The following is a 576,716-nucleotide window of genomic DNA, read 5'->3' as shown; positions in this document are numbered from 1 at the left end:
CTCTGACTCTCCTTTCTGTCTCCCTGGAAGCAGGAAATAAATCTCTCATGTGAAAGGTTCATTCCCTGCATCTGGAGGTAGAAGGGCACCCTTATTGCCCAAGAAAGAAATCAGGGCTGAGAAGCCTATAGAAACAAACCTTCTTACTTCTTTAATTTACTTCCCCAAGCCCAACTCTGTTTGGATTCTTCACTAATTGGCCACCCCAAACCTAAGCTTCTTTGTCCTGTGAATTCCTCACAAATTTATTGTTTCTTTGCTTAAAAAGTATAAAAGCTGCTTGCTTTGGCCACCACTTAGGTCTCATTTCTATGGGACCTCCATGCACACGAATTAGAATTTGTTTCTTTTTCTCCTGTTAACCTGTCTTGTGTCATTTTATTGTTAAACCAGCCACATGAACTCAAGAGGGGTAGAGAGGGAAAATATCCCCTCCCCAACAGGTACCTGTCTGAGATATATTCCTAGGGAAGCAATCATTGGGTCATAGGGCGAGTGCAAACTGCACTCTGGATTTGATCACATTTTGCACAGGAGGAAACGGAGATCTGGAGAGGTTAAGCAATTTTTCAAGGTCAAGTCTGTGACTAGGCTTGATTTCAGATCTTCTGAATCTTAGTGGATCTTCTGCATCTTAGTGGATCTTCTGAATCTTAGTGAAATATTTATTTCACAATATGCTATCATCTCAATTGCCCTGAATTCCCTGGAATTTTCAAAGCAAAATTTCTCTAGTATGATAGTTTCATTGTGTTATAGTTTAGAATATATTATTAGGGTCACCTTAAGAGTCAACATTCTATATATAAATTATGGCTGACACAGAGACGTATGCAACTATTATCAGTCAATGGCATTGGGAATTTAGGTCTAAACTGTTCTCTTCAAAAACTTTTAGGGAATTCCCTGGTGGTCCAGTGGTTAGGACTCTGTGCTTTCACTGCAGAGGGTGTGGGTTCAACCCCTGGTCAGGGAACTAAGATCCCCACAAGCCGTGCAGAGCCACCAAAAAAAAAAAGAAAAAAAATGACAAATTAAAAATAAAACCCTGCTTTTGTTATTGGGCAAAGGCCTATAAAATCAGTCATATATTTTAGAATAGGTGATAGAGATATAATAATTATCCATCTGAGATTTCAAAGTTCTTCTCACACTAGGGGGCAAAACACTGCTACCATGATAAAAAGAAACACACACACACAAACATAAATCCCACATTTATCTTTACAAGTAAGCTTGCCCTGAAGGGTGTACATATGTATGTCTTTGAGAGATATAAAGTGATATACATCTAAGCTTTTAAGTTGCCTTTGGAGCTTTATAGTTCTTTTGTGTGTTTGGAGAAGGTTTGGCCACTCAAATGCCATCCCTAGATATGTTATTCGCCTCCCTGTTTCCTCTGCCTCCGTTCACATTAATTTCTTAAGGGTTAATTGAGCAACTGCTGAATCCAAGAACAATATACATTCCTTGTCCTTATAACACAAGGCAGAGGGAAATAAGTAACAGTTCTGAGTGCTGAGCCAAGGCTTGTGGGTGACCCGAGGAAGGAGCCATTGAATCAGTCAGTGAGTGGTGAGCAGGAAGGTGAGATCTGAGCTGGACTTGAACAGATGTGTAGGAGGTGGTCAGGTGGAGGAAGGAAGGCAGGATCCTAAGTACAGGAGAGAGCAGAGTGCTTCACCTGCCTCCTGTACTCATGCCCCCGCCCCCTGCTCTTCCTGCCCCTACAGTAGCCATGTTCAGAAATAATCCAGCATCCCTGAGGGAAGAGGAACAAATGTTCTACATTGCACCATGCTAAGCATCCCCCTCCAGTCCTTGTGCCTGTGAAATGCATTTCACGCCTCATCTGTTCTCTAAATGAGATGTGAAAGCACTTTACACCTCGTTTACATTTGTGCTGTTTTACCAAACAGCATAGATACAGCTCCATCCAAAGTAATGAAATGAGGTCAGGCACCCTTTCTCTCCTTGGATTGAATCCACCCAACTCTTCAGATCCTCCCAGGCATCCACTAAGTGTTGGGAGAGAAAGTGCAAGGCTTGGTGGAGAGGTGTAGGGAGCAACGAGCAATGGGTGTTCAGATCCTTTTTGAGGGAAATGGCCTTTCTTTCAAGCCAATAGTACTTTCCTGAGTATAATTTGTTTAAGTAAAATGCAGAAATCATAGGTGTATACTTAGAAGAATTTTAGCTTTTGCATATACCTGTGTAACCAACACCCAGATCAAGATAGAGAATGTTTCTCTCACTCCTGAAAATTTTCTCATGCCCCATTCCAGTCAAAAGCCTCCTCCTCAAAGATAACCGCTATTCTGACGTTAATTGCCACCATGGATATACTGTAATTATTCTAGAGCTTAATATACTTGAAAGCATATAGTGGGTGCTGACTTTTGCTCAGATAATGTCTGTGAGATTCATGTGTGTCGTTGTATCAATAGCCCATTCCTTTAAATTGTTGGATAGTGTTCCATTGTATGACTAAGACACGGTTTAGCCACCATCTTGGGTTGTGGTGGTGTGCGCAGCACTTCTCCACACAGGCGCCAAGGTGTGTCCCCGCAGCAGTTCTGCACTGGGAAAGCCAATCCGACCTGTCAGGCGCAAGGCCTCTTCACACAGCCCCCTACAGGCAAGTGAGACTAGACTAAGCACAAAAGAAGAGAACCAATGCACCGAAGCTCCGGGGGCGGCTAGGCCAACCACTGAGGCAGAGCTGTGGAGCCCCAATCCCAAGTCGGCCACCATCCAAGGGCCAGAAACCTGATTCACTTCTAACTTGCCCATCCTCCAGCTATGGGGCTGACAGGGTATTGGTGCTCTGGCAGGGTGTCAGGCCTGAGCCTCTGAGATGGGAGAGCCAAGTACAAGACACCGGACCACCAGAGACTTCCCGGCCCCACGTAATATCAATCAGCGAGAACTCTCCCAGAGAGCTCCGTCTCAATGCTAAGACCAAGCTCCGCTCAACGACCAGCAAGCTCCGGTGCTGGACACCGGATGACAAACAACTAGTAAGACAGGAACACAACCCCACCCATTAGCAGAGAGGCTGCCTAAAATCATAATAAGGTCACAGACGCCCCAAAACACACCACCGGACGCAGTCCTGCCCACCAGAAAGACAAGATCCAGCCTTATCCACCAGAAAACAGGCACCAGTCCCCTCCACCAGGAAGCCGACACAAGCAACTGATCCAACCTTACCCACTGGGGGCAGACGCCAAAAACAATGGGAACTACAGACCTGCAACCTGTGAAAAAGAGATCCCAAACACAGTAAGTTACACAAAATGAGAAGACAGAGAAATACTCAGCAGATGAAGGAGCAAAGTAAAAACCCACCAGGCCAAACAAATGAAGAGGAAATACGCAGTCTACCTGAAAAAGAACTCAGAGTAATGATAGTAAAGGTGATCCAAAATCTTGGAAGTAGAAGGGAGAAAATACAAGAAATGTTTAACAAGGACCTAGAAGAACTAAAGAGCAAACAAACAATGATGAACAACACAATAAATGAAATTAAAAATTCTCTAGAAGGAATCAATAGCAGAATAACTGAGGCAGAAGAATGGATAAGTGACCTAGAAGATAAAATAGTGGACATAACTACCACAGAGCAGAATAAAGAAAGAAGAATGAAAAGAATTGAGGACAGTCTCAGAGACCTCTGGGACATCATTAAATGTACCAACAATCGAATTATAGGGTTCCCAGAAGAAGAAGAGAAAAAGAAAGGGACTGAGAAAATATTTGAAGAGATTATAGTTGAAAACTTCCCTGATATGGGAAAGGAAATAGTCAATCAAGTCCAGGAAGCACAGAGAATCCCATACAGGATAAATCCAAGGAGAAACAGGCAGAGACACATATTAATCAAACTATCAAAAATTAAATACAAAGAAAAAATACTTAAAGCAGGAAGAGAAAAACAACAAATAACATACAAGGGAACCCCCCATAAGGTTAACAGGTGATCTTTCAGCAGAAACTCTACAAGCCAGCAAGGAGTGACAGAACATATTTAAAGTGATGAAAGGGAAAAACCTACAACCAAGATTACTCTACCCAGCAAGGATCTCATTCAGATTCGATGGAGAAATTAAAACCTTTAGAGACAAGCAAAAGCTAGGGGAATTCAGCACCACCAAGCCAGCTTTACAACAAATGCTAAAGGAACTTCAATAGGCAAGAAACACAAGAGAAGGAAAAGACCTACAATAATAAACCCAAACCAACTAAGAAAATGGTAATAGTAACATACATATTGATAATTACCTTAAATGTAGATGGATTACATGCTCCAACCAAAAGACATAGACTGGCTGAATGGATACAAAAACAAGACCCATATATATGCTGTCTATAAGAGACCCACTTCAGACCTAGGGACACATACAGACTGAAAGTGAGGGAATGGAAAAAGATATTCCATGCAAATGGAAATCAAAAGAAAGCTGGAGTAGCAATTCTCATGTCAGTCAAAATAGACTTTAAAATAAAGACTATTACAAGAGACAAAGAAGGACACTACATAATGATCAAGGGATCAATCCAAGAAGAAGATATAACAACTGTACATATTTATGCACCCAGCATAGGAGCACCTCAATACATAAGGCAAATGCTAACAGCCATAAAAGGGGAAATTGACAGTAACACAATCATAGTAGGGGACTTTAACACCCCACTTTCACCAATGGACAGATCATCCAAAATGAAAATAAATAAGGAAACACAAGCTTTAAATGATACATTAAACAAGATGGACTTAATTGATATTTATAGGACATTCCATCCAAAAACAGCAGAATACACTTTCTTCTCAAGTGCTCATGGAACATTCTCCAGGATAGATCATATCTTGTGCCACAAATCAAACCTTAGTAAATTTAAGAAGATTGAAATCTTATCAAGTATCTTTTCCAACCACAACACTATTAGACTAGATATCAATTACAGGAAAAAATCTGTAAAAAAATGCAAACACATGGAGGCTGAACAATATGCTACTAAATAACCAAGAGATCACTGAAGAAATCAAAGAGGAAATCAGAAAATACCTAGAAACAAATGACAGTGAAAACGTGATGACCCAAAACCTATGGGATGCAGCAAAAGCAGTTCTAAGAGGGAAGTTTATAGCAATACAATCCTACCTCAAGAAACAAGAAACATCTCAGATAAATAACCTAACCTTACACCTAAAGCAACTAGAGAAAGAAGAACAAAAAACCCCCAAAGTTAGAAGGAAAGAAATCATAAAGATCAGATGTGAAATAAATGAAAAAGAAATGAAGGAAACAACAGCAAAGATGAATAAAATCAAAAGATGGTTCTTTGAGAAGATAAACAAAATTGATAAACCATTAGCCAGACTCACCAGGAAAAGAAGGGAAAAGGCTCAAATCAACAGAATTAGAAATGAAAAAGGAGAAGTAAAACTGACACTGCAGAAATACAAAGGATCATGAGAGATTAATACAGGTAACCATATGCCAATAAAATGGACAACCTGGAAGAAATGGACAAATTCTTAGAAAAGCACAACATTCCGAGACTGAACCAGGAAGAAATAGAAAATATAAGCAGACCAACCACAAGCACTGAAATTGGGACTGTGATTAAAACTCATCCAACAAGCAATAGTCCAGGACCAGATGGCTTCACAGGGGAATTCTATCAAACATTTAGAGAAGAGCTAACACCTAATCTTCTCAGTCTTCCAAAATATAGCAGAGGGAGGAAAACTCCCAAACTCATTCTACGAGGCTACCATTACCCTGATACCAAAATCAGACAAAGATGTCACAAAGAAAGAAAACTACAGGCCAATATCCCTGATGAATTTACATGCAAAAATCCTCAACAAAATACTAGCAAACAGAATCCAACAGCACATTAAAAGGATCATATATCATGATCAAGTGGGGTTTATCCCACGAATGGCAGGATTCTTCAATATACGCAAATCAATCAATGTGATACACCATATTAACAAACTGAAGGATAAAAACCATATGAGAATCTCAATACATGCAGAAAAAGCTTTCGACAAAATTCAACACCCATTTATGGTAAAAATGCTCCAGAAAGTAGAGGGAACTTACCTCAACATAATAAAGGCCATATATGACAAACCCACGGCCAACATTGTTCCCGATGGTGAAAAACTGAAACTGTTTCCTCTAAGATCAGGAAGAAGACACGGTTGCCTACTCTCACCACAGTGATTCAACATAGTTTTGGAAGTTTTAGCCACAGCAATCAGAGAAGAAAAAGAAATAAAAGGAATACAAATTGGAAAAGAAGAAGTAAAAAAGGCACTGTTTGCAGATGACATGATGTTATATATAGATAATCCTAAAAATGCCACCAGAAAACTGCTAGGACTAATCAATGAATTTGGTAAAGTAGCAGGATATACAATTAATGAACAGAAATCCCTTGCATTCCTATACACTAATGATGAAAAATCTGAAAGAGAAATTAAGGAAACACTCCCATTTAACATTGCAACAAAAAGAATAAAATACCAAGGAATAAACCTACCTAAGGAGACAAAAGACACATATGCAGAAAACTATAAGACACTGATTAAAGAAATCAAAGATGACACAAACAGATGGAGGGATGTACCATGTTCTTGGATTGGAAGAATCAATTTTGTGAAAATGACTATACTACCCAAAGCAATCTACAGATTCAATGCAATCCCTATCAAATTACCAGTGGCATTTTTTACAGAACTAGAACAAAAAATCTTAAAATTTGTATGGAGACACAAAAGACCCCGAATAGCCAAAGTAGTCTTGAGGGAAAAAATGGAGCTGGAGGAATGAGACTCCCTGACTTCAGACTATACTACAAAGCTACAGTAATCAAGACAGTATGTTACTAGCACAAAAACAGAAATATAAATCAATGGAACAGGATAGAAATCCCCGAGATAAACCCATGCACATATGGTCACCTTATTTTTGATAAAGGAGGCAAGAATATACAATGGAGAAAAGACAGCCTCTTCAATAAGGACTGGACAGCTACATGTAAAAGAATGAAATTAGAACACTCCCTAACACCATAGAGAAAAATAAACTCAAAATGATTAAAGACCTAAATGTAAGGCCAGACAGCATCAAATTCTTAGAGGAAAACATAGGCAGAACACTCTATGACATAAATCACAGCAAGATCCTTTTTGACCCACCTCCTAGAGAAATGGAAATGAAAACAAAATAAACAAATGGGACCCAATGAAACTTAAAAGCTTTTGCACAGCAAAGGAAGCCATAAACAAGATGAAAAGACAACCTTCAGAATGGGAGAAGATATTTGCAAATGAAGCAACTGACAAAGGATTAATCTCCAAAATTTCCAAGCAGCTCATGCAGCTCAATATCAAAAAACCAAACAACCCAATCCAAAAATTGGCGGAAGACCTAAATAGACATTCCTCCAAAGAATATATACACATTGCCAACAAACACATCAAAGGATGCTCAACATCACTAATCATTAGAGAAATTCAAATCAAAACTTCAATGAGGTATCACCTCACACCAGTCAGAATGGCCAACATCAAAAAATCTACAAACAATAAATGCTGGAGAGGGTGTGGAGAAAAGGGAACCCTCTTGCACTGTTGTTGGGAATGTAAATTGATACAGCCACTATGGAGAACAGTATCGAAGTTCCTTAAAAAACTAAAAATAGATCTACCATATGGCCCAGCACTCCTGCTACTGGGCATATACCCTGAGATAACCGTAATTCAGAAAGAGTCATGTACCACAATGTTCATTGCAGCTCTATTTACAATAGCCAGGACATGAAAGCAACCTAAGTGTCCATTGACAGATGAATGGATAAAGAAGATGTGGCACATATATACAATGGAATATTACTCAGCCATAAAAAGGAATGAAACTGAGTTATTTGTAGTGAGGTGTATGGGCCTAGAGTCTGTCATACAGAGTGAAGTAAGTCAGAAAGAAAAAAACAAATACCGTATGCTGACACATATATATGGAATCTAAAAAATAAAAAAAAAATTGGTTCTGAAGAACCTATGGGTAGGACAGGTATAAAGATGCAGACATAGAGAATGGACTTGTATACGGGGAGGGGAAGGGTAAGCTGGGACGAAGTGAGAAAGTGACATGGACATATATACACTACCAAATGTAAAATAGATAGCTAGTGGGAAGCAGCCGCATAGCACAGGGAGATCAGCTCGGTGCTTTCTGACCACCTAGAGGGGTGGGATAGGGAGGGTGGGAAGGAAATGCAAGAGCGAAGGGATATGGGGATATATGTATACGTATAGCTGATTCACTTTGTTATACAGCAGAAACTAACACAACATTGTGAAGCAATTATGGCCCAATAAAGATGTTAAAAAAAAAAAAGACATAGTTTAATCATTTTCCTGTTGGGCATTTGGGTGGTGTTTTGTTTTTGTTTTCTATAAATTAAGCTGCTATGAATATTCTTACACAAGATTTTACGGATATATACACTCATTTTTCTCAGGACACAGCTGTGAGTGGAATTTCTGGGTTCTAGTATAGATGTATTTTAACTTTATTAGAAAATGCCAAACATTTCTTTGAGGTGATTGAACCGTTTCCATATACTACCACTCCCACTGGTAGTATATGGAAATTCTGGTTGCTTTGGTTGATTCAAGATAATGAAGTAGTGTTGGCAATCACTGTAAAGTAGCACATATTCATTTAAGGAACATGAGATAAAAGACAAGACTAAATATTTTGGAAGAGAGCCAGAATATGAAAGGAGTTCCTATGCATGAATCTTTTTTGCCCCAAATAATGTACCTTGAATGTCCTGATTTTGCCTAAAACTCGCTGTATTTAAAAATGCACACCACGTTTTGTCTCCTTCAGACTACCTGCCTGAGGATGTAAGAACAATGCACTGGGTGTCATATACCAATGATGTAAAGGAGGCCATTTGCCTACCTTCACCAAATTAGACTCATAATGTTTGTAATTTTTGCCAAACTGGCAAACAAATATTTATCTCTTATTTCTGTCTTTAATTTTGTGCTTTGATAGTTAATGAAGCAAAGCATTTTGTTTGTTTATGGATATGTGTATTTTTTTCTTAGTGAATTGACTCTTCATGTTCTTTGCTCATATTCTCTGGTGTTTGTCTCTTTCCTGTTATGTTTAGATGGCTTTATACTGACAACTGGTTGTCATATATGTTGCAGTATTTCTCTTTTTCTGTTGTTTACCTTTTTAAATAAAAACTACTTTTACTATTTTTAAAAATCCTACTTGCTCTTTATAAAACATCTGAGCAATAGAGAAAAGATTACAGAAAGATCGAAATTCTTCCAAATTCCACTTTACAGAGATAAAACAAAAAATAAAACCAAGAAGTATTCAATAAAATTCTGGTGAAAATCACTTCAGGCATCTCTCTACCCATATATGGAGAAAACTAGGTATGAAGGTAGACGTTTAGAAGAATCGCTTTAAAAATACAATATAAGTTCTGTTTGCATAGCTATACTTAAAAATGTCTTTATTGCAAAATATATTAATCCTAAAAGAGTCTTATTGTTTAAAACTTCATGAGTTTGGAACAATATTTGAACCACATAATTTAACTTTGGACTGTATCTTTGGAAATCTTTGCTATCAATGGTGAAAAAAATTAGCAAACATATTTTTTCAATTCCCCAGCACTTCTAGTTTTATTGGTTACCTCAGTATTTTGATGTTGTCAAGTTTTATAACATTTATAACCTTTACTCTCACTGTAATTCCCGCAGTTGTCAATTTTTCTTCTATTTTTAAACACATCATCAGCATTTCTTTTACCTTGGACTTGCATTCATATTTTCTTTATTTTGGTTTATTGCTTTTTATATTCATTTTATCATTCTAATAATTTCCTTCACAAAGGGCTTGCAGGTGTTAGATTTCCTGAGTTCTTGTATATTTCAGAATATTTCTCAGTTGCATTTGCACTGGAAGGTTTACTTGGCTAGGGATAAAATTATTGAGTTTGCCTTCTTTCACTCAGAACTTTACGGATATTGCACTAATGTCTACTGGTATTAAATGTTGGATAAAGCAGAGATCAAGAGGAACCTCATCAACTCCCTCCCCAACACACACATTTACACACTCTGTAAGTCTATGTATGACTTTCTGCCTAGATGCCCATATAAGTTTTTTCTTTTTAAATATGTATCTTTTGGTGGTTACTCTAGAGATTACAACATACACCTTTGACTTATCAAAGTCTGATGTTACTTGGAACTTTTATCCTCTTCTTGGACAATGTTAAAAAATGTAACTCCATGTAACCTCCTATCAACTTATATGCAATGGTTGTATATTTTAATTCTCTATACATTTTAAACCATGTAAAACACAATAGTAATAATAGTAATTATTATTGTTATTTTGTACAGAAAGTATTCATTTAGCTTGATATACATAGTTAATTTTTCCTCCTCATTCCTTTCTGCATCTCTAAGAAAACATATGGGATCATTTTCTCTCTGCCTGAAGAACATCCATTGTTATTTCCTTAAGTGTGGTCTGGATGTGCTGCTTATGAATCCCTTTGGTTTTTATTTGTCTTATTTCACCTTCATTCTCCAAGTGTATTTTCCTGAGTATTGGATTCTAGGTTGGTGCTTTTGTGCTTTCAGCACTTCGAAGGTCTGGGTTCATTGTCTTCTGTTTGATTCCATTGTTTCTAGTGAGAAGTCTGGTAGTTACTCTTTGTAATGAGGTGTCTGACTCCGTTTTTGGATGTTTAGCTGCTGATAGCTTTTAAGCTTCCCCCTTCCTCTTCCCTTTCTGCCCCACATCTGGACTAGCTGATAAAAAAGCCCTGGTTCTCCCTCCTTTGCTACTGGTAGGAAAATCAAACCACATGAGTCCCTGCCTGCACGAGGGAACCCTCTCCCTGGTCCTACTTCCTAATCACAATGGAAACCCAGGCCAGTCTCCTTTGCTTGCTCTCTGAAGTCACCCTGCTCTCCCCAGAGATACAAGTATGTAAATAGTAAACCTTTCCACAGCCGCTTGGTGTGTGTGGCATCTTCAGTCTCGATGTTTGAACCAAACTTTGGGTGGGAGTCTTATTGCCTCTGCAGGGAACCATGACACTTTTAAAAAGTCTCTTTTGTTTAGCTTTCATCATGAGGTATTTAATTGTTCTTATTTTATTTTATTTTATTTATTACTCTGCTTAATCCTTCTTGAACCTGTAGCTTGATGGGTTTTTTGTGTTTTTCTTTTTTTTACTAGTTTTTAAAAATTCTCAGCCATGATACTTCTGTCCAATTGTCTGTAACCTTTCTTTCTGGGACTCCAAGTATGTCAGTCTCCCCATGTACATCAGTCTTTCTCATTTTTTTCCTGACCCTTTTTTCTGTCTTTTTCATCCTTTTCTCTCCCATGTTTCACTTTAGATATTTTCTTCTGACCTTGCTTCCAGTTCAATAATTCTTTTTCACCAGTGTCTAAACCTATACATTAAGTTCTTGATTTAGCTAATTGTATTTTCTAGTTTAAGAATTTTGATTTTCAGTAATAGTTCATGTATAAACTAAATATGTTCTTGTAAAACAAAAATGCCAACTTGCAGTTTGCACTGTTTCACTGTTTCAAATTTTAAACACAAATAAATATCCCAAGTGGTAACACAGAATGACAGAGTTGAAGTAACTCACACAGACAAAAAAAAGAATTTTGATTTAGTTTTATTTTATAATTCCTAGTTCTCTTCCAAATCCTCAATCTTGTGTTTTTCTCTCCGAATGTGTTAGGATGGTTATTTTAAAGTTTGTGTTTGGGAACTCCATTATCTTAAACTCCTGTAGGCTGATTCAATTTCTTATTATTTCTCTTAATTTGGTTTAGGTTTTCTTGCCTCTTCATTTCTGTTTGCTTTCAATGCTTGCACTTCCAGTAGGAGAATTGGCCTGAATTACCTAGTCTGCTATTATCGGAAGTGGAAGACTGAATCTCTGATTTATTTTATCTTCATCCCTTATGTTCAGTAACTTCATCAGGATAGAAGTTGTTAATGAATAGTTCACCATCAAGTATATATAAAGTATATATATACATATATATATATATATACACATATATATATATATGTATATATATATATATATATTTGGTTCCTTTCTTTATTCTCAGAATATCAATTATGTACATGTTGATTCTTCTTTGTTTTTTATTTTATCATCCCCTTAATAATTCTTTAAATACCTGTTCTTTTTCATACTGTTTGAGTGATTACCTGAGCTTTGTCAAGCCAGGGACCTGGCTGTGGTTTTTATTTTATTTAATGGTATTTTTAAAAATTTATTTATTTTATTTATTTATTTTTGGCTGTGTTGGGTCTTTGTTGCTGTGTGTGGGCTTCCTCTAGTTGCAGCGAGTGGGGGCTACTCTTTGTTGCGGTGCGCGGGCTTCTCATTGCATTGGATTCTCTTGTTGCAGAGCACGGGATCTAGGTGCGCGGGCTTTAAGAGTTGTGGCTTGTGGGCTCAGTAGTTGTGGCATGCAGGCTCTAGAGCACAGGCTCAGTAGTTGTGGCACATGGGCTTAGTTTCTCCACGGCATGTGGGATCTTCCTGGACACAGGGCTCGAACCTGTGTCCCCTGCATTGGCAGGCAGATTCTTAACCACTGCGCCACCAGGGAACTGGCTGTGTTTTTAATTATACATATTCAATAGTTTTCTGCTTCAAATAAGACTTTAATCTCTGTAATGTTTTCATTTTCTTCTTGAATTTCTACTTTCACTTTGTCAGCTCACATTATTGCTCCTTTTTAAAATCTCTTGAAGATTTCAAAACTTTGGTTCTCTTTTTGATGTTCTTTTTGAAAAGGAAGTTTCATGGGATTCTTTGAGACTCTGAAGAATCATTTGGAGGAGCTCTTCTTCTCTTTCCTTATGTGTGCTTTTTTTTTTTTTTTCTTATGTGTGCTTTTTATCTTGTGTTTTTTTTGTCACTTTTTTTTTTTTTAATTGTGTGTCTGGTCTGTTTTCATTTATGGCTCATTTTTACATGGGGTCAAATAGTTACTATATTGGGAGAGACTTGGGTGAGGGTTGAGCCAAAGGCATCTGTGGCTTAGAACCAGGATTTGTGGCTTTAAACATGCTCTAATTTAGTCTGCCTTCTGCCTTAACCTTTGCTTAATTCTCCCCTTGGTTGTTGAAGGTCAATGGTCAGTGTGGCCCAGAGCACATCCCTTTAATTAACTGACATTCTGGGTTATCATCTGGCATTTGTTCTTCCCACTTGCCTTCTCTTTGCTTTACCCCTAAAGCCCCATTTGGTTAGGAGTCTCACATTTGTCAGACCTGAAAAAAGAGAATTGGTGTGCTGTTTAGCCAGAGTTTAGGCAGGAGCACCATCCAAATCTAAAGGCAGACGTTTGTTTCCTGGGCTGGTGATGAGTTGCAAGTGATGGACGCTCCATTAGAGAGGCCTCAGCCAGTGTCTCAGGATAGGTTTATATCAGAGATCTGCATGTCACAGCAGCTGCTGCTGTGGGGCAAGAACCCTTGAGAAACTTCTCTTCAGGCCCAACACAGATCCTTAGCTGACCATCAAACATGGCTCAAAGTTCCTAGCAGATGATTTGGCAATTACCTATCAGTCTTACCAAATGAAGTCTCACACGTGTACCAAGACCACTGTGGACAAACATCTTTCCTCACAGAGTGATGTGGAGAAGTGTGTGTGGGTTGGTGATGAGAACACTGGCTGGGAATTAGGACACATGTGTCCTACTCCTACCCCTTACACTAAATGGTTAACGCCACTGGGAATAAGCAGTTAACCTCTTTAGGCATTAATCTCTTCACTATTGATATACAAAGCTTGCTGATCTTTTCAAGTGGCGGTAGTCTGTAGAAAGGTCTACACATTTCTGCTTCCAACTGAAAATGGAGATTAGCTTTCCTTCTGATTGCTTGTGTGCTCAAAACAGAAGAAAGACACCTGGGTAAAGCATTTCCACTGACTTCTGCAATTCCCTTAAGGGGATCCCAGAAACTTTAAGCTTCTCTTAAGTTCCTTTGAGGTCTCCCAGCCCAAGGACTATCACCACATGTCCTCCATCCTGTCCCCACTTTCAGCAGGTGTGTGTAGGTGGAGCTCAAATTTAAAAATAACTCAAGTGAACTCACACATCTTTTTTTGAAACTTGCTGTTCAGTAGAAGCTCTTAAGTTCTCAGCATTTTTCTTAGTGGTTAAACAGAACTAGAAACAAAGACAGTAGCCACTAATGACCACAATGTGCCTCCAATTCTCGTCGCTAAACCAACCTCCTCAACAGACATAGCAACAATGTGATAAGAATTTTTTTTTTAATCTTTATTGGAGTATAATTGGTTTACAATGGTGTGTTAGTTTCTGCTGTATAACAAAGTGAATCAGCTATACGTTTACATATATCCCCACATCCCTTCCCTCTTGCATCTCCCTCCCACCCTCTCTTTCCCACCCCTCTAGGTGCTCACAAAGCACCCATCAAATCAACCTGTGCTTTGCAGCTGCTTCCCACTAGATATCTATTTTACATTTGGTAGTGTATATATGTCAGTGCTACACTTTCACTTTGTCCAACCTTACCCTTCCCCCTCCCCGTGTCCTCAAGTCCATTCTCTACATCTGCGCCTTTATTCCTGTCCTGCCCCTAGGTTCTTCAGAACAATTTTTCTTTTTTTAGATTCCATAGTTATGTGTTAGCATATGGTATTTGTTTTTCTCTTTCTGACTTACTTCACTCTGTGTGACAGCCTCTAGTTCCATCCACCTCAGTACAAATAACTCAATTTCGTTTCTCTTTATGACTGAGTAATATTCCACTGTATATATGTGCCACATCTTCTTTAACCATTCATCTGTCGATGGACACATAGATTGCTTCCATGTCCTGGCTATTGTAAATAGAGCTGCAGTGAACATTTTAGTACATGACTCTTTTTGAATTATGGTTTTCTCAGAGTATATGCCCAGTAGTGGGATTGCTGAGTCGTATGGTAGTTCTATTTTTAGTTTTTTAAGGAACCTCCATACTGTTCTCGATAGTGGTTGTATCAATTTACGTTCCCAAGAACAGTGCAAGAGGGATCCCGTTTCTCCACACCCTCTCCAGCATTTAATGTTTGTAGATTTTTTGATGATGGCCATTCTGACCAGTGTGAGATGATATCTCATTGTAGTTTTGATTTGCATTTCTCTAATGATTAATGATGTTGAGCATTCTTTCATGTGTCTGTTGGCAATCTGTGTATCTTCTTTGGAGAAATGTCTACTTAGGTCTTCTGCCCATTTTTGGATTGGGTTGTTTGTTTTTTTAATGTTGAGCTGTATGAGCTGCTTGTAAATTTTGGAGATTAATCCTTTGTCAGTTGCTTCATTTGCAAATATTTTCTCCCATTCTGAGGGTTGTCTTTTCGTCTTGTTTATGGTTTCCTTTGCTGTGCAAAAGCTTTTAAGTTTCCTTAGGTCCCATTTGTTTATTTTTGTTTTTATTTCCATTTCTCTAGGAGGTGGGTCAAAAGGATCTTGCTGTGATTTATGTCATGGAGTGTTCTGCCTGTGTTTTCCTCTAAGAATTTGATGCTGTCTGGCCTTACATTTAGGTCTTTAATCCATTTCGAGTTTATTTTTCTGTATGGTGTTAGGGAGTGTTCTAATTTCATTCTTTTACATGGAGCTGTCCAGTTTTCCCAGCACCACTTATTGAAGAGGCTGTCTTTTCTCCATCGTATATTCTTGCCTCCTTTATCAAAGATAAGGTGACCATATGTGTGTTGGTTTATCTCTGGGCTTTCTATCCTGTTCCATTGATCTATATTTCTGTTTCTGTGCCAGTACCATACTGTCTTGATTACTGTAGCTTTGTAGTATAGTCTGAAGTCCAGGAGCCTGATTCCTCCAGCTCTGTTTTTCTTTCTCACAATTGCTTTGGCTATTCGGGGTTTTTTGTGTTTCCATACAAATTGTGAAATTTTTTGTTCTAGTTCTGTGAAAAATGCCAGTGGTAGTTTGATAGGGATTGCGTTGAATCGGTAGATTGCTTTGGGTAGTATAATCATTTTCACAATGTAGATTTTTCCAGTCCAAGAACATGGTATATCTCTCCATCTATTTGTATCATCTTTAATTTCTTTAATCAGTATCTTATAATTTTATGCATATAGGTCTTTTGTCTCCTTAGGTAGGTTTATTCCTAGATATTTTATTCTTTTCGTTGCAATGGTAAATGGGAGTGTTTTCTTAATTTCACTTTCAGATTTTTCATCATTAGTGTATAGGAATGCAGAAGATTTCTGTGCATTAATTGTGTATCCTGCTACTTTACTAAATTCATTGATTAGCTCTAATAGTTTTCTGGTAGCATCTTTAGGATTCTCTATGTGTAGTATCATGTCATCTGCAAACAGTGACAGCTTTACTTCTTTTCTGATTTGGATTCCTTTTATTTCTTTCTCTTCTCTGATTGCTGTGGCTAAAACTTCCAAAACTATGTTGAATAATAGTGGTGAGAGTGGGCAACCTTGTCTTGTTCCTGATCTTAGTGGAAATGGTTTCAGTTTTTCACCATTGAGGACGATGTTGGCTGTGGGTTTGTCATATATGGCCTGTATTATGTTGAGGAAATTTCCCTCTATGCCTACTTTCTGGAGGGTTTTTATCATAAATGGGTGTTGAATTTTGTTGAAAGCTTTCTCTGCATCTATTGAGATGATCATATGGTTTTTCTCCTTAAATTTGTTAATATAGTGTATCACGTTGATTGATTTGCATATATTGAAGAATCCTTGCAATCCTGGGGCAAACCCCACTTGATCATGGTGTATGATCCTTTTAATGTGCTGTTGGATTCTGTGTGCTAGTATTTTGTTGAGGATTTTTGCATCTCTGTTCATCAGTGATATTGGCCTGTAGTTTTCTTTCTTTGTGACATCTTTGTCTGGTTTTGGTATCAAAGGGATGGTGACCTCGTACAATGAGTTTGGGAGTGTTCCTCCCTGTGCTATATTTTGGAAGAGTTTGAGAAAGATAGGTGTTAGCTCTTCTCTAAATGTTTGATAGAATTTGCCTGTGAAGCCATCTGGTCCTGGGCTTTTGTTTGTTGGAAGATTTTTAATCACAGTTTCATTTTCAGTGCTTCTGATTGGTCTGTTCATATTTTCTATTTCTTCCAGGTTCAGTCTTGGAAGGTTGTGCCTTTCTAAGAATTTGTCCATTTCTTCCAGGTTGTCCTTTTATTGGCATATAGTTACTTGCAGTAATCTCTCATGATCGTTTGTATTTCTGCAGTGTCAGTTGTTACTTCTCCTTTTTCATTTCTAATTCTATTGATGTGAGTCTTCTCCCTTTTTTTCTTGATAAGTCTGGCTAATGTTTTAACAATTTTGTTTATCTTCTCAAAGAACCAGCTTTTAGTTTTATTGATCTTTGCTATCATTTCCTTCATTTCGTTTTCATTTATTTCTGACCTGATCTTAATGATTTCTTTCCTTCTGCTAACTTTGGGGGTTTTTTGTTCTTCTTTCTCCAATTGCTTTAGGTGTAAGGTTAGGTTACTTGAGATGTTTCTTGTTTCTTAAGGTAGGATTGTATTGCTATAAATCCTCTGAGAACTGCTTTTGCTGCATCTCATAGGTTTTGGGTCATTGTGTTTTCATTGTCATTTGTTTCTAGATAGTTTTTGATTTCCTCTTTGATTTCTTCACTGATCTCTTGGTTATTAAGTAGTGTGTTGTTTAGCCTCCACGTGTTTGTATTTCTTACAGATTTTTTCCTGTAATTGATATCTAGTCTCATAGCGTTGTCGTCGGGAATGATACTTGATACAATTTCAATTTTCTAAAATTTACCAAGGCTTGATTTGTGACCCAAGATATGGTCTATCCTGGAGAATGTTCCATGAGCACTTGAGAAGAATGCATACTCTGCTGTTTTTGGATGGAATATCCTACAAATATCATTTAAGTCTATCCTGTTTAATGTATCATTTAAAGCTTGTGTTTCCCTATTTATTTTCATTTTGGATGATCTGTCCATTGGTGAAAGTGGGGTGTTAAAGTCCCCTACTATGATTGTGTTACTGTCCATTTCCTCTTTTATGGCTGTTAGTATTTGCCTTATATATTGAGGTGCTCCTATGTTGGGTGCATAAATATTTACAATTGTTATATCTTCTTCTTGGATTGATCCCTTGATCATTATGTAGTGTCCTTCTTTGTCTTTTGTAATAGTCTTTGTTTTAAAGTCTATTTTGTCTGATATGAGAATTGCTACTCCAGCTTTCTTTTGATTTCCATTTGCATGGAATATCTTTTTCCATCCCCTCACTTTCAGTCTGTATGTGTCCCTAGATCTGAAGTGGGTCTCTTGTAGACAGCATATATACGAGTCTTGTTTTTGTATCCATTCAGCCAGTCTGTGTCTTTTGGTTGGAGCATTTAATCCATTTACATTTAAGGTAATTATCGATATGTATGTTCCTGTTACCATTTTCTTAATTGTTTTGGGTTTGTTATTGTAGGTCTTTTCCTTCTCTTATGTTTCCTGCCTAGAGAAGTTCCTTTAGCATTTGTTGTAAAGCTGGTTTGGTGGTGCTGAATTCTCTTAGCTTTTGCTTGTCTGTAAGGTTTTTAATTTCTCCATCAAATCTGAATGAGCTCCTTGCTGGGTAGAGTAATCTTGGTTGTAGGTTTTTCTCCTTCATCACTTTAAGTATGTCCTGCCACTCCCCTTCTGGCTTGCAGAGTTTCTGCTGAAAGATCAGCTGTTAACCTTATGGGGATTCCCTTATGTGTTATTTGTTGTTTTTCCCTTGCTTCTTTTAATATTTGTTCTTTGTATTTAATTTTTGATAGTTTGATTAATATGTGTCTTAGCATGTTTCTCCTTGGATTTATCCTGTATGGGACTCTGTGCTTCCTGGATTTGATTTACTATGTCCTTTTCCATATTAGGGAAGTTTTCAACTAAAATCTCTTCATATATTTTCTCAGTTCCGTTCCTTTTCTCTTCTTCTTCTGGGACCCCTATAATTCAAATGTTGGTGCGTTTAATGTTGTCCCAGAGATCTCTGAGAGTGTCCTCCATTCTTTTCATTGTTTTTCATTTATTCTGCTCTGCAGTAGTTATTTCCACTATTTTATCTTCCAGGTCACTTATCCGTTCTTCTGCCTCAGTTATTCTGCTATTGATCCCTTGTAGAGAATTTTGAATTTCATTTATGGTGTTGTTCATCACTGTTTGTTTGCTCTTTTGTTCTTCTAAGTCCTTGTTAAGCATTTCTTGTATTTTCTCCATTCTATTTCCAGGATTTTGGATCATCTTTACTATCATTATTCTGAATTCTTTTAGAATAGGGAATGCCTATTTCCTCTTCATTTGTTAGGTCTGGTGGGTTTTTGCCGTGCCCCTTCATCTGCTTTGTGTTTCTCTGTCTTCTCATTTTGCTTAACTTACTGTGTTTGCGGTCTCCTTTTCACAGGCTGCAGGTTTGTCGTTCCCGTTGTTTTTGGTGTCTCTCCCCAGTGGCTAAGGTTGGTTCAGTAGGTTGTGTCGGCTTCCTGGTGGAGGGGATTAGTGCCTGTGTTCTGGTGGATGAGGCTGGATCTTGTCTTTCTGGTGTGCAGGTCCACGTCTGGTGGTGTGTTTTGGGGTGTCTGTGGCCTTATTATGATTTGAGTCAGCCTCTGTGCTAATGGATGGGGTTGTGTTCCTGTCTTGCTAGTTGTTTGGCATAGGGTGTCCAGCACTGTAGCTTGCTGGTTGTTGAGTGGAGCTGGGTCTTGGCGTTGAGATGGATATCTCTGGGAGATTTTCACCGTTTGATATTAGGTGGAGCTGGGAGGTCTCTTGTGGACCAGTGTCCTGATCTTGGCTCTCCCACCTCAGAGGCACAGCTCTGATGCCTGGCTGGAGCACTAAGATCCTGTCCTCCACACAGCTCAGAATAAAAGGGAGGAAAAAAAGAAAGAAGAAGATAAAATAAAATAAAATAAAATAAAGTAAAATAAAAGAAAAGAAATTATTAAGATAAAAAATAATTATTAAGAAAAAAAATTTTAAGTAAAAAAAAAAAAAAAAAAGACAGAACCCTAGGACAAATGGTAAAAGCAAAGCTATACAGACAAAATCACACACAGAAGCATACACATAAACACTCACAAAAAGAGGAAAAGGGGAAAAAATAATATATCTTGCTCCCAAAGTCCACCTCCTCAATTTGGGATGATTCGTGTCTATTCAGGTATTCCACAGATGCAGGTACATCAAGTTGATTGTGGAGATTTAATACGCAGCTCCTGAGGCTGCTGGGAGAGATTTCCCTTTCTCTTCTTTGTTCTCACAGCTCCCGGGGTTCAGCTTTGGATTTGGACCCGCCTCTGCGTGTAGGTCACCTGAGGGTGTCTGTTCTTCACTCAATCAGGACGGGGTTAAAGGAGCAGCTGATTCGGGGGCTCTGGCTCACTCAGGCCGTGGGGAGGGAAGGGTACAGATGCAGGGCGAGCCTGCGACAGCAGAGGCTGGCATGACATTGCACCAGCCTGAGGCGTGCCGTGCTTTCTCCGGGGGAAGTTGTCCCTGGATCACGGGACCCTGGCAGTGGCGGGCTGCACAGCCTCCCAGGAGGGGCGGTGTGGATAGTGACCTGTGCTTGCACACAGGCTTCTTGGTGACTGCAGCAGCAGCCTTAGCGTCTCATGCCCGTCTCTGGGGTCTGCGCTGATAGCCGCGGCTCGCGCCTTCTCTGGAGCTCATTTAGGCGGCTCTCTGAATCCCCTCTCCTCACGCACCAGGAAACAAAGAGGCAAGAAAAAGTCTCTTGCCTGTTTGGCAGCTCCAGACCTTTTCCCGGACTCCCTCCCAGCTAGCTGTGGCGCACTAACCCCTTCAGGCTGTGCTCACGCCGCCAACCCCAGTCCTCTCCCTGCGATCCGACCGAAGCCCGAGCCTCAGCTCCCAGCCCCGCCCGCCCCGGCGGGTGGGCAGACAAGCCTCTCAGGCTGATGAGTTCAGGTCGGCACCAATCCTCTGTGCGGGAATCTCTCCGCTTTGCCCTCCGCACCCCTGTGGCTGCGCCCTCCTCCATGGCCCTGAAACTCCCCCCCCTCTGCCACCCGCAGTCTCCGCCCGCGAAGGGACTTCCTAGTGTGTGGAAACCTTTCCTCCTTCACAGCTCCCTCCCACTGGTGCAGGTTCCATCCCTATTCTTTTGTCTCTGTTTTTCCTTTTGCCCTACCCAGGTACGTGGGGAGTTTCTTGCCTTTTGGGAGGTCTGAGGTCTTCTGCCAGCGTTCAGTAGGTGTTTTGTAGGAGTTGTTCCACATGTAGATGTATTTCTGATGTATTTGTGGAGAGGAAGGTGATCTCCGCATCTTACTCTTCTGCCATCTTGAAGCTCTCCTCCTACTCTGCTTTCTTTATTTCCTTATTCACTCAGAAATGATTAAGGCCTGTGCTCCCTTAAGAGAAAATTTAAATCTGTCCTAAACTTTCATAAACTAGTTTTGACTAAATAAAACTTCTGTTAGTATAATATGTATAATCGTACATACTAGTGTTACATGATTATTTTAAAAGCATCTTTGTTCCAATCAGGGCAACTTTTAGGGACATGTACGTACACACATATTAGGACTTTCAGTTTCACATTATGGCACATGAAGGAGCCACGATGGTAATTCACATTTTTCCTTACTATTTTCTCCCACGTCCTTCATGTTATCATTATGAATAACATGCTTAGACCAGGAAGCAGTGTCCACCAGTGTGCTGCAAAATGAGAAAATGCTGTCTTTTATTCCAAAAGTGCTTCACTTAATTCAAGAGCTGCTGACAAATTTTAAGCAAGGGAATGAGAAAAATCAGAGTTACACTTTGGGGAAAGATTATTTGGCCATGATGTTCAGATTGAATTGCATCAAGGCTGGAGTCTGTTTTACGCCCTCAATCTGGTGTATGTCTTTGTCTGGCCAGTGGCATTTCTCTCCTTGAACACGTCAGAATTGATGAACAATTAGACATTTCCCCAAAGGTCCCACACTCTGCCCTTTTCTGTACCTGGCAGGTTTTTCCACCTGTCACACCTAGGGGGGGCCTTCCCAACTTCCTCAGCCTACACAATGCCCCACTCTTAGCTCTGGTGTCTTCCCAGCATCTGTATCAGAGACAAATCTTGCCCGTCTCCTTGTGGAACTTTAACCCAACTGGTGGCAGGAAACTCATTCATGTGGTAGGTCATTCATGTGGCTCAGTGTCCGCTCATAGTAGGTTCCATGGGTGAGGTAGAGAATGAATGAATGGGTGAGAGTAGAGATAAAAAGACTAGATATGTAGCTGGTCTGAATGCTAGATAATCCCAACTTGCTTCTGGGAATGATGGGAATGTGTGCATTGGAGGCTATTTGGTATTTCGGGGGTGGCATTATGATAGCAACCCCTGACTGAAAGTCAGGAGCAATGGAGAAAAGAGCGTCACAAATGATAGAATGTTTTGGCCTGCTTCAGAAGACTGCATGTTCCAGGAGTGGAAATATGGGGAGCTGGGGGAGGGATAATTTTAGGGTAAAAACCAGTGGTTTTATAGAAGTTGAATTTAATAAAGTACATAGCACTGTAATATTAAGATAGGTTTGACGTTTTTCTGTTTGAAGTTTTTTTTCTTCTGTTGAACCTAAATTTCAATATGTAATTTAAACCCAGTTTGATACAAAATTTTCTTCCTTTCTTAGTTTAGACTCCTGGATGAGTGTGTTTCCTTTAAAGGGAGAAATAAATATTTGAGAAAAGTAAACAGTTGAAAAATTAAAATATGAATAATTTACATGCTGTCAGTTATTTTGTTGATTGCTAAATTATGTGTTCATTGAATGGTGACTATGTTTAAATATCTCTTTCAGTGTTGCTAAGGGAAACATTCTTACCTGACTTTTGTGTGTAGACTTTTTGTTTATATTGTTCCCAGTTTATTTTTTATTTTTTGAAAGAATAATAACTATTTTTCATAAACATATATGTTCATTTTTAAATAAAAATGCAGTAAAATGGGGCATGCTAAGAAGAACAGCTTACCTAAAACCGCACTACCCAGAAACTACTGTTTTTAATATTTGGTAAACTCAATTTCAGATATCCTTTTATTAAAATACGTATAGATAGAAGGTTAGATAGATAAGAGATAGAGACAGAGAACAAAGATTGGGTTCATAAAGCACATGCTATTTGTTCTGAAAGTATTAAACATAATCCTTCTTTAATTTGCAGAGATAAATTGACAGTGAAATTAAAGGAACCAGTGATCTCATAATTCTCACAGTTGCCTAGATTAAGTTTTATATTTAAATGAATTTAATACTAACTACCAGTCCTTGTTTTATGGTTTCTCCTTTTCTATTATGCATATTTTGATAGATTTCCTTGCTAGCATAATCTCAACCTCTAGTAGTTTTCATAAGAAAGGCCCACAAGTGCTTGATTTTCTAAGTTATTGCCTACTCGAGAATGTCTGTTTGTTGCTTCTGTACTTTCTGTTTGAAGGAATACTTGTGGAGTACTTTTCCCTCAGAACATCTGAACTATTTGTCTACTGTTTTCGGGCTTTGATAGTACTACTTTGTATAAATCTGAGTTCAATGTTTTTTTTCTACTGGGTTGCTGGTTTGATATTTCCTTTTTAACCATTGTGTTTTGAACTGCAACTCACAAATAGAGAAATCCACAACACGGAGAACAAGTACTTATGTATCCCTCACCCAGGTCAAGAAATAGAACATTGCCAGACTCTCCATTACCTTCTCAGAATTTGCAAAATCCTCACAACCCAAGTGGTTTCTCATGGAGGGCTTACCTCCTTGTATCTTTGACTTTTCCCAGATCTTGTGACAGGAATTCCTTTTCCACCTTATTCGCTTTTCATTGCCTCCCAGCATACTTTTTTTTAAAAATTTTACATCTTTATTGGAGTATAACTGCTTTACAATGTTGTATTAGTTTCTGCTGTATAACAAAGTGAATCAGCTCTATGTATACATATATCCCCATATCTCCTCCCTCTTGCATCTCCCTCCCACCCTCCCTATCCCACCTCTCTAGGTGGTCACAAAGCACCGAGCTGATCTCCCTGTGTATCACCTCACACCAGTCAGAATGGCCATCATCAAAAAATCTACAAACAATAAATGCTGGAGAGGGTGTGGAGAAAAGGGAACCCTCTTGCACTGTTGGTGGGAATGTAAATTGATACAGCCACTATGGAGAACAGTATGGAGGTTCCTTAAAGAACTAAAAATAGAACTACCATATGACTCAGCAATCCCACTACTGGGCATATACCCTGAGAAAACCATAATTCAAAAAGAGACATGTGCTACAATGTTCATTGCAGCACTATTTACAATAGCCAGGACATGGAAGCAATCCCAGCATACTTTTAAAAAGTATTTTGCCCAGCTTTTCCATTAGTTGTCATCAGTGGAATGGTTGTTCTGAATTACATGCTCCACCACTACCAGAAGCTGAATTCCCCAATGTGACTCTTTAACCTTGAATTTCAATGATTTTGGTAGGATTTGATCATGGTGTTCATTGTTATCTATTTCTTTATTTATTTGAGCGGAGGGATGGTCACTGCCCTTTTCATCAGCAAATTCAGTTCTTTATGTCTGGAAGTTTTTCTTTTCAATTATTGAATTCTTGTTGTCCATCTGTATCTTCTGTATCTATCACTATCTCTACAACCAATTTTTAATATCAACATCTTCTTGAAGTGTTACATATATACAGAAAAGTTTTCAAATTTTAGGTGTATTGCTTGGTGAATTTGCACAAACTGAGCACACCCATGTAATAAATACTCAGTTGAAGAAATTCAGTCTCTCCAAAATCCTCTCTTGTGATTCTTTGTCCACTCTCCCCCCTCTCCAAAACTGTCCCCTGTTTAACTTCTAACACCATAGATTAGTTATATCTGATTGTGAACTTTCTATAAATGGAATTACACTGTGTATAATCTTTTATTTCAAACTTCTTTTACTCAGCAATACATAAGCGAGTTTCATCCATGTTGCTGTGTGTAGTTGTTTATTTATTATTACTGCATAGTATTGCATTGTATAACTATATTACAATTTATTAACCTCTGTTTAATAGAATTCAGAGTGTTTCCAGTTTTGGGCTCTTCAGTGAAAGATGTTGTTGTGAACATTATAGTACATGCCGTTTAGTGAACATGTTTATACATTTCTTTTGCATACTTTCCTAAGAGTGGAATTGCTGGGTCATAGAATCGGCAGGTGTACAGCTTTTGTAGATATCATGAAAAAGTTTTCCAAAGTGTTTGCACCAATTTACACTCCCACCAGCACCGTATGCTATGAGAGTTCCAGTTTTTCCACGTTGTTACCCTCACTTGGTAATGGTTCTGTTTTTCATTTTAGCCATGCTGGTGAAGGGGTGTTTAATCAGCTTTATTTATTTATTTCTGGTTTGTGTTCTGGATTTCCAAGGGCTTAATTCTGTATGCCTCACTATAAGACCTCTCTTTTCTGGGTCTCAGTTCTTTCATCTATAAATTAAATATACTATCCTGAATGTTGAAACAGTGGCAAACAGGTTTCTAAACTTCATATTTCTTCTTTTCACATTTAAAATTCTCTTTATGGATTTCTCAAATAGTTGGGGGGTTTGTGTGTGTGTGTGTGTGTGTGTGTGTGTGATTAAATATCTTGATGCAAATTTCCTTCCGAGTAAACTCAACCTATATTTTCTGACTTCTTTCTTGAGACAACCTGGGGGAGATGAGAGGTAACACTGTAGCTTGACAGAGTGCTGGCATTTTGTTGGATCATTCTGGAAACACAGATCACCCAGTATTATTAAATGAACTTTTAAGTGCACCACTTCCTTTGATTCAAATCTGACCTGAAAAAAATGGCTGGTAAGAGCGGAGTGTCAGTGTTGGAGTTTGAATCCAGCCTGTTGTGAATACCTCTTCATTTTCTTTCTGTGCCTCTTATAACATTCAGCTCTTTGGTTTCCTGAATACTGAGGTGCATAGGGCTGTGCACAGTGTCATTTTATACCTTCTTGTTAACCTTCACTGAGAAGCTGTGTCAATAAAACACAGCTAAGCTATATAAAGAGATCCTGTTTGAAGCTCCAAAAGGCTATGCGATGATTATCCTACAGCTCCTTCTCAAACAGGAAGAATGCCTCTCAAGGGCAAGCAATCAATCTGCCCCTTGGCACATCCTGGAGCCCTGGGGTTGCACCAGTGTCGAGAGATCGCTGCCCATTTCTACTGTCCTGCATTCATGTTTCTTTCAGAACTCACTCATTACTGATACTGCTGTCGATCATAGTAACAACAAAGAAGAATCTACCAAGTTTTTGAAGTAGCAAAGTATATACAGTGATCTCATTCATGCCTGAAACAAGGAATATTAGTGACTGTAGTGACACAGGACTTCATTCACAGGGCTTTCATTTTAGAAATTACTCAGGTAATTCTGAGTGATGGGCTTTAAGGATGGAGAGCGTTCAGAATCCTCACTATCTTGTTCTCTGCATGAAAAACTGTCTCACCGTCCAAGACCAGGGAGAAGGTAAAACTTTCCATTAACCATTCTAGTTACTTGAATTCTATACCCTTTAACTTGACCTACCTATGTTTGCCCTATCTTGTCCCCTTAGCCAAGATGGAGAAATGGGCTCTGTGAAGGGATTGATGGGTTTATTATTGACGTCTACATCAGTAGCATCTCTGTTGGAGGAACATGGAGGATGAAATATTCGAGTCCTCTATCTGGTATGGAAGCTTTCGTCCCAAAGCATCTGTGCTAAATACCCATGTGAGAATTTCTTACAAACCTTCGAGACTTGAACCAGTAGTCTGTCTTGAAATCCTTCAGAGGTGGGAATATGGGAGCCCTGGGCCTCATTAGCCTGCCACTCTAACCAGCCTCAGCTGGCAGAATGGTTGGGAGAAACAGCCCTGCACATCTCACGTGCAGGCCCAACTTTACTGTGCAATGTCTGTGCATCATGGGAAGATCTTGGAAACTGATCCTGGTGTTTCAAAGCTGGGATAAAGCTGAATATCAGGAGTGTCCAGGAGCTGAGGTTCAGGGAAGCAAGGAGGGCTTTGTCTAGCTCTGAGTGGTCTGTGTGTGAATTCAGAAGAGGGATGAGAACAAAAACACAGGGAGCAAATCAGGCTTTGTGTGAAACATTTGGCAGTGTCACCGTCTGTGCTTTTGATGTGTGGGCAAGCTGCTCCTGACCTCATCAGGGAAAGTATAAAAGAGAGTGTCTCTCTGGCCGCTTCCTTGGAAAAACACAGTCCCCCTTTCCTGTTCACCAGGCAGCATTAGGGAACACACATCTGACTTCTCAATTCTTCCTGCTTTGTGAATGTGGGTGTAGGGGGGCCATCAAAACCTGCTGAAGGAGAAAGTAATGCATCTAAACTCTTTAATAGGTGGGTTTTATTGTGCTTTGATGAGACCTGCATGGAACACCTGTGCCTCATTCAGTCTTTATGATACTTCTTGGTTTTCATATTGACTACACTGAATATGCCATAAAACAATTAAGAAAGAGAGACTGGTGTGTAAAGCAGTTCTTGATAGAGTACTTAGGGGCTTTTGGAACTGGGCCATAGCAGGATGATAACACCCTATGGCTGCCAGTAGTGTGATGCAGGTGAGATGGACCAGTGCCAATGTGGGTGATCTCCTGGCTTGTCAGGCTACCTGCCAACAAGGTCACAGTAGATTACCTGGGCAGCTGCCCTTCAGAGGCCACAGGTGTGTGAGGATGGCTCTTTACTCATGATGTTCCCTCCCAAGATGCCCACTGACATCCAAAATGTATTTAAGCACTGTTTTCCTGTTACCTATGACTAGAGGCTGATTGATCAGGTGAGTGCAACTTTCAGACCATAAAAAGTGGAAGAGAGGATGCCTAAGAAATGTAAATGCTTCCTAAAGAGGGCAGTGGATTAAACTCATTTTCAGAAATCCTGTGTGAATATCCCAGGGCTGTCTTAAAATATTTCTTCCTTTAAAAGAGACATATTTCTATTCCTTGCTGGAGAAAAAAAAATCATATAGTTCTTTTGGATCCATTTTTGAGTAAATGAGGGGGGAGCAGGTGTGTTCTGGCTCCTAGTCTGTCTACTCTCATGGATAACTGGTCTTCCTCTGCAGGAAGGAGAGAGAATTCCTCCATGGAATAGTGAATTCCAGAACAGCCTGTTTCCGTAGCATGCTTCAGAAAGCCCAGATTTCACCTCTTCTCTTTGGCAGGACCTGATCCTTGCCACTCTTTCTAAAATCAGATCCAGCCCAGTCACTAGGATCTGACAGTTGGCCAGGACCTTCTGTTGAGGGGGGGCCCTGTTGGGTCCCCACCTCTGATGAATGAGGTAGCTCAGCTGGAGCAGCTGAGGGCAGTACTTGGAGGGGAGGCTTAGGTGGGGTTCAGGCAGTCAAGAGAGGTAGCCAGCATGAGCCTCTAAATGTGACGAAATTACTCTGGGATCCTGAAAGGAGTTGATAGAAAAAAATCACAATACTATTACAAATTGGATTATTCAAAGACTCAGGCAAGCCACCATTGTTTACTCATGTATTACCACTAGAGACCTATAGGTACGAGGATGTAAAGCAAAATTCTGCTGTTCCTAGAAGTGTCAACCTGTCATTAAGTCTCAAGTTCATCCTTGTATTTAAATTAGCTTTCACCTGTCTTTCTGAATCTCTTGAGCCTGTCTCCCTGTGCTGCACATATGCTGCTGCACACATGCCTCTGCCTTCAGAGGAAATATGATAGCTCACCATATTTTATGGCTCTTGACCATAGCTGCTATGCCGGACTGCAACTCTTTGTAGAATTGGGAAGCTAATGAACATGCCTCAGGAGATACAGGGTTTTTTTTTCCTGGTCTTTGTTGGTTTCTTGTTGTCACTTTTTGGCCTCTTTGGCTTTAGACTGCACACATGCCACACGCATACACACACGTACACATGTGTGCACAGATGCACAACTGCATCTATATGCATATACATATATACATACATGCATGTTTGTATACAAAACCTTGAATGTGCACTCCCACTCTGATTTTAATTGGCATTTCTCACATTTTAAAACTGCCTTGTAGGATACTAGAAGAGAAAGATATTTAGGAGCATTAAACCTATGTGTCAGGGGCTTCCCTGGTGGCGCAGTGGTTGAGAGTCTGCCTGCCAATGCAGGGGACACGGGTTCGAGCCCTGGTCTGGGAAGATCCCACATGCCACGGAGCAGCTAGGCCCGTGAGCCACAACTACTGAGCCTGCGCGTCTGGAGCCTGTGCTCCGCAACAAGAGAGGCCGCGATAGTGAGAGGCCTGCACACCGCGATGAAGAGTGGACCCCGCTTGCCACAACTAGAGGAAGCCCTCGCACAGAAACGAAGACCCAACACAGCCAAAAATAAATATAATAAATAAATAAAAGATTACTATTAAAAAAAAAAAAAGCTTCTCTTTAAAAAAAAAAAAAAACCTATGTGTCAAACGTGAATGTGAAAAACTAGAATAACTTGAAATTAACTATATGAGTTTACTAGTAGACACTCCTAAACAAATTAAAGAATAAAGCTTAAAAAATGAGGAGATGGATATATACTTACATGCAATTTTAAACAAAAGGAAACAGGGTTGATATCAGAAGTAAAATTATATGAAAAAATTAAATGTGCAAAAGGGAACAGTCTAAATTGCTAATGATATAAATCCAAATGAAAATAATAATCCCAAACTTTAGGTAATGAATCACACATAGTTGAACAAAATAAAAAAGGGAGAAAATTGAAAACTCAAGGAAATAGTAGGAGGCAATTTTTAAAATACTAAGTAGGTAACCGAATAAAGAGAAATCAATAATGGGATTGACGGGCTTTTTTTAATGGTTGTATTTTTTTTTTAACATCTTTATTGGAGTATAATTGCTTTACAATGGTGTGTTAGTTTCTGCTGTATAACAAAGTGAATCAGCTATACATATACATATATCCCCATATCCCCTCCCTCTTGCGTCTTCCTCCCACCCTCCCTATCCCACCCCTCTAGGTGGTCACAAAGCACAGAGCTGATCTCCCTGTGCTATGCGGCTGCTTCCCACTAGCTATCTGTTTTACATTTGGTAGTGTATATATGTCCATGCCACTCTCTCACTTCATCCCAGCTTACCCTTCCCCCTCCCTCTGTCCTCAGGTGATAGTTGTATTTTGAATTGTGTCCTATCCAAGGAAGAAGAGAATGAAAATATGAGTAGAAATTAATATGTATGAAAGTAATAAAAATGACAGCTAAATAAATTAGCACTAGACTTTTTGTTGTTTTCACTTCTCGTCTTACTTTCTTTTTCTTTAAAGAATCAAGACCAGTAAAGCAGAGAAGACTCTCATAAAGGTGATCAGGGAAATAAAAAAGAAGTAGCCATGTACTTCATTAGGAATAGTCAAGGAGATGGAGTTAAATAGCTATTTGTATATTTTTATATACACATAGAAGAAAAAGTAGAATTCTATGTCAGTACATACCAATACAGATAAACATATAGATAAAAGAATAATCTTAGAGGACACTATAAAAAACAACTGATTATAGAACAAATAGGAAAAAGCTAAATAGAACCTGAATTAAATTATGAAAAATGCCTAAAAGTAACCCCATATCAATTTAGGAATGAGTTCTTGCAAACAATTTTAGAACATAGAATTCTTATGCCGCTCGAAATATTTGAGCATAAAAAGACAAGTTTCTCCTTTTTTTCTTATAACTATAGAGAACCACAGACCAGTCTCTCTTAGAAATGGAAACACAAAATCCTAAACACATGATGGCTGTGTGAAATCAAGTATATTAAAGAAATTATGTGCTATGAATAAGTAGGCTTTATTCAAGGAATTTAATGATGGCTCAGTGATAAAAAGATATGATAATCATTGTAAGTAAGGGAAAAATGTATGACTATTCTTGATTTAAGGTAAATTATAGAGAAATAGGATGAGAAGAATAAAATATAATAAAAATATCTCTGACCAAAACGTGCACATCATAATTAAAATGCAAACACTAGAGCCATCCTCCTTACAAGGCAAGATTGTTTGCCTCTCTGTTATACCACAATTGACACAATGTATAGAGAAAGCACTTCAATAGGATAGAACATAGATATTTGTTAATATTTTCAGGAAAACTACTTGTGGAAAATAAAAACACTCAAGGAAACAAACTTAAGGAGGCTCCAAAGCCTTTCATAAGCACATCTCTTAAGTGGACAAATGGTATGAAGGTGAAAAAATTAAACTATTAGCATTCATGGAAAATATAAGCACATATTTATGTTAGTTTGGAGTAACCAAGAACTTTACACCCATGAGAGAAATTATAAAAGAAAATTTGAAAGGAAATAAGATAAAGCAATTTAAATTAAGAGAAAACTGGGTAAGTAGTTTTGAACGAATATGACAAGTAGAAGGTTAATATCTTTAATATGTAAAAAGCTCTTAACACAGACTCACAGACATAGAGAACAAACCAGTTGTTACCAGTCGGGGGTGGGGTTTCCAAACTATTGGATGTAAGATAAGCTCAGGGATGTATTGTACAGCATGGGGAATAGAGCCAATATTTTGTCATAACTATAAATGGTAAGTAACCTTTAAAAATTGTATTAAAAAATTTAAAAAGCTCTTGCAAAACAAAAAATAGATAAATATCCTTAAAGAAAACAGACAGTCTATAGAAAAGGAAACACAAGTTGTCTGGAAACAGATAAGAAACAACAATGACTTATCACTAATCTTATTAGTTAAGCAACAATTGGTTTTTGGAAAAGTTGACTGAGTAAATGAAAGATAATTAACTCAAGGCAATAGAGAGACTGGCAATTCAGATGTAGGCTGTGGAATAGAATGATTTCATTTAAAACACTTTCCTACCGCTAACTGCTAATCTCAGTCTACTTCTCAATCCTCAGTGCCAACATTTATAAGTAACGGGGGTGGCCTTTACAGGATCACTGGTCGAAGTAAATGATAAAACCATGTCCATCCGAAACTTATGGAAGCATATCTAAGCATTGTATCTGTCTGTCCCTCTATCCCTTTATGTTTGGCATCCACCATTTATCTCTTTCTTTCTAATTACATTTTTTAACATCTTTATTAGAGTATAATTGCTCTACAATTGTGTGTTAGTTTCTGCTTTATAACAAAGTGAATCAGCTATATGCATACATATATCCCCATATGCCCTCCCTCTTGTGTCTCCCTCCCACCCTCCCTATCCCACCCCTCTAGGTAGTCACAAAGCACTGAGCTGATCTCCCTGTGCTATGCGGCTGCTTCCCACTAGCTATCTATTTTACATTTGGTAGTGTATATATGTCCATGCCACTCTCTCACTTCGTCCCAGCTTACCCTTCCCCCTGCCCATGTCCTCAAGTCCAGAACCATTTTTTTTTAGATTCCATATATATGTGTTAGCATACGGTATTTGTTTTTCTCTTTCTGACTTACTTCACTCTGTATGACAGACTCTAGGTCCATCCACCTCACTACAAATAACTCAATTTCAGTTCATTTTATGGCTAATATTCCATTGTATATATGTGCCACATCTTCTTTATCCATTCATCTGTCGATGGACACTTAGGTTGCTTCCATGTCCTGACTATTGTAAATAGTGCTGCAGTGAACATTGTGGTACATGACTTTTTGAATTATGGTTTTCTTAGGGTATATGCCCAGTAGTGGGATTGCTCGGTCATATGCTAGTTCTATTTTTAGTTTTTTAAGGAACCTCCATACTGTTCTCCACAGTGGCTGTATCAATTTACATTCCCACCAACAGTGCAAGAGGGTTCCCTTTTCTCCACACCCTCTCCAGCATTTATTGTTTGTAGATTTTTTGATGTTGGCCATTCTGACCGGTGTGAGGTGATACCTCATTGTAGTTTTGATTTGCATTTCTTTAATGATTAGTCATGTTGAGCATCTTTTCATGTGTTTGTTGTCAATCTGTATATCTTCTTTGGAGGAATGTCTATTTAGGTCTTTTGCCCATTTTTGGATTGGGTTGTTTGTTTTTTTGACATTGAGCTGCATGAGCTGCTTGTAAATTTTGGAGATTAATCCTTTGTCAGTTGCTTCATTTGCAAATATTTTCTCCCATTCTGAGGGTTGTCTTTTCGTCTTGTTTATGGTTTCCTTTGCTGTGCAAAAGCTTTTAAGTTCCATTAGGTCCCATTTGTTTATTGTTGTTTTTATTTCCATTTCTCTAGGAGGTGGGTCAAAAAGGATCTTGCTGTGATTTATGACATAGAGTGTTCTGCCTATGTTTTTCTCTAAGAGTTTGATAGTGTCTGGCCTTACATTTAGGTCTTTAATCCATTTCGAGTTTATTTTTGTGTATGGTGTTAGGGAGTGTTCTAATTTCATTCTTTTACATGTAGCTGTCCAGTTTTCCCAGCACCACTTATTGAAGAGGCTGTCTTTTCTCCATCGTATATTCTTGCCTCCTTTGTCAAAGATAAGGTGACCATATGTGTATGGGTTTATCTCTGGGCTTTCTATCCTGTTCCATTGATCTATATTTCTGTTTTTGTGTCAGTACCATACAGTCTTGATTACTGTAGCTTTGTAGTATAGTCTGAAGTCCTGGAGCCTGATTCCTCCAGCTCCGTTTTTCTTTCGCAAGATTGCTTTGGCTATTCGGGGTCTTTTGTGTTTCCATACAAATTGTGAAATTTTTTGTTCTAGTTCTGTGAAAAATGCCATTTGTAGTTTGATAGGTATTACATTTTTATCTATTTTAAGAAGGCATGGGTTGGAGGAGTGAGAGAGAGATGGAGAATTATGTCCAAAGATAGTGCAGTCATTAAAACTTGTCAAGTTTTAAGTCTATATTTTTATAAGGAATATTTAAACATATATATATATATATATATAAAACATCCATAATAAAATTAATAAAACTTGACTTAAAAGTGACACAGTGCAGTGAAGGAAGTTTGTTGGCCAGTCATCCAGGTAATTGATGCTACTCTCATACTAGGTAGACCCTGAAACCTTGGTGGCTTAGCAAGGTAAAGTCTATTTTTCACTCATGTCACAGCTAGGTGTAGCCATGCCATCTGGAACATATGGCCTCCAAGGTTGCCATGGCAAAGGAAGAAAGCAAGTTGGAGGATTTGGACTTACGTCATTTTTTCCCCACATTCCATCGGATAGAACTTAGTCATATAGCCCTGGCTTACCTGCAAAGGAGACCAGGAAATGTAGAGAAGTCCATGAAGATCAGATGAGCATTATTGGTCTCTGCCTTTGATAGAGTATAATTAGGTCCAAGCTCTCCAGGATGACACAGTTGCACTGTGAAATTTCTAGAACCATCTTCAGAGTTTGTTCCATTGTAATAATCCCTTTGCAATAACACCATCATCTGGGAGGTTGTTCAGAGTGTTTATCTCACTCCTCCATTTTCATAAAAGATTGTCAGTCAGTAAAAATAACAACAACAACAACAGTAATAATTGCATTCAGATTAGAGGATTTTTTAAAAATGTCTGCTTTTCAATTCTTACTTAAAGGTTAGTTGAAATAAGGAATATTTGGAAGTGAGTGTGTGGGAGTTCTCCTTAAAAATATTTTAATTCTTGGATCAAGCAGAACAAATCTACACGCCCTGTAGACCCTCTATATTATTCCCTCCCTTTTCCCTTCCCCTTGCCTCTCTCTCCCTACCCTTCCAGACTGCTTTCAGAGGCTTGCACTTTGCTTCATGCTTGAAGATCTTAATGAAACCCATCAGCGCGTTTGCAATTTGGTTTCTATGCACAGTATCTCTCAGTGGTCCATATGTGAACCTCCAAGTGAGAAATTTCTTTCAATACTGAGTTTTAAGAAAAGTTTGGCTTATTTTGAAGGATACTGTATTTTATTCATTTTTCTTCATGCTTTCTCTTTTGCTTTGGCCACCAGGAAGCTCCGTCAAATTGTTGGATCAACTAACAACTTGGACATGAAGGGCCACAAATATGTATTGTACCATCCCCCTCTCTTCCATGTTGATCTTTCATTTAGATTTATATTTTTGTTTCTATTTGAGTATTGTAATATATGTTTTAAAGTGACCTTAAATCCCATGTCCTAGATTCACCCTGGGGAGTCAGTCAGCTCAGAAAATTCCAGAGATGATTATTGGAAGGACTCTTTTGATATAGAAAGTTGGGACACTTTTGGTTATAAGGCCAAACTTTACAGAAAAGTATCAATTTCTTAGGTGTTCTTGTGTGTATATTTTATTAAAGAGCAAGGCTTGGAAGAGAGGATGTTTATGGGAAGTGAAGAGATATGTGACAGCCAATTTAATAAGGAACAGAAATAAATTATAGAGAGTCCTTTTAGGACTCACAAAGGGTTTCTGCATTCTTCTATGTTAAAGGGAATATTTTCTCTCTATTTATGAATTGCTTCACTAATGGGTGGGGAAATGAAGTACCTTGACTAGACTGTTGATAGCTCTATAAAGATCATATTCATGGGTGAAAAACATAGGATTTGCCCATTTCTCAGAATATAGAGTGTTATAAATAGAGCAGTATTAGATTATAGATGATGACCTAGTTTCCATGGCAACAACATTCATTATCTTATCTCATTCTCTCCTAACTTACCCAATTTAACTGCCCTATCCCTTTCATCACACCTCCCCCTCATTAAACACTTACCAGATCCTTTTCTGTTGCTATGTAGGCAGTATAATAGCTTTCTCAGCTGCTTGCTGAATGAATTGGGAAACACACACACACACTTTGAGAGTGTAAGGAGAAGAATTTCAGCAGTATTTCAGGATCAAGGGATGCAAGTGGCAGGTACGTGTTCTATATATATACACATACAGTGCATACCCCTGGCACATTTTGCACAGAAATGTGCCCTGTTTTTGGTGCACAGAGCTGCCATGTGTGTCGATTTGATGGAGTCTGGGTTCTCCTGACAGTGTGACAGGGTATTAATCACATGTGACCAAAATAGCACACAAAGGAGGGCACTCCTGTTTGTTTTTATTTTTTTCCTTCCCTGGGTGGGAATGGGTGATTTGCTGAAATTCCTTGTCTTTGCATCCTTTCTGGTTTCTTTTTTTAGTCTTTGTCTTTGTGTCATCCTTCATCCTTACTGGAGGACTTCTCATTTAGAACTGCAAGGTAGGTGTGTTGTCTTGGGCACGTGAGGTCATGGGGACCAAGTCAGTGGAGTAAGGATAACATAAAAAAATAGATGCTTGTTTCACATTGACTTGTTTCCTCCTAAGACCCATTGTGAGAATCATATAGCTTCATAATTATTATCTTAATGGCTTTGTCTTACTTAGGAGGATAAAGTAGGTAATAGTTAAGATTTAAAACATTTTTAATGGCCAAGTCATGCTGATAGTTAATACTTATCTTTGTATGATTTACAAATATAGAATACTGGAGTATTATGTTTTTATATGTGCTATTTCAAAGTGAAGTAATCACATGCTATTCTATTGGAAATTTCTAATATGAGATAGTGAAACCTTAGGGTCAGAGTCTGTTGTCAAATGCCTTGCCTTGATCAGGAATGGCTTGGGTACTTGATATGTCCTGTCCTCTGCCCATGATAGGAGATGGCCAACAGAGGGTGGACTTGACTTTGTGGTCCCAAGGACATAAGATTATGTTGGCTTCACCAGTCACTGTGCCTGAAGTTGGAGTACAGATATCTGGAAATGAGTCTGTGGTCAGGAGGTTATGGGGGGAGGCGGGGCAAGAGCAAAGCCAGGAGAGCAGAGTTCAACCAAATTCTTAAGCAGTGGTCAGCAAATATTTTCTGTAAAGGGCCAGATAGCCTTTGCAGGTCCTATGGTTTCTGTTGCAACTCTTCAACTCCGCTGTTGTGGCATGAAAGCGGCCATAGATAATATATAAATGAATGGATATGGCTGTGTTCCAATAAAACTTTATTTATAAAAATAGGCAGTTGGCTCTATTTGACTCACAGGCCATAGTTTGCTGATGCTTGTTTTTAAAATGATACCAAGTAGATAGTAGTTACTGGGATGTGGGGTCAAATAAGAAGGATGGGTTGATCAACAAATCTAGCAAGAAGAAAAATGAGAAGTAATGGTAAAAATTGACAATTAAGTGGTATTTACTGTATGCTAATCCCTCTTCTCAGTGTTTTACACTCATTAACTCACTGCATCTTTATAACAACAACACCATGGTATAAGTACTGTCTTATTGGCTGGGAAACATGCAGGTTATATAATGTTCCCAAGATCACATGGATAGTGAGTGGCAGGGCTGGGATTCAATCCCAGGTTCTGAAATTCAAATCAGGTTTCAAAATTCAAATCAAGCTCCAAAATCCAAGCTGTAAGCCACTGTGGTTTATTACCTTGTATAGTGGAGCTGACAAGTGAGAGGTGGTCAGGAGGAATTCTGGAGATGAGATCATATGCATACAGTAAACTTTATATTGTCTCAGAATGTGCATAATGCTGCACTTGAAAGGCCAGAATGGGATAGACAGGCTGTACAGTGGCTACCCCTGATGGGACTTGCAGAAAGGCAGAGACTGACGGAAAGTCTCCACTCTGACATTAACTTTCTTGGTGTGTGAAATATATCATACACATGAAAGAGTGTATATAAAATATAGTATGAATGTCAGGAATAATAATAATAAAACACCCCTGAACCCACTATTTCACTTAGAAAGAGGTCATTATCAGGACCAAAGAAACCTCCCTGAGCCCCCTGGTCCCATTCCATTCTTGTCTCCTTCCAAAATACCCCATTATTCTCCATTTAAATGAATATTTGCCTTGCTTTTCTTTATAATTTATGACATATGTATGTAAACAGTATGCTATTTAGTTTTGTCTTTCATATGAATGGAATAATACTGCTTTGGTGACTTGATTTTTTCTTTCTGCATCAAATCTTTGAAGTTCGTACACCTTGCTAAATCTAACGGTAATTCACTTCCATTGCTGTATAATATTCCATTTTTCTGAATATAATCCAATTTATTTATTCATCCTGTTACTGGGCATTAGGTTTGCTGTAGGTTTTAGTCTGCTGAGGGCGATGCTACTGTGAACATTTCTATATGTGTTTCATATTATGGAGCACACATGCAAGAATTTCTTTAGGAAATATTTTTATGAGTGGAATCCTTACCCATAGATTGTGAACACGCTGAATCTTAAGAGGTAATGCCAAAGTACATTTCAAAGTGGTTGTACCAATTTACTTGTTCACCAGCAGTGTCTGAGGGTTGGTAAGGCTCTGTATCCTTGCTAACCCTTGATGTCGCTGGGTGAGTGGATTTGATAGGCTATCTCTTTGTGGTTTTAATTTACATTCCCCTAATAACACTTGAAAGTTTTTTCAGGTTTTAATATTATTGCCTCAGACTCTTCCTAGTTACTATGGTGAACATCAAATAGACTCTTCCATGGGAAAACCTCACTGTACATGCCTTATTTATCTCCATCATACTGGTAGGGTTGGTGGATGAGCAACCCAAACACAGAAATGTCCTCTTGGGATCCAGGTGGACACATTTATGTCTCCACATCAATCAAAATTCCATTCATTCTTCCAGATTTTGGAGGCAGAGAGACTCAGGCTTATTCATACCCCATTCCCACCACAAACCAGCGGAGGGAACTCAGGCAAAGTTATTCCACTTCTTGAAACTCAGTTGCCTAAATAATAAGATGAGCACAATAGCATCTCTCTGTGCTGGATGTTGTCTGTTGATTCTAAGTTCTTCCTTGTTTTGTGGGGGCTGGAAGGCTGAAAACTACATTTTCCAGGCTCCTTTGGTCAATAGGGTTCTGGTTTGGATCCTGCCAATGCCAGACATCCATGCAGACTTGGAAGGCAGAGAAGAGGAGAGGTATTCATTGCCCTCTGCCTGTTCAAGGTGGCCACATAGACGTACAGTGAGCATGATGTTTGCAGTGACTTGAAGGTGAGCTTCTGGAAACCCCCACTTCATGTGGCACTCAGGTGAGATCATTGGCAGGGGCTTCCTGTGATTCAAGTATTTTCTGATTTCAAAGTCAGCAGTGGTTCTCACTGACCATCAGTCCCCTGCCCTGTATTTAAGAATCTCTGTAATTAATACAAACTCCCTTTCTGCTAAAATACCTAGAGTGGATCTATTCATCTGACTGAACTCTGACTGATACACACTCCCTTATACTACCTAACTACTTCATGCTGTTGTGAAGATGAAATGGAATAATTCATGTAGAGCACCTATTATGAGCCTGGCATGTAGTAGGTGCTCTATAAGCATCCACCTTTTTTCAGAAAGAGGATCATCTCCCACTTTGATATACAGAAATGGAAATGAATAGAGAATGGTGAAGGATCTTGCTTCAGACAGTAGATAGGAGACCTTGGGTAAACCTTCATTTAAAACTTTGTTTCCGTGACACCCAGGCCAAGGCTCTAACACAGCTGCTTTAGCACTGCCAAATCTGCGGTGAGACTCCCAAATGTCTGGAAGCCAGCGTTGCGTGCTGCTGGCCAGGTTCCGTCTCCACCAGGTGTGTTGGAACGCCAGCATCCTTCCCTAGCTGTGATGGTGCCTTTCTTTATGATGTTCACTCTGAATCTCATTAAAACATTTCTACCCAGAGTTATCCCTGCATCAAAACCCTGCTAATACTTGCCAGGAAATTTTCTGAACAATTTTTAAGTTGAGTCAAATGAACAGAAACCACCTCCCTCCATACTGTTGAAGCATCACCTGGAAGCAGTTGGTGCAGCTCTGGCTTCTGTTCATTTCTCCACTGGTCTCACGCAGGTTTGAAATAGCACACGCTGTGACTGGTTAACAATCAGAAATGCCAACAGGTCTGAACTCACTTCCACAGGCTCCTTTGCTACCGTGTTTTGGCATTTCTAGAGTCCTTCAAGAACCACCGCAGAAAAGCTGGGCTGCAAATCAAATTCTATCTGACTTCAGAGTTCTTACTTTTTTACTGTTGGAAGAAAATGCTCCACTGAGAGAAGATGTCACCCTCTCCCTTTCTCAGCACTAGCCAACTGGATTCTAATCCCCACCCTCTCCAGGCAAAGCCTGCCTTTGTTGTCCGCAAGTGCCTCCTTTCTGAGTCCCTTCTTCTCTGTTAGGAGCCCCCTACACTTCAGAGATTCAGGGTTCTCGAGTGAACTTGTATCACGGTGCCCCCCCCACAAGGGACACCTGCATTTTAAGGCCTGTGCCCCCTGCTGTGGAAGCTCTGCTTACACATTCAACAGCCATGTAAGTGCCCTGTGTGTAATGGGCACTGTGATGGGCAGCAGGGACAGGACTGAGCAAGCCTTCCTGCTCTCCAGGAGGTTAGTAGGAAGGACACTGCTGGGCAGTGCCAGCTTGACTGTGAGAGCTCAGGCTTGGGGGGTCACGGCTATCAGGGAATGTGTGGGCTTGAAGGGAGATTTGGGCAAAGCAGGGAGGCAGTCCACACCGAAGGTGAGGAGCCGTGAGTTTTTGCCACACCTTGGCTGCTGAAACACCTCATGAGATAGTCATGTGACCTTTCCAGCTCAGGGGATACGTGGGCAGCAAATGTGGGGTGGCTTTGTCTGACAGTCCAGCAGCGAGACAGCCTCATGCTGAGGGAAGCTGAAGGGTGTGCTCTTTACATGCAGGGAGGGGCACCACTCGGAGAGGGACTCACACAGGGAGGCTATGGGAGGGGGAGCTGGGAAGAGATGGGTGGGGAGTGATATGTGGTCAATCTCTGTTTCCGAACAAGAGGGGCTGCTCATGTCAGCAGAGGGCATCAGTGGCCAGGGGCCTGTCGGTTTGTCCATCTGTGTGTCTGCAGTTATAGGAAACCTTATTCCAGAAATGGAATCCAATCCCGTGCCCAGTTTATTTCAGCTTAATACAACTCAAAAGCAACGATATCTGCTATATCTTCTGTGTTTTATCACTGAAGTTTGGTATTTATTGCTTAGTGTTTTGAGAATACCTACTTTATGGGGTATTTATGGGGGGAACTAGTTAGACAATTTTTGATTTTAGAGCCATCTCATTTCCTGGCAAAATACTCCATCTTTTCCTACTATCTTTTTTTTTTTTTTTAACATCTTTATTGGAGTATAATTGCTTTACAGTGGTGTGTTAGTTTATGCTTTATAACAAAGTGAATCAGCTATACATATACATATATCCCCATATCTCCTCCCTCTTGCGTCTCCCTCCCACCCTCCCTATCCCACCCCTCTAGGTGGTCACAAAGCACCGAGCTCATCTCCCTGTGCTATGCAGCTACTTCCCACTAGCTATCTATTTTAACATTTGGTAGTATATATAAGTACATGCCACTCTCTCACTTCTTCCCAGCTTACCCTTCCCCCTCCCCATGTCTTCAAGTCCATTCTCTACATCTGTGACTTCATTCCTGTCTTGCCCCTAGGTTCTTCAAAAACATTTTCTTTCTTTAATTAGATTCCATATATATGTGTTAGCATATGGTATTTGATTTTCTCTTTCTGACTTACTTCACTCTGTATGACAGACTATAGGTCCAACCACCTCACTACAAATAACTCAATTTCGTTTCTTATTATGGCTGAGTAATATTCCATTGTATATATGTGCCACATCTTCTTTATCCATTCATCTGTCGATGGACACGTAGGTTGCTTCCATATCCTGGCTATTGTAAATAGAGCTGCAATGAACATTGTGGTACATGATTCTTTTTGAATTATGGTTTTCTCAGGGTATATGCCCCATAGTGGGATTGCTGGGTCATATGGTAGTTCTATTTTTAGTTTTTTAAGGAACCTCCATACTGTTCTCCATAGTGGCTGTATCAATTTACATTCCCACCAACAGTGCAAGAGGATTCCCTTTTCTCCACACCCTCTCCAGCATTTATTGTTTGTAAATTTTTTGATGATGGCCATTCTGACTGGTGTGAGGTGACACCTCATTGTAATTTTGATTTGAATTTCTCTAATGATTAGTGATGTTGAGCATCCTTTCATGTGTTTGTTGGCAATCTGTATATCTTTTTTGGAGAAATGTCTATTTAGGTCTTCTGCCCATTTTTGGATTGGGTTGTTTGTTGTTTTGACATTGAGCTGCATGAGCTGCTTGTAAATTTTGGAGATTAATCCTTTGTCAGTTGCTTCATTTGCAAATATCTTCTCCTATTCTGATGGTTGTCTTTTCATCTTGTTTATGCTTTCCTTTGCTGTACAAAACCTTTTAACTTCCATTAGGTCCCATTTGTTTATTTTTGGTTTTATTTCCACTTCTCTAGGAGGTGGGTCAAAAAGGATCTTGCTGTGATTTATGTCAAAGAGTGTTCTGCCTCTGTTTTCCTCTAAGAGTTTTATAGTGTCTGACCTTACATTTAGGTCTTTAATCCATTTTGAGTTTATTTTTGTGTATGGTGATAGGGAGTGTTCTAATTTCATTCTTTTACATGTAGCTGTCCAGTTTTCCCAGTACCACTTATGGAAGAGGCTGTCTTTTCTCCATTGTATATTCTTGCCTTCTTTATCAAAAATAAGGTGATCATATGTGCATGGGTTTATCTCTGGGCTTTCTATCCTGTTCCATTGATCTATATTTCTGTTTTTGTGTCAGTACCATACAGTCTTGATTACTGTAGCTTTGTAGTATAGTCTGAAGTCAGGGAGCCTGATTCCTCCAGCTCTGTTTTTCTTTATCAGCAGATTGCTTTGGCTATTGGGGTCTTTTGTGTTTCCATACAAATTGTGAAATTTTTTGTTCTACTTCTGTGAAAAATGCCAGTGGTAGTTTGTTTGGATTGCATTGAATCTGTAGATTGCTTTGGGTAGTTTAGTCATTTTCACAGTGTTGATTCTTCCAATCCAAGAACATGGTATATCTTTCCATCTGTTTGTATCATCTTTAATTTCTTTCATCAGTGTCTTATACTTTTCTGCATACAGGTCTTTTGCCTCCTTAGGTAGGTTTATTCCTAGGTATTTTATTCTTTTTGTTGCAGTGGTGAATGGGAGTGTTTCCTTAATTTCTCTTTCAGATTTTTCATCATTAGTGTATAAGAATGCAAGAGATATCTGTGCATTAATTTTCCTGCTTCTTTACCAAATTCACTGCGTAGCTCTAGTAGTTCTTCTGGTAGCATCTTTAGGATTCTCTATGTACAGTATCATGTCATCTGTAAAGAGTGACAGCTTTACTTCTTCTTTTCTGATTTAGATTCCCTTAATTTCTTTTCTTCTCTGATTGCTGTGGCTAAAGCTTCCAAAAGTATGTTGAATAATAGTGGTGAGAGTGGACAACCTTGTCTTGCTCCTGATCTTAGAGGAAATGGTTTCAGTTTTTCACCACTGAGAACAATGTTGGCTATGGGTTTGTCATATATGGCCTTTATTATGTGAGGTAAGTTCCCTCTATGCCTACTTTCTGGAGGGTTTTTATCATAAGTGGGTTTAAATGTTGTTGAAAGCTTTTTCTGCATCTATTTAGATGATCATATGGTTTTTTCCCCTCAATTTGTTAGTGTGGTTTATCACATCGATTGATTTGCATATATTGAAGAATCCTTGCATTCCTGGGATAAACACTACTTCATCATGATGTATGATCCTTTTAATGTGTTGTTGGATTCTTTTTGCTAGTATTTTGTTGAGGATTTTTGCATCTATGTTCATCAGTGATATTGGCCTGTAGTTTTCTTCCTTGTGACATCTTTGTCTGGTTTTGGTATCATGGTGATGGTGGCCTCATAGAATGAGTTTGTGAGTGTTCCTTCCTCTGGTATATTTTGGAAGAGTTTGAGAAGGATAGGTGTTAGCTCTTCTCGAAATGTTTGATAGAATTCGCCTGTGAAGCCATCTGGTCCTGGGCTTTTGTTTGTTGGAAGATTTTTAGTCATAGTTTCAATTTCAGTTCTTGTGATTGGTCTGTTTATATTTTCTGTTTCTTCTTGGTTTAGTCTTGGAAGGTTGTGCTTTTCTAGGAATTTGTCCATTTCTTCCAGGCTGTCCATTTTATTGGCATATAGTTGCTTGTAGTAATCTCTCATGATCCTTTGTATATCTGCAGTGTCAGTTGTTTCTTCTCCTTTTTCATTTCTAATTCTACTGATGTGAGTCTTCTCCCTTTTTTCTTGATGAGTCTGTCTAATGGTTTATCAATTTTGTTTATCTTCTCAAAGAACCAGCTTTTAGTTTTATTGATCTTTGCTGTTGTTTCCTTCATTTCTTTTTCATTTATTTCTGATCTGCTGATCTTTATGATTTCTTTCCTTCTGCTAACTTTGGGGGTTTTTTTGTTCTTCTTTGTCTAATTGCTTTAGATATAAGATTATGTTGTTTATTTGAGATGTTTCTTGTTTCTTGTGGTAGGATTATATTGCTATAAACTTCCATGTTAGAACTGCTTTTGCTACATCCCATAGGTTTTGTGTCATCGTGTTTTCATTGTCATTTGTTTCTAGGTATTTCTTGATTTCCTCTTTGATTTCTTCAGTGATCTCTTGGTAATTTAGTAGTGTATTGTTTAGCCTCCATGTGTTTGTATTTTTTACAGATTGTTTCCTTTAATTGATATCTCGTCTCATAGTGTGGTGGTCGGAAAACATACTTGATACGATTTCAATTTTCATAAATTTACCAAGGCTTGATTTGTGACCCAAGATATGATCTATCCCGGAGAATGTTCCATGAGAGCTTGAGAAGAAAATGTATTCTGTTGTTTTTGGATGGAATGTCCTATAAATATCATAAGTCCATTTTGTTTAATGTGTCATTTAAAGCTTGTGTGTCCATATTTATTATCAATTTGGATCATCTGTCCATTGGTGAATGTGAGGTGTTAAAGTCTGCTACTATGATTGTGTTACTGTCGATTTCCCCTTTTATGGCTGTTAGCCATTGCCTTATATATTGAGGTGCTCCTGTGTTGGGTGCATGAACATGTACAATTGTTATATCTTCTTCTTGGATTGATCCCTTGATCATTATGTAGTGTCCTTCTTTGTCTCTCGTAGTAGTGTTTGTTTTAAAGTCTATTTTGTCTGATATGAGAAATGCTGCTCCAGTTGTCATTTGATTTCCATTCGCATGCAATATCTTTTTCTGTCTCTTCACTTTCAGTCTGTACGTGTCCCTAGGTTTGAAGTGGGTCTCTTGCAGACAGCATTTATACGGGTCCTGTTTTTGTATCCATTCAGCCAGTCTATGTCTTTTGGTTGGAGCATTTAATCCATTTACATTTAAGGCAGTTATTGATATGTATGTTTCTATTACAATTTTTAAAATTGTTTTCGGTTTGTTATTGTAGGTCCTTCTCTTGTGTTTCCTGCCTAGAGAAGTTCCTTTAGCATTTGTTGTAAAGCTGATTTGGTGGTGCTGAATTGTCTGTCTGTAAAGATTTTAATTTCTGTGTCTAATCTTAATGAGATCCTTGCTGGGTATAGTAATCTTGGTTGTAGGTTTTTCCCTTTCATCACTTTAAATATGTCCTGTCACTCCCTTCTGGCTTGTAGAGTTTCTGCTGAAAGATCAGCTGTTAACCTTATGGGGATTCCTTTGTATGTTATTTGTTGTTTTTCCCTTGCTGCTTTTAATATGTTTTCTTTGTATTTAATTTTTGATAGTTTGATTAATATGCGTCTTGGCGTGTTTCTCCTTGGATTTTTCCTATATGGGACTCTCTGCACTTCCTGGACTTGTTTTCCTTTCCCGTGTTAGGGAAGTTTTCAACTGTAATCTCTTCAAATATTTTCTCAGTCCCTTTCTTTTTCTCTTCTTCTTCTGGGACCCCTATAATTCGAATGTTGGTGCATTCAGTGTTGTCCCAGAGTTCTCTGAGACTGTCCTCAATTCTTTTCCTTCTTTTTTCTTTATTCTGCTCTGCAGAAAAGTAGTTATTTCCACTCTTTTATCTTCCAGGTCACTTATCCATTCTTCTGCCTCAGTTATTCTGCTATTGATTCCTTCTAGAGAATTTTAAATTTCATTTATTGTGTTGTTCATCATTGTTTGCTCTTTGATTCTTCTAGGTCCTTGTTAAACATTTCTTGTATTTTCTCCATTCTATTTCCAAGATTTTGGATCATCTTTGCTATCATTACTCTGAATTCTTTTTCAGGTAGACTGCCTATTTCCTGTTCATTAGTTAGGTCTGGTGGGTTTTTACCTTGCTCCTTCATCTGCTGTGTGTTTCTCTGTCTTCTCATTTTGCTTAGCTTACTGTGTTTGGGGTCTCCTTTTCACAGGCTGCAGGTTCATAGTTCCCGTTGTGTTTGGTGTCTGTCCCCAGTGGCTAAGGTTGGTTCAGTGAGTTTTGTAGGCTTCCTGGTGGAGGGGACTGGTGCCTGTGTTGTGGTGGATGAGGCTGGATCTTGTCTTTCTGGTGGACAAGACCATGTCTGGTGGTGTGTTTTGGGGTGTCTGTGACCTTATTATGATTTTAAGCAGCCTGTCTGCTAATGGGTGGGGTTGTGTTCCTGTCTTGTTAGTTGTTAGGCATAGGGTGTCCAGCACTGTACCTTTCTGGTCGTTGAGTGGAGCTGGGTCTTAGCCTTGAGATGGAGATCTCTGGGAGAGGCTTTGCCGTTTGATATTACGTGGAGCTGTGAGGTCTCTGGTGTACCATTGTCCTCAACTTGGCTCTCCCACCTCAGAGACACAGGCCTGACACCCAGCCGGGGCACCAAGACCTTGTCAGCCACATGGATCAGAAGAAAAGGGAGAAAAAAGTAAAGAAAAAATAAAGTTATTAAAATAAAAAATAATTAGTAAAAATAAAAAAATTAAAAAGTAATAAAAAATAGACAAAAAGGAAAGAAAGAAGAGTGCAACGGAAGTAAAAAACAAATCCACCAATGTTAATAAGTGCTATAAAGTATACTTAGGAAAAAAAAAAAAAACGGGCAGACAGAACCCCAGAACAAATGATAAAAGTGAAGCTATGCAGGCAAAATCACACAAAGAAGCATACACATACACACTCACAAAAAGAGAAAATGGAAAAATATATAAATATCATTGCTCCCAAAGTCCACCGCCTCAATTTTGGGATGATTCATTGTTTATTCAGGTATTCCACAGATGCTAGGTACATCAAGGTACATCAACTTGATTGCGGAGATTTAATCTGCTGTTTCTGAGGCTGCTGGGAGAGATTTCCCTTTCTCTTCTTTGTTCCCACAGCTCCTGGGGTTCAGCTTTGGATTTGGCCCCGCCCCTGTGTGTAGGTTACCTGAGGGCATCTGTTCTTCGCTCAGACAAGACGGGGTTAAAGTAGCAGCTGATTAGGGGGCTCTGGCTCACTCAGGCCACGGGGAAGAAGGGGTATGGAATGTGGGGCGAGCCTGCGGCGGCAGTGGGTGGCATGATGTTGCAACAGCCTGAAGCGCACCGTGTGTTCTCCCTGGGAAGTTGTCCCTGGATCATGGGACCCTGGCAGTGGTGGGCTGCCCAGGCTCCTGGGAGGGGAGGTGTGGATAGTGACCTGTGCTTGCACACAGGCTTCTTGGTGGCTGCAACAGCAGCCTTAGCGTTTCATGCCTGTCTCTGGTGTCCACGCTGATAGCTGTAGCTCGCGCCCATCTCTGGAGCTCGTTTAGGTGGTGCTTTGAATCCCCTCTCCTTGTGCACCCCAAAACAGTGGTCTCTTGCCTCTTAGGCAGATCCAGACTTTTTCCTGGACTCCCTCCCAGCCAGTTGCGGCGCACTAGCCCCCTTCAGGCTGTGTTCACGCAGCCAACCCCAGTCTCCTCCCTGGGATCTGACCTCCGAAGCCCGAGCCTCAGCTCCCAGCCCCCACCCACCCCGGTGGGTGAGCAGACAAGCCTCTCAGGCTGGTGAGTGCTGGTCGGCACCGATCCTCTCTGCAGGAATCTCTCCACTTTGCCCTCTGCACCCCTGTGGCTGCGCTCTCCTCCGTGGCTCTGAAGCTTCCCCCCTCCACCACTGCCCATCTCCGCCAGTGAAGGGGCTTCCTACTGTGTTGAAACTTTCCCTCCTTCACAGCTCCCTCCCAGTGGTGCAGGTCCCATCCCTATTCTTTTGTCTGTTTTTTCTTTTTTCTTTTGCCCTACCCAGGTACATGGGGGTGTTTCTTGCTTTTTGGGAAGTCTGAAGTCTTCTGCCAGCATTCAGTAGGTGTTTTGTACGAGTTGTTTCACATGTAGATGTATTTCTGATGTATTTGTGGCAAGGAAGGTGCTCTCCACGTCTTATTCTTTCGCCATCTTGAAGGTCTTCCTACTATCTTTTAAGGCAAGAATCAAGGGTGGTCATGTTTTGTTTTTTTTTTGTACCAGTGAGAATATAGAATTGTGTTAAGGGAAATGGAATACATTTGGCCTTGCCTTTAAAGTCCCTGTGTGGTTTTCCTCGTTTGTAAAATGGGAATGGTGCCATCTATGTCAGAGGGCGATTTTCCATACATAATGAGATAATGGATCTGAGAAGTCTTCTAGACTCCAATGTCAGGCTGGCTCCAAGGAGAGGTCCCTTGATTCTAGGGACATGCAAGAGCTTTGTCCAGTGGGTGTGTCAGAGCAGGGGTTAAGGCAATAGACAGCTTTACTCTAACCCACATGGAGCCCAAGGATACTCCTGTGTGAAGAAAGAGCCCTGTGAGCAATCTAAATCCATCCATCATGTGACCAAAAACTTTGTACTAGAAAGAGGGAGAAAGAAGTGGGCCTGGCTGAAGGTGGGAAGTGCTAACAATATGTTTGGTTGGAAGGCCCACTCTGCCAAATGCTGTTCTTGTTAGCTCTGCAAGCTGCACCTCACTTTGTCTGCTATATTTCTGTGGTGGGCATTGCTATTCTCATTCTAGAAAAACGGTGGCTTAGAGAGTAACTTGCCCAGTGGTGGAATACGCATTTGAGGCCAGATAGGTCGGACGCTCAAGCCCACCCTCTTTCTTCTGCTTGGTACTGCATCTGCTGCTGCCCCAGGAGAAAGAAGACTGTATAGCCACTTAAAGGCGCCTACAGTTGTTATTGTTCCCATGCTGCTTTTTTGTCATGGAAGCAGGAAACACAGGAGGCCTTGCTAATGGCTGAGGGTCGCAGGCACTTGACTCACGTGTCTGGCAACATGGTGATGTTGTTCATCTTTTCCTGTGTCTGTTGGCCATCTGTATGTCTTCTTTGGAAAAACGTCTATTCAGGTCCTCTGCCCATTTTTTAATCAGGTTGTTTGTTTGGTTTTTTTTGATGTTGAGTTGTATGAGTTCTTTTTATATTTTGGATATTAACCCCTTATTGTATATATCACTTGCAAATATCTTCTCTCATTCAGTGGGCTGCCTTCTTGTTTTGTCAATAGTTTTCTTTGCTGCACAAAAACTTTTTCATCTGACGTAGTCCCTGTTGTTTATTTTTGTTTCCCTTGCCTGAGGAGACATATCCCAAAAAATATTGCTAAGACCAATGTCTTCGAAGAGTTTTATAGTTTCAGGTCTTATGTTTAAATCTTTAATCCATTTTGAGTTTATCTTTGTATATCCTGTGAGAAAGTAGTCCAGTTTGATTATTTTGTATGTAGTTTTACCAGCACCACTTATTGAAGAGGCTGTCTTTCCCCCATTGTATATTCTTAAGTCCTTTGTCATAGACTAATTGACCATATAAGTGTGCATTTATTTCTGGGTCCCCTGTTCTGTTCTATTGATCTAAGTGTCTGTTTTTGTGCCAGTACCATACTGTTTTGATTACTGTAGCTTTGTAGTATAATTTGAAATCAGGGAGTGAAATTCCTCTGGGCTTGTTCTTCTTTCTCAAGATTGTTTTGGCTATTTGGGGTCTTTTGCGTTTCCATACAAATTTTAGAATTATTTATTCTAGTTCTGTGAAGGATGCTATTGGTATTTTGATAGGGATTGCATTGAATCTGCAGATGGCCTTGGGGCAGTATGGTCATTTTAACAGTGTTTATTCTTCCAATCAAGGAACACAGTATATCTTTCCATCTATTTGTGTCATCTTCGATTTCTTTCACCAGTGTCTTACAGTTTTCTGAGTACAGGTCTTTTGCCTCCTTAGTTAGATTTATTCCTATGTATTTTATTCTTTTGGATGTGATTGTACAGATTAAATTAAAGAGGATTCTAATCATGCAAACAGAGTAAACAATAACAAAATGGCAAGATGATACTCCTACTTTTTCACCAATATTATGATATAAAAAATCTATTCATATTCTAAAACTGTTCTAAAATAATTGGAACTTCATATATTGGGTGTGGAGATTAATTATTATAGGGGCTTTTGACCTTAAACAAATAGACTGCCAGTTTTTCACAAATTCCCTGCAAAAATGAAGAAGGGAGCTCTTTTATAGAGGGAAAAGGAAGTTGGAAGGGAAGTTGAGAGCCTGTGCTGGCTTTTTTATGCATGCCACCCACCTTGGGCCCATGGAAAACACAAACACAACCTTTGTGCTGATAAAATCTGGGAATACACACTTACACCAATGCATTCAACTTTAAAAGCCACTATATCAATTTGCATATCATGCTTCCTGCCCTGTCCTTGGGGACAAGGGTCATATTTCTGTCCACTGAGTTTTACAAACTCCAAGAGACACATATTAGACCGAGTGGTCCAGGCCCCTCAACTTGAGTCTGCACACTTGAGTGAATGAGGGAAACCACCCCGTCAGTCTATTTCCTCTGGTCCCCTCAGGGACTTCCTCAGCACGTCTCTGGCTCATCTCAGGCTCAGGCATTAAAAAGAGTCTGTATGGCAGGCTCCATCAGGGTATAGACATGAGGGGAGGATGGTTAGCATCTTAACTTTTCCTCAGCCTAAGTGTCTTTAGAAAATTCAGAAGTCCTTTAGAAAACAAACTTATAGCTGCCAAAGGGAAAGGTGAGGGTGGGAGGAGGCATAAATTAAGAGGTTTAAATTAGCATACGTACATTTATGTAGAGAAAAGGTATAATCAATAAGGACCTACTGTGTAGTACAGGGAACTTGACATAACATACTGTAATAACCTCAAAGGAAATAGAATCCGAAAAAGAATATATAGACGTCTCTATATAAGTGATTCAAGTTGCTGTACACCAAAAAGAAACACAATATTGTAAATCAACTATACTCCACTATACAATTAATATTAAATTACAAAAAAACAAACAAACGTAAACAAAACAAAACAAAAACAAATATTCAGTAAGTCTCTCAATAAAAGAATATTTTGCAAAAAAAAAAAAGAAAAAAAAGAAGTCTTGCCATAGACAACCTGGTCTTATTTCTGTCTTCTCTATACTTCCTTCCTGGGATCAACAGCCCCCAAATGACCCTGGTGAACCAGGCTTGGAAGTTGGCTGGTAGTGAGGGAAGACTTTGGTTAAATTGACACTGATTCCCTGGCTGGTCCCTGATTAACTATTGTTCAGGGATATTGTCTTCATTAAATAAGTTGCTGTATGCAGAATAGAGAAAAAAATGCATGTTGTTGTTCTCCTCTGTGCTCCCCAGCCCCACTGCTCGCTACAGATATTTTGGGTAGGATTTGAGAATTTAAAAACCACTTGAAACACTAATAAGAATAATTTTTGAAAGAATTAATCCTGGGGAAGTTAGACAGGTGATCGCCCCTTTTGAGAGGGCATTAAAAGGACACAAGAAGAAGCTACTTCACTGAGGTCTCAATGGCACTTAGCCTATGAAATAACGAACCAGATTCTGAGAAATGTGTGCAAAGTTCTAAAAGTTCTTTTGGAACTTAGTTAACATGTATCATTGACTCCAAAAAGAATGCCCAAGAGATACTCTCAAAGGGCCCTACTTAATTCTTGCACTGTCCTCCTCTGAGCTCATAGCCTTTTTACGTAGCAGATGAAAATCAAGCATTTAGCTGATGCTTCAGCAGCATGACGTGGCTTCAAGGCAGCTAGCCATCTGCAAAATGTCTAGAAAAGCAAGTGTGTACCATCTCCTTTCTTTCTGGCCTCTAATTTATTGGCAGAGAAATGTTAAGTAGATTTTTTAAAGAGTCACCATATTGTAGAAACAGATTGAAGGAAGATGGATTTGGGAGAGTAAAGTTTTCAGGAGGGAATCCAGGTCCCAAAAGGGAAGGCATGTGGCTGATGTCACAGCCCTTACAGCCTCCCTAAGTAGAGTGAAAGCTTCCTAACTGTAAAGAGCCACAGCACTGGCAGTATTTATTGAGCAACTACTTTGTACTTGCTTTTTAATGAATTGTTTCACTCAATTTTTAACAAACATATGAGTTGATTACTAAAATTATTCCACTTTTCTAAGTGAGAAAATATAGGTAATCTTCCTAAGGTTACACAGCTGTTAAGTGGTAGAGTCAGAGTTTGAAACTGTGGTCAGTCAGACTCCAAGTTATGGAAAAACTTAAAATGAAAACAAACATTGTTCAAAAAATTCACTAACCCTATGTTATGGATTTAATTGTGTCCCCCAACCCCAAATTCATATTTGGAAGCCCTAACTCCCAGTGTGATGTATTTGTAAATGGCCTTTAAAGAGGATAATTAATGTCAAATGAGGTCATAAGGGTGGGGTCTGAATTCAACAGGACTGATATCCTTGTAAGAAGAGGAAGAGACACCAGTAGCATGCACATACAGAGGAATGGCAGGGTAAGGACACAGTGGGAAGGTGGACATCTGTAAGCCAAGGAGAGAAGCCTCAGGAGACACTGAACCAGCCAACACCTGGATGTTAGACTTTCAGCCTCCAGAACTGTGAGGAAATAAATTTATGTTATTTAAACCACCCAGTCTGTGATATTTTGTTATGGCAGCCCTTAGCAAACCAATACACCCCACCATCTTTAATGGGTGGAGCATACTTTGCCGTTCCTTGACTTGGAATTTAGTCATATGATTTACTTTGGTCAATGGAATGCTAGCTGACCTGATGTGAATAGAGGCTTAAAAAACATCTGGGTGGTTTGATGTTTGCTCTCTTGTGCCTGTGCTAGTGCCATGAGAAGGACATGTTCCTTTCAGCTGGTCCAAGGAGAATGAGTCACACATGGAGTAGGGCCTTGCAGCTTGAAGTAGAACCACCTGGCTGAACCTGGTCTAAGTCAGGCAATGCCAAGATGCTGTACTTTGAAGCCAGGTCACCCCAACTGAGCCCTATATCCATGACAGTAGATGCTCATCGTCTTAAGCTCCTGAGTTTTGTTAGGCAGCATTATTGCAGCAATAGCTAACTGATACAGTCGTCAAAGATCAGAATAAAGAACTTTACATAATTTCTGCACAATAATTTCTCAGCCATTCATTAGGGGTTGGGATGGAAGGCTATTTGGAGAGAAGGTAGACAAATGGCAGCCCTAATAATTCTCTCAACTGTCAAATTAGGAGAAGCTATATTTCTCTAAAAATATGTGTAAGGTGGAATAGAACCATTATTTTCCCCTTCTTCCAGGACAATATTTAAATGGAGAAAAACACACCCACACACTCACACAGATAAACAGAGAGAGAATGGGCTTGGGCTTGTTGCACTTAGTTATACTGAGTTTAGTGTCTTGAGTTTGTGACTTACTAGCTATGGGTGACCTGGCACGAGTTACATAACCTCACTGAGTTCAGTTTTTCTGTCTATAAAATGGGAATGCCAATGATATCCTTCACACCCATATACAATTTTGTCTCCCACACTTTTGTTCTTCCCCTTCAGTTGTAAAATTCTGACTCAGAGCAGTACTCTTTATATTGCCTCATTATAATCCAGAAATCTTGAAGGGCTGGGGTAGGGTAGAGAAGATTTGAGAAACACAAACCTTTGGGGAGGTTTTTTGCTATCTCAGTGTTTGGAGATATTTAGCCCAGAGAGGCCAGCAGGACAGGTTGGGTTGCCTTCCTCACTGCCTTGGGTTGATTATGAAGTCTTGAATCCGAAGTATGTGGCCTAATGGGGGAAGGTGTGGAGTCCCAGACCATCAGAGCTGAAAGAGCCCACAGAGGTGATGAGTAATAGATAAATTCTAGTTTGACAAGTTGGAGGCCTGATTAATAGTTCAGATTCCAAGTTCCAGAATTTCCTTGTTCTGTGCCCTGGGACAAGTTACTTAGCCTTTTTGAGTCTTTGTTTCTTTATCTGTAAAAATAGAGTAATAGTAGTGTGTATCTTTTAGAGTAAAGCTCTCCATTATTATGAAAATCACATTAAACCAAGATTATCTAAAGCCCTTGGTACAACATCAAGCTGCAGATAAGCACTCACAAATACAATCTTGGGATATTTAATTTATCCACTCCAATCCCCTCCTTTTGCTAATAAGTAAACTGAGGCTCCCTGAGGTGAGCTGCCCTCCAAGTCACAGGCCTGTGAAGTGACAAAGCAGGACTAGACAGGAGAAAATTTTTCCAAGTGACATATACCTAAAGAAGAGGCATCCTAACCTTTTCAGAACTTAAGATGAATTATGAAGACTGAAGGCCCAGGAGAGAGGGTTAGAGCTATAAATTCTCAGTATTGAAAATGATCCAGCATCTAGCTTGGCATTGTTGCAAGAATACTCTCTAGTTTCTACTGGTAGCTTGGCTTCTTCACCTGTTATACCACCAGTGACAGGAAGCTCGTCACCTACTGTGACCATGCATCCCATCTGGAAGAACTTATTACCAAGCTTTTCCTTATATTGAGCCTTAATATAACATTTACTTCTGGAACCACATTAGAATGAATCTAATGCTTTTTCCATAGCCTAGTCTTTGACTATTTGAAGACAGCTCTGTGTCTCGTGCTCTCACTGACTCTGCCATCCACACATTCATTCAACTAGTGTGTATTGAACGGCATATCAGGATTCTTTTAGTGGTAATAAACAGGAAACTCAACTTAGACTTAACATTTCATTCATTCATTCATTCATCTTTTTGACAGATTTTTATTGGATACATTTTATGTTCCAGGCACAGTTCTAGATGCTGAGGATAGAGCAGTGAATATAGCAGTCTCAACCTGTATGGAGCTTGCATTCCAGTGTGAGAAGATAGACAATGAACAAATAAATATATTCATCTCGATGAATAAACATATAATAATTCAAGTGAAAAGTGCTTTGGAAAAAGAAACAAAAAGAAGTAGAAGTAGAATGAAGGGTACAGAGAATTCCAAGGGGTGGGGGTATGGGAATATGGTACCATTTAGCTGAAAACTTCAGAGGTAGGGCACAACTCAGCTCTCCATCTTTTATCTGTGTTCCTCTCAGATCTGCTTTGTGCTAGACTAGCTCCCCTCATGTTAGCAATATGGCTCCTGGTGGACCAGGGCTATGTAGTTTCTCATTTACATTCAGGAGGAGATGGGCATTAGTTTCTACAGCAAGGCAACAGAATTTCTAAGCTTCACTCTGACAGAATCACCCCTGAACCCTGTGTCCAGAGGGAATATCATACACTGATTAGCTTTGGCCTTAGTATATTCCCATGTGAACTTTTAGAGGGACATGCCCACTTCTAAAGTTAGAAGTATGCTCGTTATCACCCAAAGCATATGACTGCCATGAAACAGGAGAGAAGGAACCCTATGATAGGGAGGCTACTATAGCATCCACTGCAAATACTATATGCAGGCACTTCGGGCTTATGGAGATAAATAGAACGTAACCCCTCATCTTGCAGAGGTCACAGCTTAATGGATGGATATGAATGAATAGATAATTCTGTAACAGGGATTACCATTCAGGCTGGTCCAAGACAGTTGTGAACCTTAGGGCAGGGGTATGAAAATAAGGGTCCTACAAGGGTCATTCTAAAATAGTCAATATTATTCAGGATTTCTGTGTTCCCAGCTCTTCACTCCCCTGTCATTAACAACCCTACCCATGAAAATTTGCAGAGCTCTCATTTAAGGGGAGTATACTTCTCTGCCCTACATGATTTGCTTTGGCCAATGGGATACTAGCAGACCTGTAGCCAGTATAGGCATTAAACATGCTTGAACATTTGGACTTCCTTCCTGCACTCTGCCTCACTTTGAGAATCATGTACCTGGGTTAGCCTGCTTGTTTCAGGAGAGAGAAGGAAACAAGTGAGGCAGAATCACCCCAGCTGAGCCATCTCAGTGGAACCCAGATTCAATCAGCTAACACCACTCAACCTTCACACCCACGAGCTAAATAAATGCTTATTGAGGGTACCGCTGAGGTTTTGTGGTTGTTTGTTATGCAACATTATTTTGACTGACAGATACAGGCTGTAAGAACATCTTTGTAGAATTTGAAAACATTCTAAATTATTCTAGTTCCTATTTAATATAACGAGGTAGGTATGGTCATCAAATTTTGTGTACTGGAAGTCTTTGCAAATGAAGAAGAGACAGGGAGAATAGCCCACTCTTTCTAGTCCTGGCAGATGTGGGAAGAAGACAGGAAATGGAGATGTGGTCAGAAGAGGCAAATGGCTGGAGGAGTGAATGGGCTGGAGTTGGCATCCCTGCACTTTGGCTCCCCAGGGGCATGGATGGGATGCAGGGATGGAGGGTGGATGTGCTGGGAGAAAGGGTTCTACCATAGGGTGGTCCTGTGGAAGGAGGCAAGGAGACCCTATAGCAGGGATGGATCCAGACATGTCAGACTCTGAAGGGTCTGTGAGAGGAGTCAGTGGGAGGAAGGGCCAGTCAGCCGGAGATCACCAGCAGGTCTTGAAGAAGCTGAGAGAGGCCAGTTGACAGGTCACAGCAGCCAGAGGTGTCCCAGCAGGTGTTGGCGGGCTGCCTGGGGTGGGACTGGCCTCACCTTGGGGGACATCATTCAGGAGGCAGCCCAGCCCTGCCTCTCTGTAGCCTAAACCACGGAGGATTCAGAGGCTACCAGGTCCGTTCAAGGACACTCCACTCGCCCCATCCACTGGCCCAAGAATACGCCAGGAGGAGACAGGATGGAGCCTGGGAGAGGGGCTTCAGTAATCTGAGATTCTGAGCATTTTCACCTCAAGAGACAAAACATTTAATTCAACAGATTCTTCAAATTTAGGATCAGACCCAAGAGCAACAGCTTAAACTAAATTTAGTTTTCTTTTCCTGCTTACCAACTGGGAGGGGGGCTTGTGAGGAAGAACAAGGCAGTTATTGACCGAATGAAGAAACCACATTTTCTTTGTACACAGAAGAGTAATGGGGATGGATTTTCAATCCTGCCACAGTTACGATCCAGGGTGGTGAGGTCTGAAGTGGTGGAGAGCTCTGGGGTGCTGCGGGAGCTGCAGAGACCATCTCTGACTCAGAATGAAGAGGGGCAGGGCCGGGGGCTCCTGAGAATTAAGCACTCCTAACAAGCTGAATCTTACAGGATCCATAGCAGGTGCCCAGATGAAGAACCAAGGCAAAGGAGGAACTGAGGTGGGGAGCGGCCCATGCAAAGGCCTGGGTAGGGGGAGGACACCTATAATTTCTCTAGCTGACTTGCATGGGATGACTTTTGAGTGTCCTTGTCACCAGGGCACTGCAGGGATCTGAGAGCAGGGAAGGTAGGTGAACACATGCTGCCTGAGGCAGGGACTGCCTTTGCCTTCTCTTTCCTCCTCTCAGCCAGCTTGCATAAATTTCCGAGGGATTTCACTTTACTTGTAGGAAACGGTAGGAGTGTGGGGCAGAGGTGGGCTGAGACTAGGACAGTAGGTGAGGCAATGCGCACACATATCTCATTTTATCCCCACAGCAGCTTTCTCATGCTGGTGTTAGTCTCTAATCCATCAGCATATGCTCTCGACTCTTATTTATATTCAGAATACAACCAGAATCAAACCACTTCTTATAGCTCCATCACTTCCCGACTTGCCCGTTGGCCCAAGCCACAGCTATCTCTAACTTGGACTATTTTAATAGTCTCCTAACTGGCTTCCCTGCTTCCACCCTGCCTCCCCATCCTCCACACACGGTCAGGGAGATCCATAAAACACACAAGTCTGGTTATGTCATTCCTCTGCACAAAGCCATCCAAAGGCTCCCCGCATGACTCACAATAAACCCAAAGTCCTCGTGGAGGTCTGCAAGGCCCTCCATGATCTGGCCACCCTCCTGCTTCCCAGTCTCATCCCCTTCTTCCCCCTGTTCTGTTGACCCCAGTTACTCTGACTTCCTTGGGGTTCCTCTCACTGTTCTTAAACATGACAGACACACTGGAGTCTCAGGTCTTCTGCACTCTTTTCCTCTTCATGGAATGCTTTTTCTTCAGACATCCTAAGAATGTCTTTACCCTCTGCCATCACCCTGCTGTGCTGCTCTCATGCCCTTGTAACTACTTCCTGCCAATGGGGAGGTAAGGTCTCCAATCAGGAGTCTGAGCAGCAGGGGGCTGAGCTGGTTGGGACTCCTGGTCAACCCTTCATTTGAGCACTTGATCATTATGCACTTGGATGCAGGCCAGTGCAGCAGCCCGGTGAGGAGCAGGGGCAGAGCCAGGCCCTGCTCCCCTTGTCCCCTCCCCATCCTCATCCTCATCCTCTTGGGCTCACCACTGTCAAGGAAAACTCTAGTGGGCAGGAACTGTCAGTGCCTTCCTTATGCCCATGGGATCTGGCCATTTGGCAGGCACTGGAGATAAACAAAACCATTGATGACTTCAGAGATCCTTGAGCAAGAAAAAAAATGCTAGCATAGTGTGTTTATGCAGTAGTAGATGTCTGTATTAGTTGCAGCAATATCAGGAAAGAGAAAGTGATGCTCTCTTAGGAAGAATCACAGAGAACATGTTGTCTGAGCAAAGTCTGCAAACGGAACGGCTTGTGAAGTGAACCAGTTGGGACCAGAGTGGGGATGAAGGAAAGAAAGCCAGTACTAAACTTCATGTGCAAAAGCTACAGAAGGATACAAACATTTGGTGATTGACTTGACTTACAGGCACCTGTGAGAGCCCTGGGTCTTACCAACAACTAGACACCCAGAGCCAGATCAGTGGGGATCCAATGATCAAGGCTGGAGGCCATATATAGGGACCGTTGGCAAATGCACAGCAGGGGACTTGATGGGAGGATTCGGAGATCTCACAGCAAAGAGCGCTGGAACAGAACCCTGGGGAACCCCAAACTTTGAGTATATTCAGACAGAGACATCTACCAACAAGGCCCAGCAAGGAGACTGATGGGGAGAAACTGGATAGAATCACATTGCTAAAGACACAACCGAAAATGTCAGGGAGGAGTGGCCAAGAGCTCAAAATCCTGCAGGGAGGCCATGGTCAGACTGTGCATAGAATTTAGCGATTAGGAGGTCAATGGTGACAGAGGGAACCACGTGGCAGTCAATTAAGTCATGTGAAACGGCTTTGAAAATTGTGGAGAGCCACTGGAAAGCAATGTCAATACCTGATGAAGACAGGCATCAGCCACCTTAGGCTGATCAATTCAGACTGTGCAGTGAGATTGACGTCAAATTCATCACTCCAGATTTACAGCTTCTCAGTTGCATCCTGTGCATCAGTATTTTAAATAGACACCCCTGTTCTCATAATGAATGCTTTTTAACACTTTTACATCCTTATCTAAAAAATTAGCTTCTTGTTGGCTCCAGAAAATTGCCTGGAATTTGTCGCCTAGGAGCAAAAATAAAATAGGGGGCATAAGAAAGAATGAGAGAGAGAAACTGCAAGTTATGGGGTCGTTGCTATGCAGGAATAAATAATCCTGGCGACTGGGTAGCAGTGCCGAGTTGTAGAATGTAGCCTCTGAAGAAACAAGCTTCAATCTTAGTCTGTTTTGGATAATGCCAATAGGGAAAGGGCTTCCAGCAGGACAAAATAGATTTTCTAACTAATACTTTTATCCTGTAAAAAAGAAAAGGAAACTAATAAAATATCATAAGAAGTAATGGCTGCTGAGAGAGCCATATCTAGAGGCTATGTGAATGATTTCAGTGAAGCAGTGCAGACGTCCTTGTGGGCTGCAGATGACCGTGGCTGAGTGCAGCAAGGGGATGGCTTGGGAGAGGGTCATGGGACCCTGAGTCTGTTTGATCTGTAATATCTTCTTATGATTGTAACTGAGCTCCATGCAGATATCTAGAGGGAAGTCATATGCGGATGTACGTTGCAGCCATGACAAGTGTTGTTCCTGACTCAGGGCTGGGACATACCGAGCACATTCCTGCCTTGACACTGACTCTTCTCCTGCTTGGTTTGCTCATCCCCAAATGTCCACATGGCTGTTGGCCCTCGCCATTCTTAGGCCTGTGCCTTAAGCATTGCCTTCTCTGTGAAACCCTCGCTGACAACCCTATTTAAAATAACACCTGCATCCATCCACCTGCTCGCCTTCTCCTCTTCCCTGCTTTATTTTTCTTTATAGCACTTATTACCTTATGATATATATTTTACCAGAGTGTTAGCTGCTCAAAGCAATGGTTTCTGCCTGTTTTGATCACTGCTATATCCCCAATGTCTAGTAGAGTGTGTGGCACCTAATAGGCACTCAGAAATATTTTTGGAATGAATGAAGGAATGGACTTTGGCAGCCTGCCACGTGTTCAGTTCCAGATTGGAATTGTCAAGCTTCTAGAAAAGTGCTTCCCTCAGAAAGGTCACCATCAAGTCACCACTCAGCCTCCTTTCTCCACCAGCTCTGTGATTCCTTCCTCTTCCTTCAAAGCATGAGCAGCATGGCTCAGGTTTGCCAGGAGCTTCCAGGATGTTCCTTCTGGGGCTTCTCTCTACCATCATATAAACCTGTCCTCCTTTCAGAGGCCTGGCATTTCCCAGGCTGGAGCCATTCCAGAGACCTATGGGTATTTAGAACTTCAGAGCCTGAAGGAGCCTGGAAAGCCCATCTGTCCAATCTGCAGTTCTCTAGATGAAGAAACTAGAACTCAGAAAACTGTCTTAATATCCCTCATGCCACCCAATTCATTGGGCGAATGGGGCTTGCCAAGGAGAGGAGAGGACGTCACATGTGTTATCACGTGTGAGCCTTGCAAATGGTGTGGGTCTGGTATCACAAGTTCCATGGATGGGTTGGAAAATAGAGGATCTAAAATGTTAAGTTACTTTCCCAAGGCTGCTCAGTTGCTGAGTGTTAAAGTGGGAATTGGGACCCAGGTTTCCTTTGATTCTAAACTCATGCTTCATGGACTAGATTCTGCTTGTGCTGGAATTTGGGGGGAAAGTCACATCCCGGGCTGCTGCACTTGACAGTGGGTCAGTGAGTATGCAGCCATGTCCTTCTCTGCTGTCAGTCCCGTTTGTATTTCCGAAAGAGGGTTTTCACCTTTCTTCTTGTTCTACCAGAAGAGGTGTTCCTCTTTTCTGTCTAGTGGTCAGTCCTCTGCTGAGTCATTTTTCTTTCTCTCTTTCCTCAATCTGCATCTGCTCTTCCTCTCCCTGGCCTCTCCTACCAGCTCTGAAACATGCTTGGTTTTATGTATGTCTCATAGTACAAAGGAACACAGCTGCCCAGTTATCCTACAATCTCCTGTGGTGACAGTCTTTGTTCCTCCTTCTTTAATTCCAGGATTCCTAGATGCATCCTCTGCATCTCCCATTCCCTTTTCAACCCTCTGCAGCTCTGTCCTTAAGAGTTTCAAAGCTGGGCTTCCCTGGTGGCGCAGTGGTTGAGAGTCTGCCTGCTAATGCAGGGGACACGGGTTCGAGCCCTGGTCTGGGAGGATCCTGCATGCCACGGAGCAGCTGGGCCCGTGAGCCACAATTGCTGAGCCTGCGCGTCTGGAGCCTGTGCCCCGCGACGGGAGGGGCCGCGATAGAGAAAGGCCCGCGCACCGCGATGAAGAGCGGTCCCCGCACCGCGATGAAGAGTGGCCCCCGCTTGCCGCAACTGGAGAAAGCCCTCGCACGAACCGAAGACCCAACACAGCCAAAAATAAAAATAAATAAATAAATAAAATCAAGTAAAAACTTTAAAAAAAAAAAAAAAAAAGAGTTTCAAAGCTGTTCTGGCTCCCTCTGTCCTTCTCCCCCATCCCCTGGTGGCCACCATTCTATCCTCTACTTCTAAACCTTTGACTACTTTAGATGCCTCATATGAGAGGAATCATGCAGTGCTTGCCTTCCTGTGACTGACTTATTTCACCGAGTATAATGCCTTCCAGGCCCATCCATGCTGTCGCAAATGGTAGGATTTCCTCCTTTTTTAAGGCTGAATTATATTCCATTGTATGGTCTCTTACTAAGTGTTCTGACTATAGCAGAAAGAAAGAAAGAAAAAGAAAGGCAGGGAGTCAGGGAGAAAGAAAGAGAGAAAGAAAGAAGGAAGGAAGGGAGAGAGAGAGGAAGAAAGGAAAGAAGGAGGGAGGGAGGGGAGGAAGGAAGGAGAGGGGAGGGAGGGAAGGAAGGAAGGGGCGAAAAAAGGACAAGGAAACTTTGGTGATGATGGATATATTTATTACAGGGATTGTGGTGATGGCAACATAAGTGTGTATGCATGTCCAAACTTATCAAATTGTGCACATCAATTATGTGCATTTTTTTGGTATACCAATTATACCTCAATAAAGCTGGGGAAAAAATAAGATACCTATCACGAGACACATTACCTATTTAAATAAAAGTTAGTTGCACACATGGAAAGAAGAGCCTTTCCTGCTAAGAACACTAGCAACCTTTGTTGGTAAGTCCTGTGACCTCTCTTCAGACTTATCTTACTTGATCCTTCCATAGCATTTGACATGGGAAACTATTCCATTGTTCTCCAAACTCAGTTCCCTTGGGTTATATGTCACCATACTCTCAGGCTTTCTGCATACACCTCTCCAGTGTAGCTGTTGTTTGCTGGATCTCTGGTAGATTGCAAAGATGGCTTCAATCATCTCTTCCATTCCAGGGTGTATGCCCCTGTGCATTGCGACTTTGCTGATCCTAGGTCAAGACATTGAGTTTATTTCTGTATCCATTGAATCTGGGCATGGTCACATGAGTTGCTTTAAGGAAATTAGCAAATAGGATGTAGAGAAATTAGCAAGCAGGGTCTTAAAATTGCTTGCACATTGGTGCTTGTCCTTTTCTGACTCTGACTGGAACTCTGAGCCCACAGTGTGAAGGAACTGCAGCTAGCCTGCTGGAGAGATCATATAAAAGGGAACCAAGACACCTTGGTCTGCCAATTTCCAGGCAAGCGAGAATGTTTTAGATCAATGAGTTCATTTGAATCATCAATTCACTGTAGCCATATAACCACAGGTAAAACCAGCACAGGAGAAAACAAAACAAAACAAAACACCCGAACGAACCAGACCGAATTGGCAAACAGCAAACTATGCAAATAAAAGCCACTAAGTAGTGGAGTATTTGTTATGTAGCAATTGATAACTGATATAGCCTTCTATTCCATCTATTCCTTCCATTTCTGTGGTTTTTAAAAAAATCTACAAATGTCACATCCTCTTCTCCAAATATTTCCATTAATATCCACATTCTAACAATTCCTGAAACAGTATAGCCAAACCAGATATTCTTCTGATTCCTTGATTGTAAAACCAACTGCCTGCTGAAACTTGGCTGTACCTCATGGAGCTCAAAATTATCACATCCTATGTGAAATTCACCCCTGCCACCCCGAATCTGCTTCTCCTACTATCCCTAACTCAGAGAATAGAACAAAAATCTGCACATTTTTCAATCTGTAGAGTCGATCTCTTCCTTGCCTGCTTCCAACTGTCACACTCAATGTTTAATCAATTACCAAGTTCTATGAATATTCTTCCTTGATCTTTCTTAAAATAAGTCACCTCTCCCTGTCCCCATTTTCACTGCCTTAATTCTGGCCACCATAATTGTCTGCCAGAATTACTTTCAGTATCTTCTTAAGTAGACTTACTCTTACCATCTGATTGTCAAACAAGTAAGACTTACTCCGAATATCCAGCTGCCAACCAAGCCATTCTTGAAAACAATGTATATTCTTCAATTTTTGGCTATAACATTTCACCTAAGTCCATTAGATCTCCTGTATCTAACTGCCTTTCCCCTTCTACTTATCAGTTATGGGGATAAATGTGTTAAAATCTCATATTATGGAATTGTCTAATTCTTTGGGTAGTTCTGTCAGCTTTTGAGTTTTATATTCTGAGCCTATGTTTTTTTAGGTGTGTAAAGTTTCAAGTTGTTATATATGAATTGTCTTTTATTATTATGAAGTAATCTCCTTTATTGCTAATAATACTTCCTACTTTAAATTTTATTTTGTGTAATACATTTTATGTGCTGGTATTTGCTCCATTTATTGTTTTTATAAATTTATCTTACAATTTTTCTTTGCCTTCACATTTTAGATATATTTTTATCCAGTCTGACCATCTTTATCTTTAAACTGGTGGGGTTTGTACCTTTCCATTCATAGTGATTACTGGTATATTTTGATTTATTCCCATTCTTTTATTTTACACTTCCCATTTGTTTAGGTTAGAATTTATTTTTCTTTTGGATTGAGTGAGGCTCCCTCTGTACTCCATTATTTCATTAGTTTTCTGCAATTATTTTGGGAGTTTTTCATTCTATTTATATTATTTAATTGGTTGCTCTAGAAATTTTTACTCCATATTTAATTTTAAAAAGTCTAAAATCAATAAGTTGGCTTTCTTCCCCCAAAATGTAAGAGATTTAAAATACTTTATTCCCAAATATTCTCCCAGAATGTATATAATATTGTTACTTAACAACTTTTTGTACCTTGTTTATATTTTATCATACAAATGGGGCATTGTTTTATAAGTTAAATATTCTTGGGTTTACCCAGATGTTTACCATTTTCTCTGCTCACTGTGTTTTATTAAATCTTCAATCTTCTGTTTGAAATCATTTTCCTTCTTTCTAAAGTATATACTTTAGAAGTTTCTTTAGTAAAGATATGTTGGAAATTAACCCAGTTTTCTCTTTTCTGTAACTGCCTTTATCTTGCCCGCATTCTTTAAACATTGCCTTAATGGTTATAAAATTCCTGGTTGACAGCTATTTTACTTCAGCAATTTAAGTGGTTTCCATTGTTACTGCTGGGAGTCATCCATCAGTCTAAGTGCCATGACACTGGTGGTAAGCTGTTTTTCTCTGGGTACCTTTAAAGGCTTTCTCTGTTACTTGGTGTTTGGCAGATTCATTACACTGTATCTCAGTCTGGGCTTCTTTTTAATTATCCTATTCAGACTAGGGATGAGAGAACTCGTGCCTTTCATCAGTTCTGGAAAATTTGAACCATTGTCTCTTCAAATATTATCTATCTACCAGTCCATTATTTCCTTTTAAAATCCCTATTATGTGTGTCTTAGATCTCATTGCTTTATTTTCCATGTCTCTTAACCTCTAATTTATACTTTTTGTTTTTGTACAGTATTTTAAATTATTATTATTATTAATTTATTTTTTGCATCTGTCTTCCTGTTGAGTAATTCTCTTAATTCTGGACTACTTCCAGTTCAATAATTCTTGCTTCAACTGTGTCTAATCTGTAATTTAGCCTACACTTTGAATTTTTATTTTCATTTACTATATTTTCCATTTCTATAAATTCTCTGGGAATCTTTATTTCAAATATACCTGGTCATTTTCGAGACAATCTCAATCACTTATTTCTCTAAATGTATTACCTATATATTTTTTAGATTCTAATTCTAACCATTCTAAAATCTGAAGACATTGTGCCTTACTTTCCTCATCTGGAAAATGGGAGTAAAAGTAATTGCCATTCAATGGACTGTTTTGAGGATTGAAATATTAAGTATATGTAAAGTTCTTAGAGGAGTTCCTAGCACAGAGAACCTATACAAGTGTTAGCTATTGTTGCTATTACTGTTGTTGCTGTTATTTGTAGAACTGATTTTGTTCTTTGCTGACTCCCTCCAGATGGCTTGTTTTTCTCATGTGCTGAGTAATTTTTGATTGTGAGCTCATGTTCCTCAAAACATTATCAGGGGAAATTTCTTAAGGCTTGTATATATGTAAGGTGCATTTCTCCAGGGAGGATGGCTTTTTCCAAGCCATGGGGATACTACCAATTCCAACTAGTTTAAATTAAATTCTTGCCTTGGGTGTTTTCGTGCTACGTGAACAGTGTGAATTACAGCCCTAAATTTGCCTGAGGGTTCGATTGTGGTTATGAATTCTCAGGGAAGACTTGTTTCCCCTTCACCCAGAGATGGACTAAGATAGGCAAACTTCCTTAATGCCATTCTTTGTGAGGTAGGTTCTTTGCTGGTTTGCCTGGTGAGATTTTCACTCGTTATGGTCCCAGCATTGGTATGAGTATCAATGATTGTGAGTCCCACTGTGTGATGATCCAGTATCTTCAGGGAGAAGAGAAATGGCCCTGGATCATACACTAGCTTGAGTATTTTCTTATTTTTGAGAGTTCATTCTTCCCGGTCATTTCTGACTACTTTTCTTGCTGTCTCAGCCTTCCTTTAGAAATGTATTTTGAACGTTCTATCCAAGATTGTTGACGTTTTGAACTTGGAGATTCTCTTCTATAAAGGGCTAGATAGTCGATATTTTAGGCTTTGTGGGTCATGTGGTCTCCATCATTACTAGCTGTGCTGTTGTAGCATAAAAGCAACCATAGACAATTCATAACAAGTGGGGATGATGGGTTTCCATTAAACTTTATTTTCAAAAGTAGGTGACAGACTGGGTTTGACCCATGGACCTTAGTTTTTCAACCCTTGTTCTAGAGCATAGCTGGTAATAGAAGACAACAGAATAATGTTGCCTCCAAGACTCCTGGCAGCCACAGCCAAAGGGGAACCAGTGTTGCTGCCTGATTGAAACTTTCCTTTTTATTTGGAGCTTAAAGTGTTAGAGGAGAAAAACCTATAGTGGCTTCCAAGGAGACAGCGCATGGGACGGGAGTTTGGGCAGAAGCTAGAGGTAGGATGTGGGGGAAACTTGAAGTGTTTGTTTGCCATCCAGGTTCTTTCTGATACAGTCTCCTGCCTGATGCCTGTAGTGAATCTTACTGGATCACAGATGCTTAATTTCCAAGTTTCTTCCATCCTTCCCATAGTTCATTAATGTCTGTACAACCTCCAAATGTGCATGTCCCTCCTCTGCTGACAGAGTATCTTCCATGTCTGCAGTGATGGTTCAGGCCAGCATAAGTGCTTTTTCTTTTTTCATAAGCCAACTTATGTCCTCATCATGAATTAATGCTATACTTTTGACTGACTCCTTGGGGCTAAACAATAATGTTATTTGTCATGTGAACTTAAAAGGGGGTAGAAGTGGGAGGTGACTGTATTTTATAATTTCCTGAAATCTGACTACAGAAACATCACTTCTACAGCAAAGGCAGCTTTGGTATACTTTTTGGAAACATAAAGGTTTTGTCGAGCTGGTTGTGAAGTCTTATTAGCTGGAGAGAATTCAAGCCTATTTTTGTGGTACAGGTGCTGATCTTGTAGGTGGGAAGGTGGAATAGAACCTGAGGCTACAGGGGCAAAGAAAGATATTTATTGAGACCCCAGCTCTAAATGTAGTTGCTCTTTTGCAATACCTGGAGGAGGTATCACAAAAACACTCTGTGACAAAGGCTGTTCTAAAGAAATCCCAATGGTGATTCTGCTGAAATTCGTTTCAGAAGGAGACAATATCCCAGATGCGTTAGGTCTTGTTGAATATCTTAATGAATGGCTTCAGATAATCAAATCATGTTGTGATGACCCCTCAGCATCTGCCTTGCCGTGGATAATGCCGAGTTCCTGGAGGTTACTCTTTGGCAGTGGTCTTCCCCCTGCACTTTTCTGATCCGTTTTCAGTTTTATACCTTATGTCCCAAGACACTTACTACCAACACAACTGTTAAACAACTATATAAAAAGAATGTATTAGGAAATCTTTACTTTTCACAGAAAAATCTCAAAGAAAAATGGATTAACAAAAGGTTGTTTTTGCCATGCTTTTTCATCATATACAACAAATGTAAATTTTGTGCAATAAAGTGTTTCCTAAGTAATTAAAAAAAAAATGTAGAAGCTGGGCTTTCCCGTTCCCTTATTTGAAGCACTCTGAAGAGCTGGTATTTCCACAGGCATCTTTGTTAGTGGTGAGCTAGGAGGGCCTGTCAGCCGAGAGGTTAATCTTACTAATTAACAGAAAGTACACATGCCTCAGAAAGCACCTCAGCAAGCTGGCAGAGTTTCCCTCTATTTCATCAGGGTGACTCTGAAAAGGTTGCAGGCAAATGTCACCTTTCACTTTAAAAACCTAAACCATGGCTTTGTAACCATTTTTAAAATTGGAGTTTGAGAAGCCCATGGTGGTGAAGGTATGGACAATTGTGGCATTTTTTCAGAAACTTGTCCAGTGGAAAGGCTGCATTTGTAAGTGCATCATTCTTGTTCTCCAGTCCCCCTTGCCTAGCTTTTTTCCTTCTTTACACTTATTTTAAAAGGCCTTCTCCCTCCTCCTTCCAGTGAAAACCCACGTCTTATCCCTGAGTCTGCTGTGGAAGAACAGACTGGAAGACATCTGCCTCTTGCCTTATTTTTTTAAATTCCTCTAAACGATAGCGCCAAGTCTCCACCACAGAGCTCCGGCTCCCTGAACAAACCAAATGGCGGCTGTTGGCATCGTAGTGACAGCTTGTTAATGGAGGAATCCTTGACAGTGTGACAACCTGTGTGGGCTGCCTCGGGAAGCCAAATCCGCCCCCATACAAACCCCAGTCATTAACAGGTGGGGAGGAATAGCAATGAACTGCTGCTGAGGAGAGAAAAATACTCCACCAAATGCATTATGTATATTAAAAAGTAACTCCAATTTGGTAATCTCTTTCCTAGTTCTTGTTAGCATGCTCTACTGGAAACTGCTTTGCTTTTGGGGTCAGAGGAGCCTGGATTTGAATCTGAGTTTGGCCACCTCCCAGCTGTGTGACTTTCTGAAAATTCCCTCACTGAATCTCAATTTGTGAATAGGAGTACGGTCAGAGACTATTTGAAAAAGCACAGTCGTGGATGTCACCTATCTGTGTTCAACGGTTAAAATCTCTTTTTAGGATGATTGATTGGCCTAACTGTTCTTGTAGTTCTGTCAAAGTTTGATTTTTAGATTTTGAGGCAACGTTGTTTCAGTGCATTGAGTTTGAAATAGCTTTGTCGGGCTTCCCTGGTGGCGCAGTGGTTGAGAATCTGCCTGCTAATGCAGGGGACACGGGTTCGAGCCCTGGTCTGGGGGGATCCCGCGTGCCGCGGAGCAGCTGGGCCCGTGAGCCACAACTACTGAGCCTGCGCGTCTGGAGCCTGTGCCCCGCAACAGGAGGGGCTGCGATGGTGAAAGGCCCGCGCACCGCGATGAAGAGCGGTCCCCGCACCGCGATGAAGGGTGGCCCCCGCTTGCCGCAACTGGAGAAAGCCCTCACACGAACCGAAGACCCAACACAGCCAAAAATAAATAAATAAATAAATAAATAAAGTAGCTATAAAATTAAAAAAAAAAAAGAAATAGCTTTGTCTTCTTGGTGAATTGGGCCTTTCATCATTAGAAAGTGACCTCCTTTATCTCTAGTCTTTTTGTCTTAAAATTATTTTGTGGATGTTATTTGATATGCTGGTAGCTCAGTATGTATATATATATATATATATATATATATATATATATATATATATATACACACACACACACACAAATATATATGTGTGTGTGTGTGTATATATGTATACACACACACACACACACGGCTAATTCCATTTATTTTACAATATTTCTGTGCCGTCCTGATGCAGCTGTAGAGAAAGGGCAGGCTCGGGTTGGCTGTTTCTTGGTCAAGGCAGTCACACTGGTTGGACTGACTCCCTTGCTATCCAGCTCCTTGAAGCCCCAAGTATATATTTTTATATACACACACATTCTCTGAAAGAAAGCCTCTTGGAGCCTGCATGTGGTGGTACCACTCACGCCAGTCTCCGAGCACTTCCCTCCCCGCTCTGACCTATACTAGAAAGGATGTAGAATGAATTTATTAAAACTTATATCTGTAGCTCTTGGTACATGTCTAAGGGCTAAACTTAATTTAGGAGACATTCAACACTGTTTAAAAGAATGGTTTCTAAGCTTCCTTAGGTCTCAGGTCCCTTTGTGAATGTGATAAAAGCTATAGAGTCTCTCCTCAGAAAAAAATGCACAAATAAAAAATTTTCAAACAATTTCGGCCTATCTACCTCCTAATGTTCCAGAAGCTCCAGGTAAAGGAACTTTTCTTTAAATACTCATGTTATAAAAATAAAGGGATAAAAGACAGGATAAAACATTTTAAAAAATGAAAACTTCTATGTCAGAACGGCAACCTGTGTAGCCCTGGCAGAAATTCATTGCCTCCTGTGGTCTAAGGTGGATCAGACTTTGCAGGAAGATCATGCCCTGGGCTAGCTCTGCATGTGTGCACTGGAGACCTGAGCTGAGAATTAATCAAAGGGTCTAGAACAGGTGAACCCTATGACCCCAGCTGAGGCTCCCAGGAAACATCCTATGAGGAAGGCCTTCATCAACCAGGGCATGCCCCAAGCTCCCCCTGAAGAAAATCCCAGTTGAAGCTGAGCTGAGGAGAAAATGTAAAACACTGAAGAAACACCACCATGAGAGATGGTCAGCAGGTGCAACAAATGGAAGCATTGATTCCTGAGAAAGCAGAAGTAATAAAGTCAGCCGAAAAAGTACATGCACACCTCGTTTTATTGTGCTTCGAGGATATTGCAGTTTTTACAGGTTTGTGACAACCCTGTGTGGAGCAAGCCTATCGACACCATTTATGGCATTTGCTCATTTTGTGTCTCTGTGTCATGTTTTAGTGATTCTAACAATATTTGGAACTTGTTCATTATGATTATATTTGTTATGGTGATCTGTGATCAGTAATCTTTGATGTTACTGTTGCAAAAAAGATTAGGCTTGCTGAAGGCTCAGATGATAGTAACATTTTTAGCAATAAAGTATTTTAACATCTTTATTGGAGTATAATTGCTTTACAATGGTATGTTAGTTTCTGCTTTATAACAAAGTGAATCAGCTATACATATACATATATCCCCATATCTCCTCCCTCTTGCGTCTCCCTCCCACCCTCCCTATCCCACCCCTCTAGGTGGTCACAGAGCCCGGAGCTGATCTCCCCGTGCTATGTGGCTGCTTCCCACTAGCTAGCTATTTTACATTTGGTAGTATATATAAGTCCATGCCACTCTCTCACTTCAACCCAGCTTACCCTTCCCCCCTCCCTGTGTCCTCAGGTTCATTCTCTACATCTGCGTCTTTATTCCTGGCTGCCCCTAGTTTCTTCAGAACCTTTTTTTTTTTTTTTTTTTTTTTTAAGATTCCATATATATGTGTTAGCATACGGTATTCGTTTTTCTCTTTCTGACTTACTTCACTCTGTATGACAGACTCTAGGTCCATCCACCTCACTACAAATAACTCAATTTCATTCCTTTTTATGGCAGAGTAATATTGCATTGTATATATGCGCCACATCTTCTTTATCCATTGATCTGTCGATGGACACTTAGGTTGCTTCCATGTCCTGGCTATTGTAAACAGAGCTGCAATGAACATTGTGGTACATGACTCTTTTTGAATTATGGTTTTCTCAGGGAGCAATAAAGTATTTTTAATTGAGGTATGTACATTGTTTTTTAAGGCATAATGCTATTGCACACTTAATAGACTACAGTATAGTGTAAAGATAACTTATATATGCACTGGGAAACCAAAAAATTCATGTAACTCGCTTTTTTTGCAATATTCACTGTATTGTGGTGTCTGGATCCAAACCTGCTATATCTCTGAAGTGCGTTTCACTTTCATTATAAGTGCGTTTAAAATATTCAAAGTTAAGAATAGAAACCATAAAAATGGAGGTAATGGAAGAGGACAGATAAATTTGAAAAAGTAGCTATTTTTAGAAATGAAAAATACTGCCTTGGGTGAGAGGGAACATTAAAGGTTAAAGGACAGTTTAAAGAATAGACTAGACATCACTAAAGAGTGAATAAATAAATTGGAAGAATTGCCAGAGGAAATAACCCAGAATGCAGAAGAGAGGACTAAAGAGTTGGGAATTATGAAAGAGAAGGTGGAGAAAGGAGTAGACAGTGTGAAATTTTACCCTAGATGCACGGTGATGAAACGACAATAGTCATGCATAAGGAGAAAGTTCTGAAAGTTACTAGGCAGAAAAGACAAATTACTTAAAGAAGTCAATGTCAGACAAAAGGCAGACTGTCATCCTCAGTAACACATGCCAGGAAATAAAAAAGAAAGAAAGATAAATATCTCCAAGGCACTGAGGCAAAATTGTGTGCATACATATGTTACTAATGTAAATGATGCAACCCCCCCCCCAGCCGCCCCCCCCTCCTGCCACAAACCACAAAGTACAGTCTCTTCAATAAATGGTATTGGGAAAACTGGACAGCCACATGCAAAAGAATGAAACTAGGCCACTGTCCTACATCATGTGCAAAAATTAACTCAAATTGGATTAAAGGCTTAAATGTAAGACCTGAAACCATAAAACTCCTAGAAGGAAATAGAAAGGAGTGGTAAGCTCCTTGATGTCAATCCTGACATTGAATTTTTGTATCTGACTTCAAAAGCAAGGGGAACAAAAGCAAACATAAGCAAATGGGACTACATCAAACTAAAAAGTGTCCGCACAGCATAGGAAAACATCAACAAAATGAAAAGACAGCCTAGTAAATGGGAGAAAATATTTGCAAATCATGTCCAAAAAGGAGTTAATATCCAAAATATGTAAAGAACTCAAACAATTCAATAGCAAAGAAACCCCAAACAATCTGATTAAAAAATGGGCAGAGGATCTAAATAGACTTTTTTTTCAAAGAAGACATAGAGATGGCCAACAGACACAGGGAAAGATGCTCAGCATCACTAATTATCAGGGAAATACAAATCAAACCACAATGAGCTACCACCTCACACCTCTTAGAATGGGTATAATAAAAAAGACAAGAAATAACAAGTGTTGGCAAGGATGTGGAGAAAAGGGAACCCTCATACACTGTTAGTGGGAATGTATATAAATTGATGCAGCCACTGTGGAAAACAGTATGGAGTTTCCTCAAAAAATTAAAAATAGAACTACAGTTTGATCCATCAATTCCACTTCTGGGTGTTTTTCCAAAGAAAACAAAACCACTAATTTGAAAGATATATGCACCTGATGTTCATTGCAGCTTTGTTTCAATAGCCAAGGTATGGAAGCAACCTAAGTGTCTATTGATGGATAAATGGATAAAGAAGATGTGGTATATATCTACAGTGGAATACTGCTTAGCTATAAAAAAGAACAACATCTTGCCATTTGTGACAACATGGATGGACCTTGAAGGCATTATGCTAAGTGAAATAAGTCAGACAGAGAAAGATAAATACTGTATGATATCACTTATATGTGGACTCCATTGATAAAAAGTAAAACACATGAACAAACAAAACAAAATGAAACTCACTGATACAGAGAGCAGATTGGTGGTTACCAGAGGGGAAGGGGGTTGGGAGTAGGTGAAATGGGTGAAGGGAGTCAGTTGTACTGTGACAGATGAGAACTGGACTTTTTATAGTGATCACTTTGTAGTGTATACAAATATGGACTTATTATGTTGTAAACCTGAAACTAAGGAAATGTTATATACCGGTTTTACACCCCCCAAATAAAAAACTCAAACCACAAAACACAAAACCAACATCCACAGGATATCCACACTCCATACTCAACATCCACACTCCATACTCGTGTTGAATTTCTTCTTGTTGGTAAATTAAAAGTGTTAGTTTTATCTTAATACTTTGGCATTATTCACATTTCCTACAATAAGCATGATTAACTTATATAATACAAATAAATAGTAAAAAATAATAATCTGTGTTGAAAGGATAAGAAACTTCTGTCTGTGTCTGTTCAAATTAAGCCCATTCTTTAGGGATTAGCTCCAATGACACTTTATCCACAAGGCCTTCCTGCTGTTCCTTCACCTCTGCAGGACGGATTCATCCAGTAGGCATAGGGAGCACAGTGCCCAGGGCCCCTGATAATATTTTAATTTTAATGTTTTTACAATCAGAAGGAAAAGCTGAATATAATAATAGCATATGATAAGGAATACAGCCTGGATTGTATTTTATTTTCATTTTTATACCAATGCAGTGGTAAAATGTAATTTAAAATATATATTATATATTAAATATATGTATTAATTATCATATTTTTAATGCAGAAGGAACCCATGAAGGCAAAAGTGCCCAGAGCCCGTGGAAGTCATAAAGCAGCCCTGTACCTCTGACTTCCTGTCTTAATTTCGGTTTCCCCAGAGGCAGAGTCTGAGAAAAGCCTCTACAGGCAGATTATTTGGAAAATGACCTTAGCAAGCAGACGTGAGGGAGCGGACAGAGAGAGAGAAAGACAGGGAGGGAGGAAAAGCCCATAAAAGCTTGTGTTCTTAAGGTCACAGTTGTGGGCAACAGGGTTTAGTTTCTCCAGGATCTCCACTCCTAAAGGTGTACAGAGTGCTTCCCAGTATTTCCCACCTGAAGGATAGGCTGCCAGGCTATTTATCCACTGACTGCTGTCCTCCATTTTTTGAGCAATGGCCCCAAAGTCTGTTAACTCCCTTCCATGGGGCTTGTATAAGCTGATTGGCTTCTGGCACTGGGGCAGAAAACCAAGTGTTAGCTCAAGGTGAGATGCTATGAGCATGAGGCAAGATTGCATGGCTAAACACAGCTGAAACTAAAACCAGAGCAGGGCCAAGGTGAAGTGACTCAAATGACCAAAAGTGTCTGCTGCTGTTCCCCTGGAATCAATCTCACATAATCCCCACGCTCCCAAATGGTTTTATTCATACGTCTGTAAGAGCTCATTTTACATTCAGCCATGTTTCATGCATCCCGTAGTTCCTTTTGTCCTTGAAGTATAAATTCCTTGAGGTCACAAGCCATGGTCATGGCACAGAACCTTGCACATAGCAGGTACTCAATACATATTGTTGATTCCATTTAACTTAGGAGGGTCCTCGACTAGGATTTAAGAGAACTGAATTCCAGTCCCCACTCTGCAACTAACACACTGCGTGATTTTGGGCAACCCCCTCAATCTCCTTGGATCTCATAACTATATCTATAAAATGAAGGGCATGTACAAGATCTTCTCCAAGGTGCCCTCTGGATCTGTTGTATTATTCCCATCCATGCAATTCCGTTCAGCATTAAGAAAGCTCCAACTGCATTCTAGGTCCAGTGTTAGTTGCTGGGATTATAGAGGTAAATGCAGCACAATCTCACTGTGTGGAAATGAAGTGTTTCTTCGAGGAGAGAGACAAATGAAGAATTATAGCACGATGTGGCAGAAGTAAGCCAGAGAGCTGAGGGCACACAGTGGGATTTATAAACAGATCTGGGATGTGTCAGGAGGAATTCTTGCAGAGATGACAGCTGAGATGATTCTTAAAGAATGGGTCATAAGTGATGGGGAGAATATGGGGAGAACAGGGGAGGACACGCCAAACAGAGCTGGTCCAGGGAAGGGAGACATCTTCCTCAAGGCTGAGGACAGCTTGCCTAGGGCAAAAAAGGGATGCTCCTAGGGCTGTCTGACTTTTGGACCCACGCTATTCCCGTATCTCATTTTGCCTTTCTGAGGGTATTTGTTTGATACTGTCACATACAACTTTTAATGTGTCTGTTGGCGCCAAGATTGGGAGAGGAGAACTAGTTATATGGACAAACTACAGCATCCATGGTGGGAGACAAGACATATTTTTCTATGTTTGCTAGGAAAGGAGAATCACCTTCACTTTATTTCATATTTATTATTAAGCAGCACTGTGGAAATGGATTTTTTTTTACAGTGCAGCCATAGACTAATGGAGAGAAGAGGATATATTAGCCACTAGATGGGTCTTCATTCAATTTATGTATGTTCAATCAGTCTAGTGTTCCTCGCTTTGATAGTAATGAGTACATTTCTTTCCAGAAGTCAAAGTCCCTGTTATTTTCTGCCTATTTATGATGATCGGGTATTTGTGTTACTCCAGGTAAAATACACTGGAGGTGGCTATTAGAAGCAGCTCTTCATGCTAAGTTCACCATGGGAAGCACACACTACAGAGACCCCAATCCTCTGGATGTAGCTGCTGACATTTCCCCTTCCTGTTCTGCCTGAGTATGAGATCACCCCATAATTTTACCTCCTGGAATCATTTGCTGCTTTGGGAAGAAATGCTCTTTGCTGATAAACATCCCACTACATGTAAATGTCATGCTAAAAAGGTTTCTCTTTTTGGAGAAATGGCCCCAGTTTCAACAACATGCTTCATTACAGAAGAGAAACAAATGACGAAACTTGCCAGAGTAGTGGCTGGAACACAGTCTTCCCAACATTTCCCTGAATGAGGAAGCAGGAGAATGCTGGAGAGAGACTTTATTTTTGTAGAGAAACTCATTTTTTAGAAAAGTTTGGTTCAGCATATGAAATTTGATGCTGAGTACAGGTATGAACACTGATTCACTGGTGCTAATGCCAGTCCTGGACATACAGTCACTACTCAAAGCTAAATCTGGCTGTCACCATTTTTCAACCGTACCATGGATATTTAGTCTTAGTACGAGCCATCTGTGATCTTACAACGGAGGAGAACAGCATGAAAAGAATGTATTTGTTGAGACTCTACGAAGTGCCCTGGTGATTTCATCTTTTCTTTTACTAGTGACTGGACGAAGCATTTTACTTATGCTATCAATTCAGTCAACACACATTAATGAAAACATGGAGTGAGTCATTTACTGTGAGGGTTAAGATATCATCTCATTCAATCTTCACCTCAATATCAAGAAGTTAGGCATTTTATTATCCAAAGTTTGGAAATCCATTTCCACAGTGTTGCTTAATAATAAATGTAAAATACCCAAAGTTTGTAGATGAACAAATGAGGCTCACAGAGTTTAAATCGATTGCCTAAGGTGACAAAACTTGTAAATGACAAAGCTGGGATCTAAACCAGGTTTGTCTGACTCCAAAGCTCATACTTAGGACCTCACAGATCACACTGTATTCACCCAGTAAGTGCTTGTAAAACTGGACTTTTTTTTTTTTTTTTGTCTTGTTGGGTCTTCGTTTCTGTGCGAGGGCTTTCTCTGGTTGCGGCGAGCAGGGGCCACTCTTCATCGTGGTGCGTGGACCTCTCACTGTCGCGGCCTCTCTTGTTGCGGAGCACAAGCTCCAGACGCGCAGGCTCAGTAGTTGTGGCTCACGGGCCTAGTTGCTCCGCGGCATGTGGGATCTTCCCAGACCAGGACTCGAACCCGTGTCCCCTGCATTGGCAGGCAGATTCTCAACCACTGCGCCACCAGGGAAGCCCCCAAAACTGGACTTTTATAGAAGCAATTATGGTGACCCCATTGAGGATGGGCACAGGGCATGAGGGAGTAATAATCCTCAGAATCCCCATTCTTTCTTCATTCCTTGATGCATTTATCAAATACTTCTTGAGTCGATATGCCTGTCAATACACACAATACATTATGAGATTCAGAGATGAACAACGTGTGCTTCTTATCCTGGACTGCCTAGTCAGGAAAGCAAAGAGAACCACTCCAAGTACAGTAGCCTTATATACCAATTCAAGCACGTTCTACGGATCAATGGCTGAGTAATAATCAGTCCAAAACTTAGTGTCTTAAAACAATAGTTGTATTATTATCTCTCATGGTTCTATGGCTGTTGGACCCCTCTTGGCACCCCTCATGGTTCTGCCCACTGATGGTGGTTGAGACTGTGGTCATCTGGTCATCTGAAGGCTTTTTTATTCCCAAGTCTGGTTCCTGTGATGGCTTGATTAGCTGGGGGCTCTTCTCACAAATACCACATGGGTTCTCCACATGGCTAGCTTGGGATTCCTCACAGCATAAAATCCACAACAGATGGATTTCTTCCTGGTGACTGGCTTCCCTTGGAGCAAACCTCCCAAGAGCAAAAGTTGGAAGCTATGAAGCTTTTTCTGACTAAGCCTCAGAAATCAAACAGTGTCACTTCTACTGCATTTTGTTGGTTATAAGCAAGTCTTCAGTTCAGCTCAGATTCAAGGGGTAGTGCTATACAGGAGCATGAATACTGAGAAGCATAATTCACTGGGGGGCAAATTTGGAGACTAGATACCACATACTAGGTATCTATCAAGTTTGAGAGCCTTACTGAAGGACAGACCAAATTTACTCTTGGGCAGAGGAAGCTCAGCCTGACTCTTGACAAAAGTAGAACAGTTCTTGTAAGCCAAGAGGTGGGAGTCTGGGGAAGCCCAAGCAGTTGGGTTGAACAGCAGTGTGTGTGTGTGTGTGTGTGTGTGTGTGTGTGTGTGTGTGTGTGTGAGGGGGATGAGGTGTAATGGCGAGTGGCACAGAGAGTCCACAGATTAACAACGGCCAATCGCCTCGTGGCCATGCAGGAAACGTAGGCTTTAACAAATAGGAGAAGAGAAATCACTGAAGGTCTAAAACACCAAGGAGTATCAAGATGAGATTTGTACATTAGAATATCCCTCAGGTTTCCGTGGGGAAGGTAGATCTGAGAAGGCAATGGTGGAGTCAGGGAAACTGTGGAGTTGGGAAGAGGAGAACTCTCTGGTTGCCAGAAGCCACCCTCCTTAGAAGAAAGTAACGCATTGTGAGTTAGAAGCTATGAACCAGTTAGCTGAAGAGGATGAGTTGGGGAAAGGACCAGGGGGCTTCTGCACTGGGCAACTCTGTGGGAGGTGGTGCTATTCAATGTGGTGGAGGATACAGAAGCAGGAAGTGCTGGTGCATCCAGTCTTGAACTCGTTGATGCGGAAGTACCTGTGGGAGAATCAGATGGAGATGCTCTCTATGCGTTGTGGTGCACACCATTGGTGCCCCGCCCGGATTCCCTTTATGGGGCCAGTCCACACCCCCCGCAACTGCGGTGGTGGCTGGCTGTTCTCACCTGCATCCTTATTCTGGACATTCTCCTTAACCAGAATAGCCTGGGGGATTGTGGTCCGCTCTGGAGGCAGCCCACAGCCAACAACTGACTGCTAATGGGGCTGCAATTTGTCATCCCCTTGCCACCAGGTGGGACAACTCTGTGATTCCACTTATACCCCGAGCTCCCCAGGGGCTCAGCGGAGGCTAGAGTTCAGCTGAGTTCCCTTCTTTGTGCAGCCTCTTCCCCTGCCCTAACTTGCTGCTCTCACACCTCCTCCCCTCTCAGTAAATCACATGCATAAGAGCCTCAGACTCAGGGCTACTTCGAGGAAAACTGACCTGAGACAGGCCTTTAGAAGGTGTACCCGTGGATAGGCTGTTTGGAGGCACAACGGGCTCTTTGCAGTGAAATCTGTTCTAAAAAACAGTAGGGCTTCTTGTAAAGTTGAGTTGAATTGTGACGTGGGGCACATTTAAGAGGTGTTCTGAAAGTGTAGCTTGTACCAAGGTGCGTGAATTCTGGAATAAGACTACCTGGTTTTAATCCCAAATCCACTGCTTACTAACTGTAGCATCTTGGGCAAGTTTTCCCATCTATAAAATGGGAGAATAACAGCTCTCTACAAAAGAGCTACTGTAAAGAGTAAATTATTTAGTGAATTATTATCACCAAAATGTAAAAACACCATAAGAATAATTTTATCTACTATGTTCAATGCTGTATTCTCAGCACCTAGGATAAAGCCTGTCACATACTAGATTCACACTAAATACATGTAAAGCAATTAGAAGAACACTGGGCACAATTTCACTCCTGGGAGTTTATCCAAAAAAATATTGGGTTGGCCAAAACTTTCACTTGGGTTTTCCCGTAAAATGTTATGGAAAAACCCGAACAAATTTTTTGGCCAACTCAATATATTCACAATAATATAAACCACAGAAAGATGATTAATTACAGAAATAACAATAGCTTGTTGAAAGCAATAGCTTGTTTGAAATAGCAAAAGATTGGGAAAATAAATACTTTACTATATAAATAATGTTTCCTTCATTCAGTGGAATACTATGCAGTCACTAAAAAAATGAGGCAATGAAATGTACAGATATGGAATAATCACCAACACGTATTGTGAAAAAGTAATGTGTAGAAATAAGGTGATGTGTGTATAGCATATCATCATTCGTGGAAGAATATAAGTACGTATTTGTAAATATGTATGCATATGTGCATATATATGCAATATGTGCACACGCGCACACACACACACACACACACACACACACACACACACACACACACAATCTCTGGTAGGACTCCCGGGAATTTGGCAGCAGTGTTTTACTCCGGAGGGGGAAGGAAACTTAAGGTAAATCCTTTTTATTTTTGTTCCACAGGCAAGGCAAGTCCATCCTATTTAGAAACTAATCAAACAATTCACAATCTTTAAAAGAAAGAATTGATATTAACAAAGAGTTGGCTGCCTAGGGGCGGATGAGAGAGTGGGTCTATTTTCAATCATCTAACAGAGCCGCAGGCATCTTGCTGAAAGTACGGGTGTGGCATAGGGCTGGTAATAGTGTGGAGTTTTTCTGCACAAGGGGGCGCCAAGTCCTTTACTTGGTAAATCCCCTGTGAATTGACCTCTAAAGATTGATTACAGCTCAGCCTTCCACTCCTCTGGCCTGGAAAATTAGATTGAATACCATTATTAATTTTGATTATCAGACCTGAATTCTCCGTAAGCTCACTTAGCAGGCAGACAGCCTTTAGCCTTTTATAAATAATGCCCTCGAGATCTGCCTTCTTACGGGGATGGAAGGCGCCGAGAGTAGGACAGAAGTGCCCACTACGTGTTAGGACCCCTGCTGGGTAGCTGACTTGTGCATCAAGTCAGTTAATCCTCTCACCGCGTCTATGAGTTGGCATCGTTATATATGTCCATTTAAATAGGAAGCAGGCTTTGGTGGTTAAATGACTGACTTGCTTATGGACATAGAAAAGTAAAGAGAGAGGAGGCACATAACTACACCTGGGCTCGTGAATAATGACTATTTTGTTTGAAGGGGAAATGCACGAGAGACCTATAAAAAACACCAAGAAGAGGCAGACATTGGTCTGCCAAAAATGTTCCTGACGACCAGGAAAAAGGTGCTTTCCTTGGGTAGAACACCTTCCCTTGATTCCTCGCATGCTAGAGGGACCACGATGTCTGAGAAGTAAGATCTGTCACCTGAGTGAATCCAAATGGTGCTGAAGGGCTGCACCTTCCATGCTGACTGAGAAATCATGGCACGTTTCTGAGAAGGAGCAACCTTGGACATCCTCTCAACTTGGGCAGGTCACACTTATTTAGAGGTGGGGGCTGTGACCCATGGAGGGGAAAAGAGAAAGTCAGGTCACACAGGCTATGTTGTAAGTTAGGGCCACATGCTAGGTCTTTGGATTTTGTTTTTCCAGTTCTTCCTAAAGCTGCATCTTACCAAAACTTTACAAAGATCACATTACGCTTGGATCTAATCTTGCAGACCCTGGAACTCAACCCCCTTGTTTATTCTGAGTTCCCTTCCTTTTGAGTCACTGTGTTCTTCATTGGTGACTCGGCCTATGAGTATGGAAGTGACCTATCAATTTTTTTTTAAATTTTATTTATTTATTTATGGTTGTGTTGTTTCTTCGTTTCTGTGTGAGGGCTTTCTCTAGTTGCAGCAAGTGGGGGCCACCCTTCATCGCGGTGCGCGGGCCTCTCACCATCGCGGTCTCTCTCGTTGCGGAGCACAGGCTCCAGACGCGCAGGCTCAGCAATTGTGGTTCATGGGCCCAGTCGCTCCGCGGCATGCGAGATCTTCCTGGACCAGGGCTCAAACCCGTGTTCCCTGCATCGGCAGGCAGATTCTCAACCACTGCGCCACCAGGGAAGCCCTGACCTATCAATTTTGAAAAAAATTTTTAACTACTAATTTTTATAAGTAGTAATTTACAGCTTTCTCCAAAGTACATTGGAAGTGTCTGCTGACAAAGGACTGTCTTTTATTTGCTTTGACCTTTCTAGACTTCTGTTATTTGCCAGGCATGACAGTAGGTACTTATTCTGTTATCTAATTGAGTAGTGATCTGGCCTCCATTTAAAAGACCTGCACAGTGACTTCCCTGGTGGTCCAGTGGTAAGACTCTGAGCTCCCAATGCAGGGGACACAGGTTCGATCCCTGGTCAGGGAACTAAGATCCCCCATGCCGCAGCATGGCCAAATTAAAAAAAAAAAAAAAAAAGACCTGCACAGAATCCAGGGATGCTGTCACATTGCTGTATGGATTAGCAGTAGAATATCAAACATGAAACTGAGAAATACAAGTTGGAAAGTGGTATTGCTTCTGTGGTAGGCAGAGTTCTCAGATGATCCCCAAGATTCCACCTGTTTGTGTATGTTCTGTGTAGAATCCCTTCCCATTCACTGTGGGCAGGACCTGTGAATATTATGGATGCCACTCCCATGGTTACATTTTACAGCAAAGGTGAAGGGATTTTACAGATATAAATCAGGTCCCTAATTAGGTTGACTTTGAATTAATCAAAGAGAGATTACCTGGGTAGACCTGACCTAATTGGGTGAGCCCTTTTAAAGATGGCTTAGACCTTCCCTGATGTTAGAGAGATTCCCCTCTTGGCCTGGAGTTGTTCAGCCTCAAGGAAATAAATTCTGCCAACAATCATGTGAGTTAGGGAGAAGATCCTGAGCTTCAAAGGAGACCCCAGACTGGCCAGTACCTTGATTACAGCCCTGTGAGAGCCTGGGCAGAGGACTCAGCTGAGCTGAGCCCAGACATCTGCCTTGTAGAAACCGTGTGATAATCAATGGGTTCTAAGCTGCTAAGTTTGTGATTTGTTACACAGCCTAGAAAACTAATAAGGCGCCCGTGTTTGTAGAAGGAATTTAGGACCTACATTGTGTGGCTGTCAAATTGTCCCACACATAATTTCTTTCATTTTTTGTTTCTCTTCTTAAACTTGAATATATATATTTTTTCATGTGGCAATATTAGAGAACAAGAACCTGTATGACTTCAGGTGCCTTTGTATGATATTTTTCAAATTACTTAATTTCCTCATGGCTCCCTTTGTTCACCTGTGAAACAAGAGTGGCTCTGTGGCTGGCATGTCAGCAGGCCTGCTAGGCAGCAGTCGCTAGGAATTAGGGGCAGTGAGGGGCTTCTACAAACAAAACAATAATCTAGGGGGCTTATCAGATGGATAAGAAGCTATGGTGAATTGGAAGGAGAACTGGATTTGCCGTCCAGAGAGCAACATTTACATTTTTAGTCTATTTAAAAGCCACGTGACTTTAGGCAAACCATTTAATTTTTCTGATCCCTGGCTTTTTCATCCCTAGAGTAATGGATCGTAACAAGCTGGTGGTGAGGACTAAATGAGCTGCTGTGTGTGATTCATTTTGTCACCCCCCAGGTTGATTTAATCTTGTCCTGGTCAGTTCCTCCCTTACAGACTTCGGAGTGTTCTCACCCTCCTGATCTCTTGGATTCTTCTAGTAACACTGGGAAGAAGCTTTGCAAATGGGATTTTATTGGGAATGGGAAATTAGGTGACAAAGACAAGGAAAAATTTCCATTTCCTTTCAGAGCAAAATGTCACCCTATTCTGTTTCAGTGAAGAATAAAGGAATTTGAATAAAATGTCAGTTTCTTTCTGAACTAATTTGGGAATTATAATGACATGCACAGTCTCCATTGAGCACATGAATATTCATAATTAAAAATGAAATTGTCCTTTTTTTCAGATTGTAAAAGTGAACAGAACTCCCCAGGGGTGCCCAGGGCCAGAAGAGCTGTTCATTTTAAGAAAAATTCTAAGGAAATGCTATGATACCAAAGCAATATATTCAAAACTGCAACAGATGCCAGGCGAGGGTTGGTGAAACACTGTTAGACTATTGATGTCCCTTCCATCCTCTCTCCGTGGCTCAGAGGACACAGGAGTTGTTCCCCTGGGGAGGGAAGGAGCTTTGAAAATATGTCCTGGCTGCTTGCTCCCCCATCCCATTCCACCACCCTGCCTCTAGCCAGTGCCTCGGCTCACACACACACAGGTCTGGTTTTCCAGACATACTGAAGCTCTACCTCTTCAAAGTTCAGCATAGTGGGACAGGCATACATTAAATAAGTAAAATCTAGAGGAAGGGTAGGATGCTCTCGGGCATTCAGCCTTCAGTTAGTAGTTACTATGTCCATGTTATAGAGAGACTAAGACAGATTGTAGTGTGTGCTGTTCGTGGTGACATATTAGAAGATTTATTCTCCTAATTTTAAGTTTATTTTTTAATGAAAGGGTCTTTTCAGGATATTTCCCTATAGTTAGCACTAATAGAAACCCACGTTGTTGTGGGGGAAGAAATGGACAGGCTGTAGGTCTGAGGTCTAGACTACGTGGCCTTGGGTGAGCTTCCAGTTTCTGGATCCTCATTCTTGCTTGGACAATTTTGTAGTTGAATTAGATGACCATTACAGAGATTCTTCTAGCTCTACATTCTGTGCCTATGATTCCTCTCCCCTTCATGGTCTAGTTTTCCAAACATTATAAAGATGTTCATTTCTCTGGGCCCAAGAGAGGGAATCATTTTGGGGAGAAAAGCCAAGGCTTGTGTCAATTAGAACCTTTCACCCTAAATAATCTGCTTTGCTTTCTGCTCAAATCCAGGGAAGTGATTGCCTCTGCTTTGCCTTAGTAAAATGGGGGGAACTGTTAAGGTGACTTGTTCTAGGTTACTGAGCTTAATTGAGATACATCTTCCTTGATTGAAAAGGTACGGAGGTTTAATTAGCCTAGCAACTCTGCAATATCTTCCAGAAGCCTTGGGAGCATGGGTTTCTTTTCTTTCTTTTTCATCCACTTGCTTCTTCGGAGTTAATGGTTTCTTCCTGTAACTGTGCCATGATCGACTTTCCTGGACACCACCCGCATCCATTATCCCAGTGACAGTGCCTTAATTGAAATGACATCTTAGAATTATTTCTTTAAAATTCATTGTTTAATTCAGTAAATTTAGTATTAATTAACGCCAACTGCCCGGGTGTTTTGGTCCCCCATTTGTCACTCTCTCAGCTAAGTACTGGAAATAATAGGTCTATTTCATTTTAGAGGACTTATTTCACTTTATAGTTCAGATTTGCTAGTGTAGCAGGAATGGAAATTCAAAATGGCTTGGTATTTTGTAATGATCATACACTTGGAAAAGAGAAAGAGAAGGAAGAGAGGAGGAAGAGGATGGGCAGAGGAGGAAGAGAAGGAGAAAGGTTGGTTGCCAGATGCCACTCATCCGTGGAGGAGCCTTGAGTCAAGATTTGAGTACACGATTGTCAATCAGGGGCTCAGGATAAGCTAAGAGAGCCGTACACTTCAAAAGACTTCTTCTATCCATAGAACATTCAAAATGAGATTGTGTGTGTGCATGTGTGTATATATGCAAATACAGTTAACTCTATTTTCCAGCCCTGTGGGAAAATGATATGTGTAGTTAATCAAATAATGTTGTAACAAAGAATCGTCATGCATCCTGTTAATACAGTCACATTTTGTAACAATTAGGCTATGCTGGGAATACAGATATTGAGTCCTAGTGGTTAAATACGGTCTTGGGTTGTGTTTCCCCAGAAGACATCGGGTTCAGGATTTAAGAGCAAGTAGCTTATCTGAGAGGTGATCAAAAGAAGCACCCAAAGGGGAGGCATGAAAGGGAAGATAGCCAAAAATGGTACATTTTTTGACAGTTACCTCATGGGCACCTGAGCTCAGCCCTACTGGGGAACTCTGGGAGATGGGACAGAACACATCCTGAGTTATGTCTCCCAAGGGGCGAGGAAACTGGTATTTATCTTCCAGATCCCATCTGTTATCACAGAGCACTAACCCCCTGGCCCTCCTAGCTTGCCCAGTGTACGTGGGCTGGGAGAAAGCTCCTGGGGACGGAGGGGCAGGTGCTTGCTTTAGGTTAACAGGTATGAAATGGAAAGGTGAGTACCAAAGGGACATAGGGGGAGCATCAACAGTGTCTGTCATGTTTAATATTTCATGTGTTGACAGGCTCAAGTATCATCTAAGGTTGGAATTGGAGGCTTTCAGATCCTAGGGCAGGTGGCTTTGGGGTCATGGTTACCACGAGGGGTACAAGTACTCGTCATACTTTAATACTTCTCAGCCAGGTACAATTTATCTGGGTGGTCAATATTCTGCCCAGCTCCCCACTACACCCATCCCTGGCTTCCATGAGTGTCGGCTGCTCAAGGCTTACAGTTGCCCCTTTGTCTAGATGATGGCCCTTGGCTGACAGAGCCACCTGACCAAGGAGTTTACAGCTCTGAGGGCACAGCCCACAACCAGTAACTCAGAGCCCTGACTTAGCATCATATATCATCTGAGAGGATTGCCGTTCTATCTATAACAGCAATCACCTATTTATACCCCAAGTGGTGTTGATGCCCTGCCTGTGCATTTTGGCCTCACTTTTTGCCACCCGTGAAAATGTCTCTTTGCTATGTTGTAATAATTTCATAGTACTTAAGAAGACCACCAGATACCAGCAGAGCGGTGGGTGGATGGAATTCATGTGTCTGTATTTGGGCCCAGAGTGTGTACTATTAATGCATCCTAAGCCAGGGACAGAAGGTGGTGCCCATATTTTTACATGAGAAAGATCTATTATCCCCATTTTAGAGGTAAGGGTACTGAAGGCCAGTTATTTTATTAACTTGCACAAGCTCATACCACTTGTCAGTTGGTAGATTTGGGATTTGAAGCAGGTCTTTCTAGACACAAGGCCCATGTCTTCTCTACCATACCACAGTGTTGCTCAAAGATAGCTTCATGTTTGACTGGAAACTTGAAACAAGGAGACTTGGTAATGCTCTCTGACTGGCTGACCTGACTGACATATACCAATGGAGGGTCCCTGGGACTCCTCGCTCACAGAGACCGAGCACCTTGATTCTCATTTTTGAGTTCAATCCAATCTCTTATTTATAACTTAGAAAGGCCTCCTAGTGTCTTGGGGCCAGTGTAACGTGTGCCCTTAATTAACAGTGTAATATGGAGAAAGATTCCTTTACCAGAAGGCCTGTTGAGCTCACACTGTCAGACGAGAAACAGGGTCTCCACGTGAGGCTTCCATGTTTCGGAACCAGGAGGGCTCAAACAACATGGGGTCTACAGATGGTTTCGGGAAGTGATTGTGTCTGCTCTAGGCTTTTTTACCCGACTTTCATTTAAATTCTACAAACATTTGCTGAACACCTACCAAGTGCCAGACACCACTCTAGGCCCTGGGGGGACTACAAATATAAAGAAGATGTCTTGCTTTCATTCTTGTAGAGAAGCTTAGCAAATAAACAAACAAGTATTACACATGGCAGAAAGAATCAAGGGCTAATTAGTCATTTCTGCACCCAGCTGTGGGAGCCCAGAAGGACAAGTGGTTAATTCTGACTGCAGGGGGTTTGGAAGTGACATTGAAGGATGAACACAGTGTTGATAGACAAGGAAAGGGGCTAGATCTATTTACCAACTCAGCAACAACAGAAAAGAGGAAGCAGCCATTCTTAAACAGTTTTCCTACAGGAGAACTACATATGTAAGTTAGCGTGCGAAGATCATTTTTGTGGAGGAAAGATTCACTGAGATGCAAGGGAAAGAAATACCTCACGGCTGGCAGAACTCCAGCCACAGAGGAATTATTATGTTTATCACCAGTTTCCCCATGACTTAGTCTTAAAGGGCCAGCCTCCCACCTGCACAGCACAGACAAAGCCCTGACAGAATGATTTTACTAATATTTCTGATCATCTGCATAAACTTATTATGTGGCAATTATCTGGACCGAGTATGTCCCGATGCAATTTGGTTGTTAGGCAGCTGACATAGACTGCTGGCATTTGACTGTTTTAGTTTAACAGACCCAGGCTGTGTTTGTGTTGAGCAGAGAAATAATAAATGATTTACAGAACTGTCACTCTGCACTTCTGCAGATTCATTTGAAAGAGATTTGGTAGGATTCTGTTTGTTAGCAGGAAAGGAAGAGAACAATATTGCCCCAGTTTTCACCACAGAGAATAATGGGAAATGACAGCCTAGAGGCAGGCTGGAAAGGTGACAGCAGAGATAGTTCCCTGGTAAATGAGAAGGAGAATGATATTTATTGAACACCTGCTATGTTCCAGGCACCATTCTAAGCATGTTTTATGTATTGTTTCATTAATTCTGGAAAGGTAAAATGGAATTATACATGTGAAAGTGCTTTATAACATGCTCTACAAATGTTAGCATAATTAATATTTTCCTTTATTGTAAAGCCTCCTAAGATTCATTTGAGACCATTCCCTGCTTTCTGTTATCAGATGTTAATTTATGTTGAAGCAACAGCAGGTCAGCTTTCTCTTACTCAGAACATTTAAGTAGGAAAAGGTGATGGGAGAAGCAGGTGGATTGGCTCATGAGACCGTGGGAATGTGTTCTGGAAGGGGTCTTTGTTAGATTCTTGTTTTCAATTCCTCCATTGACTTTGACCTTATGTGCTGCTGGTACACCACCAACCGTGCTCTCAGAGGTGAGCAGCCCTTTTCCTCTGCCATGTAGTCTCATCCAGGGCTGGAGAGGGAGTAGTGGTGGGGATTAGTCTGGTCCCTCTAGTGTAGGTAAATGACCTCGGGGTTCCCTGTTCACCTGATTTCACCCTGCTCCAGATTCTTTTTGGTGAGTTCGAAGACTACATCCTCTTAATTTTGGAGAAGTTGTACTCAAACGTCGTTTCTAATTTCATTCCACATGCCAGCCCTATTGGACCTCAGCAGCATCTAGATAGGAAAGGTCTGCCGATTGAGAGATGGCCAATGGAAATGGACCACCCATTCCACAGCTTAAAGGGGCTGATATTCAGCTTTCTGCCCTGCAACCAGAAACAATCAAATTACTTTCCTACTAGGGAGCAAATGGCTGATATTGTACTATTTTAAACTCCTAGGAGTGGAAGTTACCTCAGAGCCAATCTTTCTCTTACCAAGTTCTTCCCCAAAATAAAAGTGAAAGAAGGCTTGATTAGGATTGTACTTTTATAATAAAGACACAAACAGAGAAGCTGGAAGAACAAGAGGCACATCTCACTTTCCTTGACTTCCATTTTGCATCAGCGTCTCTCACTATGTATCTTAAAAAGTCTTCAGTGGTTTTCACCCTTTAGAGTCAAGTCTAAATTCCTAAGTACAGTATAGCCTTAGGATGCTTCATCAGATGCCCCAACTGAGACCCCAGCCTATCTCTCTCTCAGTAATCCCATTGGGGTACCCTTCATTATAACCAAATTGTACTTATGTCTCTTCTCTTCCACATTTTTGTCTTAACATTCTCAGTCCCTATGATACCTTCTCCTTCTTCTAGGTACATTCAATTCCTATTCCTCTTTTTAATTCTCTCTCAACTGCGACCCTCCCATGAAGTCTTTTCAGCTCCCTCGTCTCTTTTCCCCAGGTGTCCCCTTCCTTTCTGAAATACATCAGCCTCAGAGGACTTCACCCAAAGCACTTCACCTTCATTATGGCAGACTTTACACTGTGTAATATTTGATTCTTATTTGTATATGTATCATCATCTTTTATAGATAACATTTTTACTACTCACTCATCTTTCAGGACCAGTCTTAGCAAGGCTCTTTGCAATCTTGCCTTTCTTGATCTGAGTTAGATCTCAGGATCGTTCAGGACCCTGTGTGATAATGCATTGTAATCTCATGGCTGAGTCATAGTGCAGAAGAGACAAGGTGCTTTGAGTCAGACCTGGGTATAAGTCCCATTTCTGCTATTTTCCATTTCAGTGATGGTGGACCAGTTATCTAAACTTTTGGAAACTCAGTTTCTGCTCTTCACATGAGACAATCACACTTAGCATGCTTGGTTATTGCAGTGGCTTGAATTGTGGCCCTGCAAAAAAATGTGTCCACATCCTAAGCCTGGAAACCTGTGAATGTTGCCTTATTTGGAAACAGGGTTTTGCAGATGTGATTGAGTTAAGGATCCTGAAGTAAGGAGATCATCCTGGATGTTTTGGATATGCCCTAAATCCAATGACAAGTATTCTTATAAGAAACACGCAGAAAAGTATCAGATACAGAGGAGAAGGTAATGTGAAGATGGAGGCAGAGATTGGAGTGATATAGGTACAAGCGCCGGAAGCCAGCAATCATTAGAAGCTAGAATAAGCCTGGAACAGATTCTCCCCTAGGGCCTCTGTAGGGACTGTGGCCCTGGTGACATCTTGATTTTTAGACTTCTGGCCTCCAGAACTGTGAGAGATTGATTTCTGTTGTTTAAACCATCTACTTCATGGTAATTTGTTATGGCAGCCTTAGAAAATGAGTACAGTTTTTATTATGCTATGTTGCTATCTGTCCCATGAAACTGTGAGCTCTTCAAGGGCAGGGACTGTTCCTCGTCCCTCCCCAGACCACCTACCCCTGGGGCTAGCTCAGTGTTTGCAGCAATAACACATGGTTGACAAGTTATATGGACCATATTTTATGACTAGCCCTCCAACAGACCCTGTGGAATTAAGATTGTCACTAAAAAAGAAGAAAACCCTTACAAAAAAAAAAAGAAAGAGTTAGAGAAAGATTTAGAGGAAGAAAATCCCTGCACTTTAAGAATTTATGCTCCAAAGTGTTTTTCTTTTATCCATTTATTACCAGTCTCAAAGAGCCGGCAGTCTTAATGTATAATTTAGATCAGAGGCAATGGGATTTCTCTCATTTTCCTTCAGTCATCAATTAGCATTTATCAGGTGCCTACTCTATGCAGAGGCTTGTGCAGCATTAGGCACTCTTAGTATCCACTTTTCAGTTTCTTCACTGACTATCAACCTCTAAACTCCTATGACTCACACAGATAATGTCCACCCTGTTCTGGGGAGACCGCATCCCTCCTCTATTGGAATAGGGCTTTGTCCATGGTGCTGAACAACCATGCATATTAGAACTATCACAACCACCGTAGTAACTCTATACAAAATATACACCTGTAGCAGCAGGTGGGTAGGTCATTACAGTAAGATGTTTGTTTAATATAAAGAAGGATTTCTAGAACTCTTCAAACATCTCATTCATTCATCTTTCCTCCAAATACTTATCGATCCAGTCCTCTGTACCAGGCACTCTACTAGGTGCCAGAGAAAATGGATCCTGTGATGAAAGTGGCCTCTGTCTAATGGGGGAGACAAGCACCTACTTATAATAGAGAAAGGCTCATGTTAAAATAGATGGATTTTGGTTACCAAGGGTAATGTGGTCATAGCCAAGAAAACATGAAAGAACTTTTGAATGTCTTGTTTCCATTTGTTTGTTCATGTCTTTACTCATTCATTCCTTCATTCAACATCAATTACCTGGTGCAGTAGTCAGCTTTTAGCCCTCATGGGGGATTGAGCCCTGGCAGCCAGGGGTCCTTTTCTCATGGAGCTCTTTCTGCAGTAGTTAGATATTTGACATTGATGGTGTCTCATTCCCTTACAGTTCTAAGGTTCTAGATTTCCATGGTCTAAAGTGAAAGGAACAAAGAATAGGACAAAAGAAGGAAAGGGAATTAATTTCTATTAAGAAATGCTAGACTCTATTTATGCTATTCCATCTACTTTTCCCCAAAGTCTATGGAATCTGGTAGGATTTTCTGATTTTACCAGTAAGGTAGAATATACTAATAAAAATTAAATAGCTTTCTCAAGGTCACATAACCAGCAAATGGAGGAGTTGAGATTCTAACAATGGCTATCTGAACTCAAAACCTGAAGGTACTCTGAACTATCCCCCAAACAATCAGACTGGGGATGCATTATATGTACTGTTACAGATGAGGCTGGGGTATAGTGAGGCTCTTCTCACACCTCAATTACTAAATCCCCTTGGTTTGTGTACAGGATATCTTTGTGAGTTGTGATGTACTGAGGCCACTGTAGGTGCTGTCCAATAACTTGAGTGCCCATAAACGCTGGCAGTCAGGAACTTGGGGATGAAGGTTGACTGTTAGCTTTTTCTCTGGGAGAGGACCTGGTATCAATCTCTAGGTAGCACTGGCCTCAGTGACAGCTGTCCTAAGTTGTAACTCTTTTTGGTTTTACTGAAATAACTCACCATGATGTTCTATTTGTCACTTGTCAAGGAAATCAATATAGTCTAGACTTGTTACCTTTCCAAGATCTGTATTGGACAATTTATGGTCAAAGGAAAGTCTAACAACAGAGCAGCAGGGGCAGAGCTGATAAAAGGATCTCAATCTCCCTGTAAAACATTGAGAATTTAGAGCCTTCCTCCAATGGTGGGGGAAGGAAGGGGGTGAAGCTGAGGTGCCCTTGGTGAAATTAAGGAAGGGAGGACATTCACAAAAGGAAGGAGGCTGAGAAGAGGAAAAGGAAAATCTTTAAAATAGGGATGATCATATTTGCTTGGCAGTACTGTTGTGAGTATTCAATGAGATACTTAATATGTCATGTATAGTGTCTAGCACAGTGCCTGGAACAAAGCAGATCATGAATGAGGGGTAACCATTCTAGTAGCTGTAGAGGAAGAGGGAGGAAAAAGACCATGAGTAAAAATAACATCCACAGCAACAGCACAGAAATCTCTAGTGCCAGGAGTGAAAAGAAGCAAATTGTCAACATGAAGGGTAGAAAGCACCATGTTTCATATCCTTTGGTCATTAAATTGTTTCATTCATTCAAACATTTATCAAGCAGCAAGCACTGTGCTAGGTGCTGGGGAAAAAGAAACAAATAAGCAATGGTGTTGCCCTGCAGGACTGCAGAGTCTAGTTGAGAAGATAGATGTAAGCACACAATTGTGTTGGAGGTTGACGGATGCTGTTATAGAGATGGGAAAGGCTCAGGGCGGGGATGCTGTTCCTTCCACAAACAAAGGGTCTACATTGTTTGCTTCTCGCTCATCAAAGTAACATGCATGCGGAAAAGCCTCAGTAATATCAGTTGAATGAGTCAGCATTGAATAAAAGAGTGATCTGGGTGCTGAAGGAAGGCTTCGTTGAGACCAAAATGTTTGAGCTAAGATACTTAACATTTGAAGATTAAGAGTCTTCAGGGCACATGAAGATATGTGTGTGTGTGTGTGTGTGTGTGTGTGTGTTGGGAAATGGGGAGAAAGATGCCAAACCAGTGGAGAAAGTGTATGAAAGACACAGCAGGGGCCACTTGAGAATAGGAAGCATTTGGGTGTGGCTGGAGCACAGGGAATAATGGAAGATGAGGCTGAATTGGCAGACGGTGGTGGATTAAAATATGAGCCAGTTCTACTGATTCAGTCATTCCTTCACTTAAAAGGTATTTACTGAGTGCTTACCTGTGCCAAAGACTGTTACAGACCTTGGGGATACGATACTGATCAAACCAGGCAAAAATCCCTCCCCTAATGGAGTGTACATGCTCACAGGTGGGGACAGATAGTAAAGAGCATTGAGAACAGTATACAGTATATTCAACTGTAATTAGTAATATGGAGAAAAGTGAACCCTGGGAGGGAGGCGTGGATGGCTGGGGAGAAGGTATACGGAAACACAGCTCATGGTACCTGGTGGTTGCATACCCTGCAGTTCTGTTTTACAATTTAAATTGGCAAAGCCATGTGACATTTCTCCCCAGGCACTATGACTTTACTTGAACTTGTGGCTTCCATGTGAAATCTGATGCCTGGAGTTTATAATTACGTTGTTAACTTTGCAAGGTCCTCTGGACCCCTTCAGCCCTCTTTAGCCATCCTACATATAATTATAATATCATAGGCCGTTAGTTTTGCCTGTTTAAAAAAAATCATTGATTTATTTCTAATTGGGACTTATAAACACTGTCATCCATATTATGGAACTAGATTTCAATACACACAAACCCTTCTACTAAATCTCTCACATCAGCATAATTGAACACTGATGTTCCTTATCTCTAAAAAAGAAAAAAAAAAAGAGTAGTGTTTCTTCTGTTTCCTGCTTCAGGCACAGGAAAGCCTTGGTTGTGGTCTCCATATCATCTTCTGGTGATGGGATTGGGGGTGCAATAGCTCCACACCCCTTGCCTGCTGTAATTGCTCTAGGATGAAATCCTTATCTGAGGAAAGAAGGGAAGTAGCTGGATTATTTTTTTGAATTAATCACCTTAAATCCTTTTGGGTCGACATAGGTATAAATAAATGAAAGAGCCTCCTAATTAGGATTGGGATCTGCTCTGTTCTCTAATGTACAGTGAGAAGTTTCAGGTTATCGAATGAAAACAGAAGTTGCATTTTTTTGAAAAAAGGCAGAGTGTGAATCTGGCAATTTGCTCATTTTCATAATTTCAGACAATGATGTCAAGTGACATAAAATCAACTCTACACATCCTTCAAAGAGCCTTCTTTGGTTCCCCAAATACAGCCGGGGTGGGCTCCCCTGTCCCCACATTCCTCTACAATATTCCAATAAGAATAGGACTGCCAATGCTGAGACTTTGGGGTTCTTTGCTCACCCCTACCTCCGGCCTGTCTATCATGACTGTCTTCTGTTTTTCAACACTTCTGTCACAAGTTCTTTCCCCTCAGTTTGCAAATATGCTCAAGCTTATCCCATATTAATGAAAGACAATAAAAGAAAGAAACTGTTCAATCACCATATCCTACCACTGTCCAAGCTTTCTCCTCCCTTTCACAATATAACCTCTTGAAAGAGTTGTCTATATGCCCTACTCTCCCTCGCTTTCCTTTCCTCCTTGTTCCCTATCACATCAGAAGCTGTGTTTGGCAACATCCTTCCATGACACACTCTACAGAGATTGTTCCTGGTTGAGATGCCCTTGACCTTTCATTTTCTTTTCTTTCTTTCTTTTTGTTTTTTTTTTTTGGAGTATAATTGCTTTACAATGTTGTGTTAGTTTCTGCTGTACAATGAAGTGAATCAGCTGTATGTATACATATATGACCTCCCTCTTGGACCTCCCTCCGCCACCCCCCATCCCACCCATCTAGGTCATCACAGAGCACCGAGCTGAGCTCATTGTGCTATACAGCAAATTCCCACTAGCTATCTATTTTACACGTGGTAGTGTATTTATGTCAAATGTAATCTCCCAATTCATCCCACCCTCCTCTTCCCTCCCTATGTCCACATGTCCGTTCTCTACATCTGCGTCTCTATTTCTGCCCTGCAAATAGGTTCATCTGTACCATTTTTCTAGATTCCACATATAAGCGTTAATATACGATATTTGTTTTTCTCTTTCTGACTTACTTCACTCTGTATGACAGTCTCTAGGTCCATCCACATCTCTACAAAAGACCCAATTTCATTCCTTTTTATGTCTGAGTAATATTCCACTGTATATATTTACCACATCTTCTTTATCCATTCCTCTGTCGCTGGACATTTAGGTTGTTTCCATGTCCTGGCTATTGTAAATAGTGCTGCAATGAACATTGGGCAGTGACTTTTTGAATTATGGTTTTCTCAGGGTATATGCCCAGTAGTGGGATTGCTGGGTCATATGGTAGTTCTGTTTTTAGTTTTTTAAGGAACCTCCATACTGTTCTCCACAGTAGCTACATCAATTTACATTCCCACCAGCGGTGCAGGAGGTTTCCCTTTTCTCCGCACTCTCTCCAGCATTATTGTTTGTAGATTTTTTGATGATGGCCATTCTGACTGGTGTGAGGTGATATCTCATTGTAGTTTTGATTTGCATTTCTCTAATAATTAGTGATGTTCAGTATCTTTTCTTGTGCCTCTTGGTATGCCTCATACCTCTTGGTATGTCTTCTTTAGATAAATGTCTATTTAGGTCTTCTGCCCTTTTTTTTTAACATCTTTATTGGAGTATAATTGCTTTACAATGTTAGTTTCTGCTTTATAACAAAGTGAATCAGCTATACATATACATATATCCCCATATCTACTCCCTCTTGTGTCTCCCTCCCACCCTCCCTATCCCACCCCTCTAGGTGGTCACAAAGCACTGAGCTGATCTCCCTGTGCTATGTGGCTGCTTCCCACCAGCTATCTATTTTACATTTGGTAGTATATATAAGTCCATACCACTCTCTCACTTCATCCCAGCTTACCCATCCCCCTCCCCGTGTCCTCAGGTCCATTCTCTATGTCTGCTCCTCTGCCCATTTTTTGATTGGGTTGTTTGTTTTTTTGATATTGAGCTGTATGAGCTGCATGAGCTGCTTGCATATTTTGGAGATTAATCCTTTGTCCCTTGCTTCGTTTGCAAATATTTTCTACCATTCTGAGGGTTGTCTTTTCATCTTGTTTATGGTTTCCTTTGCTGTATAAAAGCTTTCAAGTTTAATTAGGTCCAATTTGCTTATTTTTGTTTTTATTTTCATTACTCTAAGAGGTGGGTCAAAAAGGATCTTGCTGTGATTTATGTCAAAGAGTGTTTTTCCTATGTTTTCCTCTAGGAGTTTTATAGTGTCCAGTCTTACATTTAGGTCTTTAATCCATTTTGAGCTTATTTTGTGTATGGTGTTAGGTAGTGTTCTAATTTCATTCTTTTACATGTAGCTGTCCAGTTTTGCCAGCACCACTTATTGAAGAGGCTGTCTTTTCTCCATTGTATATTCTTGCTTCTTTTGTCATAGGTTAGGTGTCCATAGGTGTGTTGGTTTATCTCTGGGCTTTCTATCCTGTTCCACTGATCTATATTTCTGTTTTTGTGCCAGTACCACACCGTCTTGATTACGGTAGCTTTGTAGTATAGTCTGAAGTCAGGGACCCTGATTCCTCCAGCTTTGTTTTTCTTTCTCAAGATTGCTTTGGCTATTTGGGGTCCGTTGTATTTACATACAAATTGTAAAACTTTTTGTTCTAATTCTGTGAAAAATGCCATTTGTAATTTGATAGGGATTGAATCTGTAGATTGCTTTGGGTAGTATAGTCATTTTCACAATGTTGATTCTTCCAATCCAAGAACATGGTATTCAGTTTCTTAAAGTGATTTGTCATTTTATTTGTTGGGAGCATTTGGCACTGCTGACAGTTTTCTTCTCCTTTGCTGTTTGTTACACCCTCACTCTCCTCTTCTCCTGCTACCTCCCCAGTGACTGTGGTTTCCTCTCCTTCTTCATTGGTCTTACTTTTCCTCTACCTACTCTTAAACACCTCTTGATTTCAATTACTGCATTTAATCGTTATGCCAATAATGATTAGATCCATATCTAGAGCCCACATGTCTCCTAATGCAGGGTTCACTTAATTTTGTGCTGGTCATCTCCACAGTGGCCTTGGCTTCATTCAGTAATCATGTGGCTATGTTTATACTGGAAAGTTTGCCCTTATATCAACAGTCTCAGCTTCCAACTTATCCAAAGCAGCACACAGTCTGGGCTGTACAAATCTTCAACCTGTCACCCTCTCTCCTCCAGATGTCTTCTTTCACAAGGTGTTCCTTGGGATAATGGCTCATATGCTTGAAAAAGGGGCCAGGAGTCCCTGGAACTTTACTCTCCATGCCGACCCTCTGGCTCCCCATGGCAGAGACTGCCTAGCTTTTCACCAAATCCATTTTTTTCTTTTTGGGGACATAGTTGGAAGACATTTACCAACCTGCTTTGCAGTGACTGAATGGAATGTGATGTAAATATTTCCAGACCTGTCCCATGAGCACATGCTTTGAGATTTTCCATTTCTTCTCTTTGTCTCCCTGTGGCTGAATGGGGAAGGCTCAGAGGCCCTAGGGGAGGATAGAGATAAAAATAACTGCACCGTGCAGAGCCTGACCTTTCTGTTCTGACTCTAATTGAACTTTTCAAGGCAAGAAATAAGCATATTGTAGTAAGCCACCAAAATTTGAGGTTAGCCTATCTTAAATAACATACTTCCTAATAACATATTTCCTAATAGTTAACGATTATGTAGCACTTAACATTCTTGATCAATTCATCTTTATTAATTTTAATATTCTCAAAAACTAGATAAAGTATGTATGAATTATTAACGCTCTTTTAAAAATGAGGAGGGACTTCCCTGGCAGTCCAGGGGTTGGGACTTTGCCTTCCAATGCAGGGGGTGCAGGTTCTGTCCCTGGTCGGGGAGCTAGGATCCCACATGCCTCGTGGCCAAAAAAACCAAAACATAAAACAGAAGCAATATTGTAACAAATTCACTAAAGATTTTAAAAATGGTCCACATCAAAAAAAAAATCTTTACAAAACGATAAAAACGAGGAAACTGAGGCCAGAGAAGTTGAGCAACTTGATTATGATCATATAGCTGGTAATTGGAAGAGCTGGGATTTGGACCTACACGGTCTGCTTCCAGAGTACATGCCCGTAACCACTAAACAGAGATTCAAAAGAGATGTGTAGAAGACAGAATAGTGGCTCCCCAAAGATGCCTATGTCCTAATCCCCAAAACCTGTGAACATGTTACTTTATATGACAAAAGGGGCTCTGAAGATGTGACTGAATTAAGGCTCTGGAGATGAGGAGATTACACTGGATTATCTGGATGGACTCTTCAAAAGTCCTTAAAGTGGAAAAAAGGAGCTGGAAGAGAAGATCAGAGTGATGCTATATGGGAAGGACTCACTCCACCGTTGCTGGCTTTGAAGATGGGAGGGGACCATGAGCCAAAGAATGCGGCAGCCTCTAGAGCTGGAAAGGACAAGGAGATACTCCCTAGACCCTCCAGGAAACATGCAGCCCTGCTGACATGTTGATTTTAGCCCATTGAAACCAGTGTCAGTCTTCTGACCTACAGAAATGTAAAATAATAAATTGTGTTGTTTTAAGTTTGTGGTAATTTGTTACAGCAGCAACAGGAAACCAATATAAGATGTAACAGAGGAAAATGTTCTCTCACCATGTGTGGCATTCAAATTTCTCGCAAGTTTCTGAAAAGCAAGCTTGTTGTTACGATAATGCTACTCAATTAGTAGACTGTCAATACCTACTGTGCCCCATTTCTTTTATTTTGTTTTCAGTTTAAGGCAGGAGGAATATTTTTTCCATTTAATTATTCATAAAATTTACATGTTAGGAATGAATAATCATGAACATTCTATTTTGGTTAAAAACGTTCACATAGTGATTTTATCCTAAATAAATACACCAACTCCATAATCTTTATTTTTAATATTCTCGGTTGAACTACTAATGTCTCCTCAACCAATTGTTACCTTTGATTAAAAGTCTTATGATATTTCATGAATAACCAGATACAAGACGGCACATAGGGAATGCCATATTTTTCATGCTTCTTAGAAGCTCGAGCAGCTAAAACTTGAATCCACATGGAAAATATCCTCCAAACCTAAATACAAAGGTCAGAATGATCTTACTCACCCCATTACCACCAAATGCCCCCCCTCCTTTATCTCTCCACGCACCACCAAACATCCTACATCATTGGTTTTTATGTACATTTCTATTAATCCTTTCTGATATTCTCAGCAATGTTTAATGACATTGTTGTCTTTGTGACTATCTCAAAATACAGCTTTGAGAAATTAGAGAAAAATATTGATCATGATGAGAAAGATGAAGGAAGCTGCCAAGATCATATGGTTAGTTAGGGCTGGAGCTGAGATTCACACCCAGACAGCCGGGCTCCAAACCTTGTGCCTGACCACTGCATGGCACTGCCTTGTGACTGTGCACTCTGGCAGGTAAGATAGGTACCTGTTCCAGATGTCTTCCTGAGATCAGAGATCACTGTTTTTAGTCAATGTACTTTTCAGCCAAGGATGCTGAGGCCCTTATGGGCAAAATCACTTACCCAAGGCAACATGACTACAGCCTAAGGGCATAGAATCTAATTCTTCCTATTGTACTAAACTCAGTTGACTTGAATTTTTTAGGGAAAGCATCAAGTCAGATAGCATTTATCCCACAGTTGCATTCATCTTTTGGTGCAAAACCAAGATGAGACCAGGACCCCAGAGGTACTTACTCAATCCTGTACCTAATAGGACATATTTTTATGGTTCTCCCCTTTAGCTGCAATCCTGGAATTGTAAGCGTGAATGCTGCTTGTGAACCTTATAAGTGCTTTAGAGTCTTAGGGAAATGAATGGTTGATTGTTCATTTATTCATTCTTCAATGAAAGAATTTAAGCGCCTAGGCACTGAGGCCAGTGAATAAGACACAGCCATCCCCCAAAGCAGCCTGTAAATAAAATATTGTCTCAACCTATCATAGTGGCAGAGGCACGAGTGTGGAGACAGACTTTCCTAAGGCTCTGTGGCTTGTTAGCTGTGTGAACTTGGGCATGTTATTAAAAAATCTCTCAGAACTCTCAGAACCTCTGACTCCTTTCAAAATGAGAATAAAGATGTCTAATTGAATTGTTGTGAGACTTAAATGAAATGTGACATCCAAAGAATGTAGCCTCAAATTGGATTTCAATAAGCGGTAAATAGATGTGTGGAAGCCTGGATATATGTTCTGTAACAGGAGACATACAAAGTGCTGGAGAGACCGGGGCGGGGGTGGGGCAGGGAAGATTGTGCCTGGCCCAAGAGTTATAGAAAAAAGAATCTTCAGAATCAATGAGCTTTAGCATTTTTCTATGACTATTTTAATCAAATGATCCTAAGCTCATTTTGCCAAGTCTCAGAAACGTGGGCTTTGCGATCGAGTTACATTTGGTGGTGGGAAGGAAGGGTAGCTTGGGAGACAGTCCAGCCTCTGCGTTTCTGTCCCTCCCGTGCTCTGCAGTAGCAGGGAAGCATCTCTGTTCCAAGCACCAGCCTCTTGTTTACCCAATGGACTCCAATAATGAACTCCATCGTTCCCATGTTTTTTAACATATCTCATTTAATCCTCACAACAACCCTGAAGAGTAGAGGTTATACTGACTTTTATAAATGATGAAGGGTAAGTGACTCACTTGTTTGAACTCAGGGCTATGGACTGTTCATGAAATGGCAAAAGTAAATGCAACTCCATTTCTTCAGCTGATTTTTGCTGTCACTGGGGCAGCTTTGGGTTTCTACCTGAAATTGGGCTTCAAGTTCTTTGACAAGACTCCCTCTTCTTTGCAAGAGAAGCAGGGACGGCCAAGATGGCAACTGGCTCCATGCAGTGTCTGACAGTGATCTTCCATCTTCTCCTACTCCACGGTCTACTTGACACAGCCCAGCCCCGAGCCCTGAGCTCCTGGAGCTTATGCGAGCAGTGGTGTATTCTTGAGCTTGTAGTGTGCCGGTCTCTGGGGTCTGTGCAGAAACCGTCACCACTCAGGCAGCCCTCACGCTCTTCAGTTAAGTATGAAATAACCTACCGACAAAATACACTTTCATATTCATGCATCATCTCACAACTAACATACGCAACCTTTTTTTCCTCTGGCAGTAGGACTTACCAAAAACAAGAAGGACTATGATGAGGTGGTATTGTCAGTAATTTGGAGTCCAATGAAGGGAATACATGATGCACATTTTACATTATTTACATTTTACAGTCGTTCATTGAGTGCTTACTGTGTAGCAGGCTCTCAGAGTGTGTAAATGTGAAGGAGATACAACTGTTGCCTCAAAATCTCAGTCTATTTGTCAGTAGGCAGAAAACAAATTACAATGCACCATATAGAATGACTGATACTTGACCATTTTTTATTCCAAAAACAGACAGACATTTCATGTGATTCAGTGTGCTCCATGGAAGAGGGAAGGTAGGGAAGTAATTTCAGCTCTGTGGCTCACAGATCAACATGTACTAAGTCCTTACCATCCTCCAGGAGCTTTATGTGAATCATGGCATGTAATCTGTACAATCACCAGCGGCGGTAGAAATTAGAGTTATTCCCATTCCGAAGTGAGCAAACTGAGATTTAGAAAGAGCAAGTGTGCTAGTGACGTCAGAGCCAGAGCTCTATGCAGGTCTGACTTCAAAGCATTTGATCTCTCTGTTTTATTTGAGTCCCAGTCTTATTACATGTAAAATGAGAGGAAAGACATGCTTCCTCCTTCCATCATTTTGCAGTTACATTTAATTTTCCTTTGAAATAACCCTAGTTTATTTTTTTATTTTAATTTTTTAATTTAATTTAATTTTATTGAAGTATAGTTGATTTATAATGTCATGTTAGTTTGAGGTGTACAGTGTGTGTGTGTGTGTGTGTGTGTGTGTGTGTGTGTGTGTATAAATATATATATATATTCTTTTTTCAGTTTCTTTTCCCTTACAGGTTATTACAAAATATTGAGTATATTTCCCTGTGCTATACAGTAGGTCCTTGTTGGTTATCTGTTTTTCATATAGTAATGTGTATATGTTAATCCCAACCTCCTAATTTATCCCTCCCCCTCCCTTCCCCTTTGGTAACCATAGGTTTGTTTTCTATGTCTATGAGTCTATTTCTGTTTTTGTAATGTGACACTAGTTTAAATAGCACATATAAATCCTCAAAAATCTCTACGTTATTAAAGCATAAGAAAAGTACACTTTTGGGGGAAAATTAGTATTTCACTTGTGGAAAGAACCCTATATATATATCCACAGATGCTAATTTTATTTTTTGTTGCCTAGAGGAGGAATGATTCACAGTACCAACTAGGGGTAAAATAATTCAGAGGCCTCATGATGTAGAGCAAGATTGCTAACAATAGCAAGTGGACAGATCGATAGAGAATCCATTTCAGAGAGCTTGCTCGTGGAAAATATTGATATCTAACTTGGTCATTCCTCCTGTGAAATAAACAGGCACCTGGTCTCTCTGCAAGAAAAACCACACACAGGAACTGGGGTAATGTTTCTAAACAATTAATTGGAAGATTATCGAGGTTTAATGGATTGGTTCAACATATTCACACAAAGTTATCAAGAGACTTGGGCTAGCAGTTTCCTTGTAGCTGTCATCAATATATGACAGGATGCAGAAGTTCTAAATTATTATTACATTTTACAGCATTCTGTGTGCATCATTTACGTTATAAATAGGGCCTATTTGAAAGCCACTGACTGGGTCTTTGGCTTTGTTTCAAACAGCAGATATGGTAGACATTGGGGCATACTCAGTTTCCTAAGGGAAATGATAGAGCTATTTAAATGATAAATGAAAATGTTAAAACTGCTTGATTATTGTATGCATGCAAAATGTTTATCATGCAAGGGTTTATGCCAGAGGTAGGAGAAAGACCCTATAATACACGTGTCAGTTCCACCTAGCCACTGGGAAAATACAGATATTTTCTTCATGGGGAAGGAAGGAAGGAAGAGGAATATCATAATGTTTGACTTGCCCTCAGGAATAATCTGCCCTATATATGGACCAAAAAAAAAATTTGCCTAGTGAAATTTTTCTTTCTATGGGAAGATACAAACTGATGTAGAGGGAAGACTACAATTCAGTGGAAATTTATTGATTACTCAGTATGTACAGGTATTTCACACACATTGCCTCATTAATCCCTAAGGCAACCCCTTGAAGTGGGATATCTCATATGTAGGTTGAGGCAATAGTGTTTAAAGTTCATGGGGACATACTTAAGGTCATATGACAGTTCACTGGGCAGTGGCATAATCAGAACTTGAGCCTTTTGATTTCAGTCTCTTTTCTTTCATAATCACTGTGTCTATTACTGTGAATCCAACTCATTGTTTGAAAGGGTGATGCAAACTAATGGAAGGAAGCTGTGAAAATAAGAAAATAGGAAACTCATTTTCTTTCAAGGTTAGAGTTTGGGATGTGGGCACTTTCCTTTGTAGTCCCCAAATCCAGGGCTCAAATATCTAAATGCACAGGTTAGCAGGAAGTTCTACTTATCCCCTTTCAAAGCCCCTGTCATCCTTTACATAGCTCCCTGCTCTTACTCGTGCCTTGGGCTGGTGCAGCACTGGCTCACCCTGCTGGTCTGGCATTTAGACACGGACTGCTTGGCCAGTGCTAGTACTATGGACTGGTTGAGGGAAGTACAAAGCAGCAGGATTTTTGGATGCAGACCAACACCTGCTCTCAGCATTGGGCTAGGTCCAGAGAGAACCACACCCAGGACTTATATAAAATCCCAAGGGCACAGCCCTTTTAATCACCTTTCCTGGGTTTTCAGAGATGTGTTCTGAGTGGGATAGCTTGTCCTCAAGCAGGAGGCTTGCATAGTTGCCAGTTTCCAGTGTCGATTCCCATCTCCATGGAGGGTTCCTTTGATGGAGATTGGTCACACTTCTTTTATGTTACACATTGATTTGAAGGTTGCAGCTCATTTAAATCATAGTCACAGGCACATTCCCAAGAAATGTAGGTCCGAACAGGTTCCAATGTCTGGCTACATCATAGGGCCAGAATCACTATATCCTTTCTCAGCCTGATTGACTTGGTGAAGGGACCAGACCATTGATCTTTCAGCTCTCATGGTAGTAAGTAATTATGTTGATCTTTTAAGGAATCAAGATATATATTTTGGCATAAGAGAAAAGATATACAAGTAAACTGTAAATTAAATAAACATTCCCTGATATAAACCTTGAAGCAGAACTATCAGATGTTCTCCTGATTGTTTTGTCTTAATAATACCAATTTTTTTAGTCTGTCCACTAATCTATCTAGACTTACAAAATTCTAGAATCAATGACAGCAAAATAGTAGTGAACACCACTAGGGTGAAGATTGTGGCAGCTAAGCATTACATACCACTAAATGGAACCAGAACTCCCCAGACATGGTTGATTTCAGGTCCAGACAGAAAATATACAAAGTAAAGCTTAGCATTTTGTTGTAATAGAAAGCTAGAAACTCTCAACTAACCTTAGTTCTTACATTTGTCTGTAATTCTGAGTTAATTTTCACGTGTCGTGAAGTAGGGGAATGACTTTAATTTTTTTGCATAAGCATATCTAGTTGTTGTAGCACCAGTTGTTAAAAAGACTATTCTTTCCTCATTGAATTATCTTTGCACCCTTGTTGAAAATCAATTGATTATTAATGTAAGGGTCTATTTCTGGACGCTTAGTTTTTTTTTTTTTTTAATTTAATTTAATTTATTTATTTTATGTGTGTGTGTTAGTTTCTGCTTTATAACAAAGTGAATTAGCTATACATATACATACATCCCCATATCTCCTCCCTCTTGCGTCTCCCTGGACTCTTAGTTCTATTCAATTGATCTTTATGTCTATTCTTATGTCAGTACCACACTGTCTTGATTACTGCTGCTTTGTGATAAGTTTTGAAATCAGAAAGTGTGAGTCCTACAACTTGTTCTTCTTTATCAAGATTGTTTTGTTATTCTGCTTTTCCATATGAAATTTCCATATGCACTGTTTGAACCAGTTTATTACATTATTGAAAATATTATAAGTTACATTACACACACACTTACTGACTATGAATTCATCTAAATGTACTTCTAAATAAAAAAAAGAGGAAGAAGAGAGATTCCCACCACTCCATTTAGTACCACTGTGTGCTGAGATGAGAGACATGGATTTGAGAACCTAGCAGTTGTTCTGAGTTCCCATGTACTTCTCAAAGTTTGAGCATTTTACCAAGATAGGTGCCTCTAATGTTTAAGGTTGTGTGGTATATTTTCAGGATTAATTCTGAAGGAGTAAAATTCGCAGCATGTGTTCTTACTTTAGAACCTAACTCCTGCTGTCTAGTAACTCTTCCATAAACTTCTTGAGGGCAAAGATTGTATCATCAATGCCATGTATAGCTTCTCATATTACATTAGAGAGTTGTGGGTACCCAGTTAGTCTTCTGCTTCTACTCTACTGCTATTTATACAGTCTTAGCGCTCCAGGATTAGTCCAGGCTGGTGGCACCCATTGCTCCATAGAGATATCTTAACTGGCCAAGAAGGATCTCATTTGAAATCCATGAAGTCAGTCAAAGAAATAATGAGAAAAAAATAGACTGAATGATCAATTATGCTGGTGGGACCCCTCAGGACAATACTGGGAACAAAGGAAGGGGTAGGCATTGGTTCTCTGATAGCCTGGGAGTTGGTTTCATATATAGCTGTTTTTTTGCATATTCGAGGACACATAATTTTGCTCCAAGCCATGAAGGCACTTGGAATTATGTTATTTCTTAATAAAAACACAAAGTAGATTCAAACATAGATTTTTTGAAAGTTTTTAATACCATAACTGATTTTTATCAGAAGATGGAAAGGAGTAGCCACCAAATACTTGCTGCCATATTGAATATTTTCCAAGGAATGTACCAACAATATTGACATATTGCCAAAGGCAGGTGAAAATAGCAGCTCACTGTTGAACAGGGTTGCAACCTGAAATTTAGGTCTCTATAAAAAGCTAAAGGATGAGTTTTAAAAAACTCTTTATTTTAACTGCTACATAATTCTTTATGTAAACTTATCATACAAAGAGAAACTTCATTTGCCTTGATCATTACAGACGAAAAAGTCAATAGTTGAACATAGCCCAATCACAGTCATTAGATCATCTGTTCAGATTTGCCGTCATTCTGTGGTGTATCTGCCCCCTCTCAACAGTAGCCTTAGGCTTGTTGCCCAAGCTTGGAATTGTAGAATGGCAGCCTGAGAAAGATCTAGCACAAACCTCCTCAACATTAAAAATCTCTTGCAAGATGGCGTCAAGCCTATGCATGACTACTTTTGTTAATGAGGAATTTATTATTTACCCAAGCCATTCATTTCACTTTTGTAGAGCTCTAAACAATGAACAAAAATATACCTCAGTGCAACTTTAAATCGCTGGATTATTTTTACCCGCTAGACACATTCTTCTAGATATTGAAGATACCCATCATCTTCCTCCAGGGTCTCGTTTCTATCCTAACTAAATGTCACTATCTTATTCAAGCATTTGTTAAATTTTTAATGTTTTGAAGCAAAATTTAGCCCCTTTTAACTGAAACCCAAATCACATTTATTCTCATTAAAAATGTAAAAACACCCTAGTCACACAATTATGTTGCTAAAATTTTTATCTAGGAAGGAAGAGTCAGATCTTCAGATAAATCCAGGCGAGTCATTCTCATCCCTTGTTCGTAGGTTGCAGTGCCTTGTTGATTTCATTTTCTGTTGTGATGAAGTATAATCTGCTCATTTTAACTGCACAGAGTGGGGAGAATTAACTGTGCTCCCAGATCTGCAGAACCATGAAGAGGGAATCCTGGCTTCTGGAACTTCATTCCTTACAGGGAGCAGAAAGCTATACTTTCACTTTAGCCATATTCCCAAATGAGGGGTTATTCCTCTAATCCCATTCCAACCTTGGACAGAAAAGTGATGGATCTCGGAGATACGCAATCCTGCACTTATCATCTAGGCAGGTTAGAAGAAAGGCTGGGTCCATAAACTCTATTCTTCATTAGCCACTTCTTTTGTTATGTTTCAGCCCATTTAACCTTCTAGCATGTATGCACATTGTAGTCAAATGATTACAAGAACTAAAGCAACATAACAATTATAGAGCTATATCACGGCAAAGCAACACAAGAGCTCAGCAACTCCATTAAAATTTTAAAGGAGTTAATCCTCTGGGAAGTGTTCCTATTAATTAAACAAAGGTGAAAGAAAGTAGGTTTTAATGTTTATTCTCTGCAAGAGAAAGTAGGCCATGGCCTGAATGCAAAGGAGCTGTGTGATCACAGGTCAATGCATCAGCTCCTCAAGCACGTGAAGAATGATGATTTCAGGTCATTTATCTGTAAAGCAATGGGGACCAATTTTGTTCAGTCTTCCCAAGGAGTAAAGAGGTCTTTTGGTCAGAGAAGGTTTCCAGAAGTCCATAGGGGTTTTAATCCCTACAGATCCACACTGTAGTTTAGGAACAAAAGGCAAGCCTCATTTGGTATTGAGCTCAGTATCAATGGAATGGCTTGGAGAATGAAGGTTGTCTCGTGGAGTAGATCAACAGTCACAGCAAAATGAGAGACTTGGGTCTCCTGCTCCCTGCCCCCACTACATCTATCCCATCTAAGAGTACGATGCTATGCATTCAACTTGTTCATTTACGGAGTAATTGAGGGTGTATACAATGGAGGAATCTGGTTACCTGGTTTCCCATACATACCTGAAAACAACGCATTTGCCAAGGTGTACCATACACAGATCAGACCCTTTGTGGACCCCAGAGAGGCACAAAGCAGAGCCACCGGGTAAGAGTCTATCAGAGACTTGAGACCCTGGAGTCTGGGGATTATCTATGCTGGGAGGAACAAAGATGACCGAGTCCTACAGCAGGCAGATTGTCCTTCCTCTAGTGCTCCCATGAGCAGGGAGCCTTGTGGGTGACCACTGTAAGGTTGATGAGTACAGATTTGAAAAGCAATTTTGGAACTTACATTAGTTATATCAACTATATTGATAGTTAAATTTTCTGTATCTGGATTTGCTGGTCAAGTAGAGATTAACTAGCTTTGTAAAACTGGTACATTTTAGAGGTGTCTAGAAATTGTAGAAATGTTTCAAGAGAGAAAGCTTCAAAAGAGGAATGATCTATTTTTCTATTTACCACTGGTGTCTGGAGAGAGAAAATGTGTGTTTCACTAGTTTTAATATCAACGATAGAGGACCAAATGAAGGGGCAAAGTTAGTGAGAGAGAAAAATTGATGGAAAGTGTTTCAGTTTAGGTTCCCTAAAAATAACCTGACGTGGGGATTCTTATAAAATTGATTTATTGAGGTAGTGATTTCAGATGAAACTTGTAAGGAAATGAGGGAAGCAGGATATGGCCATGAAGAAGCTAGGCAAAGATGCCGGTATAACTGAAATGTAGCCCAACCTGACCTATGATGAATACCGTCAAAGAGGCAAGGATGCTGGCTTTTTGTTCCTCTGCATCAGCCAGTCATTGACTGGTAAGACAAAAGCTCTGGGAAAAAGTTCAATACTTGCATGGTCACAAGGAGAGAGGGCAGAATGGCAGTTTGGAAAATAAATGTGTGTGCAATCCTGGAGGGAAGAGGATTCCAGATTGAACTAACATTTACAAAGAGACAGTTATCTGTCAGCTGCTTTCTGCTGCCATTATCGCATTTTAGGGAAGGGAAAATTGAGGCTTGGAGAAGTTGCACAATGTACTCAGGAAAGTGGTGGAGTACTGGACACTATTACTCCTGGGAAACATTATGGGGTAGAAGAGTGGTCTATAAAGTGGGAAGATTCAAGCGCAAAAGGCCAACTGCAAAAAATAAGTTATAGAAGTTCTATCTAAAATCCCTTGCTATCTAGAGTACATAAGAAATAACAAAAGTCTTTCTAATATATATTTAATGTACAGATTGAGAAAGATGCCTTCATTCAGGCTGTATGTCAGATACCCAAGGCCTCCTGAGGGGAGCACAAGCCCCTGTGCATTCATTTGCTCTCAGTGTCCTGCAGTGCCAAGTGGATCCTTAGCTGCTATTTAGTTTAAACCAAACCAACACTCACAAAATAGATAACTGACTTTGCAAGATTTCTGCAAAGAAAAGTGTAGATTAAAGAGGATCCTCTTTTCAAAAAAGTTTTTCTTTCATACCCCTGACCCATTTATTTTGGAACTGGAAGTTTGTACTTCTTAATCTCCTTCACTGATTCATTTCCTCCCCCATCCTCCTTCCCTCTAGCAACCACCTGTTTGTTCTCTGGATCTATAACTCTGTTTCTGTTTTGTTATGTTTGTTCATTTGTTTTGTTTTTTAGCCTCCACATATAAGTGTAATCATATAGTGTTTGTTTTTCTCTATCTGACTTATTTCACTTAGCATAGTACCGTCTAGATCCAACTATGTTGTCATAAATGGAAATATTTCATTCCTTTTTTTATGACTGAGTAATAGTGTATTGTATGCATATACCATTTCTTCTTTATCCATTCATCTGTTGATGGGCATTTAGTTTGCTTCCATATCTTGGCTATTGTAAATAATGCTGCAATGAACATGGCAGTGTATATATATTTTCTAATTAGTGTTTTTGTTTTCTTTGGGTAAATACCCAGGAGTGGGATTGCTAGATCATATGGTAGTTCTATTTTTAATTTTTTGACAACTCTGCATACTATTTTCCATAGTGGATTCACCAATTTACATTCCCACCAACAGTGCATGAGGGTTCCCTTTTTGCCACATCCTTGCCAACATTTGTTATTTGTTGTCTTTCTGATCATAGCCATTCTGATAAGTGTGAGGTGATACCTCATTGTGGTTTTGATTTAGGTCTGTCTGATGATTAGCAATGTTGACCATCTTTTCATGTGTCTGATGATCATCTGTAGGTCTTCCTTGGAAAAATGTCCATTCAGAACCTCTTCCCATTTTTTAAATCCATTGTTTGTTTTTTTGATATTGAGTTATATAAGTTCTTTGTACATTTTGGGTATTAACCCCTTATCAGATATATCATTTGCATGTATTTTCTTTCATTCTGTAGGTGGCCTTTTCATTTTGTTGATGCTTTCCCTTGCTGCGCAAAAGCTTTTGTTTGGTGTAGTCCAATTTGTTTATTTTTGCTTTTGTTTCCCTTGCCTGATGAGACATATAAAAAAAAACATTGCTAAGACCAATGTCAGTATACTGCCTATGTTTTCTTCTAGAAGTTTTATGGTTTCAGGTCTTACATTTGAATCTTTCATCCATTTTGAATTTATTTTTGTGCATGGTGTAAGAGAGTAGTTCAGTTTGATTCTTTTGCATGTAGCTGTTCAGTTTTCTCAACACCATTTATTGAAGAGGCTATCTTTTCCCCATTGTGTATTCTTGCCTCCTTTGTCTGAGATTAATTGCCCTTGTATGTGTGGGTTTATTTCTGGGCTCTCTATTTTGTTCCATTGATCTGTCTGGTTTTGTGCCAGTACCATGCTGTTTTGATTACTGTAGCTTTGTAGTATAATTTGAAATCAGGGAGTGTGATACCTCCAGCTTCACTCTTCTTTCTCAAGAGTGTTTTTGCTATTTGGGGTCTTTTGTGTTCCCATACACATTTTAGAATTATTTATTCTACTTCTGTGAAAAATGCTATTGATATTTTGATAGGGATTTTATTGAATCTGTAGCTTGCATTGGGTAGTATGGTCATTTTAATAATATTAATTCTTCCAATCCATGAACATGGTATACATTTCAGTCTACTTTTGTTGTCTTTAATTTCTTTCATCAATGTCTTATAATTTTCTGAGTACAGGTCTTTTACCTCCTTAGATAGATTTATTCTAAAGTATTTTATTTTTATTTTTTGATGTGATGGTAAAGATTAGATTGTAAAGATTAGATTGAAGAGGATTCTAATCATGCAAAAAGAGTAAGTAAAGTGGCAAGATGATATGGCTTCTATTCCTACTCTGTCACCAATATTATGATATAAAAAAATCTATTCATATTCTTAAAGTGGCCTAAAATAATTGAAACTTCATATGTTGAGTGTGGAGACTAATTATTATGGGAGTTTTTGACCTGAAACAAATAGACTGCCAATTTTTCTCCAGCAAAAAAAAAGGTTTACTTGGGATAAGCCAAGAATTGCAGTTCAGGGTCTGCAACTAAGGCAAGCCACTTTGCAACTCCTCTGCAAAAAATGAAAAGGAGAACTCTTCTATAGAGGGGAAAAGGAAGTTGGGAGGGCTATAGTAAACAGAATCTATGGTTTTTCATTGGCTGATTTGTGACAGTGTCTCATTGGCTGAGTGCTTGCTAGGAAAGAAGAGGACGTCTTTCTTCTTCCTGTTGGGCTCTTCACTGGTTTTAGGGCATGAGATCTCCCTCTTCTGGTCTCCCAACTCTATTTAATTGAGGCTTCCGTTTATTAATTGTTTACAGGGTGAACAATCTGAAAAGTTTGGAAATTACTGGCAGATCAGAGAATCATACCATATGGAGTTAGATGTGTGTTTACACCAGGCTCTGTATCTTTATTAGATGGATGAGCTAGAACAAGTTAAAGAGCTTCGGTGCAACTCAGTTTATCATCTGTAAAATAGTGGCAGTAATCTCAGGGGTAAAGGAGAGAGTTTTTAAGGCATCTAGCTTCATTTCTGGCATAATTGGTGTGCAAAAATGTACTAGCTCCCTTAATTTTCCTCTTTACTCAGTCCTATTTTGAACTTTATGAAATTGTGTTTCTCTAATACAGTATCAGGTAGGCAATGACAAATAAATCCCAGAAGGATATTTATAATTTTCTTAGTTTAATATTTTCTTATTTCACTTGAAACTAGAATGGAGGCTAACAGTCATTATGAAATGTATCTTTTGTATTGGAGTTGGGCATAGAGAAAAGGGTTTATAAGCTTTTGTCCTTGAAGCTATTTGTAATTGCTAGTAGAGAGTTGCCATCCTTGCTGCATTTTTTTCTTAACATCTTTATTGGGGTATAATGGCTTTACAATGGTGTGTTTGTTTCTGCTTTATAACAAAGTGAATTAGCTATAGATATACATATATCCCCATATCTCCTCCCTCTTGGGTCTCCCTCCCACCCTCCCTATACCTCCCCTCTAGGTGGACACAAAGCACCGAGCTGATCGCCTTGTGCTATGTGGCTGCTTCCCACTAGCTATCTATTTTACATTTGGTAGTGTATATATGTCCATGCCACTCTCTCACTTTATCCCACTTCCCCCTCCCCGTGTCCTCAAGTCCATTCTCTATGTCTGTGTCTTTATTCCTGTCCTGCCCCTAGGTTCATCAGAACCTTTTTTTTTTCTTTTAGATTCCATATATATGTGTTAGCATACGGTATTTGTTTTTCTCTTTCTGACTTAGTTCACTCTGTATGACAGACCCTATGTCCATCCACCTCACTACAAATAACTCACTTTCATTTCTTTTTATGGCTGAGTAATATTCCATTGTATATATGTGCCACATCTTCTTTATCCATTCATCTGTTGATGGACAATTAGGTTGCTTCCATGTCCTGGCTATTGTAAATAGAGCTGCAATGAACATTGTGGTACATGACTGTTTTTGAATTATGGTTTTCTCAGGGTATATACCCAGTAGTGGGATTACTGGGTTGTATGGTAGTTCTATTTTTAGTTTTTTAAGGAACCTCCGTACTCTTCTCCATAGTGGCTGTATCAATTTACATTCCCACCAAGAGTGCAAGAAGGTTCCCTTTTCTCCACACCCTCCCTAGCATTTATTGTTTGTAGATTTTTTGATGATGGCTATTCTGACTGGTGTGAGGTGATACCTCATTGTAGTATTCATTTGCATTTCTCTAATGATTAGTGATGTTGAGCATTCTTTCATGTATTTGTTGGCAATCTGTTTATCTTCTTTGGAGAGATCTCTATTTAGGTCTTCTGACCATTTTTGGATTGGGTTGCTTGTTTTATTGATATTGAGCTGCATGAGCTGCTTGTAAGTTTTGGAGATTAATCCTTTGTCACTTGCTTCATTTGCAAATATTTTCTCCCATTCTGAGGGTTGTCTTTTCATCTTGTTTATGTTTTCCTTTGCTGTGCAAAAGCTTTTAAGTTTCATTAGGTCCCATTTGTTTATTTTTGTCTTTATTTCCACTTCTCTAGGAAGTGGGTCAAAAAGGATCTTGCTGTGATTTATGTCATATAGTGTTCTGCCTTTGTTTTCCTCTAAGAGTTTTATAGTGTCTGGCCTTACATTTAGGTCTTTAATCCATTTTGAGTTTCTTTTTGTGTATGGTGTTAGGGAGTGTTCTAATTTCATTCTTTTACATGTAGCTGTGCAGTTTTTCCAGCACCACTTATTGAAGAGGCTGTCTTTTCTCCATTGTATATTCTTGCCTCCTTTATCAAAGATAAGCTGACCATATGTGTGTGGGTTTATCTCTGGGCTTTCTATCCTGTTCCATTGATCTATATTTATGTTTTTGTGCCAGTACCATACTGTCTTGATTACTGTAGCTTTGTAGTATAGTCTGAAGCCTGGAAGCCTGATTCCTCCAGCTCCATTTTTCGTTCTCAAGATTGCTTTGGTTATTCGGGGTCTTTTGTGTTTCCCTACATGTTGTGAAAATTTTTGTTCTAGTTCCGTGAAAAATGCCATTGGTAGTTTGATAGGGATTGCATTGAATCTGTAGATTGCTTTGGGTAGTATAGTCATTTTCATAATGTTGGTTCTTCCAACCCAAGAACGTGGTATATATCTCCAACTGTTTGTATCATCTTTAATTTATTTCATCAGTTTCTTATAGTTTCCTGCATACGGGTCTTCTGTCTCCTTACGTAGTTTGTTTTTGTTTTTTTATTTTTTATTTATGGCTGTGTTGGGTCTTCATTTCTATGCAAGGGCTTTCTCTAGTTGCGGCGAGAGGGGGCCACTCTTCATCGTGGTGCACGGGCCTCTCACTCTCGCGGCCTCTCTTGTTGTGGAGCACAGGCTCCAGACACGCAGGCTCAGTAATTGTGGCTCACGGGCCCAGCTGCTTCGTGGCATGTGGGATTTTCCCAGACCAGGGTGTGAACCCGTGTCCCCTGCGTTGGCAGGCAGATTTTCAACCACTGCGCCACCAGGGAAGCCCTCCTTAGGTAGTTTTATTCCTAGGTATTTTATTCTTTTTGCTGCAATGGTAAATGGGAGTGTTTCCTTCATTTCTCTTTCAGATTTTTCATCATTAGCATATAGGAATGCAAGAGATTTCTGTGCATTAATTTTGTTAATTAATTTTTTAACTTTACCAAATTAATTAATTTTAACTTTACCAAATTCATTGATTAGCTCTAGTAGTTTTCTGGTAGCATCTTTAGGATTCTCTATGTATAGTATCATGTCATCTGCAAACAGTGACAGCTTTACTATTTCTTTTCCAATTTGGATTCCTTTTATTTCTTTTTCTTCTCTGATTGCTGTGGCTAAAACTTCCAAAACTATGTTGAATAATAGTGGTGAGAGTGGACAACCTTGTCTTGTTCCTGATCTTAGAGGAAATTGTTTATGTTTTTCACCATTGAGAAGGATGTTGGCTGTGGGTTTGTCATATATGGCCTTTATTATGTTGAGTTAAGTTCCTTCTATGCCTACTTTCTGGAGGGTTTTTATCATAAATGGATGTTGACTTTTTTTTTTTAAACTTCGTTATTGGAGTATAATTGCTTTGCAATTGTGTGTTAGTTTCTGCTTTATAACAAAGTGAATCAGCTATACATATATATGTGTCCCCATAACTCCTCCCTGTTGCGTCTCCCTCACATGCTCCCTTTCCCACCCACCTAGGTGGTCACAAAGCACCGAGCTATCTCCCTGTGCTATGCTTATGGGTGTTGAATTTGTTGAAAGCTTTTTCTGCATCTGTTGAGATTATCATATGGTTTTTATCCTTCAGTTTGTTAATATGGTGTCTCACATTGATTTGCATATATTGAAGAATCCTTGCATTCCTGGGATAAACCCCGTTTGATCATGGTGTATGATCTTTTTAACGTGCTGTTGGATTCTGTTTGCTAGTATTTTGTTGAGGATTTTTGCATCTATGTTCATCAGTGATATTGGCCTGTAGTTTTCTTTCTTTGTGACATCTTTGTCTGGTTTTGGTATCAGGGTGATGGTAGCCTCATAGAATGAGTTTGGGAGTGTTCCTCCCTCTGCTATATTTTGGAAAACTTTGAGAAGATTAGGTGTTAGCTCTTCTCTAAATGTTTGATAGAATTCCCCTGTGAAGCCATCTGGTCCTGGACTTTTGTTTGTTGGAAGATTTTCAATCACAGTCTCAATTTCAGTGCTTGTGATTGGTCTGCTTACATTTTCTATTTCTTCCTGGTTCAGTCTCAGAAGGTTGTGCTTTTCTAAGAATTTGTCCATTTCTTCCAGGTTATCCATTTTATTGGCATATAGTTGCCTGTATTAATCTCTCATGATCCTTTGTATTTCTGCTGTGTCAGTTTTACTTCTCCTTTTTCATTTCTAATTGTATTGATTTGAGCCTTTTCCCTTTTTTCCTTGATGAGTCTGGCTAATGGTTTATCAATTTTGTTTATCTTCTCAAAGAACCATCCTTTGATTTTATTGATCTTTGCTATTGTTTCCTTCTTTTCTTTTTCATTTATTTCTGATCTGATCTTTATGATTTCTTTCCTTCTGCTAACTTTGGGGTGTTTTGTTCTTCTTTCTCTAGTTGCTTTAGGGGTAAGATTAGATTATTTATCTGAGATGTTTCTTGTTTCTTCAGGTAGGATTGTATTCCTATAAACTTCCCTCTTAGAACTGCTTTTGCTGCATCCCATAGGTTTTGGGTTATCGCGTTTTCACTGTCATTTGTTTCTAGGTTTTTTTTATTTCTTCAGAGATCTCTTGGTTATTTAGTAGTGTATTGTTTAGCCTTCACGTGTTTGTATTTTTTAGAGATTTTTTCCTGTAATTGATATCTAGACTCATAGCTTCATGGTCGGAAAAGATACTTGGTACAATTTCAATTTTCTTAAATTTACCAAGGCTTGATCTGTGACCCAAGATATGATGTATTCTGGAGAATGTTCCATGAGCACTTGATTAGAAAGTTTATTCTGTTTTTTTTGGATGGAATGTCCTATAAATATCAATTAAGTCCCTCTTGTTTAATATATCATTTAAAGCTTGTGTTTCCTTATTTATTTTCATTTTGGATGATCTGTCCTTTGGTGAAAATGGGGTGTTAAAATCCGCTACTATGATTGTGTTACTGTCAGTTTCCCCTTTTATGGTGTTAGCATTTGCCTTATCTATTGAGGTGCTCCTATGTTGGGTGCATAAATATGTACAATTGATATATCTTCTTCTTGGATTGATCCCTTGATCATTATGTAGTGTCCTTCTTTGTCTCTTGTAATAGTCTTTTTTTAATGTCTATTTTATCTGATATGAGAATTGCTACCCCAGGTTTTTTTCATTTCCATTTGCATGGAATATCTTTTCCCGTCCCCTCACTTTCAGTCTGTATGTGTCGCTAGGTCTGAAGTGGGTTTCTTGTAGACAGCATATATACAGGTCTTGTTTTTGTATCCATTCAGCCAGTCTATGTCTTTTGGTTGGAGCATTTAATCCATTTACATTTAAGGGAATTATCGATATGTATGTTCCTATTACCATTTTCTTAATTGTTTTGGGTTTGTTATTGTAGGTCTTTTCCTTCTCTTGTGTTTCCTGCTTAAATAAGTTCCTTTAGCATTTGTTGTAAAGCTCGTTTGGTGGTGCTGAATTCTTTTAGCTTTTGCTTGTCTGTAAAGGTTTTAATTTCTCCATCAAATCTGAATGAGATCCTTGCTGGGTAGAATAATCTTGGTTGTAGGTTTTTCCCTTTCATCACTTTAAATATGTCCTGCCACTCCCTTCTGGCTGCTTTTAATATTTTTTCTTTGTATTTAATTTTTGATAGTTTGATTAATATATTTCTTGGTGTGTTCCTTCTTAGATTTATCCTGTATGGGACTCTCTGCACTTCCTGGACTTGATTGACTATTTCCTTTCCCATATTAGGGAAGTTTTCAACTATAATCTCTTCAAGTATTTTCTCAGTCCCTTTCTTTTTCTCTTCTTCTGGGACCCCTATAATTCGAATACTGGTGTGTTTAATGTTGTCCCAGAGATCTCTAAGACTGTCCTCAATTCTTTTCATTCTTTTTTCTTTATTCTGCTTTGCGGTAGTTATTTCCACTATTTTATCTTTCAAGTCAGTTATCCGTTCTTCTGCCTCAGTTATTCTGCTATTGATTCCTTCTAGAGAATTTTTAAATTCATTTACTGTGTTGTTCATCATTGTTTGTTTGTGCTCTTTATTTCGTGTAGGTCCTTGTTAAAATGTTTCTTTTATTTTCTGTATTCTATTTCCAAGATTTTGGATCATCTTTACTGTCATTACTCTGAATTCTTTTTTCAGGTTAACTGTCTATTTCCTGTTCATTTGTTTGGTCTGGTGGGTTTTCACCTTGCTCTTTCATCTGCTGTGTGTTTCTCTGTCTTCTCATTTTGCTTAACTTACTGTGTTTGGAGTCTCCTTTTTGCAGGCTGCAGGTTCGTAGTTCCCGTTGTGTTTGGTGTCTGCCCCCAGTGGCTAAGGTTGGTTCAGTGGGTTGTGTCGGCTTCCTGGTGGAGGGGACTGGTGCCTGTGTTCTTGTGGATGAGGCTGGATCTTGTCTTTCTGGTGGGCAAGACCATGTCTAATAGTGTGTTTTGGGGTGTCTCTGACATTATTTTGATTTTCGGCAGCCTCTCTGCTAATTGGTGGGTTTGTGTTCCTGTCTTGCTAGTTGTTTCTTGCCACATTTTTATTGGTACTAATACATGCATAACATTTGACCTGTAGAAAGAGATTGTTAAAAATCTGTGCCTGTGATATTGTGATTTATATATTTCTGTTATATATTTGGTCTTCTTACTAAGTTCCTGGCTCACAGCTCCCCAAACCCTCGGAATTTCCTGTGATATGATCAAAAAAGGTTTCTTTTGTTATGTTAATTAGGTGATTTTGGGAAAACCTTTAGTTAACCAAAGGATGTAGCACTGGTTGTGAAAAGAACCAACCAAGTGATGAGAGCGATGGAACTTTCATTTCCCCCCACTTCACCTCTGGGGAGGGGAGTGGTGCTGGAAGTTGAGTTCAATTGGCAATGGCCAGCAATGTAATCAATTGTGCCTGTGTAAGGAAGCCTCCATTAAAAACCAAAAGAACTCTAACTCCATCCACCTCACTACAAATACCTCCATTTCATTTCTTTTTATGGCTGAGTAAAGAGTGAAGTAAGTCAGAAAGAGAAAAACAAATACAGTATGCTAACACATATATATGGAATCTAAGGAAAAAAAAAAAAAGGTCATGAAGAACTTAGTGGCAAGACGGGAATAAAGACACAGACCTACTAGAGAATGGACTTGAGGATATGGGGAGGGGGAGGGGTAAGACGTGACAGGGTGAGAGAGTGGCATGGACATATATACACTACCAAATGTAAAATAGGTAGCTAGTTGGAAGCAGCCGCATAGCACAGGGAAATCAGCTCAGTGCTTTGTGACCACCTAGAGGGGTGGGATGGGGAAGGTGGGAGGGAGGGAGACGCAAGAGGGAAGAGAAATGGAAACATATGTATATGTATAACTGATTCAGTTTGTTATAAAGCAGAAACTAACACACCATTGTAAAGCAATTATACTCCAATAAAAAACAAAAACAAACAAACAAAAAAACCAAAAGAACAATGTTCAGAGAGCTTCTGGTCTGGTGAACATGTTGAGGTACTGAGAGAGTGGTGCACCTGGAGAGGGCAGGGAAGCTCTGCACCCCTGCCCCATACCCTCCCTACTGCCCTATACATCTTTTCCAAAACTGACTTTCCCTGAGTTATATCCCTTTATAATAAACTAGCAATGTAGTAAGTAAAATGTTTCTCTGAGTTCTGTGAGCTGCTCTAGCAAATTAATCCAACCTTAGGAGGGGGCCTTGGGAACTTCTGATTTATAGCCAGTGTATCAGAAGCACAGGTAACAACCTGCTCTCCTGACTGGTTGGTGTCTGAAGTTGGGGGTGGGGGGAGTCTAGTGGGACTGAACCCTCAACCTGTGGAATCTAATGCTCTCACCAGGTAGGTAGTGTCAGAATTGAGTTGGATTATAGGGCATCCAGCTTATGTCCCGAGAACTGCTTGTTGGAACCCCCCTCCAGTGTTGGAATTGATATCAGAACCTATTTAGGGTCTCAGGTTGGACTCTCTAGAAGCAGAGCCTGACACAAGGATTTAGGAGTCTCTGGTTTACTGAGAGTATCTTCACAAATAAACAAAGCAAAAGAAAACAAACCCCAAAGCACCCCCCACAAAACCAACCAAACAACTGGGAAAGCTCCCAAAGTCATAAGGAAGAAGGGAGCTGGGTAAGGCAAGGTAAGGAGCCAGGAACGTAGAGTCTAACTTGGCTCACTCCAAAGGGGAGCTCTGGGTCATAAACAGCACCAGAAACTTGTGTTCCCTCATGGCAAACAGATTGGGCTTTTGACCACTAAATCCAGCACAGGTCATTGGCTGCTCCTATGTGGGTAGGGAGGTGAGGGAGAGTTGTAGCTTCACTTGCCAGGTGGCTCCTATCAGCCAGGGAGAATTTTCTAGAGAAAGGGACTGCTGTGACCCTACCTACCATGAGGTGGGCAAATACACTTTTTCTGGAGAACGCTTTTACTGTCTTACGGCATGTGCTAGCAACACAGTGTCAGGTGTTTGTCTGCCAATTGCAAGCATTCTCTTGATAGCCCAGAGCAGCACTGTCAAGTAGAAATATGAAATGGACCATGTATGTGATGTAAATTTTTTTAATATCTCCATTAAAAAAGTAAAGCAAAATGGTAAAATTAGCGTTAATATTATATTTCATTTTACCTCTATGTATCCAAACATTACCATGTTGACAGGTGATTAATACAAAATTATTTATGATATTTTACATTCTTATTTTTGAGGTAGGTCTTTGAAATATGGGGTGATTTTCCATGTGGATAATGGCTACCATATTGGACAGCACTAGACCTCAGCGTCTAGATGGGTGGTTGACTTCAAAGGGGCCACCTTGTTGTCAGATCCCAATCAAACCATAAATCTTGTTTATATTTTCCTGTACGGCATACACTTGTGGAAGTAGCATGAAGATATGAGCATATCTTTTAGGAGAAGTGGGGAAATAATGGACTTTGTAGTGAGTAGGCTTGGATTTAAATTCTCATTCTGCCATTTACTGATTTTGGCTAATGTATTTAACCCCAATTTATTTGAATCTGTTTCCTCAAGTGGGAAATGGGATAATGTTTACACGGTGGGGTTGAGGATTGGAGACATGCCTGGCCTGGAAGAGGTGTCAGTAAGCCAGTAGTTAGTATATCCTCATTGTGGTAGTGGAGTGTGTGCCCCACGTGGAGAAGGTACACAGATATCCATTTTCTCTATCTTCTCTCTGTCTTCTCCGTCTCCGTTTTCTCGTCTCTCCTTGTTCTTGCATATTCAACTTTTCCACTTTCTTTCCTACAGTGTATCTTTTCGTTCACAAATTTGAGTGAAACATTCTTGAAAGTATTGTTTTGAGGCTGGTTTCCTTAAAAACAAAGATTTTCAAAGATTAAAGCTACCCTTAGAGGTCCAGTTCAAGTGTCATGAGTGAAAACACTTGTTTGCATGTTTCTTTCCTTCTTTCCTTCCTTCCTTCCCTCCTTCCTTTCTTCATCTACCAGCTCCTCCCAGTAAGCTCACAGTCCTCACTCTGAAATTCTTAGGGTTTGGTGTTTGTTATTTTTGTATGTCAGAATGCTTAAATCCATAGGTTAGCCAAAAAAAAGTTCAGCTCTGCTTATACTTTTTACCAAAACAAGCCTTATAAGCATTGGGAAAAAAACAAATAAAAAAGATCAGTCCTATGACTAATACAGTAGAAAGATTTTCTTTTTGCTGGTTTTTATTTTCCCTGCAGTGTGTCCCACATTGTCACTACTTAACAGATGGCATTGTGATTGTGTAATTGCTGTAATGAATATAATTAATAATGCAACTGACTATGATCTCAGCCTTATTTCCTTTACTAACATTGAAAGGGTCCTGAAATGTTTCCAGCTGAGTTCACAGACTTCTTTTTAAATTAGTTTATCCACCACATGGCTAAACACCCTGGGGAAGAACAGCAGCCAAATCTCTGAGTGGTATACAACTGGTAGCCATTCTATATAAACAGAAGTCTTTATGTACTTTGCAAATGTGCCCACAGTTCACAGGTGATCTAAAATAATTATTCCCTCAATAGCCCAGAGAAGTACTGTCTCACAGACATAGAACCTGAACCACATATGTAATTAAACATTTTCTAGTAGCCACATTAAAAACTAAAAAGAAACAGGCAAAATTAATTTTAATAGTATATTTTATTTAACCCAATAGAAAACAGCTTTTTTCAGTACATCTCTTGCCATCTATAACCACCCTGTCTAAGTTTCTTCAAGAACAAAATGAAAATTGCATGCTGAATGGATTGCAGAAGCAAAGCCACATGACAGTGAACAACACGTGATAGACAACTTCTCTAACTCTGAACATGAGATGGTCAAAGCCAGATTTGGCCTATGCTAATTAAGGTGGTCAGGTTCAGATAAGTCTCACGTCTGGAGTTTGTGTAGGAGGGCAGGAAGTCATGCTTGGACAATGAAAGAGCTAGTTAATGATCATATTTAAAGGTCATTCATTTACTTTTCCAGTAGCCTAGTGACACTTATGCTAAGTTACAGTAGACATGTTATAAAATGTCACAGATTTATGGACCATTGCCATATGGAGGGCTTAGATCCTAAGACTGGTTTGTACAGATCTGTGACTCCATATTGTTATTGATAACATAATTAGAGGAAACTGTTTTGGCTAGAACAGGAGGTTGGTATCAACAATTTAACAGCTCAGCTTTATTCAATGCTCTAATCTTCTGGAGAACCTATAGATTCCCACGCTGATTCATTAGTAGAATCGGAAAGTATTGTTGTGGTCCATTAAAATATGGTGTAAGATAGGGGAGCACAGAGTGGTCCTCTAAGATCTTACACTAGAGAATGACACAGATACAAGGCAAAGGATGAATTTAGGGGGACAAATTATTGGTGTATTTGCCTTCTTAATATTTGCCATGACTATAAAATAAAAAGGTGACTTTTCCAGTGTAGTAAATTAGTTATATTACTTAATAGATAAACTTCATTAATTACTAGTGATTCTGAAAAATGTTAAGGAAATTAAAGAAGGAGGTCAAACTTGACAAATAAAAAATTAATGACCACATGGCCAGTTGGAAAATACAGCTATTAAGATGGAACCAACAAAATATGAGAGATGAACAAAATGGCAGGCCAGTAAGTGTGGTGGGCGTTTTTTTGGTGGCCCTTCATTATCCAATTTATCTTCTTTGGCAGTATCACTCTGATTTCCATAGGGGAAATATTTCTTCCTCCACTGCATGTGATCTGGTGGGATTATCAGTCCAGGGTTGTTGCACTGCACTCCTCCAGACAAGAAGAAGACCTATGGCCCAAGCCATGTTGATTGGTCTCTTCACCCTAGCTCTCTGAGTCTTGAGGAAAAAGATTCAGTGGTAGAAAAATAAGTTGGAACAGATTAATTCTGGGGGCATGCCCTGAAGAGACCATCCATCATTTTCTGCTTCCTAAAGCTTTAGTTCTTGCACCTTTCAAATCCCAGTTTTCTAATTTTCCCATTGATTAAGAGTTGTGCAGTATCTTTCCAATTAATTCCCTTTTGTGTAAGTTAGCTAGAGTTATCTTATTAACTTATCACAGGAGTAGGCTACTTTGGCCCATGGGCAAAATATTACCAGCACTTACTTTTTGTAAATGAAGTTTTATTAGAACACACCAATGTTCATTCATTTAAGTATTGCCGACAACTGCGTTAATGATGCAACAGCGGAGTTGAGTAGTTGTGACAGAAACCATATGACCCTTAAGCCTAAAATATTTCTTATCTGGCCTTTTAAGAAAAAGTTTGCTGACTTTAGGCTTATCGAATGTCTTAGATTGAGTCCTTTTGGGAGCAGTCTATAAGATAAGGATTTTATTGCAAGTAGCTTATTTGTGAGGTGATTCTGAAAAAAGGAGTGGGGAAGTGAGATAGGAGAGGGAAGAAAGCAATAAAGGTTCCTGCTGTGGGTGACGATCTCAACTCCAGTGGAGTATACAGAGAGACAGTGTAGAACATGCTGCAGAGTTTCCCCATCTGTAGGTTGAGGGAACCAGAGTACTTATATCCCTGAAACCTGCTTGCAGGATCGGTGACTCTCCTGTACTTCTGGTCTACCTGGTACCTAGCAGGATGGGCTCCACCTGATAGGGGAAAATCTGTGTGGGTTGCCATTTAATTTTGTTGATGGTTTCTTTTGCTATTCAGGAGTTGTTTGGTTTGATGTACTCCTACTTATTTTTGCTTCTGTTGCTTGTGCTTTGGGTGTCATACCCAAGAAATCGTTGCCATGACCAATGTTAAGGTTTCTCTATTTTTTCTTCTAGGAGTTTTATAGTTTCAGGTCTTATGTTTAATCCATAAATCTTTAAAATCCGTATGTCTTTTTAATCCATAAATCTTTAAAATCCATATGTCTTTAATCCACTGTGAATTAATTTTTGTGAGTGGGAGAAGATACGGTTCCAGTTTCATTCTTCTGCATGTGGCTATCATGTTTTCCCATCACCATTTATTGGAGAGACTATTCTTTCCCCACTGACTATTTTTGGCTCCCTTGTCAAATACTAATTGAATTGTAGAGTTGAGGATTTATTTCTGGGCTTTCCATTCTGTTTTATTGGTCTATGTGTCTATTTTCATGCCAGTATCATACTGTTAGGTCACTATAGCTTCGTAGTATAGTTTGAAGTCAAGAAGTGTGATGCCTCCAGCTTTGTTCTGTCTCATGATTGCTTTGGTTATTTGAAACTTCACTTTGTGCTATGTGAAAACTATACTGAAGATGGAGATAAGACTGTAAGCAGAAGACAAGTTGAGAAGTTTCTGAAATGTTCCAAGTAGGGCATGGACTACCCAAGGGGTTTTTTGAAATGCATGGAGGGGAAGAGACAGATTCAACAGATGTCCAGTAGAAAGAATCTACAGGAATTGTGCATGTAGTGGCAGAGCTGGAGAAGGGACAGCCATCTCAGGGTTCCTGGCTCAGAGGTCGTTTACCAAGCAGGGAGTATAAGAATGGGCTTTGTTTTGGTAATGCTCAGTGTGGCATGGGATCCTATGTATTCCTCAAATCTCTTTCTTTTTCTACTTGCACACAGCAAGACCATTTCTCTCATTCTCTCCTGCATTGGGAAGGACTATGGTACTGAATTTTGGTCAGTGGAATTCTGTTAGAAGTGAAATGTGCCATTTCCAGACCCGATCCCCCAGGTACAGTCTTCCATGCACTTTCTCCTCATCAGTTCACTAGATGCAATGGATAGAGCGGAAGACTGAGCCCAGGGGATAGTAAAGCCACCACATGGAAGGAATCTGTGTCCTTGAATGACTACAGAGTAGAGACCTCTCTCCCCCAACAGCCCTGCATTGGACTGTGACATGAGTGAGGGGATTAAAAACCTCATAATCTTAAGCTATTAAGATTTGGAGATTATTTGCTTTAGCAGTTAGCAGACCATGACTGATAAGCTTGGTTTGAGAGGTTCATGGGAGAACCAAGCAGCCAGAAAGTGTTGTTCTGGAGCTAAGACCCAAAGGTCATGAGATAAGAATGGGGATCAACAGCTGTCTTTCTTCTCCACCCCCTACCTGCGGGTCACATCTGCATCTCTGCTTGAATTACTTTTCTTGGTGAATTATGTAACGTTCTTCTTCATCACTCAGGTCAGAGGCCTGACTGTAGTTCTGTATTTCTCCATTGTCATCCACATTCATGGTGATGAACTGTGCCAGGTTTGCCTCCTTCACATCTCATGTATTTACATGCCTGTCTTTTCATCCCCATGCTGCTTCACTCATCAGTTCTTTGCTTGTCCTGTGTGTTCTAGGATGTTTAGCAGTATCATTTGCCTTGCTAGATGCCTGTAGTACAGCCTCACAAGTTGTAACAACCAGAAATGTCTCCAGATAGTGCCAAACATCTTCTGGGGGGCAAAACTGCTCCCTCAGTTAAGACTTCAAGGACTCAGAATACCTAAGGACTTAAGACTTGGAGGATGAGAATGGGAGATTTTCATTTCTGATGGTATTCAATAGAATTCTCAGGCTCTAGATGGAAACACATGTCAACAACAAAATAAAAGACAAAGTAAGCACATTTGACAATGCAAACATCATTTGAATAAGTGTAATTTTTTAGTAAACTCTCATGGCAATTATTTCCTTGGAGATAACACTCATTAGGATCCCTGGGTTCAGATATATCTGTCAAAAATATTTCTCCTTTATACACATGCTCTCCACATACCCACCTGGGTTTGCTGGCAATCTCAGCTATGGGAAGCACAGAGTGACTCCAATACTGGAATAATTACCTAGTTCAACCTAGGACAGTGGTGGCTGAGGCCTGAAATGGTAACTGTGGTCTCACAAGGTTTGCCATCACGCCTAGTGCTAGATGCCCTATGTCTTTTATGCCTCTGAAAAATCTTATTTTCTTGTGTTTCTGTTGACTAGTGGGGAGGAGATTACATTTGGATGAAGAAAGAAGCTGAAACACTATGGAGTTAATTAACTGACCCTGAATTTGAAGCTCAGTCTAGAGAAGTAATCCTACCCACCTTACATCACACGGGCTGCCCTCTAATTGCCTTGCCTGTGCTTACAATTTCCTCATTTAATTGAAGCTTGAGTCAATACTTTGAGGTGTTTCAGTAAGGAAATATTGCAGGTGGAGCTGAAAGGGATCATCAGTTGAACCAGACAAAATAATTTCTGGAATAAAATCCCAGCAAGTTGGGGGCACTAACTTTCTCATATTTTTAAAATGAGCAATGTAGCTGTTGGTTGTCAAACTCAAGGGTTGAGCACATGGGAAATGCCTTAAGTAATGCCCTCACTGGGTGCTGAAGGAGGGAACCTCAGCCTAGCCCCTCAGCAGCATCTCCTGGCATCACCCTGCAACTTAGCCATGCCAGATTCCTTACATACCTTGGAATACACTGAACCTTTTTATCCTGTGCCTTTTCTCCTGCTGTGTTGTCATCCTCCTCCCTTGTCTGTCCCTTGTCACACATCATTAAGAAGACTTCCTGTGCTTCCTCCTCACTGAAGTACCACTGATGACCCTATGTGGTTACTTCCTTCTTTAGTTCCCATGTCACACAATTTGGAAGCTCGCTGTCTTGGAATTACTAATTATCTGTCTTTTTTCCAACACTGATTAAAACTCTGAAGATGGGCACTGTGCTTTGTTTCCCTTTATACTTCTGTCTAGCATTGTATCCTCAGGTGGTGTATACATCAACAATAAACTGTATTTCTCCAGAGAGGGCAGGTTGAAGTGACCCAGTAGCAAAGAGCTGGCAAGAGGCTGTATGCCCAGCTTGAATGATCTTATAGAGAAGAATGCTGTTGCTGTTATGCCTCTACCAACCCAACCACCATGTAATGCAATTTTTGGCTGATTTAACTAGCAGTTTCCACACATTGAGTATCAAAACCAAACCAGTTCTACCATTGACCTCATCCAGCAGGTTGAATCTGCCCTTGGGGCTCTGTCAGTAACTTCAACTGTGCATAGTTGCTGGGGAACATGGAAGCATGCAGGAAAAATGAGACATGGGCATATACCTACTTGAGAGGAATGTTTAAGGAGAGATTTTATCTTTTCACTCTTTCCTTTGCTATGAGAATTTTTACGAGGCTGGTTGGTGAAAAAGGCATGTCACACTTATGGCTGTGCTTGCACGTGCATGAGCATGACTTTGTACATACCCACCCAAAGTCCCCTTGAATCATTCTGGCAGCTGTTTTCCTCCCGCGGGTTCAGGAGGACTTCTGCCAGCTGTGAAGGAAAACTGCTGCTAATAAATTCTACCCTGGGCCAGTGACCTTTACCAGGAATCATCTGTTACTAGGACATGAACCAGCACGTGTGGAAAAGCCTGCACAGAAATCTGTTGGGGAGGATGGAACAGAGCAGGAAGAGGAGAGCTGACCAATCAGGAACACAGTTGCGGTGGAATGTTTGCTCCATGGATCTGGAGTGTTTTCAGTCATGGATTCCCTGGAGCAGGTGGAGGGGGAGGAAAGGATCAGAAGGACCACATACCCCCTCCCCACTGCCTGCTCCATCACTGGCCAGCCCCTGTGTTCCCAGCATGCTCCGTGCTTTTTGCTGTAAACAGGCTCTGAATCCTCTGAATCCTGCTGAAGGCAGGAGGAGCAAAAAAAAAAAAGACAAATTAAAAACAATTCAGTTTGAACTGTTGATAAAAAGCTCACCCCTGAGAACTCCCTGGCGGTCCAATGGTTAGGACACCATGCTTCCACTACAGGGGGCACGGGTTCCATCCCTGGTTGCGGAGCTAAGATCCCACAAACCACGTGGTGCGACCAAGAAAAACAAAAAATTCGCCCTTCTGGGCCCAGAGGTGGGTTTAGGTTTTGTAGGGCTGAACGCTTATATAAGTAGTGTGTATGAGTGCATATGTTTGTAGGTCTCTCAAAACACATAACCTTTAAAATACAAAATTAGGTATAAAAATCATACAAACGATAACGTTAAAGTGCTGAAATACACCACATCACATAAAGCCCAGAAAATATAAATTTTATTGACTACCTGCCAATTTTTATCAGTTAGTAATTTTAACTGCTATTATTTATTTATTTATACATATCTTTAAGATATATATATTTAAATATGTGTGTAGATAATTCTATAAAGTATACAAAAATATTCTGAAATTAAGGCGTAAATAATTACAAATAAATACATTAAAATTGTTGCCACATTGTACCAAGATCCATAATTATATAATCAAATAACTCATTATATATCTTGACTTACGGATAATGTGTAGGTGGTTTGTCGTTGGAACACTTGTTTCTTCAGGTGGATTTGTGGAATCAGAGACCTTCTTGTGTACCTCTTGGCCTGGGATCACCAGACTTTGTCTTATGTATCAGATATGCTAAGATCTGATTTGATTCGTTGGGACACATATGACGTGCAACTTGACACAGTGCTATATCCACTGTCTGTTGTACTGCTTCAGGTTTGTACTTACAAACCCAGGGATTTGGTTTGCTATATTCAATTTTGCATAAAGAATGCAATAAAGAAAGCATTTGTAACTGTTTAAGATACATTATCAAGTATATTCAAGGCAGGAGAACAATTTGACTTGGGATTGATTAGAACAAAATCTTCTGGTTGCAAATTTACATGTCTGTTAATTGGAAGAAGTTTCCACAGACTAGCTTCTGACTCCACACATTTTAAAACATTTTTTTTGTTCATTGCCTGCATAAGTCTGATGCCCAGAGCTTTGGGATATGTTTGTATCACATTTCCACCTCGAGTCCCATGTCATGATGTTCAGCACAGCAAGAGTATTCCTGAAAGTTCTTCCCATTTTCTTACAGCAATAATTTTACATGAAAAGGACTGAGAGCCACATAAATGTGTCCTACTGTACCCAAACAAAACATATGCCTTTCCTTAGTGGATTTAAAAATAAAGATGGTCACCCTAATGTTACTCTGCCTGAGAGAGCAGAGACTGAAGTTTTAAGCAATTGTGGTTTTTTTAAAAAATATTTATTTATTTATATTTTTATTTAAAAATTTTTTATTGGAGTATAGTTGATTTACAATGTTGTGTTAGTTTCAGGTGTACAGCAAAGTGAATCAGTTATACATATACATATGTCCACTCTTTTTTAGGTTATTTTCCCATTAGGTCACTACAGAGTGTCGAGTAGAGTTCCCTGTGCTATACAGTAGGTTCTTATTAGTTATCTATTTTATATATAGTAGTGTGTATATGTCAATCTCAATCTCCCAATTTATCCTTCTCCCCTACTATTCCCCCCTGGTAACCATAAATTTGTTTTCTACATCTGTGACTCTATTTCTGTTTTGTAAATAAATTCATTTGTATCAATACCATGTTTTTAGATTCCACATATAAGCAATATCATGTGATATTTGTCTCTCTCTGTCTGACTTACCTCACTTAGTATGACAATCTCTAGGTCTATCCATATTGCTGCAAATGGCATTATTTCATTCTTTTTTTATGGCTGAGTAATATTCCATTGTATATATGTACCACATCTTCTTTATCTAGCAATTGTGGTTTAAACGTCTTACTTTTGCAAATTTTGCAAAAGTTTAATATCTTGTGAACACATTACTATAGCTCCTCCCAGGGCCTTGGAAGAGCCCTGTGCTAGTGAAGATTTCTGAAGTTTAAGTTTCATTACTGTCATTATAGACCTTCCCTGGTTTTAGCTAGAAGTCTATGGATTATCTGACTTGCTGGTTATAGCTGGTTATAGCTTTGGGAGAGTTTTCATTCATTCATGCATGCATTAATTTTTTCCTTCATATTTCATTCATTTGATTATCTAGCATTTATATATTGTTATAGTATATTGCCCACTGTGTGATGGGACAGACAGACAGATAGACAAAAGCCTAACCCAAAGTCCGGAGACTCAGTCTCCTTCTCCAGGTCCTATCCCCGTGGTTATTTTTGTAAGAAACAGAAACAGTATTTGTTGTTTTCTCTCTGGATTGACAGCTGATTTCAAAGGGGCCACAGGGTACAGGATCCCTTCCAACTCTCCTTGCTCTGGGGTCCAGAGAGCTTTCACTTCATCTTTTTCCCTGCTGGTAACTCCTGTCGGACCAACCCATCTCTCTCCTCCAACCACCAAGAGAATCAGAAATTCTGATATGTCGGGCGGACACAGATACTTTGCTAGAAAGAGAAGTAGAACCTTGTGCTCCTTTGAGGATCTCCAAGTAAGAATTCTTAATCCCAAATGGCGCTTCTATCCTACCACTTCATGTCATGGGTGTCTGAGTCTTCCCATGAGGGACTCATTCTATTCTTGAAGGTCTATCATCTCACGAACAGAAGTTTTTTCCTTTCTCTTATGATCTTGGGCCAGTTATTTATCTCAGTGAACCTCAGGCTCTGCATCTATAAACCCAGGTATAATGAGGGGAAAATGATAGAGCATTTGTGGGATGCTTGGTGAGCAGGAAGTTATGAACAAAGGTAATTTCCTTTCCATTAGGAACTGAGTGTTCAGGGCAGGTGCATTTTGAAAGAAGATGCAGAACAAGCTTTACAGTGCTGTGTCCTCGTGTGAGGACATAGAAGCTGCATGTAGAAACCCCCATCTGGCCGGTTACTCAGCATGTGACAAACCTCTTAGTGAATCTGTTTATTTAAAACACATTGCTGGATTGCCCAAGGGTGTATTTTACAAAAAATATATATATTGCTGGAAATTAAAAATTATTTGAAGAAAGTGAAAACTTGGGCAAATTTGTAAAATTTCTTTAGTCCATGTGCTTGCTCCCGGCACCAATCCAGGCACATGGGATTGTCCAATCTCAGAAATATAGAAAGGGCATACAGCTATGTCTCAATTTATATTTTTTATTGTATACCAAGTCACCTATCATGTTGCTATTAGAGCAGATAATATTTGGTCCATAATGTACCAAAGGGAGGGATATTAATTTTCATTTGGGTCGGATCTGAAAACTGCTATGCACACCCTGAGTGACATCTCATTTTTCCTGATAATGATGTTGATATGTCTCTGGAATACCCATATGCTCAGCATTTGCTGCTTCAAACTTGTTCATCATTAATTATGGCTATACAGAAGCTGCCAAAAATTAAGCTCTATGGAAGATTTAAATTTGAGCTCAGAAGTGAGTGAAATTTATATGTAGAGGGAGAAACAGACTCAAAGAGGTGAAGTTTGCACAACCAGGAAGTAGCAGAGCTAGGAAGTTAATCCTGTTGGTCTGATCCTAAAGTTTGTTTGGAATTCCCATGACACCCACATGGCTTCCAATCCCAGAGGAATTCATGAGTAGGGACAGGTTTCCTGGGCTCTACATGGAGACAAACATAGATATGAATTTTGCAAGTTGCTGCTTCACAAGCAAAAGTGTGATTTCAGCTGCTCCACAGTTTCGTATGGGAGTGTAGAAGGGATTTGCTTTTTAAAAAAATGTGTAAATACCCCATATTTGCATTTCTGTCTGAAATTATGAGCTTTTACTTAGCTTGCCTAACATGTTGAGAAGTGGAAACAGGGAAGGTTTAGGTGAGGGCCGTTCAACAGAGATCACACTACCTTTCTTTTTAAGGATTCTACACTTTTAGGTATCATTCTTATACACATTATTTTGGTGGTTGATAAACATTTTTCATAAAGGGTCACAAAGTGAGTATTTTGTATCAGAATTCTTTTGACAGTGCTCTGATGTAGATGAAAATCTTTTGAAATATATTAAGCACTTGAAATGTGTAAGTTTGCCTCCTCCTTCATCTCTTCCTCTTCTTTCTTCTTTTTCTCTTTACTTATAGTGGTTAAGAGCAACGGCTTTAGAGTTAAAAGGCTGAGTTCAGTTGGGTGACATTGGGTCCATTACTTAATCTCTCTAAGTCTCAGTGTTTTATCTGAAAAATGGAAATTTTTCAGTAATCATAGCTCACTCAGAGGGTTGTTATGAGGGCTAAATTTTTCAGTAATCATAGCTCACTCAGAGGGTTGTTATGAGGGTTAAATAAGTTAATGCAGGAAAACCATTTATAGTCATGCTTGGTCTTTAGCAGATGCTCAACAAATAGGTCCAGCTCCCTACTCCTCCTCTTCTCTTTCCCCCCTCCCCACCCTCCTTCTCCTCTTTTTCTTCATTACATGAACAGTTCTTCAGGTACAGTTCTAGTGGGGTTTTTTTCCCTAAACCAGAGGCCTTTGCATCCTCAGGGGATTTCTGTAATGCTTCCCCAAAGGGCAAATTTTCTCAATATCATCTCTGACATAAGTACTTATGGCCCATATGTGCATAATGTCATAAGGCTAAGTGCTTATTCAAGGGTAGACGCTCCTTAAGGCTACATCTCTTAGGGCCTTGACACAGTGATCTGGGCAGAGGCTCTCTTGGATGTTATCACTCAAGCATCTTTTGATTTATGAGCCAGGCCTTCTGGTGATCCTTTGCTGGACCTATAGCATGCCTACTGTCACCCTGATTCAGTAAGGCTACATGAACAAGCACACATAAGATTACTCTATCCCTTTAAGATTGAGAACAGAATTCCTTAGGAGTTTTGCTTTTCCCTTAGACAACACTGGTGGTCTTGGTGTGTTAGTAGTACAGTGAACATGCAATGACAGTACCAGAAAACCTTGAGTGAGGGACGTCAATTCCTGATCATCAGGACTGTTTGTGAAAGCTTCCCCAAGAACTTCCCAGGGGAAGACTTCAAGCTACTGGCCAACCATGCTACTCTCAGGACCAGCCGTGTCTCATCTCTGTCAGTGACACATGAAGACAGAAGGGCAAGCAGACGGGAATGTTCACACAAAAATAAGGGCACTGGGGAAGTTGGCAAGATCATCCTTCCCCTCCTGAAGCTCCTGTTTCTGTCTTTAACACATCGATTGGATCAAGCTCGAGTCTTTCTTTGATTCTCCTGACACCCTGCTTACTATTGTTTATTTAGCTTATGATTCTTCTGCCCCCAAGACAAATCTTCATACTGCATGGATCAATAGGCTACAAGGGCCTTAATTAAAGCTGCAGGATAAAATTGATACTGGAAACTAAACTCCTTCAGTATCTGGAAGGAAAGGAAACGCTATTTCTCATAGAGGCTTTTTCATTGTCTCACTCTGTCACTTCTGAAATTTGTTGAAACTTGGATAACCCGTGGTAGATTTCTGAGACACCGATTAGATAGATGGATAGACATGTGAAGAAAGGTGAAGTCCTTTGACAAGGCCTTTGGATAGCTAAGTGTCTCTCTAGAGAATCAATATCTGGTGTATTGGTGGGTGATAATAAAAAGTCAATGCTTATTTGTACTGCAAAAGAAACCTCAAATCTGGATTTTAGGTCCTGTGTCAGGTACATAAAGACAGAGTTGCAGAGACGTTTGGGAACATAGTATAAAAGTGTTTTGATTTCACTAATTTAACTCTCTCTGGTAGTTTTAAAATAAGTCCCTTGAAGGATCCCTTTATCCTTTGTCTGGGTAATGGGAGCTGTCCCCAGTCATGGTACTGAAATAGCCACCATGAAAAGCATTGAGCCATCAAGATCCTGAGAATCCTAGCTGATGATCAAAGATGTGAGGGCAGCTAGGGAAGCTATAAGAGCTACTGGCAGAAATTGCAGTTAGCAGTTGTCATTATTGAGTATAGTGGACTTAAATTCTGATTCTACCTTTCAATAGCTCTGTAATGAGCAAGCTATTCAGTTTTTATGAACCATTATTTGCCCATTATTAAATTTGGTTAATATGGGTATCAAATGAGATTTGTATGTGAGAATTCCTAGCATAGTATTTGTAATGTTTTCCCTTTTTATCAGTAGCTTCCTCCCCAGATCTTTGGCTATCCAAGCCTAATATTCCCAGGAGCTGTTGCTCTTGCTGATGTCCATGAGGAATCAACCTGATAAGGGTACGTTTTAGACTGTAGAAGAATATCCAGCTCTTTCTGCCATTTTCACATGCCTGTGGTATTCAGCATCATTTAGGGGGAAGATACTGTTGATGGATGATCTTTAGACATAATACACAGAGTAGGGAGAGAATAACAGTATTACTCCATGGACCTGATGAAATTAGTATTCTAGAATCAAGAGATGGGGAGATAGAGGTATTAGAAGGGGAATGATAAAAACAGGGGACACATAAGCAGGAGAGTAAAAGTTTATGTATCAAAAGTTGAGGTTTTATGCACTTTGAAGTCTTTTTTTCTTTAGGTTTAGTTAAATATTTAAGTTCGCAATCAGGTTATTGGAGAAAAGAGAATATAAAAATGTATTATGGAGCACATTTTAAATCCAGATGTACACGTGAGTTCTTGGGTGTGTCAGGTAGGATCACACTGAAGCACTTTGACCTCTGTTCTCTGCTGTATAGAGTGGTTGATATGCCATGCTTAAAAGACAAAAATAAAAATATTTGGGAAAGAATGCATAGCCTCTTGGCATGAGTTTCAAATTTGGAAAAAGAGAAATGTCAAGTCCTAGCGGAATTAGTTAGGGTGTAAACATTTATTGCAGAATTTAAAGGCACTTAAGCACACATACAGATGTAAACCTTGAACAATTTATTGTATTGTCTTGCCCTCTGAAAGTACAGGAGGAGAAATCCTTCATAAAGTAAGCCCCTCTATGGCTAAAATAAAGCTACAGTTTGAGCTGATGTCCAACTTTCAATTTCCACTTCACCTTTGGCAAAAATAGTACTTATTCCTTGTGACTTTCAAATAAAATGAATGTGCAAAGATTCACAATAATTTGATGTATATGTTGTAGTTATGGACATATGCTGTTTCTCTCATGTGTGTGTGTGTGTGTGTTTGTGTATGTGAAAATATAACATCATGAAATGAGCACCAAACTAAAAAGGAGAATCCTGGGTCTTTTAGTTCTAGCTTTTACCTACTAGCTGTGTGGCTTTGTGTAAGTTCCTTAATCTTTCTGACTTTCAGATTTTTTTTAATAAATTTATTTATTCATTTATGACTGTGTTGGGCCTTCGTTGCTGTGCACAAGCTTTCCCCAGTTGTGGTGAATGGGGGCTACTCTTCACTGCAGTGCGTGGGCTTCTCATTGCAGTGGCTTCTCTTGCTGTGGAGCACAGGCTCTAGGCACATGGGCTTCAGTAGTTGTGGCACATAGGCTCAGCAGTTGTGGCACACAGGCTTAGTTGCTCCGTGGCATGTGGGATCTTCCCAGACCAGGGCTCGAACCCATGTCCCCTGCATTGGCAGGCAGATTCTTAACCACTGCGCCACCAGGGAAGTCCCTGACTTTCAGATTTTTTTTATCTATAAATTTGTTACTAACCTATATATAAATTGACCTATAAACTGTTTATCTTGGAAGGCTAATGTAAAGATAAAAAAAAAGAATGGATACATAAGAAAGTTCTTTATAGACTATCAGTACCATACAAAATTAAAGTATTTTAGGTAATGGATACAAGCACATTAAAAATGTAAATCCACATTAATCTTTTAACACAATACCTGACATGTTCCTTAAACTCCGCAGCTCAGGGATAGCATTTCACTGACATTTTCCAGTCCCCTAGTCTGGCTGTGATTCTCAGATCAAGGAATACCTCTAGCCATAGCAATTGAGCACAGATCTGGGAAGAACCAAGGCTAGAGTCATTCAGAACATACACTTGTTTTCATCCTCATGCAGCTACACTACCTTCCCCTGAATTGCAGACATAGCATCATCCCATTTTGTATTTGGGGCATCCAGGGAAGAGTAAAACCCCCAGATACATTCAGAGTCAAGACCACCAACCACATGGAAGAAGAGCAGGTCACAGAGTACCTTCCTCCCTCTTCTGAATTTGTTCATTGGTTTGGTCCATCTGGTCTTCGCTCATGAGGGTTTCTGGTTAATGAAGCTTTAAATAAATATAAACTGGAGAGGTGAGATGTCCAGCGCAGCCCCTTGGCACTAGGAACTCTGGCCTAAAGTGCCAGGTGCAAGGCCTCTGCGTGAGGCACCCTATGAGCAAGTGAGGCTGTGAGCACAAAGGAAAAAAATAAGAGAGCCAAACTGATGAAACTTGTATGAGGAATGGTTCAAGCTGGTAAGATGATGATTTAGGACTGGATCTCTCAAGGCTTGGCTGGTAGTGAAGACTGATCCTGTAAGGTAAGAGACCTTCAAGACGGCAGAGGAGTAAAATGTGGAGATCACCTTCCTCCCCACAAATACATCAGAAATACATCTACATGTGGAACAACTCCTACAGAACACCTACTGAACTCTGGCAGAAGACCTCAGACTTCCCAAAAGATATATATTTTTTTTTCCTGTTTCTCTTTTTGTGAGTGTGTATGTGTATGTTTCATTGTGTGATTTTGTCTGTAAGGCTTCGCTGTTACCATTTGGCCCAGGATTTGGTCTGTCCATTTTATTCTTTTATTTTTTAGTATAGTTTTTATTTATTTTTTTAACATCTTTATTGGAGTATAATTGCTTTACAATGGTGTGTTAGTTTCTGCTTTATGACAAAGTGAATCAGTTATATATATACATATAACCCCATATCTCTTCCCTCTTGCATCACCCTCCCTCCACACTCCCTATCCCACCGCTCTAGGTGGTCACAAAGCACCGAGCTGATCTCCCTGTGCTATGCGGCTGCTTCCCTCTAGCTATCTATTATACGTTTGGTAGTGTATATATGTCCATGCCACTCTCTCACTTTGTCCCAGCTTCCCCTTCCCCTCCCCGTATCCTCAAGTCCATTCTCTAGTAGGTCTGTGGCTTTATTCCAGTCTTGCCCCTAGGTTATCATGACCTTTTTTTTTTTTTAGATTCCATAAATATGTGTTAGCATATGGTATTTGTTTTTCTATTTCTGACTTACTTCACTCTGTATGACAGAATCTAAGTCCGTCCACCTCACTACAAGTAACTCAATTTCGTTTCTTTTTATGGCTGAGTAATATTCCATTGTTTATATGGGCCAATCTTCTTTATCCATTCATCTGTTGATGGACACTTAGGTTGCTTCCATGTCCTGGCTATTGTAAATAGAGCTGCAATGAACATTGTGGTACATGACTCTTTTGGAATTATGGTTTTCTGAGGGTATATGCCCAGTAGTGGGATTGCTGGGTCATATGGTAGTTCTGTTTTTAGTTTTTTAAGGAACCTCCATACTGTTCTCCATAGTGGCTGTATCAAGTTACATTCCCACCAACAGTGCAGGAGGGTTCCCTTTTCTCCACACCCGCTCCAGCATTTATTGTTTGTAGAATTTTTGATGATGGCCATTCTGGCAGGTGTGAGATGATATCTCATTATAGTTTTGATTTGCATTTCTCTTAATGATTAATGATGTTGAGCATTCTTTCATGGGTTTGTTGGCAATCTGCATACTTTCTTTGGAGATATGTCTGTTTAGGTCTTCTGCCCATTTTTGGATTGGGTTGTTTGTTTTTTTCATATTGAGCTGCATGAGCTGCTTGTAAATTTTGGAGATTAATCCTTTGTCAGTTGCTTCATTTGCAAATATTTTCTCCAATTCTGAGGGTTGTCTTTTCGTCTTGTTTATGGTTTCCTTTGCTGTACAAAAGCTTTTAAGTTTCATTAGGTCCCATTTGTTTATTTTTGTTTTTATTTCCATTTCTGTAGGAGGTGGGTCAAAAAGGATCTTGCTGTGATTTATGTCATACAGTGTTCTGCCTATGTTTTCCTCTAAGAATTTGATAGTGTCTGCCTTACATTTAGGTCTTTAATCCATTTTGAGTTTATTTTTGTGTATTGTGTAAGGGAGTGTTCTAATTTCATTGTTTTACATGTAGCTGTCCAGTTTTCCCGGCACCATTTATTGAAGAGGCTGTCTTATCTCCACTGTATATTCTTGCCTCCTTTATCAAAGATAAGGTGACCATATGTGCCTGGGTTTATCTCTGGGCGTTCTATCCTGTTCAATTGATCTGTATTTCTTTTTTTGTACAAGTACCATACTGTATTGATTACTGTAGCTTTGTAGTACAGTCTGAAGTCAGGGAGCCTGATTCCTCCAGCTCCATTTTTCTTTCCCAAGATTTCTATGGCTATTCAGGATCTTTTGTGTTTCCATACAAATTGTGAAATTTTTTGTTCTACTTCTGTGAAAAATGCCAGTGGTAGTTTGATAGGGATTGCATTGAATCTGAAGATTGCTTTGGATAGTATAGTCATTTTCCCAGTGTTGATTCTTCCAATGCAAGAACATGGTATATCTCTCCATCTATTTGTATCATCATTAATTTGTTTCATCAGTGTCTTATAATGTTTGCCATGCAGGTCTTTTGTCTCCTTAGGTAGGTTTATTCCTATATATTTTATTCTTTTTGTTGCAGTGGTAAATGGGAGTGTTTTCTTAATTTCACTTTCAGATTTTTCATCATTAGTGTATAGGAATGCAAGAGATTTCTGTGCATTAATTTCGTATCCTGCTAATTTACCAAATTCATTGATTAGCTCTAGTAGTTTTCTGGTAGCATCTTTAGGATTCTCTATGTATATTATCATGTCATCTGCAAACAGTGACAGCTTTACTTCTTTTCTGATTTGGATTCCTTTTATTTATTTTTCTTCTCTCAGTGCTGTGGCTAAAATTTCCAAAACTATGTTGAATAATAGTGGTGAGAGTGGCAACCTTGTCTTGCTCCTGATCTTGGAGGAAATGGTTTCAGTTTTTCACCACTGAGGAAGATGTTGGCTGTCGGTTTGTCATATATGGCCTTTATTATGTTCAGGTAAGTTCCCTCTATGCCTACTTTCTGAAGGGTTTTTATCATAAATGGGTGTTGAATTTTGTCGAAAGCTTTCTCTGCATCTATTGAGATGATCATATCCTTTTTCTCCTTCAATTTGATAATATGGTGTATCACATTGACGGATTTGCATATATTGAATAATCCTTGCATTCCTGGGATAGACCCCACTTGATCATGGTGTATGATCCTTTTAATGTGCTGTTGGATTCTGTTTGCTAGCATTTTGTTCAGGATTTTTGCGTCTGTGTTCATCAGTGATATTGGCCAGTAGTTGTCTTTCTTTGTGACATCTTTGTCTGGTATTGGTATCAGGGTGATGGTAGCCTCATAGAACGAGTTTGGGAGTGTTCCTCCCTCTGCTATATTTTGGAAGAGTTTGAGAAGGATAGGTGTTAGCTCTTCTCTAAATGTTTGATAGAATTTGCCTGTGAAGCCATCGGGGCCTGAGCTTTTGTTTGTTGGAAGATTTTTAGTCACAGTTTCAATTTCAGTGCTTGTGATTGGTCTGTTCATATTTTCTACTTTTTCCTGGTTCAGTCTCAGAAGGTTGTGCCTTTCTAAGAATTTGTCCATTTCTTCCAGGTTGTCCATTTTTTTGGCATATAGTTGCTTTTAGTAATCTCACATGATCCTTTGTATTTCTGCAGTGTCAGTTGTTACTTATCCTTTTTCATTTCTAATTCTATTGATTTGAGTCTTCTCTCTTTTTTTCTTGATGAGTCTGGCTAATGGGTTATCAATTTTGTTTATCTTCTCAAAGAACCAGCTTTTAGTCTTATTGATCTTTGCTATCATTTCCTTCATTTCTTTTTCATTCATTTCTGATCTGATCTTTATGATTTCTTTCCTTCTGCTAATTTTGGGGATTTTTGTTCTTCTTTCTCTAATTGCTTTAGTCGTAAGGTTAGGTTGTTTATTTGAGATGTTTCTTGTTTCTTAAGGTAGGATTGTATTGCTATAAACTTCTGTCTTAGAACTTCTTTTGCTGCATCCCATAGGTTTTGGGTCATCGTGTTTTCATTGTCATTTGTTTCTAGGTGATTTTTGATTTCCTCTTTGATTTCTTCAGTGATCTCTTGGTTATTAAGTACTGTACTTTGTAGCCTTCATTTGTTTGTATTTTTTACAGATTTTTTTCTGTAATTGATATCTAGTCTCATGGCATTGTGGTCAGAAAAGTTACTTGATATGACTTTAATTTTCTTAAATTTACCAAAGCTTGATTTATGACCCAAGATATGATCTCTCCTGGAGAATATTCCATGAGCACTTGAGAAGAATGTGTATTCTGTTGTTTTTGGATGCAATGTCCTATAAATATCAATTAAGTCCATCTTGTTTAATGTATCATTTAAAGGTTGTGTTTCCTTATTTATTTTCATTTTGGATGATCTGTCCATTGGTGAAAGTGGGGTGTTAAAGTCCCCTACGATGATTGTGTTACTGTCGATTTCCCCTTTTATGGCTGTTAGCATTTGCCTTATGTATTGAGGTGCTCCTATGTTGGGTGCATAAATGTGTACAATTGTTGTATCTTCTTCTTGGATTGATCCCTTGATCATTATGTTGTGTCCTTCTTTGTCTCTTGTAACAGTCTTTATTTTGAAGTCTATTTTGTCTGATATGAGAATTGCTACTCCAGCTTTCTTTTGATTTCCATTTGCATGGAATATCTTTTTCCATCCCCTCACTTTCAGTCTGTATGTATTCCTAGGTCTGAAGTGGGTGTCTTGTAGACAGGATATATACGGGTCTTGTTTTTGTATCCATTCAGCCAGTCTATGTCTTTTAGTTAGAGCATTTAATCCATTTACATTTAAGGGAATTATCGATATGTATGTTCCTATTACAATTTCTTAATAGAATTTCAAAAAGAGCAAAAGGGGAAAATATATATATATATCCTTGCTCCAAAAGTCCACCTCCTCAATTTGGGATGATTCGTTGTCTCTTCAGGTATTCCGCAGATGCAGGGTACATGAGGTTCATTGTTGAGATTGAATCCGCTGCTCCTGAGGCTGCTGGGAGAGATTTCCCTTTCTGTTCTTTGTTCGCACATCTCCTGGGGTTCAGCTTTGGATTTGGACCCGCCTCTGCGTGTAGGTCACCTGAGGGCATCTGTTCTTTGCTCAGACAGGACGGGGTTAAAGGATCAGCTGATTAGGGGACTCTGGCTCACTCAGGCCAGGGGGGAGGGAGGGGTACGGAGTGAGGGGCGAGCCTGTGGCGGCAGAGGCCAGCGTGACTTTGCACCAGCCTGAGGTGTGCCATGTGTTCTCCTGGGGAAGTTGTCCCTGGATCACGGGACCCTGGCAGTGGTGGGCTGCACAGGCTCCCAGGAGGGAAGGTGTAGATAGGTGTAGATAGTGACCAGTGCTTGCACACAGGCTTCTTCGTGGCTGCAGCAGCAGCCTTAGCGTCTCATGCCTGTCTCTGGGGTCTGTGTGGATAGCCGCGGCTCATGCCCGTCTCTGGAGCTCCTTTAAGTGGCACTCTTAAACCCCTCTCCTCGTGCACCAGGAAACAAAGAGGCAAGAAAAAGTCTTTTGCCTCTTTGGGAGCTCCAGACTTTTTCCTGCACTCCCTCCCAGCTAGCTGTGGCGCACTAGCCCCTTTCAGGCTGTGTTCACACAGCCAACCCCAGTCCTCTCCCTGGGATCTGACTTCCGAAGCCCGAGCCTCTGCTTCCAGCTCCTACCCACCCCGGCGGTTGAGCAGACAAGCCTCTTGGGCTGGGGAGTGCTGGTCGGCAGTGATCCTCTGTGTGGGAATCTCTCTGCTTTGCCCTCCTCACCTCTGTTGCTGCGCTCTCCTCCGTGGCTTCTACAATTCCCCCTCTGCCACCCGCAGTCTCCGCCTGCAAAAGGGCTTCTTAGTGTGCGGAAACCTTTCCTCCTTCACAGCTCCCTCCCACTGGTTCAGGTCCCGTCCCTATTCTTTGTCTCTGTTTTTTCTTTTTTCTTTTGCCCTACCCAGGTACATGGGGAGTTTCTTGCCTTTTGGGAGGTCTGAGGTCTTCTGCCAGCGTTCAGTAGGTGTTATGTAGGAGTTGTTACACATGTAGCTGTATTTCTGATGTACTTGTGGGGAGGAAAGTGACCTCCACGTCTTACTCTTACACCATCTTTCATGTTATTTTAGCGTAGTTTTTAGTGCTTGTTATCACTGGTGGATTTATTTATTTTTCAGTTTGGTTGCTCTCTCTTTCTTTCTTTTTTTCCTTTTTTAATATTATTATAACTTTTTAATTTTTTTACTTTTAATAATTTTTAAATTTTTAATTTTAATAACTTTATTTTATATTATTATTTTTCTTTCTTTTTGCTTTCTTTCTCCTTTTTATTCTGAGCCGTGTGGCTGACAGGGTCTTCGTGCTCTGGCTGGGTGTCAGGCCTATGCCTCTGAGGTGGGAGAGCCAAGTTCAGGACATTCGTCCACCAGAGACCTCCCGCCTCCACATAATATCAAATGGCAAAAGATCTCCCAGAGATCTCCATCTCAACGATAAGACCCAGCTCCACTCAACAACCAGCAAGCTACAGTGCTGGACAGCCTATACGAAACAACTAGCAAGACAGGAACACAACCCCACCCATTAGCAGGGTGGCTGCCTAAAATCATAATAGGTCACAGACACCCAAAAACACACCACCAGACACAATCCTGCCCACCAGAAAGACACGATCCATTCTCATCCACCAGAACACAGGCACCAGTCCCCTCCACCAGGAAGCCTACACAACCCACTGAACCAACCTGAGCCACTGGGAGCAGACACCAAAAACAACGGGAACTACAAACCTGCAGCCTGCAAAAAGGATATTCCAAACACAGTAAGTTTAGCAAAATGAGAATACAGAGAAACACACAGCTGATGAAGGAGCAAGGTAAAAACCAACCAGACGAAACAAATGAAGAGCAAATAGGCAGTTTACCTGAAAAAGAATTCAGAATAATGATACTAAGGATGATCCAAAATCTTGGAAATAGAATGGAGGGAATATAAGAAACATGTAACACGGACCTAGAAGAACCAATGAGCAAACAAACAATGATGAAAAACACAATAAATGCAATTTAAAATTCTCTACAAGGAATCAATAGCAGAATAACTGAGGTAGAAGAACGGATAAGTGACCTGGAAGATAAAAGAGTGGAAATACCTACTGCAGAGCAGAATAAAGAAAAAAGAATGAAAAGAATTGAGGAGAGTATCACAGACCTCTGGGACAATATTAAATGCAGCAACATTCGAATTACAGGGGTCCCAGAAGAAGAAGAGAAAAAGAAAAGGACTGAGAAAATATTTGAATAGATTTTAGTTGAAAATTTCCCTAATATGGGAAAGGAAATAGTCAATCAAGTCCAGGAAGCACAGAGAGTCCCATACAGGATAAATCCAAGGAGAAGCATGCCAAGACACATATTAATCAAACTATCAAAAATTAAATACAAAGAAAAATATTAAAAGCAGCAAGGGAAAACAACAAATACCATACAAGGGAATCCCCATAAGGTTAACAGCTGATCGTTCAACAGGAACTCTCCAAGCCAGAAGGGAGTGGCAGGACATATTTAAAGTGATGAAAGGGAAAAACCTACAAACAGGATTACTCTACCCAGCAGTGATCTCATTCAGATTTGACGGAGAAATTGAAACCTTTACAGACAAGCAAAAGCTAAGAGAATTCAGCACCACCAGACCAGATTTACAACAAATGCTAAAGGAACTTCTCTAGGCAGGAAACACAAGAGAAGGAAAAGACCTACAATAACAAACTCAAAAAAATTAAGAAAATGGTAATAGGAACATACATATTGATAATTCCCTTAAATGTAAATGGATTAAATGTTCCAACCAAAGGACATAGACTGGCTGAATGGATACAAAAACAAGACCTGTGTATATCCTGTCTACAAGAGACCCACTTCAGATCTAGAGACACATACAGACTGAAAGTGAGGGGATGGAATAAGATATTCCATGCAAATGGAAATAAAAGAAAGCTGGAGTAGCAATTCTCATATCAGACAAAATAGACTTTAAAATAAAGACTGTTACAAGAGACAAAGAAGAGCACTACATAATGATCAAGGGAGCAATCCAAGAAGAAGATCTAACAAGTGTACATATTTATGCACCCAACATAGCAGCACTTCAATACATAAGGCAAATGTTAAGAACCATAGAAGGGGAAATCGACAGTAACACAATCAGAGTAGGGGACTTTAACACCCCACTTTCACCAATGGACAGATCATCCAAAATGAAAATAAATAAGGAAACACAACCTTTAAATGATACATTAAACAAGATGGACTTAATTGGTATTTATAGGACATTCCATCCCAAAACAACAGAATACACTTTCTTCTCAAGTTCTCATGGAACATTGTCCAGGAGAGATCATATCTTGGGTCACAAATCAAGCCTTGGTAAATTTAAGAAAATTGAAATCATATCAAGTATCTTTTCCGACCACAGTGCTATGAGACTAGATATCAATTACAGGAAAAAGCCTGTAAAAAATATAAACACATGGAGGCTAAACAATTCACTACTAAACAACCAAGAGATCACTGAGGAAATCAAAGAGGAAATCAAAAAATACCTAGAAACAAAGGACAATGAAAACATGATGACCCAAACTCATGGGGTGCGTGCAGCAAAAGCAGTTCTAAGAGGGAAGTTTATAGCAATACAATCCTACCTCAAGAAAGAAGAAACATCTCAAATAAACAACTAACCTTACACCTAATGCAATTAGAGAAAGAAGAACAAAAACCCCACAAAGTTAGCAGAAGGAAAGAAATGATAAAGATCAGATCAGAAATAAATGAAAAAGAAATGAAGGAAATGATAGCAAAGATTAGTAAAACTAAAAGCTATTTCTTTGAGAACATAAACAAAATTGATAAACCATTAGCCAGACTCATCAAGAAAAAAAGGGAGAAGACTCAAATCAATAGAATTAGAAATGAAAAAGGAGAAGTAACATCTGACACTGCAGAAATACAAACGATCATGAGAGATTACTACAAGCAACTATGTGCCAGTAAAATGGACAACCTGGCCGAAATGGACAAATTCTTAGAAGAGCAAAACCTTCTGAGACTGAATCAGGAAGAAATAGAAAATATAAACAGACCAATCACAAGCACTGAAATTGAAACTGTGATTAAAAATCTTCCAACAAACAAAAGCCCAGGACCAGATGGCTTCACAGGTGAATTCTAACAAACATTTAGAGAAGAGCTAACACCTATCCTTCTCAAACTCTTCCAAAATAGAGCAGAGGGAGGAGCACTCCCAAACTCATTCTACGAGGCCACCAGCACCCTGATACCAAAACCAGACAAAGATGTCACAAAGAAAGAAAAGTACGGACCAATATCACTGATAAACATAGATGCAAAAATACTCAACAAAATACTAGCAAACAGAATCCAACTGCACATTAAAAGGATCATACACCATGATCAGCTGGGGTTTATCCCAGGATTGCAAGCATTCTTCAGTATACACAAATCCATCAATGTGATACACCATATTAACAAATTGAAGGAGAAAAACCATATGATCATCTCAACAGATTCAGAAAAACCTTTTGACAAAAAATTCAACACCCATTTTTGGTAAAAACCCTTCAGAAAGTAGGCATAGAGGGAACTTACCTCAACATAATAAAGGCCATGTATGACAAACCCACAGCCAACATAGTTCTCAGTGGTGAAAAACTGAAAGCATTTCCTCTAAGATAAGGAACAAGACAAGCTTGTCCACTCTCACCACTATTATTCAGCATAGTTTTGGAAGTTTTAGCCAACAGCAGTTAGAGAAGAAAAAGAAATAAAAGGAATCCAAATTGGAAAAGAAGAAGTAAAGCTGTCACTGTTTGAAGATAACATGATACTTTACACAGAGAATCCTAAACATGCTACCAGAAAACTAGTAGAGCTAATCAATGAATTTGTTAAAGTAGCAGAATACAAAATTAATGCACAGAAATCTCTTGCATTCCTATACACTAATGATGAAAAATCTGAAAGAGAAATTAAGGAAACACTCTCATTTACCATTGCAACAAAAAGAGTAAAATACCTAGGAATAAACCTACCTAACGAGACAAAAGACCTTTACGCAGAAAACTATGAGACACTGATGAAAGAAATTAAAGATGACACAAAGAGATGGAGAGATATACCATGTTCTTAGATTGGAAGAATCAGCATTGTGAAAATGATTATACTACCCAAAGCATTCTACAGATTCAATGCAGTCCCGTATCAAACTGCCAATGGCATTTTTCACAGAAGTAGAACAAAAAATTTCACAATTTGTATGGAAATACAGAAGACCCCGAATAGCCAAAGGAATCTTGAGAAAGAAAAACAGAGCTGGAGGAATCAGGCTCCCTGACTTCAGACTATATTACAAAGCTACAGTAATCAAGACAGTATGGTACTTGCACAAAAACAGAAATATAGATCAATGGAACAGGATAGAAAGCCCAGAGATAAACCCACACACATATGGTCACCTTATCTTTGATAAAGGAGGCAAGAATATACAATGGAGAAAAGACAGCCTCTTCAGTAAGTGATGCTGGGAAAACTGGACAGCTACATGTAAAAGAATGAAACTAGAACACTCCCTAACATCATAGACAAAAATAAACTCAGAATGGATTAAAGACCTAAATGTAAGGCCAGACACTATAAAACTCTTAGAGGAAACATAGTCAGAACACACTATGACATAAATCACAGCAAGATCCTTTTTGACCCACCTCCTACAGAAATGGAAATAAGAACAAAAATAAACAAATGGGACCTAATGGAACTTAAAAGCTTTTGTACAGCAAAGGAAAGCATAAACAAGACGAAAAGACAACCCTCAGAATGAGAGAAGATATTTGCAAATGAAGCAACTGAAAAAGGATTAATCTCCAAAATTTACAAGCAGCTCATGCAGCTCAATATGAAAAAAACAAGCAACCCAATCCAAAAATGGGCAGAAGACCTAAACAGACATTTCTCCAAAGAAGATACGCAGATTGCCAACAAACCCATGAAAGGATGCTCAACATCACTAATCATTAGAGAAATGCAAATCAAAACTACAATGAGGCGTCACCTCTCACCAGTCAGAATGGCCATCATCAAAAAATTTACAAACAATAAATGCTGGAGCGGGTGTGGAGAAAAGGGAACCCTCTTGCCCTCTTGGTGGGAATGTAAATTGATACAGCCACTGTGGAGAACAGTATGGAGGTTCCTTAAAAAACTAAAAATAGAACTACCATACAACCCAGCAATCCCACTACTGGGCATATACCCTGAGAAAATGTTAATTCAAAAACAGTCATGTACCACAATGTTCATTACAGTTCTGTTTACGATAGCCAGGACATGGAAGCAACCTAAGTGTCCATCAACAGATGAATGGAGAAAGAAGATGTGGCACATATATACAATGGGATATTACTCAGCCATAAAAAGAAACAAAGTGGAGTTATTTGTAGAGAGGTGGATGGACCTAGAGTCTGTCATACAAAGTAAAGTAAGTCAGAAAGAGAAAAACAAATACCGTATGCTAACACCTATATATGGAATCTAAAAAAAAAGAAAAAATGGTTCTGAAGAACCTAGGGGCAGGACAGGAATAAAGACGCAGACGTAGAGAATGGAGTTGAGGACACAGGGAGGGGGAAGGGTAAGTTGGGACGAAGTTAGAGAGTGGCATGGATATATATACACTACCAAATATAAAGTAGATAGCTAGTGTGAAGCAGCCGCATAGCACAGGGAGATCAGCTCAGTGCTTTGTGACCATCTGGAAGGGTGGGATAAGGAGGATGCAAGAGGAAGGAGATATGGGGATATATGTATATGTATAGCTGATTCACTTTGTTATAAAGCAGAAACTAAGACACTATTGTAAAGCAATTATACTCCAATAAAAATGTTTAAAAAAAATGAAATACTCAAGGGTAAAATATTAAAAAATAAATAAATAAAAAATATAAATAAATAAACTGGGGGGAAATAAATGAATTACACACCAGAAAAAAAGCATTGAGGTATGACCTTATTTGCTGACTTCCTAATTAAAATGAGAAAATGGTGCTTCATTGTGTTAAGGAAAAAATATGATTACCAGTTAATTAGAATATAAGATAATATAATAAATGTATAATGAATAGAGATCTTGTCCCTAACCCTGACCATTTGGAGCCATAAAACGTCATTTATGCATTCTTAAACCTCAGTTTCCTCACCTATAAACAGGGATATAAATTCCTGCCACAAAGTAGATGCTCAACAGTTTTTTTGTTATTTAGATAGTAGGCTTCATGGCTGGATGACTAATCAGAAATATCTTTTGCCCTCTGTTTCATGTCCCTAAAAAGCAGGTGTTAAACATGGAAATTTCTAAGATTCCTTCAAGCTTTAGCTTCAGCTTTATAGAATTGTGCCAGGTCTCAGAGCTTACCAGGTCCAACATCCTCCCTTGACAGATGAGGGGCAAGTTGTGAGTGCATCCCCTGACTACTTTTTCCATCTTTGTCACTTTAATATGCTTCCTGCAGTAGGGAGGAGAGTGTGGTCAATGAGAAGCAGAAGACTTTGCTGGGATACAAGGAATATGACCTCACTCTTTGGGGAAACAATGATTAGCAGCTGCTCTTGGACCATGTGAATTGTTTGCATATTCAGCGTGTGCATTTTGTGCAGTGCTGCAGGAGGGGGCTCACAGGATTCCGGCCCCACTGACTGAGAGGAAGAAGAACCAGATTGGGAATTGATTCAAAAGTAATGAAATTTTCATCTCATCAGTCACTTTCAAAAGAGTTTGCAAAGTCAATAGGTGATGGGGACTTTAATTAAAAATATAAGAGTAATTGAAGCTTGACTATAGCATCTGAAAGGAAAGATGACTGTAGGGATCAGGAGAAATATTGTCAGAATCCCAGGACAGAAAGAGCTGTTTCTATGCAAGTCAAGCAATTTAAACATATAACGTACAACAATACCTGGGAGAAAAGCTGATATATATGCTCAAATACCCCCATCCAACCATTCTCTTCCTTCCACCTAGAAGACACGGCCTGGTATGTAAAGACACACTGAGTGAGGATTAAAGGTGAGGTTCCACAGGCCTTTATCACTGGTAGTTTGATCACAATGTGCTGTGTGCATGCCCAGGCTCAGGATTGCTGCTTCTTGAGATGACTTAATTCAAGTCTGGTGTGAGCCCTCCTTGTGAACCAGAGTGAACTTGGGATGAGATGCCTGGGTCTGTTCTGAAGAATAAGAACATGACCTCTTCTCTGTTTGCATTCTTTCATTCATTGATTCATTTTACAAACATTTAGTTGGTGCCAGTGATGGAAAATTTCCTGCTCTGGAAATGCTGGGGTGACATAGAAATGAACAAAGCAGGGTCTCCTTCCTCTAGGAGGTTATCCTGTAGTGGAGGAGGAAGATAGCAGATGACTAATTATGACGTAGGATGGAAGGAAATAAGCAGAGGCATACACATTATGCTGTAGAAATAGAGAGAAGGGTAATGGAGAAATAAATGATACCCTTTGAGCATTTGCTCTGTGCCTTGAACCTTCTCAGACACTTTCTTTATAGCTTTCACAGTCATGAACGATTCTGAAAGGGAGATAAAATAGTTCTTATTTTACTGTTGACTTCATCAAGGCTCAGGAGTTTAAGGAAGTTGCTCAAGGTCACACAGTGAAATTTAAAGCTGGAGTTGTAAGCTTTAAAGCTTATATAGCCACGTGTTCTCCACAGCAGCCATTCTCCAGGGACCACGTTGAAGCAAGGGTTGATCTGAGAGTTGATTTCAGTGAAGAGTGTTATGAAAAGGGTTTATTGATTTCAGTTACAGTAGGCTAGTAGCCTTGAGTGCCTTGATTTGAATTCCAAACTCCTTGAGATCCTAACTATATACATCACCCAAACTTTTGCTATCTTCCACAGGATCCTGGACGTACTCTGAAGTAGAAAGGAGGTGTGGCTGGTAAAAGAGGATTGATTTTCTGGCTTTAGATTCCTGGTCCTCCTAAAGTAGCCTGTCATTTGCACTTGTCAGTCAGATTGTCTGAAAAGTCTGGGAGGACAGGAACCAGGTTAACACTTATTTTTTAAGATGATCTGGACTCACTGATCTAGATAGCAGCCCTCTTCTCAGTCAGTTTTCAGCATCTACATTGACATTCTTCCCTTATTCTCTGTTTGGTGCAAACACTGAATATGCATCAAGGAGAATCTTTAGCTTCTGTTTTCACAGCAATTTAGAAATACATCTCTTTGGCTGCTTTTTTTTTTAACATCTTTATTGGAGTATAATTGCTTTACAATGATGTGTTAGTTTCTGCTTTATAACAAAGTGAATCAGCTATACATATACATATATCCCCATATCTCTTCCCTCTTGCTGCTTTTTTATTCGTATTACGTCCTCCCTGACACCTCTCTCTGGTTAAACACACAGATTTGTTTTCAACCTTGAGTTTCCATTTTTTGATTCTCTTGACAATAATAATAGTCTTAAATATCATTTCAAAATTGAAATTATCAGTTTAAAGTCTTCAAGGAAACATTTATTTCCCAGAACGTGTTTTTTAAACTAGTGAGAAGGGGTGGAGAGTGAGGGCTTGGAAAGGGGGTGATGATGACCTCTTTATTTTTTTCTACAGTAGGATCTGGAGTTTTGTCCTGCCTAAAGTTGCCTGATATAAACATTCAAGTCCTATTTTATATTTTCCCCGTACTCAGAAGAGTTATTCATTCAAAATCTGTTACTGTTTATTAGTTGTATCTAGTCCTAACCTCTCCCACTCACACTCTGAACTCTAGACTTGTACATCTAAATATTTCCTCACTCAGGTAAAAAATCTAGGGGTCAAACTAGACCCCTCTTTTTCCCCTCACACCCCACATTTGATCTATCAGAGAATTATGTCAACTTTACCTTCAAAATATATCCCTGGTTCTACCCTTCTCACCATGTCCAGCGCGTTCCGTCTTAATTCAAAACACCATCATCTCTCACCAGTATTAATTACTATAGCCTGCCAAAACTGTGCTGCCTTCATCTCTGCCACACTTAAATTCATTATTTGGCTGCTAAAGAGATCTCTTACATTTCTCATCATTATTAGGAAAGGACTAAACGTCTTTAACATAACAAAGCCCTACTTGATCTGGATTCTGGCTTCTTGAACATCATGTCCTTTGACCTTTTCCTTTATATGCAACCTTTTAGCCACACTGGCTTGTCTTCTGAATTTCTAACATGTTGAGCTCATTCTTGACCAGAGGTCTTTGTGTTCCCTGTTCCTATTGCATGGAAAGCTCCTCCTCCATTTTAGAATGGCTGACATTCAGTCTTTTTCTAAAGTGCTTCATCTGAAAGTTCTTCCTCAACCATCCAAACTAGAGTGTCACCTTCCTGCCCTCATCACACTCCTGTTGCCCTGCAGCCTGAAATTATCTTGTTTATATATTTATTTGCATGGTTATGTTCTATTTCTTCTGTTAGAATGTAGATTTCTTGAGGGAAGACACAGTGTCATACTAGGTTATCACTGAATTCCCATACCTACATCCAGTTCGTATGTAATTGGTGGTCAACAAATAGTCTTCTGGTAAGCTGTATGACTTTTATGCATTATATCATTTAAATATAACAGAAATTACCTTGATTAAGCATCTTGAATATGCGAGGCACTGTGCTAAGATCTTCATGTCATCATCCTATTTAATTCTCAAAAAATATACAAGACAGTTTTTATTATTTACACTTTAGGATTATGGTGCTAAGAGAGTGTTTACATAACTAGTTCAAGGTGTAACCTAAATACTGAAAAGGTCTAGGATATGACCAGAGTGGGTACGTGCAGAAGTAGGATGAAGAATAAGTTCACTGGGGACTTCCCTGGTGGTGCAGTGGTTAAGAATCCGCCTGCCAGTGCAGGGGACATGGGTTCGAGCCGTGGTCCGGGAAGATCCCACAAGCCGCAGAACAACTAAGCCCGTGTGCCACAGCTACTGAGTCTGTGCTCTAGAGCCCGTGTGCCACAACTACTGAAGCCTGCATGCCTAGAACCCGTACTTCACAACAAGAGAAGCCACCGCAATGAGAAGCCCGTGCACCGCAACTAAGAATAGCCCCTCCTCGCCACAACTAGAGAAAACCCGTGCACAGCAACGAAGACCCAACACAGCCAAAAATAGATAAATAAATAAATAAATTTATTAAGAAAAAGAATAAGTTCATTGGGAGACAGGAGGTCAAGGAACTGAATTTATCTCTGAGAAATAATGGCTCACCAAGAATTATGACATGAGCTGTGATGGAGCTAAGAGCTAAAATTATCAAGGAATGAAGTATTTGGCATGGGAATCTGTAGGTGACTGTAACAAAGAAGAGTAGTTGGTTATAGTATGATGGCATGAACATCTCTTTTCGTAGCTGAATGTAGACTTAACTCCTGTCTCTGGACTTGGTTGTCTCATAGACAACACTGGAATGCTTTAGGTCTGGCAGCTTACAACAAAAGTTTACTTTGCTTTGTCCACCTAATATGTCTCCCTAAAGAAAACATAGTAGTTGCAACAAAATCTCCCATTCTGAAAAAAAGAGGATGGAGAATAAGATCATTGGGTAGTGGTAAGCAGCAAACACGTCACACTGGCTGGAATAGCCAGGACTCATTGCCTTGGTTATGGAATGAGATCCCTGGTCTTCCTTTCCTTGTTCCCACTTCTGTTCTCTTGGACATCTTCCTCATCTTTTGTTTTCTATGGCCACATCTGGGAGGGGAATTAGAAGGATTCCCCTTCTGCAGGTAGTATGTCTTTGAAGTTTAGGTGTCTAGGGATTCCTTCCCATTTTGAGCAATACAAACTGTAAAAAAATCTTTGGAAATGAAAAACTCTGAAAATAATGGTTGAATTTCCATTTAATTCTACTAGCTTAGCTTCAAGAGCTGGTAACCAGAGGTAGAGATCCCATTGAACTACCATCTTTGAGTCTGGAATGGGGCTGTGCTCTGCCCACTCCTCTTGCCTTCAGCTCAATGCTGAGTCTTGGCCACTATTTTGGCAAAATTCAAAACAAAAAAGATGGGTTGGGAAGGCACTTGAATGTTCTCCTGCTCCCAGGCTGTAACTACCTGTTTTCTACAGTGGGGTTATATTTTCCTTTTCTTAGACTATACCTGCATACAGGATATACATGGGAGAGCTCTGGATGTTTGGCTTCTCTGAGGCGCAATGCTATTCTTGTTTTCACCTCCTGTAAGCAACCCTAGGCTTAGGTAGAGAATTCATCTTTTCCAATTTTACTGGACTCCAAAGTACTAAAATCACAGCTATCTTGAATTGCATTCACCTAGCCTAAAGATTCTCTCATAGTAAAGCAGTATTCACCTTCCCCCCGGCACCCCACTGGCCGTTATTCTTTCAGATAGGTCAGTTTCCATTCAAAACCTCTTGATGTGGAGCCAACTTTTCAGGCTAGATTGTGTTGTCTCACTGCCCTCATCTCCTCTGAGACTTCAGTTCAGGTGTCATCCACCCTCCCTCTCACGTTAGTGAGTCTGAACGCCAATTTAAAAGTTCAGGACCTACAATCCCATAATAGCCTTCTCAGCAATCGAAAGCCCATCAGGATCTCACCAGTTTTGAGGGTCTTTTTTGCTCCTCTCTGCTTCTCTGTCTGGACACCTCCATTGAGCGGAGATAAACTCTTGTCCTCCACAGGCACAAGTCTCGACATCACCTTCAGACACTGCTTCTTCCTGCTGCAGTTCACAGTCTGTCTCCACAAGAGATCTCCTTTCCCTTAAGTCATTCCTGAACACTTGCCCTGACTTGGCTGCTTCAGAGCATGACAGAGGTCCTCAAGTACCGTTCCCTCCAGCCTTCCCCTTAGGTCCATTCTGGACCTGCCCTCCACAGCCAAGTTCATTTTTTTAAAGCAAAGTTTATTTCATGATCCTCACTGTTCAAGCATTGACACTTGTTTCCCAGCATCTAATTTGATCTGGCTCCATCTATCTCTATATATTAGGTACAAATATGTTTGGTCCAATCTCATTCCCCACAATTCTGTTTTTCATGGGATGGTTTCTTCTTTCCCTCTGTAACCATGAAAGTTTCCGTGTGTTTTTGTTTTCTTATGCTGCTCCATCTTATGCCCCCATTCTCTGCCTGCCAAAATTCCAATTATCCAGACCTTTCCAAAAGTTTCTTATCTTACAGGGTCTATTATAAGCACTTCTCCTTTAGGGATATTCCCATATATGCAAGTTCCTTTCTCCTTTAACCTTGGATTATTTCCCCTTTTCACATCTGGTCTCAATGATAAAGAATATCATTTCAAGTAGAATTGGATTAAAAAGTCTATATTTTAAAAATTCTGGGGCTTCCCTGGTGGCGCAGTGGTTGAGAATCTGCCTGCCAATGCAGGGGACACGGGTTCGAGCCCTGGTCTGGGAAGATCCCACATGCCGCGGAGCAACTAGGCGCGTGAGCCACAACTACTGAACCTGGGCATCTGGAGCCTGTGCTCCGCAACAAGAGAGGCCACGATAGTGAGAGGCCCGTGCATCACGATGAAGAGTGGCCCCCGCTTGCCACAACTAGAGAAAGCCCTCGCGCGGAAACGAAGACCCAACACAGCCAAAAATAAATTAATTAATTAAAAAAAAATTCTTCATGGATCCAAGAGTTACAGTTCTGTTTGTGCCTCTATCTCCTTGCCAGATAAAGAGCTTAATCTTTATGTCATTCCTGTAAATAGTATTCAGAACCAGTTAAATCTGATCCTCAGTTTTTATGCATGTTATCAAATATGCATTAATCTCATGCCCTGGTGTCTAAGTGTTTTGTTTCCCTTGGTAGCTCCCCAATAAAACATCCTAACCAAATATTTAGCTGGAAAAATGAAATTATGGAATAAACTTGGACTAGGAAATTTGACTGCCTCATTACTTAAAATATCTCAAAAGACCTAGCTTACTCACAGATAGAAAGAGGGCCCTTTCTTTGCCACAAATGCAGAGAATACACACTGACAGTGCTTCAGTTACTTCCCCCTTATTTCTGTTTTATATATCTCAGCAGAATTCCAAAAATCACACATAGGAAGCAGCCCCCAGTGTGGAGTTTTATTTTAGCAAACCTTCATGAAGACCTTACTGGTTCCAAATCAATACAGTAGTAAAATACCAGCAGGAAGTATATTAGTGGTATATTTAGAAGCATTACCTGAAGCTGGATAATGAGATCCTGAACTTACACCTGCCCCCTTAGTTTCACTAGGAAAGCAACACCTCAGCCTTGCTTGTAATTAGGTGTAATTGTTTCCTTGTAAAAAACAGAGTAATTTAACCAGTGATCTGTTTTTGTTTTTGATAATTCAATGGGCTGCCATGCTCATGTAATGAGTCTGGCCAGGGTAGGGCTGAAAAATTGATGCTATTAGTTTCTTGAAGCTCTTAACTTTGAGTTTCTAGGGATCTCATGCTTTTTTGCTTTTTTAGTTATATAACAACACCTGCACTGCAATTACTGACAATGTAAGCACAAAGAAATTGCAAGGAAGTTTTTCTTCTTCAGGAAAAAAAAAAAAACTATCTGGCTGTGTCTTAGTGGTTCAGCATACATGAGTGAGTCTAGCAGAGTCTAACCAATCAATTCTTTGACTGGGTGAACTCAACCTAGCATGGCAGTAAAAGATGCTGATGCTGAAGAAGTGGCAGAACATTCTAAGAATGGACTGCATGCAAAACTAAGCTAATTACCATGTTTGAAATTGCCGTATATTTAGGTAACAACGAATGCATGAATACTGTAGGTCATGGGAGCAGATTCCAGGACTAGGAGCAAAGAGACCTTGGTTTCTAACTGAGCTCTGACCCTTCTGAGTTGTGTGATCCTAAAGAAAGTTCTTAACCTCTCTGAGCCTCAGATTTCTCACTACTAATAAAGGGATGTGTAATTCTTAATGGAATTAAATAATTTGCTGGCTGTACAGTTAGATCTGCAAATGCAAGTAAGCATTATTAATCAATGAACTCCTTCACCCAGTGGACTTCTGCCAGGGCAGACAGTGTAAAGGAGAGCTTTCTCTTAGGGTAACCCGGTTCATACTATGTGAATTTAGGAATATTTGTCAAATTCTGCCCCCGGAAACATAGCTCCAAAAGGACATTCCAAAGTTTTATAAAATAGATCCCATAACTGTCATTAATCAACTGAGATATGCTGAAGGGGAATTCAAGTGCGGAAGGGAAAAATAAGCTCATATTTACTGATAAGAGTTCTAGGCACTGGGATAGGTGTTTTACATATATTATTTTATATAATACTTATAACTACTCAGCGAGTTATGTTAAAAATCTCCTTTTAATCTCTTTGTGGATCAGAGCGATAAATCACTTTGCCCAAAGCCACACAGCTAAAATGGAACAGGCATACATTTACCCAGTTCTGTCTGATCTAAAACATTTTCTTCTCTTTTCACTAAACTACACTGCCATTACCTTCAAGAAATTTAGTATCTTACAAGTCGTCAAGTACATATCATAAATATTTAGTCAATAATAATGGGCAAGAATAATTATATCTTAAGTGATAAATTGTCTATAATATATACTATCAGTATCAGAAATAAGAGAAAAAGAGAATCAAAGCTTATATCAACAAGGTGAAGGGAAAATTTAAGTATGGGCTAACTGTAGCTCACTGATTGTTCTGGAAACCTGTAGGTATAGAAATCATTTTTTAAACAGGATGTTGCCAGACATAGCCAAGTTACCAGACAATGCCAAGAAAGCAAAAAGTATTCAGTCTACATTTTGAATGTTTCCAATATGAAAGTCTGATTTAACATAATAAACGACTCAGCAATTACACAGACCAAATTGAGTGCTTTGAAACAAAATCTTGATCTAAGAACAAGTTATATGTTGATTCTTGCAAAACGAGGATCATCATCCTCTACCCATGACCAGGGATGTTTCTATACTGCTAACATGTCCTAGTGTTTCTTTCTTTTAATCAAAATATACAATGGGAGAAATGATTGGGCTGTGAATTGACATAGTGATGTAACCTGTTGCTTGTTTTTCCATCACGATAGGACAAAGTCATGAGAAAGAGAAACAGTATTCCCAGCATCATACTGCAGCTGGATGATAAATTAGGGGGAGAGTGAGTATGTATAAATGATCTTCTGTCTCCTTTATGGCAAAACTAATTCAAATCAGTCAAGCACAGAGTTAAGTCTAAAAATAATGGTTTCAAACAGAGTATTCAATCTGTACGCGAATGTCAAAAATAATAATACTTGGAAGAGATAATGCATAATGTAAACATAATTACATAATAATAATCTATATTCCCAAATTAAATAATAAAACTCCGGAAGCTAGGAGAAGCAGTTAGGAAAGAAATTGTGCGTTAAATTCTTCTTTTTGCATGGGTGAATTCAATAGATACAAGTTGATTTTTTATACAGTTATTAGAGAATTATATTCAATTACATTTTATAAACCTTAAAGGTAGTGAGGTGCTGAAGCTTGCACTGGCTTTTCAGGGCCAATTGTGTGTATCTCTTCACACTTTGAGTTCAGTGACATTATACTGGTAGCTTAAACTTGGCCACAATGTTAATATTTATACTATTAAATTGACAAATGCTACAAATCAGGGAGCCTGTTTTAATTCCCAAGAGCCTATTGTTAATGCACTGTTGCTTAAAGGTTACCATTTGGAGAAGCATACCTTCCTAATCGCTAAACAAAATACTTAAAACAGCAAAAGCCTCTGGCAAAAGGCACAAACCAAAGAAAAAGTGAGGACACGTGAGAACAGAGAATAACAGGATGATAGTAGCAAAGCAAATCATGTTAATATAACGTGAGTAGAAAAGCAGAAGGAGGGGCAAGTGTTCCAGGCAAAGGAGGTGGCATCCAAAAAGATCTGGAGGCAGAGACATAGGTGGATTTGAGATGCTGAAAGCAGCCTGGCGTTGGGAGGGACAAGAGTTCAGAGAGAGACAGACTGAGTAAGCAACCAGATTAAGGATGGTCTTTTCTGTCACACTGAGGAATTCAGGTTACTTCTTAAGAGCAAGTGGAGGTCCCTGAATGCTTTCTGTAGGAGAGAGAAATGATCAGATTTGCGTCAATTGAAGCTTTTCTTGCCCAATGGGTGGAAAACAGAATGAGGGCAGATGTGGAAGAGTGGAGGGAAGGAGTCCCCACATAGGAGGCTGATATGTACTCCCGGAAGAGGTATGGTGAGACAGGCTGGGACCTGGGACCCTCTACCAGAGTGCTTGCACCTGGACGAAGGTCTCCTCAAGCAAGAGAATATGAGAAACTCTAAGGGAATAAAAATAGCTACACGCAGGCGCAGTTAGGGCAATAATGAACAATAAGATACAAAGAGGTCACAGACCGACTGCCACTTTTGGAGTGCTGGGAGCAAAGGCAGGGTCCTGCACATGATTCCTGCCCACAACAGCACCAAGGGGGTGGGCAGACCACTTAAGCTATACCTCCTGCCCCATCCAGAGACTGGCCCCAGTTGTTACCCTCCTTTTTAAAAAAAAATTTTATTCATTTATTTATTTTTAGTGGTTTTTTTGGCTGCATTGGGTCTTTTTTTTTTAAACATCTTTATTAGAGTATAATTGCTTTACAATGGTGTGTCAGTTTCTGCTTTATAACAAAGTGAATCAGCTATACATATACATGTGTCCCCATATCTCTTCCCTCTTGCATCTCCCTCCCTCCCACCCCTCTAGGTGGTCACAAAGCACCAAGCTGATCTCCCTGTGCTATGTGGCTGCTTCCCACTAGCTATCTATTTTACATTTGGTAGTGTATATATGTCCATGCCACTCTCTCACTTTGTCCCAGCTTACCCTTCCCCCTCCCCGTATCCTCAAGTCCATTCTCTAGTAGGTCTGCATCTTTATTCCCGTCTTGCCCCTGCGTGCCGCAACTAAGACCCAATGCATATGGGAATATGCATTGGGTCTTAGTTGTGGCAGGCGGGATCTTTCCTTGTGGCGTGCGGGTTTTTTCTCTTCTCTAGTTGTGGTGTGTAGGCTCCAGAACGCATGGGCTCTGTAGTTTGTGGCACGTGGGCTCTCTAGTTGAGACCTACGAGCTCAGTAGCTGTGGCGCTCGGGCTTAGCTGCCCCACGGCATGTGGGAACCTAGCTCCACGTCCCGGGATCGAACCCATGCCCCCTGCATTGGAAGGCGGATTCTTTACCACTGGCCCACCAGGGAAGTCCCCTGTTACCCCTTTTAAGGACCCAAGAATCTCCTCTTGGGGAGTGATCAAGGGCACCTATTTCTTGTTTCACTTCCTTGGGCTGTAGCACAAGCCCCAGTAAAGCCTTGCCTGACATTCTTGTCTGGCCTCTTATCACTTTCTATTGATTAGAGAGAGACCAAGAGCCTGGGTCAGTAACCATGGTGGTTGACTGAAGAGGAGGGTACATTTTGCACCTGACTTGGTGACTGTATGGGGGCAATCAAGGCACAGGGGTAGTTTGGAATGATGCCAAAGTTTATGGTTTGGCACCTGTGTGATGATGATGGTGCTTAAAATAAAGAGGAGTGGATTGCAGCAGGCTTTGGATATGTTGAATATGACCTGTCTGTGAGAGCCCAGTAGATATGTCCAGAGAAGAGTAGAATATATGGGTCTCAAACTCATTGGGAGAATTTGGATGGAATATAGAAGTTTGAGAATCATTAGTAGAGAGAGTATACAGATTTGGACTGGAGACAAAGATTTGGAAGTCATCAGTATAGAGTCTATAGATAGTTTTAGAATTAGACGAAATTTCTTAAAAAACTGTGGAGCAAGGATAGAAACAGGTGTAGGACAGAATCCTGAAAAACACTAACATTTAACTGTTAAGTAGAGGAAAGGACTTCTACAAAAAGGTCTCAGTACACTTAACACCTAACAAAGTGCTCTGCTCAAGGTAGGTACGCCATTAAGTATCTGGTAAATGAAAGCGTAAAGAAGGAAGAATGGGGGAAAGAAATTTGAAGACAGAAAAATGAGGTTCAGAATATATACATAAGCATAAGCTGAAGTTTCAGAGCTCCTCACTTCACAGGCCTCTTCCAAGGCTCTGTAACTAAACTTGTATTCAAAATTGAGTACATTAAAGAATGTATATATATGTATAACTGAATCTCTTTGCTGTACAGCAGAAATTAACACAACATTGTAAATCGACTATACTTCAATGAAAAAATAAACAAAATTATTACTTAAGTTAAAAGAACAAAAATTGAGTATTTTAAAACTTTTCCTAAAAAGGGTTCAATAAATAGCAAAAGCCTCAGATCCTTCTAAACCTGGTTCCAACTCTGTGTAGAATTCAAGAAAAAAAAGTATCAAATGAGGTAAAGATAGGCAACTTCAGAATATAACCTCATAAATCTTCATGCACTGAGTTACTAAACTTGGAAAATCTGAAGTACAATCTCTAGGAAATAGAGAGGAAACTGACAAAAACACCATGGTGGGAGGAGAGTTCAGCTCTTAGACCAGTACTAATGAAATACAGAGAAACAAAAGTAGAAAAGCTATAGAGGATCTGAATAACATAATTAGTAAGGTTGATCTAATAGAAATATAGTTAACATATATCGAATAAACACCATAATTGGGAATAGTTCAAACTCTTCTCTTTGGCCGCAAGGCAATACAACTTGAAATTAGTTTAGAAACAAAAATAAATGAAACTATTACTTCAAAAAATTGTAAATTCCTTCAAAAGATTTTCACTTCAAAGGTAATAAAAGTGGGTATTTTAGTACATGTAACCATAATAATAAAAATATAACAATAGGTGTAATAGTCATGATACTATGCATTAAAAGCCATGTAAAATAGGGGCTTACATTAGGAAACAAGAATAAACGAAAATAAATGCACAGCGTCTATATCAAGAAGTTAGCAAAAAGAAGATCAAGTAACTTTGAGAAAAGCATGAGTAAGGAAATAATCAAATTAACACAGAAATGTTTTTCTTAGAAAATAGGACAACAACAGAATTAGTAAGTAAACCCTAGAGCTTATTTGGAAAACCAAGTGAAACAAAATAGGTAACCCCAAGCTTGCCTAATCAAGTAAATAAAGAAAGAAGTGTACATACACAGACTTAGAAATGAGAAACGACCATCAGTACAGAGATCATGAAAACTCCATAGGAATATTTTAGAAAACTCTCTTCAAATAAATTTGAATAGCTACATGAAATGGATAATTTTCTAGGAAAATACAACTTACTAAAATTAAACCTGGAAGATACAGAAGACTCTGCATGGGCCAACATACAAGATGTTCAGAAAGTTTTAAAGACTTCTTTCTCCCTCAGAACAGTGCCAGGCACAGATGGTTTCCTGGGTGAATTCTTTCAACCTTCAAGGAACAGAAACTTCAATACTATTTAAATTGTTCCCAAGCAGAGAGAAAAAAGGAAAGCTTCCAAATTATCTTTCAAAAGCCAACAGAACATTGATTCCAAGACCTTAGAATGGGAGCACAGAAAAAAAAACTTGAGACAAATTTCTGTTATGAACAGAAGAATTGAAGTTCCACAGACATGGAAGGGTCCTGAGTCATTTCAGTTCAATTTCTTCCAAAGGTTGGAGGAATTGTGCGTATACAGTCACTATTCACATGAAAGATTATATGTATAGTGTTCCTATATCCAAGTATAGATATAAATATTTATTTTAATTATTTGTTTTATTATGAAATATAATTTAATTTTTAAAGCCTTTCCATGATAGCAACAGCAACAATAATAAAATAATAAAGTTCATTTAGTATTCATTTGTTGCTGGACCCTATGTTAAGCTCTTTTCCAAGAGTCATTTCATTTAAATAATGCCATTTGCAGCAACATGGATGGACCTAGAGATGATCATACTAAGTGAAGTAAGTAAAACAGAGAAAGACAAATACCATATGATATCACTTGTATGTGGAACCTAAAAAAATGATATAAATGAGCTTATTTACAAAATAGAAATAGAGTCACAGACATAGAAAACAAACCTGCGGTTACCAAAGGGGAAAGGTGGGGGAGGGATAAACATATGCACACTAATATATATAAAATAGATAATCAAGGACCTACTGTATAACACAGGGAACTCTACTCAATATTTTGTCATAACCTATAAGGGAAAAGAATTTGAAAAAATAATACATACATGTATATATGTATAACTGAATCACTGCTGTACACCTGAAACTAACACAACATTGTAAATCAACAATACTTCAGTTTTTTTTAAAAAAAGTAATTTGATTTAATCACAAAAACACAAGGTGAGAGCTATTACTTATATATATATTTATAATATATGTTTATATATATTATTTATATATTTATATATATTATTTATATACATTTATATATACAGTATATCTAGATTCCCCCTTAAATATGAGTAATCTGAGCCACAGCAAGTGTATTTCACAGCTAGAGACTGGTACAGCAAGATTTTAGACAGAGGCAGGCTGTCTCTAGAGACTCTTCTTATTTTTGAAATGAATTTCAGTTTGTAAAATCAGCATCATTTGGTACCCTGAAGGAAGTCTTACGCCGCGCAGATCCCAAGTGCTGGAGAAAGCCCTTTTCCATAGGATCTAGGGGTAACATTTACGCTCCTCTTGCCGAAACTCAGCCTCTGTTCACCGGTGCTGAATAGAAACACGGAGACAGAGTTTTGGGTGAAGTAGAAAAGAGTAGCTTTCATGGCTTTGTTAGGCAAAGGGGGCCACAGCGGGCTAATGCCCTCAAGACTGTGTGACCCACCGTGGAGGGGGTGATTAGCTCGTGGACAATTCTCGGATTGGTTGGCATCAAGGCGAAGTTTCAAGGTTCATCACACTTCTGGTTTCAACCAGTCTAGGGTCTATGTTCTTGTGGTCCAGTTTTCATCTGGAGAGGATCTGCTTCCTGTAAAAACAACTCAAGAGTGTCAGACCTTTATATCTTTCAGGGAACTGAGGGTTTGGTGATTCTGCTATGTGGCAGAATTATAGTCTAATTGTTACCAGTTCCCCAGCCCAACAGCTATTCTCTGTTTCTACATCTTCACATTTCCCAATCATTAACTCTTGAGTCCTCATTTTATTTCAAAAGACAAGGACACAGGGGCTTGTACATGGTTTCACTCCCATGAAACACGTGAATTTGTTGTAATTGAGTAGTGGAAAATCCAGGCTGGTTAGGGGCAGATCTGGGAACCAAAGCCAAGAGAGTAGAAACCTAAAGAGGATGAGTTGAGTTCGGTGGGCATTGAGGGAAGGAGGCGATGACATCCATGCCATTCGTAGAACGACGACTGTGTGTTGATCTTGGGTCAGAGGATGCTTTCTTGTGCCAGTGATTCATGGGAAAACTGAAGTAGTAGAGAGAATTCTGGCTGCGTGTACATATAGCAGTGTCTTCAGATCACGTCTATGCCTTTCAAAAGAGTCTCAAAAAGGGTCACACGGTACACAAGAGGTTGCGATCCCCGCTGCAGATGGGAGGGAGGTGCTGGAAGAGTACAGTGGGTCCAGGAAGCAAAGGAAGCGGCTTGGACAGATGTCTGTTCCCAGGATGTGGTCACCTAGGATAAAGGATGCCTCAGGCTCTGTGCTCTCCTCTTCCCTCCCGAGCAGGGCCCCTACTTTGGGTCTTTGCCTTCCTGCTCTCTCCTGTCCATTCTATGGATATGGCAGGGGAAGTACCCTTTCCTATGAGTATTTCAGCCTTTATGCCTGTGCTGGGGTGTGTGTGTGTGTGTGTGTGTGTGTGTGTGTGTGTGATGTTTGCCAAGGACCTGGATTACAGAAGTGTTCTGGTGGCTCTCATTCTGGTCCTGAGTCCCCATCAGTTAGATTAAGAACAAGTAACAGAAGCAGGAGACAGATGCAGGGGTAGAGTCGGGATAAAAGATTAGTATGCATTTCTTCTTCCTACAGATTTAAAATCACAGAGCTTTTCACATTGATCTGTGTTTTGCCAGGACTAGTCATTCACTTACTGCTTCCATGCTCTGACTCGGTGCTTTCATATGGAGGCAGTATCATTTGGGACAAAAAAATAAAATAAATTGGAAAACTCATATTTCCAATCCTAGTTCCAGAAAACAAAAACAAAAACGAAGAGTATGGCTGGATGCTCACAAGAGCCTGCCATGTAGGGTGGGTTATCAGGTAGAAACTTATCTCTTACTGAGGAAATTTTCTTTTCAAACATCCTCAGTTCGAACCCTAATAGGCATAGCCAGAAAAGGAGTGCCATGTTGCTAATACAGCTTGAATGAACTATCGGAGGTGGGGTGTGTAGTGTCTTTATTTTAACCAATACCATATTCTACTTGGAAATAACGGAGCTGAGAACAGGAGAGCAGGTGGTGCCAAAGCAACAGGAGGAAAGAATCCAGGAGAAAATACTAAATTGCCTACAGCAAGAGAATAAATAAAAAACTGCAGGAATTACTGATTGCTGGAGTCTCAAAGACCTCATAAAAAGTAACTCTTTGATTTACCTTCCCTGTTTCCTGTAGTGGCTGCCAGACAAAATTAAAAATGGGCCCATGATACTAGGGAGACTGAGACAGACATAAAGTATGCTTCAGAGGCTCAGCTCTTAAGTGCCTTTCCCCTTAATTGTCTTTGGCTGCCAGCTCCGGAGGGGTGGATAGAGAGAAGAGGCAGGGCTGGCTTGAAACGTCTGCAGAAGATCTCAAGACAGCATCGTGCCCTGTGCATGCCGATGGCTGCCGTCCTGCATGTTTGCTGTGCCCCAGCGCTGCATCCTCCTAGTTGGGCTTAGGCCAACTCTCAGGTATCATGGATTGCTAGAGCAGGGGACACCTGGGGGAAGTCTATTAGTGTAACTTTCTCCAGAAATATCACTCAGTATTTCCCTGCTTTTCTGGTGAGGCTTTGGTTGGACATAGTCTTGGGGGTGGCAAGGGGAAATAAAAATCTCTTCTCTCTGCCTCCGTCCAGCTCTTTCATGATGGTGCAGCTCTCTGCCCCTTTGATGACATAACATACTGCTCCATATGCAATGAATGTTTATTGCACTCTTACTGTAACAGCTCTTAATACAGTGATGTTGTGAAATAAGCACAAACCACAGTAGTATACCAGAATAAGTGATTGTTGTGTCTAGAATCAGCTGGAGGACAGTTAAGTGATTGCTGATCTTGGCTGGTCTCACTCACGAGTCTGAAAATTAGTTGGCTGACTGTTGGCTAATCTATAATGACCCCGGTTGGGACAGCTGGGATGACTTGGCTCTCCTCCATGTGTCCTTCATCCTCCATTGGACTAGCCTGGGTATGTTTGTTCTTCATGATGGTAGAGCTCAAGAGGGCAGGCAGAAACACACAGAGCCTCTTGAGATGTAGGTCTAGAACTGGGATGCTGGCAACTTCTGCCACATTTTCTTGGCCAATGCGAGACACAGACTAGTCCAAATTCAAAGGCTGGGATAGGAAAGTAGACTTTTTCTCTTTAGTGAGAAGGGCTGCAAAGTCCCGTGGAACCTAACAAGGACACAGGAAAGGAGTAAAAAATTAGGATCATCATTGCAATCTATCACACATACTATAAGCCAAGTCTGCACTACATGTTTATAGAAACCAAAGTTTCTTGGACCTCAAGCCTCTTTCCCTTTCTACCACATGATACACATGAAGCTCACCCTTGCTAGGAAGGAAGGGCAATCAATCCTGGCCATGTCACTGTGTATGCCATTCTCAAGTGTTTCTTGGCTCCATAGCTCTTTGCAGAAAGCGGCAGTGGTGTAAATGTATATAGGAAATACAAGTTCTTTCATTAAACCTTGTAACCTGGCTACAAGAAGAATGGCACTGAAACCCACAGTGAGGATGCTGTTGGTGCCCCACTCAGATCCCAATCCCCACCTATTGTGATTGTGGGCTGCTAATGGTTCATAGCAGTCCTCTTCTCCAGAAGAGCTTAGCCACGCCAAGGCTGCCTTGCTTCAGGAGTTATGTGCATACCCACACCTCCCACCACAGCAGACCTTGGCCAAGGATTGGATGAAATGAGAATATAAAAGACTGCCCCCTTTCCTGGAGGGGAAGCCAACTCTGTGGTGTAACTTGTGCTCCAGAACTCCCCAAGGCCTGAAGTTAGACTTTAGCTGAAACTACATCCTTGGTTCACATCTTCTCCTGCTTACCTCACTCCCATCCTCCTGAGAGTACACCATCAATAAATCGTGTGCAACTAAACTCCTGTCTCAGGCTCTGCTTCTAGGAGCCCAAACTAAGGTAGCCATGTAACATAAACATAGTGGGGAAGGTATTCTCTTCTTCATCGAAGACCCTGGCTCTAGGGTAGCTCCAGTGTAATAGAGGGAGTTTCTAGCTAAGGGGCAGCAGTGCCCAGCAGGCCATGGAAGGATGGCTGGCTGAGCAGTGGTGATGCCGGAAATGTTTAGAATCATCACCCTTCCCTGTGAGGTGCCCCAAAGGCTCTCAGACATAATTGGCTGAGACTTGGAGAAAGGAGAGGGGAATGAGGTCCTGTGTAAGTAATAGAGGAAGAAACCAGTAACATTGGAAGTATTAATGTTGCTGTGAGTCCATCTATACTAATGATCCAATCTGGTGAGACCCAGTAAAGCTTGGGTTATGTTTGCATCCTAAGTTAGTCCAGGAATTTTTTTCTTTTTTTTTTTGTACAACTGCTGGACCAAAGTATGTTTCTCTGTGTGAGATCTAAGGATGAAGACACACTGTAGTACCTGTTATTTCAAAAGAGCTACTGCCTATCTCCACATCTCCACCGGAGCCTCAGCACCCCGTGAAACTGAGTATTAGGTCTGCTGTTAACGAGCACTTAAGCTTTCATATTCCCCATCAACCTCCTAACTAGCATCCCGCCTCAGTGTTTATCCTCTAATTCATTCTCCAAATGATGGTCAGATTGATTCTGTAAAAGTTCATTCTTACCTTTTTATAGCTCTGATTAAATTCTTCCCTCCCCTTTGATGACAAGTTAAAATTCAAACTACCTAGTATGGTGTAAAAGGCATCTTTTGTCATGGTCCCCAATGCCTTTCCATCCTTGCTCTTTCTTTACTCTTTGCTGGGTCTCGACTGTGCTACAGGCTGTTTGCTGAGCAGGCCAGGGGTCTTGCCCTGATGGTCCTGCGTGCATGATTTTCCTAGACTTGGTGTGTCCTATTTTATATTCTATGACTGGTAAACTTATAATCATCTTTCATGATTCACCTTCATCCTCACCTCTTCGTGGAGTGTATCTTGAGCATATTAATATCATTTCTACCTCAGGATATATTATATACTCATTATATTCATTCTGAGCACCAAGGGTACTTTGAACCTACATGTATCATAGAAATTATTTGATGTATGAATAAATTAGAATGCATAATTCTTTCTAGAAAACCTGCCTAAACTCTGAAAGCAAGTACAGCAAACAAAAAAATACATAAAATGGTTCAAATGTAGTGAGCAAAACAGAATTTCTATGAGCTTTAGGTCACATTCACTTTTTTATTCAAGCCTACCTAGTATGACTCCTTGATGTTACTTATAAAGTCTGAATTACAGAATCTGGGAACGTTTCCTTGTCTTGTGCTAGTAAGAACACCATATGGGTAGACAATGTGTCATATCAAATCTAGCACAAAGGAATAAACCAGGCCCCTTTTCTTTGTTAATTTATATATATTGTTCTGTTCTCTTCCAAATTTAGGTCAAACATGTCTCTATAACAACTCATATTCATTAAAGAGAAAAGTTAAAAATTTTTTTAGCAAGAGATAAGATGTGGGAAGATTTAGTGGTTTTTCTTTAGGTTCTAGAATGGTTTGTGGTGGAGGAAGGGGATGGGAGAGGGGAAAGCTCTTGTGAGATACAGCCCACGTCCATCAATGCTAGACTATAGTCCTCAAATGGATCTGGAGCTTGGGCATCTTAAAGCAAAGGATACTGCCCATATATGCCCTCCTTTTTCTTTTTTTAAATAAACTTATTTATTTATTATTGGGTTTTTTTGGGTTTTTTAAAAATTTATTTATTTATTTATTTTTGGCTGTGTTGGGTCTTCATTTCTGTGCGAGGGCTTTCTCCAGTTGCAGAGAGCCAGGGCCACTCTTCATTGCGGTGCGCGGGCCTCTCACTGTCCTGGCCTCTCTTGTTGCGGAGCACAGGCTCCAGCCACGCAGGCTCAGTAGTTGTGGCTCACGGGCCCAGTTGCTCCGCGGCATGTGGGATCCTCCCAGACCAGGGCCCGAACCCGTGTCTCCTGCATCGGCAGGCAGATTCTCAACCACTGCGCCACCAGGGAAGCCCTATTTATTATTGTTTTTTTATTTTTATTTTTTGGCTGCATTGGGTCTTCATTGCTGTGTGCAGGCTTTCTCTAGTTGCAGCAAGTGGGGGCTACTCTTTGTTGCTGTGTGTGGGCTTCTCATTTTGGTGGCTTCTCTTGTTGCAGAGCACGGGCTCTAGGTGCGTGGGCTTCAGTATTTGTGGCATGTGGGCTCAGTAGTTGTGGCTCGAGGGATCTAGAGCGCAGGCTCTGTAGTTGTGGTGCACGGGCTTAGTTGCTCCACGGCATGTGGGATCTTCCCAGACCAGGGATTGAACCTGTGTCCCCTGCATTGACAGGTGGATTCTTAACCACTGTGCCACCAGGGAAGTCCCTGCCCTCCTTGATACCCAGCATCAAATCACCAAAGTTGGATCATCACCAGAGAAACACAATACCTCACTAATACGTAGAGGAAGGTGAAGGATCACAAAAGAATCATGTGGGGAACTTGATACAAATGCCTAAGCTTAACCACTCAGAAAATTCTGATTAAGTGAGATTGAGTGTGGTCAAGGAATCTGCTTTTTTACATAAATGCTCCAGATGATTCTCCTACAGGAGTAATGTTTACCACATGCTGAGCACTCACAGCTCTAACTATTCCCTAATTACAAAAGCTATAAAAACCCTGAAGAAAAAAATAATGTAAAATATCATTCTTCCATAAGAGCAGGTCAATTGCATGGTCGATAATTTTAGTCTCTGTCTTGCATAGATCTTCACCTCACTTGCTTGTCTCTGACTTTGTTATACTCAACTCGCTTGGGAAAACCACAGCTTTGGTCAAACTCAACTCTCTGGTCACTTCACAACTGCATTCATGCAACAGAAAGTGACTGAGAAAGACTCAAACTCACAGCCATGCTGATTGACCTCCCTTCTGGCTCTGACAATGACTGGGGCTTTTATCGAGCTAAGACTCCCATTGAAGACAATTCAGGAAGATGGACAACATGAATGAAAGGTATGATTTGAAGGCATTTGATTGTAACGAACCCAGGCAGGACTTGAGGGACTACAATCACTGAGAGAAAGGAAGCAAATGAGATGGGGCTCTCACTCACTCCAGCTTTTTTACTGGACAATTTTCAATTTGTTGTGTGGAGAAATAGAGCCCAGGAAGAAAGAGGCAGCCATGTTGGGCTGATGAAGCATATGCTGAAGCTCAGAGCTTTTAAGACTGGGAGCTTGAAGGGTGAAATCCCAGGAGAACTGTGTTACTTTTTCTTCTCAAAAAATCCCTTTTACTTAACTGAAGTGGCAGCCATGAAGGTGTACTTCTTGGAACTTCCTTCAAGAAAGAACTTGCTGAGGAGTTCGTTTAGTTTACAGCCTTCAGGTGCATCACCTTTGGGATCTTCCTCAGCTTTTGAGGCAAAGCTCTGCTCTTCCCATGCACACCCCAAGACAGTGACTCAGCATGGTGGGCTCCTAAGGCCTGGCTATTTCTGCACAGTGCAGGATTCCTGAATAGGCAGTCATTTCACCAGAGCTCCGTGATGGGCTGGCTTTGACTTTCTAAGAGCTGCACCGTCATCTGAGACTCTTACTACCCAATCCTCCTTTCTTCCCCAATCTCCTTTCATAGATCACAGACTTGCGCATGGGCTGAAAGTTCTCTTTACTTCTGCTATATTCCTCCTTTATATTTCATAGTTACACTTTTAATTCTATCTTGTATTTGTTTTTCCTGGGGGCCCAATTGGCATGTTCCATCAGCTACCACCTCAATTCTTTGCTCCTTTTCAGCAAAACTTCCCCCAAATAGTTGTTAACTCAATGCCTATAATTCCTCTCTTCCCATTGGCTTTTAACTCACTTCAATCACATCTTAACACGCCCCCCCACTCCTCCCCCCACACATATATTCACATACTCCTCGGAAAGTGCTCTTATTAGTATCACTAATGACCATTTCCACATCCCTAATCCCCAGGCTTAATTCTTAGCCATCACTGATTTACTAAAGTGAATCACTCCCACTCCTTTTTTTTTTTAATTTTTAAATTTTATTTTATTTATTGTTTTATACAGCAGGTTCTTATTAGTCATCAGTTCTATACACATCAGTGTATACATGTAAATCCGATCTCCCAATTCATCACACTGCCACCCCCACCTCCCACCGCTTTCCCCGCTTGGTGTCCATACATTTGTTCTCTACATCTGTGTCTCAATTTCTGCCCTGCAAACTGGTTCGTCTGTACCATTTTTCTAGGTTCCACATATATGCCTTAATATACAATATTTGTTTTTCTCTTTCTGACTTACTTCACTTTGTATGACAGTCTCTAGATCCATCCACGTCTCAACAAATGACCCAATTTCGTTCCTTTTTATGGCTGAGTAATATTCCATTGTATATATGTACCACACTTCTTTATCCATTCGTCTGTCAATGGGCATTTAGGTTGCTTCCATGACCTGGCTATTGTAAATAGTGCTGCAATGAACATTGGGGTGCGTGACTCTTTTTGAATTATGGTTTTCTCAGGGTATATGCCCAGTAGTGGGATTGCTGGGTCATATGGTAATTCAATTTTTAATTTTTTAAGGAACCTCCATACTGTTCTCCATAGTGGCTGTATCAATTACCATTCCCACAAACAGTGCAAGAGGGGTCCCTTTTCTTCACACCCTCTCCAGCATTTGTTGTTTGTAGATTTTCTGATGATGCCCATTCTAACTGGTGTGAGGTGATACCTCATTGTAGTTTTGATTTGCATTTCTCTAATAAGTAGTGATGTTGAGCAGGTTTTCATGTGCTTCTTGGCAATCTGTATGTCTTCTTTGGAGAAATGTCTATTTAGGTCTTCTGCCCATTTTTTCATTGGGTTGTTTGTTTTTTCCATATTGAGCTGCATGAGCTCTTTATATATTTTGGAGATTAATCCTTTGTCCATTGATTCATTTGCAAATATTTTCTCCCATTCTGAGGGTTGCCTTTTCTTGTTTACGGTTTCCTTTGTTGCGCAAAAGCTTTTAAGTTTCATTAGGTCCCATTTGTTTATTTTTGTTTTTATTTCCATTACTCTAGGAGGTGGATCAAAAAAGATCTTGCTGTGATTGATGTCAAAGAGTGTTCTTCCTATGTTTTCCTCTAAGAGTTTTATAGTGTCCCATCTTACATTTAGGTCTCTAATCCATTTTGAGTTTATTTTTGTGTATGGTGTTAGGGAGTGTTCTAATTTCATTCTTTTACATGTAGCTGTCCAGTTTTCCCAGCACCACTTATTGAAGAGACTGTCTTTTCTCCATTGTATATCCTTGCCTCCTTTGTCATAGATTACTTGACCATAGGTGCGTGGGTTTATCTCTGGGCTTTCTATCTTGTTCCATTGATCTATGTTTCTGTTTTTGTGCCAGTACCATATTGTCTTGATTACTGTAGCTTTATAGTATATAATCTGAAGTCAGGGAGTCTGATTCCTCCAGCTCCGTTTTTTTCCCTGAAGACTGCTGTGGCTATTTGGGGTCTTTTGTATCTCCATACAAATTTTAAGATTATTTGTTCTAGTTCCGTAAAAAATGCCACTGGTAATTTGATAGGGATTGCATTGAATCTGTAGATTGCTTTGGGTAGTATAGTCACTTTCACAATATTGATTCTTCCAATCCAAGAACATGGTATATCTCTCCAGCTGTTGGTATCATCTTTAATTTCTTTCATCAGTGTCTTACAGTTTTCTGCATACAGGTCTTTTGTCTCCCTAGGTAGGTTTATTCACAGGTATTTTATTCTTTTTGTTGCAGTGGTAAATGGGAGTGTTTCCTTAATTTCTCTTTCAGATTTCTCATCATTAGTGTATAGGAATGCAAGAGATTTCTGTGCATTAATTTTGTATCCTGCAACTTTACCAAATTCATTGATTAGCTCTAGTAGTTTTCTGGTGGCAGTTTTAGGATTCTCTATGTATAGTATCATGTCATCCGCAAACAGTGACAGTTTTACTTCTTCTTTTCCAATTTGTATTCCTTTTATTTCTTTTTCTTCTCTGATTGCTGTGTCTAGGACTTCCAGAACTATGTTGAATAATAGTGGTGAGAGTGGACATCCTTGTCTCGTTCCTGATCTTAGAGGAAATGCTTTCAGTTTTTCACCATTGAGAATGATGTTTGCTGTGGGTTTGTCGTATATGGCCTTTATTATGTTGAGGTAGGTTCCCTCTATGCCCACTTTCTGGAGAATTTTTATCATAAATGGGTGTTGAATTTTGTCAAAAGCTTTTTCTGCATCTATTGAGATGATCATATGGTTTTTATTCTTCAATTTGTTAATATGCTGTATCACATTGATTGATTTGCGTATATTGAAGAATCCTTGCATCCCTGGGATAAATCCCACTTGATCGTGGTGTATGATCCTTTTAATGTGTTGTTGGATTCTGTTTGCTAGTATTTTGTTGAGGATTTTTGCATCTATATTCATCAGTGATATTGGTCTGTAATTTTCTTTTTTTGTAGTGTCTTTGTCTGGTTTTGGTATCAGGGTGATGGTGGCCTCATAGAATGAGTTTGGGAGTGTTCCTTCCTCTGCAATTTTTTGGAAGAGTTTGAGAAGGATGGGTGTTAGCTCTTCTCTAAATGTTTGATAGAATTCACCTGTGAAGCCATCTGGTCCTGGACTTTTGTTTGTTGGAAGATTTTTAATCACAGTTTCAATTTCATTACTTGGGATTGGTCTGTTCATATTTTCTGTTTCTTCCTGATTCAGTCTTGGAAGGTTATACCTTTCTAAGAATTTGTCCATTTCTTCCAGGTTGTCCATTTTATTGGCATAAAGTTGCTTGTAGTAGTCTCTTAGGATGTTTTGTATTTCTGCGGTGTCTGTTGTAACTTCTCCTTTTTCATTTCTGATTTTATTGATTTGAGTCCTCTCCCTCTTTTTCTTGATGAGTCTGGCTAATGGCTTATCAATTTTGTTTATCTTCTCAAAGAACCAACTTTTAGTTTTATTGATCTTTGCTATTGTTTTCTTTGTTTCTATTTCATTTATTTCTGCTCTGATCTTTATGATTTCTTTCCTTCTGCTAACTTTGGGTTTTGTTTGTTCTTCTTTCTCTAGTTTCTTTAGGTGTAAGGTTAGATTGTTTACTTGAGATTTTTCTTGTTTCTTTAGGTAGGCTTGTATACCTATAAACTTTCCTCTTAGAACCGCTTTTGCTGCATCCCATAGGTTTTGGGTCGTCGTGTTTTCATTGTCATTTGTCTCTAGGTATTTTTTTATTTCCTGTTTGATTTCTTCAGTGATCTCTTGGTTATTTAGTAACGTATTGTTTAGCCTCCATGTGTTTGTCTTTTTTACGTTTTTTTCCCTGTAATTCATTTCTAATCTCATAGCGTTGTGGTCAGAAAAGATGCTTGATATGATTTCAATTTTCTTAAATTTACTGAGGCTTGATTTGTGACCCAAGATGTGATCTATCCTGGAGAATGTTCCGTGCGCACTTGAGAAGAACATGTAATCTGCCGTTTTTGGATGGAATGTCCTATATATATCAATTAAATCTATCTGGTCTATTGTGTCATTTAAAGCTTCTGTTTCCTTATTTATTTTCATTTTGGATGATCTGTCCATTGGTGTAAGTGAGGTGTTAAAGTCCCCCAGTATTATTGTGTTACTGTCGATTTCCTCTTTTATAGCTGTTAGCAGTTGCCTTATGTATTGAGGTGCTCCTATGTTGGGTGCATATCTATTTATAATTGTTATATCTTCTTCTTGGATTGATCCCTGGATCATTATGTAGTGTCCTTCCTTGTCTCTTGTAACATTCTGTATTTTAAAGTCTATTTTATCTGATATGAGTATAGCTACTCCAGCTTTCTTTTGATTTCCATTTGCATGGAATATCTTTTTCCATCCCCTCACTTTCAGTCTGTATGTGTCCCTAGGTCTGAAGTGGGTCTCTTGTAGACAGCATATATATGGGTCTTGTTTTTGTATCCATTCAGCCAGTCTATGTCTTTTGGTTGGGGCATTTAATCCATTCACGTTTAAGGTAATTATCAATATGTATGTTCCTATGACCATTTTCTTAATTGTTTTGGGTTTGTTTTTGTAGGTCCTTTTCTTCTCTTGTGTTTCCCACTTAGAGAAGTTCCTTTAGCATTTGTTGTAGAGCTGGTTTGGTGGTGCTGAATTCTCTTAGCTTTTGCTTGTCTGTAAAGCTTTTGATTTCTCCATCGAATCTGAATGAGATCCTTGCCGGGTACAGTAATCTTGGTTGTAGGTTCTTCCCTTTCATCACTTTTAGTATATCATGCCACTCCCTTCTGGCTTGCAGAGTTTCTGCTGAGAAATCAGCTGTTAACCTTATGGGAGTTCCCTTGTATGTTATTTGTCATTTTTCCCTTGCTGCTTTCAGTAATTTTTCTTTGTCTTTAATTTTTGCCACTTTGATTACTATGTGTCTCGGCGTGTTTCTCCTTGGGTTTATTCTGTATGGGACTCTCTGCGCTTCCTGGACTTGGGTGGCTATTTCCTTTCCCATGTTAGGGAAGTTTTCAACTATAATCTCTTCAAATATTTTCTCTGGTCCTTTCTCTCTCTCTTCTCCTTCTGGGACCCCTATAATGCGAATGTTGTTGCGTTTAATGTTGTCCCAGAGGTCTCTTAGGCTGTCTTCATTTCTTTTAATTCTTTTTTCTTTAGTCTGTTCCACAGCAGTGAATTCCACCATTCTGTCTTCCAGGTCACTTATCCGTTCTTCTGCCTCAGTTATTCTGCTATTGATTCCTTCTAGTGTAGTTTTCATTTCAGTTATTGTATTGGTCATCTCTGTTTGTTTGTTCTTTAATTCTTCTAGGTCTTTGTTAATCATTTCTTGCATCTTCTCAATCTTTGCCTCCATTCTTATTCCGAGGTCCTGGATCATCTTCACTATCATTCTGAATTCTTTTTCTGGAAGGTTGCCTATCTCCATTCATTTAGTTGTTTTTCTGGGGTTTTTTCTTGTTCCTTCATCTGGTACATAGCCCTCTGCCTTTTCATCTTTTCTATCTTTCTGTAACTGTGGTTTTTGGTCCACAGGCTGCAGGATTGTAGTTTTTCTTGCTTCTGTTGTCTGCCCTCTGGTGGTTGAGGCTATCTAAGAGGCTTGATGGGAGGCTCTGGTGGTGGGTAGAGCTGACTTGCTGTGGCGGTCAGAGCTCAGTAAAACCTTAATCCACTTGACTGTTGATGTGTGGGGCTGGGTTCCCTCCCTGTTGCTGTGGCGGTCAGAGCTCAGTAAAACCTTAATCCACTTGACTGTTGATGGGTGGGGCTGGGTTCCCTCCCTGTTGGTTGTTTTGCCTGAGGCAACCCAACACTGGAGCCTACCCGTGCTCTTTGGTGGGGTTAATGGCAGACTCTGGGAGGGCTCACGCCAAGGAGAACTTCCCAGGACCTCTGCTGCCAGTGTCCTTATCCCCACGGTGAAACAGAGCCACCACTTGCCTCTGCAGGAGACCCCCCCAACACCAGCAGGTACGTCTGGTTCAGTCTCCCCCAGGGTCACTGCTGCTTCCCCTGGGTCCCGATGCACACATTACTTTGTGTGTGCCCTCCAAGAGTGGGGTCTCTGTTTCCCCCAGTCCTGTCACAGTCCTGCAATCAATTCCCACTAGACTTCAAAGTCTGATTCTCTAGGAATTCCTCCTCCCGTTGCCGGACCCCCAGGTTGGGAAGCCTGAGGTGGGGCTCAGAACCTTCACTCCAGTGGGTGGACTTCTGTGGTATAAGTGTTCGCCAGTCTGTGAGTCACCCACCCAGCAGTTATGGGATTTGATTTTACTCTGATTGCGCCCCTCCTACCATCTCACTGTGGCTTCTCCTCTGTCCTTGGACGTGGGGTATCCTCCTTGGTGAAGTCCAGGGTCTTCCTGTCAATGATTGTCCAGCAGCCAGTTGTGATTCTGGTGCTCTCGCAAGAGGAAGTGAGAGCACGTCCTTCTACTCCGCCATCTTGGTTAATCTCCTCAGTCTTTCTTAATAAGGCTTGCCCTCAAGGGAAACTAGTTTACCAGAGCCTAACTGACCTGGATAATGGGAAATAGCTAACTCCAGCCAGTTCTAGCCATTCTGTCTCACCTTTCAGGCAAATGATTTACAAGGAACCAGGGCAGTGTGGAGGCGAGGAACTCGTGCAGGGGAAACACCTCATGATCTTTTCCAAATTGTAAAATCACCACCCCACTCCCAAGATTCTGATATACAGCAGCAGTTCTAGAGTCTGGGAAGTCCAAGATCAAGGTGCCAGCAATGTAGGTTTCATTCTGAGGTCTCTTCTGTTGGATTATAGGCAGCTGCCTTCTATCTGTGTGCTCACACAAACTCTTCCTTGTGTTAGGGCAGAGACGAGCTCCCTCTCCTTGATGGTGTATGTTTTTCCCTTGGTTTCCAAGACACCATTCCCCCACCCCATCCCCCTCTCCTGCTTTTTTTTATTCACACATCTTAGTGGCAACCCTTTCTAAGTCTTCATTGTGATTCTTCCTCTTATGTTCAGGTTGCCCCAGAACTAAAGCCTTGGACATCTTTTCTTCTCTACCTATTGACATTTCCTATGTGATCTCACCAAGTCCAATAAATTTAAACACTGTTCAAATGCTGACAACCCCCAAACAATATATAAGCCAAGCAGCCTTCTCTCTCCTCACCTTCTGCCCTCCACCTGCCCTCAACTTGATATGTCTGATCTTCATTCTATTCCCCAGCTCTCCTCCTCACAGTTTATTATGATTCCAATCCTTCCATCTGCTCAGGTCCCAAATCCTTGAAGCCACTTTCTCTCATGCTCTGCATCCAATCCTGTTGGCACTAATTTCAAAATCTCCAGAATATATCTAGAATTGGACCAGTCTTTACCTCTCCCACTAACACTTTGCTGTCTGTTTCCTCCCTGGATGATCACAGTAATGGAGCTCCTAGGTCCTCCTCTTGCCCCCGTCTGTAGTCTACTCTCAATGCAGCAAACAGTGAGAACTTTTTAAGTATTTATTAAATTATGTTCCTTCTCTACTCAAAATTTCCAGTGCTTCCCAATTTCACTCAGAGTTAAAGCCGGAGACCCTGCAAATGCCTCCTTCTTTCTCTCACCTCCTGACCCTTCCCTGACCTTCTCTCCTGTTAGTCTCTCTGTGTCACACTGGCTTCCCTGCCATTTTCCTGGTGCACCAGGCACACTCGATTGCTTTCCGCTGAGAGCAATCCTGAACACCCTCTTCAATTGTGCTACCAGAGCATGGCTCCCTAATTCTTCTCCTCCCTGTCCTTCTCAGCAACTTTTTCTTGTAACAGTTATAGCTGTTTAGCCTGCTATAAAATTATCTTACTCATTGTGTTTACTATCTATTATCTATGTTGTTTATTGGTGCATTGTGAATCAGATTGAATGACTTTTCTAGATATTCTGCCTAAATTCTGAAAGCAAGTCCCTTACATGAAATAATGCACGAAGTGGTTCAGGTGCATGGAGGAGTAAGCTGTATAAGGGCAAGGACATCTGGCCCTTTTGTTCCCTTATGTATTCAGTGTCTGTTATATAGCAGGTGCTCCATGAATATTAAGGTGGCCAAAGCGCAGATGAACATCCAAGGGAGTCTGACCAAAGATTCTGCCCTGATGTGAAGGTCCTGATCTTGTTTATTCTATTTAGCTTCCAAACACCCTGTTGAATCTCCTCCACAGGCTGCATCTGTTTTTTTCCAAAGCCTTTTCAAGTATGGTTTCTGGGCATATTCCCATCTGGCACTAAACCTACCTGAAGCTTCTCAATTAAGTAATATGAGAGTTTTAGCTGTGAGTATGCAAGAGATAATAAGTTTTCCTCATTACTGCCAGATACATGAAGTTTGCCAAGAGTAAAAAATGTCATAAATGACAGAGTAGTAGATGCCTTTGTTCCATGTTGAAATTGCACATCTTCTGAAATTCAGGGAGCTGTAACACAGTTTTGAAGCAATGATGATGATGGTGGTACTTTATTTTTTAAATTTATTTTATTGAAGTATAGTTGATTTACAGTGTTGTGTTAATTTCTGCTGTACAGCAAAGTGATTCAGTTATACATATATATACATTCTTTTCCATATTCTTTTCCATAATGGTTTATCACAGGATATTGAATATAGTTCCCTGTGCTATAAAGTAGGACTCTGTTTTTTTATCCATTCTATATATGATTTTGCATCTGCTAATCCCAAACTCCCAATCCATCCCTCCCCACCCCCCCTTGGCAAGCACAAGTCTGTTCTCTATGTCTGTGAGTCTGTTTCTGTTTTGTAAATAAGTTCGTTTGTCTTATATTTTAGATTCCACATATAGGTGATATCATATGGTATTTGTCTTTCTCTGTCTGGCTTACTTCACTTAGTATGATCATCTCTAGGTCCATCCATGTTGCTGCAAATGGCGTTATTTCATTCTTTCTTATGGCTGAGTAATATTCCATTGTATATATGTACCGCATCTTCTTTATCCATTCATCTGTTGATGGACATTTAGGTTGTTTCTGTCTTGGCTATTGTGAACAGTACTGCTATGAACATAAAGGTGCATGTATCTTTCTGAATTATCTATTATATGTTTTAATTGTGACCTTCCTCTGTGTCTGGCTCTGTGCTAACCTTTGGGATAAAAGATGCAAAGACATGGTTCATGTCTTGTAGGACCTTCTAGTCTAGGGGAGAAAAAATGACCTGCGAACAGATATATGAACCATTAAAAGCATCATAACAGAATTTCAGAATTTTAAAATGCAATAAGATTGCAGATGATTTAAAAACAAAAAACCAAATCCCAATTCTGTCTAGGGCAGTCATTGAGTATTCATAGAGAAAGCTTGATCTGAACCACAACTTGAAGGATGAGTAGTAATTTGGCACAGTGTTTAGGATGAGAGTGTAAGAGAGGAGAGAGAAAAATGAGGGCAAAAGTATGTTGGGATAAACAGCCTGGTACTTAGGAAAACTGCAAGTAGGTCAACGTGGCAGTAATTTAGGGAACATGCAGGGTAGCAGGGACCAGTCACAAAGTCTCTGGAATGCCAGCTAGCATTTTGGCTTTTACCTCTTGGGCACTCATTCTTGATTACATCTATATGAAGATCTATATTATCTTTCAAAACATGTTTTAAAAATATAAGTATCTCCTTGTGGTATATAGTAAGGACAATGGCCAAAGGTTCATAAAGACAGGGCGGGAAAAGCAGAGGAATAATAAACCTGTAGAAAGTAACATGAGCATAGGCTGTGCTCTGGGTTTCCCAGAGGCACAGAGAAAGGGGACAGTTCACAACTGGATGAGTTACTTCTTTCTAACAAAGGACAATTGTCTCGACTTCATGGAAGATGCATGCTTTCTCAGGTTTGGACTTAGAAATATCACTCTCTTGTGGGTCTCTGCATAAAGAGTCATTGAGTAATGGTGAGAGGCGTTGTCTTTGAACATGTAATGCAGAGGTTTGTACTTAGAACTGCTTGTTTCATGTTCAGCCTCTCGGTGAAAGATGAAGACCATTAGCCTGACACTTAATGAAGAAGCTCGGAGCTGTAAGACATGTTGAGAAGACAGGGTTGTGTGCCTTCTACCTGTGGTGTTTCTCATGGAGCCCAGCACAGAATTAGGGACATGATAGACACTTTAGGACAGATGTCCTCATATGATTTTACTGTGACTAAACTAACTTTGAATTTGGCTTTGGTTTTCAGCGTGATTTTCATGGTAAAACCGTTCTTTGGTCTGCTCTCAGAGCATGCTCTGAGATGAGAATTATAAACTAAAGGAGAAAATAATGACAACCAAATAATTGCCCAGGCTCCTATGGAGACTTCTTAATAGATGTGGATTTGGCAACTTGGTGAGTTGTTTGTCACTGGCAAATTCAGGATTCACATGCCAAACACAGAATCATGTTCGATGCTTTTCCCGCTCATGTGGCAGACAGTCACGAAGTCAGAGTAGGACCACGGACAGAAAGTTTATGGGGGGCAATAACTTTTTAAATGATTAAAAAAGTAATTCTTTGATTTCTGTGGATTTATATTGCAAAGATGAAGTATGGTGGGAGAAAAACCGGAGCCCTCATCTTTAAGTAGCATTGGCAAAGCATAGCTCACAAAGGGTAAATAAGTTCCTTTAACATGTATGACCCCCTAATGCAGAGGCATTATTATTTCTCCTTCACACATGAGGGAACTGAGGTGCAGAGAGGTGAAGTGAGAGTGCCCCATTTCATAGACCCCCAAGACTTCTGAATCCCAGTGCTTTGTACATTTTATTAGGCCATAGATGTTTCTTTTAAGATGCTTCCCTGCCTGAAGATCTCTGATAGGTATCTTAGAAATCGGGATCGTGGCTTTTTGAAATGAGATTGTGTGCAGGCCAGAAGCCAGGAGATTGACTATGTGATTTCTTAATGTGTTTTTCTTCCCTGAAGTCATTTGGCTCTTCAGTATGACTTATGGGTGGAATGAGGTTAACTTTGGCCGTTTCGGAGGTGGGGGATGGGTGGGGGGGTGCATGCAACTTTGCTGAACATGGTGGCTGTCTCCAGTAGCTGCCTGGCTGCCTACCTTTTTCTTGTGTTTCCCAGGAGGAGGTGAATATTTCATTTTTGAGAAACTGGACTCTAACCCAGAGTGACCCTGAAGTCTGAGCTGCATATTAATCTCTATCGATGAGAGAAAAGCACTTTGTTCTTAACAATTCACTTGCTCCTTCTTCTTGCCCTTGAAGACTTCATATTTGAAGCAGCAGGGAACAGAGGAAAGCCTACAGTTTGTTCTTTGGATTTCTACCAGTCCAATTTTCTAACTGCTACTTGCCTAAAATAAGTGTTACCATAAAGGACCACAAAAGACCTCTGATGTTGTCACTCCATCCAAAGCCTTAAAATGCAGGAAGAGTGCATGTCTGTAAGGGCTGAACCACTTAAGGTGTACTGACCACACGTCTCTCCGTTTGCTGTCATTTCAATGTCACTGCAATCAGCAGCCACAAATCTTTAGTAAATGACCCTGATTAGGAATTTTTCTCAACAGTTTGGGGCTATGAATCCTCTTTTTTCCTTTCTGGTTTCCCTCTTGGGGCCTGTCTTTTCCTTTGTGTTTGATCTCTCCCTTTTTCTAATGCATAGCACATATCTTTTTTCCATCTCTGTACCTTAATCTTCTGTTAGTCTTCCACAAGTGTATTTGCTTGACTGAAAGGACAAACAGATGTTGACTTCCTTATTGTGAAACACACACACAAAAAGGACAATTAATTTATACCTATGACAATCTGCTCCAAGTGACAGCCCTTGAAAATGTATATTCCGTTTGAGATCCAAGCCATATTTTGTTTTCATGCAGCCGCTCAATAGAATTTAACTTCAAGTTAGGTTTGTATTCCCCAAGTGAGAGTCTTTAATTGTTCTCAGGAATAAAACCAGTGAATATTTCCATTTTAAATATTTCAAAGGTCTTTTTTTTCAAATGTGCATATATTTTTTGCTTGTATTTAAAAAATTAACTCTTATCTATCATCATTTTGCTTCATCAGAGGCAAAATGCAGTTACAGATAGTTTCTGATTATAGTTATTAAAAATAATTCTTAATCTAGGAGTTAGGCAGATATATATATATATATATATATATATATATATAGGAGACAAACATGTTTTAGGGTGTTCCTGCTGGATAAAGTCGCCATTTAGTGAGAAACAGATTTCATGACTTATTTGCTCTTGGAACTGTCTGAGGATGGACATATAAATACACCACACACACACACACACACACACACACACACATACACACATACACTCACATCTCACATGTCTGCTTCCCCTTCACAACTTTCTAGCTCAACCTATCCATGTTTTGACCTTATCCTGACCTAGCAGAGGGGCTTAGCAGTCTTCTAGTAGTCAGGCTTGAATTACTTGTGCAGGTCTGGTACCTGGTAGATATAAGGTTAGCATCTGGAAATAGTCACCTGGTAGGTCCAAAGGAACAGTTATGCTAGTTGAGCAACAGATAATCAGGAAGCTGATTAGGTGCTGCTCCGGCTTCCTTAGTAGCACTTCTCTGTTTATGCCCTTGGCCCTTTCTATTTCTTCTAGTTCCTGTCACTTGTAACTCTTTCTTAACTCTGTCTCTGTTCACATATTTAAACATAGCTTTCAATGCTTTTCCTTCACCTAAGACTTAAACCTCTTTCCCTGGTTTGTGTTTCCATTATTCTTTGCCCAAGCATGAGATTGCCCAAGAAACATACCTCCTATCAATGTCCCCTATTCCAGGAATTTGACTTTTGAGGCCTGAAAAGAAGTTTGGAGATAATACTGAGAGCTCTTTCTGACACCATGGATCTGGGAATACCTGATGGGTCAAAAACATCTTATACATATTCATTCACAAGTGGGCACTTTACACATCTCTGCTAACCATGTTGCAGTGTGCTTGTTAGGGTTTACTATTAATAATAAAGTGTCTGACGAATGGATAAAGAAGATGTGGCACATATATACAATGGAATATTACTCAGCCATAAAAAGGAATGAAATTGGGTCATGTGGATGGACCTAGAGACTGTCATACAGAGTGAAGTAAGTCAGAAAGAGAAAAACAAATATCGTATATTAACACATATATGTGGAATCTAGAAAACTGTTACAGATGAACTGGTTTGCAAGGCAGAAATAGAGACACAGATGTAGAGAACAAACGTATGGACACCAAGGGATAAAAGCGGGGGCGGGTGGGGGTGGTGGTGGGATGAATTGGGGGATTGGGATTGACATATACACACTAATATGTATAAAATAGATAAGTAATAAGAACCTGCTGTATAAAAATAAATAAAATTCAAAAAACAAAAATCAAACAAACAGACAAAATAATAAAGTGTCTGAGAGCTACATAGAAGATTGAAAAAAGTAATAATAAATTTTCATATAATAGAATCTGCTCAAGACAGAGCATTGAGATTAGCCGGCAGACACAGAGACAAAGAGATCTGCCAAGAAAGTCATTTAGTAGATAATAAATCTAACCCAAAAGAGGCCTCTGGGTCCCACCTCAATGCATCAGATACCCTAATTTCAGAAATGCAAATGTTATAGGATTAAAGCAAAATGAAATATTGAGAGAAGATTAAGTATAACTTGATACACTATTAATCTCAGCCTTCCTCTGAGAGTCGTGTTTCAGAAAGAGGTGGGAAAGAACTCCCCAAAGGAAGCATTTATATCTAAGAGCCTATTCAACAGGAGCAAACAAGCCTTGCTTAATGTGTAGACGTTATGGAAGGGAGACTTCTATCTGGCTCTAGAAGCTCTGGCTTCTGTCTGGCTTTCTAGAAGAAGCACTGACCTGTGCTGTAGTCAGAATATATCAACGTTTGTTTGTAATCACAGCTCTTACCACGCTACTGACACTGCACCACCAGTAAATTGAACTTAGAAACACAAGACAAATTGTACAATTTGTGAGTGCCCAGAAAACAGCTACTGTGGACATTACCATTAATAACAGCCTCATTGTAAGTTTAGCTTATTCTAAGCTACACAGAATCTTGAATTCTTTACCAATGTATTCTATCTTCTATTCTGAAGATTATTTTAAATTATTAGAAAAATGGGCTTTTTCAGTAGCAGAAGCATCAAAGCAAAAAGCAAAAAGAATGGTACTTTATAGGATCCCATGATTTGTACAAATGCTTCATGTCAATAAAGAATCATCAATACTTGTAAAATCTGCACTGAAATTTCCAATGATTGAAAATACAAATTCCAGCTGTCCAATTTCAAGTCAATACCACTTGTATAAATTCAACCCTTTGACATAAAAACAACTTGAAATTTATTGAACGCCTTTAAGCTGGCAGTTTGGACTTGTCAGATACCCGGGGAACACAATTGGGCTGAGAAAATCCAACTTCCGTCATATACAAGGATTACACTCAACCAGATTTTCTTCTTTAGGCCTTCCAATCAGGCTCCTATTCAATGCACTGTTTGATCCCAACATTACTAAGGTCCATAGGGCTCCATTTTCTTGCCGCAGGGGGATCGTTTTTTTTTTTTTTCCTAGCACAACCTAGAATAGACTTTATTTGTAGAGCTTAATAAGGCCCCCTTAGAGTCAGAAAATAAGATTGTCTCAATCATTATTTGCCTCTTTGAGTATGAAAATATTCTATGCAGGTTAAATGAGTTATTAAAAGAAATCTGAATTTTCATTTGTTGATCTGAAGTTCAAGACTTGCTATGTGTCACAGTTCTATCCTTACTCTCTAATTGTTTTGACCTTATTGGCTCCTGGATCCCTCCTGACTTCTGTGTCATCATCCTCTGGAACAGGAATCTTTGGAAACAGTGGCTTTATATTTTGATCAGTTCGACAAACATATTCTAATCACCTACTCTGGATCAGACCTTGAGTTAGGCCTTGACATTACAGAAATGGAGCAATCCCTGCTGTCATGAACCTCAAAGTTTGGCAAACAGCTGGAATAATAGGGTCTAGGAACATGGAGTTCCTAGGAGAGAGAAGAGAAGCTGCTAGAGAGGGGAGCTGTGCCTCTAGGCATGACATTGCCTGAACCCCTTTACTTATTTCGGGCATGAAAACACCAGTCTTTCCTGGGGGATTTGAGGTGGGGTGGGAGGGAGAAGGCCTCCATCTTCTACAGATGAGTAAATATTCCCAAATATCCTGCTTGATAAAGTCCTCCTTTCTTCCATCTGCTTTGTTCAAGCCCCTGACATATACAAATATGGCATGCAGTGCCTGTTAGATCTCGTCAGCGATCTTCAGTGGCCATAATTATTCACTGAATGTGAACCATGAACTGTACTTTGTGTATCTTGGGCCGAGTACAGCCATGGTGCTTGTTCTCGTAAAGCCAGCCCTGTGGTGGTGAGGACAGAAAATGAACAAGTTTAGGAAGGACAAAATAAATAATTAAACCTTTTTAGTGGTGCCATGAAGAAAAGGGTCAAGGCACAGCAATAGAAAATAAGTGAGTCCTGTTCCTTAGGGTGGTAATGTATGGTCTCTCTGAGATGGTGACATTTAATGAGAGACTTGACAGATGAGGAACAAGCCACATGAAACTATGGAGGGGAGAGAGAGTGTTTCTGTCAGTGCGAAGGAAGCCAGAGTAGGTCGAGGAGGGAAATGTGGAAGAGAGTAGTAAGAAATGAGGTTTGGTATTAACTTAGGATATGGACACGTTTTAGAGGACATCATCACAAGGAGTTAGGATCTTATTCAAGTCCAATGAGAAGGCATGAAATGTTTTTAAGCTTATCATATGTCCTACTATATGATTTTCATCTTACGGCTGCTCTGTGGAGAATATATGTGTGCCAGTGGGATGGCAGAAGCCACTGCACCATCCTTGGCTGTGGCGGCAATCCAGGCAAAAGATGTTGGTAACTTGGTGTACAACAGGGGTCATCAAAATGCCAACCCTAGGAAACGAGGATTTGGAAGCTTACTACCTATAGTCTGTTTGTTTTTCACATGTCATACTATATCCCAACTTTTCCAAAAAACTCATCTCCACAAACCCATTTATTCATGTAGCCAAATGGGAATGTGTGCTTGGCACTTTACTAGATATGGTGGCATAGAAACCAAAAAGTCTCAGTCCTTGTCCTATGAAAACTCACACTCAAATGCGGGAACATACAGACCTGCAGGTGATAGTTCACTAACAAGTGCAGCCATTGAAGCTCACGTAAAGTTAACAACTTGCATGAAGAAGGGGATGGTCTGCCTCCAAGAAATCATACTCTACATCGTGTGTGTCATCTCAGTGTCTACCACATACCTAGTACAAGGCTGTGTCCACTGGAAGCTATTTATTAATGGAAATCCAAGGATCACTTAAGGTGGGCTTTTCTATTGATGAGACAACCTCAGAAGTCTCAAAATGTTTACATTCCAAGCATATTGGGAGCTGGTGGTATGTGAATGACCTCAACCATCATCTCCTTCACTTCCTGTGCTTAAAAGTTGACATACGTGCTGATAAGAAGATTATAAGATTGTGCCTTATTATAGTTATAGAAAACAGGCAATGCATAAAAGGTATTGATGGTGGAGGTTCAATGAGAATGTTTAGAATTTAGGAGATTCTTGGTCAAATGATCCCATTAAAAAGTTCATCTTAAGAACAAATGGAAGGCCTTTAATCCATTTTGAGTTTATTTTTGTGTATGGTGTTAGGGAGTGTTCTAATTTCATTCTTTTACATGTAGCTGTCCAGTTTTCCCAGCACCACTTATTGAAGAGGCTATCATTGCTCCATTGTATATTCTGGCCTCCTTTGTCATAGATTAGGTGACAATAGGTGTGTGGGTTTATCTCTGGGCTTTCTATCCTGTTCCATTGATCTATATTTCTGTTTTTGTGCCAGTACCATACTGTCTTTTTTTTTTTTTAACATCTTTATTGGAGTATAATTGCTTTACAATGGTGTGTTAGTTTCTGCTTTATAACAAAGTTAATCAGCTATACATATACATATATCCCCATATCTCCTCCCTCTTGTGTCTCCCTCCCATCCTCCCTATCCCACCCCTCTAGGTGGTCACAAAGCACAGAGCTGATCTCCTTATGCTATGCGGCTGCTTCCCACTAGCTATCTGTTTTACATTTGCTAGTGTATATATGTCCATGCCACTCCCTCCCTTCGTCCCAGCTTACCCTTCCCCCTCCCCATGTCCCCAGGTCCATTCTCTACATCTGCGTCTTTATTCCTTTTCTGCTCCTAGGTTCTTCAGAACCTTTTTTTTTTTTTTTAGATTCCATATATAGGTGTTAGCATAAGGTATTTGTTTTTCTCTTTCTGACTTACTTCACTCTGTATGACAGTCTCTAGGTCCATCCACCTCACTACAAATAACTCAGTTTCGTTTCTTTTTATGGCTGAGTAATATTCCATTGTATATACATGCCACATCTTCCTTATCCATTCATCTGTCAATGGACAGTTAGGTTGCTTCCGTGTCCTGGCTATTGTAAATAGAGCTGCAATGAACATTGTGGTACATGACTGTTTTTGAATTATCATTTTCTCAGGGTATATGCCCAGTAGTGGGATTGCTGGGTCGTATGGTAGTTCTATTTTTAGTTTTTTAAGGAACCTCCATACTGTTCTCCATAGTGGCTGTATCAATTTACATTCCCACCAACAGTGCAACAGGGTTCCCTTTTCTCCACACCCGCTCCAGCATTTATTGTTTGTAGATTTTTTTGATCATGGCCATTCTGACCAGTGTGAGGTGATACCTCACTGTAGTTTTGATTTGCATTTCTCTAATGATTAGTGATGTTGAGCATCCTTTCATGTGTTTGTTGGCAATCTGTATATATTCTTTGGAGAAATGTCTATTTAGGTCTTCTGCCCATTTTTGGATTGGGTTCTTTGCTTTTTTGATATTGAGCTGCATGAGCTGCTTGTAAATTTTGGAGATTAATCCTTTGTCACTTGCTTCATTTGCAAATATTTTCTCCCATTCTGAGGGTTGCCTTTTCGTCTTGTTTATGTTTTCCTTTGCTGTGCAAAAGCTTGTAAGATTCATTAGATCCCATTTGTTTATTGTTGCTTTTATTTCCATTTCTCTAGGAGATGGGTCAAAAAGGATCTTGCTGTGATGTATGTCATAGAGTGTTCTGCCTATGTTTTGCTGTAAGAGTTTTTTAGTGTCTGGCCTTACGTTTAGGTCTTTAATCCATTTTGAGTTTATTTTTGTGTATAGTGTTAGGGAGTGTTCTAATTTCATTCTTTTACACGTAGCTGTCCAGTTTTCCCAGCACCACTTATTGAAGAGGCTATCTTTTCTCCATTGTATATACTTGCCTCCTTTATCAAAGATAAGGTGACCATATGTGCGTGGGTTTATCTCTGGGCTTTCTATCCTGTTCCATTGATCTATATTTATGTTTTTGTGCCAGTACCATACTGTCTTGATTACTGTAGCTTTGTAGTATAGTCTTAAGTCCGGGAGCCTGATTCCTCCAGCTCTGTTTTTTTTCTCAAGATTGCTTTTGCTCTTCAAGGTCTTTTGTGTTTCCATACAAATTGTAAAATTTTGTTCTAGTTCTGTGAAAACTGCCATTGTTAATTTGATAAGGATTGCATTGAATCTGTGGATTGCTTTGGGTAGTATAGTCATTTTTACAATATTGATTCTTCCAGTCCAAGAATATGGTATATCTCTCCATCTATTTGTGTCATCTAGACCTAAATGTAAGGCCAGACACTGTAAAACTCTTAGAGGAAAACATAGAACACTCTTTGACATAAATCACAACAAGATCTTTTATGACACACCTGCTAGAGTAATGAGAATAGAAACAAAAATAAACAAATGGGACCTAATTATATTTAAAAGCTTTTGCACACCAAAGGAAACCATAAACAAGACAAAAAGACAACCCTCAGAATGGGAGAAAATATTTGCAAATGAAGCAACTGACAAAGGATTAATCTCTAAAATATACATACAGCTCATGCAGCTCATGCAGCTCAATATCAAAAAAACAAAGAACCCAATCCAAAAATGGGCAGAAGACCTAAATAGACATTTCTCCAAAGAAGACATACAATTGGCCAAGAGGCACATGAAAGGATGCTCAACATCACTAATCATTAGAGAAATGCAAATCAAAACTACAATGAGGTATCACCTCACTCCTGTTAGAATGGGCATCATCAAAAAATCTACAAACAATAAATGCTGGAGACGGTGTGGAGGAAAGGGAACCCTGTTACATTATTGGTGGGAATGTAAATTGATACAGCTACTATGGAGAACAGTATGAAGATTCCTTAAGAAAACTAAAGAACTACCATATGACCCAGCAATCCCACTACTGGGCATATACCCAGAGAAAGCCATAATTCAAAAAGACACACACACCCCAATGTTCATTGCAGCACTATTTACAATAGCCAGGACATGGAAGCAACCTAAATGTCCATCAACAGAGGAATGGATAAAGAAGATGTGGTACATATATATGATGGAATATTACTCAGCCATAAAAAGGAACTAAATTAGGTCATTTGTAGAGACATGGATAGACCGAGAGACTGTCATACAGAGTGAAGTAAGTCAGAAAGAGAAAAACAAATATCGTATATTAACGCATATATATGGAATCTGAAAAAATTGGTGTAGACGATCTTATTTACAAAGCAGAAATAGAGACACAGATGTAGAGAACAAACGTGTGGATAGTAAGTGGGAAGGGGAGGGTGGGATGAATTGGGAGATTGGGATTGACATATATACACTATCAATACTATGTATAAAACAGATAACTAATAAGAACCTACTCTATAGCACAGGGAACTACTCAGTGCTCTGTGGTGACCTAAATGAGAAGGAAATCCAAGAAAGAGGGGATATATGTATACGTATGGCTGATTCTCTTTGCTGTACAGTATAAACTAACACAATATTGTGAAGCAACTATACTCCAATTAACAAAAAAAAGAACTAACGGAAGGCACAGCATTCAGTGATATATCTTAAGGTGTTGCTAGCTTGTCAGAGGAAAAGATCTCAAGAGAATGGGCAGCTGTTAGTAAAATGGAACTGTGCCTGGTGTAGAGGCAATAACCTGACTCATTTCCAGGGTAATGAGGGAGAGCGGATTTTGGCAACCCCCATTTTAGACTTCCAAGATACCATGGACAGTCTCAATCCATGGGGCACCTGGGTGCTTGATAAAGGATACTAGAGCTCCAGTATGCTTTGAGAACCTATCACTTTCCGCATAAAATCCCGAGGACCAGAATCTAAAATAGTTACTGAAGCCCTGGTAGCCAGAACCAATTCTCTCCCCGACTCCCTACTGCTCTCTCATTATCTCTGTCTCTATCTCTTATATAATTAACACTTAATTTCTTCTCTTTCACTGCTGAATCTAATGGAGAAGAGTTACTGTTGATGCTAAATTAACAAGAAGCAACTAGCATGAGATTGAGTACTGGACAGATTTTGGTTTGCATCCTACCTCGGCCTCTTAATGGTTATATAAGTTTGACCGAGTGATTTGAATTCTACCAGCCTCAGTTTTTTTCTATCAGCAAAATACGGATAATGATTTTTGGGGGGAACATTGTGAAGATTGCATTAAATAATGTGTGTGGAATGCCTAGTTTGGTACATGGTAATACCCAACAAATATTCAGTAGAATAATGAAATTGGATTTGGCTTATTTCTGGGCACAGGTTATGGCATTTATTACTCTATGCACTCCATCCTTCTAGATTTTTGATCCTCTTGGGACATTTTCTTTCTTAGACCTTTGTTCTGAAAGTCATTCTTATTCTTCCACAACCCAAACTTTTATGCTGAATCTTTTCTAACATGGAGAAAAGTTGCAAAATAAAACAGTGACTTTTTAATACCATCTAGGTTCAACAATTAACTAGTATTTTGCCGTATTTTCTCTAATTCTCTATATTTATACCTTTTTAAAATCTAAGCATCTAAGCATTTAAGAATTGCAGACACCATGAGACCTCTCCCTAAATATTTCATTTGGCATGCATTTTCTAAAAACAAGGACTCTTTCCTTTATAACCCTAAGGACATTATCACTTCTGAGAATATTAACATTAATGCCACATCCTCACTTAATATCCAGTCCATAATGAACATTTCTCAATTGTTCTAAAGTGTCTTTTAGAACTATGTTTTTTTAGTCTTTGAAGCAGCATCCAATCAAGGTATAAATATTACATTCAGTTATGTCTTTTTTTATTTCTTTAATATAAAACAGTTGTCCCAATTTTCCCATGACATTGATTTTTTTAAAGAGTGCAAACCACTTTTTTCTGTAGAATAATTCAACTCCTGGATCTGTCTGATTAAAACCCATTCTTCTGATCCAGCCCCACATCTTTTACTCACTGGCCCTGTGGTCTTTGAAGTGGCCACCTTGCTGATAGATTAGCTGCTAAGACGCTGAATCCTTCTTCCAGCCTGTAGGAAAATTATGACTGAGTCTTTAATGTTGATATTTTGATATCACTTTGGAAGAATGTCCAGAGGAGGAAAGTGAACATTGGAACTGACACCGAGGAGCTCTGTGTTCCTTCCACCAAGAGTACTGAAACCCAGGAGAGAGTCCCACCTGCCAAGCATAATGGAAGTGTCATCCAGGAAAAGGGGAGATGGTCAAAGTGACCTCTGGAGATTCCCTTGCAGGTTAAAGAGTTCAGTGAAGGATGTCCTTTGCCAATGGCTCCCGGGTCATTTATCTGGCAGACCAGAGCCCTCCTTCATGGTGTCTTGACTAAGGGTTGCAGAGTTTTCAACAAGTCAGGAGAATCTCATTTGCCAAGAATTCTAATTGAATCCTTTGTAGGCTTCTCATAGTTCCCAGATCACATGAGAATGAAGATCCTTGCAGAAGAAGTCAAGAAAATTTTTCTGGCTAGATGTATTTAATAGAGTTTCTTTTTGTCTCTTTCCTATAGGTCAGCAGAGACCAATAAAATTTTATGCAATGATGAAAATGTTACTTTTCTTTTGCTGTGCTGTCCAACATAGTAGCCACTAGCTGCACGTAACCAATGGATATTTGAAATGGGCTAGTATAACTGAGGAATGAATTTTCAAATTTAATTTAACATTAAGAAATTTAAACGCAATTGTACATAGCTGCATTGGCTAGTGGCTACTGTGTTGCACAGCAGAACTACAGACAGTGTTATCCCTTGAATCTAATTTCCAGATTTTGAGACCAGGGGCTACTCTTACTAATTCCATTCTCCTCTCCTCCCCTTCTCTTCAGTACGGTAGAGGAACATGTTATTTTCAACTCTCCAGGCCCTCATTTCCCCTTTCTTAGACCAGTCACAGGATGTGTAGGAGCCAGCAAAAGAGTCAGACACACAGCAGCTGATGCTAAGAAAGGAAGCCTGTCACCCTGAGTGGTACCCACTCTTGCTTTTCCATCTAAGCCTTTCATCTTCCCATCTGACAACTTGCTCTGAATCTTCACCCCCTTTGTTGGTAAGCTGACTCCTGGGAAGTCAGCTCATAGGAACTCTGCTTCAGAGTTGACAGAGACTTGATTTTCAGGATCTAAGTTCTTTGAGAGGAGCTGACCAACACTTTGGCTTTGTCTAAGAGGCTGTGCTTTGTGATTCGGTTGCCAGATAGACAAGAAGGAAATGGCAATGACAGTTGCCACAAAATGGCAGTGACAGCAGTGATTACATTTCATTGCATATGAAGATCTTGGCACTTGTATTAACTACTTTATATGTATTTCATCTTTATAATAACTCATATAATACATATTATGAGTTCTTATTTTACAGATGAGGAAACATGATGTTCAGCAAGGTGTAAGACTTGCCCAAGAGCATACAACTAGGCAGGGAGGGGCTAGGAATTAAAATGTAATCTGCCTAATTCCACCGCTCTTTCTAGGGCTTCTGATTATGACAGTAATTTTCTGCCTTGAATCTGTCCTGTTTCTGTCTCTGTTTTTCACTCTCTTTCTTTGTACACACACACACACACACACACACATGCACACACACACACATTTGTGAATTTTCCAGGCACCTGAATTGTACACCTTTAATTTTCAAACTCTTAAATGAAAAATAATTTAACTTGACAAAATTGCTGATATATTGTACTTGTCCTGCCCTACTAAACAATTAACCCTTTCTGGATACACATACATTATAAAACTGCCCTGTGATATATTCGAGTTCTAGTGAGGCGAGTAGAATAGTTTGCCTGCATGAACCAGCTTTAAGTCACCAAGCTTTGTTGTTGTCCTTGTGATAAACTACACATAACACAAAATTTTCATTTTAACCGCTTTTAAGTTTACAGTTTTGTGGTATTAAGTATATTCACATTGTTCTGTGTGGTTGGTTGGTTTGTTTTTTACTTAGGATAAGTCATTTTTTTTAAGTTTTATTGAGGTATAATTGACACATAAAATTTTAAGACATTTATAGTCATTCACACTGTTGTACAACCATCACTACTACCCATCTCCAGAACTTTTTCATCATCCCAAACTGAAATTCTGTACCCATTAAATAATAATTCCCCAACCTTCCCTTCCCCTCAGCCCCTGGTAAACACTACTCTACTTTCTGTGTGTATGGATGTGACTATTCCAGGCACTAGAGCTTGGAGCTTCCTGGTTGCTATTTTGCTGACGTCACTTTTCAAGTCACTGAGCTTTTCAGGCCAACGCCCTTCTTGCCCACAAGGGGTGGGGGTGGGAGATTGGTGTGGGGAGGGAACAAGGCATGGAGAGTACAAGGTTAAGGACAGGGTGACACTGAAGAGCCTTCATGCATTTAGTTCCCATTTTTCCAAGAACAAAGTGGGGAATAGTTGCCAGCTATATATTCAACACCTCTCCTTTCCTTTAAAGATACATTTATTCCTAAATCTGGTAGCCTCACAGAAAAAATACATTTATTCTTAAATTCTGGTAGCCTCAAGGAGTAGAAGCTCAGATAATTCAGGAGCCAGATGTTTTTTATTAATGGAGGAAATAAATATTTGACCACGACATTCATCAAATTCTTTTCTACTTTAGTGCCAGTGGGGAACTAGATTTGGGAGACATTTGAGCACACTCAAAACCAACTAGTAGAACCAACTGGGTTCTGTTTCAGCCAGAGACTCGCCAATTCATTTCAATATTGTCTGCATTCTGTGTCTTCCTCTTCTCCCAAGAGATACAGAAGGTTAAAAACAGGGTCTCGGGCTTCCCTGGTGGCGCAGTGGTTGAGAGTCTGCCTGCTAATGCAGGGGACACGGGTTCGAGCCCTGGTCTGGGAAGATCCCACATGCCGCGGAGCAGCTGGGCCCGTGAGCCACAACTACTGAGCCTGCGCGTCTGGAGCCTGTGCCCCGCAACGGGAGGGGCCGCGATAGTGAAAGGCCCGCGCACCGCGATGAAGAGCGGTCCCTGCACCGCGATGAAGAGCGGTCCCCGCACCGCGATGAAGAGTGGCCCCCACTTGCCGTAGCCGGAGAAAGCCCTCGCACGAACCGAAGACCCAACACAGCCAAAAATAAATAAATAAATAAATAAAGTAGCTATTAAAAAAATAAATAAATAAATAAATAAATAAATAAATAAATAAAAAAACAAACAGGGTCTCCTCCCTGAAGTAAGAAGCTGAATTCATATATTTTTTTTTTTTTAATTGAGAATTTTGTTCTTTTTTTTTTTTATTTAATTAATTAATTTATTTATTTTTGGCTGTGCTAGGTCTTCGGTTCGTGCGAGGGCTTTCTCTAGTTGCGGCAAGTGGGGGCCACTCTTCATCGCGGTGCGGGGACCGCTCTTCATCGCGGTGCGCGGGCCTTTCACTATCGCGGCCCCTCCCGTTGCGGGGCACAGGCTCCAGACGCGCAGGCTCAGCAGCTGTGGCTCACGGGCCCAGCCGCTCCGTGGCATGTGGGATCTTCCCAGACCAGGGCTCGAACCCGTGTCTCCTGCATTAGCAGGCAGATTGTCAACCACTGCGCCACCAGGGAAGCCCTGAATTCATATATTTTTGATTTGGTACATTACTGAATATTTTACGATCTGGTGCACTTTCAGTGAAAACAAGCCTTTCTTAAAGTAATTGAGAGATATATGAAATTCTCATTATCACAAGAGAAATGTTGATCCCTTTGAATTATGCAGGGAAGAATAAATATCTAATTATTTTAGCCTAATCATCATTATTCCTTTTCATCTCCCAACACCCTAGTCATTTCTTACTGTTTTTTTCTCCCTACCCCATCAGCTCTTTTAAAAGGCCATCCTTTTGAGTTCAGCTGAGATAAAAGAGGCTTAAAGATAAGAAACAACAGAAATCCCTGCACTTCATGGGGATTACAAGTGGAATTAACATGGCTATGTAGAATGAAGCCGCAGCTTGGGGCCTGGAAATGACAAGGTTATTTATTCTCTGAAATCCTAGGCATTGGTTAGGCTGTTATTAATCACAGGGACTACAGGGCTGGGGTGGGCAAACTGCATTTGCAGATGGAAAGCTACTGGGCTGTGAGTCTCTGTAGCGGTACTCTTAAAAATAATGTCTGCATTTGGAAAATTTAATTTTTTGAAAACTGTTGAAAATCAAGTATAATAGAATTAATCTGTCATTGCTCCTTCCCCACCCCCACACTCTAATGGTACATATCTTTTAACCATTTTCCTTTTTAGTTCATTTGGTGGTTCCCATTAGAATTTTAAATGCTTTTTCTACTTCTGTTTCTTGAGATATCAACTTTAGACAGCACCAGTCTACTCTGTACAACAAAATCGAGAGTTTTGGAACATTTGTACCTCGTCTCCTTGAGCCATACCTAAATTTTGTCATTTATATTATTATTTTAGTTCTTCTAGTAATTCCCTTTATAACTGTAAATGATAAATGTTCACATTCACACTTCTTGATGTATCAGCTTTAGAGAATACTTTTGAAGGGAGAATAAGTTAGTACCCTTATAATTGCTTCCATTTCTTCTCTTCCCTTCACCTACTAACTTTTGCTGTTGTTGTTGGTTATTTAACTTTTATACTGTTAAGGTTTGTAGCACTTATATTTTTCTCCAATACCTGTTATATTACTTTCCGCTTTTGTCTATAGGTTAATTTTCACAATTAAAATTCCCCCCAAATAGGGGATTAAATGGATTAAAGACTTAAATGTAAGACCTGAAACCATAAAACTTCTAGGAGAAAACATTGGCAGTACACTCTTTGACATTAATTAGTCTCAGCAATATTTTTTTGGATATATCTCCTCAGGCAAGGGAAAAGAAAAGCAAAAATAAACATATAGGACTACATCAAACTGAAATGCTTTTGCAGAGTGAAGAAAACTATCAACAAAATGAAAAGGCCACCTACTGAATGGCAGAAGATATTTGCAAATGACATATCTGATAAGCAGTTAAAATCCAATATATACAAAGAACTCATACAACTCAACATCAAAAAAAAAACAACCCAAACAACCTGATTAAAAAATGGGCAGAGCACCTGAATAGACATTTTTACAAAGAAGACGTACAGATAACCAATAGGCACATGAAAAGATGCTCAACATCACTACTCATCAGGGAAATGCAAATCAAGGCCACAGAGCGATCGTCTCATGCCTGTTAGAATGGCCATCATCAAAAAGACAACAAATAGCAAGTGTTGGAGAGGATGTGGAATAGAGGGAACCCTCGTGCATTGTTGGTGGGAATGTAAATTTGTGCAGACACTATGGAGAACAGTACGGAAATTCCTCAAAAAATTAAAAATGTAACAATCATATAATCCAGCAATTTCACTCCGGGTATTTATTCAAAGAAAATGAAACGCTAATTAGAAATGATACATGCACCACTATGTTCACTGCAACATTATTTACAATGGCCAAGATATGGAAGCAACCTAAGTGCCCATCAATAGATGAATGGATAAAGAAGATTTGGTATATATACACAGTGGAGTATTACTCAGCCATCAGAAAGAATGAAATCCTTGTAGTGAGGTGGATGGACCTAGAGACTGTCATACAGAGTGAAGTAAGTCAGAAAGAGAAAAACAAATACCGTATGCTAACACATATATATGGAATCTAAAAAATAAAGTGGTTCTGACGAACCTAGGGGAAGGACAGAAATAAAGACGCAGACAGAGAATGGACTTGAGGACACGGGGAGGGGGAAGGGTAAGCTGGGACGAAGTGAGAGAGTAGCATGGACATATACACACTACCAAATGTAAAATAGATAGCTAGTGGGAAGCAGTTGCATCACACAGGGAGATCAGCTCGGTGCTGTGTGACCACCTAGAGGCGTGCGATAGGGAGGGTGGGAGGGAGACGCAAGAGGGAGGGGATATGGGGATATATGTATACGTATAGCTGATTCACTTTGTTATAAAGCAGAAACTAACACACCGTTGTAAAGCAATTATACTCCAATCAAGATGTGAAAAAAAGAAAAAGGATGAAATCTTGCCATTTGTCAAAACACGGATGGACCTAGAGGGTATCATGCTAAGTGAAATAAGTCAGACAAGAGAAAGGCAAATACTGTACACCTTCACTTATATGTGGAATCTAAACAAAACAAATGAACAAACATAACTAAACATAAACAGAGTCATGTAGACAGAGAATAAACATGTGGTTGCCAGAGGGGAGGGTGTAGGAGGAAAGAAATAAGTGAGGGAGATTAGGAGGTACAAACTTTTAGTTACAAAATAAATGAGTCAAGGGTATGAAATGTACAGTGTGGGGAATACAGTCAATAATTATGTAATCTCTTAGTATGGTGACAGATAGTAACTAGACTTATCATTACTACTTATCATGGTATAATTCCAGTTAAAAGATAAATAAGTAGTAGAGATATAATGTACAACATAAGTGTAGTTTACACTGCTGTATGTTATACGTGAAAGTTGTTGAGGGTAAATCCTAAGATTTCTCATCGAATGGAAAGATTTTTTTTTCTATTTCTTTAATTTTGTGTCTATATGAGTTGATGGATGTTCACTAAACTTACTGTGATGATAATTTAATGATGTGTGTAAGTCAAATCAACGTGCTGTACACCACAAAAATTCCTAAAGTGTCAAAACCTAGTAGATTCTGGTTTTTTTTCTGCTTTTTGTTTTTTTTGAGTTTTCTTTGTTTTCTAGGTACCACGCACTGCTGCTACTTCTGTATCTCATGTTATCCTCTTCCTTTTACATTTTTATTCCTGGAGTACCTCTTTGAGGAGTTTTTTTTTTAAAGATGAATTATCTGATTCTTACATTTTATGAGATCTGGAACGTCTGAAAAGCATTTTGTTCAATACTTGTTTAATGGTTTGGTTGGGTATATATGTCAGGGTTTAAAAATTAGAAATTTGAAAAAAAAAAGTTGTGTTGTCTTTTGGCATCCATTATTGCTGATGAGAAATTTGATGTTAGTTTGATTTTTTTTTTCTCCAACTCTGGAAGCTTTTATAATTCCTCTTTGTTCTTGGACATCTGAAATTCCCTGAGTTGTTTCAGTGTGCAGATTTTTCCCTCCACTGATTTTGGTAGCCATTTGAATCCATTTGAAACTGCTTTTTTTTTTTTTTTTTTTTTCAGTTCAAGAAAACTTTCTTCTAGCTTCGTCTTGGTATTTAGACCTCTCTGTTCTATTACTCAGGACAATTACTGAACTTTTTTTTTTTTTTCAGTAACGTTTACTTTTCTGAAATTATTTTTTTCTTTGCTTCCTTTTCCCAGATTAGATGCCTATTTTTGTTTTTGGAAGAAACAGCTTTTGTTCTGTCTGAAGATACTTATTAGAATAATTTCAAAGTTCTCTTCCTTGGTCAGCTCTAATTTCTCTGTGGTCAAATATTCTTGTTTCCATTTTGGGCTTTCTTTTTTGTGCTGTAAAATTTCCCTAAATACCTCAGAATCCTGAGCTTCTGGTTCAGTTTCATAACTGAACAGATACTGTTTTGTGCCCCATACCATGTCCTTTGGCCCCCTTTGGATTTTAGCTGCTGCCCTGGGGGACAGGTCCCTCCCACTGCCAATGGCCTGCCACTTCTCTCCAGAGTTCTGCCTTGGGGGTTTTGAAACCTGCTGGACAGCATGGAAATGTGGTTGGGAACTGTCTCCAGGGACATTTCCTCACCCACTATCTCAGTGGGGGGATCAGTTGATAAATGCTTCAGCCTCTTGTTCTTCAGGGGGACAATTCTGGGACACATTCTGCATGGTTCCTAGGAGGGTCCTGGCAGGATGGATTCCTAGTTTCCTACAATAGCAACCCTCAAATTATACATTCTTTATTGAATTTCCTCATCCTTGTCTCCCTCCAGCTGTCCACACCTGCTTCCTGGAATCAACTCCCATATACCTACCTGTATCCATGTTCTTGTGTCACATTCGATTTTGTGGGCGCCTAAACAAAGACAGTGATTAGTATAGCCAGGAGACTGGGCTTTTCTCTGGAGCTGTGTAAATCTCCCTCTCCAATAGCCCTCTTCCCTGGATGAGAGGACTGACTTTGAGTTCTGCTATGCCAGGGGGTGTTTTGACAAGCAGTTTCCTTGGAGGATGCCTAGACAGAGAACAGACAATTTGCTGGGGGTACTGCAGTAACCTAATAATGAGGATTTTGCCCAGGAGTGGGGGACACATTGGTGCATTTGACTCTGGGAGGAGCTATTTATTTATTTATTCATTTATTTATTTTTCTCTTCATTGTTTGAAGTGTAAGCCCAGGGTTGTCTCTGTCTTTCCCTGCTCTTCTCACAGGCTCCAGGAGCCATGCAGATTGTCTACTTTCTTTAGAAAGTAGATACCCCAGCATTGTAAACTACTGCTTGCTACAGGTGCTCTTTAAACATGGAGAGGAGGGGGTACAGGAAGAGTATTGTTTTTCTGACCAAGCAGCTAATTAATTACCATGATGATTAGCCCAGGGCATGAGCCCTTCTTGGCATAAGTTGATAGTGTTTGAAGCTTCTCTGAAGCTCCATTTTGAAAGATATCTCTTACTCGTAATGCTGTGATGATGCTTTAAGTTGTGACTTTCTGTTTCATTTGTCCTGTCAATATCTTTTGTTTTCTATCTTCTATAACTTCCTCAAATTTTCTGGTCCATTGATGGCCCCCTTCTTGTTACCAGCATGATTGTATGTACATTTTTCCCACTTAAATAGATCATGTAATGGGTACACATGTATATGCTGGGTCCATCATCTTGAATAATATTCTCTCGTTTTAGATGATGCCACAGACATAGAGCCTCAGAATCTAGACTTGAGCTCACTTCTTGTTCTGTACCTTGTGCCCTTCTGTTTCATCATTATACTCAGAGCTCTGAGTGCAGTTAAGGCAGACTTCACATGGAAAGGTGGCCATGTTTTGAAAGAAAACACAGGGAATCAAAGGGAACTCAAAGAGGGGAAATTATAGGGATAACAAAACAAGATCTCTCGTATCATTGGCCTGATGGTAATGGAGAGCTTGCTTCCTATTCTTGCCACTTCTTTTAAATGAAGCCTTTATTTACAGGAGAAATGCTAAATATATGTGGCCTCGTTGGCACTTGAAATTCAAGGACCTTGGGTTGTGATAAAATAACATTGTGGTACTGGAAGAGAATTATGAATTCAGAAATACTTCACCTTCTTCTAGTCTAATTGACTATGGAGATTTAGGCAAATCATTCTGTCTCTGAGCTGGCTTTAATTTCCTTATGTATAAAATGAGGATAGAACCAATGACTTTTAAAATTCTCTGGTTCAAAATCTAAGCAAACAGAGGGAGGCAAATGCATCTTAGTTAATTGACAAGGTTACTGATAAAGAGCTATACGGGTATGATACTTATAGGGTATGACATTAAGATGTGCGTCTTGGTCCAGTAATTGTTACGGGTTATCCTGAATGCCAGGCTAGATTCCAATTAAGGTTTAGTCTTCAACAGTGTTAACCTGGGAAAGGCACATGCACACACAGACAGTTACTCCAATGCAGACTCTCCCAGTTGAAGGCCACCAGACATTTTTCCTGAGTAGAGATCCGTCCATTCTAGCAGTAGCTGATACATTTCTCTTATGCTTATTTTCTATACTTCTACATAGTTGTGCCTTCTGAGAGAAGCTATTGCCATAATATACCTAACTAGAACGGCTCAGGCCCCAAGGGTTCATCCTTTATTATTTGCTGAAGACCCTGATCTAAGATTCTCAGGGCAGAGCCTAGAGTTTGGGGGTGGGGGTGCAGGGGAACTTCAAGTTATTAAATCCCATCCTGATGGTTGGCTTAGATCTGGCTTCTGTCTCAATTTTCCTGCACAGAGATCCTGCTTCCTATTCATCTGGTGACTTCCCAGAAATTCTATTCTGAAGGGCCTAGTGTTAGTTGTATGTCTGAAAGGGGGAGCTGTGGGTCTTACTTTGAAGTATATATATTCATATTATACAGCATATGTATACTGAGTACCCTGTTTCAGTTTGTTAAAGCAGTTCAGCTACTTTGTCTTGCCCTTGTTGGCTTCGTCCTCAGGAGACTGGATATGCACCATCTCTGCTTTGGGTTCTTCTGAGATGGAGAGCCTTCCAGGACCATCAAGGCACAGCATCATGTATGCACTGACATGGGGCCTACCTCCAAGCCCGTTTGTGCCGATGTTTATCTCAGTCACAGGCCACAGCTGGCATGCCCAGCCCTTTATTCCACTAATTTATGGCTTCTGTTCTGTCCGCCTGACTCTCCTGCAGAGCTTTGTACCTGCCCATGTTCACCAGAGGGATCCTCAGCTTTGCAGACTATTTCAGGGTGTACCACTTTGCACCCAGATAATGGATATCTCCTGACTGCCCGAAAGTGTCAGAGCCATGGCTCTCTCAAAGCCATGCTCAAAAGAGCCTCATCAGTATCTATCTGCAGTCCCATTTGGTTCTCAAGCAGGGACTTCCATCAGAGAAAGAAGCTGTCACTGCCTTTCACAAATCATTAAGAGAAGGAAAACAGGAGAGCTGAAAGATTGGCATCACAATGACAGTAGGCTATTACAAACAGGTTAAGAGCCTTCTTTTCTTAAGTTTCTTACCCCCAACTGCTGTTCAAACCATCAAAAAGGGATCCTCCCTGTAACTGATAATTCTCAGGAGCAATGAAAAGACATTTAAAGGGCAAGCCAACTTCATAAAATGACATTAAAAGCTTTTAAAATAGTGTTTTGTTCTAAAGGGTGTTTGCAAATGTCAGAGGTAACATATTGATTATAGCCCTAGCAGTTCTTTCTCAGGGATGCCTAGCTGCCTTTGGCTTAACTAATGCTATTGAACTATGCTCTTGGTATGAATGATCTCCACTACCTCGCTTTGTTTCCCTAAACTTTCCCGACCCACTGGACTTTATCCACAAATGAACAAAAGGTGTATTAAATCTTTGATGTTTATAATTCTTGTGGCACTTAACTTCTCATGTAAATTGCATAGAGATAAAGTCTTGAAACTGGTAGTGGAGGTTAGTTGCCCTATAAGCTCCTGAGATGTCCCATAGGCTCCCGGAAAATGTTGAAATTTGGTTGCTTCATCTGAGGATGTGATTGTGAGTGCCTAAACAAACGAAAAAGCCACCTTGAAAGGGGACACATAATCCCATTTAAATCAAGATGGGGGTCAAACCTCTTCCATATTTCCTGGACTCTGGCCTCCATGATGAAAATATCTCTGATAGTCTTGTTTGCAGATACTTACCAGCTATTAGTGGGAGCCAAGAATATTGTGGAGGAAGTTGATATCATCATAACAAACACAATCTTGGATGAGTCCTTTAATCTCTCTGAACTCATGTTCCCAATTTCCAAACAATGGAGACCATAATAACTGCTTTGACTACAGGGTCATACTAAGGCTCCAAGGAAATGAGAATGGTGCACTGTGTGCTCTGGTTTACAGTTTATAAGGGCCTTGCAATAACTGGGGAGGCTGAAGCTGATAAAACTTCCCTACTGATTTTTAGGAACATCCAGAATCTAGACATGAGATGTGTTCATGCCGTTTAACCTAGCCAGGCATTAGGTATGAGCACTAAATCGTGTGTGTCCACTTATATAAGCGCATGCCAACTGTAGCTGTTGCAGTGGGCTGAACTCACAGTTTGCCCAAAGACCAAAGACTGCCTAATTCATGAACAGGGTAAAACTCTTAGTAAGTAATAGGTATGGTTTTGGTTTACTATTTTAAAGATTTTATACAGTGTAATAAGATCTTGTTCTTTTTAGGGGAGAGGGGATAGCTTATTCTTGTTATAAAAGTGATAACATGCTCATGGTAAACAAGTTAAAATAGTGATGAAGTGAGTAATGTGAAAATTAAAAATCCTTTCCCTGACTCCTATCTCATTCTTCAGGGGAAATCGCTGTTAATGTGTTCTTGTATATCTCTCTAGATATTGTCTATTGTAACAGGAATGAACATCTATTCACACTCTTCGGCACATTTCCTTTTCCCCCCTTAAATATATAAACATATATATATTTCATATACGTGTGATTGATCTACTTCATATTTTAATGGTTACATATCTTATCACGTGGATATGACATAATGTATTCAACTACTTCCCTGTTGAGGTACAATAGGTTTCTTTAAATTTTATTTGTTACTAAAAACTGTGCTGTAAATACCCTAGAACACATAATTTACATTATTTTGTAAGTTGAGTAAAGACCGTACTTCCTTTTGCTGCCAATTTTTTATTTAGAAATTTTCAAACCTATAATAAAGTTGAAAGAAAAGCATGAAGAACCCCCAGATTTCCTTTATCTAGAGTCATTAATGGTAAACACTTTACCACTTTTGCTTTCTCTCTAAATATATATTGATATTTATACATCTTGCAGAACTGTTTGAATGTAAGTTGAACACATTATGACATGTCACCCCTAAATACTTCACCATGTATCTCCTAAGAACTAGGCCACTCTCCTATAAAGCCATAATGCCAAAGACATACCCATGAAATTCAAAATAAAATTACCAATATTATATATTACCTAGTATATAGCCCATATTTACATTTCTACAAATTTCCTCATTTTTTTCTAAAATGTTCTTTATAGAGATTATTATTGCTGTTTATATCAGATCCAGGCAATGCATTTGATTGGCATGTTTCTTAGTCTAGTCTCATTTAATCTAGGACCATTCTCTGGATATTTCATGTTGTTGCTGTTGTGACAATAAGTTGTTTAAGATGTTTAGGCCAGTTATTTTATAGAATGTCACACAGTCAGGACTTGTCTCTTTGTTCCCACAGGATTAGATTCAGGTTAAACGTTTGTTGTAGGAATATTGCATAGAGGATGTTGTGTATGTCTCATTGCATCCCATTAGGAGGCAATGGGATTTCAGGTTCTTGGATTACTGGTGATGATCACTTAAGACTGTTTTCTCCAGCTCACTCCATAATAGTTTGTATCCTTTGTAACTGAGTAATCTGCGTGTTCAGTTTGAGACTGTATGACTATCTTATTCCTCCACAACATTTACCCACTTGTTTTGTTTTCTGTTGATGATCGCTGCCTGAATTAATCATCATGTTCTAGCTGAAAATGATGATTTTATAATTCTATCATATCTTCTTTGGTGCTGCTCATAGATTCTTTTGATTTTTTTCTCCCCAGTGTGTTATAATTCATCCATATGCTTAAATTGTACTAAATTTGCCAGTGGAGCACTGTCTCTTGTCTCATTAGTCCTGGCTCTTTTTCCTTGCTTTCTAGCACAAGCTGTCCCAAGATTACTTTGCACTTCCCTACTTCTAAACCTGGAGCCACTTGCTCCTCCACAGGGCCCTGGATCTCTTTACATGGGGATCATTTTTTGGAACCAAGATCTGAGTGCTAGGTATGCTCATTGCTACAGTAGTATTACTGTTTCTAGGCCCAGGATTCAGCATTCTGCCTATGGCCTACTTTTGTACAGCCTGTGAGCTAAGAATTATTCTAACATTTTTAAACAGTTGCAAAAGCCGAGCAAAACAAAACAAAAACAAGCAAACATACAGACAAATATTTTTTTTAAAAAAAGAAGAGTATGAAACAGAGATCATATATTGTCCTTGAAGCCTAAAGAATTCATTATGTGTCCCTTTACAGAAAAAAAATGTTTCCCAATCACTCTTCTAGGCTTTTTCAGCATATAGATCTAGGAAAATATATTTTGAAAATAATATTGTGTTTATACTATTACCTCCAATTCAATTCCAGCACCACAAGGTTTTCATGACTTTCTCCCATTATGGATTTGTAACTCCCTTTTTTGCAAAGAAAACCAGGTTTCCAACAAAAATTACATATTTACTTATTTGCTCTTTCCTATAATACATCCCAAGCAGTTTCAGAAATACTACATCAATACCACAGGCAGGGTACTGTGTTCAAAAGTTATTCAATTAATTCCTTTCCCCCTGTAGTTATTTGATCAGCATGATATATACTAGGTTCCTTTGTTTTTGTTTGTATTTAATATCTCAGTAAAGCAAGTCACACAGATCTTTTGGTTTCCCAGTACATATAAGTTTTTCACACTTTACTTTAGTCTGTTAAGTGTGAAATAACCTTATGTCTAAAAAAACAATGATCTTATCTTCATTTAAAAAATACCTTATCGCTAAAAAATGCTAACCATCCTCTGAGCCTTCAGTGAGTCGTAATCTTTTTGCTGGTGGAGGGTCTTGCCCGGTTGTTGATGGCTGCTGACTGATCAGGGCAGTGGTTGCCAAAGCTTGGGGTGGCTGTCTTATTCTTAAAATAAGACAACAGTGAAGTTTGCTGCATTGATTGACTCTTCCTTTCATGAATAGTTTCTCTAGAGCATGCAATGCTGTTTGATAACATTTTACTCATAGTAGAACTTCTTTCAAATTGGAGTCAACTTTCTCAAACCCTGGCACTGCTTTATCAACTAAGTTTACGTAATATTCTAAATCCTTTGTTGTCATTTCAACAAGCTTCACAGCATCTTCACCATGAGAAACTCCATCTCAAGAAATGACTTTCTTAGCTCATCCATAAGAAGCAACTCCTCATCTGTTCAAGTTTTATCATGAGATTGCAACAATTCAGTCCCATCTTCAGGCTCCACGTCTACTTCTAGTTCTCTTGCTATCTCCACCACATCTGCAGCTACTTCCCCCACTCACATCTTAAAACCCCTCAAAGTCATCTCTGAGGGTTGGAATCAACTTCTTCTAAATTTGTGTTAATGTTGATATTTTGACCTCTGCCCATGAATCACAAATGTTCTTAATGGCATCTAGAATGATGAATCCTTTCCAGAAGGTTTTCAGTTGACTTTGCCCAGATCCGTCAGAGTAATCACTATCTATGACAGCTATAGCTTCACGAAATATATTCTTAAATAATAACTCTTGAAAGTCAAAATGACTCCTTGATCCATGGGCTGCAGAAGGGATGTTGTATTAGCAGGCATGAAAACAACATTAATCTCTTTGTACATCTCCATCAGAACTCTTGGGTGACCAGATACATTGTCAATAAGCAGTCATATTTTGAAAGGCTAGAGGAGAAGGAGAGAGATGGGGGGAATGGCTGGTCAGTAGAGCAGTTGGAACACATACAGTTTATGGATTAAGTTCACTGTTTTACATGGGTATGGTTCAGGTAGCCCCCAAACAAGTATAATAGTATCATCAAAAATCACTGATCATAGATCACTGTAACAAATATAATAATAATGAAAAAGCTTGAAATACTGCAAGAATTACCAAAATGCGACACAGAGACAACAAGTAGGAAAATGCTGTTGGAAAATAGCACAGATAGACTTGCTGGACAAAGGGTTGCCACAAATCTTCATTTGTAAAAAATGCAATATCTGCAAGGTACAATAAAGCAAAGTGCGACAAAACGAGGTATGCCTGTATTATTTCTTATTGTGGAGGTGAAACTTTAAGGTAAATTTCCAGAAGTGGAATAACTGTGTCAAAGAGTAAATAATGAATATGCAATTTTGGCAAACATTGTCAGTTTCCCCTCCATGAGGTTTTTTTCCATTTCTTACTGCATCAGTAATGTATGAATATGCCTTTCCCAAGATTCTCATCAGCAGAGTTGTGCTTGTCAATCTTTTGAATTTTTGCCAATTTGGTAGGTGAAAAATGATATCCCAGTTTAGTTTTGATTTGCATTCCTTTTAATTATAAGTTGCACAAATTTTCATATGTTAAAGGACAGTTTTTCTCTTTCTTATGTAATAACTATTTCTGTGTTGTACTCATTTTTTAAAATCAGATTTTAGGTAGTTCTTAATTAGACCTAAGTTCTTAATTAATGGCAATAAGAGGAATTCCACATCTTTAACTTTGTTACATGAGCTTATTAAGTAATAACAACATTTTGGCTAATGGTTTCCTTACTGACATGTGGATAAAACAATCTCTTTTCAAGATTAATGTGAGTTTTAAAATAATATTATATTTTAACATTCCTGGCCATGACCCCATCTATACCTTAGAAGTAATGGTGTGGTTTGGGATGGTGAGAAGGGATGAGGATTATTATTTGTCTTTTAAAGGCAAGCTGCCAATTCCTGGTTGTCTTTTTTGTGTGTGCCTTTCCACCACCCCAATTAGTATTTATAATCCAAATGAAGGTGCATTCTCATGGCCCGAGGGGGCAGTCCCAACTAGATCACTACCTTCCTCCAGTTTTCCACTCTTTGATTAAACTTTATGTGGAGGAGGACATCATCTCACATTTGGTGAACATTTAGGAGGTTAACCATCACACTTATTTATGATACTTTATTCACTCTGGTTCAAATTCTGCTAATAACTTGTGTGCACAAACTTACCAGTAACCCAGTTATAATCCAATCATTTGTTCATTTCATTCAACCCATATGCCTACAAAACCAGGCACTGTGTTGGGCACTTAGATTTCTACCACCAACTCTAGAGCTTCATCAGCAGTTTTAAGGTAAAAACGGACAAACAAATTTTAAAAACCCAAAACAGTAATAAGCCTAAGATTAGTGATCAATTTGAGAATGATCAAGGTGGCCTTCAAGTTCCCCTCAGCTTGGCTAAACTTTACTGAGGTTTCTTCTTCACCATAAGCCCTTTACCTCTGTTTTAGGTCCTTTGAGATGTAAACTTTCTCCCAGTCTCTTCTAGTTTTACAGCCAGGACTGTCTTTCTCAAAGACCTGGGAGGCATCCCTTTGAAATGTAATCAAGAAGACAGGGTCCCTGTATCCATGGGAAGGTAGGAGCCTAACTAGATAAGCATCAATTAACAAACACATATATCCAGAGAAAACCATAATTCGAAGAGATACATGCACCCCAGTGTTTACTGCAGCACTATTTGCAATAGCCAGGACATGGAAGCAACCTAAATGTCCATCGACGGAGGAATGGATAAAGAAGATGTGGTACATATATGCCATAGAATATTACTCAGCCATAAAAAAGAATAAAATAATGCCATTTGCAGCAACATGGATGGACCTAGAGATTATCATACTGAGTGAAGTAAGTCAGACAAAGACAAATATCATATGATATCACTTATATGTGGAATCTTAAAAAAATGGTACAAATGGACCTATTTACAAAACAGAAGTAGAGTCACAGATGTAGAAGACAAACTTACGGTTACCAAGGGGGAAAGGGGTGGGGAGGGATAAATTGGGAGATTGGGAATGACATAAAATAGATAACTAATAAGGACCTACTATATAGCACAGGGAACTCTTCTCAAAACTCTGTAATGACCTATATGGGAAAAGAATCTAAAAAAAAGAATGGATATATGTATATTTACAACTGATTCACTTTGCTGTACAGCAGAAACTAACATGACATTGTAAATCAACCATACTCCAATAAAAATTAATAATAAAAAAACCAAACAAAAGCATATGGCCTAATCACATTGACCAACCTCCCTTCTCAAGTCCTCCAGCACTTTTCCATTGCTCGCTCCACTGCTTAGAAACTCTGCTGCCTTTTGTTTCAGCAGAGTTGAGTCCAGTCTTTCTCCCCTTATTACGATTGTCTTGACCTCTATTACAATAGTCTTGCATAAAACCTTCCTTGCCTGTTTCACTCCCGTTGGTGCAATTGTTCTTCGACATGGCTAAAGAGGGTGAGCACTTTTACATGAACACTTAGATACTCTTTTATTTGTGAAATGTCTGTTTAAGACTTTCCCCCATGTTTTTAATTGTAGTTTTTGCCTTTTTTTGGTTATGATCCTTAGGTGTTATTATTACCTGGATTTGCATCCTTTTTTGACATGTGTATTTCTCTTACTGCATTGCAGAATCACTTGCACATAAATCAAGCGACCACATGTATATGGCCCAAATCTGCACTCTATTTTGTTCTTTTCAGCTTGTTGCTTAACCATATATATGCCAAAGCCATTTAATCTTTTTTTTATTTTAATTGAAGTATAGTTGCTTTACGATGTTGTGTTAGTATTCAGTCTTAATTGTTGGAACTGTTGGGGAGGAAGAAATTTTCCTCTACCCTTCTAGATTCTTCTGGCTGGTCTAAGAATTAAACTGACATGACACAGATTACCAGGAAAAAATCAAAGTTTAATAACATGTATGCAGAGGAGAGACCCAGGAAAACTGTGTAACCAAAATGGACAGAAGCCCTCACCTTAAATATCCTCAACTAAAGACAAAAGAGGATGTTGAGGGTGGGGAGAGTCAGTTCTGGGAGGTGATGGGGAAAGCACAGTAAACAAGGGTAAGGTGGTTTTGCAGATTTAAGTCAGTGCCTTCCCCATTTATGAGAGTTTCTAGAGATTTGGTCCTCCTCTTCTTACTGGTACTTGGGGGGAGACCCCCTTACAAATGGAGATTTCCCTTATAAATGTTAATGTTTCTTACAAAAGAATAATTCCTACTTGCTTTTCAGAGTTTTCCCCATGTCTCCTCTTTCTTAGAAAATAACCAGCTTGAAATATATTAATATGCCAAAAAGACATATTTTGAGTTGGTAAATTTTGCTTCCCTAACAGAACTTTATAGTAAGACATGACGCTTGGTAGTGTGAGTGTTCTACGTTTGTTCCTCCACTCCAAGATTGTCTTGGCTGCTCTTGGTCCTTTGCATTTCCATATACATTTTAGAATCAGCGTGTAAATTTATGCAAACACATACATATGCTGGAATATTGATTGGGATTACATTGAATCTATAGGTTAATTTGGTGAGTTTTTACATCTTTAAATATTTTACCTTCTTATTCAAGAACATGGCATAGCTCTCCTTTTTTTTTTTAAAGATTTTGATTTATCATAAAAGTGTTTTAATTTTCCATGTAGAGATATTGCATGCATTTTTGCAGACTGAGTCCTAGGTATTTGATGTTTTTAATGTCATTGAAAATAGTATTTTAAGATTTTCCTTTTTTAATATTTACTGCTTTCAATTGAAGTATAGTTGATTTACAATGTAGTGTTAGTTTCAGATGCACAACACAGTGATTCAGTTATACATACATGCTCACTTGCGCACACACACACACACACACACACACACACACACACACACACACACACATATATATATCCCTCCTGATTTATCTCTTTCCCCAATCCTTTCCCCTTTGGTAACCATAAGTTTTCTACATCTGTGGGTCTATTTCTGTTTTTTAAATAAGTTCATTTGTATATATTTTTTAAATTAATTAATTAATTTATTTATCCTTGGCTGCGTTGGGTCTTCATTGCTGTGCACGGGCTTTCTCTAGTTGCGGCGAGCGGGGACCACTCTTTGCTCTGGAACGCGGGCTTCTCATTGCATTGGCCTCCTCTTTTGCAGAGCACGGGATCTAGGCACGCGGGCTTCAGTAATTGTGGCTCTTGAGCTCTAGAGCTCAGGCTCAGTAGTTGTGGCGCTTGGGCTTAGTTGCTCCACAGCGTGTGGGATTCTCCTGGATCAAGGCTCGAACCTGTGTCCCCTGCATTGGCAGGCAGACTCTTAACCACTGCACCACCAGGGAAGCCCTTTTTTTTTAGATTCCACATATAAGTGATATCATATGATATTTGTCTTTCTCTGGCTTACTTAAGATTTTCATTTTCTAATTGTCTATTACTGGTAGATAAAAATATACATTTTATGTTGACTTTGGAAACAATGACCTTGCTAAATGCACTTCCATATTTCCAAATTTTATCTGTATATATTTAAACATGTGCTATGTATATAACCATGTTGTGTGAATGTGACAGTTTTATTTCTTCCTTTTCAATTCATTCACAAACACATGTATATATGTATGTAATTATAATATATATATATATATATATATACACACATATATATGTATATGTGTTTTGTCTTTAGTACTGGCTAGAACCTTCAGTACAATACTGAATAAGAGTAGAGAGGGCATTTTTATCTCATTCTGGATCAGAAGGAAATCTCTAGATATTTTACCATTAAGTGTGTTTGCTATATGTTGGAGTTTTTTTGTTGTTGTGTTTTGGTTTTTGGTAGATATCTTTTACCTTTTAACATATTAATGAAGTCCCTTCCCTTGCACTGCTGAAACCGTGCACCTCGGATTGGGACTTGAACCCACGTGCCAGGGCTCAAACCCAGCCAAAACCCTGACTGGGACTCAAACCCACGTGGCTGGGACTCAAACCCGGCCAAAACTCAGATTGGGACTTGAACCCACTTGGCCAGTACTTGAACCTGGCCACAACCCACAGTCTTCAAACTGAGATCACACACCTGGTTTCAGGACTTAATGAAGCTCAGGTTCTTGCTGTCTCATCGCAGAAAGAATTCAGTGAGAGGCAAAATGATAGGTAAGAAGTGGATTTATTTAGAGAGAAACACACTCCACAGACAGAGTGTGGGCCATCTCAGAAGGCAAGAAAAGCACCAAGGTATGGGTTTGTCAGTTCTTATAGTGGTGGGTAATTTCATAGACTAATGAGTGGGAGGAGTATTCCAGCTATTTCAGGAAGGGACAGGGATTTCCAGGAATTGGGCCACTGCCCACTTTTTGATCCTTATGGTCGGCCTTAGAACTGTCATGGCGCTTGTAGGTGTGTCATTTAGCTTGCTGATATGTTACAGTGAGCGTATACTGAGGCTCAAGGTCTGGTGGAAGTCAACCTGCCCACCATCTTGGACCATTTGGTTCTAATCAGTTTATGTCATGTCCTCAGGCTATGTCATTCTTTCAAAGGTTGTGCCCCATCCCCTTCCCTCCGTTTTCATTACTAGTCTGCTGAGAGGTTTTAATAAGAACTAATCTAAGGTTTCATTCTTGGTAAGTGCTAGTCTCTTTTCAGCTTGCTTTACTCTGGTGGCATAGAACAATACTCTGACTAAAATTCTGGGTACGCAGAATGGCTGTTCCTCTTTACCAGGCCTTGAACTCTACTATTTTTAAATAATGTTCTCAGTGTTTTGAGACCACTGAAAAATGTACACACTGTCTCATTTAGCTGCAACTCTCTTCTAGATGTTTTAGAATCATATTCTGTCACAAGGTAGAAATCACTGAAGGGAATTTCTAGGGGAAATGCTGAAAAGAATTTTAAGTTCTTATCAACCTGGCATCTTGACTCCCTTAAATCTTAGATGCCTTGGTTATTCTCAAATCCCTTCCAGAGTCTTTAAAATCCAGCTCCCCTGTTATCTGGATGTTTAGAAGTAAATTCCACTGTTTTATTTAATTGATAATTATGTATGCTTCTACTATAAATATACCATTGTGTTATATACTGTGAATATTCAAAGAACAATGAATTATCCCATTCTCTAGAAAGAGAGAATCCATCTGATGGGGTGTCAGAGACATAATAACATACATTACATGCAAATAGTATTGCAAGCAGAGATTAGAGGAGTCAGTCACTGCACTGGGAACCCTTGTTGGGAAACATTATCGAAACATTTATACTTGTTTGCATGCTGCACAGTAGTGGCTGCCTAGCCAGATGGATGTCATGGGTTAGCAACACAAATACCCAGAGTTCTAATCTGAATTCTCACAAAAATATATTTTGCCTTCATGAGCAAACTGGCCTAGTAGAATCACCTGTTCAGAGTTGGAAGGGACCTAACAGATCATACTGTTCAGTCTCCTCCCTGAAGTCCAGAAAGGCTGACTATGGTGCCCAAGTTCACATAGCTAGCAGGATGGAACAGGTCTAGGATCCAAGGTTCAGCCTTCCTAGGTCATATTGTCTAAATATTTTAGGTGTGGAGGACAATGCTTTTGGAAGCATCAAAGGGGAAAAGCATGTGGGCTGAAGTTTCATTGCTTAGGGAATATTGATTGATGTAGACTAGAACTGCAAATTCCAGCACTTTAAAGCTGGTGCTGGACTGCAAAAGAAATCAAAGTAAAATGTTTCCTCTTATTGAATTTAAAAAAGAAAACCCAAGATACAACCACTTTTTCAGATTCCAATATGATAAACACTGTCTCTCTCCAATCCATTCTCTTTTCCAGTCACTGTGATTGACCTACATTAATAGATACATTTTACATTTTAATGAACCACTAACTAGTACACACACATACTTTTAATTTATATGCTGAAACAAAATTATACAGAATGATACTTAAGCTTATAGTACATGACCCAGTTTCATATAGTCTATTCCATTCAATTTATTTTATTTTATTTAAAAAAATATGTCAATCAGGATCTGCTACATTGATCCAGGTTTAGATTTACCATTTTGAAAACATTGCTCTACATACTGGCCAGTTATCCTTCCAAATCATCTTACACAGTCTACAGTCAGAATCTTCTAGTACGCAAAGCTTTCTGTGATCTGGCCCCATCTCCCAGCAGTCCTTAGGTGCACATTCCTCCAGCCTGTGTGAACTCTTTCATACAGTTTCCCATACAGACCTTTCTTCTCATCAATTTCCACACAGTTTTCAGTATTTGATTTATGCCACCTTCTTTGGGACACCTTCCAAACCATCCAATCTGATTTTAATTTCCCTCCATGGTGAGCTTATTATACTGTAGTGGAATATTTAATGATGAGCATTCATTGAGCACATAGTATATACCAGGAACTGTGTTACTGTATAACTCTATGGTATAAATATTAATATAACCCCTCTGGATTAGATGAGGAAACTGTGGTTTGAAAAAGTGATGTAACTTACTCAGGTAATGCTACTGGTGAGCTATAGATCAGTGGCTTGAACCCAAGCAATCTGATCCTAGAGTTCTTGCCTTTTTAAACATTAACCTGCTTGAGGAGGCAAAGGGAAAAAAACATTTCATCCACTCAGTAATCTCACTCTAATCCCACAAGTTAAATTGATCTCTGTGGGTATCTTAGACTCTGGTTAGATGTCTCAGGACTTTTTCTTCTTCTTCTTCTTCTTCTTTTTTTTTTTGTATTTTATGAGTTGCACACCTTTTCTGTGTATTTCTTTAGTATGTTCTTTGCACGGATGTGGGATGCATGGTCCAAGTGACATTAAAGCCACATGATGTTGCCTTTTCCTCCTGACTTTTGCCTTGAAGAGCCTAGTATAAGCTGCTCACTGGATTTGTGGCTTTTAAAGCAGGGCTGGTCCCATCCCTGGATGTTCTCTTGGTATTTGTTGCTGAATCCTTTGTCTGCTGTAACTCAGCTCAGTCAGGGATTAGTAGTTTCTTTAATAAACTCATCAGCACAGCAGTGTCAGGTGTTGCAAAGTCCTGTGATCTTCACCATATCTTGGCTGATCTTGCTCCGGGCTCACCTCTGTCATCTGGTAATCTCACCCTTGCAATAGAGGGGACCGCTGACTTGCTGCCACGCTACTGTCTGTTCTATCAAGGGTCACACAGGAACTTCTTGGGCTCCCAAACGACATGGAAGCCAAGGGAGACTCGGAGGCCTAACAAGGGCCCTTTCTGCATGACTACTTTATCAACTTCTCATTTTTTCTGTTTTAGTTAGTGCTGTATGAATTCTATCTTAGAGATCTTTGCCTACTCCAGGATTGAGAAAATAGTCTCCTGTTTCTCTGTAGAAAATATATGATTTATATCTAAGTCTATGATCCAGTCCCTTCCTCCTGCACCCCACTCCATCCGCCAAATAATTTTTCAAGCTAGAAAGGCCAGGTTTCCTCCACCACACACCCTCCTCCTCCCTACCCCAGGCACAGAGTAAAACTCTATGATCTTATCCACCGAGATGCTCTCTAGATATGTTTACAAGAGGGAGAGAAACTTAGAAATTCCTTCCTTCTTGAAGTAAAACCTAGCTCTGATCTACTCTTTTGCAATCAACTCTTATGTCTGTTTTAGATAACAAAAATTATTTTTTAACTCTATCTTTTTTTCTCTACCTCTTACAGTCTGCCTCTTGCTTAGGGAAAAGACAATGTACGCAAACATTTAAAATAAAAATAAACTCATTCATATATTTGAAAAAGCACTATGTCCATTACACAGTAGTTTCCAGCAATTGTATAATGAATGAATTCTTCAGAAATGAAGGTATCTGAAGGAATGTGTGAAAACCTGGTTGCACAGGCCAGAGGACTTGGTGGAAAATAAAAATGGCACGGTGGACAGAAACATATGTTGGACATGGAGGCTACAGCTGTGAGAACTACAGCTGCACTGGAAGAAAGGAGAAAAGGAAATCAGTGCCAGGGGGATTGGAGTTAAAAACAGCAAAATAATCGTTTAGTACTGGAATGGAGAGATTAGCATGATTATAAGATAGAAAAACCCAGGGACAGGTTAGAAGAGGCCAGAAAACTTTTCTCTGAAATCAATCTAAATGAAGTTTTCATATTCCCTTCCAATATCTCAAATGTTGATGATATTAAAGTTATGTTTGTTTATACCTCTAGAACAGGGGTCCCCAACCCCCAGGTGGTAGACTGGTACGGGTCCGCGGCCTGTTGGGAACCGGGCCGCACAGCAGGAGGTGAGCGGCGGGCAGCAAGTGAAGCTTCATCTGCCGCTCGCCATCGCCCCGCATCGCTTGCCTTACCACCTGAACCATAGCTCGCACTACCGCCTGAACCGTTCCACCATTCCCTTTCCTGCCCGCATCCGTGGCAAATTTGTCTTCCACGAAACCGGTCCCTGGTGCCAAAAAGGTTGGGGACTGCTGCTCTAGAAGACATTATGTCCTATAGTGCTATTTATATAGAAACAGGCTAGAATGAGGAAGATCACGGACAATATATTTTATTATTTTTACCAAGTGAAAATTCAGCTTCCTTAATTTATTCCAGAAATAATGTCCATTTATATGTGCTACACTTGTGAGATACAAAGATCAATAAGAAACTTTTAACTTACTTCGAGAAGCTTACAGTTTAGTGAGTAGCCCTGGACAACAGTAAAATACTATGGATGGAAGCCTCCACAGGCTGTTATAGCAGATTTCTAGAGGAGGGTGTGGCTGAGTTCAGTATTAAATAACAAATGTGAGTTCATGGAGATTCTCCATGCATTTGGGATACGTGGCCCTCCTGTTCTTATTATCATTCAGAAGTAGCTGTTTGTGTGGGGTTCATCATTGGTCAAAGGTAGGCTCCTTATAGCAGGGAAGAGGGTGATGAGAGGGGAACTTGTTTTGTTGGGGAAGCAAAGAGATACTGCATTTGGAAGTGGGTATTAGGTAACTAAATTTTTTCACCAAAATGGGTCAAGGCAGATGCTGGGAAGTATATCATATGACAATTCTTTGGGCCAGGAAATGTTACGTGGTCAGTTGGTCTATCTATCTATCTATCTATCTCTCCATACATAACAGGCGTCCCAGGTCTTTGGAAGGTTTTGAGTCAGTGAGAGGGTGATGTCTATAATACAAGATGTTTTCCTCTCTGTGTCGATTAAAATCAGATTGAGAATGAAATTTATTTCTGCTTCTCTAGAATCATGACAACAGTATTTCCCTGTGGTTCAGAAATATTTAAAAAGAACAATGAGAAATCATGTAATTCCCAAGCGCTTGCCTAGCAAGCGCCATGCCAGTTAAGCACTGTTCTTGTGTCACCGTGCAGCTCCCCAGTTGGCCAGATGAGAAACTTCTTAATTAGATTTCACTGGTCCTTGTTTGCCAAGGTGCATTTTTCGGGGGTATCTGGTGACTGATTGGCTAAGCATTTGTTCCAGTTTTTGCCTCTTCTCTGTAGGATTCTGCTGAGATGTGACTGTCTCGTAACTTTGCAGTTTCCTCTGACGACAGGTTAAGTTTGTCTGCCCCTGTCATATGCAGAACCTGATGGATGTCAAGGGAGCAGACCAAATTAATTCAACAGGTGGTAGAGACCCCTGGGGGAGGAGCAGCCTGCTACACGCGGATATGCTAATATAGATTTCAGTGCATGATTATCATTCTGCAGTTCAGGACTAATTGAATTTACATATCCCCAGTGTCTAAGAATTGATTTCCTAAATGAGGAAATCTGGGGCATAATGACCACATGTCTGTGCATCACTGTGCATTATTTCAGGATTCAGAGGAATCTGCAGAGAGTAAATTACTTAGTCCCCTTGGATAGGTGGAATGTTCATGTTATCTTAGGAAGGCTATGCATATTTTTTTCCCCTAATTGAATGGGATCATTCTGTGTTCTAAACATAGGATCAGAAGTGCTTTGGAGGCTGCTGGGAGGGTAAATAATTAGCTACCCTACTGCCTGGAGAAATAGCTTAGAGGTTTTTAGAGACTCACAAATGGACTGGGATATTATGCAGAATTAGTTTTGGTTAGACTCTAATTTATCTAATTTAATATAATTATTGAGAAAAGCAAAATGTGGACAGTTAGGAGCATGGAATCAAAAGCCTGGGCAAAGGAGATTGGACACGAAAGTTCTTCTAAAGAGATAATGACAATTAGGCAGGACTGGATTTATTGCTTCCTCTTAACACTGAACTTACAGAGTTTGCCCCATAATCTCCCCCACTGGAACTTCAGTTGTGTCTTAATTATTCATAAAACTTTACCTTAATCAGAATCAAATCCCTGTGAATAAAGGTAAATAATTGTGTAAAGTCATCATACTTATCTAGCTTTTCCAAATATGGCTAAATCTGATTCTGAATCTATTTTTTTGTACCTCTGGCCACAGGGAGAAAATAACAAAAGCAGAACTCTGAAGCAAGATGATTTTGTGCTGTAGGTGACATACTAGAAGAGTATGGAAGTTTTAGAGGGAAATTCATCACCAGCCCACTTCTCCCTCAAGTCTAGGTCAGCTGACTCAAACAGCAATGTAAAGAAACATAATCAGGCATATTACAGGCTGCTGCAGGACCTTAGGTCTGTCCGAAGTCTCTCGTGACTTTCAAACTTGTTAGGGAAGTTGAGTCATAGGCCTATGTTGTAGGAGCCATGAGAAGTAGGTTTTGAGTGGGATTAGAGAGGATGAGGGCTGGAGAAGGAATGTTTGATTAAGTCATAAGTTAACAGAAAATGGCCCTTGAGACTAACTCACAGGAAAGCAGCTCAGGTTGGGTGGAAACCTAATGGAGTTCAGTAATTAATATTTCCATGGGGCTCCAGTCACATCAGCAATAAGCAACTGCTTTCTCTCTTATGAACCATAAAAAAAATGTGTCAGAAGGGCCACATGAGCTATGTCATCTGGCTGAGAAGTTGATATTCAGTAGATCTTTGTGGCATATTTTCTATCAAGGAGTTCAAACTGCCAGTTGAAAGCCACTCAAGTAGTCAGGCATAGGACCTACTGCAGAAGCTAGGATACTAGTATCAGGAAAGATGGCAAGGGGTAGAAATCCTGAATAAACACCCAGGGTCCCAGAACTCATTTTTCAAATGAGGAAATTAAAGATCTTGGAGTTTTTAGCATCTTGCAGAAGTCACATAAAGCTAGGTAAGATTTAGAGTTTGAATCCAGCTCCATGAGACTTTAAAGCCTGGTCTCTCCCATTTTCATTTACTGCCTTTACTAAAATGGTGAGGGTCCATCCAGACTAAAGCTCTACCATTGTCACTGAGGGCTTTCAGAACTTGTGAGCCTCTTAAATTGGTGGCAAACTAGTTCTCCTGGAGTAGGCTACCTTCCTGTGAACAATCTTCCTCAGACCTGGATGTATCTAAAGGAGTATATTTTCATCACTCAACATCTGTAACTACCATGTGTTAATTACTTCTCACTATATATCTGCAAGTAGCAAAGTTGAAACTTCCCTATTTAACGTGAGAAAACGGAAAGTCTAAGTGACCTGCCTAAAGTCAGCATAATGTCCTTGGTTTATAAGAGAGATATGTCAAGTATTACACCAGGTCTTAGCATTCTTTGTCCTGAAATTCTAGCAGAGTGCCTCACTGACAATTCTAACAGTAAAAATTATAATACTTATCACTTCTGGATGAGGAAAATAAGTCCCAGAGAGTATAAGTATTTGTCTAATGGTAAGAAGCCAATCAGCAGTAGACACAGCATTCCAACCTAGACAGTCTAGCTCCAAGGTCAGTGCTTTAAACTCCCATACTTCCCTGCTTATGCTAATATTCGACCTGATGTTTAACAGATTTCAAGTACTTTCTCATAAGTTAAATCACTTTACCTTCCTAGTGATCATGGGAGTTAAACAGTATCAGTAATCCCATTTAACTATGAGGATATAGAAGCTCTGGGAGGTTAAATAACTTGTCCAAGGTCAATCATCTGGTCTCACTGGAGTCTTCTTACCTTAAACTCTAGATCCTACCCATTAATTCACTAAGATGAGACTCTTTCTGTTGCTGGTCATCAATGGACCATAGTGCTCTGTAAATCAGTCAGCTTTCTCTCTGAATTCTGGGGCAGTAGATTGCAAAAATATGCAGTTTATCTCATGACTTTGCAGCTCCTCCCATCAAAGCCTGAAATCTATTTTTCTTCCTCTTCAGCCCGAACTGATTATGTGACTTGCTTTGACCAACAGAACGCAGAAAAATGATGCTGTGACCTAGGTCTCAAGAGGCTTTGCATACTTGGCGATAGCTCTCTTGTTCCATTTGCCATGTGAACAAGTCTGAGGTAGTCTTCTGAAGGACTCCCAAGGCGTCCTGCTGAAGGCATCCTAGGGCAGCTAGTAAGCAGTCATTCTGGCAGGGGATTGCAGAGGCATGACTGAGCCCAACAAAGACCAGAGGACCCGTGCAGATAGATCCAACCCAAATTGCTGACCTGCAGAAGTGTGAGCTAAAAAAAAGGTTATATTTTTAAGCTACTAAGTTTAGGGATGGTTTACTGTGCATCAACAGTTAAGTGACTCACCAGGGTGCTAAATATTGTCTCTCGACTTTTTTGGCACCCATGTGTTTGATTCTTCTTTCATCCTTCACTGTGTTTACCGAAGAGCTTCTATTCTTTCAGATGTATCCAGTAAAATTGGATCCTACTTCAAATGTGTTCAGACTGTCTCATTGAAAATAATTTTGGAGCAGGAGAATATCCAAGTTTTGAGTCTCTTTTTTTAAAATTTGGAATTCTGCTCAGCCAAAGGTTAGGTAGAGTCCACTTCCCCTATTTTGATTTGGCCATCATGTCAAGTTGCAGTGACATAGGGATTCTTTGAAGGCAGAGAGGCCATGATGGAAGGAAAGAGTGCCTTAAGTGTCACAGAAGAATGTGTTTGGAAGTGATATTATGTGATTATTGCCTGCTCACCCCCGTGCTGGTTGCTACCTAAAACAGACAGATAGACAGAAAGGTGATAGATACATAGGGAAACAGTATAACTCCAGGTGTGGTAAATTATACTCTAATTGCACTAGGTCATGTAGTTGTACAATCATTGGCATTCTGATTGTACTAAAATAATTTAGATTTTTATGCAACCAAATCACAGTGAAAAGGTCACGTGATAAAAGCCTTCACGGTACATTTCTATTTTTCATTTGTTTCTCTAAAAGTGGACAATAAAAATCAATGAACACAAGTGACTTATCCTTGACTTAATAATGCTTCTGGCTTGGGTAAGAACATTCACAAATGAAGGCAAATCTCCTATGAGGTCATTTGAAAAAAATGGGAATATCTTATTTGGCTTTATCATTTACTGACTCAGCTGTTTTTTTAAAATTCATGCATTTATTAAATAAATATTTACTAAGTGCCTCCACTCTCCACTAAGTACTATGAAAACAAAGAGAAGTAAGATATAGTGCCTACAGAAAATCATTTATAGAACAGTATAGGATACATTATTAAATATGGTGAGTACAATAAGAAAGAACCAAATATAATATTATTTGAACAAGAGATTAATTTGGCTTGGGGAAAATAAAAATACAGAGGTAAAATAATACTAGATGTAACATTTTGAATTGACATTTCTTTTTGAAATCTCTGATTCATGGACCTGTTTATTCTGGCTTTGTGAAAAAAAAAATCACCGTATGTTTATCTTTAGTTCAGAATATATACCATTCCCTCTAGAGCACTGCCCGGAAATTGCAAGGGATCATTTCCCAGCTGGTGTTGCAACTGACTTTTCAGTAGGCCATATTCTCTGAGGCACGCTTTTTCTGGAAAATGGGGTGCATGCAATTAAATTCAATCCAATGGGCATCAGGTGTTTTTCTGTTTATTTTGTTATGTTTTGGATTGGAAGCATCATTGTGTATAATACTGTGTTAATGTTATAAGGCTTTTGAATGATGCTGGCAGAAGCATGTTTAGCAGGTAAAGAAACTGGAGTCCAATGTAAGTGTTACTGAGAATGAGGACAAATTACTGGCTCTTCTGTGATTGAAGGGATCCAATGTCATCCTTGCCACCAGGAGACTGGCTGATGTCAGAGTATGGTACCATGTTTGGGACTCCTAGTGGTCACTGCTGTGGATGAATTAAGAGTGAGAGAGTGGCATGGACATATGTACACTACCAAATGTAAAACCATAGCTAGTGGGAAGCAGCCGCATAGCACAGGGAGATCAGCTCGGTGCTTTGTGACCACCTAGAGGGGTGGGATAGGGAGGGTGGGAGGGAGATGCAAGAGGGAAGAGATATGGGGATATATGTATATGTATAGCTGATTCACTTTGTTATAAAGCAGAAACTAACACACCATTGTACAGCAGTTATACTCTAATAAAGATGTTAAAAAAAAAAAAAAGAGTGAATCAGATACTCAACCAAAAGTGGTGCACAGATAAGCACTGGGAAAAGATGACTTTTTTTTTTCTAAGCTGTCACTATGGCCACTTTTTTAGAACCTCACTGGGAACCTGGGGCCAGTTGACAGAACTTGGTCAATGAAAGACTCAGAGCAGATGTTCTTGTTAATTAAGGGCCTCTTCAGCAATGAGGTCTTGAGGCCCATTTACAAGTGGTACATTAACCTATATTTCCTAAATCACCTTACCAGCAGTCTTCCAAGCTTGCTTTCCAAGGAATGGACCCTGTGTTCACAGATCTATGTGGGTCATTACTTCAGCATACCTCCTTACATTGTAACCCTTACATTTCTGCTTCCTAGGAATATTTCTCTTTCCTAAACTCTTTCACACACAGTCTACCTCTGAGTGTGGATATAATGCTATAGCTGTCCACTTTCACCTGTTACTAGCCTGTCATGTGGAACTTTCCATAAATTAACTTTTCCCTCTTAAGTCAAGTAGTTATAGATGAGTTTCTCAATCTTAGCATTATTGGTGTTCTAGGTTGGATAATTCTTTCCTGTGGGTGAGATGTTTCTGTGCATTTTAGGATGTCTAGCAGCATCCCTGAGTTTTACTCACTAGATGCCCACAGCACACCTTCCCTCAAGTTGTGACAACCAAAAATATCACTAGACATTGCCAGATGTTCTTGGGGGGCAAGATTGAAAACCACTAAGGTAGGGTGATAATGCAAAATTATTTGACTAGAACAGTCCCGTTTTAGGCTTGTTGTCCTGGCCTACTTTTTAGCTCAAATGTGTCCCTGTTTTATGATAAGTTATAGTTGCTCTAGTCATAAGAGTCTCCCCATGAGATCAGAAGTGTGGGTTGATGGAGGGGTGGTTGTGTGTCAAGAGAAGGCATGCTGTGTGTGTGAGCCGTCTGCGCATGCGACTTTCTCACGCTTCGGGAACTGCTTGGGTCCAGTCCCGCACACACCTTTTCCATTTGACAAAGGTGTGCTGGTGTGTGCATCTGACTTCATGGCTCAAAGTTTTTAGGTAACATACAGTCCAGGATGTCTACCTCAGTTTGCATGGACACGTGGATAGGCATCAACCAGAGTATAACGTGAGGCAAGAGTATTTTTCAAAATAATAATTACTTTGTAAAGAACATAGAGGATTTTTATCCGTAAATCCTAAGAAATGTGTTTTTCCCATCAGGGTTGTCACAGACAACCTGCACCCCCATCTATCACAGATTTCAAGTGGCCTGGATTCAGCTGAGCTGTGAGCCAAGTGGCAGGGCTGCTTGCACTGCAACTTGGACCAGCTGGAAGCTTCCTCTTGCTCTTGAACTCACTCAAAGCTGAAAATGTTTTTAATAACCTGGTAAATAGATTGGAAAAGCACAACCAAATATGGTATATGTTGCCTGTAAAATCCCCAAGGACTACTTTGCCTCCTTCTTAGTGATAACAGGGAATGCAAGATTCAGGACTGTTTCTTCTAAGAACGTATATGATGGCATGCTCCAGATTGCTGGATCGCCAGGAATTAAAAGCATTCTGTGTCTGTAAGGAGTTTATCTTCTTGGAACTATTGTGCAAGTGTTTCCAAGGCATTTGCTGTAGTTGCTACTTTTATCTTCCTAGTCTCACTAACATGATGAACCAGAATGATATATTCTGGGATGGTACAAAGATCATGGTCCCTGAAAATGAAATTGTAAAACATATACAGAATATTGAAATGATTTTAAGTCTGAAGGGTAAAGTTGCATAGCTCTTTCTGCTAGATAAATGCAATGGATCCTGTTGTCTCTTCTTTTGGGGATAAGAATGAATAATTGATTAGATTAATAGCAGCATACTGGCTGCTGTAGAATATTTCTTCCAGTAAGCAGACCATATCTAGCAAACCAGCTGTAAAAGGAGTTTAACCTAATTAAACATATGACTATTATGTGTCACCCTTAAGGAATCATCCATCTTCTGTACTAGCCAAATTGGTGAGTCAAATGGCATGATGAGAAGAATCAACATTCTAAACCTCTCAAATCTTGATCAGTGGCACATGCTTCTGAGATTTCCCCAGGGATGTCATTATATTTTGGGTTCAGTGTTTTGGTACAGAAGGGGAGTTCTAGAACCTTTCATTTGCCTTCCTACCAAAATAAACCTTCCTCCGTGGATCAGATTACAACTGTGATTATGCCAGTGGCCGAAGTTATCTAGTCTAAAATATACTTGGGAACCAAGGAAATACACATGATATAGAGGAAGACCCAGCTGGGGCTACTATGAGGTAGACTCAAGTCACAATCTATTTAATACTTGACCTCTGTAAAGTCCTCCTTATTTCCTGTGAATCACAATGACATTCTAGATCCCTAAGGATAAGCTTTGATTTAAATTGAACTTCCCACAGAATCCATGTCTGGTTAAAGCTCTTTATTCAATACCCACGTAGCCTAGCTAATGGCTATAAGGCCCTTTGGGGAAGGCGAGGAGAAAGATTCATGGTAGGAACCTATTGTGTTATCGAAGAGCCCTCCCTCAAGGATATCGAGCTTCCTCTTAGTCCAAAGAGGTCTGAATCTGGCAAGTAACTCAAGTGTAAAGGGCTCCTATCATGATGGCTCAGGTACTGCTTCTGTTAGACATAGAATTTTGGAGGTTATAAATCTCAAGCAGAACGTCAGCTGGCTGTCCATCCTTGCCTGCTGTACAGAACACCATTCTCAATTAGCAATAGCCATATATTTCTGTGGTTCAGACCACTGTCATCATCACTTTACTGCTCTTTATTTTACCCGTGCACACTTTTTTCCTCAGGCGGCTACGCCTTGCTAAATGGTCATCCCGTCCTAGCATCCTCCAGGCCTACTGAAAGCCAAGCAGTCAATTTCAAACTCAGCGTCTCTTACCAACAGCTCCAAGAATATTCCATAGCAATGCTGGTTTTCTCTCCTCCAGTTTCTTGAGTACTTGATGAAGGGAGTTTCTTCCAGTCCCTTCTTTAGGATTCTGTAGGATGCATTTAGGAGTGAGTGGAAGGTTTGCATAAAATAAACTTACTCCTGCATTTCTGTCTCCCAAAGCCTTTTTGATGACAAAAATGTTAATTTTATGTATAAACATTTTAATATCCAAATAGTACAAAATGCTAAGGACAAAAATTAGCTGTTCTTTTTTCTCACCTTCCCTACCCTTTATTCCTTCTCTTTACAGGATCAAATAATCTTTTCAGGCTGCTTCGCAAGCCACGCCAGGCCATTTGCCCCTGGAGCCATGTTACCACGGCTGATAACACCACAGGAGTGATGGCCATGGCCTACGCGCACTGCTGAGATCTGCTGGAAGGGGTAATTGCTGCTTTGCTATTTGACTTTCAACTGCATATTGGCAGTCTAGGTGACTCGTCTCTAACTGACCCTGTGCTTTTACATCCTACCCTAGAGATTCAGGTTCACAGGTGAGAGCTTCAGAGAGACCAGGTTTAGGATATGTGTCTGCACTTCCTGTGCTAGGGGGTGGTGAAGGGAATGTCTGTGTTTTCTGGAACTTATAGATGGAAGGACCCTGCCTTCGACTTATCTTGAGATACTGTCTGGGAAGTAATAATGATGTATATTCGCAGTAAAAGGGTAACTACATTCCTTTTCTTTTTTTCCCAGTTTGCCCTCTGGCTAGGTGGAAATGTGAACAATAATTAATGAGATTTGAGCGTTATAATCCCTCTTCCTTGTGCTGATGAATTAGTATGAGCCCTGAGAAGGTATGGGGTCTACCAGGTCATGCTGCAGCCTTAGACTGAGAAGGGTGGGTTTCAGCTGGTATTTGGCAACAATTACATATTTCTTGCCTGGAAAAATTTGATAGTGACTCCAAACTTACACCTCAAGAGGAAATGGTTTCCTTTTAGTTATACACACCCTGCAAAGAAAGGTGACTGGCCAGGGTAGGTCTGGATCCATGGCCATGAACCTCCCACACAGGGTTTGAACACATTACTGGCCGTAAATCACCTTGTTCTCACCAAATAATCTAGATGTCCTTCTTGCAGCTAAACCCAGGAAGGCAAGTGGCATCTGAATTGGCTTCATCTCCTGGCTTCTATTATACTCACCACTGAGGCACATAAAGAAACAGAAATAGCCTTAGAGAGTCTAAGGGCTGTTTAGCTTTAAACATTTTTTATTTCCTAATTGAATTAGAGTAAAAACAGTAGTTAAAATAAACCCTTGGCTGTTGTCATGAAAATCACAATAACAAATTAGCCTAAAGTAGCCAATTTTCTGTGGTTTCCAAGGATACAACCACAATTAGAATTGTCGTCTGCCAATCAATTTTTTTTTTTTTTAATTTTCAGGGGACATTAAAACAAAACCATGGAAGGGGACGGGCTAGAGGGAAAGTTTTTCTTGCTAAATACATGTTAGAGGAAAAGGGGGAAGGTTTCTAAAGCAGATTGTGTTGATTCTTTTCAAACCAGTTTAAGAAAAATGGCTAAACCGACTCTGGTCCCACAGAAGTGGCTTAATTGAAAACAAAAGCTCACAGGTCATGTTGCTATTTTAAGAATCAAGGTGGCTAAGTCCTCTAACTCACAGGACCACAAAATCCTGGTCCTCTCCTGTCTGATTTTAGCTTTCATTTATTGGGTGCTTTGCCAAAAATCTCTTATTAACTCCTCATAACCACCTTATGAGGATATATGCTAGACACTTGTTATCTGGCCCACCAAACATCCATTCCACCTTTTTTGGGCAATAGTTCCTGACTTCCTTTTAGCAAATTACCTTTTTCCCACTTTCTACTATCCAGTTAGACAGTAAATTAAGATGCCCTAGCCATGGTAGGAATGTGAACCAAGTCAGGCCATTCATAGTTAACCCTGGGTAGATCAATCTTCAGCTGTGCTTTAAAATTACTGAAAATTGTTAGAATTTACTTGCTTTGTGGAAGTTCTCGATGAGACTGTAGTGTTCCTGCTAACTTGTCTACACTATCTTGTTTCCTGTGCTCCTTTGTTCATTTTGTAAATTATTAATATCCTTCTAACAACTGTCCATTTCTGCTTACATTAGCCAAAACCAAAAAGTAACGCCAAGTGTTGTTATTCTCATTTTAATTTGAGAAGACTGAGGTTCAATTAAATGAAATCCTTTGTCCAAGACTAGTCAGGTAATAATGGAGTCTGAATTCTAACTCACATCTGCTTCCCCTCCTCCCCCCACCATCTATTTCCTTTTATGTGAATTAATAAATTACAAGCCTGGCTATACCCCAAGTCAAGGACTTTCCTTTCAACAGCGGAATCAAGGGTGCCTCCTTGGGAGAAAACTTTCATTGTTCACACTTTTCCTTCTATGATAGGTTGAGTCTTTACATGTAATTGATGATTTTTCTCTGCCTGTTCTTTTCATCTATGTGATGGGGAGTGACAGTGAATGTCTCATGCACCGGGATCCGATACAGTTTCTTTCAGACTGTGAAAGTATCTCTGTTTCTCTTCCTTTCCCTCCCCTTCTCTTTTCGCCCCTTCTCTTTTCTTTCTTTCTCATAGAGTCCTTGGCTGTGAGTATCAGAATAGAAGAAGAAATAGGAATGTTTAAAATGAAGAATATTGGAAAGAGCATGGGCTTAAGAACCAGGCAGAGCTAGGTTTAAATTCTAGCTCCGTGAATTTCTAGCTTGTTATTGGGGGAAATCATATAGTTAGGAGAAGTTTAAATTCATTATAATTTTTTGTTGCCAATTTAGAGATCCAGGATCATAGCTGCGTTTGGAGGGAGGCAGCTCAACTGTCTAACTGTTACATCTGGTCTGCCTTGACATCACCAAGCTCCCTAGAGCTGCCACTGCCTTTCCAAATGCCCTCTGTTACTTGGAAGAAGCCAAATCCAAAGCCTGGCCTCTTCCCGGCACATGTACAATAGATCTGCCTGAGGCAGGCTGCGAGCATATACTGTGAATACTCTTGATTTTTTGTGCCAGGTAAATCTTGGTACCCAGGCTAGAGGCTCCAAGAACTCTGAGATTTGCCCCTCAGCCACTTGCCCTGTGGTACCTGGTATGCTGAGCCTGGAGTGTTAGCAAGGCCTCCTTGGCGTCCCTTCCTGCCCTCTCTATGTACTATTCTCCTCCACAGTGGGTGAATGGCAGCTGGTAGGGATATTACCTTCTGCTTTTCTTGCTGAAGTTCATTTAGTTTCAGGTGAGTGGCTAACACCCTTCGCTAGTTCTATAGTAATATACCATAGATTGAATTTACTTCAGTGGGGTTTTGGGAGCTGTGAGTTAAAGATTTGGGTTTAGGTCACTTGCGTTGATGTTATGCCTCTTAATCCAGAGTTCTTTTGTTATTGTTGAGGCTGCTTCTGGAATTAGAGAAATGAATACAATTACATGTGTGTGAAAAAACCTAAGACATTCCTTGCTGCTCAGTGAATCCTAATTTTCCTTCCTGCCCAACCCCACTGGCCTTATCCAGGATATGAGCATCAGGATAGAAGGAAAAATACAAATACTTAAAATACTCAATACTGAAGAGAGCATGAGTTTTGGTGCCAGGCAGAGAAAGGTTTAAAATCTAGCTCTACTTATTTCTAGCCTGTTTTTGGGGAAAATTACTTTCCCTTTATGAACAGCAGTATTCTACTTTATTCTACTCTAGATGATGATAATGCATACCTTTTGGTATTGTTTTTAGTGGTAAATGGTATTTATTATTGTATGTTGCACAGAGTAAGCAACTATGTAAGTCAACGGTAGATATGTAAGTCACGCCAAAATTTGCCAGAAACCTACCCCTCCTTTACAGCTGACATATTTTTAAAATGTAAATATATTTTTGAATAAGTGAAATGTTCGTGACTGCTAGCTGCCCTTCTTGTAGGCTCTTTACTATATATTGCTATCATTTTTGTTTCCTTTTGCTGCTGTAACATAGTAACACAAACTTAGTGACTTAAAAACCACAAATTTACTTCTTACAGATCTGGAGGTCAACAGTCTGAAATAAACCTAATGGTGCTAAAATCAAAGTGCCAGTAGGGTTAGTTTCCTCAGGAAGCTCCATGTCCTTGCCTTTCCCAGCTTCTAGAAGCCACCTACATTCTTTGGCTCATGGACCCTTTCTCCATGTTCAAAGTATCTCCCCTCTGACCTGTTGCTCCATCCTTACATCTTTTCTCTCTGAATATGTACCAACTGCCTCACTTCTATAAGAACCCTCGTGATTACATTGGGCACACCCAGAGAATCCAGGATAATCTTCCCATCTCAAGATCCTTATCTGCAGAATCTTTGAAATATAAGGTAACTTATTCACAGGTTCCTAGGATTAGGGCATGGGCATCTTTGGGGGGTGGGGTGGTAGTATTCGACTTCCACAGTATGTTACCTTGTAGCAATGTAATCCCTCTCTTTGATAAATTTAATGTGTCTTTGCCCCAGATTTACCTTGTTTAATATTAAAGTCATGCCCCCTGCTTTCTTTTTTGGTTTGCAATTGCCCTTATACCTTGTCTACATTTTCATTTTTATCCTATCTGAATCGTTTGGTTTAGGTGTCTCTTGTATATAGCACATAGAATTGTGGCTTATTCTGTAACTCCATCTAAAAATTTATTTTCTTTAATAGTCCATTAAGTCATTCTCAATATCATCTATTTTCTTTCTTATTTTCTGTAATTTAGAAATGTCCATTTGCATTTTATTTTGTAATCCTTTGGTTTATTCTTAAATGTCTATATAGATAAATGCATTCAATGTTCACCATCAGTCATCCTGTTGAAGATTTTCTAATCATCTAGCACATCCCTCAAAATAGCACATAGGTACAATATTTCCTGAGACTGCAAAGCCAAATTGCCTGTAGCGATTACTACTTGGCAGAATATAAAATTCTTGGCTCACTCTTTCCTTTAGCTGGAGGTGTTGCTCTAGTGTCTCTTTTATGTCTGATGGTTAACTCAATTTTATTTCTCGAAGAATGATGTGATCTTTGTACCTCTGTGACCAAAGGATTCTTTCTTTATCTTTCATGTTTAGTACATTTGAATTATTTTTGTTTTGACTTTTGGGGCATCAGTTTTCTTTAGAATATAGTGTATTCTTACAATAGGTAGATTAAAATTTCCCTTTATTTTAGGAAAGTATCTTAATTTAAATTTTAAATATTTGCTCTGTACTCTTGATTTTTTTCCTTTAGGAATCTCAAGTCTGTGTGTTGCCTACTTTATATATCACTCTTCTGTCTCTTAACCATTATCCTCTTTCTTCGGTTCCTCCTCTGTTCCTGTTTCTATTCTTCTTGTCTTTTAATATGCTTCTTTGGGGGGGTAACTTTATTTTGTCCCTTGTTTTCTTTTTAATGTAGTTGTCATTCTTAAATCCTATTTCTTTTGTTTCCATTTCTTTCCTAAGTTATTATCAGCTTCCATTTCACCTCCTACTTTTGACTGGCCATCACCTCTTTTTATCTGGTCATTACTTTCCAAAGTTTTTATACATCTGCTTTGTGGTCTCCCCCTTAGAGCTGAAATTGTTCATAAAGTTGATTGTTGTTTTTCATGTTGAAATGTTGGGTTACAATTTTTCTGTACTTTATAATGAGAGTTTTCTACAGAGAAGTTTTCCTGCTATTTTTCAGGTGGTTTCTCTTACGGTATCTTTAGATGCATGCTATACCTTAAAGAAACTTATGTAGACTTATTAAATGTGTTGCATTTTCCTAGCCTAGCTATTACATTAGAGCATCTTACCTAAGTGGTTTCTTAAGGAAAATGGCCTCTTTTTTTCTTTCCTTTTATGTATGGCGCCTTCTGCTCTAGATCCTAACCGAGTCTGAGGGAGCTTCCACCACCTGTCCTGATTTTGTAGATTCCTTTTACCAGCTGCTACTGCCAAGGAGCACTCCCACTGCCTTCCAGAGTTTCCTCTCTTTTAGAAGGTGGTCATTGCTGAGAACTATCACCTCTGGGCCTCCTGGAAACTTTCTGTGTCTTCTCTCTCCCCAAATGCTCATGCCTTGTTCATTCACAGCCCAGTTGACAGCAGTTCTGAGGCAGGGTTTGGTCCTCTCTTTCAGGAGATAAATGTGTGGAACCTTCCATGACTAGGGCCCACTGCCCTACCTGTTATTCCTTTCCACTCGTAATCTAACTTTATGGCTTCTTGTGCTGGTTCACTTGCATTCAGGAGCTTTTGAACTGCCTGACACCTAACTTGGAGGTTGCAGAATTTCTCTGACTCTTAACTTCCCCATCAATGTATTTTGGAGAAAACCCAGGAAATTGAAAATTCAGCTGCCACCACCCTAAATTTGTAAATATCTGTTCTCCAAATAGCACCTTGAACTTTCATTAGAGTCAATCCGTTGCTCAATATTAAAGTTGTTTTATGAAAGTTTATAACATTTAAGGGAAACATTACTTGCTCTCAGAGACAAACCTTAAGATCTTGATGGCTTAATATAGTAGAAGTTGTTTTCTTGCCCATGTAAAGTTCATTAGCATGAGGGAGTGCCAAGGCAGGGAAGCTTAGAATCAGTCATTCAGGGGCTGGACTGATAGAGCCTTTGCCATATTTAACACCTGAATTCCAAGATCACTTGGAGTAGAGCAAAAAGCTGGAGGTTCTTGTAGGAGATTTTCATGGGTGAGATCTGATAGTACATATATGGCTTCTACCCTTTCCCCGTGGCCACGTTCAGGCATACGGCCACGTCTAACTGAAAATGAGATTGAGAAATGGAATCTTGTTCTGTGCCCAGGGAGAAAAGGAAATAAATTTGGTGAAGAGCTAACTTATCTTTGCCATAAAATATCTCTCTCTTCTCCCAGTTTACCAGCTTTGTCAGGGCAGGGCTAGAACTTTACTTGTGATTATCTCCCACTTAGCCTAGCTTAAAACCTGGGAAAGAACAGAGGCTCAGTGAATGTTTGTGCAATTTAATGGAATTCAATTTTTATCCTGCAACTTTATCTGAATTATTTACATATTCTCTAATGTTGATCATGGACAATTCATTTCTACCTGGGACTTGCAATGGAAAGGGTTAAAATAACTCAAAGAAGAGATGACATATTGACAAAGTGAACCAGGTATGGAACAAATCCTTCCTTAATCTCTATAAACTGTTTCAAAATCCTGCTTTATTTTAACTTGTCATGTAAAGGGACGTATATGTTGAGCTTGGTTAGATCAGACTGTAGTCTGTCATGTGATGTGACCTTGGGCAGCACGATGGAGAGAAAATCCTAAGTGACATTAGCATTGCAACTAGATTTATGCTTGGAAGAAGTACTTCAGAGAGATAAAGTGGCACGCACGTTGTGTGTGTTCAACATTAAAGGAACTTCCTATTAACATCTCTAATCTTTACTTTTTTGTTGTTGTGGCATTATCCTCTAAAATGGTGTGGCATGCCACACAACGTGTCATTATTTTTAATGATGTACATAACCTCACCATTTAAAATAGGCCCAATGTGCGGCAACTTCAGTGTGATAATCTCTCTCTTCACAGACTAAGTGTAGATCATAAAAGTATAGTACTTCCAGAGGAAATCTTCATGACCTTTGGTTAGGTAAGAAGTTCTTAGATCTGATGCCAGAAAACACAATCTAGGGACTTGCCTGGTGGTCCAGTGGTTAAGACTTCATGCTCCCAATGCAGGGGGCCCGGGTTCAATCCCTGGTCAGGGAACTGGATCCCGCATGCCACAACTAAAAGATCCCGTATGCCGCAACTAAAAAAAGATCCCACATGCCGCAACTAAAGATCCCGCATGCCGTAGCACAGGGAGATCAGCTCGGTGCTTTGTGACCACCTAGAGGGGTGGGATAGGGAGGATGGGAGGGAGATGCAAGAGGGAGGAGATATGGGGATATATGTATATGTATAGCTGATTCACTTTGTTATAAAGCAGAAACTAACACACCATTGTAAAGCAATTATACTCCAATAAAGATGTTAAAAAAATAAGATAAAATAAAATGGGTTTTCCAACTAATCCCACATGCCGAAACGAAGATCCCACACACAGCAACAAAGATCCTGCATGCTGCAACTAAGACCTGGCACAGACAAATAAACAAATAAATAAATAAATATTTTTAAAAAACATAATCTAGTTAAAAATGATCAATTGGACTGTCCAATGATAAATTGGACATCATCAAAATATAAAATGTTTGCTCTGTTAAAGACAATGTTAAGGGAATGAAAAGACAAATTACAAGTAGGGAGAGAACACTTGCAACATAGTTATCTGAAACAGGACTTATTACATAACAAACTCAGAACTCCATAATAAGAAAACATAGAACCCAATGAAAATAACAGGAAAATGTTTTCATAGACACTTCAACAAAGAAAACAGAAATATGGCAAATAATTACCCATGAAAAGATACTCTTCATCATTATTTATTAGGAATTGCAAATCAAACCCACCATGAGACACCACTGCACAAATATTCAAAAGGCGAAAAGGAAATAGAGAAACAGAAAAGAAAATCTGAAAAAAAAAAACAAGTATTGTTGAGAATACAGAGCAACTGAAACGCTCCTATATTTTTGGTGGGAATGCAAAATGAGAGCACCACAGTGGACAACTGTTTGATAGCTTTTTATAAAGTAAAACATGAATTTACCATATGATTCAGTAATACCACTTTTAGGTATTTCTGTATTCTGATTGTGATGGTGGTTCCATGGCTGTAAACATTTATTAAAACTCACAGTACTGCACAACAATAATAAAATAAACCTTACAGTGTATAATTTTTTGAAATATTTAAAAACTTGAAAAACAACAGATCTTTTCTTTTTTTAAAAAAAGAGCAAGCCCCTAACACATGAGATGTTAGAACAGTTGGCACAAGGTGGCCTGTGCATTACTTCCAGAGTGATGGTGACCTCCAGCCATTCTAGTTTCCCAAAGATGGAGACAAGATTCACAAATGTGATTATTAGAGAAAACAGACACATCTTTGTCAGAGAAGGATCCCACCCCCAAATGACCATAGCCTTCCCTTCTGGGCCGTAAGCACAAGTTAGGAAGAAAGATGATAGTCTGTACCACGAGATCAATTATGCTTAAATAATAGAGCTCTACCCTAAGCTCACAGGCATGTCACAATCAGAAAACATCCAAAGAGTAGTGGGAGTAGCTTGATATTTGGGAGCTGCTGGCAAGAGAGTGTTAGCACTATTAAATATAGCTTTCTGGCTCTGATGGAGCCCATTAGCTGTATTTCTGGAGACTGGTGTATTTTTTTTTTTTTTCTGAAGCTATCAGCATGTTCAGACCCAAAGCTAATATGTGCATTATGGCTTTGCTGGATTTCAAGCCTTTTCTCATTACAGACATTGATAGCGATTAAAAGTTTTCACCAAATATCACGTTCCGTTGCCATGGAGTAATTTTTGGCTCCCCTAATGGTAACCAGAGATTCCAAGATGATCATTCAAATTAATTATGATAATTTGCAATGGAAAAGTTGATGAAGAAGGCAGGTTGCTTGATGTATCAAAGTAACTATTACTGCCATTCTAATTCTTCCCACTCCTCTCCTCAAAAGGCAGTAACCACAAACAGAGGTGATAAGCCCTCCCTTGGGCTGGCCAGTGCAGGGCTTATTTCCATGGGGTCATGACCTGTGCCCCTCCCCTCATTCTGTGAGCAGTCCCAGCAGAAGAGGAGACCAGATAAGCTCAGGCTGGTGCTACAGGCGATGACTTCAGTATGCTGGCTCTTCTCCAGCCTGGACGTTTGGCATGGCACTCTGGTGCCATGAACTTGAACTAGACTTGAGATATACTCCTCCCTAATAGAGTGTTTTAGACAGTTATCTTTCTCTTTCAGTGGCTTCTGGTTATCACCCATCTTGTGAGTGGGGTACGGCCCCACAATGCACTCTTCTGCATCCTTCTGATGCCTAGATATCACCAACCCTAGGCGACCCAATCTCAGAATCATTTTCTGCTCTTATCTACCAAGACTTTTCCTACTCTGTCTCAGGTACTATTTGAATTCTTTAGGAATAATGACTGATCTGGGCCCCAGTATAATCACTCACATGGAACTGAGTAGGGAGTTCTGCTATAAACAGCACACTGTCAGGGGCAACTTGAAAAATCTCTGTAAATATCCTTTTGGGGGTGGATAGAGGGACAGAGGAAGAGCTCCAAGTCCTAGTACTGAGCCCAACACAGTCCCATATGTTGCTTCACTTACCTAAGGGTTGCAATGATGAGGGCGTAGTGAGGGACTTTTGAGGCCCTCAGTGGAGGGGATTTCAGCTGCTCATGTGGAACTACATCTGGGAAAGTACCAGATCCCTGAGGCCGGCTGTTGCTCCCATCCTTCAGCCTTGTGAATGTGGGCTGCTCATGACCTACAGCTGCCTCTCCTCTTTGGTAAACTGACCTTGGCCAATGGAAAGCTGGCTTACAGGTGGAGGTAATGTGCTGCCCCCCAAACATAGGGGTGGCCAGTGGGCATGACTGAGAGATATGGAGGGACACGACCCAAGCCCACTTGCCTCAAGGGGAGATGATTCTGTCTTGTGATTTACGCTCCAGAGTCCCTTATGATTTTATCTGAGATCGCAAGCTTGTTTGGTCCTTTCTCCATGCAATTCTTTTTTCCCATCACTCTCTTAAAGAGTTTTCCTGAAGGACATTCCCTCAGTAATTCCCACAAACTCAAATTCTTACACCAGGCTCTGCTTTCTGAGGAGCCCTGCTAAACACCAACTCCGTGGGGCTATTGACAGCATCTACCTTCTCCAGGCTTGACGTTCACATCTTTTCTTCTGCCGTGGTTTTGAACACCACGTTACTCCTGGAGGTGGTCTGGAAGTTGTGGTCTGTTTGATTGTCTTTCCTCTGGGTCCGATCTAGTCCCCTTAGGAGGCATCTGACTCCAAACAACCCAAACTCATATACAAGGGAATCTTCAGAGACCATATTGGAAAAGTCTGGGGAAGAGGTAAAGGAGATATTCGTCATTAACAAGAGCAAGAAAAAGACAAGAAATGAAACAAGTCTTTGTTGACAAACCTAGAGAATAATCAGCACAATTAGGAGCTTTTCTGGAAGGTGTCAATTCTGAGAGAATAAGAGCCCAAAGTGACGTATAAAGAAAGGCTCCTTATAGGCAAGGAAGATGCATAGTCCCTCACAAATAAAAATATATCACAATTCCTTTTACATAAGGCACAGCAGGCTGATATTGTCCTGGGTTATTATTTACTGTGGATCCCTTCAAATCTCCACAAATCACTACTGATCCTTTAAGCTAGGCAGTCCTTCCCTATTAGATTTTTATTGATCCCTTTCCTTCCTCTTTCTCTGCTTCCAAAAAAAATGCTCTTTTTCATCCTTTGCATCTTGGTTGTTGCATTTTAAACCATTCCTAATGTATTATTTGAGTTTTATAGTCCTTACCCTTGAATTCATCTGGACTTTCCTAAATATGTTGTACTAACAAGTATTTAAAAGCTCTTGTGCTAAATGTAATGTGATAGGTCACTGGGGAACCTAATTAATGATTTATACATATATTTAAGAGACATCAGTTACATCAGAATTCACATACCACTCTTCATGCTACCCTCCCTATTACAAAACAAGGTATGGTGACAGAAAACCCAGCATAAAAAAATATCAGGAGAGGAGCTTCAAGATTGTGGAAGAGTAAGACGCAGAGATCACCTTCCTCCCCACAAATACATCAGAAATACATCTACATGTGGAACAACTCCTACAGAACACCTACTGAACGCTGACAGAAGACCCCAGACTTCCCAAAAGGCAAGAAACTCCCCAGGTACCTGGGTAGGGCAAAAGAAAAAAGAGAAAACAGAGACAAAAGAATAGGGATGGGACCTGCACCAGTGGGAGGGAGCTGTGAAGGAGGAAAGGTTTCCACACACTAGGAAGCCCCTTTGTGGGCGGAGACTGCGGGAGGCAGAGGGGGGAAGCTTCGGAGCCACGGAGGAGAGCGCAGCCACAGGGGTGCGGAGGGCAAAGCGGAGAGATTCCCGCACAGAGGATCGGTGCCAACCAGCACTCACCAGCCCGAGAGGCTTGTCTCCTCACCCACCGGGCGGGCAGGGGCTGGGAGCTGAGGCTCAGGCTTCGGTTGGATCCCAGGGAGAGGACTGGGGTTGGCAGCGTGAACACAGCCTGAAGGGGCTAGTGTGCCACAGCTAGCCGGGAGGGAGTCCGGGAAAAGGTTTGGACCTGCTGAAGAGGCAACAGACCATTGTTTCGAGGTGCGCAAGGAGAGAGGATTCAGAGCACCGCCTAAACGAGCTCCAGAGATGGGCGTGAGCTGTGGCTATCAGCGCGGACCCCAGAGATGGGCATGGGACGCTAAGGCTGCTGCTGCCGCCACCAAGAAGCCTGTGTGCGAGCACAGGTCACTCTCCACACCTCCCCTCCCGGGAGCCTGTGCAGCCCGCCACTGCCAGGGTCCCGTAATCCAGGGACAACTTCCCCGGGAGAACACACGGCGCGCCTCAGGCTGCTCCAACGTCACGCCGGCCTCTGCCGCCGCAGGCTCGCCCCGCATTCCACACCCCTCCCTCCCCCGGCCTGAGTGAGCCAGAGCCCCGGAAGCAGCTGCTCCTTCAACCCCGTCTTGTCTGAGCGAAGAGCAGACGCCCTCAGGCGACCTACACGCAGAGGCGGGTCCAAATCCAAAGCTGAACCCGGGAGCTGTGCGAACAAAGAAGAGAAAGGGAAATCTCTCCCAGCAGCCTCAGAAGCAGCGGATTAAAACTCCACAATCAACTTCATGTACCCTGCATCTGTGGAATACCTGAATAGACAACGAATCATCCCAAATTGAGGAGGTGGACTTTGGGAGCAACGATATATGTATTTTTTCCCCCTTTTTCTCTTTTTGTGAGCATGTATGTGTATGCTTCTGTGTGTGACTTTGTCTGAATACCTTTGCTTTCACCATTTGTCCTAGGGTTCTGTCTATCCGTTTTGTTTTTTTTTTAATTACTTAAAAATTTTTTTTCTTAATAATTATTTTTTTAATTTTAATTATTTTATTTTATTCTACATTATTTTATTTTATTTTATCTTCTTCTTTCTTTCTTTCTTTTTTTCTCCCTTTTATTCTGAGCTGTGTGGAGGACAGGCTTTTGGTGCTCCAGCCAGGCATCAGGGCTGTGCCACTGATGTGGGAGAGCCAAGTTCAGGACACTGGTCCACAAGAGACCTCCCAGCTCCACGTAATATCAAACAGCAAAAATCTCCCAGAGATCTCCATCTCAACGCCAAGACCCAGCTCCACTCAATGACCAGCAAGCTACAGTGTTGGACACCCTATGCCAAACAACTAGCAAGACAGGAACCCATTAGCAGAGAGGCCACCTAAAATCATAATAAGGCCACAGACACCCCAAGACACACCACCAGACGTGGACCTGCCCACCAGAAAGACAAGATCTAGCCTCATCCACCAGAACACAGGCACTAGTCCCCTCCACCAGGAAGCCTACACAACCCAATGAACCAACCTTAGCCACTGGGGACAGACACCAAAAACAATGGGAACTACGGACCTGCAGCCTGGGAGAAGGAGACCATGTTCTTGAATTGGAAGAATCAACATTGTGAAAATGACTATACTACCCAAAGCAATCTACAGATTGAATGCAATCCTATCAAACTACCACTGGCATTTTTCACAGAACTAGAACAAAAAATTTCACAATTTGTATGGAAACACAAAAGACCCCGAATAGCCAAAGCAATCTTGAGAAAGAAAAACGGAGCTGGAGGAATCAGGCTCCTGGATTTAAGACTATACTAAAAAGCTGCAGTAATGAAGACAGTATGGTACTGGCACAGAAACAGAAATATAGATCAGTGGAACAGGATAGAAAGCACAGAAATAAACCCAGCCACATATGGTAACCTTATCTTTTATAAAGGAGGCAAGAATATACAGTTAAGTAAATTGAGAAGAAAGAGAAACACACAGCAGATGAAGGAGCAAGGCAAAACCCCACCAGACCTAACCAATGAAGAGGAAATAGGCAGTCTACCTGAAAAAGAATTCAGAAAAATGATAGTAAAGATGATACAAAATCTTGGAAATAGAATGGAGAAAATACAAGAAATGCTTAACAAGGACCTAGAAGAACAAAAGAGCAAACAAACAGTGATGAACAACACCATAAATGAAATTCAGAATTCTCTAGAAGGGGTCAATAGCAGAATAACTGAGGCAGAAGAATGGATAAGTGACCTGGAAGATAAAATAGTGGAAAAAACTACTGCAGAACAGAATAAAGAAAAAAAATGGAAAAACTTGAGGACAGTCTCAGAGATCTCTAGGACAACATTAAACAAACCAACATTCGAATTATAGGGGTCCCAGAAGAAGAATAGAAAAAGAAACAGACTGAGAAAATATTTGAAGAGATTATAGTTGAAAACTTCCCTAATATGGGAAAGGAAACAGTCAAGTCCAGGAAGCTCAGAGAGTGCCATACAGAATAAATCCAAGGAAAAACACGTCAAGACGCATATTAATCAAACTAACAAAAATTAAATACAAAGAACAAATATTAAAAGCAGCAAGGGAAAAACAACAAATAACACATTAGGGAATCCCCATAAGGTTAACAGCTGATCTTTCAGCAGAAACTCTGCAAGCCAAAAGGGAGTGGCAGGACATATTTAAAGTGATGAAGGAGAAAAAACGACAGCCAAGATTACCCAGCAAGGATCTCATTCAGATTTGATGGAGAAATTAAGACCTTTACAGACAAGCAAAAGCTAAGAGAATTCAGCACCACCAAACCAGCTTTACAACAAATGCTAAAGGAACTTCTCTAGGCAGGAAACTCAAGAGAAGGAAAAGACCTACAATAATAAACCCAAAACAATTAAGAAAATTGTAATAGGAACATACATATCGATAATTACCTTAAATGTAAATGGATTAAATGCTCCATCCAAAAGACATATATTGGCTGAATGGATACAAAAACAAGACCCGTATACATGCTGTCTACAAGAGACCCACTTCAGACCTAGGGACACATACAAACTGAAAGTGAGGGGATGGAAAAAGATATTCCATGCAAATGGAAATCAGAAGAAAGCTGGAGTAGCAATTCTCATATCAGACAAAATAGACTTTAAAATAAAGACTATTACAAGAGACAAAGAAGGACACTACATAATGATCAAGGGATCAATCCAAGAAGAAGATATAACAATTGTAAATATTTATGCACCCAACATAGGAGCACCTCAATACATAAGGCAAATACTAACAACCATAAAATGCGAAATCGACAGTAACACAATCATAGTAGGGGACTTTAACACGCCATTTTCACCAATGGACAGATCATCCAAAATTAACATAAATAGGGAAACACAAGCTTTAAATGATACATTAAACAAGTAGGACTTAATTGATATTTATAGGACATTCCATCCAAAAACAACAAAATACACATTCTACTCAAGTGCTCATGGAACATTCAAGCCTTGGTTAATTTAAGAAAATTGAAATTGTATCAAGTATCTTTTCCGACCACAATGCTATGAGACTAGATATCAATTACAGGAAAAAATCTGTAAAAAATACAAACACATGGAGGCTAAAGAACACACTACTTAATAACCAAGAGATCACTGAAGAAATCAAAGAGGAAATCAAAAAATACCTACAAAAAAATGACAATGAAAACACAACGACCCAAAACCTATGGGATGCAGCAAATGCAGTTCTAAGAGGGAAGTTTATAGCAATACAATCCTACCTTAAGAAACAAGAAACATCTCAAATAAACAGCCTAACCTTACACCTAAAGCAATTAGAGAAAGAAGAACAAAAAAACCCCAAAGTTAGAAGAAGGAAAGAAATCATAAAGATCAGATCAGAAATGAATGAAAAAGAAATGAAGGAAACAATAGCAAAGATCAATAAAACTAAAAGCTGCTTCTTTAAGAAGATAAACAAAATTGATAAACCATTAGCCAGACTCATCAAGAAAAAAAGGTAAGCTGGGACAAAGTGAGAGAGTGGCATGGACATATATACACTACCAAACGTAAAATAGATAGCTAGTGGGAAGCAACCGCATAGCACAGGGAGATCAGCTCGGTAGTTAGTGACCACCTAGAGGGGTGGGATAGGTAGGGTGGGAGGGAGGGAGATACAAGAGGGAAGATATATGGGAACATATGTGTATGTATAACTGATTCACTTTGTTATAAAGCAGAAACTAACACACCATTGTAAAGCAATTATACTACAGTAAAGATGTTAAAAAAAAAGAAAAAGAAAAAAAGGGAGAAGACTCAAATCAATAGAATTAGAAATGAAAAAGGAGAAGTAACAACTGACACTGCAGAAATAAAAAGGATCATGAGAGATTACTACAAGCAACTCTATACCAATAAAATGGACAACCTGGAAGAAATAGACAAATTCTTAGAAATGCACAACCTTCTGAGACTGAACCAGGAAGAAATAGAAAATATGAACAGACCAATCACAAGCACTGAAATTGAAACTATGATTAAAAATCTTCCAACAAACAAAAGTCCAGGACCAGATGGCTTCACAGGCAAATTCTATCAAACACTTAGAGAAGAGCTAACACCTATCCTTCTCAAACTCTTCCAAAATAGAGCAGAGGGAGGAACACTGCCAAACTCTTTCTATAAGGCCACCATCACTCTGATACCAAAACCAAACAAAGATGTCACAAAGACAGAAAACTACAGGCCAATATCACTGATGAACATAGATGCAAAAATCCTCAACAAAATACTAACAAACAGAATCCAACAGCACATTAAAAGGATCATACACTATGATCAAGTGGGGTTTATCCCAGTAATGCAAGGATCCTTCAATATACGCAAATTAATCAACATGATACACCATATTAACAAACTGCAGGAGAAAACCATATAGTCATCTCAATAGATGCAGAGAAAGCTTTCGACAAAATTCAACACCCATTTATGATAAAAACCCTCCAGAAAGTAGGCATAGAGGGAAATTTCCTCAATGTAATAAAGGCCATATATGACAAACCCACAGCCAACATCGTTCTCAATGGTGAAAAACTGAAACCATTTCCATGAAGATCAGGAACAAGACAAGGTTGCCCAGTCTCACCACTATTATTCAACATAGTTTTGGAAGTTTTAGCCACAGCAATCAGAGAAGAAAATGAAATAAAAGGAATCCAAATCAGAAAAGAAGAAATAAAGCTGTCACTGTTTGCAGATGACATGATACTATACATAGAGAATCCGAAACATTCTACCAGAAGACTACTAGAGCTAATCAATGAATTTGGTAAAGTAGCAGGATACAAAATTAATGCACCGAAATCTCTTGCATTCCTATACACTAATGATGAAAAATCTGAAAGTGAAATTAAGAAAACACTTCCATTTACCATTGCAACAAAAAGAATAAAATATCTAGATATAAACCTACCTAAGGAGACAAAAGAACTTTATGCATTAAATTATAAGACACTGATGAAAGAAAGATGATACACATAGATGGAGAGATATACCATGTTCTTGGATTGGAAGAATCAACATTGTGAAAATGGCTCTACTACCCAAAGCAATCTACCGATTCAATGCAATCCCTATCAAACTACCACTGGCATTTTTCACAGAACTAGAACAAAAAATTTCACAATTTGTATGGAAACACAAAAGACCCCGAATAGCCAAAGCAATCTTGAGAAAGAAAAACGGAGCTGGAGGAATCAGGCTCCTGGATTTAAGATTATACTAAAAAGCTACAGTAATGAAGACAGTATGGTACTGGCACAGAAACAGAAATATAGATCAGTGGAACAGGATAGAAAGCACAGAGATAAACCCAGCCACATATGGTAACCTTATCTTTTATAAAGGAGGCAAGCATATACAGTGGAGAAAAGACAGCCTCTTCAATAAGTGGTGCTGGAAAAACTGGACATCTACATGTAAAGGAATGAAATTAGAACACTCCCTAACACCATACACAAAAATAAACTCAAAATGGATTAAAGACCTAAATGTAAGACCAGACACCATGAAACTCTTAGAGGAAAACATAGACAGAACACTCTATGACATAAATCACAGCAAGATCCTCTTTGACCTACCTCCTAGAGAAATGGAAATAAAAACAAAAATAAACAAATGGGACCTAATGAAACTTAAAAGCTTTTGCACAGCAAAGGAAACCATAAACAAGACGAAAAGACAACCCTCAGAATGGGAGAAAATATTTGCAAAGGAAGCAACTGACAAAAGATTAATCTCCAAAATTTACAAGCAGCTCATGCAGCTCAATATTAAAAAAGCAAACAACCCAATCCAAAAATGGGCAGAAGACGTAAATAGACATTTCTCCCTAAGAAGATATACAGATTGCCAACAGACACATGAAAGAATGCACAACATCATTAATCATTAGAGAAATGCAAATGAAAACTACAGTGAGATATCATCTCACACCAGTCAGAATGGCCATCACCAAAAAAATCTACAAACAATAAATGCTGGAGAGGGTGTGGAGGAAAGGGAACCATCTTGCACTGTTGGTGGGAATGTAAATTGATACAGCCACTATGGAGAACAGTGTGGACCTTCCTTAAAAAACTAAAAATAGAACTACCATATGACCTAGCAATCCCATTACTGGGCATATACCCTGAGAAGACCATAATTCAAAAAGAGTCATGTACCAAAATGTTCATTGCAGCTCTATTTACAATAGCCAAGATATGGAAGCAACCAAAGTGACCATCAACAGATGAATGGATAAAGAAGATGTGGCATGTATATACAATGGAATATTACTCAGCCATAAAAAGGAACGAAACTGAGTTATTTTAGTGAGGTGGATGGACCTAGAGACTGTCATATAGAGTGAAGTAAATCAGAAAGAGAAGAACAAATACCATGTGCTAACATATATATATGGAATCTAAAAAAAAAAAATGGTCATGAAGAACCTAGGGGCACCTACTAGAGAATGGACTTGAGGATATGGGGAGGGGGAAGAGTTAGCTGGGACAAAGTGAGAGAGTGGCATGGACATACATACACTACGAAACTTAAAATAGATAGCTAGTGCGAAGGAGCTGCATAGCACAGGGAGATCAGCTCAGTGCTTTGTGACCACCTAGAGGGGTGGGATAGGGAGGGTGGGAGGGAGGGAGATGCAAGAGGGAACAGGTATGGGGACATATGTATATGTATAACTGATTCACTTGGTTATAAAGCAGAAACTAACACACCATTGTAAAGCAATTATACTCCAATAAAGATGTTTAAAAAAAAATCAGGAAAATATGTCGATAGGTTGGAAGTAAGTCTTCTCTGGAGGAAAGATGTGTGAGGAAGAGAAAAGGAGGCAGAGGTTCAAAACCTGGGAGATCAGTAAGCAAGAAGCAGGAAACTTCAGCCAGTTATTACCCCAGTGACCAATACTCAAGGATTAAAACAAATACAGAGTTTCGGGTTCCATTTTTCTAACTGCTGACACGCTGTCTAAACCACTTTAGCATACATCATTCAAAGGCGAGAAGATTATGGGTAGTATAGTCATTTTCACAAAGTTAATTCTTCCAATCCAAGGTCATGGTATATCTCTCCATCTGTTTGTATCATCTTTAATTTCTTTCATCACTGTCTTATAGTTTTCTGCATACAGGTCTTTTGTGTCCTTAGGTAAGTTTATTCCTAGGTATTGTATCCTTTTTGTTGCAGTGGTAAATGGGGGTGTTTCCTTAATTTCTCATTCAGATTTTTCATCACTGGTGTATAGGAATGCAAGAGATTTCTGTGCATTAATTTTGTATCCTGCTACTTTACCAAATTCATTGATTAGCTCTAGTAGTTTTCTGGTGGCATCATTAGGATTCTGTATGTATAGTATCATGTCATCTGCAAAGAGTGACATCTTTACTTCTTCTTTTCCAATTTGGATTCCTTTTTTTCTTTTCTTCTCTGATTGCTGTGGCTAAAACTTCCAAAACTATGTTGAATAATAGTGGTGAGAGTGGGCAACATTGTCTTGTTCCTGATCTTCATGGAAATGGTTTCAGTTTTTCACCATTGAGAACGATGTTGGCTGTGGGTTTTTCATATATGGCCTTTATTATGTTGAGATCATTTCCCTCTACTTTCTGGAGGGTTTTTATCATAAATGGGTGTTGAATTTTGTCGAAAGCTTTCTCTGCATCTATTGAGATGATCATATCGTTTTTCTCCTTCAATTTGCTAATATGGTGTATCACATTGTTTTGCGTATATTGAAGAATCCTTGCATCCCTGGGATAAATCCCACTTGATCATGGTGTATGATCCTTTTAATGTGCTGTTGAATTCTGTTTGCTAGTATTTTGTTGAGGATTTTTGCATCTATGTTCATCAGTGATATTTGTTTGTAGTTTTCTGTCTTTGTGACATTTTTGTCTGGTTTTGGTATCAGGGTGATGGTGGCCTCATAGAATGAGTTTGGCAGTGTTCCTCCCTCTGCTCTATTTTGGAAGAGTTTGAGAAGGATAGGTGTTAGCTCTTCTCTAAATGTTTGATAGAATTCGCCTGTGAAGCCATATGGTCCTTGGTTTTTGTTTGTTGGAAGATTTTTAATCACAGTCTCAATCTCAGTGCTTGTGTTTGGTCTGTTTATATTTTCTATTTCTTCCTGGTTCAGTCTCGGAAGGTTGTGCATTTCTAAGAATTTGTCCATTTCTTCCACGTTGTCCATTTTATTGGCATATAGTTGCTTGTAGTAACCTCTCATGATCCTTTGTATCTCTGCAGTGTCAGTTGTTACTTCTCCTTTTTCATTTCTAATTCTATTGATTTGAGTCTTCTCCCTTTTTTTCTTGATGAGTCTGGCTGATGGTTTATCAATTTTTTTAATCTTCTCAAAGAACCAGCTTTTAGTTTTATTTATCTTTGCTATTGTTTTCTTTATTTTTTTTCATTTATTTCTGATATGATGTTTATGATTTCTTTCCTTCTGCTAATTTGGGGTTTTTTTGTTCTTATTTCTCTAATTGCTTTAAGTGTAAGGATAGATAGGTTGTTTATCTGAGATGTTTCTTTTTTCTTGATGTAAGAATGTTTTGCAATAAACTTCGCTCTTAGAACTATTTTTGCTGCATCCCATAGGTTTTGGGTTGTCGTGTTTTCATTGTCATTTGTTTCTAGGTACTTTTTGATTTCCTCTTTGATTTCTTCAGTGGTCTCTTGGGTATCTAGTAGGATATTGTTTAGCCTCCATGTGTCTGTATTTTTTACAGATTTTTTCCACTCTGTTAATGGGTGGGGTTGTGTTCCTGTCGTGCTAGATGTTTGGCATAGGGTGTCTAGCAGTGTAGCTTGTCGGTCGTTAAGTGTGGCTGGGTCTTAGCATTGAGATGGATATCTCTGGGAGAGCTTTTGCCATTTGATATTACATGGAGCCAGGAGGTCTCTGGCGGACCAATGTCCTGAACTCAGCTCTCCCACCTCAGAGACACAGGCCTCACATCCGGCCAGAGCACCAATACCCTGTCAGCCACAGGGCTCAGAAGAAAAGGGGGAAAAGACGGAAGGAAGGAAGGAAGGGTTATTAAAAAATAAAAAAATATATTTTAAAATTTTAAATATTAAAAAGTAATTTTAAAAAAGCAAGAAATAAAGAAGAGAGCAACCAAACCTAAAAACAAATCCACCATTGATAACAAGCAATACAAACGATACTAAAAAAAAAAAAAAACAGTGGACAGACAGAACTCTAGGACAAATGGTAAAAGCAAAGCTATACAGACAAAATCACACAAAGTTTACCACCTCAATTTTGGGATGATTCGTTGTCTATTCAGGTATTCCAGAGATGCAGGGTACATCAAGTTGATTGTGGAGACTTAATCTGCTGCTCCTGAGGCTGCTCGGAGAAATTTCCCTTTCTCTTCTTTGTTCACACAGCTCCTGGGGTTCAGCTTTGGATTTCGCCCTGCCTCTGTGTGTACTTCACCTTAAGGCGTCTGTTCTTCACTCAGACAGGACAGGGTTAAAGTAGCAGTTGATTAGGGGGCTCTGGCTCACTCAGGCTGGGGGGAGGGAGGGGTATGGAATGCAGGGCAAGCCTGTGATGGCAGAGGTCTACATGACATTACAACAGCCTCAGGTACGCCATGTGTTCTCCCAGTGAAATTGTCCCTGGATCACGGGACCCTGGCAATGGCGGGCTGCACAAACTCCCGGGAGGGGAGGTGTGGATAGTGACCTGTGCTTTCACACAGGCTTCTTGGTGGCTACAGCAGCAGACTTAGCATCTCATGCTGTCTCTGGTGTCCACCATGATAGCCGTGGTTCTCGCCCGTCTCTGGAACTCGTTTAGGCGGTGCTCTGAATCCCCTCTCCTCGTGCACCCCTAAACAATGGTCTCTTGCTTCTTAGGCAGTTCCAGACTTTTTCCCAGACTCCCTCCCAGCTAGCTGTGGTGCACTAGCCCCCTTCAGCCTGTGTTCACGCAGCCAACCCCAGTCCTCTCCATGGAATCTGACTTCTGAAGCCTGAGCCTCAGCTCCAAACCCCCACTCGCCCCTGTGGGTGAGCAGACATTCTCGCAGGCTGGTGAGTGCTGGTTGGCACTGATCCTCTGTGTGGGAATCTCTCCGCTTTGCCTTCTGCCCTTCTATTGCTGCTCTCTCCTCCGTGGCTCCAAAGCTTCACCTCCACCCCCCCATCTCCACCAGTGAAGGGGCTTCCTAGTGTGTGGAAACTTTTCCTCCTTCACAGCTCCCTCCCCGAGGTGCAGGTCCCATCCCTATTATTTTGTCTCTGTTTTTTCTTTTTTCTTTTGCCCTACTCAGGTATGTTGGGAGTTTCTTGCCTTTTGAGAAGTCTGAGGTCTTCTGCCAGTTTTCAGTAGGTGTTCTGTAGGAGTTGGTCCACATGTAGATGTACTTCTGATGTATTTGTGGGGAGGAAGGTGATCTTCACGTCTTAGTCCTCTGCCATCTTGAAGGTCTTCCCCCTATTGGAAGATTTTAAATTACAGTTTCAATTTCATTACTTGTTATTGGTCTGTTTATATTTTCTAATTCTTCCTGGTTCAGTCTTGGAAGGTTCTACGATTCCAAGAGTTTGTCCATTTCTTCCAGGTTGTCCATCTTATTGGCATATAGTTGCCTGTAGTATTCTCTTATGATCCTTTGTATTTCTGTGGTGTCAGTTGTAATTTCTCTTTTTTCATATCTAATTTTATTGATTTGAATCCTCTCCCTTTTTTTCTTGGTGAGTCTGGCTAAAGGTTTATCAATTTTGTTTATCTTCTCAAAGAACCAGCTTTTAGTTTCATTGATTTTTGCTATTGTTTTCTTTGTTTCTAGTTCATTTATCTCTACTTTGATTTTTATGTTTTCTTTCCTCCTACTAACTTTGGGTTTTGTTTGTTCTTCTTTCTCTTGTTCCTTTAGCTGTAAAGTTAGATTGTTTATTTGAGATTTTTCTTGTTTCTTGAGGTAGGATTGAATTGCTGTAAACTTCCCTCTTAGAACTGCTTTTGCTGCATCCCATATGTTTGGGTCATCATGTTTTCATTGTCATTTGTTTCTATGAATTTTTTGATTTACTCTTTGATTTCTTCAGTGATCTCTTGGTTATTTAGTAGCATATTGTTTAGCATCCATGTGTTTGTATATTTTACAGTTGGTTTTTTTTCATGGAATTAATTTCTAATCTCATAGTGGTATGGTCAGAAAATATGCTTGAAACGATTTCAATTTTCTTAAATTTACCAAGGGTTGGTTTGTGATCCAAAATGTTATCTATCCTGGAGAATATTCTGTGTGCACTATGTGGGAAGAAAGTGTATTTTGCCGCTTTTGGGTGAAATGTACTATAAATATCAATTAAATCTATTTGGTCTGTTGTGTCATTTAAAGCTTGTGTTTCTGTATTTATTTTCTGTCTGGATGATCTGTCCATTGGTGTAAGGGGGGTGTTAAAGTCCCCCACTATTATTGTGTTACTGTCAATTTCCCCTTTTATGGCTCTTAGCATTTGCTTTATGTACTGAGGTGCTTCTATGTTGGGTGCATAAATATTTATAATTCTTATATCTTCTTGGATTGATCCGTTGATCATTATATAGTGTCCTTCCTTGTCTCTTGTAACAGTCTTTATTTTAAAGTCTGTTTTATCTGATATGAGTATTTCTATTCCAGCTTTCTTTTCATTTCCACTTGCATGGAATATGTTTTTCCATCCTCTCACTTTCAGTCTGTATGTGTCCCTAGGTCTGAAGTGGGTCTTTTGTTGGCAGCATATGTATGGGTCTTGTTTTTGTGTTCATTCAGCCCATCCATGTCTTTTGGTTGGAGCATTTAATCCATTTACATTCAAGGTTATTATTGATATATATGTTCCTATTACTGTTTTCTTAATTGTTTTGGGTTTGTTTTTGTGGTTCTTTTTTGTCTCTTGTTTTTCCTGCCTAGAGAAATTCCTTTAACATTTGCTATAAAGCTGATTTGATGGTGCTGAATTCTCTTAGCTTTTGCTTGTCTGTAAAGCTTTTGACTTCTCTGTTGAACCTGAATGAGATCCTTGCTGGGTAGAGTAATCTTGGTTGTAGGTTTTTCCCTTTCATCACTTTAAATATATCTTGCCACTCCCTTCTGGCCTGAAGAGTTTCTGCTGAAAAATCAGCTGATAACCATATGGGCATTCCCTTATATGTTATTTTTTGCTTTTCCCTTGCTGCTTTTAATATTTTTTCTTTGTATTTAGTTTTTGTTAGTTTGATTAATATTTGTCTCACCATGTTTCTCCTTGGGTTTATCATGTATAGGACTCTGCGCTTCCTGGACTTGGGTGGCTATTTCCTTTCCCATGTTAGGGAAATTTTTGACTACAATCTATTCAAATATTTTCTCAGACCCTTTCTCTTTCTCTTCTTCTTCTGGGACGCCTATAATTTGAATGTTGCTGTGTTTCATGTTGTCCCAGACGTCTCTGAGACTGTCCTCATTTCTTTTCATTCTTTTTTCTTTATTCTGCTCCTTGGCAGTTATTTCCACCATTCTACCTTCCAGCTCACTTATTCATCCTTCTGCCCCAGTTATTCTGCTATTGATTCCTTCTAGTGTATTTTTCATCTCAGTTATTGTGTTGTTCATCACAGTTTGCTTGTTCTTTAGTTCTTCTAGGTCCTTGTTAAACATTTCTAGTATTTTCACGATCCATGCCTCCATTCTATTTCTGAGATTTTGGATCATCTGAATTCTTTTTCAAGTGGGCTGCCTATTTCCTCTTCATTTATTTGGTCTTGTAGGTTTCTACCCTGCTTCTTTGTCTGTACATATTTCTCTACCATCTCATTTTTTTTGATGAGTGAGGCTGTATTCCTGGCTTCCTGTTTGTTTGGTCTGAGGCATGCAGCACTGGGGCTTGCCAGCAGTTGGGTGGAGTCAGGTCTTGGTGCTGAGATGAAGACCTCTGGGAGAGCTCACACTGATTAATATTCCCTGGGGCCTGAAGTTCTCTGCTAGTCCAGTGGCTTGGACTCAGCACTCCCACCACAGGACCTCAAGTCTGACCCCTGGCCTGGGAACCAAGACTCTGCAAGCTGCGCAGCGCTGCAAAAAAAAAAAAAAAAAAAAAAAAAAAGGCAACAAACAAAAAGGAGCAGAACAGTAAGAAAGAATTTTAAAAAATAAAATTAGAAAAATTAAAATATATTAGAAAGAGTAAAAATGGAACGACAAAACAAAACAGAACCCAGAACCACAACACCAAAAAAAATAAAAAGGGCTGGAAGAGGACTTGGGGTGGGGCTGGGCAGGGCTTAGGCTTGGGACCTGCAGGGCCAGAGGGGGCCTAGAGGGCAGAGGTTCAGGCCCGGGACCCCAGTAGGCTCACCAGGTCCTGAGTGGGTGGGGGAGACACTCGCCACTTTCCCCTCCAATTCCCCTATCCTCCGAAAGTCTCTCCCTATCCCTGCTGATCCTCTCACCATGAGTGGGCCCCTCTGAGTGTGGTAATCCCTCCCCTCCCCCAACCACCCCTCAGGGGTGCCCATCCCATCCCACCTCCACTTTTCCTTCCCCCCTTCCCCCCATGTCCTACCCAGTTGTGTGGGGGTTCCTCCCAACCCCTTAGGTGTCCAAGGTCCCCCAGCAGCACCTAGTAGGTGCCCTAGTTGTGAGGAGACATGAACTCCATGTCCTCCTACTCTGCCATCTTCAGGTATGTTTTCATGGTTACCAACTCTTCATAATAATTGTGATAGAAGTATTTTCTTTTCCACTTGTAAGGGGAATTAATTCAGTCCCATCAGTTTGCAGAAGATCAACAGAATTTGGAGAGATACTCCAGCAAAGCAGTTATATTACAGTATTTTTAATATGTGTCCTCATTACAGAAAGATAAAGGTGCTTAATGAAATAATTATTCTGAGATGGGGGTGGGTAGGGACCATGGATAGAATCCTTAGCATGCTTGCTTTGATTGACTGGTGAGTGAAGGAGAAAAATATATATATATGGTACGAGACACCACTTGGGGCCCCATAGCCTCATCTGTGATTTCAGCTCTCCTTTTAGCAGACAGCTCCTTGTGATCTTTGATGCACCACATGTGGACAGCATTTCACCTTCAGTATAAGCCACCTGTCTTCCGCTTTGTGACCCAGGTTTCTCTAACATTTCAGACACTGGCAGGAGTCTGTCAGTCAAGCATCTGTGCCCGTCTGGAAATGCAAGGAGTTAATGATTCCAGGGCAACCTTCAACAAATAGGTAATGGTATAGGAGCTGATGGCTAAATTCTTCTGGCCAATTCTGAGAGGTGTTCTGTATGTTCCTTAGAGAGTTCCAGAGAGAATCTAGCCCCAGTTACCCTCAGTGGTGACCTTTATGTGGAGGTTTTCTCTTTCCCTCTGTCTCTTGGGTCAATCCTACATCCTGGAAAAACTCCAAAATAAAATACCTGCTCACAAATCCTTTTATCTGACCCTACTTCTGGGAGAAACCCAATTAAACCCAATTAAGATAGTATCAGCTGTGGCCCTAGAAATGGAATTGAGCCCAGCATCCCATAGTGGTGAACTAAATAACATGTCCTTTTATTATCTTTTCCTCCTTCCTTTACGGTCCCCTGTCTTCACTTCACTTCCCTGCGTCATCTCCTGAGTGAACTCTGGACACAAGTTCTTGCTCAGGCTCTGCCACTGAAGAGCACCCAAACTTGAACAGGGATTGAACAGAAGTGATAAGAAAAGGAGAAATTGGTTTCACAGAAGCCAAATAATGGGCAAATTTCAAGAAAGAGACAGTGATCAGTAGTATCAGGGTGGGAGGGAGACGCAAGAAGGAGGAGATTTGGGGATATATGTATATGTATAGCTGATTCACTTTCTTATAAAGCGGAAACTAACACATCATTGTAAAGCAATTATACTCCAATAAAGGTGGTAAAAAAAAAAAAGAACTATATGTAGAGAGGTCAAGTAAAATGAGAATTGAAAAGCATCAAATTTAGCAATTGGAAGGTTACAGCCAACCTTGGAATAGAACTGTCAATGCAACGAAGAAGGTAGATTTTTCTTCTATTGAAATTTGTTCAAAGCCTCTGTTTCTCTGGTTTTGAACTACAAAATTCCTTATTTTTCTCCACCTACAGGCTATAATCTTTAACATTTCTGATCTCCTCAGAGAAATCATCTGTTCAATATTTCAATAATTGTGAAACACAATTTAACCCTATCCTTTTTGTCTCCCACACTTTATTTTGCATTCCTTTTTTATGGCAAAAAATATACCACTTCCTCAGGAGTTGCCCCAGCCCACTACTCCAACCTTATCTTATACTTCCTTCCTACTCTTTTCATTTACCTCTGAGCCCCTAATTGTTCTATTCCTCTAACTTTACAGAACGAATAATGACTTACTTCCCTCCTCATCAATTTTGGTTTTCTTGCCTTTCTTTGAGCATGTAAACCATGCTTCTCTTAAAGGTATTATCAGTAAGGAAGCTAAATTCTGGTGTTTGCTGTGCATGTTAGAGAGATATTAAAGGAAGAAAAAAAATACATTGTTAGTGGTTTGGGTTCATTTTGGGCAACAATGAAGATAGCAAAAGTCTTGCCATTCATTAAAGGAAAGGCACACTCAATGACAATAAAAATTATCTTGCAGGGGTGGGAAAGGCAGTCTCTTCAGGATTTTATTTTAATCTTTAAATTTATATAGTTTCCATCTTCACAGTGCCCCAAGCATTTTATATCAATGTCTGACTCATCCATAAATACCTACTATACTCTCTCCTTTTTGTGTACAAAGTCAATTCTATTGGCAATATGGGTAATTATTCTGATTATTGTAAGTGATTCTGCTCAATAAACTATTAACCAGGATTGAATAACTTCCTAGGCACTCAGAGTATGAAGTAGAGGGAGTTCTGTAAGGAACTCATGATTGTTGTCTCCAAAGTCAGGATGGTGTTTAACCTTGGGAGGTGGGCACTTGTGGCTGCAACAGGTCTCAGGGGGCTTCGAGTGTCCTGTTCATGTTCTGATTCTTGATCTGCGTACTGATCACATAGGCATGTTCCATTCGTAAAATTCAGACAGCTTTATAATTACAGTTTATATACATTTACGTTATGTATTTTATTCTGCAATAGAAAGTTCAACAATTTAAACACAAAAATGAAAGCATAATGTTATCAGATGTGAACACAGACAAATTCTTTTCAGAATGAGGGAGTCTTTTTAAACTGTGACTCATAAATCAGAAGTCAAAGAAATGACTGATTACATTGACTGCAGAAAGAAAATATACTAAACAATGTCAAAAGATAAATGACAAATTGGAAAATCTATTTGCAACTCACATCATAACGAAGGACCAATCTCCTAGTATATAAAGAGCTTCTAGAAATCAGTACAGGGTGGGGTCTGCACTGTTAATATTATCCTGGAGCAGCGAATCACTCATCTCCAGACCTAGGACCAGCTGTTTTTACCAACTGCTTTGGAGTATAAACTTGGGAAATCTCAGAGGAGGCATTCTGCTTGTGCCCTCTTGGACTCTGAGCCAAGAATCAATCTAAGTGCCCCACTGGACAGATGACAAAAAAGCTTTTCTGAAGTAAATCTTTAAACTTTTCTCTCTGAGTATCTCCACCGCTAGGGACCCTTCAGAGCAGAATAAAGCTGTTCATCTAAAATGGTCCATGTATTACCTGCAGGAAACCAGCACCACAGAACAACATCAGAAGACCCTAATCACATCAGGGTACTGCATGTTATTTATTGTTTGTTCATTTTCTTGATTATAAAGTAATATATGTTCATGGTATAACATTTGAAAATACTGAGAGTTAAAAAAAGAGAATTGATTATCCGGTAACCAACTAGAGACATTTCCTTTCAGAAATTCCCTACAAAATTTTACCAAACTGTAATTACATGATATAAAAATTTAATGTCTTCCTTAATTACTTAACATACATTGTAGCATATTCTCATACCTTTAAATCATCTCAAAGAGTAGAATTTTTTTCAATGACTTTGCAGTATTTCATCATATGAATACATGCTAATTTATTCTCAGTTTTTACTCATTGTACTCATTGTTTAATACTAATATTCTGTTAATAAAAATAATGGTATGGATAATGGTGTTGTTCAAAATATGGTCGATATCCATATCTACCATGCTAGGTTGGAGAGTTATATATGGGAACGTACAGAAAAGACCCGCATATTCTCTGGCTTATGGAGACACCATTCTGTGTCAGGCAGTCATCAAAAGGGGTTACTTTTTTTCTTATTTAATACTCAATTTTTGAGTATCTTCCATAAGCTTCCATTATCTTGCCCTAATCTTAGAACTTAGTTTTTTCTAAAGTAAAAGAGTCAATTTGAGGACTTCCCTGGTGGTCCAGTGGTTAAGACTCCATGCCTCCACTGCAGGGGGCATGGGTTTGATCCCTAGTTGGGCCCTCATACCAAGTGGTGAGGCCAACAACAAAAGACTAAAAGAGTCAATTTGATTGCAAATTTGTCTATATTTATAGAGAAGAATGAGAAGGAAAACTCAAAATATGTGTTGATAGATAAGACATAATCTAGTAGCACTATATTAAAATACCAGAAGATAATAATCAACTTAAATCATTTTGAAATGGCATTCGTATTCCGGAAGGGGAAAAGAAGATGGACTGAGCATTAAAAAACTATTTGAAGAAGTAATGGCTAAAATATCCCAAATTTTTGAAAGCTATAAACCTGCAGATTCAAGATGCTCAGCAAACTTCAGACAGGAAAAATGCACAGAAATCAATACCAAGATACATTATTTTAAAAAATGGTCAAAGGTCAGAGACAAAGAAAAATTCTAGAAATAAGCCAAAAAGAAAATGCCTCAGTTATAGGGAATAATGATTCAAATGACTACAGGATCCTCATAAAAATGATGGAGTCTGGAACAAAGTTAAATAACATCTTTAAGATGCTGAAAGAAAAGAATGGTTCACCCACACTACTATATCCAGAAAAAGTGTCCTTCAGAAATAAAGCTGAAATAAATACATTCTCAGATGAAGGCAAACTAAAAGAAGTCATTGCCACAGAGCTACTCTAAAAAGGATGACTAAAGGAATTTCTTCAGACAGAAGGTAGGTGACATCAGAAAGAAGAAAACTAGGAACATTGGTAATGAAAGAAGAGAAATCAAAATGGTAAATATCTAAGGATATGTAAAAGAAGTCTTCTGGAGTAATTTAACATGTGTATGACAGTTGAGAGCAACACTAGAAGGCTTCTCCTGGAGCTCTCTCTGTGCATGAGCATTCCTGCGTTTGGGGCTGCTGTGAATCCAGGCCAAGGAATACCAGAGTCAGGGGAGGGATGGTAAACTCACTCTAGGTTCAGGGATACTTTGGAATATGATTTTCTTTTTCAATTTGGCTCCTATTATTTACTTTTCAGAATCCCATGCCTTCTGTGTAGGTTATAGTGTCATTGCTGGAATTAAAACTGATCATCTCCCCTGGAATTAAAACTGATCAAACTCACCTGATTAGACTCTAAACTGGTGCCCTATCTTTTTCCCATTGTGCCATGATGTTTTTTTCAAAGCTTACCATGAATGAAGGTCTCCTTCCTTATTTGTTAAGTGAAACCCACCCATAAGCCTTTGGGTCTTCTAAACATTGAATGTTGAATTTCTTAGAATTTGTCAAAGTTGTTCAATAACACCAGCTTTTAGCTGTTTGTGTACATTCTTTTGGAATCCCTGGAACCAAAACTCTTGGGACCCCACCACTTCTGTTCTAATACAGTGAGGTAGAGGCAAAGAACCAATTCTGTCTCAGTGATTGCTCACGCACATGCCTTGCCTCACAAAACTGTCCTAACCTGCTCCTCTGAGCTGTTTTGTGTCTGATGGAATACAAAAAGATTCTTAAGTGCTGTTAGGTAGAGAAGCCCTTTATTCACACCTGCTAAAGTTATCCATCACAATTGGTATATTAGAAATCTTATCAAAGAACTTCCCAAACCAGTGAACAAGAATAAGTTGGAGAGGTGGATAGAAAATCAACCTACCCTGCTTCTTACACCAATACAACCTCAACCCACCCCTTATTGATAAAATAACTAAAGAACACATTTATTTCTTTATTTATATAACTAAAGAACACAAATTGGTTTATCTTGAGATTTTGGTCATAACAAAGCTATTAATTTCTTACGACTTGTGGTAGATTGCAAAAATGGTGCAAATTCTCCACCTTTCTTTATCTCTATGCCCTGTTTTTCAGTGACTTTGTAAATCCTCAAGAGATGAAGTCATTTTCCCACTGTTTAAATCTGCCCTGGCTCTAGGACTTGTGTTTTCCCAAAGGACGTGGTGGATGGGACACCTTGCCAGTTCCAGGTCTAAGCCAAGAAGCATTGCATGCTTCCGTTCACTCCCGGGGAACCCTGCGGAGCTACCATGCTAATAAGCTTAGGCTAGCCTGTAGGAGGATGAGATACTATATGGACTAGAGATGAGCCATCCAAGCTGAGCCCCATCTCCACTTGACCTAGTGGTGACTGCAAACTCATGAGTGGTCCCAGCCTTGATTAGCTGAGCCAGGCTCAGATCAGGAGAATTACCCAGTCACCTCATAGACAGCAAAACATTAATATAGTGTTGTTGTTTGAAGCCAGTTATGTTTGGGGTGGTCTGTTATGCTGAAAAATTGAACTGACACATGAGACAAGAACCACTTTTATCTAATGGCAGATATCCCTTCCTTCACACACACACACACACACACACAAAGAAAGAAAGAAAAAGAGAAGGAGAAGCAGGATGTTTCTGCCTGAGCTGCATCCAGAAACCTGACTCTGCTGTTCCTAATCAAATGAATGGCCATCCCAGCACCTTTAGGATCCTGCCAGTAACCATGGGCTCAGCTCTAGGAAGCTGACAAGTTTTTTCATACATATTATGGCCCACATTCTGCCGCTGCAGCCATCACTTACATCAGAATGCCACAGTCCGTGGATCCCCATCTTCAGCGCACATTTTCTTTTCGAGAAAAAAAAAAAAGGGGTGGGGGGAGATTGACTTTCACAGAATGACTCCGTTGATAGGAAGGAGAAAAAGAAGCCTGCAACTGAGATGATGCAAACGGTGCCATCCAGGCTCACATTTTGTATTCTCAGCCCTAATTAGCTCTTTTGGAGCAGATTGTTTGCAGTGAGCTCCAGAAAATTGAGTCTGATTTACTTGAAGCAAGTAGGGTTCAGTGGTTAACCTTTCCGTCTTTAACGAGGCAACATCTTAAGGATGAACAACAGTAAACAAAGAAGCTTGTCAATAAGAATCAAGACTGTGCCAGGATCCAATTTTACACCAAAAACAAAGCACTGGAGAAAAATAACTTTTCTGGCATGAAGTGACAGTGTGGGAAGTGCTGTAAAAGAGTATCATCCCAACTCAAAGCTGATAATTTAATTTTGGGGCGTTTAATATTGAGAGACAAATGTGAAGCCAACAATATTCCCATACTGCGGCGTAAAGTAAGGGATAAATGGTAAATAGAACAATGTGACATCAGGGTTTCCGACTCCACAGAAACATGAAGGTTTCTGCTAGAATTGTGAGTTTTAAGTACAGTCTCAGACATGAACTATGTCATTAATAAAACAGGTGGTCAGAGTGAGGTGTGGGAGCCTGTGCAGATACTTTTGCATCTGGTGGAGGAGTCCTGTGCTCTGCCCTCGATGGGACTCTATAGCCAATCCTCACTGCTGCTTGGACTCTTCTAGCTGAGCCTTCCACACTGAACCACTCACACTTTGCTGAGTATGATGCATCTTCCTTATATTTTTACTATGTTGTCCTCTCTATCGGGACTATCTTTCCTGACTGTCATAGTCTGGCAAATTCCTGCTAATCTTTAAAGTCCTAATCAAATCATCACTTTACTGAGGGAGAAGGGATCCCTGCTTCATTTCTGTTTTCCAGGCACCTTTTACCTCTGGGGTTCCCAATAGACTCCAAACCACTAAAAGGCAACAACTTAGCCATTAATTCTGTAGCTTGAGCTCCAAAATCATGGCTGTTTGGAATAACTTAAGAGGAACATATGCACCTTCTGTAAATCTCAGACGATCATTTTTTTTTTTCTCCATAGGTACATAGAGAAAAATTTACACAGAGAACATGCACTCACCAAAAAGGAAAAAAACCCATTTTTTTTTTTAAATCATAGATCCTGGGACAGTCTTATATTGAGTGAGGTGGTATATTGATTATGAAGATGGATACAGTTATTCCTGTCCTGTATCAACATCCCTTTGCAATGTGGCTTTGAAATTCTCTCAATAAGATGTGAAGTCTGTTTCCCCACTGCTTGAATCTGGGCTGAACTTGGAGCTTGCTTCACAAATAGAACACAGTGGAAGGAGTTGAATTCTTGTGCTTGCTGTCTTGGGAAGTTGCCTAGATGTTCCATGAACCATCTTGAGCTAGCCTCCTGGAGGATGAGGGACCACATAGACCAGAAGCAAGCCATCTCAGCTGGGGCCATCTGAGTCCGGTCAGCTGGTCAGCCCTGGAGATGACCTTGCAGCTGAACATACATGCATGATTAATGCAGATGAGACTGGAGAAACCATCCAGCTGAGCCCAACCCAAATGGCTAATCCACTGAGATGTCAACTAAATAAATGGTTGTTGTTCTAAGTCACTAGGAATTGAGATGGTTTGTACTCAGGAAAAAATTAACTGATATAAATAGTCAAATATACAAATGTTGGTCTGTTCCTACCCTAGATGGTCCTGAAGATTTTTCTTGACTCTTGGGCTGATGAAGTATCTTCCCTGATCCTGGGCTTTCTGAATTACTCCCTCTTTCTTTTCTTTCCCAGAGAACATTCAGTATCTTAAATCCCTCTGCTTCTTCAGTCTCCAACCGCCCATGTAGCTTTCAGCTTGTGTTATCTACTGTGTTTCAAATTATGGGGTTTTTTTTTTCTCCCTGTACATTGTCATTGACGGTTTCCAATTTATTAGAATATAGAAAAGGGATAAATGAAAACTGACTATACTGGGCCAAATAAATGCAAGACTACCTTTGCTATTGCCAAGTATTTTATGCTAAAAAACAGAACAGAAAACCAAAGTAAAACAACAACAGTAACAAACTTCCCAATTCTTAGCTTTCAGTTGCATTGCAACTGTTATTCTGGCTGGATCTGTATATTTTGCCCCAGGAAGAGGTGATAGAATATGTCATATTCCAGGAAGGCAATGAAGTAAGAGATAAAAAAAAAAATTCCTACTTGCCACATTGTACCCTTAGTATAAAATTTGGAGTCATTAGAAGAGAATGGTTTTCTTTTAATATGATTCCCCCTTCCTTGCCACCTCCAACTCCAACCAGTAGGCCGGAAGAGGTTGTGGTCAATCACTGAACTTTACACTCAAGGCTGTGCTTTTTCAGTGTGGAAGTAACTTGGTATGTTTCAGGTCCTACGAATCCATTGAAAAGGAAAAATACATTGTGTCCATCCACAAATATTTTAAATTTTGATAGTGACAAATTGTCCTCCAAGAAGTATCAAGAAGTACCTTCCTGTGTATTAGTATTAATTTCCTCATCTTATAATAACACTGTGGTTTTCCTCAAATTTTTATTACACTAAAATATATATAACATAGAATTTGCCATTTTAAACATTTTAAGTGTACAGTTTAGTGACATTAGTTACATTTACAATGTTATACAACTATTGCCATTATCTGTTTCCAAAACTTTTTCAACACCCCAAACAGAAATGCTATAACTATTAAACAATACTCCCCATTCTAATGTTACCCCAGCATCCTGACACCCTCTAGCCTACTTTCTCTCTGTATGAATTTACCCATTCTAGATATTTAATATAAGTGAATCTTGCAATATTTGACCTGTGTCTGGCTTATTTAACTTAGCATAAATTTTCAGGATTCTGTGGTATTGTAGCATGTATCACAACTTCATTCCTGAATAATATTCTATTATATGCATGTACCATCCATTCTGTTTATCTATTCATCTGTTGATGAACACCTGGGTTGTTTCACTTTTTGCCTATAGTGATTAATGCTGCAATGAATATTAATGTACTTTTTGAATCCCTGATTTCAATTCTTTAGTGTGTACTTAGGAGTGTAATTGCTGGGTCATATGGTAATTCTATGTTTAGCTTTTCAAGGAACTGTCAAACTGTTTTCCACAGTAGCTACATTTTACATTCCTACCAACAAAGGATGGGGTTCCAATGTGTCCACATCCTCACTAATATTTAATTTTAATTTTTAAAATTGTAATCATCCTGGTAGGCTTGAAGTGGTATCTCATTGTGTTTTCTTTGCATTTGTCAAATTATTGATTTTTTTTCAAAGAATCAGCTTTTAGTTTTGTTAATTATCTCTTGTTTTCTACTTTCTATTGATTTATTTCTAATTTTTAGTATTTCCTTCCTTCTGCTAACTTGAGTTTAGTTTGCTCTTCTTTTTCTATAACATATGGTCTATCCTGTATAATGTACTATGTGCACTTGAGAATGTGTATTCTGCTGTTGTTGAGGGGAATATTCAACATACATGTGTTAGGTCTAGTGATTTATAATATAGTGTCAAGTTTTCTATTTCTTTATTGATTTTCAGTCTAGAACATGAACCCATTATTGAAAGTATGGTTGTTGAAGTCTCCAAATACTATTTTAGAAATGTTTATTTCTAAATTCTATTTTATTTCTGTCAATGTGTGCTTCATATATTTGAGGGCTCAGTTGTTTGGTGCATATATATGTTTATAATTGTCATATCTTCTTGAAGAATGGATTGTTGAAGGCTGCAGTGATCCATTTATTAATTGACTTTACCAAACTATTTTTTTTTTTTAATGAAAGCTTCTTTATTTTTATTTAGTTTTGGCTGTGTTGGGTCTTCGTTTCTGTGTGAGGGCTTTCTCTAGTTGTGGCGAGTGGGGGCCCCTCTTCATCATGGTGCGCAGGCCTCTCACTGTCTCGGCCTCTCTTGTTGCGGAGCACAAGCTCCAGATGCGCAGGCTCAGTAGTTGTGGCTCACAGGCCTAGTTGCTCCGCGGCATATGGGATCTTCCCAGACCAGGGCTCGAACCCGTGTGCCCTGCATTGGCAGGCAGATTCTCAACCACTGCGCCACCAGGGAAGCCCCGAACTATTTTTTGCAAAAACTGTATTGCTTGTCATTTGAGGTCACTGACATCTCTTTACTTTCTCTTATGTTTAGATAGTGTTTTGACAGAAATTTCCTTGAATATCAGCAGCTAAACAAAGAAAGAAACAAATTTCTAGTAGTCCTTATTGCCAATCTAGAGGGTGAAAAATATTATCTCATTGTTTTCGTTTTATTTCCCTGGTAATTTGTGAGGTTGTATCTTCTTAAGTTTCTTAAGGCACTTTGCTAGGGATTTAGATTTTTTATTTTTATTCATTTATAGAATTTCTTCAGATGGCCTTCATATGAATTCTTTGTTACATATGTTGCAATTATTTTCTCAGACCTGCCAATTTTATCTTAATATTGTTTATGATGTCTGTATTGGAAAGAATTTTATGACTTTCATAAAATTAAACTTAAGAATATTTTCTCCTAAGACCTTGCTTAATAAGGCATTTCCTATAAATATTTTCTATAATAAATCTAATTTCTTATGCATTAGCTTATTAAATATTCATTATTAAGTAAATATTACTTAAATAAATAAAATTTCATTAAATTATTTAATAAAATAAATATTATTTATTTACATTTTTATTCCCTTATGTCATACTCTTGATTTTATTCAAAATATGACACTTTTTAATATTTTTTCATCGTTTTTTTCTGGGATTCCACTTCTGTTTATACTGCAGCCTGCTTATAGTGATCATGGGGATGTTATGGGTTAAGCTTATCTGTGTGATTCACCAGTGGCTTGTATTTGGAAAGAGCATATTCTGTGTTCTTTCAGGATGTCACCACCCATCTTGGCACTTTTTGGCCTCTCTCACACAAGTATCTACATCACTGCCCAAAAGTTTCTGTCATGAAAGTAGGAAAGATCAACTGGTATAAATTTAGTTCCACAAAAAATCACCTTGATAGTTGTTCTCAGCATACCTTCCTGCTTCTTATATCTTTTAAATCTGACTTAGAGAACCCCTAGAAATGCTCCTGCTTTTTACAGCTGTCCTTTCCTTTGTGTTCTTTGATCTGTGGTCTTCTTTGTCAAGCTGATTCTTCCTGCATTTTACTTTCAAGGATTCTTCAACAAGTTTGATTCACTGAAGAGACTGTTTTTTACTGCTAATGTTATAATTTTGTTTTCTCTAATACAATTTTTTTATGTCTCCTCCTGGGAAGTAAATGATATAGGCATGCGTTCTCAGACTAATATCTTAATCTAATTTCCTATGTATATTTTTATTCTTACCATATATTTTTATAATAAAATTTGAGGTTATTTGAAAGATTGCATTTAGTAGAAGATGGTTAAAGAAATACTTAAAGGATTGGAAATAGGGGTATGAGTAAGAAAAAGAAAAATCAAGAAATCAGTTTGATATCTGTAGGAATTCAGACCTTTGGCAGGCTTGGGGAACTGAATTTTTACTTACCCAGAAGTAAGTTTTCCAGGTTTGGTTTTTCGTAGTCATTAGAACCTAGTGGGTAGAAAGATACTTAGCCAGATTTTCCAGAAGATTATAAATCTCCCTTGAGAATGGGAAAGTGATGGTTCTCACTGTGGTCAGAACTTCATTCTACAAGGATGGAATCACTGGCAACTGGGCTTCTCAGAGAGGACTTTAGGAATCACTTCTACCTGGGTATGTACAGCAAGGTCTCCTCACTGGTATGTTTCCATATCCTTTGCTGGTCAATATAATACACAACCTTAAGTGTGTCTGTGGGCATCTTTTGGTATTTCCACAACTGTCCCATGATAAGACTACCTAAACCACTTGGTGTAAAACACTCTCTTCTTTACAACAGAGGATATGAAAATATGAATCTTATGTCCCTATTATTCAGAAAATTCTATTTCATGATAGAAATATAAGCTAGAAATAAACTGATAATTCAGAGTTTGACTCTTACTGGAAAAAAAAACACTTGATGTTTTAGAGACAAATCCCAACCTTACAGATATTCTTTGTAACTACTATGGTAGACACCTTGACATCTTTTCCTGTTTTGGCTCTGAATCACACTCTGACATTTATAACATGTTTATACTCTTATTAGTCTATGTTGATAGTTCTCTCACTATATTCTCTGGGTACCATTTGTCTCCACACTAGATTAGAAGTTCTGTAAGAGAAGGCCATGTGCCAAACTTTCTTTCAAGTATTCTGGACAAGATTGTACCTATGTCAGGACTGGTGAAGTGATCAATAAGTAACCCATGAATTTTCTTGCCAGTAAATGAGCAATTGATTATGTCACCTTTTGTGAGTATCAAGGTGAGGTTCTCCAGCTGCTTATCTGTATTCTAGGGCTTTTGACTTGACCTCTTGTGAAGGTAACTAAACTCTGATGAGCAGCAGCTGCAGACACTGGATGATATAGAAAGAACAAGGAAAACGGCCATGATGAACCTCAGACTTCCAGCCCTCTTAATAAGGCATGATAAAACACAACCCTCAACCAATGAGTTAAAGACCCTTTGATCAGGAATTTTCCATTCTAATTAAAGGCCTTTAGTTATCCCCTGAATAACTCCTAGAAATTCAATTATCCTTTTATTAATTCATCTATAAAAGAGAGTGAAAGGACACACTAGTGTTTCCTTTAATAGGGTTAAAAAGAGTTAAGAGAAAAATTAGAGGCTAAATAAAACTTCTGAAATGGGAAGTAACCCAGATATAGTTCTTCACATACTCATGTTCATTTAACAATAGCTCACCAGTTCAAATCTCTGTCTACTTTCAGGTATGGCTCATTGCTTTCAGGACTCAGTGGCTTTATGATTTATTATTTTTCCTAGGTTCTAATCCACATCATATCCCTGAGTCACTTCTGAGCAAATGTCTTTTCTGTTCTGTGCTTCAGTAAATCCCACCACAGAATTGGGTTTACAACAGAAACTGCTTGAAAGAAGAAATGAGTTCAAAACTTGAATTAAGTTTCCTCGGGTAAAAACAAGGTTTTTTTCCTCCCTAAAGAACCTTGTTGAGCATGGGCCCACTCTTAAGGCAAGTAAGCTTGGACTTGAAAATAATTGACCAAGCTAGAAAATGAGGAACTGCCAAGAACCCAGAGGGAAATCAATCAAGGGCTGTTGTGAGGTTGTGATGTGCTTACTTCTCCTGGGGGCATGGAGGGTATTTTCTGAATCATGGAGGGAGATCAGTTTTTTTTGTTCATCCCTTTCCATGCCGATCCTTAACAGAGGCATTACTTCTTCACTCTCCCTAAACAGAATTGATCTCTTCTTGGTCCACATTTAACCAGAACTTTGAACATCCCGTGTTTCAGCCTTCTTGAGATGCAAGGACATGTAGCAGGAAGACTGTGGGCCTTGGAGAGAGAGACATGTGTCTTCAAATTCTGCTTCTGCTACTAATTAACCATATAACAAAGACAAGTTATTTTCTAGACTTCATCAGTAGATTGGGGATAATAACAATGATTTCTTACGCTTGTTGTGACTGTTAAATGTGCCAGCGAAGTGTCTGACACCTGATAAGCATACAGTCGATAACAGGATGGCATTTCTGCCAGAGGATGAATGAGAAAGACCTTGGGTCACAGTCTCCATCCATGTAGCCTAAAATATCTAACAGAAATGGATACCCCACTGCTGCTTGGGCCACAGTCAAACACAGGGAATGACACAGCTTCACACAACAGTCTTTGAAAAGTGTGAGCCAGAGAAAGAAGAGTGCAAAAATGCCCAAGGCTTGGAGATGTTCCTAATAATGTTTCCACCCCATAAGCACTGCAAAGGGAAAAGTAGGTGAGTGGGACAAATTCTGAAAAACCTTGCCCATATGCTCTAAGTAAAAAGTAAATTAAAGTCAGGTGGTTGTCAGGAGGTCAATATAATGGCTATCATAGCTCTGAAAGTGTTAACTAGTGCAGTTATATGGCAGGAAAAGAACTATAGAAGTGAGAATGGTGGACATTTAGTTATTGTTATTTGCAGATGATATGATTGTATACTATTAGAACTCATGAGAATTGTCTGGAAAACTGTTAGAAATAAAAAGAGTTCAGAAAATTCCCTGGTTGCAAAATTTATATCAAAATTATTAGTTTTCTTATATACTAACTATAAACAGAGAATTTAATGAAGGAAATATCCCCTTTACAATACCAAGAAAAGCAGATTTAAAAAACCTAGGAACAAGAAATATTCAAGGTTTATGTGAAGAAAACTTTAAAACTCTTGTGAGGATTCTAAAAAAAGACTTAGAAAAATAGTCATAACTTATTCTTAGATAAATAGTCTCAATATCATAAAGATATTACCTTTGAAAAGTAATCTGTAGAGCCTATGCCAACCAAATTAGAATACCAATGAAATGTTTTTTGTAAAACTTTTCAAAATGAAGTTTTTTGAGCAATACATGTAAAAATTGCTATGCTGATTCTGAAAAAAAATAAAAAAGAAAAAAATAGTTTCAGTGGAACAAAATCAGGAATCTAGAAAATATTCATCCATATATACATGAATATGATGTATATACTAAAGATATTTTATTCAGTGGGAAAAGATGGCTTAGCTAAAAACTGGTGTTGTAAAAATGGAATTGACATTTGTGGAAAAAATAAACCTGGGTGGCTGCTTCAGTGCTAATATGAATATGAGGTGTTTTAGTTGTATAAATGTAAAAATTAAAACCTTACAAATATTATGGTGGTAAAAATATAATATTAAAACATGTTAAGAGCAGACATGGGTGGTAAAAAAAAGTCACTGAAATTATAAAGGGAATATTGATAAAAATGATTACTTAAGGGCTTCCCAGGTGGCGCAGTGGTTGAGAATCTGCCTGCTAATGCAGGGGACACGTGTTCGAGCCCTGGCCTGGGAAGATCCCACATGCCGCGGAGCGGCTGGGCCCGTGAGCCACAACTGCTGAGCCTGCGCGTCTGGAGCCTGTGCTCCGCAACGAGAGAGGCCGCGACGGTGAGAGGCCCGCGCATCGCGATGAGGAGTGGCCCCCGCTTGCCACAGCTGGAGAAAGCCCTCGCACAGAAACGAAGACCTAACACAGCCAAAATCAATCAATCAATCAAACATACGCATCTGATTCAAGATCCTCATTAAAAAAAAAAAAAAAAAAAATGATTACTTAAAATTAAAAGCTAGGAGAGGATTGGTTCAAGATGGCAGAGTAGAAGGACGTGTGCTCACTCTCTCTTGCAAGAATCACTAGAATCACAACTAACTGCTGAACAATCATTGACAGGAAGACACTGGAACTCACCAAAAAAGATACCCCACATCCAAAGACAAAGGAGAAACCACAATGAGATGGTAGGAGGGGCGCAATCAGAGTAAAATCAAATCCCATAACTGGTGGGTGGGTGACTCACAGACTGGTGAACACTTATACCACAGAAGTCCACCCACTGGAGTGAAGGTTCTGAGCCCCACGTCAGGCTTCCCAACCTGGGGGTCCGGCAACGGGAGGAGGAATTCATAGAGAATCAGACTTTGAAGCCTAGTGGGAATTGATTGCAGGACTTCGACAGGACTGGGGGAAGCAGAGACCCCAGTTGTGGAGGGTGCACACAAAATAGTGTGTGCATTGGGACCCAGGAGAAGGAGCAGTGACCCCAGGGGAGACTGAACCAGACCTACCTGCTAGTGTTGGAGGGTCTCCTGCAGAGACAGGGGGTGGCTGTGGCTCACCGTGGGGACAAAGACACTGCCAGTAGAAGTTCAGGGAAGTACTCCTTAGCGTGAGCCCTCCCAGAGTCAGCCATTAGCCCCACCAAAGAGCATGTAGGCTCCAGTGCTTCGTCGCCTCTGGCCAAACAACCAACAGGGAGGGAACTCAGCCCCAACCATCAGCAGACAAGTGGATTAAAGTTTTACTGAGCTCTGTCCACCAGAGCACACCCAGCTCTACCCGCCACCAGTCCCTTCCCATAAGGAAACTTGCACAAGCCTCTTAGATAACGTCATCCACCAGTGGGCAGACAGCAGAAGCAAGAAGAACTACAATCCTGCAGGCTGTGGAATGAAAACCACATTCACAGGAAGACTGACAAAATGAAAAGACAGAGGGCTATGTACCAGATGAAGGAACAAGATAAAACCCCAGAAAATCAACTAAATGAAGTGGAGATAGGCAACCTTCCAGAAAAAGAATTCAGAATAATGATCGTGAACATGATCCAGGACCTCGGAAAAAGAATGGAGGCAAAGATTGAGAAGATGCAAGAAATGTTTAATAAAGACCTAGAAGAATTAAAGAACAAACACCTAGAAGAATTAAAGAACAAACAAACAGAGATGAACAATACAATACTGAAATGAAAAATACACCAGAAAGTATCAATAGCAGAATAACTGAGGCAGAAGAATGGATAAGTGACCTGGAAGACAGAATGGTGGAATTCACTGCCACAAAACAGAATAAAGAAAAAAAAAATGAAGAGAAATGAAGACAGCCTAAGAGACCTCTGGGACAACATTAAATATGCCAACATTCGCATTATAGGGGTCCCAGAAGGACAAGAGAGAGAGAAAGAACCGAAGAAAATATTTGAAGAGACGATAGTCGAAAACTTCCCTAACAGGGGGAAGGAAATAGCCACCCAAGTTCAGGAAGCACAGAGAGTACCAGGCAGGATAAACCCAAGGAGAAACACGTCAAGACACATAGTAATCAAATGGACAAGAATTAAAGACAAAGAAAAATTATTAAAAGCAACAAGGGAGAAACAACAAATAACATACAAGGGAACCTCCCATAAGGTTAACAGCTGATTTCTCAGCAGAAACTCTACAAGCCAGAAGGGAGTGGCACGATATATTTAAAGTGATGAAAGGGAAGAACCTACAACCAAGGTTACTCTACCTGGCAAGGATCTCATTCAGATTCGATGGAGAAATCAAAAGCTTTACAGACAAGCCAAAGCTAAGAGAATTCAGCACCACCAAACCAGCTCTACAATAAATGCTGAAGGAACTTCTCTAAGTGGGAAACACAAGAGAAGAAAAGAACCTACAAAAACAAACCCAAAACAATTAAGAAAACGGTAATAGGAACATACATATCGATAATTACCTTAAACGTGAATGGATTAAATGCTCCAACCAAAAGACACGGGCTTGCTGAATGGATAAAGAAAAAAAAGACCCATGTATATATGCTGTCTACAAGCGATCCACTTAAGACCTAGGGACACATATAGACTGAAAGTGAGGGGATGGAAAGAGATATTCCATGCAAATGGAAATCAAAAGAAAGCTGGAGTAGCAATACAAATATCGGATAAAATAGACTTTAAAATAAAGATTGTTACAAGAGACAAGGAAGGACACGATATAATGATCAAGGGATCAATCCAAGAAGAAGATATAAGAATTATAAATATTTATGTACCCAACAGAGGAGCACCTCAATACATAAGGCAAATACTAACAACCATAAAAGGGGAAATTGACAGTAACACAATAATAGTGGGGGACTTTAACACCTCACTTACAACAGTGGACATATCCAGACAGAAAATTAATAAGGAAACACAAGCTTTAAGTGACACAATAGACCAGATAGATTTCATTCATATTTATAGGACATTCCATCTGAAAACAGCAGATTACACTTTCTTCTCAAGTGCACATGGAACATTCTCCAGGATAGAACACATCTTAGGTCATAAATCAAGCCTCAGTATATTTAAGAAAATTGAAATCATATCAAGCATCTTTTCCAACCACAACCCTATGAGATTAGAAATCAATTACAGGGGAAAAAAATGTTAAAAACACAAAAACATGGAGGCTAAACAATACGTTACTAAATAACCAAGTGATCCTGAAGACATCAAAGAGGAAACAAAAGAATACCTAGAGACAAATGACAATGAAAACATGAAGATCCAAAACCTGTGGGATGCAGCAAAAGCAGTTGTAAGAGGGAAGTTTATAGCAATACAATCCTACCTCAGGAAACAAGAAAAGTCTCAAATAAACAATCTAACCTTACACCTAAAGGAACTAGAGAAAGAAGAACAAACAAAACCCACAGTTAATAGAAGGAAAGATATAATGAAGATCAGAGCAGAAATAAATGAAATAGAAAAAAAGAAAATAGTAGCAAAGATCAATAAAACTAAAAGCTGGTAATCTGAGAAGATAAACAAAATTGATAAACCTTTAGCCAGACTCATCAAGAAAAAGAGGGAGAGGACTCAAATCATAAAATTAGAAATGAAAAAGACATTACAATGGATACCACAGAAATACAAAGCATTACAAGAGACTACTACAAGCAACTCTATGCCAATAAAACGGACAACCTGGATGAAATGAACAAATTCTTAGAAAGGTATAACCTTCCAAGACTGAACCAGGAAGAAATAGAAAATATGAACAGACCAATCACAAGTAATGAAATTGAAACTGTGATTAAAAATCTTCCAACAAACAAAAGTCCAGGACCAGATGGCTTCACAGGTAAATTCTATCAAACATTTAGAGAAAAGTTAGCACCCATCCTTCTCAAACTCTTCCAAAAAATTGCAGAGGAAGGAGCACTACCAAGCTCATTCTACGAGGCCACCATCACCCTGATACCAAAACCAGACAAAGAGACTTTAAAAAAAGAAAATTAGAGACCAGTATCACTGATGAATATAGATGCAACAATCCTCAACAAAATACTAGCAAACAGAATCCAACAACACATTAAAAGGATCATACACCATGATCAAGTGGGATTTATCCCAGGGAGGCAAGGATTCTTCAATATATGCAAATCAATCAATGTGATACACCATATTAACAAACTGAAGAATAAAAACCATATGATCATCTCAATAGATGCAGAAAAAGCTTTTGACACAATTCAGTACCAATTTATGATAAAAATTTTCCAGAAAGTGGGCATAGAGGGAACCTACCTCAACATAATAAAGGCCATACACAACAAACCCACAGCAAACATTATTCTCCATGGTGAAAAACTGAAAGAACTTCCTCTAAGATCAGGAACAAGACAAGGATGTCCACTCTCACCACTATTATTCAACATAGTTTTGGAAGTCGAAGCCATGTCAGTCAGAGAAAAAAAAGATATAAAAGGAATACAAATGGGAAAAGAAGTAGTAAAACTGTCACTGTTTGCAGATGACATGATACTATATAGAGAGAGTCCTAAATATGTTACCAGAAAACTACTAGAGCTAATCAATGAATTTGGTAAGGTAGCAGGATACAAAATTAATGCACAGAAATCTTGCATTCCTATACACTAACAACGAAAAATCAGAAAGAGAAATTAAGAAAACAATCCCATTCACCATTGCAACAAAAAGAATAAAATACCTAAGAATAAACCTACCTAAGGAGACAAAAGACCTGTGCTCAAAAAATTATAAGACACTGATGAAAGAAATCAAAGATGACACAAACAGATGGAGAGATATACCATGTTATTGGATTAGAAGAATCAATATTGTGAAAATGACTATACTACCCAAAGCAATCTACAGATTCAATGCAATCCCTATCAAATTACCTGTGGCATTTTTTACAGAACTAGGACAAAAAATCTTAAAATTTGTATGCAGACACAAAAGACCCCAAATAGTGAAAGCAATCTTGAGGGAAAAAAACAGAGCTGGAGGAAACAGACTCCCTGACTTCAGACTATACTACAAAGCTACAGTAAACAAGACAATATGGTACTGGCACAAAAACAGAAACATAGATCAATGGAACAGGATAGAAAGCCCAGAGATAATCACATGCACCTATGGTCAACTAATCTATGGCAAAGGAGGCAAGGATATACAATGGAGAAAAGACAGTCTCTTCAATAAGTGGTGCTGGGAAAACTGGACAGCTACATGTAAAAGAATGAAACTAGAACACTCCCTAACACCATACACAAAAATAAACTCAAAATGGATTAGAGACCTAAATGTAAGATGGGACACTATAAAACTCTTAGAGGAAAACATAGGAAGAACACTCTTTGACATAAATCACAGCAAGATCTTTTTTGACCCATCTCCTAGAGTAATGGAAATAAAAACAAAAATAGACAATTGGGACCTAATGAAACTTCAAAGCTTTTGCACAGCAAAGGAAACCAGAAACAAGACGAAAAGACAGCCCTCAGAATGGGAGAAAATATTTGCAAACAAATCAACAGACAAAGGATTATTTCCAAAATATATAAACAGCTCATGCAGCTCAATATAAAAAAAACAAACAACCCAATCAAAAAATGGGCAGAAGACCTAAATAGACATTTCTCCGAAGAAGACTTACAGGTGGCCAAGAGGCACATGAAAAGCTGCTCAACATCACTAATTATTAGAGAAATGCAAATCAAAACTGCAATGAGGTATCACCTCACACTGGTTAGAATGAGCATCATCAGAAAATCTACAAAAAACAAATGCTGGACAGGGTATGGAGAAAAGGGGACCCTCTTGCAGTGTTGGTGGGAATGTAAATTGATACAGCCACTCTGGAGAACCATATGGAGGTTCCTTAAAAAACTAAAAATAGAATTACCATATGATCCAGCAATCCCACTACTAGGCATATAGCCAAAGAAAAGTATAATTCAAAAAGACACTTGCACCCCAATGTTCATTACAGTAGTATTTACAATAGCCAAGTCATGAAAGTAACCTAAGTGCCCATTGGCAGATGGATGGATAAAGATGCGGTACACATATACAATGGAATATTACTCAGCCATAAAAAGGAACAAAATTGGGTCATTTGTAGAGACGTGGATGGACTTAGAGACTGTCATACAGAGTGAAGTAAGTGAGAAAAAGAAAAATAAATATCGTATATTAATACATATATGTGGAATCTAGAAAAATATACAGATGAACCGGTTTGCAAGGCAGAAATGGAGACACAGATGTAGAGAACAAATGTATGGACACCAAGGGAGGAAAGGGGGAGTGGTATGAATTGGGAGATTGGGATTGACATATATACACTAATATGTATAAAATGGATAACTAATAAAAACCTGCTCTATTAAAAAAAAAAGCAGTTTTAGACATAAAAAAAAATAAAAATAAAATTCATGATGTTAGTTGATAATACACATATTAATATGATGTTTTTGTGGTAACCAAATAAAAAATAATTCACAGATAAAAAAATTAAAATCTAGATCATGGCAAAACATAGTGATATTGGAAAATCAAAATAAAGTGCATAAAATGTTTGCAATATATACAATAGTCTTGTAAAAATGATTTAAATGATTAATAATATTTAATTATTAAATATTCCTCTCATATATTAAGTAATTATTTTGCAGAAAATAAGATAAGCTACTAATAAACATAAAAGTACTCAGCCTCACTTGTTTTAAATGAATAAAAATAAAATTAGATAGCATTTACAGCTATCTAATTGGAAAAAGTGAATATCATTGATAATACAATTGATATAGGTAAAATAATTCCAACAAAGATCTTGGAATATGGGCTCTCTTGTTTGATTGAAGTCCAAACTATACCATTTCAGGGAGTGATTTGGCAATATCTAAAACGATTTTAAATTTACATACCCTTTCACCCAACAATTCCATTACTAGAATTTGCCCCAGGGACATTCTTTCAGAACTACACCATGATATGGAATATAATTATTAACATTTAAAAAATCAACATAAATATAATCTATGGGGTATTGGTTAAATAAAATATAATACATCCAAACAACAAAATTCTATACAGATTTCAAAAGTGTGCTACATTTGTATCTAGTATTATTAATAGATTTTCAAAATATATTAATAAATGATTAAAGCAGGGTGCAGATCAGTTGCATTGACTGATCTCATTTGTGTAGATAAACTTTGTGTGGGTGTGTGTATTTTGTACTTGCATATTTAATTGGAAGAAGATTCAAGAAAATTTTGTAATTCCTTGTTTATGTTTCAAATGTTAGTGGGGATTGGAGGAACAAGAAACTGACTTTCAAAAAATATTTAGACTTTATTTTTTACAGCAGTTTTAGGTTAACAGCAAAACTGAATGAAAAGTATAGAGATGTCCCATTTACCCTCTTACCACAAGTACACACAATCTCCCCCACCTTCATGATTTCACATCAGAGTGATACATTTGTTACAACTGATGAACCAACACTGACACATTATTATCAACCAAAGTCCATAGTTTACATTAGGGTTCACGCTCAGTGTTGGATGTTATGTGGATTTTATACAAGTATATAATGACATGTATCCATAATTACAGTGTCATAGAGCATAGTTTCACTGCCATATAGTCCCCCGTACTCCACCTATTCATCCCTCCCTGTCCCCAAACCCCTGGTAATCACAGATCGTTTTACTGTCTCCAAAGTTTTACCTTTTCCAGCATGTCTTATGGTTAGAATCCTACAGTATGTACTCTCCTGAGGTGGTTTTCTTTCTGTTTAAATCGTTTGTTCATTTTAAAATCATGTAGTTCATTTTCTTATTTTTGAGTTTTAAGAGTTCTTTGAATATTTTGGATCACAGTCCTTTATCAGTATGTCTTTTGCAAATATTTTCTCCCAGTCTGTGGCTGGTCTTGTTATTCTTTTGACAGTATCTTTCACAGAGCTTAAGTTTTAAGTTTTAATGAAGTTCAGCTTATCAATTCTTTTTTCATAGCTCAAGCCTTTGGTGCTATATCTAAAAAGTCATCACCAAACCCAAGGTCATCTAGATTCTCTCTTACATAATCTAGGAGTTTCATAGTTTTACACTTTACACTTAAGTTCATTTTGAGTTAATTTTTGTGAAGAGTCTAAGGTCTGTGACAAATTCCTTCCTTTTCTTTTCTATTATTGCATATGGATATCAAGTTGTTCCAGTACCATTTGTTGGAGAGACTATCTTTTCTCCATTTAATTGCCTTTGCTCTTTTGTCAAAGATCAATTTACTATATCCGTGTTTATTGATTTTGGGGCTCTCTGTTTTGTTGCATTGACTTATTTGTCCATTCTTTCACCAATACCACACTGTCTTTATTGCTGTAACTTTAGCGTATGTCTTGAAGTCAGGTAGTCAGTCCTCTGATTTGTTTTATTTTTATAATTTTTAAATTTTTTTTAGTACTTTTTAAAATTTTTATTTATTTATTTTGTTGTTGAGTTATAGTTGTTTTACAATGTTGTGTTAGTTTCTACTGTACAGTGAAGTGGAGTTCCCTGTGCTATACAGCAGGTTATTACCTATTTATTTTATACATATTAGTGTATATATGTCAATCCCAATCTCCCAATTCATCCCACCACCACCACCACCCCCCACCGCTTTCCCCCCTTGGTGTCCATACGTTTGTTCTCTATATCTGTGTCTCCATTTCTGCCTTGCAAACTGGTTCATCTGTACCATTTTTCTAGATTCCACATATATGCATTAATATACAATATTTGTTTTTCTCTTTCTGACTTACTTCACTCTGTATGATGGTCTCTAAGTCCATCCACGTCTCTACAAATGACTCAGTTTTGTTCCTTTTTATGGCTAATATTCCATTCTATATATGTACCACATCTTCTTTATCCATTCGCCTGTCGATGGGCATTTAGGTTGCTTCCATGACCTGCCTATTGTAAATAGTGCTGCAGTGCAGTCCTCTGACTTTGTTTTACTTCTTCAATATTGTGTTGGCTGTTATGTTACTTTACTAGGGCTGCCATGGCAAAATACCACAGACTGGGTGGCTTAGAATACAGATATTTATAATCTCATAATCTGGACCCTGGAAATCCAAGATCAAGGCGCCAGCAGGGTTGCTTTCCTTTGAGACCTCTTGCCTTGGCTTGCAAATGGCCGCCATTTTGCTGCGTCTTCTTGTGGTCTTTCATCTGTAAATGCACAGCCCTGGTGTCTCTCCAGATGCCATAATCTCCTCTTGTAAGGACACCAGTCAGATTGGTTTAGGGCCAATTCTAAAGACTTCATTTTCACTTAATTACCTCTTTAATGGCGCTTAGAAGAAATTTGGACCCACTGAGAGACTCCAAGGATGTGTGTGCACAGAGGAGAGACCATGTGAGGATGCAGCAAACAGGTGGCCCTATGTAACTTAAAGAGCGCAGTCTCAGAATAAACCAAGCCTGCCGGCACCTTGATCTTGGACTTCCAGCCTCCAGAACTGTAGAAAATAAATATCTGTTGTTTAAGCCACCCAGTCTGTGGTATTTCGTTATGGCAGCCAGAGCAAACTAATGTACCTTATATCCTGCAAACTTGCTATAATTGCTTATTAGTTCTGGAGGATTTTTTTTTTTCTTTTGGTCAATTCTTTTGAATTTTCTACTTTTGTTTTGAATGTTTTATGATTTACACAAATTAAAATATATATATATATATATATATTTTAAAGTAAATAATAATAGACATCATTCTTCTTCCCTGAATGGGATGTGGATCTCCTCCATAGTATGTACATGTTAAGGGTAGCATATAGTTAGGTACTAGTACAGTTCATGGAATGACACATAACATGCCCCCAATATGTGTTTAATGAATAAATTAGAGTTCAGATAGACTGTCTGCTCCCAGTGTTCTGAGAAGTTTTTTGGAAAATGACCCTTATGGAGATAAGATAGAATTGCTGAAATATGCAGAAAACAAATGGTGAGAGAATGGAAGCTATTGCATAAAGGGCTGTCTTTTGCCAGCTGATCCTGGAGAGGAAACCCTCCCATGAACTCTGTTCCACAGATGAAGACTACATTTTACAGAGCATAAAAAATGGAGATTGCACTTTATGACCTTTTCAAGTTTACTGTTCTAACCCTCTGCTTCTCCAGTCTTCCATTGTGTTCTTGGCAAGGAGACATAAGCCGAGGAGAGCCTGTGCCTAAGAGGTTTCCTCTGCTGTTAAAGATAAAAGGAAACACATCTAGCACATAGAGAGGGAAGGTAATGGTAGAGGTTTGACTCACTGTATGCATTTTCATTTTTCCTATTTCGGTAAATTGTTTCTTCTAGAGCTAGATTGTTTGTATCCTTGTGCTCTCAAAGGTTAATGGTTAATTGGGAAGTAGTCCAGAGTTTGACACACAGTTGGTGCTTAAAATTATGAATCAGTGTGTGAATGAATCACCTAATGCAGGAACAATGCCTATTACGTTTGGGCTATTTTTGTTTTTAAGCTTTATTCTTTTAAAGACATCTATCTAGATTTGTCACCTCTAGGGCTGATGAAGCAGACATCTCATAGTTTGTCACAGATGACTAAAATAAATGTCTGCCTTAATAAAATGAGAAATTATTTATATGACTAAAAATAATCTGGAAGCCACAAAATCATTTCCTGGTGAAGAAAGATCTTATGAATTATTGTCAATGTGAAGCATCTTTACTGTATAATCCCTTCCCTGCTTTTTGAGAGAGTAAGAGAGTGAAAAGAATATGGCAGATTTAATGGCCTTTTTAATCTACTAGACTGAAAAATGGTGCTTTCTGAAATATAATTCCCTGGATTTTGAAGTTAAAGCACATTAAAAAGGAACTGTGGTTGAAAGTTTTCTGGGGAAAGCAAATTGTACCCACAGAAAGGCAATACACACTGCAGTGCTCTGAAAATAAAACCATTCACTCACCCAGCCTCAGGCATCTAAGTATGTCTTCTGTGTAAAAACCCAGCTCCAACCAAATACTTGAAGACTTTAAGACCTTTTCTTTACAATCCATCCTCTTGTCCATCAGTGCAAAGTAAGTCTATATGTGAAATCTCTTCTCAGAAGAACTGAGTACCAATGAGGCACAAGCATCTGTGCTAGATATTTTTTATGGAGATGCAGAGAAAAATCAAGATAAGATGAGGCCTCATCACTCCAAGAAACTTACAATGTAGTTGGAGAGTCAATGCTTCTAACTTCTTTCTAATAGCAGGTACCAGGGGAAGAACCCTCCTCCCCAGGGGTCTGTGAGATTCTCTGGTAGAACGCAGTGAGAAAATATTACATTTCTATTGGTATTTGTTTTTATCTAATTTTTAACATTTCTATTTTTGTGTTTATTTAAAAATTCATGTGTTATATTAATACACTAGCAAATGTTGGTAATTTGTAATAGGCATGAATTGGGGGTATGGACTTATCTTGTGGGGCTTTTGTCTTACTGGTAGAGACACATGTTAAGGTCATTCTGGAGACCACTGGACATAACTGGCACTGTGCCTTATGAACTATTCTTCTAAAAAGTCATCAGTCCATAGCAAAGGGCCTGGGACAGTGTAGCATTCTAGAAGGTGTATAGATAGAGGGCCCATATTTAGGGAAAGAGGTTGTCCAAGTTTGTTTCCAGGTGTCAGATAAACCGTAACAAAATGTGGTGCTAATGGAGTACTTGAAATCAAAATTCCATCTGGTAACAGCAGAATTACATGCAAAGCAAAACAGAGACATTATCTTTCTTGTTATATAACCTGGCAACCAGAAGTTTCTTTTCCCCTCTTATTTATTCAGTTTTTTGTTTTTTTCAAAATTATAGAAAGCTACTGGTGGGTAAATGGTATTTTGCTTTGGACTTTTGTGACCTTTATGCCAATTATATGATTCTGAATGCAAAAGTTAATGAGATATATGCTTGCAAAAGAGAGTGGGAATTTTAGATACCAACATAAGTACTCCACTGCTCATCCATGAAATATTGTCAAAGAAATAGCTTTAGCAGCAGCTTTTTTGCTGGGAATACCATACAACATTTACAAAACTGTTATCAGCAATGCAAAGGGAATAAAAAAGCAAAAATCACCTTGATCTAATTTAAAATAATTTATGAAAGTGTATTTTTCTACTTCTCCATGTGGCTTAATTCCTGCACCTCTTATTTATTCTCTCTGGGTGTTAGTGTCCTCTTCTGTAAAACAAAATTTGGTTGAGCCGAACTCTAAGTTCCTTTGCTCTGAAGTGCTATGGTTTTATGACAACATGTTTAGATATTTGTTTCAGATATGTAGGGAATATTCTTGGCAGTATTTCAACTTATATCTACTAAATTTTTCATTAAACATGTCTCTTTACCAAGTTTTTAATATCTCCAAATATTTGTAGCGTTGCACCATCATCCTCCAGCTCCTGGCACCATTTGGCTAACAACATTTTTACTTCCTTTCATATTTTTCATCAGTCATTTATGCCTCAATAAATCTTTTTACTCATTCAACCAAAGCTTAATCAATTTATATCTCAATAAATGTATGTTGACAACCAACCTTGAGGCTGATCCATGCCTTCTGCAACATACACACAGAGAAGGCTCAATCATTCCCTTCTTCAGGCTCTCTTACTATTTTCGTCATATAACTTATATAGCAAATGCTTATCACTTAATTTTATTGTTAAATGTATAGGTGTTTCTCTCCTTAAAAGGGAAGGTCTGCTTCGTTTATCTTGTGGCAGTGGCTAGCATAGTGTCATAGCAGGTACTAGATGGATATTTGTTAAATTGAATCTTCGTCTTCCATAACTACACAACAATGATGACATAACTCTGATTGACTCATAACATTGCTGTTAATTATCAGAGCTCAATGCAATTATCTTCAGAATACAAACCTGACAAATGCAGGGAAATGAGATAACTTTACAATTACTTTCAGTGGTAAATATTAGACATACTCTCTAATCCCCCCCAAGTTATTGCTATTTTTCAAGGGTTAAATTTAAATTAATAAAGACAACCACAAATAATCCACCTCTGATGATTATAGTTCAATAAGTTTTATTATTTGGAAAGGTTACCACTTGGAAATGGATCATTTGACATTTCTCAGGGACTAAGTCAGCTGCTGACTGTGTCTTAGAAGGAGTCCCTTAAATAGAGTAACAAAAACTGAAGTGGGGAAAAACCAAATATATGTTAATGAATCAACTCTGTCAATTCTTACTGAGGATCTCCAACTTTAACCCTACATGAGGTAAAGAAAGTTGAGAAGAAAAAGAAAGGTGGGGGACTTCCTTGGTGGTCCAGTGGGTAGGACCCTGCGCTCCCAATGCGGTGGGCTCAGGTTTGATCTCTGGTCGGGGAAGTAGATCCCACATGCATGCTGCGACGAAGATCCCACGTGCTGCAATGAATACCCGGCACAGCCAAACAAACAAACAAATAAATAAATAAATATTTTTTTAAAAAAAGAAAAAGAAGAAAAGTGACGATAGGGAAGGAAAAGTGGTGGTAGGAAGAAGCCAGGACTGTGAAAGGTCATAAAGTTATAAAGAAGAGAACTTGGGGAACATCTGGTCTACCCCCACAATTTATACATATGAAAGATGGCCAGTCCTGTTTCAGTTCCCCTTCTCCCAATCCCAAGCTCGGGGTCCATCAATGTGTACCGTCCATCTGCAGAGTTCAGAGCTCAAGTCTCCATCCAGAACAGCCAAGAGAACTGGCAAAAGGCCGTTCTGAAATTTGGAATGAATGAGGCTCCCTCTCAGAGGGTGGCCCAGATGACCAGCCAAAGGGTTGGTGGAACACAGATAACAGATTGGCCAAGGCAGGCTGCACCTGGATGATGCTGGCTGCATCTTCTATTCCAGGAGCTGGAATAAAGCTCAGCACCCATTCTGGCAGCAGACATTTTTTTCCCCCAGGCTGGTTCCATCTAACCTAGAGACAGGGTGGTGATAGGTTCTAGCATTATTCCTTTCTAGAAGCAAAATCAAGCCTGGCTTCCTTTCTTCTAAGTTCCCCCTTTACGGTCCTGTCACCTCTACTTTTAAGTCCTTTGACCTGGTAATGGTCAAAACCATTTTCTTTCTCAGAAAAGAAAGAAAAATGCAAACAAAATTACCTTTTAAAGGACTCAATATTCATGACACAAAAGGTCTGGAGGAGAAAGATTGTTTGGAAACTCACTTTGCATCTTCTTATTTTCTTAGCTTAATATAAAAGGCAAATTATTCCCCATTCTCTCTCCCATGAAACTCAGCTGCTTTAAAGGAGTTTTGGACTAATGAAATACCAAAGATATTTTTAAAATATTTAAGATAGAACATATATAGAGAAAAATGCATAACATGTAAACAAACAGATTAATGATTTATTATGTCTCAAACACCCATGTATCATGACTCAGGTCAAGACATGGGACATATTTGTAGCCCAGAGACCCTCTCAATGCCCTTTGTAATCACAAATTTATTCTCTAAATTGCCTCTTTCAAAATTGGCAAATGCTCCCAGAAGAAAGGCAGACTCCACAATTGAAACTGTAATTCCCCACTATCATATGAAAGTATTTTTAAGTTGATGTTTTTGGTCCAGGTCTTAAGTTGTCTGCAATGGGAAAGTCATTCCAAATGATGTGTCTAACGTTCCATTATTGAAATGGAACCTGCACGAGTCTCTCCTTTTGGTATTTATTCTTTTTGTGTCTCACAGTGATTCTTCCTCTCAAAGATAATCAAGGTGTGTCTCTGACAGCTTTTCTGCTCAGTCAGTATCAATAACACACATTTTTATTTATGATAGGGCTTTCTATTACCTGGAGAAAAGAAAATTAATGTCCAAAGAGATGTGGTAAAATGTCTATTTTTAGAGGAACTCGTATTTCGTGATTACTATGGACCTCCTGACACTGTAAAATTCAGTCAGAATTTGAAAAATGAGATTAAAGTTACTGAGATAATTTAATGGTTATTTTCCTTCTAGCCCCAACTCCAGCTCGGTGGAAAAGTCTGAAAGTACAGTTAGTTAGGCATATCCAGATTTTTTTGTATTCCATTTCCTATTTGAGATAGAAATTCACAGAGGGGTTAGGGCAGAATGAAAGATAAAAGGATTTAGGTTATGTGGGGTTCTCCTGAATAAGGCTCTTATGAGTGACTCTCTGTTTATTTCATGAAAGAGATAAAAATGAATGCTTCTTATTGGAATTGCCTCCATTATTAAACTCAGGCGGTTTGCAAAACTGGAAATTTTTTCTGAGAAGGCTGCTGAAGCTCTGTGGAGCTTCTGTAGGAAAAGCTTCCCTAAAAATTTAATAATGAGCCTCAGATAATTGTTGACACCCCTCTAGCTTCTTCCTGAAATCTTCCTGAAAGGAGAAGAGAAAATGAGTTCCAATCCTACTAAGGAATTTTCCTTTGCAATTTTGAGGAGAAGAGACATGGACAAGAGAAGGTATTAAAAAGTGCCTTTGCAATTTCAGTACACACAGTATTTGTCCATTTTGGCATCGGGCATCCTTTTTTGTGTGTGAGGTGGGGCATTTCCACCTGACCTAGAGGCAGGGTGGTGATGGACTCCAGCATCACCCCTTTGTAGATGCAAAATCAAGCCTCACTTTCTTTCTTCCAAATTTCTCCCTTAGCGTCCCACCACCTCTGCTTTTAGGTCTTTGACCCTAAAAGAGAATGTCACCTTCTTTCTCAGAATAAAAATGTGAGCAAAATTACCTTTTAATGGTAATATACACAATATAAGAAGTCTGGAGAAAGAGGGGTGGTAGAGGGGACGACAACATGGAGATTCAGTGACTGGTTCACTCCCAACGGCCCAAGACACTGTGGTGACAGGGGACAATCAGAGATTGTGTTGAGGAAGGGCATGGAAGAGGGTCTGGGGATGGACATGGCCACCAGTCCAGAAAAGCATGTGCCCACAAACCAGCTGAATCATATGCACAACTTAAAGCTAAAAGACCCTGGGACTTCCCTGGCAGTCCAGTGGTTAAGAGCTGAGCTTTCACTGCAGGGGGCCCGGGTTTGATCCCTGGTCAGGGAACTAAGATCCTACATGCCGTGCAGCAACAGTCCATGAGAGTCCATTACTATTATCTTCACCAACAGTGTCTACATTTAAACATTTACCTTTTACCAACCTAACCTTGATGAAAGTCATAAAGATTTGAAAAGCATCTTTAGGATGGGACGGGATATAATCAGGGACGTGTAAATAAATCACCACCTGATTACAGGGCAGAACTGTTTAATGGCCACTCTCTTCATGCTTATGATATTTTGTTCACTACAACCTAAAAATTGAATTAGAAGAGAGGGCTATTGGATTGATCCAAGATGAGGTCCCTTTGAGTATATGTAAGAAAAGAAAAAGAGAGGGAGAGGTTGAGAGAGAAAGAAATAGTGAGGGAGAACAGGGATGTCAATAATAATACCATAGATTAAAAGATTTATTCTGAAGTGCATGCTGCAGAGGAAACAAAACTGCTCCGACCCCAGTTTAACTTACTCTCTTCCCGGGGAAAGATGATGTGACTACAGTATAAAATGGGATGTGATAAGTGTTGCAAGAGGTACATACGTGGTATTTTGGGAAAACGATTGAGGGAGAATTAATGTTGTGCTTATAGGTAACAAGAGAGGGGCAGGCAATAGTGGATAGAATTTAAAGTGATCTTTGGGGTTTTGATGGTAGTCCCAGGACCACTCTCAAGTTGAAGTCAGCCACAAATGTGTTCACTTAATCATTCCTTCTCCAAATACTTACTGAGCATCTACTGAGCCAGATGCTATTCTAGATCTCTGGGCAGATTATAATAGACAAAAAAGCCCATTTCCATGGAGCCTACATTATAGTAGGGAAAAACAGACAATAAACAAGGCCAAAAAAATTAAAATATATTGGTGATGTGAAGTGCTAAGGAGAAAAAAGGATAAAGCCAGGAAAGAGGATTGGGTGTTGGTTGTGGGTGATGTGGGTACGTCACTGAATAGATCATGTGGGTCCTCATGTGTCAGGTGAACAGAGCCTGCACCTCAGAAACATTGGTTCTCAGACCAGAGCAGTTGCCTGGTCTTGATCACAGCACCGACCTGAAGGAGAGTCGTTTAATCATAGAGAATGCCACCAGGTGCTCTATGAGTTAACAGACACTATTTTGAAAGGTTGTCAAATATTCTCTGAATCTCTAACCAATTGAAATGGGGGACCCCTAAGTGCAGCCGTGAGATTCTTTTAACAGAGCTATAGACTATTAAAGATGAAAGAAGTGCTACCCATGACCTGACACAACCTTCTCATTTCAGAGTAGTGTGTGGGATTAAGTGGCTTGCTCAAGGGCACACAGAGCCTTGGTGGCAGGCCTGATGCTCGAGTCTAGATTGGCTGCTCCTGGTCCCCTTCTGCTTCCATTTAACCAACTTTTCACTTTGCTTCAGGCAGACCACAGGCCTCAGGGAGAGGGAGCATGACCTTGAAGAAACAGGACTGGATGGAAAGTCAGAGGAAGAACATTTAGTAAGGGGCCACTTTGTGTTAGGCGCAATTCCAGGATTTCCACTTTTATTGTCTTACTTACAACCACTTAAGCAAGGTTTTATGACTCTATGCCTTCTGATTTTTTTGTAAGAATGAAAATATGACATATATTAATTGCAGACTCCTGGGTGCCCATCCTTAATTCCATATCCCTCTTATTTTTCTGGAAAAATCCACCATCTTGTACCTGATATTTCTTTAGCCCTTGCATGACTTCATATTATTACACTTCATAAGTATACTTTAAAGCAATAATGTTATTTCTCAATTTTCAAAATTTTTAAATAATTTTACTCTAAATGTAGAATTCTGCAATATATTTTGTACTCGCAAAACATTTTGGACATTTATCCAAATCAATACATGAATTCTATTTCATTTATTTTTCCCTTTTAAATAGACCTTTATTTTTTAAAGCCCTCTCAGGTTCACAGAAAAATTGAGCAGAAAGTACAGAGGGTTCCTCTACACCCCCTGCCCCCACACGTGCACAGCCTCCCAGAATATCAATTCCATTACCAGGGTGGTACATTTCTTACAACTGATGAACCAATATAAGTATATTATTGTTATATGAAGTCTATAGTGTACTTTAGATTCGCCCTTTGTGTTGTTGGTTCTGTGGGTTTTGACAAATGCATAATGTCATGTATCTACCATGACAATATCATACAGATAGTTTCACTGCCATAAAAATCCTATTCATCCCTCCTTCTCTCCCTGCCAAACTCCTAGCAACCACTGATCTTTTCACTATCTCCATAGTTTTGCCTTTTCCAGAATGTCATCTAGTTGGAATCAAACAGTATATAGCTTTTTCAGATTGGCTTCTTTCACTTAGTAATATGAATTTAAGGTGTCTCTGTGTCTTTTCATGGCTTGACAGCTCATTTCTTTTTAGCACTGAATAATATTCCATTGTCTGGATGTACTACAGTTTATTTATCCATTCACTTACTGAAGGACATCTTGGTTGTTTCCAAGTTTTGGCAATTATGAATAAAGCTGAGATAAACATCCATGTGCAGATTTTTGTGTAGACATAAGTTTTCAACATCTTTGGGTAAATACCAAGGAGCATGATTGCTGGATTGTATTGTAAGAGTATGTTTAGTTTCGTAAGAAACTGCCAAATTGTCTTCCAAAGTGGCTGCACTATATTTCATTTATTTTAATCATGGTTTGAAATTCTATTATTTGAATATTTCAAAATCTATTTAACTATTCTCCCATTGATAGACAATTAGGTGGTCTCTAGTCTAATTTTGTATTCTTGTGTATATTTTCTTTAGCACATTGTGAAAATTTCTACGTTATGAACCTAGATGTGGGATTTCTGGGTTACGAATAATATACATCTCCAACTACTTAACTGTGTATTTTCAAAGTCATTTCCAAAGACATTTTGTCAATTTACGTGTCCTCTATCAATATATATCTCTATCATAATATACTGGGCCAGCACTTGGTATTGTCAGACCTAAGAAGTTTTTCATTCAACCTGAGAGCTATGAACTAGAAATTCAGTGTTCTTTCAACTTGTATTTGTCTGATTATGGAGGCTTGAGGATATTCTTATGTATATTGGCCATTTGATTTTTGTCTTCCGTGAATTGCATATTCATATGCTTTGACCATGTTAAGGCTGAGATTGTTTATATTTTTCTTACTCATCTGTAGGAATTCTTTATATATTCTGGATAATAACAATAATGACTAACCTCTATTGAGCTTTGTTTCTGGTGTTTCTGAGTATTTTGGATATATTAATACAGTAATTGTCTCAATAACCTTATGAGGTAGGTAGTATCTGCATTTTGCAGATGAGGAAATTCAGGTATTGAAGAATTAAGTTACTTGCTTAAGATCACACAGCTCTCAGTTATAAATCTGTAATTTTTAACCAGTTTGGCTGGCTCCAGAAAAGCTTATACTAGAATACACCTTTGTCTTTTAAATGAATAGCCAGAGTGGATGACTTTCCATTTCACTTGCTTACTGGTGTTTTATATAATTAAAATATTTTAATTTAATTGAGATTAATTGCAATACCCTATAAAATTTATGATTATTTTCTATGTTTTGTTAAATGAATCTTACAGGATGTCAAGATTATAAAGATATTGTCCTATATTGCCTTCTAAAATAGGTTTTAAATTTCAAATTATGGAATTTGGTGTCCCTGGAATTTGCTTCTGTGTACCATGTGAAGTAGCTATTTTATTTTACTTTTTTTTTCCATGTGGATATGGAAATATGTTAGCAAAATATACCAAGGAGTTTATTCTTTCTTCACATTTTTTAAAGTCAACTCTCGTTTATCTAGTCACCTCGGGTCTGCTTCTGGACTTCCTTTTTTATATATAAATTTATTTATTTTATTTATTTTTATTTTTGGCTGTGTTGGGTCTTCATTGCTGTGCATGGGCTTTCTCTAGTTGCAGTGAGCGGGGGCTACTCTTCATTGCAGTGCGTGGGCTCCTCATTGCGGGGCTCTAGGCGCGTGGGCTTCAATAGATGTGGCACGCAGGCTCAGTAGTTGTGGCGCACGGGCTTAGTTGCTCCGTGGCATCTTCCCGAACCAGGGCTCAAACCCGTGTCCCATGCATTGGCAGGTGGATTCTTAACCACTGTGCCACCAGGGAAGCCCTTCTGAACTTTCTATCCTATTTACTGATCAGTTCATTTATTCTTTTGCCTTTCTCTTTCTCGCTGAGATAATAAATTGTCTCCCCTCCCCCGTTTTCCTTCTTCTAAAATATCTTTGTTATTCGTGGTCCTTTTCTCTGTATGAACTTTAGGTTGAGCTTATTAAATTTCATGAAAACCCCTGTGTGATTCTGAATGGAATTATATTGGGATTATATCAATATATTAAGGTTTGAAAATTTTATGTTTTCAGCCTATTATGTCTTTCCATCCATGAGAATAGTACATTTACTCTTTTATTCAGGTTTGCTCTTATGATATGTAATTATCTCTGAATTTCTATGTGTTCACACAAAGAAATATATTCAACCTTTGATTTTATGCATCTTCTCTAATTTTTAAAAAATTTTTCGGAAAGATCTGCTCTTTATTATTATTCTCGTTCCTCTATTCTATAGAAGTACCTCATTTCTTTTTAAAGCTTTTGAATTAAAATATTAACTCATTTGTTTTCACTGTCTTTTGCTTTTGAGTAAACACATTAAAAGCTAAATACCTACCCCAGTATAAGCAACCCTATTATACATCCTACAGATTTGGTTATGTAATAACTTCAGTGCTATTTAGTTCTAAATATTTTGTAGTTTTTATTATTATTTCCTGTTTAACCCAGGGCTTACTTAGATGGGTTATTTTAAAATTTCCAACATATTATTTCCTAATTTTTGTCAGCTATTTTTGGTTATTTTTTCTATTTTAGCTTTATTGTGATTAGAAAATGTGGCCAGCATGCTGTCAGTTTTTCACAAATTTTTGACACTCCTTTTGTGGCTTAGTACATGGTTAATATTTATAATTGTTGCTTATATACTTGAAAACTATGTGTGTGTTACTTCCTGGGGAGAGAGGGAAGGCTGATGTTGAACAATGTTACTTTTATTTGAATTCCCTATATTTTTCCTAATATTTTGTTTGTTTAAGCTATAAGTTTCTCAGAGATGTATGTTAAAATATCCTAATATGATTGTTGAATAGTTCATTGATCATTATAAACCTCTCAGTTTATGCTTTCTATACTTTTTGAAGCATGAAGCGATTAGGAATCCATGACTCTTTTTCTCCGTGGGTTGTTTCTGTATTACGTAGTGTCTTTCTTCTTGTACGCTAGCCTTTGTGCTTAATACTGATATTTCAGAAGGTTTACTTAGTATTAGTATGATGTATCTTCTCTATTATTGTAGTTGAACTCTCGTCTGTGGATTTCTTATAAATGTTTCTCCAGAACCTAGTGTATCCCTTGCTTTAGTACTCCCCCGTCTATTGGTTTATTGTTTCTAAAGTTTATTTGATTTTATTTATTTTGCAATTTGAGAATCTCTGACTTATTAGATGATTGTGATTCATCTATATTGATTATAATCACAGATATATTGGGGCTTATATTATTATACCAGACATTTGCTTCTTTAATTCTCTAGCTCCAGATTCTTTTGTATTAATTTTTTTTGTTTGTTTAAATTTTTCTCCACCAATGTGGAATATATATGTGTGTGTGTATGTGTGTGCGTTTTTAGTTGTTAACTTTAACTTAAAAATTTTAAATACATAACTTCATTTTTTCTAACAAGTATTAGTTCTTTTTTTGAACCTCGGAGGACTTTTAACATGCTTCAATTATCTATTATAACACCACCCTCATGTTTTTAAAGCTATAGAATTTTTTCTTTTTTTAATTGTAGTATAGTTGATTTACAAAGTTGTGTTAATTTCTGCTATCCAGCAAAGTTATACATATATATTCTTTTTCATATTCTTTTCCATACAGTTTATCACAGGATATTGAATATAGTTCCCTGTTAAAGCTATAGGATTTTTTTTTTTTTTTTTTTTTTTTTTTTTTAAAGATTTATTTATTTATTTATTTTTTTTTTTATTGATTGATTGATTGATTGCTATGTTGGGTCTTCGTTTCTGTGCTAGGGCTTTCTCTAGTTGTGGCAAGTGGGGGCCACTCTTCATCGCGGTGCGGGGACCGCTCTTCATCGCGGTGCGCGGGCCTTTCACTATCGCGGCCCCTCCCGTTGCGGGGCACAGGCTCCAGACGCGCAGGCTCAGTAATTGTGGCTCACGGGCCCAGTCGCTCTGCGGCATGTGGGATCTTCCCAGACCAGGGCTCGAACCCGTGTCCCCTGCATTATTGGCAGGCAGATTCTCAACCACTGCGCCACCAGGGAAGCCCTAGGATTTTTAATTTACACTCTCTTAAGCACAAAACCTTATTAATTTTAAGCAGTCAATATGTAGTGACTATACCTATTTTATCAGTTTTGGGGATGATATTTTTAATAACATATTTATTGATATATAATTCACAAAACATATATTTACTCAAAGTGCACACACAGCTCGATGGTTTTCATACATTCACAGAGCTGTGCAATCATCATCACAATCAACTTTAGAATACTTTCATCAATTATCCCAAATAAATTTTGTACCAGTTAGCAGTCACTCCTCATTTATCTTGTCCTTCGGCCACCAGTAATCTATGTGTGTTGTATTTCTATAGATTTGCCTTTTCTGACATTTCCTATAAATGGAATCATACAATATTTGGTCCTTTGTGACTGGCTTCTTTCACTTAGCATAATGTTTTCAGGGATCCTTCATGCTGTCATGGTATCAGTACTTTATTCCTTTCTATTGCCAAATAATATTCCATTGTATGGCTATACCATATTTAATTTATAGGTTTATCAGCTGATAGACATTTGGGTTGTTTCCACTTTTAGGCCATTATAAACAATGCTGCTATGAATGTTCATCTAAAAGTTTTTGTGTGAACATGTTTTATTTCTCTTAAGTATATACTTAGGAGTGGAATTGACGGATCATATAGTGGCTGTGTTTAACATTTTGAGGAATTGCCACTGTTTCAGAAAGCACCTGCAACATGTTACATTCACACAAGCAATGTATCAGTGTTCCAATTTCTCCACATCCTTGCCAGCATTCATTATTATCTGTATGCTTGTCAGATGAAGTGGTATTTTATAGCAGTCATGATTTGCATTTCCTGATGGTTATTGATGTTATTCATCTTTTCATGTGCCTATTGGCCATTTTTATATCTTCCTTGTAGAAATGTCTGTTTAGCTCCTTTCTCATTTTTTAATTTGTCTTTTTATTTTGCGGTTGTAATTTTTCTTTATATATTCTAGTTACAAATCTTGTATCACATGTAATTTGAAAATATTTTCCCCCATTCTATAGTCTTTTCACTTTTTTGATGGTATCCTTTGAAACAAAAATATTTTTAACTTTGATGAAATCCAGTTTATCCATTTTTTCCTTTTTTGCTTGAGTTTTTGGTTTCATATATCATATGCTTTTGCATTGTTGCCTTCCAACAATGACCCCAATTGTTTACTTCGTATATCCATGCCATTTGCAATAAGACTTGCTGTTCCTACCTTCAAGAGGTAAAGCTTCTTTTGTCATGTCACGAATCTGGTCTTGCACTGTAACTTGCATTGAACACAAGAATGGAGTAGAAGCGATGATGTGTCATTCCCAGCCTAGGCTTGACTCTCTTGGGGCCCTTGCATCACCATATGAGTAATCCTAGGCTGTCTTGCTGGAAGAGACCTGTCACCCGACCAGTAGCCATCCACTCACCAGGCATGTGAGCGAGGCCACTCTAGACCAACTGCCCCCTGATAAACACGGACACATGAGTGAGCCCAGCCGAGATCAACTCAATTTGGCCCAGACCAAAAGAACCACCCAGCTTACCCAGAGATTCATGAGCTAAAAATGTCCCTATTGTTTTAAATCACTAAGCTTGGAGTGGTTTATTACGCAGAAACAGCTAAATGACACAGAATTTAAACTACTGTGTTATGAACAAGGATAGTTAAAACACTTGCTCTGAGTAGTAGCCCACGTAAGTCACATTTTCAAAGAAAAATACAGCATTGTTGTTATACAATTCAAGGTAAATGCGCCGGCCTGAATTTTCATTCCCTTTTGCTCAAGAGGAACTGCAGTCTGCTTTTCAAGGTCATCCTGGTCAAATTATCAAAGCAAGAATGCCTTAATAATATTTGCAAGTACTAATACAGTTTTATTTAATTCTGTGAATTCATATCAGGAACAATGAAACACTTGCAAATGTCACCATTCTTAAGCTAATTATTTGCACTTTAAAATAAGTAACTTCCTGGTTTTAAAAATATTACTTGTATTAAAAAAGAAGATGCAAAAAAAAAAAAGTGTAAAGAAGAAACTTTAACAAAAGAGCCTATAATCCCATCAATCCAGAAAGAATTGTATGACATTTAAGCTAACTTAGAGTTTCCCTAAATGGTTTTCCAAATTCAGACAGGGTCCAACTGGCCTCCTGCAGATAGAAATATACTCTATATGTAAATGAGAAAACTTCTGAATATGGTCTGAAAATATAGATATGTGTTATACACACACAATTACCTTATCACAGGGGTTTCTTGCAGACTATTTTTTTCTTTTTGAGGGAGAGGGGTGTTTGTATAGGAAATCAGAATGGAAAGCATCGGCAGTAAAAATAAGAGTTATATTGTCTTCTGATTGTGATTTGAGTGCCAAGTATAATTTTCTAAGTTATTCTTAGAGTAATCAAAATGTTTGGAATTTTTGTCAAAAGCAGATCCACACATTCTAGAATCAAATAACACCAAAAACAATGTTATTTTTTGAGTGCTTAGTATATGTTAGTTCTCTACATTTGTTATTTCCTTTTTCCTTCTAAATAACACTCTTGAGATGGTTATTATTATTACCTTTGTCTTAAAGGAAATAGAGCTTTGGGAGGTTGAAACACCTGTCAAAGTCCTATCATTGGTTAATATTGGAGTTGGGATTTGATCCATCACTAGCCTTATTCTGGCAGGTGCTCTGCTACAGAGAGCATCCAAGGTTCTAAGATCCTGCAGGGGTGTCATTGTTGAACTTTGTGGGACACTTTTATAACAAAGAATATGGGGCTGATGCATAATATTCCTTATCAATCTTAGTATGGAAGGACTTCTGCTTCTGTGCCTAATACATCAATTAAATACATTTAATCATAACCATAGACCTAAAATTTGGTATTCCTGTAAAATATGTTTTGATGCCTCTTTTTAATAATAGTAGGAGAATCATATTTCTATAGCCTAAGACACAGGCTGTGGTAGTGAAAATAATACTGAATATGCCATTTCCCAAACCTAGTTTTAACTAATTCCTCGCAGTGCAATGAGATATGGGCGCACATGTTTATCAACTTTCATGGAGGTTAGATCAAACGTATAGATGTACCTCTTAGAAACCCAAAAGTCGATTTTCAGGTGTGGTGTCGTCTAAGCCAGAAGTCAAACCAGTTGACCAAAACTTGCAAAATCACTTGGTTTAGCATTTAACATGGAACCATTTGGTGTTAAACCAAAAAAAAAAAGGAAGGAAGGATGAAAGAAAGAAATAAAAGAACAGAAATTAGTTGAGTTACTTGAACACACTTGAAAATCCAGGCGATTTCATTTAAATATCTGTATGTCCAGGTTCTCTTGGAAAGCAGAATATCAAGCAACATAGAAACCCACAATTCACTTGGCAGAAATAGGCTTGGAAAGAGGCCAGCCCCCTAGACTGGGCATATGATCTCTATTTTGCCACATCTTCTCTATCATTTCCTTTTATCTCCCAGGCCCTAAGACTAAGTGTGGAATGTCATGTATTGCTATGTGTGTGTGTTTGTGTGTGTGTGTGCGTGCATGTGTAACACCTCTTTTCATTGCACACCTCATGATTTGAGGCCTAAATTCTCAAGTAAATTCATAATGAAGAAGGAAGGAGCTATTTCACTGTCTCAGAGTTCCTACTTTCTCCTTTCCTTGGAATTATTAATTCCCATTATTATTCAGACAGGTGATTAGTCTTTTTTTCTGCCCACCACCAACCCAGACCTGCTGGAATAAGAATTACAAATGTTGCTTTCAGGACTACTTCTAGGCTTCATAAGAGAAGCACTGTCCTTTCTAATAAAAATCCTCATTCAAAATACAATTTTTTTCCTAATTGATCTGATCTGTGTTACAAACCCACATCCCACTGGAGCATAGGGAGTACTCTATTTTTAATCTAATCCATTGAGTTTAATCTGATGCAATGGTTTAAATATGTGAATGTTCGTACTTTCAGAATTAAAATTCTTTCCACCTCTCTCCTCTAAGGGGTGGCCTTTGGGCAGGTAAGTGAGGGATATGGACGGAAAAGATCTGCACTTTTTAGTCTAGCTCTTCTGATCTCGTCATCAGTTTTCCTTGTCTTCCTGCTCCTCTAGGTTTTGGTCCCACTAAGTACCTTCCCAGTTTAGGTTTCCAGATGGTGTTGTGCTTGAACCAGCTTGTACCGGCTTATGAGAGCCGATTGTGTACATCTCTTCCCAACTCCATGTTTTGTCATTTTGGTTTATCACTTTGGTAGCTTTCATGGGCCATAGTAGGAGTATTTATACCCTGGAAATTGGAAAATGTTACAAGTCAGAGCTGTTTCTCTCAGAGAGCTGGTTGTTAAATACTTACCAACATACCGCTATCTCCAGATGAGTCCCCCTTCCATCTTGTATGGTCCCTTCCCACCTTGACTGGGTTGTGTAACTTGGTTACACGGACTGGTTGTATAACTTAGTTCATGCAATTTGACAATAGCAAGTGTGATGCTAGCAAATTCTTAATAAGCCCTGCACCATGGGGCTAGTCCTCTTGATATACTTCTTTTTAGAATCTTGTGAGCACCATGAAGTGAAAAAGTCCAAATTGTATGGAGAAGCCACTTGGAAGAGAACTGAGGAACACGCTGGGCTAGAATGAGCCTCAGACACATATGACCCCATTCAGTAATCCCAGCCAGCCCCCATCTATTTAGGCCACTTCTGCAGAGGTCCTAGACACCATACATTAGAGATGAGATGTCCCCAGGGCACACTTCCTGAATTCCTAACCCACAGAAATTGTGAGCAAATAAGCCATTAAGTTTTGGTGTGGTTTCTTATATAGCAATACAGCCCTTGAAATAGTTATTTTCTTCTAGTTTCTCAGCTTGTTGTCTTGTATCTCTTCCTAGCTGATTCAATCTCGACACCTATTTTACTCATACTATCATACATAATGTCTCTGAGAGTCTTCCATGACTTTCATTCGGTAGCCTTTGTAGGCAGTTTACCCCATTTCTCCTTATCTGGCTTACTGACACTCAGTTTTGGGGTCAACCCATGTTCAACAGAACCAAGAGCATCTCAGAGAAGCCAACCTCTGAGATTTTGAGATCTGATCACTCTTACCTCCAGGTTTCCTTGGTTGCCTACATCCAGGTTGATGTGGGACAGACTATCAGGTAACCTCATTCTAAGATCCCCAAAGTGATTTGTGTCAAAGTTTCCTGTCTGTACTTCCCTTAACTTTCCCAAGGCACTATTTAATTTCTGGGCTGAGGTTTGAAGAATACCATTTAATGACAAAATGTGTGGGAAAAGATTAGGAAAGCTATTCTTTTCCAAATTAAAATGTTATCACAGTACTTTCCCCCCTTTTTAAGAATCTAACTGAGGCTGATCACCTAAATTGTCAGGCTAGTTATACTAAGGGGTGTGTTCTACAGTATCTTGCATTTGACATGTAGCTGATCTTCTGCTGACTTGTTGAATAACTTAGTAACCAGACATTTGGATCCATTAACTCACTTTGATGTTAAGAAGAAGATTTTAACTAATTCCATGGATAAAAATCAGTTTAGACATGGATTTTATGGTGCTATATTAAATGTAACATTATGAATTTAAAATATTAGACATAATTCCTTTGTTGTGAATATTCAAATATAACCAATCTTTTCCCATTCTTTGGGTTCATAATTTATAAGTATACTAAGAAGAGAAAAGTTTGAAAAGAAATACAAGGAAGTCAATTTTTAACAAAACTTGAGAGTCTTAGAAACCTTTGAAACAATTTTTTTTTTAAATTTTAGCCCTTTAGGTGGAGTTTTAGTGATATCTCACTGTGGTTTTCATAATAAAGTGCGTATTTTCATATGTTTACTGGCAATTTAGACATCCTTCTTTGTGAAGTTTCTATTTACGTCTTTGGCTCATTTTTTTCTACTTAACTGCCTTTTTGAACTGATTTATAATATTCTTTATACATTTTAGATGAGTCTTTTATGAGACAGATGCACTCAAATATTTTCTCTCCATCTACAGCCTACCTTTTTCCTTCCTTAATGGTACCTGGTGATGAAATTGAAGTACATTAATCTTAATAAAATCTGATGTATCAATTTTTATAATTTGCAGATCTTTGCTCTCTTCAAAAAATCCTTGCCTATTCCAAAGACACAAAGATACTCTCCTATGGTTTCTTCTAAAATTATTTTATTTCTTGACCTTTCACATTTAAATCTGCAATCCATCTGGAGTAGCCTTTGTTTGTGGAATGAAGTAAGGATGAAAACACTTTTTTTTTTTCAACGAGAATATCCAGGTCATGCAATACCATTTATTGGAAAAGACCATACTTATCCCACTTCATCTCAGTGTCCCCTTTGTCATAAATCAGTTGATGGTAGAAGTAAGGTTTTCTGGATTCTGTTCTTTTCCAGAGCCCATTTATATACCCTTAAGCTGATACCACATTGTCATAATTACTATAACTATATAATGGGTCTTGATAGTGTGCTTCATTATTTTTGAAATTTATGTATTTTTTAACTAACAGAGCTGAACAGTATTTCAGATATGGGCAATTGACTCTTTCCTTAATGAATTGCTTATTTATTTATTTTAAAAATTTTCTTTATGGTATTTATATTTCTTACTAGTTTGTAAAAGCTTTTGATTTAATAACCATATTATTCTTTTGGTTACCAAATATGTTACAAATTATGCACAGTTTGTGGTTTTTCTTTTATTGTGGCTTATTGTATTTTTGACATATGATGGTCTCCAATTTTTTTTTAATTTTTATTTATTTATTTATTTATTTTTGGCTGTGTTGGGTCTTCGCTTCTGTGCGAGGGCTTTCTTTAGTTGCGGCAAGCGGGGGCCACTCTTCATCGCGGTGCACGGGCCTCTCACTATCGCGGCCTCTCTTGTTGAGGAGCACCGGCTCCAGACGCGCAGGCTCAGTAGTCGTGGCTCACGGGCCTAGTTGCTCCGTGGCATGTGGGATCTTCCCAGACCAGGGCTCGAACCCGTGTCCCCTGCATTGGCAGGCAGATTCTCAACCACTGCGCCACCAGGGAAGCCCCAATTTTTTTTTTAATTAATTTATTTATTTTTGGCTGTGTTGGGTCTTCATTTCTGTTCAAGGGCTTTCTCCAGTTGTGGCGAGCAGGGGCCACTCCATCGCGGTGCACGGGCCTCTCACTGTCACGGCATCTCCCGTTGCGGAGCACAGGCTCCAGACGCGCCGGCTCAGTAGTTGTGGCTCACGGGCCTAGCTGCTCCACGGCATGTGGGATCTTCCTGGACCGGGGCACGAACCCGTGTCCCCTGCATTGGCAGGCGGATTCCTAACCACTGCACCACCAGGGAAGCCCTCCAATTTTTATGTTGTAAGATCAATGTATATTTTCCTTTTGTCTTGTGTGTCGAAATATATTTTATATTTGGAAAAGCCTTTTCTCCTATGAAATAAGGTAACACATCTTGTCTAGTTTTTATGGCTTTTTTGTTCACATTTAACTTTTAATCTATCTGGAAATTGTTTTATATACCATGTAAGGTGGAGAGAGAAATTCAGTATCTTTTTTCAAATAAGGAAATACTTAATCTCATAGTTATTAATAAATAATAATTTCCTTCACTTATCATTTAACCAAACTTAGATGCCAAATTCAGAAATATACATCTGTGTGTTTTAAGTTTTAAATAAGAATTTTAATATACTTTTTAAGAGAAGAAGGAAAATGTCTCATTAAAGAGTAAAGGTGGAAAAGACCTTCAAGATGGCAGAGGAGTAAGACGCAGAGATCACCTTCTTCCCCACAAATACATCAGAAATACATCTACATGTGGAAGAACACCTACAGAACACCTACTGGACGCTGACAGAGGACCTCAGACTTCCCAAAAGGCAAGAAACTCCCCACGTACCTGGGCAGGGCAAAAGAGAAAAGAAAAAACAGAGACAAAAGAATAGGGATGAGACCTGCACCTCTGGGAGGAAGCTGTGAAGGAGGAAAGGTTTCCATACACTAGGAAGCCCCTTCTCGGGCGGAGACTGCGAGTGGCAGAGGGGGGGAAGCTTCGGAGCCCCGGAGGAGAGCGCAGCAACAGGGGTGCAGAGGGCAAAGCAGAGAGATTCCCGCACAGAGGATCGGTGCCAACCAGCACTCACCAGCCTGAGAGGCTTGTCTGCTCACCCGCCAGGACGGATGGGGGCTGGGAGCTAACGCTCGGGCTTCAGAGGTCCAATCCCAGGGAAAGGACTGGGGTTGGCTGTGTGAACACAGCCTAAAGGGGGCTAGTGCACCACAGCTAGCTGGGAGGGAGTCTGGGAAAAAGTCTGGAACTGCCTAAGAGGCAAGAGACCATTGTTTCAGGGTGTGTGAGGAGAGGGGATTCAGAGCACCATGTAAACGAGCTCCAGAGACAGGCACGAGCCGCTGCTATCAGCGCAGACGCCAGGGACGGGCATGAAACTCTAAGTCTGCTGCTGCCGCCACCAAGAAGCCTGTGTGCAAGCACAGGTCACCATCCACACCTCCCCTCCCAGGAGCCTGTGCAGCCCGCCACTGCCAAGGTCCCGTGATCCAGGGACAACTTCCCCGGGAGAACACATGGCACGCCTCAGGCTGGTGCAATGTCATGCCGGCCTCTGCCACCACAGGGTCGCCCCACATTCCATACCTCTCCCTCCCCCCAGCCTGAGTGAGCCAGAGCCCCCGAATCAGCTGCTCCTTCAACCCCGTCCTGTCTGGGCGGGAACAGATGCCCTCAGGCGACCTACATGCAGAGGTGGGGCCAAAGCCAAAGCTGAACCCCAGGAGATGTGTGAACAAAGAACAGAAAGGGAAATCTCTCCCAGCAGCCTCAGGAGCAGCGGATTAAAACTCCACAATCAACTTGATGTACCCTGCATCTGTGGAATACCTGAATAGACAACGAATCATCCCAAAATTAAGGTGGTGGACTTTGGGAGCAACTGTAGACTGTAGACTTGGGGTTTGCTTTCTGCATCTAATTTGTTTCTGGTTTTATGTTTATCTTAGTTCAGTATTTAGAGTTTATTATCATTAGTGGATTTGTTTATTGATTTGGTTGCTCTTTTCCTTCTTTTTTATATATACATATATTTTTTTTTCCTTTTTCTCTTTTTGTGAGTGTGTATTTGTATGCTTCCTTGTGTGATTCTGTCTGTATAGCTTTGCTTTTACCATTTGTCCTAGGGTTCTGTCTGTCCATTTTTTTTGGGTTTTTGTTTATTTATTTTTTTTAGTATAGTTTTTAGCACTTGTTATCATTGGTGGATCTGTTTATTGGTTTGGTTGCTCTCATCATCTTTCTTTCTTTTTTTTTTAATGACTTTTAAATTTTTTTATTTTTAATAATTTTTTTTTATTTTACTAACTTTTATTATTTTTTTCTTTATTTATTTTATTTTTCCTAACTTTTCTTCTGAGCCGTGTGGCAGACAGGGTCTTGGTGCTCCCACCGGGTGTCAGGCCTGTGCCTCTGAGGTGGGAGAGCTGAGTTCAGGTCACTGGTCCAACAGAGATCTCCCATCTCCATGTAAAATCAAATGGTAAGAGCTCCCCCAGAGATCTCCATCTCAATGCTAAGACACAGCTCCACTCAACGACCAGCAAGCTACTGTGTTGGACACCCTATGCCAAACAACTAGCAAGACATGAACACAACCCCACCCACTAGCAGAGAGGCTGCCTAAAATCATAATAAGTTCACAGACACCCCAAAACACACCACTGGACGCGGTCCTGCCCACCAGAAAGACAAGATCCAGCCTCATCCACCTTAACACAGGCACCAGTCCCCACCACCAGGAAGCCTACACAACCCACTGAACCAAACTTACCTACTGAGAGCAGACACCAAAAACAACGGGAACTACGAACCTGCAGCCTGTGAAAAGGAGACCCCAAGCACAGTAAGTGAACCAAAATGAGAAGGCAGAGAAACACACAGCAGATGAAGGAGCAAGGTAAAAACCCACCAGACCAAACAAATAAAGAGGAAATAGGCAGTCTACCTGAAAAAGAATTAAGAGTAATGATAATAAAGATGATGCAAAATCTTGGAAATAAAATGGAGAAAATACAGAAACGTTTAACAAGGACCAAGAAGAACTAAAGAGCAAACAAACAGTGATGAACAACACAATAAATGAAATTAAAAATTCTCTAGAAGGAATCCATAGCAGAATAACTGAGGCAGAAGAACAGATAAGTGACTTGGAAGATAAATTAGTGGAAATAACTACTGCAGAGCAGAATAAAGAAAAAAGGATGAAAAGAATTGAGGACAGTCTCAGAGACCTCTGGGACAACATTAAACGCACCAACATTCAAATTTTAGGAGTCGCAAAAGAAGAAGAGAAAAAGAAAGGAACTGAGAAAATATTTGAAGAGATTATAGTTGAAAACTTCCCTAATATGGAAAAGGAAATAGTCAATCAAGTCCAGGAAGCACAGAGAGTCCCATACAGGAAATATCCAATGAGAAACACACCAAGACACATATTAATCAAACTATCAAAAATTAAATACAAAGAAAAAATATTAAAAGCAGCAAGGGAAAAACAACAAATAACATACAAGGGGATCCCCATAAGGTTAACAGCTGATCTTTCAGGAGAAACTCTGCAAGCCAGAAGGGAGTGGCAGGACATATTTAAAGTGATGAAAGGAAAAACCTACAACCAAGATTACTCTACCCAGCAGTGATCTCATTCAGATTTGACAGAGAAATTGAAACCTTAACAGACAAGCAAAAGCTAAGAGAATTCAGCAACATCAAACCAGCTCTACAACAAATGCTAAAGGAACTTCTCTAGGTAGGAAACACAAGAGAAGGAAAAGACCTACAATAACAAACCAAAAACAATTAAGAAAATGGTAATAGGAACATACATATTGATAACTACCTTAAATGTAATGGATTAAATGCTCCAACCAAAAGACATAGAAAAGCTGAATGGATACAAAAACAAGACCCATCTATATGCTGTCTACAAGAGACCGACTTCAGACCTAGGGATACATACAGACTGAAAGTGAGGGGATGGAGAAAGATATTCGATGCAAATGGAAATCAAAAGGAAGCTGGAGTAGCAATTCTAATATCAGACAAAATAGACTTTCAAATAAAGACTATTACAAGAGACAAAGAAGGACACTACATAATGATCAAGGGATCAATCCAAGAAGAAGATATAACAACTGTAAATCTTTATGCACCCACATAGGAGCACCTCAATACATAAGGCAAATGCTAACAGCCATAAAAGTGGAAATCAACAGTAACACAATCATAGTAGGGGGCTTTAACACCCCACTTTCACCAGTGGACAGATCATCCAAAATGAAAATAAATAAGGAAACACAAGTTTTAAATGACACATTAAACAAGATGGACTTAATTGATATTTATAGGCCATTCCATCCAAAAACAACAGAATACACTTTCTTCTCAATTCTCATGGAACATTGTCCAGGATAGATCATATCTTGGGTCACAATTCAAGCATTGGTAAATTTAAGAAAATTGAAATCATATCAAGTATCTTTTCCGACCACAATGCTTTGAGACTAGATATCAATTACAGGAAAAAATCTGTAAAAAATGCAAACACATGGAGGTTAAACAATACACTACTAAATAACCGAGAGATCACTGAAGAAATCAAAGAGGAAATATAAAAATACCTAGACAAAAATGACAATGAAAATATGACGACCCAAAACCCATGGGATGCAGGAAAAGCAGTTCTAAGAGGGAACTTTATAGCAATACAATCCTACCTCAAGAAAGAAGAAACATCTCAAATAACCTAACCTTACACCTAAAGCAATTCGAGAAAGAAGAACAAAAAAACCCCAAAGTTAACTGGAGGAAAGAAATCATAAAGATAAGATCAGAAATAAATGAAAATGAAATGAAGGAAACAATAGATCAATGAAACTAAAAGCTGGTTCGTTGAGAAGATAAACAAAATTCATAAACAATTAGCGAGATAATCAAGAAAAAAAGGGAGAAGCCTCAAATCAACAGAATTAGAAATGAAAAAGGAGAAGTAACAACTGACACTGCAGAAATACAAAGATCCATGAGAAATTACTACAAGCAACTATATGCCAATAAAATGGACAACCTGGAAGAAATGGACAAATTCTTAGAAAAGCACAACCTTCCGAGACTGAACCAGGAAGAAATAGAAAATATAAACAGACCAATCACAAGCACTGGAATTGAGACTGTGACTAAAAATCTTCCAACAAGCAAAAGCCCAGGACCACATGGCTTCACAGGCGAATTCTATCAAACATTCAGAGAGGAGCTAACACCTATCATTCTCAAACTCTTCCAAAATATAACAGAGGGAGGAACACTCCCAAACTCATTCTACAAGGCCACAATCAACCTGATACCAAAACCAGACAAAGATGTCACAAAAAAAGAAAACTACAGGCCAATATCACTGATGAACATAGATACAAAAATCCTCAACAAAATACTAGCAAACGAATCCAACAGCACATTAAAAGGATGATACACCATGATCAAGTGGGGTTTTTCCCAGAATGCAAGGATTCTTCAGTATACGCAAATCAGTCAATGTGATAAACCATATTAACAAATTGAAGGAGAAAAACCATATGATCATCTCAATAGATGCAGAAAAAGCTTTCAACAAAATTCAACACCCATTTATGGTAATAACCCTCCAGAAAGTAGGCATAGAGGGAACTTACCTCAAAATAATAAAGGTTGTATATGACAAACCCACAGCGAACATCATTCTCAATGGTGAAAAACTGAAACCATTTCCTCTACAATCAGGAACAAGACAAGGTTGTCCACTCTCACCACTGTTATTCAACATAGTTTTGGAAGTTTTAGCCACAGCAATCAGAGAATAAAAAGAAATAAAAGGAATACAAATCAGAAAAGGAAAAGTAAAGCTGTCACTGTTTGTAGATGAAATGATACTATACATAGAGAATCCTAAAGACTCTACCAGAAAACTACTAGAGCTAATCAATGAATTTGGTAAAGTAGCTGGATACAAAATTAATGCACAGAAATCTCTTGCATTCCTATACACTAATGATGAAAAATCTGAAAGAGAAATTAAGGAAACACTCCCATTTACCTTTGCAACAAAAAGAATAAAATACCTAGGAATAAACATACCTAAGGAGACAAAAGACCTGTATGCAGAAAACCATAAGACACTGATGTAACAGATGGAGAGATATACCATGTTCTTTGATTGGAAGAATCAACATTGTGAAAATGACTATACTACCCTAAGCAATCTACAGATTTAATGCAATCCCTATCAAATGGCATTTTTCACAGAACTAGGACCAAAAATTTCACACTTTGTATGGGAACAAAAAGACCCTGAATAGCCAAAGCAATCTTGAGAAGAAAAAACGGAGCTGGAGTAATCAGGCTCCTGGACTTCAGACTATACTACAAAGCTATAGTAATCAAGACAGTATGGTACTGGCACAAAAACTGAAATATAGATCAATGGAACAGGGTAGAAAGCCCAGAGATAAACCCACGCATATATGGTCACCTTATCTTTGATAAAGGAGGCAAGCATATACAGTGGAGAAAAGACAGCCTCTTCAACAAGTGGTGCTGGGAAAACTGGACAGCTACATGTAAAAGAATGAAATTAGAACACTCCCTAACACCATACACAAAAATAAACTCAAAATGGATTAAAGACCTAAATGTAAGGCCAGACACTATAAAACTCTTAGAGGAAAACATAGGGGGAACACTCTATGACATAAATCGCAGCAAGATCCTTTTTGACTCACCTCCTAGAGAAATGGAAATGAAAACAAAAATAAACAAATGGGACCTAATGAATCTTACAAGCTTTTGCACAGTAAAGGAAAACATAAACAAGACAAAAAGACAACCCTCAGAATGGGAGAAAATATTTGCAAATGAAGCAACTGACAAAGGATTACTCTCAAAAATATACAAGCAGCTCATGCAGCTCAATATTCAAAAAACAAACAACCCAATCCAAAAATGGGCAGAAGACCTAAATAGACATTTCTCCAAAGAAGATACACAGATTTCCAAGAAACACGTGGAAGGATGCTCAACATCACTAATCATTAGAGAAATGCAAATCCAAACTACAGTGAGGTATCACTTCACACCAGTCAGAATGGCCATCATCAAAAATTCTGACCCAACACAGCCATAAATAAATAAATAAAAATTAAAAAAAATTAAAAAAAAAAAAGTCAGAACCAAAAAATTAAAAAAAAAAAAATTCTGTAAACAATAAATGTTGGAGGGGGTGTGGAGAAAAGGGAACTCTCTTGCACTGTTGGTGGGAATGTAAATTGATACAGTCACTGTGGAGAACAGTATGGAGGTTCCTTAAAAAACTAAAAATAGAACTACCATACGACCCAGCAATCCCTCTACTGGGCATATATCCTGAGAAGACCATAATTCAAAAAGAGTCGTGTACCACAATGTTCATTGCAGCACTATTTACAATAGCCAGGACATGGAAGCAACCTAAATATCCATCGACAGATGAATGGATACTGAAGATGTGGGACATATATACAATGGAATATTACTCAGCCATAAAAAGAAACGAAATTGAGTTATTTTTAGCAAGGTGGGTGGACCTACTGTGTGTCATGCAGAGTGAAGTAAGTCAGAAAGAGAAAAACAAGTACCATATGCTAACACATATATATGGAATGTGAAAAAAGAAAAATTGTTTTGAAGAACCTAGGGGCAGGACATGAATAAAGACGCAGAAGTTGAGAATGGACTTGAGGACACAGGGATGGGGAAGGGTAAGCGGGAGTGAAGTGAGAGAGTGGCATGGATATATATACACTACCAAATGTAAAATAGATAGCTAGTAGGAAGCAGCTGCATAGCACAGAGATCAGCTTGATGCTTTGTGACCACCTAGAGGGGTGAGATAAGGAGTGTGGGAGGGAGATTCAAGAGGGAGGAGATATGGGGATATATGTGTATGTATAGCTGATTCACTTTTTTATAAAGCAGAAACTAACACATCATTGTAAAGCAATTATACTCCAATAAAGATGTTAAAAATAATAAGAGTATAGGTGAAAAAAAAGTAGTTTTGGGAGAGTAGACAAAAGACCGTGTGTCCAAGGTCATGAATACTGTAATAGCAGAGAGCAGAAGCAGCTTCTTAAAAGCCTGGATAGGAACCAAACAACTAGAGAAGTGCTTCTTAAACCTTCAAGTGCATATGCATCTTTTGGGAACATGGTTAAATGTAGATTCTGATTCAGTAGCTGTTTAGAGGGGCCGACGTTTCTGCATCTCGAACATGTCCCAGGTGAGAAGGAATCTGTAGACTGACTTTTTGTTTTTTTTAACATCTTTATTGGAGTATAATTGCTTTACAATGGTGTGTTAGTTTCTGCTGTATAACAAAGTGAATCAGCTATACGTATACATATATCCCCATATCCCCTCCCTCATGTGTCTCTCTCCCACCCTCCCTATCCCACCCCTCTAGGTGGACACAAAGCACCCAGCTGATCTCCCTGTGCTATGCGGCTGCTTCCCACTAGCTATTTATTTTACATTTGGTAGTGTATATATGTCAATGTCACTCTCTCCCTTTGTCCCAGTTTACCCTTCCCTCTCCCCATGTCCTCAAGTCCATTCTCTACATCTGCGTCTCTATTTCTGTGTAGACTGACTTTTGAGTTGTATGAGAGACTACATATCTGGGTCTTCCTGCTTTCTCCCACTTCCTTCTGTTCTTTGGTGAGATCTGTTTCTGGAACCTGGCTTATGCTCATGAATTCAATTCATTACATCCTCCTGGTAGACTTTCCCTGTTTACTTGTAATTATTCTGCATTTGCCTTCATCTTATTTGCTTTGCCCATAAACGATAGACACTTGTGTCTTTCCTGACCCAAGTGGAACTATTTTGTCCTCCTGAGCAGGTTTTGTACCGTACCCTGGCCCTTTCACCTGCTCCATTCCATGTTGCCAGTACTTTTCAGTGAAGCCAGACATCACTTTCTTACTGTTTCCAATAACATTGCGTTGCACTTAGTGGAAAGCCTGACATCTAATTCTGCATTTTTTAAAAGTTACAGTTTTCTTCCCTTTCAGTGAAAACCTGTATATTATGTTGAATTAGAGAATGCCAAGTTTCTTGGAAAATTTTTTAAAAGTTAGATACTCTCGTAGAAATAAACAACATCCTGTTTCTTTAGAAACTAGCTTCCTAGCCTTCATAATATAGTTAAGGTTGTTACTGTACAAGCTTTTCCTAACAGTTTAGTAATCTGTCAGTAAAACTTGCTTAAAAAAATTCATTGTGCTAATATGCTGTTTAGCAAAGAAATATGGATTTCATTGCATTTAAATAAGAATGTCTTTTGAAATTAATAGAGGTATTGATATGCATCATCAACTCTTTTGACATTTGTGTTTTGTTCTTTATTGAAGAACAAAATGAAAATAATAACTGTCTGATATTTTAACTCACTAGTAATTATTGTTTTTATTTTTTATTTTTTGCATGAAACAGAGAACTAGTTTTGGCACAAAATTGCTTTCTCAGAGAGAATATTTGACTGTTAAATAATTCAGGCTAGATACCCAGCCATTTAGCCAAAAATAAAATATCTGGTTCAATCTGGTAACCTTCGTTTCAACTTGGGCAAGGATGGATTTTGTTTAGGAGACCCAGTGAGGGAGTGGCTGAATAGAATAAACCAGGTATTTTTTTCCTGATTCTGATCACTACCTCTGATTGGAATTGGAGCTGAGACCTGAAGAATGAAATGCCACCAGCCTACTGATATGAGTTGGAAGATGCAGGGTAATCACTGTTAGGACCAGTTAAAAAGTAACTAACGAAAGGACCTGGCAATTGTCCCAGTTAGTCTCTTCTGAATCATTTCATGAACATGATGAATTACATAGATATTGAATACATAAGCAAGGTTGAATGAATGGACATTTTTTTTTCTGACTATGAAGTCCTCCCTGAGCTAGAGTCAGAAGTCCAGCTGAATGCATCCTTTGGGTAGTGTTGGAGTTGCTGATAATGGTTTCATATTAAATGCAAGTCTACCACTGCTGTCGTCCAGCCCACTTCCTCAGCAGAAGTTCTGCTGGGTAGTCAATTCCTCCTTTATGAGTAAGCCAGCTACATAACTTTGTGGGGGCCAGTGCAAAACGAAATCACAGGGCTCCTCCTTTAAAAATCATTAAGAATCACAAGACAGTGATAGCAGAGCATTAAACCATTAAACCACTAATTATTAGAGAAATGCAAATCAAAACTACAATGAGGTTCCACCTCACACTGGTCAGAATGGCCATGATTAAAATGTCTACAATTAACAAATGCTGGAGAGGGTGTGGAGAAAAGGGAACCCTCCTACACTGTTGGTGGGAATGTAAGTTGGTACAAGCATTATGGAGAACAGTATGGAGGTTCCTCAGAAAACTAAAAATAGAATTACCATATGATTCAGCAATCCCACTTCTGGGAATATGCCCGGACAAAACTATAATTCAAAAAGATACATGCACCCCTATGTTCATAGCCGCACTGTTCACAACAGCCAAAACATGGAAACAACCTAAATGTCCATCAACAGATGAATCGATAAAGAAGATGTGGTACATATATATATAATGGAATACTACTCAGCCATAAAAAAGAATGAAATAATGCTATTTGCAGCAACATGGAGGCAACTAGAAATTATCATAGTAAGTGAAGTGTCGCAAAGAGAAAGACAAATACCATATGATATCACTTATATGTGGAATCTAAAATATGGCACAAATGAACCTATTTACAAAACAGAAACTGACTCAACCACATAGACTTGTGGTTGCCGAGGGGGAGAGGGGAGGGAGAGGTTTGGACTGGGAGTTTAGGGTTGGTAGATGCAAACTATTACATTTAGAATGGATAAACAACAAGGTTCTAATGTATAGCACAGGGAACTATATTCAATGTCTTATGATAAACCATAGTGGAAAAGAATATTAAAAATATATATACATGTGTATAACTGAGTCACTTTGCAGTACAGCAGAGGTGGGCACAACATTGTAAATCAACTATACTTCAATAAAAAAAATTATTGCCTAAAAAAACCAAAACAAAATAAAACAAGACAGTGATAACAGAGCATTAAACCATGTGTGGGGCTCTTCTGACCAGGGCACGGGTTGCAAATCCATGAAGCCATCAGTCCTATTATGGATCCTGTTTTTAGCATAAACTATATGAAACTGATTTAAATTTTCTAATAATCAGCAAAGGAGCCTCAAGATGGATGGCTTAGTTTATACAGCATTTTTTTTTTTTTGGTTGAGATTTGATAATTCCTGGTTTCTCTAATGGGACTGGAGATGACTTTTCTCAAGACTGTACTTTAATCTCTAATTAGGTACTTCTCTTGAAGCAAACACTTTCCAAAATATTGCAAAACTTCAAGCCTTTTTGGTTCTATCTGTGAGGATATTTTGGCCTTTTCATAACACTTTTTACATAAATTTTTGCATTTTTCTGGGTCCTGAGATACCTTGGGGGCTCTGAGATAGCTTGACCTTGGGAATCTCATAAATACACACTGATTAGAAAAGATTTCCAGTAATTCTTCTCTTCCTACTTTCAAAAAGAATTCCTCCTCTTTGACATAGAGACTAAAGTTTCTCCAGTCTTTTTCTGAAATACACACATTGAGCTCAGTGCAATATTTGCTTCTAACTGGTACCATTCAGTGTTACATGGCAGTACCCCTCCAATTATTACTGTACATTAATTTTTATTAGACAGGAGGTTGCTCTGTGAGTCTTGACTTTCTGCCAGTGCAATCAAATGTGAGCTGTGAGAATGGTAAACAAATGTTACTTTCAAAACCCTAGTGAGGAATGTATTACTTATAACTTATTTTAAAAGTGAGTTGTTTCAGTTAAGTGATTACAAATGTCTTTAGTGGATATAGGTTCTGAAATGGGCATCTAGTTAAGATTCTGCTCCTTCCTGGTCCATGAACAATGCAATTTCAAAATTTCATCTTTCGACAGCTCCATTGTTATGAACTGAATTATGTTCCCCTCAAAATTCCTATGTTGAAGCCTAACCCTCAGTGTGACTGTATTTGGAGACAGGGCCTTTAAGGAGGTAATTAAGGTAAATGAGGTCATGAGGCTGAGACCCTAATTCAGTAGCCCACAGGACCAGTGTCCTTATAAGAAGAGGAAAATAGACCAGAGATCGCTGTCTCTCCTCAGGCACACCCAGAGGAAAAGGCAAGTGAGTACACAGTGAGAAGGCAACTGTCCTCAAGCCAGGAGGAGAGCCCTCACCAGAAACCAACCCTGAGGGCACCTTGATCTTGGACTTCTCACCTCTAGAACTGTGAAAAAATTAATTTATATTGTTTAAGTCACCTAGTCTGTGGAATTTCGTTGTGGCAGTCCTAGCAGATGAGTACTCATTTTCCACATTTTATTAATTTTACAATGATTCTTCTTTTTAGAATCAACTGTTATAAAAACTTAGGTGCAAGAGCAAATGCAAATGGAAAAAAAAAAGACTGAGTGTATTGGTTTGTTCTAAGATTCGGCTTGCACTAATGTACAGCATGCTGGATTGAGGATTGCCGCCCCACCATGTGTACTGAGTTAGCTGTGATTTATAGTCAGGATGTATATAGTATAGTCAGGCTGAATTCCCCTAATATTTACTAACACCATTCTTTAACTGATTTTCAAACTGGAATAATAGTTTTTTTACTTATTTGTTCATATAACCAGCTGTCCTCTCAAGAGGAAACATACCTGAATACACTAAAAGCCCTTTTAAAACCAGAAGTATATTCTGTTTGTTTTAGTATCTGCAATACTTTGTCTAACACCTGGCATACAGGAGCTTTCTAATATATATTTGAATAATGAAGTGAGTAAATGAATAAATGATTCTCCAATTAAATCTTCTGGAGACATTTCAATGTTACCTCTTTGAAACAGATTGCAACAGTGCAGTGAGGTATGTTGAGTTTCAATAATTGGGTGAAACCACTGTGACATACATTATAGCTCTTGCTATGGATCCTACTATACTCAGTGCCTATGCTGAAACAGCCATGACTATAAAAGCCCTGGAAATTAGCTTTCCAAAAACTGGGTAATTTATATATTTCATTCATGTTCAAATAATACATTTTTGTTATTTGATTAATACCGACCTCATGTCAAACAATTCACTCTACCAAGCAAAGTCCCTCTCAGTCAAGTTCCCTTGTTCCCCCCAAAAGATTTATAGGATTCTAGTGGTTCCTGACATAAATATCAGTTCTAAGGTCTTCTCTCTCTTTCTCTCTGTCTCTGTCTTTCTGTCTCTCCCTTCATTTTACACAGAAAACTCTCAAGATGTTGTCAAAGGGAACAGTTAAGTTTCATGTAGCCGGAGCAGTATTGCTATTTAACTGCAAATTATTTTAGTACTATGGCATCAACATGAATCAGACTCCCTTTTCTTTTTATTATGTTATCGTAATGTACAGTTAAACTTTTCATTTTTTCTTTGCTCCAGTGGAATAAATGCTTAGGCTTCTGTAGGGCTTCCCTCCATACTATTAAGATGTACTCTTTTTAGTTTTATTTCAAAATGAGAGATACGGTCTTCAATCCTTGACAAGGGAGAAGTTGACTGTAGGATTGGAGGGTGTTAAATGTTTTTGTCTATCTGGAATCTCTTTCTCTGAATACTGAACATTGCAGATGTAGAATACTTCCATCATCATTGAAAGTTTCATTGGGCAGCTCTGTTTTAGAGCTTTGATTTCCTAGAGAAGATATCCTTGAATGAATGTTATTGTACATAATATTAATTTTCATGGTATTCCTTGCCCCTCCATTGTATGTCTCTTGATGGAGTACCCTGCATATAGTGATACTCCTTACAAGAGGATTATATATACCTTTGCTCCATAGCCAGCAAGTTTGGCCATATGACTTGCTTTGCCCAATGAACTATGAACATAAGCAATGTGTGTAATGTCTAACAGGAAACTTTAATAGCCATTGTGTACTTCACCATGAGGTCTTTTCCCTCAGTCATTAGCCAAGCAGTGTTTGAAAATGGGGCTGCTTCTGGGTCCTTGAGTGAAGGTTACATGGAGCAGAGCTGAACACATTCATAATCAATATATAATGTGGAGGGAAAATAACCTTTTAATGTCTCAACTCACTATTTTTGGTATCATTTATTATTATACCCAGTTGACTTAAGCTGACTGATAGGAATATGGACTCTTCTTTCAATACTTCAAAGATGAAACCAGGGATACCAAGTGATTTTCATCAGTGATATTCTGTGTAGGACAGGGCTGGAAGCCATTGTAACAGGAACAGACCATACAGACGATGCAGTTGACAACAGGTTCACATATTATACAAAGAACAAAAGTTTTGCGCCTGGGTGAATTGGTTAAGACATGTGACAGGACAAGAGCTGATATTTTTGGAGTTTATTCTATTATCAAGTGCCCAAAACCTAAGCGATTTTTATCCCTAGGGTGTGAATAGCCCTCAGATGAAGAGCCCTCTGTGTCAAAAGACGTGCTTTCTGCAGTCAAGTGACTCTTTTCATTTATTGTAATAGCCTCTCTGGTGTCTGCATGGGGGAGGTTTTCCTTTTATTCTAGAGTATTTTTTTCCATTTCAATACTATCTTTACACGTCGCAGTTAGATCAGTGGAATAACAATAAATATGAGTCACAGTTAGGAGTTGAGGAGTTGGAGATAAAATAGGCAATAAGTTAACAACTTGCCCAGCCTAAGGAAGAGCTGTAGGAGGAAAAGGAAGCTCAGGTTCTCAACTTGATAATTTATTTTACTATTTTACTTTTATCCTTGGATTCTTTTTTTTTTTTAGCCTTCTGTAAATTTTATTTTTTTTAATTTTTAAATTAATTTTTATTGGAATTAGTTGATTTAAAATGTTGTGTTACTTTCAGGTGTACAGCAAAGTGAATCAGTTATACATATACATATATCCACTCTTTTTTACATTCTATTCCCATATAGGTCATTACAGAGTATTGAGTAGAGTTCCCTGTGCTATACAGTAGGTTCTTATTAGTTATCGATTTTATGTATAGTAGTGTGCATATGTCAGTCCCAATCTCACAATTTATTCCTCCCCCCCTTTCCCCCTTGGTAACCATAAGTTTGTTTTCTACATCTGTGACTCTATTTCTCTTTTGTAAATAGGTTCATTTGTACCATTTTTTTAGATTCCACATATAAGTGATATATGATATTTGCCTTTCTCTGTCTGACTTACTTCACTCAGTATGACAGTCTCTAGGTCCATCCATGTCGCTGCAAACACCATTATTTTGTTCTTTTTTATGGCTGAGAAATATTTCATTGTATATATGTAACACGTCTTCTTTATCCATTCATCTGTCGATGGACATTTAGGTTGCTTCCATGTCCTGGCTATTGTAAGTAGTGTTGCAATGAACATTGGGGTGCATGTATCTTTTCAAATTATGGTTTTCTCCAGATATATGCCCAGGAGTGGGATTGCTGGGTCACATGGTAGCTCTATTTTTAGTTTTCTAAGGAACCTCAATACTGTTCTCCATATATGCACCTAAAAACGGAGCCCCAAGTACATGAAGCAAACCCTGACAGAACTGAAGAAAGAAAAAGTGAATTCAACAATAGTAGTTGGAGATTTCAATACTCCACTTTCAATAATGGAACATCTAGGCAGAAGACCAACAGGGAAATAGAAGACTTGAACAACACTATAAACAAACTAGACCTAACAGACATCTGTACAACACTCCACACAGCAACAGTAGAATACACATGCTTCTGTGTAAGAGAAGATGAAGTCAGTGGCTCATTCATTCTAATGCATATGAAACTTTATGCAGGCTAGTCCATATCCTAGGCCATAAAAGAAAAAGAAGCCTAAAGAAATTTAAAACATTGTTAAATAAAAGAATTATATAAAGTATTGTCTCTGACCACAATGAAATTAAATTAGAAATCAATAATAGGCACATTTGAGATTTGAACCCAGATGACCTAGTGAGAAAAACACTGCATATGTTATTTTCATGGTCAACAGGCCTAATTCATGTCTAGTGTTGTGCTCTGGGGCCGAACAATATTGATGGAAGAGAAATACCCACTGACATTTGAATACCTCTTCAAGTGTATATATACATATATTACAGTTTTTGATTGGCTTGACTGATAAGCTCAGATTGTCATAAGGTGTGCATTTAAGACATGGAGAAGAATTTCCTCAGTTTTGGGTTTTCACTAGTTTTAAATGGCTTCTGGCTACTTCTACTTAATGTAGATCATTAGCTGTAAGAGCTGGATGCCAGATACTCTTCTAATAGAGGCAGAAGGTACAAAACTCATTCAAGACAGCTGGTTAGAGTTAGCAAAGTTGTAAGCTAAGGGAAAGAGAGAGAGAGAGGAGAGAGAAAGAGAAATAAAGCTCTTATCATGATTAAAACAGTATTAGAGTAATCATGACTAAAGTAAATTATTTTGGATTAGGGTCATAAATATAATGGAGTTAAACACCTTTGGTGGTGGGGATTTCCTTTTTTCCCAAAGGAAAGTAATGAGACTCAGTGACTGTCATATTGTGCAGCAGATTTGTTTTATCTACATGAGTGATAACTGAACTGGATTAATCAGTTTACAGCACTTTTCAGTACACTTTTCTCATTATCATTAATGAGAGAGCACACAGAGTTTGAGGGAAGATTTGTTCGTCAGCTTGTACTTCTGGTCTTATCCTCTTGATCCTCTTAATATTACCTTGTACAGTTAAAAGAATTCAAATTAGAGGTAAAGGAAATTGAATTTCTTGAGTGACCTTTTAAATAATGAAGTGTCCCTAAGTTTTGTGGCTCAATCTTTTTAGTCTAAGAAAAATCCCATATCCTCTCTTAGCGTTCATTCATCTGTGATGTTTCCCCAGAATATCGTTAGAGTAGATTTTCACTGGTTTCTCCAAACTAAAGAATCCAATTCCACCATGTCATATTTCTTGGCACACTGAAGCCAAGTAATTAAGTAATGTCTTTCAAGTTTGTGAAGTAAACATTTCTCCTTCCTCTCCTACATTCTTGATGCTATTAAAAATTATATAAAGTAAAATTTCACTTTAAGATAGAAATGGGAAATATAGCTAGTAAAGAATAATAGATCTTGAGGCAGTTTATTCATATATTTTTATTGTTTTATTTATAGCACATGGAATCTGATCCAGCTAACTTTGTCTCTTCATCATTCCCTAGATTTTCCCCCTTTTTTTCATTCCCACTCTGTAAATAATTATGATAGTTAATACTAACTGAATGGCAGTCATGTGTCGTCTGACATTTTTTTACATATTATTTCAAATCATTTCTAGATCCTGCCATTTGTGTAGTATGGTGTCCACCCAACAGATTAAAGAGCAGTGTTTCAGAAATGTCAGCTGTATGTTGGTTCAGGAAGCAAGAACATTCTTCAGTTGCTCAAGAGTCACCTCCATGCTGGGAAATATTGGTATATATGGATAGCGAAGATAGGGTCAAATTTTGTGTGCCTTCAAGCGTCTAGTCTAGAGGAGAGGAGTTTTTTCTTCCAGGCAATAGGTCTTTCAGGTAAACAGTAATGATATCTGATTGGGGTAGGATGATAGTGATAAGATTCAAGTGATGCCTTGGAGAGTTTTAGGCTGCAACAATATGCATATTGGACTCATTTAGGACAAAAAAGAAGGCAGGGAGGCCAGTTAACAGAATAAAGCCAGGAAATAGGTAATGAGAACTTAGATAAGCATGGTGGCAAAGAAAACTTAAAGATACATACAGGGAGGATATTTAGAGAGAAGATTTGGTTACAGAGGAATCAGAAAGAACTTGGAATCAAAAGATACTAAGCTAACACTAAAAAGATTATTTTATCTATTTTATCACTCAGTGATTTAATTTAATTATTTAAAAAGTTCACTGGTTCTTTGTGTTCTCTTCTTATAGATAATCTAGATCCTGCATTTGGTAATTTGTCTGTTTTCTGGTTATTGGATTTTAGTGGGGGCAGAGAAGAGTTGAATCAATATCTATTGAGATAGAATGGTCAAAGGTTCAACTGTTCTTCTTTCTTAATGATTAATTCATTCATCCAACTCTTATGTAGTGTTTCTTTTACACTCTGTATTCTAGATCAGGAACAAATAAACAATTATGAACAACTATAAATGCATGAGATAGCATAATTTATAGAGAAGCATGAATTTGTGTAGAAAGAGTGGCATCTGGGGAAGTCTAACCCAGGAGTTAATGGGGAGAAATCAGGGATGCCTTCCTTCAGAAAGTGACTTTGGACACAGAATGGATGAATAGTGACTAAACATTTCAAGAGATGGGGAAAGATTAAGATGTTCAAAGTCACAGAGTTAAGGTCTTACAGGAATTTTGAACTGGCTTGAGTACTTTTGTGCAGCACGTTATGAGATATATGATGAGATACATAAAGATAGTTTTACCCCAGACTGAGGAGTTGGAGCTTTATTGTGAGACTCAGGATTCCAACCAGGATAATGATAGGATCAATTCAAACTTTGAAAGATCAGCATTGTACCAGTGAAGAGCAAAGCGTGGGCAACTGCAGAATCATGGTAAGAATTTTGAGGATCTTAACTAAAGAATTGGCAATGTAGAATAGAAAATAGCAGTATCTCTAAGGTGTTACAGAGGAATAATGCACAGGACCACATAAATGATTAGATATGAGGTGAAGAAAGAGGGGGAGAGCAAGACAGTGTGGTAGACGCTGGTTAGATGCTCGCCAAGCCTGTTCCTCTTCCTTTCCACAGAGTTAATTGATGTTTTTAATTATCTTGCAGCAGGATGGAGCCTCATGAAAAATTCTTGCCAGTGGACTATAAACCAAAGTGATGTGTGGGTAAGGGAGTTAAAGAGGGCATGCTTTTTCCATGCTGTCTTTGATTTCCCAGTTAGTGGGCTGGATGATGTCAGAATGACCTTGGAGCCACATTTAGAAAACAGTAGACCCAATAGATCAAAGTAGCCTGCATTCCCAAATGAATGAATGGAGCAGAGACCCCATTCCTCTATATTGACTCTAATATCAATGAGAAATGGCATAGGAGGGTGCATGTGTGTGTTTGTGTGTGTGTTGAACCTTAGAATTTTGACTTGTATTATTTTTATAGCAGCATAATGTAATTACCCTGACTAATACAGCTGTCATTCAGATTTATGGGTTGAAAATATAAGTGGTTCAATAATATCTTTCACCAAACTCTGGAACACAGTAGGATGAGTTTTTTGGGGTGGGAGATGACTTAAGATTTTTTAAAACTTTTATTGAAGTATAGTTGATTTGCAGTGTTGTGTTAATTTCTGGTGTACAGCAAAGTGATTCAGTTATACATATATATATATTCTTTTTCATATTCTTTTCCATTATGGTTTATCACAGGATATTGAATATAGTTCCCTGTGCTATACAGTAGGACCCTGTTGTTTGTCCATCCTATATATACTAGTTTGCATCTGCTAATCCCAAACTCCCCATCCTTCCCTCACCACCCCCCTTCCCCTTGACAACCACAAGTCTGTTCTCTATGGAGATGACTTTAGATTTAATCAACTAATTTTGATATGACTGTGGTTCATTAAAAAGTAGATGCCAATTGGGAATTTGGGTATGATTCTGGAACTCAAAGAGAAAGATAAACCTGGAAACAGTTATAGGAGTTATTGGCATACATTAAAATTGAAGCTATGAGAGTGAATGATAATACCCAAGAGTTCGTGTGCTAAGAGCTCGAGAAATTGTCCAGCACCAATACCTTAGGAACATGAACACTGAAGAAATGGAAAGAAGAAAAAGAACCTGTAACGACACTGGGGGGAGGCAACAAAATAGTTGGGGGAAAATCCAGGAAAATGGATTGTCTCATACGGTAAAGGAGGATAGAGCTGCATACAGCCAATAAAATCAGTATTTGCAGAAAGGTCAAGGACTAATCAGTCTATCAGATTTTACTGCCAGGAGGTCATGTGTGTGTGTTGTGACCTTATGCCCTATTTGTTCAGGGCAGTCCAAGTTGATGATTAATTTTTAATAATTTCCTTTTTTATTCTCATCCTGGGTTGAATGATAAGATATAGTCACATTAGTCATAAACACAGTTGATAAGAATAGTTTCAGTGGTGATCAAATCTTTGCTGTAGGTTGAGAAGTTCATGGGTCAGAGAGTGAAGAGGAAGGGTTTCTTTTCATAAGTTTAACTGTGAAGGGAAGGACAGAACTGAGGTAGTTGGGTGAGGAATCAGTAGAGGGATTTTTGTTGTTTTGTTTTCAAGTTAGGAGAAGCCTGAGCATCTTTTGTGCTGAGGGGAAAGAAAACTGTAAATAGGGAGAAATTTTAGCTTTCTTGGTAATAAAGGAGAGTTCCTAGAATAGGTTCTAAATGAGGCAAGATGGACTAAAATGTCAGTTCTTCATCTGCTTTATTAGCCATCGGTTCTTTCTTTTGTGACTCAGCATCACCACTTGCCTATTTCAGGCCTGCATTGTGAGTGACGTCTCCTGAAAAATGGGGCCGGTATTTTAGCAAAGGCAGCTGCATTTGTGGTCCTGCAAGTAAGTCACATCTTCTTTAGCTTCAACATGTGTTCAGATGCTTTGTCAGTGTTTTTACCTGATAATCCCTATATTCAAATCATGGACTATAAAGCTAACACATTTTATTTAATATCTGAGGTATAAACAGGAGCCTGCTTATTAACCAATACATCTTTTCTCTTCTCCCTTGGGAATCATCATCAATATTCAGTCTTTCACTATATATTAATGCCCATTAGAAGTCCACCATCCACAATATAGAAGTAAATATTCATTTATCTGTATTATGCTACTAAATAATCAGTATTAACTATACACATATGAGGAAGATGTAAGATTTAAAACTGGTAAGATAAAGTCAGACTAACCATTATTAGGCTTCTTGTCCACTTAGGAGAATGAGGAGATGCAGCCTTCAGTATCATTGAATCATGCATTTCCAATAGGATATGTTGTTTAACAGAGAACTTCATTGCAACAAGAACCATCTTTTTAATAACAGAAATCCTTCTGTTATGGAAAAAAAATGAAACTACTTTAAAACAAATTAGATTTTTTTTTTAAGTTTAAAAAAGTAATGCTACTTGCATTGGTGATAGGCTTAAAGGCCAGCAGGCACTAACTCAATGGTTCATGTATAATAGCGAGCCAGGAGACTTGGCTGGAATGTGGAAGTTGGGATCTCATTATAAGAAGGAACTTACTGCTGTTGTAGATCTGTTCCACTAGAGTTAATATTTGGCCCAAGAGAAGCCATTTTTCAGAGGGCTGTCAGTCGTAATTGTGATTTTTCCCAAAGTATTAACATTGTATATAAATGATCATGTCTCATTCCCACTGTGAAACTACTGTATTAAAAATATTTTCATTTAAGAACAGTGTGACTCATCTACTTCAACAGTCAAACAATACTTGCATTAGACTTCACTGACACTTTTTTCTCCAGGTCTCTGCAAATTTAGACCTGTTGGAGAGTATTTATGTATTTCCTCATGAAGATGACTGAAACCTGGAGAAAGGAGAGATAGCCTTAGCAAAACTAACGTTACATAGTATCGATGAAAAAATTAATCAGTCAATCTAAGAAAGAATTGGAAAGTTTTATTCAAGCCAAATTTGAGGATTATAACCTGGAAAGAGCATCTCAGAAAGCTCTGAGAGCTCTTCTGCCGGTTAGAAATCAAGGCACAGTTATAAAAGTTTTCTGAGACACAGGGCTGTACATCAAATGATGTATTATTGACAGTTTACATAATCCAGATCTAAGCATCATCCTGGTGGGTCATGTGACCCCTTACAAGCTCTAGAAGGAATGTTATCTCTTAAGGAGTTGTCTTGTTGATGCTGGGAGAATGTTGTTCTTTATGGTTGAGCAGGTATTCCTGTTGATGAGGGAGGATTGGTCCATGCATAATGCAGATACACAATGCACGGTTGGGGGAGAGGGGAGGCCAAAGGGGAGAGAAGAATTTTTATGTTTAAATTTGTCTTGTCTTGCCATAAAACATGAATTTTATTTCATAGTAGTATTGAATGGGGAGGAAAAGATTAACTTAAGTGGACAGAAATATGCAAGTTAACATATGGGAGGCAGGCAGTCTTGACTGCGCTGAAATGAGGGAAGTCTAGAGAAAGAAGACGAGAAGCATGCAGGTCAGCCTACACAGGAGGAGCTGCGGATGGGTCCCCAGGATGTGGGTGTGGAGCGCCATATGCAAGGAGAGGAGAGTGGGTCACTGTGTTTAGTATCAGGCTTTATTGTCGGTGGATTGGTGGGTAACAACCTTATGAATCCTTTGTTTCTATAATCTGCACTTAAGCTAGATTTGATATGTTTCTGGTCCTAAGAGCCAGATTACTATTCACATTAAATTTGTCTTCTTCCAGTCTTGTCCATCTCATTGAATGAATCTACCGAATTCCAAGAAATCTGAAAATCATTCCTAATTTCTCTCTTCCATTTTCTTTTATAGCCAGTCAATACCCAAGTCAGGTAAATCCCATTTCCTAGAGGTATTTAAATCCATAAACTTCTTTTTTTTTTTTTAAAGATATTTTCTTTTTTAAAAAATATTTATTTATTTATTTAGAATTTGTTTTTGGCTGCATTTGATCCTCGTTGCTGCACGCAGGTTTTCTCTAGTTGTGGCGAGCTGGGGCTACTCTTCATTGCAGTGCAGGGCTTCTCATTGTGATGGCTTCTCTTGCTGCGGAGCACGGTCTCTAGGCATGCGGGCTTCAGTAGTTGTGGCTCGCAGGCTCTAGAGCGCAGGCTCAGTAGTTGTGGCGCACAGGCTTAGTTGTTCCGTGGCATGTGAAATCTCCCTGGACCAGGGCTCGAACCTGTGTCCCCTGCACTGGCAGGCAGATTCTTAACCACTGCACCACCAGGAAAGTCCCAATCCATAAACTTCTTACCTTCTCCATTGTTACCGCTCTAATCTATACCCTGGTATCTCTAAATTGGACTTCTGTAACTACCTCTTCATGTTTATTTTTTCTTCTACAAAACACTCTGTAGATAGCATTTACTCTCCACACAGCAGCCAGAGAATATTTGAACAATGCATATCTAATCATGTCAGCTCCCTTCTTATAATCCTTTAATTGTTTCCCATTTTCTTTTTTTTTTTTTTTTTTTTTTTTTTTTTTTTTTTTATTTTTTATTTTTGGCTGTGTTGGGTCTTCGGTTCGTGCGAGGGCTTTCTCCAGTTGCGGCAAGCGGGGGCCACTCTTCATCGCGGTGCGGGGACCGCTCTTCATCGCGGTGCGCGGGCCTCTCTCTATCGCGGCCCCTCCCGTCGCGGGGCACAGGCTCCAGACGCGCAGGCTCAGCAATTGTGGCTCACGGGCCCAGCCGCTCCGCGGCATGTGGGATCTTCCCAGACCAGGGCTCGAACCCGTGTCCCCTGCATTAGCAGGCAGATTCTCAACCACTGCGCCACCAGGGAAGCCCTGTTTCCCATTTTCTTTACAATGTTTTTTAACACTCTTAACTACATGACCTTTTCCTTTCTGTCTGATGTCTCTCTTTGGAACATTTCCCCCTTTTCTGTGCAATCCTTTCAGCCAGCCAATTTATAATCCCCCTTTTGGCCTCAGCTTAAATGCCTCTCTCATAAGGGAAGTTTTCCCTAATGTCACTCAACTAGGTAAGAACCTGATCTTTTATATTCTTACAACACCCCCTCCATAGCACGCATCACAGTATAATTAACTATGTTTGTTACTTGTGTAAAATTGTGTTACCATTTCTCTTCCAGTTGGACTGTAAAATCCACAAGGGCAGGGTCTGTACAATGTTGAATTCCCCAGTACCTACAACTGTGCCTGGCTCTTGGTAGACTTTTGTTATTAAATGAGTAAATCAATGAATGTTTGACTAAAGAAATTAATACCAACAAATCTTTTTGTGATCTTGAAATTATTTTATTTGACAAGAGTCACTTTGACAAGGATTCAAGATTAATCTGATTTATATTTTAAAAATTCCATTCTGTCATTCTCTTATGCTGGAGTTTTTTAACTTCTTAGGATGAAATCCTGTATGTTTTCATATCCTAAACAGCATTTTTAAATAATTAATTAATTAATTAATTTTTGGCTGCCTTGGGTCTTTGTTGCTGTGCACGGGCTTTCTCTAGTTTCGGCGAGTGGGAGCTACTCTTCGTTGTGGTGCGCAGGCTTCTCATTGTGGTGGGTTCTCTTGTTGTAGAACACGGGCTCTAGGGTGCGCGGGCTTCAGTAGTTGTGGTGCACGGGCTTAGTTGCTCCGCGGCATGTGAGATCTTCCCGGACCAGGGTTCAAACCCATGTCCCATGCATTGGCAGGCAGATTCTTAACCACTGTGCCACCAGGGAAGCCCCTAAATAGCATTTTGATTCTTGGTAAAACTGAGGGTTTATGTGTTAGTATGTGTGTGTGAATGTTAAGAATGGTTTTGCTGACAGAAATATAGATCAATGGAACAGGATAGAAAGCCCAGAGATAAACCCATGCACCTATGGTCAACTAATCTATGACAGAAGGGGCAAGGATACACAATGGAGAAAAGACAGTCTCTTCAATAAGTGGTGCTGGGAAAACTGGACAGCTACATGTAAAAGAATGAAATTAGAACACTTCCTAACACCATACACAAAAATAAACTCAAAATGGATTAAAGACCTAAATGTAAGACTGTATACTATAAAACTCTTAGAGGAAAAAATATGCAGAACACTCTATGACATAAGTCACAGCAAGATCTTTTTTGATCCACCTAGAGAAATGGAAATAAAAACAAAAATAAACAAACAGGACCTAATGAAACTTAAAGCTTTTGCACAGCAAAGGAAACCATAAACAAGACAAAAAGACAACCCTCAGAATGAGAGAAAATATTTGCAAATGAATCAATGGACAAAGGATTAATCTCCAAAATATACAAACAGCTCATGCAGCTTAATATCAAAAAGATAAACAACCCAATCAAAAATGCATGAAGACCTAAATAGACATTTCTCCAAAGAAGACATACAGATGGCCAAGGGGCACATGAAAAGATGCTCAACATCACTAATTATTATAGAAATACAAATCAAAACTACAAGGAGTTATCACCTCATGCTGGTCAGAAACAATAAATGCTGGAGAGGGTGTGGAGAAAAAGAAACCCTCTTGCACTGTTGGTGGGAATGTAAATTGATACAGCCACTGTGGAGAACAGTATGGAGGTTCCTTAAAAAGCTAAAAATAGAATTACCATATGACCCAGCAGTCCCACTACTGGGCATATACCCAAAGAAAACCATAATTCAAAAAGACACATGCACCCCAATGTTCATTGCAGCACTATTTACAATAGCCAGGTCATGGAAGCAACCTAAGTGCCCATTGGCAGACGAACGGATAAAGATGATGTGGTACATATACACAATGGAATATTACTCAGCCATAAAAAGGAACGAAATTGGGTCATTTGTAGAGATGTGGATCGACCTAGAGACTGTCATACAGAGTTAAGTCAGAAAGAGAAAAACATATATCATATACTAACATATATATATATGAAATCTAGAAAAATGGTACAGATGAACTGGTATGTGTGGCAGAAATAGAGTCACATTTGGACTTCTGACCTCCAGAAATGTATGATAATAAATTTGTGTTGTTTGAAGTCACAAAAAAAAAAAAAAAAGAAATAGAATCACAGATGTAGAGAACAAATGTATGGACACCAAGGGAGGAAAGGGGGAGTGGGATGAATTGGGAGATTGGGATTGACATATATACACTAATATGCATAAAATAGATAACTAATGAGAACCTGCTGTAGAGCACAGGGAACTCCACTTTGCTGTACAGTAGAAACTAACACAACATTGTAAAACAACCATACCTCAATTAAAAAGAAAAAAAGACACATTTCCTATAAGTATCAATTCCATTAATAAATCCAGAAATGAAACATGAAAAAAAAAAGAATGGTTTTGCTGGATTTTCCCAGGGTTTTGTCTCTGGATATAAAGATATTTTACAAGAGAAAGTTGCTTTAAAGGCAGCAACTTTCCAGATGTTAGAAGACTTTCTCAATGCCATAAAAGACGGTTGGTTATAGGCAGGGCTTCCTACTCCTAGTTCAGTGATTTTTTTCCTATGGCAGCATCCTGACTCTGTTGGTTCTGTTGCATAAAATATAGCCACACACAGACATTGTAGATAAATGGGATACTAATTCTCTAAGCCAAACGGGTGACAGTTTTAAGAACCATGGTACAGTGTAAAGTATTTCAGCAAATTGGCCTGTTAAAATGGAAAAGATCATGGCTTGAAGTCTAGGACAAATTGGGCTCACATCTTGCATTGGCCGTGATCCTTCCTGTTATATTTCTCCGTTTTGGGAACTGGGGTACAAGGGGTGTTTCTCATTCTTCTTAGTTCATGGCACATAATTATTATTTGCCTAGTCAAGTTTACTCTCTTATTTTATTTTATTTACTTTTTTTCCCTTCATTCCTGATCCTCAGTCTGACTATGAGCATCAACTCTTATGTGTCTGACACGCGTCTGTTAATATGCATTCATGTCTTGAGTAAGAAGAGTATTATTTTGTGTTTGTTTCAAAAGTATGTATTGGTTTTTCTCTTTCTGACTTACTTCACTCTGTATGACAGACTCTAGGTCCATCCACCTCACTACAAATCACTCAATTTCGTTTCTTTTTATGGCTGAGTAATATTCCATTGTATATATGTGCCACATCTTCTTTATCCATTCATCTGTTGATGGACACTTAGGTTGCTTCCATGTCCTGGCTATTGTAAATAGAGCTGCAGCACAGGGAGATCAGCTCGGTGCTGTGTGACCACCTAGAGGGGTGTGATAGGGAGGGTGGGAGGGAGATGCAAGAGGGAGGAGATATAGAGATACATGCATATGTATAGCTGATTCACTTTGTTATAAAGCAGAAACTAACACACCATTGTAAAGCAATTTTACTCCAATAAAGATGTTTAAAAAAAAGTATGTATTGGTATTGTGCTATAAATCACCTCGGTTTCTTTGTAAAAACTTCAACTATATTTAAGATCTATTCATCTTACTGTTTGTCTAGTCTTTATTTCCAACTACTGGTTTTCTGTAACATAAAATTACCACATTTTATTTTTCCATTCCTTAACTGACGGCAACTAGGGGGCTTCCAGTGTTCTGCTGTGAAAAATTAAGACTGTTATATTAAACATCCATCTAAATGCATTCTTACAAAATTGAGTTATTTGTAGTGAGGCGGATGGACCTAGAGACTGTCATATAGAATGAAGTAAGTCAGAAAGAGAAAGACAAATACCATATGCTAACACATATATTTGGAATCTAAAAAACAGTTGGTTCTGAAGAACCTAGGGGCAGGACAGGAATAAAGACGCAGAAGTAGAGAATGGACTTGAGGACACGGGGAGGGGGAAGGGTAAGCTGGGACGAAGTGAGAGAGTGGCATGGACATATATACACTACCAAATGTAAAACAGATAGCTAGTGGGAAGCAGCCACATAGCACAGGGAGATCAGAGCTCGATGCTGTGTCCACCTAGAGGGGTGGGGTACGGAGGGTGGGAGGGAGATGCAAGAGGGAGGAGATATGGGGATATATGTATACATATAACTGATTCAATTTGTTATACAGCAGTAACTAACACAACATTGTAAAGCAATTATACTTCAGTAAAGATGTTAAAAAAAATAAATAAATGCATTCTTATAGATCTCTGAGAGTATTTATTTAGAATATATGTCCAGGGGCTTCCCTGGTGGCGCAGTGGTTGAGAATCCGCCTGCCAATGCAGGAGACACGGGTTCGAGCCCTGGTCTGGGAAGGTCCCACATGCCGCGGAGCAAATAAGCCCGTGAGCCACAATTACTGAGCCTGCGCGTCTGGAGCCTGTGCTCCGCAACAAGAGAGGCCACGACGGTGAGAGGCCCGTGCACCACGATGAAGAGTGGCCCCCGCTTGCCACAACTAGAGAAAGCCCTCGCACAGAAACGAAGACCCAACACAGCCATAAATAAAATAAATAAATAAAATTAAAAAAAAAAAAAAAAAGAATATATGTCCAGGTGAGAAATATCTGGGTTAGTACATATGCACACTTAAAGTCATTTGATTCTTCCAGACTTATTTTCAGAACAGCTATGCTACTTCACATTACTGCCAATAAATAGTACACAAGAGTTCTTGTTTACACCTTTGCTATGTCTGAATATTAGCTACCTTTTTCATCTTTCATAAACTCACAGGTTTAATATCATATCTGGGGGTTTTTTTCTCATTTTTTATCGAGGTATAATTTGCCACCAATATGAAGTGCAGATTTCAAATGTGCATTCAAAGAGTTTGACAAATGAATTAACCTGTGTAACCACCAACCCAATCAAGACATCCAGCATTTCCATAATTGCAGAAGTTTTCTTGATTCTCTCTTATTTGTGTTTTTATGTGAATTCTCATTGTTTTTAATGAATTTCTGTATCTTTTCACACATTATTATAATATTTCTTGATGGTTACAGTTTCTATGTTAAATAATATTGTATTTTCTATCTTGCTTTCTGGTTGAGTTTTGTTGGAGTAGAGAATATTTATTCTATGCTGATTACATCTGTCAGTAGTAATGAATTCTATTAGTTTAGATACTGTGTTTATTCTATTGAGATTTTTATGTAGGAGATCAAATCATCTGCTAATAATGAGAGTTTTATCCCTTCCTTTCCAAATTTGACACTTCTGCCATGTTTTCAGATTTGTAGCACTGACTCAGACATCTAATATTATGTTAAACAACAGCAGTGTATAAGGTCGCTTTTGTTTTGTTATCTTAAATGGGAACGTATGCAGAATTTCTCTACTAAGTATTTTGCTTGAGGTAGGGTGGGCTTTTTAATCACTATTAAGTTAAAGATGTTCATTTATATTACTAGCTCTCTGATAGTTCGTTTATACGTGTTTAGATTGTTAGGTCCTGTAATTATCTCATTTGTTCTGGGTCTCGATTTAGGATACGAATGGGTGAACAAGGAATCCATGTTATGAAAACTCACTGAATCATTGAAAGTGTGTGGAATATGGGAAAGATGGGAATAGGGTAGCCCATTTGGGGTAAGGTTAAAGGAGTGGCATCAGTTTCGGACAAAGAAGCCTCCAGTGGTACGTTCTGAAGAAGAGGCATGTGATTCTGGTCAGGAGCACATGTGGGTTCAGGATTGGCTTGGATAAGGTGGGTAGAGTTAGGTAGTCTGTACATAGAGTACGTTATTTTCTCTATCAGAACAACGGATTGAATTGATAACAGAGGGCCCTTACTGTGTTATATAAGATGATAGAAAAATCCCTTACATTTTAAGGATGTTATATATAGTTGTTGGGTGTGCAAATAAGAACATAAAGAACATGACTGAATGACATAAATCACATTTGAAACAGAAAATGGAAGAAGAGGGTTTTTTTTAACCTAGTATAGAGTATGATCGTGCACCAAATTTAGTAGAAGACATGAACTGATTGATTTCTCAAGTTTTCGGAGTCAACATCAGAGTTATATTCATGAAGTTAGGAGGACTTGCATCCCGTATGTCATTGGTCCCAGGTAGTTGCACAGGAGCAGGGGGAGGATGTAAGAATCAATTTAATAAAATATACTCACTTTTTATGATAACCTGCTAATATGTTCCCCTCCCCATAACAACCTCAGTTTTGGCTGATCACGGGAAAAAGAACACATAACAATGGAGCATTAGGGACTTGCTCCAAATTCCACGATGAGCACAAAATTCCTCCATCCCCTTAGCCTACACACAGTAGAGGAGACTTGTTGGTAAAGGTCAAGGCCACAGGTGAAGTCGATCCATGCTTCATGGGTGTGTGACCCGTGAACACTTGGTTTAATGCTCTGCTGTCACCATCTTGACATTCTTAATCATTTTTGAACAAGGGGCTTTGCACTGTCACTTTGCACTGGGTGCTGAAAATTGTGTAGCTGGTCCTGGCCATAGCATAACAGATGCACATCCCTTTGTGTCTAGGGGTGTTAGAAGCTCTGGGGACTTCTTTGATCATTCTTTTTTGCATACTTTTCATTGAAGATCAGGCTTTGGGGTTCTTCCTATTCTCATGATTTGGGGTGATAATATTAGAGGCCAGGGACCCTCCCCCATGATAGAGAAATTTGATAGGAAGGGAAGAGAAGCTCAGGAAGAGGGATAGGGCAACCTAGGCTTACAGTTTATCAGGAAATGAGAACCTATTGGAAATAATAAGGTGAGACCATATGGCCCAGCCAAGATAGTCTCTGAGCATTCATAAGAAAACAAGGAAATTCGTCTAAATGTTTAATATTACTAAGTCTTTAGACCCAAACTCCAGTATAGATCTCCAGTGATCTGGAAGAGCACAAGTGGAAGCTCTTTTCAACCACTCCCCTCGCTAAATTCAGACACTTTGCAGAACCTACACGTTTCTCAGCAACAAGAGAAAATTTGCAATATATATATTTTTTTTTTGAATTTGATCATTATATTTTATTTTCTTATACAAGGTGTTTAATTGTGTCTTGGTAACATTTTATATCATGGATTAAAATTCAAGCACATTACATTTATTGTGCACTTTATTTCTATTATTATTACAGATGCAGCTTAATTGTCACTTGCCACTCACTGATAGGTTAGTTTTTTTTTTTTAACATCTTTATTGGAGTATAATTGCTTTACAATGGTGTGTTAGTTTCTGCTTTATAACAAAGTGAATCAGTTATACATATACATATGTTCCCATATCTCTTCCCTCTTGCATCTCCCTCCCTCCCACCCTCCCCATCCCACACCTCTAGGTGATCACAAAGCACAGAGCTGATCTCCCTGTTCTATGCAGTTGCTTCCCTCTAGCTATCTATTTTACATTTGGTAGTGTATATATGTCCATGACACTCTCTCACTTCGTTCCAGCTTACCCTTCCCCCTCCCCATATCCTCAAGTCCATTCTCTAGTAGGTCTATGTCTTTATTCCCGTCTTGCCACTAGGTTCTTCATGACCCTTTTTTTTTTTTCCTTAGATTCCATATATATGTGTTAGCATACTGCATTTGTTTTTCTCTTTCTGACTTACTTCACTCTGTATGACAGACCCTAACTTCATCCACCTCACTACAAATAACTCCATTTCGTTTCTTTTTATGGCTGAGTAATATTCCATTGTATATATGTGCCACATATAGTTTTATTTATAACTCATTCAAGAAGGTAACCCAATCAGTGTTTTGCAGTCTGAACAAAGAGAGGAACACTCCGGGAGGTAACTTAATTAGGCATCTTGCGGGAAGAAAGAAAGCATGTTCTAGAATCTTTCCTCCAGAGGCAGAAATATCCTATTCAAATATACATAATTTTTAAAAGCTTCAGTTGTCATCAATAATACAAGTTTGATAGGTGACTGTATTTCTTGCCTCTCCCCAGTCTAATAGCTATAGTCCAAAAGTTGGAGCAAGTTTCCCCAAGGGCTAAAACTGTTAGGATCACCAAACAAGAATGTCCGCTGTGAAATTTTACAGCTTTCATTTTCCCTTTCCAGAAACGGCACTTCATTGCTCCTCCATAGGCTGGGGGGAAATGGGTTTATTGCATTCATTTCAAGAAATATTCCTACACCTCTTTTGTGGGCCTCCCTACAAGTTCAGTTATACTTCATCTTCTAAGAAGTTTGCTAAATGCAGCTTCAAGCAGCTCACTCTGGTAGGTGTGCTTGAACCATTATCATCCATTTTTCAATAAAGCTGTGGGTGAAAGTGTCATTGATTCTTTTTCATCAGGAGAGAATATTAACTTTTTATCCTCATCATATTATCTCTCTGCTTGACTGATAAAACTGCCATGCTGAAGGAAAGGTCAGGAATTATCGAGTGGGTGTTCATTTCATTCATCTCTCACCCCCCTCTTTCAACAAATGTATTGGGAATGTAACAGAAAATTTGTGTTTATGAAATGAGACTAGAGGAGAGAGATAAATGGGTGAAGTCCTCATGGATTAATGACTTCATTTTGTTGCCTAGAAATATGTGAGCTTTAAAGGGTCTTCATTTATAACTTATACTCACCTTTTATTTCATTTTCTTATTTTGATAGAAAGAATTCTCAAATGACATTTTGCTGAGCAGTAAGGCTTCTTTGATGGGTTAACCATTCCTGGACGTGGGGGTGGGGGGACAGGAGAGGACAGATGGTTCTCGTGGCAGGAAAAAGATGACAGCACTCTCATTATTCAATGTAGCCAAAGAAGTTATAATTAGCATGAGTTACTTCTAATTATATTTCATTTTCCATGTCGCTGTGATGAGAGTCAAAGGATGAAGAGAATCAAAACAGAAAAGATTTGTGAGGCCACTGGTGGGTAATTCCAAGGAAACCAAACTGTAAACATAGGTAGTAAAATGAATGGGCCAGCTCGGGGGACCTCTTCCCTTCCCATTCCACTTTTGGTGATTTTTATCTGCCCTATATTCTTCAGGTGCTCTGATGAGGTTGGTAGTTTAGGTTTTTTTCCTTCACTCTGTTGCTACTCGCTAACTCTAGAACAGCAGTCTCACTGAACCCCTGGGGGAAAGTGTGATTTTAGTCAGTGAGATCTAGTTTGGGTTTTTTTGTTTTGTTTTTTTGGGTTTTTTGCCCACATTGCATGGCATGCAGAGCTTCCCCAGCCAGGAATTGAACCCTCACCCCCTGCAGTGGAAGCACGGAGTCTTAACCACTGGACCATGCCAGGGAAGTCCAGTGAGATCTAGTTTGAATCCCAAATTGGCCATTTAATAATTGCATGACATCAGGCAAACAATTCTCTTCATCTTGTTGTTCTTGAAAAAAAAAAAAAGGAGTGGGGTGAGAGGTGATTATACTATGAAGTTTCACTTTGTCTCTGTTTTCTATCCCTCCCACCCAATTGGTCAGTAAGACTTTTCCAGTTATATCCAGTCAATATCTTCTGAGTCTACGATCTGCTCCTTTTTTCATGCCATTACTTTACACCAGACCCTCACCGTATCTTACTTGGACTATTGAAATGGCCTTTGAGTTGGTTTCCCCTCCTCTAATCTCACACTCCTTTCCCACTTATTTTTCACCTGTTAAAGACTATATTCTTCCCAGTTGCATATTTGATTCAATTCCTAGCCCCTCAATATGCTATCAAAGTTATAGTAAAGTCTACATGGCTTTTCATGATATGTAAACTTTTTCACTATCTGGCTATTGCCTACAACTCTAACTTTTCCTCCCTGTCTCTCCATTTAATGAACCTTGTTGAGCTAACTATTTAATTTCTTTGTCCATGCATATCCCTAGGCCTAAAAAGTCTCTCCACATGCCATTTCCTTACTCCTCGTGGGGACTTGCTATTTATCTTTGAAACTCAGCTTAAATATATTCTTCCTCTCCCTCATTCCTTTGAATAATCTTTATACTTTAAACATATTTCTATTGTTATTTATGCCTATTATACTAAGTCAAATTGGTTTTATATGTGCTAGGTTGTTAGGACATGAATTAATGTGTTAATGAATTTATAATTCATTACAAGCATTTATAATTATTTAAACTTTCAGGGTCACAGTTCACGTTAGATGCCCAATAAATGTTAGCTTCTCTTTTTCTTTCCCCTTTTCTTCTTTCTTAATGTCAATGTTTTACTTACACACACACACACACACACACACACATACACACACACGATGTTGTGGAAAAGCCTAAAAGACATCCTTGAGAAATGCTTGCTTTAGGGAAACCAAGTGAATAATAATTTCCATAGGAAATAGCAGCACACTAGGTGCAAGAAAGCCCCCAAAGGTGCAGTGAATGATATGGAGCAATTCGTTTAGATTACTTTCTCATTGGTATGAATCTTGGTAGGAAAAAAAATCTGTCTCCTATTTTCTAGCCCTTTACTAAGCTCCTGGAGGTTCACTGAAAGTGCCTTTCTGTAAGCTACTGTCTCTCTCTGGGATAGTTTCTCCCTTTCTTCAGCCAACTGTCTCCAATTTGAACCATAAATTAAGGCTCCCTTCCTCTGGGAAGCAGCCCTAACTTGCTGAGGCTGGTTTCATTACCTCTTCTCCGTGTTGTCCTACCCCCTGAGCTTTCTACCTTCCACTCTGTCTTATAATCATCTGTTTATACACTATTCTTCCCCATCTGGTTGTGAGCTTCCTGAAGACAGGGTTGGTGGTTCATTGGTCCCTATGTTCCCATGACCTGTACAATGCAGACATTCAATAAATATTTGAATGAATTATTGAGTCACAGAAGGAGGTCTTTGCCTGTCATTGTTTTTTCTATGTTCCCCTTTCCAGAGTGTATCCCTCTAGGTGGCAGTGACTGTTCTTTGTATTCTGTGTATGCAGCAGCGTTTTGCATGTTATTCAGACTGAGTGGAGGCAAAAGCCCTAAAAGCCAGGAGTACCTACCCTACCTCTTCCCATACAAGAGAAGTGGGGGATGTAAAAAAATCAATTTGGAAAAAAGACTCAGAGATACAAGCCTACACTTTTTTTTTAGTTTTTATTTATTTATTTATTTATTTATTTATTTATTTATTTATGGCTGCATTGGGCCTTCGTTGCTGTGCACAGGCTTTCTCTAGTTGTGGTGAGCGGGGGCTACTCACGGGCTTCTCATTGCGGTGGCTTCTCTTGTTGCAGAGCACAGGTTCTAGGAGCGCAGGCTCAGTAGTTGTGGCGCACGGGCTTAGTTGCTCCGCGGCATGTGGGATCTTCCCGGACCAGGGCTTGAACCCGTGTCCCCTGCATTGGCAGGCGGATTCTTAACCACTGTGCCACCAGGGAAGCCCCAAGCCTACACTTGATCTTGACATCCACTTGCAAACATTTGCAATGTCTTTCTATTTTTGGCCTCTCATTAAACCTGCAGAAATTATGGGAAAGTTAAACAGCTCTTGGCTGGCACTTAACTTTTTCCTCTTTGAAGTCTGCAAGTTCTTGTTATTTCTTGCCCTCAACGTGGGTCAGAGTTCCCTTCTCTGCTGGAAACAGCCTGCCCACTGATGCCCCAGCCCACCCCCACTCCTGCCTTTCTGCTTGCATTTTTAGAATGCTCTAACACTTAGGGAAACTTCTTCCGATTAAAAAGGTTTAAAATGAGTCAAGATGGCTGGTTAAAAATAACGGAAATGCTCCTGCTGTCCCAGTTATTAAACGATGTCCTGGCAGTTAAAACCTCCAGGCAGTGCCTCCAGCATACTGAGTCCAGCACCTCATCATTTTCCTCCAGAAATCCTTGGGTCGATTGAATCTGCAGCCATTAGCTAGAATGGAAAGGTTTTGACCTGTCATTTAAACAAGAAAAGTCAAGCAAGCCAAGTTCTTAATTACAGGGAAGATTTTTTAGTGTTATAAGACTAAATGGCCTCTCTAATTTGTAAAGGAATAATAGGGGAGCATCTTACAGCTTCCCTGACTATCCACCTTTCATTTGCATCACTGACAGTCTGGATTAGGTGTCCTTGCCATGCGTTCTGAAAACACTTCCATGATCTGTGTATCACAGCTCTCACTGATGTGACATGTACCTCAGAGTGGTAGCTGGGAAGGCAGCGTCTGGAGTTGAATTGCTCAAGAGTGGACGTCAGCCCTGCCACTTATTAGCTGTGCCATCTTGGGCAAGTTACTCTACCACTCTGTGCTGCAGTTCAGTTGGAACAGGGGGATGTTTAGCTATTTTTGTGGTTGTAGAGTAACCTTGACTCTGCCTTGTTTTAGACATGGTCCCAGCACGGCCTTGTCTTATTACTGTTTATATGGCATGACCACAGTTTATGCCTGGTTGGGGAATTATGGCCCAGGGTTCTTTTGAACTGCTGATTCCATAGGAAGTTAGAAGTCCCCTCTCTCTACTTCTCCAGTGATTTCATTCACATGATCACCTCAGGGAGCCTCCAGTACTCTCATTCCTATCCACCCCAACCAACCAATAGCAAGTCATGTGCCCCACCTCCTCATCCTGACCACTATTGTGTCAGTTTAGAAATTTAACACTTCTTTTCTCTGTTATGAAAATATATTTTAAACAGTTTCTATATCTTCCTGTTTGTCACTACAACATCCTTAATTTATCTGGACATCGAGAACATAATAAAACTTCTAAATATAAATCTGATTATGACACCAGCTTGTTTAACAGTGTTCCCTCCAGCACTGAGGAAATTCAGCTATTCTTGGATTGGCTTATGAGACCTTCCTGATAGGGTCCTTGCCAGTCTGCATTGGAAATACAGCTCAACCCATGCCTTCAGGCAGCTACCGTTTGTAGGACACGGAGATCGATCCTCTCCCCATGTGTGAGCTTCTTCGAGTTATATCCATTAGACCAGAAACATCTCATTGGCTGAAAGTGAAACTAAGCAGGACCCTGCAGGGCCTTCACAGGGACAGAAGTCCCCCCGGTCCAAGTCCCCCACACCTTGTTTGTAAAAGAGCTTTAGCCTCCTAGGCCTTCCTCGAGTTCCAAAGAGCAAATTTAATCAGAGAAATGAAAAAAAAAATGCAGAAACAAAGGAAAACAGTCAAGCAAGACAAAATAGTTTAGCCATGAAACAGAGACCTTTAGTTACTTATCAAGTGGTACAGATAATACCCTGAGCCGTTGAGTTGTTTGCAGATACTAAAACCCCTTCCAGGTGGAAGAAGTTAACTACATGCTGACCACCAGCACGTAGACCCCAGACAGGTTGGAACCAGAAGGTTGATGATTGAGATTCCGCAAATATCACCCTGTTACATCACCACCAATCAGTCAGAGAATTGTGCACGAGCCGATCATGCACCCTGTGACCCTCTCCCTCACACTATCTTTAAAAACTCTTCCCTGAAAGCCATGAAGGAATTGGGTCTTTTGAGCATGAGCTTCCCGGTTTCCTTGCTTGGTGTCTTGCCATAAACTCTGTACTTTTCTTCACAACAACCAGGTGTCAGTAGATGGGCTTTGCTGCACATTGGGAGAGCAGACCCAAGTTCGGTTCTGTTACAGAAGAAAGCTTTGATGAAAACATAGATGGATGGAAAGATTAATGATGAAATTTACACTTGGGGACAGAGTATGAGGGGGGAAGGAAATAGGAAATGGGAAAATTCGGTCGAGAATTGGAAGATGGAGAAGAAAAACAAAAAAAGAGGATTTGTGAAAGGAAGAAAGATAAAAAGCCCAGGGAAAGTAAGAAAAAAAAAAAACCCTGTATTGTGTCCCAGGTGTGAGTTCTTTGACTCTGACCATCCTATTGTTTCAGGTGGGCATTTTTATATTCCCACCAGATGATGCAAAGACTTGGCAGCAGGCAGACTTTGGGAATGACGGCTGTGTCTGCTACAGGGTTTGGGGCATGCTTTCTTGACAACCAAACTTTTTAATATAATTAGATTGATCTTCTTATCACTTGCCGTGTAAATTACTTGTAGTAATTTACACTGAAAAATTGAAAAGAAGGAAGTTTTGTACTATGCTGTGAAATTCAACCAGAGGGTATTTTCTGTTGGGTGGCTGGCTTACAAAAATTATCCCCAAATGATTCAAACACAGTGTTGCACTGCAGGTCCAAAAGAGGCTTTGAACAGAGCAATATTTTTCCTTACCATCGCAAAAATCTTTTGATCCACTAAAAAAAAAGTGAAAGCAGTGACATAGATTGGGTCATAACTGCTAAACACGTGTTAATCCCTTGACCATTTTGACACTCTATCAGATTCTATGAAACGTGTTCAAAACACACTTCTGGGAAAGAGGAACATGATACCATCCAGATTTCCAAACCTGTGATGTGTTACCAGCTAGAGAAATAATTGAACTCTCTAAAAAATATGTTTCTGATAGTTAGTTTTGCATTCACACTGGAAATAACAAGTGTGATATAACTAAATGTGTAGGATTTGATGCATGTTTCAGTTATAATTACCATCAGTAATCCAATTAACATTGCGAACTAGAAAAATTCATTAAAATTCGTGCAGTATAATCTTCTCTCACTGAAAATTATACTTCTTGGGAAGATGCTTTTATCTTGATTATCAAATTTTGGTGGAATAAATAAATTTGGTGAATAGATGTTGCCATACCTGCAAGAGTCTGCTGTGGAAAAATTCCAGTCCATTGATTTCATCACTTATTGTCTGAACACTTGTTTATGCAAGATGTAGTCAGGTTTTGAGGGGGGGTTACAGATCTCTTATGAGGAATTTATTAACCATCAGAGAGATAAGAAAACTTATAAATAGCCATGGTTGGGTAAACAACAGGACACAAGAGACACACAGATGACATTGTGGAGCTTCAGGAGATGTAGATTAAGACAGTCTCTTCAATAAGTAGTGCTGGGAAAACTAGACAGCTACATGTAAAAGAATGAAATTAGAACACTCCCTAACACCATACACAAAAATAAACTCAAAGCGGATTAAAGACCTAAATGTAAGACTGGCACTATAAAACTCTTAGAGGAAAACATAGGAAGAACACTCTTTGACATAAATCACAACAAGATCTTTTTTTACCCACCTCCTAGAGTAATGGAAATAAAAACAAAAATAAACAAATGGGACCTAATGAAATTTAAAAGCTTTTGCACAGCAAAGGAAACTATAAACGAGATGAAAAGACAACCCTCAAAATGGGAGAAAATGTTTGCAAACGAAGCAACGACAAGGGATTAATCTCCAGAATATACAGACGGGTCATGCAGCTCAATATTAAAAAGACAAACAATCCAATCAAAAAATGGGTGAAGGCCTAAATAGACATTTCTCCAAAGAAGACATACAGATGGCCGAGAAACGTGAAAAGATGTTCAACATCACTAATCATTAGAGAAATACAAATCAAAACTACAATGAGGTATCACCTCACACCGGTCAGAATGGCCAGCATCAAAATATGTACAAACGATAAATGCTGGAGAGGGTGTGGTGAAAAGGGAACCCTCTTGCACTGTTAGTGGGAATGTAAATTGATACAGCCAGTATGGAGACCAGTATGGAGGTTCCTTAAAAATCTAAAAGTAGAATTACCATATGACCTAGCAATCCCACTACTGGGCATATACCCAGAGAAAACCATAATTCAAAAAGACACATGCACCCCAATGTTCATTGCAGCACTATTTACAATAGCCAGGTCGTGGAAGCAACCTAAATGCCCATCAACAGACGAATGCATAAAGAAGATGTGGTACAGGGACTTCCCTGGTAGCCCAGTGGTTGGGAATCTGCCTGCCAATGCAGGGGACATGAGTTTGAGCCGTGGTCTGGGAGGATCCCACATGCTGCGGAGCAACTAAGCCCATGCGCCACAACTGCTGAGCCTGTGCTCTAGAGCCTGGGAGCCACAACTGCTGAGCCCACATGCCACAACTGCTGAAGCCCGCGTGCCTAGAGCCCATACTCCACAACAAGAGAAGCCACTGCAATGAGAAGCCCGCACACTGCAACAAAGAGTAACCCCCGCTCGCTACAACTAGAGAAAGCCCGTGCACAGTAATGAAGACCCAATGCAGCCAAAAATAAAAAGATAAATTAATTAATTAATTAATTTAAAAAAGAAAAGTAGATGTTGTACATATATACAATGTAATATTACTCAGCCATAAAAAGGAATGAAATTGGGTCATTTGTAGAGATGTGGATGGGCCTAGAGACTGTCATACAGAGTGAAGTTAAGTCAGAAAGAGAATTCTATTAACATATATATATAGAATCTAGAAAAATGGTACAGATGAACCAGTTTGCAGGGCAGAAATAGAGACACAGACATAGAGAACAAACGTATGGACACCAAGTTGGGGAAGGGGGAGTGGGATGAATTGGGATATTGGGATTGACACATATACACTAATATGTATAAAATAGATAACTAATGAGAACCTCCTGTATAGCACAGGGACCTCTACTCAGTGCTCTGTGGTGACCTAAATGGGAAGGAAATCCAAAAAAGAGGGGATATATGTATACATAGAGCTGATTCACTTCTCTGTACCACAGAAACCAACACAATATTGTAAAGCTACTATACCCCAATTAAAAAATAGAAAGAAGAAGATGTAGATTCTGTTCCTTTGGTGTCAGAGATAGGAAGAGGCTGTGCAGAGGCGGTGGCACTGAGCTGAGACCTGAAAGACAGAGACTAGAGTATAGGATATTTGAGGGGAAGGGTAGAGGGTGGGCAAAACTACCGCTTTGGAATCATTTCCAGGTATCTGCTGTTTGATGACTTCGCTCATCTTGACTGCTTGCAGGGAATCACCTGACATTTAAAACTGCACTCCTTGAAAAAAAGCTCACAAATTAAGACAAAACTAACACTACACAACTCACAGCATGGCTGGTAAATTGAAAGTTTAGATGCAATGGCATTGTAGAGGAAGGATTGGTAGAACATAGGGATAGTGTGAGTTGGAAATGGCTGGTTGGAGATAAAAGATGCCAAATTGGTCCAAGATAGTTCTAAGGATATGAGTAATAATACTTCACACCTTCCACAAGTGTGAGTGAGTGCCTACCGTGTATCATGGCAATTCTAAAAGCCTGGGAAATGAAAATGATGCGATATAGTCCTTATTATTGAGAAGGAAAGAACCTTTGCCTTTTCTGGGCCACACTTGTCTGTTTACATACTAGATATTTCCTGTGAATTGATTTCCATTTACCAGCCATGCTGTGAGTTGAGTATAATGTTAGTTTTGTCCAACAGCGAGTATGCAAGTGTGGCCCACTGTTACAGTAACGTAGTAACTGTGGTAGGTTGGTTCATTCAAGATGCCATGTTACACATTCCCTTCGGGAAAGAGACAGACATGACTAACAGTTCCGATGTTAGCTAACAAGACCCACAATTATGACCACGGGGGTCTTTATCCAGATCTCAGCTTAAATGGTGATTTTCTCAAGTCATCAGGAGAGGAGGCAGGGCTCTGATTCCAGGGCCCCTGCTAAGGTAATGTGATCCTGGAGCCAGCTGCTGGCTCAGAGGTTTCCTGTTTCTCCTGCTTCCTGGTGTGGCTAAGGCAGCAGCTGCTTTGGAAGATCAGCCCTGCACAATTGCTCTGGGAGGATCAAGAGGGTCAACCCAGACCTGGTCTCCAGGTTTTGAATACTTTCTGCTTAAAATCATGACATTGGTTTCTATTATCTGCAACTGTACTCTGATTGGTGAATACAGTAATAAATATAATTCACCATATGAATGCGTCATAAAAGAAAACAACATAGTATTACCTACATAAATGGTAAAAAAAATTTTTTCAAAAAATGTCTATGTGTGAGCAATAATCAGGTAGTGAAAATAAAATAAATACAAATTATGCACTTAGCAGTCAAGTATATAAACAGTGCTTTTGTATACACTTAACAAAAATGATTTATATGAAGAAATTTTAAAATTCTGCTAAACACACACACATGCACTCACATACACACTTATACCTATAATAGTTAAATAGAGAACCATTGTACTTGCAGAAGACTTGTCATTATTTATTAATTTTATTACTTAAAAGTTCTCCTGAATTTTCTAATTGTTTGTACTAGTATATTTTAAGGTTGGATTTCTACCTTGCTTCTTATACCAAAATAACTTTCAGTTTGACACATTTTAACCTAAAAATAAACCACAAAAATGCTAAAATTAAGCATGACTGAATTGACATATTATCTTGAAGTAGACAAAGTATTCTATGTAAGATTCAGATTTCATAAGATTTAAATTAAAATAATAATAAAAGTAACCCATAAAATCTCTGAACTTTGCATGTTAAAAACATCACAGAATCAAAACATAAATGAGAAACTAGAGAATAAATATTTGCAACATTTATTTCACTGACTCTATAACAGTACTATAAAAATCTAGTACAATTAATAAATGAGAAAGTATCTTAAATGATTTTCAACTAAAAAAATTTAAAAAATAAATAAATGAGAATATGCTAAAACATACTCCTAATTAAAGACATTGAAATGAAATTAAAAATGGGATAAACTTTCTAATTTATTCAATTGGAAAAATTTTTGAATTTGATAATATTGATACTGAAAAGATGAGGAATTATTACTTCTCTTCAGAGGAAATTAAAAAGCTTAGTGCTTAGATTCAGCAATTCCAATCTCTTTATTTATACCTGGAAAAGTTGGCCAAGTTACTGGAACTAGAATGTTCACCACAGCTTTGTTTATGATATAACAAATAACAGAAAAGAAGGAATGGTCAAATAAAATATATTTTAAAACCTAAATAAATATTATAATAGACTATTTTATAACCATTAAAAAGTATAGGAAGTCTAGGAAGAGGATATAGCTAATATATGCTTTGTGGAAAGATCTCTAACATATATTATTAAGTGCAATAAAGATGTACATTATTATTTGTTGCATAAATATGAACAATTATCTATATATTCACAAACAAGTATACATTGGTGCATGCACAAGAAAAATTGTCTTGAAGGAATTACATGAGCTTGTTATCATGGTGACTTTGGACTAGGGGACTTGGAATGTGCAGAAGGACACTTTGCTTCACTAATTGTATTTTTCTACATTATTTGAATTTTCCAAACTTGACCATGACATGTTTTAATTAGAAACTTTACCTACACAGATTATTTAAAATGTGAGATTGTAGGCATTTTTGCCTTTTTAATTTTATACATAGGTTAAAGAGTCTAGTTAGTGGGTATAGTGGACCAGATGTATGTAACCTTTCTTGAGAACTTACTAGGTGACTATGAATTCTCCCTATTCTATGCCACAGTGATGTGAATCACGGGAGACTGATGCCACCCCTCCATATGTGAAGCTTCAGAGACTCAGAAATGTCACCAGGACTTGGCTAATGTCACACACAAGGTAGGAAGTGGAGAAAGGATTTCAACACACACATTGTCTCCTCATGTTATGCACGTTCCATATAGATTTCACTTCCTACTGACCATAACGAAAATATATTTCCTTCACACAATACATTTCTAGTGTTAAAAGTTATTTTAATTTCAAGTATGAATGAATGCTTAATTTTTGCCCATGAATAAAAATGGAAGATAATATGCCGAGATGACACTGCATCAGTAAAAAATGATAATCTATTATCATAGCATGTGTAGGTGTGATATCTTCTCACTAATGACTTTGCTATGCATAAGCAGCAGGAGATGAACTTGACATTTGATACTGATACAACCTTAAAGAGGAGACCTTGTATTGTTCTTAAGGAACACTATTATACCTTACTTAAAGCTTGAAGAGCTTTATGTTCCAAAAATGGAAGTATAGAATTGGTCCTAGTCAGAATGGAGCAGACGACAGCCCTCTGACTTTATATTCTATTCTTCTTCCCTCTGCAAGACCCTTTCCTACCTCTTTATTTCTTAGGCTATGTGCCTCTTTTTTCATCAGTTCTCTCCACTTCTATAGCCTCAGTGTCTCTTAAAGGGGCAGTGGCCCAACACAGGGCCATAGTGATTCGCAACTCCTGTCTGTGGGGTTAAAGTGATGCTTTAATTTGAACCTATATCTGAATTCTGTCATAGGCGTCATTGGTATTTTAAAACATTCTTTCATCTCCCATCAAAAGAACTTCAGGAAAAGGGTGAGGGGTTCTTGTTTGGAACTGGAACCAAGGCATCTGAGTGGGCTGAGGGCTTGAGACACCAGAGGCTGCTTTGGTCTCGTGAGCAGTTGTTTCCATTTCAGTGTTCTTGTAGCCCCAGCAGGGATGCTGGAGGATTAAGCTGGGCTTGATTGAAAGGCTGCAGAAGAGAATGGAGACTAGATATTTCTTGCCCTACTTGTCTCTGTTCTCCTCAGTCTCACATTTATCTTCTTGCCACAGTATCATCTCAAATGTCACCTCTTCCAAGAGGCCCTTGCCTCACCTGGCAGAAGCAGAAGAGGAACAAGGAACCAGTCTCTGTAAATGCCGTTTCAGTGACCTTCCTGACATAAGGCTTTTCCTATACTCTGTGGCTCCAAAGCCTCCTGCAGCATCTCCTGTACCTGGGCTTGAATCCTCAGCCTGACAATTCAAACACTCTCCAGTTAGGTCTCCCCTGTCCTTTTAGTGCCTGTTCCTCTGGTACCCGCTCCCATCCTTGGCCCTCAAACACCGTGCTGGATCCCCTAACACCTGAGTGCGTGGAAAAGCCTCCTTCACTCATGTAACTCACACATCCCTCAGGGCACCTTCCTTTTCCATTCCTTAAATTAATTACATTAAAATGATTTTATAGGTTTATATTATGAGTCATCAGCCACCATTTAATGGTAATATATAATCTCTCCCCATGGGGTGCTCTAGTCCAATTTCTCTACGGTGGTTTACAGCGCATTCATCACTAGACCATGTCCTGTGGTTACCTGCATAAACATCATTTCTCCTCTAACTTACTGCAAGTTCCTGTTTATGTCTGAATCCCCGCTCCTGAGGGCCTTGCGCATGGCTAAAGAAAACCTTTGTTCATCAGAAATGACTGAGGAAATATAGGAGCTCTTTGTGTTTACTGAGGACCATACTGAGGACTTCTGCATACAGAAGGCATTCATATAGGACCCAGATTTTCTGAGATTTTTCTCAATTTCATAAATTATGTCTCATTGTCACATCATATGTCTTGACTTCTGGATGCAAAATATAGTGACATCAGTGTATTAACATTTCTCTTTATGTAAAACATAATGCTTAACATGGAAGTATCATTTCTACTTTGAACTCATAACAACGTTTACTTTATTTTTTCCTAAATTGTTCTTGATTTGTAGTTGCTCCAACTCACATGCAAGTAAACACACAAATACACAAAAACACAGTTTTGATGTCAGTGTTGTAGTATCTGTGCAAGAGGCTGAAATTAGTCCAGCCTTTCCCGTGACTATCTCAAAGGTCCTTTCCTGCCATCACTTCTCAAGAGCAGATCTGCAGTTCTTTCTTTAATACATGCCTCAAGTACCTGGGACATACCTTTCCAACCACTGGCATACAACTCTCAGAACCAGGACAAGAAAGAAGGCCAAGATGACTAGAGTTAATAATAACAGCTTCATTTAAAGGTTTTCTAAAGTCAGACATCTGGGCATCCTCCGGAACCCAAGATGTGATGGAGAGAATTTTTTTTTCCCTTGAAAATCTCAAAACTGTGAACTTGATGAGGTTAACACATCCCACAAATCAATGCCTTAAAACCAAATATCTTCTGCTAAGTATGAAAGTGGGTGCATTTCCGTGTTCATCTTGCCCTCTCCCAAATCCCCTTCCCTTCATCCTTCCTGTCATACAGTCCCTGCTGGTCCCCTGGTCCCCCGCTGCAAGCTCTTTCTTTACAGGACTGCAGCACTGAAGCAGCACAGTTTTAAAGCAGAATTTAGGACCTGGCACAGAGGAAGGGATCCAGCGAACTCTGCAGAGAGAATCTAATTAGGTAGATGGGATTTGAGGAGCTGGAGTTTTTCTAGGACACCTGGCTCACCCTTCTGTGTAATGGAAGTTGTCACTGGCCCTTTGCTGGCAGCTGAGGCATCAGGACGTGGGTGTCACTTCTCATCTGAATTAAATGCTGCCTCCAGCATGACATTTCAGGCAAACAGGAACTGCTCAGTGCTCAGGCACTGGGACCTTCACCTGAGGTTCTTTTTAACTAAGAGACACTGTGATTTTTGCAGAGGGAGAGGGCTGTCAGCTCAGGATAAGGGAGAACTTTCTAAAACTCAGAACTGCCTCAGACAGACCGTTTGGTTGAGTAGTGGGATATCCACTACTGGCCAAATTGAGCAGAGAGGTGGCTTGCTGGATAGATGAAAGGAGGGTCCACCTCAGAGCCACAGGACTTACTAAGTTATAGCTTTCAGCCTCAGTCTCACACCCATAAAGTGGTGGATATTATATTCATTCATTCACATATTCAAAAAATATTTATTTATTGGGAATCCACTGTATGCCAGGCATTCTTCTAGGGATGGGGATAGAATGATTAACAAAAGAGGCGAAGCACTTGTCTTCATGGAGCGTGCGTATTAACGAAGAAAGGCAGAAAGCCAGCCGAACTGGCCGTCGTGTGGTACTATTGGTATAAGGGGAGAGAGAATGATGGCGGAAATGCTGCCAAACCCGCAGAATTAAATAAAATTGATTTTTAAAATTTTCATTTTATATTGGAGTAGAGTTGATTAACAGTGTTGTGTTAGTTTCAGGTGTACAGCAAAGTGATTCAGTCATGCATATACATGTATCTATTCTTTTTCAAATTCTTTTCCCATTTAGGTTATTGCAGAATATTGAACAGTGTTCCCCGTGCTATACAGTAGGTCCTTGTTGGTTAAAAACTGAATGATGTTAATGAAAATAAATGATGATAATGACTAATATTTATTAAGCATGTTCTGGGTTCCTGGCACTATGCAAAGAACCATACTTTAAATAAACCACCTATCGATAAGAACTAGTAGTCTCACTTTACAGGCACTGCAGCTGAGACTTTGAATAGCTGTGTAACTTGTCAAGTAAACCTAGATAGTTAGCGGTGAAGCTGGTGATGGAATTCAGGTATGAGCACCGCGCTCATAGGAGATACCTAATTAATTATGTTGCTGTTGATGAAATTTGTTAATATTCATATGCTATTGAGCTATTATGAAGGTTATGTGAAGTTAAAATTTTATATGTTTAACAAATATTGCCTATGGTGTAAAGCTAGAGGCTATGGTGCTTGCAAGGAAGCATAGGACACTGTCCTTGCCTTGCTCTGGCTTTCTGTCTAGTTTGGGGAGTTCTGCCTCAGGAAAAAATAGCTTAAAGCAGCACGTGACTCCGGTATATAATAGTTCTAGACAGCAGAAGTCTATTGGCAGTAGGGGATAAAAGGAGGAAGGTAGCGATGGGGATTCTTGTGGTCAGGAAAGATATCTGGGTTTCGGGTGAGGTCTTGAGAATGATAAATATGCAAAGGAGTGGTGGGAAGGAGAGATTAAAACAGATGGGATGGCTCCTTTGAAAAAATTAATGAAGCTTTAAAAGAAAAAAAAAAAACTGGAAACAACCCAAATGTCCATCAACAGGACAATGGCTAAACAAATGGTAGTATATTTGCCCAATGGGATATTATTCAGTGATAAAAATGAATAAACTGACACACGCAACAACGTTGATGAATCTCAAATGCATTATGATGAGTAAAAGAAGCCAGACACAAAGGGTATGAACTGTATGATTCCATCTGCATGAAATTCAAAATGAGGCAAGCTAATCTATGGGGACAAAAGTTAGCAAAGTGATTCACTCTTGAGTTGTGGAGGGGATTCATTGGAAATGGGAATTAAAGAACATTTTGGGATAATGGAAGTGCTCTACATCTTGAACTGGGTGATAGCGACATAGGTGTATGCATGTATAAATGTCATTGAGTTTCACATCTCAGATGGTGCATTTTACTGTACATAAATTAAACCTTAATAAATCAAACACAATAGAGGAAAAAAAAAAAAGGATGAGAGTGGGAATACTCTAGAGAGCAGAGGTTGGCTCATTTCACCAAGACAGAGATCTACAAAAAGCATTTTGGAAAAAAAATGTTTGGAGTCAGTTTCCAGAAGGCTATGAGTAAAAAAAGTACAGGAATTATGATTTATTCTATGAACAATAAATATCCTCTGGAGGTTTTGAGTAGAAAGCTAATAAATGATGTTTGTTAAAACGTAAATTTCTAGGTCCCACCACAAAGGTGTTGGTTGGGGCCTGGAAATTTTCATCTCTTACCAGTTCCTAGGTGATGCTGATACTTCAGGTCTGGAGACCACATTTTAAGGACTCTAACGTTAGTCTGCTTCTCAGACACCTATGGAGTGCAGGTTGAAAGAAACCCTAAGAGAGAGCGAGTTGTTGAGGATTTGTAAATGGTGGAGTTAGAGGCTCCGGAGACAATGAGCCTGGAGCCAAGTTGTGTTTTGAAAGAAGCCATATGGAGGCTACAAGAGAGGAGGGCTGGGCCAGAGGGAAGCCATCCAAGGAGGAGACTTTTGTTGTAATTTAGGAGAGGGATGAGCAGAGTCTAAACCAGAGTGATATCCAAGGGGAAGGATAAGAAGAGATTAATTCAGAGTGATTCAGGAGTTAGAATTAGATGATCTGGGATTGCATATTAGGAATAAAGGTGAGAGGGGAGTCTTAGATGTCTCAAAATTTCTAATTTGGTAGATAAGGTGAGTGATAGTGTCATTTGGATCGTGAAACAGGGTAAGAGAATTATAAGAAGCTTAGTCAGGATGTGTGTGAGTACCACAGAGGGGTGGTGTCATGGGCAGCCCCAAGTTCCTGCACAAGGACCAGAGATCCACCGGAACTGATAGCAATGATATCTGGAGGCTTATTGTGACCTCAAGCTGAGAATGATTCTGCCAGAACTGAGACCAAATAGGAAGGTCAGGGAGGAAGGTTTTAAAAGTGGGGTTGATTTTATTTTCAAAGTACATAGTTTTCTGTAGATTTTTAGAAAGATTTTGGAAGTTAAGTAAATAAATAATAGCAAGGTCTGGGGCAGCTAGAAAAAAGTGATAAAGAGGCAACTGTGTCAGCGGCAGCTAAAAATTCACAAGGATAAAATAACAGAGTCATGAATAAGTCAGAAGCACACACGCGTACGTATGAGATAAAAGCAGAGAAGAAAGAAAGGCTGGATTCTTTAAATAGTCTTAACTTATATCTCAGATAAATAGTAGCAGTTTTATATATAAATATGAATACATATATGTGTAAATAGATTAAAAACCTGAAAAGAAATATGTTAATACATGAACAGTGAATCTGGGTGTTAGGTTTATGGGCTATATTTATTTTCTCATATAAACCTGGATTTTCTCAATTTTCTATGATCAACATGCTATACTTTCAAAACTTGAGAAAATGTTATTTAAATGTTTTTTTCTTTTAATTTGTATTTGAATAATGGAAGAGGAAAAGCATGATAGAATTCTCTAGAGAAAGGATTAGAGTTTGGCTTACTGGTTCTCTTCTCTCTGCATCCCAAGACAGATCTTGGCAGTCCCACAAAGAAACGTCTGGATCTCTCATTGCTCAGTGATTGGCAGGCAGTAACCCCCTGAATGCTGCAACCTCACAGGCAATTTGATCCATTCTCACTGGGAAGCCTGGGGCTAGGAGGCAATATTTAGAGTAACACAACGTTGAAATCAATCTGAAATACCAAGAAAAATGGTTAGTGATGCATAACAGCCTCAGCCACTGCTCACCCCACCTGCAGCCGCTGGGAGACCAGGACAGAGAGTGGTTCTCTGGCAGATTCCCTCGGGAGCTGTGGGCCTGCCTCACCAGCCTCCCTGGCCCCCACCCCAGGACTCCTGGCAACAAATGGCCCAGGGCAACACTCATGGAAGCCAATAATAAACACAGAAAATTTAAACAGGAAGCAAAACATATACCATTGCTCCTTACTAAGAAGTAAAATAGGTCTGACTTTAAGATCCACTCTTTATATGAGACAGAACATTCATGGGAAAAGGAAAGAAAATATAGATTTTGCTCCATTTCCCACTGATCCTTGTGTTTTTCTTTTCATCCGTCCCTTTGCTTGTCAGTTTGTTCTCATTCTGTGGTCTGTGATCTCAGAAATGCAAACACTGGGGTTCAGAGTTATAGGGAATGCCTTCCCTTAGTGATTCATGTTTTCTGCCTTCCTTCTCTGTGGAAAGATTCAAGTTAGCCTGACTCTTGGGAACCACAGGTCAATTGCTACCTACAAATATGCACATACTAATCCTCTCCTTTCCTCTCTGTCTTCCATAATCTCTCAAAAATGACCCACAGAACATTTCTAAACCTTTACTCATCTGCATTGAATAATTCTCACTAAGGTCAACACAGAAATCACCTTCAGCCTCTATTTAAACTCTTGTTTCTTTATATTGCACATTTCATAGAGAGCATGCAGTGGCCCACTCCTGTCTTTCCTTCAGCACTATCATCATAGCTGTGAAGTGGCTGTGATCACACAACAATGGGAAATTGATGAGGGAAGTTTCTTGTCTGTTGCTCTACAAAGATAACATCTTTCTAAATCTCTTTGGGGCTCAAGATTGGCTTTTTTATCATAACAGGTTCTCTGTCATTGGGTAGCCTTGAAGGGAAGGGTGTTATTACCAGAAGGAAAAGAGAGCTGTTATGTGTAGCCTTTGGTGGTGGAGGAACACTGCTAGTACCAAATCACAGAGCAACAGGAAGGGAGCCCAGGAAATAAACATTACTTAACCTCTCCTTCGTCCTCCATCTAATCTCTAAGAAGTACTGCCCACCGGCCTAGACCAGGATCTGGATGGATTGCACTGCATATTTGTACTCACACACATGAAAGTGTACATCTATCTATATAATTTTATTTTATGCAAATATGATTATGTTATATATTTTTCTTCAACTTGCTTTCTCCTCTTAATAGTATATATAAGCAAAATATCCAAGATCTCACTGAAACGAAATGGGACTGGAGCAGTAAATACTGATAATCAGTTTGTGAGCAAAGGTTTATTTCTATAATATTACAAGAGTCAACCATTAGATCATTCCCTCTGTTAGGTCTATGCTTTGTCCAGTGTTATAAAATCAGATTCATAAATGAACGTTTTAAAGTATCTTAAATCACAAGAATGTTGCAAAATATAGTTATTCTGCAACAAACACCATTTTCCCAGGTGAAATAAAGAAAGGGGAACTTTTCTGGCTAAAAAGGTCATTAGTTAATTTCATAAGCACTTTACTGAAAACAAGGAAAAATATGTATTTCTGAGCTGACTTACATAACTAAGTAATTTCTGAAGAGGCTGTTGGAGGAGATCATGGAGAGGAGAAGACCACTGGTTGACTCAGGAGGGGACTTGGGTCATCAGAGGGTCCTCACCCCTCCCTCCATCCTTGGAAGGTATATTCTGCCCACCCCAGTTCTTGTGGTTTTTTGAGGACACAGCCTTGAGAGAGTTACTTGTTGTTGACTGAACCCCATACTGCTCTTGGGGATGCCCAAGCCCAGCCTCCTAAGTGAGTTCCTTTGCTTGTTAAAAATGCCGCCTACTTAGCTGGAGTGGCCTCTTTCTTAGGTCCCTCCCTACCCTCTGTGAATAGGGCTGGTTTCAGATTCCACCCTGGGAATTCCTGAGTTTTCAAACCAGTGAGGCTACTTGAGGTGGTCAAGGAAGTTACCTTTATTTATCCAAGAGTAATTTGAAAACGGGTCATGATTTTAAATGTTTTTGCGGGGAGAGTGAGGAATCACATTCTAAATATTTTATATCTTTTCTTATGTTCCACCTCAATATCTTATCTTAATATCACAGTGTTTTTTTTGTTTCTGTTGTTTGTTTTTCTAGGGTTTTTTTGGCCATGGCATCTTAGTTCCCCTACCAGGGATTGAACCTGGGCCCTTGGCAATGAAAGAGCTGAGTCCTAACCACTGGACTGCCAGGGAATTTCCAGTATCACAGTATTTTATTTTATTTTATTTTATTTTATTTTTTTATCTTTTAGGGTAACTTTATTTCCTTACTGACACGTGGAGCATAGTGTCAACTAAGGTGTCTCTACCTTTTCCACTTGTGCTGCTATTGTTTCATCTTGCTTCTTCAACACTTTTTTTTTTTTTCCACACACACACACTGTATTTTATTTTTACAAGAGATAAATAGACTGACACCAAGCATTGTACATGGATGACCACAACAAAAGCAACAATGATTGCAATTACCAAACATGAAACACAGTTATACTATGTCATAATATTGACATTCAGTCCAGTAATCCTCCACTGTAACAGCTCCTTTACTTTGCAGTGAAAATTGATTTGTATATTCTTTTCCTCTGAGTCCTTGTGGGATTTTTTTTTTTTTTAATTCAGACAGAAAGTCACAAAAATTATACTCATCCTCATCAGTTCACTCAGTCCCATGTAATTAATTTCTTTTTTTTTTCATCTTGATCTTTTGTTAGCACTTTTATGAGTTCATCAGTTTTTCATTAGAGTTCTGAAAATGCTTATTCATTCAGTTCAGCAGTACAGTCAGTTACCAGAAACCTGTACTTGTCAGAGTCTTTTCCATGAATTTCTTGAAGATGAAACCCTTTTATAGGAACATATTTGCAAAATCATCAGAGTACACCCAGAACTGTCTGTAAATGACAAAAGACTTAAACATGACCATGGTTAAAGATTTGATGAAAGTTCATAATAATGCAGTTGACAAGAAAATTAGTTATTTCTGAGATATACATTTTAAAGTAATAACTAGGATTATTACTTATAACATTATACCAGAACATATAAGATTTTTAGACGTTTCCTGTAATGTCTGAAACATTTATATTAACATATTTCCATACATATTTCCATACAAATACAAATATAAGATTTTTAGAAATTTCATGTAATGTCTGAAACATTTATATTAACATATTTCCATACATATTTCCATACAAATACAAATATAAGATTTTTAGAAATTTCATGTAATGTCTGAAACATTTATATTAACATATTTCCATACATATTTCCATACAAATACAAATATAAGATTTTTAGAAATTTCATGTAATGTCTGAAACATTTATATTAACATATTTCCATACAAATAACCCAATGAAAGTTTAGTATTAGTTGTTTTGTTTGTTTTTTTATACTGCAGGTTCTTATTAGGCATCAGTTTTATACACATCAGTGTATACATGTCAATCACAATCGCCCAATTCAGCACACCACCATCCCCACCTCATCGCAGTTTTCCCCCCTTGGTGTCCATATGTCCATTCTCTACATCTGTGTCTCAACTTCTGCCCTGCAATCTGGCTCATCTGTACCATTTTTCTAGGTTCCACATACATGCATTAATATACGATATTTGTTTTTCTCTTTCTGACTTACTTCACTCTGTATGACAGTCTCTAGATCCATCCACTTCTCAACAAATGGCTCAATTTCGTTCCTTTTTATGGCTGAGTAATATTCCATTGTATATATGTACCACATCTTCTTTATCCATTCGTCTGTTGATGGGCATTTAGGTTGCTTCCATGACCTGGCTATTGTAAATAGTGCTGCAATGAACATTCGGGTGCACGTGTCTTTTTGAATTACGGTTTTCTCTGGGTATATGCCCAGTAGTGGGATTGCTGGGTCATATGGTAATTCTATTTTTAGTTTTTTAAGGCACCTCCATATTGTTCTCCATAGTGGCTGTATCAATTTACATTCCCATATCACAGTATTTTAAATGACTGGAGATTATTCCATATTAGCTGTACACCATAAATTGATTCATCACTAACATACTGAAGGGGATTTACATTTTTCCAATTTCTAAACTGTATCAAACATCCTTTTAAAAATTAAACTGTATCAATATAGGAATATACAGAGAAAAATGCATTAAAATGTAAAGGAAGTTCAGTATATTATTATTAACTAGATAAATAGTCCAAGGAATAGAATATGGAGAATCAGAAAGCTGTCCTCACATTCCCTCCCAAACATTCCTCTCTCTCTTTTCCAAAGTTTACAAGTACCATGGTTTCTAATACTGCATATTAGTTTTTCTATTTTTAAATTCCCATAAGTAGAATGATCCTGTAAGTAATCTTTTAAGTTTGTGTTATGTGGCTCATAACGTCGGATTTATTTATCTTTTAACATGTACTTGTGGTTTTAACATTTTTATTGTTGTATAGTGTTCCATTGATTTATCATTTAGAATGAGTGGATATTTGTCTGGTTACTAGTTTGTGGCTATAATAATTAATAACACTATAAGTATTCTTTCATGCACTAATGTATTTCTGTTAGACATTGCCAGATTATATGTCATGTTCAAATTTAGTTGATAATGCCACAATGTTTTCCAAAATGTTTGAAGCAAATTCTCAGTATTGAAAAGGATGCCATTGGTCCACGTTCTCATCAAACTTGAATTATCAAAACTTTTATTTTTAGACATTTTGGTGAACGTGAAGTGATATCTCATTATTGATTTATTTTCCACTTTACTGAAACTAATATAACTTCATATAGTTACTGCCCATTTGGTGAAGTACCTTTTTAAATTTCTTGTAATTTTTTTTTATTAGATTGTCTTACTGATTGTAATTGATTTTAAGTTAAGCTTTTTTATTGATTTGAAAGTATTCCTTATGTATCTTGATAGGAGCCCTTTTTTGTGTATGTATACTGAAAATATATTTTTTTCACTTTGTGGCTTACTTTTTTTTTTTGGCCATGCCACACAGCTTGTGGGAACTTAGTTCCCTAACCAGGGCTTGAACCCAGGCCACAGCAGTTAAAGCACCGAGCCCTAACCGCTGGACCCCCAGGGAATTCCTGTGGCTTATTTTTTAGTTGTTTTACTGGAATATCATGATGAACAAAAGTTGACAGATAAAGGTAGTTTCCACCCCTTTCCACCCTGTGCTTTTTTGAAGCAAGTCACAAAGCCCAGCCCACAGTTAAGGACAAAAGGAGTACATTAAGATGGAGGGGGTAGTACATACATAAAGTATTTGGAAGTTTGATTTTAGGATTGTTTCTCTTCCCTTCACCATATATAGTGATTTTTTTATAATTTATTTTATTGAAGTATATTTGATTTACAATGTTGTGTTAACTTCTGCTGTACAGTAAAGTGATTCAGTTATAGGTATATCTACATTCTTTTTCATATTCTTTTCCATTATGGTTTGTTATAGGATATTGAATGTAGTTCCCTGTGCTATACAGTAGGACTGTGTTGTTTATCCATCCTTTATATACTATTTTGCATCTGCTAATTCCATACTCCCAATCCACCCCTCCCCCATTCCCCCTCCTGCTTGGCAACCACAGGTCTGTTCTCTATGTCTGTGAGTCTATTTCTGTTTTGTAGATATGTCCATTTGGGTCATATTTTAGATTCCACATATAAGCGATATCATATAGTATTTGTCTTTCTCTGTCTAACTTACTTCACTTAGTATGATCATCTCCAGCTCCATCCATGTTGCTGCAAATGGCATTATTTCATTCTTTTTTATGGCTGAGTAGTATTCCATTGTGTATATACGTATTGATATATAGTGATTTTAGACATGCCTCTGCTTATTTGTCATATAAATTTTCTTGGGTTTTATTGTGCTTTGCTTACGATGTTTTGCTTCTTTGTGTGTTTTGTAATTTTATATTGCAAGTGCATTGTCAAAGGGATTTCATCTGTGGTGATTATGAATAGCCTGGCATATAAGACACTACTTAGGCTCCACTTCAGAGCCTCTCAGCCTAAACCGCCTGTTATTCCCACTGTCACTGTGGTCATCAGCTCTCCCTGGGCTCCTACTGACTTCGTGTAGACACAACCCACATCACTTGGCCTCATGCTCACACCCCTTGCCTTTTGCCTCTTGCCCAGGGCTTCCCTTTTGATGTCAGGGTTTGGAACCTTAAAAGCCTGGCTCAGCAAGCACTGGGACATTGGGATCGTTAATGCCTCATGGGGCACATGTTTGACAAATGAAATATCGAAGCCAGGAAACGGAGCCATCCCCTTACTTTCTCTGGAAAGATTGGCGAGATGTAGTTATCTGGTTACTTAAAGGACAGTCCCCGAGGCATCAAGAAAGCAATCGCACTTCTCAGGGGCTGACCCCACAGCCCATCCTCAGATTGGCAGCTTTGCTTTCCTCCCAGCCTGACTCCCTTTTCTCTCACTGACCCTAAAACAATAGTAGCCTATAGGTCCTTTGCCACACGCTCTGCTTTCTAAGGAATCCAGGCTAAGGTAACTGCCTTTGCCTGACCCTCCTGAAGTCTTACCAACCTAGAACCACCTTTTGTCTAAATGTATTACCTTGGGTTTCTTGGACTATGCAGACATTGCAAATTTCAAACTGAAACCCTTATGAGCAGAGAATTATGTTTATAAATTCTTAGAGTGTTTTTTCTTTTCCCTTATTCAGAATTCACAGCAAAATAGATTTTTCTCCTTTCCTTTATGTCTGAGGTGCCATTAAAAGAATCCTAGTCTGTCATACCACAGGAAGATGAAGCATTTTCAGCATCCCAGGCTTATACGGGGCTATTAGTATTTGCCCGTCCTTTTCTGCTAACCATATCTGGATGTTAAAACTCTAATTGTCAGTTATTAGGATTTCAGTTACCCCCAAAATAGCTGAAACCTCAGTGCCTACCCTTGTCTGATTTCAGATTCTTCTTCACTTTAGGTCCCTCGATATTTCCCTTATATTCTTTAGAGTCCTGCTATGCATTCTTTAGAGCTCATCCAATTTTTTCTAGGTGTTTTTATTGGTAGTACTTATATGATATATTGTCTTCCCTATTCCCAAGAACAGAAACCCTGAATATTTGCAATTCTGCCAAGCTTGGAGATCTGTTTTATAAATACATATCAGCTTGGAAGCAGAAATTCAAGAGGAGAGTTTGCTACAAGCAAACACATGCCTGAGAAATAACATGGAAATAGAGAAGACAGGAAACATAGATACAGACCAAAATAGTATGCATTGCAGTCCAACAACAGTTAGTGTAGGGCAGTCTTCTCTACATATTTCAATAAGCCTGAGGGTCATACCAGACCTAAATTGTAACTCATGTTAATAATGTTGACATCAAGGAAATGCAGCATTTAAAAAAATATTCACTGTACTGAGGATGGTAACACTATGTAAAGTATATTTAAAAGCATTTCTTCCTGAAATAATTTTAAATGTTATGTTACTTAAAAGAGTGGATAATAATAAGATTAAATTATAATCATTTCCAGTTATTGAGCTTCTAATAGGTGTCTGGTTCTGGGCTCTGTTTTTTACCTAATTCTTAACGCATTATCTTAATTCTCACAATAAACCTGCAAGATAACTATTATAAAACCTTGCTTTGTAATAAGTACGTTAAAGTTACACAATTAGTGAATGGCCAAGACAGAATTACAATTTCTCTGCTATTTCTATTTTACTGTATTCTTATTCTTTCCCATTCAGGAAAACCTCTTATTCTATAGACATGTTCTAAGAATGTCCCAGATGGCTGAGTCATTATCTATCACGCTTCCTTGCCCAGGAGACCCCCTGACAATTCAGGAAGAGGCAGCCTATACTCAGTGTATCTCTTGACCTCTGTTTATGACTGGTCTCAAGCAGGTTCCCAGGGTGGTCAGAGCCTCTACCTGGAGAGGCAGTGATGGAAGTATTTTGCACACATGCCAAATCTGTGGCATTGAAACCAGTGGGGAGACGAATAAGGGGGCCTGGGTAGTGAGTCAAAAGTGACAAAAATAGCAACAAACAGGAGGGACAAGTTTTCAAAGATGATAATTCTGTCTGGACAGTTGACAAAGAACAAATGCTCCCTAGCTCCCTGTGGAAATTATCATTTTAAAAAACAGACTGGGGAGCTTTAGATAATTATTTAGTCCTTTTAAATATTTATGAGTTCCAGTGTGCTACATACATTTTAAAAGACAGTTGACAACTGCAGCATATATCATCCCGGTCCCTCTGCGAGCTAAAAATAGTTTTCTTTTTTCATGTAAAAACAATACTTTCAGTTTTGGTGTCCACGAAATAAAAGACAGTAAAAATACTACTTTACAGGCATGACAGCAAAGAATTTTCTAAGAAATTCTGCTTGTAAACTTGCAGGTGAGTCATCTGGTCTGTCCGTCTGCCTGGGAGAAAGAATGCAGAGGGCACCCGTGATTAGTGGCCAGGACGGGGGATGAGGGTTTGGCGGGCCTGAGGTTGAGGCAGTCAGTCTCTACCCATGGGGCCCTGGAAGCTTAAGGAACCAGCCCGGCCATTGCCTGGAGGAGTAAACTTAGATTTGCTTCAGAGATGAGAACCAAGCCTGGGATCAAAAAGGCAAAACACTTGCAGGAACAGGAGAAAAAGAACAGAAAGAAAATAGACTGCCAAGATGCAAGTTTTGACCATTGTTTCCAATCGGGCTAATGTTTCCACTCCTTTCCTAGGGGGCAGCTGCAGGTGTGTAGATGAGTCTGGCTGATTTAATGGGGCAACTGGACACTTCCCACTCTTTTCTGTGTCTTCCTGGGGTAGAAAGCGTTCATGAATGCTGTCAGTGCCCCATCCACATCCGCTTCGCCAGCAGGAACCCCCTTTCTACAGCTACTGAGACCACCGGCTATTAGCATCCCACGAGCACTCCTTTCTCTAAAGAATTACCTTTGCTCTAAAAGGAGCTACCTTACTTTATAAGATACTTCCTCCTTGAGTCAGAACTTGATCAGTGATTGACTGACGTAGGGTGCAAATGCCAGCCCCTTTGCCTCCGTGTGGGCCTGACTCTGCAGTACACTTCGTGCTCTAGAGCTCCCAATGGGATCAGGCTGAAGTGCATCTTCCATGGAGACCACATCCTACCCCTGCCCCATTGTGCTACCTTTACTTCTTCACATATTTTACCTAAGTGCACCGTCTCCAGAAATCTTTTGATGAGAGTCACCATCTCAGGCCCTTCTAGGGAATCCCACTAAGCCGGAAGGATAAGGAGGGCAGTTGTTCTGCCAGCCAAATGGGGAAACCGAATCTGTAACAAGGGAAGTGGCACTTGTCACACCATACTATACAAAGTGCAATCTATTATTTGATTTTTTGCACAGGAATGATTGGGTGACCCAGAATACAAAAGGAGCTGAGTAAGCTGCACCACCCTCCATGTGTAAAATGCCCTTCTCCTCCTGAACACTCTACTCAGGCTTTAGGACTCAGTTCTCATGTCACTGTCTTGGCAGGTGCTTCCTGCTGGTCCTGACTCCCTCCCGAGCCTGCGCTGATCCAGTTTCTTCTTCACTTGAGCTTCCATGGTGGTTTGCATTGCTCTCTGTCATTGACATATCATCATGTACCATGAGGTGAGCTCTGATGTTTGTTGAGTGCCCCATAAATGCCCTAGCTTGCTTCAGCCAGAGGGAATGAGGCAAGGCGATGTTCTATACCTGAGGTCCTGTTTCTGAGGGTGGCTGTTTCTTTGCACTTTCTCCTCCCTAATGAGGGCACCAAACTCCCCATCCACCCTTATTTCACACTGTCTGAGGATGGCAGGAATGCCCAGGGTCAACAGCCATTGCATTAGGTCTGTCTGGAAGTGATGTCTCCAAAGATCTGTCTCATAGGTGGGTGTAGTGATAGAAGGACACTGGCATTATCATGGGAACCAGTGTCTCCTTGAACAAGACTAAAGAGGAAGGTAGTTCATTTTCATGAACATCAAGCATCTTTGCTGAATTACATGCTGAGTCATACCAACACACAAGCAAGGAAGTTATCCCATCATGGAGCTGGCTATAAAATTGCTAAGGTGCTGTGTTGTCTTGGTAACACACCACGGAGAAGCTTCCAGGCCTAAGAAGGCCTGAGTCAGGGGTAGGTCTGCCTGCAGCTGGGCTAGACGAGCAGACTGCAGAGGTGGAGCCAGCTTCTGCAGATTCCAGGGCAGGGAGCTCTGGAGCCCAATGCACGATAACCAGCACACTCCCTTGAGTCCCACTGTGCCCAGGGAGAGTCTACACGTATCGAAAGACACATGCGAGAGCACATGCAGTGGTGTGTGCACATGCAGGAGCGGGCAACCCTGCCTGCAAGTCTGAGCTGAGACCTCGGGACTACTCAGTACAGCCCCTAGGGGAGGGGACACCATAAAGCCAGCTTTAGGGAGCTTCCTTGACCCATAGGCTGGAGGCCCTGAACCTGTAGCTACTCCTCCTCCTCACACCAAGGCCTGGAGTCTCAGGCTAAGAAGCCCTCATCCCAAGGTAGCTTGAGTTTTAGGTACACACCCAGAGTCTAGTGGATGGACCAAAAGTGATGAGGAGGCCCGTGGTCACCCCAAAGGCACCTCCTCAGACAAGGAATAGGACTTGTTAGTGGGAAGGTGCAGACAAACCTGTGAGAAGCCCAGACCCACAGAGAGAGGTCAGTGCCAGCATGGGGAAGTGTCCGTCCTCAGCCACAGTTGCCGCAGTCCTCCTGCAACTGGCCGAAACCCAGGGGCAAGAAGAAGAGTTTGATGAGTGTATGAAAAGGATTCCAGAGAGAAATCCCTCGTGTGCTCTGGAAACAATAAAGAAAGGTCTGTCCCAGTCAACACAGTGTGTGTGAGAACTGAGGTCTTGCATCTCCATCCAGTCTGGAAGGGGAGATTACGTCGTGAGCATAGTGCGGTCTCTCTCAGACCCGCAGTTCTTGTTCTGAGCTCCACGCAGGTCAGTTCTGCAGGCAGAACGAGCAACGGAGGGATTAGAACTCTCAGCCAGGGCTCGCAGATGCTGTGGGAGGTGCCAGGGTCAGGTGCTGCACGGGGACTCGGACACGGGGCTGCGATCATTCCTTGGCGGGTTCAGGGCTTGCAGATGCTGTGGGAGGTGGCAGGCTCAGGTGCTGCACGGGGGCCCGGACACGGGGCTGCGATCATTCCTTGGCGGGTTCAGCCCTTCTCCAGGCCTGAGTCTCAGCCTGCCCGTGGGCCTCTGCGACCATGGGAAGAATAATAGACTTGGAGGCAGAAGACTGAGTGGGACTTCTACTAATGAGACCATTTATTGGTTGTCAGATTTTAAGAAAGTAACATTAGCCTCTTTCCTCATCTGCAGAAAGGGTACAATGACGCTCCTGTTTCAGGGTTACGGTGAAAACCAAATGAGATCACTTCTGAAAATGTATGCTGCATTCTGCCAACTGCACAGTTAAAAAATTGCAAGCATTTAATAAGCCTCTATTATCTGCTAAATTCTTCATTAAGTGAAGTAGTGGTGGTACAAAGATGAATAAGACAAAATCTCTTCCTTCCGATGGCCGCACCACGGCTGCAGGTGATCAGATCACAGGCAGATTAGGATGTATTGCATGATATTTAAGGCCCTGCAAGAGGAATCTCAAATATGCCTGGAGCACAGAGGCCTGACTCTATTTCTCAGGTTTATAGAGTTAGAACTAAAGTCAGTCCGAAGCTGGTCCTCACCCTCCTGTGGAGGCGTGTGGCTTCCTTAGTGCTGAGGCTGCAACAGGACTCAGACTTTCTGACTCCCAGCACAGAGGTGTTTTCTCTACATCACACTTTTTTGTTTTTCCATCAACAGTAAAGGCAGTAATCTTGGTTTCAGAGTCTAAATGAAAGCACTGGAGTTGACCTTTTGGGAAGCTACTATAGACCAAATACTTTTTCCGCAAAGCATCATTTTTCACAACCCTAATTAGAGTTATTTTATAGCAGCCTAATGCCAAAGCACAGATTCCTAATACACTTTTCCTTTATGATCTAGTAATAAACATCTGATGCTTAGTTAACTTGACAATCTAGTTCCTTCTCTCAAGAGAGAAAACAATAACATTGCATCTGAAAAGCTGGCTCTCTGGTTTGAGAAAAGTTGATTTTTCATATTAGGCGGTTGAAAAGCTGAATAACGGAATAAACACCCCAGCTCCCTTTTTGGAAGCTGGGAGGCTGCCCAATGGAAATGTGCTGTGGTGTTATCTTCTGCCCCAAATCGCTCTTGGAGAAAGAAAGGTTACAGATTCAAAGCGAATCATAGGGACTTCCCTGGTGGTCCAGTGGTTAAGACTTCACCTTCCACTGCAGTGAGTGCGGGTTTGATCCCTGGTTGGGAATTAAGATCCCACATGCCTCGCGACCAAAAAAAAAAAAAAAGAGAGAGAAAAAACCAAAACATGGAACAGAAGTAATATTGTAACAAATTCAAAATTCAAATGGTCCACATCAAAAAAAAATCTTTAAAATAAAAAAAGCAAATCATAGTTGTGGCTGACTTCACTTGGAGAGTTGCTCAGGTCAGTGTTGTTTACCCAAAACAAGAAATTATCTGCTGTATCCTTGATGCACTGACCTATTCCTGAGAGAGAGCTCAGGACTAGAAAAGGAGTCATTATGACTAAAGCAAGAATAGGAACAATATTTAAAACTGATAAGAACAATTCAGCCGAATGGAAGCTGCCTAACACTTTGACACTCACTATCATCATTCAAAGGGTATCCTTTACTTATGTTAATTAAGAAAAATAAACATTGCTTCATGTTGCCCCACATTGTCAAAGCAAATACACAGTAGGAAGCATAATCCATTTACCTCCCTGCATGTTCTTACTACTGAACCAAGCCATTTGGAGAAATTGTTTAGCTCAGCTCAGGGCGACTTTATCAATTGCTGATTCTAACCCTAATACCAACATTTATTAAGCTTCTACGCTGGGCCAAGAGCTGTGAATGCAAGGAAAGAGGTAACACTCCATTTCTCGGGGTCTTGCATTGTAACTAGAAATTTCTATGATATTTTATATTTATAGAGAGTATTTTATGTTTATCCATCCACTCAACAAATATTTATTAAGCACCTAATTTCTAAAAGCTAGGGATCAATACTGAACCTGAAAGAGACAGTTACTGACCTATTTCTAATGCAGGAAGTCTGATAAACAAAATAGTTAAATATGTGGTGTGCTAGAAGCTAATAAGTAATAGGAAGAAGAATAAAGGAGTTAAAGAAGGATCCAGAGTACTAAGGATGTGGTTGGGAGTATTATTTCATATTGAGTGGTCTTAGGAAGACCTCTCTGTTAAAAGGCATACGAGAAATCAGAAGAAAAAGAGAAAGTCATGTGACTATGCGGGAAAAGGTATTGTAGGCAGAGAAAACAAGTGAACAGAAAATGAGGGGGGAGTGTTCTTGATCCAGGAGTCTTGGACCAGCAAGGAAGTGGGTGTGGCTGGAGGGGGGTGATGGGAAAAAGGGTGGGGAAGAGTTTATGGAGGCAAAGCAGCCAGATCGAGCCGGGCCTTGCAGCATCATTAAGATCTTGAAAAATGGTACAGATGAACTGGTTTGCAAGGCAGAAATGGAGACACAGATGTAGAGAACAAACGTTTGGACACCAAGGGGGGAAAATGGAGGGGGGAGTTGGGATGAATTGGGAGATTGGGATTGACATACATACACTAATATGTATAAAATAGATAACTAATAAGAACCTGCTGTATAAATAATAAATAAATAAAATAAAATTTAAAAAAACAAAGATCTTGGCCATGACTCTGAAGGCTCTGGGAATTATAGGAGGGGTTCAGCAGAAGAGTGACATGATCTGGCTTAAATCTGAGAAAGAATGCTCTGGATGCTTTTGAAGAATAAATGGTAGGGTGACAGATAAGCAGAGAGACCAGATTAAAAACAAATAAACAAATAAACAAAAAACCAATCTATTGCAGTAATCCAGGCAAGAGACGCTGGTGGCTAGGACCAGGGTGATAGCAAGGGGAGAGGCTAGATTTTGGATGTATTTTTAAGATGGAGACAAGAGGATTTATTGATGGATTTGCTATAGGGATTGGCTTCTAGGTGTGGGTATAAATACCATAACTCCCTCGCGTCCTGGCCACAATAATTATACAATTTTTTTGAAGTGATTAAGCTTCCCATACTCACTGTAGTAGCTGATTGCGCCCTTTATGGGTTTCCTTTCCCTTCATTTCCTCATCTCCCTACCAGTGTTACCTTCACGTCCTAAGTAAATTTTTGCACGATAGTGGTCTCAGTAATTGTTTCTAGAAGAACCTAAAACTAAAACAGCAGATACAATTTAAATGGAGATTAGACCATCTCTGTTGCCCTTTTATATTAATAGAAGTTCTGTTTTTCGCTGATGATTGCAGCGTTGACCTGTGTGGTGGTGGAGAATGTGCCAGCTCTAATTTTTAATTTGCATTTCCTGTCACCCAGAAGATGAACGCAGGTCTTGCCTTTCCTGCACACCTTCAGGAAAAGTCACTGATTTGTCTCCCTTTGTCATCTCATTTCAACAGCAAGGGCTCAGGTCACTGGGCCTGATGGGGGCACAGCTACTGCTAGCAAGGGGCAGTGACAGGCAGTGATACAACTTCACTTTCCTCTTTATTCAGTAGGGAGCACACTAGAGTAAGCAAGGCAACTCTTTCCAATTTTAATTTAAATTAAAGAGCATTTGTGTCTCTGGCCAAGCTCTTGTAGCCATTCTCTCCGAGTTAATAATGGTGGGTTGGGCAAGAGGGGCTCTGATTTTCTGTGCTCCCCTCTCCTCTGGGTAAAGGCCTTCCGTGGTCATTACTGATAATCTTATTTCTCGTAGATGGATCCTAATATCAGTATGAAATGCCTCCATAAGAGAAACACCCTCACAGAGAATGCAGTGAGAGGGTCTCCAAGACCTTAACTATTTAAAGAGGTTTTAAGTTGTTCCATCTTTGGTGGTTCAACAGAGGCACATGACTGAGAAATAAAGTTCTGAGGAAGGGAATTCACGTTTCTTAAGCACCTACCATAAATCATGTGAAGCTTCAGATTCTTTCTTATATTTTATATTACACAATTGCCCTTAAAATTTACAGATGAACAAATAGATCTCAGAGAGATTAAGTGACTTGCCCAAAACAACAACTGGTGGGGCCAATATCTGAATAGAACCTGCTCTGATTTCAAAGCCATGATTTCATAACAACATCATCCTGCTCAAAAGTAGATGGTAAAGAGAAGCAATGTCTCAACATGAATTTTTTTCTACTTTCCCAAAAGTGAAGAGGTGCTGAGACAAGGTAACAGGGGACTTTGAGCCCAATGAGAAGGGATGGAGGGTTTTTGTTTTCCTCAGACTCAGAATGCATTCAGGGAAAGGAACGAGTGTCCTAAAAATTAACTCCAATTAAAGGAGACAACAGAGACTGTCCCTCTGGCAGGGAGCTAAGAGTGACACAGGCAGAAGACATGTGTGACCAGAATCCAAGGAGGATTATGCTATCAGACCTGGTGTCCCCAGACAGCAAGAGGTTTCACAGTTTTCTGGACACAGAAGCCATTCCCTGTAGTCCTGGGCATGCAGCCCAGAGGGAGGCTGGTTGGTAAAGACTGTGGCAAACCGGGGAATCTGCTTAACCTCTATACTAGATACTTTATGTAGCATAAAACACTATTGCAAAATTTTGGAGCTTAAAACAACCAGCGTTTCTTTAGCTCAATATTCTGTGGATCAGTTGGGTGGTTCTCCAGGACTAGGTTGGCTTGACTGATCTTTACTGGGATCCCTCAGGCATTTGTCATCACCTGGCAGGTGAGCTAGTGGCTGCATAGGATAGCTTCGCTCATATATCTGGCAGTTGGTCAGCTTTTGTCCAGGTTGACAGAGGTGACTGCAGCCTATGTCATTCTTTATTCAGCAGGTTAGTCCAGGATACTTCCCCTGATGAGAGAGCTAAGGTACCAAGAGCAGCAAGAGAGGGCCAGTCTCAATGGACAAATTTCCCCCCAAAAGATAACATCTTGAAAAACTATAATACAATATCACAACCAAGATAACAACTTCGACACAATCTAGACAGGACTTCATTACCACAAGGATCACTCTTATTGCCCTTTTGGAGCCATATCTTACTGCTCTCCTGCCCCCACTTCTTCCTTAACTCGTGACAATCATTGGTCTGTTTTCCATTTCTATCATTTTGTCATTTCAAGAATGTTATGTAAATGGAATCACAGAGTTTAAAACTCTGCTTGAGATTCATCCAGGTTGTTGCATGTAGCAATAGATATTTCCTTTTTCCTGTTGAGTAGTATTCGTGATATTGCATTTTAACTATTATTCACTGAAAGACCTCTAGGTTGCTTCCAGATTTGGCATATTTTGAATAATGCTGTTGTAAACTTTTGTGCACAGGTTTTTTAAATGCTTTTTTTTTTTTTTTTTTTTTTTTAACTTTTGGGTTTATTTTATTTATTTATTTATTTATTTATGGCTGTGTTGGGTCTTCGTTTCTGTGCTAGGGCTTTCTCCAGTTGCGGCAAGTGGGGGCCACTCTTCATCGCGGTGCGCGGGCCTCTCACTCTCGCGGCCTCTCTTGTTGCGGAGCACAGGCTCCAGACGCGCAGGCTCAGTAATTGCGGCTCACGGGCCTAGTTGCTCCGCGGCATGTGGGATCTTCCCAGACCAGGGCTCGAACCCGTGTCCTCTGCATTGGCAGGCAGACTCTCAACCACTGCGCCACCAGGGAAGCCCTGTGCACAGGTTTTATGTGGACATAGTTTTCATTTCTCTGGGATATTTGCTAAGGAGTGTAATTGCCAGGTCATATGATATTTGCATGTTTAATTTTTCAAGAATATTTCAAAATGTCTTCCAGCATCAATGTACCACTTTACATTCCACCCAACAATGGATAAGTGATCCAGTTTCCCCACATCCGCAACAGCATTTAGTGTTGTCTGAGAGGTCTGTAGTGATATGTTATTTTGGTATTAATTTGCATTTTCCTAATGGTTAATGATGCTGAACATCTTTGCATGGGCTTATTTTCCATTTGCATATCTTCTTTGGTGAAATGTCTCTGTATGTCTTTTTTTTATATAAATTTATTTATTTATTTTTGGCTGCATTGGGTCTTCATTGCTGCGCACGGGCTTTCTCTAGTTGCTGCGAGCGGGGGCTACTCTTCATTGCGGTGCGCGGGCTGCTCATTGCAGTGGCTTCTCTTGTTGCGGAGCACGGGCTCTAGGCACGCGGGCTTCAGTAGTTGTGGCACGTGGGCTCAGTAGTTGTGGCGTGGCATGTGGGATCTTCCCGGACCAGGGCTTGAACCCGTGTCCCCTGCATTGGCAGGCAGATTCTTAACCACTGAGCCACCACGGAAGTCCCTCTCTTCATGTCTTTTGTCAATATTCTATTTGGATTTTTTTAAACCTGTTGAGTTTTGAGAGTTCTTTATGTAGTCTGTATACTAGTCATTGTCAGTTACATGGTTTGCAAATATATTCTCCCAGTATGAAGCTTATCTTTTCATCTTCTTCACAGGGTCTTTTATAGAGCAAAAGTTTTTAATTTTGATGATGTCAAGTTTATCAACTTAAAAGAATACCTAGATGGGCGAGATTGGGGGTGTAGGATGGGAGGGAGGTCCAAGAGGGAGGGCATATACATATACATATAGTTGTTTCACTTCACTGTACAGCAGAAACTAACACAACATTGTAAAGCAATTATACTCCAATAAAATTTTTTTTTTTTTAATTTTATAGCTACTTTATTTATTTATTTATTATTTATTTTTGGCTGTGTTGGGTCTTCGGTTCGTGCTAGGGCTTTCTCTAGTTGCGGCAAGCGGGGGCCACTCTTCATCGCGGTGCGGGGACCGCTCTTCATCGCGGTGCGCGGGCCTCTCACTATCGCGGCCCCTCCCGTTGCGGGGCACAGGCTCCAGACGCGCAGGCTCAGTAGTTGTGGCTCACGGGCCCAGCTGCTCCGTGGCATGTGGGATCTTACCAGACCAGGGCTCGAACCCATGTCCCCTGCATTAGCAGGCAGATTCTCAACCACTGCGCCACCAGGGAAGCCCCCAAAATTTTTTTTAAATATCATTCTTCTGGTATCATGTATAAGAACTCTTTACCAAGGGCTAAGTTCTGAAGATTCTATTCTATGTTTCTTTCTGGATTGTTTCCTACTAAAAGTGTGGTTTTATGTTTACATGTATGATCTATTTTGAGTTAATTTTTGTATCAGTTGTGGGATTTGGGTCAAGGTTTTATTTTTGGTCTATGGATATCCAGTTGCATCATTTGTTGAAGAGATTATCCTTCCTACACTGAATTAATTTTGCACCTCTTTTTTAGAAAAGCTGTTGGCTGTACTTGTGTTGGTCTATTTCTGAGTTCCCTATTTTATTGCATTGATATATGTGTTTATCTCTCTGCCAATACCACAGTCTTTATTACTGTAGCTATGTTATATAATAAGTCTGGAAGCCAGGTAGACTTATTCCTCTATTTTTATTATTCTTTTCAGAATTGTTTTAATTATTCTATTTCTTTTGCCTTTCCATATACATTTAAAAACAATATTTATTTTTCTATAAAAAAATCTTGCTGGGATTTTTATTGTAATTTTGTTGACTATAATAATTTGTAGAAAATTAACATCTTCGTTGAGTCTTTGAGTCTATAAATACTGTATGATTCTTCATTTGTTTAGAACTTCTTTGATCAGCATTTTATAGTTTTAAGTATACAAGTACATGTTTTGTTAGATTTACACGGAAGTAATTCATTTTATGAGCAATTATAAATTGTATTGTGTTTTTAATTTGAGTCCAATTGTTCATTGCTAATATATAGAAATATAATTTGTTTCTGAATATTTATCTTCTACCCTGTGACCTTGCTGAACTCACTTAACTCACTTATTAGTTCTAGAAGACTTTTTTGTGGGTAGAGTTTTGGGAGTTTTCTATGTAGATAATCATGTTATATGCAAATAAGTACAGTTTTATTCCTTTCTTTCTCCTTTGTCTTTCATTTCCTTTTCTTGCATTATTACACTAGCTAAAACGTCTAAAACTAGGTTGAATAAATGTGGTGAGAGCAGACATTCTTGTCTTGTTCCCAATTCTAAAGGGAAAACAATCAGTCTTTCACCATTAAACATATTATATTATTCATACATGTTCCTTATCAAGTTGAGAACACTCTCCTCTATTCCTCATTTTCTGAGAGTTTTTATTATGAATTAGTGTTAATCTTTCATCAGATAGATGCTTTTTCTTTATCAACTTACAGCATCATGTGATTTTTCTTCTTCAGTCTATTAATATGGTGATTACATTGAATGATTTTTGAATTTTGAAACAGTCTTATCACCAAAATTCACCTCACACAGTAATGGTGTGCAATCCTTTTTATGTATTTCTGGATTCTGCTTGCTAATATTTGGTTAAAGATTTCTGTCTACATTTCTGAGCGGAACTGGTCTATAGATTCTTTTTTGTAAACTTTTGTTTGATTTTGGAGGCAGAATAATACTAGTTTTCCTGTAAACAGTAGTCACAGAAGCACTTTTTTTTTTTTAAACATCTTTATTGAAGTATAATTGCCTTACAATAGTGTGTTAGCTTCTGCTTTATAACAAAGTGAATCAGTTATACATATACAATATGTTCCCATTTCTCTTCCCTCTTGCATCTCCCTCCCTCCCATGAAGCACTTTTAAAGTCTCTGCTTATATCAGGTTTCTACTGTCTCAGGAGTCACAGTCACAAGACCAGTCCTAAATGGTGGAGAACTGACTCTGCTACGTGATGGCAGAAGTATGTAGATGCAGGAAGGGAGGAATTAGAGGAATTAGCAGCCACTTTTATAACCTCTCTTATCTATCCAAACCTCTCTGATAGATAAGAGAGGAGGAGATGAGAAGAGAATTGTGCAGCAGAAGAGAGAGAGAGGTAGAGAGAGGGAAAGCGTGGGAGAGAGGAGGAGGGAGAGAGAAAAGAGGTATCAACAAAGTTGTTAGGAAGAACAAAAGAAAAACTATCATCGATAACACAATTGTCAAGAAAAAATAATTCCAGTCAGTTAAAGCTGCATATTGCACAAGTGGGTAATACGAAAGTGCGTAACCAGCCATTAAAGATGTGGAATACAGAATTTTGTGTAGGGGGTAAGAAGAACATGGGCATAGGGATACGGCATGGCCAAGGTACCCCTTATGGTCTTTCCCAGTTTCTTATCCCCTAGTATGATGAAAATGTTTCACTGCTTCTAATGTTGCAGAATGAATGGAACAGTGGCTAATTTCGTGTACTTTTAGAATGGATTATGATGTTTTTTAAGTTTCTGAGATCTAATTTTTTTTTTCCACTTACAGAACGTCCAAGTTCTCCCACGTTATGTCTGTCAGTGACTGGGAGTAATTAGAGATAAAGTTTGAGATTCCTTGTAACTTTCTTCCTAAAAGCAAACCGCAAACTGTTCTGTTTCCTGTTGATTCATCCATTTTCCAAAACAGTATTTTCTCAGTTCAGTGGGCAGCACGAACATTTCCACAGAAGCTGGGAAGGTTCACTTCAAGTGAGAAGTGACCAACCTCACCACCATGATGTAGCCCAGACTGTCATGTCCAGGGGCATCTTGACACCAGAAACCTCCAGCAAGTGATTATAAAGTGCTGAGTCAACTTCATTCTGCTTCTGAGTTTCAAAATACCATGTGTTAAGTGATATCTTTGTGTTAAATAGTATGCTATGCACTCTAGATAAAATGTCTCACCTACTTTGATGTAAGTATTGTAATCACCATTTCACAGGGAAGGGAACATATTTAGAGGAGTTAATGGCTATCAGAAGGCACATTAACAGTGACATAATTAGGAATAAACCTGAGTTCTCTCTGGTCAAAGGTCAAGCCACTTAAGCACAATGTCATATTGTCTATGAATCTCAAATGGCAACAACAGAAAATCCAGGATTCTAGGGCTGAGGGACTTGATTACACAGTTTTTGAAACTTTAAGCCTTAAAGTAAAATTTCTGATAGTGAAGTTGAACATCAAAAATATGAAGAGGTTGGAAAGGCTGCATACTTCCAAGGATGCTCAAACATAGCATTTTAGTGATAGAAGTTTGAGAGAGAAACTTTATCAGAGTTTTCAGCAGTCTTAGATACCTCTAAATGCTGCAATGCATTCTTATTCTGAGCTTAAATTAATTAATACTGACATACTGCTCTAAGATACAAGATTCAGAGTAACTTTACAAATAAAAATGCTTCACCTTATTTCTCTTGACGACTTACTTGTCCTGTTCAGGCCAGTATTAGAGCAAATACATCTTTCTGTAGCATCTCGAGTAATGGCAAATCTTTCATCCAACCAATAAACGCTAACATATTTGAAATTGATAACTACAGAATGCCTGAAGCTTAGCTCTTTCTGAAAATAGATATTACAACTTTTACAATTCTCCTGCAGTTATGGGGACATCAAAATTGTGAGAAAGGAATCATTAAATCAACAATCATAAATTATTGCAGACCAATTGCGATTATCTGCATATATGTGGGATTTGAGAACTGTCCCTTCTTTCAAAGACCCATTGACAGTGGGGATCCTATGGCAGGGGTGCTTTGGAAAGAGACAGAAAAGAAAATGAACTCCCAAGATTGGGAGATGAAAAGGACCCTAGAGATTATGTTTATTCATTGATTGCTTCATTTATTGGCATGCTCAGTCATGGTAGGCATCATAGCACAGTGGATTCATGCAGACAATTTTCATATCTACCTCTTCCACTTCCTGTTCATATTGCTCATCCTTTCTGAGCTTGAGTTTTCTCATCTGCAAAATGGATTTTCTTATAGAATGAGTCTCTCATCATTATGAGATAATCTTCTTTATCCCTGGTTGTATTCCTTGTCTTAAAGTCTACTTTGTTTGATATCAATATAGGTACATCTGCTTCCTTTTATGCTTAAAGTTTGCATGTATATCAGTTTCCATCCTTTTATTTTCAATCAGTCTATGCCTTTATATTTGAAGTGTGTCTTGTAAACAGCATATAGTTGAGTCTTTCTTTTTATTCATTATGAAAATTTTTGTATTGAATTGAATGTTCAGACTATTTATATTTAATGTAATTATTGTATGGTTGGAGTTAAATCTACCGTCATGTCCTTTGCGTTCTATTAGCTGCTCTTTTTTTTTTTTCTTTTCTTTTTTCTGCTCCATTGTTGTCTTCCTTTGGGTTAACTAAGTATTTATTTGCTTATTTACTTTTTTAGAAATTATTCTATCTCCTTTACTTTTTTTTAGGCCAAATAGGGTTTTTTTTTTTTTTTTTTTTAAAGGATTTTCTTATTTATTTATTTATTTATTTATTTATTTATTTTTGGCTGTGTTGGGTCTTCGGTTCGTGCGAGGGCTTTCTCCAGTTGCGGCAAGCGGGGGCCACTCTTCATCGCGGTGCGGGGACCGCTCTTCATCGCGGTGCGCGGGCCTTTCTCTATCGCGGCCCCTCCCGTCGCGGGGCACAGGCTCCAGACGCGCAGGCTCAGCAATTGTGGCTCACGGGCCCAGCTGCTCCGTGGCATGTGGGATCTTCCCAGACCAGGGCTCGAACCCGTGTCCCCTGCATTAGCAGGCAGATTCTCAACCACTGCGCCACCAGGGAAGCCCCCAAATAGGGTTTTAAAAAATTTTTGTTTTTGTTTTTTTGAGATGTTTATCTCAGTGATTAGGATGTAACTTATGACAGCTATTTCTTAATCATAAAATTTTCACACAACATAATGAATAATCTACTATTGCTGACATCATGTGCAATCCAAATGGATGGAACATTGTTTTTGCCCTAAAAGGGACTGAGAATTTAATGGGGCAGTATAATATATAGACTACCTACAATGACATATGTCAAAATGGAAGTATATACAAGTATGTTCAAGAAAGCATTGAAACACAGGGTATGTAGGGTTTGGCGAGGAAGGATGAGAAAGAGATTTTTCCAGTGACATATTGAGAAGGATGGTTTATTTGCAAGTGTTCACATACAGAGAGGGAAAGGTCACATTAGCAAACTCTGATTATTATAACTGGATTAAAATGTGACATATATGTGCATATGTGAAGAAGATGGGGCATGAAAATGGCAGATTACAGATCACGTGGTATTCTAATATCAATCTAGGGAATCTGTACTTCATTTTAGTGGTGATGAGGAGTTACTGGAGGATTTTAAATCGTTTGGTTGAGATGACCTGATGTATATTTGCAAAAATCACACTGGTGGTTGTGTAATGGATGTTGACTGGAGGGAGAGAAGCAGAAAAGCCACACTCTCTTTTGTACATAAAGAAAATGAGACTCAGAGAACTGATATAATTTACTCAAGTCACACATTACTAAAAGGTGAGCATGGCATAGACAATCCTGATAAGCAAAACATTTTTAACATGGTTGTATTCACCTGGTAATTTTAAAAATTACATATTACATACTCACATAATAAATGCTTTTGATGTTAAAAGTGTTAATATAATATGGTTGCTTCACAAAACAGATACATTGATATTTGCAGTCAAAACTACACTGACCTGAGTGGGAGAGATGTCTTAGTGTATGTTTGCATAAGTCCTAAAGGCAAGAAGGAAAAATGGTGGAGTCATTGAAGTCATCCAGTGGCTGGTTTAAGAGGACAAACTTTCTGTTCCAAACCTAACCAAGTATAACGAATACATTTTTAACCTGTTCCCTGAATAGTTTTCATGTACATTGTGTCAGCCAAGTCATTTTAACTGCTTTTTGCCCCTCTTCCATCTTAAGCTAGAAATATGATTGACTGGAGACTACATTTGATTGACAGATATAACAATTTAAATGTAAACACTTTATTAACCTGCAAAAGCATCTTAATAAAAGAACGTGATGGGGATAGACATAAAAGGTAGATGAGTTGATTTTGAAGCCAACAGCCTTGTAGCTTAATGTGGCAGAAGCAATGAATCAATTGGAATGCTGTGAAAATAGTAGCTCCAAAGATATTTTCTCCACACTCTAAATCAGCAGCTCCCTGTAAGTAAGCAGTGCTAAAGGATTATGCAAAGGCTTAATGTTTTCTTGCCCTTTATAGGATTTTAACCTGAGTCATTATATCTAGATGAGTTGATGGGCAAAAAGAAACAGTTTTGGTAATAAGGCCAAATGCACCTGGTGTCAGCAGAGACCATGTGTAAGACAGGAACTCCCACCCCAGCCCTGGATAGTGTTTGAGATTCTTCTAACACCAGTTCCTGGTCTCTTGCCCTGTTTCTCACTGACAAACTAGCTGGCCTACAGTTCAGCCTACATCACCAGTGAATCTATACATCTCCTCCCAGTTGTCTTTCAAGACAAATTCCACTGTTTTAAAGACCATTTTTAGGCTTGACCTTCTCCACGCTCTGTTGCAAATGAACTCAGTTTCTTTGGGGAGGGATCTAGAATTCTGGTCTATGGCCTGCTTCTTCCTTCAGGAAATATCTCTGACCCAGAGCTGGGGTGGGGAAAACGGTACATTAATGTCTAGGTGACAAGCCTGCTCTAGGAGCTAAGACTCCATGGATGGGGGATCGGCAGCCCAGGTCTCCTCAGCTTGTCTCTTTTGGGGTGACTCCTCCAACCCATGAGCTGGAGAAAGGGCAGTCAGGGCCCTGGGTATTCCCAGCTATGCCAGACCTAAGATGGAGCTCCATCTCCTGAGGGGGCACTGGGGAGAAGAAGGGTGCGCCTACCTCTGGGCTGCACTCACCTAGAACTTACCCTCAACAACAGGTAGCTGGGGCAGGCTGAGAACTGCTGGCATTCTACCCTTCCCAAGGAGGTAGCCCTCTGACTGGGAGCTGGGGGGAAGGGTCCCCGCACTTTTGACCATACCAGTCTGTGTGATCAGGCCACCCAAGATGGCTGTTCTCTTGCTCTCTGTACATCCCCTGCTGGACCAGTCCCTACTCACCTGACTGATCTTCCCTCTTAGTCTTAAAGCCTAGTCAGTAAATGCCTAGGTACTTGGCCCATCCCAGCTAGTGACTGTTCTCATCTTAAAATCAAAACTGTCTCCACTATGATAGTTTATCAAAGGGACAGTGAGAGGCATGCCCCTCTGCTGGTTTCCCTGGTAATGGATGAGCCAACCTGATGTCAGTTCCCTCCTGTAAGTGGTAATTGCCCTCTTGCCCTGGGAGCCAAGACTACTGCCATGTCCTGCCCACTGTCTGCCGCACCCGTGTGGTGTGTCGCTCCAGGACCTTGCTTCAGATGTGTAAGATCCCCCATCCATTAAACAATTGACGTCTCTGTCGCTGCCTCAGGGTTCTTTCTTTAGTTTTGAGGCTGGGCAAGTACAGGGCTTGCAGGCCTGTGGCATGCAGCCCTGCACAGTCCGAAGTGGAGTTTCTGTCCTACTGAGTTGGGAGGAGGAAAGGAGGGAGCAGGTTTTGTTTCCAATACTACGGACTCACACATTTCTTACAGAGTTTGAGCAGATTTTCTTGATTGTTTATTTGCTGTATACCCATAGGACCATTTCAGGAGACTTAATTTCTTTTTTTTAAAATATTTGTCATCAATTTCACTGGGGAGAGGCCATGAGGAGCTCTTCATGCTGTCCTGCAAACTCCTCTCTGTATTATTTCTTACAACTGCATTCTACTGTTGACTGGAAAAAAAACATACAACCTGAAAGTTGAGAATTTTGTTTTATTTGGGACATTACTAAGGACTGTAGCCTGGGATGGCAGCCTCTCAGATAGCTCTGAGTGTTCCCATAGAGGTAAGGGAGAAGCCAGGATATATAGGAGTTTTTAAAAAAAAAACAAAAACAAACAAACAAAACAACACATAGTCAAACATCAAAAGATTATGGCAAATCACAAAAAAAACCCAGGTATCTCAAGTTCATGATTTCAGTGCTTTTCTCTGTATGGGAAGTTGCATGAGTCTGGGCTTATTGAAATCATCCCTTTGATATGCATCTGAACTATCTAGGGCCAGTATCCTATGTTTCTCCATTCTGAATTCCCCTCAGGGTACAAGGTCTTGGGACGGTGGTGCTGGCCACCAACATCCTTTGTTTACTGAAATGGCAGGCAACGTTCTTTGTCTACACTACAATTATTCAAAAAAATTTTTTTAAGTTTAATAAAAAGAAAAAAAAAACAGCATGGAAATGGTGTCTTAGATTAGTTCCAGGGCAGATGTTTTTGGGCAAGTGATTCTTTGGGTGGGGCTTTCAGGATTAGGCGAGTAAAGAAAGGAGAAGGGGCAGGGGGAGACCTCAGCAAGGATGTGGTCTCAGCTGGAAACCAGCTTCCAGTTGATCCCATCGGAGTTCCAGAACGTGATTTACACTGTAGATTTGTCCCCATTTTGAGACAGGTCAGTCATTCATTAAATTCAGGTTATCCCTGAGAGATGACTGCCTCTTTGGCAGGGTGGCTCATAGATGCCAAGCACATGCACCTGGAGAAAAGGCCAGCTGTGGGCAATTAGTAGGCAACACAGGTGGGGGGCAGGTACACTCCCCAAGTAAAGGGGGCGTGAGTGGCATATCAAGAGCATCTATTTCTTCTAGACACTCACTTATTCTGTTATTCATTTATCGAGTTGAACACTTTCAGGGGCTGGAGGTACCGAGATCAATACGAATCAATCTGTGCCTTCTGTATGTCAAGAAAGTGATGGAAATAGCAGGTTGTTATGAGAATGGGGCAAGCCAGGTGAATAGAACGGTCCCTTTTGCCCTATGGCATATAAAACATATTGTCGACTGAAAAATAATGTACAACCTAAAAGTTGAGAATTATGTTTTATTTGGTTGACAAAAACTGAAGTCTTAAGCCCAGAGGACAGCTTCTCAGATAGCTCTGAGGGACTCCTCCGAAGAAGTAAGAGAGGAGCCAGGGTATATGGGGAATTTCTGCAACAAAAACAAATTTTGTTGCAAATTTGTTGCACATTTTGCAACAAATTTTTCCAAGTAGTTGGAACATCAAAAGTTTACTGTTAATTAAAGAAAACCAGACATCTCAAGTTAAGGAATTTAGCACTTTTCTATGTATGGGAAGATGCAAGAGTCTGGGCTCTTTGAAATCCTTTGATATGAACCTTAGGTATCTAGGGCCAATATCCTGTGCTTTCCCAGCCTGGGTCCCCTCAGGATGCACCACTGGGGCAGCGGTAGTGGCTGATGGCTTGATGGCCACAGCATCCTTTGTTTGCTGATATGGCAGGCAACATTTTTTCATCCACAATATATAAACATATATAAAGCAATACAGCTGAATTGGCAGCTCTAAGGTGTTCCTTTCCCATTGAGGAAACAAGTCATGGCATTGCTCAATAATCTCACGTTTCGTTTTCTCACTCACTCGTTTAACAAAGAGCACCTTGCTAGGCACGATTGCCACGAAAAAATAATCCAAGCTCTGAGCTTAAGGAGCTAATTGCAGTGGGAACACTGAGGAAGAAGCGGGTGAATGCAGAACAATCCAGGAAGCGCCGTGAGGAAGGTCAGTTTCAGGAACAATAGATGCTCAGGGAAGGCACTGCTTCCTGGCTGAGAACTTGCCCAGATCCTTTGATTTCTAATGCAGCGCTCTTTTCCTAAACTACAAACAGAAACACTGGAGGGGAGAGGGTTCTTGAGGAATTCCCCAGGGTTTACATTGAATCATAATCGTGTTAAGTACCTCAGCCATCACATTATGCACTGCTAGAGTAAACTCACTATTAAAATTTACCGTGGTTATAAATAAAAAATCGTGTTGTTTTTACTTCCATAAATTTAACTCTGCCTTCTGAAATAAATATAATTACATTTATTGGCACACTTAGAATGGGTAACCTTGTGAAAATTATGCCTAAGTGTTAAGAGAGACAGCAGGGGAAAGAAGCTGAGGGGAAGAACACACAGGATATTATCATAACAATTGGAAAATGATTTTTATATTTACTAGCAAAACATTATGAAAGCATGTTCTAAAAATCTTTCTTCACAGCATTTTGATCAAATTACCTGCGTAGCTGAACCCCTCCTAAGTGTTATTTTCCTATCAATTTAAATCAGAGCAATATTATAAAAATGAAAACACATTCAATACAAAACAAGGAAAATCTTTATGCTATTTTATAAAATTTTTTTCTATTTTATAAAATTTTACAAAGTATTCTATAAAATTTCTCATTTCTACTATATATCAATTAGTCTTACTTGGCCTTTCTCTTTTGAAGTATATACATATTTATTTAATAATATATTTATTAATTCTATGACATTTGAATTAATGCTTATAGCCATTTGAATTTTATTGTGAATTAGGAGTAAAAAATATTATATCCTTGATGAGTACTCTTTTGAAGAAGATGAGAGTGTATTTTTTTGTCACATTTTCTTTTCCATTTACAAGAAATTGCCTATGGAGAAGAAAGTACAGGCACACTGACTTTCAACTATATCTAAGGATATGTTCTAAAATCAATTGAAATAAAACTGTAGTTTATTTTCTTGCTAACTGGTATAAGTAGATGGAATGTGGGCATTTCCTAGGGCTGCCGTTGAAAAGTACCACAAACTATGTGTCTTGAAACGGCAGAAATGGATTGTCTCAAAATTCTGGAAGCTAGAACTTTTTTTTTTTTTCAACATCTTTATTGGAGTATAATTGCTTTACAATGGTGTGTTAGTTTCTGCTTTATAACAAAGTGAATCAGTTATACATATACATATGTTCCCATATCTCTTCCCTCTTCCCTCCCTCCCACCCTCCCTCTCCCACCCCTCTAGGTGGTCACAAAGCATCAAGCTGATCTCCCTGTGCTATGCGGCTGCTTCCCACTAGCTATCTATTTTACGTTTGGTAGTGTATATATGTCCATGCCACTCTCTCACTTTGTCACAGCTTACCCTTCCCCCTCCCCATATCCTCAAGTCCATTCTCTAGTAGGTCTGTGTCTTTATTCCCGTCTTACCACTAGGTTCTTCATGACCTTTTATTCCCCTTAGATTCATATATATGTGTTAGCATACTGTATTTGTTTTTCTCTTTCTGACTTACTTCACTCTGTATGACAGTCTCTAGGTCCATCCACTTTGCTACAAATAACTCAATTTAGCTTCTTTTTATGGCTGAGTAATATTCCATTGAATATATGTGCCACATCTTCTTTATCCATTCATCTGTTGATGGACACTTAGGTTGCTTCCGTGTCCTGGCTATTGTAAATAGAGATGCAATGAATATTGTGGTACATGACTCTTTTTGAATTATGGTATTCTCAGGGTATATGTCCAGTAGTGGGGTTGCTGGGCATATGCTAGTTCTATTTTTAGATTTTTAAGGAACCTCCATACTGTTCTCCATAGTGGCTGTTTCAATTTACATTCCCACCAACAGTGCAAGAGGGTTCCCATTTCTCCACACCCTCTCCAGCATTTATTGTTTGTAGATTTTTTGATGATGGCCATTCTGACCGGTGTGAGATGATATCTCATTGTAGTTTTGATTTGCATTTCTCTAATGATTAATGATGTTGAGCATTCTTTCATGTGTTTGTTGGCTATCTGTATATCTTCTTTGGAGAAATGTCTATTTAGGTCTTCTGCCCATTTTTGGATTGGGTTGTTTGTTTTTTTGTTATTGAGCTGCATGAGCTGCTTGTAAATTTTGGAGATTAATCCTTTGTCAGTTGCTTCATTTGCAAATATTTTCTCCCATTCTGAGGGTTGTCTTTTGGTCTTGTTTATGTTTTCCTTTGCTGTGCAAAAGCTTTTAAGTTTCATTAGGTCCCATTTGTTTATTTTTGTTTTTATTTCCATTTCTCTAGGAGTTGGGTCAAAAAGGATCTTGCTGTGATGTATGTCATAGAGTGTTCTGCCTGTGCTTTCCTCTAAGAGTTTGATAGTGTCTGGCCTTACATTTCGGTCTTTAATCCATTTTCAGTTTATTTTTGTGCATGGTGTTAGGGAGTGTTCTAATTTCATACTTTTACATGTTCCTGTCCAGTTTTCCCAGCACCACTTATTGAAGAGGCTGTCTTTTCTCCACTGTATATGCTTGCCTCCTTTTTCAAAGACAAGGTGACCATATGTGCGTGGGTTTATCTCTGGGCTTTCTATCCTGTTCCATTGATCTATATTTCTGTTTTTGTGCCAGTACCATACTGTCTTGAGAACTTCTAAATTATACTTTAATGGCAGTTAATATTTGAAGTTCTCTAATCACTTATGTATCCTCTAAGAATGGGGTTCTAAAAATGCTTCACCTATAGCTATAGCATCCTCAATAGAATATTTTCTAGTTACTATAAATAATTAGAAATATATTTTCAGTGGGGAAATATATGGCAGCCTATATATGTGGATTAGTTAGGAAGATTCTACAGGCATCTCTGCCCTTATAAGAATCGCATGAGGTGATTTTAGCAGCCTGTGATCTCAGACTGTACGTCTTGGTTTAAGGCTCAGATTTGGCCCTGTGTCTCTGTAACTAGGAGAGGATTTTGTTGTTTAATCAGACCATTAAATTAGCTTAGCTAACCATGAAATATTGCATCTTCCTCAAGAGAATCGTCTCTGCAAGATACTTTTCAGAGCACTTAGTTTCATAACTGAAACTTTATCAAGGTTACAATAAATGTTTTATAACAACAACAACAAAAATCAAAGTGTCAGTAGGGTTGCTTTTTTTTCTGAGGGATCTCAGGAAGATACTACTCCATGCCTTTCTCCTGTCTTTTGTTGATGTCTCCCAATCCTTGGTCTTCCTTCTCTTCTAGGTGCGTCATTCCAATCTCTGCCTCCTTCAAATGGCATTCAGAAAACAAGATGTCCGCTTCCAAGACACAATGGTGGACTTGTGTAGGATAGACAATCCCATTCCAAAAGGGAGAAATTCGAAGGAAAAAAGGCATCACAGGTCTAAAGCAAGTTTGCAGCTCAGCAGGGCAAATTCCATTAGGTTCCAAGACCTGAGAATACTTCTCTGTGACTTGATGCTCTGTCCTCTGGCTTTGCTGGAGTGGCCCCACCCCCTTTGGCTCTGGGTCACCCTTCCCTCTGGAGACTAGGAGGTCCCCTTGGTCCAGGTCTCTGCATCTGTGGCTCTGTCCTAAAAGTCATTCTTCCTTCATTTCATCTCATCTTCATCCTTCTCAGTCTAGGCATGCAGTATTTCTGCTAGTATAAAATTCTCAAAACCTTCTTGGTCTTCTTTGGATATTGAGGGGATTACAAAATAAGACAACGGGTCCCTACAGATCCTTCTCAGAGAACCACATCTTTATTCCTAGTTACTGCTGAGATGGTTGATTGGAGATTGATTGGATCAATGAGTCACATACCTAATATCTCTAGCAAATGGTTGTCCAGCCACAATTTTGACCCTGTTCCCGGAGCATGCTATCTGGGTATTCCAAATCATTAAGCACTTGTTCCTTTCCGCTTAGCAGCTCTTTGATTTATCTCTTTTCTTTCACTTATTATAAGCAGCAAGGAGAAACCAGCCCATTTCTTCCACTCTTTGCTTGGAAATCTCTTCAGCTAAGTTTCTAAGTTCATCACTTGTTTTTCATAAAACAGCAGAGCAAAATTCAGTCATGTTCTCTGTCACCAGAAAGACAAGAAGGATTCTCTCTCCTCCAGCATCCAATAACATTTTCCTCATTTCCATCTGAGACCTCACCAAGACCATATTTAATGCCCATATATCTATCAACAATCTCTTCGAGGCACTGTAGGCGTTTCGTATCATGCCCCTCAAAATTCCTCCAACCTCTACCTATTACTGTATTTCAAAGCCACTTCCACATTTTTAGGTATTTCTTACAGCACTACCCTACTTCTTGGCACCAAAATCTGTATTCATTTCTTAAGCCTGTCGTAACAAGTTACTACAAATTGGATGGCTTATAATAACAGAAATGTATCACCTCACAGTCTGGATGCTAGAAGTGTGAAATTAAGGTATTGGGCAAGGTTGGTTCCTTCTGAGAGCTCTGAGGGGAAATTGGACCCTTGCCTCTTTCCTAGCTTCTGATGATGCCTGGCAATCCTTGGTATCCCTTGACTTGTAGCTGCACCATTACAATCTCTGACTGCATCTTCACAGCATTCTTCTGTATCTCTGTCTTCACATGGCCATCTTCTTATAAAGTCACAGTCCTATTAGATTAGGGACTTACCTTATTCCAACACAACCTCATTTCATCTAGTTACATATGTAACAACGCTATTTCCAAATAAGGCCACATCCTGAATTACTGGGGGTTCGGACTTCAACATACCTTTTGGGGGTACAAAATCAACAGTTTTAGAGAAGAGAGTATATTTTTCATCACCGCCTTTTCTTTTCTCACTAATAAAAACTCTCTGGCGAAGGAGGTACAGGCAAAGCAACCTGGTACTATATCAAGAATGTGTTGTAAAATCTGTTAATAAAACAGAACAAAGCAACAACTGTAATTATTTTTCTTGCTAAATGGTAGAAGTGGATTGAAATGAGTATTTATTTTGATACCTTTCTGAAATCTTACAGAATGATAGGAAAGGGATAAAATAGAATAGAAATAACTTATGATAAAGAAGAAGGGAGTGGAAATGAGAGCCATAAAATTCAGGAAGCTGGAGAGGAGATAGAGGAGCAATCATGGACTTAACAGACCTGGGGAAGCTGAACCCTAACTTGACAGTGTAGAAGCCTAGAGGCCAGTCTGTCCACAGTACAGAGCCTCCCCTACTGCATACAGACACAGACCCTTGTGATTGGAGTTTTCAAGAACATCCAAAAGTTGGGGAAGCAAGTGGACTAACAGCAAGAGGACTGAATGAAAGTCTTTGTAAAACCAGTTAGGCACCCAGATCCCTTCCCTGACTGTGCTCACCTGGGCATCCACTTCCCTATCTCAGCAGAGGGCTGGAGGCTTATTGGCTGGAAAGTTGGAGGCAGAGGGACTTCGGTCTTGGGGAATCCAACACTCACTTGAGTGTAAAAGAATAGAATGAAATCATGGAGTTGAAATGATAGTCCAAAAATGCTGGAAACCAACTTATACCCCCTGTCAAGAGAGGATTTCCCTCTGGAGAAACTAATAAGTCCAAGAAAACAGAGTTATAGAAAGTTGTGGAGTCCCCCCAAATCGGGGGAGCCAAACTACCACCCGGTGAATCTACACATGGAAAGCCGTATCCTCACACACGGGTGGCCAAGCAAGTTCTTGCAATGTAAACACTAAAGCAAGGACCACCACACAGTTGAGGAAAGCCCAGAATCACAGTCAGAGGCCAAAACAAACAATGAAAATAAGAAAGAAGAATTAGAGATAATGCAGAAGGCAGAAGGAAACTTTAAAAATACTTTTGTGTACTGTTGGTGGGAATGTAAATTGGTATAGTCATTATTCAAAACAGTATGAAGGATCCTCAAAAAATTAAAACTAGAACTACCATATGATCCAGCAATTCTACTTCTGGGCATATATCCAAAAGGAAATGAAAATGCTAACTCAGAAAGATATCTGTGCCCCCTCATGTTCGTAGCAGCATTATTTATGAGGGCCAGACATGGAAACAACCTAAATGTTCATCGGTGGATAAGAAGTTGTAATATATACATATGCAAAATGGAATATTATTCAGCCATGAAAAGTAAGACAATCATGATATTTGAGACAACCTGGATGGACCTTTAAGGCATTATGCTAATTGAAATAAGTCAGACATAGAAAAACAAATATTGCATGATCTCATATGTGGACTCTAAAACAACAGCAAAACAAACTCATAGAAAAAGAAATCAGACTTTTGGTTACCAGAGGTTGAGGGTAGGGGGACGAAGAATTGGAGGAAGGTGGTCCAAAGGTACCACCTCCTAGTTATAAGATAAATAAGTACTAGGAATGTACAGACACACCTTGGAGATATTGTGGGTTCAGTTCTAGACCACCACAATAAAGCAAATACCTCAATAAATTGAGTCACACAATTTTTTTGATTTCCCAGTACATATAAAAATTATGTTTACACTATGCTATAGTCTAAGTGTACCATAGCATTATGTCTAAAAAAAATGTGCATACCTTAATTAAAAGTACTTTATTGCTAAAAAACACTAACCATCACCTGAGCCTTCAGCACATGATAGTAGTAAAATAAAGATCACTGATCACAGATCACCATAACAAATATAATAATAATATTGGAAAATTTGAAATACTGTAAGAATTACCAAAATGTGACACAGAGACACGAAGTGAGCAAATGCTATTGGAAAAGTAGCATTGATAGACTTGCTCAATTCAGGGTTGCCTCAAACATTCAGTTTGTAAAAAATGCAATTATCTACAAAGTGCAATAAAGTGAAGCACAATAAACAAAGTATGTCTGTAACGTACAACATGATGACTATAGTTAATACTGATGTATGATATTTAGGAAAGTTGTTGAGAGTAAATCCTAAGAGTTTTCATCACAAGGAGAACATTTTTTTTCTTTTTTCTTTTTGTTGTATCTATATGAGATGATGGATATTAGCCGAACTTATTGTGGTAATATTTTCACAATATTTGTAAATCAAAGCATCATGCTATACACCTTAAACTTATATAGTGATGTATGTCAATTATTTCTCAATAAAATTAGAAATAAATAAAAATAGTAAGTATCTTCAGAAAATGCAGAGGTCATTATATCCTGAAACAAAAATAAAATCCAAAGAAAAATGAACATTTAAAGAAAATAAAGTGCCTAATAAATGGAAGTCACATATTTTAAGTAACATCATACTGATAGATATTTGTTCTCTAGAACACCAGAGACAAATAAAAAATCTTGAAATCCCAAAGAAAGAATGAAATAGTAATACATGTAGAAGTGGGACTCTAATGACCTGAAACTTCTCACCAGCAGCACTGGAAGCAATGGCCTCCAAATTTTTAGTGATAAATAAAGTGTTCAACAGACTTGTAAAACCATCCAAACTATGAATGAAGTAAAAAAAAAAAAAAAAGGATATTTTCACACAAGCAAGTTCTCAAAACGTGTATCTCCCCTGTATCTTTTTCAGGAAGTTACTGGACTCTGTGTTCCATAAAGGGAATAAATTAAGTTAGAGGAAGATATGGGGTATGAGAAAAAGGGACACAACGTAGGACAAAAGAGAAAGATATTGTTGGGATGATGGAAAAGCGAGGTCCAAGGTCAATAGTTATAGATGAGGTTGAGAGAGATCAAGAAATGTGGAGCTCTGCTGGAGGGAGTGGGGCTGTTCTGTGGTCATTCTGGGGAACAATCCACCAGTACTTACCCATATCCATGGAAGCATAAATGTACAACCTGATCCAGCTCTTTTTGCTCCTATGAAAATGGACCTAGGTGTCCAGTTCTGTGATGTTGGTTAAAGAAAATGGGAGGAATCCACAGCAGTTAGAGTAAGATATTAGCTGCACACACAGCAACATAGTTTGATTTTAAAAGAGGATGCTGAGAGAACAAAACAAAAGAGATGAGAAATATTTATAAGCCAATGCCATTGACTGAACTAAGAACGTACACAAAAATATATTACCCAAAGCAATCTGCAGATTCAATGCAATCCCTATCAAATTACCAATGGCATTTTTCACAGAACTAGAACAAGAAATTTTACACACAAAAGACCCCGAATAGCCAAAGCAATCTTGAGAAAGAAAAACAGAGTTGGAGGAATCAGGCTCCCTGACTTCAGACTATACTACAAAGCTACAGTAATCAAGACAGTATGGTACTGGCACAAAAACAGAAATACAGATCAATGGAACAGGATAGAAAGCCCAGAGATAAACCCACGCACATATGGTCACCTTATTTTTGATAAAGGAGGCAAGAATAAACAATGGAGAAAAGACAGCATCTTCAATAAGTAGGGCTGGGAAAACTGGACAGCTACATGTAAAAGAATTAAATTAGAACACTTGCTAACACCATACACAAAAATAAACTGAAAATGGATTAAAGACCTAAATGTAAGGCCAAACACTATAGAACTCTTAGAGGAAACATAGGCAGAACACCCTATGACATATATCACAGCAAGATCCTTTTTGACCCACCTCCTAGAGTAATGGAAATAAAAACAAAAATAAACAAATGGGACCTAATTAAACTTAAAGGCTTTTGCACAGCAAAGGAAACCATAAACAAGACGAAAAGACAACCCTCAGAATGGGAGAAAATATTTGCAAATGAAGCAACTGACAAAAGATTAATCTCCAAAATATACAAGCAGCTCATACATCTCAATACCAAAAAAAAACAAACAATCCATTCAAAAAATGGGCAGAAGACCTAAATAGACATTTCTCCAAAGAAGACATACAGATGGCCAAGGGGCACATGAAAAGATGTTCAACATCACTAATCATTAGAGAAATACAAATCAAAACCTCACACCAGTTAGAATGGCCATCATCAAAAAATCTACAAACAATAAATGCTGGAGAGGGTGTGGAGAAAAGGGAACCCTCCTGCAGTGTTGGTGGGAATGTAAATTGATACAGCCACTATGGAGAACAGTATGGAGGTGCCTTAAAAAACTAAAAATAGAGCTACCATATGACCCAGCAATCCCACTACTGGGCATATACCCTGAGAAAACCATAATTCAAAAAAGAGTCATGTACCACAATGTTCATTCAGCACTATTTACAATAGCCAGGACATGGAAGCAATGGATAAAGAAGATGTGGCGCATATATACAATGGACTATTACTCAGCCGTAAGAAGGAACGAAATTGAGTTATTTGTAGTGAGGTGGATGGATCTAGAGTCTGTCATACAGAATGAAGTAAGTCAGAAAGAGAAAAACAAATACCATATGCTAACGCATATATATGGAATCTAAAAAAATGGTACTGATGAACCTAGTGGCAGGGCAGGAATAAAGACGCAGACCTGGAGAACGGACTTGAGGACACGGTGGGGGGGTGGATGGGGAAGCTGGGATGAAGTGAGAGAGTAGCACTGACATATATACACTACCAAATGTGAAATGGATGGCTAGTGGGAAACTGCTGCATAGCACAGGGAGATCAGATCGATGCTTTGTGATGACCTAGAGGGATGGGATAGGGAGGGTGGGAGGGAGGCTCAAGAGGGAGGGGGTATGGGGATATATGTATACATATAGCTGATTCACTTTGTTATACAGCAGAAACTAACACAACATTGTAAAGCAATTATACTCCAATAAAGATATAAAAAAAAAGAACATACACAAATAAAAGGATACATGTTGAACACATTAGAACACACCAGGGTGGGGTGGAGAAAAGAAGGATTGTGGCAATAAAGGGAAGATATAAATGAGTAAATAAAACCAGAGGAGGGCCTTCCCAGGATCAATGCACCTGGTCTAACTGCCACCTCTTAAACTCCAGGTAAAACCTCTGTAGCATCTGTCCAGTGTCTGGGCTTGAACTTCCTCCTGGGTCTTCCATCATCTCTGAAAAGGGAAGAGAGCAGAAACGGCTTCTTCCCATTCTCTAGACTCTCCACGACACTATTTCACAGATAGCTAACGGAATTTTAATGAACGTAATCACTGGCAGAATTGAGTCCAATTTTCATCTTTGTAATACAATTACATAATCCAAGAGCTTAAAAAATGTAAATGGAAAATGACACCTCTAGGCACATATGTAAAAATTTTTGTTTCCTAACATATGAAAGAACAATAATAATTTTTGCTTTTAGGGTTATTTGAAATTCAAATGACATTATATATGTAAAATGCTTACCATAATACCTGGTGCAGGGTAAAGCACTCAATATGTAGTAGCTACATTAAGTGAAATTGCGGTAGAGAAATTGTTTTGAAGATGGTTAGTTGGAATTGTAAACATTTTTGCCTAAGAAACAATATTAAAAATGGAGATGGCTGTAAATCCAGTTAGATCCAAAAGACAATTTAGAATGTTAAATGATTTGAAATATTGCAGTCCTAACTAAACCCACTGCTAATCAAATAACATTTATTAAGAGCCTGCTATGTACTATAGTAGGTGACTAATTTCCAATACGAGACAAAGTGTTTGGACCTCCAGAGGTTTCCCTGACTATCGCATGTGTAAGTTACTCCCAAACTGTGGTCTGAGGACAGGGGCCTCTGCAATCCATTTGCTAGTGGTCTGTGATTAGAAAAGAACAGTCATTGAGAATAGACATTCAGAAAACTTTATGGCAATTTGATGGAGTAATTTTATGTCTATTGAATCTAATAATTACAAAAATTGGATTTAATTTTTGGTAAGTTATTTATATTGTATCTTACAGAAGTTTTGGCCCATAATGGGTTAGGCAGTGGGTGTAAGAATAACATATCCTCAACACAGACCACAAACAGTTTGAGAAGCACAGATGCAAAGTACGTCCCTACTGCAGTCACCCCAACAGATCACCCTCATTTATTTTCTTTGTAGAAATTACCAGTATCTGAAATTAACATGTTTGTTGAATTTTGTTTGTTTGTTTGTTGAATTTTTATCTTGTCTCCTTCCTTCTACTAGAGGGTAATTTTGGGGAGGGGCAGTCTTTGTCTTAGTACTAACAATCAGAACAGTGTCCAGTATACACTAGACACTAAACAAATTTTAGTTGGCCCAACAAGTGGGTTCAGTTTTAACTGCTGCTGTTAATACAACAAGAGTTGTCATTCAAGAGGCAGAGACCCTCAAAGCCCCATCCAAGTGTGGTTTCCAGCTGTCCTGAGTCTGCGAGAGGGGCCAGCGGCTCCCTCCTCCAAACCACAGGATTCAAATTTGTGACTCCCGAAAACCTTCAGAATTTAATGAGTAATTAACTGCTTTGAATGACAAAGCTCTGCTCTCTGACCAATTAGCCTGCTAATTATAAACCTTTTTTAAGCTAAAGATTTAGATTAGACTATAGTGTTAACATATTTGAGCTAAACACCCTATGTGCCTGTGGTAATGAACTCTATTTTTAAAAAGAGTTTCCACGTATTTGCAGACCATTTTCTAATTCAGACCGACCTCCCTTGCCCTATTAGTGTGAATTACAGATCCTTCACTGTCATGGTTAAACAGAGTAAGTTAATTTAGACCCCTGGATGACTAAAGCTGGGAGGATATTCTTAGTGGTTCTAATGACTGAATCTTGTGGTTTGCTGCGAGGACAGCATTAGGAGCTTCTACCAAAGTTAGAAAGGGGTGATGAAGAGATGTGTGTTCCAAGGGTTTAGGGGGACATGGGGGGAGAGACAGGAAATAGGAAAAAAAAAAAAAACTGTTTTCCAATTACATGACAACAAATGCCGTGGCTATCCTTATAAAAGGTCAGAAGCACAGCAACTGAAGCTGTCACATAATAGAAAATTTGATGATAGTAACTAAGAAAACACAAAAGGCAGCTAATCTCCCCCCTACTGCTAAAGCTGGCTGAGGTAGATCAATTTAGTCATGGTTGTTGTGAAGAAATTGCACTTGTTTGATGTTTCACCAGCTGATCATGTGGTTTCCTAGGAAACATCCTTTTTCACTTAAATCTAATTCTCCCACGTCGTGGGATCTGATGAGTCACTCAGCCTGGCTTTCTTCTCACTTCCTTCTACCCATTAAAGGGGACCCACCGGCTGGAAATCTACCAAATGAAATGAATTTATTAGTTCTTTTCACCTTTGTTCTTCACTTAACTCTTTTGCTTCTTCCTCATAAGTCTAACTGCTTCCCTGGTGTGAAGGGCCAGGGATAATGAAGAAGCCAGCAGGGCGCATGATGTGAGCCAGTGCTGGACAGCGAATTCCATCAATTTCTCAGTTATTAAACTGTATCTCAGCTTCTACCTTTAAATGGAAAGCATTACGTGCATAGAGACATTTTTGCCCTGTAACTTGTAGTGGAATTTGATGTCAGCTTAATTTTAGATTCCCAGTCACACTTTAATGTATGGTTATGAGAGAGAGAGAGAGAGAGAGAGAGAGAGGGAGGGAACATATAAGTAAGAGAACTTATGCAGATGTTTTTATTCTTATTCGAAACAATTCATAGACGCATTGCCACAACAAATCTAGAACTTCAAGGTAATCAAAATATAATTTTAATTTGTGAAGTGCAGATATACGATATATAATATTTAATATAAATATCATTTAATATAAATATATAAAAATTAAATATAAATATACAATATATAAACATATATTTAATATATTATCTATATCTAATAAAGATAAATATATAATTATATATAATATATAAATATATTTAATTTCTCTATGTGTAAATTAAAGTAGCGTGCTCACCCCTCCTAAATACGCTGAGCCACAGTTAATTGAGCTCACACATTCTAAGCAGAGCTGTCTCTTTGGTAACTGGGGAAGTGGCATAGACATGAGTGACAGAGAGAGGTCTGTCGAGCTTCAGCATGAATAAAGAATTCTCAGAGCAAAACCTCACTGACTCTTTGCTCCAATGACAGCTCACGGAAGAGCCTAGGCTGCAGACTGTAGGTACACCCTCACTGGCCTATGCTGAGTTAGCTGTATTGTCTTCTTCCCTTTTTGCTACACTCACTGGGCCTTTACTCTGTGCTCATTACTTTCCTTATGTTATCTCATGTGGGATAAGGTATGGTATTTTTACCTCCATTTTACAGATGAGAATAATCAAGGTCTAGAATTGGTAAGTGCTTTGCCCGAAGTCACACAGCTTGGGGCAGTTTTAGGGCTCATTCTCAGCTCTGATGTCCATGATCTTTATAATTCTATTGAATACATTCTTTCTCTCATGGGCAAATGTATTGGTTTTCTTTAAGATGAGAGATTGTAGAGGCTATGAAAATGCCTGCATCCGAGCCATCAAGCTACTAAATTCACAAAAGCCATTGTAAATATATCCCAAGCCTAGATGGGTCTCACCAATACGGCTCAAAAAAAGCAGGATGAGTATGGTTGGAAATTGAACTTTTGCAGTAAAGTTACCTGGGGCAGAGTGCCTATCAGAGACTTGCTAACATAGCATCAGATAATCCTGAGAATGAGCTTTCACTCCTAGGATATGAGCAAAAAAAATGATACATTCTCAACCACCTCCTATGCTGAGGTTTCCTCATGCCGTTCGTTGTATCCCCATGGATCGAAGGAACTAGGTTAGAGCACATTTCATGGGTGCCTAGGAATAAAGCCACCTTTGGTTAAAATCATAACAATCTGCTCACTTATATCTGCTTCCCACTTCAGACTTCTTTTTAAATATATATATATATATATATATTTATTTATTTATTTATTTATTTGGCTGCGCTGGGTCTTAGTTGTGGCATGCAGGATCTTCATTGCCATGTGCGGGATCTTTGTTGTGGCACACGGGGATCTTTAGTTGCGGCATGAGGGATCTAGTTCCCTGACCAGGGATCGAACTTGGGCCCCCTGCATTGGGAGTGCAGGGTCTTAGCCACTGGACAACCAGCGAAGTCCCACACTTCAGGCTTCTTAGTAAACACTGATCTGATTAATGGGCTTCATTGATAAACTCTTGAAAACCAGTAGTCTAACTCCAAAACAATGCATAAGTTAGCTCTTTGTCCATTATGAACCGCCATAAACTTCAGTGACCTGCAACGATAAATCTGACCGTGGAGTAAAACTGCTCTAGGCTTGTATGATCTTGGATACACTCACATGTCTGCAGCTGTCTAGACATCTAGGCTCCACTTGGTTAGGGAGCCTCTGTCTGCTCACGTCTCTCATCCTTCTTCTGGGTCCAGGGGGGCAGCCCAGGCCTGTTCTTTTCTTCCTGGTGACAGAGGCTCCAGAGCACAAGCATAAAGACATAAGGCCTGGTTGAGGTCAGAGTCAGAACTGACAGATCATCACTTTCAGAGTTCTATTGGCCACACTGAGCTGTATAGTAGAACCCAAAAGACGCGTACCCTGCTCTCCACAGAGCACTGCAGCGCTCAATGGCAAAAGATGTGGCTGTAGAGAGGATGCAGAATTGAGGTTGATCATGTAACCTACCAGAGACAACGGACCGCATTTTAAACTCTACATCTAACACTAATGGTGTGAAATTGGGCAATTTATTTATAATCTGAGTCTTAATTTCTTTCTTTCCTTTTTTTTTCCTTGTTAAACTGCATTATTCCTAGCACATGCAGTCCTTGTGAGAACTGAATGAGGAAAAGCACATGAAATTCCCCAACATGAAAATGGAAAAGTAGCTGCACTAGGGCTCCACAAAGCGCCATCCTCCTTCTCACCCTGACCAATGCGCTCCCTCGCTCACTCATTTCCTTTCAATGTTCCCATTTCAGAAATGTTCCCATATGATGTTCAAGGAGACTCCCTCCTGAGGTCAGGAGACTGCGTTCCAAGAGTCTATATTCTTTGTTTTGTCTCATTTTAGGCCCTTATATGCTACCATATGACAACTAAGACTATACAAGCAATTATTTTCCAGGAGGCACAGATGTTGTTTGTTTCATTTGAGAAGCCAAGTCCTTATTGGTCCTACTTTCAAGGTCCATTTCCCAGGAAACATTTTATCCACAGAACAATAAAGAGAAGCAAATGACATTATTAGTATCTAAAGACTCATTAAATTCTACTCAGTATTAAAATGTCCCAAACTCTCTAGAGAGTTCTGAATATAGATGTTCATTTAACCTTCCTTTAAATTGCAGTATTTGAATGGGAGACGGAATCAGATTTTGGTCAGCCAATGTTACATAACAGCTGCTTTCAGAGGGCTCTTGTCTGTTGCCATTTCTTTTGGATGTTTGCGTTTGCAACTGTAAGAAGAAATCTTCTCTTGGGTGTAAGTTTGCCTTTACCTTCAGGCTCAAACAGCTTCTCTCACTGCTTTTTGGGGACAGTCATTGGATAGGCCTCTGTGTCTTAAATTCCAGTAAAAATATCACAAACCCATCTGGAATCCATCAATGACAGCTTCTGTCACGGCAGATGTAAAAAAAGATTAAATCACAAAGAATAAGAAGCTTCGTGCATCTTTTGGGAAACCAGTCAGGACACATTGTGACCTGGTTGAATCTGGAGGAGTTGTTTTTCTAAAGTTTATGTGTGTGAGTAGGCACAGATGTACTTTGCAGTGTGAGGATGACTCTGGATGTTTTGGAAGAAGGCCAGTAGCAGGCAGCTAAGCAACCAGCCAGGACCCTAGGGAAGTGGCAGTAGGAGGTATCCTTGGCCTCAAACATTGGGTGGATTGAGCATTGTAATGGGAAATAGCAGCAGGGTATCTGCAGGTTCACAGAGGTATGTAGAGAAAGGGTGGACTTATCCTCTGGAGCAAGATTGGGACCCGGCTCAAAAACCAGGTCAAAAAAATTTAGTAGACCTGGATGCAAGGTTAAAACTAGATTCACCACGTCATTACACTGATGCTCTCTGTTTTGATGCTGAACTGAACTGCTCTGACCCCCAACCCTATTACATGCTCAGGGTAGAAACACCTCTGCATACATGTGACTTCTCTTCCATCCATCTCCACCTCTGCATACATGTGACTTCTCTTCCATCCATCTCCACCTCTGGTAGAGAATATTTGTCACCATTCACTCTGAGCACTGAGAACAAACAAAAGTGGGCTGTGGACCTCTTTACAACCTGAGCACTTCAAAAATCCCATAGGGCCTTAGAATAAAACAGAAAGTTGGAATTTCAAAGAGAACATAATTAAGTGACTACAGAGATGAGGTTGGGTTGTACAAGTGATGCTGAAGCTCCCAGGGATTAGTGAAAGTAGAAAACCATTTACCACTCAGAGGCCTGAAAGGGCAAGGAGAGGAAACAGAGGCTGGTGAGAGCTGAAGCTGAGAACTTGAGACCACCTGACGTAAGGCCATTCTAGAGGTACTGGGTTCCTAATACAACTGAGACACTGAGGTGAGGAGACAGCTAGGGGATAAGTACCTTGACCTCTCTCTGTCCCAGACTCCTGCTAGGACAGCCCATTGGGGAACCCAATCAGAACCCAGAGGGTAAGGGAACCTTGGTGATGTAAGGGGTCAGACCTCGGGGGACCAGGGCCTGGCAGAGAAGGTAGGGTTTGGATATGAGGAAGGACAAGTGGAAAATGATGTAAAATGTAGGCCCTTGAAAATCATTTAGTCTATCAGTCTGACTTCTCTTTTTCAAATAAATTACCCTCACTGCCTTTAACCATCTTCTACTTATCAATGCTGAGGCCTTGGAGATGAAATATTTCATAAATACATTCATATCATTTTAATAATTTCTTAGTGTAGGATCTCAGAGATTTGTTTGCATTGCTAAAAAAAAAAAAAAAAAAAGCAAAACCAAAAAGCAAATCTGTGGTGCTGACATGTAATATGATCTTCATTTCACTGAGAAGGAAGCTCGAAGACCCTGCAGGAGCTGAGACCTGTACGTATCCTTAGAGTGACATCACAGTGAGGTCTGATGCTAAGGTTACAGAACTCCCCGATTGCCAGAACACTTCCGTGCTGCCGTGAAACCCTGTGAATGCCATAGGACCAATGCAATGGGACCAATTCCATTCCTCATTTACTGACCACTTAATATGTCCCAGGCACTGTGCTAGGTGCATAGTAGGGAGAGAGTGGCAGTAAGACATCATAGAATCAGAAACTTTAATCCTTTTAAAGACCCACTTAAGAGTGTCTGCCATCTGCATACTGCTGGTGTGCCAATGATATTTTGCCTATTTTTACAATAGTGGAAAAGCTAGCATTTACTCATTTGCTTCAATAATCTTCTCCCTTCTCTATTTTAGGTCCTTCTATGATATCATTTTAACTCCTTCTCTTTCTCCATCTCTTCCTTCCTACCCACACCCCCAGCCCCATCTGCCTTCCCACAGTACTGAAAGCCAGTAGTTCCCAGGGGAAGCACTGCACCAGGATGAGGTTGCCTCTTGACACAAGGGATTTGAGATATTCTTTTTGCTCTGAGACATTGGTCCTCTGGTTGTAACACTACCTAGCTAATTACCAAGCATCTCCAGGTACTTGGCACGGAAACAGGCAAATTACACACATGATCTCCTTTAATTTATTCCTATGCGTAAAATTTATTTGCACACATCAGTTCTTTGCTTATAGTGCTGCTGCCACCAAAATGATTAGTGTCATGAAACTGACAAGAGGCAAATAATCCTAATTTCTAACTTTGATGGCACTAAGTCTCAGTCTTCTCAGGTCTACGTGGTTCTCATTTGTTTGAACGCACGCAAGTCTGAATATAAAATCAAGTAAAAATGGCTAAGTGGGGAGGAAAGGCTTGAAAAGGGAAAATGAGACCTCACATGGCATATGCTCGACTAACCTTGAACGAGTTTCATGAACACACATAACAGTGATAGAAAGGCAGCATGTAATCTAAGCCTGAATACTTGGTAAATCCCCCACTCTGTTATTCTGAAGCAGATCTCTGATGGGATTATATTCCTTTCCCTCTGTCGTGAGCCCTCTTTCCCTGAAACACCTCTTTTTTTTTCCCTGCCACTTTTTTTCTGCACTTTTTAAAAACCAATCTTGGCTTTGGGGAGGGTTTCCCCAGCAACTCTGGGAGAAGTTGCATTCAGTTACAGAACCGTGGAAGTTTAGAGTCCGGAAGTAGTTTGGAAATCATCTAGTTGATCTTCCTCACCTCACCTATTAAGAACCCATAGTCTAGCAATGCAGAAATAGAAATTTCCATGATGATGGAAAATTTCCATATATGCACTGTCTGAAATGGTAGCCACTAGCCACATGTAGCTATTGTACACCTGAAATATGGTTAGTGTGACTGAATTCTAAATTTTATTTGCCTTTAATTTTAATTTAAATTCAGAGAGCCACATAGGGATAGAGGCTACCATATGGCATAGTGAAGGTCTAGAAAGTTCTTGGATTGTACCCAGTGTCACATAGCTTTAAAGTAGAAGAATTCACCTGATTGTACAGGCCTATGACTCAGTGCAGGGGTCTTTAACGGTTTTCAAATACTGGAGTAAATCAACCAACTAAGCCCAGCATGCATAATTAAGGTACAGGGAGAAGTGTCAGCTGCCTTGGCAACGACAAAGTAACATGGGAGCTGTCAGAATCTGGTAGGGCAAGAGGAAGAGGGGTCCACCAATAGCATCATCTTATGTTGTACCAGATATGATGCTCACACTGATGAAAAGAAAAATAAGTTTGGATGTATTTTAAAATTTTTATAAAGACAGCTGAAATGGAAGCTAAAATATTTATAGAACCATAAAAATTAGGAGATGGGGGAACAAGAAAGACAAGATTGAATGGTTATAAGAATGTTGAATTTACTATTGAGCAGGAAGTTAATATACAGTGTCCTAAAATGGACAAATTAAAGAATAAATAAGCATGAACAGTCACAACATCTCTGAGCAGAAGAGGTGAAAGCTGTCTCTGCGGATGGGGCAATGAGTAGGGAGGGATGCATAGACACAGTGAGTTAATACTTCTCTGCCTTTTATTATTTTAGGTTATGTTCATGCTTTTTATTTCTTAAATAAATAAAAGCTATTTCTATGAGCTTCATGGGTTTGAAATTAGGGCAGAAAATATATTTATCAGAATTTTTTTTTTTTTAATGGAGGGATGCTCGGAAACAACACTGCACTCAGTGCAGGGGTCTTTAATGCATAACACTGCACTGAAGGCACAATTAAGTAGATCACTGCATTTCCTCATGCATTTAGCCAGACGTACAAAAATATTTACCCACAGAATCATTTGTATTTGTCTAATATATAAAGCCAGTGATTTTTGTCTGGCAGTCTCAGTCTCTGGCTGCAGTAAGTTAGATCTTCTGAACAATTATTCAGTGCAGTCAGAATAAGATGAATCAGGCTGAATATCACACAAATTCAAACGCAGCTCTTAACACACTCCAGTCAAAGAACAGCAAATATAAAGGCGGATGTGATCTTGCCTATTAGAATATCCCAGGAAAAAGTGTTCCCAGCCTGTCTTTTTGACACACATGCTGATACTGAATGGGGGTAGAACAAGAAGGCACTCACTTATGAGAGTTACGGGAAAGGAGGCAGAGATGCCCAGGTTGTGGCAATTAGAGCCCTTTTTTTATTGGCGGGGTGGGGGGAGGGGTTTGGGGCCATCAAACAGCAGGTTTTTTTGGGCGAGAACTCAGCTCGGGAGCTGGGTGTTGCAGAGCCTGCTGGGTCCTGGGCTGCCGCAGCGGCGACTGCGGCAGCTCGTGCCTATGTTTCTCCTCCTTGAGGCGCTTGCGATGCTGCTTCTCCCGGTCCTGCAGCAGCTTCCGGAGGCGGGCATTGCTCGGGTCCACGTGGTACCCCAGGCGCTCCTGGGCCTCAGCTTGGAGCTCCTCCTTCTCCCTCCGCTCCTGCTGCCGCCGCCGGCGATTCTCACTCCTCTGGGGCATCCTGGCCATGCGCTCTTCCATGAACTGCTCCCCGGTTGACGCTGCTGCACCCGCAGGGACTCCCGCTTGGCCCCCAGGCTCGGGTACCATTCGCGCCCCTCAGCCTGCGGCGTCTGCAGCTGTTTCCGCAGTGGCCGCAAGAAAGCCACCCTGGAGGCGGCGCCAGTCCGCTTGAACTGCAGAGCCACGTAGCGCGGCCCCAGCTGCCAGCGAAGGGTCAGCGGGTCATTCAGGTCTGGCCGCCAGGCTCCTGGGGTCCAGGCCCAGGTTGGTCACCAGGCCGAGCAGGCTGTGCGCCTCCGCACGGGCGCCGCCATCTTGCCCGTTAAAATCCACTTTTGAGCTGGGTGTTGAGAATTGTGGACACCTGGCTGTAGATAAGAGCTGAGGATAAGCAGCTGACCTTCTGCAGAGCTGTTGTACACAGACTGAGGGGCCAGAGTGTGGTGAGTCCACAGAACCTAACAAGGCATGGACATCTGGGCAAGCGATACAGTTCATGGGCGGGGGAGCAGACTGGTTAGACCAAATGGAAGACTAGATCCCAGCCAGCCAGCGGGCGTGTAGAAACGCCTTGCCCAGCACCGTCAGACTGCTCAATCCATCCCTCTTCTGCAGGAGCTCACTCTCCAAGTTTACACCTGAGAAGAGGTAAGTGGGGAACAAATGGGGTGTACCATAGTGTGTCCCGCTGGGCAATAACCACTGACCTTCTGACCATGGTCTGATAAGACTCTAGGTGTCATGATGAATTTATTCCTATATGATCCTCGTACTTAACTAGCATTTCTATTTTCTTTTTTTTTTAAAATAAATTTATTTATTTATTTATTTTTGGCTGTCTTCGTTTCTGTGCGAGGGCTTTCTCTAGTTGCAGCGAGCGGGGGCCACTCTTCATCGTGGTGCGCAGGCCTCTCACTGTCGCAGCCTCTCTTGTTGCGGAGCACGGGCTCCAGACACGCAGGCTCAGTAGATATGGCTCACGGGCCCAGTTGTTCCGCGGCATGTGGGATCTTACCAGACCAGGGCTCGAACCCATGTCCCCTGCATTGGCAGGCGGACTCTCAACTGCTGCACCACCAGGGAAGCCCCCGGCATTTCTATTTTAAAGTCTCATTTCCTAAAATTTCATTTTGAGTCATTTCACATTCTTGAATATGATCCATACAGTAAACCTCCTGAAAAGTCATTGTACCTCTGTGGTCTAAGATGGTGCAGGATTCTCTCCATCTAGGCTTTATCAGGGCAAAGGAAACAAAATAAAAGCAATGTTAGTTGCTCTCATTCCATAGTATAAATGAATTCTGGACACAGACTAGTCCATGGTTTTTCTATGCCTGACAGGCCTAGAAAGAGAAACATTCATCTCAAAGATTTCATTCTCTTTCCTACTTTGACTGTGCACTGCCTGTCTCACTAACCCAATAGACATACTTCTTAGGCTCCAACACCAGATTTTTGCCAAAAATTCCCAAGGAAACTGTAAGCTAGCCCTATACAGGATCTAGACCTGCTTGACCTCATCCAGTTTCTTTCTTTTTTTTTTTTTTTACATCTTTATTGGAGTATAATTGCTTTAAAATGATGTGTTAGTTTCTGCTTTATAACAAAGAGATACATATACATGTATCCCCATATAGCTTCCCTCTTACGTCTCCCTCCCACCCTCCCTATCCCACCCCTCTAGGTGGTCACAAAGCAATGAACTAATTTCCCTATGCTATGCGGTTGCTTCCCACTAGCTATCGGTTTTACATTTGGTAGTGTATATACGTCCATGCCACTCTCTCACTTCGTCCCAGCTTACCCTTCTCCCTCTCCATGTGCTCAAGTCCATTCTCTATGTCTGCGTCTTTATTCCTGTCCTGCCCCTAGGTTCTTCAGAAACTTTTTTTTTAGATTCCATATATATGTGTTAGCATACGGTATTTGTTTTTCTGACTTATTTCACTCTGTATGACAGATTCTAGGTCCATCCACCTCAATACAAATAACTCAAATTCGTTTCGTTTTATGGCTGAATAATATTCCATTGTATACATGTGCCACATCTTCTTTATCCATTCATCTGTCGATGGACACAGGTTGCTTCCATGTCCTGGCTATTGTAAATAGTGCTGCAATGAACATTGTGGTACATGTCTCTTTTTGAATTATGGTTTTCTCAGGGTATATGCCTAGTAGTGGGATTGCTGGGTCATATGGTAGTTCTATTTTTAGTTTTTAAGGAAGCTCCATACTGTTCTCCATAGTGGCTGCATCAATTTACATTCCCACCAACAGTGCAAGAGTGTTCCCTTTTCTCCACACCCTCTCCAGCATTTATTGCTTGTAACTTTTTTGATGATGGCCATTCTGACCAGTGTGAGGTGATACCTCATTGTAGTTTTGATTTGCATTTCTCTAATGATTAGTGATGCTGAGCATTCTTTCATATGTTTGTTGGCAATCTGTATATCTTTTTTGGAGAAATGTCTATTTAGGTCTTCTGCCCATTTTTGGATTGGGTTGTTTGTTTTTTTGATATGGAGCTGCATGAGCTGCTTGTAAATTTTGGAGATTAATCCTTTGTCAGTTGCTTCATTTGCAAATATTTTCTCCCATTCTGAGTGTTGTCTTTTAGTCTTGTTTAAGTTTTCCTTTGCTTTGCAAAAGCTTTTAAGTTTAATTAGGTCCCATTTGTTTATTTTTGTTTTTATTTCCATTTCTCTAGGAGGTGTGTCAAAAAGGATCTTGCTGTGATTTATGTCATAGAGTGTTCTGCCTATGTTTTCCTCTAAGAGTTTTATAGTGTCTGGCCTTATGTTTAGGTCTTTAATCCATTTTGAGTTTATTTTTGTGTATGGTGTTAGGGAGCGTTCTACTTTCATTCTTTTACATGTAGCTCTCCAGTTTTCAAAGCACCACTTATTGAAGATGCTGTCTTTTCTCCATTGTATATTCTTGTCTCCTTTATCAAAAATAAGGTGACCTTATGTGTGTGGGTTTATCTCTGAGCTTTTTATCCTGTTCCATTGATCTGTATTTCTGTCTTTGTGCCAGTACCATACTGTCTTGATTACTGTAGCTTTGTAGTATAGTCTGAAGTCAGGGAGCCTGATTCCTCCAGCTCCATTTTTCTTTCTCAAGATTGCTTTGGCTATTCGGGGTCTCTTGTGTTTTCATACAAATTGTGAAATTTTTTGTTCTAGTTCTGTGAAAAATGCCATTGGTAGTTTGATAGGGATTACATTGAATATGTAGATTGCTTTGAGTAGTATAGTCATTTTCATAATGTTGATTCTTCCACTGCAAGAACATGGTATATCTCTCCATCTCTTTGTATCAACTTTAATTTCTTGCATCAGTATCTTGTAGTTTTCTGCATAGAGGTTTTTGTCTCCTTAGGTAGGTTTATTCCTAGGTATTTTATTCTTTTTGTTGCAATGGTGAATGGGAGTGTTTCCTTAATTTCTCTTTCAGATTTTTCATCATTAGTGTATAGGAGTGCAAGAGATTTCTGTGCATTAATTTTGTATACTGCTACTTTACCAAATTCATTGATTAGCTCTAGTAGTTTTCTGATAGCATCTTTAGGATTCTCTATGTATAGTATCATGTCATCTGCAAACAGTGACAGCTTTACTTCTTCTTTTCCAATTTGGATTCCTTTTATTTCTTTTTCTTCTCTGATTGCTGTGGCTAAAACTTCCAAAACTATGTTGAATAACACAGTGGTGAGAGTGGACAGCCATGTCTTGTTCCTGATCTTAGAGGAAATGGTTTCAGGTTTTCACCATTGAGAATGATGTTCGCTGTGGGTTTGTCATATATGGCCTTTATTATGTTCAGGTAAGTTCCCTCTGTGCCTACGTTCTGGAGGGTTTTTTATCATAAATGGGTGTTGAATTTTGTAGAAAGCTTTTTCTGCATCTACTGAGATGATCATATGGTTTTTCTCATTCAGTTTGTTAATATGGTGTGTCATGTTGATTGATTTGAGTATATTGAAGAATACTTGCATTCCTGGGATAAACCCCACTTGATCATGGTGTATGATCCTTTTAATGTGCTGTTGGATTCTGTTTGCTAGTATTTTGTTGAGGATTTTTGCATCTCTGTTCATCAGTGATATTGGTCTGTAATTTTCTTTTTTTGTGACATCTTTGGTTTTGGTATCAGGGTGATGGTGGCCTCGTAGAATGAGTTTGGAAGTGTTCCTTCCTCTGCAATTTTTTGGAAGAGTTTAAGAAGGATGGGAGTTAGCTCTTCTCTAAATGTTTGACAGAATTTGCCTGTGAAGCCATCTGGTCCTGGGCATTTGTTTGTTGGAAGATTTTTAATCACAGTCTCAATTTCAGTGCTTGTGATTGGTCTGTTTATATTTTCTGTTTCCTCTTGGTTCAGTCTCGGAAGGTTGTGCTTTTCTAAGAATTTGTCCACTTCTTCCAGTTTGTCCATTTTATTGTCCTGTAGTTGCTTGTAGTAACTCTCATGATCCTTTGTATTTCTGCAGTACCAGTTGTTACTTTCCCTTTTTCATTTCTAATTCTATTGATTTGAGTCTTCTCCCTTTATTTCTTGATGAGTCTGGCTAATGGTGTATCAATTTTGTTTATTTTCTCAAAGAACTAGCTTTTAGTTGTATTGATCTTTGCTATTGTTTCCTTCATTTCTTTCTCATTTATTTCTGATCTGATCTTTATGATTTCTTTCCTTCTGCTAAGTTGGGTTATTTTTGTTCTTCTTTCTCTATTGCTTTAGGTGTAAGGTTAGTTGTTTATTTGAGATGTTTCTTATTTCTTGGGTTGGATTGTATTGCTATAAACATCCCTCTTAGAACTGCTTTTGCTGCATCCCATAGGTTTTGGGTCGTCGTGTTTTCCTTGTCATTTGTGTCTAGGAATTTTTTGATTTCCTCTTTGATTTCCTCAGTGATCTCTTGGTTATTTAGTAGTGTATTATTTAGCCTCCATGTGTTTGTATATTTTACAGATTTTTTTCCTGTAATTGATATCTACTCTCATAGCATAGTGGTTGGAAAAGATACTTGATACGATTTCAATTTTCTTAAATTTACCAAGGCTTTATTTGTGACCCAAGATATGATCTATCCTGGAGAATGTTCCAGGAGCACTTGAGAAGAAAGTGTATTCTGCTGTTTTTGGATGGAATGTCCCATAAATATCAATTAAGTCCATCTTATTTAATGTATCATTTAAAGCTTGTGTTTCCTTATTTATTTTCATTTTGGATGATCTGTCCATTGGTGAAAGTGGGATGGTAAAGTCCCCTACTATGATTGTGTTACTGTCGATTTCCTCTTTTATGGCTGTTAGCATTTGCCTTATGTACTTAGGTGCTCCTATCTTGGATGCATAAATATTTACACTTGTTATATCTTCTTGTTGGATTGATCCCTTGATCATTATGTAGTGTCCTTCTTTGTCTCTTGTAATAGTCTTTATTTTAAAGTCTATTTTGTCTGATATGAAAATTGCTACTCCAGCTTTCTTTTCATTTCCATTTGCATGGAGTGTCTTTTCCATCCCCTCACTTTCCGTCTGTATGTGTCCCTAGGTCTGAAGTGGGTCTCTTATAGACAGCATATATACAGGTCTTGTTTTTGTATCCATTCAGCTTTTCTATGTCTTTTGGTTGGAGCATTTAATCCATTTACATTTAAGGTAGCTATCGATATGTGTGTTCCTTTTACCATTTCCTTAATTGTGTTGGGTTTGTTATTGTAGGTCTCTTCCTTCTCTTGTGTTTCCTGCCTAGAAAAGTGCCTTAAGGATTTGTTGTAAGGCTGGTTTGGTGGTGCTGAATTCTCTTAGGTTTTGCTTGTCTGTAAAGGATTTAATTTCTCCATCGAATCTGAATGAGATACTTGCTTGATAGAGTACTGTTGGTTGTAGGTTTTTCCCTTTCATCACTTTAAATATGTCCTGCTACTCCCTTCTGGCTTGCAGAGTTTCTGCTGATAGATCAGCTGTTAACCTTATGGGGATTCCCTTGTATGTTATTTGTTGTTTTTCCCTTGCTGCTTTTAATATTTTATCTTTGTATTTAATTTTTGATAGTTTGATCAATATGTGTCTTGGCATATGTGTCTTGGCATGTTTCTCCTTGAATTTATCCTGTATGGGACTCTCTGCACTTCCTGGACTTGATTGACTACTTCCTTTCCCATATTAGGGAAGCTTTCAACTATAATCTCTTCAAATATTTTCTCAGTCCCTTTCTTTTTCTCTTCTTCTTCTGAAACCCCTATAATTCGAATGTTGGTGCATTTAATGTTGTCCCAGTGGTCTCTGAGATTGTCCTCAATTGGTTTCATTCTTTTTTCTTTATGCTGCTCTGCGGTAGTTATTTCCACTATTTTATCTTCCAGGTCACTTATCTGTTCTTCTGCCTCAGTTATTCTGCTATTGATTCCTTGTAGAGAATTTTTAATATTTATTGTGTTGTTCATCATTGTTTGTTTGCTCTTTAGTTCTTCTAGGTCCTTGTTAAACATTTCTTGTATTTTCTCCATTCTATTTCCAAGATTTTGGATCACCCCTGAATTGTTTTTCAGGTAGACTGCCTATTTCCTCTTCATTTGTTTGGTCTCGTGGGTTTTTACCTTGCTCTTTTATCTACTATGTGTTTCTCTTTTTCTCAGTTTGCTTAACTTACTGTGTTTGGGGTTTACTTTTCGCAGGCTGTGGGTTTGTAGTTCCTGTTGTTTTTGGTGTCTGCCCCCAGTGGCTAAGGTTCGTTTAGTGGGTTGTGTAGGCATCCTGGTGGAGGGAACTAGTGCCTGTGTTCTGGTGGATGAGGCTGGATCTTGTCTTTCTAGTGGGCAGGACCGTGTCCGGTGGTTTATTTTGGGGTGTCTGTGACCTTATTATGATTTTAGGCAGCATCTCTGATTTAGAGAGGGGTTGTGTTCCTGTCTTGCTAGTTGTTTGGCATAGGGTGTCCAGCACTGTAGCTTGCTGGTCTTTGAGTGGAGCTCAGTCTTAGCGTTGAGATGGAGATCTCTGGGAGAACTTTCACTGTTTGATATTACTTGGAGCGAGGAGGTCTCTGGTGGACCAGTGTCCTGAACTCAGCTCTCCCACCTCAGAGGCACAGGCCTGACATCTGGCCGGAGCACCCAGACCCTGTCAGCCACATGGCTCTGAAGAAAAGGGAGAAAGAAAGAGAGAGAGAGAAAGAAAGAAAGAGAAAAAGAAAGAGAGAAAGAAAGAAGGAAAAAAAAGCTATTAAAAAATAAAAAATTATTAAAAATTATAAATATTAAAATGTAATTAAAAAAAAGAAAGAACAAAAGAAGAGAGCAACCAAACCAAAAAACAAATCCACCAATGATAACAAGCACTAAAAACTACACTAAAAAAAAAAAAAAAGGGCAGACAGAACCCTGGGACAAATGGTCAAAGCAAAGCTATACAGAGGAAATCACACAAACTCCACCGCCTCAATTTTGGGATGATTCGTTCTCTATTCAGGTATTCCACAGATGCAGGGTACATCAAGTTGATTGTGGACGTATAATCCGCTGCTCCTGAGGCTACTGGGAGAAACTTCCCTTTCTCTTCTTTGTTCGCACAGCTCCTGGGGTTCAGCTTTGGATTTGGCCCCGCCACTGCGTGTAGGTCACCTGAGGGCATCTGTTCTTCGCTCAGACAGGACGGGGTTAACGTAGCAGCTGATTAGGGGGCTCTGGCTCACTTAGGCCCGGGGGAGGGAGAGGTACCGAATACGGGGCAAGTCTGTGGCGGCAGAGGCCAGCGTGATGTTGCACCAGCCTGAGGTGTGCCGTGTGTTCTCTCGGGGAAGTTGTCCCTGGATCATGGGACCCTGGCAGTGGCAGGCTGTACTGACTCCCGGGAGGGGAGGTGTGGAGAGTGACCTGTGCTTGCACACAGGCTTCTTGGTGGCTGCAGCAGCAGCCTTAGTATTTCATGTCCATCTCTGGTGTCTGCACTGATACCTGAGGCTCGTGTCTGTCTCTGGAGCTCGTTTAGGCAGTGCTCTGAATCCCCTCTCCTCATGCACCCCGAAACAACTGTCTCTTGCCTCTTAGGCAGTTCCAGACTTTTTCCCGGACTCCCTCCCAGCTAGCTGTGGCGCACTATCCCCCCTTCAGGCTGTGTTCACGCAGCCAACCCCTGTCCTCTCCCTGGTGTCTGACCTCTGAAAGCCGGAGTCTCAGCTCCCAGCCCCCAGCTGCCCCTTGGGTGAGCAGACAAGCCTCTCAGGCTGGTGAGTGCTGGTCGGCTCCAGTCCTCTGTGCGGGAATCTCTCAGCCTTGCTCTCTGCACCTCTGTTGCTGTGCTCTCCTCCGTGTCTCTGAAGCTTCCCCCCAGCACCACCACCCCCTGTCTCCGTCAGTGAAGGGGCTTCCTAGTGTGTGGAAACTTTTCCTCCTTCACAGCTCCCTCCCAGCGGTGGAGGTCCCATCCCTATTCTTTTGTCTCTGTTTTTTGTTTTTCTTTTGCCCTACCCATTTATGTGGGGAGTTTCTTGCCTTTTGGGAAGTCTGAGGTCTTCTCCCAGCATTCAGTAGGTGTTCTGTAGGAGTTATTCCACATGTACGTGTATTTCTGATGTATTTGTGGTGAGGAATGTGATCTCCACGTCTTACTCTTCTGCCACCTTGAAGGTCTCCCCTCCCTCATCCAGTTTCTGTAGATCCTTTCTATCAAGTGTGGATCTTCCTTCCAGAAACCCCCTTGCTTCCATTTTGGCCTCATTGCCCTTGCAGGATGCCAAGAATTACCATGGGTGTCCTACTTACTTCAAAACTGAGTTCACAAAAAGTTATGCCTACTGTCTTAGTCTTCTCAGGCTGTCATGACAAAATACCACAGACTGGGTGCCTTAAACAACAGATTTTAATTCTTTTACAGTTCTGGAGGCTGGAAAGTCCAAGATCAAGATGTCAACTAATTGATTTCTGGTTTAGCTCTCTTCCTGGCTTGCATATGGTTGCCTTCTCACTATGTCCTCACATGGTCTTTCCTCTGTGCAGGCACATGGAGGGGGACAGAAATAGCTGTCTCTCTTCCCCTTCTTATAAGGCCACTAATGACATCATAAGGGCCCCACCCTCATGACTAATCAAACCCTAATTTCCACCCAAAGGCCGCATATCCAAATACCATCACACTGGGGATTAGCCTTCAATATAGGAATCTGTGGGGGAAAACAAACATTCAGTCCAAAACATCCCACCCCTAGCCCCCTTCTCCAAACTTATGTCTTTCTCTCACACAAAATACATTCATTCCATCTCAACAGTCCCCAAAGTTTTCACTCTTTCCAGCATCAACTCTAAAGTCTGAAGTCCAAAATCTCATCTAAATATAATCTAAATTAGACATAAGTGAGACTGAAGGTATAATTCATCCTGAGGCAAAATTCCCCTCCAGCTGTGAATCTGTCAAACAAGACAAGTTATGCACTTCCGAAATACAATAATGGTACAGGAATAGGTTAGACATTCCCATCCCACAGGAGAAATAAGAAAGAAGTAAAGGGTGACAGGTCCCAAGAAGATCCAAAACCTAGCAAGGCAGATTCCACCTAATCTTAAGGCTCGAGAATAATCCTCTTTGGTTCAATGCTCTGACCCGCTGGGGTGGCAGTTCCATCTTCTAGACCCATGGTCCCATCTTCAGACCCCCTGGGGTTGATAGTCCGTTCCTCAAGGCTCTGCCAGGTGGCAGCAAGCTCCCAAGGATGGAGCAGCCCTGTCCCCAAGGCTCTGGACAGCGCCCAGTACAGTGGAGGCAGTCCTGGTCATCTCTGAATCCCCTTCAGGATCAGTCTTTTCTTTTCTCAAAGCATGGCGCACATTCACAGCTGAGCAGCTGTATGGTTCAGTCTTGTAAGATCAAAGAATTTTGACAATTTCTTGTTTTTTTTTCTGTCCCCTTTATTACCAGATGGTAGTGTTTCACTTGTATAATCCCATCTCTATTCCTGGCTTCTGCTGAGATGGCAGCTTAAGTTCATGGATGGTACCCATGATCTCTTTTTCAAATGGTTGTTCAGTCATCCTCTTAGTGTTCTCTTCAGAACAGACTTTCTCATTTTTTTGCAGTATGGATAAACTAATAATTTTGCAATATCTGCATGTTCTGGTTCATTTTCGCTTAACTATTCTATCTTCATCCCTCTTCTTTTGCATTTTACTATAAGCAGTAAGGGAGACCCAGGCCACACCTTCAATACTTTGCTTAGAAAGCTCCTCTGCTAAATACCCGATTTCATCACTCATAAATTCTCTCTTCCACAAAACACTAGAACACATTTTAGCCACGTCCTTTACTACCTTATAACAAGGATCTCCTTTCTTCCAGTTTCCAATAACATGTTCCCCATTTCCATCTAAGCTTTCACCAGAATTGCCTTTGGCTTCCATATTTCTAGCACAGACCTCAAAACACTGCCAGCCTCTACCCATTACCAGTTTCTAAGTCACTTCCACACTTTTAGCTATTTGTTACAGCAGTATCCACTTCTTGATACCAAAATCTGTATTAGTCTGCTCAGGCTGCCATAGCAAAATATCACATATGGGGTGACTTACACAATGGAAATTTATTTTCTTGCAGTTCTGGAGGCTTGGAAGTCCAAGGTCAAGGTGCTAGATGATTCCATTTCTGGTAAGGGCTCTCTTCCTGGCTTGCAGGTGGCTGCCTTCTTGCTACACCCTCAACCCAGTTACCTCCCAAAGGCTCCATTTCCAAATAGCATCACATTGGGATTTAGGATTTCAGTATGTGAATTTTGTGGGGGACACAAACATTCAGTCCAAACAACTACTTAGCATGAATATATGTTTGTTGCTCACAGACCTAGCTGCTAAGGGTGGATAGAGATCATATTCCCTTGCTTTATGGTCCAGCCCTCTGATTATCCCTCTTGATTTGTTTTCCTCCAGCCCCTCTTAGCATGCGTGTTTGAACTTGGATCACACCATCCACAGGAGAAGTTTGCGTGCATTTTGGTCCACATAACATAATTTATGAATTTGTGTAATCACTGTTGTCCCTTCCCCAGATTATCTCCCACCTCAAAACCCAGCACTTACATTTTTTCCTCCACTTCAATTACATCTTCTGGCCAGTGTAGAGGTTTCCTTGGTTCACTAAGAAATAGTACAGGACCAGAACTCAAACATACTTGACAGGTGTGTGGTGCTGCTGAGAATTACCCTGATAACGGAGTGATGTGAAGACAGCCAGCCACAAATTTCACATTAACTCTCAATCTCAGGCTTTGTGTTAACTCTCAATCTATTTATTATAGTTTCCAGTGCTCTGTGTTTGCTTAACTTTTGGCATTCTGTCTTTAGTGATTTGACCATTTGGAGGTCAGCTTGACCCAGGCAGACAGCAATCTGACAGTCTAATTTCTTTCATGCCACCTGAGGTGTCCTCCGAGTTGCAGCTGGGAGAAATTCAATGCTAATTGTTGATGTGTTGAAAGCTTGTGGTGTCCATCTTCAAAATCAGGCGAGAGACGTTTCCAGCTGGCTAGGACTTCAACAGAGTAATTCAACACTTAAGTCGTGGACCCATGATAAATAGATCCTATAGGTCTCTGCTGGTTAAAGGGAAATATCAGAAAGAGATTGGGTGGCTTCTTAAAAAATTTAGATACAAAGAGGGAAGGAGGAAAAGATGGGAAAAGAAAGAAAAGGATAACAAATGGTTTTTATACATGAACATTTTCTCATCTTAATATAAGAAATAGGGAGACTTTTTTTTCTTTTACTGTTGAATGTGCTTCTGATCTTAATCATGATTTAAAATTAGCTGTTGGCTACAGAGTATGGGTATTTCATCTTTGTCTTTAACATCGGTGAAGTTGTGGTAAGGTGTCCATGGACTTGAAAGAACACAAATAGTTCAGAGGTTTTATGGGAAGGTTTTCAAGCATCGGACAATTTGCAGTCAAGAAATCTTCATTAAATTCTAAACTCTTCAACTAAAGATGGTATATCAATTATTTAAGCTCCCGGGACCTTAATATCCACATTTGCCAGTTGAGAGGGTTGATGAAATGACACCTAAGACTTTCAGAAATTCTAATAGAAGTATTCTATGCTATGCTATGCTCTGCTATTCTGTTCTTCGGTGTTCTTGAAATCATTCATAGATGGGAAAATCATTTAATTTATCATCCAAACCAGGACAGTTTTGATATCCTTCAAAGTCAAAATGAAATATTGCTTTGTAAAAGAATTAACATTTTTAAAAGTTTGAAAGATCACAGAGGGAGATGGGAGGTAATTTAATTAAATTTTCTTATGGATTTTGGAAATAAAAATTCCACTGCTAGTAAAGAACCCTTTCTTTACATGTATGTTAGCCCTTCTGCACCCCCAGCTTTAACGGTGTTGGGAGCCATGCCTGGAGTTGCCGTTCAAGGGGCTCCTTTGCTAAGAACCCTATCTTTTTTTTTTTTTTTTAATATTTTATTTATTTATTTATTTATTTATTTATGGCTGTGTTGGGTCTTCGTTTCTGTGCGAGGGCTTTCTCTAGTTGTGGCAAGCGGGGGCCACTCTTCATCGCGGTGCGTGGGCCTCTCACTATCACGGCCTCTCTTGTTGCGGAGCACAGGCTCCAGACGCGCAGGCTCAGTAATTGTGGCTCACGGGCCCAGTTGCTCCGCAGCATGTGGGATCCTCCCAGACCAGGGATTGAACCCGTGTCCCCTGCATTGGCAGGTGGATTCTTAACCACTGCGCCACCAGGGAAGCCCAAAAACCCTACCTTAGTGTGCTGTTCCCTCCCACCCACCTATGGGTCAGGAGTCCCTCCTTGGGGTTCCCACAGCACCAGTGCAAATCCCTAGCACAGTAGCCAGTACACTGTTTTATAACTGTTAGTTTCCTTGCTTGTCTCCTTCAGAAGATGGAGGGCAAAATCTGGCTCTTTCATCTGTCACCCTAGGACATGGGCATCAGGGCTGAGACTAAAGGAAGACACATCATTCCCTCTCAGGGTTGTGTCATGTCGTGTCGTGTCATGCAGGGCGAGCACTTGTGTGGACCTGAGTGTGATGCCTCCTGACGTTTGGTCCCCTAGGTGCCTTGCTTGCCTCACTCTAGTCCAGGCCCTGATGGGTAGAGTGCTTAGCACATAATAATCCTGTAGAAAAACCAGTGACGTGAGCAAATACTGAACTTTGGAGTCAGGGTTTGTTTTTAAGTGTAGGTTTTATTATTATTTCAGAATGGTGAGGCCAACAGATGAGAAGATGATTGCCATTGAAAAGACAGTTTGTTACTCACAGTTCCCAAGAGGAGGGGGCATGCCACGCTATGCAGGGGTCACACAGGGAAGCATCAGGGTTGGTAAGCCACTTGTAGGCCAGTCCTTTACTAGCTCTGGAAATTGTCTAGTTCTGGGAAGGCAGTCTCTCCAGGTCAGCAAGGCTCCAAGATGTCAAAGCATCAGAATGAAAAGATGTTTGTAATCCAGGCCTCCCTCAGTTTGAATATGTGTTGCCATATATAAGCCTCATGGCCTTAAGCATACCAGCCTGTCTCAGAAAACAAGAGTGTTAATAATGCAACAACCTTACTGGCTTGTCATGAGGATTAGAGCAAGGAGCCTGGTACACAGTAGGTGCTCAAGAAGTGACAAACATTAGACAGTATGCACAGTAGAATATCTGTAACATGGCATATGCATTTGTGCATATATACCACAATTTGGAGAGAGAGCTTTGTTGTTGTTTTGAAAATGACTTCCACTTTTGGCCACTTCTTTGAATCATATTCTGAATAATTCTGCAAAACAGACTAACTGCTCCTGGAAACTTGAGCCTCTCTCCAGGGTCCTAAAACTTTCTGCTTTGAACAAGGCTAAAAATAAGCCAAGTACCTTCCTTCCCTGTGGGATGATGGTGCTACAGACTTCACAGAGGAAGTCAGGAGATTCAGGGGACTGTGGACGTGTATTCCAAAGAAAGTTTCTGGAACTTTCCAAAGCTTCAAAAAGAAGTTAGTTTTGAATGCTTTATGAGTTTCAGAAGAAGCTCTCTCTAGGCTGGTACGGTGACAGCAGCAGTTTCTTCCGACATCAAGCAGGAATTTTTATTAGCACAAGGGCACGTTAAAGAGAGGCCCTAAACATGGCACATGGAAGCAGCAGTGGACAAAGGATCAGTTTTGTCATCAAGCATTAGCTTTCACTTGATTTAGGAATCGGGGGTTATATAGAACCATTAACTTCAGACCTTTGCCTCCCATATCAGGGTTAGCATCAGTGGGTTGGAAGAGAAGAGAAATCACGAATGACGTGTTGTTTGAGCTGCGAAGAAGAGGTGCTGTGTTTGTGGTAGAGATAAACATAGCACCGTTCTCCGGGGACCTGTGCTCGTCTCATGCTGTCATTCTGTGTAAAATAGGATCCTGATCAGGCATCCTATGATAGTGAGAAGCCTTCCCCTGGGCCTCCTTCAGGGGTTGGAGTGGGTCTTTGCCAGGCAGCGTTAGGAGGCTGACACTGCTTAAGCTGAGCCTAAATATATACAAAGAGACTAGAGTGTGGGCAGCATAAACATGTTCTTAACTTCTCTCATTATAACAGTCTAAAACATTTCCCTGGAATCTTCCATTTCATTCCTTCCTGCCCTAAGAAGCACCCATGCACTTTGGAACAAGGGCAGTGAGCCCATATGCTATTGTGGCCTCGATACTCAAAAACAGCGTTATTAAATGTTAAGTGGTCTTTTTAGTCTTTTTAGTCATTTTTGTGTATTTCTTTGAAGAAATAGCTACTGTAGCATTTAATGTAACTTTTGCATTGTGGAATTTGTTGACAGGATATATGTTGCAGCACTGACCTTTGGAAAATTACTTTCCTTATTAGATAATTTATAACCTGTAGAAGATATTTGGTGTCTTAATGTTTTCTTTCAGTCTCTTACTCTGTCACTGTTTCTTTTTATTGCATTAAGTAGACCCAGTACACAGGGAAGCTTCCAGGATGAAAATAGTTATTTTCCAAACAGCTTCTGAGGGATAGACTGAGGTAAGGTCCAGGGCTGCGCACCTGTAAGCCTGATTAACCTTGTGTTGTTCAATTAAAGCTCTTAGTTCAAGTAAAAAAGAAGGAAGAGGAGGAAGGGGCGGGGGGTAAAATGTTGATAAGTTTTTGTTTGTTTGTTTGAGCATTTACAGAATGCCAGGCCTCTTGCTATGCTTTTTACGTATTTTCATAGACAACCTCCATCACAGCTCTTTGAGGCGGGTGTTATTTTCATCTCCATTTCATAGATAAGAGCATTGAACCACAGTGAAGTTAATTGTCCAAGATCCCAATTACTGGGTCAGTCACAAATCAAACCTAATCCTGATGAAACAGTTCAATTATTTTTCTTTATCAGATTATACAAGTAGTTATTAATTAAAATCAAATGCCACTTAACTTGCAAAATCTTTCTCCACTCTTCAATCCTTCTCCACAGTGGAATACATTGTAAACTCTTCTTGATTTCTTTCCTGCACTATATCTCCATATTTCTAAAAACTGGGATTATATTGGGCTTTTTTATTTCTCAAGCTCATCACCTTCCTGTGATGGTTCATATGAATTTATTTTGCCTACACGTATCGTTGCTCTGATTCCTCCCCTCTCATTCTCCCCATCACAGTGTTCATTATTTCTATATAAATGATGTCTTCTGCCAATTGAGTGATTCTTTTTTCTTCTTTTTATAATTTAATATTTTTTCTTAGACTTAATATTTACCTAATTACTTCATTCACTGAATTAGCTACATTTTTCTTACAGATTTCTTCTCAAATGTTCGGTAGATCTATCAACATTGACTCTTCAGTTGAGCTCTGAGTCTTATCACATGTCCCCAGAGATCATCTTTTTCCTTTCCTTCCAGGAGAGACTGGTTTCCTTTCACCACAATCCTGTTGGATACCTTGCATCCATGTCTTTCTAAGCTTGCACACTCATTTCTGGTAGCCCGTAGCCTCCAGTAATTTCTTTTAAAAAGGATTGTTGTTGTTTGTTTGTTTGTTTTGAGTTTCCTTTCTCTTACACTGTTGAGCAGTTTGGCTGAGTAAGGATTCTAAGTTGAAAATCATAATTTAGACAATGATGCTTCATTCTTTTTTAGTTTCCTATGGTGCTGTTGAAAAGTCCTATGCCATTCCGGATCCTCTTCTATTACATGTGATCTCTCTTTTCAGCTTTAAAAGGTTGTAGGAGGTTCTCTTTATGTTCACTGCTCTGACACATCCCTATGATATGCATTGGTGTGTGTGTGTGTGTGTGTGTGTGTGTGTGTATTTTGTGCTTTTTTTTTTTTTTTTTTGTCTTGGAATCTCAGTTCTTTCTTTTTCTGATGTTTCCTATCCTTCAATACTGGAAATTTTTCTTGCATTATTTCTTTAATAATGTAATAATACTTATTTCTTTTATAATTTCCTCCCTTCTGATTATTCTATTTCTATTCTCTTTATCTTTTAATTTTCTTATCATATCTCTTCTTTTCAATCTCTCTCATTTTTTAATTTTGCTATTTGGAAGTGACCTTAAACTGTTGAGATTCAAAGCTTTCTATCTTCTAAAAAGGTTCCTGATGTAAGATTTTCAACATCTATGAGTTTTTAAAAAATTACTTATTTTAAAGCATTCTGGTCTTGTGATATCTTCTCTTATTTCTCCTGGGATATAATAGTCTTTCTTTTAAATCTGTTTTACTTTTATTTATCTAATTCTTGCTCTCTACATTTTCCCTGTGTCTTTTAGGTTTCTACTTTTTTGTTTGTTTTGGTTTCTGTTCTGCTTTTTATGTTGAAAATTTTATTTAGTTGTTGGCGTTCTTTGGCTACCCATTTTATTTTTAAAAAGGAGGCATGAAAATGCTCATTCAAAGCTCTGTGTCCAGGCACATGACATAAACTTTGTAGTTTCATTGTACGGTGATTTGTAGCAGAGAAAGCTTTTTACTGAAGGATTATCACTTAATATCATTGTCTGGAGATATTTTCTATAGAGCTATTTTATTCTTGTAGTGAGGAAGCTTCTTTTCACATGGGATGTGGGGTGGGTGAAAACCTCAATGTTTACTTGGCAGATTTCAACTGTGTTCAGATGCATGCCTCACTCATACCCTCCCTGTGACCTTGGTCCTCCACGTCCTAGGCCTTTCTCAGGACTAAAGGTCATGCTGCCCTTTCCCAGCAGGTTCCCTTCTGCAGGCACTTTACATACAGCTTCCTTTACTTTGTTAACTCTAGTACCAATCGTCCATTTGCTTTCCAACTTCCTCAAACTTTGTCAAATCTTTTCTTTACCATTGCTGTTTCTCCTTTTTCCTTTGCCTTTGTTGGAAGGCCCTGTTAAATTCCTCTGCTATTATTTCTTTAGAGTTTATTGCAAAAAAAGTAGATAAACATGCATAGCTCATCTGCTCTGCTTAATAGCAATCCTTACTGTTCCTCATTGCTTTTTAATATATACTCTGTGCTTGCAACATGTCTTTACAGTTTGTGTGCTTTTCTCGTATGCATCATGTTTTACATCCTTGTGATGATTTACAGTTTAAGAAGCACATGTTGGGACTTCCCTGGTGGTCCAATGGTAAAGAATCCGCCTTCCAATGCAGGGGACGTGGGTTCAATCCCTGGTCAGGGAAGTAAGAGCCCACATGCTGAGGGGCAACTAAGCCTACGTGCCTCCAACTACTGAGTTCACGCACCTCAACTAGAGAGCCCGCGTGCCCTGGAGCCCACGCACCACAACTAAAGAGACCACATGCCACAACGAAAGATCCCACATGCCACAACGAAGACCTGACGCAGCCAAAAATAAAAAAATACGTAAATAAATTTAAAATAAATAAATGTGCTTAAAAAAATAAAATAAAATACCAAATTTCAAATTTCTAAAAAAAAAAAAGAAGCAGCACATGTTTAGAAGCACTATCTTATTTTATTCCTAGAAAAATCCTTGGTGTAAGGCACAGTATATTATTCTATTTTTCATACTTGACAGATGGAGGGACTTCCACCCAGGGAGTTTAATTAACATGCCCAAGATCACTCAGTCAAGTTTTTCAAGCTTCCCCAGTTACAGGATTTTGCCTCCCCTCCCCTCTACCTCTCGGGCCTAATTTGTGGCAACTTTATAAAATAAATAAATAAAGGGAAGAAGCAGATTAATTTCAAACACTTAGTTTGAAAAATCTTATTTCTAAACTAAACTGTGAATTTTCAAAATTAGGTTGGATTTTGGTGTATTTTGTGACACACAATCATTATTGCAGTGAACAATTGAGATTTGACTGAAATAATAGAACTATACTGTTCTGGTGTCTGTAGAAACATTTAGAGAAGCAAACAATTTGTTGAGTTGGGGGGGAGTTAAAAAATGAGGGGCACAGTTTACCTATTAAAGTGCTTTTAACATCAACATTAGGTAGGTTCATTGTGTAGCATGAACAAAATTGACAGCCACATCTGTAGGGCTTTTTCCACCTCTGGACATCATTTAATGGAGCTAATGCATGTTTATTACAGCATGGTTCTCATTAAACAACAGCCTGGCCATTAGACATAAAATTCCTGCAAGCGACATAATGCACTTTCTGCAAAGGAACTTCTTGACCACAGAGACCCTGCTGTGATAATGCTGACAACTTCGAGTTCTGTGGGCTGGAGGGATGCGAGGCAGGGGCCCTTGGCCTTCGTAGCCCAGTCTGCTCGGGAGCCCTCTGGTGGAATTGAGAGAGGTCTGTGTTGCTTCCCTGGAGGCAGGGACCGAGGATTGGCCAGGCTGACATCTTCCTCCCAGACCCTCTCTAGTCAGATGCCTGGATCCTGAGGGCTGAGCTCTAGCTGAGGATGCCAGCTTCCCCTTTTTCTGTGGAGAGAGCTTGCTGGGTTGGAGCACTGTCTGTGGAAAAGGCAGCCCTGAACAATCCCTGTGCAGCATGCCCCATCTCACTGGCTCTGAGACATTTGAATAATTCCTCAAGTCCTGAATCAAAGAACAGTCCTCATCTTGCTGAATCTTTAGCTAGCCACTCAGTCAACTGTCTGCCCTCTTCCACACCCTGCTGGAATACCATCATGTCTATAAAAACTTCTCTTAGTCCAGAAAGAATGAATCTCTCCAATTCTTACTGTCTTCATGTGCTATTTATGCTCTGTCTGGTACTTATTTCGCTGTGCCCTGCATGGTGAGGACAACAGTGGGCTGATGCCAATGATGGTGCTGTTAGGACAACATGTGCTCCAGAGGCAGCCTTCTGTTTGAGTCCTCTTTCTGCTTCCCACGTGGTCCAGTCTCCCTGTGTCTCGGTTTCCTCATCTGTACAATGGAGACAGTAATACTCTCCTTTCCAAGTTGTAATAGAGATGTAGGATAAAAATGTACATACATTGTCTGACACTAACATCATCTTGCTTTTTTCTAACGCTATTTATTTATTTATTTTTGGCTGCGTTGGGTCTTCGTTTCTGTGCGAGGGCTCCCTCCAGCTGCGGCGAGCGGGGGCCACTCTTCATCGCGGTGCGCGGGCCTCTCACTGTCGCGGCCTCTCTTGTTGCGGAGCACAGGCTCCAGATGTGCAGGCTCAGTAGTTGTGGCTCACGGGCCCAGTTGCTCTGCAGCATGTGGGACCTTCCCAGACCAGGGCTCGAACCCGTGTCCCCTGCATTGGCAGGCAGATTCTTAACCACTGTGCCACCAGGGAAGCCCCCATCATCATCTTTCTTTCTTTTCACTTTTGTGTTATTTACAAATGATTTATTAGTTTAGATTATACTTTTTCATTAAATGTAATGTTATATTTTACACTTGAGAATCTGCCTTTTGAAAAACCTATGTTTGCACCTACAGATCCTACCTAAGTCTACCTGTGTCTCTCTTCCTGAATTTACCCATCAGTAAGAAAATGCTGCTATTTTACCATTAGGTTGGTTGCTTTCTGTCATGGGCCCAAGTTTGGGCTGACTCCTCTCCATTTCCCTCTGAGCTCCTTTTTTTTTCACTTGTGCACATCAGTGTGATGACCAGTTTGGGCTGTTGGATGTTCTGGATGGTGATCAGATGGACCTCCTGAGCTCATGATCTACATCGTCACCCGGCAGGGGAAGCTTCCTAAGAATTAGAGCTTCATTCCCTGATGCCTGGATCTCAGTGCTTTGCCCTGGGAGAAGAGGACCAGGTTGCCATTGGCCACCACTAATATCAAAGAATAGTTCTGTGTATAGCCATCATGACTCCTTATCTTGTGCTTTACAGCTGTTACAGTGTTTTGATAGGTACTCTCTACTGCAATTCATACTACTGATTTGGAGGAGGTCACATACTGCCTCTATGTGTGGGGACATTTGAGACTCAGGGGCGTATGAGATGACCCTCAAGTCAGCCAGCAGATGCAAGCCTGCATCTCACATCCTCTGATTCCCAGTTGGTGCCTGGTCTCCGTCTTCTCCACAGTGCTATAGAGGCTTCTGCTGCTGGTACCCACTCTCATCTTGTCATACTAATCCCACAGAGACAGACCCCCAGAAACTCACAACACACTTGCAGGATGTGATTCATTCTCCCTAGAACAGGGAGACCAGAAAGACGTTTTGTTTCAGACCATCTTCTTGAAAGAACTCCTGCCTGATCTCACCCTGGGCCTATTGTTTAACTGTGAAGGAGGGTTGCAGCTTGAAAAGGCATCTTCTGTGATTGCTACATATCACTCTAGGGGGAGATCTCCCTCCACTCAATGCTTTTGGCCTTTTGGGAGAATGTTTCCCCATTTACTGAAGGCCAAGTCCTTTGAGAAAAATGTACTGCTGCGCATACTGATTTATACTGATCCTTCCAGCGAGCTGTGTAGAAGATTCATTTATCAGTTGGATGGTTGGGAGTTTATGGGGATTCTTACATTAGACCCAACTGTGTCTTTTAACCATTGAGTTCTATTATTCTGTAATTTTTACTTCATCTCTTTAGGAAGGGAATTTCTTGTCAACTAGGACTATATGCCACTTTTTACGACATAAATATAGTCTCTTAATGACAAAAGGAAGTGCAGCGTCTAGAAAATATAGCTCAGTCTGAAATCATGCAGAAGAAAATGCAAGTCTCACTGGGAGTAGGGGAGTTAGAAAGAATGACAAACCCAGACTTGCAACAGAGGCGTGGAGCCAGCAGGGCAAGCTTGAGTCCTCTCAAGTAGTCGGGACCTGTGTGAATTGCTGTGTGTCTGTGTGTGAGGGGACATTCTGAGTCAGAGTCTAAAGTGACAGCTGGGGGACTTCCCTGGTGGTGCAGTGGTTGAGAGTCCGCCTGCCAATGCGCGGAACATGGGTTCGATCCCTGGTCCAGGAAGATCCCACATGCTGCGAAGCAACTGAGCCCGTGCGCCACAGCTGCTGAGCCTGCGCTCTAGAGCCCGCAAGCCACAACTACTGAAGCCTACGTGCCTAGAGTGGGTGCGTCGCAACAAGAGAAGTCACCGCAATGAGAAGCTTGCACACCGCAATGAAGAGTAGCCCCCTCTTGCCGCAACTAGAGAAAGCCCACGTGCAGCAACAAAGACCCAATGCAGCCAAAAATAAATAAATAAAAAAAAAATCCTCCTGGGTTGGGGCACATAGTTTAAAAAAAAAAAAAAGTGACAGCTGGTGTTTGAAGCCTGCATCCATGGACACAGCAAGGGTGTGGGGCGTGGGTGAGCTGGTCAGGAATGTTTAACAGCCTGGACCAGAGTCCCAGTTTAACTCTGTCCTTATAAAGAAAGACTTTAGGTGTTCTGGATCCAGCTGATGTTCTGGATTCTCCCAGGGCTGAATACAGGCTAAATAAACCCCAGCCTCCAAGTCCCATAGGCATTTGGCCAGTAGGTCTTTCAGAGAGGTTTTTATCCGTTTTGCTCACGGAGAGTCTTGGTGAGATTATGTAGTGAGGAATCACAGGTTTGCATTCTAAACATGGTGACTTTTACATGACCAGTAAATATGCCTGCTTGTCTGAGGCCAAAATTGGTCTCAGTGGATATAATTGAAATTGCTTTGTGTTTCTGATTTCTCATCACTTTTTTTCTTCCCAGCACGACCAGCATGTATAGGAAATTTTGTTCTATACAGTTTAGTTGCATATAACTTTGGGCCCTTTAAGGGAGAAAAATGAGAAATAATTCAATTTAACTTCTGCTGCATGAATGAGAGCTGGAGCTTTGGGAATGTGTTAGGCAATAATAACAGGAATCACTTGTTTCCTAAAAAGGCATTGCCTGGAACAACAACAAAACTTTTTAATATATGCCTGGGATGACTTTAAAACCACTCATGGGGGGTTTTTAAAGGGTTTTGCTACCTGTAGTTTGAACAAACAGTAAAAAGCAAAAACTTGCGTTTACTAATTCCCCGAAATGTGTCTGTTGTGAACTGGGCTGTTCACAGAGATGCATCTGTAGCTGAACTCGTGTCTTTGTGCTCAGCCCTTTAGTGCTAAGTTTATATGCATCCAGATTCCAAGAATCACGCTTCCAGAACACTCTGCTAGCATTTCCCAGAGAACCTCGTCTGGGCATAAAAAGGAGAGCTGAAATGTGCTTTTATGAATAAATCCTAAAAACGCCTTGCTTTTGCGACGCATCCCTCAGGAATGACCCCTTCTGCTTTCACTGCCTCATTCGCTGCCAATAATAGGACTGCTTAGAGATGCTAACTCATTGTCTTAGAACTACACCCAACACGTGAAGGCTTTGACTGTCCTTTAGCAAAGGCCCCCTAAATACAGAGAAGTAGCGCTGTATCCTACGGGTTTTGCTCAAGATAAAGAAGAAAGAAGTTGCCTGCAGATTCTCATCTTGTCCCTTTTAGGTCATCACTTCTTAGTCAACATGCTCTGGGGTCTGGCAGTACTGCTTTCTTTTTTCCTTCCTCCAAAAATCTAGGAGCTGAGATAGCTTCTTTCACTTATTTTGATTAATTCATTCATTTTCACCATGCGATCTGTCTTTCCTTTAGGCAGCTGCATAACTGATTCCTTTTTTCATTGACCTTTCCAGAACTCTGCCTTATTCTTTCCTATCCAAGACCATCTCTTCCCAGGAACTTCTATGTTATGAATTTTTCTGTTCAAAAACACTTAGTACTCAATAGAATGGTTACATTTTCGTGTAATCTCGAGCAAATAGGTGGGAAGGAGGGGAGGCAGGTTGCATAGGTCAACGTGGGAATTCAGGTGTTTTCAATTCCTAGGGATTCCTCAAACAGTTTGTGATTGTACCAGCTGGAATGCCACCCTTCCCTCTTCAATATCGCCACCTCCTCTATGTCAGCATGGTCCCAGAGCTCAGACTAGAAGGGTTCAGCAGTCTTTGCCAGGCAGGAAGATGAGAAATGCTTTCCTTACGTGGACTTCAGCACTTTCAAAGGCAGTGCATACAAATTACCTGGAGATTTTGTTAAAATGCAGATTCTGATTCAGATCCTAGGAGATTCTGATGCTGTTGGTCCAGGGACTACACTTGGCAGTAGTAACGTCTAAAGCCGCCCTGTGCAAATATAGTAGCTACGAGTCACATGGCCTTAGTAAGCACTTGAAATGTGACTAATCTGATTTCAGATGTTCTGAAAGTGTAAAATGCACACAGGATTTCAAAGGTTTATTACCAAAAAACCGCATGAATTTGAAGTTCCTCATTAACAATTTTATACTGATTACATGTTAATAATAGTTTGGATATTTTGGGCTAAATAAACTATATTATTATAATTAATCACACTTTGTGTCTTTTTAACATTTTAATGTGGTAATAGGAAATTCAAAGATACGAATGAACTTTTTTACAAAGCAGAAGTAGACCCACAGACATAGAAAACAAACTTATGGTTACCTAAGGGGAAAGGAGGAGGGATAAATTAGGCGTTTCAGATCAACATGTACACACTACTATATGTAGAATAGATAACCAACAATATACTGTATCGCATGGGGAATCATACTCAATATCTTGTAATAACCTGTAAGGGAAAAGAATCTGAAAAATAATATATATATACATATATATATGTATAACTGAGTCACTGTGCTGTACACCTGAAACTAACACAACATTGTAGACCAACTCTACTCCAATAAATAAATAAAGTTACACATATGGCTCGTATTATATTTCTGTTGGTTAGAATGACTCTAATACTCTGACTTCCATTTCCTCGGTTATCAATAACACTTAGCATATTTTATCCCAGTGGTTCTCAAACTTTACTGTCCATCACAGTCAACTAGATGACTCATTAAAGCAGATTCCTGGCCTACCCTCAGACTGTGATTGAGTAGTTCTGGGGTGGGGTCCAAGAATTGCTAGTCCTTACAAGTTCACCAGTGATTGATACTGCTGATACATGGGCTACACTTGGAGTAGCAAGACCCTGAAGCTCTTTCCCATCTTGCCTATCCAGTAGCGCTTAGCACACGCTGCTCCTCTATTTTGCAGTATAGTCTGTGAGCATATCTTCTACCTGTTCTCCCGTTCCCATCACCATCTCTTCACCTAGTGGTGTTGTAAAGCCCTTGAAATAGGTTGTGCCTGTTCTTCTTGGTATCGCCAAAGCTCCAAGTTAAAGAATTGGTTTTTCAGTTGAAATGAATTAAATGTAATGGAATTAATTCTTGCTCTTTGTTTTAATTCCCTTACTAGAAGCTCTGACAAGCACAAAATACTAAATCAGGAATGAAATAAAACAGGGATAAGGATTGGTCTGTTGGGCAATCTATTATTTTTTATTGAAGTATAGTTGATTTACAATGTTATGTTAATTTCTGCTGTGCAGCAAAGTCATTCAGTTATACATATATATGCATTCTTTTTTTTATATTCTTTTCCATTATGGTTTATCATAGGATACTGAATATAGTTCTCTGTGATATACAGTAGGACCTTGTTATTTACCCATTCTATATATAAAAGCTTACATCTGCTAACCCCTACCTGCCACTCCATCCCTCCCCCAACCCTCTCCCCCTTGGCAACCACCAGTCTGTTCTCTATGTCTGTGATATATATTTTATATATGATTCTTTTATAGTCTTTTAATTATTTTAATATTCCATTGTATATATGTACCACATCTTCTTTATCCATTCATCTGGCAGTGGACATTTAGGTTGTTTGCATGTCTTGACTATTGTGAATAGTGCTGCAGTGAACATAGAGGTGCATGTATGTTTTTGAATTAGAGTTTTGTCTGGGTATATGCCCAGGGGTGGGATTGCTGGATCATATGGTAATTCTATTTTTAATTTTTTAGAAAACCTCTGTACTGTTCTCCATAGTGGCTTTACCAACTTACATTCCCACCAACAGCGTAGGGAGGGTTCCCTTTTCTCTACCTCCTCTCCAGGACTTGTTATTTGTAGAGTTTTCAATGATGGCCGTTCTTTGTTGGTCAGTGTATTGATTTACTATTGTTAAGTACATTGCATTGCATTTTGTTTCTGTGCCTCTTCATCATTCAGCTCAATGTATATTTTTTAGCACTTAAGGTACAGATGCTTAGGGCAATGAGGTAGCCCAGTTTCAAGTGATACGTATAGCTAGTCGGAATTCCAGGAAAACACTACCAAGTACACTGATGAAATTACAGCTAGGGTGTCTTGGGAGCCCAGAGATAGGAGACAAACTAGCCTAATGTGCTGATTAAAGCCTTGCTGCTCAAAAGTGTCCTCATCCTTAGACCAGCAGTATCAGCGTCACCCGGAAGCTTGTTCCAAATGCAGAATCTCAGGCCAACATCTGAACTTACGAATTAGAGTCTGCATTTTCACAAGAATCCCCGATTATTTGTAGACACATTAAAGTTTGATAATCACTGGATTGAAAGACAACTGTAGACTCAGGTGCCATATAAGACTGAGGTTAGCTCTGGGCTTCTTTCCTGCTTTCCCTAAGGGAAGTCTGGGTGTTTGGTCTAAGACAAGTCAGATGGCAGATGCCTCACACAGATGGAGATACATTTCCCTGGGATAAGCATACCACAGCAGAGCTCCGCCAACTGCAACAGCCTTGTTCACAACAAGAGCAAATCCCTGAAAGATCTGTGGCTAGGGGAATTAAAAGGAGAGAATTTCAATGTGACGGGGAGGCTGTGGCCTTCAACCAGCAGGATGCCGCTGCTCCTTGACAGCGTGAAAGGAAGCCCGGCTCCACCAGCCTACCTGTCTGGGAGCCACCTGTCACTTAGGAGTGGGAAGCAGATTTACTGCCAGGTAGTAGGCAAAATGGCATCACCTCTCTCCAAAGTCGTGGGCATGAGATAAGTGAAATGTAGGACTGAGGTTGCAGGGATGATACCACCATGGGAACGTTTCCCCCAATTCATCTTCTTTATAAGAAGAATGGGGCATGTAAGGCCACCAGGAAGGTCAGAACCAATTACAGACCAACTGTAGCAACTTGTAAGGCTCTGAGACCGTGTCAAACATCTGTGTTGAATATTATTTTCTCTAGTATATCTAGTGGAGGTTTTCATTTTTATTCATGTCTTAATACCACGTTATGATTATTATATGTTTAGTGGAATAAAGCAATTAAAATAAACATATAGAAGTGGATATATCATTGTGACTGAATTTCTTTTACATTATGAAGTCTTCATCAAAGCTATTTAAATATAATGAACATCTATAATTTATAATGTTAGAAACATGGAGAAATAGGTAAAGTAGGTAGCAATGATAGAAAAGTAATTTAAAACAATAATAGGAAATATACTTTAACAATATACATAAAAGTTACTGAGGATTTCTAGGGAGCACTAGGGAGCATAAAAGTTATCCCTAATATAACTGGTAAAAATAATCATTTTTATCTAGGTGCTTCTGGAACATTTATTTATTAACACTTATTCATCTAATCATGTGTTCATTTATTCAACAACTATTCACTGAGCCCCATTAATGTGCCAGTTCAGTAAGTAAGTGTTTTGGATGCATCAGAGAATAAGGCAAATAAAGCAACCATCCTACATTTGCAAGGAAACAACCAATACGTAAGTAAACAACAAACAAAACAATACTAACAGCCTGTGACAGATGATAGTAGAGGGAAATAAACGTGTACCTATTAGCAATTGTTGCTTACTGAGTCACCCCAAAGCAAGTTAAAACAACTAGCAATTACTGAGCTCACAATTCTGGAGTTTGCAGTTTGTGCCAGGATCAGCTAGGGCTGTTCTTATCTGAGTTAGGCCCACCCGATCTCAGCTGGGTGTCACCTGTGCTTCCACAGACGGCTGCTAGATCAGTTTAAGGCTGGCGGGTCATCTCTGCTCCATCATTCTCATCCTCCAGGCTACCCTGAGCCTGTTCATTTGGTGATGGTGCAGGGATCTCAAAAAAGAGGATGGAAATACACAATGCTTCTTGAGGCCTGGGCTTGAAACCCAGTAGATTCCAGCTCTTGACGGAACTACGAAGAATTGAGGCCACTTTTGCGATCGTAACACATCAGAACAGAACACCCAGGACTAAGTGCCAAAGCATTACAGTGTTTGGAGCCTGGTTAAGTAAAGAGCCAGTAAGGAAACCAGCAGAGTGTGATGTTCTAGAAATCTCCAAAGGAGAGCAAGAGATAAAAGACTTGAAACTAATGAAACAGATACAAGGAGCACAGATAAGGAACCCCAAATAAATGATAACTTTTATGACCTATAAAGCATAAAATTATATAAATTATGAAATGGTAGAAAACTATCCTAGAGTTTGGTAAAGTTACCAAGAAGTAAAAACTCAGTGGTCCTTCTGGTCTTTTCATTTTTCACCAAATCACCTGTATGGAATCTGTGAATTAGTTACGTTCTTGTATTTTGTGCTACTTATCAAAAAGGAATCCCTGTGGGGACCCAAGGGAGGAGAGAGTGTTCAAGAGTGTCCAAGAGGGAAAAAAAAGGCAGGAAGGAAAAAAAAAGCAAATTTAGTTTGATTGCTTATCTATGGATCTAACTCTAGATTTTAAGAATAAAATATATTAGATTGCATCCAAAAGTTTCAATCTGTCATTTCCTTTAATATATGTAATATATGTTTGTATATGTATATGTATATATATAATATATAATACCTATTTTATATATGTATAATATGTGTATATAGACACACATATATCTTTTTCATTGTATATAATCCCTTTTGGAAAAATGCACAGTTACTTAAAGGCTTTTGCTGGTCCCTTATTTTCCCACTTTTCATTGTGATCTGTCAGTGGCAATGTGACCTATTGCAGACTGCTCTCAGAAGTTTGATCATCAGGATTACTCAAGCGTTACTAATGAACCAGGAATGACGTGTCCTGTGGTATTGGACATCCGGTATTATGAGAAATAGGTCTACGCTCTAAAGAAGAAAGAAACACTGCTATCCAGCATAAATGGAAGGACCCTAACCTTGCTTGATTCCACAGATAAACAGAGGTTGCTTTCTAGCTCTGATGAGAAGGCACATTTTGAAATGGAATTAAGAAGCTGACATGCACACCTGAGTCAGATTCACCCATGCCTCAGCGATTTAACCGTGATGATGGAGCTTATACTGCCTCTTCGCGTGCAAGCTGGAGTTCTTTCGTTATAAACAGTTTGTGTCAGAAAGGATGAAACACATATTTAGGACTGAACTCAGTGGCTCTAAAAAGCTTCTCCTTGCTTCTAAAAAATAAAGATGGAGATTAGCTGTTTTTATATAGTTCATCTCCTGACACAACTGAAACGGAAGAGGAGTTCCATTTCTCTAACAATTTATTTCTGTGATATTATGTCCAGAGTCCAAATTTCCCAGTTAAGCATAATATTATCCATGTTCATGAAGATTCTGATGACATGATTATTTGAATAAATAAATAATTGGATAATTTAGCACTTCCCAAAGTTTATGGATAATAAATAAAAGTTTATATTGTAGAAAACACCTAAGAAATCCAGTGTAGTATACATTAGCGTAGTAAAACTTTTGAGAATTGTCTTATTAAAGAAATTGGTTAAATATTATATAATCCAGAATTTTTACATATACTTTATAAAACATGGAGCTGTGTTATTTTCATAAAATGTCAATTTGAAGTTCATATTACTTGGTGTTCTGCAAAATACAATTTGGGAAACTCTGAGCTCTTTTGTTTTTTCACTTCCTGAGCAAAACACCAGCCCCTTTGGGAGAGGGCCAAGTCGTAAAAGAATTACCAGGAGTGGGTGCATGTGTCTATTTACTCAAGCAGGTGTAGCTCTCAGATCCACAGTCTTAAATCATTCTAGAAGAAAACTCCAGAAAACCAGGATGACAGGGATACAAGATCTCATGCAAAGAGAGCTAGTAGGGAGCATGGTGACAGAGAGAGGCAAAATAATCCTGAGAAACAATACCATAGAGCGGCAGGGTGGCCCAGTGGCTCAGAGCAGTTAGAGACACATCTTTGACACTTTCTGGCTGTCTGACCTCTGCCAAAGTATTTAACTCCTTTGAGCCTCATTTCCTATCTAAAAAAAAAAAAAAAAAAAGGGAGCGCCCTAATACTCAGTTCAAAGGATTGTTGTGAGAATTAAATCATGAGAATGATATCTGGCACATAACAAGCACTCAGTAAATTATTATATTATTAGAGAAAAACAGGAAATGGCATGGTCGGAGTCAATGTTTCATCCTGGGTAGATACTTATATCTATAGCCATTGTCTCAGATTTATTGACAATGACACCTGGAAGGGAATTTAAGTTCATTGAGCTCATCCCCTTGATCTTACCTCTACACAAACTGGAGCCTAGCAATGATGGGACTGGAAGCACTTAGGTCTTGTATGTTTAGTCTCTCACTCATGGGACTGTAGGAATTTAAAGACACAGAAGACATTCTTGTGCATAAAATTAGCATGGTATTTTGGAGCACATATTGACCTTCTCCTTAATTCCCCAAACATTTTGAATAATCCGAAATATACTTTTGAAGTCAAACATTTCAGTGTTATTCCTGAGTTATTTGTAAGGCTTTTAGCATGCTGCCCTTTAATTTGAACTGAATGTCACTTTCAATAGCATATTCCTCATTTTTGGAAGGGGAACTCTATTCACATTATCAAAGAGTTTTCATTGGAAATGGATGCTAAGGAATTTAACCTATCTGGACTGGATCATTTGGATCTGTCATCTGTCCTCCATAACTGTTACCTCTTCTCTAATTCTCATTCTTTAGCTTTCTCCATCAAATTTTAGGATTCTGCCTTGTTTGTCTTCTGTTCCAGTGATGAAGTTTTCTGCAGTATCAAGTCTACTGCCTCACTTTAAATTCAGCTCTCAGATTTTTCTTTTCCTTGTACATATTTCTGACAACAGGTTGTTTTCAACTGTCTGCCTTGGCTTTGTAAATACATGAATCTTTTTTTTTTTTTTTTAAAGGATTTTCTTATTTATTTATTTATTTATTTATTTATTTTTGGCTGTGTTGGGTCTTCGGTTCGTGCGAGGGCTTTCTCCAGTTGCGGCAAGTGGGGGCCACTCTTCATCGCGGTGCGGGGACCGCTCTTCATCGCGGTGCGCGGGCCTTTCTCTATCGCGGCCCCTCCCGTCGCGGGGCACAGGCTCCAGACGCGCAGGCTCAGCAATTGTGGCTCACGGGCCCAGCTGCTTCGTGGCATGTGGGATCTTCCCAGACCAGGGCTCGAACCCGTGTCCCCTGCATTAGCAGGCAGATTCTCAACCACTGCGCCACCAGGGAAGCCCTACATGAATCTTTTTAACTAACATTCTGAGAATAAAAAGTCTTCAAAGTTGTCTCCCTTTTTTTTTTGTTTTTCCTGTAACTTTTTGGTTAAAATTTTGCTATTCATTCCTAGTCTTACTGCTTTGTTACAGAGAAAATGGCCTTCACATTTTCTAGTTCTTGGAATGTATTGAGATGTTCCTATGGTCTCTTATGCAATTAGTTTATGTCCACGTTCTAAGAAAATTACAAGATAATTTTTTACTCTGCATGTAGAAAGCCTATTTAACCATTGAATGATTACTATTGCTCCCCTAATTATAAAACGCTCTATATTTACTTCATTTTTAATTTTTTGAAAGATTGAGATTTTTGTTAAAAGCTACCATAATTATAAATTTGTCCATTTCTCCCATTTTTCAATTTTTTCCTTATAAACTGTTTTCAAACTGTTATATAATCACCGTGCATTCTACCTTTTATAAAAGTAAATAACTACTCTTGTTTCACATAATAAATTTATTCAAAGTTTACTCTGTCTGATACTAATATTGAAACTATATTTCATCTTTACATTTTCTAATTCTTTCTCATCTTTACATTTTCTAATTCTTTCAATTCATACTTCAAGTGTCAGGTGTGTCCTTTTTAAGCAATACATAGAGGAACTTTCGATGAAGTGAGGTCACATAGAGCTGAGGAAATTTTTGTCATAAACTGTGGGACACTTTCACCTTTAGTCTCACAAGCTCTCAAAGACACCCACTCATCACTTTTATCTGATTTTCTTTTGCAAGCTAGACCTGCTGTGTATCATTTCTTAGTAAATTACACAGTAGTCTAATTAATTAGTGAGGAGAATTTTCCTTTCTATCGTCTTAAGATAATAGACTTCTGAGGTTGATCTATTGAAAAAGTAGTTCGTAAGAAGGTATTGGTATAAATGTAATTAATTAATATGTCAGATTTCTTATTAAATGTGCTAGGGACTGTTGGATACACAGGGAAAAGTACAAAGCACGTCTTCGAAAATTTCTCCCGTGTTGACCTTGGGCAAATGCTGTGAACCATCTGAGACTGTTACCTCATGTAGAAGATGAAGCCATTGGTCTGTCTTGACTGTAAAGTGCTCCTTCTTACTCGGAGGTTTTATAACTCTGCAGCTCTAAAAATAAGACAGATCCAAGTACTCAGCTAGGATACAAGCATTTGGGAGAAGATGCACAAACTCTTGGAAACATAGTTTAGACTTTAGTGTGGTTTATGGACAAAAGAGATGGTAGATGATTTGAATAAATGATGGCATGCTATTGAACTGTTTTTTTTTTTTCCTGGCAATTGGTTGTTTTTTTAAACAGATACAAAAGTCCAGTGTGATGAGTCCAATAACTAAAGGCGTTTCTCTCACAGAAAATATGTATTTCTAAGCTCTAGTCAGTGCCGAACGCATTTATTTATGTAATCATTGAATATTAAGTGATCACGGACTCTAAGTAAAACTGCATGCTGAGCACTGTGCAGTGATACAAACATGAATGGGCTGTGAAACCCTGGAGGCCTTTTGATAATTGTCACTGTAGTTTGATGACTCTGAGAGCAAAGAAAGGGACTTTGATTTTGGCCCTAGAATGATATGTAGTGATAATGAACAGATGTTTCATTAAACACTAGTTCTATAGGGCATTATAGATGTTATGTAAAAATTTATTATGTGTATTACACATTTTAATATCATAATGTTCCTATTAATCTCCAAGAGAAAGATAGAGCATTCAACATATTTGCCCAATAAATTCTTTTATTTTTGTGTTTGTTCATTTGGCAGAACGTCCTGATGGACACATGTTACATGGAAAATCTTTGGGATGGAGATTTTAGTTAGAGCACCAGTATAAATGCAGATGGATTGAACACCCTACATACCATTCAGGCCAAATGCTGAAGAGCCTTATTTAAACAGACAAACAAACAAGATCAAGAAACAACTGTTTAAGGTAGGTAGAAATGACTTTCGAATGATTTATTCTTTCAGTGATTGGTACTGTATTTCCCTGAGGCTCTGAACTAAATGTTTAATACGAACGTAGAATTAGACTCATAGGACCCCTACACATAGTTTCTTCTCTGAGTGTGTCACCAATAATTTTGTAGGAAAGCAAGGTCATATCACATTATCTTGCTCTATCTGCAAAGCAGTCTAGAAGTAAACTCAGAAAATGTCTACTGTATCTCATTTCACACCAGTCCTCAAAATAACTCTGATTCAAGTCATGGAAAGAACCTGAACCTAGAAGACAGAAGTTATTTAAAAAACCTTTAGATCCTGAGGAAAAGCTCTGCTGGCTTTGGACCTTTTATATTTTCATCCATGATGGCAATTCCTAGGTGTGCCATTGGCCCACATGACACATACAGCTCAACACTGTAGCTGCAAAGTAGATGAGGGGCCAGGAGGGCAAGCAGATGTTAAGATCTTGCAGCCAGAACCACCCGAAAATCAATGGTAAAGTGATTAATGCTGATGACATGCGGAAAAGTCAACAAGGCCAGACGGAGAACTCTGCCAGTGGGGACCCAAAGGTGAAGCGTGAGGACCTCCAGAGTGAAATATACAACCATAATAGAGAACAATTCACATGTGCTATTTATTTAACTGGGGAAACTGTAGGAAGAGACACATAGTTTCTCAAATATAAATGGAAATGGTGGGTACAAATGTTCTAGCCAGACAAGGATGCTTCAGTGGGTCACTATGATGAGAAAAGAATGAGGCTGGACAAGTCTGTGTGTCAGTTATCCATGGGATTCACAAAAATAGGCTATCGTTTTCAATTAAATAGCTCTCCTATGGCAAAATACTCACTGATGCTTTTGTTCCTGTGCTTTTCTTTTTTTCTTTTCTCCTCCCTCAGGAAGCACAGGACAGATCTAGGTAGCATCACTGTTGAACGTCAGATATTTTAAGCTTTCTCCATATTTTTTTAGTCCTACAAAGAGTAAGGTATGAAGGACAGACACAGGATGGTGCCTGCTTCATTTTGCACAAAAGCCTTTTAAATTCTCCAAATCCTGGTCTCGAGATACTCTGCTGTGGAAAATACCAAGAGAAAAAGTGAAAACCCCGGGGACAGATAAAGGATGAGATGAATGATGAAGATTTTAAGATTTTGATATTTTCTCCCCTTTAAATAAGATTACCTACTCTTATGCTTACTGTCCATTACACATATGTTTTGGCCTTTAAATAAGTGAGTTAGAATGCCATCTGGGTGTGCCACTTCCTCACAATTAAGCTGTAAATATGTTGATTTAGGAATAAAGGTACACATTTTATATAGTGTTATGTAAATGTGGTTATACTCATAGTATTATGCAGACCTTTCTTCAGAAAGGGCTTTTTAAAATTCCCCTGCAGAAGTTATCAAATAATTGTGAAACTATTTAGTTCCTGTACAAACCCATCTAAATATTGAAATCTTTAACCTTCCTGGTACATGCATGTGGCTCAATGCAATTGAGTTTTTTACTGTTCTCCCTCTTCCCATCCCAGGGAACAGAAAGGAAAAACATACAAAAAGATTCCACTGAGACATGAATTACATTCTCACTATACCATCAGCTTTTGCATGATCTTTTGGAATTGTGGTTTTGTTACTGAGTTCAAGCTTATACTGCTCTTCAGCATGACAGGCCAATAAATGGAGAAATGAGGTGTTGGGGCAAAGAACGGTGACCTTGTTTGGAAAGCCAGCAGACCAAGAAGATGGTAGACTAGTGTCCCAAAGAACCGTCTTACCCCAGTTAGAATTCAGGCTTCTTTTATACTAAGAGGGGAGGGGATGTGGCAGGTTGTTGCAAACTTCTGGGTGCTGGGATTCTTTGTTCTTGCAGCTGTCCATATAGGTCTGGTCACAGTGTTCCTGTCGATTAGACATTGTTATTTTCTGTTTTGCAACTTTTGGTCTCTCTATGAGTGGGAAGGTGTTTTACCTTTAAAGGTCAAGCCTGGAAGTCAGAGCCTTGAAATGGGTTATCATGTATATTTCAGGCTACAGGCAGGGTTCTTTTACAGAGGTGCAGAGCCAGCATGACTAAGCACAGGCAACAGAGCACAAGGGTTAGAGCTAACAGAAGAGATCCAATATGGAATCAGGTTTGTTCTTCTGTGTACCAATTTTGCTTTCAGATGTTAACATATCTTGAGTTAGTGAATGATGTTAGAGGAAACAAACAAGGATAAGGCTTCAGTGGTCTCAACCACTGTCCTCCACCCTTCCCCCCCCCACACACTGACCACCATCAGTGTTGCTCTATAGGTAATACAGCTGCGCTGAGATAACCCATTGGTCTTGACTGCAAAGTAGTATAGCGTTAGGTTTCAAAAACTTGAAAAATATGGTGGATTAAAAAGAAGCATGTATCTTTGCCAATTCTCTCTCTTACTGGGTTTGTGACTTACTCGGAGTCTGTTTCCTCATCTACAAATAAGGGATAACCTTTTATTCTCTAAAGAATTTTTTTGAAAATTAAGGAGTCAAAGCATTTAAACATACTTACTCTAGGACCTGGGACAGATTAAGTGGTTGGTAGCTGCTGTTTGACTTGATGTCTAGAAAAAAATTTAGTATCCCTGCCCAACCTGGTTATTCTTTAAAGCATCTTTGTTCATTTTGTAAGTGGCAAAATGTCACAGGAAAATTGGTAGATAGAAAATAATACAAAAATAGCTCCCTGTTTTGCATTCCATAACACATAAAAATTTTTAGGATATTTTCTTCTAGTCTTTCTTCATTATCGCATGATGTTTCATTTTATCTTGGTAATCATTCTGTACACACAATTGGCATACTCCTTTTTCATACTATTTTCCATATTTTTTCATAACCATGAAATTTTAATACCCACAGAAAACTTCATATCAGAAAAATTACACTTAATATTTAAATTTTTTTCTTACTTTTGAAATTTCAAAAATTTATTTAAAACAAATGCACTTGTAACAATTACCCTCATGTATCTATTAAAATGAGTTCATTGATTTACACTATGCATGGATTATTATATCACATCCTTGTTACAGAACTTTTCTTTTTTTTTTTGTTCAGTTTATCTTTTCAGCATAAAGCAATCATTAAGTTACCTAGAGTTAAAAATGTATTATGTTTGAAATATCTTTCAAGCTAGATTAAATGCAGTATGCCAAAAAGATAGCACTAAGCCCTGGATACTCTAACCAGTGCATTGTATGTGGAAATGATGGATTTTACCTGGAAGTAAATTACTCATCTGCGTGTTTATCTGAAAACATTAACCAAGCAAAAATAGTTGCTGAGAATACAGTACATTTTCCAGCAGGTTTTATGTCCTTGATAAAAAATTTTGAGAAGTCTGTTGATCAAAGAAAATTTTATTTCTCCTTCCATTCTTGTTAAAAACTATCCGTGGAGGGAATTCTTCATCTAAGATCCATGAGCCATGTGTTGGGACGTGGCGGGGGTGCATTTACAGGTGGACACTACTTAAAATTGTGTGCCAAATGTAGGATTTTTATACCCATGTGAATTGGTCTTGGGAGAGGGAATGGACTTTCTTCATAGGATCCAGTGCTGAATTTGTGGCTATCTCAGTTTCCTTCCAACTGTAAAGGGCTGTGGCCTCTGATGGTCTGCTGGCTCACCCTTGTGTTTGGAAAGGTGTGCGCCCATGCTGAGACTAGTCAGAGACTAGTCCTACTCTTCATTCCCCTCTAAATCCTGCAGGAAAAGAATTGACCAGGCTGCAGGAAGAGAATCTGAGTATGGAAATCACAGCTGGTGGGATCTCCCTGGTATCATGGAGAAATGAACTAGAGAGGTTTGGGGTGGGCTGCTTGAAAACAAGACAACCCCAAAACAACTTCTCCCCCAATGGCAGACTGTCCAGACCACACACTGTTGTTTAATTTCCCCTTCCACAGGTAAAATATATATGTGTGTGCGTGTGTGTGTATGTGTGTGTTTCTCTTTGGAGGGGCTCACAGCTTCTGAAAATGGAGCGAATGTGCCTCGTTATCCAACCTTGAATTCTCTTCTTTAAACTTACAAAAAGCCTTAAAAAACATTCTATCGCTCAGAGAATTGAGCCCAAACCAACACATTGTAAACACTCCACATTTCTTTTCTTCTGCTTTTTAACAGTATAATATCTGTGCATGTGTCTAAAATAATGAATTCTTTCATGTCTTTTCCATTTCAAAATATTAAAAATGTTTAAATTGCTGAGCACAGAAGGATATTTTCTAAAAGTCAGAGAATTTATGCTGTATTTCTAGAATATACAGTCAGATCCAGGGGACATCAATTTTTATTTTAGTGCCTAAAATTTCCAAAACTGTGTCAAAGAAAACTAACATGGTAATTTAGTGATGTGTCAGGCACTAAGCTAAAAGGGTTACTTACATTATTTCATTTACTCCTCACAGCAAATTGAAGAGGCTGCTATTTTCAACCTTATTTTATTTATGGGGAAGCAGTCCCAAAAATATTAGGTAACTTGCCAGAAACCTCAAAGCTAGTACATGGTCAAACAGGGTTACACCAGGTTTTTCTTTTTCTTTTTTTTTTTTTAATTAATTTAATTTATTATTTTTGGCTGTGTTCGGTCTTCGTTGCTGTGCACAGGCTTTCTCTAGTTGTGGCGCATGGGGGCTACTCTTTGTTGCGGTGTGTGGGCTTCTCATTGCAGTGGCTTCTCTTGTTGCGGAGCACGGGCTCTAGAAGTGCAGGCTTCATTAGTTGTGGCACGTGGGCTTCAGTAGTTGTGGCATGCGGGCTTCAGTAGTTGTGGCTCGCAGGTTCTAGAGTGCAGACTCAGTAGTTGTGACGCACGGGCTTAGTTGCTCCACGGTGTGTGGGATCATCCCGGACCAGGGCTCGAACCCGTGTCCCCTGCGTTGGCAGGCGGATTCTTAACCACTCTGCCACCAGGGAAGCCCACACCAGGTTTTTCTGATTCTATTGCCTTTACTCTTTCCAAACCTTACCTTTTCCTTAGAGAAACTAATGATTCTTTTAAGATCACATTTCAGAAAATGCATATGCTGGTGTGCTCCATGGAAATAAAACTGGCAAAGACTGGTGTGGTTAAGTTGGTCTCAATCAAGGCTGAGCAGAAGCCACCTTGATCGATCCAATGTGGGGATGTGGAGAAAAGCAATTGCCTGGAATGTCTACAAAGTAATGCTTTCACTACTTGATTGGGGACCTGTGAGTTATGCAAATGATGCTCTCAGAGAATCACATCATTGATGTGTGTCATGTTTACTCTCTTAGCAAAATGGGTCTACTTAGATACGAGGTTTGTTATCACTTGAAATTTGGACCTAGCCGTGCTTTCATTTATCTAAAAAATCCCTCCAAAGTGAGAACTCATTCACTCTTAATGATTCTCCTATAAATTTGCTTATGGGTGATTTCAGCTGTGGGGTGTCAACGGGGACATGGAGATTTAATGAACATGGCTATGCCAAATCTTGCATTACAGTGGGCAAATGAGGCATTTTGTCCAAGACGGTTATACTAAGTGTGCTCTGTATAATGAGCTCTGCGTTGCAACAAAGTGAGCATGTGTCTCCTGTTTGGTTTAGAGAAGAGCTGTATCAGAGTTGGTGGCTGACCACAGCAGCTTTTACAGTGGTGCTCTTGGGGCTGTAATACGACAAGCTTTCCGAACAGCCTGGCACCACACTCACTTTTGTCAATGCTAAATTAAGGGCTCTCACCCTTATTCTTATGGGGTGTCGGGGAAATTAAAGAGATACACATCTTCAAAAAAATTTTTTTTATTGAATTATAGTTGATTTACAATGTTGTGTTAGTTTTTGGTGTACAGCAAAGTGATTCAATTTTTTATATATACATATATGTATATATATACACATATATGTATATTCTTTTCAAATTCTTTTCTATTATGGTTTATTATAGGATATTGAATATAGTTCCCCATGCTATACAGTAGGACCTTGTTGGTTACCCATCCTATATATACTAGTTTGCATCTGCTAATCCCAAACTCCTAATTTATCCCTCCTGCACCCCCTTTCCCCTTTGGTAACCACAAGTTTGTTTTCTGTGAGTCTGTTTCTGTTTTATAAATTAGTTCATTTGTATCAAGCTGTAGATTCCACATCATATGATATTTGTCTTTCTCTTTCTGACTTACTTCACTTAGTATGATCATCTCTAGGTCCATCCATGTTGCTGCAAATGGCATTATTTCATCCTTTTATATGGCTGAGTAATATTCCATTGTATATATGTACCACATCTTCTTCTCTTCTTCCTCCCTCCCTTCATGCCCACTCTCTATCATTCTCTCTCTCTTTTTTTTAAACAAATATGTGTTTATGTTAGGGGTAAGTGTGGGAAGGAAATTATCTAGTCCAGGGGATAACACTCTTTTTCTGTAAAAGGTCAGACAGCAAATATTTTAGGCATTGTGGGCCATATAGTCTCCGTCACAAACACTCGATTCTGTTGTAGCATAAAAGCAGCCACAGACAATACTTGAACGAATGAGCAGGGCAGTGTTTCAATAAAGCTTCATTTATGGATGCAGAAATTTGAATTTCATGTTACTTTCACACATCAAGAAATATTCTACTTTGATTTTTTTTAACAATTTAAAAATATAAAGATTTCTTAGTTCACAGGTCTTACAAAAACAGGCACTAGTGTAAGTTTCTGTCGAAGGTCAATTCAGCTCTGGTGTCTGCCTGATTCCATATGCTGATAAATTTGGTATCTGATGTTTCCCTCAAAGACATTGCCTCTGCCCAAAAGATCTCTTTCCCAATTTCTATTTCATGCTTAAAATTCTCAGAATTATCTTTATCTGCTGACTATCCAGAGTCTTTCAATCTTTAAGACTACTCAAATGACTTTGATCATGAAATATCTCCTTGCCCTCTGTATTAGTGTGCTAGGGTTGCCATAACAAAGCACTCACGGACTGTAAGGCTTAAAGAACAGGAACTTATTTCTCACAGTTCTGAAGGCTACAAGTCCAAGATCAAGGTGTCAGAAGAGTTGAAGAGTTGGTTTCTCCTGAGGCCAATTTTCTTGGCTTACACATGGCCCCCTTCTCACTGTGACATTACATGGTCTTTTTCCTGGTGTCTCATCCTCTTCTTATAAGGACACTAATCCTATTGATTGAGGGCCCCACCTTTTCACCTCATTTAACCTTATTTACCTCCTTAAAATCCCTATCTCCAAATACAGTCACGTTGGGGGTGCGAGCTTCAACATGTAAATTTTGAGTGGACGCAATTCTTTCCATAACATCTTTGATCAAATGTGCAAAACCTAAGGGGAAAAGAAACTCAGTAATCAAGATAAAAGCTATTTGAATGCAATATTTTTAAAAATCAAAATCAATGCAAAAGGTTAATGATTTTTAAAAATCAAGATTTTTAAACAAAGACAGGTTCTGTATTACTGATTTTTCCTTTTGCCTCAGGCTTCAATATGGCTCAGCATGACTTATTCCTCTTTGCTCCTTCAGCCTGTCCTTCTTTTTAGTCCCTTTTTCATTTATAATATATGACTTCCTTTTCCTTTATTGAGTGAATATTTTTAAAGCAGATATTCTATTTCATGACTGTATCCACCTCCATAGTTTCTAGTATACCACGTAGCACAGAGAAGGTGCCAGTAACTATTTGTTGGTTCGAATGCAGCCACTACATGCTTTTAAAATGTGTGTCCTCTGATGGGGCATTGTGGGGTTCATGAGGCATTTAAATATTTGGAGCATTTTTCTCTAATCAGAAACGTGTAAACGAAGAGGCTGCAATGTCCTTTCTTATGATCTTTATGATGAGGACTTTTTGAGAAGCTTGAAGGAAATGGAAGATGGGATGGGCCTGCAGTGAGATGGAAGGAAGAGCTTTATCTTTCTGTGCAGCAAGTGGTACATGAGGCTCACCACATAGGTGAGAAAACAAAAGAGCAGAGAAGTTGAATAACTTATAACCCACAGCCAATGAGTGAATTAGAGAGGATTTGAATCGCTCTGAATCCCATAAGAGCTACTTCCATAAAATTATATTTGTGTACACATTAAGGAATAGACATTCTTCTTCTTTTAAGGGATTTACATTTATGTAAAAGAACAGCAAAGAACAGTGCAAATCATTAATGGCTTTAGGGTTCTGGAATAAAATGGTCTCTGAAATCAGCCATTCTGCCCTTTCAGATTTCTCCTATCAGATAGCAGCTTGAGAATAAGTCATGTTCTCCTCAACCGGGTATTTGCCATGATGTCGTGGATTATGATGAATGAATGTTGGACGAGTCCATTGCAGTTACGCATTGGTTGGAAGAAGCAGAGGGTCTGTCAGTTTCCCAGATCAACCCAGTGTGTCCACCCTTTGGATGTACTCAGTCATGGGGCCTCAAGAAGGATATCCCAACTGTGCTTATGGCTCCTTAAGGAATGTATGGCTTCTTCCTCCAAAACAATGGCAATGTTATTGTGAGTCCATCCTTGGCATCCATTCACTAGAGATCCTGTTCTTGTTCCTTTGTGACCCTGGACTTATCTTTTAGAAACATTCTCTTACTTCCAGCCTCCCCAGCATCTTACCACCACTGCTATTCAGGAATCGAAATTTCTCTGATCTTTGTTTCCTGTTGTACAGCGGGAGACTTCCCTGTGTTGACAGGGAAGTGGTAACATGTGTTAGCATGTGTTAACATGCCCAATGCATGCTTCTAAGACTATAGTTAGAACTCCTGATTACCCTTGCCCACATGAGTGGGATGATGAGACAGAGGGTGATCTAGGAGCTCTGAGGACATCTCCTGTTATGACTTTGAGGAATGTATGATTGCCTAAGAATCATCACCCCTCGCTGGGGTTGTGTATTTCAACACTTGACATGGTCCCCAGTGATTCATAACCCAGTGAGCGTGACAGGCTTCCCCACATGACCTCTAGTAGCAGCGGCAGAACCTTAAAAACTGGGGAAAAACCCATGGTATGTGTAGATGTTGAGAAAGAGGCAGCTGAACAAAGGAGGTGACCTTGAGGACCCACATTTCCCTTCTGCCTATAAGAATAGAGGAAGCTGGAATGTGGAGGCAAAGGACACTGGTCTCAGAGCCAGGAGACTGGGGACATATCCCAGCCAGGACCCTCATTGTCTATGCAACTCAACATCTAGCAAGTTACTTTGTATTTCTTCATCAGTATGTGGGCGATAATAGCATCCTCATTTTAGGATTGTTGAGGATATTAAAGGAGATGCTGATGAAGCTTAAGCTGCAGGGCTTCTCACTTGCATAGGTCCTGTAACTCATTACATACTTAAAATGTGTTTGTGTGTGTATATATATGTATATATACACATACATATATATATATTTTTTAAGTGTGTAAATTTGAGGCCCAATAAAATATGGATCCACGCTTGTTTTAAAATTTCTCATCATGGAACACCCTTAATATCAGATATTAGGAGAATGTAAGATCTTAGAGCAAGACATGAGATACTTATGTTTTTTTTAACCAACCCTAAAAGAACAAAAGCACACGAGGTATAAAGGAAGGAAGATGTTTATTTAGAAATCTAACATTGTAACAGAAATCATATCGCTTTATTCCAGTCCCATCCCAATCTGTGTGTATGTATATATAAAGGATCTTGTGTACAGTTGTTGCCATAGCTTGTTTACATTTCGGCTTTCCTTGTGATCTCCCTGATGGCATAGCTGAAACAGATCTGAACACACAAGAAGTTAGCTCGGTGTAAGAGTAGAAGCACTTCTTTTACTTTAATCATAAATTAGTCATATGTCTAACATTTACTAAGCACTTACCATGTGATAAGGATTGCTCCAAGTACTTGAACAACATTAACTCACTTAATACCCTCAAGTACTTTGGGAGATGGAGTCTATCACTGTTTTGAACATAATGAGGGCAAAATAGAGGTGCAAAGCAGTTAAGCCACTCCTTTCTACCCACACAGCTATTGAGGAGAGGAGCTGGGGCTTAAAGCCAAGATGGCCTACTGTAGAGTCCGTGTCCTCAACCACCATGATGAGGAAGACTCATAGATTTCTGGGTGGGAAGAGATAACACTTCTATGTTATGAATTTCACTTATTAAATAAATAACTTGGCTTTTAATTAAAGAATGATGCCAAGTCAATAGTTGAGGGTACACTGGGGCAAGGAGAAGATATCAGTAGTCATGTTGGAGAAGGGAAAAGTGAATTTACTAGAGAAATATAGTAGGATTTTGGAGTAGTGCTAGTTTAGTTCTTTTATTGTCAGCTTAGTCTCATGGCAAGGGTTCCTTATGCCAGCCACATTGGTTTCTCATCCTGTTGTGTATATTATTGCTGTTTTTAAAATCTTAGCCTGTATTTGTTAATTTTTTATATTTAAAATTTTTTGAGATTCCTAATGTCTTTGTTATTTTATTTATCTATCTACCTACTTATTCCATTCAAAGTACTTTTCAGTTTTCTTTATAAAATTTATTCTCATACTACAGGAGATAATATTAAGAGATATTATTCTAGTGTTCAGGACAGAATTCCCTATTACGTGTTCTAGTCTTTTCTCTGCAGAACTCATATTATATATATATGCATATACATATATATTTTTTTCCTATTTAAAATGAGAGTGAATCTTTCTGGACATAATGTTTTCCTACGTGCAGGTAGGTGTATTGGCCATGGCTCCTCTCCTTTTGATTTGGACTCTGGTTGGTTATTCCATCATCTGACCTATAGCTTGGGAGTATTACTGTGCCTCATTTTTAGTCCAACTACCAGTGTTTAGCAGACTTTTTCTACTAAGGCCCTGGGCACTTGAAGAATTCTCTCCTATCTTTATATTGTCTAAACTCTAGACCGGGGGGTGCATTTTTAAAAAAAAATTAGCAGTCATTATGTGTTGTCTCTAGTGATCTTCCAGACTCCACGTACTCATGAAATACTTTGTTCCTGGGGATTGTGCCTCCAAAGATTTAACACACTGCTCCCACTTCTCTGAAAGTATCCCATCATTTGTTGTTTTCAGGAAGTCGTGATCTCCGAATACATATAGATAGAAGGGAAAAGGGGGGAGGAACATCTACTCAGCCTCAAAAATAATATTTCCTCCTAATTTTTCCATTTGGTACAGCCTGAGCCAGGGAGCATTAAGTGAAAAGTGGGAAAAGAAAGTGTTTTGTTAGTGAGTGCCCTGGGGCTTCCCTGGTGGTGCAGTGGTTGAGAATCTGCCTGCTAATGCAGGGGACATGGGTTCGAGCCCTGGTCTGGGAAGATCCCACATGCCGCGGAGCAACTAGGCCCATGAACCACAACTGCTGAGCCTGCGTGTCTGGAGTCTGTGCTCCACAACAAGAAAGCCGTGATAGTGAGAGGCCCGTGCACCGCGATGAAGAGTGGCCCCCGCTTGCCACAACTAGAGAAAGCCCTCGCACAGAAACGAAGACCCAACACAGTCAAAAATAAATAAATAAATTAATTAATTAAAAAAAAAAAGTGAGTGCTCTGGTGCAAATACCAGATACCCCTTCAGGACAGAGGCACGTACTCTCCCAGCTGTTTCAGGCACTGACAGCTGAATTGTCCATCACTGAATGCCGCTGGATCATCAGAGGTTAAGTGCACCTCCTGGGGACAACCATGGTACAGTGACTGATCAGTGTAGGGGTGTAAAAGCCCTGCCCCCAGGTGAGGACCCTCCGCAGAGCCGTTCATGCTCCAGAGCTGATGATAACGAGATCACAGTTAAACTTCTCCCCCAGTCCAAATCCATTTCCCTCCCTCCCTTGTAGGTGTTACTTCGTTTTTTTTTTAAAAAAATTTCTTTTCTTTATTTTTTTGGCTGTGTCGGGTCTTAGTTGCGGCATGTGGTATCTTTCGTTGCAGTGCTCGGGCTTCTCTCTAGTTGCGGTGCACGGGTTTTCTCTTCTCTAGTTGTGGTGAGCCGGCTCCAGGGCACGTGGGCTCTGTAGTTTGCAGCACACCAGGCTCTCTCAGCACGCGGGCTCTCTCGTTGAGGTGCGCAAGCTCAGTAGTTGTGGTGCGCGGGCTTAGCTGCCCCGCGGCATGTGGGATCTTATTCCCTAACCAGGGGTCGAACACACATCCCCTGCCTTGGAAGGCCAATTCTTTCTTTACCACTGGACCGCCAGGAAAGCCCCGCAGGTGTTACTTGTAAAAACTCTTCCTAATAGAGCTAAGGCATGCACATTTCCACTCAGGAAGACCGGATTTAGGAAAGTGTTCTCACCTTATTTCAGCTGGTTAAGGTTATTTCTCGAGCCAAGTGTATGGTTACATTTCCATTTTTCTTCCCCTCAGTCTTGTTCAGTTGTCACCAGTAGGGAAACTTCCTCCTACTATTTGGCAATAGGTGGTCTTCTGATTGTGGTTTTTACTCTTGTGAATTTTACTCTGCTTATGTACCTTCATGATCATCTGTCAGTGAGATGCTAGGTGAGGCTGCTTCAGGCACTACTAGCCTTTTACCATTTTAAACTCAACCATTTTCTCATTAATCTTCAAGTGGTACAAACTATGTGGAGACTCCTGGCTGTTAAACACAAATGGAAGTGTCAAAAAAATTCTAGCTAGGTGATAATTTTAGTCATTATCCTCTGTCCTCCTAAATTATCCATGAACTTTCAGTATGCATACTTGAACCAAACTCCTATTTGTTTATTTTCTGGAGATTTTTTTCTATATTTTAATGAGATCAAGAGGCTGGCTAGCTCAAACTTAAGACTTCGATGCGAGCATATTCTGTGTGTACCAAGCCGTAGGCCTTCCTGAGGGGAGTTCAGGGCCCTGGAACAGTCAAGAAGTCCTTCCAAAACACTTTTATATGTGTGCAGAAAGAATCAGCCATAAAAGCAGAGATGAAGAAAGAATGCATAACAGGCAAGCTGGTGCCTTGGAGCTTGAGGGGAAAGGCATAAATAAAGACTGGGGTTCAATTACAGCTCAATTTACCAACTCAATTTACCAGCTATATAATTTGGGAAAATTTTCCTAAACTTTATAATCCATTTTTTTAATCCACAATATAAGGATCATCATACTTATATTACTGGGTTATTAATGAGGATTAAATGATATAATGTAAGTAAAGCCCCCAGAACAGTGATGTTATCTTACTGAAAAGCTTGAGGTCAAAATGTTGTATATTGTAGACAAATCCTTTCACTCTCCTTGGCCTCATTATCCTCACCTTTATACAGAGAGGGATTGAGATTGAGTGCTTTTATGATCTCTTAGGTAGTACCTTTCTAGCTGTAAGTTTCTATAAATATACAATCATTTAAATATGATTATACCCATTTTTCAGAGGATACTGATAAAATTAAAAAGCCAGGTGATTTCCGCATAAATAGTCACACAAATAGAACGTGGCCAAGCTAAAGTTGGAAATTAAATCTTCAGGCTTCAAGTCTTCAGTTCTCTACAGTTTACCTTGCTTAGTGTATATGATATAGTGTGCTCTTATTGAACAAATGTATATTCTTATGGGTCTGCATTTATTTTTGATTATTTATTTGCGTACGCAGACTTGCAATCATGCATATATGTCTGGAAAATTTAGAGACGGTGAATACAGAATTTGTTCAAAACAGGAGACCTTTGTTTCTTCTTTCTCCAAAAGCAGACCATTAATAAATGAAGCTGCAGCCCCATGATTTTATTTATCTCCCAGTGTGTCAGTTACATGATTTTCTGGGTCAGACAGAACTTGCCTGATTATTTTTTTGTCCTGGGATGACAGCACAAGTATCATGGGAGTGTGAAAAAATGAGGCAACATACTTGGACTTTTTTTCTCTTTTAGCGTTACCCTCAGTACTTCTGGTTCAGTTCATAATTGTACAATGCAGATGTGTGTGATTTGGGGGAATGGTATTTAGCTGATCTAAACTCTGACTTCACATTCTGAAAACAGAGATATTAATTAATTAACATCTAAGCAATTTACCCTGACCTTCTAAAACATTACAGTTTTATATTGAGGCAGCAAGTAGAATTCTGACTTAATTCATTTCACTAATGTTCCATTTTTTCCCCCAGAATATAGACCAAAATCTTAAGAAAAGCTTGAAAGATAAGGCTTAATCTGGTCCCGGCCAACTTCCGTAGGCTGGACATGGCCATCCCTCCCCATCAATCACTATGGTTCAGGCACAGTAACCTTCTCTTTGGTCCTTGAACGCCCCAGATTATCCCCTGGGCCTCTTCATGGATGTTTCATCTGCCTGGACTTTCCTGGTTCCTTTCCTTGCCAAAGCCTATTTGTTCTTCTTGCCTTATCTATCTACCAGGATATCTTCTCTAAGCACTAAGACCAGATTAGGTACCCATTTATAAGCTCTCAAAGCATTCTGCAACTCCTCTCATATTCATAGCACTTTAATTATATTTTCTGTGGCTACCTTCTTAGCTAACTGTACACGATAAGATTATAAACGCTAAGTGTGGCTTGTTCATTATTGTTTTCTGGGTGCCTTTCATGATGCTTGACATATAGTGGTTAAAAACGTTTGATGAGTGAAGGAATAAATGAATAAGAGCACAATAGAGAAAAAAACAGAAGAAAAAAAAAAGAACAGTAGAAGAAACAGATAATGCTAAATGCCTCAACCACCAGCATATTCAAGGAGAAAGTTGATTAACATTCACTGAATGACAACTCTGTAGATTAACATTTCATTCAGTTTTCATAATAACCATGTGAGATGGTATAACTAGCTTCATTTTACGGATGAAGAAAAAAACCCTCAAAGATTATGTAAATCACCAAAAGTCACACAACTTCCAAGTAGCACAGATGAGATTTCAGCACAGTTTGGCCAAGGTCCACATGTTTTCTGCACAGGTCAAATGGGTGAGTTGAATGAGGATGTACTGGGAATCACCACTCCAGCATCTTCCATTCCTTGATGATGGTACTAATCTGTGCAGTCCCTCCAAGAATATGGTACTAATTTGCCGGTAGAGACAGTTCTAGTGGTTTCCACCTGGCCTCTCCCACTGTCATAATAGCCTTCACTCCACAAGTCAGAAAACCAATGTGGGCATTCTGTTAGTTGCTGAGTGTGTCTGTTTGAACTATGCATCCTAGAACTGGGGAAATAAACACAGAATGGGTTTGGGATGTGAGCTGAAACTTCATTGATGGCCTGACTTCCATATGTTCTTACTCCGGCTGGTGGACCACAGTGATGTTGTGGGTCTCCCGGAAGTAGTGTCAGTTCAGGGACAGTGTCTAGAAATCACCAGAAGTTCTGATTTATTGCCTTTCTCCATAGCACAGTCACCCTGGTAAGTGGCCTTAGGTCCCTTTGGGGGAAAGCTAAGAGAAAAATTAATAGTGTAAATTTTGGATGTTGTTCCAGGATCTTCCCTCAAGTGGACTTTACTCCTTCTTAATTCAATGGGATTTGGCTCTGCAAACTGGGTCAAGTCAGGGAATTGATTGAGGGGCCATGATTCTGTTCTGGTTATTCAAGTTAGACATCTGTTTACTAGACTTAGAACTCTACTGCATTTACAGATCAAGTGAGAATTAGTAGATTTCCCATGTATTTCTTTTCTAGGGACACCTTGGTCAACTAGTTAATGTCATAGATCTCTGTGAGTCACAATATTCTGATTGCTGCTTTGGCTTTGGTATTCCTGTCTTTTTTTCAAGTTTATGTGGAAGAAAAAACATGAAAATAAATATACATAAATCAGCACCATAAAAACTATTTTCTACTCTGTTTTCATAGATTAAAATTAGAGATCAAAATAAAATAGAAAAAACAAAAACTCTTATGTATTTAAAATTATAACTATTATTTCTAAATAATTTGTAGGTTGAAGAAGGAATCATATTAAAAGTTACAAAATTTTAGAGAAAAATCACAACGAAAAAAGATATATCAAATATGTAAGCAGTTTTATGGAAATTTGTAACCCTAAATGCATGTACTAGGGAAAAATCTGAAAGATAATAAATTAATGAGCCAAATCACTAATCAACAAGTTTGAAAGTGAATAATAGAATAAAGCCAGACTAAGTAGATGAAAGGATAATAAAGATAAGAGACCCAAGTTAATAAAATAGAAAATTGAAAAATTGAGAGGATAAGGAAAATCAGAAATTGTATTGGTCAGTTTTTTTCTTTTATTATTATTATTTTATTGAAATATAGTTGATTCACAGGTTGTGTTAGTTTCTGGTGTACAGCAAAGTGATTCAGATATATATATATATATATATATTCATTTTCATATTATTTTCCATTATGGTTTATTATAGGATATTGAATATAGTTCTCTGTGCTATAAGTAGGGCCTTGTTTTTTATCTATTTTATATACAGTAGTTTGTATCTGCAGGTTTTTTTTCTTAAATACATACGATTGAAAAATCAGGCAAAATGTTACTATATGTTGAATATGTGGGTGTCTGTTTTATTATTTTTTTCATAATTTAATGGTTGATATGTTTCATAAAATTTTTTTAAATGAAGAAAAGGGAAATAGCTTGAACATTTTTCCTTGTTCTTCTTTTTTTCATTTTTAACATACTAAAGAACTAAGAATAAAAATGGAAACATGAAATATAATATCCTCAATGAACAGAGTAAGTATTTCTGTATGAAGTTAGAAAGAGACAGGAGAGAGAAGATCTGACAGAATAGTATATTTTAAAGCAGTTTTCTTTTTGTAATGGGGAAAAAGGAAAACCTTTTAATAACTTTGTCAATTCTGTTCCTCTTTGTCTCTATTGAGAAGGAAGAAAGAATATTTTTATTTGGAAGATTGTATTGTGTTTATCATGAACTACTTGTCTAACTGCTTTGATGGCTAATTGTCCATTCTATTCAGAGGTACCAGACCTTACAGTCAATTTACCCCCAGTTTCCTGACCCCAACTGGAGCAGCTAAAATAAGGGAGACTCAGCTGTGGGCCCAGTTCACTTCTCTTGACTTCAGTTCTGAATTTTCTCTCTTATATAATTAAGGCAAGCTTGGGAAAATTCATGTCATGCACAAGGAGTTCTTGCTAGTCAAATTATTATCATCTGAAATTTTAAATTATTTATTTATTTATTTATTTATTTATTTATTTATTTATTTTTGGCTGCGTTGGGTCTTTGTTGCTGCATGCGGGCTTTCTCTAGTTGCGGCGAGCAGGGGCTACTCTTCATTACGGTGCGCAGGCTTCTTATAGCGGTGGCTTGTCTTGTCTTGCCAATGTGTCCCCTGCATTGGCAGGCGGATTCTTAACCGCTGTGCCACCAGGGAAGTCCCTATCATCTGAAATTGATTGCACCCATTCATTGAAAAAAAATTGTACTGAATGTTCAGTACATGTTAGACACTGCTAAAGAATCTGCCAGTGTTTCTTGTATTAATATTTGATACAAGGGGACTAAACTAGGCCCTTTTTTTGCTTCTGGCCAGAACAAAAAACAGCATCTTTTTTGGAAAGAATATCAGCGTGCCTTCCTTCCTTCCTTCGATTCTTTGTTTCTTCTCTGTAGGCTTTTCAAAAGATAACCTAAAACTGTCATGTGTAAAAGACGAAAACTGAATGTGAAGAAGGGCCATATCAAGTACTACCAAGAAGATAAATTCAATTACTGAAGTATTAATCGTATAAGGTCCGTGTTCCAATGCAGTCTCACTCCTTTTAAAGAATATTTATGGATTGTTTGATGGTTTGTAAAATGTTTTTGCATATATTTTATCATTTACATTCACAGAGCTTTGTGAGGCAGATATCATATCTCTTTTACAGATGACGAAATTAATGTTCCATGGTTTAAAATGTGTACATTTATATTGCTATCATTGGTGGAAGCAAGACTCAAGCCCCAGGTTTCATTCTAGGTCCTGTGGTTTATCTGTCACCCATGCTGTTTCACACAGGTGACCTCATGGCACGGGGTGGGGGCTTGGGGACTGTAGGGTTGGGGGGGCAGTTTTTCTTGGAGGCTTCTATCATGTTCTTGGTGATCTCCCCAGGTGGACCTTCAAGTTAAATAATATTTGTAAGGGCTTTAAACTTCTTTCAGTTTTTATTTTTAACATTACAAAATTTTAGTGTGGTATAAAGTTTTAAAAGTCTCTAAATCCACTACCAAGAGAACTACTTATTTATTCAACATTAAAAATTATTATTTTCTGAATTACTTCACTCTGTATGACAGTCTCCAGGACCATCCACGTCTCTACAGATGACCCAATTTCATTCCTTTATATGGCTGAGTAATATTGCATTGTATATATGTACCACATCTTCTTTACCAATACTGTATATTAACACATATATGTGGAACCTAGAAAAATGCTATAGATGATCTTATTTGCAAAGCAGAAATAGCGGCACAGATGTAGAGAACAAACGTGTGGCTACCAAGGGGGAAGGGGGGGGTGGGATGAATTGGGAGATTGGGATTGACATACATACACTGTTGATACTATATATAAAATAGAACTAATGAGAACCTACTGAATAGCACAGGGAACTCTACTTAGTGCTCTGTAGTGACCTAAATGGGAAGAAAATCCAAAAAAGAGGGGATACATGTATATGTACAGCTGATTCACTTTGCTGTACAGTGGAAACTAACACAACATTGTAAAGCAACTATACTCCAATAAAAATTAATAAAAAAATAAGAATAAAAATAAAAATTATTTTTAAGTACATGTACATGCTAAGACCATTTATTTATTTATTTATTTTTGGCTGCGTTGGGTCTTCATTGCTGCATGTGGGCTTTCTCTAGTTGTGGTGAGTGGGAGCTACTCTTCGTTGCGGTGTGTGGGCTTCTCATTGTGGTGGCTTCTCTTGTTGCGGTGCATGGGCTCTAGGTATGCAGGCTTCAGTAGTTGTGGCACATGGGCTCAGAAGTTGTGGCTCACAGGCTCTAGAGTGCAGGCTCAGTAGTTGTGGCGCACGGGCTTAGTTGCTCCGCAGCATGTGGGATCTTCCTGGACCAGGGATCGAACCCGTATTCCCTGCATTGTCAGGCAGATTCTTAACCACTGTGCCACCAGGGAAGTCCTGTTGTTGAGTTTTAAGTGTTCTTTAAATATTCTAGATACTGGACACATTAGTTACATGTTTTGCAAATATACCTGGAGAAAACCATAATTCAAAAGGGCACATGTACCACAATGTTCATTGCAGCACTATTTACAATAGCCAGGACATGGAAACAACCTCAATATCCAATGATAGATGAATGGATAAAGAAGATGTGGTACACATATACAATGGAATATTACTCAGCCATAAAAAGGAATGAAATTGGGTCATTTGTAGAGATGTGGATGGACCTAGAGTCTATCCTACAAAGTGAAGTAAGCCTGAAAGAGAAAAACAAATATCATATATTAACGCATATATGTGGAATCTAGAAAAATGGTACAGATGAACCTATTTGCAGGGCAGGAATAGAGACGTAGACGTAGAGAACAGACAAGTGGACACAGTAGGGGAAGGGGAGGGTGGGACGAATTGGGAGATTAGGTTTGACATAAATAAACTACCATGTGTAAAATAGATAGCTAGTGGGAAGCTGCTATATAGCACAGGGAGCTCAGCTCGGTGCTCTGTGATGACCTAGATGGGTGGAATGGGTGGGCATGGGAGGGAGGTCCAAGAGGGAAGGGATATAGGTATACATATAACTGATTCACTTCACTGTACAGCAGAAACTAACAACATTGTAAAGCAATTTTACTCCAATAAAAAAAAAAATGCTAAGACCATTTAAACAGAACATGTGCATATAAAATGGAAAATAAAAGCCTTGGTCTTCACATCAGTCATTCCTTTTCCTCCTAATTTAATCATGATCAACAGTTTCTGGTATATCCTACTAGAAGTTTTATCTATCTCTCTATCTATCTATCTAATATCTATCTTATCTTTCTATCATAGGTGTGGGAATATATGTGTTCGGTTAGTGTGAGTATACTTATTATATGCTATTTACATAAGAGAGATCATATGCTACATACTGTTTGTCACCTTATTTTTTCACTTAATATATCCTGAAAATCTTTCCATAGTGGGCAATGGTTCGTGAGGTCGGTAGCAAATCACTGTTGTAGCCTGACTTGCTCTGGCCTTAGTCCTCCATGCTCTTGTCTGCAGCGTCATCTGATGTTGTCATGTCTGAGCTCCTTCTTAAGTTTCCTCACTCTAGAGAGCAAGAGTGAGATCTTCCCAGCATGGCTTCTGCTGCATCCTTGGCACATGTGTTTGTGGGGTCATCCCTGTGCACTTTATATCCAAGAGGAGTGTCTCTCAGCCCCTCAGTGGCAAGTTCCCCATTTTTAGTCCTGATTGTTCAATATAAGTAGGAGTCTTGGGTGCACTTTTCTGGATATGCTATGGACTGAACTGGATCCCCATATAATTCATATGTTGAAGCCCTAATCACTGATGTGACTGTACCTGGAGATAGGGTCTTTAGGAGGTATTTAAGGTTAAATTTAAGGTTATTTAGGTTATAAGGCTGGAGTCCTAACCCACTGGGATTGTGGCCTTGTAAGAATAGAAGGAACACCCTCTCTCTCGCTCCCTCTCGCTCTCTCTTTCTTTCTCTCTTTCTTTCTCTCTCTCTCTACCATGTGAGGACACAGCAAGATGGTGACCATCTGCAAGCCTTCTTGCAGGATGAGAACTTTCCCTAAGAGCTGAGTCAGCTGGCACCTTGATCTTGGACTTTCCAGCCTCCATAACTATGAAAAAATACATTTCTGTTGTTTAAACCACCCAGCCTATGGTGTTTTGTTATGGCAGCCCAAGCAGATTAAGGCACCAGATACGAAAAAATGCCTGAAGAAAATCCACAGGGCATGAAGTAGATGAAGGAGAGAGATGAGGGCCAGGATTGTATTGGTAGCGTGTACAATGGGGTCGGAATCCTGGGGCAGGGAGTCCAAGTAAGCACTATGTTAAAAATAAAACCGCTTCAGGAATTAAAGTTTACAAACCCTAGTTTGCACGGGACTGTGCCTTTTATGTGTGTCACGATCATCTCACCAGGGCTGACGTGAACCTTTCTGGAGCAGGAATACTCAGATCTTTCGGCACATACCCCTCCCTGCAGAGCAAAAATGAAGACACATCCTGAGGGTTCTAGGGGAAATGGAGAAGCATAAGTAGCTTATGCAGGATGGAAGTTTTAATCCTACTATGTTTATGTTAATGTATGTGCAATTTACATTCTACTTCTTAATATATCTGTATTTATTTTTACATAAAATAACATCTGCATTTCCTTACTGAGGGATACAGTTGGTGCTTCAGAGATAGGACAATAAGCTATGTTTATCCTTTATTTCTGGCCTCCATTGCCCCTGCCTCACTTGCATACCCCCTGGAGATGTTCATCCTGCCCCAGGAAGCCCTATAAAGGAACTACGATACCCAGAGAGCAAAAGGAAGAACTTCCCTCTGCTTGGAGGAGCATTTTGCTGGCGTCTTACAATACAAAAACAGAAAATAGGTCACACGACCTTTCTAGATTCTTGCCAGAGACAGTTCTTCAAAATTTTCCATTCTGACTTTCCTTTTAGTGGAGCAGCAATTGCAAAGATAGAGCTCAAATTTTAACCACAGCCCCCTGAGGCAAAACCCTGCTCCAGAGGGTTGGAATGAAGAGAGCTAAACACAGAAAAAATGATCTGAAGCCCTGTTGCTACTCATCTCCATCAGTTTCCAAGCACCGATTTGGGCAGAAAGCTCTGTTCTGTCATTTGAACATGAGGCAGAAAGTAAACGCCTTCCACTGGACTCAGGCCATTCATCTGGTTTTGTACCTTCCACTTTACAGTGGCTTTTCAGGATTGATGTGCTGGTGTGTATGCACAGGATTTCATGCGATCAGAGGGATTCGAATGATTCACTCAGCAATGGGATCCACACTCTTTGTCGTTGTATAACCTTCACATAGTCTCTTTATCCTGGAAATGCAATGCTACATCTATTCCTTGTAAATAAACATTCACAGTAAATGGTACACTGTATCCTCATCTATTCCAGTTCCATGTAGCTTATGGAAACCGTGTCTTGAACTTTGCAGAACTCAAAACAATGAGAATTTAGCACAGTCCATTTTTTATTGGTATGTCAGAAAATAGGCACAGTCTCAGAGCATCTGAGGGCAATGCGTGTTATACTGTTGTGATGGTCATGGGTTGTGGAGGGACCTGTAACTCACTCCCCAAATTTAAGTATGAGTCAGGATTTGAGGTCAGAACTAGATCATCTGTAGAGAATGCTCAGCCATGCTAAGGTCTAAATTTGAAGGAGCAGTTTCTGATTTGCAGAGAAGTTAGAAGGTCTAGACACAGCATCCATCCATCCATCCATCCATCCATCCATCCATCCATCCATCCATGCAGGCTTCCAATTAACTTATTCTTTCATACGACTTTATGAAAGTAATATAAAATCATTCATTTTCTCTCACATAATCTAAACAAATTTGCAGGCCAATCATTGCCTTTAAAAACCACAAGACATGAAGACCTTTTCGGTGTCTGGATTCAGATTGAAGAGTTTCTTGTCTGTTTGGGTTTTTTTTAAACATCTTTATTGGAGTATAATTGCTTTACAATGGTGTGTTAGTTTCTGCTTTACAACAAAGTGAATCAGCTATACATATACATATGTCCCCATATCTCCTCCCTCTTGCATCTCCCTCCCACACTCCCTATCTCACCCCTCTAGGTGGTCACAAAGCACTAAGCTGATCTCCCTGTGCTATGTGGCTGCTTCCCTCTAGCTATCCATTTTACATTTGATAGTGTATATATGTCCATGCCACTCTCTCACTTTGTCCCAGCTTACCCTTCCCCCTCCCCGTGTCCTCAAGTCCATTCTCTACGTGTGCGTCTTTATTCCTGTCCTGCCCCTAGGTTCTTCAGAACCATTTTCTTTCTTTTAGATTCCATATATATGTGTTAACATACGGTATTTGTTTTTCTCTTTCTGAATTACTTCACTCTGTATGACAGTCTCTAGGTCCATCCACCTCGCTACAAATAACTCAATTTCGTTTCTTTTTATGGCTGAGTAATATTCCATTGAATATATGAGCCACATCTTCTTTATCCATTCATCTGTCAATGGACACTTAGGTTGCTTCCATGTCCTGGCTATTGTAAATAGAGCTGCAATGAATATTGTGGTACACGACTCTTTTTGAATTATGGTTTTCTCAGGATATATGTCCAGTAGTGGGATTGCTGGGTCGTATGGCAGTTCTAATTTTAGTTTTTTAAGGAACCTCCATACTGTTCTCCATAGTGGCTGTATCAATTTACATTCCCACCAACAGGGCAAGAGGGTTCCCTTTCCTCCACACCCTCTCCAGCATTTATTGTTTGTAGATTTTTTGATGATGGCCATTCTGACCAGTGTGAGGTGATATCTCATTGTAGTTTTGATTTCCATTTCTCTTATGATTAATGATGTTGAGCATTCTTTCATGTGTTTGTTGGCAATCTGTATATCTTCTTTGGAGAAATGTCTATTTAGGTGTTCTGCCCATTTTTGGATTGGGTTGTTTGTTTTTTTGATATTGAGCTGCATGAGTTACTTGTATGTTTTGGAGATTAATCCTTTGTCAGTTGCGTCATTTGCAAATACTTCCTCCCATTCTGAGGGTTGTCTTTTTGTCTTGTTTATGGTTTCCTTTGCTGTGCAAAAGCTTTTAAGTTTCATTAGGTCCCATTTGTTTATTTTTGTTTTTATTTCCATTTCTCTAGGAGGTGTGTCAAAAAGGATCTTGCTGTGATTTATGTCATAGAGTGTTCTGGCTATGTTTTCCTCTAAGAATTTGATGGTGTCTGGCCTTAAATTTAGGTCTTTAATCCATTTTGAGTTTATTTTTGTGTATGGTGTTAGGGAGTGTTCTAATTTCATTCTTCTATATGTAGCTGTCCAGTTTTGCCAACACCACTTATTGAAGAGGCTGTCTTTTCTCTACTGTATATTCTTGCCTCCTTTATCAAAGATAAGGTGACCATATGTGCGTGGGTTTATCTCTGGGCTTTCTATCCTGTTCCATTGATCTATATTTCTGTTTTTGTGCCAGTAGTGTACTGTCCTGATTACTGTAGCTTTGTAATATAGTCTGAAGTCAGGGAGCCTGATTCCTCCAGCTCCGTTTTTCTTTCTCAAGATTGCTTTGGCTATTCGGGGTCTTTTGTGTTTCCATACAAATTGTGAAATTTTTTGTTCTAGTTCTGTGAAAAATGCCATTGGTAGTTTGAAAGGGATTGCATTGAATTTGTAGATTGCTTTGGGTAGTAGAGTCTTTTTCACAATGTTGATTTTTCCAATCCAAAAACATGGTATATCTCTCCATCTGTTGGTATCATCTTTAATTTCTTTCATCAGTGTCTTATAATTTTCTGCTTACAGGTCTTTTATGTCCTTAGGTAAGTTTATTCCTAAATATTTTATTCTTTTTGTTGCAATGGTAAATGGGAGTGCTTTCTTAATTTCACTTTCACATTTTTCATCATCAGTGTATAGGAATGCAAGAGATTTCTGTGCCTTAATTTTGTATCCTGCTAATTTACCCAATTCATTGATTAGCTCTAGTAGTTTTCTGGTAGCATCTTTAGGATTCTCTATGTATAGTATCATGTCATCTGCAGACAGTGACAGCTTTACTTCTTCTTTTCCAATTTGGATTCCTTTTATTTCTTTTTCTTCTCTGATTGCTGTGGCTAAAACTTCCAAAACTATGTTGAATAATAGTGGTGAGACTGGGCAACCTTGTCTTGTTCCTGATCTTAGTGGAAATGGTTTCAGTTTTTCACCATTGAGGATGATGTTGGCTGTGGGTTTGTCATACATGGCCTTTATTATGTTGAGGAAAGTTCCCTCTATGCCTACTTTCTGGAGGGTTTTTATCATAAATGGGTGTTGAATTTTGTCAAAAGCTTTTTTCTGCATCTATTGAGATCATCATATGGTTTTTCTCCTTCAATTTGTTAATATGGTGTATCACGTTGATTGATTTGCATATATTGAAGAATCCTTGCATTCCTGGGATAAACCCCACTTGATCATAATGTATGATCCTTTTAATGTGCTGTCGGATTCTGTTTGCTAGTATTTTGTTGATGATTTTTGCATCTATGTTCATCAGTGATATTGGCCTGTAGTTTTCTTTCTTTGTGACATCTTTGTTTGGTTTTGGTATCAGAGTGATGGTGGCCTCATAGAATGAGTTTGGCAGTGTTCCTCCCTCTGCTCTATTTTGGAAGAGTTTGAGAAGGATAGGTGTTAGCTCTTCTCTAAATGTTTGATAGAATTCGCCTGTGAAGCCATCTGGTCATGGGCTTTTGTTTGTTGGAAGATTTTAAATCACAGTTTCAATTTCAGTGCTTGTGATTGGTCTGTTCATATTTTCTGTTTCTTCCTGGTTTAGTCTCAGCAGGTTGTGCATTTCTCAGAATTTGTCCATTTCTTCCAGGTTGTTCATTTTATTGGCATATAGTTGCTTGTAGTAGTCTCTCTGATCCTTTGTATTTCTACAGTGTCAGTTGTTACTTCTCCATTTTCATTTCTAATTCTGTTGATTTGAGTGTTCTCCCTTTTTTTCTTGGTGAGTCTGGCTAATGGGTTATCAATTTTGTTTAACTTCTCAAAGAACCAGCTTTTAATTTTATTGATCCTTGCTATTGTTTTCTTCATTTCTTTTTCATTTATTTTTGATCTGATCTTTATGATTTCTTTCCTTCTGCTAACTGGAGGTTTTTTTTTGTTCTTCTTTCTCTAATTGCTTTAGGTGTAATGTTAGGTTGTTTATATGAGATGTTTCTTGTTTCTTGAGGTAGGATTGCATTGTTATAAACTTCCCTCTTAGATCTGCTTTTGCTGCATCCCATAGGTTTTGCGTCGTCGTGTATTTATTGTCATTTTTGTCTAGGTATTTTGTGATTTCCTCTTTGATTTTTTCAGTGATCTCTTGGTTATTTAGTAGTGTATTGTTTAGCCTCCATGTGTTTGTATTTTTTTTTTTTTTTTTTAGAAATTCACGTTCTTTTATTTATTTATTTTATTTATGACTGTGTTGAGTCTTCGTTTCTGTGCGAGGGCTTTCTCTAGTTGTGGCAAGTGGGGACCACTCTTCATCGCGGTGCGCGGGCCTCTCACCGTTGCGGCCTCTTGGTGCGGAGCACAGGCTCCAGACGCGCAGGCTCAGTAATTGTGGCTCACGGGCCCAGTTGCTCCGTGGCATGTGGGATCTTCCCAGACCAGGGCTCGAACCCGTGTCCCCTGCATTGGCAGGCAGATTCTCAACCACTGCGCCACCAGGGAAGCCCTGTGTTTGTATTTTTTACAGATTTTTTTCCTGTAATTGATATCTGGTCTCATAGCATTGTGGTCAGAACAGATACTTGATACGATTTCAATTTTCTTAAATTTACCAGGGCTTGATTTGTGACCCAAGATATGATCTATCCTGGAGAATGTTCCATGAGCACTTGAGAAGAAAGTGTAATCTGCTGTTTTTGGATGGAACGTCCTATATATATCAATTAAGTCCATCTGTTTAATGTATCATTTAAAGCTTGTGTTTCCTTATTTATTTTCATTTTGGATGATCTGTCCATTGGTGAAAGTTGGTGTTAAAGTCCCCCACTATTATTGTGTTACTGTCGATTTCCCCTTTTATGGCTGTTAGCATTTGCCTTGTGTATTGAGGTGCTGCTGTGTTGGGTGCATAAAGATTTACAGTTGTTATATCTTCTTCTTGGATTGATTCCTTGAGCATTATGTAGTGTCCTTCTTTGTCTCTTGTAATAGTCTTTATTTTAAAGTCTATTTTGTCTGATATGAGAATTGCTACTCCAGCTTTCTTTTGATTTCCATTTGCATGGAGTATATTTTTCCATCCCCTCACTTTCAGTCTGTGTGTGTCCCTAGGTCTGAAGTGGGCTTCTTATAGACAGCATATATATGAGACTTGTTTTTTATCCATTCAGCCATTGTATGTCTTTTGGTTGGAGCATTTAATCCATTTACTTTTAAGGTAATTATCGATATGTATGTTCCTATTACGATTTTCTTAGTTGTTTTGGGTTTGTTATTTTAGGTCTTTTCCTTGTCTTGTGTTTTCTGCCTAGAGAAGTTCCTTTAGCATTTGTTGTAAATCTGGTTTGGTGGTGCTGAATTCTCTTAGCTTTTGCTTGTCTGTAAAGGTTTCAATTACTCTGTCGAATCTGAATGAGATCATTGCTAGGTAGAGTAATCTTGGTTGTAGGTTTTTCCCTTTCATCACTTTAAATATGTCCTGCCACTCCCTTCTGGCTTGTAGAGTTTCTCCTGAAAGATCAGCTGTTAACCTTATGGGAATTCCCTTGTATGTTATTTGTTGTTTTTCCCTTGCTGCTTTTAATATTTTTTCTTTGTATTTAATTTTTGATAGTTTGATTATTATGTGTCTTGCTGTGTTTCCCCTTGGATTTATCCTGTATGGGACTCTCTGAGCTTCCTGGACTTGGTTAACTATTTCCTTTCCCATATTAGGGAAGTTTTCAACTGTAATGTCTTCAAATATTTTCTCAGTCCCTTTCTTTTTCTCTTCTTCTTCTGGGACCCCTATAATTCAAATGTTGGTGCATTTAATGTCTCAGAGGTCTCTGCGACCGTCCTCAATTGTTTTCATTCTTTTTTCTTTATTCTGCTCTGCGGTAGTTATGTCCACTATTTTATGTTCCAGGTCACTTATCCGTTCTTCTGCCTCAGTTATTCTGCTATGGATTCCTTCTAGAGAATTTTTAATTTCATTTATTGTGTTGTTCATCATTGTTTGTTTGCTCTTTAGTTCTTCTAGGTCCTTGTTAAACGTTTCCTGTATTTTCTCCATTCTATTTCCAAGATTTTGGATCATCTTTACTATCATTACTCTTAATTCTTTTTCAGGTAGACCTCCTATTTACTCTTCATTTGTTTGGTCTGGTGGGTTTCTGCCTTGCTCCTTCATCTGCTGTGTGTCTCTGTCTTCTGATTTTGCTTAACTTACTGTGTTTGGGGTCTCCTTTTCACAGGCTGTAGGGTCATAGTTCCCGTTGTTTTTGTTGTGTGCTCCCAGTGGGTAAGGTTGGTTCAGTGGGTTGTGTAGGCTTCCTGGTGGAGGGGATTGGTGCCTGTGTTGTGGGTGAGTCTGGGTCTTGTCTTTCTGGTGGGCAGGACCACATCTGGTGGTGTGTTTTGGGGTGTCTGTGACCTTATTACGATTTTAGGCAGCCTCTCCGATAATGGGTGCGTTTGTGTTCCTGTCTTGCTAGTTGTTTGGCATAGGGTGCCCAGCACTGTAGCTTGCTGGTTGTTGAGTGTAGCTGGGTCTTAGCATTGAGATGGAGGTCTCTGGGAGAGCTTTTGCCATTTGATATTACGTGGAGCCGGGGGGGGTCTCTGGTGGACCAATGTCCTGAACTCAGCTTTCCCACCTCAGAGGCACAGGCCTGACACCCGGCCGGAGCACCAAGACCCTGTCAGTCCATGGTTCTGAAGAAAAGGGAGAAAAAATGGAAGAACGAAAAAATAAAATAAAATAAAAAAGTTATTAAAATAAAAAATTTAAAAATTATTAAAAATAAAATAAATTAACAAGTAAGAATAGAAAGAAAAAAAAAGAAGAAGAGAGCAACCAAACCAAAAAACTAATCCTCCAATGATAAGAAGTGCTAAAAACTATACTAAAAAAAAAAAACCAGTCAGAACCCTAGGACAAATGGTAAAAGCAAAGCTATACAGACAAAATCACACAAGGAAGCATACAGATACACACTCGCAAAAAGAGAAAAAGGAAAAAAATATATATATCTTTGGGAAGTCTGAGGTCTTCTGCCAGCGTTCAGTAGGTGTTCTGTAGGAGTTCCACATGTAGATGTGTTTCTGATGTATTTGTGGGGAGGAACGTGATCTCCACGTCTTATTCCTCTGCCATCTTGAAGGTCTCTCGTTTGTTTTTTAAAGCAAAAATGAAATCAGTGAAATCACTAAAAATATAGCTAAAACTTTTAAATAAAACCAAAATGGTATCTTACATGTTTTTGCAATGAAAGCACAAACAAAAACACAAAACAATACAATACAAAAGGCTGTTAAAAAAACTGAGTATTTTAAAGAGGATTATTTTTGGAATTGTTTATGTATGCACGCACGATAAATTTAGTACTTTGATAGTGGTTGTCTAACTGTGTTTTCTTGAAACACTAATATTCACCTGGTTGGACTGAGGTCATCTATTCTTAAATCATAACTGTCATATTTTTCTAAGCATGTCTGCTATTTGTCACCAGTACACAAGGAGATAGATACAGAGACTGAGAGTAAACAGGTGGAAACTTTGGTTGGCAAAGTAATTTAATTTCTGTTTAATCTAGTAATACAACTAAATGGGGTTTACATTTTTTATCTTTGTTTTTTCTTTCATTTTTAAAATAATTCTTTTATATCACATTTTACTAAAATATCGGTCCATGGTAGAGTGGGAATAAAACAAAACAAAGCAACAATAACACCAACAAAGAAAAAATCCATCTCGTTAGTTAGAAGAGCTTTGTTCTAGAATTCTCTTGATTAATCTGGAGTTTGAAAAAGAAGTGTATTTTCCAAAGCTCCTCGTCTCCATGACACATTCAGCACATTAATTCATTTCAGTGCAAGGCTAAAGGTAAAAGTGCCTCCTCTAATATCAACATTTCATATTTTCATTTAACGAAGCCTATTTAATTTTCCTGTTTTATAGAAATGATTTTAAATAGAGAGAATACTTATTTAGAAAACACTTTCTTCTGACAAAGTATACCTGACCTTCAAATTGACATTGTATGGCAGGCAGCCTGTGAGCCATAATGACGACAATAAGTTTTAATACAAAATATCTTCCGCTTTTCCTGGCAGAGTAACGACATCTTTGCTGACACTCGTGACACACTGTCTTGGTGGTGATGCCAGAGAGGGGGCAGCTTGTTTGGAACTGCAGAAGAGTCTGCCCTTAGCTGCCTGCTTCTCTGATGGTCCGGTGCTTCCAGGGGCTGGCTCATCACCTGTAAGCAGAGTGTCTGAGGGCCTGTCAAAGCTTTTGCCACATTTGGGGTGCAGACAGCCCAAATCCCCTGGGTTTCTCTGAGATTTTGAACCGGAGTTTCCTGCTGGCCTATTACAAGCAGCATCTCTGCAAGGTCCTCATTAAAATCGCAGAGAGATGCCTCACAAATAAGGCTCTTGAGCATGGCCGTGAATAATGACTCCACTTCAGGCTGACTTTGGGATGTTTCAGCCAGAGAAGTCAGGATTTTTCTAATAAGGATTGGGGAGAGTACCGCCCAAAGGTACTCAGCTGTGAGCGTGATGGAGCTTCTGTTTGAAGTCCTCTGTAAATCCAGCCTGCCCCTGTGGTCCTCACATCCTGTAGAGGTCTTCTAAGGGGAAGACTCCTTTGAAATTCATGAGAGTTCTTCTGTTTTATCAGCTTCACGGGGTAGGGGGCAACATGAAGACAGGATGCCGGCAAGTAAAGAAAGGAACCAACACAGTGCATACTTTTCTCCACACTTGGGTGAGGAAATTACTGCTTTCTCTACTGTTATGGACTGAGTGCCCCTCAAAATTCATGTGTTGCAACCTTAACCCCCAGGACCTCAGGATGTGACTGAGGATGTTATTTGAAGATAGGCCCTTAAAAGAGGAAACTGCATTAAAATGAGGTGATTAATGTGAGTCTTAATCCAACCTGGCTGGTATCCTTATAAGAAGAGGAAGACCACTCCAGGACTCAGCAAGAAAGTAAGGGGAGAGACATCAGAAGAAACTAAACCTGCTGCCTGGGTGGCTTACGGCTCCAGAATTGTGAGAAATAAAGGTCTATTGCTTAAGCCACCAGCCTGTGACATTTTGTTATGGCAGCCCTGGCAAACAAAAATGCTTACCTGGGCTGATCACAGATGAAACTACGCTCTACTTTTGTGTCTCATGTCGTTTGAACTAAGGATGAACAAAATATAAAGGTATATGAGTAAGGATGTGAATATATGGGCGTACGTGTGATGTGAAGGTCAATTACTGTGACTGTGTCTTCAAGCCGTGCAAGTTCATTTCTGCATAGGTCTGCTCTATATCTGGAGAGGACAGGCCACCTTTGCAGAATGAGTTTGATGATTGAAATTAATACCCTAAGGGCTGCCCTTGGATCTCACACCTGCCATAGCGTGTGAAGGGCCACATACAGGTAAGATAACTGATCTGTAGGGATTTTTCTTGGTGGGCATCAGTGAAGAACGTAGGCTTTGAAACTCTGGTCCTGTGATACAGCTTATGTCAAAAGCTGCGACCTGAACAGAGATTAAAGGTGATTCAATATGTCCTCAAAATAAAGAGTCTCCCTCTCATTGGTGAAATCATCTTCCCAATTCCGTATTTAGGTTGGAGGTTTTCTCCCTACTTTCGACTTTTGGACAATCAAAAAAATGTGTCATAGTTATTATTACTGTAGAAGAAAATGCCAACTTATGTAAATTTCAGAGGCCCTAATGTATTAATTAATTTATTCATTCAACAACTATGTATTTAGTACCTACTAGCATTATGGTAAATTCCTGGGACCATTGTTCTTTTCTTTATTAAGTTAAAATTCTGAAGTGTCTGAGAGAGGTGTGAGAATTGGGGAATGGAAAACTGCAAGCAATCCATCGAATAAATACAATTATAATAGATTCTCTGAAAAGAGAATACTAGAGGATGAGAGCTTTTTCTAGGAGGTCTAAATGGTGAGAATAAAAAGTCCACTGAGGGAGGACAGCTCCAGAAGGGGGGAACATAAAAAGAACAAGACTCAGGTGCATGTGTTCAGCGATCAGGAGGGAGAATGTGTCAGAGATAAAGGAGATGGAGATGGTAGGAGGTAAGGTCGGCCTCATCAGCCCAAGCCACATAGTTTGGAGTTACTCTAAGAGCATTTGAAAGCCACTGGAGGGCTTTATGGAGGCAGCTTAGTATTTTTAAATAATTTTTTTATTTCTCAAATACTCATGACGTATTATCTCAGTGGTGATGCTTGTGTGGGGTTGCCTCGTTTAAACTACAGAGGAATAATTGCAGGGGATAACTGAGATAAATGTAATTTATATGACATTCTCACCTTCCCAAAATAGCTCTATAGGAATGGCATGACCATGCTAAGGAACTTAAACTACTGATAGTGGTTTCAAGGGAGACATTAAAAGTTTCCATGGTCAGAACTGTTCCCTGGGAAAATAAATAGGGCAGAGGAGAATGTGGTGGAAATAGAATGGGCTGTATTGGACTTGGAGAGTCAGGTCAAGAGGGCCTTTCAGTAGCTCAAGAGAAGAAGTGATGTGGGTTTCTGCCAAAGCAGTGTCAATGGGGAGTAATGCGAGAGTATAGGTATTGGAGTAATTACAAAGGAAGAATCTATGTGATTAGTAACAGGATGGTAGGGCAAGAGAGAGAATGAGTGAGTCCAGGCTTGTGAACCTCTAGGTATCTTAGCTGATGGTAATGATGGTAGTAGAGAAGAAGGGACAGAAATGGAGGAGTCGTTTGAGTTCAGAAAATCTGATATGGAGCTATCTCTACTTGCATGTCAAACACACACAAATATTGCCTGAAACACATAAGTATTTGCTTTATATGAGAGTAGGATGGGCTTCCTAATGAAACAAGCATAGTATCAATGTTCAGTCCCGCCATCAACACATCATTAGTAAGTATTTAGGGACTACCAAATTATTTACCATTTTTATAATTTTCTGTTTGTACTGTGTAGGTAATTGTAGCTGGTTGTTTGTGGAACTGGCCACCATTATATATACCTCCTTGTATCCATGATCCTTTGAAGTGTGCTGACTTCTCTCATAAAGAGGTAGAATCTATTTCTCTACCTCTTGAAGCCAGGCTGGTTGTGATTTGCTTTGACCAGCAGAATGAGGGGGAAGTAATTTTGTACCAGTTTTGAGACTAGGTCTCTCTCTCAAAACTCTCCCCCTGCCATGTGAACAAGCCTGAGCTAGCCTGTTGAATGATGAATTGTTGGCCAGACACATCTGGTACCCATTCAGACATCACTCACATGTGTGAAGCTATCTGAGACCACGCAGCCTCAATCATGTCAGCTGCCAGCAGACAGCTAGAGCCCAGTCAAGAACAGCCAACTCTGGGCTTCCCTGGTGGCACAGTGGTTAGGAGTCCACCTGCCAATGCAGGAGACACGGGTTCGAGCCCTGGTCCAGGAAGATCCCACATGCCACGGAACAACTAAGCCCGTGCGCCACAGCTGCTGAGCCTGTGCTCTGGAGCCCATGAGCCACAACTACTGAAGCCTGTGTGCCTAGAGCCCATGCTCCGCAACAAGAGAAGCCACTGCAATGAGAAGCCCGCGCACCGCAATGAGGAGTGGCCCCTGCTCGCCGCAACTAGAGAAAAGCCCACACGTAGCAACGAAGACCCCACGCAGCCAAAAATAAATAAATTAAATTAATTTTTAAAAAATCTGAATCATTAAAAAAAAAAGAACAGCCCACTCTGCCTAGATCAACAGAACTGCCCAGCTGACCTGTAGATTTGGGAACATCCGTAATATATAATTAATGTTTTAGGTCACTAAGTTTTGTAATGCTTGTTATACAGCAGTAGATAACTATAGTGTTATACATGTGAACCCAGTAAAAAATTTGAAATATAAGTTAAAGGAAAAAAGATAATTAAAATCATCCATACTTCCACTCAGTTATCAGCTCTGTTATCGTACTGTGGTACAATTAAATCCTTTCACAGTTATGTACCCACAGTGCTACATTGGACTGAATGTTTGTGTTCCCAAGAATTCATATTTTGAAGCCTTACTCCGCAAATGTGATGGCATTTAAAGGTGGGGATTTGGGGGGGGTGGTAATTAGGTTTGGATGAGGTCATTGGGGTGGAGCCCCCCTGATGGTACTGGTGCCCTTATAAGGGAATGAAAGGACTTGTGCTCACTCTCTCAGGCACGTGAGGGAACCAGGACGGGAGCTCTCACCAGAGCCCCGCTATGCTGGCACCCCGGTCACAGACTTAGCGGCCTCCAGAACTGTAGAAACAAGTATTTGTTGTTTAAGCCACCCAGCCAGTGATATTCTTGTTTAGCAGCCTGAGTTGACTAAGACACAAAATGAAAGTGGGATGACTCTCAATAATTTGATTGAAACCAACTTTCTTCGTTTAATATACAGTATGCATCTCTCCATGAGAATAAATCCACTTCTACATCAGTTTACCGTTTATACTCTATCCATAGCCTGTAAATGGACATCTGGAATTCTCTATCTGTTTTATGCTACCCTGAGTGTAATTATTCCACCAAGTGTCTTCTTTGACCAAGGCAACTTATATAAAATATCCAGTATCTTAGCAGAAACGAGTACACAGTTTTGTCTGGAGTGGCCCTGGAAGTAGGAAAAATGCTTTTAATAGAAGAAAAGCGTGACCTAACTTATATTAAAGGTGTCATGTTTGGTGAAGTGTGAGCTAGACAAAGGTAAGCAAGAGCTGAGTTGTCAGTATTTTTCATTTGTCAAATTAAAGGAAAAATGTTTTCTTTTTTAATAGGAAAGGAATGAGTGGGAATATTATCAAAAACAGTTTCTTTCTTTGGGATAGTAGTGCAGGCAAAGAGATTAAAAATTGACATATGATGTTAGAGAGAGATCCAATTTATTTGACCTTTTGTAAAGGATAGGTTTGACATAAACAGTCAAGGGAAAATTGTTTTCAGTAAATGTTTATTAGATACCTTCTTGTTTATGATGTGGTATAAGGTGCTAAAAGGGATACAGATGCATGGATTGCATGAAGACTGCATTGGTCTCTTACTGTATATCTGCAACCATAACTGTATGTTTTACATATTGTCTCACTGAATTCTTCCCAGACCCCTGTGCTCCAGGTATAATTTCCATGGCTTTCATAGGAGACACAGATAGTCTAGCCATTTTTTTTACATTGTTGTTTTAATGGGAATCTAGTGGATTATGACCAGGGAGAAAAGTCAGCCAACTAATGAACCTTTATTGGGCATAAATTTTTAGTGAAACATTTCATGAAGCATAAAGAGCACATGGACCTTGAAAAGTTGCCTCTTTTTGAAGGTTTGCAAAATAGTTGCCCATGCCCTTGACCGAACTCAACATTTGATGAGAAAAACTAGCATGAAAATTATGAAGAAACCCTGGGGGCAGCAGAAGGTTTGAAGTTCAAGTGTGTAGGAGATTGCTTCTCAGAAGGGGAAGGGCACCTCCATTAACAACCAGGGTAACAGAGGGGGAGTGTTTCCAGTTTTAGGTGAGCACTTCCCCTAACCCACCCCTGTCCCATTTCCCTAGGGGAGTCCTGGTTAACCCTCTCAGCACAAGGAAACAACAAAACAGCCCTGGATAGCTGAGGCAACCAGAATTCCAGATAGCAGTATGGCAGTGAATAGAGATGAAGCAGATGGAGGTGAGGGTATGCTAAAAGAGCAAGTGGCCCATTGGCAACCCTGAGTGGTTGACAGGTATCCGAGATGATAAGATCTAATGCCCTCCAGGAGAGGTGGCAGGGGCCGGTGTAGCCAGTGTTCCTGACAGGTCCAGGAACCTGGACCTCCAGCTGAATCTGAGAGTAGCCCCATGCATTTACCCCAGGTGCCAGTAATATTTCCTAGTGGATTATGACAACAGAAGGAATTGCTCCAAGCATCTAATTCTATTTAGAAGGAAGATATAATAATTAATAATCTTAATAAATTTATATGGTAAAATAAAATGTACTACTGCTCTTAAATACTTTATAGAGAATCACGAGAAGAATGAATTCAATCTTGACAATGGAAGGACAAGCAGAAGAATAAAAAACCACCCATGAAAACTTCTTGTGAGTGAAAACAAAACAAGATAGAGTGTCTAAAATACATTCAGATTTATCAGTTATAATAAATGTAAGTGGGATTAACTCACTGATCAAAAGATAAAGAGTTTCAGATTGGATATTAAATGATCCAATAAAAGCTGGTCCACAAGATGTATATTTAAAGTAAAAGTACAGAAAAGTTTGAGAATAAAAGAAAGAAAAAGTTATACCAGAAAAATATGTCTGCAAAATTTGGGTTAGTAGTTTAAATATGAAACAAGATAGATTTTAAGTAGAATGTTTTTAAAGGACAAAGGGGCATACTCTAAAGGTCAATCCCACATGTTGTTTTTTAAAAACTATGAACAAGATGTGCACACCTCTGGAAAGACTGAGCAAACAAATAAGAACAGAGAGTAAAAACACTAGTAAAAATATCACTATGAATAAATATATGCTAATACATTTTAAAATCTAGATGAAATGTTTCTGGAAAAATGTAAAATACCCACACTGAAAGAAAAAAAAAGTTTTTCTTAATAGACTTGGAAAAAACACTTAATGTTGATCATCATTTGCTAAGATAAAAATTATCAGAAAACTAGAAGTGGAAGGCAACTTCCTAAACTTAGTTATGGATCAAAACCTTCAGCAGATCTCTCACTCCACTTAAACCTTTGGGTGTATCTGCCTTAACACTGAAAAGCTAACAATTTTGTTTTCACTATGATTACTGCTCACTATTATTACTGCTTCAGTTTTGCAGGTACCAACCAATGCAGTAGGACAGGAAAAAAACAAAACAAATAAACAAAGATAAACAAATTAAAAGAATAAGGTAAGACAGGAAGAGATTTAAAAAACTCTCATTTGTAGTAGAAAATATGTTTACCTACATAGAAGATTCAACAAACGCCACATACAAATTATATAATCAGAGAGTGAGAGTAAAACAAATCGCGAAATCAGTAGCATTTCTATATACCTTCAAAAATAAATAAATAATTTAGGTGAAAATATAATTTGTTGTATAAAACTATGAATTAAAGAATTTGCCTATCGGAATTCTCAAGATGCTATGGAAATAAATTTTAACATACCTTGAATTCACATGGAGAAAATCTTAAATAAGGAGAAATAATACTTCATTCACTTATAGGCGATTTAAGATTATAAAATATTAATTCTCACTAAATGAATCTACAAACTCAATTTAAATTCCAGATTTCAGAAGGGGTTTTACTAGAAATTTGGCTATGTTTTCTTAAATGTGTATGAAAGAATAAATTTTTATACAAAGCTAAGGCCACTTTAAAAAATAAAATAATGAAGTTGAAATGGATTATTTCAAAGTTAAAGACATTCTGTTAAGTCAAAGTATTTAAAATGAGTGACACTGATGTGACGGCAGGAAAACAGACCAATGGAAAAGATTAGAGAATTCATAAACAATGCATATGGCAAATGATATCTGATAGAGCTGGAAATACAAACAAGTAAACAAAGGAGTAAACAAGATATAATTTAGATGGACGGAAGAAAAATGTAGTTTTAGTCCTACCTCACACAACATAAATGGGGAACTAAAATTACAAAGCTAATAGAATAAAAATGTTAAGGAGTATGTTTAGGACCTTGGGGTGGAACATGAGCTTTTAAATAAAACACGAAAACATACAGAACACTTGATTATTCAAAGTTTTGAAAGTCACCATGAAAATTGAAACACACACTCACGCCCACATTCTCACACATTCCCCCTGCAACCTCCCCTGCACACAAAACGGTACCCGACAATTTAGATGGGCGGAAACCTAAATGGAAAGAACACATGTAAAGACGTGCTCTCCCACACTGTTAATCAGAGAAACAATAGTTGAACAATAAAAGATACATCAGATTGGCCAATAATAAAACATCAGTTAACACAAATATGGACAGTGTGGTAGGACAGAGGAACTTTTAATAGACTTCTCATGTTAGTCCCTTACTGACATTGTGAGCACTTAGTAACCTGAAGTTCTCATATGTCCTAATATCTGAAATCCACACCAAACAAGGTCAAATATGTGCCCTTCTGGGGACATGTATAAGGATTTTCTTCACTGTGTTATTTGTGGTATTGGGAGAGTTGAAGACTGCCTAGGGTAGTGGAAATACGAAATATGGTGCACGCATCTATGGAATACTCTGCAGCCATCAAAAACAAATTACAGGCACACACCATAATAAGAATGGATTTTTAAAAGCACATTTTTGAGTAAAAAAAGGTTATGAATAAAAAAGGATTTATAGTGCAATAATATATACATGTAATGAAAACACGCACACACATGTTCAAAACAACACTGTATATTTTTCAAAGACACATGCATAGCCAAGCATTTGTAACAAACACCTATGCCATAAATTAAAAAGAAAGAGAGGAGCCTCAGAATGGGGAGAAAAATACAATGAAACAGGAAAGTAAGTGCGGTAAAAACAAGGAATATCTATAAGGAGAAAAAGTGCCTGAGACATATTATGGGAAAGGTCACTGATATCATGTGTGTTTTGCTTCCTGTTCATCCCAGATCAAATTAAATCCGGCTTAGCCCTCACCTGCTAAAACTGGCAGGAAATCTAATTTCAGGTTTTTTTTAAGGTGTCATTCCTGTTCCAGTTGATTTTACCAGAACCCCATGAACCCCATACACTTCTGTGACCCAATAAAGTTTCTAGAGGTCCCCATGACTTTAGCTTGCCATAGTTACTAAGCTCTTTGGCTTACCACCCTTCTGTCAAGAGCTAGACTTTTTTTTTTTTTTTTTTTTTTAAGAGCTAGACTTTATTTTTGCTTGGTACTGTTGCTCCTACGGGTAGGTTGCAGGAATGCCTGCTTGCTGTATTCTGCCTTACGATTGTCAATGGTCCTTAATGTAGCCTTTACCGGCACCTCCCTTCCTGTGAGTTTAGGCTCCTCCATAGAGTTAAGTACTTGTCCATCCTCTATCCTCCCAATGAGCCTTTGTTAATCCCCCTTCCAGGCTAGCCCAGGACAAATAAAGATGAAACTGACCCTTGGAGCTATCAAGAACCTGAACCATAGAACAGAAAAGCTCAAGTCTTTGAGTGAGGCAAGGGTGGGTTGAAAGAAATGGAGAATATCATCATTTTATATAGCTATCCCTTACAGCTACCAGAGCCTGGTGCAAATTAATGTCTTCATGGATCAGCTGAACACAGATGTGAACCTGGCATCTTTAATTCAGGGTTTCCCATACTATTTATTTTGCTAAAGAATTGCAAGGGGATCTATGCACACAATTTCACCAATTTATTTATCCTTGGATATTTTTTTTTTTCTTGGAGCATGTTGTAAGACACTATTTGGGGAACTCCGGTTGGGAAAATTTTAACCTAAGGAATTGCTTTACCTCATTAGAGGTCATCATTGTGTGGCTAACTTCAACTCAGAAACTGAGCTACACATGAATTATTTGATGACCCAGAATTCATGCAAGCCCAAAACAGAGTTGTTCTTTCTAGTATCATTTTCTATATTATATATCTTCAATGATGAAACAATTATATCGTCCAGTTTTTCCAGATATGGCAGAAGAAATTGATTCTGCCACATGGATAACCAGGAATCAATAATATTTGATATTGTGCATTCCACTGGTGATTTACTCAATTAGTTCTTACAGAACCATGTTATTCGCTTTGTTGGATATAGAGTCATTTTGTGTTAAGTGCAGTTCAGTGATAAAAGCTGAGTTTTCCTTATAAGTGAAAGTGTTTTTTCATGTTATTACTGTTATTTACAGTAATATTAAGTATTAGGATCCCAATAATTGTCAATAATAAGGTAGCATTAAGGAACTTTTAGTTCAAACTTATAATTTTCTTGATAGGGGAACAAGCTTTTAATTGTCAGGTTCTCTGTGTCTACATCAAAGATGACCCACCCCAGAGACACATTTGAAGAGAAGCAGGGTCAAAGTGAATACAAATCCTTTTTAGTTTGACTTGTGTAGTGATAATAATTTATATTTAAATAGCCTATAAGTTTATACAAAACACTATTTTTTTTAGAATTCTAGGCTGCAGTAAAACATGAGCTTAATTGCAAGGAGAAACATCAAAAGGCCTCCTGGATACTTTTCATGGAGGGACGAGAAGGTAAGCGATGCTACAGACCTATTTTTGCTGTGTTTTTCCTAAGTGGCTAGAAGTTAATAACATCTACTGCATTGCTTTATGTGTGTGTGGCGAGGTGAGGTAACAGTTTAAAACAATATATATTTTTTGATGATCCTCATTAAACATAAACAATTGTGATGAAATGACAAGACCATAGACTTTCATATACTCCACGAGTTATGTACAAAATTTAACAGAGCAGCATGATTTTAGTAGCTAAAAACTGGAAACTACCAAATACACATCAGCAGTGTAATGGATAAATCCATGTGGTGTATCTATGCATTGGAATATTATACAACAATGAAACTGAATAAACTACAGGTACATGTAACAATATGCACAAATTTACAGTTATAATATTAGATGAAATAAGTCAGACACAAACAAATACATTTCATACCTGAGAGTGTGTGTTTGTGTGTATATTCCCCTTAATACAATTTACATAGGCATACATAAATAAATTATGATGTTGGAAGTCAAGATAACCTATAACTTTGGGGGAAAAGAAAGGGCAATGATTTAGAGAGGAAATGAATAGAGGGTATCTTCCAGATTATTGGCAATACTCTCTTTTTTGACCTGGAATGTGGTTACAAAGGGATGTTCATGTTGTCAATTATCTACTCAGCTGTACATTTCTTTTTTGCACTTTCCTTATGAAGGTCATATTTTATTAAAGAGTTTAACAATCCTACTTTTAAAAAAATGGATAGAGGGTTTGGGTAAGCAGACCATTCACGTTTCAAATCCTGAATCTGCCACTCATTAGCTTCTGTAGCCTTGGGGAAATGTTATTTAATAATCTGCATCTTGGTTTCCTTATTTGTAAAATGGAATTTATTATAAATTCCTGGGAGTTTGTCATAGATTTAGTAGATTTCACATAACAAGTGCTTTCCACTCAGTGGACTTCAATAAAATTAACGTAAGTTAACTCCTCCCCTGCCTCAACTTTTAATATGCTATTTCATGACAGTATACTGATAGCCGGGAGAAGACTATGTGGTCATGTTATTCTGCCATCTGAAAAAGCATTGAGATTCTAAGTCCGCTGGGCTGAGTAAACAAAGTTCAATACAGACTTATAGACACCTGCGATTGCTTGACTACTGCCAGTCTGCCCAGCATTAGCACATCAGAAGGGACCAAGAGGGGCCTGGTTATGAGACTGAGCTGATTAAAAAGCCTTGACTGAAAAACTCAATTTGATTCTTAGACCAACATTGATCTATCCATTCCATTCAGGGGTTAGCAATTGATCTATCAATGAGCTAAGACTCCATAGTTTTTTTTGGATCAAAATCTTCACTCCCAAGAAAATCCACCAAGTTTGCATTTCTTGCATGTTTACATCATGCATTTGAATTTACAAATGCATAATGCACTCAGAGACAGTTTTCTGAGTAATGTGGGGCTAACGTGGTAAAAGTCATTACTTTATTGACTGATTGATTCAACTAATAAATATTTATTAAGCACTGATTTTGTGCTGAATCACAGTTCAGTTTGGTTTGAAGACATGAGCAATTGTTAAGGCATATCTAAAGAAGGCTATATTCAATAAACCACCTTCAATCACATAGACTTACTTGTAGTCTTCAATTTGAACAAAACTAACAAAGTTGATGTAATCTTGGGGCTTTACATACATTTTCAAAAGTTGTTCAATACCTCTGTATAGAAGGTAGCCCAAATGTTATCATCATAACTTCATACATTAACTAATTTACAAATGTATAAACTCTTAACATATAATAAAGCTGGACTAGAACTGAAATCTCCTTGTTTTAAACCTACAACCAGCCCAATTAATATTTATTCAGAAAAACATAGTCTAAAAAGAATGACACAATTTTAAGAATAGGTATAGAAGATTTTATTTATATCTACATTTTGGTTTAATTTTATTTTTAAATGAATCAAGGCATTGTGTTAGTACACATTGCAAAATCAGGATAGCTCCTTAGCGTCAATGAGTAGAATTATATTTTTTAAATGTCTTCTTTGTGGTCGACAGCAGTATGAATGAGTAAGAAAGACTGGCTCAAGCATTCTATTTGACTCAACTTTATGAATGAGATTCTTTTTTTTATTATTTTTATTTTATTTTATTTTATTCTTATTTTTTTTTTGGCTCTGTTGGGTCTTTGTTTCTGTGCGAGGGCTTTCTCTAGCTGCGGAGAGCGGGGGCCACTCTTCATCGCGGTGTGCGGGCCTCTCATCGTCGCGGCCTCTCCTGTTGTGGAGCACAGGCTCCAGACGCGCAGGCTCAGTAGTTGTGGCTCACGGGCCCAGCTGCTCCGCGGCATGTGGGATCTTCCCAGACCAGGGCACGAACCCGTGTCCCCTGCATTGGCAGGCAGATTCTCAACCACTGCGCCACCAGGGAAGCCCATATGAATGAGATTCTTTGGGGAATTACAGAATTTTGATACTGATATGGTGTGGGCATAGGCCAGCATTAAAATGACTGAAAACTAGAAGACTTCTGTATCTTCTTCCTTGGCCTTTGAATCTGGTGAGCTTCCTCTTCAGTAGCAAGAAGACAAACTAACACAACAGATGAGAATCCTCCTGGAAAGCCTGAGCAGAGTGTGTAGCACATCCTGAGCAGCTGGGGACATTAGAGAGTAGTAGTCTCAAGCTGGCCATTGTCTTTGCCTATTTTTGTGTCTGTCTCTTCCATTTAATGGTTAATTCCTTAACAAAAGGGATTGCTTCTTAATTGTTTTTGTATCCAAAATACCAAGCCAGGGACTTGTACATAGTGGACACTTGATGAATATTAGTTAACTTCATTAAAAAAAAATGATTGTCATGCTCAATTATGTTTGTCTCCCTACCTCTGCTGAAACCTCCATAAAGGCAAAGATCTGTCAGTCTTATTCTTTATTCTAGCTGAGTGTCTAATATTACATCTGGCAAATTATAGATGCTTAATAAATATTGATGATTGGACACACACTCTCCTCTGCTTACACATCTCTCATACAGCTGAAAATGGTTGCTCCAGTGTTTGAGCCTGGACGGTATTCTAGATCCAGCCTCAATTAAAAAAATACAGCTCTCATTTGGGTTTGCTTGCTGTTAACATGGCTGGCTATTCCCTGAACAATGTGTTATTTCTATAGACAGAATTACTTGTTAGAGAACAGATATGTATAGAGCCTCAGAATAGCTCACCCAAGAAGGAGGAGCTTTGGGCAAGAATAAGTCAGTCAGAATTCCCAGAGAAAAGTCAAGTTACAAGTTTCAAGTATGCAGCTATATATACTCATTAAATGTAATGTTGGCAGTAGTCAGTTCTACTTCATTGAACTTTTCCAACAATCCAATTTGAAAAGCTCATAAGAATAATTGATGCCCAATTCATTGGAGACAGATATTAGAAAAGTCGAAGAACTTAGCATTTATTTTAGATGAGTTTATAACCTAGTGGAAAGAACAAGGAATATACCCTTGAAATGATTATGGGCAAAGTTCCATAGAGTGAAGATAAACAAAATTTGGACTGTATCTAAAATGCCCACCTGTCTCCAATTCTGAGAGCAGGGGAAAATTGGTGCAAACATTTTTTTTCCGTCTAGAAACAGAAAATACAGACAAATATGAAAGTATAGGATATATGAAATTATTTGTAGGACTGATGACATTTGAGGCAACTTCTTTCCTTTGATATTGCAATAAATATTTTACTTTTGGGGGAGTAAAGTCTAAAGGATTAATAAATATCAGAAGGAATGACTTCCAAATTAAGAGTATTCGGGATAGATTAAAAGCATTTTTCTTTTATCAAGCAATTATTCTATGGCAGTATTCTCCTCTGTTCTTTGTCATTCGTCTTCCACTTATTTCTCATAAAGCCCTGTAAGTTGAAACGTTTATCATCATTAGTTTAGAGATGAGGAAACTGAGTCACAGAGAAGTTCATCAAGCAAGGAAGTAAGGGGGCCAGGATTTTCCCTTGGTGACCTGAATCAGAGTCCATACTTCTAACCACAAGAGGAGCTGGTTGCCTGAGCCCACTCCCAGGCCTTGATGGATGGTGGAGAAAAAAGAAAGCAATTTCATGAGAATGGCTTCCGGAATAAGGGAGGAAGGTGAGAAGGTGCAGAATTAATATAAAGCTTATGAAAAATAGAGGACATAAACCCCCAAATACCATTTTTGAGCAAAGACCAGTTGTAGCAATTCAGAGGTAAAAGGTAGGAAGATTCCTGTAAAGTCCTATAATCTAACAGATGCAGACATTTAGGCTTTAAGTGGGAACGGTATTTTGGAAGGTCCCGGTGCTCTGAGATATGGAAACAGTCCTGGAACCCGGATAAATCTTTGTTGAACTCCTCGGTTCAGGTATGTCGTGTGGACTAAACATTGGCAGATTACCAAAGACTGAGAATAACAGTAAGATCAGGCATAAAATTTAGGTATTAGGGCTGTGCAACTGGAAACCACAGTTACGTTATTCACATATATTGTTTCCAATTTAATGTTCATTTGAAAATATCACTTACTCTGCCCACCTAAAGACTTTAGAAATAAGCAGTGGCTAATTAAAGAGCCTGGGAATATGATTTCAAAAGATATACACTCTGGAATCACATAGCTGAAAGTAAAATGCAATTTCGTAAGTACCTAATGCAGTGATATATCTAAATTGCGAAGCGAGATCACTAGCAAGGAAAAAAAGCCATTTGGAGACTTGAAAAATAGAATTGGATGTCTCTCCTGTTTTTGTTTTTGGAAGATGTCAGATATCTTTTCACTATGAAGGTGTATGCTTTTATCCACCACTTTAAACCTTCCTTAAAATCTGCAGGAAAAATTAGCTTGAATCCTGTATTTGCTGTATGTCATGGAACCTCATTACCACATACCTGGCATTCTGACAGAAGCTGGAGAAAATTAGTACCTACAGTTTAGCAATGCTTACATTTAAGAGGTTACTCTGAAGAGTTCTTCCTACTAGCCTGATTGTCCTTACGTGCCAAAGGGGGAAGAATGCAATCTATTTCTTGCTGCATAAACTACATGAAATATTGTCATAAGTGAATTCCTTGCTCCTTACGGAGAAAGCCTGAGATTAGTGTATTCTCTGGAGTAAGGGGGCATAATTATTTCACCATGTGTTTGTTTACTAAAACATTTTTTTATGAAGGGATAATTTCCCTATGGACCCAGCTCCTGAAGAAAGTTCTGGATTTATACCCACTGATAAACCTGTCTTATTATATCTTCTGCACGAGGCTGTATAGTTTTGCAGCAGGCTCCATATTTGGGCAGGTGTTTCATTCAAATGCTGCTGGGCTTTGTAGCTTTTTTCCCCTCTGATCAACTTTTCCCCCCTTTTTAAACCTGTCAAATTGAAAACTATCAAGAAGGTGTAAATAATTACTGGTTGTTATATTTGTTTAAGCGAATCTTTCATTAAGAGTGAGACCACATGCCTAGAATTTCACACATTTTCCACTACCACAGATGAACCTTTCAGAGAATCTTAATTTGGAACTAAATAATAAACTGCAGGGGGAGATGAGAAATCTTTGAAAATACTTTGGGGACTAGCCATTCAATGAAAAGGGTTAAAGATGAAGAGCCTACCAACTTCAGTCCTAGGAATGAACTTGGCTTTTCCTAGACGGAGACTTTTAGGAAGGGGTTGAAGTTCGCTTAGCCTCAGTTTGCTTTACTGGGAAGATGAAAAAAGGAGGCATGATTTTTTTTTTAATCAAATGAAGTTACGTCTTAAATTTCAGAATATTAGAAAACTATTATTTTTAAAAAATTTTTATTGGAGTACAGTTGCTTTACAATATTGTGTTAGTTTATACTGTACGGCAAAGTGAATCAGCTATACATATGCATATATCCTCTCTTTTTTGGATTTCCTTCTCATTTAGGTCAACACAGAGCACTGAGTAGAGTTCCCTGTACTATACAGAAGGTTCTCATTACTTATCTATTTTATACATAGTATCAATAGTGTATATATGTCAATCCCAATCTCCCAATTCATCCCACACCCCCCTTCCCCCTTGGTATCCATACGTTTGTTCTCTACGTCTGTGTCTCTATTTCCGCTTTGTAAATAAGATCGTCTCTACCAATTTTTTCAGATTCCACATATATGTGTTAATATACGATATTTGTTTTTCTCTTTCTGGCTTACTTCACTCTGTATGACAGTCTCTAGGTCCATCCATGTCTCTACAAATGACCCAATTTTGTTCCTTTTTATGGCTGAGTAATATTCCATTGTATATGTGTACCACATCTTCTTTATCCATTCCTCTGTTGATGGACGCTTTTGCACAGCAAAGGAAACTAAACAAGATGAAAAGACAACCCTCAGAATGGGAGAAAATATTTGCAAAGGAAGCAACTGACAAAGGATTAATCTCCAAAATACACAAACAGCTCATGCAGCTCAGTATCAGAAAAAACAAACAAAATCAAAAAATGGGTAGAAGACCTAAATAGACATTTCTCCAAAGAAGAGATACAGATGGCCAAGAGGCACATGAAAAGATGCTCAACATCACTAGTTATTAGAGAAATGCAAATCAAAACTACAATGAGGTATCACCTCACACTGATCAGAATGGCCATCATCAAAAAATCTACAAACGATAAATGCTGGAGACGGTGTGGAGAAAAGGGAACCCTCATGCATTGTTGGTGGGAATGTAAATTGATACAGCCACTATGGAGAATAGTATGGAGATTCCTTAAAAAACTTAAAATGGAACTACCATATGACCCAGCAATCCCATTATGAGGCATATACCCAGAGAAAACCATAATTCAAAAAGGCACATGAACCCCAGTGTTCATTGCAGCTCTATTTACAATAGCCAGGACATGGAAAAATGTTGTATTATTATTATAATTCTTTTCTTATCTTGTCCAATTATTATCCATTGAAATTTATTCAGGTCCAAATGCCACAATGATTCACTTCTTCTATAGTTACATGGCACAAAACCTGAACCTACCATTGTTCTAGGTTCTGAAGACAGAGCAGTAACCTCTCCTGCATCTCTGATAAGGGAAGCAGGTAAAAAAACATAATGTGTTGGTGCCATCAAGTACTAAAAAGAACTGAAAAAGAGCAGAGAAAGGAAAGAGCAAAGGGTGCTGTGTTGGATTGGGTAGACAAGAGTCTTCTGTGATAAGGTAGCATTTGAGAAGAGATCACAGTAAGCAAGGGAGTGAGCCAGCTAATGGAAGAGTTGTGGCAGAGGGAACAGCAAGTGCACTGAGGCAGGAGCAGGTTTTGTGTGTTTCAGGGAGAACCAGGAGGTCACTGCAGATTGAGCATGGTTAGCAAGGGGCCACTTGGCAGAGACAAAGTCAGAAAGTTAGCACGGGGTAGGATGATGTAGGGCCTTGTAGGCCAAGTTAAGGAGCTGAGATTTAATTCTGGGGAAGATGTGATGCATTGGAGGGTGCTGAGCAGAGGAGTGACGTGATCTGACATGGATTTTTCTATCAGTTTTGTGGAGAAGAGACTACAAGGGGGGCAAGAGTGGAAGCAATTATAAACAAAAGGCCAGATGACAAGTGATGGAAGTAAGGGAGGAGATGGTGACAAGTGATCAGATTCTGAAAATATCTTGGAGGCAGAGCTGACAGTATCTCCTGAAAGACTGCATTGTGGGGTATGAAAGCAAGAATAGTCAACTCACACTGCTGCCCTTAAAAATTATAGGTAATTAATTTGAAATGACACTCCCAGCCCATACCAAGTGTTTGTCCTAAGATGCATACTGAGTTAATTTTCTTCTCTTTCACTTGACTTTTATTTTACTTTTACTTTACTTTCACGTTCCTTTTATTTTATGTTAATATTTGAGGATCTCAGGTACATAGAATTGAATTATTCATGTGCCTTTGTTTCTGGAACATCATTATCACTAAGGCAGGCAAGCCCTGTTTTACTTATTTAATTTTATTTTAATGTTTTAACCCTTTCATCTATGATTCTTGTTTGTCTTTTCACCTTTTCACTCTAGTACACAATAAAATATATCTGATATTTGTCCTTGTATATTCATCTTTGAAAAATATTTGGGGTTGTTTATAAATCTATGCCTAAAATTTTATATAAATAATATCAAGCTATAGATTGGGCTTTCTTATCTTTTCCGAAATGACACTATATTTTTAAGAATGTATTCACATTGGTTTATATGCTTGTAGTTCATCGTTTCTGAGTGCTGCAGAGTTTTCCATGCCATGTATCAAGCCTGCTGAACTCACCCATTCTTTTAGTTATCTCATACTCCTTACAGCTAATGGTGCTATGAGAAGTATTCCTTTACATGTCTCTTTATAGGTTTGGGTGGCAATTTCTGGGGAACATGACCAGCAATTTGTTTTTGTTTAAATGATATTTATCAACATATCCACAATGAATTTTAACACAGTCCACGATCATTTCACATTGACAACAGCGAATAAGGGTGTTTGGTCAATTTTAAAAAGATAAATAAGTAAATATGTTTATTTTTATTGATCTTGGGGCAGTGGAGAAGATTATAGAATGCTTCAGGACTCAGCTTTGGAAACTAAAAATTGAGAATAAGAATTCTACCTGGAAGAGAAAATGAAAACAAACCTTTCATTTATGAGAATGAAACAAAGCAGAATGAAAGATAGTGACAGTCATTCTAAGTTCCAGACTAAATTACATCAGAATCAGATCCATTCCTTCATTCAATGTTTCCATTCCCCTGGAAAGGTTCTTAACCCCAGATCAGAAACTGTCTCCCCACAACTAGTGCCCTTCCAACACTGCAGAATAGACTGCTAGGATATGTACGTAAACCTCATGATACACGTTTCTCACTTATATAAGTACCCATAGAAAAATTCTATTAAAGCGTATTTATACAAATAGCTTCAGAACAAATTCTAATAACATTTTGGGTTTGAATTATATATATATATGTGTATATGTGTGTGTGTGTGTGTGTGTATGTATATATATATATATATATATATATATATATATATATATATAACTAAATTGATCTGGCTACTCTGAAAGACTATATGGTAGTATCAATAAAACAAAATTATTTTATACTCTGCAATTTTATTACTAAGAAGCTAGCCAAGAGAAATTTTGCATATGTACATGAGGCATTTGTGCAAGGATATCAATGCAGTGCTGTATATAATTCCCCCAAAATTTTAGAAACAATCTAAATGTCTTATTAATAGGATAAAAGCTAAATAAATGATGATATCCTCATGTTATATGCTATGCCATGCCTTGGTTCCAAAAATTGAGATACATCAACCTTTACATACATAAAAACAAGCTTCATATTTCTTTTTCAATAAAAAAAGGAATTCTCCTAACAGCATGCACATTATGGTACCATGTCCACTCTTCAGACTCACCATGTTTCTGTGTAGCTCAGAATCTGTTGTTTTGCTCCCAAAGTAAACAAGAGATGGAGCCTTCTTTTGAGGTTTGCTTGTGTGTGTGTTTGTTCACAGAGTGTGCAATCAGCATCTACTCCCTTGCAACTCAAATCCTTGATAATCCCCTGAGTCTACTTCAGTATGGGCCACAAAAATGCAAAGCTTGAGATTGTCCAGGATACTGAGCCAGCTGACCGAGAAGACTAATTCTACTGGATGCACCACTGCCCTTCTCCCCACACTACACAAGTTCTTAAGAGGAAATGAGTTGATGGATGTTGATGATGAAGTGTCTACTTATGTGTCAGGCACTGTGCTAGACCCTGGAGATTTGATTGGTGAGCAAGAACACAGTGTTGAATGATGTCCGAGGTTGAAGCCAGTTTTTAGCATTGGCAGTGGAAAATGTTCTTAATATTCCCAGGTCTAACACCTTTACTAGTCAATTACAGAAGCTTAGGAAGGGAAATCTTTCCTTAGTCCCAGGCTACAAGCTTCATCCCAGCGAGCTTTGTGTTACTGTCATGATTAGCCTAGATCCTAGAGCTGCCATACACAGGTATCATCAGGATGTTTTCCAGCTTAATGAAAAAACTAAGAAAAACCTGATCTTCTACTTAGAAATATGGTAGTTAAGTGTGGGATCGTGATTATAGATTCGGGCTTGGTCTTGCAAGCTTTGGACTGGATTCCGCCCTGCTGATGGGCCCTGCCACTTACCTGACACCACACAGCGGCTGCATCCAGTCTGCTCTGTGCGTGGTCCATTCAGCAAATAGACTCCCAGGTGCTAATAAACACCTCCCACAAGTCTGTGAGTATTGCTCACTTACAAGGGAGGTTTTTCTCTCGGGTTGATACAGCAGTATTTCATTCTCCTTCTAATTTAACACTCCTCCCCTCCCCTCCCCCCCCCCCATCCTTTCCAGCAGGAGCTATAGAGAACCTGATTAAGCTAAGCGGCAGTTAAACATCCTAACACTGTCATTATCTTTCCTTAAGTAGCCACTTCACCCACGAGAAGAACATTAACTAAACCAGAATTTAATTTTCCAAGGGTATAGGTAGGCTTTCAATTTTCCTGGTTATGGGTTTGTCAGAAGGAACAGAGAGGCTTTTGTTTATCCTAAGAGACTCTTTAGATTGAATTTAGAATTCACGGGGATGGAGTTTCTCTTTGGAACGTGATATTTGTGAAATATATTTCCATCCAACAGTAAAGCACTCTCTGCGGGGGGAGAAACCACATCTTGTGCGGTCTATTAAAGCTCTGTCAGATCAGCACTGATGGGGCAGGCAGGTGGCCCGCTGATCAGTAGTGACTGCCAAGGCATCACCTTCTCAGGACGCCTTCTGCTTGTTCCTTAACCGATACGAATTCTGGACTCAGAAATCCAAGAGCTTCTGCAGGCTGCTCTAGAGAAAGATCTGCTCAGTTTTCTCCATTCTTCACTGGGCTGGGTCCCCATTCAAGTTATGCCTTCACAGTGCTCCCAAATCGGTCTTTTTTCTCAAAATGTGTAATGGTTACACTTCAGCCGGTGAAGTTGAATGCCAGGACTCAGGTTTCATAGGCTGTGGAAATTCAGGAGCCTGAGATACTCTGTAAGGGAAGTAGAGGGCAGCTGGGTTTGGAGAATCTGATGTGATCTGATTCTGTGGCATGGCCCACCTCTTTTTTCCAAGCCATTCTGTGCCTCTGATCTCCTTGCCAGCACCTTCCAGTCGCATAAGCCTTTTTTTGTCCCGGAAACTTGCCAAGATGGTCCCCATTTTAGAGCCTTTGTAGACTCACTCGGTTTCACTACTTGTAAATATTGTTTCTCCTGACCTTCCCACACATTCAGTGTGTTCCTTCAATTCAAATACCAGCTTAATGTCTTCTTTGGGACACTTTTCCTGACTTCCCAATGAAAGTCACCACCTAGTAACTTCTTTCACTTATTTTTTTGTATTTTTGCGTGAGTAACTTTTCATTTTACTTTTATATTTTGATTTTCATGTTAAAAAATTCAAATGAATTTTATTCTGGATTCAGTGTCTGCCTTTGTTTTCTTCTGTAATAATTTTAGGATAACCCTAGGACAAAGGATTTTCTGAGTTGTTGGGTAAATCTCTAACAGGCCTTGAAGAAGTCACATATTATCCCAAGTGCTTTTGGTAATTGAATATGATGGAATCCCCGTCAACCAGCAACACTGATAAGAAAGCCTGGATCCTCAAAGACCGGCCTTCCAGGTTCACAAAAGCTAGATTGCTTATAGCCAACATTATTTTTTTAAAGAGTATGACCTGAAAAAGCCCCAAAGCACCAGGCAAATTGTACCTAAGAAAAATTAGATTAATTATCTTAGTCGCTAGGAAGATCCCTGTTGGGTCCCTAAAAAAGATTAGAGCCCCGAGGCTGGTATTATTACACCTAAGATTTCCCGGGGCCTTATGTAGCGCATACTCTTGAGATCACTAGGAAAACTTCTAAAGAACTTCCATTATGTAATTCAGTACAATTCAGTGAACATTCATTATGTGATAAAGGTCCTGTGGGATAATACAAACAGGAAGAGGACATGGCCCCTGCCTTCAAGGAGCTCATAGTCTAGTGCAGGAGATGGGAATGGAGACTTATGATTGGGGGCACAAGGCACATTGTAGAGCAAGAGTTCTAACCAAACAGCCAGGGAAGGACAGACAAAGAAGGGGTGAATCCCAGATGGTGCATCTGGCAGGCACCAGACTGTTTATCACATAGTGTATTTAGGGAAAGTGGCTTAAAATAAATGTCCCTCATACGCCAGTGTTGAAGGGGTTGTCAGTCTCTACCTCAGCATTTCAAATACTCATAGCTTCTGATGAGCTCAGCACTCTTAACATTAGGCTAAGAATAGCACAGGGCAGGCAGTGAGGCCTGAGATCAGTGCTGTTGCCAGGGAGCTGGGGAGGAGTTAGGCTCCGCAGGCAAAATCAGAAACCGATAATCCAATGCTCCTCCATTCAGAAAGCTGTTGGCAACTGCAGTCTGTAAAACAGCACCTCTGTACCTTGCAACTAATTTGGAAAAACTGTCCTTTATCCAATTTTAATTTACTCCCTCTCCACATCCATATCATTCCTAGATTCCAGAGTCCCAAATATTGATGAAGCGTTCTGTTACTAAACTCATTTTGCAGTTAAGGTATATACTCTTTACTCAAGCAAGCATCAAAAGTTATGGTGTTTCACTCCATATTGTCTGGTGCTTACCCCTATGAAGGGTAAATCATTGGCAAATGGTATAATTATAGCAATTTTCAGATACTTGTCCTCTACACAAGAGGGTTTTGTGCCTACATTTCCTCAGTTGACTATATGTTATGAGCTTGGGATTCAAGCAGACATGTGGCTTCGCGGGGAGGGCTCTTTCCTTTTAAATTAACCACTTTCCTCTACATGTGTATCTCCTAGTAAGCTTTGACAGTGCAGAGGTCCAAGACAGCCAATGGTGGTATCCAGCGGTATTAATTTTTTGCTTCCAAGTATGGAAGCAACTGGTTCACCATGCGTATCTGGAGAAAATAAGTTAGAAGTAATTATGCCAGAGTTGAGTCCAGGAAAATAATTCAAAATTGTGTATTTTACAGGAGAAAATTTGGCAAATAAAACTATTATTTATATCAACAAGTTAAATTGACTTTCTTATGATTCTTTTTCACATGTTAGGAATTTGTTTAAAATACATCTAGTAGAATATTTAAAGAAAAGTTATTTTGACGGGGAGGCCCTAGTTTCTATTGAATGTTATGACTTGTTACAAAATATTTTTCATTACCATCGCTAATCTTCCTTAATGGGATGTTTTGTCATTATCACCTAGGAGAACAGTTCCCAGGCTTGTTTCTTGTGTCACCAGAGGTGTTTAGGGTTCCATGGTGTCCAGTAAGCTACAGAATGCAGAAAGACAGAGATTGTGTGTTTAGTTGATCTAAGAGAACAATGAGGCACTTTGAGCATAGTCTCTTCTTTCATTTGGGTGCCCAGTGTAGCTTCACCAACTGGTGTTAAAACCACAGTCAAAACAAGGGAACATAAAGCCGCTGGTGATTTCTTCCTAAATCCACTTTCCAGCTCTGATCTACCAATGGACCCAAGATGGCTCATTTTCCTTAATCTTGCCTTAATGAAAACTTGCCATTACAAATGTAAACCACTTTCTTGGAGTCTTCCACAATTCCATGTTTTTCCTCTACTTTGAGTATATTTCACCCTTTCTTTCATTTTTTATTCAAGGTCTAGGGTCTTTGACATCTCTGTCAAGGTTTAGTCTAATAATCCCAGGCATTTCTGCTGTGTGCCAACAGCACTTGACTCAAATTACTGACGTAACACTTACCTGGAAAAATTAGTATTCGTTTCATATTGTCTGCTTTTGTCCCCTTTTTAGCAGCTTCCAAGTCTCATATATTTTGTATTTTTATGCCTCACAAAATAAATAACATCCAGTAGAGCTAAAAATAATTCAGTATTAACTGATATATTATTGTTAAGGAAAAATATGAAATATGGCCTATTATAGAATAATTATCTCTATCAAAGTAAATAACATTTAATGCATTTGTTATACTTGTATATATATACATATACAATCAAAGTAACAGTAGTCTAGATAAATGATTTTCATAGTAAGAAAGTAGACAATTCACAGAAGAATTATATTTTGCAGCCATTAATAAAATGACTCAGTCCTAGATTTGGAGGAGGATCTTAGGGATTGCGTAGACTGAGCTCCACGCCTTTTGAGAAGGAGACTCAGAGAGGTAAAATGATATATGATCTCAAGCACATTCATGATTTTGATTAGCAAATGAATGCCAACAATTAAGAAACAGCTATGGGGACTTCCCTGGTGGTCCAGTGGTTAAGAATCCGCCTTCCAATGCGGGGGACGTGGGTTCGATCCCTGGTCGGGGAACTAAGATCCCACATGCCGCGGGACCACTAAGCCCGCGTGCCCCGACTAGAGAGCCCACGTGCCACAACTAAAGAGCCCGCATGCTGCAACTAGAGAGCCTGCACGCCACAACGAAGAGCCTGTGCACTGCAACGAAGACCCAGTGCAGTCAAAATAAAAAACAAAAAAACAAAAAACAGCTGTGGCTTCAGCAGTAGCTTCTCCATGTTGCAGAAACTTCTATCCAAGTCCTTTGTGAATATCTCCTTCACATGTCCCAGTGGCACTCAAATATCTAAAACTGACCTTAATATCTATTCCTATCTTCAAATTTATTTTGCCTCTTCTATTTGACTATAGCAGTTGTTATCCCAATACATCCACACTTTCAATCCCAAAACCCAAGTTTTGCCTCTGAATCATCTTTTCTTATTTTCATCAACCTCTGCCAATATTCTCTGAAAGTATTTCTCAAATTTATCTTGTCAGTCTCCACTCACTCAAGCTTAATTTACTCCCACTTACCCCTCTATGATATGGGTTAATTTAATAACTTTGTGACTGTCTCCCTTCATCCAAACTGTTCCATCCAGGCGATCCCAGGCATTGTGGTAAGAATGATCTTTTTGTGACTTTACTCCTCAAAATTGAAGTCCAAACTTCTTAGCATGATTTTTCATGATACTGCTCCACCTATTATATCCAGACCCTTTTCTTATCCCATGCATATATCAACCTCATGACATCCTGACCTATTAGAAGTTTTTCAAACATACCATGCCCACTCCTACATCCCTTGTTGAGGATAATTTGTGACTATTCACTGTCTGTCCCAAGCCCCTTAGCCTAATCTATGGCACATGATAGGTTCTCAATCAAGATTTGTAGAATTTAAACTAGATAAGGAGTGGAGATGATATGTCTTGAAGTTCATGGCTCCTTCTATTACATTGTGTAACCAACCTGCTGGACAGAAATGTTTGCAATCACTTATGAAGAACATCCAACTCAACTCTAAGTGCCCAGAGGTGTGGCATTCACATTTTCAAATTGTCTAGATCATTTCGTCCCTCTTGCCTTGCTTTGCCACACTTGCCTTGGGATATTTTAAAGTCAACGAGAGAAGGCATGATGTAGTATAATGTACATGGTATTTTTGTCACTTTGGTCATTGGTTGAAGTCTTAGTGCTCACAGTTGTAAGCTGTGTGATCTTAGACATGTAGATAAACATATCTGAGTGTTAGTTTTCTTCTTAGCAAAATGCTATAATGATAATTGCCTCATAAGGTTAAAGAATAACAGCATATGTATAGCAGGTAGAACTCCAAGTACACTCAATAAATGTTTGCTTTCCTTTTTTATTGTTTTGTGACCATAGTCTAGTTTGGCCTGAGATATATTTGAAACTCTGAACCAAGTTTTGTTTGAGAAGATGTTTGAACAACTGCCAAAAGCAGAATATCAAAATATATGGCTTTCAATTATTCATTCTCTTTCATCCTTTACATTGCTTTAGGTATTCAGATATTGTCTGCATCGCCAAATACGCATTAGGTTGATAAATTGAGAGTGAAGGAACATTATCCTAGAGCAGTATGAACTAGTCTGTGATGCTGCCTGATGTGGCCTGAGGGAAATGTATGGTTTAGTGTAGCATGCTTGTAAAGAACACTGGCTGTAATTATGGAAACTGGAGGTTTTATCCCAGGACTATTATTACTTGAATTTGGACAAGTTACCCATATTTGCGGGGTCTATATTATTCATCCATAGAATAAAATAATAGAGTATTGACAGTTGGTGGGAGGGGTCTTACATAACTCAAGGTTTTAAAAAGTCTATGATTCTTTTAGTGCTTGTCAAATAGAGTCAATCATAAAGGCCACAAACAGATAATTATTTTTAAAACGATTAATAAAAAGATAACACTATAACAAAATGGATGATTTTGGCTTACGAGGAATGCTTTATTAGATATCCTTTTGTGTGTGTCTATATATATATATATATATATATAGACACACACACACACACAACTGATCTAAACTGAATTAAAAAGTGATGCTGGGGGGAAAATGTTTCCCAGGGAAAAGATGCTGACTGAATCATTTTTTAATGTGATTGGGAAGAAATTTCTTAATGTAATTAAAAAGGCAGTACTTTATGTAGAACACTCTGCCACAGCTTTATTTGGTCCATTTTCTAATTTTAAAAAGGAAAACACATTAAAAATGAAATGAATGGACCATAATACATGCCCTATGCCAGTTGGAATGATGGATGGGCTCCAAAAAGAAATAGCCAAGGTCCACAACAGGCTTGTGATAAAAGAGTAAGTCCTTGGTTCTTTGTAGCCAACAGAAGTGAAAATGTTTAATGATCCCTTCTAACAAATGAGTAATTTTCATCATCTGTCAGTATTCTTTTGTTTTCTCTTTTTTACATTATTCTATTCAACTTTGTTTCCTAGTTTTGTAACTAGGAGTCCTTGAATATGAGTAAGAGGGGAAAGAGAAAAACCCTATAGGGGAATACTTTTTATAAAGGCAAGTATTGCCTTTCAGAAAACTTAGGAGATGATCCCTCTTTGCAGCAGGGAAGGAAAGAATTTTGATTGAATGATGATGGATCTGTCTGAATAATGAAATCTATTTGTTTCTTGTTAAACAGCGCAGCTTTTCAGAATGTTAAATATAGGTTTTTATGCCCTCTAGCCAGCAAAGTGCTATTTGGATGTGTCATGTCGTATGCAGTAAGTTTATTCCTGGGCCGTACAGCAGAGCTCTGATGAGGCATCTTTAGTAGGGGAAGGAGACCTAGTTGAAGGTCTTGCCCTGAAGTTGTGCAGGCACTAGGCCAAAAGCTGTACCCAAAGAAGCATAGTGATACTGGACTTTGGGAGCTGTACGAAGGAGAGCCAGCCTGGGTGAAAGAGGGCCAGGGCATTTTCAGATAGAATCAGTATTTGAAGTTATTAGGTCATAACGCATGGTTTGGGGTGTTCTAATTCATTATGGTAGAGTCCTATCCTGCACCAAAGTGGAAGAGGAGAATGCATCCCATGGAGAAGTGCTGGTTATAAAGCTATTTTTTCTCAGCTTCAAACCCACCCTTCTGTACTCTGCTTTGTGATGCAAAGGCTAAGAATTTGCAAACCACATTTCTCCTTTGGAAACTGAGTTTATGTCAGATTCCAGCAATAGGAGTGCAAGAGGAAGGCCAAGAGTCTGGCTGAATTAAAAGGATAAATGCAGGGTTACCAATAAACACGCAGGATGTTTTAGCATGACTCAAAGGGGACTTAGAAGGGACTTCTTTTTTTATTTGGGAGTTAAAACTATGCTGCCTGTGCTCTGTGCAAATGGAGGAGAGGTATATTGTTCTACGTATTCACTTTTGATTAAATAATCTTCCAGCCTATTTCTCACTCCCACTTTCCATCCTACATCCCATGCTGGGTCCAGTGACTCTCTTGGACTTCTTTTAGAAGAAGACTTCTTTTTGCAGCTTCCTCATACTTGCATTATTCCATCAGTCAACATTCTCCCATTCCACTCCCTGTCTATAGTCCAGAATTTTCTTAACTGTCTCACCTATTCCTGAATTCAGTTCCCTTTCCCATTGTGGGTTTATTCCTTTTGAAAGCTCCAAACTTTGATTTCATTTGAATCTGGGTGTGAACTAGAGGTGAATGTATATGTGCTCTATCCTCCATCTTAAACCTAAAGTTTTAAGTCTTCTTTAAAGAAATTGTTACAAATTATAATTGACATTGATTTTTGCTTCCATGTCTTATGCATTCAGTAAAAAGGAGTTTGATGATGCCTTCTTTAATTTTTCAGTATTGTCACATTGTTTCAGATAAATAAATTGTTACTATTTATTCAGAAATTGCAGATAGGATTTATACTCTGCAAGAAAAATTTGTTAAGACAGTGTATGGAATAAGCTGTAGCCTCAGATGTATCTTCTTATTTGAGATTCACTTATCACTTGCTATTTGACCTTAGCAAGTCACTTAACCTCTCTGAGCCACCAATTTTCTCATCTGTAAAATGGGAATAATGATACTTATCTCATAGACTTATCTTAAAAATTCAATATATATACTAAAGCAAATATTATACACACACACACACACACACACACACTAAAGCAAATAAATTACCAGGAAACCAGGAAATTTTGAAAGAGAATAAATTAAAATCATAGAGGAAGACCATTTTTATTGTATAACTGTAGATAGAAAGTGATAAATGTGGTCCTAACCAAACATATCCAGTTTCTGAACTTAAGAAAACAAAGGCTTAGAAAAACTTAAATGCACTATTTTCTCTATACAAGAATCATTTACTGGAAATGGAAGAAGAAATACTTGCCTGAGAAATCTGGAAAGGCTTCACATTTGTCATGATTTGGGAAAAGAAGTTCTATAGTTCAAGAAAGGAGGAAGAGCCAGCCACATAGATCTAACTGCATGAGTGTTGATGGCAGAATAAACCCCACCCTCACCCCAAAGATGTCCATGCCCTAGTCCCTAGAACCTGTGAATACATTATGTTACATTGCAAAGACATCCTTACAGATGTAACTAAGGTTATGTGTTTTTTGTTTTGTTTTTGTTTTTGTTATTTTTAACATCTTTATTGGAGTATAATTGCTTTACAATGGTGTGTTAGTTTCTGCTTTATAACAAAGTGAATCAGTTATACATATACATATGTTCCCATATCTCTTCCCTCTTGCATCTCCCTCCCTCCCACCCTCCTTATCCCACCCCTCTAGGTGGTCACAAACCACCGAGCTGATCTCCCTGTGCTATGCGGCTGCTTCCCACTAGCTATCTATTTTACGTTTGGTAGTGTATATATGTCCATGCCACTCTCTCACTTTGTCCCAGCTTACCCTTCCCCCTCCCCATATCCTCAAGTCCATTCTCTAGTAGGTCTGTGTCTTTATTCCCATCTTACCCCTAAGTTCTTCATGACCTTTTTTTTTTTTTTTCTTAGATTCCACATATATGTGTTAGCATACGGTATTTGTTTTTCTCTTTCTGACTTACTTCACTCTGTATGACAGACTCTAGGTCCATCCTCCTCACTACAAATAACTCAATTTCGTTTCTTTTTATGGCTGAGTAATATTCTATTGTATATATGTGCCACATCTTTATCCATTCATCTGTTGATGGACACTTAGGTTGCTTCCGTGTCCTGGCTATTGTAAATAGAGCAGCAGTGAACATTTTGGTACATGACTCTTTTTGAATTATGGTTTTCTCAGGGTATATGCCCAGTAGTGGGATTGCTGGGTTGTATGGTAATTCTATTTTTAGTTTTCTAAGGAACCTCCATACTGTTCCCCATAGTGGCTGTATCAATTTACATTCCCACCAACAGTGCAAAAGTGTTCCCTTTTCTCCACACCCTCTCCAGCATTTATTGTTTGTAGATTTTTTTTTTTTTTTTAAGATTTATTGATTGATTGATTGATCAATTGCTATGTTGGGTCTTCGTTTCTGTGCTAGGGCTTCCTCCAGCTGCGGCAAGTGGGGGCCACTCTTCATCGCGGTGCGCGGGCCTCTCACTATCGTGGCCTCTCTTGTTGAGGAGCACAGGCTCCAGACGCGCAGGCTCAGCAGTTGTGGCTCACGGACCCAGTTGCTCCGCGGCATGTGGGATCCTCCCAGACCAGGGCTCAAACCCGTGTCCCCTGCATTAGCAGGCAGATTCTCAACCACTGCGCCACCAGGGAAGCCCCATGTTTGTAGATTTTTTGATGATGGCCATTCTGACCGGTATGAGATGATATCTCATTATAGTTTTGATTTGCATTTCTCTAATGTTATGTGTTTTAAAATATGGCCATTATCCTGCATTAACATGAATTACCTAATTGTATGAGAACTTAAAAACAGAGAGCTTTTTCCTGGCTGAAGTCACAGAGATGTAGTGGAAGTAGGCAGAGAAGATGGAGGTGGCCAAGGATCTCAGTCCTACAACAACAAGAAAATGAATTCTGCCAACCACCTGAATAAGCTTGGAAGTGGATTCTTGCCCAGAGTCACCTGAAGGGAGTGCAGCCCTGCCAATACCTGGGTTTGCCCTTGAGACTCTAAACAGAGTTCCTGGCCTGGCTGAGCCGCCTGGACTTCTGACCTACAGAACTGTCAACTAATCAGTGAATGATGCTTTAGGCCAATCCATTCCTGGTAATTCGTGATGCAGAAATAGAAAACTAATACAACAAGAAAGAGGGCAGAATGTGTATGGCAGGTTCTGGGTTTAGAGAAGAACCCATTCTAGGTTAGGTAGAACAGTGGGGAAAAGGAAAAATTTCAAATGACCAGACATATATATAAGGGGGAGATTTTTATCATGATCTTGTTAACAATGGAAAACTCTAAATTTGAAAGAGAAGAGGAATGAGATCAGAACTTAGTGAAAGGAAACTGTTGTCAATGAGTCAGGTGCTATGCAATTTTCCAGGAAATAATCTGGGTATTACATGAGCATGGAGAGGTGAGATTTGGGGATGTGGGGAGTGTAGGAGAAAGATAAGAAAGCTGTAAGGTTTCTAACTTGGTCTCAGTCGCTAACGAGGTGATCGAGCAGATTAGAAAATACAAAGAAAAGCACTTATGTTCCTAAGAGCACAATCTTTATGGTAAACTACAGCTAGTATATTTCCTCCCTCTGGGAGTCAGTTGTCTTATCTGAAAGTGGGTGTGATAATAATGCCGAATTCTCAGGGTGGTGGTGAGGATTAAATGAGATGATACATATTACCTTTTAAGGCTATTGCATAATTAGATGAGGTGACAAGTGCAAATCTGGGATTAATGTGCTGACCCCCAGAGAGCACTAAATTGAGATGGGAAATAATTATCTTTATTTCAACAGTTTCTGCAGCTAATTAGAGGCAAAGCATGGCTACAACTGGCTCTCTTGACCTGCTCTCACAGCCTTTCCCCACATATGATTTCCAGCCTCCAGAGGAGGACAGATTAGCTGTTCTTTCCCTTTCTTAAAATAGACAACTTTCCTTAAAATAGATTCTCCAGTTAACCCAAATTGTCTCATGAAATGGAAGCTACTTTTCTTACTGAAAACTGGCTAAGAAAAGTGATGGCAAGTTCTTTTTTCAGATAGGAATAAATCATACTAAGACGTTAACTCATTCTTCTAAAGATCCACTTTGCTCCCATCCATTGGCAAATTTGCATCAAGTCTCAAAGCATTAATTAAAATATCTTTGCCAAATATCTTTTGTTAATAAGCTGTTTTTCAAGTTCAAATGGTGGAGTTGTTACCACCAGAGAACGTGGACAGCTGGAGTGTCTGAGAGAAAGCAGATTTACCAAAGATGCAAAGCTCTGACTGCTGGGAGCATCGAACAAGCTGTTTTCTGAAAGGAAAAATAACGGTAGTGTGGACCTTGAGGTATATATTCAAAATATTTCCAAGTCATGTTTGAACTATTTTAAATGAATTATTTTCAGGATGTTAGTCATGCGTTGCATTTCTTAAAATATACATGCGGAAAAGGGAATAACACTGCTTATTTTAGGATAAGGAGATAATTTGGGATGAGTGGTGCATTCATCCCTTGGATATTGGTGCTTTAAAAAACAATGCCAGGAGGATGCACAGTTTTACAAATGTAAACCTTCTTAATGTGCTTTTAAAAAGTTCTTAGGAAAAAAAAAAAAAAAAAAAGTTCTTAGGGCTGAGCCTGCGCGTCTGGAGCCTGTGCTCCGCAACGAGAGAGGCCCGCGCATCGCGATGAAGAATGGCCCCCGCTTGCCACAACTGGAGAAAGCCCTCGCACAGAAACGAAGACCCAACACAGCCAAAATCAATCAATCAATCAATCAATCAAACATACGCATCTGATTCAAGATCCTCATTAAAAAAAAAAAAAAAAAAAAAAAAAGTTCTTAGGGATGTAAAATTTTCCAACATAATACATTCAATTTTGGTCTCATTTTCTTGTCTATTTTTATTATATTTATTTATTTATAACTTGATTAAAAATAATTTAAACTGTCTTATAAAAATTCATATCTTAAAGCAGAGTGAAAAACAGAAAGAAGTGAAAAAGTTTGAAATAAAGGGAAAAATGTAGAAAGTAAGGCAGAACCAGTTTATAGATAAACAACCACTTCAAAGCTTATATGCCTTGCTCAAGGTGCCACACATTTGAATCTAAGCTTAGCTCAGGAAAGAACAGCTCTTTCCTTGTTTTGAGACTGTAGGTTAGTTTCTTCCATTGATCACAGTGAACAGAACACTGAACAAAATCATGAGCAAAATCCTCAACAATGTCCATATGTTAAACACACCGAACACCAGTTGCGTAGCACTGGTTCTTTTGATCTTCATGAATACAGGTAGCTGGCATGATATCAGTACACTCAACAAACACAGTTTCTTCAATGGTCTGATATGATGCTGCCCGTATTATTCAGGGGTATATTTTAGAATTAGGAGAATGGATGGGTATGCATCTATCCGCCTCATTTTCCATTAAAGCTCTTCTCTTGGATGATGTTTTAAAGGACTTGAGCAGTGGGAAGTTCAATATTATGCTCCAGGAGAGGTTCCCCTGTGCATGCTTAAATTATCTGAGCAAGGGAGAAGACTGACACGCTCTTGGGGAGCACAGGGAATCTGTGTTGTAATTGTGCTATTAAATTCACGGTTCTCTCCCTATTTATTTAGTAGAGAATTGCTTTATAAATCAATTCATTTATTAAAAACAAATATTTATTGAGGCTCCATTAGCTCCTCCCAGGCAGTTTTTCTGGAGGTCACAATGATTATACAATAAATCTCATTCAACACTTCAAAAATTTAAAGTCTTGAGAGGGACTATACACAGAATAAATTAACACGAAGAGAAATTGATGAGTGCCGAAAAGCAAGGAGGGATACATTGTTTTGTATATTTAAGGGAGAGTTAAAAAGAACATGGCGTACGTATATTTAGGGGCCAGAAGGAGGAGAGGCTATAAAAGAAGACAAAGGGTGGAAAAAGAAGAAGAATGAGAATGAAGAGATTGTGATGTTTTGGATTTTAGGGCAATGGCAACCTTTGAGAAATAGGCAGAGTCATTGGTGTCAAAAAGCTGGAAAGAGGTAAAGAAAGGTGAACTGTGAGGGACCACCGTTGCCTATGAGAATAAGGTACTCACCGGATGTCAACTTTTAGTAATGGAATAGCTAACGAGAAGAGTGTTTGCCATTTTTAAATGATGTTATTCTAATTCTTTCCAAGTAAAATTAATTATTTTCATCATACAATAGGTAACCTTCTCAGACTGGCTTCTTTTACTTGACAATATGCACTTACGTCTCCTCCATGTCTTTTCATGGTTTGATAGCTCTTTTTTTAATTTTAATTGCTGAATAATATTCCATTGTCTGGATGCACTACTGTTTATCTACTCACCTACTGTAGGGGATCTAGGTTGCTTTCAAGTTTTGGCAACTATGAATACAGCTGTTATAAATATTAATGTGAGGGTTTTGTGTGAACCTAAGTTTCCAACTCATTTGAGTACGTATTAAGGCGTGTTTAAGGATTCTTTCTGTATTTTGGATACAAGTCCTTTATTGGATACGTGTTTTGCAAATATTTCCTCCTAGAGGGGATTGTCTTTTCATTCTCTTAACAGTGTTGTTTGCAGAGCAGAGATTTTTTAAAAAATTAAGTCCAACTCTTCAATGATTTCTTTTAAAGGTCATGCATTTAGTGTCATATCTAAAAAGTCATCACCAAACCCATTTTCTAGGTTCTTGCTTATGTTACATTTTAGAAGTTTTGTAATGTTGCATTTTACATTTAGGTATAGTCCATTTTGAGTTAATTTTTGTGAAGGGTATAAAAGTCTTTGTCTAGATTCCCCCCCACCACACTTTTTTTTTTTTTTTTTTTTGGCACATGGGTGATAGTTGTCCCAGCACTATTTGTTGAAGTGACTATCCTTTCTCCATTGAAGTGCCTTTGCTCCTTTGTCAAGTCATCAATCAATGGGCTAAATTTGTGTGGCCCTATTTCTGGGCACTCTGTTCTGTTCCATGGATCTATTTGTTTATTATTTTCCAATGCCACACTATCTTGAGTACTGTAGCTTTATAGTAAGCATTGAAGTTTAGTATTGTCAGTCCTCCAACTTTGTTCTTCTTAGTATTGTTTTGTCTATTTTGAGTCTTTTGCCTTTCCATGTAAATCTTAGAATCAGTTTCTTGATATTCAAATCATAACTTGCTGATATTTTTATTGGAATTGTATTGAATCCAGAAGTCACACTGGGAAGAACTGACTTCTACAATATCGAGTCTTCATAATTTAGAATCTAGACTTAATCGTTGGAAGATAATAGCATCTAAAACATGGAGGCTATTTTCAGGAACTAAAGAACAGATCATTCTGGGCTTATGTAGATTATAGTTAAAGTAAAATATAGAGTCTATTTTGCTTCTTAAAAGTACATTTACAAAACCCAAGAGTGTTGCCTGCATGTTTTAATATATCAGTTCAACTTCAAGAGGGATATCTCCATCAGTATGAGTTCTGTAAGATACAAAGAGCTTGGCCACCCTTGTAATGCAAAGTGCACACATCTCATTCCTTTTGGAAGACACAGATTATGGAAGCTCACAGAACTTGCTTTGTATTTGCCAAAAACTCTAGTCCCTTACACATAATAACCATAAAAATGCCATCAAAAGCACATTTAACCTCCAAAAAGTAATGATGGTATTGCTTCCTGGCATTTGTCAAAGACTTTAGCAGATTTTCAACTTATTTAACTTTGATGCTTCTGACAAAGAAAATCAACCTCCAGGGTGACGAATGTTAAATACTCTATTTGAAACTAGCTGTTGCTGCTTTATCCATGTTTCAATTCATAACACAGAACCCATGGATTAAAGCCATCGTGTCTTTCGCATCAAAATAGGGTTGATTTTAAACTCATTCCCACTCCCTTCCTCCAAGACACTATTCTCTGAATAACTGAAAGACCACCCCTTTATATATCCTAAAAAGGGGTGGCAGAATAAATGTCAGTAGAAGGAAGAATATCAGATGTATTGAATTTGATTTTACATTAAGACTTGCCCTCTCTAAGGCAGTGTTCTCCTGAAGTTTTACTGGTCGACCAAAGCATTTTGAAAGAATATTTAGCCTCTCTCATATTTTAGAGTTAATATATAATTTTTTATCATAAGTGTAAAAAGTTTCAAGTTTGTAATTTCTGTTAATTTATGAATATTAGTTTTCAAAAAAAATAAGATCATTACATCACTTTTTAAAATGTATTCATTGAATTATAAAAACAAATTTTATGCAATACGAAAATATTCAATAAATTTTTTTTAGAAAAACTTATCGACAGTAAAGTTTATGAGGTGTGGAATGCATGAAATTGTCTTAATTTTGCCTTCATACTTGATTCATAGTTTGTCTTTATTATTTGTTTACTTCTACTTTCAAAGAAATTTGTACTCAGAACTTGAAAATTGCACTATATATTTTTCTTGAAACTCATTGCATTCTGATCCTTCCTCAAATGTTTCTAAATAGTCATTTATTTTTCTTAATCCACGGATACTTCTAAGATTTTCTCATGATCTTCTGAACACTAGAAAAACTGCATTTTATTGTATTTTTCTCTCTCCATTCTTTCTGTTTTATCCTTTGGGAACTCATAATACACAGATGTTGGAACTTTAGAATTTACCTTCTATGTGTCTATATTTTTTCTGTAATATTTTTCATTTATTTATTTCTTTTATATTTCGTTTAGGGCTGATCACTGGGCTCAGAGTTCCAGCTCATTAATTCATTCTCTGGCTTTTGTTTCCCATGAAATCATCTGTTTAATTTTTTGTTTCAGTGGTTCAATTTTTATATTATAAGATCCTTAGAGCTTCTTTTTTCAGAGATGCAGTATTCTTCCACTATCTCTACGAATATGCAGTAGGCTCACCTTGAATTCTTCTGTTTACTCTATCAACTGTTTCTCTTGGTGTTCCTTTATTTACTTAGATGCCCCCTTTTCATCGTGTTGGCATTCTGAGTTTTATACTTATCAGCTGTTTGCTCATATTTGCCTTTTAGTATTCCTAATTCATTTTTTAGATGTTTGTTCTGATTACAGTGACTTGTCCTTGGAGATTTTAGTTGTGGTATGGGAATTGGTGGATGTAGGAGGCTCCGTAGGATTCTGCCCTGCTTCTCTAATTTGAAGACAAACACTCCCTGCATTAGTCTCCCAGCACACTGGTCCCTATAGCATGCAGATAAACACAAGTGGGATGGTGGGAGTGTCCAGAAAGTTCATCTTCTCTGAATGCTGCCCTACAGGAGACCGCCCAGAAGGCCCCCTGGGTTCCCTCTTTTGCTCCTTGAATTCACTCATATTCTGAGCTTGGAGATTCCCTGACACCAACCATGCTTCTCTGCATAGGTTTCCTGCACACGGTTTCAGCTCAGACCTTTTTAAAATCCTATTTATTCAAAAGTATAACACATTAGTCTTTCAGTCTTTTAGAAATTCCCCAGAATGGCATTCTTGCATTCCTTTTCTGTTGACCAGCTTTATAACAGATTTAAATTTTTCTGAAGTACACTTCCTGCCATTTCTCATGATTTTGTGTGGGAAGCAGGTAGATGCGTTCTCATTCTGCTCTCTTGATCCAATTGCCGCTTTATTCTCTAAAGAAACTCTCAAGTCAAATTAAAATGCAATTATTTTCTTATCTTGATAATACCCTGTAATTTCTCTAATGCAGTTTCAGAGGAATGATAAAAGCAAATGGGTATTGCATCTCCTAAAAGAGCTATAAACCAAGGGGAGCAGAGTTGCATATGTCAAGGATTTAACATTGACACATTTTATGCCATCTTGAACTCCACCAGGAAGCATCATCGTCCTCAAAGAGTTTCTTGGGAGCAGCCATTTCAATTAAGTTGTTTATATTACCAAGCCCATTTGTACAAGCACATGCTTAGCTGCCCTGCATGATAGCATAATGGATGGGTTAAATGATGGAGATAAAGTTTTCTATCTAGCTGAAGTCCTTGTGTGTGTGTATTCACACATAGACCTAGACATACATAAACTTCCCTTCAAGACTGGATGGATACATTACCCACACATTCCTTCCAGACTCAACTTTAGTGTCACATACTATAGGAGACTATTTTTCTCCCTGTAGAATTGGATTTGTGCCTTCCCACTGTGCTGTGAGCACTCTATTATCCCAGGTTCTATGGCTCCCATCACCCTGTACTGTATTTTTTCCCTCTGTTTGACCTTTCCCATTCCCCATCTTGCACTGAATCTGATCTATTTGAGGACAAGATTGGTGGATGTTCTATTCATTCTCTTGCAATGGTCTGTCACGTAGTGAGTTTTATAGGCTCAATAAATATACTTTTAATATTGATATACATATATACACATATACACACAGAGATAGTTATTCATACATAATGTCAACTATGTAGAAAATGAATACAATTGTTATAATGAACAATTCTGTCCTGCTTAAGGTACTTGACCCTATGTATACTCAAAAGCTATTTGTTTCTAGATACTATCAGTACATATTTAAACAAGTATATCTTCTGGATTCTCATATAAAGCACACGCACACTTTAGCTACAGAGAGTGGTTTATCTTTATAATTTTATATATTTATAATACAAATTTTTAGTCTCTTTATATAAAATTTGTGTTAAAATATATAAAAATGCACACATATACCAGTTTGCCCCTATATTTGTATATGTGCACATGTAGTATATGCAAATATAGAGAGTGATAAGGAGAGGGAAAAGGAGAAGAAATGCTTCTTATTACTTTATTACTATGAGAAATTGGGTATTGATGAAAAGTTTGTGTTTTTTGGTTATTTTGATGTTTTATTTTAATGTGTATATGTGTGTGTGTATGTTTCTTTTCAAGAATCAGGGATTGACAGAGTAAGAAAGAAATGTTGTGGACTTTGAGATCATGGGATTTTATGTGTATTATAAAGCGTATATTATATGTATTTACACAGGCATGTGGTTTGGTCCACTGTTTATTGAGTTTTGTTTTGTTTTAGGCATTGGAGCCTGGGGCTAAGTGAGTCCTAAAAGGGATCTTTGTATGGTATTTGCTGCCTAGTCTAAAAAAAATCCCATATCTACATAAAAAGTTGGGAAGCAGGGCTTCCCTGGTGGCGCAGTGGTTGAGAATCTGCCTGCCAATGCAGGGAACACGGGTTCGAGCCCTGGTCTGGGAAGATCCCACATACCGCGTAGCAACTAGGCCCGTGAGCCACAGCTACTGAGCCTGCGCGTCTGGAGCCTGTGCTCCGCAACAAGAGAGGCCGCGATAGTGAGAGGTCCGCGCACCGCGATGAAGAGTGGCCCCCGCTTGCCACAACTAGAGAAAGCCCTCGCACAGAAACGAAGACCAAACACAGCCAAAATAAAAATAAATAAATAAAATTAAAAAAAAAAAAAAAAAAAAGTTGGGAAGCAAATGAGAAGCACCAAAAGAAATGGGGCAGGAGTATTATTCTCTTGAGAATCGAAGAGGAAAAGTTACCCATACATATTTGGTGTTTGAAAATACACATTGCAAACAAATACATCTAGATCTGTTTATGTTGAGTTTAAAGAACTTCACCTGTGATAATCTCTGAATTAGACTCAGCTCGTGCCTCAGAAAGGCTCAGTAACCCTGAAAGTGGATGACTTCAGCCTATATCTCAATGCCTTTAAGGGATGGACCTCTAGTGTTAGGTTCAACTGTCTTGATATGAATTATAAGTGAGTCTTCCCATTTATAGATAGAAACATCCAGTAATTTCCCCACAGCTTTCCTAAGATTTTGACAGTCATTGTGACTGTCCTATCTAATACAGAAGTTACATTCATCCTTTAACAATCTGATGCCTGGGACCTACTTGAGATTGGAGGGCAGTACGTGTCACAACCATATCCTTATGCCTGTGGAAGAGCTATAGAAACCACACCAGCTTGTAATACAAAACAAACAGAACCTTGAAAATAAAGCAATCCTCTTAACAATGCCTCAATTTAATGTATCTCATCCATATCTTAGAGCACGTGATGTGTGGGAGGAGGGATTTTGAAACCAAGTACTTTACTATGTCCTGGGCACTATATGTTTCTTTGTTCTTAGTTTTAGATCTTAGTTCTTGGGACACTGTAATCACTTAGCCAGTGCTAATGATCCCTTCAGGTCAAAATAGTCTGACTTACCTGTCTTTGCTACCTATTTCAGTATTCAACCTATGATACCTCTGACAGTTAAAAGCTACATGTGGCTTCTGCCACACCTGGATCCTGTCATCGCATTGAGATGAGATAGCTGACTTCAATGGCAGTATCTACTGACATCATCCCCTGAGAGAGAGTTTTGTTAGGTGGGCATACTGCTGATTACTTCCTCCAACTTGATTGTCAGTTGAGAGAGGATTCATGACACACTATTCTGTGTGCACCAATTTTACACCTTACAAAACACATATGTTTTGGATTTTCCTGTCCCCAAACCTAGACCAGAATAATGCACTCCCCACTTTAAGCTTTGACCTTATAGTGGAGGAACTAGAGTATCCGTGTGATTCACTGGTATCCTTATTTAATGCCTAGGCATCCTTTTTGTTTTCTTTTTGTATTTTCCTCAGTGTTTGGTAAGTTGCAATGAAGAGTGGTCCCTTCCTTAATCTGGTTTCTTCTGCTATAATTTGCAAAAAGTCACTGAAGTATTAGGCAATGAATAATAGTGATGGTGATACAATTAAAATAATAACTAACAGTGAATCATTACTCTTTGAGACTATGTTCTTAACATGCACTGCCATGTTAATTCTTATGACAACAATTTGACATAGTAATATGATGATTCCTATTTTACAAATGAGAAATCTGAGGCTTAGAGAAATTAAGTATATTTTTCTTGTTCTAGGCTTCACATCTAATAAGTTGTGCTACTTCACATAATGGCATATACTTTTTCCCAGCGTGAATGCCCACACAAACATACACACATACTTCAGTTGGAATTTGGCAAAGAAAGTAGTAACATGCAAGGCTTTTATGACTATATTAAATCAGAAGTCTACAGACTCACTAACAAAGGTACATACTAGGTAAATATATTATAGTAGGTGTAAATATAATAGGTAAGATAGCCTCCTAAAGAATAATTTAAATGCACATATGATTATAAATCTTCCTCATTAAAATTACTATTAGCTAATCCTGATTAGAGCTAATCCTGATGAAAGGAATCCTGCTTTACATAAACTTTGTCTCTATGGTCATTACAATAATTAACTTGGAGTTCATAAACAATATTTCAAAAATATCCCTCATCCACTCAATTATTGCACATATATTTATTTGGATGACTTTTCACATTTAAAGTGATATATAAATAAATATGTACATTAATAATAGTAACTTCCTATTGTAAATACCAACCATTGCTACAGTCATTTGCTATCTTGGATATTTATGATTGTACATAACAGTTTTCTCACTGTAAACATAAGGTAACTTATCTTTCATTATAAATTAAACCACCCTACGTTTCATTTTTCTTCTGGGGGGAAACTTGTATATATCATATGTCTTCTGGGGGAAAATTCTCCTTTCTAGATGACTAAATAACCTTTAATATTTTGGCATTTCCATCTAGCTAGTTATTATACCTTATGATCTAATTAGCATTTGGTATTTGATATCTCCAATGACTAACAAGGCCATCTAAATTAAAGCATTTCAAATTCTAATGTCTTGTTAGAGAATTCTATTAAAATGGAAGAGAAACAGTGGCTTCCTCCATTCCTCACAGTTTACCTTCAGATTTATTGGTTAATGTTTAATTCTACAGTGAAAACTTAATGATCTCAGAATGTCACGTATTACGAAGTCCCAGGTTGCTCCTTGCTGTGTCTCATCTCCGAGCTGAATTCTCTGAGGACTTTAAGAATCTGAAAATTTCAGCTTTAATTGTTAGGAAAATTTTTTCAAACTTCGAGACAATATCCCACAACCAATCTTTTTTTAAAAAATATATTTAAAAAAAAATATATTTTAAAACCACCATTATATAGAAAGCAATACAAAATTCCCTAATTATTGTGGCCTTTTAAAACTATAATTCTTTTTTTTAAGATTTATTTATTATTTATTTTTGGCTGCATCGGGTCTTAGTTGTGGCACGCGGGATCTTCGTTACGGCACACAGGCTTCTTTCTAGTTGTGGTGTGCAGGCTTCTTTCTAGTTGTGGCACAGAGGCTCCGGGGCGTGTGGGCTCTGTAGTTGTGGCATGCAAGTTCCAGAGTGTGTGGGCTCTGTAGTTTGCGGCCCGCAGGCTCTCTAGTTGAGGCGCGTCAGCTCAGTAGTTGTGGCATGTGGGCTTAGTTGCCCTGCGGCATGTGGGATCTTAGTTCCCTGACCAGGGATGGAACCCACGTCCCCTGCATTGTAAGGTAGATTCTTTACCGCTGGACCACCAGGGAAGTCCCTAAAACTATAATTCTTTGAAATGAATTGTAAGTAGTATTTTTTCGGAGATTCATGATACATTCATTTGCACACACATTGTAAAATATTGAATGAAGTTTAATTTGTTACATTTTACTCCTAGGTTAAAAACGATAGATTTTTAAAGAATTGGTACAAAACCCGGTATCTCCATATTTAGTTACGTTATACGCTATAACACACACACACACACACACACACACGGCCCCAAAAGAGAGTAAGCAGTTACCAGAAGCAGATTTTTAAAATTATTAGGTCTTTTAAAATTCAATTTAGATCATAAACTTAACCCAGAATCATCTATTTAGATCTTGCCACAACTTCTTCTTTTGTAATGTCCTCAACTTTCTTCAGTCCATACTCAGGAAATCCACAACTCTTAAAACCCACAACTATTAAGTACATATGGTAAATAGAACAATAGGTGTTAGTGGTGAAAACGAAAGGGAAACTGAAAGTATACAAATTCAAAAGCAGTCCCTGCCCTCAGGAGTTTAACATCTATTGGGAAAGGATACAGAGGTAAATCGCCACACACATAAATGGGCCTTAAAGAATTCAGTGGGGAAACTTTCCCTCCAAAAGGATTACAATTCAATAGTGTAGCTCCAGCTACTTCAGCTATGGGAGAATTGCCACTGTGGCATGGAAAGTATGCAGTAGAAAGTTCTCCACTAAAGGAACACTGGGTTTGACAGTTATTTTTTCAAGGAACAATGGATTTGAAAGTTGTTTTCTTCCCTGCAAAAGGGTGGTCATTCCACTAAGTCAAGTATGATATGCTTTGAGAATTTGCAGGTGACCAAATCAGGATGTTTACATAATTAAGTAAATGTAATCACCATCTTTTGTAGGAATATATGTAGTGACAAATGTGATCAGAAATATTACATGCCATAAAAATTCTTTGTGGAGATTCTTATCTTTCTTTCAGTAATTGTACCCTAAGATTTTTTCTGCAATTAGCATAAAAGCTATGACTGAAGGAACTTTAAATTTATTTTTAATCAGCATTGCTCAGCACAAAACACAGACCAACAGTATACACAGAGGAATCAGAGAATGTTTTAAGTTTATTTATTTATTCATTTTTGGCTGCATTGGGTCTTCGTTGCTGAGCCTGGGCTCTCTCTAGTTGCGGTGAGTGGGGGCTACTCTTTGTTATGGTGCACGGGCTTCTCATTGCGGTGGCTTCTCTTTGTTGCGGAGCACAGGCTCTAGGCATGCTGGCTTCAGTAGTTGTGGCTCTTGGGCTCTAGAGCACAGGCTCAGTAGTTGTGGCGCATGGGCTTAGTTGCTCCACGGCATGTGGGATCTTCCTGGACCAGGGATCGAACCTGTGTCCCCTGCATTGGCAGGCGGATTCTTAACCACTGCACCACCAGGGAAGTCCCAGAATCAGAGAATGTTACTGAGTCATGGAAAAAGCAAAATATGACAAGATTAGGCTGAAACTCATCCTTTAGGAACTCCTGGCTAACTTCACAATATCCCAGGCAGAAGGGATTGACAATTAATTCTAGAACCATTTTATAGTTATAGCTCTTGTATTTACAATTATATATTTGCTATGTTTAAATTAACAGTGAAGTTATATTAATATAAATATATAATTTTTTTAATGTGTGACGTTTATTTAGTCATTTCCTACTTTTATTCAATTTTCAACTAATCTTTGTGTTAGTAAAGCAAAAAGGTTAAATCACACCCAAAAACAGGGACTGTGGAGTATAAAATACCTGGATTCAAACTGCATCTCTACCACTCACTCACCAGCTGTGTGATTTGGGGTAATAAGACTCTGCCTCTTTCTGACTCAGTTTCCTCAACTGTATAGTAGAGACAGTAATACTATCAGCAGGATATGTTTTTGCAATGAGTAAATGTGGTAATCCATGTGTTATACTTGCCGATAGCCTAGTATGTATAAGCACTTACTAAGTGTTAGCTACTGTGATTACCAACATGACTTGTCTTATTTCCAAATTTAATACAAATTGGAAAGGCATCTAAGGCATATGATCCTGTTAATGTTATTAGACAAGGGACTCAGCTATCCTTGTTGTGAAAGGAGCAGGTAACTTTTCTTTCAGAATTCTGCTTGAATTCCTCTACCATCTGTCAGAAAGTCATAAAAACAATAAAAATATTCCCAAAAGACATATACAAGGACTAAGTGAAAAAAGCAAATAAAGTTTTGGGAAATACAGGGAAATAGAAAAGCAAATAAGGTGTTGGTAAAAAAAAAAAAAAAAAAGGAAGAATGTACTGAAGATATAGGATTTGAACAAGGTTTTTAATAAGGAAAATTTAGATCCAAGGAAATAGAGAAGACCAACCAGAAAAGAATCAATAAAGGTCTCACAACTGGAGATGTCAGAGATGCGTCCTTCCTCTGGATCTTTCAGTCTCCCTGAGTGAGTAAAAGAAACTTGCAGTACATGCTCTTGGAATGACAGGGCTGGAGCACTTCTCAGGGAATCTTGAACATAGGCTTGTGGTTCATCCTATTGTTCAACCACATCTGTTCTCTTCTTATATAGTAATAGAATTTTACATTTCACATGGAGTTGTCTAGTGAAAGACTCTATTTCTTCATTTCCCTCTGGGTTAGTAGTGGTCATGAACTAAGTTCCAACCAACGTCATGGAAGTTGATGTAATATGGATAACTTCTTTGTTGTACCCATCAAGGAAAAAATGTAACCTTCGCCCCTCTCCTTTTCCTTCTTCCTGCTGACCTGAATACAGGCATTATCATGCTGGACTGTAAAATAGAAGCAATATGTTCAAGAAAATAGAACAACTTGGAGTTCCTAAAGATAACAGACTCACTATGCCAGCCCTGGGTGACCAATCTGGATTTTCACATGTTAGAGAATAAACTTCTATTTTGATTAAACTATTATAATTTTGTAAGTCTCTGTTACAAAAACAGAAGAAAAAAAAAAACCTTTATTTTGATGAACACCTTTTGTATTAGGGAACTTGAAAGAAGTTGTCTTTTTCATGATAGTTTAACCAGATAGTATGTGACAAATTTTAACAGTGCCTCAAATGTAGATAGCATTCAAAATGTTAGTTTAAAATATTACAGTTTATCCACAAAATATATTTTCTGAAAGTACTAAATTGTGTGGGAAAAACATTTCACATGTTCATCACTATATGGACCCTCTCTTTTCCTGAGCACGTGGCAGCATTGTACTCTCCTCTTCCCTCCCTGTGAGGTGTGGCCAGACGATCTACACTGGCTAATGAGATGTGAGTAACAGGTGTTACTGTCGGGATGAGGCATATAAAAGCTGGTGTGTCATTCTCCATGCTCTGTTTCATGGCCTTCATCATTGCCTCCATTTCAAATAGTGGCGTCTCTGTCAGCCCTGTCCTACCCCACGCAAGGAACAAAGAACACGTAAGGGAATGAAGGGAGAAATGTCTTCACTGTTTAAGCCACCAAGAACCGGAGTGGCCAATAACCTCACCATAACCCAGAGCATCCTGACTTACCCAGTGGGGGAATTCCAATCACACTGCCTGTGAATTAGGACATTGCTTTTGCTGACAATCTTTGACTCTCCCCCTGTGCACTTGTTCCTTGTTCTTATCTTTTAGATCAAAGAAATGAGGGTAAGATTTCCAATTATTTTACTGTAATCAGAGGGCAGATAGTAAAGCCAGACTTGTTTTCTGAATCAAAACCCAGGGCACATCTAACAAATTGTATTCAGTTTTCAACATAGCTAAATAGTTTTACCCCCACTACATCAGACTTGTATGAATGTTGAGCAGAAATGGGTGCAGAACTAAGGTCATTTTTCATAAGGCAAGATATTCTAAAATGTATTTAAGAAAACATTTTTTTATGTATTATTCTATTTGGGAATTTAATCCTTCCATTAATAAGGGTTTTCCTCTGCTTATACACCAATGATGTGAGGTTATTTAAGGTTAACTCAAGCCAAGTTATCAAAAGAGTTTTCCTTCCATATTCTGCAAGGCACTACTGTTTCAAATTCAGAATGACTGAATCCAAGATGAATGTAATAGGAAATCAAGATTGGAACAATAGTTTTTTTTTTTGGTGTCCTCTTATTTTGTTGGGCCAAAAATATTATAACTACCAAAGAAAACGATGGTACACAGGTGTTGTTATTGCATTTACAGCCCTGTGTGGCTTTTAATGTGGTTGCTATAGTAACATGATCATTTGTAGACTATAATCCCATTAGGAGAAACTAATAATAAAGTAAGCTCATTGTAACAGATCTTATATTGCTTCACTTCCGGTTGTGTCTGTTTTATGGCAGACTGCATTAGTAGAGCTATTAAATAAAAAAAAAGCACATAAGAATATCACACTTAGTCATAAAATATTTTTTGGACAGAGGAAATGGGGATTTTGAAAATTACTATAGATGATTTTTTTAATGTTAGCAAAACTTTGCAAACAAATGCAAATCATTCAGTTCTAAAAGACTAACTACTAAACTAGTGAAATACAGAATACACATACACAATAAATACATAATATGATATATATACGTGTATAAGAAATAAATAATATTATGTATTTTGCTACTTTGACATTTCAGTCCTTCCTCCTACAACATGCTCGTAGGATCACATCTCTGGATAAATAGGCCAACAAGACGTTATTTTTACACAAGGGTACTGGGATCCAAACAAGATCCATGACCAGCCCAAGAAGTCAGTAAACGGACTAGCCAAAATTTTAAAAAAGACGTACTTTACTCCCAAATTTCTTCTCTCTGTTCATCCTATTGGAGAATTGTTTCATTACTCAGAATTATTATAAATTGTTTTGTGTATTTTATTTCAAGAATACTGTTTCCCGAAATTGAGTTATTTGTAGTGAGGTGGATGGACCTAGAGTCTGTCATACAGAGTGAAGTAAGTCAGAAAGAGAAAAACAAATACTGTATGCTAACACATATATATGGAACCAAAAAAAAAAAAAAATGGTTCTGAAGAACTTAGGAGCAGGACAGGAATAAAGATGCAGACGTAGAGAATGAACTTGAGGACACGGGGAGGGGGAAGGGTAAGCTGGGACGAAGTGAGAGCACGGCATTGACATATATACACTACCAAATGTAAAATAGATAGCTAGTGGGAAGCAGCCGCATAGCACAGGGAGATGAGCTCAGTGCTTTGTGACCACCTAGAGGGGTGGGGTAGGGAGGGTGGGAGGGAGACGCAAGAGGGAGGAGATATGGGGATATATGTATATGTATAGCTGATTCACTTTGTTATAAAGCAGAAACTAACACACGATTGTAAAGCAATTATAGTCCAATAAAGATGTTAAAAAAAAAAAAGAATACTGTTTCCACTATGTAAAATCAGATTCCTGCCCGCATCTTGGACTGAACATACACACCCGTTTCTTCATAAGAAGGTATAAGAAATTAGTCACCTGGTTAGGAGGGTGTGTGCTGATGGAGTTGAGTTAATTAAAAATGTGGACTGACTTCACCTTTCAGAAAAATGGAGCAGAATCACTTTCCCTGTTCCTCCCAGTGATGTCAGCCTAGGTGACTTCTTCAACACTGGACTCCTTGAGGACTGGGGGTACTCATTAAGACTGAAACAGAAAATGAATACGTTTTGCTTGCTGAGCATACATGGCAACTAATTTGCAAGGATTTTTCTTTTAAATATAAAAGATATACAGGGCTTCCCTGGTGGCACAGTGGTTAAGAATCCACCTGCCAATGCAGGGAACACAGGTTCGAGCCCTGATCTGGGAAGATCCCACATGCTGTGGAGCAACTAAACCTGTGCGCAACAACTAGTGAGCCTCTGCTCTAGAGCCTGAGAGCCACAACTACTGAGCCCACGTGCCACAACTACTGAGCCTGCGCTGTAGAGCCTGAGAGCCACAACTACTGAAGCCCGCACGCCACAACTACTGAAGCCAGCACGCCACAACTACTGAAGCCAGCACGCCTAGAGCCTGTGCTCCGCAACAAGAGAAGCCACCACAATGAGAAGCCCGTACACCACAACGAAGAGTAGCCGCCACTCGCCGCAACTACAGAAAGTCCGCGCACGGCAACGAAGACCCAACACAGCCAAAAATAAATAAATAAAATAAACTTATTTAAATAAATAAATAAAAGATATACATATATTTACCTCCTTCTGCTAAGTATCTGAAAAAAAGACCCCTAATTAATATCACAAAAATATTGAAAGTAAATACCTAACTAAGCTATTCACTTTCCAAATGAAGATTATCTGTTAGCAGATGCTCATCTCCCACTGTGATCTGGCACTAGAGTAGATTATTTGATTAATTACTACCCTCCCTGAAAAACAAATGCTTTGCCCTCTATCCAAGCCTCTCAAGTCCACATTAACTGCTAATTTCCATTTTTAAGTTCAAACCTATTTACTGCACTCAGACAATTCTGTATCCTGATGAACGTTCCCTGGACTCTACACACTGGAAAGTCAATGCTTGGTGATTATATCAATTGAAAGTAAAATTATTGTCTACAAATACATATAAACAATTTTATATAACCTAGATATGGCCAATATCTAAAGAAAGAGATGTTGTAATGGAGTTAAGTTTTCTGTGCTGGCTATTTAAGGCCAGTTTACTATTGGAAGGATACTGTTGGACTCTCCAATGCGCTGGAGGATGCTTTGTTCTCGTATTTTTATAGGTGAGGAGAGAGAGTGTTCTGTTTTGTAATCTTGAGTATCTCTTGAGATATTTTATCCTTGCATCACAGAAAACCTCTTATTTTGGTGTGGGATGTGATGCAGTGTGTGTTCCACACTAGCCTAGTGAGATGCTGTAAGGAAGAAGTATCCCATGATGACATAATTTGGGGAGAACTTTATTCTATTCATACTCTCACACACACTCACAGTTGGAGATTCATAATACATAATAGCATATATTTGTAACTTCAAGAGGTTTGGTAGTGTCGACTTAAAAAATATTCACAACCTAAAAGTTGAGAGTTATGTTTTATTCAGCGGGAATTTTTAGGACTTTAACCCCGGAGGCAGCATCTCAAGTAACCCTGAGAGAACTACTCCGAAGAGGTGAGGTGGGGGAGCCAGGTTATATAGAAGTTTTGCAACAAAGGACAGGTAGGCGGGAACATCAAAAGATTATTGTTAATTAAAGAAAACCAAATATCTCAAGTTAAGGAATTTAGCACTTGTCTATGTATGGGAAGATGCAAGAGTCTGGGCTCACTGAAATCATTCCTTTGATAATACACCTCACCTATCTGGGGCCAGTATCCTGTGTTTTCACATCCTGAGTTTCCTCAGGGCTCACCTTAGGGAGTGGCTGCAGTCTGATGGCTGCTAGATGACAGGTATTCTTTCCTTCCTGACTTTTTTCAGGGCTCAGCAGCTCACGTTGGAGGGCCACAGTTGCTGATGACTGTGACATCCTTTGTTTACTGATATGGCAGGCAATATTCCATTTATCAGTAGTAACAAACCTGCTTAACTTATTTTGACCTCATGTTCCTTAAGTTCATTCAAACACAGACCCTGTTTGGAGTAATACATTCTTATATCCTATGCAAGAAATATTCCTTGGAAGACAATTTTGAGAAAGTTTTATTAAAGGTTTCACAATCAGAAGTATGCAAACATCATATGAATTCTTAGTTCACAGCACAGGTCCTGACATCACTGTGTATAACAGCTTCTCCCAAATTCTCACATTAAAAAATTGCTTAGTAACAATTTTTTTTTCACCATTTGCTTGACAATACACCCTTTTAAGGGGACATTACTGAAGTTTCCCTCCCTCTCACACCTTCAACTTCCAAAGCATAGCACCAAGGAAAGATCCTGTGATAAGGTAGAAAGTATGTCAGATGTAGATTCAGATGTTAGGTTCAAGTCCTGGTTATGCCTTGAGATATCAAGAAAATCTGCTTGCTTTGGTTTCCTCATCTGCATTTATAAGGGCAGTTGCCTTAGAAGATTCACTGAGGGTAGGGGGAAAGATATTAAGAAGTTACTTATTATGTGTAATTAATACAAAACTGAGTTCTATTATAATTGCATTCTTGGAAGCAAGGAAAGCTCCATTGGGCCTGAAAGCTTCAATTACTGAAGGAAGAGAAAGTCCAGATTTCTTGTCCACTACTAACAGCATTTAATTAGATTCAGGTTTAAGATTAAGATGTATGACAGTGACCACTTGAAGGAAAAGCAAAATGGGAGTCAGAGTACTATAGAACCATATATCTTTGAGTATATAGCTACGTCTTACGATTGGCAACATTTCAATCCACACCAACAACTATTGTCTTACCACTAAGTGGAAGATGAGTGACAGTGCTTGACCCTGTACTGAGGTGAGAAATATCTCCATGGCTACACAGAAAATCTTTAAAAAGGGAAAAAATCAGGAGAATAGTGGTTCCCAGAAACAGTGGACTCTAGATCATGAGAACAGTAAAAATAAATCTCAGGTTCTGTGCTCATTGCTCCTTTAACAAATACTATGATTAAGAGAATGAGATGCTCTTAGTGAAATGGTAAAGAACAGACATAATCTATCTCCGCAAGAACAAATGCAGTTAGAAACTCAAGGGGAAAAGTGCCATACAGGAGAGTCATGGCTCAAATATAAGGAAAACCAAAAAGTGGCATGATTTGGGGCAAAGGATGGAGAAAAGAAAGGAGGATACATTTGACCTTAACACTTTTAAAAATTTCTCTAGAGAACAACGTTGCTGTGAAAGGATTACTTCCCCTTTCCTATGAACCCAAGGGATTGAATGACATTTATGTAATAGTAACAACATAAAGCTACTTACTGATTTTTTAACTTTTAAAGACAAATTGGAGACAAACACTGAAATGTTAAGTAAAATTAGAGTTTGGAAAATAAATATTGTAAAATTTTAAGTGATGGATATAATGGTATAGCTAAAAGAGTTTAGGCATCGGAAGAAAATAAACGAAAGAGTGCAGGGATGCTAAATTACTTCTAGTTTGTAAAGAGGGAATCAGTTACACTGCCTAAAAGGTTAATGGATTTTAAAATAAATAAATATGACCAACAGATGTATGAAAGTAAAATTATAATGAAACCTGGGAGGTGGTTAAGAGGAGAAAAATAAGACCAGGGGAAGTGATCAAAATTCCTTGTCTCATAGCAGGGAGCATACAAGTAAATCTTAAATTTCAGAATATTAAGAAGTAGAGTGAATACGTATATGTAGAAAATCACCAAAAAAGTGGAAACAGAAATTCTAAAAATTAATTACCTCCAAGGGTAGGCAAAGGATAGAGGATTTTTAATTTCATACTCATCTGTACTTGCTGAACATTTTATACAGGCTTAACTTTAATTTAAAAAATTGTTTATCCATTTGCAGATTTGGATCATTTGAGGTAAATGTATTCTTTTTTTTATTTTTTGGCTGTGTTGGGTCTTCGTTTCTGTGCGAGGGCTTTCTCAAGTTGCGGCGAGCGAGGGCCACTCACTGTCGCGGCCTCTCTTGTTGCGGAGCACAAGCTCCAGACGCGCAGGCTCAGTAGTTGTGGCTCACGGGCCCAGTTGCTCCGCGGCATGTGGGATCTTCCCAGACCAGGGCTCGAACCCGTGTCCCCTGCATTGGCAGGTGGATTCTCAATCACTGCGCCACCAGGGAAGCCCCGAGGTAAATGTATTCTTATCTCCTTTTTCTCTTCCCTTGCTGAAATATTTTCCTAATTACCCAGCAGTCTCAACAGAATGTTATTGTTTTGTTTTGTTTCGTTTCGTTTTAACCATCCAGTATAGGTTTATCAGCCTTTACCTGGGATTGAGCTGTGTCATCTGATGCTCTTTTCCCCTGCTGAGTGAGCTGCTGTTTTCCAATTCTGCACAGACAGAATTCCAGGGCATGTGGCATTGCAAGGTATTAGCAAACCTAGCAGAATCCCTCTGAGTTCTGCTGAGATTCAGGAAGATACTCCAGGGCAAAAGGACACTTTTGTTACTTGATCAGAAATAAGAGAACAAAGGCTATCAATCACTGGATAATAGAAAACATAAATCACCACCAAAGTGAATCAGACTATAACAGCAACAATTTTCAAAACAACAAGAACAACAATTACAATTCTAGCTATCATTTACTGAGCCCCTGCACTTAGGAAGGTAATAGATGTTTTTCATACAATGCAACACACATACCCCATATTTAAGTTTTACAAGCTCTGTAACTTATCTTTTGAAATTTGAATTTTATGAAGAAATCATTTTGAAACTCAGAGAGATCATGTGACTTCTTCAACAACACAAAACTAATAAATGCCAGGTCTGTCTGTCTCTGTTAGAAGTATTCAAAGGGAGATAGACCTGGGGCATCTGGCCTGAAAAGGAGAAATATCATCGCCCACTCAACTGCTTGACAAACACCTGAAATGTAAAGGTTCACCGACTTAACTCTTTTCTTCATGCTCTACATCCAATCACTAAGTCCTTTGAATTCCACCTCAACATATAGCTAAGATACTAGTGCATCTCACATCACCAATGCCAGGGCCTATGAAAGCTGCCATCGCTTCCCTCCCTGACAAAAACAACCACCACCTCACTATTACCCTGCTTCTCTGCCTACCTCCTCTCTCACCCACACTTATAGAGCATCCAGAATAAACTTTTTTTTTTTTAGAAAGGGCTTTTTTTTTTTAAAACATCTTTATTGGAGTATAATTGCTTTACAGTGTTGTGTTAGTTTCTGCTTTATAACAAAGTGAATTAGCTATACATATACATATGTCCCCCTATCTCCTCCCTCTTGCATCTCCCCCCCACCCTCCCTATCCCACCCCTCTAGGTGGTCACAAAGCACCGAGCTGATCTCCCTGTGCTATTCGGCTGCTTCCCACTAGCCATCTGTTTTACATTTGGTAGTGTATATATGTCAATGCCGTGCTCTCACTTCGTCCCAGCTTACCCTTCCCCCTCCCTGTGTCCTCAAGTCCATTCTCTACGTCTGCATCTTTATTCCTGTCCTGCCCCTAAGTTCTTCAGAACCATTTTTTTTTTTAGATTCCATATATATGTGTTAGCATACAGTATTTGTTTTTTTCTTTCTGACTTACTTCACTCTGTATGACAGACTCTGGGTCCATCCACCTCACTACAAATAACTCAATTTCGTTTCTTTTTATGGCTGAGTAATATTCCATTGTATATATGTGCCACATCTTCTTTATCCATTCATCTGTCGATGGACACTTAGGTTGCTTCCATGTCCTGGCTTAGAAAGGGCTTTTTATTTATTTTTAATTTTTTTATATTTTGGCTGCACTGCATGGCATGTGGGATCTTAGTTCCCTGACCAGGGATCAATCCTGCACCCCCTGCAGTGGAAGCGCTGAGTCTTAACCCCTGGACTACCAGGGAAGTCCTCAGAATAAACTTTTAATTATGAAAATCAGATCAAATCATTCCTTTGCTTAAAATGGCTCAAAGCTTTCTTTCTGCACTTGGAATAAAATCTTGCATTTCATCAAGATTTGCAGTCTCCTCGTGGTTAGGTGCATTTGTGCCATCCCCTCCCTTGCTCACTAAAGACAAATCCACACTAGCTTTCACATACTACCTTGGAAAGGCCCACGCTAATGACCTCATTTTAACTTAACAACCTCCTTGAAGACACTGTCTCCAAATATAGTCATCACAGTCTGAGGTACTGTGGCTCAGGACTTCAACATATGAAATTTGGGGGGACACAATTCATCTTAAAATCACGGCTGAGAATGCACTAGTGTGCAAGACACAGTCACCACTAGGAAATAATTTATATTCCATGGGAGGAAACAGTTACTTTAAAAAGTCACATATACCAAAATAACAAGGCGTTGATTAGTGCTAACAAGGACAATAAAGGTGGATAAGGGAAAGAGATGATGGAGGTTTACAGTTAGGATAGTTAGAAATGTTCTCCAAGGAGGTGAATTTTTAGGAGAGATTTGAATTAGTAGAAAGAGTGAGCCCTGCAAAAATAAGAAGATTCCAACTGATAAATAAATAGTAAACCTAGCATCCCTTAGGGAATATACTTGAAATATTTGATGGAATATATAAAAGCTGTGAAACTGAATGTGAACACATGACATCAGAGAGATAATTAAGGGTCAGATAAAACAGGGCATTTAGGCCATAGTAGAAATTTTCGATTTGGTTTCATGTGTAATGAGAAGCCATCAGTTTGGATCAAGTCAGGGAAATGGTGTAATTCATGTTTGAAACATATTTCTGGGTTCTGTGGAGGAGAGACAGTAGAGAGAAAGACAAAGAATTAGGAGCAGTCACTTTAGGAAGTCATTGCTTCAGTTCTTGTGAACCATAAGTTGGCCTGGATTGTGTTCAGAGTCGTGGGGTGGTGATGGGAGGTCAGATTCAGGATGTGTTTTGAAGGTATAGTCAATACATAGATTTATGGTGAAGCATGAAAGAAAGAGGGGTAAACTATGATTCTGAACATTTTGGCCAGAGCAATGGAGTGAATATAATGCCCTTCACTAGGATGGGGACATTTCAGAAAGAGTGAGTTTGAGAAAGTCAAGAGCTCCCCGTTGGGCATGTTATATTTAAAATATAAATTAGACATCCAACTAGAGAAGTTGAATAGACAATCTGGATCTGGAGCTATGGGAAAGATCAGGAGTGGAGATGGAGATAAGGGAATTGTCATTATGTAGATCAGTGCCATTCATCGTGCATTTCTTGGCTAGTATCAGTGTGTGAACTGCTGTTAGAAAGCAACCTGGGAAGTGTCACAATTGAGACATTGCTTAGAAATTGTGTTATTGAGTGCCATCAAGATCACATGGGAGTCATGCACAGTGTTCGTGTTACAAAAGTATCAGTTTGTGATAGATTGGGGGAAAAAAACAAGACAAAACATTTTATCACTGTTAAAGTGATATAAAGAAGGGTTAAAGAAGCACTGATACAGATGCTATTTAACTCCAAGGGGCTTTGTGTGATCTTCTGGGGATTAAGTATAGATAGGAAAAAGAAAAGAACGAAAACTGAGCCTTGGGACGCTCCATGTTGTCGAGATCAGGTTGAGGAGGATGGACCGGCTAGAAATTGGAAAGGAATGGCTTGTGAAACAGGATAATAAAGGGAAGCCAAACAAAGACAATGTTTCAGAGAGGCAGGGTGTGGTCATCCATGTCATATGCAGTTGAGGGACTAAGATGAAGACTAACATATAGCCTCCTCAACTTCAAATATCAGTATATTATCTATATTTATATCCATATCAGCTTCTGTATTTATACTTACATCTATACCTAATTCTATGTATATCTATCTATATCTATCTATATATCTATATCTTAAAGACACCTGAGCTTATTATGGGTATTATTATTCTGTTCCATTGATATATTTTACCAGTCAAATTTTGGGACAGTGCAGTTCTGATTTCTTGAGCTTAGTATCTCACATAACAATTTAATATTTATCAATTTTTTTATTAAAAAATAGGAATCATATAAGTTTCTTCATATTTCTTGTTTGGGTATTGTTGGTACCAGATTTTATATCTATGTTATAAAGGGGAATAAGGTGAATTTTCCTATTCCTCATTTGTAGGGAAGTTGTTGATGTATTTTTTTTTATTTATAACTAGGTATCATTTCTAAAATCCTATATTTTAAAATATTTTCATTTCACTAGTTTATTTAACTTAGATTTTTTAAATTTAGTTTAATTTTTATTAAAAAATAAATTTTATTGTATTATTTATTTAATTGAAAAATATAAAGCTTTAATGTAACTGTATCATATATTTTTATATATTTTTCTTCTGTTTTTCAATTGAGTATCCAGGGCATTGAAGTTAATGTTTTGTGGGTCTTATTTTCCTTTTTAAATAAATAACTACACTTCTAATTTATATTTCTGAATTGAAAGTGAGAAATTTTGTGGGGTTTTTTTCTAAATTTAGTACTGAATTTTCTACATTTTAACGATTATATATGATATTAGTAAATACTTTGAAATATATAGAAAGGGAATATTTGATTTTTATTATAAAAATACACACATATGTATATGTGTATGTGTGTTTATATTTAGTTGTACAAAAAATCGTTTATTACATCTGTTGGACTTTCTCGTTATTTATTTGAAAAGTTATATTAATAGATTTCTTAATGTTTGTTCACTCAAACATTCTTGAAATCCTTCTATATGATCATGCTGTATTTTACCTTTCTATATTTTTATTCCATTTACTATCTTTTTCATTTTTAAATGTATATTTAGAATGCATTCTTCTTTATCTGGGCAAACATGCAAGTCACACTCTTAAACTTCCTCAAAGAATTCCTTCAAAACAATGTTATCCACAATTTTATGATTCCAATTTAATCAATAGCACAGGGCATTCAAGCACTTATTAGAGAATTAATCCATGAATTGGCTGCAATTTCACTCTTTCTAAAGGCTCATTTAAAGTAATTGAAAGGAAAACAAATCTAAGGCAGATGTATTATCTATCGCTGTAGGATCTTTAAGCTCAATCCTTGTGTTATAGTAGGTTATTAGAAACTAGAAGACATTAAGTATGTTCTCTTGGCTTCCTGAAGATTTAATGGCACTCTGTCCCCATTTTGATATAAGAGAGATCCAGCTGACATGAATTATATTTTATATGAAATGATTTAAAATAAGAAACACCCCTTTGGAGACTCTCTACACATTTTGTTAAAGTGTAGAACTGAAAATATTTTATATTTTATTGAAAAATATGTAAGTACCCACATATCATATCTTTATAGAACTTAGCAGGATAGAATATTTTGATTTTCAAGATAGGCTTGAAATTTTTAAAATTTATTTGAAGGGTTATTTTAAAATTTAAAGCAAAACTGATATTCTTTATTTGTAAGATACTCAGAATCTATATTCAATGTCAAGTTCAATAATTATATTTTCCAAGTGGTTGCTGATGTTTATTTTACAATTTTACTCTTTCATTTGGAATTATTATATAATCTGTTTCAACTGACTTTTGAAAGTAAATCAAAATATCCCCAGCTGTATGGATTAGTAGCATATGCAATTAGATTACTGCTGATTAACTGAATACCCAATACTCAAAAAACAATCAGCATGTTCCTATAATATGAAGAGCTACTGTGTACTTCATAATGTTTGATATTTTATGGAAGAGTTGGTAAGTCAACTGAGATTTAGGTCGTGTCCTCAAGGAACTTCAGATTGGAATATGACAAATGTAATTAGCTGTCAAGTTACATGATATGATCTCTGAGTACTGAAGTATTTTGAAGAAGCAAGAGATGAGTGAGGTCTGGGTTTGTCAGGGAAACTTCTACGGAGCAAGGAAGAATTTAGGTTGGCCATGAAGAAAATAAAATAGAATTGAGATAGGCAGAAGATATTCTTAGTAGCTGAAGTCACATAAGGAAAAAAAGTCTACGTACTGTTTGTTGGACACTGTGAACATGAAGGTGAACAATTATATCTGAGTAAATTTCTAGTGAGCTGAGGAACTGAGTCTTCCTCCTAATGCTGCCTGTGACAGACCACACACTATGCAATTCTGGTTCAATCAATGGGTTTTTTAAAAAAAAGATTACCGTATGTCAAAGATCTTCGCACACCACCTTTCTGTCCTGCAGAATTCAAAGTGCAAACTAACTTGGTTTTAGTGAAAAACACCTTTTTTTTTTTAAAACTTTGGGGTTAATTTTAAAAAGGCCAGATTCTTCAGATATGTTTTTTTCTGCTGCCGAATGTTTTGCATTCAGTGGAAAATGAGTTCCGTATGCTATTTCTGTGAATGTCCATATTAAGTATGAGGTCATAGGAAGCTCTAGAAATTTAATCTAGAAAAGGGCAGGGCACAAAGAAGGGAACCAATATCAGTGGGATTGGATATGGCTCCTGGTTGAGATTCTGAGTGTATTCAGTTTTGCTTCTGAATGCATTTTTATGCTTTAGCTATAATGTTTGCCCTTCCCCTATTGTCCCATTCTCCATGACAGATACCAGATAGCATAGGATCATTTAGAAGGAAAAAAAGTCTTTTGTTTCATAACCAAGCATTAATCTGCAAATTACAGCATTTGTTTCCTATGTTGGTTCCATAAGGAATATCCTAATGGACTCATAATAGAACATTACCACATCAGCGAAAAGTAAGGTGCCTTTTGTAGGCTAGACTATTATATTACAATTAAGTAAGTCCTGTGGACTTATTGGTAGTTCCACAAAATTATACCCAAATGCTTGATTATGGAAATCATTGAAGGGGAGACTATAATTAAAATCTCTCTCTGTCTCTAGCAAGGAGAAATGCCTCCAAAAAAGCAATATGGGTTTCCTATATAAACTTTTATTTTTATGATCCAAAAAGTATACTTAGTGGGGTACACGCAATTTTGAGTGCTCACTATGCATCAAGCATTTGTAAACAGAAAATACAAATAAAATTACAAACAGTGTACAAATATATTGTACAAATTACAAACAGGGTTACAAATATATTGTACAAATTATAAACAGGGTTTCCTAAAGAAGAGGCAGTTTCAATGATGGCAGATAAATGAATATTCACCATTCATTCTGTGTACCCGGTTAGAAGTAGGCATAGGATCTGGCCAGATCCCACAGAATCTAGAGGTTAGGGCAGTCTTTCTAGAGAGAGCAATGGCTAGACTTAGTATTTGGTGTGTAAAGATTCAATCAGATAAAAACATTGGTGGAAAAACTGGTGAAATTCAAATGAAGTATGGAGTTTAGTTAATAGTGAATGTACCAACGTTGTTCTCATAGATTTTTCAAACATACCAAAGTTAAAACATTAGGCGAAACTGGGTGACGGACATACAGGAACTCACTGTGCTATCTTTGCATCTTTTCAGTAAATCAAAAATTTCCAAGGGAAAAAAAAAAAAAGTGTGGTGATAATGTTTGCTGGTCAAGAGGGTGGGACCCTAATATCTTTCAGGCAGAGGAAGTCAGCATGTCAAAGTTACATGAAAAAAACCATGGCAAAATAGGCTAGTGTAGAATGTCAGTGACATTTGGGCAAAGAGGCCATGAAATAACCAAACAGGACAAACAGGGCAGCTCGTGAAGACACATGGGTTTCAGTCTAAGGAGAGGCTCTATTCTGTAGGAAATGGAGGCCACTGGAGGATTTTAAGCAGAAAAATGGCAAAATCAGACTTCTACTTTGAAAGGAGATTCGCAGCCCCTTTTAGAGCAGAATCTCTCCTCACTAATCTTTCAAAATTGATGATTGAGTCCCTAATTACAATGGGTCTCCTTGCCAGCATGTTATCTTCTTTCCTAGTGGTTCCAACAACCTTATGGATATTCAGAACTAATTTTTCTTAAACATTACCATGATTGCAGCCACTTTGCTGTGCTTTTATACCTTCAAACACCTGACTCTTGCTGAGTTTTCAACCAGATGTATGAAAATTGTGGAATTTACAATTGAAGAGTATTTCCGAACTTGAAGGAAAATACTCACTGGACTTTTCACCAGAGTGCTTTCACATAATTGCCAAATTGCCTAGAATTTAAGATTACAAGGAAAAATCAATCCACTTCTTTTGAAATCTGTGAAGAGGCACGTTTAATCACATTTCTCTAGTGTCTGTGCTTTTGAAAATGTGATATTTCAGGCTCCTACTTTACCGATTTGACGATTTACAAATTACCTTTCAATAAGAAAGAGAGAGACTGGATTCCTCTGCCCTTGCTCACTCTGTGTATACGTCACATAAAATAGCTGGCATTGCTTATATAATGAGACAGCTTAGAGATCTCTGTGACGCCGTATGATTTTACAGCAAGAGTCAAAATAAACATCCATCCTATTTTGCCCGTTATATCAGTTATGTTTTTAAAATACAAAAGGTGAATATAGGTTTCTTGGTCAGAGTTAGTCATTTTTTCCCCAGACACAGTTACTGGGTAGTATTTTTTTTCTACTAAAATCTTTATTTGCTGCCCATCTTCTGGATCCGTCACCTTCTATTTCACTCTCTCCTCAGTTGGTTTGATTACAACCCCCTTTTCAAATTAGACTTAAGAATAATTTCCCCCTTAAGGACATGAGGATGGTCTTGCACTGTGTGCTTCAAGCTGTCTGGAGAGAGGAACTCTTACTGTTTTGTTTTAGCTCTCTTACAGACGGAAACCGATGTTTAAAACTCTAACGTTTTTCAAAGTTAGCCACTAGAATTGTAAAGTGTTTATTAGGTGTCCTCTGCTCTAAATCCTGTATATGGATTAGCGTGTGCAGTCCTCACAATGGCCCTGTGAATTCACTATTACAGTTATCTGCAACGTAGAGGAGAAAACTGGAGTGCAGAAATTTAAGTAACTTGCTCAAGTTCACCCAGAGATGAGTGGAGAAACTCAGGGCTGACACTATAGTGTGTGCTCTTAACCACTGTTCTAATACTGGAAAACGAACCTGTTGTCACCTTTGTACTCTCAGATGTGGCATCCGTCTGTATAAACAGTATATAAATTCCCATTTATATGATTGTGAATTCACATGTCTATGATTATGATGATTTGATCCTCATTTTACTGATAAGGAACCTGAGATTGTTCCGATTGTGGGGGTTGGAGACCCCACGTTTGGAGTTAACACGGGCACAATGCTGTCTTTTAGAGTTCCACATCTGTGAAACAGATATTGCTACCTGACCTCTGAGGGTGTATTGAGTTAGAAGCAAACAACTATAAAATATCACTATACATGCCAATATGCTTTCCAGCAAAATGCCTGGTAAATCCATACCTACTCTAAGCCATGCTTTGACTAAGATTTAAAAGATAAATATTGGAAATGCATGAGGTTTCCACTTCTCTATACTGTTTCCTCACAGTAATTTATATGCAAGCTCTTTCCTCAAGTCTCCCCATAGAATTTTGGCTCTACCTACAAGGAGAACTTTTCCTTCAGTGTTCCCAGATCTAGGAAATTAGACTATTTATTTTTCCCTTTCATTGTCTGAAACAAATTCATTCTTACAACGCTGAATTCCTTGAAGACGTCCTTTGTGCCTGGTGCTTTCCTAGCTGCTAGGGAGTACAACAATGAAAAAAAAAATAGGCAAAAATCCTTTCCTCACTGAAGCTTGTATTCTGAAAGGGGAGAAGGTGACAGACAATAAACAAATGAGACACATGATAGACCATGTAGTGGTAAGTGCTAAGGAGAAAATAAGAACGAGAATGAGGCTAGAGAAAGATGGAGGGTACAATTGTATCACTGAGAAGGTGGCTTTAAGCAAAGACCTGGAGGAGTCAAGAAGGGAGATACAGGGGTACCTGGAGGAAAAGCATTGCAGGCAGAGGGGACGGGACGTTTGGGAGCAGCAGAATGATCAAGGGCAAGAGTAAGAGCGAATAAAACAGAACCTTACTGAAGGGTCGGAGCACAGGAGCGATATGACAAGTTTTGAAAGGGTCCTTCTGACTGTGAATTGAGAGCATTCTGTGATGGGACAAGAAGGGAAGTAAGACAGTCTTCTAGATGGAGCTGTTGCAAATCCGGGTGAGAGATGATGGTGGCTTGGGCCAGGTGGTGGCAGTGCAGGTGGTGGCAGTGGATTAGTTCTGGATCTACTTGGTGCAGAGAATAAACAATATTTGTTGATGGATAGTGTATTTTACATTACAGAACCAGAGGAGTAAGGATGATGTCATGTTTTTGGCTTTTGCAAGTGAAAGAAAGGGGAGAAGAATAGACTGTCTTGATTATAAAGGAATATTAGAAATTAGCAACAAATAAATGGGCTCTTTGATGAATAAATGAACCAGCTGGATTCAGATTAAAACACAAAGAACAGCCTAGAATGACAAATATTGATAGAGTTCTAGAAGGTGGCATAAAAAGGATATGCTGATGGAGACAGGTACTATCTGGTTTAATATTCATGATAGTAGAGACTTTTTAAGGTTAATTAGAAAGTTAATGTAGGTGTTTTGGGGCCCTGTTTGCCAGTATACATTCTTCTGCCCACCGACATTCAGAATTTTTCCTTTTTTTTAAAACTCAGCCTGTGGTACCAAATAGAGGAATTGTGGTGTCATTTTTCAACAAGACAAAAACTGTATCTGTAATTTTAAAAAAATTGGAGCTAAGGTGAGAAGTTAACTTGGTCTGAAGGTTTTTCTCTCCCAGAGTGATAGTTCAGTGCATGCATAAATCCCCGTACCTAATGCTTGAAGATTTCACAAGGCATGAGTGGAATTAAATCAATTTGGAAATGAGAATTAATTTGGAAATAGGACTAACTAACGTTTACTCTTACATACAGCATATGCATGAAATCACCGTTAATGGCGCGTGCGCGCACACACACACACACACACACACACACACAGCATACAACTATTTGCAATAAGATTTTCTATGTACTTTCTGAGGTCGCCTTGTCAATAACATCCTTGAGTGGACAATGCAGTTATTCTCATCAGCCTTTTATATAGTTGAAAAATCGAAGTTCAAATAAAGAGACTTTTCCACAGTCACCCAATAAAGAGTTGCTGAGGCCAGACTTGAACTCCAAGGTTTTCGGTCTCCCACCACCATCAGACACCTCACCAATTCATAAAGTATGTAACCACTAATTCTTTGTGTTACAGTCTCATGAATTTATTCCTCTCTTTTCTTAGCTCAAATATTTAAAGCTGATCTGGAGAGCTCACGGTGCTGGTTTTTTTAGGCTCCCGTAGCCACACCGGATCCGTGGAATTTCATACAGGATTTGAAGGTTAAGGCATTGGAAGCACTTAGTTTTTTATTGTCCCAAAGATACACTTTCCCTTACCTGCTGTCAAAGCCTCATATACTAACCCTTCAAATTCAGATTAAAATATGCAGGATTTAGTCTGTTTTGACAATCTCATTGTCAGTAATCAATACCCCATAGGTTATACAAATGGTAATAAGGAAGGCGCCATCCTGTTTCTTGCGTCTTAGAATCGTTAAATGTCATCCAATTCTTATGTTTACAGACAACTCTTTTTTCCTGATTGGTTCCTCAGTTAGGTTTTGTTTACCTTCTCGATTCAATGCCCTATGGTCTCCTATTACTTTCCTTTTTCTTCGGTTATTCCTGCGGGAAGACCAACATGCTATGAAAATATGCCACTGAGACTGTAATCCACTTAGCTTGCTTCTGCCCTCGGACAAACCCTAATGGGAGCAGACACTCAGCACACTGATGATAGAGATTTCATCCATATGTAGCAACTCACCAAGGTTTAAAAACAATTCCATGCATTTGTTCATACAGTAAGCATTTCATCTTATTAATAAACTTTTGTGTCTTTTGTAACCAGGACTGTTCAAGATTTTTCTTGAACGATAAGTGGAAGTGCTTGGCAGGGGAAAGTCATTCTGTTCTGGAAATAAAGATGCACTGCCTTGGTGGGGGTGGGGTCCCAGCATTGTGTACTAGAATATGTTGGGGGTTAGCTCAGCATCACTGAGAAGGAATAATAAGGACACTGTGGACCAGTCAGGCAAGGTTCTACCCTTGGGTGATGAACACAGAACTCTCTTCTTTTTCTTTCTTTCCTGAAATTTGTCACTGAGGTATTTTTTTGCTCAACAAGAGTGACTCTGCTCTCTGAGTGAGTGGCTCACACTATATCCTGTAGAAAATGCTATTTATTATTGATATCGCTATGCATATTCTATGGAATATAAAACACTAAATTTTCTACTGGTGCCTTTGGCACAATGGAGAAGGAAACTTTTTAAAAGGAAAACATTGCCTCATCTATAATAAATTAATAACAACTCAGTATGTGGTTTTTAAAAGTAACTAAATGCATTCTAGCTGTTTTTGAAGGGATTTTAGGCTATATGCAAATATGCAGCTTTAAAACTTTCAATTTAGGGATTAGCATTTTTATACTTTCTCTCCCTCAGGTTATGCTTGCCCTACCTAAAGTGTTTATATCATGTCTGAAATTCTGTATATGGACAGAAATAATTAACTCTCATTTGTGAAGTGTTTTACAACTTACAATTTTGTGTTTTGTTGTTTATATCCGTTTTCTCTTGTTAACTGTGGAGAAATGTCATAGGATGGGTTATTATTAGTCCATGTTCCAGAAGAGAAAACTGAATCTTGCAAAAGTTGTGGTCAGGTCACGTCATGCACTGGTTTGCTCAGAATTGAAGACTTCATTTATGTTCCAGCCCCTTCGAGATTTCTTTTTTTAGGCTCTAACTTTTATCTGCCTGTTGCCTCCCTGCACAATCTTTTTTTTTTTAAATAATAGCTTTATTGAGATATAATTCACATACCATACAATTTACCCACTTAAAGTGTATAATTCAGTGGATTTTGCATATCCACAGAGTTGGGCAACCATTACCACAGTCAATATTAGAACATTTTCATTACCCCAAAAAGAAACTCTGTATTTGTTAGTCATAAATCCCCATGTCCTATATACACTACCAAATGTAAAATAGATAGCTAATGGGAAGCAGCCGCATAGCACAGAGAGATCAGCTCAGTGCTTTGTGACCACCTAGCGGGGTGGGAGGGAGACGCAAGAGGGAGGAGATATGGGGATATATGTATATGTATAGCTGATTCACTTTGTTATAAAGCAGAAACTAACACACCATTGTAAAGCAATTATACTCTAATAAAGGTGTTAAAAATAAATAAATAAATAAATAAATCCCCATGTCCTCCCAACTTGTAGACAACGACCAATCTCCTTTCTAACTGTATAGATTTGCCTGTTCTGAACATTTTATGTAAGTGAAATCGTACAACATATAGTCCTTTGTGACTGGCTTCTTTCACTTAGCACGTTTTCAAGGTTCATCCGTGCTATAGCATGTATCAGTACTTCATAAGAAAATCTTTGGTTGTTTAATTCTTGAAGAATAATTGAAAACACGATGGTGTGATGGAAAAGTTAAGTCACAAAGATATCGTAATCCACTAATATTGTTTCAAAATACATTAATTGATTATAATAATTTGACAATGTAGCTTGAACAATTTCTTTTTTTAAAATTAATTATTTATTTTTGGCTGCATTGGGTTTTTGTTTCTGTGCGTGGGCTTTCTCTTGTTGCGGCGAGCGAGGGCTTCACTTGTTGCAGAGCACGGGCTCTAGGTGCGTGGGCTTCAGTAGCTGTGAGCACAGAGGCTCAGTAGTTGCGGCTCTCAGGCTCTAGAGCGCAGGTTCAGTAGTTATGGCTCACGGGACTAGTTGCTCTGTGGCATGTGGGATCTTCCCAGACCAGGGCTAGAACCCATGTCTCCTGCATTGGCAGGAAGAATCTTAACCACTACACCACCAGGGAAGTCCCTGAATAATTTCTTTAGATAGATACGCCATTCTGCTCATCTGTTTCTTCATCTTGCCGTCTGAATCTTTGCTGTTGGTATATTTCTGTGTTGCCTATTTGTACTTAGCTTCTGGAACTCCATCCCTACTCTTGGTCCTCAAAGTGAGTAAGGCAGAAAATCTGACATGAAGGAAATAAAGAAAAGTAGTTCTCTGTTTCCATATTGTCTGTCTATCCTCAGAGTTTTATCAAGAGAAGATGGAACTGTCGTTCTCCTATGCTTGTATCTGCAGGGCAAGGGGGTCCCAAAGCCTTGAGTTTCTGTCACTTTTTCAGCATCTGCTAGATGGGTTAACATTTGCAAGTCATATTAGCCACTCTGGTTTGCATTCTCTTGATAAAAAATGTTGATAATCCTCATTTTCTGACAAAGCTATTATAAGGAGCAAATGGTCTGTGAAAGTGAGTATTTTTGCTTTGTAAAGCTCTATGTAAGGATACATCAGCTACTATAATTATCATTACCATAGACCTCCTCAGAGCAATCAGGGGCAACTGCTTATCGCTAATGAAAAAAAAAATTTTGAAACCACAATGAACATTATGCTATCCCTGAGAAAGGTATGAAACTTCAACAACAAGCTCAGATAAATGAGACATTTAGTGTCTGCTTTTCTTCTTTAAAATAATTTTAGTTTGAATCTGTTTCTCATTCCTCCAGATGGGCAGGATATACAAAAGTACAGAGTTTTAAGACATGTTTACACATTGGAGCTGTCTCATGATTGATCTGTTTTATGTTTTCACCACTGAAGTACCTGTTCTCCTGCCATGAGGTAGGTCCAAGGGCTATGCTATTTCCCTGTGAGGTTTGAGACACAGGATTCTTTAAGCACAGGGAACAATGGTCAATATTGTGTAACAACCTAACAGGGAAAAGAATTTGAAAAAGAACAGCTACGTATATATGTATAACTGAATCACTTTGCTGTACACCTGAAACTAACACAACATTGTTAATCAACTATACTCCAGTATAAAGTAAGAAGTTAAAAAAAAAAAAAAAAACCCTGAAAATCAAAGCACCTTGGAATCTAGCTGTCCTAGATCTACCAGGCAGTCATCTCCAAGAGATTGTACCATCTTTCAGGGTGGTACCCAAGTCCTAGGCCAGCTGCTAGCCCACTAATCTCCAAAACTTCCAAGCTTTCCCAGGAGTTAGAGTTCTCTACCTCTACAGACTTCTCAAAGATGCCACCTTCAGTTCCCTCCCCATCCAGAGCCCCTCTCATCATCTCTTTATTCTGTGGAACTTCCCTGGTGGTCCAGTGGTTAAGATTCTGTGCTTCCAATGCAGAGGATGTGGGTTTGATCCCTGGTCGAGGAACTAAGATACCACATGCTGCATGGCATGGCCAAAACAAACAAACAAACAAACAAAAGAAATATTCTATCACTTTGAATCAACGTTCTGTTTTTGATTTGTAAAGGACACTGAGGAAAGAAAATAAAAAGAACCTGACTACCTTCTTGTAATGGTGGAGTCAGCTTGTTGATTTGAATGTGAAGAATTCCTAATAATACCTCACCTCTGATCTCATCTTGCCTGGGGCATTTAGAAAGCCACTTAAGTTTCTCTTGGGTTTCTACCACACAGGGTAGGTGAAATACCTGCTCTTAGCACATGGGACTCAACCTAAATAGATCTCAGAAGACTCTAAAACTAAAGGGAAAGACCAAATGTGTAATCCAAATTTTACTTTAAGAATCAGAATCTGAAGCATATTTTTCATGGGATTTTTTCCCCTGAATATTATATGCTATCTTCAACCAGAGAAGACATTGTGCCTGCATGTTGAGGAAGAGTCTCAAAAAACTATTGAACTTGTTTTCAAAATAATAATGTTATTATAATTTTTACTATTACAGTCTCTTTGAGGCTTACACTGATTTTTTTTTTCCTTTGGCCACAGTGGTTTGTGGGATATTAGTTCCCAGAACAGGGATTGAACCCATGCCCTCAGTAGTGAAAGTGCAGAGTCTTAACCACTGGACCACCAGGGAATTCCCTCAAAGTAATATTATTTTAGATCTGTTTTGACTGTCCCCAAGCATTGTGGCCATGAGTAAGTCATTTAACGGCAAAAATTTCCACATATGAAAAGTGGTCAGAGTTACATCTTGTTGTGAAGATTCAATATGGTAACACAACATGAAAGCATTTTGAAATCTGAAAAGTACCAGAAGATAAAAGGGGGCAAACATGCAAAAAATAAACTTTGGAGGAAGTCAGGAGTCCAGCTCCTGTCCAAAACACTTGTGTGTGGTCTTTCAGGCCTGATCATAGTCAATTACAAAGGCTGTTTATCCGGCAGGATTCAGGGAAGAAAGCTGCCCTCCTCACCCCCAACCTGGGACACAGCCAGTGCGCTGCAGTTTCCGAAGGGAGTTGCAGTTAAGGACGCACGCCCCCTGGTGGCCATATCCATACAATCTGCTTTTTTTCTGTACCCTTAGCCCAGAAACCACCATTTGGATGTTTCCTTGTTGGGACACTTCTCCGCACTCTGTCGAAGACACTGCCCTCTGACTCAGACTCAGTACTTTTCCACCCCTAGTCCTCCCCGCTGTCCCTCTCCCGGGACTCAGGATAGGACCACTGATTCTTCTTTAGCCAGTGACTCTGCACATGAGCTAGCCGGGTGAGTCTGATTAGATCCAACAGAGGGGCTTCAGACCTCTTGGAGAGTGTGACTTAATTTAGAATGCTGGTTTAAATTCAGAGTCATATCTTCTTGGACTCTCTGTAAAATAGGAGAATTTGACAATCTTTTTCTTTTCTATTTTCTGTGTAATCATTGGTCCGCAACTCAATTGCCTATTCCAAACAGTTTCACCAATGTTAAGATCTTTATCCAGGACTTTTTATTTCACTCTTTGGATGTTTGAGATGTTTAGATTTTCTTTCTGGCATTTTATTTGATGTTTTTTTCTCTATGGCTTTATTTTAGTCTTCTCTTTATAGCTTTGTTACTTTGTAGAATTTTCAATTAATCTTTTGCTTTCTAGGCTTCTTTTCTCATTAAAAAAAGAATATTTTAATAGAAAATGTTCAGCTAATTTCCATCCATGTGTTAACACATTTCGTATGTGTTTTCTTCTCTAGTGTACATCACATGCTTCTTTTTTCCTTTTATTAAGATAAAATTCGTATGCCATAAATTAACCCCTTTAAAGTATACAATTTAGTGGCATTTAATATATTTACAGTATTGTGCCACTGCCACTCTATCTAGTTCTAAAATATTTTATTACCCGCAAGGAAGACACTGTACCCATTAGGCAGTCACTTCTCGTACATTATGTGACCTTTTGTGTCTGGCTTCTTTCACTTAACATAATATTCTTGAGGTTTATTCATGTTGTAGCATATATCATTACTTCTTTCCTATTTATAGCTGATTAATATTCCATTGTATGAACATACCTCAACTGTTTATTCATTCTTCCACTGAAGGACATTTGGCTTTTGTGAATAATACTCCTTTAATGTGTGGGTACATGTATTCATTTGAGTACCTGTTTTCAGTTCTTTTGGGTGTATACCTAGGAGTGGAATTGCTGGGTCATATGGTAACTATGCTTAACTTTTTAAGAAACTATCAAACCGTTATCCAGAACAGCTGCACCATTTTGCCTTTTCATCAGCAATATGTGAGGTTTCCAATTTTTCCACATCTTCACAAACACTTGTTGTTTCTGTTTTTCTTATTATCACCATTCTGGTTGGTATGAAGAGGTATGTCATTGTGGTTTTGATTTGCATTTCCCTAATGACTAATGACTTTGAGCATCTTTTCATGTGTTTGTTGTCCATTTGTGTATCTTTGGAGAAATGTCTATGCAAGTCTTTTGTCCATTTTTAAATTAGGTTGTATGTCTTTTTGTTGTTGAGTTTTTTTTTTGTTTTTTTGGCTGCATTGGGTCTTTGTTGCTGTGTGCGGGCTTTCTCTAGTTGTGGCGAGCGGGGGCTACTCTTCACTGTGGTGCGGTGGCTTCTCTTGTTGCGGAGCATGGGCTCTAGGCGCAGGGGCTTCAGTAGTTGTGGCTCACAGGCTCTAGAGTGCAGGCTCAGTAGTTGTGGCGCATGGACTTAGATGCTCCATGGTATGTGGGATCTTCCCAGACCAGGGATCAAACCTGTGTCACCTGCATTGGCAGGTGGATTCTTTTTTTTTTTTTTTTAAAGTTTTTACTTGATTTTATTTATTTATTTATTTATTTTTGGCTGTGTTGGGTCTTCGGTTCGTGCGAGGGCTTTCTCCAGTTGCGGCAAGCGGGGGCCACTCTTCATCGCGGTGCGGGGACCGCTCTTCATCGCGGTGCGCGGGCCTTTCTCTATCGCGGCCCCTCCCGTCGCGGGGCACAGGCTCCAGATGCGCAGGCTCAGCAATTGTGGCTCACGGGCCCAGCTGCTCCGTGGCATGTGGGATCTTCCCAGACCAGGGCTCGAACCCGTGTCCCCTGCATTAGCAGGCAGATTCTCAACCACTGCGCCACCAGGGAAGCCCTGGCAGGTGGATTCTTAACCACTGCACCACCAGGGAAGTCCTTTTGTTGGGTTTTAAATGTTCTTTAAATATTCTAGATACTGGACGCATTAGATACATGATTTGCAAATATATCTTACATTCTATAGGTTGTCACTTTCACCATCCTGGTAATATCCTTTGATGCACAACGTTTTTAATTTTGATGTAGTCCAATATATCTATTTTTTTCTTTGTTGCTCTGTCATACACTTTTTTGCACCGTAATTTACTTGGTCTCCTGGTACCACATTGCCATACTTCAAAACAACATTCTGAGAGGTCTTTTGTGTTTTCATCTTTAAAAAAAAGTTTTTTCTTTTGCTTCTCTGTAAACAACGACCGCACTTGTTTTAGTTTGTTTTCCTACGTGTCTTTACCACCTATGCTCACTTTTTTATCTTTTCGTTTTAATTGTTATCCTCTTGTTATGTTTATCTAACCAAGGTTCTTGTAAATGTTTTCATCTTTAGCTCTTCAAAAGAAATACCTTACTCATAGTATATAAAGGTCTGTGCTATAGAATAATTTGTGGTGGGAAGCCAGATCAACACAAGTGTAAAGAAGGTCCTGAACTTACTTCCTCTTGCCCATGACTGTTCTTTTTTCCCTTCCCTTCACGACTTGAGATGACTTTTCTGAGACCAAATGAAGGAAGCAGGGACAGTGAGGACGAAGGGAAGAAGAAAGGGAGCTAAACAGCCCATCTCTGGTCACGTGCTATCCCAAGGACTCTAACCAGTAGATCCCAAAGCCCTGACTTTATGACAGTGTCCTTTTTTTTTTTTTTAAACATCTTTATTGGAGTATAATTGCTTTACAATGGTGTGTTAGTTTCTGCTTTATAACAAAGTGAATCAGTTATACATATACATATGTGCCCATATCTCTTCCCTCTTGCGTCTCCCTCCCTCCCACCCTCCCTATCCCACCCCTCTAGGTGGTCACAAAGCACCGAGCTGATCTCCCTGTGCTATGTGGCTGCTTCCCACTAGCTATCTATTTTACTTTTGGTAGTGTATATATGTCCATGCCACTCTCTCACTTTGTCCCAGCTTACCCTTCCCCCTCCCGGTATCCTCAAGTCCATTCTCTAGAAGGTCTGTGTCTTTATTCCTGTCTTGCCACTAGGTTCTTCATGACCTTTTTTGGGTTTTTTTTCCCCTTAGATTCCATATATATGTGTTAGCATACTGTACTTGTTTTTCTCTTTCTGACTTACTTCACTCTGTATGACAGACTCTAACTGCATCCACCTCACTACAAATACCTCCATTTCTACAATACGACCCAGCAATCCCACTACTGGGCATATACCCTGAGAAAACCATAATTCAAAAGGAGTCATGTACCAAAATATTCATTGCAGCTCTATTTACAATAGCCAGGACATGGAAGCAACCTAAGTGTCCATCATTGGATGAATGGATAAAGAGGATGTGGCACATATATACAATGGAATATTACTCAGCCATATGACAGTGTCCTTTGAATCTGAATTTAAATTTTAAAATGCATTAGGGCGGGAGGCACAAACCGTTGGGTGTAGGATAGGCTCAAAGATGGATTGTATAACGTGGGGAATGTAGCCAGTATTTTGTAATAACTGTAAATGAAAAGCAACCTCTAAAAATTGTATAAGAAATAAAAATATATAAAAATCAAAAACAAAACAGCAAAAAAATATAGAGGGCAGCTAATTCGTTTGGAAGGTCAGAAGGCAGTGTGGCACTATAATAGAATGGATGGGATTTTAAGCTAGAACTACCTTTGAAACTTGGCCCTGCTCCTTCAGAACCACGTGCCCTGCCACACACACTCTTTCTTAATCTTTCCAGCCCTCGGGCCTCTCAGCTGTGTGTTTCCTTTTTTCCCTCCTTTTATAAGGACACAATAAAATAATAATCGTAAACCTCTGCGTGTGGTAAATATTCACCCAATGTTAATTCCATTTTATTATTTTATGATTCTTATTGCAAAGGGAAAGATCAGTGTATAATGAGGTCATCCTAACTTTGTTGAGGTGAGAAATGTTTAGGTTAGGTTTCTCTAAGATTCAACCATAGAACTTCTAAATGCAAAATGTAACGCTACAGAGAAGCACAGGGTAACCTACAAAAACAGCACTTTTACATGACATAACCTCGTAAATTTCCCTCATCATCCCAAAGTTGTTTTCTCCCCACTTGAGCCCCAGTTTCTAACAAAAAGCCTAGAAACTTTAAAACAGAATTAGGAAAGAAAACACCCTTAGAACTTACATTAAGATATATGAGACAAGGAAAATAAGCACAGAGAGGCAAGTGCTATCAGAGAGGGAAATTAGAGGTGGCTGGTGTCATAAAATATGAAAACACGGTTTAATCAGAAGTAAGATATGGGACTTCCCTGGTGGCGCAGTGGTTAAGAATCTGCCTGCCAATGCAGGGAACACCGGTTCGAGCCCTGGTCTGGGAAGATCCCACATACTGCAGAGCAACTAAGCCTGTGTGCCACAGCTACTGAGCCTGTACTCTAGAACCCGAGAGCCACAACTACTGAGCCTACGTGCCACAACTAGTGAAACCCACATGCCTACAGCCTGTGCTCCGCAACAAGAGAAGCCCACGCACCACAGGGGAGAGTAGCCCCCATGGCTGCAACTAGAGAAAGCCCACATGCAGCAATGAAGACCCAACGCAGCCATAAATAAATAAATAGATAAGTAAATACATAAATTTTTTAAAAAAGTAAAATATGTAAGTGAACTTAATTAGAAATACATATTATTATTTGACTTTAAAATACAAAATGAAAAATAAAAGCAATCTTACAGGGTACGTAATCAGTGAGGAATAATATGTTAGAAAATGAGTCTGATGTTGTAATTGGTGTGTGCAGTTGAAATTAATTTTAGTTAGCATACATGCAAGCAAATATGAAATCAACAAATTTAAAATATTAAACTCATAATTATAGTGTCACTGGTATGTTGCTATAAAGAAGTGAGAGATTGCTCCTTGACATGTAGTCACCCTCAGCTGTCATGTGCTGTTTCTGATCAAATCAGGGAGGTATTCTGTCTACAGGTTGTTTTGGGCAATTGTGATTATATGAAGTACACCCACTCTTAAATTTTGTTTAATTAAAATTCAAGTGATGTTTTGCCTGTGTCAAACTTTCTTCCCTATCACATCTTAATTGAAAAAGGGACTTAATTTTAATTAACACATCATTGCAGGTACTCTAATATTAATGTTCACTAAACCCTTTATAAGATTCATTAACAACCATTTTGTGATGAAAGGACCCAGGAGACAGATAGAAAGTTGGGAGCTATTTTTAGTGATTTCACTATTGATTTTACAAAATACTGAAGACAGAAGTACAATGCCTTAGGGGACTTCCCTGGTGGTACAGTGCTAAAGAATCCACCCCCCGGTGCAGGGGACGCGGGTTCGAAGATCCCTTGTTGGGGAACTAAGATCCCACATGACGCGAGGCAGCTAAGCCCGCACACCACAACTATTGAACTCTCGTGCCTCAACTAGAGAGGCTGCGTGCCACAAACTACAGAGCCCACGTGCCCTGGAGCCTGCATGCCACAACTAGAGAGAGAAAACCCACACGTCACAACTAGAGAGAAGCCCGCACGCCAGAACTAGAGAGAAGCCCTCATGCCACAAGTAGAGAGAAGCCCACACGCCACAACAAGAGAGAAGCCCATGCACCACAACGAAAAATCCTGCATGCCTCAACGAAGACCCTGCGTGCCACAACTAAGACCCAACGCAGCCAATAAATAAATAAATAAATAATAAATTTTAAAAATTAAAAAAAAAGAAGTACAGTGCTTTAGGATTCCATAGTTAGGTAGGAGTGAAGTCAGTGTTGACTTAAAAAAATGCACAACGTGAGAGTTGCAAGTTAAGTTTTATTTGGGGCAAAATGAGGACTGCAGCCCGGGAGCCAGCATTTCAGATAGCTCTGAGAAACTGCTCCAAAGAGGAAGGGGGTAGATCAGTATATATGTGACTTTGGTGAAGGGGGAGTACATGCAATCGAGCACCTACTTTTTTGCAGAAGGTTTCTGCTAGTCACTAGGAGCAGTCGTCACCATGAAGGATTTTAGTGTTTTTCTAGATATGAGGAGATACAAGAATTGGACTCATAAAATTGGCTCCTGAGGGCTTCCCTGGTGGCGCAGTGGTTGAGAGTCTGCCTGCCAATGCAGGGGACACGGGTACGAGCCCTGGTCTGGGAAGATCCCACATGCCACGGAGCAACTAGGCCCGTGAGCCACAACTACTGAGCCTGCGCGTCTGGAGCCTGTGCTCCGCAACAAGAGAGGTTGCGATAGTGAGAGGCCCGCGCACCGCGATGAAGAGTGGCCCCCACTTGTCGCAACTAGAGAAAGCCCTCGCACAGAAACGAAGACCCAACACAGGCCAAAAATAAATAAATTTATTAAAAAAAAAAAAAAAATTGGCTCCTGAAAATATCTAACTATCTGAAGACCTGTTCTGCCAGTTTTTCCCAGAGCACAGAGTGCCTCATTTCATCTCTCCACCCTGAACTCCTTTCAGGGGGGTGTTGAAAATCAGCAGCTGCAGCAGCACATGATTTAATCCTTGCAGAGGTAGATGGCAAGTACCAATGGTGAGTGCCAGTTGTAGTTGACATCAGTCTAATAAGTAAGTAGAGAGAGAGGGAGAGAAAGGAAGAGAGTAGCTATCTATCTGTCTATTTATCTATCTATCTATTCCTCTCTCATATGTATGTGTCTATATATAGGAAGAGAGAGAGAGAAAAAATGCTAAAGCATTGTCTGACCCAAAGTTAATATTGATAGACACCAATGTTGTTGTCATATAGGCCAAGCATTCGGACTGGGAACAAAATCATGATAATTGGAATAAAATTTTGACCTATCATTTAAAATTGAATCCAGATCTGTATATTACAAAAAAGATGAATTAATATATCCTTGGACTTTGAAGCAGGTGCTGCTGCCATGCATTATTCATCTGTCCGTAGCCAACACCAGTCCGTAAAGGCAATCTGAAATTACTAGGTTATTTATCTGTACGCTTCTTCTGTGCCACCGTACCATCCACTGCATTTTGCTTCTGACATATTCTACTTGCTACTAGACTCCATCTGCTTGGCTCTGTTCGGGCTATTTTTGCCTCTAGTCCAGTGGTAGAACTTGGTACATGCAGCTGATGCCCCAGGACCACCCTCGTGTATTATGAAGGATCAGGCAGAACCTTCTCTCCGAAGATGAACGCATGACATATCCCATCAACTTCAGCAATATCTGTCCTTACCACATCCTATCAGAAAGATACCAGAAAATGGAGATGGACAAAATGGAAGAGGAGAAAACAAGCAAGAGGAAGGAATTCAAGGAGAGATGGTAGCATTAGTGGGGTCTTCTCAGATACTGTTTTGGTCTTCAAGAATAGACTGATGGATACTAAAATGCATCAGCTGAATTTTACAGCTGCATGATAATCAGCCTCCATGGCAACATTCAGGATCTAGCTCTAGGTCATTGACTTTCTTTTGACTTATAAACTACTCCCAACACCAAATCGAGAAAAAGAGGGGAAAAAAATTGGCTTTCTACTATGCCCTAACCAATACTGTTTCCTTGGACACCACAATTCCCCTGCTCAAATGGTGAACAGTTTGTGTTTTTTTAATTGATTAATTTATTTACTTATTTATTTATTTATCATGAAGTAGTAGTTATGTTGGACTTTCTCTTGATGCATATTTTTAGCAGTTACTCTCTGGCTCAGACTCCATCCATTTGGATCCCTCTGCATCTTGGACATGGCCCTTCCTCATGAATTTGGAAGGCTGTTGCAGCCACTCTTCCTTTGCTTCAAGTAAAGAATTTCTGCTCAGAATCCATGAGTTTCTGTAACTCACTTCCCATTTATCTTGTGAGGGAAAGGATTTGGACCACATGGTTTTAAGAAAAGCAGTAACAACAATAGCAACAACAAAAAAACAATGGGATGGTTTCCTGGACACATTACTCAATGTCAAGGCTTAGGGGTATAACTAGTGTTTCTAGGGATACACAGTTGTCTGAAATAAAGACTGTCTGAAATAGACACAGAGAGACTGTCTTCTGGGACCTTTCTCTGTGACATTGTACTATCAGTGTTCTCCAGAGAAATGGAACCAAGAGAATGTGTATATATACATGTGCGGTGTATGTATGTAGATAGATGATATAGATATATAGATATAAATATAAATATAGATACAGAATCACATGTAGATGCTATCAAAATCTCAGCAAGATTTTATTTGACAAGATTTTATTTTATAACCAAGATTATTCTAAAACTTAAATGGAAATGGTAAAGGAACTAGAATTGCAAAAGTTCAGAAAATGAAGAGTAAAGTGGGAGGAATTACGCCGTCTGATTTCAAGACTTATTATACGGGTGTGTGGTTGGAGGGATCAACACCTTGATCAATGGAAAAGAATAGAGAACCCAAAATAGTTTCACACAAGTACGTAGAACTGTTTTATCTTTTAAAAGCTTCACTGAGATATAGTATACAACTCAGCAGTTAATGTATTTCAAGGTACAGTACAATGATTTTTAGTACATTCATAGATATGTACAACTGTCACCACAATCTATTGTAGGACATTTTAATCACCTCAAAAAGAACCCTTGTATCCATTAGCTGTCACCTCCTGCATATATTCTTGCATCTTGTTCTTCTGCTCAATATTGTGTTTGTGTCATCCATGTAGTTGCTTAAGCTCTTGCATTTTTAAATTTCATTTGATTGCTGTATTGTATTCTATCATGCAGATATAACCTATTTCCTCTTGTACTGGTGAACAAGTTTAGGGTCCATTTGCTATGTAAATTTTATATGCATATGTATGAGTTATCTATTGCTGCATAATAAATTATCCACTTTGCCATATTCTATTGGTTGGAGGCAAGTAACTAGGCCATCCTGCACTCAGAGGGGCCCATGACACAGGCATGCACATAATAAGAGATGGGTCTTTTTAGAGGCTGCCCAGCACAACATACTATACCCATTTTTAAAAAAGTAAATGGAATCTCACTTTACAAATGTCTCTGCAAGATTTAAAGCCTGAATAATAGGAGTTTTGCAATAGAAACTTTGCTTAGCACTGAAAGCAAGTAATCTCTAATCCTCTTAACTACCCCACAACTATTATTATCCTCCTTGTACAATTTAAGGAAGTATGGCTCAGCAGGGTTAAGTAATTTGCCTTTGGGAATTCTGGTATGCAAGAGAGAACATATTGCATGCTTCAGATCTGATGTTGTCAGCATGCTGTTTACATATAATAATAATAAGCATTGATTATTATAGAAAGTAAATATTGATGTTCCTCATCTTAATTATGATGGTCACCCCCTATTGCCACCAAACACAAGATACCATTGAATGACTTTCCTCTAGACTTCATTCTAGATGTATTCACAAGGGAAAAATGTACTTCATGTTTCCATATGTAATTCTACAACCTTTTGATTCTTTAAAATATCAAAATATCAAATTGGAACCTGTAATTCAATAATCTGTAGGTACTCCTAGCCAAGGATAGTACAATTACACGATTTACTGCAAAGAGTAATACTAGTTCTCTGTAGCATTGGGCCAGTCTAGGTGCAAACTATATGGGCAATACATCCTATTAGACACCTAGACAAAAAAGTACATTTTATCTCATTGTGTTTTAAAAGTTAGAATAGAGAGAAGTCTCCTTTTTTTCTATTTGTCATTGTTTTTGTTTTCTGTTTCAAGTGGTAGATTCTCCTCTTATATAGGTATTCTTTAAAAGATGACAAAGAAGTATCTGGAATAGACAGCCACATCTGGCATTACCCATCTTATTTCATTGCTGATTGAAGGCCACAAAAGAGTGTAGGTAGATTCACAGTGCATAAGTATATATTTTGGAGAACAGTTTTTCAGCTCTCAGCATCTCTTCCTTGAACAATTTTAATAACCCCCTAGCTGTACTTTTTCATTTTCATTCTTATTCCTCCAGTTTTAAATTTACTCATTAGTGAATATTTATTAACCTGCTAGGTGCTTGCTTCCAGAAATCTGTTTAAAATGCATATCTGATCATGTAATTTCTCTGCTTGGTTCCTTATCATCTTCAGGACACAGACCCAAGACTAGAATAGAGGGCTTCAGGCCTAGCTGCTCTCCCCATCTGCTACTGTAAACACATCATCGGGGCATACCAAACAACTTTTCCATCCACTACTCCATCCCATTTTACTCTGCCATGTTTTCCTTTGTCTTCTGCTTTTCTTACCTTGACACACACCAATTTTTTATTGCATTTTAAAGCTCAGACAAATTTATGCTTCCTATTTTTCCCCATAGTATTTTGTATATAACTCTATTAACACTTTTTAAGCTGTTCAATTTTTGCCTATTTTTATAACACAAATAATCATGAACATCTTCCCACCACAAAAGATTAAAGCAGCATGTATGAGCCAGAGTAATCACCCAGGTGATTTACTGGGTCACCCATTAATGAAGTTCTGTGGGTCTCCACATAAATCACCTGGGTTCTAACACAGTCTTTCTTGCATCTATTGTGTAGCAATAGTGTAATTTCCCTTTGGCAAATGGAACCTTTCACCTCAACCTTCTCCTAAGCTTATTGGTTCATTAGCACAAGAAGACCAAACTGGCAAGTGGATATTCTCAGATTGTAATTTGGGGGGACCATGTATATGTTTTGTGATGAAAATATTCCTCTCTTAGGATCTAGGAACTCTAAATTAGCCAAGATCATGATTTTAGGGACAAGAAGCAAAAATTATGTAAGTGGCTTATTAGGTGAGTGGAATCCTCCTATATCCACCCTAAATTCCTGGATTCATATATATTATAGGGAAATGCCATCATACATTGGTCACTGGTTTAAAGAGTATTTCACATCTGTTAAACAGTATCCCAACCTTATATGGTGTTGTCTGCCAGCTGGTAGCACGACTCTTCCTTTAATAGGCCGTTTCCCCATTGTAGCAACCCAATTGCCTTTGAGTGATGGAACACAGGATAGACCAGCGAACACCCTAGGTATTAAGCCCATTGCCTACTTTCACGTAAAATGAGGTTCACCACCATTGAAAAATGGTGTGTGAATAAGTCATTCTGTCAGTCTAAGATGGGGCTGATGGAAAAACTGAGGACAAGAAGACAAATGTGAGTTCGGAATATATTTCTATTTCTTTTCCATTTCTCCCCAAGATGGAAAAGGCCCAGTGTAGTCAACCTGTCACTAGGTGGCTGGCTGATCCCGTCTGCCCATCAGTTCTGGGAATGATGCCATATTAGTGCTTGGATTTGACCTCTGCTATAGGCAATTTGTATCCTCAGTAGGTATAGCAGTCAGATCAGCTATGGTGAGGGGGATTTCATGTTGTTGAGCCTACATGGAACCTCTGTGACTGCCAAAGTGGCCGCTTTGTTCATGAGTCCAGTAAGCAAAACCTGGGATAGCTGAGAAAAGAGGCTCACTGACAGCCCCAGGATAAGTCCTGTTGACCACCTAGATGTTGACAGCCTGAGTCACACTGAATGCAACCTGTAAACATTTTCATGTTATACAAGTATACTCTCATTCTATTCCTATTTTGAGAGGAACCTCCAAGTACTTCTTCCCTAGACTTCCCAGACATTTATTTTCCAGTTTTATTCAGTGACTATGGAAACTCAAATCAGATATATCTCCATTGATCTAGAATTGATCTGATTATATAAATCAAGTAATATCTTAGTAAGTTTCCCATCTATTTCATCCCTATGAGCTCTGTGAAAAATTAGTCACTGTCATACATCCCTGAAAGTCAAAACACTTTGATTGTAACTCTGCCCCTATGGAGTTGTTGCAGTAATTGCACCCACCTAGTTAGGAATGATAAGTGCTGCCATGTGGCATCTGCCACTCCAGGATCATATTTTTCTCACTAAAATAGAAAGCCCAAATTCATAATGATGAAATGGGATCCCAGATTCCCCTGTATCTTCAGAGTAAATTAGAGACTACAGTAGACAATCAGACTTAATAGAGGGTAATAAGGATGCAGATGTTCCCTTCAATAAAGCGTTTTTAAAATGATTTAGTGAGGAGAGTTTCCTCTGAGCTCCCCTGAGGTGTAGAGTCTATTCCAACATTCCCATATCCCTCAACCTTCAAGGTCCTTTCTCTACTGTATGCCAGAGAAGTTATGGAATCTCAATCTTGTTGAATTTAGTACACCGCTGAACTCAAGCTTCAATATACCAACTAAGAAAATTTTAGATCCACTCCTACGTTGTGAATCCCTGTATTTTGACCTCCTTTGTCTAAAACCCTTAGAATCTCTTTTCCACCAACATTCTCCAGGTTCCTCCTAGAGCAGAATGTAATCATCCCCCTGGTTCATGCAGGGATTTCAGTCACCTTATATGCCAAGGGACAATGGAGGGTGGTACATTTGGACTGAGGTGAATCAGTATCTCCTTGTGAAGAACTTGGCCCAGGAAATGGTCATTAAAATGTCTTCATGCAATGGAGGCTAGCTTCCTCCTATGATAGAAAGGAGCTGCTTTTGCTAGGAAAGGAGGATTTGCAGGTCAAGATTCTCAGTTTCATCTGTATCTGTTGAAATGTTCCCATCCTAAATATCAGAGTCCCCATTTATTCCAAGTTCGTAACCTTAACTTTAGCATAGATCCTTGGCAAAGGTAGTGGAGATAGATAGATAGAGAGATAGGTAGGTAGATAGATAGATAGATACGTAGATAGATAAATCGATAGATCAATCTATGGAAATCTCTCTTTCTCTCTGCCTCTCTCTCTCTCCATATATTGAAAGAGAGACAGAGAAGTTCTGAAGATCAATTAATAATAATGTACAATATATTATTGTCAACATAATCATTTCATAGGGAAAGAAGTAGAATGGTGTTTTGGATTAGAATAAATAATAAAAATAAAACTAGGAGGGAAAGCCTTTGTGAAAAATGACAAATGGGGGTCAGAAATGGTTTGTGTTAATAGGTTAGTGGTCTTTTCATAAGTTAATGATTTTTTAAAATTATTTAGGCTTTTAAGATATCCTATTTCCCTTTAGTCCTTTTTTCAGCTTGCAGGATCTTAGTTCCCCAAGCAGGGATTGAACCCGTGCCCCTGCAGTGGAAGCTCAGAGTCCTAACCACTGGACCGCCGGGGAATTCCCTCATAAGTTAATGATTAATTGTATATATTCTGTGTCCCTTTTCTATTTTTTATTCCCAAGAGAGATCTTTTAGTTGGTTATGAATATGGATTTGTATTTTGTATCCACATGACAAACAAGTCTCCACATCTGTCACATGTCAAACCCTTATGGTAATTTCTACAATTCATATGATGTGTGTGAAATCAGTTCTGTCACCATTTTACTTTTTGACTTTTAGATTTTGCATCTTGAAATACTTTTCTATCATCAAGTTACACATACGTGTATATTATCCTATAAAATATTTTAATACTACCGTACATATTCTTATGCTGTTACTTTTCTTGGTACCAGACCCTTAATCTCTCTCTTTCTCTCTTTTTCTCTCTCTCTCCCCCTTTCTCTATCCCTATCACTCTATCTTTTTTACTTGTGAAGGAGTACTCTAACTTTGTGTCAAGAATACTACTTATTGACTTTCCCATATTTTCAACAAAAATTTGAAATTCCACTTACATAATAAGTTAAATTCCTACAGATTAATTGGTCTAATTCTGAACTCTATTCTGTTCTATTGATCTATTCTTTCACTGATGCTAGAGTGGTTTAATTACTGTACCATTGTAGTAAGTTTAAAATCTGAAAGGACTACCCTGTCTCTCATAATTTTATCATAATAAAGGTTGTTTTCCACATTATCCCCTAGAGAAAATTGTCCAGGTTGTTATTGAGTGTCTAACATTTGACTTTCCTTTTATTTAGCTCATTGCTTGTGTCCTTCACTGAAGTGTTCTAGTTTTTATAACAGACCCTTCACATTTATATAGTTAAGTCGTTTCTGATTTGGTCAAGTTTTTAGTTTTACTGTGAATGACTCATTTTTCCAGTTGCATTTTCCAATATAGCTGTTGTCCTGGAAAGCTTTTGATTTGTTTAGGTTGGTGTTTTTGTTTTTCACCTACCTACCTCCTTGAACTTTTGTTTTTTCTATGTAGAAAATGATATTAATTGAAATAAGTGATAGTGTGTTTTTTCTGCTCCAATATTCATATACTATTTATTTATCTTGTCATCCATTTATTATACACTCCATTGCCATGTTAAAAAAATTATTTTTGATAATTCTTTCCTATCTCCCCCCTCATCTGATTTTGGTCAGAATATGTAAAATATTTAAGAATTTTATTTCATTAGATTTCTGGTAGAAAATCTTTATGGTATTAAGATATACAATTTGCTTCTATTTTTAGCTAATATAATAAATTTTGGCTACAAATATTGAATGTATTACTGCTTTTGGCATCTGATCGAGATCATCACATCGCATCCGTTAATCTTTTTGAATCTCTTAAAATATCAGAATAGCTTAATACTTGCTGAAATTAAGCTACCTCTACCTTCCTAGAATAAAGCCTGCTTAGTGTAGTAATCTTTGAATACACTTACAGATTTGTTGATTAGAGGACTATTTAGATTTTTAATTCTGTTTATATCAGAGTCTTGTTTATACATTTGAGTTTTTGTACTACCAGTATAATAATTTAGCATCAGGTTATGATAGACATAAAGAACAAATTAGAAGAGGTTTTCATCATATTCTATGACTTGTGACACTTTATAAAAGTTGTAGAATTATATGTTCAGGCATGCATTTGCAAAACAGTGCATAATGTGTTATACTCTATGGCAGGCATCGGGTTGAGCTTTTTTTTTTTTTTTTTTTTTTTTTTTTCAAACATCTTTATTGAAGTATAATTGCCTTACAATAGTGTGTTAGCATCTGCTTTATAACAAAGTGAATCTGTTATACATATACAATATGTTCCCATTTCTCTTCCCTCCTGCATCTCCCTCCCTCCCACCCTCCCCATCCCACCCCTCTAGGTGGTCACAAAGCACCGAGCTGATCTCCCTGTGCTATGCGGCTGCTTCCCACTAGCTATCTATTTTACATTTGGTAGTGTATATATGTCCATGACACTCTCTTATCGGGTTGAGCTTTGACATGGACTAATTTACTTATCTTAAAAGAAAATACTTGATGTTATTATTATCTCCAGTATTAGAGATAAAGATAATGCGGACTAGAGAGGCTATGTTATTTTTACATAATGTCCTTGGTGGTGCATGGATTAGAAATTTACATTGCCGCCTCAAGCAATTTTGATTCCCATTTATAACTATCCAAAAATGTAATCTTTAAAATACGTGAAATGTTTATTTGTAATATCTAATATAAGAGCCACAGTTTAAAAAATAATTAAATCATCGCCTATATCTCCACCACCTTGTTTAAGAGGTAGAATAGTAATACCAACTCTTAAAGTCTCTGTCTGTTCTTCTTTGATGTCCTTCCATCTCGTCTCCAGAGATAATTACTCTTCTGAATTTTGAGTTAATCAACCGTATACTTCACGGTTTTACCCCTATTTATTTGTTCTTAAATATTTATCCACTTGTTTTGTGTATTTTGTTTTATTATCAGTAGCGTCAGGAAATGTATTTCTTGGAGTATTTCCCCTTCTGTTTTCAGTGTTGCTCAGTAATTGATTATTGACTGTACCATGTTTATATATTCATTTTTCTACTGCTAATAATTTGTTTTGTTAAGAATTTTCAGCCATCACAAACAATACTGTTTTCAATATTCTTGTACATGTTCTCACAGGGCAAAGATGCAAACCTTGTCTACAAGGTATACACTTGTCAAAACCCACAGAACCTACCACATAAGAGTGAACCCTAATGTAAACTATGGGTGTATCGATATTTACTCACTAACTGTAACAAATATATCACATCAATGCCAGATGTTAATAGTAGGTGAAACCAAGGGGAAAATAGGGAGTATATGAGAGCTCTCTGTAGTTTCTACACAATTTTTCTGTAAACCCAAAAGTGCTCTAAAAATAAAGTATAAATTTAAATTTTAAAATATATATACTAATAAATATGTGAAGATAGCTAGGTAGGAAGGTATATAGATAGACACCATAGACAAATTCAATAGACAGACGTTAGATTGGTAAAAGTACTTGAAACAAGATGAAATTGATATCTATAACATAGAAAATATTTTAACAAATTGGCGTTAAAATGATATAAATAATAAAATGAAGAGAGGACAAGAATATCCAATTTTGAAAAAATCCCAGTGGCCAGCATTTACAAAAATGTTCAATCTCAGTAGTAGAAAAGGAAATGAAAATTAAAACAGTAACGAGATATCACTTAAACCCATCGGTTTCACAAAACATTAAGAGTGATAGCATTTACTATTGAAAGTGATTGAGAAAATGGGTTGTCTTATATACTGTTGGGGGAAACCAATTGGTAGAGACATTTGGGTAAGCTATCTGGCAATATCTATTAAAATTAGGAATGTGCCTGTCTTTAAACCTAGGAATCTCATCCATGAAAATCTCTCTCTCAAAAATGAAAGTGTACATTATAATAATATATATGGAATATGTTTATTACATGTAGAGGGATAAAAAACTACATCTAGTGTGGTTTTCTGTTTCTGGGGAAAAGGCAGAATAAATTGTGGTATGCTTCTAAACTAGCTGTTGAACTAGAGAAGTATTAATAACATGATCCTAACTAAACCATGAAGAAGTCTCTACACATATTGGCATATGATGATATAAGTATGGAAAAACTTACGTATGAGCATATACCATGTTGTTACCATTTAGGTATAGGAAGAAGGGCCCTTATGGGTGGAGGGGGAAGGTTTGCCACTCCTACAAAAAAAATTAAAATAAGATCTTATATTCATAAGTAAGTGTATCCACTATTACAGTATCATACAGAATAGTTTCACTCACCTAAAAATTCTCTGTGTCCTACCTATTCGTTTTTCCCCCCATCCCCACCTCAAGTCCTGGTAACCACTAATCTCTTCATTGTCTCATAGTTTTACCTTTTCCAGAATGTCACATAGTTGGAATCATACGGTGTGTAGAATTTTCAGACTGGCTTTTTTACCCTTTGGTTCATTTACTTACTCAAACCTATTCACTCACCTAGCGACATTACGTTTCCTCCATGTCTTTTCATGGCTTGGTACCTCATTTCTTATTATTGCCAAATAATACTTCATTGTATTGATGTATCACAGTTTGTTTATTGATTCACCTAGAGAAGACATCTTGATTGCTTCCAATGTTTGGAATAAACTAAATAAATGATTAAAACTTCTTTAAAAATTCATATGCAGGTTGTTGAACCAAGGGGTAAAATACTCCTGGAGAGAGAAGTTTGGGAACGTCTACATCATAACTGGTCTCACTGCCTCCACTTTATCCTGCCTCAGTGTAGCTAGTATGAACCTTCAAAATTGTGGATAAGGTCATGTCGTTCCCGTGATCAAAACCATTTCACTATACTTATAATATAATGTAATATGACTACTATAACCTTCAAGTCTTTACCTGATCCAAATCCCAACCCATTCTTCTCCCCCACTGCCTACCACTGAGGCAAAGACAGTATCTGCAGCATATACGACCAAGTACAATACAATTCTAAACATTTAAAGGATTCCTACAAATCAATAACAAAAAGACCAGCAATCCAATAGAAAATATCACTAGGAGATTTTAATCAACTTAAAAAAAACCAAAAAGATTATTCAAATGTTCGAAAAACATAGAAAAAATGCTCAATTTTATTTTTAAAAAGGAGGAATTTAAATAAAAATGAGAAGACATTACACATCTGACAGAAAGGCTAAAATTACAAACATTGACAACACCAAGAATTTGTGAGGAAATGGAACATCGGAACCCTTATGTACTACTAGCAGGATTAAATAATATGCACAACTACTTTATTAAATGTTTTGGCAATATCTATTAAATTTGGACACAACCATATCCTATGAGTCAATGTTTCCACATCATCATATATCCCTAAGAAATTTTATGTGTGTGTGTGTGCATCAAAATATCTATGAAAGAATACTGATAGCAGCAAAGCAGCATAGGATGGATAAATACACTGTAGTGTACTCATTCTATGGAGTACTATACAACGAGAAGGTACGGGCTAGTCAGATACAGTAACACGGATGAACACCTTCGATATAATGTCAAGCAAATGAATCTGCAAACAAAAGAACATACGTGGTCTATTTCCATTGTTTGGAGTTCAAGAACAGGCAAAACTCATTTATGGGATAGTAGTGGGAGATAGGCAGGAGGAACTAGGTAGGAATAGAAAGGGACATGAAGGAGGCTTCTGGGATACCAATCATGTTCTGTTTCTTCATTTAGGTAATGGTTTACTGGTGTGTTCATTTTTTGGCAATTTATCAAGCTTTATGATTTTGTGCACTTTTCTGTAGATAGATAGATGATAGATAGATAGATAGATAGAAAAACGTTTGTATGGTCAGGCCACTCAAGGTAGCTGTTCTCTTGCTCTCTGTATACCCCCTGCCTGACCAGCATCCGCTTCACCTACGCCCTCCTCACCTGACTTACACACTTGCCCCTGCCCCAGCTGGTGATTGTTCTTATCAAAGGGGAGGCGAGGGGTGTGCCCCTCTGCTGATTTCCCTGGTAACCAGTGAGCCAAGCTGATGTAATCCCCCCTATAACTGGTAACCTCCCCCTGCCCCTGAGAGACTGTTGCCCTGTCCTGCCATCTGCCACATATGGTGGGGTGTCGCTCCAGGACCTTGCTTCAGACATGTAAGATTCCCCTGTCCGTTAAACCACTGATATCTCTGTTGCTGACTCCAGGCTCTTTCTTCAGTCTTGAAGCTGGACAGGTACAGGGCTTATAGGCCTGCAGGGTACAGCCCAACAACGTCAAAAAAACAAAATAATAAATTAGAAGAAAATCAATGTAATCCAACAATATGCCATACAGTATTATAGAGAGAATAATTTCAAATATATGACCCCTAAATAACTTGAGTATATACGTCTCTTTCCTTTTCCTTTTCAATACTTGCTAATTTCTATATGATAATTTTGTATTATTTTTATAATTTTTGAATACACTACTAACCACAGACATGTTTTTTGCATGATTGCTTCTTTTGAAGACCAGAAAGGAAATCACTAGTGAATACTCACCTTCTAAAGCTTTAGTGAAATCTGTTGGAGGGATATCATCCTAAAATTATTTATTGGAACCAGATGTTTGTATTTCTAAGCCTATGGTCTTAGCTACGTATTTAATTTCTGTAGTTTCTTGTCTTTATTATTTCTGAATATAATTTTTTTTTACCGAATTGTTGAAAGGATTAAGAAAGGAAGCATTCTGAAGAACCTGACGTGTAGAATGTAAATACCTTTCCATGCTCACCCATCGTCTCTTTTCTTGACAGGAAAGAAAGTTGCTAGCTCTTAAAAACCACACGGCCAGGGCATTGGGCTATATTTTAATTTTAATCAAAATTCAGTAATCTATAGCTTGATTGATTTCATACAACCATATACATAGGCACAAGAGGCCTGAGATCAGACTGGAAAGAAAGTGGGCTTAGAGAGCATTTACTATCACAAGGAACTCAAGATATAGGTAGACTGAAAATAACCATTCTCTGCAATCATCAAAAACCAACACACCAAATCAATATGCCACTTCAAGTCTCCTGTAAAAGGAAAATTGTTAAATGGAGTTCAGGAATTCCAAATTTATGACAACATCAATGATAACAATTGGTTACTAAATCTTAAACAGCAAATGGTTAGCTGGTTATTTATTTCAAAGAGACACATTTTGGATTCCACAATGTATTTGAAGCCACTGGGAAATCTCTCTTGTATCGAGTTTGTTTTGCAGAAGGCCTTTATTTCTACTTTCTCTTAGGCTTTGGGGATCAGGTCTTATTTCAAAATCCAAGTTGGCAACTCAGTAAAAGGCAAGATGTCAGCACTTTCCAATAGACTAGAAGAAAACTAAAGCAAGGCGCGCGGGGGGCGGGGCAGAGGCCGGGGAGGAACTCTCTCAAGGTTTCACTTTTCAGTTTGCCTTAGATAATCCTTGAAAAGTTCAGATGCTTACTGGAGACTTATTTGAGGGACCTTAAGGGACTCCAGGATTCCTCTGGAAGCTATTTTCTGCAAGATGGTTAATATTTTCTTCTTTCTCAACACAAATAATGCCAAAACATTTTTTTTTCTTCTCAAGCAAGTTCTGTTGGACTTTTCTTTACAGATAGATTCTGGAGGGATGAGAAAACATTCTAACAGAGTGAAACTGGAGACAGTGTGTGAATTTTTAAATAATTTAATTAATATGTTTTCCAAAACAAGCTATGGGTTAGAAAGAATATGTTTATAATTGCATTCTAATTACTACATTCTTATTTGTAACTTTGGAGCCTTTTGCTAGAGATATATCACCAGGCAGGCATGAAAAATGGAAGCAAACAACATTCTATGTTATTTTATATGAACATTTTATTCTCAGACTTTTTAATATACTCTCTGATATTTGTTTTCATACATGAGCGCATTTTGAGGAGGGCATTATGACCCAAGTAAGAGACAGACACAGAAGATGACAAATTTTGATTCTCAGTGTATGGTTCATGTTAATTTCTCCTGGAATGAAAAATCACCAAAATGTTTTGATTTATCTTATTCCTATCACCTGCACAGGCTAGAAGAAACTTATTCAGATCTAGAAATATAGGATATCATCATTATATCAATATCCTTATATCCATTATATCATATCAATATCCCTGCGTGATCTAAGATTAACATAGAATTACCATCTAGTCTATACCTAGTAGCTTTTGTTATATAACAAAACGCCACGAAACTGGTGGTTTAAAACAACTGTTTTATTTAGCTCACACGTCTGTGGGTTTGGTGGTTTAGTCTTCTGGTCCAAGCCACTTGGCTGATCTCTGCTGGCCTGTCACGTGTGTTTGTGGTCAGCTGGGGAGTGGGCTCATGACAGGGTGATCTGGGTGGCCTTACTCATATGTTGGTGGTTGAGAAGCTACTAACCATGGTGACTTGGTTCTCCTCCCAATGGTCTTCTGTCTTGTAACAGATTAGCAGAAGCTCGTTTTACATGGTGCTCTCAGAGAGCATCAAGAGAAAAGGTCCAACATGAACAAGTACTTTTCAAGTATCTGAAAGCCACATGGTCAAGCCCAGGGTCCGTGTGTGAGATTACAGAAGGGGTGATCACAGGGAGGTGTGAATGAATTAGGGGGGTGGCATTACTGCAGTATCAACCACATAGTTCCCTTGCTTCATTTCACAGATACTAAATTAAGATGCCAAATTCTACACTATTTGGAAGACATAGTTATGTGATACTTTTGCCTGACTATCTCCTTTCACCTCTGTCCTGGTTTGTTGCTCAGTCCTTGTACAATTTAAAAAATTTTGTACTTCTTTTATAGCAATGTTTATGTTTGTCTTCCTTACAAGGTTCTTAGTTCTTTGAGGAAAAGGATCTTAATTTAGCACATAATAAGCATAGCATCAAGTAAATGAATAAATAGATGAGCTAATAAGGAATTAGTTGGTAATCACTTTTCTCAAAGGGATTTCTGTGTGGTGAAAGGACAAACAGGTTGCCGCTTAATTTGTAGAGTTCCTGTGTAGTAAAGAATTAACCTTACCCCCCAAAATTTCTGGCCTTTGCCCTCAGCTCCTGTGAGGTAATCTTTAGACCTGTGGAATGCCCTGCCTGATAAAAATGTCTTTATTTACCTGGGGGCCTTGGACCACACTGGGCAGTCGACAGTTTATGGTGGGGTCCGCTCCGTGGCATATCTGCTCTACTTCTGGAATAGTGAGAGACTCCGCCACATGGAAAGTTAACCATGTTTACATGATCAAGCGCCAGTAAAGGTTCTGAATATCAAGACTCGAGTGAGCGTCCCTGGTCAGCAATACCCCAAGTATGCTGCTCCGCATCTTTGCTGGGAGGAATCAGTGCTGTCCATACCTCGTGGAGAAGGGATAACCGGAGGATCCATGTTTGGAATGTCCCTGGACTCTGCCCTAGGCGCTTTTCCTCTTGGCTGATTTTTTTTTTTTTTTCCCCTGCACCGCACGTCTTATGGGATCTTAGTTTTCCGACCAGGGATGAACCCGTGCCCCCTGCAGTGGGAGCACGGAGTCCCAACCGCTGGACCACCAGGGAACTCCCCTCTTGGCTGATTTTAATCTGTATCTTTTCAATGAAACAAAACATAACTGTAAGTATAACAGCTTCTGATTAGTTCTTCAAGTCTTTAGCACATCATTCAATCTGAGGGTGGTCTTGGGGACCTCTGAATTCTGCAGTCGGTGGTGGTGATTTTTTTTGGACTGTACTGTAAATCTTAAGCTGAAGCACTATTTTCCCAACAAATATAGTGAACATTTCCCAAACTCTTTTCAAAACCACTAGTCTCCTGTAATCTGCTAATAGATGTACTTTGAAAAAAAGGGTCTGTGTCCAAATTTGGCCTTAAAGCCATAGCAGCAAGACAGATAAAGTCCCTGCTGTCATGGGAATTACACTGTAGTGAGCTCCTGTGAAGTAATCTTTAGACCTGTGGAATGTCCTACCTGATAAAAATGTCTTTATTTACCTGGGGACCTTGGACCACACTGGGCAGTCGACAGTTTATGGTGGGGTCTGCTCTATGATGTATCTGCTCTACTTCTGGAATAGTGAGAGACTCAGCCACATGGAAAGTTAACCATGTCAAGAATATCAGAGAGGGTTATAAAGGCTATAAATTTAATAAAACAGGATAATCTGAAAAGATCAACTGCTACAGGTGCTGATAGGAAAGAATATTTAGAAAGAGTAGCTGGGAAATGTGTGTCTGAGGATGCGATATTTTTCCTGAAATCGGAAGACAGTTAGGGACCAGCCATGCCAATATGTATGGCAAGAGATTTCAGGAGGAAATGTTGCTGAAAGGTCAGTGTGGCTGGATTCTAATGACAGGGGGGCAGAGTTCGGTGGACCAGGTCAGAGATGTGAGGAGGAACCTAGTCATTTGGGAAACTGGTTCTCCTAGTGTGGGCCAGTCATCAGCATCACAGGGGAGCTTACCAGAAATGCAAATTCCCAGTCTGGTCTAGACCTACCAAGTGAGAAATTCTGGTGGTGCATCCCAGCAGTCTATGTTTTAACAAGTTCTCCAAGTAATTCTGATGCATGTTTCAAATTTGATTACCACTGATGTAGGTTCTTGAAGCCCTAGTAAAGATATAGTTTTATCTGAAATACAATAAAAAGTGATAGAACCATTGAATGGCTTTAAGCACAGAGACAGTAAAATTTGATTTGTATTTTAAAATCACACTTCAATGGCTGTGTTATAGCAGGGGGCCTGAAGAGAATTGGGGAAATCAATGCTGGTGGTGCTGCCATCATCCAGGTGAGAAGATACAGGGTAAAGTGCTGCTAGAAGATAGAGAAGGGATATGGGATACAGTTTGCAATTAAATATAAAATTGATTAGCCTTTAAATGAAGGACTTATCAGAGCTTCTTTGACCCTCAGTGCAGTGTGAATCTCTAAAAGAATAGTGTAATATGGGATTGATCCCCATTTGCATTTCACCATGGGACCCTTTATCTTCTATGCTGTACACATTTATAGAAAATCTCCTAGGATGCTTGCTTCCATGGAAAAGAAACATGGTTTGGAAAACAGTGCATTAATGCTAAGAGAGAAAGAAGTCAAATACTTTATAATTAAAAAAGTCATAACTATATAACTTGCTTTAAAAATAAATGTAGTTTTCAAGAATATTCAGCCACTACCAGGCTAACCAAGTGATTTTCTAATAAAAGTCCCACTTTGGTGAATAGATAAGAGTTTTGCCTTTTAAAGAACGTCTCCAAGAGAGCTGCCCTCTCTGTAAGTCATAACTACAGTTATTCTCTGCCCAAATGGTCATTTTAAAATATGCAAAAGCACTATAATCAAATTAGAAGGAATTATATTTACTTTACATATATATTTTTATAATTTATTTAGCAAATCCCTCAAAAAAAAAGAGGTGTTTGGCCCAGGTGCAAATTATAATTTTTAATTTAGTAAAGTATGGTTTTGAAAGCCTTTATTATATGAATGGTCAATCTATTCTGAGATTTTAAAGGATCAAGTCACCTTCTGATGAATGGCATTAGCAAAGCAATACTCGATATGCTCCAAAATTAGCTGGAATTCATCCTTTTTTTTTTTTTAATGACAGGGAATATAATTTAGAAGTGTCAGACCCAGAAAGTTCACGTTCTCATGCAAGTTCCCTGTGAAGAAAAAGATGCGTTCACTCTGGACTCTTTTGGCAGAAGGCGTGAGGCATCACCATTTTTCTGAACTTGTATAAAAGTAGTTTTTAAAAATCTGTGAACAACTTCAATATTGAGGTCTTTTCTGACGCTTACACTTTTATACTGTCAGTAGTTTCGTCTTTCCTCCATTCAGCAGGGTTTCTTTTTTTTTTTCTCTTTGTGAATTTTCTTTTGAAAATGCTGAGCTATTATCAAGGTGCAGTAAACAGAACTCTCCTATGAAGAATGCCTGTTTCAAGCAGGCCCCTAGGCCTTCAGAAAGGACAGTGGAACAAAACCCACTCATTATCATTTCTCAGACTGAACCGGGTGAAATGTGACAAAGCACACTTGTGGAGAAGCTATCTGAACCAAGCACTTCTTTTCACGGGTAGGGCATTTGACCCCAGGGAACGACACAAACAACGAATGTATTTTTTCCTCCTTTGCTTATATTTAGAGAGTAATTTAAAAATAGATTACAGAAAGTTTGAATATTCTAGAGTGGCTGGCTTTCCTAGCTGAGCTCTTGAAAGCACTCCAGATTGTTAACAATCATAATTATACCTTCACTCCTGGATACCGGAAATAATAGCACTGTTAATACAATGATATCCTTTTAGTTCAGACTGACACTTGCACAAAAATGTAGGAGGTTAAACTGGGACTTTAAAATGGACACTGATGATTGTTGTGTTGAAATTGACATAGACAATATCGAACATGTGTATAATAAGATGTTGTTTTAGTGCAGAATAATTTGAGAATCAACTGCAAAGAGAGCTGACCACTCATGAATACTTGTTTGACGATGCAGTTAGTATCAAAATGAACTAAAATTTTGGGGAAACCTTCAAAGAGTTCAAACATTAATGGTGCTTTTTGTCACTTGACTCTCTCAGACAGGTGTTTCAATTCCTCTTCACAAAATTTCTGTGTATTCAAGACTTACATGTTAAAAGAAAAAAATCATCAATATTTAGGTTTCCTTAATTCAAAATTTATACTTGTCTTGGTGTGTAAATAACTTGAAACTTAAAACAATAAGTTTTCAATGAGCCTGCTGCTTTGACCATGTGTTAGACTTAGAAGTGGTTGTGGTGGGTGTCTACTGTTTACCTTCAATCCCTCCCGTCCTCCATACCCCTCCCCACACTCATTTTCACAGATTCACACACACATACATACATGCTTTCTTTGGATTTACTCCTGTCTCTACCACAGTAAGTGCACCCAACTAATTCACTACTGTTGACTGGTACAGAGGTGGGTACAAGATCAAGGGGGGGTCAGAAATCTTCCCCGGGATTTTTTATTTCCCAGATTTGAACTGGAGCTAAAGATGCTATTCTTCTATAGTGATAAAGCCTGGAGCGTGAGATTAATAACTCGATTGTTTTTTCATTTTCATTACCATTTGTAAGAAAGAATTCCAATATATTTAAGTGAGTGTGCGGAGAAAAGCAGAGATGAGAGAGAGAAAAGGAATGAGACCTCCCCACACCTCACTTCCTGCCATCTGCCTGTGGTTATAAGAGATATCACAGTGTCTTTTCAATAATTCCCGATATTTGCTTATCCCAGCTAAAGTTGGGCTTCTGTATATTCCAACCCAAAGAGTCCTGGCTAATCCAGTAAGAAAAAAAATGCTTATTTCTGAATGGAGGGAAAACAGATTTTGGTTTCTGAAGGATCTTAATTTGAATACCAGGTCAATAATTTGATTGGCTATGTCTTTTGGGGTAAACTACTTTTCCCTCTATACCTCAGATTTATCTTTGATTACAGAAAAAATAGGTATAATAGTACCCAGTTTACTGTAAAGACTAACATATCACAATGCATGAAAATTTGAAATATGGTTCCCTTTCCCTTTCTTATCTAGGTATTTCTAAAACAAACTATTGCAAAAAAATGAAACAAGACATTTATGGTAGAGGAAGAATGGAAGTGATAATTTTACATCTATTTCTTATTGATTTTAATGATAGGGCAGTTTTCTTATAAGTTGACAAGCACCTATTAGAATGCTCCCAATGATAATGATATTGTTTACTCAAAATTAAATGTCACTGGGTGCAAGTTCCAATAAAAGTTTGAAAATATCATATTCAGATACACAGAAGTCTATGGAATGACTTGCTAAATGAACCACCAACAAGCAATGGAAGAAAATAACCCAGGAACAAATAAATATCTACAGTATTTTGGAAGAGGAAAATTCCAAGTTTAAAGTGAATGAATGGCCATGCGTGGAAACTTTGTTTCACATTCAGCTCCAACTTTCAGGCTTGTGCAGCAAACTCCCAGGTTAATATTTTCTGCTAATTGTGATTTGCAGGTTGACCTTGTATATTTCACGGAAGCTCTCCCTTACCTCCCTTGGCTTTCTCCACAGAACACAGGTAGAAAGCTGGACACCACCCCGGGAAGATGAATGAGCAGTGGGGCATATTCTTTGTCAGACAAGGCTGTGTGAAGGATGGGGAAGAAAGCTCCATTCACTAGGCACTTAGCTTGACAAAAGAATTGATTCTGATGGGGAGTGGAGTGTTAGACCCTTTGTTTGATGACAGAAAAACCTTTCTTTAGAGATAACATGACACTCATGGGTGGATATCGTGGAGAGCAGGGCCCTTGATAAACTGATTCCTACTGTAAACTGTGATATAATGTCAATTACTGGTATATCAACTTACCTCAGCACTTCACTTTATAGTGTATAAAATCCTTTCTCATACCTGAGTTTAGTTCACCTCCAGCAGCCTGGAGTAATAAGTAGGTCAGGAAGTAAAGCCTCAGTTATCTCAGAGGGCTTATATTTTTTGCCCAAAGTCACAGCCAGTGAGTGCTGGGGCAGGGTTGAAAGCCAGGCCTACTAGATACAGCCAAATTTTGCTATCATCTCCACATGCTGTCCATGCATGCGAGCACCTGTGAGTCAGGCCACCCCAAGAAACCCTGGGATGGAGCGTGGTTAATACTCTGTCTTCTTCCATAGTGTTTTCTTTCACAGTTTTATTTCTTCTTTTTTCCCCCCTGTATTCCTGTTTAATTTATATTCCTTCATTCCCTTACTCCCCTTACACTATTGCATTATTCTCTACTCTAAATGTATATATTAAAAGTATTTTAACAGCTATACTACCACTGCTTTTCACAACAATCCTGTAATGGAAGAAAAAATTTCAGCCCCATTTACCTGTGAGAGAAGCTGATATGCAGAGATGTTCTACAACCACGCAGGGCACGAAGGCAGTATCAGGACCAGGTTCCCAGATGCATGAAGACAGGCAGAACCTTAGTGCCTTTCACTGTTTTAAAGCCTTGATAAGAAAACCAGTTTCACAGCCAGAAAGCAGGTTGTCAATGTGTTTAAATTCATCCACCCACCCATCCATCTATCACCATACATATCTATCCAACAGAGAATGTTACTCTTGACTCTGAAATGACAGAGGGTAAAAAGATCCAATGGTCCCTGCCGTTAAAGAACTCACAACATGTTATGTGAGACACACTTTGGCAGATCCTATGGGGGAAATAATGAAGAATGAGCCACTATTCTAAAGAAGTGTGCCCCTAGGGTGGAGATGCGCAGGTGCACTTATTAATGGGGAGGTCATTCGAGTTGAGTTGAATGACCAAGACTTGATAACCAAAGGTCTTGAACTGTGTGTGACTTTGGCAAGTTATTCTCCTTGAGATCTTAGGCAGAGGAAATAACATATTGGGGAGGAAGGGTATTTGGGTCAACAACTACATTTAAGTACTATGAGAGTTCTAGCTCTTCCATTCTATTCTAATTGATGTTACATAAATTCTCTCTCCTAGCTCCTATCCCTACCCGCTGCGTGCCCAGAATATGGAAACAGACACATTTTATATTGTTTACATGCATGAATAATATCTGCAGTAAAAGCTATTAAGTCCACTGAATTCAGTATTCCCAGACCATTTTTATATTGCCCTTTCTGCTAATTGGTGCCCAAGGAAATGGATGTGACACAGGATCTGGAAAATACAGCAGAAAACCAAACAAAACTAACTGCAGCAAAAAACATGGTTTAAACAAGAAATTAGTTACCTTACAGAGTCTTCTTTAGACATACTATATTTATTGACATGCTAAATGAGGCCAAGATGAGCAAGGGAAATACTGATTAAGAGAATAGAACTGAATTTTAAATTCCAGTTTTTTAAAAAAAGAAGAGCTAATAAGAATTAGTGGTGTTGAAGGAATCGATGAGAACTAGTAATCTATTTTTAAATAGTGCAAAACAATATGACTATGTATTAGATTGCTGTAAGTGAGCAAATAAATAGGAAATAAGGTTTACATTTTCTAGGAAATTGTAAATCTTGACAGTGAGTTTCAAGGAATACTTCTTTTGCCAAAATGTCTATATTTTATACTGATATGTCACATTGTTGGCCCTGCCCCACCCCAAACACACAACTCTATCCATTGTCATTTTGATTTGGGTCATGATTAACACCCAGAAGAAATCCCTAAGAATGTAAACATTTTAACCAGAGCTTCCTACAAGTATAAGTAGTTCTGCCTAGGCTTTAGGAACAAGTCGACTGGAGCTAGAGATATTTAGCCTGGAAAAGAGAAGATGAGGGGAATATAGTAAGTATGTTTTAAAAAGTGAAAGATTAGCCTTTGGAAGAAAGATGAGTTTTGTAATTTGGGACATCAGAAAATAGAATCAGCACCAGTAGATAAAGGTAGAAGAGAACAGTGTGGTTCATAAAAAGGAAGAACTGTCTAATAATTAAGCGTGATTGAAGCTAAATGGCTTGGACGTGGCCAGTTCCCTGTCCTTGGAGACGTCTTTGCAAATGCTCAGTATCCACTGAGTTGGAGTGTATGAGAAGAGATTAAGTGACAGATGGAAGAGTAAACACTAGAGCAGCATTTTGAAAACTGTGGGCTATACCACATTAAAGGATGTGGAATCAAATTAATGGATCTTGCACAGCATTTTTAAAGGGATATGTTAATTGTTTTTACAAAAAGTAGTCGTTCATGTTTTTTTTTTTTTTTTAATTTTTATTTATTTATTTATTTATTTATTTATTTATTTATTTATTTTATTTTTGGCTGTGCTGGGTCTTTGGTTCGTGCGAGGGCTTTCTCCAGTTGCGGCAAGTGGGGGCCACTCTTCATCGCGGTGCGGGGACCGCTCTTCATCGCGGTGCGCGGGCCTTTCACTATCGCGGCCCCTCCCGTCGCGGGGCACAGGCTCCAGAAGCGCAGGCTCAGCAGCCGTGGCTCACGGGCCCAGCCGCTCCGCGGCATGTGGGATCCTCCCAGACCAGGGCTCGAACCCGTGTCTCCTGCATTAGCAGGCAGATTCTCAACCACTGCGCCACCAGGGAAGCCCAGTCGTTCATGTTTATTGCAGATAATATACAAATATAGGTAAATTTAAAAAATAATCCAGAAACAGTATTATAGAGAAAATCATCTTAATCACTGTACTTTCTTTTAACACATTTCTGTCTTGTAGATATATGTCTAAGCATATCTATTACCTATCTATATATGTAGGTGTGCATATTAAATGCATATTTAAATATATGTATACATTTCTAAATACACTTTTAAAAAAAATTTTTTTTTATTGACTGCACCGTGCGCCTTGCCGGATCTTAGTTCCCCAACCAGGGATTGAACTCAGGGCTGTCAGTGAAAAGCCGCAGTCCTAACCACTGGACTGCCAGGGAATTCCCAGCATTCGAAATATATCGTTTTCTTCATATGTTTGGAGGGCTAAAAAGCCCTATAAGATATTTTAAATTAATGCCGCCCTGGTAAAAATGTGGCAAGTCCTGTGCTTTGCACTCTGCATGTATTGTTTTGCCTAGTTCTTATATCCACAGTGAGGTAAATATTATTATGCCCAGTTTACAGATGAGGGTGCTAAGGATTAGAAAGATTAGTTTTGTTATCTGGGTCATGTTATCTGGGTGATTTATCAAAGTCAAACCAATAGTGTCTGGCCTGGAATTTGAACTAAATGTGTTCTAAACCACTGGCTGTAGTGCCTGGGGTTTGCCAGGAAGGGAAGCCGAGTCTGCAGGGTGTGTTTTGTGGCTTCGCGTATATGCGCGGGCGGGGGGCTGCTGATGGTAAATACAGGTCCACATGGAAGGGCAGTAGGAGGATGGGCTGGGATGCGCTGAGGGTCGCGGTGGCCCAGAGAATGGCAGAATCAGGCCCGAAAAGCTCCTGCCGTCACCCCTCCTCCAAGAGGAAGCGAAGTCTCAGAGGATCTCGCGAGTTTTTAGGAGGCTGGCGGGATTGGCCTGGGAGGAGAAACACCTGGGTGCCGCCCGTGCCGAAGGCTGCTCCTCTCAGACTCCTTAGAAGGAAGTCCGGCTCACACCACCTACCAAGCAAACACCTCCTGTGGCTGCTTCCTGTGCTGCCGTCCGCAGGGCGTCCCGGCAGCGGCCTGTTGCCCAGCCCTCCCCAGCTGTCGAGGATCTGGCTCTGACCGGCGGCTGTGCGGGGGCGGTACCATCTAAGGCCCGAGTGGGAGAGTGAACTGCTCGAGCTTGGGCTGCAAGTCTATTGACTTCTGGGAGGCGAAAGGGCCAGGGCAGCCCCCCAGGCTGCTGGTGTGGGCCACTGGAGGCCCCAGCTGATGTCTGCCAGGTCCAAGGCTGCAGCAACCTGAGCGGGCCGTGCCATTGCACGTCCTCCGGGCTGTTGTTCCTCTGCGCTGCGCCCGGAAGCAGTGAGGGGCCTAGGAGTTGTCTCCGGAGACCATAGCTGCCTGTTCCTGGAGCGTTTCCCCTGAAGAAGAGCCTCAGGTAATTGCTCTCTCTTTCTGGAAATGTAAATTCGTTCAGTTCCTATGGAAAACAGTGTGGAGGTTTCTCCAAAAATTAAAAATAGAACTGCCATGTGATCCAGCAATTCCACTTCTGGGTATATGTCCAAAGGAAATGAAAATAGGATATCAAAGAGATACATGCAACCCCATGTTTATTGCAGCATTATTCATAGTAGCCACCATAGGGAGACAACCGAGGTCTCCATCAATGGATGAATAAAGAAGATATGTATGTATACATATAATGGAATATTATTCAACCACAATAAAGAAGTAAGTTCTGCCATTTACAATAATATGTATGAACCTTTGGATCTTGAAGCTGTTATGCTAAGCATCAAGGTAAGACAGAGAAAGACAAATACTGTATGATATCACTGATATGTGGGATCTAAAAAAGCAGAACTGGTACCAGAGGCTGGGGGCGGGGGTAGGGAAATTGGGGCTGTGTTGTTTAAGGGTACAAACTTGGAACTGGTAGATAAATAAGTCCTGGAGATCTAATGCACTGCATACGGGTTATAGACAACAATACCGTTTTATAAACTTCGAAGTTGCTTAAGATGCTAGATCTTAATTGTTCCCAATACAAAAAAGAAATGATAATCACGTGAAGTGATAGAGGTGTTAGCTAATGCTACTGTGGTAATCATATTACACTATAAAATTGTATCCAATCAGGACGTTACTCTTATACAATGTTCTATGTCAATTATATCTGAATAAAGATAAAATTAAAAAAATTTTTAAATGTGTATAGATCAGTTATGCACCACAGACTGTATTAAACTCATTTTTAATACTTTGATGCCAGTGTTGAACTTGCATTCTAAGTTTTTCACCACCTGGAAATTAAATTATTTGGATATTTATCCCATCTTGGCCTCTAACCAGTTGTGGGACCTAAGATGAATCATTATGTTTCTACAGGTCTCTGTCTATCAGCATTGTATTGGCCAGGGCACTCCAGAGAAATAGAACCAATAGTAGAGAGAGGGAGAGAGAGGGAGAGATTTAAGAGAATTTTTAATATGGTGTTTGGCTCACTCGGTTATGGAGGCTGAGAAGTCCCACAATACACTGTCTATAAGCTGGAGAACCAGGAAAGCTAGTAGTATAATTCAGACAGAGTCTGAAGGCCTGAGAACTAGGCTCCTTTGTCTGAGGGCAGAAGAAGGTGGGTGTCCCATCTCCAGAAGAGAGAAAAAGAGAATTTGCCCTTCCTTCACCTTTTTGTTCTATTCCCGTCCTTAATGGATTGGACTGTGCCCACTCACATTGGTGAGGGTGACCTTCTTTACTCAGTTTACTGATTCAAATGCTTCTGGAAATACCCTCACAGATATACCTAGAATAATGTTTTACCAGTTATCTAGGCATCCCTTAGCCCAGGCAAATTGATACATAAGATTAACTATCACAAGTGTTTTGTTTTGTTTTTTTAAGGTATAATATCTAATGCAGTAAAAGTCACCCTTTCTAGTATAAGTTATGTGATACTGACAAATGCATGCAGCTGCGTGACCACCACCACAATTAAGATACGGAAAAGTTCACCTGCCGAATTCCCACATGTCCTTTTGTAGTGAACCCTTCCCCCCCACCGCCAGTCTGGCAACCACTGTACTGTTTTCTGTCCCTATAGTTCTGCTTTTGCAACAATGTCATAAATGGTATTATGCAGAATCATACTGTCAGTAATCTTTTGTGTCTGGTTCCTTTCACTTTGCCTACTGTTTTGGGAATCATCAACACTGTCTCATGTGGGAATAATTTGTTCCAGTTTATTGCTGAGCAGTATTCCATTCTTGTACGGATGGACCATGGTTAGTTTGTCCATTCTATGCATGAGGAACACTTAGATTGTTTCCAGTCTTTTGCATGGATGACACTAGATCTGCATTCCACCCAGGAAAATGTAGGAGTTCCTGTTGTTCTGCATTTTTACCATTGGTTGGAATTATCAGTTTATTATTTTCTTTTCCTTTTATTTTAGCCATTCTAATAGATGTGTGGAGGTGGTTTATTCTGGTTTTAATTTGCATTTCTCTAATGACTAATGATGCGAAACACTTTTTCATTTCCCTATTTGTCATTCATATAACTGCTTTGGTATAGTTTTTGTTCATATATTTTACTCATTTTAAAAAATGTGCTTTATTTTATTATTGAGTTTTCAGAGTTCTTTATATACTAGATGCAGGTCCTTTAATAGTTGTATAATTTGCAAGCTTTTTCCCAGTACGTGGCCTATTTTTAATTCTCTTAACAGTGTCTTTTGAAGAGTAGCTGTTCTTAATTTTACTTAAGTTCAGTGTATAAGTTTTTCTCTTGCGCACCTCACTTTTGTGTTATATCTAAGAAGTCTTTGTTCAACTCAAGGTTAAAAAGATTTTCTCCTGTGGTGTCTTCTGAAAGTTATATAGTTTCAGGTTTTATGTTTAGGTTTATGATCCATTTGGAAATAATTTTTGTATAAGGTGTGATATATAGGTTGCGATTCATTCATTTGGCTTATGAATATTCATTTATGCCAGCACCATTTGTTGAAAAGACTATCATTTTTCCATTGAATTACCTTTGCACTTTTGCAGAAAATGAATTGATCATACATGTGGCTCTATTTGTGGACTATTTATTTATTCCATTGATCTATATATCTAGCATTTTAATGGAATAAATATACTAGAAAAATAAAGAAAAGAGAAATGAAGGAAAGGAAATAAAACCTGAGAGGAAAGAAGGAAAGGGAAGGGAAGGGAAAAGAAAGGAAAATATAAGTATGTATCTTTCCTGGTAAGGGCAAATGTTATTTCATGAAACTTCTTGTTCAGTTAAATGTGTGTGTGTGTGTGTGTGTGTGTGTGTGTGTCTACTGAATCATCCTGTATAGTACTTTTGAGGTTTCAGTCACAACTAGGGAAATACTGAATTAGATGTCTTTTTCTCCCCTCATCTAAGATCTCTAAGATTGATGCCTTAGTGGTTTGATCTCATTCTGGCTCTTCCCCCTCACCTGTAAATACATTGCATGAAAGATAAACAGCTGAAATGATAGAATATTTAAGATTTGAATATATTTGAGGTAATGGAAATGGGTAATGTGCTCAATAAGGACTATATTCTCATTTAGAAAATCCTACCCATGTTTTACATGTATGCCCTTAGGAAAATTAACCCCATCCTTTTTATTTGTTTTCTGTGATCAATCGATCCATCGATAGATAATCTCCCAGTTCTACTTTTGTTCTCTTCAGTGGTTCATGAAGTTTGCAATTCCTTCTGCCTTTCCCTCAACATATGTGTTCCCCTTCTTCTACAATAACTGACTTCATGATTAGACAAATGTCATTTAGGAAAAAAAATGCATTCGTGTGTGTCAATGTGATTATGTTCTTACTGATGGTATATAGGGTGAAGTGTCATGTGACAGATTCAGAGCTTTTTAATTTATTTTTTCCTTGAATGAAGTACTGTCATGAATACTATGCTCTGTTTCATTCTTTCCTTTTTAATCTTTTCTAGTGACTAGATTGAGCATGCAAGCTTGCAAATTTGAAGATGAAGCTCACACCCACCAGTGCTGAAAGGAGCCTGAGTTGCTGAGAATTTCGTAGAGTGAAACTGTCATTCCAACTACTGGCAGCATAACAGTGTTCATTCAGGTAAGGAACACTCAACTTAGATCCTGTTTTTTTTAATTTAGTTTATTGAAGTATAGCTGATTTTTGATGTTGTGTTAGTTTCTGGTGTACAGCAAAGTGATTCAGTTATTCATATATGTATGTTATATATATAATATGTATTCTTTTTCATATTCTTTTTCATTATGATTTATTACAGGATATTGAGTATAGTTCCCTGTGCTATACAGTAGGACCTTGTTGTTTATCCATTCTATATATAATAGTTTGCACTGCTAGTCCCAAACTCCCAATCCATCCCTCCCCCCAACCCACCCCCCCCAACCACTAGTCTGTTCTCTATGCCTGTGAGTCTGTTTCTGTTCGTAGATAAGTTCATTTGTGTCATATTTTAGATTCCACATATAAATGATGTCATATGGTATTTGTCTTTCTCTTTCTGACTTCACTTAGTATGATAACCTTTAGATCCATCCATGTAGCTGCAAACGGCATTATTTCTTTTTTTATGACTGAGTAATATTCCATTGTGTGTTTCCTCTTTATCCATTCATCTGTTGATGGATATTTAGGTTGTTTCCGTGCATTTTAAATACTGCTGCCATGAACATAGAGGTGCATGTATCTTTTCTGAATTACAGTTTTGTGCAGATATATGCCCAGGAGTGGAATTACTGGATCATATGGCAACTCTATTTATAGTTTTTTGAGGAACCTCCGTAACTGTTTTCCATAGTGACTGCACCAATTTACATTCCCACCAACAGTGTACGAGGGTTCCCTTTTCTCAACACCCTCTCCAGCATTTGTTATTTGTAGGCTTTTTAATGATGGGCATTCTGACCAGTGTGAGGTGGTACCTCATTGTAGTTTTGAATTGCATTTCTCTAATAATTGGCGGTGTTGGGCATCTTTTCATGTGCCTATTGGCCATGATATGTCTTCTTTGGGGAAATATCTATTCAGATCTTCTTCCCATTTTTTGATTGGGTTGTTTGTTTTCTGTTATTCAGTTGCATGAGCTGTTTGTACATTTTGGAAATTAAGCCCTTGTTGGTCGCATCATTTGCAGATATTTTCTCCCAGTCTGTAGGTAGTCTTTTCATCTTGTTTATTGTTTCCTTTGCTGTTCAAAAGCTTATAAGTTTGATTAGGTCCCATTTGTTTATTTTTACTTGTATTTCTATTGCACTGGTAGACTGACCTAAGAAAACATTGGTATGATTTATGTCAGAGAAAGTTTTGCCTATATTCTCTTCTAGGAGTTAAATCTTATTTTATTTTATTTTTTTAGTTAATTTAGGTTTTTCTGTTACTTACAATGACACAGCCATCATCCCTTGACAGTATCCTGATGTCCCCTCACCACTGTACATGACCCCTTTGTTTTCCCCACCTATATAAATCGTCACACCACACTGATACCGGTTTAGACCAATGGAACTTGGAGTCAACTGTGATTCTTCTTCTCTCTCCTCATTCAGTCCATCAGCAGAATCTCTGTATTCAGCCTTCACAGCATGTGTCGAAACCACCTTTTTCTTATCCTTTGAACGTGGCCTGAGCCATCATCATCTCTCCTGTGGATTGTTACAGTTACCCTACAGGGGGTCTCTCCTCTTCTACAATTGCTCCTTTAATTCAGTTCTCATCAGGACAAGCAGAGGGAGGCTTCTTGAAATCATAGTACATCACTGCACCCTCTGCTCCAACCCTGCCAAGGGCTCCAGTCTCATTCAGTTAATCCAGAGCTCTTAGAATCGCTTATAAGATGCCAGTTTTTCTGACCCCCTTATTTCTCTACCGTCTTCTCCTCTGTTTTCTCTTCCGTCTTCTCCTCTGTTTTCTCTTATTCTCTGATTTCTATCCACCCTGGCCTGCCTGCTGTTTTCTCTGCCAGATACCCTCTTACCCCAGATACACTCATAGTTCACTCCTTTCCTCCTTTCAGGTCTCTGCTTAGATGTAAACTCATCTGAGAGGTTTTTTTCACTTACATAAAATATTATCCCTTACAACACTTTACATCTCATACCTTTTCCATATTTTTTTACAATGCTTAACCTCACAGACATTATCTTTTTAAATTCATATGTTGACTCTCACAGACAGCAGGGTTTTGTTTTGTTCACTGATGTATCTACAGTACCTAGAACAGTGTTTGGCATGTATGGTATCCACTCAAAAAAACATTTGTTGAGTGAATGAATAAATGGATAAGAAGAAGATGGGTTGTATACTTTTGAATCACGACTGCTATAATCACGAATCGTTTCTACCTAGAAAGTCTTGAGGAATTAATTTACCTGTGACCCTCAAGTTCCTCCTCTCTCAAGTGGGCATAATAATACTTACCCGAGCATTCTGATGTGAGAATTAAATAAAATTATCCTAGTAAAAAATATTCATGCACAAGGCCCTTTACAAAGAGAGATTCAATAAAAGTTTGACAAATCAATGAATGTTGAAAAAAATGTAACCAAAGGCATCTAATGATTTTGAGGGAAAGTATCTTGCAAGATTTTCCAGGCTAATGACATGAGTAAAGTCAGATAATCTCCAAGCATTAAATAGAATTTACAGTGCCTTAATTCAGTTCTCCAAAGTATTAAACATCCATGATTAAGAAATATCTGTGTGTCTTATGACTTATCAAATGAATGGTATTTCTGATAAATCTGCAGCGTTTGGCTGGAGGCTTGGGAGCCTTTGTGGCTAACCTCCTGAGAGCAATCTTGGTGAGAGATTGACACTTTCCAAGGAATACCTTGTCCCCAGGGAAGGCTGCTGTAGTTTTTAACATGCAGAGATGGCCCTTTTATTGCTCTATTCACATGGAACGTGCCTCCCTTGGGAGTGCAGTCAGCTCAGATCTGAGCCCTTTCCCACCACAGTAATCCTGAGATAAATTAATTTGGAAACCTTCCTGTCATCCCCGACATCCTTGTCAGTCTTCATCTCCTCTGCTGGACTCCTTTCTCCCTCACCTCCTGGCCCAAGCTCTTCTAGTCTTCCTGTTTTGTCTCTAGCTCTGTCCACTTCTTCCATCTCAAGACTTTCCATTGAGCCCAAAGAAACCTGCTTTTCCTCCTTAACAGCTTGAAATTTCTCTTCTCCTTCTGGTATCAACATATACATTTTTCTGTAATGAGGACATTTGCCCCCTGAAGTTATCTCAAGCTTGTGCTGCTCATGCTTTTGTACTTCGTATACCCCAGGCTTTGGAGGTAGGTTGGAATTTCTCATCAGGTTTTTGCCATAGGACTTTCTGCTCTGATGGAAGTGTTTACTATATTTCCATGCTGTCCAACATGGTAGCCACAAGCTAAACATGACTATGGAGCACTTGGAAGGTGTTTAGTGTCACTTAGGAAGTGATTTTTTAATTTAATTTTATTAATTTAAATTGAATGGTCAAAAATGGCTACTGTCTACAATATTGGACATCACAGTTCTAGACCCTTTCTCCTCCACCCTCAAGTAAAAGGATATATTTGATTCTAGAGATACCACCCTCTACCCTTTAACCTCTAACTAATTCAGTTAATCAGCTGAACTGATCAGTTCTTTGTCTCCTGGTTTGCTGTCATGTATTCAGTTTCAAGTCCTGCCGTTACTCTGGGTAACTTCAACTTATACACATGTAACTCCTGTTCAATGCCTGATGCCCCAATTCTTTTTTTTTTTTTTTTTTTACTTTTATTTGCATTTATTTTTTGCAGCATTTATTCCCGGGCCATAAGTTTTTGTTTCTTCAATTTCTTCTGGGATATCTTTTTCTTCTGGGCAACCTCCTCTTCTGGTTTAGGAACAATGTGTTCTTTTTCAGTAAGGATCATCTCAATGTGGCAAGGAGAGCTCATGTATGGGTTGATCCGACCGTGAGCTCTGTATGTCCTGCGCCACATCTTGGGGGCTTTGTTCACCTGGATGTGCTCAATGACCAGGGAATCTACATCTAAGCCCTTAAGTTCAGCATTACCCTCTGCATTTTTGAGCATGTGCAGTAAAAATTCAGCACTCTTTTTGGGCCACCGACCCTGCGTCCAGCCCCACTGTTTGGCCTGGGCACACCTACCCACTCCACCATTGTAACAACGGAACGGCACACGCTGCTTCTTTAAAGTGACATCCTTCAGATGCTTGGTGGCTTTTCAGATATGCGTACCCTTAATGGCCTGGGCTGTTTCACGAGTGTTCTTAAAGTGAACACGAAGATTTGAACCTCTCGACTTGCATGATTTTGTGGGGTTTTCTGGGTCAAGTGAATAGCGAACCGTTTTTAGAGGTCACCTCAGGCCGCTGACCGGAAAAGGCCCCAATTCTTAATATTCTTACATTTAATTTACTCTGCCCCATAAGTTACTCACACCTGAAATGTTAAAGTCAAACCATGCCATCTTCTGACAGCCTGCAACATAGCTGAGAGGAGAAAGGTTAGATAATGATGTTGTTTGCCTCTTAGATGGCCCATCTACTAGAAAGTGTTCCCTGGTGCTTCAGTTTATATTTAAGAAATCTTCCCTACTATAAACCACCACCAACCTGGTCCATGACATTGCAGCACTTAATACTATTCCAACATAATACACTGTAGCACTTAACAGCACTGACTGTAGCTACCTCTTGACTTCTCTATCTTCCCGTTAGAACATGGGAATAAAACTTTCTTACGTACTACTGCAGAACAATCACATATAAGGTTCTCAATAAATGACTGGAGGTATGAGTTAGTGAATGAATGGACTCATTATTTTATTTGCTGAAGAGAGGAGGGACAGTGATTTATAAACAGATACCTGAAAACTACCTGAGACTCAGAGGAATTATAAACAGTGATCTGAATAAAGAAACAGGGCTGTATTCCATCTCCTGGTAATCACAGAGATCCAGGCTGGATCACAGGTATCTTAGGGTAGTCTCTTCTTGATGAAGATGTGTATTTATAACTAGAACTTTATCTACCAGATCAATTTTATAGGTGATAATTAGTAATTTCATCAGATTTAGAGCTATTACAGAGTTCTTAACTCAAGTTTCACAGCTTTTATTAGAACTTACACTTTTGGATTTTCTTGGTTGATTTTTTTTGTCTGTTTATTTTTTAAAACCACTTTATTGAGATATTATTGGCATACAAAAAGCTGTACATATTTAATATATACGATATTATAAGTTTGGAAATAAGTATAATATATGCTGTGAAACCATCACCACAGTCAAGATCATAAACATCTGTTACCATCAAAAGTTTCTCCTGTCTTTACTTTTGCGTGTATATGATAAGAACACAACATAAAATCTATGCTCTTAGCAATTTTTAATTATACATTACAGGTTTGTTTACTATAGGCACTATGCTGTGCAGAAGACCTCTAGGACTCGTTTATCTTGCATAACTGAGATTTTGTTCTCTTCGACCAATACCCCCTCATTTCCCCATTCCCCCCCACCCCTAGTAACCATCATTCTACTCTCTGCTTCTACGAGTTTGACTTTTTAGATTACTCGTATAAGTGGGAGCATGTAGTATTTGATCTTCTGTGACTGGCTTATCTTACTTAGCATAATGTCTTCTAGGTTCATGTATATTGTCACAAATGGTAGGATTTCCTTATTTTTTAATATTCCATTGCATATAAATACCATGTTTTCTTTATCCATTCATTCATTAGTGGACATTTAGATTGCTTTCATGTCTTGGCTATTGTGAATAATGCTGCGGTGAACATGGGGGGTGCAGATAGCTCTTTGAGATAGTGTTTTCATTTCTTTTGGATATATGCCCTGAAGTGAGATTGCTAGATCATTTGGTAGCTCTATTTTTAATATTTTGAGGAACCGCTATACTATTTTCCACAGTGGCTATACCAGTTTATATTCTTAACAGTGTACAAATTTTCCCTTTTCTCCACATCCTCATCAGTACTTTATATCCATTGTGTTTTGTTTTTTAAAAAAAATAGCCATCCTAACAGGTGAAAGGTGTGAGGTAATATCTCACTGTGGTTTTGCTTTGCATTTTCCTGATGATTAGTGATATTGAACACTGTTTCATATACCTGTTGATCATTTGTGTGTCTTCTTTCGAGAAATGTCTATTTAGATCCTTTGCCCATTTTTTAATTGAGTTATTTAGTTTTTGTTTGTTTTGTTATTTTCATTTTCTTTTTTTTTTAAGATTTTTTTGATGTGGACCATTTTTAAAGTCTTTATTGAATTTGTTACAGTATTGCTTCTGTTTTGTGCTTTGGCTTTTTGGCCACGAGGTATGCAGGATCCTAGCTCCCTAACCAGGGATCAAACCCACACCCCTTGCATTGGAAGGTGAAGTCTTAACCACTGGAAGCCAGGGAAGTCCCACTTTCTTTCTTTTGCTCTTTTGTTTAATGTTTTTTTTATTGTGGTAAAAGTCACATAATATAAAACATACTATTTTAACCATATTTAACTGTACAGTTCAGTGGCACTAAGTACATTCACATTGTTCTGCAACTCTCACCATCATCCATCTTCCAAATTTTAACCTTCCTAAACTGAAACTCTATCCGCATTAAACACTAACTCACCATTCCCCCTCCCCAGCCTCTGGCCCCTGGCATCTACCAGTGTACTTTCTGACTCTATCAATTTGACTATCCCAGGTACCTCGTATAAGTGGAATCAAACAGTATTTGTCTGCACCTAATGTATACTGGAATGCATTTATTTATTTATTTATTTTATTTTTGTCTGTGTTGGGTCTTCGTTTCTGTGAGGGCTTTCTCTAGTTGCGGCAAGCGGGGGCCACTCTTCATCGTGGTGCGCGGGCCTCTCACTATAGTGGCCTCTCTTGTTGCGGAGCACAGACTCCAGATGCACAGGCTCAGTAGTTGTGGCTCACGGGCCCAGCTGCTCTGCGGCATGTGGGATCTTCCGAGACCAGGGCTCAAACCCATGTCCCCTGCATTAGCAGGCAGATTCTCAACCACTGCGCCACCAGGGAAGCCCCTGGAATGCATTTTTAAGGTTATCTTAATATATGTCCTGCAAACAGATTGTACCTCTTTTTTTTCCCCCTGTGTTATACAGTAGGGCCTCACCAGCCATCTACATCATACATAGTAGTGTACATACGTCAATCCCAATCTCCCAGTTCATCCCACCCCCTCTCCCCCCTTGGTGTCTATATTTTTGTTCTCTGTGTCTGTGTCTCTGTTTCTGCTTTGCAAATAAATTCCACAGATATGCGTTAATCTGTGATACTTGTTTTTCTCTTTCTGACTTATTTCACTCTGTATGACAGTCTCTGTGTCCATCCACGTCTCTGAAATGGCACAATTTCATTCCTTTTTATGGCTGAGTAATATTCCATTGCATATATGTACCACATCTTCTTTGTCCATTCATCTGTTGATGGGCATTTAGGTTGCTTCCATGTCTTGGCTATTGTAAGTAGCACTGCAGTGAACATTGGGGTGCATGTATCCTTTTGAACCATGTTTTTCTCCAGATATATGCCCAGGAGTGGTATTGCAGGATCATATGGTACCTCTATTCTTAGTTTCTTAAGGAACCTCCATACTGTTCTCCATAGTGGCTGTATCAATTTACATACCCACCAACAGTGCAAGAGGGTTCCCTTTTCTCCACACCCTCTCAAGCATTTATTGTTTGTAGATTTTTTGATGATGGCCATTCGGACCTGTGTGAGGTGGTACCTCATTGTAGTTTTGATTTGCATTTCTCTCATAATTAGTGATGTTCAGCATCTTTTCAGGTGCCTCTTGGCCATCTGTATGTCTTCTTTGGAGAAATGTCTATTTAGGTCTCCTGCCCATTTTTTGATTATTTTGCTTGTTTTGTTGATATTGAGCTGCATGAGCTGTTTGCATATTTTGGAGATTAATCCCTTGTCAGTTGCTTTGTTTGCAAATATTTACTCCCATTCTGAGGGTTGTCTTTTCCTTTTGTTTATGGTTCCCTTTGCTGTGCAAAACTTTTAAGGTTACTTAGGTCCCATTTGTTTATTTTTGTTTTCATTTTCATTACTCTAGTAGGTGGGTCACAAAAGATCTTGCTGTGATTTATGTCACAGAATCTTCTGCCTATGTTTTCCTCTGAAAGTTTAATAGTGTCCGGCCTTACATTTAGAACTTTAATCCATTTTGAGCTTATTTTTATGTATGGTGTTAGGGAGTGTACTAATTTCATTCTTTTACATGTAACTGTGCAATTTTCCCAACACCACTTATTGAAGAGACTGTCTTTTCTCCATTGTATATCCTTGCCTGCTTTGTCATAGATTATGTGACCATAGGTGCGTGGGTTTATCTCTGGGCTTTCTGTCCTGTTCCATTGATCTGTATTTTTTTTGTGTGCCAATACCATACTGTCTTGATTACTGTAGCTTTGTAGTGTAGTCTGAAGTCAGGGAGCCTGATTGCTCCAGCTCTGTTTTTCTTTCTCAAGATTGCTTTGGCTATTTGGGGTCTTATGTGTTTCCATGAAAATTGTAAAATTTTTTGTTATAATTGTGTGAAAAATGCCATTGGTAATTTGATAGGGATTACACTGAATCTGTATATTGCTTTGGGTATATAGTCATTTTGACAATATTGATTCTTCCAATCCAAGAACATAGTATATCTGTCCATCTGTTTGTGTTGTCTCTGATTTCTTTCATCAGTATCTTGCAGTTTTCTGACTACAGGTCTTTACCCTCCTTAGGTAGGTTTATTCCTAGGTATTTTATTCTTTTTGTTGCAGTGGTAAATGGGATTGTTTCCTTAATTTCTCTTTCTGATCTTTCATTGTTAGTGTATAGGAATGCAAGAGATTTCTGTGCATTAATTTTGTATCCTGCAACTTTACCAAATTCAGTGATTGGCACCAGTAGTTTTCTGGTGGCATCTTTAGGATTTTCTATGTATAGTATCATGTCATCTGCAAACAGTGACAGTTTTACTTCTTCTTTTCTGATTTGGATTCCTTTTATTTCTTTTTCTTCTCTGATTGCTGTGGCTAAAACTTCCAAAACTATGTTGAATAATAGTGGTGAGAGTGGGCACCGTTGTCTTGTTCCTGATCTTAGTGGAAATGGTTTCAGTTTTTCGCCATTGAGGATGATGTTGGCTGTGAGTTTGTCATATATGGCCTTTATTATGTTGAGGTAAGTTCCCTCTATGCCTACTTTCTGGAGGGTTTTTATCATAAATGGGTGTTGAATTTTGTTGAAAGCCTTGTCTGCATCTATTGAGATAGTCATATGGTTTTTATTCTTCAATTTGTTAATGTGGTGTATCCCATTGATTGATTTGCATATATTGGAGAATCCTTGATTCCCTGGGGTAAATCCCAGTTGATCATGATGTATGATCCTTTTAATGTGTTGTTGGATTCTGTTTGCTAGTATTTTGTTGAGGATTTTTGCATCTATGTTCATCAGTGATACTGGTCTCTAATTTTCTTTTTTTGTGATATCTTTGTCTGGTTTTGGTATCAGGGTGATGGTGGCCTCATAGAATGAGCTTGGGAGTGTTCCTTGCCCCGCAATTTTTGGGAAGAGTTTGAAAAGAATCAGTGTTCGCTCTTCTCTAAATGCTTGATAGAATTCACCTGTGAAGCCATCTGGTCCTGGACTTTTGTTTGTTGGAAGATTTTTAATCACAGTTTCAATTTCATTACTTGTGATTGGTCTGTTCATATTTTCTATTTCTTCCTGGTTCAGTCTTGGAAGGTTGCACCTTTCTACGAATTTGTCCATTTCTTCGATGTTATCCATTTTATTGGCATATAGAGTTGCTTGTAGTAGTCTCTTACGATCCTTTGTATTTTTGTAGTGTCAGTTGTTACTTCTCCTTTTCCATTTCTAATCCTGTTGATTTGAGTCTTCTCCCTTTTTTCTTAATGAGTCTGGCTAATGGTTTATCAATTTTGTTTATCTTCTCAACGAACCAGCTTTTAGTTTTATCTTTGCTATCATTTCCTTCATTTTTTTCATTTATTTCTGATCTGATCTTTATGATTTCTTTCCATCTGCTAACTTTGGGGTTTGTTTGTTCCTCTTTCTCTAGTTGCTTTAGGTGTAAGTTTAGGTTATTTATTTGAGATTTTTCTTGTTTCTTGAGGTAGGATTGTATTGCTCTAAACTTCCCTCTTAGAACTGCTTTTCCTGCATCCCATAGGTTTTGGGTTATCATGTTTTCGTTGTCATTCGTTTCTATGTATTTTTTGATTTCCTCTTTGATTTCTTCAGTGATCTCTTGGATATTTAGTAGCATATTATTTAGCCTCCATGTGTTTGTGTTTTTTACAGTTTTTTTCCTGTAATTGATTTCTAATCTCATATCGTTGTGGTCAGAAAACATGCTTGATACGATTTAAGTTTTCTTAAATTTGCCAAGGCTTGATTTGTGACCCAGGATGCGATCGATCCTGGAGAATGTTCTGGGTGCACTTGAGAAGAAAGCATATTCTGCTTCTTTCAAACACAATGTTCTATAAATATCAATTAAGTCTGTCTGGTCTATTGTGTCATTTAAAGCTGTGTTTCCTTATCTAGTTTCTTTCTGGATGATCTGTACATTGGTGTAAGTGAGGTGTTAAAGTCCCCCACTATTATGTGTTACTGTCGATTTCCCCTTTTATGGCTGTTAGCATTTGCCTTATGTATTGAGGTGCTCCTGTGTCAGGTGCGTAAAGATTTATAATTGTTGTATCTTCTTGGATTGATCCCTTGATCATTATGTAGTGTCCTTCCTTGTCTCTTGTAACAGTCTTTATTTTAAAGTCTATTTTGTCTGATATGAATATTGCTACTCTAACTTTCTTTTGATTTCCAGTAGCATGGAATATCCTTTTCCATCCCTTCACTTTCAGTGTATGTGTCCCTAGGTCTGAAGTGGGTCTCTTGTAGACCGCATCTATACAGGTCTTGTTTTAGTATCCATTCAGCCAGTCTTTGTATTTTGGTTGGAGCATTTAATCCATTTACATTTAAGGTGATTATTGATATATATGTTCCTTTTACCATCATCTTAATTGTTTTGGGTTTGTTTTTGTAGATCTTTTACTTATCTTGTGTTCCCCGCCTAGAGAAGTTCCTTTAGCATTTTTTGTAAAGCTGGTTTAGTGGCGCTGAATTCTCTCAACTTTTGCATGTCTGTAAATCTTTTGATTGTCTGTAAAGGTTTTGATTTCTCAGTCGAATCTGAATGATATCCTTGCTGGGTAGAGTAATCTTGGTTGTAAGTTTTTCCCTTTCATCATTTTAAATATATCTGCCACTCCCTTCTGGCCTGCAGAGTTTCTCCTGAAAAATCAGCTGATAACCTTATGGGGATTCCCTTGTATGTTATTTGTTGCTTTTCCCTTGCTTCTTTTAATATTTGTTCTTTGAATTTATTTTTTGTTAGTGTGATTAATATGTGTCTTGGCGTGTTTCTCCTTGGATTTATCCTGTATGGGACTCTCTGCGCTTCCTGGACTTGGGTGGCTATTTTCTTTCCCATGTTAGGGAAGTTTTCCACTATAATCTCTTCAAATATTTTCTCAGACCCTTTCTCTTTTCTTCTTCTGAGAGCCCTGTAATTCGAGTATTGGTGTGTTTAAATTTTAAATTTAAATTTAAAATTGTCCCAGAGGTCTCTGAGACTGTCCTCATTTCTTTTCATTCTTTTCTTTTTATTCTGCTCCTCGGCAGTTATTTACACCATTCTGTCTTCCAGGTCACTTATCTGTTCTTCTGCTTCAGTTATTCTGCCATTGATTCCTTCCAGTGTATTTTTAATTTCAGTTATTGTGTTGTTTGTTCATCACTGTTTGTTTGTTCTTGAGTTCTTCTAGGTCCTTGTTAAACAGTTCTGGTATTTTCTTGATCCATCCCTCCATTCTATTTCCCAGATTTTGGATCATCTTTAGTATCATTACTCTGAATTCTTTTTTGGGTAGATTGCCTATTTCCTCTTCATTTATTTGGGCTTGTAGGTTTTTACCTTGCTCCTTTGTCTGTAACATATTTCTCTGTCTTCTCATGTTTTTCGATGGGTGAGGCTGTGTTCCTGTCTTGCTGGTTGTTTGGCCTGAGGCATCCAGCACTGGAGTTTGCAGGCAGTTGGGTGGAGCTATGTCTTGGTGCTGAGATGAGGACCACCAGGAGAGCTCACAGTGATTTATATTCCTGGGGGCCTCAAGTTCTCTGTTAGTCTAGCAGCTTGGACTTGGCGCTCCCACCACAGGGGCTCTGGTCCAACCCCATTCTGGGAACCAAGATCCTGCAGGCCACGTGGCACGACAAAGAAAACAAAATAAAACAAAGGAAAAAAAACCAAAAAACAGACAACAAACAAAAAAGAGCAGAACAATAACAGAGAGTAAAAAATAAGATAAAATTAGAAAAATAAAAAATAGAAAAAATAAAAATGAAACAATAACCACAAAACAAAACACAAGTGACTTTAAAGTTTTCAAAGCGTTTTCACACATATTATGCCATTTGACCTCCACAACAACCTTATGTGATAAGGTAAACATTCTTTTTTTTTTTCTTATACATTGTTATTCTCATATTGCAGCAGAAGAACTACGAGTCAGTGAGGTTAAGTGACTTGCCCAAGGTCACACAGTTGAGTGTGGGCAGCTGTGCTTCAACAACTCAGTGAATGGTGCCCAGGGGGATGGTTTTGTTTGGAGTGTGGTGTATTGGCCGCTGAGATTGGCAGGTCTGACTTCTGACTTCTGATGCTGTTTGCACCATATTAACCTGCTATCATGTTTATCACTTCAAATGAAAATGGTTTAAAATGAAAAAAAAAAAAAAAAAAAAAACAAAACACAATGCAAAAAAAACATTAAAAATTTTTTTAAATTAAAAATAAATAAATAATAAAATAAATAAATAAAATTTCCTGATGCCTCCACTATAAGTGTCTTTGCCCCCATGGTGAGCTACATCCAACCTCCACTTCCCCAGGAGGGCCTCTGAGACCTCTAGGTAGGTCTCTGGACCCACTGTGTCAGCCCCACCTCTGCGTATGTTACTTTCACCAGCATCTGTTCCTGAAGCTGGTGTGGAGCACACATGCCGGCCAGCTGGGGTGCAGGATTCCTTGGGAGTGTTTGCAGGAGCCAGCACAGCCAGAGGAGGCTTCGTTGGGCAGCAGTGCTCAGCCCGCCTGGACTCACATGGCCAGAGGAGGCTTCGTCAGGGGTGGCACAAGGGCCACCAGGACCCATGCAGCCCATGGAGGCTTTGGGGATTTGGTGCTCAGGTCCACTGGCACCTGCACAGCCAGAGGAGTCTTTGGCGGCGGCAGGGCCTAGGCCCAGGACCCAGTTGGCCGGAAGAGGCCCTTTTGGGGTTGCACGCAGGTTGCTGGGACCTGCGTGGCCCGTGGGGGCCTCCGGTGGCGGGGGGTCAGTGCTCGGGCCACTGGCGCTCACGTGGCCAGAGGAGGACCTGTCTTGGGTGGCAGATGCGCCGCTGGGACCCACGTGGCCTGTGGAAGCCTTGGGGTGTGGCAGTACTCAGGTCTACTGGGACCTGCCTGGGCAGAGGAGCCTTAGCGGGGGTGGGGCTCAGGCCCAGGAGCCACGCTACCGGAGGTTTGTCAGGGGTGGTGGGTGGGCCCCTGAGACCCATGTGGCCCTGGGAGGCTTTGGCGTTTGGTGGGCCCAGGCCCAGGACCTGCTTAGCCAGAGAGGCCCTGTCAGCGGTGGGTCTCAGTCCCAGGACTAGCAGGCTTGCCTGGGCTTTTGAGGGGTGGGCGAGCCTGCTCAGGTGTGCACCCCTGCCACTGCCCAAGGAGACCGGGCCTGCAGATGGGGAAGGACACAACAGTGGCGGCCCCGCCCTCTGTGTGCCACTCAACCACGGCACTCCACTTCCTTGGTTGCCTGAGCCTCCCCCGCCAACCTTCCTGGCCATGGAGCCCCTCCCACCTGCTGCCACAGACCATCTCCTCACTGCCAACAGCCATCCCCTCCCTGGGTCCACCCTCCAAACCCCACTCTCCTGCACCCAGCCCTCCTCCCCACCAGGAGGCACACAACCCAGGCTGGGGTGTGCAGGACCATGGCAGGTACCATGCGCACAGGCCTCACTCCGTCCCACTCCCCACAGACCAGTCGCCAAGCTCTCCTCCGACCCCCTGAAGGTCCCCCTCTGTCCCTGCTGATCCCCCTGCTGCAAGTGGGCCCCCCTGAGTGTGGGAACCTCTCCTCTCCCCCAGCCCACCCCCCCCTTATTTAAGTCTTCAGTTCTGTGGGACCAAGGCAGGCCTTGCTGGTCCTTCCAATGTCAGCTCTCCCTTCATGTACTTCACAATCTGTCTTGAAGTTCTAAGGAAAAAGACTATGACTTAAAATATTTTAACACAGCAGTCTATCACAGATCCCAAGGAGGAGGCTGAAATTTTTGCACGCTCTAAGAATTTCTTAAGAAATTTTGAAAATTACTTTTGTTCTTTTTCTTTTTATAAATTTATTTATTTATTTTTGGCTGCATTGGGTCTTCGTTGCTGTGTGTGGGCTTTTCTGTAGTTGCGGAGAGCGGGGGCTACTCTTTGTTGTGGTGCACGGGCTTCTTACTGTGGTGGCTTCTCTTGTTGCAGAGCACAGGCTCTAGTCACGCGGACTTCAGTAGTTGTGGCACGTGGGCTCAGTAGTTGTGACTCGTGGGCTCTAGAGCACAGGCTCAGTAGTTGTGGCACATGGGCTTAGCTGCTCTGTGGCATGCGGAATCTTCCTGGACCAGGGCTCGAACCTGTGTCCCCTGCATTGGCAGGCAGATTCTTAACCACTGCGCCACCAGGGAAGTCTTACTTGTGTTCTTTATAGTTTATTATTATTATAGGTTTAAAAGAAATACAATGATCTGACTCCAATCCTAACCCGACTGTTTTGACATACTCATTTTTATCAAATAATAAGAATAGCAATTCATAATAACCTAGGATTTGGAGCATTTCTCTTGAAAAATAACTTTTTTTAAAAAAATATTTATTTATTTGGCTGCACTGGGTCTTAGTTGTGGCATGCGGCATCTTCAGTTGCAGCATGTAGGATCTTTTAGTTGCACATGTGGGATCTTCGTCGCGGCACGTGGGATCTTTAGTTGTGGCATGAGAACTCTTTTAGTTGCAGCATGTGAACTCTTTGTTGTGGCATGTGGGATCTGGTTCCCCGACCAGGGATCGAACCCGGGACCCCTGCATTGGGAGTGCATAGTCTTAGCCACTGGACCACCAGAGAAGTCCCCTAAAAATATCTTTGTTAAATGCTCTATGTAACTTATATAATTGAATTGTCACATTAACACATAAGTTGAATATCAATATAAGCATTTTGCGGATGGGGAAGCTGAAGCTTAAGCATCAGAGAGCTTAAGCATCTCTACTAACAATAGAAAAATTACACATTTTGGTTGTGAATCCACTCAGTTTGGCTCCAGTGCCCGTGCCCTTAACCACTGAGCAATATTCTCCTGTATGCATTACACAAGTCTCTGGTATCATTTTTTTCCTCCAGTGTAAATATTACATTGTTTTAATTACCATAGATTTATAGATTTTGAAGCTATAGAACATCTGCTAGGGCAAGTGTTCTCTCATTGTTTTTTATTATTTTTTTAAAATACTATCTATAATATGTATTACTCAGTAATTGTATATTATGCATATGCTCATTTAGAATCAGAGTATGAGGCTTCATAATATAGCCTGTAAGGATTCTGATTAGCATGAAATTGAATTCATACATTGTTTTAGGTAAAATGCTTTTGTGTATAACTTTTTTTTTTTTTTTTTTTTTTAAACTTTTTTTTTGGGTTTGTTTATTTATTTGTTTGTTTATTTATTTATGGCTGTGTTGGGTCTTCGTTTCTGTGCGAGGGCTTTCTCTAGTTGTGGCAAGTGGGGGCCATTCTTCATCGCGCTGCGTGGGCCTCTCATTATCGCGGCCTCTCTTATTGAGGAGCACAGGCTCCAGACGCGCAGGCTCAGTAATTGTGGCTCACGGGTCTAGTTGCTCCGCGGCATGTGGGGTCTTCCCAGACCAGGGCTCGAACCCGTGTCCCCTGCATTGGCAGGCAGATTCTCAACCACTGCGCCACCAGGGAAGCCCTGTGTATAACTTTGAAGCTTCATATTTAACAATATGGTATGTCTCTTCATTAAGATATATGCTTTCATAAAGTTTTATATTCTTCTATTTTTTTTCACACACACACACACACACACACACTGTATTTTATTTTTACAAGAGAGAATTAAACTGACACCAAGCATTGTAAATGGATGACCACAACAAAAGCAACAATGATTGCAATTACCAAATACGAAACACACTCATACTGTGTCATAATATTGACATTCAGTCCAGTAATGCTCCACTGTAACAGCTCCTTTACTTTGCAGTGAAAATTGATTTGTATATTTTTTGCCTCTGAGTCCTTGTGGGATTTTTTTTTTATTCAAAGAGAAAGTCACAAAAATTATAATCATCCTCATCAGTTCACTCAGTCCCATGTAATTAATTTTTTTTCATCTTGATCTTTTGTTAGCACTTTTATGAATTCATCAGTTTTCCATTAGAGTTCTGAAAATGCTTATTCATTCAGTTCAGCAGTATAGTCAGTTACCAGAAACTTGTACTTGTCAGAGTCTTTTCCATGAATTCCTTGAAGATGAAACCCTTTTATAGGAACATTTTTGCAAAAGCATCAGAGTACACGCAGAACTGTCTGTAAATGACAAAAGACTTAAAAATGACCACGGTTAAAGATTTGATGAAAGTTCATAATAATGCAATTGACAAGGAAATTTAGTTATTTCTGAGATACACATTTTAAACTAATAACTAGAATTATGACTTATAACATTATACCAGAACATGTAAGATTTTTAGAAATTTCATGTAATGTCTGAAACATTTATATTAACATATTTCCATACAAATAACCCAAAGAGAGTTTAGTATTAGTTGTTTTTTTTGTTTGGTTGTTTTTTTATACTGCAGGTTCTTATTAGTCATCAGTTTTATACACATCAGTGTATACATGTCAATCCCAGTCACCCAGTTCAGCACACCACCATCCCCACACACCGCGGTTTTCCCCACTTGGTGTCCATACGTTTGTTCTCTACATCTGTGTCTCAACTTCTGCCCTGCAAACCGGTTCATCTGTACCATTTTTCTAGGTTCCACATACATGCATTAATATACGATATTTGTTTTTCTCTTTCTGACTTCCTTCACTCTGTATGACAGTCTCTAGATCCATCCACATCTCAACAAATGACTCAATTTCGTTTCTTTTTATGGCTGAGTAATATTCCACTGTATATATCTGCCACATCTTCTTTATCCATTCATCTCTCGATGGACACTTAGGTTGCTTCCATGTCCTGGCTATTGTAAATAGAGCTGCAATGGACATTGTGGTACATGACTCTTTTTAAATTACGGTTTTCCCAGGGTATATGCCCAGTAGTGGGATTGATGGGTTGTATGGTAGTTCTATGTTTACTTTTTTAAGGAACCTCCATACTGTTCTCCATAGTGACTGTATCAATTTACATTCCCACCAACAGTGCAAGAGGGTTCCCTTTTCTCCACACCCTCTCCAGCATTTGTTGTTTGTAGATTTTCTGATGATGCCCATTCTAACTGGTGTGAGGTGATACCTCACTGTACTTTTGATTTGCATTTCTCTAATAATTAGTGATGTGGAGCAGCTTTTCATGTGCTTCTTGGCCATCTGTATGTCTTCTTTGGGGAAATGTCTATTTAGGTCTTCTGCCCATTTTTAGATTGGGGTGTTTGTTTCTTTGATATTGAGCTGCATGAGCTGTTCATATATTTTGGAGATTAAACCTTTGTCCATTGATTCGTTTGCAAATATTTTCTCCCATTCTTAGCGTTGTCTTTTCATCTTGTATAAGACGAAAGACTTATACTGTGCAAAAGCTGTGCAAAAGGTTTGAAGTTTCATTAGGTCCCATT

At 39.2% G+C, this 576,716-nt stretch overlaps 2 pseudogenes; both read right to left on the bottom strand.

The window, feature by feature from the left end:
* Positions 1–392,602: 392,602 nt before the first annotated feature.
* Positions 392,603–393,694, bottom strand: LOC103015716 (growth arrest and DNA damage-inducible proteins-interacting protein 1-like; annotated as a pseudogene).
* A 168,727-nt stretch (positions 393,695–562,421) lies between these two features.
* Positions 562,422–563,020, bottom strand: LOC102997171 (60S ribosomal protein L17-like; annotated as a pseudogene).
* Between the last annotated feature and the right edge of the window lie 13,696 nt (positions 563,021–576,716).

This window comes from Balaenoptera acutorostrata, chromosome 10, assembly GCF_949987535.1.
Source record: "Balaenoptera acutorostrata chromosome 10, mBalAcu1.1, whole genome shotgun sequence".
Lineage (NCBI taxonomy): Eukaryota > Metazoa > Chordata > Mammalia > Artiodactyla > Balaenopteridae > Balaenoptera > Balaenoptera acutorostrata.
Note: the sequence above shows the minus strand (reverse complement) of the source record. Positions and strands in the feature narration are given on the sequence as shown.